Below are 556,362 nucleotides of genomic sequence, written 5' to 3'. Positions count from 1 at the left end.
AAGTTTGTACAGACCATCTTTATTCATAATAGCCAAACACTGTAATGCAGGAATGTGTAGGAATGCTAGACATACCTATACATTCCATAAACAGTAGGGATACTGTCAATATAGTTAGTATCATTAGTCTAATTGGCTTGAGATGGAAAAAGTAACAACCTTTTTAATATCATTTTGAGTTAGAACACAGATTGCTATAAATAATGTGGTGACAGCTCCTAGGCTGAGTGTTAATGTTCAAATGGCTTTGTTATTTTCTCTTAATGGGTGGAAACAGATTCATTTCCACCTGCTGCAAATATTGTACTTGAATAAAGAAGGGCTGACATGGGTGTAGACCCCTCAGTGGCTGAGGGAAGTTATGGGTGAAAGCCAATTTGGTCAAAAGTAGCGAAATTGCCAGTTGTAGCTTAAAGAAGTCCAATTAGTAGGTGATTAACATGGTTAAAGTTGAGTTTAAAAATTTGTTGAAAATCTCAGGACTTGGGGTACCTGGGCGGTTCAGTTGGTTAACCATCTGCCTTCAGTTCAGGTCATGATGCCAAGGTCCTGGCATCCAGCCGCATATCAGGCTCCCTGCTCAGTGGGGAGCCTGCTTCTCCCTCTCCCACTCTCCCTGCTTGTGTGCTCTCTCTCTCTCAAATAAATAAATAATATCTTTTAAAAAAAACAAAATTTAATTTATAAAAAGAAAAAAGAAAATCTCATGAGTTTAGGTTGAATAGCAATCCTGATATTGATATAATAAATCCAACATACAGGTTTCACTTACTTGTGGAGCATAAGGAATAAGATGGAGGACATCAGGAGAAAGAAAGGAAAAGTGAATTGGGAGGATTCAGAGGGGGGAGACAAACCATGAGAGACTGTGGACTCTGAGAAACCGAGGGTTTTGGAGGGGAGGAGAGTGGGGAGATGGGTGAGCCCGGTTGTGGGTACCAAGGAGGGCACTTACTACATGGAGCCCTGAGTACGGTGCATAAACAAGAAGTCTTGGAACACTGAAAAAAAATTAAATGAAATCCAATATCTCTGATGCAGTTATACAGAATAGTTTGGAGGGATGCAGTGCCTACATCTGTTCAGCTATGTTATTATCTGATTAGTAGAAAGGACATAATTCCTACTCCTCCTCATCTGATGAAATGTTGGAAGAAGTTAGCAGAGACTAAGATTAGAATAGTAATAAGGAATAGAAGTATTTGAAAAATTGGTTAATATTGGGATCTGAATGTATATATCATATAGAGAATTCTATAATTGACTATGTAATAAAACATTATACTCATGGAAATATTATTGAGAAACAATCTAGTTTATTATTTTTTTAAGATTTTATTTACTTATTTGAGAGAGAGAGAGCACATGCAAGAGTTCACAAAGGCGAGGGTTGGGGAGGGAGAGGCATCAGCGGACTCCTTGCTGAGCAGGGAGCCCCATGTGGGGCTCATTGTGAGGCTGGATGTGAGGCTCAATCCCAGACCCCAGGACCCCGAGACCATGACCCCAGTCAAAGGCAGACACTTAACTGAGCCACCAAGGCACCCTGAGAAATAACCTAGTTTAAAGCTAAGCAATAGTTTAAGGGTTTGAATGGTTATTCAGTGTCAGTTTGAAATAATTTTTTCTTGGCCTGAGTAAATGAATGTTGTGGGATGAAAGCATAGGAGATGAGACTTTTTACACAGTATGGATATAGATTGCTTTTGTAGATTTTTGAAGAGATTTGTATGATTGGGAAAGTTAATATAAATAGTGAAATTAGTACAAGAGGTGAATAGATTTATTACCTTTATTTGGAGTTGCATCAATTTTTTGGTTCCTGGGACCAAGAGATTATTACTTTTATCCATTAAAAATTTGAAAACAGGGCGCCTGGGTTGCTCAGTCAGTTAAGTATCTGGCTTCAGCTCAGGTAACAATCTCAGGGTCCTGGGACAGAGCCCTCCACTGGGCTCCCTGCTCAGCGAGGAGTCTGCCTCTCCCTTTCCCTCTGCCCCTCCCCTGACATGTGCACTCTCCCTCAAAGAAATAAAATCTTTTAAAAAATAAAAAAATAGGAGCTCCTGGATGGCTCAGCGGGTTAAGCCTCTGCCTTCATCTCAGGTCATGATCTGAGGGTCCTGGGATCAAGTTCCGCATCGAAGTCTGGAAGTCTGCTTCCCCTCCCTCTCTGCCTACTTGTGATCTCTCTCTGTCTGTGTCAAATAAATAAATAAAACATTTAAAAAAATAAAATAAAAATAAAAGTTTGAAAAGCCATATTATTATAAATGGAAGCATGAATTAATTCTTGCATACTTTCTCAGTAAGCAAGCTTTGAGTTTCTATTACTAGATTCACAATCTAATGGTTTTATTAAACTATATTTACAATAGATGGATGTCAAAATAATTTGTGGGTTAAATGATAAAAGTAGAAAGGGTAGGAAATGTAGGGCTATGAGACCATCTTCTCATATAAATAATGGTTAAAATTTTTGACATGGTACATATACTTGCCTCATTGCATTATAGTTACTATAGGCTAATAATAACTACGTTAATTCCTTAGGATAATGGTAATGTTGTATAATGATAATGTAACCACAAATAGTTCTCCAATTAGGTTAATTGTTGGAGGCATGCCAAATTGGTAAGGTTCACTAGAAGTCATTATGGTCCTATTAGTAGAAGGAGAGTCTGTAATTCCTGAACTAGAATTATAGTTCAGCTGGAAATCTGTTCATAGTTAGGCAAAACAGTGTTGATGCTATAAGGCTGTGGGCAATTATCAGAGCTGTAGCTCCTATATAACTTCATGGTATTTACATAAGAATGGCTACAATTACTAGTGCTATGTGGCTGACAGAAGAATATGCAATGAGTGATTTTAGGTCTGTTTTCCATTGACAGATGGAGCTAGTTATAATTAATCCCTCATAAGGATAATGTAAGAAAAGGATATGCATGTAATTTGTTAGGGGGTTTAGTGTTATAACTCAATAAATATCCCATAGCTGCCTGGTTTGAGTAGTATGGCTATAAGCACTTTGGACCTAGCAGAGTGGGGGTTTCAAATGTGCTTTTGGTAATCAAAGGTGCAGGCCATAGAGAAGTATTTTTACTATATATGCTACTGTGCATGCTAGTCATAAGAAAATATAACATCAAGAATTAGCAGTTCAGTACTGAATTATCAGATAGTTCAATGAACCTGTAAGATTTTGGATTAGGACAGTGAGAAGTGTGAGGGATCCTACTAGCATATAAAATAAAGTCCTGCATTTAATTGTTCTGTTTGGTTTCCTCAGCAGGTGATGATGATTAGGTTGGAACTAATGTGGTTACAAATAAAATATAAGGGGCACCTGGGTGGCTCAGTGGCTTAAAGCCTCTGCCTTCGGCTCAGGTCATGATCCCAGGGTCCTGGGATAGAGCCCCGCATCGGGCTCTCTGCTCAGCAGGGGGCCTGCTTCCTCCTCTCTGCCTCCTTTCTGCCTGTGTCTCTGCATAGTTGTGATCTCTGTCTGTCAAATAAATAAATAATCTTAAAATAAATAAATAAATGAATGAATGATCTTTAAATAAATAAATAAACAGGGACGCCTGGGTGGCTCAGTTGGTTGGACGACTGCCTTCGGCTCAGGTCATGATCCCGGAGTCCCGGGATCAAGTCCCGCATCAGGCTCCCAGCTCCATGGGAAGTCTGCTTCGCTCTCTGACCTTCTCCTAGCTCATGCTCTCTCTCACTGTTTCTCTCTCAAATAAATAAATAAAATCTTTAAAAATAAATAAATAAAATAAGATAAAATATAAAATAAAAGATTAATTCTGTATCAGTAAAAGTAGTAATTAAGAAATTTGTAGCATAACTTGTAAAGTATAGTTTTTAAGGAAGGTTAGTGATTCTTTCATCTAGTAATAGATGAAACTGACCGGTAATGGGTATTAGTGGAAGAATGTCATTAATTTTAATAATGGCACTGACAGGGAGAAAGTGTGAATGAAAAGCTAAGGCTGTTGTCAAGTTGACTTAGGAGGGATGAGCTAATAAGCTCATTAATGGGCTATAAATTGTAGTGTTAATTCAGATTATATTATTTAAATGTATTCCTTGACACAGCAATTCTACTCACAGGCATATACCCTAGATAGAGGCCTGCACATGTAGAATATACCTAAAAGAATGGTTATGGTTTTACTGTTGGAAGAAGCCAAAAACTGAAAACGAACTTCATATACATTTATAACAATATGAATAAATTGCAGTATATTCATGCAACTGAATACTATACAACCGTGAAAATGAACACATTATAGCTCCACATAGCAATACAGATGAATCTCTCAAAATCAAATGAAAGAAGACAGACACAAAATATTTTCATGTTATGATTCCATTTCATATAAAGTTCAAAATCGGGCCCATTTAAACTCTAGTTTTAGGGGCAAAGACAATAGTTACCTGTGAGGAGAAGACTGGAGTTAACCAATGATGAATATAAAAACAAAAACTTATTAAAAAGAAAATGGAACTATTTCTATTCTGGGATAGATTTCAACCTCAAGGACCCATCATGTAATCCGTGTTTAAATGGATTTTTTTTTTTATTATTTAAAACGATGAGAAATGAAAGACTAAAAAAACTGGAGTAAGACTTTACCTAAGATAACAATACATTAACCAATAGGTATACTATGTCACAAGCTCAGGGGGAAAAAGTCTATCTATGCACTGACAGAATATTGTTTATCTGAACAAACACATACTCTGATTCATTACACTATACCTGTGATGAGTGTGATTAAAAGCTCTTCAGAAGACACATGTGGTACATCTCAATTTTATTTGCAAAATAACTCAGATTAGTTACATCATGAATTAAAATGTTATCCAACATAAGTGTCCTGAATACATATCTGCATTTAAAAAAATCTTTTGGAATGCCAATTTACCATTCATAATTTGGAAGTACTGATTTACTTAATAAGACTTGAGTCCACATGCCCACTTCCTTGATAGGGCAAGGATTTCTGAGATGCTTTCAGAAATATGATCTAAGTCTCACTAAAATCACTATCTCATGGTTTCTAACATGAACTTATAGTGATAATATCAAATAAATATCATATAATCATTACACACCATAATATCCTAGTTTCAGAGAAAACGTAAATCCTAGATGTGAACTGAATTCTGAAAAGAAACCACATTATGACTCTTAATAGAAGCATAAAAGGGCTACCTGTGTTGACACCTTTGCATCTCTTTCATTATTTCCTTTCCTTCTGCATGCTTCATGACTACATTTAAATAAAATCCATTTCATTTTTCCCCACCCAAGTTAGTTCCCCTTACATTATCTCTGCCCAGGTACTCACAGTAACATTTTAGCAATCACTTCCGAGACAGATCCCACCAGAAAAAACCATCAAGAGTTTCAATCATAGCAATACTTGAACAGTCATTTACATGAAAAGCTTTTAAATTATGATACAATGAAAACAATATATGACTCTTTAATTCGCCATATATTTGTTTTGTTTTTTAATTAAAAACTTGACATCTTCCTTCTGCTAGTGTCTGTTCTCTTGCCACGATTGTAGAGGCTGCCACACACCCAGCTGATCTCTGACCCACCAAACAATACAAGCAGTAAAAAGGAAGTAGCACTGTGAAGTAACACCCCAATGTTCAACTAAAGTCTTTTACATGAGAGTTTTATAAATAGAGTATCCAAATTGGTTGAAAAATATAGTATTAAAAAAACTGGATAACTATGCATAATAAAAATAATGACAAAGATTTCATTCATTTGTAAAATTTAAAAAACAAAGGAAAAAAAGAGAAAGAGAGAGACAAATCAAGGAACAGAATCTTAACTCTAAAGAACAAACTGATGGTTACCAGAGGTGTGGTGGGTAGGAGGATGGGTAAAACAGGTGATGGGGATTAAGAAGTGCACTCATCATGATGAGCACTGGCTGATATATGGAATTGTTGAATCACTATATTATACACTGAAACTAATGTAACACCGTAGGTTAAACATACTGGAATTTTTTTAAAAATTTAAGATTTTATTTATTTGAAGGAGAGAGAACATGAGTTAGGTGGGAGGGAGCAGAGGGGGAGGGAGAAGCCAACTCCCCACTGAGCAGGGAACCTGACCACTTGGGGTTCAGTTCCAGGATCTGGGGATCATGACCTGAGCTGAAGGCAGACACTTAACTGACTGAGCCACCCAGGCACCCCTGGAATTTAAATAAATAAATAAATAAATAAAGGCAAGGAGAAAGACAGTTTTTCTTAGAAAAAAATTTCTCAGATAAACATTTCCATTTGGGCCCTGAAAGTATGTACTCTAGAAAATGGATTCCATGAGTATTGATCCCATATTAAGGAAGAAAAACAGAGCAGGATTTATTTAAAAGGGAAAATTTGTAAAGATAACTTTCAATATTTTAGCAGTAGGGCCTATTCTTTAAAAAAGAAGCAGAAACAACTGCAGCAGTACCATTAATCAACATCTTTTAACTGAGCTAGTCTAAAACTATTTTGTTGATCTTTCCTTTTTCTAAAAGGGAAGAAAGTCCTGGCACTATTTTTAAAGAAAGAGATTTCAGACAAGTCAGTAATGAAGCTGGATGAGTCTGAGTTCAGAGGGGCACCTGCCACCAGTCTCTCTTCTAGGACATTTGGACACATCTGTGATTTGCCTGAAAATGTCACTCTTACTCCCACCTCCAATTATTAAGGGACTATAACATCATAATTCATCATCTCACACACATATGTACTTATCTTCCCACTATCAAAGGAAAATCCTCATATAAATGACTGGAAATTCTTCTATTTTAAGTTATCTGTAATAAAATATTTGATGCAAAACCTCTTCTGCACCTGCTCCAGTCATCTAATAACAACATTTGAAAACAAGTGTGGTGGAAAAGTTGTTTTTTTTTTTAAGATTTTATTTATTTAGGGGTGCCTGGGTGGCTCAGTGGGTTAAAGCCTCTGCCTTCAGCTCAGGTCATGATCCCAGGGTCCTGGGATCGAACCCCGTATCCAGCTCTCAGCTCCGCAGAGATAAATAAATATTTATTTATTTGACAGAGATAGAGATCACAAGTAGGCAGAGAGGCAGGTAGAGATTCCTGAAGTGAGGCTCCATCCCAGGACCCTGTGATCATGACCCGAGCCAAGGGCAGAGGCTCAACCCACTGAGCCACCCAGGCACCCTTGGAAAAGTCTTTAAAAGTGATTTTTAGGGCACCTGGGTGGCTCAGTGGGTTAAGCTGCTGCCTTTGGCTCATGTCATGATCTCTGGGTCCTGGGATCGAGTCCCGCATCGGGCTCTCTGCTCAGCGGAGAGCCTGCTTCCCTTCCTCTCTCTCTGCCTGCCTCTCTGCCTACTTGTGATCTCTCTCTGTCAAATAAATAAATAAAATATTTTTTAAAAAGTGATTTTTATTTTATTTTAAAGAATTTATTTATTTATTTATTTATTTATTTGAGAGAGAAAAAGAACATGAGCAGGGGGAGGGGCAGAGGGAGAGGGAAAGCAGACTCCCTGTTGAGCAGGACTCGAGATCATGACCTGAGCTGAAGGCAGATGCTTAACTGACTGAGCCACCCAGGTCCTCCTATAATTTTACTTTTAAAGCCATATTTTTAGAGAATCACCAAATCAACTAGTGATTTATCCTTGTTCTTATTAAAATATGGTAAATTCTGGTTCTATATTCCCCCCCACCAAGGATCCTTTCTCTAAATGTGATGGTACTGCACACTCTAAAGAAACAAAATACCAATGAAGGTCAAAACCTAGGCTAAGTCTCTCCTGCAAACACAGCAACAAAATAACCCACTTTTGAAATCTTATCAATTCACAATGTAGGCAGTAGAGTATAGTAATAATCATCAGGATAAACTTTAGAGTTGGACAGATGAGTGTTCAAATGCTAGGTCTGTTATTTATTAGCAATGTGACCTTGAGTTGCAATTTCATCATCTGTATAGTAGGATAATAATACCACCTACTTCAATGGGTTATGATGATTAAATTATATATTACATATATCAAAAATAGATATCAGGGAGGGTATGTGCTTTGGTGAGTGCTGTGAAGTGTGTAAACCTGGTGATTCACAGACCTGTACCCCTGGGGATAAAAATATATGTTTATAAAAAATAAAAAATTAAATAAAAAAATAGATATCAAATTATATAAAAATAATCACAACTTAGTAGATTAGAATTACTAAGTCTAAAACATGGTGCTAATATCAGAAAAAAAATAGTTGACATGACTTCTCTATGTAACAAGAGAAACCAAGTCTGAAATAGGTAGAGCCTAAATTAGAAGTTCCCTTTTCCTGAAACTTAGTTTACTAGGCCACAGAGTCCTAAAATTATGAGAAAAAAGTTTGATAAGGAACTCAGTAGTTGGTAAGTAGCAATGTGATAATATATCACATCTGATGGGGAAACTGAGTTTTTTTTTTTTTTTAAGATTTTATTTGTTTATTTGACAGAGACGCTCAAGTAGGGAGAGAGATCACAAGTAGGCAGAGAGGCAGGCAGAGAGAGAGGGAGAAGCAGGCTCCCCGCCAAGGAGAGAGCCCGATGTGGGGCTCGATCCCAGGACCCTGGGATCATGACCTGGGCTGAAGGCAGAGGCTTAACCCACTGAGCCACCCAGGCGCCCCGGGAAACTGAGTTTTAAAGAAAAATGATTTCCTTTATCTTCTATTCCTTATTGTATTTATTTCTTATCTTTCTTATTGTAAATTTTGAAGATGCAAAATTGTGACAATTCACAAGAATGAGACCATACAAAATGAAACAAACTTCAAAATTTTAAGGCTGCCTCATGTTCCTACTGTTTCCTGCTATATCTCAAATACCCACATGGGTCGATCAACCCCAGCAACCTCTTCTTTCTTCCTGCCTGTTCCACCTCACTTAGCTAGTTGGAGACAAGAAAAAAACAAAGGTAGGAATTAAACACGTGCATATTCAAGTGCTTAAACATATGTCCAAATACCCACCAACTCTGTTCCTGAATTCAATTCTACATTTTATTTCTGTGGTGGGCTTTAGAATTAGCCTTGTTTGTAGTCCAGCTTCACCATGGCAACTCACTCCCAGGAACAGCATTCCTCTTTGCTGCATGTTGCAACGACCTCAGGATTAGGTTTATGTTTTTGTACTGGGCTCTCCTGTGCCTACACCCCTAATATTGGGTTATTAGTCCTCTTCAATACCTGCTGTGACTCCTTGAGAGCTAGACATCTGATTCACCCATTCTAACCAAGACTGGGGTTCTGTATAGACTTTGACTAATTGCATGTCACTCTTCCTTTCTCCCTTGGAACACATATCCCAACTATGCATTGAGTAACAGAATCCAGAACCTACTACCATATCTAGTCCCACATTCCTCCTGATGCAGCATCTTGAGTATACAAGATGAAAAGATGGTATGGTCTAGGGGTGCCTGCGTGGCTCAGTCGGCTAAGCTTCTGCCTTCCACTCAGTTTATGATCCCAGGATCTTGGGATGGAGTCCCTAGTCAGGCTCTCTGCTCAGTGGGGAGTCTGCTTCTCCCTCACCCTCTGCCCCTCCTCCCCCTTGTCTTCTCTCTCTCGCAAATAAATAAATAAAATCTTAAAGAAAAGATGGTACAGTCTAAAAACATAAAGGGCACAATCAGGGAGGCACACCCAAATTCTAACTTGCCACACTTCACAAGTTTTGGTTTTCTCATCTTCAAATGAGGATGAGTGAGATGATTAGTGAAGTAGTTCCAATCTAAGGCTGAAAAAAATCATCCAAGCATATCTTCTTGCTAAATCACAGACATAGGGGAGTCATTGAACTGTCAGAGATTAAAAGGGGATCACTTTATACACAAAGTGGAGAACTCTTGGATTCTCCATCAGAGATTCCAAATGGATTTACACTGAGGGTGGGGCATACTCGGAGCTCTGACAAATCACAGCCATATACATTATCATCACTCTTCAATGAGGGCCACAAAGAGCTGGGGGCCCTGTTCTATATCATCAAGGTCTCCTACAGATCTATAATTCTGTAATTCTCATGATGCAGACCTTTATACACTGGTGGTGTGCTCACAGGGACAAGCTTTGGGAGTTAGTTTTTATAAGGAAGATAGGTTTGGGGCACCTGGGTGGCTCAGTGGGTTAAAGTCTCTGCCTTCAGCTCAGGTCATGATCTCAGGGTCCTGGAATCGAGTCCCGCATCAGGCTCTCTGCTCAGCAGGGAGCCTGCTTTCCTTCCTCTCTCTCTGCCTGCCTCTCTGCCTACCTGTGATCTCTGTCTGTCAAATAAATTTTTAAAAAATAAAATAAAAAATAAGGAAGATAGGTTTTAGTTGCTTCATGACCTCTGAAGGGTTTTTAAAGTTGCAGCCTGTATATCATAGCAAGGTTACAATCCCCCCCTACCCAACCATGAAGAGACCATTAAAAGACACTAAAGGGGCAGAGATAGTGATCGCTATAATTTTCCATGTTTTTCAGTGCCTTGTTCAGCAACCTTATAAAAACATGTTCTGAGTGATTTAGTTGACCACAAAGGAATTGAAGCAAGGTCTAACCAACTAAGCTAATGAAAAATAGGATTACAGATTCTGAAAACTCCTCAGTAAGTTCAGAAAAAGTCTTTTGGTCAAAGTGAACCTTGAGTCACTTTTAAACGGTAGGTGAGAGAGAATAAAAAGTGATTTAGGTAAGGTGCTTGTCATACAAAACAAGAATGTGAGAAGTCACACAAAATGAGCAAAAAGCTGAAAATACACATGCTAAATCTGAGGTTAATGAATGAGCCTGCACACATAATATGAATTTGAAAGTGTAGTCTCTATACTTGAAGTCAAAGTGATTTCAACAAATTCTGTCTTATGACTTCAACATAATTAGAAAAAAAACATTGCCCTTTAGAAAAAGTAAGTGCATCAGTCAAGTATTCATTGGTGGGAAGGTGGGTAAAGAGGGGGTGGTGTTCTAGAGTATCCAATCAAGAAAAATCCTAGATTAATGGCTGGGAGTTTAAAGGACCCTTTAAGTACAAGCAAAATTTTGAACATATGCATTTTTAGGAAAGGGATTCAATTGTTTTCTTTAGATTCTTGATGAGATAATGATCCCAAATTGGTTAAGAATCCCCAGATTTAAGGAAAAATACAGTCTTTTGAATGCCCATTTGTCAGATTTAAGAAAAATATTTATAAATATAAATTGCTACCAAAGAAATGGTGCTGCTTTTATTTTTGGTTAGATTTCTAGGGCTGTGTATAATTTATAGTACTTAGTGTAAAGCATGGAAACACTACCAGTATAAAAATGAAAGGGAAAAGTTCTGATTTGACAAATAAAACTCCAACTGTATCAACTGTATTACGAAGCAAGTGTTTCATACAAGCAAAGTAACATTTAAGAGACACTATATCCATTTAAAGTCAATAAAGTGAGCCAATTGTTTCTATATACTACCAAGAAGTGAAACTGATAGTGCAATATTGCCCTCTACTGGACCACACTAGTAAAGAAAAACCTAAAAAATCAGCAGGACTTCAAAGTTTTACTTTGAATAGAACTTAACTGAATGCTTCTTTTCCCATAAATGTAAGTTTAGCCTAATATTAGCATAAGTCTGGGTCATTCATTCTATAATAATTTTAGTGTGGCACTAATTTAATGTGGTACAGAAGTTTAGAAGATTCAGTTATGAATATAAGTTAACAAAAAAATAACAAACATAATAAATATTTTTCTTAAAACTATATAGGATTGGGGCACCTGGGTGGCTCAGTGGGTTAAGCTTCTGCCTTCAGCTCAGGTCATGATCTCAGGGTCCTGGGTTTGAGTCCCGCATCAGGCTCTCTGCTCAGCAGGGAGCCTACTTCCTCCTCTCTCTCTCTCTTTCTCTCTCTGCCTGCCTCTCGGCCTACTTGTAATCTCTCTGTGTCAAATAAAACAAACAAACAAACTATATAGGATCTTAGAGTTGAAAAGGCTGAACAAAGTCTAGTCTAGCCAACTGTATGGTGCACATCTTCCTTCTCTTCCTTCTCTGCCAGGTAGTTACCAGCCTTGGCTTAATATTCTGGTTATAGAAAACACCATCCCTGAAACAGTCTATGCTGTTCTGCATAATTCCTTATAACTGAAAATTATTTCCCTCCTGATTCCATCTCTGCAGCAGAAAAACCCTCAAATATATAAGAAGAGCAAATTAAAGGGGTGCCTGGGTGGCTCAGGTGGTTAAGCACCTGCCTTCAGTTAAGGTAATGATCCCACTGGGATCTAGCCCTGCATCTGGCTCCCTGCTTCTCCCTCTGCCTCTTCCCCCAGTCATGCTCTCTCTCTCTGTCCCAAATAAATAACATCTTCAAAACACACACACACACACACACACACACACACACACACACACACACACACACACACACAAATTTATTATCTTACAGTGCTTTAGGTCAGAAATCCAAGATGGGTCTCACTGAGCTAAAATCAAGTTGTCAACAGGGGTGCATCCCTTTCTGGAGGATCTAGGCTAGGAGACTCCATTTCCTTGCCTTTTCTAGCTTCTAGAGGCCACCCAAATTCCTAGTTCCCTTCCACTGTTTTCAAAGTGAGCAACATTACATCTGAGCGTTCTTTCATAATCACATCTTCCTCTGACCCTGACCTCAGAAGAAAGGTGCTTTTAAGGACTCATATAATTGGATTGAGCTGACTCAGATAATTCAGGAAGCAGCCATTCCTGCTTCATCCGTTACATGGCCGTTGTTTTTCTAACAACTTATGTTTACTCCTGTTAAATAGCATCTTGTTAGATTTTCCCTTTTTGTGAGATCTTTTGGATCTCAATTATAATACTCAGTCTATCTGCTATATTCTCAATTCTATGTCATACACACCTGTTGTGAGTGTTCCCATTATATCATCACTCACAGAATCATGAACAAGATAAGGTATGAGTAGCCTTGCAGGACATCAGAAATCTCTCCGAAGTTCTATGATTCTTGAATTTCAGTGTGCACTTTAACTCTAGAAGGGCTTCTGTCCCCCATATCTAGAGATTCTGATTTAGGAGATTTAAGACAAGGCCCAGCAACCTGCTTTCAACACCCTTCTCCAAGTGAGTTTCAGATCTGCAGAGTACACTTGGAGAAATACTGTCCAGTTTGAAATCACTTATTAATCAGTTCATTTTGGGTAATGCCAGGCAGTTACAACCCACCCAACTGTCTTCACATTCTACTCATGTTTCCTGCCACTTTCAGGAAGTTACCATAAGAAAGAAACCTGGGGCACCTGGGTGGCTCAGTCAATTGGGGGCTGTGTTCAGCTCAGGTCATGATCCCAGGGTTCTTAGGGTTGAGCCCCACATAGGGCTCCCGACTCGGTGGAGAGCCTGCTTCTCCCTCTCCCTCTGCCTGCCGCGCTGCCTACTTGTGTTCTCTATCTCTCTGTCAAATTTAAAAAAAAAAAAAGGAAAAGAAAGAAACCTGCTCAACTGACTAGCTGAATTTCAGTCACACAGGGGCTTTACCCCTACCTTCCCTGCTCTATCAGTCCTGCTAGCCTATAAAAGGAAGAAACAATGCAGACATAATCTGTTGTTAATGAATCTGTGTGTTGACCATGTGTTCCTCATCCTCAGTGCCTATGATGTACTCTTTAGCTCCTCATCTAGAATCTTGCCAGAGTTTTAGGGTCAAGCTCACTAGTTGGTAGTTAACAAAACCACCTTTAGAAAATTGAAACTGGGGACGCCTGGGTGGCTCAGTTGGTTAAGCAGCTGCCTTCGGCTCGGATCATGATCCCAGCGTCCTGGGATCGGGTCCCATATCGGGCTCCTTGCTTGGCAGGGAGCCTGCTTCTCCCTCTGCCTCTGCCTGCCATTCTGTCTGCTGTGCTCGCTCTCTCTCCCTCTCTCTGACAAATAAATAAAATCTTAAAAAAAAAAAAAAAAGAAAATTGAAACTGCTGGGGCAGCTGGGTGGCTCAGTTGGTTAAGTGACTGCCTTCAGCTCAGGTAACGATCCTGGAGTCCCAGGATGGAGTCCCACATCGGGCTCCCAGCTCCATGGGGAGTTGGCTTCTCCCTCTGACCTTCTCCCCTCTTATGCTCTCTCTCTCTGTCTCTCTCAAATAAATAAATAAAATCTTAAAAAAAAGAAAAGAAAAAGAAAATTAAAACCACCTTCTCTGTCTCCAGTCATTTGGAAAATCTGTTATCCTTTAAAAGCTCTCAGAGATCATGGACAACTGCAGGTTCTTTCTGAATCCATCCTGGAATGTCATTCATTCAGTCCCAAATACCTGAACCCATTTAGAGAAGCTTTACCATGTGGAGCTTTCACTCTCCCTTACTAGCCAATGATCAATCTAGGGATGCCTGGATGGCTCACACAGTTAAGCCACTGCCTTAGGCTCAGGTCATGATCGAGTCCTGGGATCAAGCCCCTCACTGGGCTCCTTGCTCAGCCGGGAACCTGCTTCTCTCTCTGACTCTGCCTGCCACTCTGCCTGCTTGTGCTCAATCTCTCTCTCTGACAAATAAATAAATAAAATCTTTTTTTAAAAAGAAACTATTTTTTAAAAAAATGATATAGATATAGATATATCACATTTTCCTTGACAGAAAGGACAGAAGCAAAATTAAGATTTTTTAGAAATTCCACTTTCTCTGTTTCATTCATCAATAGTATCAGTTCCGAACACATCCTCTTTTTCATCTCTTGCTGTAATTATAACTTAAAGTACCCCCCCTCCCAGTCTTCCTTGGCAATTCTTACAAGCCACTACTCATTCAAGATTTTATTTTCCAGTTGCTATTACAGAGCTAAGCCTCCTTCTTACATTTGCATTACTCTGGCTTTCATGTATCCTGTTTTGGAAACTGATTTCAGTTTGGAAAAAAAAAAAAAAAAATTGGAGCCGGATGATATATACAAAGGGGCTCATTAGGCTAGTCTTATTATTATTTAAATTTTCTAAAATAAATAGTCAAATAAGTACATATAAATATATAAATACAAATGTTTATGTAAACACAGAGAGAAAGAGATGCCCCGTTGTCTTCTTCATTGGGATGTGCTTTTTCATCCTTAAACTTTCTTTTATTGGTTGGGATAATTCAGTTTTAATTGAAGTGTGAATTGTACTTTCTCTGAACCCCCAATATTTTTATCTTCCAGCCTAGATTCCTCTGCCATTTTTCTTTGCTTTTTCTTTGCATTGTTTGACATCTACCTCTCAAAAAGGAAGGATAAAGGGCTCCACAACTAGGGGTGATTGCAGCTCTCGGCATCTGGCCCAGCTTCAAACTGTTTATTGTTCAGGAAATTCTCTGCAAGCTCAGCTTGGAGGATGATCACTCCACGCCCCAAGTGCATATGGTTGGTCAAAGTATACAACAATTTTGATGTTGAGCATGATGCTCTGAACACTGAAATGGCCATCAATGAAATGACCAGAGGTGAGGATGAGGTCACCATTGTCAACATTTTAACCAACAGCAGCAATGAACAGAGATGGGATATTGCTTTGCCTACCAGAGAAGGATCTAAAAGGAACTTGAATCAGCACGGAAATCAGCCTTGTCCAGTCCCTTGAAAACTGTGATTTGGGGCCTAATGAAAACACCTGTTCAACCTGATGCTTCTGAGCTGAAAGCCTCTATGAAGAGGCTGAGGACTGATGAGGACTCCCTCACTGTGATGATCTGCTCAAGGACCAACCAAGAGCTTCAGGAAATCAATAGGGTCTACAAGGAATTGTACAAGACTGAGCTGGAGGACATAATTTCTGACACATCTGGTGACTTCCACAAGCTGATGGTTGCCCTTGCAAAGAGTAAAAGAGCAGATGATGGCTCTGTCATTAATTATGAATTGACTAAGCAAGATGCCTGGGATGTCTATGATGCTGGAGTGAAGAGGTAAGGAACTGATATGCCCAAGTGGATCAGTATCATGACCAAGTATGTATCACCTTCAGAAAGTATTTGAAAGGTGCAAGAGCAAATAGCCCTTATGACATGCGGAAGAGGGTCAAGAAGGAGGTCAAAGGAGACCTGGAAAATGCTTTCCTGAACTGGGTCCAGAACATTCAGAACAAGTCCCTGTATTTTGCTGACTGACTGTATGACTCCATGAAAGGCAAGGGGACTCACAATAAAATCCTATTTAGAATCATGATTGATCATGATCTCTCTCAGTGAAGCAGACAGGTTGGAAATTAGGTCTGAATTCAAAAGAAAGTAGAGCAAATCCCTGCATTACTGCATCCATCAAGACATGAGGGTGACTGCCAAAAAGCACAGCTATACCTGTGTGAAGGGGGAAGGGTGACTGAGGCTTACGACAGCATGAACATCCAGGAGTGGTGCTCCTTTGTTTCCAGCTAACAGTTCTAGAATATAGCCCTGCGAGGATAACATTAGCATCACCCCTCCCCATCCTTATTTCAGTTGCCTAAGCACTGCCTGTTTCTCATGTTTAGTCTCTTCTTTTAGCCAAAGAAATGAACATACCAAAGAGTTGGAAGTGAAATCTATGATATGAAATACTTTGCCTCTTGTGTACTGTGTCATAAACAGATGAATTTTTACTCTAAAATTTTAGAGTAAACTGAATTTTTCTCTAAAAAAAAAAAGGTAGGATACATTTAATTATGCCTGTTTCTCTCATCCTATCAGGAATACAAATTTTAAAAAGTTATCAGTTTAGGGACGCCTGGGTGGCTCAGTTGGTTAGGCAGCTGCCTTCGGCTCAGGTCATGATCCCAGTGTCCTGGGATCGAGTCCCACATCGGGCTCCTTGCTTGGCAGGGAGCCTGCTTCTCCCTCTGCCTCTGCCTGCCTCTCTGTCTGCCTATGCTCGGTCGCTCTCTCTCCCTCTATCCCTGACAAATAAATAAATAAAATCTTTAAAAAAAAAAAGTTATCAGTTTATTATCAGACTAGATTATTTCTGCCATTACCCTTTAGGACAGTGGTTCTCAAAGTGTCCTCCTTTTATAGCAGAACCAACCTCACCCATGAGCTTGTGAGAAACACAAATTCATGGGTCCCACCAAACTACTATATCAGAATCTCTAAGGAAGGGGCCTGGGAAACTCTCCAAATGAGTCCAACGCATTTTAGAGTTTGAGAACCACTATTTTATTCAAGAGCTGTCGATGTGCTTTTAACCAAATGTGATTTCCATCAAGTGCCTAGACACTGGGAGTCTCTCATACTACTGTAAACACTAACCTTTAGGACTATCTTATAATCTGTAATTCATTATCTTCTTCCCTTGGCCAAAGGTCATTCAACACACTTCCATTCCTGAATCTATCTCATTTCTCTCTTTTTTATTCTCCTCTGGATGGTGTTCAGCATCCTTCCACTCACAGGATCTCAAATCTCAACGTAGGTAAATAATTTCTTGCCATACCACACTATTATATATTTCCTCTTAACACATTGGACTCTCATAAAAAAGTACCCTAACATTGCTATATTCAAGTGGTGAGCCCAAATCTAGAAAGTCATCATGACAGTCATGGCATACTTATTATTATCCCTTATAATCTCGACTTTATCATTCATATTTTGTTTTCTGTTATAAAGATTTGGAGACTCTAAGTACTACACCTAGCTAGAGTCCATATTGTTGTCTGTTATGAGCTTCTGGATACTGCTCCCATTTATTCTGTTTACCATGTCTTACTTGATGTCTAACGGGTTTTACCAGTTAATCTGCTTGTTTTTATCCTCTCTAGCAGTATTCAATCTAAAACTGTCCTAACCAGATCATTTCCTAAGAAAACACACACAGATGTATTCTACCTCTCCCTCCATATTCTCCAAAACTCAGAGAAGACATTGATTATATAATCTGCAAGCTTTTCTTCCTAAGCTTTCAAATTAGTGTTTTTATAATTATGATAAATAAAAACTATAGCTGTAGCCAGAAAGGGATTGATAGGGCTGAATATGAAGGAATTAATAGAAATTTAATAGTTTGATTTTTTTAAAAAAACCCTTACTTGAGGTCATCCTTTTTCTTGGTCCTTTTGTAAGCAGATACATAATACCACCATGCTGATAAAAAATTATCTGGTTTCAAATTAATACTCCTGTGATCATAATTTTCTACTCTAGAAGTGGAAACACTGAATCATTCAAAGTCACTCAATTGTATATTCTACTCTGAATTATGAGACAACTAGCATGAATCAACTCCAACATAATAATTTATTGTACACACAAATAAGTTCTAAGTTTTACAAGATCTAAGTTGAAAAACTACAATGCAGAAGAAACATGTCACTAGAGAAGTCACAGAATTTATATTCAAAATGTTAAGAATAATCTGAAATGTGTAATTTGTTTAAAATAGGATATGTAACTAGTTAAGTTAACTAGTTTGGAAAGCAATTTATATTCACTCTACATAACATATCTCAACTCCAAGAAAGTAACAAAAGACAGCAATAAAGAAAGTAAGCAAACATAATAATATTAAAAAATCACAAAATGAACCATAACCACAACTTATTAAAGAAAACTGGGTTCTGAAAATTCTATACAGTGTGTAACACTGTGTACTTTTTGAATAAATTATCCTTAAGAAATCAATGAGTAAAAATATACTACTCAATACCAAGGAAAACAATGAGTCACATAACACACTATACTGTGGAAATGTATTAATTCCCCAACAACTGGAATAGTCACATATTTCCATTAAATAGTTTAGTGGTTAAAATCAGTTACAAGAAGTAAGTAGAGCTTTTTTTTTTAAGATTTTATTTATTTATTTGACAGAAGGAGATCACAAGTAGGCAGAGAAGCAGGCAGAGAGAGAGGGGGAAGCAGGCTCCCCGTCGAGCAGAGAGGCTGATGAGGAGCTTGATTCCAGGACCCTGGGATCATAACCTGAGCCGAAGGCAGAGGCTTTAACACACTGAACCACCCAGGCGCCCCATAAGTAGAGTTTAATCAGAATAATTCTTTTTAAAAAAATAGCATTTTCTATTTCTAATATGGAATATAAACACTTCATAAGTATTCAATAAATATTAAATGGATATGTTAAAATGATCAGTTAAGTGATAAAAATGGAAAATATAAATTTTAATGTCAAAATATAAACTCTGAGAGAAAGAATTTGGTGGCAAGATATATAACCACACTCAGAAAATATGCTTCTTATTTCTAGTTTTGTTACTCAAACACTGCAACTTTTTATAAGCCACTCAGCTTTCACAGTCTGTTTCTTGCTACCAAAACTGGATCCTGAAAATGACCTATCAATGAGAAATGCTTTGATGATTGACTAGAAAATGATTTTATGTGTTTATAATCCTCCATACATCATCATCCCCTTTCTCCTATTTGTTCCGTCATCTTGCCATTGACAGAGATACTACTTAAAACCATTCTACTCTTCTTCACTTCCCAGCTCTTCTCTATCATTCATCTTAGCTTCATCAGGTCTTAAATCAATCTTCAGCCTTTTGGGAGCTAATAAACATATTATTTGCTCCAACATATTTTGTTCAGCCAAAGACAGTGATAGTATGAGATATAATGTTCTAGTGATGCTTTCAGATTCTTACGGAAAAGACACACATGTAAATGGATATGTTTAGAACTCACTGTAATTTGAAATTACAAAGGTCATTTTCCCTATAGGATAGTTTTATGTTTTCATGTCAGTTTTGACACACAAGAATGTTACAGTAATAACTGCTATTATTTTTTTCACTTAACAAAGGAAAAAAGTTAAAATAAACATGAGGCTATTTCCTTCCCTTTTCCTGTTGACTAAAAGTGGTGCCATTTTTTTACATTTTACTCCAGAAAATAAGATTCTTCATAACAAATGACCGTATCCCCGGACCATTATAACATGCATACATCTATCTCCAAAACATATCTGAAGTTCTGGTCAAATATCTTTCTCTTACCAATATGCCTCATACAGATCTAAAGTTTAATGAATATGTGCTATAGAATGAGGACCTTTATTTTTTTTTTAAAGATTTTATCTATTTATTTGACAGAGAGAGAGATCAAAAGTAGGCAGAGAGGCGGCCAGAGAGGGGGCAGGAAGCAGGCTCCCTGCTGAGCAGAGAGGCTGATGTGGAGCTTGATCCTAGGACCCTGAGATCATGACCTGAGCCGAAGACAAAGGCTTAACCCACTGAGGCACCCAGGTGCCCCAAGGACCTTTAAAAAAACAAAACAAAACAAACAAACAAAAAAAAAAAACCACAGTCCTTTCAACAGCCTAAGGAACACGGTCTTCTTTACTAAGTCTTCAAAAAGTGACTTAAACTAGTCACTTCAAACTAGAAAATAAGAGAAATTCTCTGAAATCTCTACCTTTCAATTCCTTTAGAGGACTTCTGACCTTTGGGATTTTCATGCTCAAAGGCACTATGCTTTTATTATGTAACTTCCCACAGAAAACTGAACCATGTGATCTTCTCAGTCCTGGTGACACAATAAATATTAAAAACTAAAACAAAACAAACAAACAAACCAATCCTATGATAAACTAACTTAATAATTCATTTTCTCACCCAATCATTCAACATTATTAAGCATTCACTAAGTACAAAAAAAAAAAAAAACCTAGAAAATACAACATTGTAAGGAATATTTTTACATCTCCATTTTTGAGATATTTCTAGCATGCATTTCACATATAATTTTATGCATTTAAATGACCTTACCTCTCTTACAGATAGTTGTGGTGGAAAGGAGACCGAAAATACCAAGTTGGTAAATTCAAACCCAGAGGCCTCAACTTTTTGGCACACCTAAAAAAGTATTACATAAAAGCATTTTTTATTACATAAAACAGTATTTATATATATAAATTCTCAGGAATTGCTGAAAATTTTACATTAATCTTCGTAACATGGATTTTTGGTCCAGGAAATGGCACTACACTTCTAAACTTTCACCTCATGGAATTCTCGTAAGCATCCCAAAAATCCCCAAATCAAGTATTTGCTAACATGACCCTGAAAACTGATATCATGAGATGTCAACACAGCCAGGACTTATTTGCAGAACAATCTGTTGAATGTCAGAATAGTTTTCTTTTAGATCACCTCACAACTTAAAAAAGATTTTTAAACAAAATTAAGCCAAATTTGGCACTCCTGACAGTTGAAAACAAAAGGCAATCCCACGTTCAATAATGTACCTTCCACAAGACTGTAACACTTGTCTTTTCAAGACACTAATAGGTATGACTAAGAGCTCTTCTCTAACTCCTTAGCTATGTTAAACAGCAGAGGGAAAAACACTATATTTTTCTTCAGTTAAGTAGCACTCATGACTCAAATACATGGACACCTACTTCATTAATTTTCAGTTATCTTGTTAATAAAAAAGTAATTGGAGAATAGTAGGCTTGTTTTATTTTTTAATTAAGAACTCTTTTAATGATCCATTGGTGTAAAACAAGTTGAAATGAATGGTACTCTTACTTTAGATACAAGAATTCTAGGCTTTAAGGCCAAAAATTTCTACATAATTGCACATATAATAAAAAACAAATTATTTACCTTTTTAATGAACTCTTTTTCACAGAATTCTTGAAGAATTCCTAGACACACATTGCACACATTTAAATTTGAGTTCTTGGAAGCAATGCTACCATCTTCAATAATGGAGACCCTTCCCTCTCCATTCTGACTCAGATTATCAATCCCATCAATCCCATCTTCTAGTTCTTGTAGTCGAATTTTCTTAGGAGGTGGGTTTGGAACTTCCAAAATTAATTCATCTTTTTCAGTTTCCAGAAATTTCTGTAGTTCATTGAGCAAGTCCTGGAAAGTTAATTTGAAAAAAGTAATAACCCTTTTACAATGACCTTAAAGTTAGGATGAAAATAGGAGTGAAATTATGATATACTGCAGACTTACACAATGTTGATTTATATCAATTTTGGAGCAATGGATTAATTTTATTAGCCAGCGTTGGCTTTCTGGGGAATTTAAAGAAAACTACCTAATGTCTACAATATGTGTGAATATTTTTCCAAAAGGGTTTCACAGATTAGTGAAGCTAAAGTCCTAAAGCTGAAGCAGAAGATTGCATTAACAAATTTATCACAGGCATGATTCGTTTTACTATGCTTCAGTATATTGTGCTTTGCAGATACTGCATCTTTATAAATTGAAGGTTTGTGGCAACCTTAGATCAAGCAAGTCTATTACACCATTTTTCCAACAGGATTTGTTCACTTTGTGTCTCTGTGTCACATTTTAGTAATTCTCACAATATTTGAAACTTTTTCATTATTATACTTGTGACAGTGATCTGTGATCAGGGACCACAACTCGTTGAAAGCTTAGATGATGGTTAGCACTTTTTAGCAATAAATTATTTTTTAATTAAGTATGTACATTTTTAGATATAATGCTATTATACAACAGACTACAGTATGTAAGTTCCATCTGTACTGGGAAACCAAAAAATTCATTTGACTCACTTCAAATGATACTTGCTTTATTATGGTGGTCTGGTACCAAACCCACAATATCTATGAGGTATACCTGTGATTTGGTTTGTAGTTATGTTGTGAGGGTCATTCATTTGCTAATTTTAGTAAAAACAAACAAAATTCAATTCTAACCATTAATAAATAGAAATACAAACTGAATTTCCATTCTTGCTAGGCTATTTAATAATCTCACAATCACTAAAACATCTGTACGATATTTATTAATATGAAATCTGAAAAATTAGAAGTTATACATCTATCAAGTAAAAGTAATTTCAAGACAAGTCACTAAACAAAGGTAAACAGTTGCTGGCAATGCTGAAAATTGGCCGAGTAATTACAAAAACCATTTATATGCATTAACTGAAAAGAAGCCCTCCACTACATTCTGGTTTGCCTCATTTCTGTGACCCTTTGTACTAGAATGTTAAAAGTTGCATTCTTTTAAAACCATTCTCATATTTCAGACTTTCCACCCATCTAAATACTCACAGGACTTTTTCTCTGTCTTGCCTAATTAGACAGATTTTATTGCTCACTTGTTAAATAGATGTCCTTTTAAAACTTACTCAGATTACAATTTACTGACTTTAAAGAAAAAAATATTTCACTCAAACAAATTTAATTCATTTTATTAGGACAGTAGCTCTATTTCATCTTTAACAGAAATACTAATATATACATACACATATAGGTATATTATGACCCACACAAATATGTTTATTACCTAAGTTCTATAATTCCAGTATAACATAGTACATGTATATGTATGTGTACATAGTTACATGACTACAAAGATCAAAATTTAAATACAATTTAATTAAGTAAAATTTACCAAAAAAATTGTCTTCAAATATTTTCATGTTTATTTACATAACAGGATACAAATAAAAGTTGGCAACACTAAGTCTCTTTATTTAATATATATTTTAAATCTTAAAACATATTTTAAATATGAAAACAAAAGCATAGAATAATAGAATCATATAATGTGTCTGAAAAATGTGCAAGGAGAATTACACAAAACCAATCTGATTACTTCATAGTCATAGTGTATATAAATGAATATACACACATATATTAATCATCATAGCATATGTATCATTTTCAAAGTGTTTTCACATACTTTATTAGAAATTGTCCCTTAAAATCCTGTGAGGTGATGTTATCATCATTCCCATTTAGAAAGGAGAAAACTGAAGCTGGAACTGGAATTCAAATCCATGTCTTCTAGCTCCAAATTCTAGGCTTTGGATTCAGACAGACAGTTCATATCCTAGCTTGCTCATTTAATAGCTGTGTAACTTTGGGCAGGTTGTTTAACCTCTCTGTGCCTCAGTTTCTTCATCTGAAAATAGAGACAATCATAGCATGTACTTACCTAATAGGTTATTATTAGGATTAGATGAGAGCTTGACATATAAAAATGTTATTTGAATATTAGATATAATTATTATTTCCAAAATAATAGAAAGAACTAATATATAAGGAAAATGATTGATACCTTTAACTTCTGAGCAATTTTTTAAAATTGTAAGAAACTGAGTGTGCATGTGTGTGTGTGTACATACTATTTAGATAGGTATATATTTATATATATATATATAATTACTATCTGTCTCTAAAAAGAATGTCACTAATAGAATCAAGTCTACTTCACAAAATATGTTACATATTTTTTTGTGAAAGTATTCTGTTAATAGTCAAAGCTCTCTTCACATTACCATAAATGTTAAAGATCTCTGTGTATTATTTTTGCTGTATTAATAGCAGTAAATAACAATGATAACCATTTACTTCTAGAAGGTTGCAAATACCTATTTGTAAGTACAAATGGTAATACAGAAAACAGAAAAAGAAAAAAATGCAGCCAAATCCACAAAGCTTCCACTTAATAGAAGATCTCAGGACTGTCATCCTCCTCCTGTCACATCTCACTAATATCTGGTTAGAAGTACTATTTTGTAGTATCTGTGTTCTCTTTAGGAAAGGTATACACAAACATTAAATACACCAGGGACTTCCTCCACAAAGATCCCATTACATTAGATGTTAAATATAATCACTTAAGGTTTTATGGTACTAAAAGGAAATTCCAAATTTACCATTATCATTAATTATTTTATCATAGTTTTTTAATTTAATGAGGAGTTATGCACAGACACTTGCCCTCAAATGTACAGGTATTCATTTTAGAATAGAGAAACTTTCTTTAGAAACAAAATGGAAGTACCTTGTAGGGAAGTTTGTAAGGCGCATGAAAATCCACACCACAGAATCTGAAAATACATCTTGGACAGGTACCAGTACTGAGCAATAACTGGGCCACATGCTTGTTTTCCTCCGTCAATGGAAACATATTGACTAACTGTAACTAGAAAGAAAGAAAAAGTAAAAGTAATGAACATCTTTTGTGTTCTACTTCACAGACAAGTATGTCAGCATCTTTAGGGATTAAACTAACTTTTTTTGAAAACATTATTTTGTACTCTCCAATAATAACTTTTTCATTATATGCATATTGAAACATAAACTTAAAAGACATTTATTAGATGGGCCACATAAAAGTTTCTAATTATCAAGGAATTTAGTGTAGCATTCTGTATTATGATAAAGTATACCAATATAACTAAATCAATAAAAGGAAATAAAAATAAAAATAATCAGGGCATCTGGGGGCTCAGTGGGTTAAGCCTCTGCCTTCAGCCCAGGTCATGATCTCAGGGTCCTGGGATCTAGCCCCACATTGGGCTCTCCGCTCAGTGTGGGACCTGCTTTCCCCTCCCCCTCTGCCTGCCTCTCTGCCTACTTGTGATCTCTGTCAAATAAATAGAATCTTTAAAAAATAAACAAATAGGGACGCCTGGGTGGCTCAGTTGGTTAAGCAGCTGCCTTCGGCTCAGGTCATGATCCCAGCGTCCTGGGATCGAGTCCCACATCGGGCTCCTTGCTCCACAGGGAGCCTGCTTCTCCCTCTGACTGCCTTCCACTCTGTCTGCCTATGCTCGCTCTCGCTCGCTCTCTCTCTGACAAATAAATAAATAAAATCTTTAAAAATAAATAAATAAATAAATAAAAATAATCAAGAATGGTTGTCTCTGAGGAGGGTAATAAAAACAAAGAATATAGAGTGAAGCTTTGTTATATTGTACCATACAGTATTGTTTGAGAACACAAAGTAGTAAAGTCAATATAAGCTTTTCCTATTAGAAATTAAAAATGAAAAAAAATGAATTTGCCAGGAAAAAAAATCAGATCAGTCTATATATTTTACTATCCTCAATGAGAGTTAAGCAGTCAAGTATTCAAAACAAATGGCAACCAACTATTAGCAAAATAGAAAGAATCTGTTCCTTTTATGCACAAGTAAAACCTCCCCCCACCAAAAAACACCCACAAATGAAATGCAAAAGAATTTAGAGTAATTCTCATCTAAAACAAGTTGTTACTTTTTACAATTTGAATAAATGCCCTTAGAAACAAATTAGAGAATAGAGTAAAATCTAACATAACTCTCTCGTTGCCAGGAATGAGGTGTACACGAATTACATTACCCAATCATTCTGTTTTGCAAAAACAGATCTTCTGACTAATAAATCAGCTCACATTACTTTAAAATGAGGAACTATCAATATTTTATAAAATAATGATTGCATGGCAATGTTGTGGGTATGGTGCTCATACAGGTAAAAAACAGTGGTGCTCCTTAATTGATGCAGTTTCAGAATTCAAATGAATTTGCTTGAAATTTGTGAGAGGGTGGAGCTCTTAGCAATTCCTTACTGTGAAGATGTGATTCTTAGAATTAGTTTGTTTTCCAACCCTTTAAAACCCACTACTTACTTGCAAGTTTCTACATGTTTGTGGCCATTTATCAAGAGTATATACTTGACACAAAATAATGAGGAAGGTGGGTGTATACTTCAACAAAAACCTTTACCACAAAAATCAGCCAGGACTAGAAAAGCAGATTGTCCCTGGCTAAGTTCCAATTCAGGTGAATACAGTATGGGAGCTGGCAGACCGGAAAAGAAAAAAGTAAGACTTTGCCTGGATACACTACTGAGAACTTTGAGACATGGGATGAAAGCTCTGATTTAGGATAGCCGAAGTATATTTGGGCTCAAGGGCATTTTCACAAAGCACACAGAATATATGGAAAACACCTTGTATACAGAGAAGTTCTGTGTGGTAATCATTATATACAAGTGATCTGAATTCCTTCTGCCTGGCCATTTACTCTGATTCTGAGAAAGGGCTGGGATTCAGCGAGGGGCTGATTATCAGCATTTAAGGTATATCCCTGACTATAATCCCCTCCCAGAGAAACTATTCTGTCTCACTCTTTATCCTTTCTCTATCTTTCCATTGCTTAAGACAGGAGATTTCATTTAATTCAGAATTAACCCTTCACTCAGAAAGAGAAACCCTGGAGCGCCTGGGTGGCTTAGTGGGTTAAGCCACTGCCTTCCGCTCAGGTCATGATCTCAGGGTCCTGGGATTCTGGGATTGAGTCCAGCAGCGGGCTCTCTGCTCAGCGGGGAGCCTGCTTCCTCCTCTCTTTCTGCCTGCCTCTCTGCCTACTTGTGATCTCTCTCCCTGTCAAATAAATAAATAAAATATTTTTTTAAAAAAAGAGAGAAATCCTTTAGTAAACAAGTGCATGAGTAAGGTTTGTTTTTGTTTTTCATAAGAAAATTCTTTCAAAAACACTCTATATCAAAGCTTTCCCTGGGGATTTAAGTTAAATACTATTATTAAAGTGGATGATTTCTATGGATAAGATCCGACCATTTGCATAACATGGATGGACGCAACAGGTTATTATGCTAAGTGAAGTAAGTTAGACTGAGAAAGACAATACCTTAAGATTTTACCCATAAGTGGAATTTAAAAAGAAAACAAAGCAAATGAATAAACAAATAAAACGCAGAATCTCTATAAATATAAAGAACAAACTAGTGGTTGTCTAAGGAAAGAGGAGTGAAAAATACAGTTCCAGTTACGGAATAAGTCACTGGGATAAAAGGCAATGATTTGTAATAGGTTGTAGGGTGGTAACAGATGGGAGCTGTATTTGGGTGAGCACAGAATATCCTATACAGAAGCTGAATCACCATGTTTATCCCTGAAACTAATATAAGTACACTTAAATTAAAAGAAAAATTTTTTAATTGAAGGAAATGGATGCTCTCTTTCCTTTGGCTCAAAGATGGAATATTTATTTCTCCGATAGATACACTTAGAATTAAGGTTATCACGCAAAGTCTATAAATGACATATTGCAATCTCTTGGCTCTGAGACGTTCCCAAACCTGTTGAGAATTAGGAAACCTCCCGTCCTAAATAATTTGAAGCGGTATTTAAAAAAAAAAAAAAAAAAAAAAACCTCTCCGTGTGTATGTGTCAGTAATGGCATGGTCTTCCAAACCCTCAGGATCACTTTCATTTAGCAACAATCTAGCGACTTCTCAAACAAGTTAACTTTTAAAAAGGAGGAAATGCGTTCTGTCTCAAATGTGGTCGTTTCATCTTGACGTAGAGCCTGACAGGATTTCATAAATCATCAGAAATCAGTTGTTCCATATGAGATTTATTACCCTTGAAAGCAAGCCCTGAGAAACGCCTCCCATACTGGAAGGTTTTTATCGTCGGTTGCCTTCGTTAAGATTTTCGGTTTTCGTTTAAGCGCTTCTTTACCATAAAGAATTGGAACTAGTCACTGCAACAGAGTATCTTCCCACGTGCCAGGATCCTGACGGGGTTTGAGGCCCTTCTCCACAAACCTATGATACCTGGCGAAGGCGATGGGCTTCCTTTTCACCTCTTGGACTTACAGAAACCATTCGTGGCAAACAGAGGAGCAGGAGCATGTGGAAAAAACACCAAAATGGCCAGACCGAGTCTCTCCCATCCCGTGATCTTTTCGACACTCATTTCCATTCAGAAGTGTGTCATTCGTCTCACGGGGGTGGGGGAGTGTGTGGATTTTTCAAAGGAGACCCTCACAGCTTTCCGGCGCCACCGTTACACTTAATTGTAGAAGCTACTCTAGACTCTCGGAAATTCACCCAAGGTCTAACCTCCAGTCTTCGGCCAAGAAAGCCCTTCCCCTCCTTCAGTCAGGTCCAAGAAACTCCCCGCTTACCCCTTCTTGCTAAGAAGGGCCTTGCTAACAAGGCCGTTCCAGCAGGAAGGAATCTACCCTCTCCATCCACACCTCTCCTGCGCCCAGGTCGTACCCCCACCCCTCAGACCTTCCTGCCTCACCTTCTCCCGCGACGCCGGAGCCTGAGGTTTTAACCCCTTCCGGCCCCCCAGAGCGAACGGGGAAGACTAAAGACAACGCACCTACTGCGTGTAGCAATTCTGTTCCCCGAGGAAACGAGAGCTTTAGAACGAAAGTACCAGGCCCTCCCTCAAGGGCTGAGGGAACTCTCTCCTCTTCTTGTTTGTGGGGAAACCAGAAAAACTGCCGCCACAAGCCCACATCCCACTGCCACCCACGGTGGGGTATTAGTGCGTGGGATAGAACTCCCGGCCAGAGCCCGACCAGTCCCCGAGAGGCCTCCGTGGGACTCTGACGTCTAGGACCTGGTAGTCGCTGCCAGAAATATCGATGAACGCTTACCCTCAGGTTTAGAGTGGAAATTCTTGCTAAGGCAAATAAAAAGAGAGTATTCCCCACCCCGGTGGATTAGTGGCATCCTCCTTTCCTCAGGTCCCGGCTGGCAAAGAACTACAAACGACGTCCTAAATGCCGGGGAGGGCGGGGTGGAGGACTCGGTGTTCTGCCCATTGTGCCTGGCGCGCAAGGGGCTAGTGTATCCGGACCTGGAGAGTCCCAGCGCGAACCGGGAGCCGAGCGGAGGTGGAGGAGATGGCTTCCCAGCCACCTCCTCCCCCGAAACCCTGGGAGACCCGCCGAATTCCTGGGGCCGGGCCAGGACCAGGACCTGGGCCCACTTTCCAGTGAGTGTGGGATTGTTCTGGCCGCGGGTTTGGTGGGCCGAAGGGGGGACTTGGCAGGAGACGGTTGAGGCCGTTGTTTGGCTGCGGTGTCCCCTCCCCCTCTCAACCAGCCCTCAACGTTGAGGGGTTCAAGGTAGGGACGAGACGCCAGTGTGGGGAATTTCGATGTCAGACAGCTGCTTCTGACTCGACGGTTCTCGATGCAGATAGTCTCCATGGAGCCCCTGGGAGCCTCACTGGGTCCCCGAGCTTGGGAGAAAGGGGGCGGCTTCCTGCTCCTTTCTAGTAGCGGAACACCGAGACAGAACCGCTTGACCCTCTTAAAAGCGTTAGACTTTTGGTCTTTTCGCTGATGAGAATAGCTGGCATTTGCCCAGCACCGGCTGGACAGGGAGCAAAGTCTCCCCAGAGCTTTCGACAACCTCTCGAGAAGTTGGTGAAAGCCCAAAAGGTCGCTTTTACGCAACTGGAACCCAAGACTCTACATTTTGCGTTGTTTTTCAGCATAACTCAGCAATGTTTTGGATTGGAGAAGCAACTTGAAAGCGGGAGTTGTTAACTGCAAGGCTTATGGATGGACTTTGTGTGCAGAATAGTGTGTCACTTTTCTAAGGCCTGCGTGTTTTTTGTTTTTAATGAGTGTTTAATGGGGAAAAGGGTAAAAGAGAATGAAGGAGAAGAATTTCACATGCTTGTGTGCTTCGTGTTGGGTCGATCTGGACATCGAAATTTAGATGAGATTCGAATGGCAGATCGCCTACCATAGTAGGTTTAGAAAATCCCTAATATGCTGTAAAGTATTTCTGCAATGTTCTAAAATCTTGTAATCCTTATTTAAGTATCAAGATGCTTGAACACATTAGCAACTTAATTTAATAGATATGGATAGATATATAACAAATAAAAGCTTTAATTTTACTGTTAAGCTGGGCGACACTTCCTGCTACCTTTTTTATGCGAGATTTGATTTTTTTTTTTTTAATTTTTGGACAATTCTTTGGAAGACAGGTTTTATACTTTGGCATCTTGTTAAAGTTCTGTTTGTGTAAAATTAACCATTTTCCCACTTTTTTTCATTGTGAATTTTAAACGCGTAGACTGGTAGAGTGTAAGAGTGAATACTTGTGTATTCACACTTAGCTTTAAGAAAATTTTTCCAGGGGCACCTGAGTAGCTCAGTCAGTTTAAGGTCTACCTTGGGCCCAGGTCATGATCCCAGAGTTCAGGGATGGAGCCCTGCATTGGGCTCCCTGCTCAGCAGGGAGTCTGCTTCTCCCTTTGTCCTTCACCCTGCTCTCACTTTCTCGCTCTGCTCTTTGTCAAATAAATCTTTTTTTTTTTTTAAAGATTTATTTATTTATTTATTTGACAGACAGAGATCACAAGTAGGCAGAGAGGCAGGCTCCCTGCTGAGCAGAGAGCTCGATGCAGGGCTCTTTCCCTGGACCCCAGGATCATGACCTGAGCTGAAGGCAGAGGTTTTAACCCACTGAGCCACCCAGGTGCCCCAAATAAAATATTTTTAAAAAATTAAAATTACAGAAACAGTTAAGCCTCCCACTATTTCTTGCTGTAACTACTGTCCCTGTTTGCTGTTTAGTGTACCCAGTTATGTTTTTATACTTTATACCTTGGTCCTTAAGTTTGTTTGTTTTATATATATGTATATATAGTGTTTAGTGTGTTTTCAGAGTTTAAATAAATATGTTCAAAGTATGTATCATTTTGCAAAATGTTTTTCCATTACATACTATTGATTTGAGATTTATCTTGTTCATACATACAGCTGTTGCTCATTCTAATTGCCGTAGGATATTCTATTATATAAAAACAAACTATTCTGTTGTAAGTATTAAAGTATTAATTGTTCATACATACAGCTGTTGCTCATTCTAATTGCCGTAGGATATTCTATTATATAAAAACAAACTATTCTGTTGTAAGTATTAAAGTATTAATTATGTATTAAAAACTGCTGCAGTGACCATTCTTTTTTTTTTTTTTTTAAGATTATTTATTTATTTGAGAGAGAGCGAGAGAGCCTGAGCATGCACTCATCAGCAGGGTGGAGGAAGGGAGGGAGAGGGAGAAGCAGACTCCCCACAGAGCAGGGAGCCTAATATGGGGCCTGATTCCAGGACCCCAAGATCATGACCTAAGCCACCCAGGCACCCCTGCAGTGACCGTTCTTGTGCCTTTCTCCTTGTCCACATTTTCAAGGGATTTTCTAATAATGTGTTAATGGAAGTGAATTACTTGGTGGGAGGTACACTTAACTTCAAGTACTAACTACTGCCGCATTGCTCCCCAAAGTGGTTATATACCAGTTTTTACATTTTCACTAGCTGTTTCAGTTTCTCTATATTCATTCTAACACTGATGATGTTATTTTTTAGTTATATATTTGCCAGTCTAATGGATGTGAAATGATATTTAATTTTTAATTCGCACTTCTGGTTAGTAATAAGATTGAGCATCTTTTTGAATATTAAATTAGCCATTTGAAATTTTCCTGTTGATATTTTTTGCCCACTTCTTTATTGGCTTTAGGTTTGCTTATCAACTTGTTAAGAGTCCTTTGTTCAGGGTGCCTGGGTGGCTCAGTGGGTTAAGCCGCTGCCTTCGGCTCAGGTCATGATCTCAGGGTCCTAGGATCGAGTCCTGCATCGGGCTCTCTGCTCAGCAGAGAGCCTGCTTCCCTCTCTCTCTCTCTGCCTGCCTCTCCATCTACTTGTGATTTCTCTCTGTCAAATAAATAAATAAAATCTTAAAAAAAAAAAAAAAGAGTCCTTTGTTCATACTAATTATATTTTTGTTTGTATGTTTTCAATTTCTTTTAGTCTGTGGCTTGTCTACTTTATTTACATTCATGTTCACTTTTGTTGTACAGATACTTCTAATTTATAGCGAAAATTTTCATACTTTGTGTTTTTTTTGTTTGTTTGTTTGTTTGTTTGTTTTTTAGATTTTATTTATTTATTTGACAGACAGAGATCACAAGTAGGCAGAGAGGCAGGCAGAGAGAAAGAGAGAGAAAGAGGGAAGCAGGCTTCCTGCGGAGCAGAGAGCCCGACGTGGGGCTCGATCCCAGGACCCTGAGATCATGACCCGAGCCGAAGGCAGCGGCTTAACCCACTGAGCCACCCAGGCGCCCCCATACTTTGTGTTTTTTATGTCTTGGTTAAGAAACCCTTTCTGGGGCGCCTGGGTGACTCAGTAGTTAAAGCCTCTGCCTTGGGCTCAGGTCATGATCCCGGGGTCCTGGGATTGAAACCCGCATTGGGCTCTCTGCTCGGCAGGGAGCCTGCTTCCCTTCCTCTCTCTTTGCCTGCCTCTCTGCCTACTTGTGATCTCTGTCTGTCAAATAAATAAAATCTTTAAAAAAATATATTCTGCATTTCACATTAATATCTTTAATCTACCTGGAACTGACTCCGTTGTACAAAATCAGTGCAAAATAGAGATTATAATCCCCCCTTCCATGGGGATAACTATCCCAGTACCATTAATTTATCTATTCTGTACTAGTTTATAATGCTATCTGCATCCTATTAAGTTTTCCTAAATGTGTGGTTCTGTTCGGGGGACTTTCCTATCTGTTCTGTTGGTTTTTCTATTAATATGCTAGCACCACTCTGTCCTTTTTTTTTTTTTTTTAAGATCATTTTATTTATTTTAGAACAAGCAGAAGGAGGGGCAGAGGGGGGAGGAGAGAATCTCAAGCAGGCTCCATGCTGAGGGACCCCTGCTAACAACCCTGAGATCATGACTTGAACTGAAATTGAGTCAGACTCTAACTGACTGAGTTTCCCAGCCACCCCCACACTGTCTTTTTAGTAAGTTCTGATACCTGCTATGTCAATAGCCTCCACACATTGCTATTCTTCAGAATTGCCTTTGTTACATTTACCCTTTATAAAAAAGACTTACTGGGATTTTTATTAGAACTTCATAAGAATTTGAACCTTTTTTGCCCTAAATAATGTTTTATACATATCTCCATGAAGTACTTTTCCAGTGGTTTAGTTGAAGTTCTGTTGTGTTTCATGCTGACAGTCCTATGTACAAATAAGCCAGCATAGATAACCAGCATCCTTGTATTGCTCCTGGCTTTCATCAGATTGCTTCTGAAAACTCACAGTTAAGGATAATGTTTGCTTTTTTGTTTTTAATAGGTTTCCTTTTGAACCTCTCTCTCCTTACCTTGCTCATATTTTTATTATGGAGTATTAAATTTTATAAATGACTTTTATGCATTTATTGAGATAATCATATGTATTTTTTAAATTTGAAAATGTTTATTTCATCCGTTAACTTTCTAGTGTTGAATCATGAGTAAATTTTTGGATGAAATTTACTACTTAATTGTGATTATTTTGTAAAATACAGTGTTGATTTCTGTTCTAATATTTTAAGATCTTTGCATATATATTTCTAGATAAAATTAGCCTGTAATTTTCTTTCTTTGTACTTTATATTTTTGGCTTTATATCCAGGTTGTATAGCTACAGAAATTTTTCTATTGAGTCTAATTTTTATTCCTTTATAGGTAGACTGTTCTTTCCTTAGTAGGCTTTAAGATTTTACCTGATACCTTGGTTCCCTGCAACTTTATTATGTCCTAGTCAGGTGTGAATATACAGACATGTATATTTTTTCCTCCTGCTTAGTACCTACATTGTTCATGCTCAGTACCTATAATATTTACTCTAATAATTCAATCTTTCTTTAGTGTAGGAAAATTTTCACTACTTATATCTTTTAAGCCCTATTATTTCCCATCTCTTCTTCCCTGAGTCCTATTAAACATTGTATCAGGAATAGTTTCTGCTAAAGTACCAATGTATGACTTACTCCACTTTCTTGTTTAGTTAATAGGAAGTCTAGAGAGTCTAGAGTCTGCTAATTCAACATTGTCTTTAGGGGACCTACATTTTTCCTGGCTTCCTTGTTGTTTTCTTTAAGCCTTCTGAGAGTTTGGACCACTTATGTCTTATTCTTGCTTCTTTGAAAGGAGTCTCTTTTTTCCTTTGGCAGCTTTAAAGATTTTTCTCTTTGTTTTTCGTTTTCAGCAATTATACTTTGTTGGGGCCTCAGTGTGAACAGTTTCATTGTGTTATTTGGGATGGGAGTCACAGAGATACTTACATCTCTCATTCATTCATTAATTTTAGAAAGTCTCAGCCATTGTCTCTTCAAATAGTGCTTCTGCCCATCAACATTTTACCCCTTTGACTCCCAGCTCCCTATAAGCTGTTTATTTCACTGTACAAACCATAACTTAAACTCCTTTCTATGTGTATTCTTTTGATACTCACGGGTATTTTCTTCTGAGCTCTCTTCTGGTTCATGGATGTTTTTCTTTCATAGGGTCTAATCTGGTACTGAGCCAATCATTAAATTCATAGTTTAATCTTAATTTTTTAGTTTTAGAATATCCATTTGGTCCTGCTTTATAGTTTCTATTCTCTGCTAAAAAAAAAAAAAAATCTCAATCTTGTCTTTTTTTCTTTAATATCTTAGTCATAGTTTTTTTAAAGTCTCTGCCTAGTAACTCCATTATCTGGACCCTTATGGATCTCTTTGTATTATCTGATGTTTTCCTATTTTTTTTTTTTGACATATAGTTTAGTGTTCACATAGGCCAAATTATTTTTCAGTGAGAGTTGGACATTGTATGTAGATAATTTAAAGCAATTTGAGGCCTAGGATGCTGGCTGTCTTGAGAGTTTTACCTTTGACAGGCACCTTTCCCCACTAGCAGTGTAAGATCATTTTAATGCCTTCAAGAATTGAGCCAGTTTGAAGCTGTGGTTTTAATTCCTACCAGGGCTAGCTTATTTCTTATATACCATTTTTCCCTTATTCCTAGTACATAACCCTTTAAGGTCCCAGTCTGAAGTGTGGGTTTTTACATTGGTCCTCATCTTTACAGGTTCTGAACTCTAGTTTTTGTCTCCTGAGCACAGTGAGTCTATTGAAAGCTCTGCATAGCTTCTTGTCCTGTCAACCATCTCTTCCAGGTTGATGCTTGTACCTTGAGAAACTTTTCAAAATAGACTCTGAGTTTTCTTTCTCCTGGATATTAACTTCTTAATTCCTCAATGCCTTGTTCTTACATGTTTTAAACAGGTAATGTTATATTTTTTTAGCCTGTTCTTGCATGTTTTAAACAGGTAATGTTATATTTTTTTAGCCTTTCTAGTTTTTTTAGTGGGAAGATTAGTCTGATTACCTAGAATGCTATTACTTGAAGTGGAATTCCCCAAGTTCTGTATTTTCCACCGTGTTCCTTTATGTACAACAACTAATTTTCTTCTTCCCTTGCAGTTGCAAGACAATTTCTGTAACTATGAGCATCGTGTCTAAGATTTGTAATGGATTTTTTCATCTTTATATGTTTTTATTTCATTTCAGTTCTTATTTCATAGATGTTATTGCTTCATTGAACTCTTTGACTATTTTAATGTTTGGCTGTTATATAAAATTTGTTTTTCCTTGAATGAATTCTCATTCTTTTTTTAAATTGATATTCAATTAATTAACATATAGTGTTTTATTAGTTTCAAAGGTAGGATTCAGTGACTCATCAGTCTTACATAACACCCAGTGCTCATTACATCACATGCCCTCTTTAATGTCCATCACCCAGTTACCCCATCTCCTAGCTCCCTCCCATCCAGCAATCCTCAGTTTGTTTCCTATGCTTAAGAGTCTCTTATGGTTTGTCTCCCTCTCTGATTTCTTCTTGTTTTATTTTTCCCTCCCTCCCTCTATGCTTTTCTGCTTCGTTTCTTAAATTCCATATATGAGTGAAATCATATATCTCTGACTGAGTAATTTTCTTAGCATAATATCCTCTAGTTCCATCCATGTCATCGCAGATGGTAAGATTTCTTTTTTGATATCTGAGTAATATTTCACTGGGTGTGTGTGTGTGTGTGTTTATGTGTGTTTACTACCTCTCCTTTATCTATTCATAGATATCTGGACTCTTTCCATAGTTTGGCTATTGTGGATATTGCTGCTATTGTGGATATTGCTGCTATTAACATTGGGGTGCAGGTGCCCCTTCAGATCACTGCATTTGTATCCTTGGGGTAAACACTTAGTAGTGTAATTGCTGGGCCGTAGGATAGTTTTATTTCCAACTTTTTAAAAGATTTTATTATTTATTTATTTATTTATTTATTTGACAGAGATCACAAGTAGGCAGAGAGGCAGGCAGAAAGAGGGGGAAGCAGGCTCCCTGCTGAGCAGAGAGCCCAATGCAGGGCTCGATCCCTGGACCCTGAGATTATGACCTGAGCCAAAGGCAGAGGCTTTAATCCCTAAGCCACCCAGGCGCCCCTATTTTCAACTTTTTGAGGAACCTCCCTATTATTTTTGAGAGTGTCTGTACCACTTAAATTCCCACCAGCAGTATAAGAGGGTTTTCCTTTCTATGCATCCTAACCAACGTGTGTTGTGTCCTGACTTGTTAATTGTGGGGTGGTATCTCATTGTGGTTTTGATTTGTGTTTCCCTGATGCTGAGTGATGTTAAATATTTTTCATGCTTCTGCTAGCTATCTGTTTGTCTTTGGAGAAATGTCTGTTCAAGTCTTTTTTTTTTTTTTTTTAAAGATTTTATTTATTTATTTGATAGAGATAGATCACAAGTAGGCAGAGAGGCAGGCAGAGAGAGAGAGAGGAGGAAGCAGGCTCCCTGCTGAGCAGAGAGCCCGATGCGGGACTTGATCCCAGGACCCTGAGATCATGACCTGAGCCGAAGGCAGTGGCTTAACCCACTGAGCCACCCAGGCGCCCCTGTCTGTTCAAGTCTTATGCCCATTTCTTGATTGGATCACTTGGTCTTTGGATGTTGCATTTGGTGAGTTCTTTATAGATTCTGCGTACTGACCCTTTGTCTGATAAAATATTTGCAAGTATCTTCTCCTATTCTGTAGGATGTCTTTTGGTTTTGCTGACTGTGTCCTTTGCTGTGCAAAAGGTTTTTATCTTAATGAAGTCCCAATAACTCCTTTTTGGCTTTGTTTCCCTTGCCTCTGGAGATATGTCTAGCCAGAAATTACTGCAACCAAGGTTACAAAGGTTGCTATCTGTGTTCTTGTCTAAGATTTTGATGAATTTCTATCTCACATTTATGTCTTTCTATCATTTTGAGTTTATTTTTGTGCATAATGTAAGAAAATGGTCCAGTTTCATTCTTCCGCATGTGGCTGTCCAATTTTCTGAACACTGTTTGTTGAAGAGACTGTCTTTTTTCCATTGGATATTCTTTCCTGCTTTGTCAAAGATTAGTTGACCATAGACTTGAGAGTCCATTTCTGGGTTCTCTTTTCTATTCCACTGATCTGTGTATCTGTTTTTGGGCCAGTACCATACTTTCTTGTTGATTACAGCTTTGTAATAGAATTTGAAATCTGAAATTGTTATGCCTCCACCTTTGGTTTTCTTTTCAATATTCCTCTGGCTATTTGAGGTCTTTTCTGGTTCCATACAAATTTTAGGATTATTTTTGTTCCAGCTCTGTGAAAAATGTTGATAGTATTATGATAGCGATTGCATTGAATGTGTAGATTGATCTGGGAAGCATAGACCTTTTAACAATATTTGTTCTTCCAACCCGTGAGCATGGAATGTTTTTCTGTTTCTTTGTGTCTTCTTCAATTTCTTCCATGAGTGTTCTATAGTTTTTCAGAGTGCAAATCCTTTACCTCTTTGGCTAGGTTTATTCCTCAGTATCTTCTGGGTTTTGGTGCAATTATAAATGGGATCTATTCCTTAACTTCTCTTTCTTCTGTCGCATTGTTAGTGTATAGAAATACAACTGATTTCTGTGCATTGGTTTTATATCCTGCCATGTTGCTGAAATCCTGTATGAGTCCTAGCAATTTTGGGGTGGAGTCTTTTGGTCTTTCCACATAGAGTATCATGTCTTTGCAGAGAGTGAGAATTTGACTTCTTTGCCTATTCGGACATCTTTTATTTCTTTTTGTTGTCTGACTGCTGAGGCTAGGACTTCTAGTACTATGTTTAACAACAGTGGCAAGAGTAGACATCCTTCTTGTGTTCCTGAGCTTAGGGGGAAAAGCTCTTAGATTTTCCCCTTTGAAAATGATATTTGCTGTGGGTTTTTCATATATGACTTTTATGACATTGGAGTATTGTTCCCTCTATCCCTACACTGTGGAAAGTTTTATTCAAGAAAGGATGCTGTATTTTGTCACATGTCTTTTGTTTATTGAGAGGATCAGACAGTTCTTGTCCTTTCTTTTATTAACATTGTATATCACACTGATTTGCAGATGTTGAACCACCCCTACAGCCCAGGAATAAATCCCACTTGGTCATGGTGAAAATCCTTTTAATGTATTGTTGAATGCAACTGGCTAATATCTTGGTGAGAATTTTTGCATCCATGTTCCTTAGGGATATTGTTCTGTAATTCTCCTTTTTGGTGGAATCCTTGTCAGGTTTTGGGATTAAGGTAATACTGGCCTCATAAACAAGTTTGGAAGTTTTCCTTCCATTTCTATTTTTTGAAACAGCTTCAGAAGAATAGGTATTAATTCTTCTTTAAATGTTTGGTGGAATTCCCCTGGGAAGCTGTCTGGCCCTGGACTCTTTTTCGTTGGGAGACTTTTGATTACTGCTTCAATTTCTTTGCTGGGTATGGGTCTGTTCAGGTTTTCTGTTGCTGCTTCCTTTTTCAGTTTTGGCAGTTTATATGTTTCTAGGAATGTATCCATTTCTTCCAGATTGCCTCTTTTGTTGGCATAATTGCTTATAATTGTTTGTATTTCTTCAGTGTTGGTTGTGATCTCTCCTTCAATTCATGACTTTATTAATTTGGGTCCTTTCTCTTTTCTTTTTGATAAACCAGGGGTTTATCAATCTTAGTCTTTCAAAGAGCCAGTTCTTAGTTTCCCTGATTTTTATTCTTGCTTTGTTTTGTTTTTATTTCTATATCGTTGATTTCTGCTCTAATCTTTATTCTCTTCTCCTGCTTGGGTTAGGGTTTATTTGTGTTCTTTCTCCAGCTCCTTTAGGTGTAGGGTTATGTTGTTTATTTGAAACCTTTCTGTCTCTTAAGAAAGGCTTATATTGCTATATACTTCCCTCTTAGAACTGCCTTTGCTGCATCCCAAAGGTTTTAAACAGTTGTGTTTTCATTTTCATTTGTTTCCATGAATTTTTAAAATTCTTATAATTTCCTGGGTGACCCATTCGTTCTTTAAAAAGATGGTTTTTAACCTCCATGCATTTGTTTTCCTTCCAAATTCCCTCTTGTAACTCAATTCAAGTTTTAAAAAGCATTGTGGTATGAAAATATGCAGGTAGTAATTCCTGTTCTTTTGGTACCAGTTGAGACCTGATTTGTGACCCAGTATGTGATCTGTTCTGGAGAATGTTCCATTCTGTTGCTTTAGAATGGAATGCTCTGAATGTATCTTTGAAGTCCATCTGGCCCATTTTTTCATTCAAAGCCCTTGTTTCCTTGTTGATCTTCTGCTTAGAAGATCTGTCCATTGTTGTGAATGGGGTGTTAAAGTCCCCTGCTATTGTTGTATTATTATCAATGAGTTTCTTTAATTTTGTTAATTGGATGACAGGCTGCTCCCATGTTAGGGACATAAATATTTATAATTCCTAGATCTTCTTATTGGATAGACCCTTTAATTATGACATAGTGACCTTCTTCATCTCTTATTACAGTCTTTGGTTTAAAATCTGTTTTGTCTGATACAAGGATGGCTACCCCAACTTTCTTTTGGTGTCCATTATCATGATAAATGGTTCTCTGCCCCCTCACTTCTTTTCTTTTCTTTCTTTCTTTTTTTAAGATTTTATTTATTTATTTGAGAGATTATGTGAGTGAGAGAGCACAATCTGGGGAGCAGCAGAGGTAGCATAACAAGCAGACTCCCCAATGAGCAGGGAGCTCGACATGGGGCTCGATCTCAGGACCCTGAGATCACAACCAGAGGCAAAGGCAGCCTCTTAACCAACTGAGCCACCCAGCCGATCCCCCTGCCCCACCTCACTTTAAATCTTTAGGTGTCTTTGGGTGTGAAATGAGTCTCTTGTAGACAACATATCTATGGATTTTGGTTTTTTGTTCAATCTGATTGGGGCATTTAGCCCATTTACATTCAGAGTAACTATTGGAAGATATGAATTTTGTGCCATTGTATTACCTGTAAAGTCACTGTTTCTGTATATTGTCTGTGTTACTTTTGGGCTCTCTCTTCACTTAAAGGATCCCTTTTTAATATTCCTTGCAGGCTGGTTTAGTGATCACAAATTCTTTTAGTTTCTGTTTGTGCTATAAGCTCTTTACCTCTCTGTTCTGAATGATAGCTTTGCTGGATTAAGCATTCTTGGCTGCATATTTTTCTCATTTAGCACCCTGAATATATCATGCAAGTCCTTTCTGGCCTGCCAAGTCTCTGTGGATAGGTCTACTGCCAGCCTTATCTTTCTTCCTCTATAGGTTGATGACCTTTTGTCCCAATCTGCTTTCAGGATTTTCTCTTTGTCTTTGAAATTTGCAAACTTCACTATTATATGTGAAGGTGTTGACCTATTTTTATTGTTTTTTGATGGAGGTTCTCTGCCTCCTGGACTCAAGTGCCTCTTTCCTTCCCCAGACTGGGGAAGTTCTCAACTATAATTTGCTCAAATATACCTTCTGGGCTCTCTGTTTGTCTCTTGCTTTCTTTTCTCTTCCTCTGGGACCCCAATTATTCTAATATTGTTTCACAACACTTGGGAACTCTGCTGCACTCAGGCACCCCTGTTCTTTCTGTGACCCCAGGGATCCTGAGACCACACTGTCCCATCCAGGACTCCACCTCCTTTTCCACCTGAGCACCTTTTAAGGCAAAGATATCCCCTACCAGAGCATATTTCTAAAAGTTCCAATTTTATACTTTGATCTTTATCACTTTCCCGTAGCCAGCTTATGGGAGTGCCTTCCCCCACTCTTTATATTCTAAAGCATCACCTCAGATTCACTTCTCTTCGCCTGCTGCCTTGCAAAAAGTGGTCACTTTTCTATTTGTAGAATTGCAGCAATTCTTTTTTAGATGTCTGGTTGAGTTTGATATCTATCTAGCTAAATTTCATGGACTAAATGAAACTAAGAGTCCCCTACTCAGCCATCTTCCAAAGAAGCTGAATTTTTATTCTAATTGTTGATTTTTGTTAGTTTGGTTTCTTTTTAGTGTTTTTATTTCTTCTTTATGTGTCTTCTTGATATGTTTGTTTTGAATAGGTTCTGTTTCCTTTTTGAGTTTTTGAGTTGCTTCCCTTCTTCTTTATTTACCTCTTTCTGTCTAGTAGGTTTCCTGTTGTCTCTCCACCCTCCCATGTAAGAACAAGCATAAAAATGGTAGCTTATGGGGCGCCTGGGTGGCTCAGTGGGTTAAAGCCTTTGCCTTCGGCTCAGGTCATGGTCTCAGGGTCCTGGGATCGAGCCCCGCATTGGGCTCACTGCTCAGCAGGGAGCCTGCTTCCTCCTCTCTCTCTCTCTGCCTGCCTCTCTGACTACTTCTGATCTTTCAAATAAATAAATAAAAATAATTTTTAAAAAATTTAAAAAAAAATGGTAGCTTAGATTAAGGATATCAAAGATCAAGTTACTGAGTCAGTTGTTAACTTGTTTCATTTCCTGCACTTGAGACATTAATGAAAGTCTTACCCTTCATAGTTATGTAACTTTCTAAAAATCTTAAACTATTGTTAGCAAATTTATAATTGCTTTTTAGAAGTCAACGTATTGCATTCCAACCCACAGCTTCAAGGAATGAACTAGTTCCATTTGTTTTTGTTTGGTTTGGTTTGGTTTGGTTTGGTGTTTTGTTTATTTGTTTTTAAGAGAACCAGTGAGGTTTCTTTTTCTTTTTTTTTTTTTTTTTCTTTTTAAGGTTTGTATTTATTTGACAGTGAGAGAGCACAATCAGACGGAGAGGGAGAAGCAGGTTTCCTGCTGAGCAAGAAGCACGATACAAGGGCTCAGTCACAGGATCCTGGGATCATGACCTAAGCCGAAGGCAGGTGCTTAACTGACTAAGCCACCCAGGTGCCCCAAACTAGTTCTGTTTGAGTGGAGCACTTTTAGTTCTTGTTATTTCCTAGAAACCTATGTCCTGGCTGTCACTGCCTGATTTCAGACCCAGAATTGAGTAGGCCCATAGCTTCACCCCTATAATCATCTTTATATTTCTGTTTAGTTTCTATTTCATAAATCTAGATATGCCTATTTATTATTTTTGTTTTATCTGTTATTGCTCCTACTTTAGAGTAGAGCTGCTTTATGAAAACTAGAAAATACTACACTATTTCTTAGTCACTATTTCTTAAATTATTTCTTAATCTTTTCTTTAAATTCTTTTTGAAGTTCGGTTCCACTTTTTGTGATGTGATACAATATGAAATAAACAAAACCTATGAATTATTCTTGCCAAAAATGTTAACCTGATTCTAATTAAACCTTTAGATGCAGTGTTTAATTTAACTGGAAATGTAGAGGACAGAGATATATTTAAACAACATTTTGGGGTCTCCTGCATGGTTTAGTCAGTTAAGCATCCAGCTCTTGATTTCGGCTCAGGTCATAATCTCAGGGTGATGAGGTTGAGCTCTGTGTTGGGCGGGGAGTCTGTTTGAGATTCTTTCTGTCTGCCTCTCTCCGCACATGAACTCCCCTCCCAAAAAAAACAAGCAACATTTTGGGGAAACACAGATCAAGAAATGTAAGATATTCTCAAACAAAACTGACTCAGGGTGCCTGGATAGCTCAGTCAGTTAAGCATCTGCCTTCAGCTCAGGTCATGATCCCAGAGTTCAAACCTTGCTCAAACCCTGCTTTGGGCTCCCTGCTCAGCGGGAAGCCTACTTCTCTCCTTCCAACTACATGGTGCTCCTCCTGCTTGTGTCTGCACATTCTCACTCTCTCTCTCTCTCTCTCTCTGTCAAATAAAAATTTTAAAAAATGAATAAAATGGGCTCTACTCTTCAAAAAGTCAAGGACATTTAAAAGAAGCAGGATGATTCTAATTTAGAAGAGATGAGGAAACAACCAAATACAATGTGTGAACCTTAATTGCACTTTTGTTCAAAGAAAACCACAATAACCTAAAAGACATTTGACTCTTACAACTTAATGATAAAAAAGCAAATAACCTGATTTTTCAAATGGGCAATATCTCTGAATAGACATTGCTCCAGAGAAGAGCTAAAAGTGGCCAGTAAGCCCATGAAAAGATACTCAACATCATTAACCGTCAGGGAAATGAAAAACAAAACCACAGTGAGATACTACTTTATACCCACTAGGATGGCTGAAGTGAAAAAGATGAATAATAACAAGTGCTGGCAAAGATGTGAAGAAATTGGAACACTCATACACTGCTGGCAGGAATATAAAATGGCCCAGTTGCTTTGGAAAACAATCTGGCGATTCCACAGAAGGTTAAGCATAGTTACTGTATAATCTAGCAATTCCATACCTAGGTATATATACCCAAGAGATAACAAAAACATATGTCCACATAAAAATTTTTATATAAATGTTCATAATAACAGTCATAATAGCCAAAAAGTAGACACAATGCAAATGTCCATCAACTAATGGATGGATAAACATAATTCAGCAATAAAAAGGAGTGAAGTACTGATAAATGCTACAAAATGGATGAACCTTCAAAACATTATATAAGGTGAAAGTAGCCAATCACGAAATACTACATATTGTTATGATTCATTTACATTAGATTCTCATTATTTGCATTTGCAGATTTTCTCACTAAAATTTATTATAACCCCAAAATTAATACTTCAGGCACTTTCATGATCACTCACAGACATGCACAGAGTGGCAAAAGATCTGAGTCATCTCTCAGCTGAAGTTGAACAAAGCAACCCTGTTACTTCTTTTTTTTATGTATTTATTTGTCAGAGAGAGAGAGAGAGAGAGAGAGAAAGTGTACAAGTGGGAGGGCAGCAGGTAAAAGGAAGAGAAGGAGCCACCCCACTGAACAAGGAACCGGATGTGAGACTTGATCCCAGGACCCTGGGATTGTGACCTGAGCCAAAGGCAGATGCTTAACTGACTGAGCCACCCAGGCTTCCTAAGACTTGGGGTTTTTGTTTCCGCTTTATGCTATAAAGAGGTATCCTTTTCACAATTTGATGGAGGCCACATTTTTCATATTTTGGTAATTTTGCTGTTTTAAAATGTCCCCTAACCATAATGCTGAAGTACATTGTTTCCCCCAGGAACAATGATTCCATATTTGCTAATTTAATGTTCACAGCAACTTTACAGAATGACTATTAAAAATAAGAATTGATGATACATGAGATATCTAGAATAGACAAATCCATAGACACAGAAATTAGATCAGTTTTTACCTAGTATTAGGACTAGAACAGGAAATAGGTAGTGATTGCTAATGGATAAAGGATTTCTTTGTGAGATGATGAAAGTGTTCTGGAATTACATAGGTTGATGGTTGTACATCTCTGTGAATATACAAAAAGCTCATTGAATTTTATACTTCAAATAGCTCTTTATACTTTAAATAGCTAAGGTCATGGTATATGAATTTTATCTCATTAAGGCTGTTTAAAGACAGTTGATGGTATTTGTTATCTGTTGTCTGTTCAAATGTTTAAAGACATTTGAAAGTAATTGTTATCTGTTGAATATCAATTGGATAATGATGAAATTGTTAATTTTTAGAAATGGGAAAATGGTATGGTTTTGTATGAAATATCTTTGTTCTTAGAAAATACATGCTGAGGTATTTAGTAGTAATATATCAAGTTTAGGGACGCCTGGATGGCATAGTCAGTTAAACATCTGCCTTAGGCCCAGGTCATGATCCCAGGATCCTGCAATCAAGTCTCTTGTGGGGCTCCCTGCTCAGTGGGGAGCCTGCTACTCCCCTCTGCTTATGCTCTCCCTCTCTCTCTCTCTCTGACAAATAAATAAAATCTTTATTAAAAAGGGGGGGGGTCTCAAGCCTACAAGTTACTTTCAGTGGTTCAAGAATTTTTTTTTAAGATTTTATTTATTTGAGAGAGAGCATACATGTTCATGAGCATGATTGTGGGGCAAGGGAGAAGGAAAAATAGGCTCCCCACTGAGCAGAGAGTCCTATGAAGCAGTTCAATCCCAGGACCCTGGGATAATGACCTAAGCTGAAGGCAGACACTTAACTGACTGAGCCACCCAAGAGCCCCTGGTTCAAGAACTTATAAAAGACTAGAGAGTGAGAGAAAAAAAACAAATACAGCAAAACAACAGCGGTTATTGAATCTAGAGAGAAGGAATATTGGTATCCATTGTACTTTCAACTCTTTTTGTGTTTGAAATTTTTCAAAATATGAAGTTGGGTTGGGAGACTTTTGGCACATTTAGCACTGAATATACATCTTTTGTTATTCAAAGTCATAGTCCTGCTTAGTTGTTCTTACAGAAAGAACAGAAAGCCAGACTATATGTGGAAACTGATTATACTTTTTTGTATGCCAGAAATAGGCAGCATTCAAATCAGAGAAGAGTAAGAGGAAAACTTTCTTTTTTTTCTTATTACATATTTACATTTAATTATAATTTTTAAACTATCATATTCATTGAAATTTATAAAATAACAAGGATATATAAAGAAAAAATCTGTATTAATACTCTAGGTGATATATGTGTTTTAAATATTCACTAAAGAGAGGCTTCAGCATAGTGTTTGTGTCAGTACCTGTTATATGCTAAGCACTGTAGTAGGTGATGGTGAAACAAGAGTAACTCATGTACCTGTTACATGAGCTCATTGGTAGAAGAAGCAGACATGTATAGGAATGTAAGATACTGTATAATGATGGACAGAGAATTATGGGAAGGGCTTCTGATGATGGCAGAAGAATTTAAGGGGGGGGGGAACCCTGTTGAGGACAAATAGAAAAGCTAAGCAGAATATAAAAACATTGGCTTAAAAACATCTGCTTGAATGCATTATAGAACAAATAAGAAGGTAAAGATTTGTGGAGCCCAGATCTAGAGAAAGATGGAAGTCCACAAAGGTGAGAGTGGATTCACATAGAATCTGCTACTTATTCCAAAAGAAGCAGTTTGGATGATGAGAAACTAGACTAGAAGAGTACTTTTGACAGACTCTTGGAGCATGGTTAGAGTCTAATGGTCTAGAGGTGCTGATAAATTACCCACACCTTGAGTTATCACCCTGAAAAGATACATCTAAGTGAGGGTATAAAAGAAGCAAACGGGCTCTTAACAGGAATATAAGCCCAGCTTCAAATCTTTTCCATTCCCAAAATTAGATTAAGGATATCATGAATTGATAATTGCCTTAACAGCCTGCCCAAAGTAAACGAGAGGATAATTAAGAAAACAGTATCCAGAATGAAATATATCTGGAGGAAGAGAGCATCATCCAGGGGCTCAAATTATTGCTACAGTTCTTTGTGTATATCTGGTACATAAGCAAAACCAAATAACAGGACCCAGAAAGACATTAGATAACAGAAATGGAAATTAAGTGTAACAACAGATAAAAAACAGATTCATAGGGGCTCCAGAAAATGGAGTTACCAAAGAGACTTTAAGTTAACATTGTTTTTAATATGTTGAAGGCAATCAATAGAAGGAAACATAAGGAATTTTGGCAGATGTTTGGAAACTATTAAAAGGAAAAGGAATATCTAGGATAAAAAAATACAGTAGCCAAAATTAAAATTCATTGGGTTTAACCACAGATTAGACATTGCTGCAGAGAGAATTAGTGACTTAGAACAGTGTTCTAAGTGTGTCCTGCGAGAGTATGGACCAACTGTTGTTTTTCAAACTGTGTAATAGCAGTCCACAAAATAATGAAACTTAGGCCAGGATGTAAAGAAAGCAACATTTGACACTGAGCATACTGTTTAGTTTAATTGGCATTAAGAATACATTGATTTACATTATGGTACAAGATATTTATTTTGTGGTAGAATGGCCCTTGAATAGCAGTGACCTGAAGGATAAGAAGAAAATATCTGGGGCGCCTGGGTGGCTCAGTGGGTTAAGCCGCTGCCTTCGGCTCAGGTCATGATCTCAGGGTCCTGGGATCGAGTCCCTCAGCGGGGGGCCTGCTTCCCTTCCTCTCTCTCTGTGATCTCTTCCCTTCCTCTCTTCTACTGTGATCTCTCTCTGTCAAATAAATAAATAAAATATTTTAAAAAAAGAAGAAGAAGAAGAAAATATCCAACATATTTTTGCACAAAGAGACAAAGTACAGAAAATACAGAAAGGAAGGGAAGAAATTTAGGGGATGAGGCAAGGTATAATTTACAAATAGAGAGGATAGTCTGATAGCAGTTCTTCTCAAAATACTTCTGTGATAACCAATACTTTTTTTTTTTTTTTAAAGATTGTATTTATTTGACAGAGACATAGCGAGAGAGGGAGCACAAGCAGGGCGAGTGGAAGAGGGAGAGGTAGGCTTCCTGCTGAGCAGGGAGCCCCATACGGGGCTCAATTCCAGGACTCTGGGATCATGACCTGAGGTGAAGGCAGATGCTCAATGACTGAGCCACCCAGGTGCCCCACCAATACATTTATAAAATACAATAAAAATATAGCAAAGTCAGATAACTTAAACAGTCTCATTTGTTGTACTTTACTCATTATAAATGGGAACATATGACTTATAAATTAGCAGTGGTCCACAGACCTTATTTTAAGTAGCACTCAAGAAATTGAATTCATAATTAAAATCATAATCTTGATAGATGCTGAGAAATCACTTGATAAAATTGGGTGTTCATTCATGCTAAAAACTCAGCAAATAGAAATGGAAAAGGAACTACTAAATTTACAGCAGCCCTGTAGCAAACATAATAATCAATGGTGACAGGTTGAGACCTTTCCCTTTGAGATCAGGAAAGAGACTGTTATCACTTCTATTCAAGATTGTATAACATGTCTGAGGTATAATAGCTTAATCAGAGCTGTAAGAATTGAAAAAAGAAGAAATAAACCTACCGTTATTCACATACAAAATGATTGGAAATCCTTAAGATTTTTTGAAAATCCGGGCGCCAGGGTGGCTCAGTAGGTTAAGCTGCTGCCTTCAGCTCAGGTCATGATCTCAGGGTCCTGGGATCGAGTCCCATATTGGGCTCTCTGCTCAGCGGGGAGCCTGCTTCCCCCTCTCTCTCTCTCTGCCTGCCTCTCTACTTACTTGTGATCTCTCTCTCTCTCTCTCTGTGTCAAATAAATAATCTTTAAAAAAAAAAAAAGATTTTTGAAAATCCATTTGAATAAAAAACAAGATTCCTGGATACAAGGACTATATTTTTTTAATGCATTATTTCTATGTAATAGTATCAAAATGAAATTTAGAAGACACCATTTACAATAGCATCAAAAATATCAAGTATGTATGAATAAATTTAGAGAAAACCTGCCACATGGAAACTATATAAAACATTATGGAGACTCAATAAAGTTATCTTTAAAAACTGTTATTGAGAAAAACCTTTCAGAGACCTAATAAATGTGAGTTGAAACTCACTTGATGTGGTTTATCTCAAATTAACCTGCAGAATCAGTGTAATCCCACACAGTCTCAATAGGGTTTTGTGGGGGAGAAGGTGTAGAACTTCAAGCTCTGATACTAAAATGTGTGTAGAAATTTAAAGGGTCAAACAGCCAAAACATTCTTGAAGTTGAAGAACATTATAGGAGGACTTGATTTATTGGATTCTAAGACCTATTATAAAACTATAGTAATTAAGATAATGACATTTAGGTGCAAGGATAAACAGATACATGGTTGTACCCAACTCTGAGAAAATAGATTAAGAATACTTCTAATAATGCCGGCATAAGTAAACAAGAAAATAGCAAAGTTTAGTCAGCTGTTTTACTTCTTCATTTTGTTTTAAGACTGAGATTCTAAGCTTGTGGATATTAGTGACTGTTTCTTATTCTTACACATCTTCAGTAGATCTGTTGTTAACACTGGATCTGTAAGAAGTATTTAATAGTTACTTTGAATTGAATTTATTATGTGCTTAAGTTGCTATTTTGAATCTTTATCTGGTTTTAGATCTGCTGATTTGGGTCCTACTTTATTGACAAGACCTGGACAACCTACGCTTACCAGAGTGCCCCCACCTATTCTTCCAAGGCCATCACAGCAGACAGGAAGCAGCAATGTGAATACTTTCAGACCTGCTTACAGTTCATTTTCTTCAGGATATGGTGCCTATGGAAATTCATTTTATGGAAGCTATAGCCCTTATAGTTATGGATATAATGGGTTGGGCTATAACCGCCTTCGTGTAGATGATCTGCCACCTAGTAGATTTGTTCAGCAAGCTGAAGAAAGCAGCAGAGGTGCATTTCAGTCCATTGAAAGTATTGTGCATGCATTTGCCTCCGTCAGTATGATGATGGATGCTACCTTTTCAGCTGTCTATAACAGTTTCAGGGCTGTATTGGATGTAGCAAATCACTTTTCCCGATTAAAAATACATTTTACAAAGGTTTTTTCAGCTTTTGCGTTAGTTAGGACTATAAGGTATCTTTACAGACGATTGCAGTGGATGATAGGTTTAAGAAGAGGCTCTGAGAATGAGGACCTATGGGCAGAAAGTGAAGGAACTGTGGCTTGCCTTGGTACTGAGGACAGAGCAGCTAACTCAGCAAAATCTTGGCCAATATTCTTGTTCTTTGCTGTTATCCTTGGTGGTCCTTACCTCATCTGGAAACTGCTGTCTACTCATAATGATGAAATAACAGGTAAGAGTAGGAGAATGGACTCAAAAACCTTTTAACAGTCTCAAATTTCAAGAATGAATTTGTTAAGTTAGCATTCTTCATATTCATTTGTATTTAATATTTTGATCCAGTTATATTTTCAGTTAAGAACTTGAAAACTGGAAAACAAATACATAGCAAAAACAGGCTTGTTGATTTATTTATTGTTTGCTTAATGTAACGGTACACATTGCCTGACTACCGTTTATAAGGTACTGAACTTAATGCTGTAGAGGATGCAAAGATACAGAGAACATAATTCCCTTACCTTTCTTTTTTTGGTTTTTGTTTTGTTTTGTTTTTTCTCCCTTATCTTTCTAATACGTATTGGCAGGGAAATGGCTAAGACAATACACAGGTATTTGTAATTTTGGCTTGAAGAAAAAGAGAAAGTTCATAATAGATATCCTAGTGAACATATTGTTGGATCTTATATGGTGTTAATTATAGAATTTACTTTGGGGGGTACTTTTCTCTTGGCAAATAAATTTATGCAGTTTATAAACCATATTGAAATGTAAACCCTAACCCTTAATCTTAATTCTTAATTTGGTTTGTAGACAATACGAACTGGGCAAGTGGTGAGGATGACCATGTAGTTGCTAGAGCAGAATACGATTTTGCTGCTGTATCTGAAGAAGAGATTTCCTTCCGTGCTGGTGATATGCTAAACTTAGCTCTGAAAGGTAATAAAACGTGAATAAATTGGAATTATCCATGAATTTTTTAAATTTGTAAATAGAGTATTAAAAACTGCAACAAAGAATCTTGGTCATTGTTAGTTAACTCAGAAGTAGTTGCTAGGATTTCTCTTTCGTGTCAGTTTAGAACTTCCAAACCTGGGGGTCTGGGGGTGGGGAATGCCCAACAGGTTTGTTCCAATAGTAATTCACTGAGATGAGGAAAGATTTTGTTCATATAATCTCTTCTAAACTCAAAACTTAAATTCAGATTCTGATAATTCCCACACAAAGACATGAAGTAAGCACTATATGTAATAAATCTAACAACCCAACGAAATTATCCAGTGTCATGTAAGTATCCCCATCAGTCTTTGATTGCTCAGACTGGTATTGCTTTCTTTTTTATTTGAATAGTGTTTACTTCAGAAACTCCAACATGAATATTCTAGGAATTACTCTCATGAAATATTAAAGAACCTCAGCAAAAAATTTATATACATCTCAGGTTTATTGTTAGACTAGGTCACTAATAGTTTTTAATGGCTCCAGACAAAATGGCCTTTTCCCTTTAGCTTTCCCCAGTAATGGTGATCAGAATTTTTAATGGATTTGGGGGGGAAAAAGAAAAGATTTTTGTGTGTTTGTGGGGATTGAGGTTTGCTAGGAAAACATTTTGTTGGTAAAGATACTAGTGATAATAACAGCTGTCCTTTATAGTACAAGGCACTATAATTGCATTTAACCCTTATAATAATGATACATCTTGCATTTAACCCTTATAATAATGATATGATTTGGGTACTCTTATTATACTGTTCCTATTTTACTTATGAGAAAACTCAGAATGACTAAATTGTCTTGGATCACAAAGCTGAGATGTGATGGAGCTAGACTATGAACCTAGGTTTGTCCCACTTCAGAACCTATATTTGTGATTAACTATGTGATCTATTAATGGAAACTTGAGCCTTTAATTAGTTTTAGTCATTCTTTATATAGGGAAAAAATATTGTCAACGTTCACATTATTTGATTATTATATAAATAATTGAAAAATATCGGTCAAATTTGCTAAATCTCTGCCACATCCTTCAGACACAAAATCTAGGCTTCTAAGTATTATATTTATGTTTTTTTTTCTAGTGAAAATAGCACTTTCAAATAATTAGTTTTAACTAATCTAAATAAAATATTAAAAAGTTCAAGTGTGGCTTCTTTTAATTACATTATACTATTTAAGGAAAATTTTATATCTCAAATTATTTGTCCACTAATGATGCTGCTTAACTCTGTGGCTTTGCTTCTTTGCTTTTCTCCATTGCTCACATAAAGTACGTATGAGCATTTAGAACAAAATCAGTCACAGACATGGTTGATTTTAGATGTTTTATTTTGTCCCCCATTGTAAAGTATTAAACATAAAAATGTCATATTGTGCCTGACTTACAGTGTTGAATTAAAACTGAAAGTTAAACAGCTTATTAAAGATACAGGCTATCTTGAAAGTACCAAAATACAAAATTGAATATACTAAAAAACCTTTTCTTCTTTAAGCTTAGAGTATTGCCTTACCTTTTTTTGTTATGTGGCTAGAGATAACTGAGGTCTTTATCTTTGCCCATCTTGGATTAAAATCAGCAGTATTCACTTTCTTGAATTGTTCATCACGAGGGCGCTTGACTGGTTTGGTTAAGCATCCAACTCTTAATATCAGCTCAGGCCTTGATTTCAGAGTCATGAGTTCAAGCCCCACAGGGACTGCATGCCAACATGGAGCCTACTTTAAAAAAAAAAAGAAAGAAAGAAAGAAAGAAAGAATTTTTCATCAAATAGAATGAATTTTATGTAGTATATAAAGAAATTTGTCATGTATAAAGGTACATATTTTCTATACTTGCTCTTAACTTCTTTTGAGAAGGAATGAGAAGTTCATTTCTTAAATTTCAATTTAAAATATGGACGCCTGGGTGGCTCAGTTGGTTAAGCAGCTGCCTTCGGCTCAGGTCATGAACCCGGCGTCCTGGGATCGAGTCCCACGTCGGGCTCCTTGCTCGGCGGGGAGCCTGCTTCTCCCTCTGCCTCTGCCTGCCATTCTGTCTGCCTGTGCTCACTCTTTCCCCCTCTCTCTCTCTGATAAATAAATAAAATCTTTAAAATATGGAAAACACTGATGTTAGTTTTAGCTTTTGGGAGAACTGAATCTCCTTATTCTATGAATGGACCAACTGATAGAAATTCATGTTCTTTGAGGTTGAAAATGTATTTGGTAAGTATAAAATAAAAAGTGTAAATTATAAGAAGGGATCCTAGAACTGGTAAGCCTACTCATCATTTGATTTGGAATATATATATTGTTTATATATTTTAGTATGTAAGTGTAACACAGATTTTACTTAATATTTTGTTATCAATATTTTTTGGACTCCAAAGTGTGTTATAATTACAAGGCTGTCTTTTCTTCCATCAGAACAGCAACCCAAAGTACGTGGTTGGCTTCTGGCTAGTCTTGATGGTCAAACAACAGGACTTATACCTGCTAATTATGTCAAAATTCTTGGTAAAAGAAGAGGTAGAAAAGCAGTGGAATCCAGCAAAATTTCCAAGCAGCAACAACCTTTTAACAACACAACACTAACTAAAGGAGCCACAGCTGCTGATTCTTTGGATGAACAGGAAGCTGCCTTTGAATCTGTTTTTGTTGAAACTAATAAGGTTCCAGTTGCACTTGATTCCACTGGGAAAGGTGGAGATAAACAAGATCTTTGATATCTTTCCTGTTTGCCTGCAGTTGAACTATACTTTTTAAAAATTACTTCTTACAAAGAAATTAATCTACAATCCAATGAAACACATTTGTTAACGGCTATTCCAGGTGTTTTGCTGCTAGAAATTATTAAAGCTGTACACTAGTGTGTCGGTCTGGTGACCTAGTTACATTTTAGAAGTTATTGGACCATGAGGATATTTGTTTCACCTAGATTTTAAGATTATGGAGACTGCTATCATCTTCATCTTATTTAAAATCCTATGTTTTATTGAAAATAAGATGATGAACTATAGAATACAGTGTTTGCTATAGTAGGGGTCTTAAATGCTTTTTAAAGTTAGAACTTAATTGATTTGGAATCCTCAGAAATTGAGTGATATATAAATATGAAAACAGGCAAAAGTCTACTTTTTTTTTTTTTACAACTTTAAACTGAATAATAAAATTTTCTGATCTGTGTTATATCCAGTCTTGGGTTTGCTTTAGACAGTAATATGATTTTACCTACCAATAATTGGTACTGTTACCTTTTATTGTATTTTTAAAAATTTATCTTGAAAAGTCACTTGAAGTATTCTGAAGGAGATGGTTCTAGAATGATATTTAGCCCTTCTAGTTTTTCCTGGTAGTAAAAAGGCTGAAGTTTATCTTTCTTACAGATTATTTCAGTTTCTTCTGAGGATCATAGAACTTTTTATCCCTTTACAATATGACTAGTTTTCATCCTGGGAAAATCAGAATATATGAAAGATTCACTTTCTTTTTCTACAGCCAAGACACAAATCCTTTGAGTTTGCACATAACAATATAATCAGTTCTAGCAGTAATGATTTAAATCTTTTCATGGATTTTCTGCTTTTCTGTAGTGTAATTACTTTTTAAATTCCATAGTCAGGCTGTTCTTTAAACCTTGAAAATGTGTCACATTGGATACACATTTCTTTTAGGTTTAGTTTTTACTACTGAGACTATTATTAAAATGGTGAATTGCCATTTAGCATATGATAATACTATATGACTTGTTTTGTGTTTAATAATGACTTTAAATGCAGTTAAATTTCAGTACACTGAGTATTTCCCCACAAAATTGGAAAATCCATATACTTGCTGTGATCATACTACAAAATAATATTAGGAATACAGGTATACAAGAATACATTTACAGATATGGCTCAAAATGTGGAATTATTTGATATTTTGATTATTTTCATCTTTTTATAGGCTTTATGTTCATCAAATAAATAATTCTAGAACAGTTCACACAAAAGCATATAAGAACCAAATACATACTCAGCATAGAATTTTACTGAAGGCTTTTTGGGAACCTCTCTATTTTGAAAGGACAGTAGAAGTAACGTGTAATTTAAAATATAAATATTGACCCCCATGCAGAAAAAAATTATTTAATAGTAAAATTTCTTTATCTTAGGCCTATTTTTTAACACCCAGATATTATTTAGTCTTCAAGTTGAGATAAAGTTTCTTGTATATTATTTTACATTTGTTGTGTTCTACAGTTACAGATTCTGCTTTTTTTTTGTTGTTGTTAGAGTAATTTATGGAAATTTTGCCCTTGAAACAATTTTTAATAAAACAGATTATTTAATTTGATGTTGAGACATCTAAATTGATTGCTAGAAATGAAGTGAGGGTGAAATGTTGAGATAGCTCTGTTTAGGTTAGAAAAGGTGAATCTCTAGGATAGAATTTTGACTACTATTAAAGGTGTGTAAGGAGAAGAGTATAGCACAGAATGAAAGACAAAAACAATTTCACTTTTCTTTGTTTGGTTTTCAGCTAAGTACACTAAATTGCAGTATACATTATCTGATAACTATTTGTGTCTGAAAATTCCTTTTCTATTAGAATTCTGGAAAAGGAAAAAAGCAGAGAAATTTTATAGCCTTTTTTTATCATGACAGTTTTAGTATAATTTTTTGGATGAGATTAAATGTAATGTTCACAGCTCTAATACTGTTTTTAGGAACTCATTTAAGTACTACTTTACAGAAATTACTAATTGAAACCAAAACATTTTCAATTAAATAGAACAATAAATCACAAGTTACAATAAGAAAAGTTTCATGTACATTTTTTTTCTGATCATATTTTATCAGTTTAGAAAGGAAAAGATAACAGGATTATAAATTTTTATGTTTTAACATTTATTTGGATACTTGATTCAGTCTGTCATTATGTCATAATTATACATTTACCTGAACACAGCTGTCCTTTATCTTATGCTTTCTTTAATGGAAAAGGAACAGAAATTGTTCTTCAGTTAAAATTTCATTTTTAATAGGTTGTGGAGTTACTTTTACTGGACAAATAAAAGTATATTAAACTTGGTTGACACTTTTTTGGAGATAAACTTAACTCTTTTTGCAGGATTAAAATTAATATAAAAAGTGTCCCGGGTCTCAGCACCAAAAAAAAAAAAAAAAAAAAAATTAATATAAAAAGTGTATTTTTCTTCATATTGTGTATATTAACTACTGCAAACCAGTTCTATTTCCTTGTGATTTAAAGAAAAATATCAGATTTATATTTACATAACAATTACCTAGAGGGTTATAAATAAAACAAGACCACAAATCTAGGTTTTGGGAAATCTAGATATTAGTCTGAATATCACTGTGAACTTACTATAAGACTTAACTCACAATTATTTTTGGTTTCCTCATTGACAACATTGGGGATAGCTGCTACATCTGCCTCCTGAGAGAATGCTCTTAAAAAATGTAAAGCAAGGGGGACACTTGGGTGGCTCAGTTGGTTAAGCAGCTGCCTTCGGCTCAGGTCATGATCCCAGAGTCCTGGGATCGAGTCCCACGTCGGGCTCCTTGCTCAGCAGGGAGCCTGCTTCTCCCTCTGCCTCTGCCTGCCATTCTGTCTGCCTGTGCTCTCTCTCTCTCCCTCTCTCTCTCTCTGGTAAATAAATAAAATCTTTAAAAAAAAAAATGTAAAGCAAGGGTGGGAGGTTGGGGTACCAGGTGGTGGGTATTATAGAGGGCATGGATTGCATGGAGCACTGGGTGTGGTGAAAAAATAATACTGTTTTTCTGAAAATAAATAAATTAATTTAAAAAAAAGTAAAGCAAAATCAAAAGTACAACGTTACAGCAAGTATATATGTTTATATGTTTTGTAAATTTTTCTGTATATATTGAAACTCCTTAACATCCTGAAAAAGTTAGGAAGAATTCAGATCTATCTCGAATTTTAGAATTGCATATACTTAATTAAGAATCAAAGTTCACTTACTTCACTTTGCCTAAGATGTAGTTGAAAATTATTTTGCTGAATACGAGAATGGCCTAATGCAGAAAAACAGATTGGAATATTTATTCAACACAAGAAGTTTTGTTTTTTTAGCATTGCCTTGAAATGTTCTTTCATATCAGTTTTTTATTTGGCTTATCTTATTTGGGAGAATGAACTGTTTCTTCAGTGCATAACTCAGCAAATGCATGAATCCTTTGGAATACTTAACCATATGCCCCATGAATAGTTCTTCACATTTAAAGAAATAATGTTTAAACATTATTAACAGTGTTTCTGCTCGTGTAAAGTAAGTGTTTTGGTTTGTAAGGATCTCAGGTGTTCAGAATTGAGTCAGTCATTGGTCATACTCTTTATTTATGACACCCATATCCTTGGTATGGAAAGGCTACATTTTTGTTCTGTTGTATTTCACCTTACTAGTTTTTATTCCTCTCCTGCCTGCAAATCCATACTCTTTATTCCCTACTAAATGTTTATACTTCCAAGCCATTTTCCAAATTCTGGATATATTTCCTTGGAGAAACTATATATGTTTATGTTTTCTATATAAATGATACTGTGGTATAAATCTCATTTTGCTCCTAACTTTCATAAAATATTAGGTTTTAAGACTATTTATGTTATCTTATATAACGTGCTCCTGACTGGTGCATGTTCTCCTGCATTCACATGCAATCTTTTCCTCTAGTCATAGATTCTTAAGTTGTTCCCAGCTGTTCCACCTTCTACAGACTTGTACGTGTCTTCCTATGAATCTTCCCTGTAGTTTCTATGGGATATATGTCCTAGAGTGGAATGGCTTGTGTTTAGGATATGTACATATTTAATTTCAGGTAAGGCTGAATTCTTCTCAGGAAAGGTTGTACCACTTTATACTTGAACCAGCAAGACACGGGGGTTTCATTTTGTCTACCCCTTCAGGAGCACCTGACATTTTCTGATTTTTGTTAATCTGGTATGTATGAAGCTGTGTTTTGTCCCATCTGCATTGTCTGATTACTAATGAGGGTAGGCATATGCTTTTAGTCATTCTAGTTTTCCATTCTATGAAAAATACTTCTAATTTGCCCCTTTTTCTATTAGGTTTTTATCTTTTCCACTGACTATGTGGTAAAAGAAATTTTTTATACATTTTAGACTCTTGTCAGGTTCAGACATTGTAAATAACTTGTCATTTGTTCATTCTTGTTTTTGGTGACCTTCATGGAATAGAAATCTTTTCCCAGTTGTGCTTTTAAGTGTTGTTGTTGTGTCAGTTTTATAGGTTCACCATTTACATTTAGATCTTTAATTTGGAATTTATTTTTGGGTACAGTATGTAATAGGAATCCAACTTTTTTTCCAGCTAGTCATTAAAGGAAAAGGGTTAACGAAACCCATTCCATGTATGAAAAAATGGTCGTGGTTCTACCTTCTCTTTAGCACAATTTCCTTGGAAATTTATTGAGTTGAGATAAATATCTCTAGCTATTTATTCACAACCTGTTTGTTTTGTGTAAAGAAAAAGTACAGGCTTTTAGACTTCGCTGAGTAAGGTAGGACTGGTAACTGACCTCATTCCTCATTGCAAACTTGGAACCTACTGTCAGAGATTTTTACAAGATAGTGGTTCCTATGGCACATACGGCTTACCTAAGGAGAATGCTTCCCTCTACATGGTGTGTTTACTGTGGTATATCCTGCCAAGCTAAGCCACCTTGGTACCAAGTTAAATCCTTTTGGGTCCTGTAAGTGTGAATAGCTACTGAGTGTGTAGAGTAGGATTGTTGTCCATTTTTCTAACCATCTCCCCAATAATGTTTTCCCCATTTCATTACATACCAAGTTCCCATAAACATGAAATTTAGAGCCTCTCTGTTTTATTGATACATGTATCAATTCCTTTCCCAGTACCACAGTCCTAATGTTACTTTGTAATATGCCCTAATGTCTGATAAGTGAATCTGTTTTGTCCTACTTTGTGAAATTTACCTTAGCTATTTGTGGATTTTTATTCTTCTATTTAAGTTATAGTATCAGTTTATCAAATTTCCTTTTTTAAGGAAGCTGCTGAGAGGGCACCTGGGTGGCTCAGTTGGTTAAGCCACTGCGTTCTGCTCAGGTCAAGACCCCAGAGTCTGGGGACGGAGTCCCACACCAGACTCCCTGCTTAGCAGGGGGTCTGCTTCTCCCTCTGACCCTAGCCCTTCTCGTGCCCTCTCACCCTCTCTCTCAAAAACCTATTAAAAAAAAAATGCAGAGATTTTTATTGGAATTACATTAATTTATAGGTTAACTTAGAATTGACATAAGGTCAAATCATCCCATTTATAAACAATTTCACTCTCCATTTATTCAGGATATTATGTGTATGTGTGTTTGTTGATATTTTGTCTGTCTCTGTTGTATTGGCTAATTCCTAGGGACTTTATAAATTGTCTTGCTCTTGGAAATGGTGTCCTCTTATTTCTGGTATAGAGAAATATATTGAACTTGGTGTGTTAATCTTGTATTTGTAGTTTTGATGAAGGCTTATTGCTAATATCAGTTCTCTTGGGTTGTCTATGTAAATGCAAATAATGACAGTTTTTTCTCTTCCTTTTCAATTCTTATACTTCTCATTCTCTTTGTTTTGGCCAGTTTACCAGTCTGTATTTGACAGTGATTGTGGTAGCAGGCATTTTTATTTTTTTTCTACCTCAGAGTCTAAAGTTGCTATATTAAATATGTGTTTGCAGTGAGTTTTATGCTAGTTAGTATTTTATCAAAAAAAAGTTCCTTTTGGGGTGCCTGGGTGGCTCAGTTGGTTAAGGGTCTGCCTTTAGCTCAGGTCATGATCTCAGGGCCCTGGGATGGAGCCCCACACTGGGCTCTCTGCTCATTGAGGAGCCTACTTCTCCCTCTCCCTCTGTGCTCTCTCTCTCTCAAATAAATAAAGTCCTTTTTTAAAGAAAGCTCCCTTTTAATGCTAATCGAAGTCTACATTTGTTTAGATTGTCTTGATTTTTCACCTTTAGTAATAGTATGATGAACATTAATTTTTTGATATCAAACTATTGTATTCCTGCTTCATACTGGGAGGATTCTTTTGTATGAAATAATTTGTTTTATCAAAAATATACCTATAAAGGAGTGTGAAAGATGATTAATATAAAAGTGAGGTACTAGGTTGCAATAATGAGTTCTGTATAGAAGGCAGTATTGCTACTGTTTGATGAGGTGTCCCAGGAGAAGATAAGCTGAAAAGAGACATTGGATCACAAGCTCCAGTTTGAGAATTTATAAGGACCTTTTCTGTAGAAGTCACTGGGCAAGGTCCTGAGCAAATCTTGGGAAACTTAGGGTTATCCATAGTTAGTTTGTGGAAAGTGTCAGCTATCAGTACTGAGTATCTGCCTGTAACACAATCTAGGGGAGTGGGCTGCTTAGGCATTTCTGCTTTTGAGTTCCTGCCTTTTTTTTTCTTTTCCCCTGCTTTTACTTCAGCTCTCAGGAGTAGATCAAAGCAGAACATTTGTGTATTCTCAAATAATCGGGGAACAGGGCTTGAAGGAAAATAGCGAGGAGTTCTTCAGCACGTGGTTTAGCTAACCAAGTACAGCTAATAATCTAGGTCAGGTTCACCCAGGTTCGATCAGATTAAAAATACGCTATAAAGAAAGCATCACTCTGTAGTCTGCACAAGTCTGAACTGATGCTTCTCTTTGTTTTGAGGTTTGCATTTTCCTACATAGTCCTTTTTTCCCCCTGTTGTGTATCTTTATCTTTCATTATAAATATTTTCCTCAGGGTTTCTGCTGAACTTTGGTTGTCTGCTTATTTTTAAGAATAAGAGACTGGGGGTGGCTGGCTGCCTTAGTAGTAGAGCATGTGACTCTTGATAATTGGGATCATGAGTTCAAAAGCCCCATGTTGGGCCTAGAGCTTACTAAACAACAACAACAAAAACAACAAATATAGTCTCTTCTGTATATAGAAGAGACTATATACAGCTGATTGAAGACCTTGAATAGGCAAGTAAGACTTGTTGTTTATGAACTTTATGTTACAGCTATTTTGGAGGCCATGGCACAAAATTTGTTAATATTTCCCTGAATTCAACTATCCACCCAGTCTCCAAGTAACCCACCTAACTCATAAGTGTTCAGGAAAATATCGGAAAACACCGTCACTGTAAGTATGTGATCTAGTGAGAGTGCAGGGGGGTAGAAAATTACATCTGGGGACGCCTGGGTGGCTCAGTTGGTTGGGCGGCTGCCTTCGGCTCAGGTCATGATCCCAGCGTCCTGGGATCGAGTCCCACATCGGGCTCCTTGCTCCATGAGGAGTCTGCTTCTCCCTCTGACACTGCCTTCCACTCTGTCTGCCTGTGCTCGCTCTCGCTCTCCCTCTGAAAAATAAATAAAATAAAATCTTTAAAAAAAAAAAAGAAAAGAAAATCACATCTGTACAAATCTTTCAGACTCACTAATCAGCTAACACCTCTCCCCTGAGAAGCAGTTAGGAGCAAAAGTAGGAAAAATAAGCACCCGATTGTGATTCTGGAAAAATGATTCCATGTGGAAACATGGAATAGGGAATTATGTTACATTGAATAGTGTGTTAGATTGAACTTTTATTTTTTAAGTAATCTCTACACCCAGCCTAGGCCCCAACCTAAAATTTAGGGATTAAGAGTAGCATGCTTCACCAACTTAAGCCAGCCAGGTGCCCCTGAATTTGTATTTTAAATTCATCTTTATATTTGCTTATTTTTTTGGTCTCTTTTCTACTTCCAAGTGGAACATATTTAAAATCTCCATTTGCTAGCTTCTCATGGTTTCATCAGTTTTTATTTAATATATTTCTGCCACCTTATTACACGTTTAGTATTTACCATGCTTTCAGGTTTGTTGTTTTTGTTGTTTTTAATAGGTCAAATTTTCTTCTTCAGGTTTTGTTTGTTTGTTTTGTTTTGTTTTGTTTTGGGGCTTTTTGCTGCAGAAAGCCTTATTGTTTCCACTTGGCCCAGGCTTGGGAAAGGGCTCCAGCGTGATTAAAAAGCAGGCTTGTGGCCGCAGGGACAGGTTCAGGCACCAGCCGCGTGGGCAGGACGCCAGAGGGGCCCCTCAAAGGCTGCTGGGGTCCTCGTGTTGAAGTGTGAGCCTCTCCCCGAGATCCTCGCCCAGCCCAGCCCAGCCTTGGGGGTCCAGCTGGCCTGTGGAGGTGAATTAGGGCGCCGCACATCTTGATCGCCTTCTCATTGTGGTTCTCCAGCAAGTCTCAGAGATGGGGCCTGTGTGCGCAGAACCTGGGGCGTTCCAGATCCAGACCGGCGGGCCTCTGGTTCCTCTCCAGAACTGGGGCGACCTCCGTGGCATCCAGGGTCTTACACACTTCCCTTGGGACCAATTCTGCACGTCCCTGGGAAGCGCACAGCCTCTTTGCCGATTTCGCATCTTCAAGGGATTCTCAGCACCTTCGTGCTTCCCCCTACCCCCCAGCACGCAGAGGAGGTGGCCTGGGCCCTCCAGAAGCACTTCGTCGAGGTTAACGTAGAAACCCAGAGAGAAGCAGGTGCAGGAGGCCTGCTGAGGCCTGCTGAGCATGGGGGGGACAGCGGCCTCCACCTCAATGAAGTAATTCTGAGGAATCTGGGAGCTCACATCTACAGCTAATATGGACCTAAACTCAAAATAGTGAGTTCATTGGTCCCGGAGGCAGAGGATGGCCGAGAAGATGTCTTCAAAGGTTGTCACTGAGAAAAAGTTTGGAAGGGGGTTGGAGGCTAGCAGAAGGGAGTTCCTGGGTCCATTCCCTCCAAAAACTGTTGACACAAAAGACAGATCTGGGACTGTAAGGCATGCTGCCCATCCTTGAGGTTTGAAAGCTACACATTCTGTTCCTATTCTTGTGGTTACTTCTAACCCCTAGTTATGTTTATTTTTCTCTACCAGTGTTTAAAGTTGTAAATATTGAAGTCTTATAACAACACAAGACGGTTGGCACCTGTCACCCTCCTTGCTTTCTCCTCCAAACTCTTGTCCCTGTTGGTCCCCTGCCCCTCTTCCTTCACCAATGTTGGTATCACTTGAAATTTTTATTCCACATTGTTACGGTTAATTTTTTATATTTAGTACTTGACTAGTTGAATAAATAGCTTGTTTGAAATTACTGTTTCTCCTTACTTTCTATATATGTTTTATCCATTTATATTTTTAACTATAAAACTGTAAAAGTGCATGGTTTTTAAAAATCAAATTTTAAAAAGGGAGGGGGGAATAAGATAGTTCCTCCCAACTCCTGATCCCAGGAGCAATCGCACTTTTTTTGTTTCTCTGTTTTTACCTACTTTAAAAAAAAAAAACTTATTTATTTGAGAAAGAGTGAACACAAGTGGGGGGCGGTGGGGAGAAGGAGAGAGAAGCAGACTCCCTGAGCTGCTGAGCAGGGAGCTGGACATGGGGCTCCATCCGAGGACCTCAAGATCATGACCTGAGCCAAAGGCAGACACTTAACTGACTGAGCCACCCAGGCACCCCTCTGTTTACCTTATTTCTAAATAATGTGCTCATCCTGCTATTTCTTACCAATTTTAGAGGTTGTTTTAACCCGTCTCCTTGCCACCCCCCAATGGCAAATTGGACGCCTTTTGCTACTACTATCCCACATATCCTCTGCACCATTTTAGACTCAGAAATAGAAGTTGTGCGTCAGTAATGGCAAAGCAGCCATGCCAGCTCTGGAGCACCCACCTTTACTGTAATTTGAGAGAAAAATAAACTTTGTGTTCAAACCACTGTATTTTGGTTTTGTGTTAAAGCAACTTAGTCTGTACTAAAACTAATAGAGGGATAGATGAGCTTATGACCATAAAAGGGTTAGACTTGGTGAGCAGGGGGAAGTAGATGGAAATCTTAGATAAAATTACCCATTCCGTATAAAAGGCCTCAGGAAGGAACATCTGTACAATGCCAAAGATTCTTCCTTGGGCAGAGATCATTGAGCCCTAATGAACTGGCTATTTGACCTTGGACAAGTCACTTAAACCACCTTGGAATAAAAAGATTGAAGAAATCCATCTTTCAAGGATTCTCTCTCGCTCTGTCATTCTGTAAAAGGATATTTCTCTAGAAAAAAAAACAAGAGTGGTAAGGAAAAGCTTCAAACATTAAGTACTTGAACTGATTCCTCAGAGATGGCATATGGTATGTGGATCAACAGCAGGAGCAAATGTTATGATTGGGGTCTGGTAGTAGAGCTCCATTCTCTAGCTCTGCTTGCAAACTGTGCATCATTAACTGACTTCTTTTTATTGAACCTTGCTAAAGGCAAGCACTGTCAGCCAACTCAAACTTACATTCTGACCTTATCTAAACTCCTTTCCTCAGAGCTATAGGCTTGATAATCTGCCTTCCAAGTTAACACAAGTGACACTTTCCAATACACATAGGAAGAGTTACCAGCCTTCTAGCCTACAATATGCTTATAGCTGCTGATGCCATGCATAGCTTAGATCTTTGTTATTGTAGCACACCACTTTCAGGGATCAAGCTTTTCCTTTTAGGGACTACCCTAACCTTCTGTAATATACCAAAAAATACAGTAGCTAAAAAAAAGATAAGCTTTTTTTTCCTCATGTAACAGTCTAGTGGTAGTCAAGGAATCTAGGGCCCTGTTAGGCAGCTTCACTTTACAGGGTAATTCAGGGCCAAGGTTTCTTCTATGTTCTCACTCCACAATCACATGAGTCCTTCTAATCCTCATGGTTTAAACTGGTTCACCACCATCACAACTGAGTTCAACCCTAGCAGAAAGAAAAGTAGAGGGCAAGTAGCTTCTCTTTAAGAATTTACCTAAGTACAGAGTTTGCCTAGCTTCAGGGTCTCTGTGGAAAAAAATAGTAAAAGATTTGTAGAAGGAGGTGATATAATCACAAAAAACTCCTGATACACCGTTAGCCACTTAATCATCAGATCTCATGATAGTAATTATTAGTTTGGATAGGGCTTTACTTTTTCTCTTTTTTAAAAGATTTTATATTTATTTATTGGAAAGCAAGCAAGTGGGGCTGGTGGAGAGGGGCAAAGGGAGAGGGAGAGAATCTCAAGCAGACTCCCCACCTAGCTGGGGAGCCAGCCAGGGGGCTCAACCCCACAACTCTAAGACCAAATTCAAGAGCCAGAGACTCAGGGCACCTGGGTGGTTCAACTGGTTAAGCAACTGCCTTCAGCTCAGGTCATGATCCTGGAGTCCCGGAATCAAGTCCCACACCCGGCTCCCTGCTTGGCAGGGAGTCTGCTTCTCCCTCTGACCTCTGCCTTCTCATGCTCAGTCTCTCATTCTCTCTCTCTCTCAAATAAAAAAATATTTTAAGAGTCAGATGCTCAACCGAGGAGTGCCTCAAGCAACCCTGTCCTTTTCTCTCTCTCTTTTTCAATAAATAAAAGATTTATTTATTTGAGAGAGAGAGAGAGAAGGGGAAGGGGCAGAGGGATAGGGAAAGAGAATCTCTAGCAGACTCTCTGCTGAGGAAGGAGGAGGGCTTGATTTCAAGACCCTGAGATTACAACCGAGCAGAAACCAAGAGTCCGACGCCTAACTGAGCCACCCAGGTGCCCCTTTTACAGTCCTTTCTGATTCTAACATTGAGTTTTGGTTCTCAGAACAGATACTTTGCAAGTGGAAATAAAAGTAATTGGAACGTAATACTTACCCTACAAAACTGAACCTTATATATATCTTGCCGGTTCCCAGTAATAGCATTCACCACAACACGCTATTAATGTTAATGAAAACTGAATTTGTAACCCAGAGCTATTTACCTTTTTCAGGAGATGCTTCCTGATAAGGACAATGCCTCCCCCAAGATACTTTTGGTGTCCCTCCGACAATACAACTTTCCCATTCTACCTAACCTAAACAGGTATACTAAAGAGACCTACAGCGCCAACTACTTCATTCAATCTTTATCCGACGTTTCCGTTTCCGTTTCTTCTGGATTCAGAGTTGGTCACTTAAGATCCCGCCGGCAGGATCTGGTTGCTAAGAGACGAGACGCTGGGAGGGTGGGGACGCTGCACTGCGACAAGGCTGAGAGTGAAAGGGAGAGGGGGAAGGGGAAGGCAAAGGCAAGGCGCCGCGGCCGCGAGCCTCAGCTGCCTGTGTGGCCACGGGCCCCAGTCCTGCAGGAGCTCGTTGCTCATTGGCTCCGCCGCTGTGGCGCTGGCCTGTGATTGGTGAGGCGGCGCGGAGTGGGGCGCTACCCGACCCACGGGAGGGGCGGTGAGTGTGGGCGCAGTGGCGGGGCTTGGCGGGGCTGGCGGGCGGGGTAGCCGGAGCTTCATGGCGCGAGCGCTGGCTCCGCCGGTCGCTGCAGGTGACGGAGGCGCAGCGAGGGCCACGGCGGCCCTGGGCAGGTGAGCGAGACGCCGAGGGGCCTCGGGTGCCGGCGGGGGGCGGGAAGTGCGGCAAGGGGCGGGACCGCTGGCAGTCAGCGGCTTACCTCCGCGGCCTCCTTCCCCGCGGGTCCCGGCCGGGGTCCCGCTAGCCGAAACGCCCGCGAACGTCCCCGCGCGCAGCCTGCACTTCGCAGGCCCTGCCAGCCCAGGGTCCCCGCCGCCCGCCCCGCCCGCGCACCAGCTCAGGGAACCCCGGCGTCTGCCCGCCAGGCCGCGCCCCGTGTCTCTGCCCGCATCTTCCCTCAGCCTCGCCCCGCTGCCCGGAGCCTTTGTCCGCTCCCCCCGGTTCCGCGCCCCGCGAGTTTCTGCCCCACAGGGGGAGGCGGCGACACCACAGGCTCGGGAACCGTGAGGACACGCCTCGAAGTGAGCCTCTGCGCCGAAGGTTTGCAGGGCTTTGAGCTCTTCGTCCTGGGCTTCATGTGATTTTATTTTCTCCTTCACGGTGAATGCCAGCTGCCCCGATTCCCGTTTGTGGTCAGGAAGGCTGGGCACAAGTCCTCTCTCTTGGGATGAGTCTGTTTAAAAATCTCCCACCCTCTGTTATGCCCAGGGCCTTTAACCTGACATACCGGCCCCTTCGTTTCTCCCCTTTCCTCCACCGAAAGCTCTACAAAAGCCTTTTTATATTTGAAAAAAGAAACAAAGTCACGTGCCAGTCGCGGACTTCTCTTTGGTCTTAATTAATTAATTAATTAGATTAATTTAATTAGATTGGTTTTAATACATTTAAGTAAACCAAGGTTGTGGGAATGGGGTGGGGGTCTCCTCATGAGGACATGAGGAATCTCATGTGCATTAGCAAAAGCGAAGTGCATTAAATATAATTTTCATTTCTGCTAAATAACATGTTTCACCTTAAACGTTAACATCTAAAAAAACTTTTTTTATGAAATTGGGAGTGGATTTAGTAGTAGTGTAATTTGAGCTTCCAATTTTTTCTTACTGTCAGTTTTTGATAAGTGTATACTTGTTTTCTGGAATAGAGTGCACTGTGACAGCTATTCCAGTGGAATTTATAAGAATACCATGTATATTATAAATGAGTATCACATTTGAAATATACATACAGGCTTTTAAGTATTTGATCTGAACAATGTTTTTGATTAGCTAACAGGTGCCAGCATATTGCAGTACACAATAAATATTTCATTCATTCATTCATTCATTCACTCGTTTATTTATTTTTTCATTTTCAAAGGTTTTGTTTATTTATTTGAAAGAGTGAGCCAGATAGCATGGCAGGAGGCAGAGGGAGAGGTAGAAGCAGCCAGGAGGATACAATCCCAGGACCCCGGTATTAAGACCTGAGTCAAGGCAGATGCCCAACCAAATGAGCCATCCAGGTGCCTGCACAATAAATATTTTAGAAATTTTAAATGAATCTTTTTGGAAGTGAAGGAAAAAAAAAAACAGCACCCAAGTCCCTGCCCAGAATTTTGTATTAGACTGTTTTCAATCCTGGGATCGAGTCCCACATCGGGCTCTTTGCTTGGCGGGGAGCCTGCTTCTCCCTCTGCCTCTGCCTGCCACTCTGTCTGCCTGTGCTTGCTCTCACTTCTCTCTCTATGACAAATAAATAAATAAAATCTTTAAAAAAAAATAAAAAATAAAAATAAAGAGAGAGAGAGAGAGAGAGAGAGCGCGTGCACACGCGCCTGGGCTTGAGCTTGAGCCTGCGCTTTGGCTTTTTATATTTGAGTGGTAGGGAGTGTTTGGGTGTGGGTAAGGATTAATTCTTATCAGGTCAATTGTCATGTTTTTTTCCCCCGAGGACAAGGAAGAAGAAACACTTCAAAAAAAAGTTGCTTCAAACATAGAGAAATAACTGATTGTAATTGTTAATAGAATGTCCCACCATTTATAACTAATAATCACATGGCACCATGACAATGATTATGCTTATCGTATAATGTCAGAGTAACTTGTTTTTAAGTTTCATTTGATTACATTAGTAAAAATTAAATATACTCAGCCTTCATTGTAGCATGGACCTTCACTCACAGAAGAATAAACCAAATACTGCTTAGGACTAGAATGAAATTACAATACTTTTTTTTTTTTTTTAAGATTTTATTTATTTGACAGAGATTACAAGTAGGCAGAGAGACAGACAGAGAGAGGAGGAAGCAGGCTCCCCGCTGAGCAGAGAGCCCGATGCGGGGCTCCATCCCAGGACCATGACCTGAGCTGAAGGCAGAGGCTTTAACCCACTGAGCCACCCAGGCACCCCAAATTACAATTCTTTTTAACCAGGATATATTTTTGTTGTTTTTTGTTTTTAGTTAAACTCTACCATCCATGAATTGCTAATCGAGGCATAAATCAAACACACTTAGAGATTTTTTTTTGAAAGATATATATTATTCAACTTTTCCCTCATTGTTTTATTATGAAAAATTTTAAACACATAGCAAAGTTTAAAAAAATGTTATAATGAACCCCTATATACCTACCACTTATATTCTGCCATTAATATTTTATTATACTTTTTTTATCAGATAATTTATCCATCTGTCCATCCTTGTGTCTAACCATCCATCAATCCATAATATTCAAATGCTATAATATTTTAAGAGATTTGAGCTGTATATTCTATTTATTTTAGGTCAGTTTTATTTTTCCTTTACAGGTAGCATATAATTCTTAGGAATAAATTGTAACTGATTTTTAATGTTCTAAAAACTCTTGGATTTCAGATGTAAATATACCTGTTTGTCTTTATTTCTAGTTCTAAAAGATGAGTCGTGGATATTCAGAGAACAACAATTTCTTGAACAATAACAACCAAATGGTGTTGGACATGATCCTTTATCCATTAATTGGAATCCATCAGACCATCAACTGGGAAACTGTGGCAAGGCTTGTGCCTGGATTAACACCCAAAGAGGTAAATAACCATCCCCTAGATTGTTTTTGGAAAAATCAGAAAATGATCAATTTAAAGAAACGTCTTCTAAGAAAGGAAAAAAATTTTGATTCTTATAAATTCATGTGCATGAATACTGAATGTGCGTATGATATGATTTGACTAGATACAAACTACATAAATTACATATTAAGCAACCTGGTATGTTTAAATTCAGTTGTTTGTATAATAACTGAAAATTCACTAATATCTCATTTTAAGTAACAGAATTGATACTGTAAAATTATGGGTAGATAAATCTTTTGTAAATCAAATTATATATTATTAAATCCCTAATGCTGTGCTTCTCAAACTTGAATAAGGAACAGAACTTTTTAAAGGAAAAAACTTGAAAATTCCCAGTGTTGACTTAAATTATTTTTATTATAATATAAATTAAACGTGCACTAACAATATTAGTTGTAAACACACCTATACACCTTTAAGCAAATTTACATACAGTGGACACAAATGAAACCTAAAAACAACAAAGTTCAAACTAAAAATGGATACCTAATGTGGTAAGTGGTAGTGTTTTGCAGAAGTTAAATTGCTGATTACTAAGTAAATATTGTATGGTCAGTTGTGGCACATATTTTTTGCATTCAGCCTGTATTGCCATGTGCCTTTCAAATACTTCATTTTTTTTTTTCCACTTTTCCCTATTTAACCTACTATGAAGCCTTACATTGTACCATGTAAGGCTTATGTGCCTTCCCCGGACACCAGTGCCTCTCTCCTCTACAGAGTCCCTTCCCTATCTTTCGTTTTAAAAATTAGCCTTAGACATTCAAAACATTTCTCGGTACAACTTAATTGTAAACAGAAAAGCAAATAGGAACTGAAATACTCTGTCATCCCAATGATTTAGGTGATTTTATTAATTTTATGCTCAGAATCAAAACTTAAAATCTAATTCTTACATTCTTTGATTTCTGGTAATCCATCCATAAAACCTACTTTGAGAAACACCTCAGAATTTTTGCAGTTAATAGGAACTCTAAAGTGGGTGAATCATCTCAGAGTTCTCTAGAAGTAGAAATGACATTAATGATTTTTCCCCAGTAGTTGTTTTGTTGTTGTTGTTGTTGTTGTTAAGAAAGACACAGTGAGAGAGGGAACACAAGCAGGGGGAGTGGGAGAGGGAGAAGCAGGCTTCCTGCTGAGCAGGGAGCCCCATGTGGATTTCATCCCAGGACCCTGGGATCATGACCTGAGTGGAAGGCAGATGCTTAAGGACTGAACTACCCACGCACCCCTCCCCAGTGAATTTAAAGCATATTTACCATTGCCCTGGTCCATCATATACACTCAGAAAATACTGGCAGAAAGTTCCACCATCTTTTTTTTTTTTTTTTAAGATTTTATTTATTTGAGAGAGAGCAAAAGCAAGAGAAAGCAGCAAAAGAGGGAGAGGGGCAGAGGGAGAGGGAGAAGCAGACTTACTGCTGAGCAGTGAGCCCCCGACAACTCGAAGTGGGGCTCCATCCCTAGGTTCATGACCTGAGCCCAAGGCAGACACTTGACTGACTGAGGCTCGCAGGCGCCCTGCACCATCTTCTTTTGCAGTCGAGAAAACCAATACCCACAAGAAATTAATTGCACTCAGTTGTTATAAGTCTTTGTGAAATGATGAGGAACTTTTTTTTTCACTACCTAATTTATACTTTTTCATACCTTTTCTTTTTTTAAGATTTTATTTATTTATTTATTTGAGAGAGAGAGAGACAGCAAGAGGGAACACAAGCCTGAGAGGAGAGGGAGAAGCAAGCTCCCCGCTGAACAGGGAGCCCAATGCAGGGCTCGATCTCAGGACCCTGGGACCACAACTTGAGCCCAAGTCTGACTGAGTCACCCAGGTGCCCCTTTTTCAAAACTTTTGGTTAAGTTTTGAAACTTGTTAGGTTTTTAAATGAGGCAAACTGTGAATTCAACTATTGACTTTTTATTGTGAATATCTTCAAACATATAGAAAAGTTGAAGGAAGAGCACTACACCCCTATATCCTTACGTAGATGCCCTATTTGCTTCATCTCTTTATGAAATTTTTTTCTGCAGTATTTTAAAGTGACACTTCACCCCATAGACTACAGCATACATCTCCCTTAAATAAGGACATTATTTCATAATCGCAGTACCATGGTTGACCCAAGAAATTAACAATAACTCTGTCCTATCATCTAATATTCACTGTGTATCCAAATTCACCCAATTGTTGAATTTTTTTTAACTAAAATACAACTAAATGTAAATCAGATTATGTCTAAATAGTGTTAATTTTTAAATAATTCTTTAAAGATTTATTTATTTATTTATTTATTTATTTATTTATTTGAGAGAGAGAGAGCGCGCACATGCATGCACACAAAGGAAGGGCAGAGGGAAAGAATCTCCAGCAGACTCGCTGCTGAGTGTGGAGCCACTGCAGTGCAGGCCTCAATCTCACCACCCTGAGATCTTGACCTGAGCTGAAACAAAGTCAGATGCTTAACTAACCGAGCCCCCCAGGCGCCCCTAAATAATTTTTCATTACTAAACAAAACATGTCCTTAAAGAACACACATACGTACACACAAAGGAAATAAGTGAAAAATCAGAATGCTGTCTGATCCTATCTAACATAAGTTGTTAACACCTTGTATATATCCTTCCAGATACTTTTCTATACATGTAAGAATTGTTAAGATGGGGCACCTGGGTGGCTCAGTGGGTTAAATCCTCTGCCTTGGGTTTGGGTCATGATCCCAAGGTCCTGGGATCCAGCCCCTCATTGGGCTCGCCACTCAGAGAGGAGCCTGCTTCCTCCTCTCTGCCTGCCTCTCTGCCTACTTGTGATCTCTGTCTGTCAAATAAATAAATAAAATCTTTAAAAAAAAAAAAAAAGAATTGTTAAGATGGACTTAGAACAAATTCACTGTTTTACTGCTTTTTCGCTTAGCGTGTTGTAGACATATTTATGTGTCAATTAATAGACTTCTGCAACATTTGAGCTATATCATAATTTATTAATAATTTATTAAATTAGTCCCTTTTGTTGGGTATGTAGTTTTGGCTACTACAAATACCACTATTAAAATATCTTATTCTTATTTCCTTAGGGGATAATGCATTTTTTTAAAAGATTTTATTTATTTATTTGACAGAAATCACAAGTAGTCGGAGAGGCAGGCAGAGAGAGAGAGAGGGAAGCAGGCTCCCTGCTGAGCAGAGAGCCCGATGCGGGACTCGATCTCAGGACCCTGAGATCATGACCTGAGCCGAAGGCAGCGGCTCAACCCACTGAGCCACCCAGGTGCCCGGATAATGCATTTTTAAGGCTTTTGTTATATATTGCCAGCTAGAAGGGCCATCAGTGTTATATTCCAGTCAGCATAGCGGAGTCTTGATCCCTGTACTTTTTATATCACATATTATTTGTGTGTGTCTTTTCAAAATATGTGCTATCTTTGTTGCAGTTTTAATTTACTTTAAATCCTAGAGATTGAACATTTCATATCTTATTGTACCATGGCCTTTTTCTGTTTGTGAATTTGCTTTGTAACTAGTTTTTTAAAAAGATTTTATTGATTTGAGAGAGCAGAGCTAGAGAGAGAGATTATGAGCAGCGAGGAAGCACAGAGGGAGAGGCAGACTCCCTGCTGAATAGGAAACCCAATGCAAGACTCCATCTGTGAACTCTGGGATCATGACCTGAGCCAGAGGCTGACAGTTAACTGAATGAACTACCCAGCACCCCAATGTTTTGTTACTAGTTTTAAATAATGTTTTCTATATATTAAATATATTAACCCTTGATCTAGCTTTTACCAGTTTTTTCCCAGCCTATTAAGTTATTAATGATAGTCTCTTATATACAGATGTTTAGAAGTTTTAAATGTTTAATGTAAAATCTGTGGATCTTTTACTTTGAGATCTGCATTTTTTATCCTTTTAAAAAATCCTTCTTACCTGAAGGCTATGTATAATATGTAGTTACCTACATTTCCTGACTACTTTTATTTTCTACATTTAAATCTTGACTCCACCTGCACTTTGATTTAGTTTTAACATTATTCCAAATGACTAGTTAATTGTCTCAACATTTATTGAATTTTTCATTCTTTTTTTTCTTTTCAAATTTTTTTTTTTAAAGATTTTATTTATTTATTTGACAGACATAGATCACAAGTAGGCAGAGAGGCAGGCAGAGAGAGAGAGAGAGAGAGGGAAGCAGGCTTCCTGCGGAGCAGGGAGCCCGATGCGGGGCTTGATCCCAGGACCCTGAGATCATGACCCGAGCCGAAGGCAGCAGCCCAAACCACTGAGCCACCCAGGCGCCCCTCTTTTCAAATTTTTTATTCAAATTCTAGTTAGTTAGCATACAGTGTAGTATTGGTTTCAGGAGTAGAACTCAGTGATTCCTCACTGACATACAACACCCAGGGCCCATCATAACAAGTGCCCTCCTTATTACCCATCACCCATTTAACTCAATCCCCGGTCCCCACCCATCAACCCTCATTTTGTTCTGTATCTTTAAGAGTCTCTTATGCTTTGTTTCCCTCTCTTTCCTTTTTTGATCCCTCCCATATGTTCATCTGTTTTGTTTTGTTAAGATTTATTTATTTTAAAGAGGGAGCACTTGCAAGGAGCAGGGAGGGGTTAGGAAGAGAAGGAAAGGAAAAGGGAGAAAAGCAGACTCCCCACTGAGCAGGGAGCCAGAGGCAGCTAGATGATGTAGGCAGCTATAACGATGGCATCATGACCTGAGCCAAAATCCCAGAGTTGAATGCTTAATGACCGAGCCACCCAGGCGGCCCCATCTGGTTTGTTTCTTAAATTCTGCATATGAGTGAAATCCTATGCTATTTATCTTTTATTTATTTCATTTAGCACAATACTCTCTAGCTCCGTCCACATTGTTGCAAATGATGAGATGTCATTCTTTTTATGGCTGCATAATATTCCATTGTGTGTAGGTATGTATGTATGTGTGTGTGTATATATATATATATATATATACACACACACATACATACATACACACATCATCTTTATCCATTCATTAATTGATGGACATTTGGCCTCTTTCCATAGTTTGGAGAATAATTTCATTCTTTATTACTGGTTTGAAATTCAGATCTCTTTCTACATTTACTGTTCTGATCTATTGATCTCTTTATCTAATCCTGTTGACAGTCCTGTGTTCAATTATTTTCAATATTGCTTTAGTATCTGTGTGTGTGTTTTTCAAGTTTCTTGAATGTTCTTTCAGTCTTCTGGGTTATTAATTTTTTTCCACTTTGACGATGATGTGTTGGTATTTTGAAAGTAGAGAAAAGACAGATTAAGAGTTAGCTGAAATAATGTATCTAATTTTTCTTTGTTGCTTGTGCTTTTAGTGTCATGCTAAGAAACTGTCACCCAATCCAAGATTATTTTCTCCTAAGAGTTTTATAGTGTTAGCTCTAATATTTAGTCTTTGATCTATTTTGAGCTAATTTTTGTATGCACTTTAGGTAAAAGATCCAGCCTCATTCTTTTACATCTACATATCATGTAATTTTTGCTTAAACACAAAGAACATTTTTTAAAAGATTTTATTGATTTATTTATTTGTCAGAGAGAGAGAGAGAGCACAACAGGGGGAACAGCAGGCAGAGGAAGAAGCAGGCTCTCCGCTTAGTGAGGAACCTGGTGCAGGACCTGGTCATGACCTGAGGTGAAGACAGAAGCTTAACTGACTGAGCCACCGGGTATCCCAAACACAAAGAACATTTAACAATATAATTTAAATTATTTATAGTTCAGTTGCTTCCTTGTTTAAGCAATCATGTATTCATTTCAAAATTCATAATTTTCTTGTTTTTTAAATATTAGAAATGCTGTAAACCTTGTTGAATAAATCTACATTCATTTTCCAATATAGTTATACACTTTACCTAAAATATATCAAAGAAGGGATGCCTGGGTAGCTCATTCAGTTAAGCCACTGCCTTCAGCTCAGGTCATGATCCCAGGATCCTGGGATCAAGTCCCACATTGGTCTCCTTGCTCAGCACGGAGCCTGCCCTTCTCTCTGCCTTTGCCTGCCACTCTGCCTGCTTGTGCTCACTTGCTCTCTCTCTCTCTGATAAATAAATAAAATCTTTAAAATATATATCTACATATATTTTATAATCTTTGATATCTTTCTATCTATCTAACTACATTTAGATAGATATCAAAGAAACCTGTGTTTTAAAAGCCTACCTATCACTTTACTTTCTTTGTGTTACAAAAAATAAATTCATTTTGAAGGAAAAATGGATTCAATAAACCCATTTATATTTTTTGTCTTTGTCAACTCATCATAAATGCAGACCACAGGGAAATATGACTGATAAAGGTATGGGGCGCCTGGGTGGTTCAGTGGCTTAAGCCTCTGCCTTCAGCTCAGGTCATGATCTCGGGGTCCTGGGATTGAGCCCCACGTCAGCTCTCTGCTTGGCAGGGAGCCTGCTTCCCCCACTCTCTCTCTGCCTGCCTCTCTGCCTCTCTGTCAAATAAATAAATAAAATCTTATTTTAAAAAAAGGTGTTTTTCATTTTCCTATAACAGGATAAATATATTATTCCATTGGGTTTAAGTGTATTTTTAAAAGTTCTGTGGGCTCCAGGGTATCAGAATTGGTTAAGCATCTAACTCTTGGTTTTTGCTTAGATGACCATCTCAGGGTCATGAGATCTGGCTTCGCAGGCCTGCTTAAGATTCTCTCTCCCCTGCTCCCTTTGCTCCTCATCTCCCCACCCCCCCACCACTACCACACTCTCTGCTTACACACATGAGCATATGCTCTCTTCCTCTCAAAAAAAAAAATTTTTTTTTAAGATTTTATTTATTTATTTGACAGACAGAGATCACAAGCAGATAGAGAGACAGGCAGAGAGAGAGAGAGGAGGAAGCAGGCTCCCTGCTGAGCAGAGAGCCCGATGTGGGACTTGATCCCAGGACTCTGAGATCATGACCTGAGCTGAAGGCAGAGGCTTAACCCTCTGAGCCACCCAGGCGCCCGTCCTCTCAAAAATTTTTAAAAAAGAAAAAAAGTCAGAAGCTTTTGTACAATTTTCTAGTATTACCCAGCAGATTGGAATCCACTTGTAGAAAATGATTATAGAAAAATGCCACCAAACAGAAGGCAAGAAATTAATCTTGTTTTTTAATTAAGAAAGACCTGCATTTCCAGGTGCCTGGGTGGCTCAGTGGGTTAAGCCTCTGCCTTCAGCTCCAGTCATGATCTCAAGGTCCTGGGATTGAAGCCTGTATTGGTCTCTCTGCTCAGTGGGGAGCCTGTTTCCCACTCTCTCTCTGCCTGCCTCTTTGCCTACTTGTGATCTCTCTCTCTCCCTCTCTCTGTCAAATAAATAAATAAATAAACAAATCTTTTTAAAAAAAGAAAAGAACACAGACCTGCATTTCCTTCCTTTTATGTCATTACAGTGTGCAAAAAGGTTTGATGAACTGAAGAGCAGTGGAAGTTCACCTGTTGACAACCAGTATAGTCCCCTAATGGCTGCTGGAGAAAGTCCTGTGGAAACTTTAGCCACGTATATCAAATCCTCCCTTCTTGACATGCAGGGAGAATTTCAGGAGACTCTGGTTGGTCAAGATGCAATTTCCAAAACTGGTAAGGTTTGAAAACAAAATGCAGTGCTTGTCCTTATGATAATTTTGCAAAATATGCATTTCAATCAACTTTATTTTTTAAAGGCTAATATAAACATTGCCAGGAAATCTATTAGGATTTTTATCTTCCTGATTTTTAGAAATGTGTCTTTGCTATCTGAAAAATGTTTTAATGTTAATATGCAGGTCAAACACTATCACCAAAAAAACTTTTTATTATATCAAAATTTACTACTCCAGTCTGTTAAATTATGTCATAAATTTAAAGAGATTTGACCTACACTTTCTACTTAATTTTTTTTTTACTGAGAATATGTGGCTTGTTCCTCATATTATCTACCTTTTACATAGTCAACATTAGCTTCAAATGACACTGGCAGGATAGAAAAGATGTTTTCTGCAGTTGGAAGTAATAGCTGATTTTAGAAACCCTGAGTGTACTGAGTGATTTAAATCTCGGCAGCAGCAGTCAGAATACTGATATGAAAAATCGCTTCAGAAAGAGAGAACTCTGTTGTTAGCTTTTGAACACTTGACCCCTGTCCATTCACACCACATCATTTTTTAAATCTTCAGTGTAATGTTAGCAATGTGTGATCCTTTTTTTCTACTGTTTCTTCCATATACCTTCAGAAATATTAAGGGATAATGCCACCTAACAGAGTACCAACTTTAACTAGCCTTGGAAACCATGCATTTACGTATAACCATTCAGTAAGTAAAAACCCGTTCTCAGCTAGAAACGCTAACCTCCCCCTTTGTTTTTGTATGTGTTTGTTTCTGTATTTAAGGAAGACATAGTATAGCTTCCACAAGGAATTGTTCTTCAGAAAGTGAAAATTGTACTACTCGTAATGGTGGAGAAAAGACTGAAGAATCTGAAGGGTAGGAGGCTGGTTCTTTGCTAGATAAGATTTAATATGAATATCAACTTTAAGTTATAAAATATATGATTGGTGATTGTATACATCAGTTACCATAATTTCGGAATTTTACATTACACAATTGTTCAAATTGTTGGAATAAAGGGTAGTTCATGCATTGAACTATAACAATTGCTTGATGGCTAAATGTGGCTTATTCATGTTATAATTAAATGGGACTACAGTTTTCCTTTATAAAAATTCATTTTCATATTTGTAAATATTAGGAATACCCTCTACTAATATAAAACTTTAACCAAATTTTAAAACCCAAAGAAGAATATCTTCCATTAGTTTCCAATTTTTTAAAACTAGATCTATATTTTAGAGCCATTGGAATATAATTCTCATTATAGAAACATTTAAAAATTAGAATACACCTTTTAGTATATTGCAAGTTTTGATTGGTATATTTTACATATAATAAATTAGACATATTTTAAGTATTCACATTGATGAATTTTAACAAATGTGTACACCATGTAACCATCACACAAAGATATAGAATATTTTCATATCTGAAAGTTCCTTTCTGTATTGTAACAGTTTTTTTCATATATAATTCATATGCCATAAGATTTACCCTTTTGAAAAAGTTCTGGAGATGGATGATGGTGATGATTGTACAACACTGTGAATGTTCTTAATGCCATTGAACTGTACACTTAAAAGGGCTAATATGATAGATTTTATGCTATGTGTATTTTACCACGATAAGAAAAATTTACCCTTCTGAAGTGTATAGTTCAGTGATTTTTAATTTATTCGCGTAGATTTTTAACCGCTAGTTTCGTTTGTGTAGCACAAAAATTTATCAGATAATTTTTTACTGGAGTTATCTAGTATTTCATACTGCAGACCCAAAAGCCACAGAAACATTATGCTTCATTATAGCACCCATTACCTGTTTATATTTTGACTGTAATTTCTTTGGAAGAACAATTTGCAAACTTACTTAAATTCCTTTGACCTTAACAAGAATGTTGGTTAATAATCCTTGTTCTGATAGCCCAGTTTTGTTTCAAATGTTATTTTTTTGTATTAGAAAGGTAATTGAACACATTAAATTCATATTGTAGGATAGTGTATCTCTTTCTACTTATTCTCTTTTGTAATGCTGTGAAGGTAGTTGTGCATCACACTGATACTGCTTTTTTGAGATGATATAATTTTCAAAGGAAAGTAAATTCAAGGAATATATAATTTTTGAAGCAGCAGGTCTGATGCAATATCTAAACTTACTCTTAAATTATTTTTAAATATGTTAATAAACACATTGTAGTCTTAAGAATCCTTTTAACTACATTTACTAATTTATATTTGATGAATGTCTAGAAACAAAGTTTCTTACTGTTAAAAATAACTAAGTAGCCATTGCTAGTTTTTTTATTTTTTAATGAAAGATTTTACCTGTTTTTCCTATTTATTGATAGTAAGAAAATTTTAGTATTTAGTCTCTACTCATCATACCCATAACCATGTAAAAGTGCCATTTTATGTTCTTCATAAGAATTAGAAGGTATTATTTAATTTTTCTTTGTGAATTGGTTTTATTTTTTAAAATTTTATTTACATATAACTTGAAAAATAAACTTTAAACCATGTAAACTAGAGTCCTATAGTAAAATATTTTTGTTTTTCTAAGCTCTTAAGTTATTAGGCTTAATAATCTTAAGGTCACCAGCTTAACTAAAATGAGTCAAAAACCTAAGATACAGATCAGATTAGCAAGATACTTAATGAAAACTTCTGAAACTCAAGCCCTATAAAATTGATTTATGGTCAAAACTTCCAAAAACGTCTTATTCTCGTACTTCCAATAAATGTCAGTGTTCTTAGCGCCTCTTCTAGAACTCTAATAATTTCATTTCTGTGTAACATTTTTTATGAAGGCCAAACATGGTGATCCATGTATGTGATGAAGCAAAAAACTTGAAAGAAGATTTTATTTGCCCACGAGATCTTTTGATATCAGAAATGAAGTACTTTGCTGAATATTTATCTATGGATGCGCAGCGCTGGGAAGAGGTGGACATTTCAGTTCATTGTGACGTTCACATTTTCAACTGGTTGATAAAGTATGTTAAAAGGAACACTAAGGAGAATAAAGATTGTGAGATGCCCACTTTAGGTAAAAGACAATCTATTGCTTATTTTGTGGTGAAATTTATGTGTCACCTGGTAGTTGCTTCAGGCCAAACATGCAATGTGGAAAATTATTTGGACATTAGTATTTATGCTCAGATTAGTAATCACCTTTTAAGAAACCAATACCTCATCCTTTTTTATAGATTATAGTGAATGTATGGCAAGTGGACAGGTCTCTAGATCAGCGGTTTTCACTGTATGGTACGTGGACCTCTGGTATCCTAGAGATTTTTTTAGAGGATTCACAAGGTCAAGACGATTTGCATTATAATACTAAACTGTTACTTTTTCTCTGTGTTGACCTTTGTTCAGATGGTACGGAAGTAATGGAGAAAACTCTGGGAGCTTTAGCACATATCAGGGCAGGGATACCAAACTGTGCTAGTAGTCACTGTATTCCTCAATACCACGTGCTCATAGTTAAAAAGGAAAAAAATGAAAGAAAAAATTCATTCTTACTTTAAGAATATCCTTGATAAAACAGTGAAAATTATTAATTTTACTAACTCTTGACCCTTGAGTATGCATCTTTTTCATGTTCTGTGTGATGACACAGGAGGTGCACTCATGCTTTACATTGAAGTGTGATGGTCGTCTGGAGGAAAAGCACTTGTGCAGTTGTTTGAGTTGCAAGCTAAACTAGTGGCTTTTTAAAAAGAGAAAACCTGGGGCGCCTGGGTGGCTCAGTGGGTTAAAGCCTCTGCCTTCAGCTCAGGTCATGATCCCAGGGTCCTGGGATCGAGCCCCGCATTGGGCTCTCTGCTCAGCGGGGAGCCTACTTCCCCCTCTCTCTTTGCTTGCCTCTCTGCCTATTGGTGATTTCTGTCTGTCAAATAAATAAATAAAATCTTTATAAAAAAAAAAAGAGAGAAAACCATTTTCCTCAAAAGAATGATAGGCAAATTAAGGTTATTCAGACAGGCATTTGGCAGATATTTTCTTGAAGATGAATTGAGGGAGTTGATCAACGAAAGGGAAACAACTGACAGTATCCATTGTCAATAATAAAATTCAGGGTTTCAAGTGAGAATTGGAGTGTGGAAAACTTGTATCTGCTTCCATGTGCTTGACAGTCTCTCCATATTTATAGACTTTTCTGATGAGACTGGTGTTAATTCTAACAAATGTGATTTTTAAAATATATATGGTACAATGAAATGTTTCAACATTTGGAAGGTCCACATAACTCAGTGAACCAACATTTTCCAAATAACCAATGTGTGTTGTTAAAATCATACCTGGGTTAAAGATCCACTCACAGTGCAAGATAAGTCATTTGACTTTGAGATAACGGAACAGGAAGCGTTCATTAAAACTACCAGTTGTTGAGTTGTTTTTTTTTTTTTTAAGATTTTATTTTTATTTATTTGACAGAGAGAGAGATTACAAGTAGACAGAGAGGCAGGCAGAGAGAGAGAGAGAGAGAGGCAAGCAGGCTCCCTGCTGAGCAGAGAGCCCAATGCGGGACTCGATCCCAGGACGCCGAGATCATGACCTGAGCCGAAGGCAGCGGCTTAACCCACTGAGCCACCCAGGCGCCCACCAGTTGTTGAGTTTTGATGTAACAGCAGAGAAGACTACCCACAGACTGAGTGTAGAAACAAACAGAATCCAGCTGCCTTCTATTTAAGTCAAGCATTGAAGAAATTTGCAAAAAATGTCAGTGTTACTCTTCTGGCTAATTTATATTTTGGAAAATGTGGTTATTTTTCATAAAATATGTTACTGTGTATTGAGTCTACTATTCTTTTAAAAGGATTAAAATTTCCCCGTTTTAATTTATGATAAATTATCATTATGACAAATAAATTATAAATAAATATATAAATACATTATGATAAATAAATGATCAGTATCAATACTGATAGATATAACCTATCTGAACAAAAAAGGGTCTTAAGATCAAAAGTCTGAGAACCAGGGGGCACCTGGGTGGCTTAGTGGGTTAACGCCTCTGCGTTCAGCTCAGGTAATGTTCCCAGGGTCCTGGAATCAAGCCCATCATCAAGCTCTCTGCTCATCAGGGAACCTGCTTCCCTTCCTCTCTCTCTGCCTACTTGTGATCTCTGTCAAATAAATAAATAAAATCTAAAAAAAAAAAAAAAGTTTGAGAACTGGTATTCTAAATGAAAGGAAGAATAATTACTAAGTAATCTTTAGTTGGGTATGGACTTGTATAGGAAATCACACATGTGGTTTAATAAAGTCTTTCCATGTGTAGAGTATACTATTTATAGTAGTACTAAAATATTTTTTTAATCTTGTTAGTAAATAAATCTACAGTGACAATATAAAAATTTTCTGAAAAAATTTCTAATTTATTACATTTTAATGACCAAATTAATGGAAAAAAGTTTCTAGTGGCTCTTAAATAAAAATTACAAGATTTCCAAATAAAAAATTTCAGCCAGAGTCCAGAGATTCCAAATCACCCATATATGATTAGTATATGTGAAATAAAAATCAAATTATGTAGGGAGAAAAAAATATTGTTTGATCTAGCATATTAATGCATTTAGTAAAGTTAAAAGAAGTGGAGCGAAACCAGTCACTCTGTAATCAGTGGCTACAAACATAAACTTTTATAGAAGCAATCTTTAGGGGCACCTGGGTGGCTCAATTGGTTAAGCATCTGACTCCTGATTTCAGCTCAGAACGTATCAGGGCTGTGAGATTGAGTTCCACGTTGGGCTCAGCCCTCAGAGAGGAGTCCTCCTGAGAATCTCTCTCTCTGTCCCTCTGCCTCTCGTACTTGCATGTGCATACCCACACGAAATAAATAAATAAATAGATACATATTTTTAAAAATAAGTAACAACAGTCTTTATTCTAACCAGGAAAACCACCAAAATGCTTAATTAAATCCCTGATAATGCAGACAGTGAGTCTTAGCTGGAATTATACTTCCCTGAGGGATTTTTCACTAACTCCCTCCCCCCTTCACCATTGCTGTTTGAGAGCCTTTAACCTAGAAGTAATATTTAAACAAAGATTAAGATTACTTGTTTTAGGGGCTCCTGGGTGGCTCAGTGGGTTAAAGCCTCTGCCTTCGACTCAGGTCATGATCTCAGGGTCCTGGGATCGAGTCCCGCATCAGGCTCTCTACTTAGAAGGGGGCCTGTTTCCTTCTCTCTCTCTTTCTCTCTCTCTCTCTCCCTGCCTCTCTGCCTACTTCTGGTCTCTCTCTCTCTCTGTCAAATAAATAAATAAAATCTTTAAAAAAAAAAAAAAAGATTACTTATTTTAATCGTTGTCTGTATAGTCCTTTATTTAGAAGGATTGTCTTAATATATAAGGCAAAAAAATTAGGTTTTTTTTTTCTTAAATATACCTCATAGCAGATGACTTGGGTTTACGAAAATAATAGTGTCAGCTGGCATTCCCCTTTCCCTGGTTATGCCTCTCAACGCCCACCTCAGCCTGCCTTTAGAAAGTAACTTTAGCATTTCTGCAATAATAAATTTTATATTATCTTTCAGAATCTTTTAATATTTGTTCATAACAAGCATTGTACTGCCTTTGAAGTAACTTCACTAATAACAAGTGCCTCCATTAATCATTTAGAAGATTTTCTCATGATTTTTTAATGTGATGAATTGGTCTCAATTTTAATTATCCTTTTCTCTGATTTAGTTAAGGAAAAAAGTTTGCATGTGTCATGTCTTTAGCTGGAGTCTTTTTACTTGATATTGATGATGTTCTAGAATAGAGCTGAGGTTCAGTGGGGGTGAGGTCCGGGGCCAATGACCAAGAAAGAATTCTTGAGACATCTTTGGTGCAAAATGGTAGTTTATTAAAGCACGGGAACAGGAACCATGGGCAGAAAGAGCTGCTGCCCTGGGGTTGTGAGGGGTGGCAGGTTATGTACCATGGGGGTGGGGGAAGTAAGGAAAAAGGAGGTTTCAATATGCTAAAGAGGACCTACAGGATACCAGGATACCAGAGGCCTTGCCTTTGCCAAGGTCGTTTTGCCCTCTAGCAAGGTATTAACATTAAGATGGGTGGGAGATTCCTAAAAGAATGTCACATATGTCCCACCCAGGAGTGGGGGTGGTGGAGGGGGGAGGTTGCAGGGTATCAGCTTTTCCTTTGTTCTCAGCCAGCCTTCTGTTCCCTCATCAATATGAATCTAATTCTGGGGCAGTTTTACTGTGTGCTTTTTCTATACTGTATATTTTAACACTGCATTTTCTTTCTTTCATGTATCTAAGCTTTATGATGTAGGAAGGTTATAATAAATTGCTCTTTTAATGTAACATCCTCTGTTAAGGTGAAAAGGAGCCTGTTCTGAGGCGGTTGAGGTACAAATCAAAAGGAGAATTTAATTTTTCTCTTTTTTTTAGAACCAGGAAATGTCATTTCAATTCTTATTTCTTCAGAGTTTTTGAAAATGGATTCATTGGTAAGTATTAATAAAAGATCCAAGCTCTTTTTGGGGTGCCTGGGTGGCTCAGTCAGTTAAGTATTGACTCTTGATTTTTGGCTCAGGTTTATGATCTCAGGATTCTGAGACTGAACCCTGCATTGGGCTCCCCTCTGGGCATGGAGCCTGGTTAAAATTCTTTCTCCCTCCCCCATCTCTCCCTCTGTTTAAAAAAAAAAAGAAAAGAAAGAAAAAAAAAAACACTTTTTTATTCACCTATGTTTAATTTAACATATAACTTGATTTTTCTTTCAAGGGTTTAGGAATTTTTAAGACATCTTACTAAAATTGTTGTTAATTCAAGAGTGTGATTTCGTAACTGAACTAATAGGGGTTTGCTCCTTGGTGAGGTACAGAGACTACATAAGGTGGAGTTGTCACACAAAGGAAACCATTTGCAGCAAATACGGAGATCACAAGAAGCAACTTCCAAAACCAAAGCCATCATTCCCAAGCAGCCCTGAGCAGTTCGTTTTATTCAGGGTTTAGGATGAATATTCATAAAAGCGAGCTCTCAATGCAGGTAGAGGAGGGGCGTAAGGTACAAGCGTCCTATGCTAAGTTAATGAAGCTTGTGCTCTTCCTAGGGTGGAGACTTTACTATTACAATGAAACAGAGGTAACTGGAAGAGGGGGAAGGGATATGGGCCTAAACTGGAGGAGTCCTCAGCATTGTTTACTTTGGAAACTACTGGGAGTTTTTACCACGAATTTGTTGTCTCCAGGCCTGATGGAGACTGTTTTTTCATTCCACTGATTCCCTAAAAATTCTTAACTACTGAGGTTTTTGTATTTCTTTGTAACTCTGATAAGTCCTAGGAGGTAGGGCACAGATCACAGAAAACAGCTTGGGGCCTGAAATGGCTTCTCTTTGTCAGGAAAGCTTTGTCTAACTCTCTGTTTACAATTCCTTTCGAATAAACTGCTCTTGTTCTGTGGGGACAGGGTGAGACTACTATGTACCATTAATACATTATGCCTGTAAAGCAAACAATTTATCTTTAAGGAATAGTTTACTGTTGTATTAGATGAAACTAAACAGAATTAGCTTTGACTCAAAAGGAATTTTGCTCTAAAACTTAATTAAATGAAAATTAATTGGAATATATTTGTTTCACTAAGTAATTTTTTTAAGCATGTTTTACTTATTTGTGTCTTTCATTTATAATTCAGTGAATTAAAAACAAATGCCCAACTATTAGTATAACCATATATTGGTAAACCAAATGCTAAAGTTGATCATTTAAGAGTAGTTGATAAAATGTAAAAGTGCAATATATACATGCACATATCAGGCTCTAACACTGAATATATTTTTTATTTAATAAATTTCTTAAGCATTCACATGTTTATATATGTTTGTGTTAAGTCAGAGTACTCCTTTGCTATATTAACAGATGTGAAATTTGTTTACTTGATTATTTGGAGTTTTATTAGTTCTCTGTATTCTTCCTACTCCTTAGTTGTTCCCCCATTTAGTTGTTAGTATTAATTGCTTCAGAGTGGGGTTACAGAAAAAAGTAGAAATTAAAAGAGTCCTTTATCTTTGAGTTTTGAGATCTAAGCCCTAAAGCATAATTTTTATGCCATAAACAAAATATTTGGAAAATACATGATTAACCAGCATTACTTTTCCCCAAAACCCAAATCCACCTCAAAAAGAAAGTAGGTATACCTCAGGTTGGAGAAAAGGGAATAAAGTCAGAAAGCAAGCACAACACAACTGAGAAAACCCTGAAGTGACTAAAATTATGTTTTAGCCACTCAAAGAAGTAGAGGCTTAATATTGCCATTAAGTGTAGTTATAGAAAGTCACATCTTATATACAGGAGTTTGTGGACTAAGATTTATACCTGCCACAATTATGAAGGATGCTCATTGCATTATTATTTAGAGTATGCTAGGAAAATTGGAAGTTATTTTCCTAGCTCTGTATGTGTTTGTAGAAATATGGCCTGCTGGCTCATCTTGCAACAGTATAGATTAACCCAGATAGGCAAAATCCAGTTAGCTCCTAGCAGTCCATGGATCAAACTTTTAATGAATTTTGTCTTTAAAAGGTATTCACATGATATCATCCTCGTGCTACTCTTTTCAACATTCTTTTTTTGTTGTATGTTTTTTTAGGTTGAACAATGTATTCAGTATTGCCACAAAAATATGAATGCCATAGTAGCTACCCCATGCAACATGAACTGTATTAATGCAAATCTACTTACACGTATAGCTGATCTGTTCACACACAATGAAGTTGATGATTTAAAAGACAAGAAAGATAAATTTAGAAGGTAATTTTTTTAATTTAATTTTTAACCAAGTATTCCTGTTAGAAGAAATATACTTCCATTTCATTTTAGTGAAATATTCTATTTTATTTCAAATGAAATAAAATTTATCCAGAGCCAATGGCTCTAGATTAAAAATTAGTACTTAAATTATTTTGTATAATGCAGATATGAACGTGTTGTATTAGTGAATTATGTTAAAAATTACTAAGTGTTCATGGGTGACTTAGTCGGTTAAGTGGCTGCCTTCCGGTTAAGTGGCTGCCTTCCGCTGAGTCCTGCATCTGGCTTCTTGCTCAGTAGGGAGCCTGCTTCCCACCCCCTTCCCCGCTTGTGCTCTCTCTCTCTCTGTCAAATGGATAAATAAAATCTTTTAAAAATATTAAGATAGGGGGCACCTGGGTGACTCAGTGGGTTAAAGCCTCTGCCTTCGGCTCAGGTCCTGATCCCCCGGTCCTGGGATCGAGCCCCACATTGGGTTCTCTGCTCAATAGGGAGCCTGCTCCCCTCCTCCCGCCCCCTGCCTTCCTCTCTGCCTACTTGTGATCTCTGTCAAATAAATAAAATCTTTTTTTGTTTTTAAGATTTTATTTATTTATTTGACAGAGATCACAAGTAGGCAGAGAGGCAGGCAGAGAGAAAGGGGGATGCAGGCTCCTTGCTGAGCAGAGAGCCCTATGCGGGGCCTGATCCCAGGATTCTGGGATCAGAACCTGAGCTGAAAGCAGAAGCTTTAACCCACTGAGCCACCCAGGCACCCCAAATAAATAAAATCTTTAAAAAATATTGATAGGCCTCATTATAAAGAGGAAGAATGCTATGAGATGAGGTCAGCGGTGGTCATATCATTTAGGTACTCATTAAGTCTTGGCAAAAAGGGTATACTTTATTCTAAATGTCAGTGAGAGCAGAGGAATGGCATGGTTTGATTTGTTTGTTTGTTTGTTTTTTAAGATTTTATTTATTTGTTTGTAAGAGAGAGAAGAGCGAGAGTGAGCACAGGCAGACAGAGTGGCAGGCAGAGGCAGAGGGAGAAGCAGGCTTCCTGCCAAGCACGGAGCCCGATGTGGGACTCAATCCCAGGACGCTGGGATCATGACCTGAGCTGAAGGCAGCTGCTTAACCAACTGAGCTACCCAGGCGTCCTGATTTGATTTGTTTTTAAGAGATCATCCTGGTTGCTCTGGGGACAATAGACTATAAGGATGTAAGAAGCAAGGAAGCTATGAAGAGGCTAGTGCAGTAGTCTGGTGAGAGATGAAAGGGTTTGGACTAGCGTAGGAGCTGATGAGAAGTAGATGGATTCAGAGGGTGTTATTAGATCTGACAGATTTCAGATGGAATAATGTGGTGAGAGAATGTATCCTAGGATAATTACTAGATTGAGGTTTAAGAAGCAATTAAGTGCATTATAGTGCCATTAATAGAGGAGAGATTGAGGTGACGGGAATCAGGAGATGGGTTTAGGTCTTATTAAGAGTATTTGATATATTTAATATACTTTGGGGACATTAAAAAAAAAAAAGGTAGGATAGCTTAGATATGTGGGTATTTAAGTCTGAAACTTAGGTCAGAGGTTAGAGCTTAAAATAGAAATGTGAGTAAATAGATTTGAAGCCATGGAACTGGGTGAGATTTTTTTGCAAGATCATTCTTTCTCCACTGAATTGCAGTGGCATCTTTGCTATAAATCAGGTGACTGTATATGGAAGATGTGTTTTGGAACTCTCCATTTTGTTCTGATTTTTTCTTCTTTTTTTAAATTGAAATATAGTTGACACACAATGTTACATTAGTTTCAGGTGTACAACATAGTGATTTGACAACTCTATGCATTAAGCTATACTCCCCACAAAAGTAGCTACTATCTGTCACCCTACAATACACTTACAAAACCTTTGACTATATTCCCTGTGCTGTGCCTTTAATCCCATGACTCACTCATTTCCTAACTGGAAACCTGTATTTTACACTGTCCTTCACCCATTTTGTCCATTCCTATCTCCCTCCCCTCTGGCAGCCATCAGTTTGTTCTCTGTAGGTCTGAGTCTGCTTTTTGTTTGTTTATTCATTTGTCTTTTAGATTCCACATATAAGTGAAATCAGATGGTATTTGTTTTTCTCTACTTCACTTAGCATAATGCCCTCTGGGGTCCTTCCATGTTGTCACAAATGGCGAGATCTCATCCTTTTTATGGCTAAGTAATATCCCATTATGTATATACATAAACCATATCTTTTTTATCCATTCATCTATGGATGCATACCTGGGTTGCTTCCATATCTTGGCTATTGTAAATAATATTGTAATAAACATAGGGGTGCACGTATGTTTTCAGATTAGGGGAATTACTGGATCATATGGTGGTTCTATTTTCAATCTTTTGAGCAACCTTCATCTGTTTTCCACAGTGGCTGCACCAATTTACATTCCCACCAACGGTGCATAGGAGTTCCTTTTCCTTCACATCCTTGCTGTCACTTGTTATTTATCTTTTTTATTGTAACCATTCTGACACTTGTAAGGTCATATCTCATTGTGGTTTTGATTTTATTTTTATTTCCCTGATGATTAGTGATACTGAGCATCTTTTCATATGTCTGTTGGCCATCTGTATGTCTCCTTGGAAAAATGTCTATTCAGGAGCATGAACAGAGTTTTTTTGGTATTGAATTTTTAAGTTTTTTATATATTTTGGATATTAACTCTGTATTGGATATATCATTTGTTAATATCTTCTCCCATTCAGTAGGTTGCCTTTTTGTTTTGTTAATGATTTCCTTGCTGTGCAAAAGCTTTATATTTTGATGTAGTCCCAATTGTTCATTTTTGCTTTTGTTTCCCTTGCCTAAGGACTCATAGTTACAAGAAAGTTGCAAACGTCAATGTCAAAGAAATTATACTGCCTATGCTTTCTTCTACGAGTTTTATGGTATCAGGTCTCACATTTAGGTTTTTAATATGTTTTGAGTTTTTTTTGCGTATGGTGTGAGAAAGTGATCCAGTTTCATTCTTTTGCATATAGCTGTCCAGTTTTGTTGATTTCTTTGTCTCTACTTATATCAGTAGTACACTATCTTAATTACAGTGGCTTTATAATTTTTTTTTGGTATGTAGTTATCTAAATTCTGAGACCTAAATACTTGAAAATGGGGTTAATATCATAAATCCAGATCTGGCCTCAGGATATAAAGTTGGAATTAACAACATAAGACTTAAAATTTAGTCACATTATACAGAATTGTAAAGTTTTTATAAACATATGTCAAATGCTTAATGCTGTATCTGGCACTCTTTGCAAACAGTGTTCATTCAACCTTCATAAAACCTTGTGAGTTTGGAATTATTGGCCCCATTTTATAGATGAGAAAACAAGGTTAAGAGAGGTTAAGTAGTTGCCAAAGATCATATACCAAGTTATTAGTAGGCCCTTAAGTTTTCAAGTTCCCCAATATCAAATATTCTTGTCCAAATATATTCTTGATTAAGCATTTATCATTAGTAGGTTTACTTACTTAGAACACTGTAAGTATTTCATAAATTCCTGAAGAGAGTCTCTCCCAGGATTTACTAATTTTATTTTCTACATATGCAGATAGGTTAGTGTTTATTTTCATTACTAGCAAGTAACTTTAATAATGTAAATAATAGAAAATTAATTTGTTGGTCATTTGTTGTTGTTGGTTTTTTTTTTTTTTTTTTTTTGTCATTTGTTGTTAATAGTAAACTTTTTTGTAAGAAGATTGAGAGACTTTTTGATCCTGAGTACTTGAACCCAGATTCTCGGAATAATGCATCAACGTTATACAGGTACAGTGATGTGTTTTTCTTTGCTATTCTATCCAATGCAGCTAAATTGTTTAATTTTACGTCATTTTAAATGTTCTTGTTTGGTTTTGTGTCTTCTTTGTGTTATAGATGCTGTTTGTGTAAGAAACTTTTAACAAAAGAAACAGAAAGAAGAATTCCTTGCATTCCTGGAAAAATCAATGTGGATCAACATGGAAATATTATCTACATTCACATAAGGTGCAGTAAAAATAAAGTACACCTTTCAGATGTGAATTACTAGTGTTTTTCTAAAGACATAACTAATTTTACAAGGTATAGAATAACAATTTTTTCTGATTGTGATTCAGCTTTGACTTGCAAAGATACTTTCAAAACAAGTTTTATAAAAGCTGTATTTTGTTTACTGAGTAAATTTCATGATTTTTTAGACTTCAAAATAGTAAAAATTATTGTGCATTAATCTTGAAAGATATTCTGGTCAGTGCCACTAAAATGGTTTCTTTTCTCTAATGATTTTATTTATACAAACATTATATTGAATTTGACAGAGAACTGTATTTATTTTCAGATAAATTTTGGTAAATGAGGAAATTGTCTTTAAAATTGGTTATTCCTGGGGTGCCTGGGTGGCTCAGTCATTAAGCGTCTGCCTTTGGCTCAAATCATGATCCCAGTGTCCTGGGATCCAGCCCTGCCTTGGGCTCCCTGTTCGGCGGTGAGCCTGCTTCTCCTCTCCCACTCCCCCTGCTTGTGTTCTTCTCTTGCTGTGTCTTTCTCTCTGTCAAATAAATAAAGAAAATCTTAAAAAATAAAAAAATAAAATTGGATATTCCCTAATCTATTTATTCTTTATACTTCGTTAGTATTCCATTAATATGTAGCCCTATTTTATTCCCCTTTAAATTCAAAACTACTTCTCATTCTCGGTAGAGGGAAGAGTATTGTAAATTGGTATAAAATCTCAGAAAAGCAAGAATTCTGAAATGTATTTATTCTCTAAAAATACATAAATAAAAATAAATAAATAAATTTCTGCTAGGAATTTATCCACAGAAGTAATATTAGATTTGTGAAAACACTCAACAAGAAAACCTATTGCTATATTGTTTAGATAGGAAAGAAAAGGGAAACATCCAAATGATTAAATGAACTAAAATACATCCATGTAGTAATATATCTATATAAATATATCTATATATATAAAATAAATATATCTATATCTATATATCTTAATGTTCAGCCTTTGAGAATAATATTGTCAAAGTATGTATCATTATAAAGCAAGTTGTTAATAGTGAATTAAGTGAAAAAAGTCATAAAACTAGAAACATTCACTAAACTGTAAACAGTGGTGTTGCCTTTAAGTGATAATATTATGGATGCTTTTAATTTTGTTCTTTTTTTTCTATGTTAAAAATGTACATGGGACGCCTGGGTGGCTCAGTTGGTTAAGCAGCTGCCTTCGGTTCAGGTCATGGTCCCAGCGTCCTGGGATCGAGTCCCGCATCGGGCTCCTTGCTCCACAGGGAGCCTGCTTCTCCCTCTGATTCTGCCTTCCACTCTGTCTGGGTATGCTCGCTCTCGCTCGCTCTCTCTCTGACAAATAAATAAATAAAATCTTAAAAAAAAAAAATGTACAGTACTTTTGTTAAAGGAAAAAATAGTATAAATGTTAAGTTTCATATTTTAAACATTAAAACAAATATAGAGAAACACATTTAACCCTACTATTAATATTACAGTCACGCTTATTTTTTAAGCATTTTTTTTCAAGTTTTTTTTTTTTTTTAGTAATCTCTGCACCCAACGTGGAGCTCAAACTCATGACCCTGAGAACAAGAGTCACATGCTCCTCTGACTGAGCCAGCCAGGTGCCCCTTGAGACATGTTTAAAATTTTTCATTTTTCTCTTCATACAATAATCAGGGGAATCTTTATTAGTTATTATGAGCACATGGGGTTACTTTTTGTCTTGAGACTTGATTTCACCTTTCAGAAAGTATTTCCATTCTGACAGCAATAACTATTTATGTGAAAAACTTGGTATTAACTTCAACATCCATTTTTGTTGTTTTATTTATAAGTTTTATTTTGTTTATTGTTTATTTTTATTGTTATTATTTCGTTTATAAGTTTATTTTGTTTTATTTATAAGTCAGCTGTTGATGACATTTTTTTAAGTTGTCTTTAATTAAAGCAGATGTGCCTATGCAATTTGTAATAACATCATGATATTTTGTTTTTTGTTGAATAAGGACAAAGATAGCAAAGCTCAAAATGATTAAGGGACTTGGAAAAAACAGGACTGGAGTTACATATGGACATAGCAAATGGGGTTTTAAGCCTTTGCTATTTTTTAAGTTTATATTAACTTCAAAATGTGTGTTACCAAGACCTGATTTTATATTACTGTATTACTCAATTACTTGAAAATGCCTTTTGAAAATAATATAAAGAAATGTTTAGAATCACCAATGGTTAGTAACTTATTTTACAATATGTACAATTAGAATAAAGGTTCTATTTAGCATCATATGCCTAAGTCCCAACTGTTAGCATGTTCAAAATATATTTAATTTAGCTTAGCAAAATAATTTGGCATTCAGTCTTTGTATCTTTTTCTGTTGTCCACAGAAAAAGAGAATAAATAAACTCCCAAATGAGATTTTTTCTACTATTCAATGTAGTCCATCCCACAGCTATCATTTGGAGAATGTTTTTGGAAATAAGCCACAAATTTAAAAACATTTGCTTAAAACAAATTGTTTTTATTACTTGCTTGTAAAATAATAGAATAATTGAGGCTCTTTTCTCCAGGGATAAGACTTGGGATGTTCATGAGTATTTGAATAGTCTTTTTGAAGAATTAAAATCTTGGAGAGATGTATATTGGCGCTTGTGGGGAACAGTCAACTGGCTAACTTGTTCAAGATGTTATCAGGTGAGGTTTTCTTTCTTTCTTTCTTTCTTTTTTTTTTTTTTTAAAGAATCAATATTTGGGGGCACCTGGGTGGCTCAGTGGGTTGAGCCTCTGCCTTCTGCTCAGGTCATGATCTCAGGGTCCTGGGATTGAGCCCCTCATCTGGCTCTCTGCTCAGCAGGGAGCCTGCTTCCCCTTCCTCTGTGCCCACTTGTGATCTCTCTCTCTCTGTGTCAAATAAGTAAAATCTTTAAAAAAAAAAAAAAAAGAATTAATATTTTGCCTGCAAATTCTTAAGATTTTTTTTTTAAGATTTTATTTATTTATTTGACAGAGAGACACAGGAAGAGAGGGAACACAAGCAGGGGGAGCGGGAGAGGGAGAAGCAGGCTTCCCACTGAGCAGGGAGCCCAATGCAGGGCTCTATCTCCAGACCGTGGGATCACAACCTGAGCTGAAGGCAGATGCTTAACGACTAAGCCACCCAGGCGCCCCTAACATTTTGTTTTTATGTAATCTCTATATCCAGTGTGGGGCCAAACTCAACCCTGAGATCAGGCATTCCATGCTGTACCAACTGCGCCAGCCAGATTCCCGGCCAGCAGAGCAGGCTTTTTAAACATAGGCTGTTTAAGTAGTATGTTTGGGTGTGTTTGGACAATATATGACATCTTTTTTAAAGAAACTAGTGATAAAAACAGTGGCACTATTAAACATTGCTTGTATCTGGTTTTGTCTCTCTTACTGTGTATCTTCAACCTCCTCTTTATTTTCATTACTGAAACAATCATGCTTTGTCTAATTTTTAGAAAATCAACAGGTTTTAAGTGACCAAATCCATTTTTTCAGTGGGAAACAAAACATCAAAATTCTTACAACCTTCAATTATTTTGGGCCAGACTGTTTCTCTGTTAGCCCATTAATTTCTTTAGAAACTCAGAAGCACTTTGTAGATATGGTACTATTGATATGTGCTCTTCTTATTATAGCAGTTGTGTTCCCAAAAAGATTAAAAGATTTTGTTCATTTTGTTTAATAAATGAAATCTGTAATAAAAGCATAAGAAAGCTTATTATTTGAAGGTACCTGTAATAAATCCTTTTATAGAATAAGTAGATCTTTGTAAGTCACAGTCATTCCTAATCAGTCTTAGTATAAATCCAGAATGTTCTACATAAATTTTTTTATAAGTGCCTAATGTCTCCCTGCCCCCAGTAACTTTCTCTCTCACCTGAGTAAAAGTTTTCAGTAAATGGAAGATAGAACAGCTTATCAAACCTATCATGGTGAGTTTTTTCAAACTATGTGAATTTCCACCCGATGGACTCCCAATTTCCGCAATTTTTTTGATTGGATTTGTTGAAGTATAGCATTCATTTAGTAAAATTTATCCTTATACAGTAAAATTCATCCTTTTTTATGAGGTTTGACAAACACATACAGTCATGTAACTACCACCACAGTCAAAACATAAGCCACTTCCATCAGCCTAGACATTTCTCTGGACCTCTTCTCATTTCTTCTTCCACCCCAGCCTCTGGCAGCACTGATCTTCTTACTGTCCCTGTTTACTTGCCTTTTCCAGAATGTCATATACATAGAATCATACTGTATTTAGCTTTTTGATCTGGCTTCTTTTACTTAGCAAATGGATTTGAAGTTTATCCGTATTGCTTTATGTGTCCGCTTATTTCTTCTTTGTGCTACATTGTGTAAATGTATCCCAGTATGTTGATCCACTCACCTGTGAAGGATTTTATAGTGTTTCTAGTTTAGAGCTATTATGAAAAAAGCAACCATAAACATTTCCATACAGGCTTTCATATGAACATAGGTTTTCATTTCTCTTGAGTTATTACCTAGAAGTAGGATTGCTAGATTGTGTGGTAAATGTAAGCTTAACATTTATGATGCTTAGTTTCCCAAAGTCCTTGAGTCATTTTGCATCCTTGCCAGCTCTGTGTGAGAGTTCCAGTTGTTCCACACCCTCACCAGCACTCTTTGTTGTTAGCTTAGGTTTGGGGTGCAGGAGGGAGGTTGTTTGTTTTTTAAACTTGGTAGATATTTAGTAGATACTCCCTACAATGGACTAGCACTAATAATCAAGGATTTCAAGCTTCTAAAATCTGACTTGTTTAGCATGTTGGAACACAGAAAGTATGAGGGACTTTTGCACTTCTTTATAGCAAATTGAATATTGATTTACAGTATTTCTTATGGAGAGTTTATAAACTCGTAAAATATTTTAGATGTAAAATATTTTGTGTATGAGAGTGCACCTTATAGCTATTATCACTCAAAAAAATTTTTAAAGATTTATTTATTATAGAAAGAGAGAGAGTACAGGGGCAAAGAGCAGAGGAAAAGAGAAAATCCTCAAATAGACTTCTTGCCGAGCACAGAGCCTGATCTGGGACTCAGTCTGAGGACCCTGAGATCACAGCCTGAGCTGAAACCAAGAGTTGGGTGCTTAAGTGACTGAGCCACCCAGGCACTCCTAGACTCAAAATTAAATTAAAAACTGTTTAAAAATGATAATTGGAACTAATGACTAAGAATTTGGAATTATGGACTATCTTTTATTGCTTTTATGTTTAAAATAAGTGCTTAAAATTGTTAATGTTGTTCTTTATTTTATCAACTTGTAAACATATCTGAAAACTATTAATTTTATTATTAAAATTCAACTATTCAGCTATTCAAAGTTATCACATAGTTTTCATTATCGTTGGTGCTAAATATTTACCTTAAAAAATATGTCTTAAGAGGGACGCCTGGGTGGCTCAGTTGGTTAAGTGGCTGCCTTCGGCTCAGGTCATGATCCCAGCGTCCTGGGATCGAGTCCCGCATCGGGCTCCTTGTTCGGCAGGGAGCCTGCTTCTCCCTCTGCCTCTGTCTGCCTGTGCTCACTCGCTCGCTCTCCCTCTATGCCTGACAAATAAATAAATAAAATCTTTAAAAAAAATAAATAAATAAAAGTTAAAAAAATATATATATGTCTAAGAATAATCAAGTGAGGCAAATTTTATTTCATTTTTTCATTGGAAAACTTTTTATTTGATTAGCTATTTTTAAAATTAGATGTACATCGAGATCAATTTAATGCACCTGAATTTTGAGTAAAGTGTTTTGCTTTTGCTTTGCTTCATTGAGGTGTAATTACCTGCCATAAAATTCATTCATTTTAAGTGTATGATTCACTGATTCTTAGTAAGTTTACAGAGTTGTTCATCTATCACCACCATCCAATTTTAGTACATTTCCACCATTCCAAAAATGATCCCTTGTTTCCATTTGCTGCCATTCCCCAATTTATCTCCAACCCCAGGTAACCAACTAATCTACTTTGTGTCTCTAGAGATTTGCCTTTTCTGTATGTGTTATTTAAATGGAATATACAGGGGCACCTGGGTGGCTCAGTCGGTTAAGCATCTGCCTTCAGCTCAGGTCATGATCCAAGTTTTCTGGGATCAAGTGCCCATCTGGGCTCCCTGCCCAGCACAGTGTCTGCTTCTCCTCTCCCTCTACGCTTCCCCCTGCTCGTGCTCTCTTGCTCTCCCAAATAAAAAAAAAATAAAATACTTTTTAAAAATTAAAAAGAAAATAAATGGAACATACATTTTATAGTCCTGAGTAAAAATTTTTTGGGATGTAGAATTTTATTGTGGGAATAATAATTGATTTTATATATTTCTTTTATTCAGGCTTTTCTCTGTATAGAATTTTCACATTGTCAATATCACTCAGAAACAGTGGTTTATCCTACCGCATCAAGTTCACTGAGTACTGTTGGCACTGGTATTTATCCTTGCTGTAACCAAAAGGTTCTTCGGTTTGATCCCACTCAGCTTACAAAGGTAAATTTGGGTTTTTTGTTGTTTCAAAGATTTTATTTTTTAAAAAGATTTTATTATTTTAAGTAATCTCTACACCCAACATGGGGCTAAAACTTACAACCTCAAGATCAAGAGTCTCATGCTCCACCAGTTGAGCCAGCGAGGTAAATTTTGGATGTTGCCCTTTTGTAGTTACAGTGCTCACTGCACTGTCTATTTAATCTTTCCTCCTTTTGTTGTTTTTAAAGCATAAAGATGATACATTCATATAGGAAAGAATTTAAACAATACAAAAATATGTATAGTTAAAAGTAGAAGTTCCTTGTTCTTGTTCTTGTTCCTTGTTCTGCATCTTTTCTAAGAGGTAACCACAGTTAACAGTTTCCTTTCAGACTTCGTTTTATACAATTTTTATTTTTTTTAATATTAAGTTTTCTTGCCTTCTCTCTTTTCAAGATTTTATTTATTTGAGAGAGAGCATACATACAAGCTGTGAGTGGGGCAGTGGGAGAGGGCGAAGCAGGCTCCCCACAGAGCAGCAAGCCCAATGCAGGGCTTGATTCCAGGACCCTGAGATCATGGCCTAAGCCAAAGGCAGACGCTTAACCAACTGAGCCACACAGGCACCCCTGTTTTGTACATTTCAAGCACAAATTATATGCAGTTTTTTATGTTGGAAATAGGAACATACTGTTCATATTATTCTGTAACATGCCCTTTTCAATCAGCAATATACCTAGGTTATCTTTCTGTCATTTCTTTTACTGCTGCATAATATCCTAAGCCGTGCATATATCACAATTTATTTAACCAGCCTCCTATCAATGAACATTTAGGTTGTTTCCAGATTGATGGTATTTGTGTGTTGTAATGAACATCCTTATACATATATCTTGTTACAATATGTGAGTATTGCTGTAGGTTAGAGTCCTTGATAACTAACACTTTTGAAAATGTTATGTAATTAAATTTCATCAGTGGAGGAAAATAACCTAAAGCTCTTCCTCCTCCTCATCCATACAACAGTTATTTATAAAGTACCACAGTTGTGTCACACTGTGCAAGGCAGAGAATAATCTAATTTCTGTAAAATTAAATAGTTTCTCCCTTTTGGAGCTTATAGCTCATGCAGTAGAATCAAAAGGGGGGTAAAAAAGCATGCAAAGAAATGTTTGAAGAAGTATGCAGGGCCATAAATGTCTATAATAGGCTGGTCTGAACTGGGCATTGAAGTTAAGGAGTTGGCATTCGGTTGAAATCTGAAGGGTGGGTAGGAGTTTGTGAGGCAAAAAAGAGGGACATAGTCTGAATACCTAGGCCAGAAGGAACACAGTGAATGAAAAAGACTGAACAAAGCTGCCTGTTATAGAAAACAGTTTAAGAAAAGGCTGGCAAGGTAGGTAGGTGTTAGGCAATGCAGGGACAGGAGCTTGTAGGCCATGGTTTTTTTTTGTTTTTAAATTTGGGGTTTTGAAGATAAGTTGCACTGTGTAGAGTGGCTTAGGAATATTAAGTGTCGTCAGGTATGTGAGTAGTTACTGCTTAGTCTTAAAGATGATGATAGCTTGGCCCAGGGTTGTAAAGATGAATTCAGAATTTAGAAGGTAAAACTGAAATGGCTTGATGGATTATATCACAGAGGAAAAAGTCGAGAATAACTCAGTTTCTTGCTTGTGCTACTGCTCATGAGTTCTGTTTTGGACATTTTGAGATTGAGGTGTTTTAGGAGACAACCAGGCAAAGAGTGTTAGATAGGTGGGGTTTGGGGTTCAGAGAATTGGCTACCTGGAGGTAATAATTTTAAGTCTTTTTGCACATAAGTGAGAATTGAAACCAGCAGGTCTAGGTGAGCATAAGAAGAGCAGAAAGCCTACAGAGAAGTCTAGAGAAACTCCCAGAATTTAATGGCTGGATAGCAAAGCACAAGCCTACAAAAGACAAAGATCAGGAACGGCAGGAATAATAGAAGGAAAACCAAGGATGTTGTCATGAAAATCAAAGGAGTAGTATTTGAAGAAAGAGAAAGTAGTCCATGATGCCAAATATTGCCAAGAAGTCAGAAAAAATAATGAAAGAAATCTTTCCTTTAACTATGGTAACCTGGAATTCATGTGTGAAGAACTGTTTTGTTGGAGTACTAGATACCAAAGCCAGATTGGTATGGGTTGTGGAAGAACAAATGTGGGCAGTATGAAGAGCAGCTCTTTTGGGAAGTTGGAGAATGGAGAAGCTAAATCAGTATTATACTATAGGTATTTGGTTATTGTTTCTGCTTTATTTTGTTTTAATATTAGAGATCTTTTTTAAAGTCGGTGGGAGATCCAGTTGAGGAGGAGAGGTTGATGATATATGGTTATGAGGCAGTATTAGTTTAGATGAGAAGAAGGGCAGTTCCTCTATTGGAACAGTAAAGAAAGAGTAGGGTGTTTGTGGTTATTAGTAAAATTGTGTCTTTATCATTTGGATGCATTCTTTCCAATCTAATGCCTTTCCTCTTATCTCTGAAGTATGAGGGAAAAGCCATCTGCTAAGATTGAGAGGGGAAAGGGAAGGTTCTTCCAAGGTTTGAAGCAAGTATTCAAGGTTTGAAATAGTCTTTTTGGAAAACAGGAGAGTGAATTTCCCAGAGAAAGGTTGTAGGTTCCTAAGCAATTTGAGAGCCCATTGGAGTTCGGTAATCCTAAATTCACAATGAAATCCAGCATACCTTTTATGTGACTCTCTCCAGCAGGGCTAAGCTGCTGGAGTGCAAATGTGAAGACAGTGGGTCATTGAGGTTTTACCAGGTGGGTATGATGAGATTTAGGGCGAAGGAATTTGGGGTATTAACATGAATGTTATTGAAATGGTGGATCATGGGATTTAAGCTGGAAGGTAGTTTGTTATATTTACAATCAGTCACCAACTTCGATTAGTCAGAAATTTTATTGATGAGGTAATAGGTTACCCACATAATGTTTGTATTTAATGTTAGGTAGATGGTTTGCGTACAAAGCTATTTAAATCAGGTATGACACCATAAATGAAATGGAATTAGCTTTGATAGGCCCAGGACTTTTATTAATTCATGGTTTTGTTATATTTTGCAGTAATATGATTTTTAGTCATTGATTTCTTTGTGGAATGGTGTTTCTGTTTTAACTATCATGTTCACATTGTTGTAAACAATACTAAAAGTTGTAACTCATTGTCTTGTTATTGTCTATTTACTGGTTGAATTAACCCCTTATATTCCATTCATCATGAGACAGTTGAGGAATAAATAGGGATTAAACTGTATGATAAATCTTTATGTGACATAATGGATATTGTTGAGGTGATTTCTTAGGCTAAGTAAAATCTAAATAGTTTATATGATGATTTATATTTCCAGTAATGGCAGACCTAGTAATTCAGACCATTCCTCCCATCAAAAGGCAACTAAAAAAGGTAGATGATATATAACTATAAAGATTAAATTGAAAGTATCAAAAAAGCTAATAAGATAATAAGGAATTAGTGTTAAGGTATAGGAAATGATAGAAACCTAAGGGAGCCAGCACTCGGGACCATTTTTGCCCTGGGAGCAAATACCAGTCTGGAAAGGATCTGGAGGAATGGAGTTAGTAATGAATAACAGTTCCATCCTTACACTTTCAGCTGGGATCCAAAGAAAATAGATTAAATCAGAAATAAACTATTCTTTGCCTGGGTAACACCCAGCCAGCAGCTGGCTTTGACTCAGTTGCATGGCCTAGGAAATTTCAAGTTCTGAACTTGGATTAAGGTCATCTTGGATTGCTGTTGTTCCCAGACACCTAGCAAAAGCAGTAAAAATTCTCTTTGGTGGAAAATAACCTTATTCTACACCTCAAATTATTGCTACAAACAATTTTTTAATAAAATATTCAACATGGAAAGATAACCTGACATAGATGGAAGTAGGTTACCAAGAAGGGGAACAGTAGAATTTATGCCACAGAAACTATAAATATTGGAATTATTGACACAGACTATGAAATAAAGAAGATTGCTAGTTTAAGTTGATAGAAGCTAAGCTTGGAAATTTTTGGTAGGGAATTATAAACTATAAAAAATGGGAGGCCTGGGTGGCTTAGTTGGTTAAGCAACTGCCTTCCACTTGGGTCATGATCCCAGGGTTGTAGGATCAAGCCCCAAGTTGAGCTCCCTGCTCAAAGGGGAGTCTGCTTCTCCCTCTCCCTCTGCCACTTCCCTGGCTTGTACTCTCCTGCTTTTTTTCTCTCTCTCTCTCTGTCCAATAAATAAATAAATAAATAAAATATTTTTAAAAGAATAAATAAATAAACTATTAAAACATGACAAGGGGCACGTTTGGCTCAGTGGGGTAAGCATCTGACCCTTTTTTTTCCCTAAGATTTTATTACTTATTTGACACAGAGAGAGAGAGAGAGAGCACAAGCAGGAGAAACAGGAAAGGGAGAAGCAGGCCCCACCGCAGAGCAGGGAGCCTGATGCGGGGATTGACCCTAGACCCTGAGATCATGACCTGAGCGGAAGGCAGACGCCCAACCCACTGAGCTACCTAGGTGCCCCGTAACAATCTGACTCTTGGTTTTGGCTCAGGTCATGGTCTCAGGGTCATGAGATCAGGCTCTGTTCTCAGCATGGACTCTGCTTAAGATTCTCTCTCTCTCCTTGTCCCTCAGCCTATACCCCTGTTCATCCATGTACATTCTCTCTCTCTAAAATGAATAAAATCTGGGATGCCTGGGTGTCTCAGTGGTTTAACCAGCTGCCTTCAACTCAGGTCATGATCCTAGTGTCCTGGGATCCAGTCCCGCATCGGGCTCCTTGCTCAGTGGGGAGCCTGCTTCTCTCTCTCTGCCTCTGCCTGCCATTCTGTCTGTTTGTGCTCGCTCACTCTCTCTCTCTCTGACAAAAAAATAAATAAAATCTCTAAAAAAAAAAAAAAAGTGGTAAAATGGTTGCTATGACGATATTGCCAGGCAAAGAAGAACAAAATCATACAATCATCTTTACAGGAACATTTCTATAACAAACAACCTCTCTAATTTAATGTCTCTTATGACACAGGGTTGTAAAGTGAAGGACCATGTGGCTGCTCTTGAGGATCAAGGTGAAGGTGGAGATTTGCCATCCTGCCCAACTGCTAAAATACTGGACGATCTCCACAAACACAAAGATGTCATCGTTGTGCCTTTTTCTAAAGATACAGTTAGGTAAGGGCAGAGGGGGAACACTGTGCTGCAGCTTTATGTATGCTTCACATATCAGAATCCTCCATTCTCTAGTGTTTCCCCAAATCAATCCCCTGGTCATTTACATCATTTCAGAAAGCTTACTGAAATTATATGTTAGCTCCCATTCAGGGAAAGCAGGTGTTTACTTGGTCGGAAAAATACTTCAAAATATTGGAGGTCCAAGGGGAAGAAAAATGAATAAAAGGAGTCTTTGGTGATTGAAAGTTTGGGGCCCGCAATTCCTTTTTTGAGGGTTTTTTCTTTGCCCGAGTTACTTAAGCCCTTCTTAAATGCCTGATTGATGCAACTAGAAAAAAAAAGTCAGTCGTTGAGGTCATCTTGCATAAATTTGAACTCCTTAGTTTAGTCATTTCTGAAGTCACTTCTGTCATTTTGCAGTTGCAGCAGGCGGTCAGGTGGGGGAGTAGGGGACCCTTTAATGAAGGCCTTTCTCACAGAAGTACCAGTCATAGCAGCCCGTTTCACAACCTGGCAAGTGTTTGGTAGTACCGTGGTGCTCCCCTATGGGCAGTGTCTTCTGCTGGGGGAATCACTAGATGAATCAAGCAATGTAAATGTTGAGGTGACATACTTTATGCTCAAGAACTATGTTTCTAAAGAGCGATTTATAAAATATTTGCAATAAAAAAGATATCATTGGCATTTCACTTCTTATGAAATTGAATATTTCTCCATAAAATGTCTTTTTCTTTTAAGTGATTTTGGGGTTGGTCCCTGTGATGAAAAGAGTCTAGATTGTGATGTTTTACTGGAGCCAAATACACCATGGGGCCCCAAAAGTGTGGAGCTCAATGCTGTGAGTAGCTGTTTCACTTATTCTTTACTGATATAAACAACTGATGACATTTAATCTTTACCAGAAATGTAATTGGTTTAAACTTAAATTAAAATATTTGGTTGAGGGACGCCTGGGTGGCTCAGTTGGTTAAGCAGCTGCCTTCGGCTCAGGTCATGATCCCAGCGTCCTGGGATCGAGTCCCACATCGGGCTCCTTGCTTGGCAGGGAGCCTGCTTCTCCCTCTGTCTCTGCCTGCCATTCTGTCTGCCTGTGCTCGCTCTCGCTCCCTTTCTCTCTCTGACAAATAAATAAAATCTTTAAAAAAAAAAAAATTTGGTTGAAGGGTAGCCGGTTAGCTCAGTTGGTTAGAGCGTGGGGCTAATAAAGTATTTGCTTGATAAGCATTTACTGACTACCTGATCATAACAACAAGGTATTATGGTGAGTTAGTAGGACTCTAAAGGTAATAGGACATGTTCCTTGCCCTCAACTAATAACTAATCAACTTAAATTTGGGGAAAAAATTTAACATGGTCTTCAGAGGTTTTATTATGGACAACTAATAATTTGAGAATTAAAGATAGAGTGAATGGGGAGGGCGCCTGGGTGACTCATTGGGTTAATCCTCTGCCTTCGGCTCAGGTCATGATCTCAGGGTCCTGAGATCGAGCCCCACACCGGGCTCTCTGCTCAGCAGGGGGCCTGCTTCCTCCTCTCTGCCTCCTCTCTGCCTGTGTCTCTGCCTACTTCTGATCTCTGTCTGTGAAATAAATAAATAAAATCTTAAAAAAATAAAATAAAGATAGAGTGAATGGGATATTTTGTCCTCTTCTAATTCTATAAATTTCTTTTGGTACAAAATTCCTTTTTTTAAATTGTAATCAGGAATTCATTTAGTTTTTGCAAGGTTTCAAAACAATTATTTTTCAGATGGCTGGATAGCTTTGATTTTTTTTATTCTTGTTACTGACAACCAGGGAATCTCCAACTGCCTGTGAACTTCTGGGCTTTGTATTGGCTGAGGGAGCATTTACTTGACAAAGTGAAATATTCCATGTAAAATGCATTGTAAACTTCAAATGTCTATAAATATTCAATCACTAACATTAATTTATGAATTATATACCAAATAGCAAATTAGATTTCTTGAATATCCATATATAATCTGGTTCCTTAACTTATAGTAAAATATAAACATTAAGAAGTAATTGAAGAGGCCCTTGTGGCCTAGTCAGTTATGTGTCCAACTCTTGGTTTCAGCTCGGGTCATGATCTAGGAGTCATGAAATCAAGCCCCGAGTCACACTCTGCACAAAGTCTGCTTAAGATTCTCTCTCCTTCTGCTTTGCTCTCTCATTCTCTCTCTCAAGCAAACAAATGCGTCCTTTAAAAAAAAAAAGTGATTGAAATAGTTCAGAAAATAAGTTAGATTATCTCTACATGTGATTTGCTTATTCTTTGGAAATGACATTGGGAAGTATTGATTTTCTTTCTTCTTCTTCTTCTTCTTCTTTTTTTTTTTTTTTTATAAACATGTTCTCTAGGCAGCAGATACAAAAAATTTGTAATACATCATTTTCAGCCTGAGTTTTTTTTTTTTAAAGATTTTATTTATTTATTTGACAGAGAGAAATCACAAGTAGATGGAGAGGCAGGCAGAGAGAGAGAGGGAAGCAGGCTCCCTGCGGAGCAGAGAGCCTGATGCGGGACTCGATTCCAGGACCATGAGATCATGACCTGAGCCGAAGGCAGCGGCTTAACCCACTGAGCCACCCAGGCGCCCCTTCAGCCTGAGTTTTAAGTTATGTTTCAACCTGGAAAGGAATTATACTTGCAGCTTTTTTTCAGTTCTTCCACAGTCTCCACATAAAAGTAAGGAGCTGCAGTCTGGGTAGATGCAGATTTATTAATCTCCTATTCCTTTGTCTTTCTTATAGTTTTTGTCACTGAAAAATTGGACTCTGCAACTGGTAAGTAAGCAAATATATTCTACTTTCATGGATCTTTTTCTTCCACAATTAAAGTTTAGTTTAATAGAATCTTACCAGTATCTTATTTTACAGATTTTAGTTCAAATCAGTTATCCTTTCAGCTTCTGTAACTTAGCACTTACTGAAAATGCCATTGTTTAAAATAGACATATACTCTATTATCTTGTTGTATACTCCTTAAGTGTCCCTAATGACTTATAAAACTCACATTTAAGTCGCATTAGGACATAGAACAAAAAAACAAATCTATTAAATTCCAGGCAAAATTTGTTTGTTTGGTTGGTTGATTTTTTTTTCTTTTACCTATTTGCCACTACTCTGCCATCTGCCACCAATATTCACAAGAATGCAACTGAAATTTGGATCAGTGATGGCAGAAAGTGGGGTGGGTAGGCAGAAACAGGAAGCTGATGCAGCTATTGTTGAGTAATCCAGGACCACATTTATCCAGAGAATGTGTACCTATACTTGCTTATGAGACTACTTTGATAATGGCAATTATTATATTTTAATTTAATCTTAATATCAAGGAACATACATTCAGTTGAGTGATAAAGGTGCAGTTTGACAAATGCTAAGGACCTTTATGTGCCCATCACTCTGCTAGGATATGTGAAGGAAATAATATAAAAATGTTTATTGTAGGGGCGCCTGGGTGGCTCAGTTGTTAAGCATCTGCCTTCGGCTCAGGTCATGATCCCAGGATCCTGGGATCGAGCTCCGGGTCAGGCTCCCTGCTCCGCGGGGAGACTGCTTCTCCCTCTCCCATTCCCTCTGCTGTGTTCCCTCTCTTGCTGTGTCTCTCTCTGTCAAATAAATAAAATCTTTTAAAAAAATGTTTAATGTAATGTGACTTTATCCTAAACATAGAAATTCATATGTCCATTTCCCAAATGTTACACTAGGCATTTATTACTTTATCAGATCTTGTGTGGCTCATTTAGAAAAGTGTGTTTGAAAAAAATTTATTTATCCAAAATAAATTTAGATAAATGTGTTTGAAAGAATCCATAAGAAATGTGTTAATACTATGTTTTTTAAAGGGTGTGTTTGTTTTGTTTTGTTTTTTAATTCAGAAACAACAATCGTTATTTTCAGAAGAAGAAGAATATACCACTGGATCTGAGGTCACTGAAGATGAAGTTGGAGACGAAGAAGAAATATCCAAGAAACAAAGTACTGATTTCTAAGATAAAATCAAGTCTCACTTTTATGAAGAGGTAGCATTTTAAAGTCTTTAATGCAAGGGGTGAGGAGTTAGCTCTGTAAGTCTACATGGTAGGCTGCAACATGGAAAAAAAGAAAAAGGAGCCTCCTCCATCAGGATTCCCAAATCCTGACACTAACACAGAATAATAAAAAATTATTTTAAAAAGTGCAGTGTTCTGAGAAATAATCCTCCACATTTTCACTTCAGGTGTAACATAATGGGTTTCTCAAAATGTGTGACTTATATCAGTGTGTGCCTGAGGTGATTTCAAGTGACACTCAAATGAAGCATTATGCAATAGTAATCAGAGTATGATTCTTTTTTTTTTCTTTTTTAAGATTTTATTTATTTGTCAGAGAGAGAGAGAGAGAGAAAGAAAGAGAATACCAGCAGGGGGAATGGTGAAGGCAGAGGGAGAAGCAAGCTCCCTGCTCAGCAGGGAGTCCTGATGCAGGACTCAATCCCAGGACCCTGGGATCATGACCTGAGCTGAAGGCAGATGCCTAACCGACTGAACCACGCAGGCATCCCCAGAATATGATTCTTAAGAAATTAAAAACATGATTTTATACAACTACAGAATAAACTTGTGTCAAAAGTTTTGAGCTCTTTGGCCAGAGAAATAAAGGAAAAATTTTGTTCAAAGAGCATTTGAAGACTTAGGTATTTATAGGCATTTGAAAAAGAATGTTAAAGAGTATTGCAAGTCAGATTCGAAACTAATTGATAACCAAGGCAGTAAACCAATCACCTTTGAGGTTATCTTCTAAACAGAAATCATTTGCATTTCTGTTAGATCCAAAAATCTGCAAGTTACAAATTTCACAGCATTTAGCCTTCAATCAACAGTAATAGGAGAGTCAGATACAGGATATTTTCCTTGAGATTTAAGTATTTCTACATGGCCTCTTAAGCAGTCCTCCAGTATGACACTAAAAGGACATACAACCCTCCCTTTGTCTTTTTTCCAAGTTTTATATATATTTTTTCTTGATGTGTCAAATGCTCTTATTAAAAAACTAGTTATATATCAGTTATTTTATTTATCAATTATTTTAAAATTATAATTAGTCAAGGAGAAATGCTACTGTGTATTGTGTGAGGTTTTTTCCCCACAGTTGATTGAGGTAGAATTTATAATGGAGGATGAATATAATGAATTTTAATAAAATTCGCCCATTTTTAAGTATACATATTGATGAGTTTTGGCATACAGTTGGGTAACCACTACCAAAGTCAAGACTAGAACATCACCCCAAAAAATTAACTCCTGCCCTTTTACACTCAATTCCCTTTCCCCAGTCCCACCCCTCAGGTCACCACGAATCTGCTTTTGTCACGGTGGTTTACCTTTTCTAAATTCTCATGTAAATGGAATCATGGGTAGTCTTTTATGTGTGGCTTCTTTCACTTAGTGTAATGTTTTTGAGTTTCAACTATATTGTTGTGTATGTAAGTAGTTTGTTCCTTTTTATTGCCCAGTAGTATTCTGCTGTATGACTATACCATAATTTTTTTATCCCTTCACCATTTCATGGACATTTGAGTTGTTCCAGTTCTTGGTTAGTATGAATAATGTTGCCATGAACATTTGCATACAAGTCTGTGTGGACATAGGTTTTCATTTTTCTTGGGTAGATACCTAGGAGTGGAATTGCTGGGTATATTTTGTCTAACTTTATAAGAAACTGCCATATTGTTTTGCAAAGTGAAACATTTTACATCTCACCACCAATGTATGGGAGTTCCAGTTGCTACACATTTCTACCAGTTCTTGGTATTATTACTTTTTTTACTTTTAGCCATTCTAGTGATAAATTGTTCTAGGCAACTTCTCGTGTGCTAATTGGCCATTTATATACCTTTTTCATGAAGTATTTTTTTTTAATGATGTTTTGCCTATTTTTTAGTTGGATTGTTTGCCTTATTACTGAATTATAAACATTCTTTATATATATTTTGGATACAAGTCCATATATTTTGCAAATATCTGTCCCCAGTTTATGACTTGCCTTTTATTTTTATTAATGATGTCTTTTTTTTTTTAAGATTTTATTTATTTATTTGACAGAGAGAGATCACAAGTAGACAGAGAGGCAGGCAGAGAAAGAGAGAGGAGGAAGCAGGCTCCCTGCCGAGCAAAGAGCCCGATGCGGGACTCGATCCCAAGACCCTGAGATCATGACCTGAGCCGAAGGCAGCGGCCCAACCCACTGAGCCACCCAGGCGCCCTTAATGATGTCTTTTGAAGAGCCAAAGTTATTAAATTATCTTCATGAACTCTAATGTTTTAGTTTTCCTTTTATGTTTCATGCTTTAATGACATGAATCTTTGCTTACGCCAAGGTCACAAAGATTTTCTGCTATTTTCTTCCAGAAATTGTATGATTTAAACTTTTCTATTTAAGTCTATGATCCCTTCCAGGTTAATTTTTATATATGGTATGAGTTACGGGTTGAGCTTCCCTATGTTTTCCTATAGGCATAGCCAGTTTCCCCAGAACTGTTTGTTGAAAAGAATGTTTTTTCCCAGGGCACCTGGGTGGCTCAGTGGGTTAAAGCCTCTGCCTTCAGCTCAGGTCATGATCCCAGGGTCCTGGGATTGAGCCCCGCATCAGGCTCTCTGCTTGGCAGGGAGCCTGCTTCCCCCTCTTTCTCTGCCTGTCTCTCTGCCTACTTGTGATCTTTGCCTGTCAAATAAATAAATTTAAAAATATATATATTAAAAAAAAAGAAGAAGAATGTTCTTCCCCCTTTGGATTACCTTGACACCTTTGTTTAAAAATCAAGTGATCATTTACATGTGGATCCATTTTTAAACTCTTTGCTCTCTTCTGTTGATTCTTATGTCTATTTTACATCAGTATTTCAGTACCACAGTCTTAATTTTTGTAGTTTTTAGTGATTCTTGAAATCTGGTGATGTATGTCCTTCAAAATTGTTCTTTTGTTTTAGATTATTTTCGTATTTTTAGGTGCTTTGCATTCCCTGTATATTTTAGATTAAAGGTCACTATTTCAACAAAAATACTATTGGAATTTGGGGGGGATCTTATTGAACCCAAGTATCAATTTGGAGAGAATGACTTTTTTTTTTTTTTTTTTAATGATGGCAAGTCTTCTAATCCATGAATTTGGAATGTCTATCCATTTATTTAATTCTTTAATGTCTCTCAACAATGCTTTGTAGTTTTAGTATGCAGATATTGACCATCTTTTGTTAAATTTATTCCTAAGTGCTTTTTCTATTCTGTTATAAATGGAAGTAGGTTTTTAAGAAATTGTCCAGTTTTTCAGTTTGAAAATTTTTCAGTTGTTCCAAATGACCTTTTTTCTGTGTGATATGTAATGTGCCCTTTTTATCTTGATTCTTTCAAGATTTTATTTTTACTTTCAGAAGCCTGACTATGATATGCCTAAGTGTGGTTTCCTTTATGGCTATCTTACTTGGTCTTTATTGAGCTTCTTGGATTTGTAAATTAATGTTTTAAACAAAATTTGGGGAGCTTACAGTCATTATTCCTTTAAGTATTTTTTCTGTCCCTTTTTCTCACTCACATGCTAGAATCCAATACATGTATGTTAGACCTTTTGATATTGTCCCTTAGGTTTCTGAAGTTTTGTTTTATTTTCTTCATTCTTTGCTTTATTTTTTGGATTGGATAATTTCTAATGTTTGACTTCACATTTCACTGATATATTCTACCATTTCAGACTTTCTCTTGAGCCCATCTACTAAATATTTCAATTATAGTGCTTAGCAGTTCTAGAATTTCCACTTAGTTCTTCTCTTATAGTTTCCATATGTTTGTTGAGATTTCCTATGTGTTTATTCAATAACACCATTTTCCCTTTCAAAATATTTATAATAGCTGTTTTGAAATCATTGTGGGCTAAATCCAGTATATAAGCTCTCTCAGAATGTTTCTGTTGACTCTTTCTTTTCTGAGTGGTTCATATTTTTCAGTTTCTTCATCTTGTGACTTTTGGTAGATTATCTGTGCAATTCCTATTTTGTTCTTCTGAGGGGTTTTGTTCCAGTAGGCAGTTAACTTGCCTGACCCAAACTGCAAAATCTGTCTCCCTCATGTCTCCACACAGGTTTTTCTTGGCTATTAACTGCTACTATTTTAGCTTGACCCTCAGGGTCATACCAGCTGGTATAATTTTACTTGTCAGGCAAGGTTTTGGACAAACTTTCTATTCAGATTTGGGACTTATCTGCTTAGTGGTTTCCTTGATTTGTGGACTCCCCCTAGATTTCTAGTTGTTTTTCCAGTCCTAAGTAAGACTCCTAGAGCTTGAACTCTATGCATTTTGGGAAGGCATTTAGTCAAAGGTACAAGAAACTCTGATCTCTCACCAAAAACAATTCTGTCTTACAGGAGTCAACACCTGAACCTAATTTCTGCTTGCCTGTTTAGCTGGATTTCCTCTGGTCTCCCATATACTTTCATGATTTAACACTCATTTGAGCAGAGTTTGTAGTCACATTTTAGATCTTAAGTCTTTTGTGACTTTCTTCCAAAATTTTCCCTTTAAACTTTCAGCTTCTCTTACTTTTAATTCTATCATCTTTTTCCTGGAACTGATAAGGCTGTAATTTTCCTCCCTTGGTTCAAGGTATTGGGAAGTGCCCTCAGGCAGAAAGCCATAAACTCACAGTTCTCATCTTATGCATCTTTTTGTTTAAGATTTTAATTTTAATTCCAGTATAGTTAGCATACAATGTTAGATTAGTTTCGGGTATACAACAGAGTGATTCAACAATATTTTTTTTTTTTTGAGATTTTATTTACTTATTTGAGAGAGAGAGAGAGAGAGAATGAGCATGAGCAGTGGGGGAGAGGCAGAGGGAAAGGGAGAAACAGACTCCCTGTTGGGCAGGGAGCCCAATATAGGACTCCATCCCAGGACCATGAGATCATGATCTGAGCCAAAGGCAGCCACTTACGCAACCAAGCCACCCAGGTGCCCATGATTCAATTCTATACATTACTCTGTTCATCTCTGTCAGTGTACTCTTTAATCCCTGTCTCCTGTTTCATTCCTCACCCTCACCCACTTCCCTGTCTTATGCATCTTTTAAATGTAAACACTTTCTACCTCCCTTTATTTGCCAGTACCTACAGGTAACAGTTTATAATACTTTTGTTCTGTTTTTATCATGTTTTCTTTGAAAGGAACTTGTATTCACATTCCATTATCAAATCTCACCTTATCATGTTCATTAGCAATTTTATAATACTTAGTTTATCTACTGTTTTAACTATAAACACATGTCAGGGACTCAGAGCTTGTCAGGAGGCAAATCTATCTAGATTTTTAATACTGTTTTTATTTTATTATTTTATTTTTTGAGTGTGTGAGCAAGCATGAGCATGAGTAGGGGAAGGGGGACAGAGGAGAGAGAATCTTAAGCAGGCTCCATGCACAGCACGGAGCCTGACTTGGGACTGGATCTCAAGACCCTGAAATCATGACCTGAGACAAAATCAAGAATGGGATGCTTGACCAACTGAACCCCCTCCCCACACACCCCCACCGCCCCAGGGCATCTGGGTTATTTTTGTTTGATTATTTGTTTGTTTTATAGTATCTTCAAGGTTATCTTCCTTGTAGCACATTTTACAGGTTTTCCATTTGTGGTAGTAATATAAAGTTTCCTTTTTAAGATAGAGCAAAAACTACACAGCATTTGTATACATCAATATACAAATAATTGATGTTTGGGAAAGTGATTTAATGTACCATCCTTACATTCAAACATTGATGTGAGAGAAATGCCCCTTTCTCCTCCTTCTTTTCTCTTCCTTTCCTTTCTCCTCTACACGGTGAACCAGAATAAATTCAGAATATTGATTGTAGGAATGCTCCAGTCCAGAATACAGTTTGTCCCAAATCTGTTTCCTCCCAAGGTCATTTCTGTCCTGTCTCCATTTTGAGTCTCATAGCTCTTCCTCCTACCCAAGCAAAAGACATTTTAAAAATTTTTTGTGAGTTCACTTATATTACTCTCAAACTATGTTTTTCTGAGTTAGAGTTATTTTTATATATATAAAAATTTGGTATTAGGTGTTGACTCCACTATCACATTCGATTCAGAGAAATATGTTGATTTTTTCCAAACATTTTCAACATCTAATTTCATTGGGACTCTGAATTCATTGCCTTGATTTTTTCCCCCAAAGTTTTTCATCAAGTAGAAAGAAGAAAAGTAAAATGAACCCCTGTGAAAACACATTCAGTTTGACTTTTTCATATATTTACTTTTTATTTAGAGGTGATTTGTTAGTTTTAAGAAAGTGTTTTTTAAAATAGTTTTATTGTTTTATTATTCTTAAGTAAGTAACAAGTGCATTGGAGAAGTATATGAAATATAACATTGACTTTCTGTTGTCAGGGAAAAAGGAAAAGCCAAAGAAGTTCACAAAACAACCAAAAAAGCAGATGTCTTCACCCTGTGGTCAGAAGAAAGAAAAGGCCCTAGAGAAGGTAGCTCTAAATTATCCATTACTGTTGTAAAGTTCATACTGAGTAATAAGCGAGCAAATATAGCCAAGGAAAATCTGAAGAAGAATAAAAATATATCACAGTGGAATGCTAGCAGTATTAAAAATGAACAAAGTCCGTACAAACTGAGATAAAAATCTCCAAGATATATTGATAAGTGAGAAAAGGAAAAGTGCTAAACAGTATGTGTTTTGGCATATTCTAACATTTCTGTAGCATGAATAGAGGAATATATATGTCTTTATATATGCATAAAATGTCTCTGAAAAACTGCACAGGAATTTGATAAAGACTCATTACCTCTAAAGAAGGAAATTGGGAAACAGACTTTTCACTATATGTGCTATTTGTAACTTTTGAATTTTGAACCAATATTACTTATTCAAAAAGAAGATAGACTTTGAAATAAAAAAAGTAAAGTAGACTTTATAATTTTTAAATAAATGTATTTTATGGCCTTTTAAAATAATTCTTATTCTGACTTTGAAGGAAGGGGTAAAAAGCCAGGTAGGAATAAAAGGACAGTAGTAATCATATTTGACTAAAAGAGAAACCATGGGTTCCAAAAATGTATGAAAGGCTGGGTTGTGACTAGTTCCACACAATTACACTGGACAGGTTATACATTCATCTGCATGCTAAGTACCACAAGCAGACAACTCGGTAAATTCTAAAAGTTTGCATAAGCTGGGGCTTCCAGGTCAGACTGATAGAGCTGGATTCAAATTCTAGATCTGTATCTCTTGGACAAGTTTCTTAACTTCTCTGAACCTGTTTTATTGCTGCTTTTTGTTACTAACTATAAAACTAATCGGTAAATGTGTTCTAATTGAGCCTTAATGTTGTCTACTCTTTTTTAGTCAACTTCTAGAGATGTGTCTCCTTTCATGTGAGTATTCCTCCTTAATCCAATCAGATACCCACTCTTAAAGCATCAATGCTGATTTTTGTTTAATTTTTCTAATAGTGTGAGTATGCAGAAGAATAAATGGGATGCCACAAGATCCTTGAGATTCAACCAGGATGCACAAAGGGAAGATGGTAAGTTTTAATATGTACATAATGTACAAATTCGGTATAAGTATCAATGATAGGAATCTTTCATTTTATGAAGTATGCTGAATAGCTTAAAATGTTCAAACTAGAATGAGGCTCAGAATTTACACATTCCCTTAGAAAGCAACCAGAATTTTTATTTGTTTGTTTGTTTGTTTGTTTGTTTGTTAAAAGATGGTGGGGGAAGGAAGGCTTTGCAGAATCCCAAGCAGGCTCCTCTCTGAGCACAGAGCCTGATGTGGGGCTTGATCTCATGACCCTGAGATCATGACCTGAGCTGAAATCAAGAGTGGGACACTCAACCAACTGAGCCACCCAGGTGCCCCTTAACCAGGGTTTTATTAGTAGACAATCCCTGTAGATAATGTACATATTTTATATTTATATATATGTGTGTGTGTGTGTGTGTGTATAGTGTATATAGGTGTATGTGTATGTGTGTGTGTGTGTATATTATATATATAATGTGTGTAATATATATACATATATGTTACATATAATATACACCTGTGGTTTGGAGGTGTCAAGCTGATTGTTGCCCCTTACTTGCACTCTAAAGATGACTATCATGTTTTAGGTTGGTTTACAGTAGCCTTAAAAGCAGCACAATTATCTATATGAGCCATTTACCACTTGCTGCCTGAAGTTCTTCAAAGATAAATAAGTGTATATGTCTATAAAATGGTATCCAATGGTATTTTCATTAATTCTCAATAACTGAAGTGTTCTTTAAGAAATAAAAATTATAAATCATCCTCATAAAATGTTAGGTTTCTTATTTTTTACCTGCAGATCAGCGACGGATGTCTGAAATTACAGGGCACCTTATAAAGATGAGATTGGGTGATCTGGACCGAGTCAAGTCAAAGGAAGCAAAAGAAGTAAGAATAATGTGCTAGTATACCGTGCTTGCTTAGATATACCTTCCTACTTTGTTTTCATCATGAGGTATATAAAGATGCTCTAGAAAGAATCTGAAAAGACCAACTTAAATACTTTAATATATTTTTATATTCTCTCACAGTTAGCTTGACTCAGACAAATGTTCTCCATGTTATTATCCATGGCCCATGGGTCCTCTATAGCACACATAGTAACGTAGTTTATTCCTGGAAGTATAATGTCACCCCAACAGTAGATTAACCGTGAATGGCTGACCAAATACTGACTACCCAGAGGGTGACTTTTTGGAAGTTGCTGATTTCAGTTAACTCTGTAGTCAGTGCTTAGATACTATTTCTAAAATAAAAGGTCATCTTGCTGAAAGTGATGACTGGAAATACCGATGTTCTTACTAAAGTTATGTATTAGTCATAACACTATTTATCAACATTAGTATTAGTATTATGTATTTATAATTACTCTTGCCCTAATTCTTTTATTTAAAAATTTACTTCCTTATAAAACTTCTAAAATATTCCTTTTTTAAATTTTAATTCCAATATAGTTAACATACAGTATTAAAACTTATAAAATCTTTGTGACCGTGGTTAGGCAAATATTTCTTAACCATGACACCAAAAGCATGATCTATAAAAGAAAAAATTGACAATTTGGACTTCACCAAAATTTGAATGACACTATTTTTGAGTGTCACTTTTTTTTTTTTTTTAAAGACACCATTAAGAAAACAAAAACATGAGAAACTATGTATAAAACACTTACCTGGTAAAGGATTTGTGTCCAGAATATACAAAGAACTCTGAAAATAATAAAATAAATAATCCAATAAAACTATATGGGCAAAAGATTAACCAGACACTTCATGAAGGAAGGACTGCAGATGGCAAATAAGCACACAAAATGGTGTAACATCATTAGTCATTAGGGAAATGTAAATTTAAACCTCAGTGAGATACCCCTGGATACCAACTCGAATGTCTAAAAAAAAAAGTAAAGAAATGCTGGCCAGTTTGGAGAGCAACTGGAACTCTCAGAGGGAGCTAGTAGGAACACGGAAAGGAATGGCCACTTTGGAAAACAGTTTGTCAGTTTCTTATAAAGTTAAACACTTACTCACTGCAGAGATCAGTTCACACATGTTTATGGTGGTTTTTTTTTTTAATTTTATTTATTTATTTGACAGAGAGAGATCACAAGTAGGCAGAGAGGCAGGCAGAGAGAGAGAGAGGAGGAAGCAGGCTCCCCGCTGAGCAGAGAGCCCGATGCGGGACTCGATCCCAGGACCCTGAGATCATGACCTGAGCCGAAGGCAGCGGCCTAACCCACTGAGCCACCCAGGCGCCCCTTTATGGTGGTTTTATTCAGAATTGCCAAAAACTAGAAACAACCCAAATGGCCTTTACCTGGTAAATGAATAAGCCAACTATGAAACATGTAAAAAAGAAAGAGCTAGTGATAAATCAGCAACATAAATGAATCTCCTGCACATTATGCTAAAGTGAAAAAAGCCAGACTAAAAAGGCTCCAGGCTGTACGATTCTACTTATATAATGTTTTGAAAAATGCAAAACTATAAAGACAATAACAGAGATCAGTAGTTTCCAGGAACTGATGGTGGCAATGGGTTGACTTATGAGAGGCACCAGGGGGTTTTCTTGGGGCAGTGGAAGTGATGTATGTCTCCCTTGTAATGATGGTTATACCACTGTATGCATTTGTTAGAATTCAGAACTATACACTACAAAGGGTGAATTTCACTGTATGTAAAACTATTCACAGAAATTATAATTCAAAGAGCCTGAATTTTAAAAATCAAAATAAAACTGCTTGTTAGCTAAAAAGTAATGCCATTTTAATAAAGCAGAGCTTCTGTTGATTCCATAAAAATAACAACTTCATTTTGCCACTTTACTCTGAAGTTCGCAGGAGGTATTTATTCCAGACTCGAAGCGCAAATCAAGGCCTCAGTGCCAGTCACTACACGGCAAAGCAGCTCAGAAAAAAATACAAGGTAAATCAGTATAAACAAATTCAGAATGCCACTGGCTTTGAAATAATTTTCTTTTCTTTCTTTCTTTCTTCTCTTTCGGTGGGGGGGTGTGTGAAGATTTATTTATTTATTTTTAGAGAGAGAAAGAGGGAGTGCAAGCAGGGGGAGGGCCAAAGGGAAGGAGCGAGAGAGAATCTCCCGCAGACTCCCCCCGCCCTGCCCCCTGAGCATGGAGCCCCATGCAAGGCTCGATCCCAGGACCCTCAAATGACCTGAGCTGAAGTCAAGAGTAGACCGCTTAATGGACTGACCTACCCAGGTGCCCCGTGATTTTCTTTTTCTAGGGAAAATCATATGAACACTAGCAGTACATAATTGACGTTTTGTTTTGTTTCAAGGATTAGATCATCAAGACACTAATCAGAACCAGGTTTTAACTTAAACTTAAGGCTTGAAAAGGTCATAAGCATAAAATTTAATGAGAGTATTTTTTTTTTTTTTTAAGTTTTCTGTTGATTGAATCAGCTCTGTTCTGAGCCAGCAGCGGATGGGAATGTAAGCTCTACTGCTACTGTGAATTAGTAGAATTTTATACTGTTTATAGGTTATATGTTATTTGTTTAAATCATTGAAGTCTTTCCTGTTCCTTATTTTATTTCTCTTAATAAAGTCTAACTTGTTGGATTCTCTGTCATTTTAAGTCACAAATTTTCTTTTAAAGATTAATAGTTACTGAGATTGGATCATTAATTCTACAGATCCAAATGCCTTATCAGCAATTCTGACATCTGAAACCTCAGAAAGCCAACAAGAGGGACGCCCGGGTGGCTCAGTTGGTTAAGCAGCTGCCGTCGGCTCAGGTCATGATCCCAGCGTCCTGGGATCGAGTCCCACATTGGGCTCCTTGCTTAGCAGGGAGCCTGCTTCTCCCTCTGCCTCTGCCTGCCATTCTCTCTGCCTATGCTCGCTCTCTCTCCCTCTCTCTCTGATAAATAAATAAAATCTTTAAAAAAAAAAAAATTGCCAAGACTTTAAAAAAAAAAAAAAAAAGAAAGCCAACAAGACTTTCTTTGTTTGCCACTTTGTGGCAACTCAAACCCAGACTGAGCTACTGTGATGCTATTTATAGTTTTTATTTATCTCACTGAATATAAATGTTCATTTGTTTCACTGAAGAAACATTAATATGTTTGATTATAGGGCACCGCTGCAATCCATAATATACAATATATATATGATGTTATCTCCCTACCCCCCCCCCCAAAAAAATCTGAATTCCAAAATATGTGTCATTCCAAGGGATTTTAAAAATGTATTATGGGGCTACATGAAATTTCATTAAACTTTGATGGTGTCAAGCAAGCATAACGTAAAGCAACAACTTCCTATTATTTTATAAGCACCTCTGACCTTCTTTTCTATTTAAAAAATCTAGGTCTAAAAGCCGTTTTGGTCCAGGGCGTCCTGCATAAAGCACCTTAACTATAACTAAAAAGAAGACACACCTCTGGACATCTGAAATTGCTCACTTCTTGAAGATCTTCCGAACAATGACTTCTAAATGTTTTAAGTTATTTGTTAATTATTCTTGCAAACTACATAAATCATAACACTGAAGGAAACACATAGTTAGGCCTTCTGAAACCTAAAATTGTAAATATGAAACTTCTTAAATCTGATTTTCCTTTAATGTGATACTAGGCTATGTAGAACATTAGCATTTACAAATTTGCATAGTTAAGACTCCTGATATTTGTTATCCTTTATTTATTTGAAAGAAAGGATACCTAAACTCTCAAGTAGCTAAGACTTTTTAAGACCTTAAAAAATTAAGGGACCACAGCTAGGTGGTGGTGCTGTGCATGTCTTTCGGGCTGTAAATCTTGGGATAGCATTGGGAACTGCAGCTTATGTGATGAAACTCCCAGTGATGCTAATTTTAAGTTTGCATGAATATTAAGGAGTGACAGGTCTCCAGATTGCATTAAATAAATTTTCAGGGTGTGAGGTATTTCCTGTGTTGGCCAGGAGGGTTAATTTTTTTCAGCATTATTCCATGGAAAGCACAATGTTAATCCAACTTGTTTTTCTTTCAGTTTCTAATGCTTATCTGTTGGTTATCTGAGCTGAAATTACTGATTATTACCTCTTGTTCTGTGACACTAGTGCCATTCTGAATGTGTTAAAATAACTATTGATAGTTTTAGGATCGTAAATAATTTCAGTTGTTTGAAACACCCACTGTGCAGTTCTCGGGGCTCTAAAACTTAACCATATTTTGAAAGCCATTCAAATAGCCCCTTCCAACAGTTAAAGTTATTTTTTACTTTAGCAATATCTAGAAAGCAACATTCCCAAAAACATCTGATGGGTGAAAAATGGCATGCATTCAGTAGAAATCAAACTAAATTCTGTTTTATAGATCATGTCTTAATTTTTCTAACCAAGCAGAAAGAGTGCTCAGGGAAAATTTGTTCCAAACCATAAGCATATAAAAAATTTTGTGTTTGGAAATTACTTGTGTGTAGACCTCTGGAAAACTTTAAGATGCACTGTTTCTATTTTCAGTCTTCATTTGTCTTGTAATTGGAATTTCTTCAAATTATTTAGAGAACAGGCTTTGATAATGTGTGACAGAATGGCAGTCTCTATTGAAATACTGTAGTGCTAAACTCAGTTAACACATAAAAAAATCATTTTAAGTGAGTGTTTTAGTTGATAAATGAAGCTAGATGTTACTCGATGTTATATTTGTGGCTTTTCCAAGTTTTTTGAACTTCTGTTTGCAAATTTTGTTCTAGTTTAGATGTTTTTCAGTGTTTGATGTTTTTGAAATAGATTATAAAATTTTTATTTTCAAAAGAAAATGTTTTATGGTACATGATCTGTAAGCTCTGTTAAAAACCAGAGTCTTGTTTTTCTTACTGTATTCTCAAAAAGGCTTAAGGCCTGTCCATATTCTATAGGGCAGTGATGGTCACTACTAGAAGAGGAAGTCTGCTCTTTAGATTTTTAACTAATGGTAAAAAGGCAAATTGCTTCTCCCCTGGGAGGACTGTACCAGTGAATTGATTTTTACAAACCAAAATTTATCGGATTTTGATTCTCTTCAGAATATGATGTTTATTTTGTTAATGTCTGTAATATATAGCACAGGTACCAAAAACATTGTAATCATATTCTTAATAGTATTCTTTTGCCAAATACTTCAGAAGGGTTTTACTTTACATTAATTCTGAATTCACATGTCTTTAATTGAAATAAATGTTAATGTCAAGAGTTGTTTGCAAAGTCCCTTGATCTGAATCATTCCACCCTCTCAGAAATAGTCTGGGTGGGCTCTAGAGCACAGGCTTTCATGAAAAAATTAGCTCCTTTAAAGGTGTACTTTATACGTTTTAAGATGGCTTTAAATGAGGTTATCCTGGTAAAGATTCAGCCAGATATCTAAAGGATAAAATATTGCAGGAAGATTACATGGTAGCAGAGCTGATTCCACACTGTTGCATTATGTTGTCATTTTCCCTCTTCAGAACATTCAGCCAGATATTGTGAGATGTGCTAATTGCTTTGGAAGCTGAGGCTAAACCCCTATGATGCTAATCTGCTAAGGGCAAATTTTAATATAAAAATAACAGAAAATACCTTTTACATCTAATGCCTGGGATTGATTCTTCAGCTATCCTTCAGCTATTTATTGAGCAACTATTATGAATCTCACCTTTTTGTACCTCCCAGTTAAAAGGTACCGGGATACCTAGCCAGTTCAATTCAAATAGACTAGCTTCCCCACTCTCATTTAAAGCCCATCTGGTGGGGAAGATGATGTGGTGACCACAGTGTTCCCACCCTTATGGGATTGTTGGAGGATTAAATGACTTAATAAATCTAAAACAATTAGAACAGTCTTTTCTGGCTTATAGTAAACCCTCTATCAATGTTAACTATTATTATTGTTGCATAGTTATTTTAATATTTGCAAAGTAGCCTTAAATTCTTTAAGATGGGAGTTTTATATCCCTCTTCCTATATTTTGAATTGCTAAGAATGGTGGGTGTGGGTGTGTATTTAGTGCAAGAAAAAAAAGAGGCACTTAATACTTTGGTGGTTGTTATGGCATCATGTGTTACTTAAATATATTAAAGGGTTTGGCTTATATTTAGACAAAGTAAACAGAATTTGAGGGAAGAGCTAGATAGAAAAACCATTTCCTGATACTGCTAGTGACCTATACTGTTTTCCGACTTTTACTGAAGGAGAGAGTGAGAACTACAGATTGTCTTAGAGCCACCCTCCTACCAAGATGTATTATTTATTTTCTTTCTTTCTTTCTTTCTTTCTTTCTTTCTTTCTTTCTTTCTTTCTTTCTTTCTTTCTTTTTTTATTTATTTGGCATAGATTGAGAGAGAGAGGGAGATAGTAAGCTCAAGCAGGGGAAGTGGCAGGCAAGGAAGAGGGGAGCCTAATGCAGGGCCCAATCCCAAGATCCTGGGATCACAGATCATGACCTGAGCGGAAGGCAGCTGCTTAGCCGACTGAGCCACCCAGGGGCCCCATCCCCTCACTTTCATTATAGATGGGTCTTGTTTTTTTTAATCTACTTTTTAAAATCTATGTCATTTTGATTGGAGCATTTAGTCCATTTACATTCAAAGTATATAGGGATATAGGTATAGATAGGTATTTTGCCATTTTGTTAACTTATTTTGTGGTTGTTTTGTAGTTCTTCTCTATACCCTTTCTTTTTCTTGCTCTCTTCTCTCACAGTTCACGGATTCTCTTTAGTGATATTTTTGGATTCTTTTAATTTTTTGTGTATCTATGACTGTTTTCTGATGTGTGGCTACCATTCAGTTTGTATATAACATCTTCTGTATATAGCAGTCTGTATTAAGTTCATGATCACTTAAGTTTGAACCCATTCTTTATTCCTCTCCACCCCACATTTTAGCTGCATAGTGTCATACTTTACATCCTTTTATTTTGTGAGTTCCTTGACTAATTTTTATAGATACACTTACTTTTACTGCTTCTGTAAGTAGCAGAAGAAGCTTCTTACTTTTCTTATGGTCTCTGCTTTCCACTCCCAGAGTCCCCTTTAATACTTCTTGTAGGGCTGATTTAGTGGTGATAACTCCTTTAGCTTTTGTTTGCCTGGGAAACTCTATCTCTTCTTCTGTTTTGAATGGTAGGCTTGCTGGATAGACTATTTGTGATGCAGATTTTTTTTTCCCTTTCAGCATTTTGAATATATCATGGCACTTCCCTTTGGCCTGCAAAGTTTGCTAAAAAGTCTGCTGATAGCCTTATGGGTTTCCCATGTATGGAACTGTCTTCTTTTCTCTTGCTGCTTTGAAAATTCTTTTTCATTACTTTTGCCATTTTAATAACTATGTGGCTGGCTGTGGACCTCCTTGGGTTGATTTTGTTGGGGGAACCTCTGTGCTTCCTGGATCTGGATATCTGTTTTCTTCCCCAGATTAACAAAGTTTTCCGCTATTATTTCTTCAAAGAAATTTCGTGCCCCCTTTTCTTTCTCTTCATCTTCTGGGATCCTTATACTGTGAATGTTATTACACTTGATGGAGTCACTAGTTCTTTAAGTCTACTCCCATTTATATAATTGTTTTTTCTCTAACGTTCTTGGCTTGATTACTTTCTGTTATTCTGTTGTCCAGGTCACTAATTTTTCTTCTGCTTCCTCTAGCATACTATTTATTCCATACAGTATATTTTTTATTTCATTCATCGTTCTTCATCTCTGATTGGTTCTTTTTATCTCTGTGTTAGTGTCTCACTGAGGTCCTCCATTCTTTTCTCAAGTCCAATGAGTATCTTTTTATGATCATTACTTTAAATTTTCTATCAAGCTTATTACTTATCTCCATTTCTCTTAGGTCTCTTGTTACGGTTTTGTCATTATTTCATTTAGGACATAGTCTTCTGTCTCCTCATTTTGTCTAATACTCTGTGTCTGTTTCTCTGTTGGGAAAGTCAGCTACATCTTTTGATCTTGGGGGTAATGGCAGTAGGAGGAGGAGGTCCTCTCATGCAGTGCAGTCTAGGGTCACATTGGGCCTGAGTGTAGGCAGACCAGGCATTTGCCAGAGATGCAGTAGCACCAAACTGCTGGATGCTTTCCCTGTGTTGTCCCCTGAGAAGTTTTTGTTGGTGGGCGGAGGCTGCAATGAGCAGACTGTCTGCCCCTAGCCCACTGTTGGGGCCATTGTCTAACTGGTGTATGTGGCTATCTACCCTTCACCCCAGGGCAGGAGTAACTTTGCAGTAGTGTTGGCTCCTGTCAGGGCAGCTTGCACACTGGCAGGCTTATGGCCCTGGTTAACAAGGTATGTGCTGATCCACTTGTGAAATGAGACCTGCCACCTTGCAAGGACCAGGGTCAGCCTAGGTAGATCTGCAAAGCATACATGGACATGGTACACAATTTTAACAAGGCACAAGTAGGAGTTAGGCAGGGCCCATAAAATGCAAAGCACTCTGGTCAGGAGACTCATATTGGCAAGGTTTGCACCAGTCTTCTGGGGGAGAGGACCCACAGCACAGGGAATGAGGTGTGACTGGAAAGGGCAGATCTGCCAAAGCCAGGTGGGGTGCTCCCAGCAGTTTGTAAGAGACCTAAGTGAAAAGAAGATAAGTCATATGCCTGATAGAGATGGTAAAGTAACGATTGTAGGGGGTGCTGGCTGGCTTAGTCAAAAGAGCATGTGACTCTTGATCTCAGAATTTTGAGTTCAAGACCCACACTGGGTACAGAGATTACTCAAATAAATAAATAATGATTGTTAAAATTCTGGACTTAAGAAAAGAGTGAGAGGGCGGGGCTTGGTGAAAGCAAGTTAAATAGTAGACATCAGTGTGTGCTGTTTCCTGCAGATGGCCATGTATTCATTCTTCTAATCATAAGTAGTCATCTACTTAGGGAAGAAAGTGGACTTTTTTCCCAGTAAGTAGTAAGTAGTGTAACTAAATAGTTATTAAATGACATCTAGCTTTGTCTGATGAATCAGACTTTCTGACAGTGGTTCTGGAGTGAGCCTGGAGTCACCAGGTGAATCTGTTACACAGATGGGTTGAAAAACCACACTGCTATGTGACACAATATCTACTTTTATTTTATTTATTTTAAAGATGTTATTTTTAAGTTATTTCTACACTCAATATGGGGCTTGAACTCACAACCCCAAGATCAAGAGTCATATGCTCTACCCACTGAGCCAGCCAGGAGCCCCAAGGTGATATCTTTCAATGACAACACTGTAAACCTCAGCCAGAAATCTGTTCGGGAGCATTAAAAAAAAATCAGAGTAGTATGGATTCTGACAGCAGAGCACGGCCATAAGGTGGCACTAAAAGTATAAGAAAACCGTAACTTAAATGAAATCACACAATGCACTTTACGCTGAGCCTTCTTACCAAGTGTGTCTGTGTATACTGTTTGTATAAGAAAACAGAATATTGGAAAAACAACTAGTGAGGGAAATTATAGTTAAAACACATGAGGAATCCTAGGAGGCAAGTGAGAAAAAGGAAGACAAACAGAAAAAGAACAAGGAGTATTACTTTTCAGATAAAGTTTAAAGTTGATGCCCTTCCTCAGTGCCAGAACTGCCTGTTCTCACAGCCATGCTCTTTGCATATTTATTCTACAGGTTCTATAAGCATTTAGAAGGCTACGGTGGTTCTGAAAAATGGAGAGTGGGAAAAATATTTAAATAATCTGAACAAGCCAAAATAAGTGAGAAAAAGTGAGTTAATACAACTTGTTAAATATATAATAATGAAATGTTCCTTCTTTTAGTAAATATTTTAATTTACCAAACAACATCCTTTAAATGAGTAAGTTAAGGTCCAAATTTCCTAGCCAGCCAAACTGTGGGCACTGTCCTCACTGCAGTTGTCCAGAGATCGGCTGCCCTGTTCCTCCTGTCCTGCTGGGCAGAGATAGCAGACAGATTTACGTCAATATGTTAATGGAGGGTATGTCAGTGATAGAGCAGAGGAGGCAGAATTATGGATTCTCTTTCTTTTCACTTTCACTTGCTGGTATTCTCTTTTTGCTTATCATTAAATATTTCAAATAGATGGAGGAAGTCCAGAGGGTAATACAACAAACATCTAGGTACCCTCCATTCAGCATTTTGACATTAATAGCATTTTATATATATATATATATATATATATATATATATATATATATATATATATATTTTAAAGATTTTATTTATTTATTTGACAGAGAGAGATCACAAGTAGATGGAGAGGCAGGCAGAGAGAGAGAGAGAGAGAGAGAGAGGGAAGCAGACTCCCTGCTGAGCAGAGAGCCCGATGCGGGACTCCATCCCAGGACCCTGAGATCATGACCTGAGCCGAAGGCAGCGGCTTAACCCACTGAGCCACCCAGGCGCCCCAGCATGATATATATATTTTTATAAGAAATGAAACATTCCAAAAAACCTTCATCCTTTTACAGATAATCCTTCTTCCAGCTTTTACTTTCTTGGAAGTAAACACTTGACTGAATTTGTTGTTTATTATGCCCATGCATATGTTTAACTGCATTTATCATGTATCCACAGCACAATATACTATATAAACTTTATACATGATGAAATCATACCTTATATCTCCTTATGTGATTTTTTAGAATGTAAGTTATGTTTTTGAAACTTAAAAATTTTGAGACAGGTTAAGTTTCTTTATTTTAGCTATTCTATAGTAATCTATTCTATGAATCTACCAAAATGTCCTTATTCATTTCCTGTCAGTGGACATGGAGGTTATTTTCAGTTTTTCTCTTAAAATAATGCTGCAGGGGCGCCTGGGTGGCTCAGTGGGTTAAGCCTCTACCTTTGGCTCAGGTCATGATCCCAGGGGCCTGGGATCGAGTCCCGCATAGGGCTGTCTGCTCAGCAGGGAGCCTGCTTCTCCTCATCTCTCTCTCTGTCTGTCTCTCTGCCTATTTGTGATCTCTCTCTCTGTCAAATAAATAAATAAAATCTTTAAAAAAAATAAAATAAAATAATGCTGCAATTATAACTTCTTTTTGCAGTTAAAACTTTTTTTTAAGATATTACTTCTGTATTTGACAGAGAGCGAGAGATCACAAGTAGGCAGAGAGAGAGGGGGAAGCAGGCTCCCCACTGAGCAGAGAGCCCGATGAGGGCCTTGATCCCAGGACCCCAAGACCATGACCTGAGCCAAAGGCAGAAGCTTAACCCACTGAGCCACCCAGGCTCCCTTAAAACTTTTTTTTTTTAAAGATTTTATTTATTTAGTTGTCAGAGAAAGAGAGTACACCAGCAGGAGGAGCAGCTGGCAGAGGGAGAAGCCAGATTCCCACTGAGCAAGGAGCCAGATGCAGAGCTTGATCCCAGGACCTGATATCATGACCAGAGGGGAAGGCAGATGCTTTACTGACTGAGCCACCCAGGCCTCCCTGCAGTTAAAACTTTCGATCGTTATCCTTGTGCACACATGAGTTTTAGAGTATGCACATCGTCAACTTGATCACGTATTTCTAAACTCTTCTCCAGAGTTGTTGTGCCGGCTTAGACTCCTACCAGTAGTAGATGAGAGTCCTTGTTGTTCAGGTTTCTCACCAAGAATTACAATTATATCATTCAGGATGACTAAACCATGCCACAATAACCAACAACCACAAAATCTCAGTGGCTTGATTCAAAGTCTCATTTCTTGCTCACACTACAAGTACAATGTGGATCAGCAGTGAAGGTCTGTTCATCAGAGTCACTTAGGGATCTGGGTGACTGAGGCTCCAACCTGACACAAGCTTCCATGAGGCAGGGGAACACTTGAGGGCTTGCACTCTAGCTGTTAAAGTTTCTGCACAGAAATGACATGCGTCACTTTTGCTCATAGTTACTTGGCCCAAACAAGCCATGTAACACCTCTAACTTCAAAGAGCTCCCATTTCTACTATAGGGTCTAAATGTTTGTGAATGGTTGCCTTCAGTACTGATAGACTAGTTTTCACTAACCCAGTGAGAATAGGAAATGTTGTCTTGTTATTTTTATTTATATGCTTCTGATTATTACTGAGGTTGAGCATATATTCACATTTTTATTGGGCATTTGTGTTTCCTTTTTTTTTTTTTTTTTAAGATTTTTTTATTTGTTTATTTGACAGAGAGAAATCACAAGTAGATGGAGAGGCAGGCAGAGAGAGAGAGAGGGAAGCAGGCTCTCTGCTGAGCAGAGAGCCCGATGCGGGACTCGATCCCAGGACTCTGAGATCATGACCTGAGCCAAAGGCAGCGGCTCAACCCACTGAGCCACCCAGGCGCCCCTCCTCTTTTCTTTTTTTAAGATTTTATTTATTTATTTGACAGAGAGAGAGATTACAAGTAGGCAGAGAGGCAGGCAGAGAGAGTGGGGGAGGCAGGCTCCCCATTGAGCAGGGAGCCCAGTGCGGGGCTCAATCTCAGGACCCTGAGATCACAACCTGAGCTGAAATCAAGAGTCTGATACTTTTCTTACTGAGCCACCGAGGTGCCCCATCATTTACCCATTTTTCTATTGAGTTTTCAAAAATTGATTTTGTAGGATTCCTTTATATTCTGAAGGATACAGTCCTGTTTGCTTATGGGCATTATAAGCACCTTTTTGCAGACTGTCACATTTCTTTCCACTTTGTTTAAGGTGACTTTTTTCATGGAAGTTAATGTTGATGTAGTCATATTTACCATTTTTTTTCCTATATGGTTGGTGGTTTTTGTGGCTTATTTAAGAAATCCTTTCATAAAATTGGACAGCCACATACAGAAGAATGAAACTGGACCATTTCCTTACACCACACACAAAAATAGACTCAAAATGGATAAAAGACCTCAATGTTAGACAGGCATCCATCAAAATATTTGAGAACACAGACATCAACCCCTTCGACCTCAGCTGCAGCAACTTCTTCCTAGAAACATTGCCAAAGGCAAGGGAAGCAAGGGCAAAAATGAACTTTTGGGACTTCATCAAGATCAAAAGCTTTTGCACAGCAACTGAAACAGTCAACAAAACCAAAAGACAACCAACAGAATGGGAGAAGATATTTGCAAATGACATATCAGATAAAGGGCTAGTATCCAAAATCTATAAAGAACTTATCAAACTCAGTACCCAAAGAATAAATAATTCAATCAGGAAATGGGCAGAGGATACGAACAGACATTTCTGCAAGGAAGACATCTAAATGGCCAACAGACACATGAAAACGTGCTCAACATCACTTGGCATCAGGGAAATACAAATCAACACCACAGTGAGATACCACCTCACAACAGTCACAATGGCTAAAATTAACCAGTCAGGAAACAATAGGTATTGGTAAGGATGCAGAGAAAGGGGAAACCCTCCCAGTGTTGTAGGAATGCAAGCTGGTGCAGCCACTCTGGAAAACAGTGTGGAATTTCCTCAAAAAATGGAAAATAGGGGCGCCTGGGTGGCTCAGTGGGTTAAAGCCTCTGCTTTCGGCTCAGATCATGATCCCAGGGTCCTGGATCGAGCCCCGCATCAGGCTCTCTGCTCTGTGGGGAACCTGCTTCCTCCTCTCTCTCTCTCTCTCTGCCTGCCTCTCTGCCTACTTGTGATCTCCGTCAAATAAATAAATAAATAAATAAAAGGAAAATAAAGCTATCCTACGATCCAGAATTATTAGGTAATTACCCCAAAGAAACAAATGTAGTGATCCAAAGGGGAACCTGTACACCAATGTTTATAGCAGCAATGTCCACAACAGCCAAACTATGGAAAGAGCCTAGATGTCCAACAGACGGATAAAGATGTGGTATATATATAAAATAGAATATTATGCAGCCATCAAAAAAAAAACCCAAAATCTTGCCATTTCCAACAACATGGATGGAACTAGAGGGTATTATGCTAAGTGAAATAAGTCAATCCCAGAAAGACAATTATCATATGATCTTACTGATATGAAAAATTTGAGAAACAAGACAGAGGATCATAGGGAAAGGAGGGAAAAATGAAACAAGACGAAATCAGAGAGGGAGACAAACCATAAGAGACTCTTAATCTTAGGAAGCAAACTGAGGGTTGCTGGAGGGGAGGTGGGTAGAAGGGATGGGGTTGACTGGGTGATGGACATTGGGGAGGGTATGTGCTATGGTGAGAGCTGTGAACTGTGTAAGAGTGATGAATCACAGACTTGTACCCCTGAAACAAAGAATGCATTGTATGTTAATTTAAAAAATAGTAGATTAAAAAAAAGATCATAAAGGTGAAAAAATGATTTGGACAAGAATGAATGCTTAAATAAATATAAATGTAAAGTGACACAGTAAAACAAAACAAAACAAAAACATGTAATTTTGAAACAATTCCCAATTTACAGAAAAACTGAAGCATAGTATGGAGAATTTGCATATATACCCAGAGACTCCCATTCAAGTTTTGTGAATTGTCCCAATTATCTTTTCTATTACCTGTAAGGGTCCAATCTAGGATCATGCCTTGTACCTAGTTGTCATGTCTCTCCAATTTGTTTCAATCTGGGATGGTTTCTGAGACTTTGAGTTCATGATCTTGACTTTTTTTTTTTTTTTTTTTGTGGAAGGCAGACGAGATTCTCAGTGGGCAGGCAGAGCCCCATGCCCCAGCCACCCCACATCCCTACATGAAGCTATTACTGATCCAAACCCTGCCACTCCTCCTCAACTTCCCATAAGCAGAGTGTCTATTCTCCTCAGAGAAGGAATTGCTTTGACATTTTTGAAGATTATAAGATAGTCATTTTGTAGAACATTCTTCATATTTGGATTCATTCAAGAAATCCTCATATCCTATTGAGTAGCACACAGTGTCAACTTGTACATTGTTGGTGGTGTTAATTTTGTACGTTGTTGGCGATGATCACTTGATTAAGATGATGTCTTCTAGCTTTCTCCATTGTGAAGTTACTTTTCATCTTTGTAATTAGTAAGTATTTTATGTGGAGATACTTTGAAACTATACAAATATCTAGTTCCTCAACTGATTTTTATCTACGGGTATTGGAATCCATTGATGATTCTTTCTTGAATTAATTATTACCATGATAATTGCCAAATGGGTTTATTTTTTCTAATTCTGTTCTATAGTAAGAAAAAGCTGTCTCTTCTCCCTGTACTTTATTCATTTGTTTATATCATAAATTCTATTTAATTCAATGAGGTATAATGTTTAAATATTATTGTAATATTATAATTATCTCAGATTTAGCCAGTGGGAACTCCCTTAAGCCAGATCCTATGTCTTCTTGACATGACCTCATTGTTTGTTTTAAGCTCAACTTGTATTTTTCCCCATCTCCCTCTAGAACCAGCTATTTATTCAAGGAACATTGGTTCCTTTTAATGGAGAATGATATTTAGAAACCAACATCATAGTCTAGAAGTGCTCATTTGTACCTTGATGTTTCTGCGTCCAGGCTCACTCTCAGGAGAGAGCTAGGAAATATAAGCGTATACCTTTACTTCTATACTTATCTGTATCACTATCTTCCTATATTGTAAGCTATTAATTCATACTGGTAATTACAAATCCAGTTTAATGCTGTAAGATTCATCCTCACTTTCTCCCTTTTTGTTTTTATATCTTCCTTCCCAGTCAGAAATCTGTCTACCATTATCTGAAATCTATTCATTTATTTCTGGATTCTCTGTAAGAACCAATCCTCTGGCCCCACCCGATTGCCCCTGCCACCCTCACCAAGGCTGTCCTGGGTTGCCATTACCTGTTTCCCTGTTCTGATATCATCTTTCTATGGGTCACCATTACACTCTTACCCGTGTAATTAATTGGTTCCGAAAATAGTTACAAGGGACACTTTCTTTTCTCGGCCAATGAACAGACACCATATAAAATCAAGAAATTATTCATATTAATTTAACTTTTTGTTTGTTTTGTTTTTGTTTTTTTAGAGAGAAAGAGTTCAAGTGGGAGTGGGGGGAAGCAGGAGAAGGAAGGAGAATCTTAAACAGGCTCCACGCTCAGCTAAGAGCCCAGCTCAATCTCATATGAGATTGAGATCATGAACTGAGCCAAAATCAAGAGTTGGACATTTAACCAACTGAGCCACCCAGGCACTCCTATTTAGCTTTTTAATATATTAATAGTGATATTTTAAAAACCCAATCTATAAACATAATTTGCTTTAAAAGTAGATTTAAAATATCTTTACATTGTAATAATTGGAGTGAATAACAAAAACATTATGCCATGCAAAAACAAAAAAAGCTAGATACACAAGAGGTCTTTGCATATTGTACTTGTTTTGGCATACCTATGTTAAAACCAGAACTATAGGGGTGCCTGGGTGGCTCAGTGGGTTAAAGCCTCTGCCTTTGGCTCAGGTCATGATCCCAGGGTCCTGGGATTGAGCCCCGCATTGGGCTCTCTGCTTCGCAGGGAGCCTGTTTCCTCTGCTCTCGCTGCCTGCCTCTCTGCCTACTTGTGATCTCTCCGTCAAATAAATAAAATCTTAAAAAAAAAAAAAAAAAAGAACTATATAGAAAACATGAACACAATCCCTGCATGAGGAGGACCGCATGATGCGGCATTCTATATTTTGTGTTATGTACATTTTGCCACAATTCTTTTTTGCTTATTTTTTTAAAGATTTTATTTATTGGGCGCCTGGGTGGCTCAGCGGGTTAAAGCCTCTGCCTTCAGCTCAGGTTATGATTCCAGGGTCCTGGGATCTAGCCCCACATTGGGCTCTCTGCTCAGCAGGGAGCCTGCTTCCCCCCCCCCCCGCCTGCCTCTTTGCCTGCTTGTCATCTCTGTCAAATAAATAAAATCTTTTTTTAAAGATTTTAAAGATTTTAAAATCTTTTTTTAAAGACTTTAAAGTTTTGGGATTGAGTCCTGCGTCAGCTTCCGTTTCTCCCTCTACCTCTCCACCATGAGGTGGAGGGAGAAAGGGAGGTGGAGAGGTAGAGGGAGAAAGGGAAGCTGACGCAGGACTCAATCCCAAAACCCTGGGATCATGACGTGAGTTGAACGCAGACACTTCGCCAACTGAGTCACCCAGGTGGCCCTTTTTATCACGATTTTTTAAAATAGTAAAAGCCAGTTTCTTCTTTCTGAGCCAGTTTCTTCTTTCTTGGCAAACTAGGGTGCCCCACCAGAAAAGTTAAAGATCAAATTTGTATTTTTCCTTTCTTTCACAGCATAGGCTAGACTAGAGATTGACATAAGGAAGCCTTATGTAGATGTACATGGATTCTGCTTGTCTTGAAAGGAAGGCATAGCAAGACTTTTTCTATCTTGATATAAACAAAACAGAACAAAACTGCCTCATTTTTGGAGGAATTGTTCCTCATCAGGGAAAAATGAAGAAATGTGATTCTGGAACCCTGATATACTATTATTATCCTCACCCAGCAACCCCAGGGCTGTGTGTGATAGGTTGTGGCTGGGTCCTTCGCTACAAGGCCAACTGTGGAACATCCTTGGCAAGCTTAGCTCGTCATCCCTCAAAGGGCTTTACCTCCCAGTAGGGATACAGACAAGCCAAGGCATCATCCATAAGCAGTAGATAAGCATTGTATTGGATTGAGTGGGACCAGTTTCCAAAATCAACAGTGTGAGGTAATGAGAAACTATGGCATTAGCTAATGATCAGACTTCAATTAAGAGAACAGAACCCATTACAGACTACGTAATTTATTACTTGGTGTACCTGGACACGGTATAGGAGAGTTTTCCACAGTGGGAAATAATGGGTTTCCTGCTAAATAACGGGCTTCTGCTAAAAGGGCTTATGAGTAATTAAGCAATTGTCTGGAAAAAAGGAAAGTACTGTGAATATATTTGTATTTGAGCTTGTGTACTAAGTGATACATTTATTTGTTCATCAGTATTTATTAAGCATATACTACATACCCTTAGACACTGTGCTAAGAGCTGGTGATAGCAACTATGCTCCTACTGAGTTTAGGGGGATATAGAAAAGACACACACAGAATAAACTGCTATGCTAGGGGGAGCACTGGGTCCAATAGAAATTCAGAGAAGAAAAACCTATTCTACACTTTGGGTAGCAGAAAGAGAGGTCAGGAGAAGATGCTCCAAAGAAAATAACATTTTAGGGGGCACCTGGGTGGCTCAGATGGTTAAGTGTCTGCCTTCCGCTTGAGTCCCAGAGTCCTGGGATGCAGCCCTACATCTGGCTCCCTGCTCAGTGGGGAGTCGGCTTCTCCCTCTACTGTTCCCTCTGCTTGTGCTCTCTCTCCCTCTGTCAAGTAAATAAATAAAATCCTTAAAAAAGAAAAGAACATTTTAGGCTGAAAGCTGAACTAGCAGCTCTTCACACAGCTGTGATGACAATGTTCCAGGAGTAAGGGACAGCATATTCACTGGAGATAAGAGAATGCTGCTCATGGGACGCCTGGGTGGCTCAGTTAGTTGGGCAGCTGCCTTCAGCTCAGGTCATGATCCCAGCATCATGGGATTGAGTCCCGAGTCGGGCTCCTTGCTCCGCAGGGAGCCTGCTTCTCCCTCTGACTCTGCCTGCCACTCTGTCTGCCTGTGCTCGCTCGCGCTCACTCTCTCTCTCTGACAAATAAATAAATAAAATCTTTAAAAAAAAAAAAAAAAAGAGAATGCTGCTCTTTCTGGAAAAGACAGTGCAAGCTCAATGTACTTGGAATAGAGTAGGGGTAGCAGATGTAGGTTGAGGCTCTGGAGACCTAGTTCTCGATGCTAAGGACAATGATGAGCTACTGGGGGATGTTAAATGGGCAGAGCCATCATGAAAATTTCTAGAATATTTTCTCTGGTTACAATGTAAAGAAAGGACTGAAGAGTGACATGATTTGGAGGGATTCCATGAGGACACTGTTGGAATAAGTGTGAATGATGGGGAGGAATAGATTTGAGTTATGAGATATAATCTTGCAGGAGTTAATTGACCGGATTTGGGGGATAAGGTAGGAGAGAGAAAAGTAGAGCATGATGTACATTTTTTTCTGATAGATATGAGTGATTATAACATCATCATGTATTTGTGTAGAGAAGAGTGATTAAGGCATCCCTTGCTATCCAAATTCAGGAACCAGAATCTCAAGAAAATTTTTAAATCATTTCTTTTTTTTTTTTTTAAGATTTTATTTATTTATTTGACAGAGAGAAATTACAAGTAAGCAGAGAGGCAGACAGAGAGAGGAGGAAGCAGGCTCCCTGCTGAGCAGAGAGCCCGACGCGGGACTCGATCCCAGGACCCTGAGATCATGACCTGAGCCGAAGGCAGAGGCTTAACCCACTGAGCCACCCAGGCACCCTAAATCATTTCTTTGATATCCAAATTCCTGCTATTAGATAGTTGAAACTTAGAGACAAACAGATTTAGATACCACGCTTTATTTGTTTGTTTTTATTTCCTACCTGAATCCAGGATCTGAAACTCAGGATTCAGGTAGTAGGAATATTTGTAGTGTATTTTTTTTTTCATTTTTGTTTTTAAAGAAGGTCTTTTATTTTATGCTGTTCCTTTTCATAGGTTTAATATTTTAGATAAAAAGAAATTCTATGTCTTGAGATATGAAGTTTATATTTCAATCAGTTGGTATTTAGAAGAGAGCTCCTGAGATATAGGGAACTAATGTATTCTTATGACAAAATTAAAGTTTTAAATATAAGTAGTTCTATTTTTCAGTATTATATTTTTTACATTGTGAATGTGTTAATAACCAAAGACATATAATTGCTATCAAGTGACCAGTTTGACAAAAATCTATTGTTTTTACAAAAACCAGTATGATCTTTAAAATACTCAAAACCACTCTAAGATTTCTGTGAAGAAGACAAAGAAAATTTGGTCTTTGGAGCAAAGCACTCTTAGGAGATATTTTAAATAAAATTTTCATCCATATTTACTTCAGGTATAATAAGGTTTTATCATTCTTTGACATATGTTACTGCCATACTTTTTCTCAAATTGGTATAAAATATCTGGAAATAGCCCCCCAAAAGGCAGTAATGATTCTCTACAATTCCAAGATAGTCTTTTCAGAGTCAGAAGTGGCAATATGTATCAAACATTAATGACTTTTTGAGATTCGTAAGGGTATTTCATAACGTTGAAGCGAAATGAAAACTGATAATATTTATACAGGGTTGAATAATGGGGAAAAAACCATTTTAAAGTTTTTCTCTCTCGGTAAGAACATCTTGAATCACTGAAGTTCTCTTCCTTAAAGCAAAAACACACGTGTTTTTTCACAGGCCATTTGGTGGTCTATCTAGTTTATAAATGTAGATTCCAGATAAGCTCATGCTTGCATGTTTGACTTCTGCTTCTTAACATTTTTTAAACACTCACTTCTCACAGCCCACACTCCTCTCAGCTGATATCCCTTCTCATTCTATTTTCTACTGAAAAAAGATAGACTATTTCATCTCCTTCCACCATGTCTAAGATTTACCTATGCTTGCAGCCACCTTCTTTTCTCTTGTACCAAAGTTGACTAATCCCTCCTTTCTGCCCGGGATTGCTTTGTCTCTCACCTTCCTCGTTCTATCTACCAAATCACTCCTGAGGGAGTTCAGAACATGCCACCCCAAAACTTGCCATGTTGGCATATTATTGTGAGTTGAAGACCCTTGAGAAACAGCAGATACAGGAGATCTACCTTGATGTGCTAAATATAGGACATGAAATTTCCATGAGAAAGATGTCCTCCCTGTAACAGGGAAGAAACAAGCCTTAACACCAGAGACTGGGAATCGATATTGACACACATCTGTACCAACTTACTAAAGTAATTCTTCTTCCACTGGTTTTGCCATCCCTCGCCCTTAGTCACTTTCTTACCATTTACTGCCCCTCGTCCAAACTCTTCTGTCTTGTCATTTCTTCACAAATGTGTTCTTTGTTTGAAAGGTATACAAACTTTCTGGTCTGATCACTTCTTCCCATCTTCATTCCCTTGAGAAGGCCTTCATGATCATGTAAAAATAAAATTTGTGTGCCTTTCTCTTGCTAATCTGTTTTATGTCAGTTTAATTCGTAGGCCCAGCTGGAGATGCTAAAAGGATAGAGGGGAATTTTTCCTCCCTTACACTCCCATCAGTATATAAACATGCTTAATCTCATACTTTAAAAGATCCTTCTCTTCATCCTACATTTACCCTTCAGCTACTATCCTATTTCTGTATCCTCCCTCACAGCAAAGCTTGAAAGAATAGTTCGTTAGCAGGAGTTCTCAAAGTCTGTTGCTCACTACACCCTAGAAGAATTTTGTAAAGTTATGTACTTTCTTGGCACATTTTTAAATGAACATTTATATTTTTTATGTTGTTTAGTTAAAAAGCTGTAATTTCCAGAATATTGTAAATATTCGTAGTTTAAGTCACATCAATCTTTAAAATGTATCCAATAGATCTAAATACAATTTAATACTCATCATCCACTAAAAAAAGTCTTCTTTTACAGATTTTACATCTTTCCTTTTCTACTTTAACTCCTAGTTCTAGTTCATTTCCCTCACCAAAATTTATCCTGATGTGATATATTTTATGCTTCCAAGTCTTTTACTCATCACCCTATCATACTTCGCTGAAAAAAGACATTTGAAATTAAAATTTTTCCCATGACCATAAATCTCTAAGAGTTAATGTCTTGTGGATTTATTTTAATATTAATATACAACTGATAAAAATCACATTGAAGTAAAAATTTATTGGAAATGCTATCTTAATGAAATGAATGGATTTTTTTTCAACTGGCTTTAACTTTTGCTGCTCAGAATGATGGGGCTCAGGATCAAAAATATTCTGGTTCTTCATTTTTATGTGATAAGCTCCTTCACATAGCTAAGTAGACAGAAGTAGAAGAGATTTTGTTATAGCAGTATTAGTTATTTCTTTGGACTCTTAATGCCAAAAAGTACATTGTGTTAACTATCATCAGATTATCATCTACAGACTGACAACTAGGTTCTCCTTCAATCTGGTTTAAAGCAAAGAATAAGAAAACACCAGGATTTCAAAATAATTTCTTGGAGTTACTGCTTTCCAAATTCAGTATCAGTGTTTTGCACTGTCCTGCTGCTTGTCATCACCGGATATATATATATATATATATATATATATATATATATATATATATATATATATATATTTTAAAGGTTTTATTTATTTGACACAGAGAGAGAGAGAGAGATCACAAGAAGGCAGAGAGGCAGGCAGAGAGGAAGGGAAGCAGGCTCCCTGCTGAGCAGAGCCTCGATTCCAGAACCCTGGGAGCATGACCTGAGCTCAAGGCAGAGGCTCTAACCCACTGAGCCACCCAGGCGCCCCATTCCCGGATATTTTGACACCCTGGGGCAATGTGTCATTGTTAGATGAAGAGGAAGAGAGGTGTGCCTTTCTTTTATAGAACTGGAGAAAGGGGATGTGAAAACCGAGGTGGGAAAGGAGAAGCTGTGCCCACAATGAGCATGCCCTCAGGACAAGCATGTTTACAAGTCTTTAACCTAGTTTGAAGCCCACTTGAACATACCTGCCTCTTCACTCTCTAATTCTTTTTCACTCATAAAATCACCCTCATTGCACTTCTGTCTCTGCAACTCCAGCGAAAATACTTTCACAAAGGCCTTCAGCAACGAAAGCCTTCAGCTCCGTCAGCTGGTTATGGGAAGTCTCTGGGAACAGGGGTTAATGTGTGGGTTCACGCGCTTGCACAACCGATTTCCTGTTAGGAAGCCCGTGAGGCGCGGGCAGTTTGGAGCATGCACACACAATGTTTCCGTTAGGAATCAAGTGCACTTGAGCACACAGGTGTTAGAATTCAGGTGAGACTCTTAGCAACATGGGCTGCTGGGTCCTGGGTCCTGCTGAAGTGGTCGCAGAAAGTTTGTGGGATCCCTCTTTGGCCGGATTCCAAATTCGTGGATGAGAGGTTGGTGTATTCGTTCTTATGACTGGAATTTTAACATCTTTTTTTTTTTTAATATTTTGAGTCATTTTTCGGATATAAACATATTAAATATTCATTGTAAAATATCTCACAAACTGCAACTCAATAGAAGAATAGACTCGCAACCTAAAATTGTCAGGAAGCAATAATTAAGCAAAAGTGTTTATTTGGGATCAAAGAATTGTAAATTCAGGGTACACAGATTTCAGCCGCCACCAAAATATTGTCCCACTAGGGAGCAAAATAAATGGGTTTTTATTTTTTTATTACTTTTTATTTGTATAGTTGATGCACAATGTTGCATTAGTTTTCAGGTAAATACCTAGTGATCTGACAAGTCTATACTTTATCCCATGCTCACCACAAGTATAGCTGCCATTCGTTACCAAAAGTCAGGGGTTTTTAAAGACAAAAAGCAGGAAGCGTGGGTGGCTCAGTTAAGCATCTGCCTGCAGGTCATGATCTCAGGGTAGTACTTCTCCCTCTCCCACTTGCCCTGCTTGTGTTCCCTCTCTTACTGTGCCTCTCTTTGTTAAATAAATAAATAAATAAATAAATATTGTGTTTAAAAAAAAAAAAAAAGACAAAGGGATGCTTGCATAGGTTGTTTACAAAGAATTTTGATTGGGTTGGCAGTAGAAAACTAATCTTGGCTAAAGGTAATTGGTTACTAAGGCTATCATTAAGCAAAAGTCTATCAGTGTAGCAAGTTGCAGGTGTTGGTGCCTAGTCCTTGAAGTACTTGCGACTTGGCCCAGTTAAGAAAATGCATGGTTCCACCCCACCTTGAGGATGTGCATAAGGTCCACTCCTTAATGGCCTCCTGACTCTATTTATAAACCCCTTGACATAAGTGACTGTTTTATTTCACCTTTCACAAGACAAAGAACTGGGAAACAAAGAGTCAACAGAAAAATAGACTTTAAACATGCAAAAAGATGCCCAGGGTTAATTGTAATGAGAGAAAACAAATCGGAACTACACTGAGATAATGTATTTTACTTATTGGATTGGCAAACAATGAAACATTTGGCAATATGCTCTGTAGAGGACGATGTGGGGAAATGGATTTTCTAGTGCTGAGAGTGTCGCAACCCTCTTGTGTGATCAAAACCACCAGCGCATTTTACACTGATCCGACAATCCCACTCTGGAGAATTTTTCCTATGGATACACTTGGTTACATATGAAATGATGTCTGAAGTTGTTGACTGCAAAAAATTGGAAACTACCCAAGAGTCCATCAGAGGACTGATTTTAAAAAAAGAAAATCGATGATACAGTTGTCCAAGGAAGAATTCACTGAAAATTAACAGACTTTTATTTCGGCAATTAGAATTGCAATTCCAGAAACACAAGTCAGGTTGAAGCCTGAATAGCGTTCTGAGAAAGATAAAGAGGGGACAGAGTTATAAGGTGAAAGGTCTTGAGTGCAGTTCTCACTTAGCTCCTCTCTGCAAAACAGGGATTAAAACTAGGTTAACTGGGATTGGTTGGGTTGAAATGCAAATAAGAGACTGAAACTTATTAAACTGGACTGTCTTCTTTCTAACTGAAGAACTTGGCAGACCCAGTTCCCGTGGTCCAGGTTGAAGGCCATAACTGCTGACTTGAAAAGTTCAAAAAGTTCAGTTTCCGGGGCACCTGAGTGGCTCAGTGGGTTAAGCCTCTGCCTTCAGCTCAGGTCATGATCTCAGGGTCCTGAGATCCAGTCCCACTTCAAGTTCTCTGCTCCGCAGGGAGCCTGCTTCCTCCTCTCTCTCTCTGCTTGCCTCTCTGTCCATTTGTGATCTCTCTCTGTCAAATAAATAAAATCTTTAAATAAAAAACAAAAAACAAAACAAAACAAAACAAAAAAAGTTCCGTTTCCTTCAACGAGTGCATAAATTCCTCCTCCCACATGGCCCCCTGACTGTTTTTTGAAAAAGACTCTCATAGTTAGACTTGCTTGCCGCTTTTTGAAATCTCCTTTTATAGTACTTGTGCACAATGGAGTATTATGAAGCAGTGAAAAAAAAAAAGGCCGTCCCCTGTGTAGTGCAGTGGAAAGCTCTCCAGGATCTCTTGCTAAGTGAAAGCAGCCGAGGTATAAGGAAAGGGGAATAAGATTTAATGATCTTTTCTTGTTTCCCATAAATTCTGTAAAGATACAAAAGAAACTCATAGTGTCCTGTGAGTTGGAGGGAAGGACAGAGATAGGCTAAGAGACTTCTCAGTGTGTACATTATAATGTATGGCTTTTTAAACCATATGAATGTTATCCATTACAAACAAAAATAAAGCCACAAAAACTTTTTTAATTTCAGAAATATGCAATATAAAAAAATGAAAGATCACCTATAATTTCATCTCCTAAAGGTGACTGCTATTAACATGTGGATGTTCTTTCAACATCTTAACTTGCTTTTAAAATTTAATTTTGATTTATGTTATTCTCTTGCTTCTGAAATAAGGAGGACAAGTTTTTATTTTTTTTTTAAACCATGTGCTCTTAGTCTGCTATAATTATATTTTTAAATTTATTCACTATGTGCATTTGGATGCCTTCTTTTGTGAAGTGTCCATTCAGGTCTTTTGCCTGTTTATGTTGGGTTTTCTTCTTACTGATTTACAGGAGTTCTTTATAAATTTTGAATGTATGTCCTTTGTATACGAACACTCTTTGGCTTGCCTTTTTACATTAGTGGTATGTTTTGTTTTGTTTTTTAAAGATTTTATTTATTTATTTGACAGTCAGAGATCACAAGTAGGCAGAGAGACAGGCAGAGGGAGAGGGGGAAGCAGGCTCCCTGCTGAGCAGAGAGCTGGACCCTGAGATCATGACCCAAGCCGAAGACAGAGGCTTTAACCCACTGAGCCACCCAGGGCCCCCAATGGTATGTTTTGAAGAACATAAGGTCTTAATGTGGTTCAGTTATCAATTTTTTTTCAGTTATCAGTTTTTTAAAAAATTATAGAGATAATTTGAATCTTAACTTAATGTTCTTTTCCTCCAGAGAGAATGGGTATTTGCTTCTGACAGATGGCTGGCACTACTCTCAATCTCAGAGCAACTTAATCCATTCACAAATTGAGATAATTCAGAATTGGGCTTTAGTGTCTGTCTATTCAACCCGACTCCTAGAGTGTGACCTTTCAGATCCCAATGCAAAGCCTGAGGATTGGCCCTGAATTCACAGTTCCCTAGCTTCATGAGTCTGTTCATAGCTCTATTCATCTACTCTACTGCATCTCCTGAAATTACAAGTTTGGCAGAGCCCCAAATACTGGGCTCAGCTAACTGTATTCCTACGTTCTGTTTCTCCTGGATCTGGGCACATAATTCTTCATGGCCTTATTTACTCTCCTATGCTTTAAAACAGATACTTTAAAATACCTTATTTAGCTTTTCTAGTTGTGCTCTAGAAAAACTGGTCCAAATAGCCTGTTCTGCAGAACTTTTTTAGAACTTAAAAAAGAACAAACAAACAAGAATGTTTTGAGACTTCTTTAACGAAAAAAAGGCCTTTAGTTTTGTTTCTTTTTGTTTGTGTTTTGAAAGGAAGACAATGTCTTAGAGCTGTATCAATATGGTGAGTTTTTAAATAATTTAAAATATTTTACAGCTGATTTTCAGGCAGACTTTCTGTTGTTCTTTAAATGAGAAGCTTTTAGGTTTTATGGGTTGTGTTGAGGTCAGGAATGTCGGAATTAGGGTTGGAAGTGGTAGGGAACTAGACTATGTTGGGTTGAAAGAGCCTGTTTTGACAGCAGGATATCTCTTTCCTACTGACATTTCTCTGCCTTCATCTCTGGCTCTCAGTAGTCTTTCATGCAGTTGACCGTTCATTCCTTTTTTTTTTTTTTTTTTAAATGATTTTATTTATTTATTTAACAGACAGAGATCACAAGTAGGCAGAGAGGCATTCAAAGAGAGGAGGAAGCAGGCTCCCCGCTGAGCAGAGAACCCAATGTGGGGCTCGATCCCAGGACCCTGGGATCATGACCTGAGCCGAAAGCAGAGGCTTTAACCCACTGAGCCACCCAGGCGCCCCTGACCGTTCATTCCTACAGCATTTTCTCTGAGACCTTATTCTCCTGCTCCTCCTCCTCTCGTATTCTTGACCTCAGTCTATTCTGCTGACCAGTTTTCCTTTTCCCAACCTCTGCTTCCCCAGAGCTTAATCCCGGGGTCTCTCCTTATCTAGATTATTTTCCTAATTGATCTCGTGCAGACCCATGGCATTAAAATATTTTCTGTGCAGAAAAATCTCAAATTTAGGGCGCCTGGGTGGCTCAGTGGGTTAAGCCGCTGCCTTCGGCTCAGGTAATGATCTCAGGGTTCTGGGATCGAGTCCCGCATCGGGCTCTCTGCTCAGCGAGGAGCCTGCTTCCTCCTCTCTCTCTCTGCCTGCCTCTCTGCCTACTTGTAATCTCTCTGTCAAATAAATAAATAAATCTTTAAAAAAAAAAAAGAAAAAAAAAAAAAAAAAAGAAAAATCTCAAATTTATATCTCCAGGTGAGAACTTTTCACAGAGATCCAGACTCATCTACCTCATTTTCTCCTTTTTTCTTTTAATTTGAAAATTTAAGTAAGCTTTGCCTACAGTAAAGTGTACAAATCTTAAACGTACAACTCAATGAATTTTACATTTGTATACAACAACCAAAAGACCTACATATAAGGCATTTCTATCACTGTAGAAAGCTTCATGTAGCCTGTCCTTAAGTGTACTCTTCTTAGAGTTCTTTACTGTTCTTACTGCTATTTTACCTGTTCGTGAACTTCACCTGAGTGGAATCGTACAGTGTATCTTCTACTCTTTTTCATTCAATGAAATTTTTGAAAATTTATATGTGTTGCTCTGTATATCAGTAATGTATCCTTTTTTTCTTTAAAGTGGTCTCTCTGTCCAGCGTGGGACTCAACACAGGGCCCAAGCTCATGACCCTGAGATCAAGACCTGAAGTGATATTGAGTTGGATACTTAACTGACTGAGTCACCCAGGTGCCCTAGGAATTCTTTTTTATTGCTGCATAGTATTTTACCGTGTGACTGTTTCAGTTTATTTTCCAGTTGTTAGATATGCCCCCCAGCTTTTTATTATCATAAATATCAATAAATTTATTATCATAAATATCAATAAATCAATATGATTTAATATCATAAATATCAATTCTATGAACAATTTTGTACATTTTTGTGTGTATTACAATGTACATATTTCTCTTTATCCTGCCATGTGCTTAGGAGATCTGACTGAATGGCTTATATAATACAGCACGCTGAGAAACAGTGACTTTGACTCTGTGTTCCTCCAAGTTCTTCAATCCAGTAAAGTTTTGAAAAACTGACACCTAAAATGAAGGGGTGCAAATATGTGATGATAATTGAAATCATCAGCAATAAAGAACTTGATAGGATTTTTAAATTTTCCAGCCCTAAGCAAATTTTCAAGAGGTCTTGTTTGTCCAATTTTATTGACTTCCTGTCCCTGTGATTTTCTTTATTCGGGGTACTTACAAATCATGAGCAGCTTCTGGAACGGGGCAAGAGACGTGTGTATACAAACATTTGTTCTGTTGATGCAGCAGCATGTGCAGTGGCTGAGATGCTCTCAAGCCACAGACTCAGTGCCTTTTTTTTTTTTTTTAAATTATTTCAGCCCTTCTCCAAATGATGTCACTCTTCTCCCTAACCACCTTGCTGCTCAGAGTGTGGTCCTCACACCACAGAGCATCAGTGTCATCTGGGAGCGCTAGTCGTTCCATGTTGTCTTGTAATGAATTATCCCACTATTTCCCAGTGTAAAATGGCATGCATAGTACTATGTCACTGTTTCTGAAGGGCAGGATTCTGGGCACGGCTTCACTGGGTCCTCTCCTTTGTAGCGTCTCACAAGGCCTCAGTCAAGGTGTCAGCCTTAGGTCTGTGATGTTGTCTGAAGGCGTGACTGTGATCAGTTAGGAGAACAGCCTGGTCCAACGGGAGGAGTGCTAAATTATTTACCTGTGTGATCACCACAGGGGCTGGCATCCTAATCTAGGCCATCATCTCTCAACAGCTTCCAGCATCCTCTTTTTCCTGATGATGGTCTAATTTCCCATAGTGATCAGAATAATCCTTTACAAAACCTAAAGATCTGAGCACATCATATCCACATAAAACTGTCCCAAGACTTCGCACTATCTAGAATAAACTAAGTTGCTATAGGACTTATAAAGTCCTGTACGATCTGGTTTCTACTTGAACTCCAGCTCAGACTGTTCATCCCCTTGATTGCTACATGCCAGGTATACTGGCCTTCTCTGGGGTCCTAGAATGTGCCCAGCTCGGTTTCTGCCGGGGGAGGGGCTGTGCAGCTGCTCTTTTTTCTGTCCCCATCTCTTCTAGTAGTGGATCTTCTTCATTCAGATTCTGGGAGGGCAAGTAAGCTCCGTTCTTTTTTTTCTTTTTTAAGACTTTATTTATTTGACAGAAATCACAAGTAGACAGAGAGTCAGGCAGAGGGAGAGGAAGGGAAGCAGGCTCCCCGCTGAGCAGAGAGCCTGATGTGGGGCTTGATCCCAGGACCCTGGGATCATGACCTGAGCCGAAGGCAGAGGCTTTAACCCATGAGCCACCCAGGTGCCCCTAGTAAGCTCCATTCTTAATCTCTATCATTTTATTTTCTTTATAGTATTACCCAAGATCTGAAACTCATGTTTATTGGTTATAGGATGTTATAAATGGGTTCTGACTTGGAATTTCAGCAGAGACTCCAAAGACAAATCTGATGTGGGAGATAACAAGTACTCCTAGGACCCCCCCACACAAGTAAGAGATGGAGAAGCTGGCCCTTTCTGCATCAGCAGTCACCCATCTTTATTTAACCTATAAACGAGTTCCGAATGATTCTGGAGAGAGGATTTCCCAGGACACAGTTATCAGTATGTTCTGCATTTATGCCTCTCTTGTGGTGGGGAGGGAAGCTCTAACCCCTCTTTGAAGGATACTTCTTTATTTTTTTAAAGATTTTATTTGTTTATTTTAGAAATAGCACAAGCAGAGGGGGGTCAGAGAGAGAGGAAGAGAACCTCAGGCGGACTCTGGGCTGAGCACAGAGGCCAACTGCAGGGCTTGATCTTACAACCCTGAGATGGTGTTCTGAGCTGAAACCAAGAATCAGACATTCAACCGAATGAGCCACCCGTCTGAGTCATGAGAAGTGGGTGGGTGTCAGGGAAGGCTGCTTGGAGAACATGAGATGAATGATGAGATACAATTGGGAGTTCAGGCTGGAACAACCAGAGTACAGAAATGTGTGCAGCAGAGGACAGTGCAGCAGGGCAGAGAAAGCTAAGCAGCACGATGAAAAACAAAGCTGGTGAAAGGAAACTCCAAAGGCGGAGACTAGAACTTTTTTTTTTTTTTCTTAAAGAAAAATGCCCCGGAGACTAGAACTCAGTTAGTAGGAGGCGTAGGTAGCAGGTGATGGGGAGCCACTGAAGGGTTTAGACCAAGACTGGCATTACAAGAATTGTATTTGACCACGGAACTTTGATGGTAAATGGTGAGTTGGAGAGAAGCAAATTCAGAAGCAAGACCAGCCAGGCCGCTCCCGTGATCATCTAGGCAGGATTAATGCCATCCTGGTAAACCTGGGGGCAGAGATAGAAAGGAGGAATGGTTTGGAGAAAGATGGCTTTGTCATTCAGCTGGATTTGGTCATTGATAAGATGGGGAGAGAAGAAGGAGTCTGTGCTGACTTAGAGATTTCTGACTCAGGGGACTGAGGACTGAGTGGATAATGAAACTCTGAACTCAGGGGCAAGACATGCTTGTTAGATAAGACAGAGTTCAGTTTTGGACTAGTAGGGAACATTTTAGCATTTTTCAAAAATATTTTTTTATTCATTTGTGAGAGCATGAGCCAAGGGAAGAGTCAGAGGAATAAGGAGAAGCAGGATCCCCTCAGAGCAGGGAGTACAATGCCGGGCTCAATCCCAGGACTCTGGGATGGTGACCTGAGCCAAACGCAGATGCTTAACCATCTGAGCTACCCAGGCACCCCCATTTTAGCATTTACTATCCTTTTCCTTCATTTTTCACCATTGTATCCACCTCCTTTTAGGTAAAATTTTATATAGTATATTAATCCTCTAGTGAAACATCTGACAGTTTCCATAAGTCAAGGCATGACCATACCCTTAGTCCTTCTTTGTTGCTAGCTTCAACGTTAGTTTTTATATTCCCCGACTTTCTTCATCTATTCCTTTTTTTTTTTTTTAATTTTGCTTATTTATTTATTTATTTATTTGAGAGAGGGAGAGAATGCAAGTAGGGAGAGGGGCAGAGGGACAGGAGAGAGGGAATCCCAATCCTATTGGCATAGAGAATCCTATGCCAAGCCTGGAGCCTGACATGGGACTTGATCCCATGATCCTGAGATCATGACCCAAGCCTAAATCAAGAGTCAGACGCTCAACTGACTAAGCCACCTAGGTGGCCCTTTTTTCATCTTTTGAAAATAAAAGTGAAAAATAATATTTTATTTTATTTTTAATTTTCTTTTCTTTTTTTATTTTAAGATTTATTTATTTGACAGAGGTCACATGTAGGGAGAGAGGCAGGCAGAGAGGGGGAAGCAGGCTCCCCGCTGAGCAGAGCGCCCAATGTGGGGCTCAATCCCAGGACCCTGAGATCATGACCTCAGCCGAAGGCAGAGGCTTAACCCACTGAACCACCCAGGCACCCCGAATATTTTTTTTTTTAAGACAATGTGGAACCTAGTGTGAGACTTGAACTCATGACTTGAGCTGAGATCAAGAATTAGATGCTTAACTGACTGAGCCCCCCAGGTGCCCCACCCCATTTGTTCTTGTAAATAGATTGAGCTGGAATAGAGCAATGTTACTTACAAAATCTTTTTATTCTCTGCAAGAAATTAGTCCTTCTCAGACAGGACTTGTCTTGGTCAAAATGACCAAGTCTGTTGTAGACATCTTTGGAGCATCCATGTCCCAGAGAGCAAATAAGTGTCAATCTTCTATTTTTTCTTAAAGTTTTTTTTTTTTATTTAATTATCCGAGAGAGAGAGGGAGCACAAGCAGGGGAGAGGGGCAGAAGGAGAAGCAGACTCCCCACTGAGCAAGGAGCCCAATGTGGGGCTTGATCCCAGGACCTTGGGATCATGACCTGGACCAAAGGCAGACACTTAACTGACTGAGCCACATAGGTGTCCCAGGTGCAAGTCTACTAAACAGTCCTCTCCCTTAACTGACAATGATCCAGTGAACTTGAAGGGGTCCATAGCAAAAGGGATACTGAGGAAGGAATCAGAGTGAGAAGAAAAAATACAGCATAATTTCACAGTTGGTCCCACCCCTGGAAACAACCACTGTGAATGTGATAAATTATAAAGATAAGGAAATCAGTCCACCCATAAGCCAAAAAATCAACAAACTCTTGTCACATATTTAGTTAAAAATTTTAAGTGTTCTTAGTGTATTACTCCTTTGAGCAAACATGATCCCTGTACAAATCTTCAATGTGATACTTCCCTTTGTCTGGATAAATACTATGAATTTCCTTCTTTTCTTTTTTTTTTAAATTTTTTTCAGTGTTCCAAAATTTATTGTTTATGTACCACAGCCAGGCTCACCTAACCCCCATCCCCCTCCCCCCTAAAACCCTCAGTTTGTTCCTCAGAGTCCACAGTCTCTCATAGTTTGTCTCCCTGTCCCATTTCCCCCAACTCACTTCTCTATCTCCTAATGTCTTTCATGTTATTCCTTATGCTCCACAAGTGAAACCATATGATAATTGAGTTTCTCTGCTTGACTTATTTCACTCAGCATAATCTCTTCCCGTCCCGTCCATGTTTGCTTTTTTTTTTTTTTTTTTTTTTAAGATTTTATTTATTTATTTGACAGAGAGAAATCACAAGTAGGCAGAGAGGCAGGCAGAGAGAGAGAGAGGAGGAAGCAGGCTCCCTGCTGAGCAGAGAGCCCGATGCGGGACTCGATCCCAGGACCCTGAGATCATGACCTGAGCCGAAGGCAGCGGCTTAACCACTGAGCCACCCAGGCGCCCCAACCGTCCCGTCCATGTTGATGCAAAAGTTGGGTATTCATCCTTTCTGATGGAGGCATAATACTCCACTATATATATGGACCACATCTTTATCCATTCGTCTGTTGAAGGGCATCTTGGTTCTTTCCACAGTTTGGCAACTGTGGTCATTGCTGCTATGTGAGTTCCCTTCTTTTCAAATATATATTTGATCTCCCTTCAAATATATTTTATTAGAATCCTCTTTTCAAGTAACTTTCTATAAATTTTGCTTACTTTTGATAAGGTCCACCTCCCCCACCCCTGCTAAGCCTCAGGATATGATATATTCCCTCTCTGACTGACAAGAGACTCCCTCCACCCTTGTTCCCAAGGCAGATCTTTTTTTTTTTTAATTTTTTAAAAAAGATTGTATTTATTTATTTGACAGATAGAGATCACTAGTAGGCAGAGAGAGAGAGGAGGAAGCAGGCCCCCTGCCAAGCAGAGAGCCATGAGGGGCTCCATCCCAGGACCCTGGGATCATGACCTGAGCCGAAGGCAGAGGCTTCAACCCACTGAGCCACCCAGACGCCCCACCCCCCAGGGAGATCTTAAAGGGGATTTTGCATATACTCAGATGTATAAGCAAGCCTGTAATTCTGATATGTTAAGAAGTGGGTTTTGGTAGTTATTACCTTTTATGATTCCCTGAGTTGTGTTAAATCAGCTAAGGCGTTGTTCTGTTCCACTTGGCAGAAGAGGCTGGCACTTTAGTCTGAGAGTTTGTGTCCATCCAAAACTCCTATGTTAAAGTCCTAACCCCTGGGGTATGCTCTTAAGAGGTGGGGCCTGTGGGTGATTAGGTGAGGTGGTCAGAGCTTTCATGAATAGGAAGCCAAAGAGGGCTGCCCTTAAAAAAAGAAGCCCAAGAGGCTCTCCCTCCCTCCTTCTGTTGTGTGAGAGCATAGCAAAATGACAGCTGTCTATGAACCTGGAAGAGGGCCCTCACCATTCAATCTGCAGGTGCCATGATCTGGGACTTCTAGAACTATGAGCAATAAGTGTCTATTGTTTATAAGATACGATATTTCTGTTAAAGCATCCCAAACAGATGAAGACCGCTGGGATCACTCATTTGGGCTGGAATTTCTAAGATGGCCTTATTCACATGTTTAGTGCCTCACGGGAGCTGGACCTCTCTTGCTGCAAGGCAAGGCTCCTTCCCTGGTGCGGCAGGGCTTCAAGAGCGGAGAAGCAGAGGCCAACAGGCCTCTAAAGGGCTAGGCCACAACTGGCACAGCATTTCTTCTGTTCCATCCTATTGGTCAGAGTAAGTCACTGGCCAGCTAAGGTTCGAGGGCAGGAGTGGCATGTCTGGATATAATCTACCACAGTAAGAAAAGTGGGGGAGGCAGATTTTTGCTTTCAAAATTTAGCTGAGGTATTTGCCTTTAAAGATGAACAAAATGCCATTTAAGAAACTACTAACCTTGGAAAATTAAGGGTAAAGAGATTTGAAATCATTTTTTGAGTAATTTTATACCTGAGAGGAAAGAAATTGCTGACCGGCCATCTTAAGGTGGAGGAGAGAAAAGAGGGAGGGTTATAATTTCTGAAAGAAAGGTTTAGCAATGCATTTCTCTTGAACACACAGAGAAGGGAGAGTGTTCCTCATCTGAGTACTTACTAAGGAATGGAATTCAAATTCTGACAAACATTGTCCTCAGTGTGTTGGCTCCCCTGCCTCTTCCTCCAGCACAGGGAGGGTGGGAGTCCAAGAGCTGTGATCACAGCCTTTCCTGTCCAAATCAAGTCCCCAAACAGCTCTGTGTAAGGCGTTACCAAAGGCTTGGGAGTAACTAGAGAGAATGATGTATGATGGGGGGACCCTCAAACTGGATGCTAAGTGTGATGGGTCCCCAAGCCCAAGGAAAAGAAAAAAAAAAAACCCTTCTACAAGGGGTCCTAATATTTCTTGTCTCGAAATCCACCTTCTACCCCCTCCTCTCCAAGAAAGCACTCCTTTTTTAATCCTTCCCAGTGGGTATCTTCACACATAAACACACACTCACACACACACACACACACACACACACTCACACACTCACACACACATCCAGCTGTCTCCATGTTGGTAAGAAATGGAGCCTTCACAGACAATAAGCTTGCTGCTCTCAGCTACTCAGAGAACCAGAAGGTGTTAAATTACCACCTTCTTTTGCCCAATTAAACCCGATTCTGTTCTTAAAATTTTTAAAAAGTAACCTCTACAGCCAACATGGGGCTCAAACTCACAACCCTTTGATCAAGAGTCACACGCTTCACTCACTGAGCCAACCACATGCCCCCATATTAAATTCTTAATAGCAATATCAACAAAATTATTGAGCACTTGCCTTGTGTCAGATGCCACTCCAAGCATATAAATATTAGTGCACTTAAATCTCACAACAGTCCTATGGGAACAGTTATTATCCCCATCCTTGATGTGAGGGCAGTGAAGCACAGAGAGGTTAGGTAACTTATCCAAGGTCACACAGTACCACACTCAGAAAAGGTACTGTGTGCCTTTTTCCCTGTAGAAAAGCAGGGATTCACAACCCGGTACTTCCCAGAGCTCACACTCCTGAACCTGAACAGTGCAGCCTCTCTTTTGTATGGCTTCCTCTCCTACCACCTTCTCCATAAGGAAGCCAGCAGTGGACAAATTCATTTTTCTGTAAGGGTCAGCCCCTGGACATGTAACCATTATTTCTTCTAGTTGGGCATGTGTAAAAAGGAAGGGTAGTTTTGTTAACGGTGGCTATTTCTGGATGATAGAATAAAGGACAATTTTTTTACCTTTTTAAAATACAAATTTTTTGGTAACTGATATATATTTCCTTGGTAATTTTTTTAGAAGGCACCCCCCATCTTTCTTGCTGTATTCAGCTCCCTAACGTCCTGGGACCAACGTGAGCATCGACGGGCTTTATATATAACTTGAAAACATTGCTTCAGATACAAAGCCTATCCATAACATTCAGTTTGGGTTTTTTTTTTTTTTTTAAGATTCTAATTTATTTGACAGGCAGAGATCACAAGTAGGCAGAGAGGCAGGCAGAGAGAAGTGGGGGGGAAGCAGACTCCCCACTGAGCAGAGAGCCCGATGTAGGGCTCGATCTTAGAACCCTGAGATCACGACCTGCACTGAAGGCAGAGGCTTAACCCACTGAGCCACCCAGGTGCCCCCACAACATTCAGTTTTATTGGATACCCTTGTGTAGAACGAAAATGTCTCTCCTCCAGCTTTAAGTATGGCACCTGAATCTGCATTAATCAAGGACAAATTTCTTCAGGGGGAATGAGTGTGATTTTTCTCTGGGACAGGAAGTAATTTCACCAATATGTAGGTGTGTGGAGGTCTCAGGGCCATAGGTACATCGTGTCATGGTTTCCATAGTCCTAGGTGCTATGATAATGCTTCCCACAGCCCTCGCATGTGACAGAGCTCAATTTCACAGCTGCCTGGGGAGCCTATGAAAGTATCTATGAAAGGTTCCTTGAGAACTAAAAAAAGAAAGATGAAACAAACCTTTAGTCCTTCCATCTATCTTAGCACCTGTGAGGCTAAAATAGCCTCCCTTGTCCAAAGTAAAGCATGTACAACTGATTCCTGGAAATAGGGGCCCATGGACTTGATGGCCAAGTGGTTGGGCTTTCCAATGGGGCAGCCCAAAAGAAGGATCTAAAGGTTAATTTTCACAAAGGCAGGTTTAGGTCACTGGATGAAGTGGTTTAGTCTAGGCCCTCAGGTCAGAGTTGGAGGTGGTGTGCCTTCCTAATACTAAGTTGGAGATAGTGGTTGGGTTGCCCCATACTAGGTCCCGCCAGGGATCCCAGGAAGAAAGCTATAACAAGTTGTGGACATTCTCTTTAGGGGCAGGTGTTAAGGGGAGATTAAGTTGTCATTTGGGGATAGCTCTTAATTCTGCCAAGAGTGAAAAAACTAAAACATACCCATATTCCTTTGACCTATGTTCTGGGCCCCAGGAAACCCATCATTATATATAATACCCAGTGCTTATTACATCACATGCCTTCCTTAATGCCCATACCCCAATTACCCCATCCCTCCACCCACCACCCCTCAGCAACCCTCCATTTGTTCTGTATAGTTAAGAGTCACTTTATGGTTTGTCTCCCTCTCTGTTTTCATCTTATTTTTTCTTCGCTTCCCCTATGTTCGTCTGTTTTGTTTCTTAAATTCCACATATGAGTGAAATCAAATGGTATTTTTCTTTCTCTGACTGACCTATTTCTCTTAATACTCTCTAGCTCCATTGGTTATCCTAACATATTAAAGGTACCTCCAAGAAGAGCATAACTGACTTTAAATACATAAAGTCACATTCATAAGAACACTAGTTCTTGAAGTACCTTATTGAATTTTACAATAAAAAAGAGCCATGGTGAGTCACATACTGAAAGGATCCACTTGTGATGTTGACAGGGAAAAGGGACCCACCCAGAGAGAACCACTTTGAAACGGGCTATTTACTATATAGGATTTTGTTGGTCCTCCCTCCACATGTTCCCTCACCCAAGCTGTGCTCTTGGTTCTGTTATGTGAAGTCAGTCAGGTGTGGCCACAGAAGGAAACAGAGAGAGGAAAACAAAGTTTATTATACTCAAAAGTCCTAGAGACTTGGAAGGCAGAGTACAGCAGGGTCACTCTTGCACCAGTACTGGGCAAGAGTGAGCAGAGAGCTGTGACAGATACAAAGCCATTATTCAAGAGTTTGCAGGAGAAACAAGGCAAGGCAGAGCAAACAGTTTAGGATTGGCTAATTTGAATAAGTTCTCTGGGCTCTAAGCTACAGGGGTGCTCTCTCATTGCCTAGTGCCTGGCCCTGGGATGGTTAAGGTAGAGGAATATTGCCTTTTGGGGCGCACGGGCCAGATAGAGGATGCGTGGCTCTGGATTGGTTAGTTTGTGAATCAAAGGCATGCTCTCAGCTGAGCATGCTATCTCCAAGAATTGCCTAGCCCCAGGATGGGTAGTGTCCCCAGCCAGAAAGATTGTTAAGATAGCAAAACATTATAGTATACAGAAAATTTAAAATATAATCAACACAGACTATTGCTACATAACAAATGATCCCAAATATAGCAGCTTAATGTAAGCATTGTCTTGTTGTTTCTGTGAGTCAGGATTTCAGGAATGGTTTAGCTTGGAGATTCTGGGTCAGGGTCTGTCTTGAGGTCACAGTCAAGGTGTTGGTCTACAGTAATCTGAGGAGTCGGTTGGTTGGAGGAAGATCAGTGTCTAAGCCTACTCACAGGATTATCAGCAAGAAGCTTTATTTCCTTGCTAATGACTGAAAGCAAGATTCAGTTCCTTATCACATGCCCCCATCCATAGGCTGCTTCAATATCCTCACCACATGGCAGCAGGCTTCCCCCAAAGTAGGTGAACCAAGAGAAAAGGCAAAGAGGAAGTCGTAATGCATTTTATCACCTATTTTCAGAGCTCACAGGTCTTCACTTCTGGTGCATTTTTTTTTAAAATAGTATTTTATTTATTTATTTGACAGAGATCACAAGTGGCCAGAGAGGCAGAGAGAAAGAAGGAAGCAGGCTCCCCACGGAGCAGAGAGCCTGATGTGGGGCTCGATCCCAGGACCCTGGGATCATGACCTGAGCCGAAGGCAGAGGCTTAACCCTCTGAGCCACCCAGGCGCCCCCTTCTGGCGCATTTTATTTGCTGGAAGTGATTTACTAAGCTACATCCACGTTCAAGGAGAAGGAAGGAGTATCAAAGAAGTAAAAACAAAGTCCAAGACCAACTTGATCTCCACAAAATCAGCCCAAGGGCATTTTAATGAGAGCCATACTGTCCTAGTTTGCCCCAGATCCAATGATTCAGTCTTTTGAAGACCTTGAATTTTGGACCATGAACTTTTTCCATTTGTGGATCAGAGATCTAGGATTAGGGCGTGAATCGAGATGAATCTGATTTGGGGTCTTCACAAAGTAGAGGCTCCCAAGTAACCCAGGATAAAGTTTCAGAAAGCTGTGCTTTAAAGGCTAGGGGTACAATGAAAGGGCATCTAGATGGGCTGGGACATGAGGATTAGGGTGCTTTCTCCTTAGACCTACCCCTATAAGACTGGCTGTGCTGTTTATCAGACATTACCAAACAGCACTGTACATAAAGGAAAAATATAATGAGACAAGAGGAGGAAAAGGATTTTAAATGTTTGAGTAAATCAACAATGGGAAGGTAGAAGATGTGGAATTAAAAAACATATGTGCCTTTAATTTAAAGAAAATTCGGAATAAAAAACATGTCTGCTCAAATTCCAGTAGTGGATCATCCTAAAATATACCTGAGCAGTACTCCCCAAAACTGTTAAGTTGATCAAAAACAACAAAAGTCTGAGAAACTGTCACAGCCATGAGGAGTCTAAGGAAACATGACAACTAACTGTAATGTAGTATCCTAGATGGAGTCCTAGACTATAAAAAGACATTAGATAAAAACTAGGAAAAACTAAGATAGATAAAAACTAGGGAAATCTGAGTAAACTACAGCTTTAGTTCATAATAATGCATCAATAGTAGTTCATTAATAGTTATAAATGTGGGGCGCCTGGGTGGCTCAGTGGGTTGAGCCTCTGCCTTCGGCTCAGGTCATGATCTCAGGGTCCTGGGATCAAGCCCCATCGGGCTCTCTGCTCAGCGGGGAGCCTGCTTCCCCCCCTCTCTCACTTCCTGTCTCTCTGCCTACCTGTGATCTCTATCAAATAAATAAAATCTTAAAAAAAAAAATAGTTACAAATGTACCATACCAATGTAACATGTTAATAATAAACCAGGTAAGAGTTGTATGAGAATTCTCTGTACTACCTTCTCAATTTTTCTGTAAATCTAAAAAATGTTCTAAGAAAGTTTACTAGAACCAATATGTGTTTTTGCCCAATTCTGACTAAAATATTACAGAGGGGAAAACATCTCTCTGAGCATTTGCTTACCAGTGATGTGCCATGAATATTTTTACTTAGAACTTAAAAAGGTAACAAAAATTAAAAGTGATTTGTCAAGTTAAATAAGTTCCTAATAAATTAGATTGCTAAATGGAAGAGTTGTGATTCTGGGGTTTCTTTTAATTCAAATATAGAGTATTACCTAAAGACTCTTGTGGTCAAGAAAGACTTGATATCTACAAGAAAAACTTTGCTTTAGAAAATTGTTTAGAATCAGAAAAAATTGCTTTTATGAGAAATTGTGCATATTTATAAAACGTGTTTCTTAAAATTAAAGTCACATCACCAATGGATGTTTTTTTCCCAATTTTTTTTTTCCTTCCCAAAACCAAGAGAGCCAACAACAGGATTTACAGATGATTAGGATTCCATTTTACAAGTTAATAAGACAAATTATTAAAAAAATCAAAGTGGGTTTTTTTTTAAGATTTTATTTATTTATTTGACAGAGATCTCAAGTAGGCAGAGAGGCAGGCAGAGAGAGAGAGAGAGAGGAGGAAGCAGGCTCCCTGCTGAGCAGAGAGCCCAATGCGTGGCTCCAGCCCAGGACCCTGGGATCATGACCTGAGCCGAAGGCAGAGGCTTTAACCCACTGAGCCACCCAGGCGCCCCCAAAAATCACAGTGTTTTTAACAGTTTTCTAAATCTAAAGCAGAACATTGCTTTTGCCTTAACTGAGCTAATAGAAGACTGAAACTAAGAAATTAAAGATACTAAAAGGGGGCGCCTGGGTGGCTCAGTGGGTTAAAGCCTCTGCCTTCGGCTCAGGTCATGATCTCAGGGTCCTGGGATCGAGTCCCGCATCGGGCTCTCTGCTCAGCAGGGAGCCTGCTTCCCTCTCTCTCTCTCTGCCTGCCTCTCCGTCTACTTGTGATTTCTCTCTGTCAAATAAATAAATAAAATCTTTAAAGATACTAAAAGGAATAAATAGATGTTAAAAGCCATAGATCAAAATTAAGATATTTGGAGCCCAAAAACAGTGAAACAAAGTCGATGAGATTTGTTTTTAAAGATTTTATTTATTTATTTGACAGAGAGAGATATAGCAAGGGAGAGATATAGCAAGATGAGCAGGGAGCCTGATGCAGGGCTTGATCCCAAGACCCTGGGATCACCACCTGTGCCAAAGGCAGACAATTAATGATAGAGCACCCAGGCGCCTAAAGTGGATGAGATTTAAAATAAAAGATAGAACCAGGAGCCAATAAACTTCTGAAAATAAAAGTGAAGGTCGATATTTTAATATGAGAGTTTAATTCATATATTTATATATAAATATGACCATCAGTGCTATTTATAAAAGCACTAAGTTGTCCAACAATAAGAAAATAATTGTAATGTTTCTATAAACTTGAAAAATGTGTAGGTATTTAAAAAAATCATCTTTTGGGGGCACCTGGGTGGCCTAGTCGGTTAAGTGTCTGCCTTCAGCTCAGGTCATGATCTCTGGGCTTCTTGCTAAGCAAGGAGCCTGCTTCTCCCTTTGCCCCTCCCCCTCTCATGCTTTCTCTGTCTTTCAGTCACTCTTTCTCTCAAATAAATGAATAACATCTTAGAAAAAAAAATTCACCACATCCAGTGTTTTAAAAAAATAAATCATCTTTTGATGATTACTGAAAGACACTGGGGAAAATGTTTATAATAAAAATGGTAAGTTTAATAAAGTATAGTGATTTAATTTTTTCTTTTTTTTAAAGATTTATTTGTTTTGAGAGAGAGTGAATGGGGGTGGAGGGATGGACAACAGTAGAGGGAGGGAGGGAATCTCAAGCAGACTCCCCGCTGAGCATGGAGACCCCCACCTCCAACCCTGAGACCCTGAGATTATGACGTGAGCCAAAACCAAGAATTGGTTGCTTAACTGAGTCACTCAGGCACCCCACGATTCTATTTTATTAAAAAGTTATAAAAATATATACGTTTCTTCACATGAATGAAATAATGAAACCTGCTACAACATGGATGAGGCAAAATTATGCTAAGTTGGAAGAAATCAGATAAAAAGATTGCATGATTCCATTTATATGAAATGTTGAGAGTAAGCAAATCAATAGAAACAGAAAATAGATTAGGGGTGTCTGCCTGGCTCAGTCAGTAGAGCATGCAGCTCTTAAGCTCAGAGTTGTAAATTCAAGCCCTGTATTGGGTGTGGAGATCATTTAAAAATAAAATCTTAAAAAACAGTAGATAAGTGGTTGCCAGGGACTGGGGAGAGGGTACTACTAATGGGTAAGGGGTTCCCTTGGGCAGTGATAAAAATGTTCTAAAATTATATTGAGAGGGTAGTACAACCATCAGTATATATAAAATATCAGTTTATTTCAACAGTTTTCATTTCTAGATGTTAGAATTATGTAAGATTTTACTTTCCTTCTTTTTTAATTTTCCAGATTTTCTGCAAAGAAAACACATATTATTTAAAACAAATCAAGGAACACCTGGGTGGCTCAACTGGTTAAGCGTCTGCCTTCGCCTTAGGTCATGATCCCTGGGTCCTGGGCTCAAGCCCAGCCTGGGCTCCTTGCTCAGTGGGGAGTCTGCTTTCCCTCTCTCTTTGCTCCTCCCTCTCCTTCTGTGAATGCTCTCTCTCTTAAATAAATTAATAAAAATCTTAGAAAAAAAAATAAAACAAATAGAGTTGTCCAAATAGCGCTAATCAAAGTGTGATCTGTGAATAGGTATTTGTCCTTAAATAAAGGACATAAACCTTGTAATGTGCAAAAGGCTTCATCTGTACAACCCTGGGGAACACTGAGGTAGGCTGGAATGACCTCTCATCTCTTCCTTGGGTTGGAATCATAAGGTCAAAGTCTCCCAGGAATAGATGGACCAGGTCAGCTTTAACACATTGCCTGGACATCTCAGAGAGGTATGGAATCAGAGACTAATCTGCTTTTCATAGTCCTTGGAATTTTTTAAAAAGATTTTATTTATTTGACAAAGAGCACACGTAGGGGGAGTAACAGGCAGAGGGAGAAGGAGAAGCAGGTTCCCCTCTGAGCAGAGACCCCGCCGTGGGGCTTGATCCCAGACACTCAAGTGACTGAGCCACCCACGTGCCCACATAGTCCTTGGAATTTAATCCTACTAACAAAACATAGCATGGTATCGATAAGGCAGGAGATGCTCAAATACATGTCCAAAACGTTCTCCTCTGCCTGCAGTCCAGGTATGCCCTTCACAAGCAAGAAGATTGAATGGGACCACTGGAATGATGATTCAGGGGTGATTGACCCCTCAACTTGGAGTCTTTCAGCCTCATGAAGCTAATAGCAGAGCGCATGTGCCCCGGGATGGGTGTGCACACAGGTGTTACAGCTATAGTAGTTGAAGCCAAGAATGTATTTACTCTATTTGGGGTGGTTATAATGTAATATTAATAGTACAGTGCTTCTGACACTTACTCAAAGATGTTTCAACTCTAGGTGAATATATATTAGCCATAACATTTTGCTAAATCTTTTGTAGTGAATTTGAGTCTCCTCTGCTGAACTTGGCATTTGGGGTTTGGTGCCCATTTCCTTTGTGAGAGAAGTACTCTCCTGGTAGCATCACCCCTGCCAAGGGCCGTGTTTCTTGTTGTATAGCTCAGTGTTACTTGTTATAGGAGAAACAACTGGGTGATGAATGGATTGCCCAAAAGCCTTATCAAGCTGCAGTGACTTTGTGAGGTTTTATTTTTTTAAAAAAGATTTACTTATTTGAGAGACAGAGTGGGAGGAGGGGCAGAGGGAGAGGGAGAGAGAGTCCCAAGCAGACTCCCTGCTGAGTGCAGACACAGGGCTCCATCTCACAACCCTGAGATCATGACCTGAACCAAAACCAGGAGTTGTAAAATTAGCTGACTGAGCCACCCTGGCGCCCTAACTTTGTGAGGTTTTAAATAGCTTCTGCATGAAAAGGCTAACTGTAGATCATAAATAATGAAGGCTTTTCAGCAGAATAGTCTTCTCTTAGTGGAAATTATATGTACTAAAATAGTAGCTATTTATCTTGGTGTTTAATATCATTTTTTCCCTTCCTTCCTCTAGTAAAAATTGACAGGTCTTAGCCATTGTTATGGAAGAAAAACTATTTCAATCCAGGAGCTCTGTGCAATACCACAGCTTCACACTGACAAGTGCCAGTATTTTCCCCATGGCCTTCCAAAATCTAAAATAAGACCTCCGTGCCACTCTACCAGCTACGGTAGGGAAAGCAGCTACTCTCATATGGTGAAAGGAGAAAACGCCTTCATTTCATTTTACTTGTCATTGGTGGCTAGAGGGAGCCTATTTAATGTCCAACAAGATCAGGACTTGGTGGACAGGAGCAATGTCTCTTATGTGAAGAATTGAGGAATCTCATTTTAGAAATCAAGGGCTCAGAAAGGGAGGCGGTATGATGTTGGTTACAGAGTGTGTTGGTCAGCAGTCGTGGATTGCAGGAGACATAAACCTCACTCAAACCAACTTATGCCAGAAAGGAAAGGCATCAGTTCATACAACTTATTGCTTCAAGTCCACAGTGAAAAAAATCAAGATTTCAAGCACAGTTAGATTGAGGAGAGTCATTTGTAATTTGTCTCTCTCTCTCTCTCTCTCTCTCAACCCAGCTCTTTTCTTTGCTGGTAGTTTCTGCAAGTATCTTAACTTTGAGTTAAGATACTTAACTTACTGACTGAGCTGATTAGATCATATGTTGACTCCTGGGAACTGTGGACTGTTCTGACTGTCCAGGTTTGGGTCCTGTGTGCTGCCCTGGTTCTCACATTCAGGGAGCTGTGACATGTGAGTCCTCTGAATGTCCTTGTCTTGATCCTGCAATTCAGGAATCATCACCAGATTGCATGGATCGAGGCTATAGGGAGGTGGTTGGGGATTCACTTGTACCCTGTGCCCATCTGGACCACAGTTGCGGTAGCCCCTGCCACCAGGAGTGCCCACCCTTTGGCTACTACCCCAAAGGGGCCTGAGAGCAGGAGTAGGGGACAGGGCAGAACTGCTCGTCTTGGGAGTTGCTATCTAACTTCCATGTGGCAGATGTGAGGAGTACTAGGAAAGTCCTCCTGGTTCCAAAGGGAACTCCCCATCTGCTGGCTGATGCCTTCAATTGCACCCTGTCTTGCTTTTGCTTTTAGCTCTTGTTAAGATACAAACATCCGGGGCACCTGGGTGGCTCAGTGGGTTAAGCTTCTGCCTTCAGCTCAGGTCATGATCCCAGGGTCCTGGGATTGAGCCCCACATCAGGCTCTCTGCTCAGCAGGGAGCCTGCTTCCTCCTGCCTCTCTGCCTGCCTCTCTGCCTACTTGTAATCTCTGTCTGTCAAATAAATAAAATCTTAAAAAAAAAATACAAATATCCTTGAGAGTGGAAAAACTTCAAGTTTCTGTCAGGCATTCTTGTTTTGAAGGGTTAGAAAGCAGGTTTTGATAGCAAGAGGGATAATGTTTAGGGTTCTGGGAGCCTGAGGTCAAGGAATAAATGGGTCGAGAGGTGGAAGATGACAGAGAATGTGGGAGGCCCCACCAGTTGCCCGCTGGCCTGCGGCTGAAGCTGGGCAGGGCATGGGATTGGGATGCAGGGAGGTGACATGGTGTGTCACTGGGCTGAAATGACAGCTTAGGGAAAGCAAGAAGGAAGGAAGCCTAGTGGCTGGTGATGGCCTCGAAGAGGTGTCCAGGAGTGGGGAGGTGGGGGGAGGGAGAGGGTGGGGCAGGCTGGGGCATTCACCGTGGGGAAACAAACTGCAAGAGGATGGAGAGAAACAAGACTTCTATGTACTGGTGGTATTCGTTTTCCAGTGCCTGCCACACACCGGGCCTCTACAGAAGGGTTCCCTTTCCACAGGTAATTGTTTTAATTATGATAAAATATATACGATACAAAATTAACCATTTTCACCCTTTTTAACTGTGCCATCCAGTGACTTAAGTGCGTTTACATTGTGGTGCAGCCATCAACAGCATCCATCTCCAGAATTTTCCATCTTCCCAAACTGAAACTGTACCCATTAAACAATAACTCACCATTTTCCCCCTCCCCCTAGCACCTGGTAATCATGACTCTACTATCTGTGTCTCTGAGTTCGACTATTGCAGATACTTGCTAGAAGGGAATCATCAATATGTTTCCTTTGCTTAGCATCATGCCTTCCAGGTTCATCTGTGTGTAACATGTATCAGAATTTCATTCCTTTTTAAAGCTAAATAATATATCCCAACTTGGGTTGTTTCTACCTTTTGGCTCTCATAAATAGTGCTACTGTGAACATGGGTGTACAAACATCTGTTCCAGTGCCTGCTTCACTTCTCTTGTGTATATACCCAGAACTGAAATTAGTAGATCATATGGAACTCAATATTTAATTTTTTTTAAAGATTTTATTTATTTATTTGAGAGAGAGAGACAGTGAGAGAGAGCATGAACGAGGAGAAGGTCAGAGAGAGAAGCAGACTCCCCATGGAGCTGGGAGTCCGATGCGGGACTCGATCCCAGGACTCCAGGATCATGACCTGAGCCGAAGGCAGTCGTCCAACCAACTGAGCCACCCAGGCGTCCCTCAATATTTAATTTTTAAAAATATTTTAAATTTAAATTCAGTCAATTGGCATATAATATTTATTTGTTTCAGGGGTGCAGGTCTATGATTTATCAGTCTTATATAATAACCCAGTGCTCATTACAACACATAACCTCCCCAATGTCCATTACCCAGTTACCTCAGCCCCCTATCCTTCTCCCCTCAAGGAATCCTCAGTTTGTTTCCTAAGATTAAGAGTCTCTAATGGGCGCCTGGATGGCCCAGTGGGTTAAAGAGTCTCTTATAATTTGTCTCCCGCTTTGGTTTCATCTTGTTTCATTTTTTCCTCTCCTCTTCCCCTATGATTCTCTGCCTTGTTTCTTAAATTCCACATATCAGTGAAATTATATGATAATCATCTGTCTGATTGACTTATTTCACTTAGCATAACACCTTCTAGTTCCATCCACATCATTGCAAATGCCAAGATTTCATTTTTGATGACTATGTAATATTCTATTGTGTGTACATGTGTGTACAACATATCTTCTTTATCCATTCATTTGCTGATGGGCATCTGGGCTCTTTCCATAGTTTTTTGCTGCTATAAACATTGGGTTGCTGGTGCCCCTTCAAATCACCACATTTGCATCTTTGGAATAAATACCCACTAGTGCAATTGCTGGGTCATAGGGAAGCTCTGTTTTCAGTTTTCTGAGGAACCTCCATACTTTTTTCCAGACTGGCTGCACCATTTTACATTCTCACCAACGATACACAAGGATTCCAATTTCTCCACATTCTAACACTTTTCTTTTTTTTTTCTTTTTTCCCCCCTATATAATGGCATGCTTTTTTGCTACATCCTGCTATGTGTGGCTGATCGTTTCTCACCATGTCTTCTCACAAGACTTTCAGAATCAAGTGATTCTTAGCCAAGAAACAAACAGAATTGTCCCATTCCCCAGTGGACTCGGGTGAAAACTGGTGATAAAATTAGGTACAACTCCAAGAGGAGATACTGGAGGAGAACCCAGTTGGGTCTAGAAGGTGTCACACATCATGAGATGACACACCTAGTTGGCACCACATGCTACGTGCAGATCATATGTTCTATCCTGTCACTCTGTAAACATCCTTCCTATGGGACCAATAGACATGTTTTATCAGGGAAATGATTTTTCTGTTACTATGCCTTTGTACCAGTAGGTTGGTTCATTAATAAATGTGAAACCTTTTAACTCTAAACAATATATAAATAAATAAATAAGAAAATAATGGCTTTATTAATGGGTATGAAGTGGTTACCTCATTGTAGTTTTGATTTGCTCCTTAATGGTTAGTGATGATGAGCATCTTTTTATGTGCTTATTATCTATTTGCATATCTTCTTTGGAAAAATGTCTGTGCATTCCCCATTTTTTAATTGGGTTGTTTTTTGTTGTTGTTGAATTGTAAGAGTTCGTTATTTATTCTGGATATTAATCCATTATCAGATATGTGATTTGCAAATACTTTCTCACAACTGAGTATGATGTAAGCTGTGGGGTTTCTATATATGGCCTTTATTATGTTGGGGTAGTTTCCTTCTATTCCTAGTTTATTTGGTGTTTTTCATCATGAAAAGGATATTATGTCAAATGCCTTTCCTGAATCAGTTGAGATGATCATGTATTTTTCTCTTCATTCTGTTAATGTGGCATATTACACTGATTTTTGTATGTTGAGACATCCTTGGATTTGTGGAATAAATTCCACTTTGTTATGGTATATAATCCTTTTAATATGCTGCTAAATTCAGTTTGCTAGTACTTTGTTGAGGATTTTTGCCTCAGTATTCATAAGGGAGATCAGTCTTTTAGGTTTCTTTTTCATGTAGTGTCTTTGGCTTTGGTATCGGCGTAATGCTGACCTCATAAAATGAGTTATGACGTATTCCCTTTTCTTCAGTTGTTTGGAAGAGTTTGAAGAAGAGTGGTTAGTTCTTCTGTGAACGTTCAATAAATTCCTCAGTGAAACCATCTGGTCTTTTTGTTTGGAAGCTTTTGGACTTTCTTTTGTTGGGAGGTTTTCATTATTGATTTTATCTCCTCCTTATAATTCTAGTCAGATTTCCTGTATCTTCATAATTCTGTCTTGATAGGTTTTGTGTTTCTAGAAATTTTTCCATTTCATCTGAATTACTCAATTTGTCAGCATACTACTGTTCATAGTACTTAGGATATTTTTAATTTCTATAGAATTGGTTGTAATTTCCCACCATGTATAATTTTTGAACACACACCTGCATGCCAAGTATACTTTGTTAGGCTCTGGAACCTGTCTTTGAATATCATGGCATCACAGACTTACAGTCTAGGGCACTTAAAATGTGATTTAAGGACCAAAGTTGGATAGCCTTCCACTTTTTAGAAATAAATAAATAAATAAATACACACACACACACACACACACACTCACACACACTATATATATATATATTTAAGATATTGATTTAAGATATTTGATTTAAGAATTTAAGATATTTAAGAAATTTTCTTTAGGAATTCAAGAAATTCTTTGAAGAATTTAAGGAATTAAAATTTTAAGTTATTGATTCCCAAGTCACATTCAGTAAAGGAAAGCCCTTATGATAGTCTTGTCAGTCCTTCCTTATTGCTAAATCTCTCTGGTCTCAAACTATATCTGATAAATAGCCTTGGAGATAGGACCAAATAAGCGGTGCCCTCCAGTCCAGCACTACTCCTGGCAGATATTTAAATTCAGGGTGGGGATGGGGCTCCTTTTCCCTTTCTTTTCAGTATAATATCCACATAGTAGATGACACAAGGGACACTCATCTTAAGGACACAGTTTAATAGGCTTTTACATATGTCTAGACCTGTGTAACTCACAGTAGATCTAAAACATTCCCATCTCCCAGAAAAATCCTTTATGTGTACATGAGATGTTGGGAAGATTTGGACTCTTAAAATCTCATTCTGGCAGCAGTGTAGAGTAAGGGGTGTGAGATGGACTCTGAGTCTTCATCTGGGCGCCTTGCTGAAGGAGGCATCTGTGAAATCTCACTCTGCTAGGAGTGGCTCAGATGTTCACATGTTCTAAAAAATCAGGCATGGCCTGAGCCCTCCAGCAAGCTCCAGGTGTGTTATCACACATGCCACACACATACACACCACACCTGCTACACACACCATCCATTCAACATTTATGGGATTTGCAGATCCTGAGTTGGTGGAGTATCCAAAGATGAAAAAAGCCACAGTCCTTGCCCTTTTGAAGGAGAGCCAGTGTTACTACAGCCCAGAGACACCTAGAACTCTTTTTCCAATTTTTTAGATGTGATTGAAAGCAGCTGTCATATTCTTTTGTACCTTTCTTTGCTTCTCAGAAAATCCTAGCTCTTCCCTCCCTCTTCTTGTCATATGCATCCCTCACTCACCTGAAATTAGGTTGGGGGTGGGGTCGTTTTGACCATGATCATCTTGCTCTGTTCCTGCTTTTTCAGCCATGGCTTCTAGAACTGCCAGTTTGCTTATTTGTCCAGGAAGAGGGTCCAGTGATGTGGTATTAGGAGGATATAGGCTATTTAATTTAGAGAGCATCCGTTAGCAGGTAAGTTGATTATTATAGAGAAAGATTTTATGAGAAGGAAGTGGGACTCATTGCTCATTGTCTTTGAAAGAAGCAGTAAGGAAATGCTTGGGATAAGAAAGGAAAGCTGGTGTTTGGAGAACAGGAAGAAAATCCTTGTCCAAAGAGTGCCAGGATGGTGCCACATGGCCTCCATGCCAACCCTCTGAGAGGAGAGGACAGTGATATGGCAGCCCAGAGGAGAGTTTCTTAGTTCTCCTCCTCCAGCAGGGTTGTGCTGACACTATGGTCCCTCTAACCAAACCATTCCATGATTCTATGATGTCACTGAAGAGAGAAGAATGGGGAACTGGGTTTGGGTCCAGCTGCTCCAATCCCTCTCCTCTGGATTCTGATAGTTTTTGGGGTGAGGGGAGGTGAGCTGAGTGATCACTCGTGTCCCAGCTCAGTCTCCCCTCTAACCACCTCAGCCCCCACCACATTTATGGAGAGAAATTAGCCAGTGTGAGTCAACTTCATCGAAACAAACACAGCATCTTTTATGAAGCTGATAAAAGAACAACAGTGAAAATAGCCTTTTATTCTTCTGTTTCTAGAAAACTTAAAGAACAAGAGAACTACATTCAAACTAAGCTGGAAAAGAATATATGTGCCATCTGTGATTGTGAGAGTGGACGAGTCTTCTAGCTAACCCTATGAGCTTTGAAACCACAGCAATCACTTTCTTCATCCTCCTTCTAATTTGCTTCATTTGCATCCTCCTTTTATTGGTGGTTTTTTTATATAAATGGTATAAATCCATGCTGATAAATTGGGATCAGATTTCAAGTCACACTAACAAATATATCTAGAAATAATATAAATCAACTTAAAATAGAACAAATAATGCTATAGATATTTATTTTTTCCATTTCAGAATTTTAGAAATTCTAATTTCCTGTTTAAAAATGAAATTCCATGCCAAGTAAATCAAGACCATTCTTCTCTTTCTGAATTTTTTGCTTATTCATTTTCAGTTTCCAAACCAAGAGCGATGAAGATACAGAAAAAAGTCCTTGTACAAATGCTAATGGAGGTGAAGATTGTTTAGCTACTAATGCAGCTACTGCAGAGACAGACAATTCAGGAGACCCAGAAAAGTAAGTCTGTACCATAGAATATCATAGAAAGCCATTTTGGGGTATGATAATGGTGACTAACATGCATAAATTTTAAAAATCCTGCTAATTACCCAGGCCTGTCCTAACACAAATCATGGACTTGAACGGACCCACGAGGCCTGGCATTCTTGTCCAGAGACGGAGTAAAGAAGAGGTGGTCACACCCTTAGAAAACAAAGAGAACGTAGTCGAGAAAGAGGAGGACAAAACAGAGGAGAAAGAAGAGCCTAAGAATGCTGAAGGAAATGGTGAAGAGGTGATGGCCTTATCTCCCCCCAAGGACAAGGTCAGAATCTGTTTGATTGAAAAGGTGGTAAATTATTTGGCTAGGTACAGTGAGATGATCTTGCCTGAAACTTAAGTCTGTACCTGGAAGGAGCACAATATCTGTAGTCATCTAAACCATTCTTAGTTCATCAATCCATGTTATTAAACCAGTCATGTACACCAGATCCAGACACTTGCTCATTCCTCACACTTATATTTGTGGTACTCTTAATAATTCCCCTTCATTTTGCTTTTCTCAGAATCCTAGGATCTCAGAGCTGGCTGAATCCTTGGAGATCATCTAGAGATCCAGCCCTCTCATGTTACAAAAGAGAAAACGAGATGACTTGTTCAAGGTTATTCCTCCACCTCAGCCAAGCTCAGGACCAGAGCCTGTGCCCCTGTTCTGTTTGTGTGCTGTTCAACAGCACACAAACAGGCTTTCTTGAGCTTTCTTGAGCTCCCTGTCAGGACTCTCTGATAGGAACAGTTCACATCTTCCCTCAACACAAGGCCCATGCCCAAAGGCATGACGATGGCTTGGGGGACTCTTCTAACCACAGAGATATGAAAATTAGATCATGATGGATTATCACTGCTTTCCTGTATTATTTAGAAATACTTCTGTTTCTCAACTAGCAATGTTTTTTTATGCTTTTATTTATTTTTATTTTCTTAAATTTTTATTCATAGCACTCACCATAGCACATATTCTCCTCACAAACAATGCTTCTGTATTTAATTTAAAATATAAACTAAGTTAAAAATATAACATTTTTTAAAGCAGGACTTCTTTTCTTCATAAATTGATCTTTTGTACTGTTTGTTCCATTCTCTTGCAGGACGAAGATTTGCCAAAACCACCCATACCTCTCAGTACAACTCCCTCAGGTGTTGAAAACCCCAAAAGACCTTTAAAAGGAGTGACATTTTCTAGGGAGGTAATTGTTGTGGACCTTGGGAAGGAATACCCAACACCTCGAAGCTATACTCGAGAACATAAAGAAAGGAAATGAGCTCAAAAAAGGCTGAGAGTGAAAGAAATGTAAGCTTAGACTACCAGTGAAATAACTGGGGGTATAAGATCATGTTGAAACAGCAAAATACGGGGAATTAAGCACATACAAATAGTATTTTACCTTTGTGCAGAAAGAAGTGGGCTATATGCAAAGTTCTGTAAGTAAAATACCCAGAGCTTGAATATAGTGTTTTTAAAATTCAAATCTGAGTTCAAGAAATTGTTTGTATTAAGTGTCCTTAAAACACTGTCTACTCAAACACTGTTCTAACATGTGAATAAAGTTATTTGTGTTTGCGCAGATGTCTGTTAGGTAAATCATATTTAAGGGGAACTTTAGAGAAAACACCTGTTTCTTTTAATTTATGGTTTTAAAAATTTAAATTCAATTAGTTAACATATAATGTTTTATTAGTTTCAGAGATAGAGGTCAGGGATTCATTAGTTGCGTATAATGCCCTGCACTCATTACATCATGTCCATCACCTGGTTATCCCATCCTCCCACCCAACCTCCTCCAGCAATTCTGTTTGTTTCCTATGAAAAAGGGTCTCTTACGGTTTGTCTGCCTCTCTGATTTTGTCCTGTTTTATTTTTCCTCCCTTCCCTATCATCCTCTGTTTTGTTTCTTAAATTCCACATGTGAGTGAAATCATATGATAACTGCTTTTCTCTGGCTGACTTATTTCACTTAGCATAATACCCTCTAGTTCCATCAATGTCATTGCAAATGGCAATATTTCATTTTTGATGGCTGTATAGTATTCCATAGTGTGTTTGTGTGTGTGTGTGTACACACACACACCACATCTTCTTTATCCATTCATCTGTCAATGGACATTTGGGCTCTTTCCATAGTTTGGCTGTTGTGGATATTGCTGCTATAAACATTGGGATGCACATGCCCCTTCGGATCACTACATTTATATCCTTGGGGTAAACACCTAATAGTGCAATTGCTGGGTTGTAGGGTGGTTCTATTTTCAACTTTTTGAGGAATCTCCGTATTATTTTCCAGAGTGGCTGTACCACTTGCAGTCCTACCAACAGTACAAGAGGGTTCCCCTTTCTCTGCATCCTCGCCAACATCTGCCACTTCCTGAATAGTTAATTTTAGCCATTCTGACTGGTGTGAGGGAGTATCTCACTGTGGTTTTGATTTGTATTTCCCTGATGCCTAGTGATGTTAAGCATTTTGTCATGCTTCTGTTAGCCATTTGTATGTCTTCTTTGCAGAAATGTCTGTTCATGTCTTCTGCCCATTTCTTGGGATTATTCTTTGGGTGCTGACTTTGATAAGTTCTTTATAGATTTTGGATACTAGCCCTTTATCTGATAAGACATTTACAAATATCTTGTCCCATTCTCTCAGTTGTCATTTGGTTTTGTCCATGGTTTCCTTTGCTGTGCAAAAGTTTTTGATCTTGATGAAATCCTAGTAGTTCATTTTTGTCTTTGTTTCCCTTGTGTTGGAGACATGTCTTGTAAGAAGTTGCTGCAGCCAAGATCAAAGAGACCTGAGTTCTCCTTAAGATTTTGATGGATGCCTATCTCACATTGAGGTCCTTCATCCATTTTGAGTCTATTTTTGTGTATGGGGTAAGAAAATGGTCCAGTTTCATTCTTCTTCATGTGGCTATCCAATTTTCTCTACATCATTTGTTGAAGAGACTGTCTTTTTTCCATTGGATATTCTATCCTGCTTTGTTGAAGTAGAGTTGAGGGCCCATTTTGGGGTGCTTTACTCTGTTCCATTTATCTATGTGTCTGTTTCTGTGATAGGGATTGTAGTGAATGTGTAAATTACTCTAGGCAGTATAGACATTTTAACAATATTCATTCCTCCAATCCATGAACATGGAGTGTTTTGCCATTTCTTTGTGTCTTCCTCACTTTCTTTCATGAGTTTCTATGGTTTTCAGAGTACAGATCTTTACCTCTTTGGGAAAGGTGGTGATAGGGCATCCACTAGGCTCCCTGTCCCCCTGCTGCTCCTTCTGTAAGAAAATGGAATATTTTATGCCTAGTACTCACACGCAACATTTCTCGTATTTTGTAAATCGTTTTTGAGAATGCAGACCACCTCACTAAATCGTGAAAGGAGAAGCTATTTTACTTTTGGTCTCTGTGAGTCACATCTCTTTAAAGGTTTACATGAAAATTCCAACTAAAGATGTTTGTTAAAGTTAAACAGTGTGCACTACGAATCGAACATCTTTTTATTCAGCCTGTACACAGATCTTTGTTTAGAGCTCTCAGAATTACTCAGACAACATTTTGTAACTGCTGCTGTTGCTTTATACGTCCACCATAAAATGGCATTTAAAAAGAAATAAAGGAGATGTTGCACAGTTTTAAACCAGAAGGTGGCACTTTGTGGCTAGTTATTATAGCTCTACTGGAACAGCATAGATACAGCAATAAATTACAGTAATTAAAAAAAAATCTCCAGATTAGAGAAGTTCTCAGCTATAATTTGTTCAAATAAACCTCCTGCCTTTGATTAGGTTTATTCCTAGGTATCTTACAGTTTTGGATATAGTTGTAAATAGACTCAATTCCTTAATTTCTCTTTCTTCTGTGTCATTGTTAGTGTATAGAAATGCAACTGATTTCTGTGCACTGATTTTATACCCTGCCATGTTGCTGACTTCCTGTATGAGTTCTAGCAATTTTGGGGTGGATTCTTTGGGTTTTCCACAGAGAGTATCATGTCATCTGCAAAGAGTGAGAGTTTGACTTCTTTGCCTATTCAGATTCCCATTATTTCTTTTTGTTGTCTGATTGATGAGGCTAAAACTTCTGGTACTACGTAGAACAACAGTGGTGAAAGTGAGCATCCCTGTCCTGTTCCTGATCTTAGGCAAGAAGCTCTCAGTTTTTCCTCATTGAGACTGATATTTGTCATGGCCTTTTCATATATGGCTTTTATGATACTGAGGTATGTTCCCTTTATCTCTACATTGTGGTGTGTTTTAAGAAAGAATATTTTGTTAAATGGTTTTTCTGCATCTATTGATAGGATCATATGGTTCTTATCCTTTATCAATATGGTGTCACACTGATTGATTTGTGGATGTTGAACCACCCTTGCAGCCCAGGAATAAATCCCAAATGATCATGGTGAATAATCCTTTTAATATACTGTTGGATCCTATTGGTTAGTATCTTGTTGAGAATTTTGGCATCCATGTTCATTAGGGATATTGGTCTGTAATTCTCTTCTTTAAGTGGGGTCTTTGGGATCAAGGAAATACTGGCTTCATAGAATGATTTCGGAAGTTTTCCTTCCATTTTAATTTTTGGAACAGTTTCAGAATAGGTGTTTATTTATTCTTCTTTCTTAGAATCTCCCTAGGAAGCCATCTGACCCTGGACTATTGTTTGTTGGAAGGTTTTTGATTAGTGATTCAATTTATTTGCTGGTTATTGGTATGTTCAGATTTTCTATTTCTTCTTGGTTCAGTTTTGGTAGTTTATATGCTTCTAGGAATTTCCATTTTTATCTGATTTGTTGGCATATAATTGCTCATAATATTCTCCTATAATTATATTTCTTTGGTGTTGGTTGTGGTGTCTCCTCTTCCAATAATTTTTTCATTTGAGTCTTTTTTCTTTTTCATAAGTCTGGCTATGAGTTAACCAATCTTGTTAATTCTTTCAAAGAACCAGCTCCTAATTTTATTGATTTGATCCCCTGGGTTTCTTTTATTTCTGTATCATTGATTTCTGGCCTGATCTTTATTATTTCTCTTATCCTGCTGTATTTAGGCTTTATTTACTGTTATTTTTCTAGCTCCTTTAAGTGTAGGGTTAGGTTGTGTATTTGAGACTTTTCTTGCTTCTTGAGGAAGGCCTGTATTGCTCTCTATTTTCTTCTTAGGACTGCCTTGCTGCATCCCAAAGGTTTTGAACTGTCTTTTTTTTTTTTTTTTTAAGATTTTACTTATTTATTTGACAGAGAGAAATCACAAGTAGATGGAGAGGCAGGCAGAGAGAGAGAGAGAGGGAAGCAGGCTCCCTGCTGAGCAGAGAGCCCAATGCGGGACTCGATCCCAGGACCCTGAGATCATGACCTGAGCCGAAGGCAGTGGCTTAACCCACTGAGCCACCCAGGCGCCCTGAACTGTCATGTTTTTATTTTCATTTGCTTTCATGTGTGTTTTAAAATTCTTCTTTAATTTCCTTGTTGACTAATTTATTCTTTAGTAGGATTTTTTTAAGATTTTTTTAAATTTTTATTTATTTGACAGAGAGAGATCACAAGTAGGCAGAGAGGCAGGCAGAGAGAGAAAGAGAGGAGGAAGCAGGCTCCCTGCTGAGCAGAGAGCCCGATGCAGGACTCGATCCCAGGACCCTGAGATCATGACCTGAGCCGAAGGCAGCGGCTTAACCCACTGAGCTACCCAGGCACCCTCTTTAGTAGGATTTTTTTAACCTGCATATATTTGTGGTTTTTCCAAATTTTTTCTTACAGTAGACTTCAAGTTTTATAGCATTGTGGTCTGAAAGTATGTGTGGTGTGATCACAATATTTTTATACCACTCGAGTCCTTATTTGTAACTTAGTATGTAATCTATTCTGGAGAATGTTCTATGTGCACTTGAAAAGAATGTGTATTCTGCTGCTTTAGGATGTGAAATGCTCTAAATATATCTGTTAAGTCCATCTGGTGCAGTGTGTCATTCAAAGCCCTTATTTCCTTGTTGATCTTCTGCTTAGATGATCTGTCCATTGCTGTGAATGGGATGTTAAAGTCCCCTACTATTGTATTATTATCAATGAGTTTCTTTAAGTTTGTTATTAACTGATTTATATATTTGACTGCTCAAATATATTTATGTTAGGGCATAAATATTTACAAATGTTAGATTTCTTGTTGGATAGACCCCCTTATTATGATATACTGTCCTTCTTCATCTCTTGTTACATTCTTTGGTTTAAAATCTAGCTTGTCTTATATAAGGGTGGCTAATCCAGCTTTCTTTTGATGTCCATTAGCTTAATAAAAATGGTTTTCCACCCCCTCACTTTCATTCTGGAGGGGTATGGGGTTTAAAATGAGTCTCTTGTATGCAACATATTGATGGGTCTTGTTTTTTTTTTAATCCATTCTTATACCCTGTCTTTTGATTGGAGCATTTAGTCCATTTACATTCAGAGTAATTATTGAAAGATATGAATTTAGTTCCACTGAGTTACTTGTAAAGTTGCTATTCCTGTAGATTATCTCTGTGCCTTTCTGTTTTTTTTTTTTTTTTTTTTTACTTTTGGTCTGTCTTTATGCTCAAAGGGTCATCTTTAAAATTTCTTGCAGGGCTGGTTTAGCATTCATGAATTCCTTCAGTTTTTGTTTGTCTTATAAACAGTCTCTTCTTTTCAGAATGAAAGCCTTGCAGGATAAAGTATTTCTGGCTGTATATTTTTCCTGTTTAGCGTGTTGAATATATCATGCCAGTCCTTCCTGGCCTGCCAGATCTCTCTGGACAGATCTTCTGTCAGCCTTTTGTGTCTACCTTTACAGGTTAAGGACATCTTGTCCCAAGCTGCTTTCGTGATTTTCTCTTTCTCTTTGTAATTTTCAAGTTTCACTATAATATGCCATGGCCGTGACCTATTTTCAGTGATTTTGTGGGGAGGTTCTCAGTGTCTCTTGGACTTGAAAACCCATTTTCTTCTCCAGATTAGAGAAGTTCTCAGCTATAATTTGTTCAAATAAACCTCCTGCCCTTTTTTCCTGCTCTTCATTTGGGACTCCTACTGTATGGGTATTATTTTGTTTTATGGAATTGCTGAGTTCCCTAAGTCTACCTTCATGATCTAATATTTTTCTTTCCCTCTTCTTTTAAACTTCACTATTTTCCAAATTTCTCTTCTATATCACTGCTTCACTCTTCTGCTTCATTCATCCTCATTTTTATGGCCTCCAGTTGGGACTGCATCTCAGTTATAGCATTTTTAATTTTGCCTGATTAGATTTTAGTTCTTTTATCTTGTAAGGGGTTCTCTAATGTCTTCTATGCTTTTTTCAAGCCAGCTAGTAACTTTATAATTTTTGTTTTAAATTCTAGTTCAGACTTCTTACTTATATCCAAATTGATTAAATCCCTGGCTGTGAGTACTCCCTCCTGTTCTTCCTTTTGGGGTGAATTTCTCTGTCTTGACATTTTGTCCAGAAAAGAAAAAGAAAACAACAGTAAAGCAAAACAAAACTAGATCCTAAGTGTGTTTTGGTCTGCTTGTAAAAATAAACTAGATCCCAAAATAAGAAATAAAGAAAGAAAGAAATGTATATATGTATACAAATAAAATAAAATACAATGAAACAATTTATAAAATTTAAAATTAAAAAAAATATAAACTTGTGTGTAAACCTGGTGATTCACAGACCTGTACCCCTGGGGATAAAAATATATGTTTATAAAAAATAAAAAATTTAAAAAAATATATAAACCTATATAAAAATAAAAGTTAAGGGGCACCTGGGTGGCTCAGTGGGTTTAAAGCCTCTGCCTTCGGCTCAGATCAGGATCCCAGGGTCCTGGGATCAGTTCCTGCATCACATCGAGCTCTCTGCTCTGTAGGGAGCCTACTTCCCTTCCTCTCTCTCTGCCTGCCTTTCTGCCTATTTGTGATCTCCATCTGTCAAATAAAATTAAAAAATCTTAAAAAAAATTAAAAGTTAAAAAAATTTTTAAAAGAATTGAAAAAAATAACCAACCAACCAAACAAACAAACAATAAAAGATTAAAGAATAAAAGTACACAGGAGACTAGATACTATTTCCCTCCCCACCCCGAGGCTGAAGATTTGCAGCCCTCTATGATCAATAAACTTGGTGAGAGAAGTTGTTTGGTCTTCTGGGGGAGGGGTCTGCTGCGCTGATTCTTTTTTTTTTTTTTCTTTTTTCAGTGTTCCAAAATTCATTGTTTGTGCATCACATCCAGTGCTCCATGCAATACATGCCCTCTTTAATACTCACCACCAGCCTTACCCCACCCCCACCCCCCTCAGTTTGTCAGAGTCCACAGTCTCTTGTGGTTTGTCTCCCCCTCTGATTTCCGCCAACTCACTTCTCTCCATCTTCCAATGCCTTCCGTGTTATTCCTTATGCTCCACAAGTAAGTGAAACCATATGATAATTGAGTCTTTCTGCTTGACTTATTTCACTCAGCATAATCTCTTCCAGTCCCATACATGTTGATACAAAAGTTGGGTATTCATCCTTTCTGATGGAGGCGTAGTACTCCACTGTATATATGGACCATATCTTCTTTATCCATTCGTCTGTTGAAGGGCATTTGGTTCTTTCCACAATTTTGGCGACTTTGGCCATTGCTGCTATGTACATTGGGGTACAAGTGGCCCTTCTTTTCATTACATCTGTATCTTTGGGGTAAATACCCATTAGTGCAATTGCAGGGTCATAGTGTAGCTCTATTTTTAATTTCTTAAGGAATCTCCTCACTGTTTTCCAAAGTGGATGCACCAACTTGCATTCCCACCAACAGCCCAAGAGGGCTTCCCTTTCTCCACGTGCTCTCCAACACACACTGTTTACTGTCTTGTTGATTTTGGCCATTCTAACTGGTGTAAGGTGGTATCTGATTTCTTTAGGTGGATTTGCTGTAGTTACAATGTGCCTCCAGGGCACAGGGAGGTAGGGCTTGGTGTAAGCAGCTCTAGAGTCCACCAGATGGCACTAATGTGCTCCCTGAACTCTTGCAGCACAGACGCACAGGGTGAATATGGTCCCCCCACTCCCAACTCCTAGGCAGGAGCTGAAACTTTGCGCCCCTCACTCTTCAGTGAGCTCTCACAGAAGAGCAATCAATCACTCTTGTCTCCCCATTTTCTGTTAGAACACTGTTCATCCTGCCCGTGTCTAAGCATTTTTACTTCAGGTGACGGAGTTTCAGAACTCCAAATTTTAGGGACTCCCACAGTGCAGACACATCCTGTTCCTCCCTGGGAGGGTCTCCCCACACTTCTGCCTTTTGCTGGCTCCCTCCCAGGAAAGCAGTCACATGACCATGCAGCAGTTCGCAGTTATGGCAACACAGCAGAAAACCTAGATACCTAGACTGGCTGTTTACAGCTGGCTTCCCTGTTCCTAAGCCTGGGAACCGTGCCACACTTAGCTACCACCTATTCTTTTTGTGACCCTGGGGATCCTCAGACCACACTGTCACTCCTGGATTGCTGTCCTGCTTCACCCCCTGAACACCTTTAAGCCAGGCATGTTCCCCCACTATAGCAGACTACGTCTTTTTTTTTTTTTTTTTTTTTTGAAGATTTTGTTTATTTGACAAACAGAGATCGCAAGTAGGCAGAGAGGCAGACAGAGAGAGAGATGGAGGAAGCAGTTTCCCCGCTGAGCAGAGAACTGATGCAGGGCTCTATCCCAGCCCACTGAGCCACCTAGGCGCCTCTGGAGCAAACTTCTAAAAGTTCGATTTTGCACTCCACTGCTTGTAATACTTTGCAGTAGCTTCCTTAAGCAGGCTCCCTCCCCGCTGCCTTATCCTCAGGTATTTCACACTGGATTTGGGCTTCCACACCTGCTACCTCGCAGCATTTGTTTTCTCAGACCTCCGACTGATCTCTCGGGTGTTCAGAATGATTTGATAACTATGTAGTTGTATTTGAGGGATGAGACAAACTTGGGGTTCCCCTACTCCTCCACCATCCTAACTCCTTCTGCCCATTTTTAGATAGGATTATTTGGGTTTTTTGGTGTTGAGTGGTGTAAGTTCTTTATATATTTAGGTATTAACCTCTTATCAGGTATATCATTTGCAAATATCTTCTCTCATTCAGTAGATTGCCTTTTTGTTTTGTTGATGGTTTCATTCACTGTGCTAAGGGCTTTTATTTTGGTGTAGTCCCAATAGTTTATTTTTGCTTTTGCTTCTCTTGCCCAAGAAGACATATTTAGAAAAATGTTTCTACAGACAATGTCAGAGAAAATATTACCTACTTTTTCTTCTTTGGGTTTTATGGTTTCAAGTCACACATTTAGGTCTTTAATCTATTTAGAGGTTGTGTGTGTTTGTGTGTGGTGTAAGACAGCAGTCCAGTTTCATTCTTTTGTATGTAGCTGTGCTGTTTTCCCAGAGCCATTTTTTGAAAAGACTGGGTTTTTTTTCCCCACTATATAAAGAATTCCCTAATTTTTTAAGCCTGAGTAATATTCTATTTGTGTGTATATACCACATTTTGTATATCTGTTCGTCCATTGATGGACACTTAGTTTGCTTCTTTTTTCTTGTGAATAAAGGGGGTATGAATGTTTAAAATTTTAATCTAAGAAATTTGAGACATATGGATAATGATTTATTGCTATGTATGTGGTGTTATGGTTTCATTGCCCCATCTGCATTTGTATTTACTTTGTTGCAAGCTGATGAGAAAAGATTAGAGGAGGAATTAATATCTAAATGATGCATCTATGTCAAGTGAAGACTAATTTCCTGGTGACTCACTATACTAACCATGATTTTGTAAATGTCCCAATAGAATAAAATGGTGGGGAAATTGGCTGTTCCTGCCCATGATAGTACAGGCACCTGGAACTTCCAGTAGGCCAATGGTACCACAACTACAGGGTAAGCAGCAGAGCAGTCAAAGAACAGCATCTGGCACTAAATTTCAATTTGCATTTTATTGGTTTTGTGCTTTTGTATTTGATGTGTAAATTTGTTTGGGTTTTACAGTTGAATAAGAGCTCCAAGGATAAAAAGTTGATATCCAGCTTCATGTTTCCACATTATAAAAAGAGGATGGAGGCATGAGATGTGTCCCCCAGGATTAGGTTATTGAAGAGTAACAACCAGAAGATAAATGGAGGTGGCTGAAGTGACAACCTGGAATTGAAGGATGAGGATCTGGAATTGGGAGGTGGCAGCACATAAGGAGACTGTGAAAGAGTAAAGAAAAGAATGTCAGTTTTTGGTGAGATATGGGAGGAAAGAGAGCGGGGCACCAGGATAACTTCTGAGTTTGGATACCTGGGGGACGGTCAGAAATAGGAGAGTCTAAAGAGGGGACTAACTTGAGAGAAGAGATTAGCTGGATTTTAGATCTGTTGAATTTAAGGTGTTTCCCAGAAATTCAGCTGAAGATGCTCAGTGATCAGTAAAGCTTTCAGAGTCTGTTTTCATCTTCTAAGCTATGGATTCAGTGAAAAGTTGAGCAGTTCTTTCTCAATGCCTACTGGTGCTTCTCTTGCAGAGTTAAGATCAAACTTTCCACCTTTCCTCTTTAATTAGCTGGTGACCCAGGGACTTTCTTCAAATGACTACCTCAATTAGGGCACATCATCCAAAAGCCAAAAGGGACAAGTTTGATGAATTGGATTATTAAAAAACAAAAAAACAAAAAACTTCTATTCAGCAAAAAATAATTTCAAAATACCAACAACAAATTGGGAAGTCCTGTTTAAAAAAATACTTTAGAATATTTTTTATTTTTATAAAAAAATATATATGTGTGTGTATATATATGTATATATGTAAATATATACATTTATATATGTGTATATATTTATATATGTATATATATGTAAATATATATATATATATATATATTTTTTTTTTTTTTTTTAAGAGAGTGTGAGCTGGGGCAAGAGAGGGGTAGAAGGAGAAGGAGAGAAGAAAACTCACACTGAGCTCGGAGTCCGACATGGGGCTTGATCTCACAACACTGAGATCATGACCTGGGATGAAACCAAGAGTTGGAAGCCTAACCAACTGAGCCACATAGGTGCTCCAGAAAGCCCATTTTTAGAAAAAACATTTTATACTGAGTTTCAAATTTACAGAAAAGTTGCAACAGTAGTACAAAACTGTGTGCCTTAAATCAGATTCCCAGGTTAACAGTTTACACATTTGTTTATTCATTCATATATTGTAAGCATTTGAGAGTAAGACACAAACATGCTGTATCATTTACCCTTCGCACTTTAATCCACATTTCCTAAAAACTGGGACATTCTTCCATATAACTGCAGGCCAACCATCAGCAAACACTGATATACTATTGTGTATGGATCATCTAATCCACATTCAAGATTTGCCTATTGTTCCAATATATTTTTATAAGTCCAGCATCCAAATCAGAATACTGCTTTTCATTTAGTTGTGACAGCTCTTTGATCTCCTTCAATTTGAACCAGTTCCTGAAACTTTCCTTGATTTTTCTGTCCTTGACCCTTTTGAATATTACAGGTCAGTTACTTTGTAGAATGTCTCTCACTGGGTTTGCCTGATTACTTTACGATTAGGTTCGGGTCATGTACCTTTAGCAGAACTATTCTAGAAGTGATCCTGTGATCTCAGTGCATCATATCAAGAGACATGTGCTCTCTAGGGGTGCGTGGGTGACTCAGTCAGTTGAGCATCCAACTCTTGGTTTTAGCTCATGATCGCAGGGTCATGAGTTGGAGCCCCATGTAGGTCTCCACACTCAGCAGAGAGTCAGAGATTCTCTCTCCCTCTGTTCCTCTCTCCATTTGCTCGCTCTCTCTCTCTCTCTCAAATAAATAAATAAATCTATCTTTAAAAAAAAAAAAAGAGTTGGCATGGGCTCCCAATTTGTCCCCTAGAAACTGTGATATAATTTAAAAATTTTTAAAAAGATTTTATTTATTTGAGAGAGAGAGCATGAGCAAGGAGGATGGGTAAAGGAAGGGGCAGAGGGGGAGGGAGAAGCAGACTCCCCACTGAGCAGTTAGCCCCGTGTGGTATTCCATCCCAGAACCCTGAGATCATGACCTGAGCGGAAGGCAGGTGCTTAACGACTGAGCCACCCAGGTGCCCCAAGAATGGCCTTTCTAATGGGTGCCTGGGTGTCTGAGTTGGTTAAGCATCTGCCTTCAGCTCAGGTCATCCTTGGGTCTCAGGATTGAGCCCCACATCAGGCTCTCTGCTCAAATATTCTTAATAGTAATTACATTAATTCTGAAGATTTTGTGAAATTACTTTTAGGAAAAATTTCTTTTAGGCCAATGTAATTATCGATCAATCATCTACATAGAATACCTTTTCTATTTGCACTGTAATAAGATGATTTCTGTTCGGATAAAATTTTTTTTAAGATTTTATTTATTTGACAGACAGAGATCACAAATAGGCAGAGTGGCAGGCAGAGAGAGGGAGGAGGAAGCAGGCTCCTTGCTGAGCAGAGAGCTGGATGTGGGGCTTTATCCCAGGACCCGAGATCATGACCGGAGCTTAACCCACTGAGCCACCTAGGCTCCCCGGATACATTTTTTATGTAAATAAATATTTTTGGTCACATAAAATTTTAGTGATTATAGCTTCTGCCTTTGTATATTTTCTGATGTCTTATTTTCCCCCAGGTTACATTTATATATCTAAATTTTACCATGTAATGTTCTATTAGTAATACTCTATATGCAATCTCTACGCCTGATATGGGGCTCAAGTGCAGGAAGGACCCCGAGATCAAGAGTGACATGCTCTCCTGACCCAGCCAGCCGGGCGCCCCTCTCTGTGAATTGGATAAAAGATGGAACAGTGAATCCACAAGAAAATGGTGCCCAGTTACTATTGCCATTGCTGTTCTTTTCTATTTGATTCCTTGTGTTCGTATCCATGGCTTTGGTGAAGTAAGGCTATGAAAGGTGAACGCCAAAATTCTTTTTTGAGGGGATGAAAACACTCTGAACACTTTGTTGGGGATCAAACACTACATAACTGGGATGGTGTTTTGGAAGACGATATTGGAATGTAGTAGCTTCATCAAGCAAATGGAGAAAATGTTCTCCACCAGTGAATTTGATAAGCACAGTCCACAGGCAAAAGACAAGTCAACACAGGAGAAGAGTCAGAAACTTCCACCCTTTCATTGTCATCTGTTTTCCCTGCTGTATAAATACCTAGAGACACCTCAGTAACATTTTCCCTATAGTTGGTGCCGTTTTTGCTGGACGGTGAAAATTCGTGAAAGGAATCAACATCCGTTTAATGATTGAAATATTGCGTTAAGCAGCAATAATATACACTTGCAAGCACATTCTTTGGTCATCTGTGATGATTATGTGAATAAAATGTAAACATCCCTGGACTGAGAACTTGGTAGCTCGTGCTACTTGCACAGGTGTTGGAAAGACGTGAGAACCAGCGTGAACCAACTCTGCAGGAGCAGAATCTGAATACCGCGTGAAGAGGGCACGCGCGGCGCACACCGCCGTGCACCCTGGGCGCGCTCGGACCCCGCGCGACCCGGTCGCACCGCAAACAGTGCGATCAAGCGCTTGTGGCGCGTTCTCCACCACCGGGGTCACCGAATACAGTCCGCGCGGCCGCCCCAATAACCCACCAAGAGGCGAGTCTCGGACGCCTCTGCCCCTGTCGCTCCCGCCTCCCGGATCCCGCACCCCGCGCCGACCTTTGCGGCCTCCGGGCCTCTCCACCCCCCACCTCGCGACCCAGCCTCTCGGATCCCGGGCCAGGCTCTCGCTCCCTCCGCTCCCCGCGGCGGGGCGGGGCGGGGCGGGGGCGGGGTTTCCGGGCACTTAAGCAGCGCCGCGAACGCTGCGATCCCGGGCTCGGAGGCCGGACACGGCACGGCATCGCGGGCCGGTGTCCTTCCTCGCAGTCCGCCGAGGACGCGACGCCAGCGCAGACATGGTCGAGTGGGGTCACGGAGACCCGCGCTGGATCGTGGAGGAGCGGGAGGACGGGACCAACGTGAACAACGGGCGCTGGTGCGGCCGGGCGGGGGCCGGGACCGGGGCTTTCGGGCCTCCTCCCTGCCGAGCGGCGGGCGGGACGGTGGGGGCCCCTCTGCGAGCAGCCGGGTCCTCGTGCCTGCGGGGTGCAGTGGCCCGGCCTCTCTGCGCCTCCCGGGCTGCGGAGCTCCCTCTGTGGGGGCGGGGCCTGCGCAGGTGCGGAGGAGTGCCTCCTCCACCAGCAGCTCAGAGAGCGGCTGTGATTAGCCTCTGCTGACTCTGGAGACGGGGGAGGGGGCTTACCTGCACTGGCTGTGGGATTTCAGTTTCCTCCTTTTCAAAGTTGTTCTGGGCCCCATGAATGGTATCTGCCTGGCCTCTTAAACTTTGCCGGTCTGTGACCTTAAGAGTTCTCCTCCCCCTCCCACCCCTCTTGATGTTTTTGGAAGTTATAATCTTGGGAGGGGGATGGGGGGTGTTGGATTGTATGTAGTGGAAAGAACAGGAATTTGGATCTCAGCTATACATCTAGCCTGATGGGCCTCTGGTGAGCCCTGCTTTCTTTCTAGGAGTTTGAACAGTTGCGCATCCCCTTTGTACGTCCTCTGGGACCTGGGCTGATTTCTGCCTCCCTGGCTCTCGCAGGGTTTCGGGAAATGATGTGGCATCACTGGGGTACCCTGGGGTACCTCAGTGCTATCAAGCTGAGGTTGAGGCAGGTTCAGTGCAGAGCAAGGCCGTCAGCCTGTGAGCGGGTTATGAGGGAGCCCTGACCTCTCCTTTCCCCTCATTGTCACCAGGAACACACCAGCGACGTGTCTCATCTCATTTCCACTCGCTAAAATGGGAACATTTATTTGGGAGGATCGCATGAGATAATAGATGCACTCGATGATTTTGTCCTGTTTTGATTAAAACTACTTCAGTTATTACTACCTTTTTGTACAGCCCAGACTTTGTGCATCCATTTCCAGTGGGTGAGATTGCTAGGCTCCTCTTCCCCCAGAATAAGCCAGTGTTTTTAAGCCAAAACACTACTTTGCACAGTGGATAATAATATCTTAAGGAACAGAGAAGGAATATTAAAAGATATTTGGTAGAAATCTGGTTTAACTTTGAAGGCGGCAGGGTTCTCAAGGCTGCCTGAGAGGGAATGGGCTGCCCTGGGCTGGTTCCGGGCATTCCCCTGACTCCGCAGTCTGGGCATGTGGCTACCAGCTGGGGCCTCCATTCACGGCTCTGTCCTTCTGGTCCCTGGCAGGACAGAGCGGGATACCAACAACTGGCCCAAGAGGAAGCTCTGTGACCTCCTGGTGGGCTTCATCGTGGAGAATGAGGTGGCAGCGGTGACATCTGTGAGCTGAAGCAAGTCGAAGGTGAGGCTTCTTGAAGCAGGCGCAAAGGAAAGCTGATTTTCTTCTATGAGTAGAACATCAGGCTGAGGTGGAAAGGTAACAGGGGGCTCAGGGCATAGCTGGGGGCTGGAGGCAGCCTGGGGGCCCAGTGGGCTCATGTATTATTCATGCATTCACTAGATATTTTTAGAACTCCTGATAAGGGCCTAGCACTCACTGGCCCCTGAATTTGGTGCGTGTAGTTTCAGATACCCTTTGGTCATGTAGAGTGCCTTGTCCAGCAAGCTGTTGGTTTCCTTTCTCCCAGCATCGTTTAGAACTCTTTGATTTCAGCAGTACTCTTGTCTGCCAGGCACCTGTGAGCCCTAGACTTCTCTGGAGCTGCTGGAGCACTCTTCCCGGAGACAGCTGCCAGCTGACTCTTCTGGGTTCTTGTCCTGAGTGAAACCACCTGTCTCTACTATAGAAATTGCAGGTCCCTTCTTTGAACTGTCTCCCTTCCTGCTTTATCTTCTCCCAGAGCACTGATATTTGGTATCTTTTTATGGTTTCTTAAATATATTATTATTTTGTTCTCCTCCTACCCCCATTCCTCAGGGCAGGGATTTTCTCAGCTTTATTGGGATCTAATTTACATACCGTACAGCTCACGCCTTTAAAGTATACAGTTCATTGGTTTACGGTACACTCATGGAGTTGTGTAGCCATCACTACAATCAGTTTCAGAACATTTTCTCCACTCACAGAAACCCTGTACCCATTAGCAGTCACTCCACACTCTTTGGCAAACGCTAATCTGTTTTCTATTTCTATGGATGGATTCGCCTATTTCTAGTCTCCGTCTCTATGGATGGATTTGCCTATTCTGGATGTTTCATAGGAATGGAGTCATAGAGTATGTGGTCTTATGTGACTAGCTCCTTTTGTAAAAGTTTTAATTCTGGTGTAGTTAACATAAATGTTAAATTAGTTTCAGGTGTATAATACCGTGATTTAATAATTCCATATATCATCCAGTGCTGATCATGATAAGAGTACTCTGTAATCCCCTTTATTGTTTCATCCATCCCCCAACTCCCCTCCTGGTGATTACCATTAGTTTGTTCCCTAGAGTTAAGAGTCTGGTTTTTTTTGTTTCTTAAATTCTACATGGGTGAAATCACATGGTATTTGTCTTTCTCTGATTTATTTAGCTTCGTATTATACTCTAGCTCTAACCATGTCATTGAAAATGGCAAAATTTCATTTTTTTAAAAGGTTTTATTTATTTATTTGACAGAGAGACACAGCAAGAGAGGGAATACAAGCAGGGGAGTGGGAAAGGAAGACGCAAGCTTCTTGCCGATGGGGGGGCTCCATCCCAGGACCCTGGGATCATGACCTGAGCCGAAGGCAGAGGCTTTAACCCACTGAGCCACCCAGGAGCCCCTCTTCTGCCCATTTTTAATTGGATTATTTATTATAATTTTTTTTAATCTGATTTTTTTTTTTTTTTTTTTTTTTTTTGGTCAGTGAGAGAAAGCACAGGCAGGCAGAGTGGCAGGCAGAGGGAGAAGCAGGCTCCCTACTGAGCAAGGAGCCTGATGTGGGACTTGATCCCAGGGCGCTGGGATCATGACCTGAGCGGAAGGCAGCCGCTTAACTGACTGAGCCACCCAGGCATCCCTGGATTACTTATTTTTTAGTGTTGAGTTGTAAGAGTTCTTTTTTTTTTTAATTTTAAAAATTTATTTTTAGTGTTTTTTAAAAAATATTTTTACTTTTTTTTTTTTTTAAGATTTTATATATTTATTTATTTATTTATTTGTCAGACACAGAGAGAGAGAGAGAGAGAGAGCAAGCGAGCATGCATACACAAGCAGGCACAGTGGCAGGCAGAGGCCGAGAGAGAAGCAGGCTCCCAATGCAGAGCAAGGAGCCTGATGCTGGACTTGATCCCAGGACCCTGGGATCATGGCCTGAGTCAAAGGCAGCGGCCTAACTGACTGAGCCACCCAGGCATCCCTTTACTTATTTTTTAAAGTAAGCTCTAAACCCAACATGGGCCTTGAACTCATGACCCCAAGATCAAGTCACAGGGACTATAGCTGAGCCAGTGAGGCACCCCTATATAAGTTCTTTATATATTTTGAATACTAACCCTTTATCAGTTAGTAGGTTAGTAGGTTGTCCTTTAGTTTTGTTAATTATTTCCTTTGCTATGCAGAAGCTTTTTATTTTGATGTGGTCCCTTTTTTTTTGAGCTCATGCAAGTCGGGGAGGGGTAGAAGGAAGAGAGACAGTCCTGAGGAGGCTCCACACCCAGCACAGCGCGGGAGGTGGGGCTCAATCCCAAGACCCTGGGATCATGACCTGAGCCGAAATGAAAAGTAACCCCCTTAACTCACCGAGCGATCCAGGCGCTCGTTTTGATGTAGTCCTAATAGTTTATTTTTGCTTTTATTTCTCTTGCCTCAGGAGACATACCTAGAAAAACGTCCCTTCGACGATGGCTGACGTCAGACATTACTGACTGTGGGGCACCTGGGTGGCTCAGTGGGTTAAAGCCTCTTCCTCTGGCTCGGGTCTATGATCCTGGGGTCCTAGGATCGAGCCCCACATTGGGCTCTCTGCACGGTAGGGAGCCTGCTTCCTCCTCCCTCTCTGCCTGCCTCTCTGACTACTTGTGATCTCTCTCTGTCAAATAAATAGATAAATAAATCTTTTTTAAAAAAAATTACTGATCAAAAGAAATGAAATCTTGCCATTTGCGACAACATGGATGGAACTAGAGCGTATCATGCTTAGCGAAATAAGTCAAGCAGAGAAAGACAACTATCATATGATCTCCCTGATATGAGGAAGTGGTGATGCAACATGGAGGCTTAAGTGGGTAGGAGAAGAATAAATGAAACAAGATGGGATTGGGAGGGAGACAAACCATAAGTGACTCTTAATCTCACAAAACAAACTGAGGGTTGCTGGGGGGAGGGGGTTTGGGAGAAGGGGGTGGGATTATGGACATTGGGGAGGGTATGTGCTTTGGTGAGTGCTGTGAAGTGTGTAAACCTGGTGATTCACAGACCTGTACCCCTGGGGATAAAAATATATGTTTGTAAAAAATAAAAAATTTAAAAAAAAAAAAAAAGAAAAAAAAATTACTGACTATGTTCTTCTAGGATTTTTAGGTTTGAGGTCTCACATTTAGAGGACTGGCTCCTCTCACTTAGCGTAACATTTTCAAGGTTCATCCGTGTTGTAGTGTGTTCCATTCCTTTTTATGGCTGAATGATACTCTGTTGTACAGATACAATGCATTTGCTTTATCTGTGCATCAGTTGATGGACATTTGTGTTGCTTTCATTCCATAGGTCATTTGGTCAGGGATGGATTGGTTTTGTTTCCAGGTCTAAATCACTGTCTGGAATGTTGTTTTCCTGTTGAAAGACAAAGTTTCTTCTCTGATGCCTAGTTCCTGGCTGGTTGCCAGTCTGTGCACGTAAATACTTGTTGAAATAATCATGGATGTGAAGACAAAGGTGAAGAGGAAGAGAGGGAGAGACTTAATTCTAGAAGGTTGTACTGAGTTAAAGTTTGAGCCTCTGCTCAGGGGTCCATTCCTTTCCTGAGGGTTGGGTCAGAGTCCCACAACAAGCTGGCGTGGGCCTCTGCCCTGTTGGCCGTGGGCCTTTGCCCTGTTGGCCGCTTTGCTCGAGGCAGCCTTGAGCCCAGGGAGGTGCTCATGAAGCAACAAAAGATGTCCACTTCTGCCTTGGAAGCTTCTGACTGGGGTTTGCTCTTAGTTGCTCCCTCATTGTGCAACTGGCTGGATTGTGGCCGGGTCTGGCAACTTTTACCCCACCCCACACCCCCCAACAGGACTCTGAGGGTCCCAGGGAAGCTCATTGTCTTGTGTCTCTTCTGTCTCCCTCCCCTCAAAGCAGCAGCCTCTGCTTTTGGAAGGTAAGACTGAGCCCCCCCAAGGCAGGAGCTGAAGGGGGGCCTGAACAGGGCCTGCCATGACCGCTTGCTCGTTCTTCTCTAGCAGTGAGTCCTGGAGGTGGCAAGTGGGACCTTCTGGGGAAGAGTCAACATTCTGGTCTTTTTTCTTTTTTTAACTGAATTTTATTTTAATTTTTCCCCATCTTTATTGAGACACAGTTGACTTATAACATTGTATAAGGTTAAGGTATACAGCAGGATGATTTTATATATACGTGATGGAAATGATTACCGCAGTGAGGTTATTTATCACGTCCCTCTTCTCATATATTACAGTTTTCTTGTGTGGGTGTTAGGAACTTTTCAGGTTTACTTTTTTAGCAACTTTCCAATAACAGTACAGAGGTGTTCACTGTAGTCATGAGGCCACACAGGACATCCTCCGACTTCCTCTTGTGACTAGAAGTTCTCACGTTGGTGTCCCCTGACCACCTTCCACATCACCGGCTCCCTGCAACCACCAATCTGCTGTCTCTAGGAGTTTGTTTTTTCTAGATTCCAAGTACAAATGAGATCATATAATTTTTGTCTTTGTCTGACTTCTTTCACTTAGCATAATGCCCTCAAGGTCCATCCTTTTTGTCCCAGATAGCAGGATTTCCTTTGTTTGTATGGCCGAACAATATACTGTTGTGTGTGTGTGAGTGTATCCACCACATCTTCTTTATCCATTTACCTGTCACTGGACACATATGTTGTTTTCATGTCTTGGCAACTATAGTGCTGCAGTGAACATGGGGTGCAGATGTGTCTTTGAGATATTGATTAACTTTGGATAAATACCCAGAAGTGGAATTGCTGAATCATATGGTAGTTCTATTTTTAATTTTTGAGGAACTTCCACACACAGTTTTCCACAGGGGCCACGCCAGTTTGCATTCCCACCCCACAGTGCAGGAGGATTCCCTGTGCTCCGTCTACATCCCCGCTAACACCTCTTGTCTCTTTTTGATCTAGCTGTTCCAGCAGGTGTGGGGTCATACCTCATTGTGACTTTGATCTGTGTTTCCTTGATGCTCAGTGGTGCGGAGCACTTTTTCAGGTACCTGTCATCCATCTGAATATCTCCTTCGCATAAATGCCTATTTAGGTCCTTTGCCCATTTTTAATGGGATTATTTGGGAGATTTTTGCTGGCAAGTTTTCTGAGTTCCTTATATATTTTGGGCATTAACTTTTTATTATTAACATATAATGTATTATTTGTTTCAGGGGTACAGGTCTGTGAATCATCAGTCTTACAATTCACAGCACACACCATAGCACATACCCTCCCCAGTGTCCATCACCCAGCCACCCCATCCCTCCCAGCCCCCTCCCCTCCAGCAATCTTCAGTTTGTTTCCTGAGATTAGAGTCTCCTATGGTTTGTCTCCCTCCCTGGTTTCATCTTGTTTCCTTTTCCCCTACACTCTCCGATGATGTTCTATCTTGTTTCTCAAATTCCTCTAATCAGTAAGATCTTTTGATAATTGTCTTTCCCTGATTGACTTACTTCGCTTAGCATGATGGGTAGTAACTTCTTATCAGATAAGGTTTGCAAATATTTTCTTCCATTCTGCAGGTTGCTCTTTCCTTTTGTTAGTGATTGTTTCAGTTGCAGGAGCTTTTTAGTTTGATATAGTCCTACTTGTTTTGCTCTTGTTGCTTGTGCTTTTGGTGTCCTATCCAAAAGTTATTGCAAAAACCAGTGTTTTCTTCTAGGAGTTTCTTCTAGGAGTTTCTGATCTTTAATCCACATTAAGTTAGTTTCTGTAAGTGTTGCAAGGTAAGGGTCCAGTTTCATTGTTTTGCATGTGACTGTGACGTTTCCCTAGTATTGTTTAATGAAAAGACTACCTTTTACCACTGAGTATTTTTGTCTCTCTTGTCAAATATTAGTTGATCATATATGCATGGGTTTATTTCTGGGTTCTTGATTCCATTCCATTGTTCTCTATGTCTGTTTTTATGTCAATACCATACTATTTTGATCACTGTAGCTTTGTAGTAAATTTTGAGATCAGGAGTTGTGATGCCTCCAGTTCTGTTCTTTCTTAGGATTGCTTTGGGTGTTTGAGGTGTTTTGTGGTTTCAAACAAATTTTAGAATTGTTCTTTTTCTGTGAAAAATTCCATTGGCATTTTGATAAGGTTATATGGAATCTACAGATGCTTCTATAGATTTTTTTTCTTCTTTTTTTTTAGATTTTATTTTTTATTTGGCAGGGAGCACAAGTAGGCAGAATGGCAACCAGAGGGAGAGGGAGAAGCAGGCTCCCCGCTGAGCAGAGAGCCCGGATTTGGGGCTTGATCCCAGGATCCTGGGATCCTGACCTGAGCTGTAGGCAGCCGCTCAACCAACTGAGCCATCCAGGCACCCCTATAGATGCTTCTTATTTGCTTTCATGTGCTAATTTTTAGCTTAGTGTGTGGTCTTTTTTTTCCTAACTCTCTTTGAGACAAAGTTAGGTTCTTTATTTGAAATCTTTTTTTTTCCCCCCCTTGATGTATATGTTCAGCACTAAAAACTTCCAGTTTAGATCTGCTTTTGCTGCATCCCGTAGGTTTTGGTATGTTGTTTCTATTTTCATTTGACTCAAGGTATTTTTAAAATTCCCCTTTTGATTTCTCTGAGCTATTGGTTATTCAGGAATGTTTTATTTATTTCCATGTATTTGTGAGTTTTTCAGCTTTCCTCCTATTAACTAATTTCCAGTTTCCTACCATTATGGTTTGAAAAGATACTATAATTTCTATATTTTTTAATTTGTTGAGACATGTTTTGTGTCATAACATGATTTATCCTAGAAGACGTTCCATGGATACTTGACTAGAATGTGTATTCTATTGCTTAATGGGCTGTTTTATATATGTGTGTGAGGTCCACTTGGTCTATAATGTTTAAATCTACTGTTCCTTACAAATTTTTTTTTTGTCTGGATAATCTCCATTATTGATGGTAGGGTTTTAGAGTCCCCAGCTATTACTGTATTGCTGTTTATTTCTCCTTATTCTGCTAGTATTTCCTTTATATATTTAGCTGCTTCAATGCTGGGTACATAAATATTTACTATTGTTCTATCTTCCTGATGAATCAGTCCCTTCAGCATTATATAATAACCTCCTTTAGGTTTCTTTTCTTTTTTTTTTTAACCATTTTTTCTTAGTATTTTGTCTAATACAAGTATAGCTACTCCTTTTTTTTTTTTTTTAAAGATTTTATTTATTCATTCGACAGAGAGAGATCACAAGTAGGCAGAGAGGAAGGCAGAGAGAGAGGAGGAAGCAGGCTCCCTGCTGAGCAGAGAGCCCGACGCGGGACTCGATCCCAGGACCCCGAGATCATGACCTGAGCCGAAGGCAGCGGCTTAACCCACTGAGCCACCCAGGCGCCCATAGCTACTCCTTTTTGAGGGGGGTTACCATTTGCTTGAAATGTCTTTTTCATCCCTTGACTCTCAGTTTATGTGTATCCTTTTAAAGTTAAAGTGAGTCTCTGTATTATAGGCAGCATATTGTTGGATCTTTCTTGTTTTTGTTTTAATCCATTCAGCTATTCTGTGTCTTCTGGTGGAGAATGTAATCCATTTATGTTTAAAGTAATTATTGATAGGTGAGAAGTTACACTTGCCATTTTGTTTTCTAACAGCTTTATAGATCCTGTGTTCTTTGCTTCCTCTCCTGTCTTCCTTGGTGAGCTGATGCCTTTTCATGGTGGTATGCTTTGACTCCACTATCATAATCTTTTGCATATCTACTATGGGTTATCCTCAGGTGGTTACCCTAAGGCTTATATGAAATATATTTATAACATGCTATTTAAGTTATTAACAACTTTGGTAGCATACAGAAATTTATACTTCTTCCCTCCTCAGATTGTACATTATTAATAATACAGTTTACATATTTTCATATTGTGTGTCCAGTAACAAATTATTGTATTTATGGTTATTTTTATTATGTTTTAACTTTTAAAGTAGAGGTGTAAGTGAATTATGCAACACCATTGCAATATTTGATGATCTGACTTTAACTATATATTTACCATTACACATTGGGTATATACATTCATATGGGTTTTACACATTCATATATTTTTATGATGCTAATTTTAAATAACCTATTTTCTATTTCACTAATGCTTTCTTCTGTTTGGTCAGTTTAGCTATTAAAGCTTTCTGTGGAATTCTTCAGTTCAGTCATTGTATTCAGCTCCAGGATTTCTGTTGTGTTTCTTTGGTTTTTGTTTCTTTGTTGAATTTCTCATTTTGTTCATGCAGTGTCCTCCTAATTTTGTCTGTGTATTTTTATAGTTCACTAAACTTCTTTAAGAGATTTATTCTTAATTACAGAATGCATAGTTTGTGGATCTTCATTTCTTTAGGATTGGAGCTTTATGAGTTTCCTTTGGTGGTGTTATGTTTACCTGGTTGTTCATGAGCCTTAATTCCTTATGTTGGTATCTGCATATGTAAGTGGTTTCCTTTTCCAGACTTCATGGGTTTGCTTCAGTAGGAAAAGACCTTCACCATTCAGCTTAGTTTGGGTTAGTTGGTGGGTCATCTAGTAGCATTTGTGGTTGGCAGGGCATGCTGTCAGGGTCTCTAGTTGCGTGGGTCCGCTGCCCATACTCTGATCAGGGTTGGAGGCTGGGGCTCTACTCTCTGGGCTCCTTGGTTGGATGGGTCTGCTGGTTGGGCTCTGTGTTCAAGCAGGGTTGCTGAGCAGACACCCCGGCGGGTTGTAGCTGCTGGCTGTACTGCATGGTCACATGGGGCCTCTACATGCGTCTTACAGTACCCTCTGGTTGGGAGCTGGTCCCTGGATGTGTTCCCTGGAAGGGCAGTGCTACTGTGCAGACTCTATGATTGGGCAGGGCTATGGTGGGTCTCTACCATTGCTCCTGGTTGGGTAGGGTCTCAAGCTATGGTCCCTGACCACATGGTTTTGCTGGCTAGACTCTGTTCGGCAGGACCATAGGCAGGGCTTCATGATTAGACCTGGCCTCAGGCTGTGCTTTGTGATTAGACTGTGCCCTGAAGTTGGATAGGTCTGAGGCTTCACTTCAAGATCAGGGAGCCACTGGCTATGCTCTGCTGTTGAGCAACGTTGCTGGCTGGGCTGGCTCGTGGGGATGGGCCTCCAGCTGTATCCTGTAGTTTGCTGGGGCTAGGGGCTGTGTTCTGTGTTTGGATGGGGTCACTGTCTAGGCTCCCTGTCTGGACAAGGCCAGAAGCTGTGTCTGACGTTTGGGTAGGTCTGTAGCCTGGGCTTCAAGGTTGCTTAGAGTTACTGTTCCGGCTCCCTGGTTATGTGGGACCAGAGACTGTGCTCAACCATTGGGCAGGGCTGCTGGTTTGACTTCCTGCCCAAAGTGGGGCTGGAGGATGGGGTCAGTGGTTGCCCAGATTCTCTGGTCAGGCTCCTGTATGGTCCGGATGATGGGAGACTACACTCAGTAGTTGAGTGGGGCTGCAGATTTGCTTCCTTGACTGGGTGGGGTGGTAGGATGGGCTCCAGAGCTGGTTTCAGTCCATTGACTGGGGATCCTAATCAGGCATAACTGCCAACTAAGCTCCCTAGCTACATAGGGCTACCAGCTCAGCTCTGCAGATGGGTGGAATTACTGGCCAGGATCTTTGCTCATGCTCTGCTAGAGCAGGAACATTGTCCAACAGGATTTTGAGTGTTGGTTAGTGGAAGTTTTGCCTTGTTTCTGTCTGTCTGATTCCCAGTGGTCCCTGTGAGCCGAGACCCAGGCAGGCCTTCTAGGAACCATCCCCCAATGCTAGGGGACCTAGAGGTCCACCTTTTTCCCCACTGAAGAAACCACAGCTCCCTGCTGGCATGAGGGAGGGGTGATTTGGTCAGTTTTTTTCACTTCTCCTACCCTTCTCATTTGGCACTTTGTCTCTGGTCCATAGGGGTGCATTCAGGGATTTTCACTGTGGTGTCTGTGGATAGCTGCTAGTTGTCTTGTGATGTGGACAGAAGTTGGGAATAACCTATGTTGCTGTCTTGATGTCCCTGAAATCTGCATTTTGGTATTGAGAGAAATCCAGCTACGTGGAGTCCACACACATCTTCCCCAAGCCACCACCTGCCTCCCCTCATGCTTTCCCTGATTAGACCTCATTCCTCCTTTCTGGCCTCCCATCCCATACGTGACTCCTCTTCAAGATAGCCCTTTATCCTGCTTTGACCAGGTAAAGAATATGGGGAGAGGAAAACAGAAGCATTGGTTAAAGGCCCACTTCGCCCTCATGCTTCCACCTGGCCCCTAGTTTTGTGTACACTCTCATTGGCCAGGTTTTGCCTCCACCTTCCTTGTTCTTTTACCACTGTTTTGGGCCAGGAGAACACCTGTGTGGTGGCAAAGCCTTAAGCCTGCCTTGTCATCCTCTGTGGTGGTATCCCGTGAGGAAGGTGGGCAGTTTTGCATAAACCAGTTGTTACTTTGTAATTGAAGAACATATTTTATTTTAGGTGTAATTAAAGAATCTGGTGCAAAGCACAAGGGATTGATTGAAATAATCAACCTTTCTGAAGAAAGTGAAGTAGATGACACTGAGGTGAGGTATCTGCTGGTTTCTTTTGTTTAAAAGGTCAAGTTTCTGCTATATATATTGGGCATTTGAAAAACTGTTAATAGACTGTGATTCCTGTACGGCAGTTTTGGTGAACTATGTAGGATTTGTTTGCCAAGCAGGTGTGCTAGACTGTGGGAGGCAGGGTGAAGTGTGGAGCGGAGGGGTGTAGGAGGAAGAAGAGGAAGCGCCAGAAGCCCTGTGACTGGCCTGCATTCCAGGTGTGAGGCCCATACAGGTGCCCGTGCCCTCCCTGGCCCCTTCCTCTGTGACTCCGGGCTGGTAGCAGGTAAATGTGACCGTGTACGGACTGGAGTGTGCTCAGGTGGACGAATGGGGTTTTGTTTCTGCATCTTTGCGGTTTCCCTTTAATAGTGAAAATTCTCCACTTTAGCTGTCCCCTCTTTCAGTTATATTGCATGGTTTTGGTAAACTAGTTGCGGAGTTGCTTTTGCCTGGCTCTCCTGGGGGGTGGAGCTTTGTGGAGCTCCCAGATTTGGTTTTCAGGGACTGTCCTCTTGAAGCTGAGAAGCTTGCTTCCTGGGGGAAGAAGGGAATGACTATTTGTACCATTTGTTGATTTTCCAAACTAAGATAGTTCGACAGAGGGTCTTTTTGATTTGTGAACATATTTAAATGTGAATTCTTAACAAAGATAGAAAAACTAAACCATACTTAGATACATGCCTATGACTGGCCGTTAGTAAAGGTTATAAAATGCCATGAAAGTGGGGCTCAGACCCATCTTCAGATGTGAGGTTCCATGTTTAAGGGCTGTGATTTCACTTCACTATATTAAGATCCAGCTGGAAAGGTTTTCATCAGCATATTAAGCTGGCCTTTTAGATTCAACCCTTGGTGGCGTTACATGACACACTGGGACCTGGGACCCGGGATCAGGACCAGCTCAAGGGAATCACAGGAACACTGAGTATTTCAAACCAACACCTCTTTTCATTCTGAGCATACCACAGAAGCATTCCCAGGGTGGCATTCGGATGCTTCCTCCTTCCTGTCTGCCCTCTTCTCCCCTGCCCCCCTTGTTCCTTCTCCTCCTTCCCTCTGTCTTCCCTCCTTTCCCCGGTTCCCTCCACATCAAAAAAGTGTAGCTCCAAGGCCACTTTATTGTGGGAACTTGATTTTCCTAATTACACTGGCTTTGGGGTTCTAGACCAGCGCTGTTCAATAGAAATACAATACAGAATTTAAATTTTTCTAGTAGCCATATTAAAAAAGTTAAAAGAAACAGGTGAAATTTTAATATTTTTATTTAACCAAATATATAAAAATACCATTTTAACATGTAATTAGTATCAAAATTACTGAGATTTCACATTCTTTTTTTGTATTAAGTCTTCAAAGTCTGTTGTGTATTATTTTACACTTCTAACGCATCTCAAATCAGACCAGCCACATTTCAAGTGCTCAATAGCCAAATGTGGCTAGTGGCTACCATACTGGACAGCGCATTTCTAGACCCTGATAAAAGCCATGGGGTGACTACATCATCAATATAATACATATACATATACACATAACATTTTATATGCAAATTAAGGGGTTCACATTTTTAAGAAGTCCACTCCAGATTTGGCCATCAACCCAGTCAATGAACCTTTGATTTAAAAAAAAACCTTACATGTTCTCAAAGTCTGTGAAGAAATCTGGCACAACTCTCTTATATCCACTTCTTCCTCTTCCCCCAGGATCACAGCACTTCTCCCAGCCGTATGTCCTCATGTTGTGAGAGTACATCAAACCAGATTTTTCTTAGGTTATTTTTCTGATTTGTAGGTGAACGTGAGTAAAAAGAAAGGAGATGGGGATATACTGAAGGATCTTATGAAAACTGCAGGCACCGCCACGGTCAGGGAGGCTCTTGGAGATTACCTGAAGGCACTTAAGATGGGTAAAGAAGGCAACCCTTGTGAACCAGAGGGTCCCTTTTCTATTTACCTAAGTTATGCTCTGTACTGTGGTCTGGATCCCCAGGTTAGGGTGATGTCTGTGAGGCTTCTGAAACAACTCTTTATGCTGCAGGATAAACTGTAATCTGGAGGTTGAGAACTAGTCACAAGAAAGACCATAATTAGTGACTGTTGGTATCCTATACACCGCAAACTATTTTGCCTATGGAACTGCTGAGAGTTTTCTGGAATGGCAATTCATTCAGTTGTTTGTATAATTACTTGTTCCAGGTTTATCTTCCCTCCTAGAGTGTAAGCTCTAAGGGGGCATGGAAGGTGTGTGTCTTATTCACTGCTGTATCACCAGCTTTTTGCACAATTCCTGGCATATAATAGGTGCTTATGAATAAATCTTTGTTTGAATGAATGAGTGAAGGAATGAGAGGCATTACAGATAAAATTGAGATTTACCTAGATGGTATCTATACTGTGTGGAAGTGAGGTCATTCCTTGTCTTCTTCCCTAAATTAGCTGCCAGGCACAAGGACTGAGGGGCCTGTATATCCGCACCTCATCCTTGGACTCTGTTATCAAGGTATGAGGTGCTGCCTGGCCCACAGGTTGGAATACTGGGAGGCCAAGCTTTGGGAGGTGGTGGTGAAGCAATTAAGTAGGTGAAGGTCATAAAGCTAGTAGTTTTATAAAATGGAGTTTTTAGAAAAAAACATTGAAAATATCATACTTTTATCAAGAACAAAATAAAAGAGGCATTTGAAAAAAAAGGCATTTGTTCCTATGGAACTCATGTTCATAATTAGTTTTATATGTTAAAAACATGGTAAGGTCTTGAAATTCTCAATGATATATAATTCTTTATAAATATCAGTTCTCCTATTTTCTTATAAGCTGTTTGGATTTTCTGCCTTATTGGTGGTGCTCAAAAAGTTTTTTTTTTTTTTAAAGATTTTATTTATTTATTTGACAGAGAGAGATCACAAGTAGGCAGAGAGGCAGGCAGAGAGAGAGAGAGGAGGAAGCAGACTCCCTGCTGAGCAGAGAGGCCGATGTGGGACTCGATCCCAGGACCCTGAGATCATGACCTGAGCCGAAGGCAGCGGCTCAACCCACTGAGCCACCCAGGCACCCTCAAAAAGTTTTTTTTTTGATCAAAATCACTTCTTGTATATTTCTTTTTAGAATTTACAATGGGAATGATTTTACCAAGGGAAGCCATGGCAACCCAGGAATTGAGAGTTAAAAGGAAACTGAGTGAGAACACCCTGCAGGTATGACCTGTGAGGTCAGGATGCAGGGAGGGGTAAAAGGAAGTGCTTAATGAGGGTGCTTCAAAGTCCTAAATGATGAACTGGAAAAGGTTAGTGAGGAGGGCTGTTTCATTCATCTTTGCATCCCTTGTCGTTTTGGGGGGAAGTAATGAAATGAGACTTCTATTCTTGATGGAAGGGAATTTATACATAGGCCTTCTTATGAGATAAATACATAGTTCCAAGACTGTGTCAAAGGTGGGGTTCTTTGGCAGGCAACGATTATAAACCAAGCAACTCTGAGGTTCACCTTCCACAATGGAAAAACCTCTCCAGCCTTTTGGGTTGGGAGGTTTTAGGTCCTGTTCTTGGCCTCTGGTGTTGGGCAACTGACACCCTTTAGCTTTAAGTACTATTGTCCTTTATCTATTTATCGTTATGCCCTTTGGGCCATTATGTCCATGTCCAGGAAGGATCTGGGATATTAAGCAATGGTCTGGGAGTGGAACAAAGCTGAAGAGCTCCAAGGAACAATGAGCTCTGTTTCACGGTAACCAGGATTGGTGGTGCTAAAAGGCTTTTCGTGCTATTTCCATGTGTGTGGAACGTGTAGTATGAAATTTGGGGACATTTTGGTATGAAGAGTGGGAGACTGCATTTTAAAATCTAAGTAGCTTGATCCCTGGCATGCTAGTTAGTTATCCTTCGGATCTCTTCTCTTCTTTGAGATCAAATCCCCATTGTGGTACTGCACATGATCGCACTCTTTGACGCCACTACAGAGCAACTGTACCGCGTCTTCACTGGGAAAGACGTAAGTAACTTCCCAAGCTAGGATCTTCAGTGCTGACACTGGGAAAAAAATGTGCCACTAAGAAGCGGAGCTGGTTTTCCACTTCCCATATGGCTATGTTCTTAACAACTAAGGGATCGATCTAGACGGTGGGGACAGAAGTCTTTAGGATGAGTCTTAAAAAATTCAAGGGAGTACAAGATGGGCATTTTAGGAAAATAGATTCACATTTAGGGGATAGATTTTGGAGTTTTCTCCCACTGAGGGAGAGGGAGAGAAAGTTTTAAGTAAAAGCTACAGATTAAGGATAAGGAAAAAAAAAACCCCAAACTACCTTGTTAATACTTTGGGTTTAGGTTAAAAAGGTGATAGGGCACACTGGATTAACATGTCTGCTATATGTTTGCTTGGTTAGTTGGTGCAAAAATTTTCTAAATATCCTGCTGTACTAGAACTGAAAGGGAGGGAAATTCCTAATGTTTGCAGGAGCATCACCGGTGAGTATGTAGGACTGGGAAGTAAGCCTTACGGTTAAAGAGAAGCTGGGACTGACTCTTCTGTTAATATGCTTTTTATTTTTTTAAGTAGTTTCTATAGCCAGCATAGGGCTTGAGCTCATGACCTCAAGGTCAGGAGTCACATCATGCTCTTCCCAATGAGCCAGCCAGGCACCCCAATATTGCTTTTTAAAATCCATGCTTTTAAAACTTGCTTTTTTTTTTTTTTTTTTTTAATCTGAGCTCACAGAAACTTGAGAACATCATAAAGTTGGTCATAGTAAAGCTATGTGTACCTGGTTGTAAAACAAAAAATGTTAAACATATTAATGATAAAGATGAAGACTTAGTTCTAAGCATAGTAGATGTGCTAATGCTTATGGTTTTAGAAGAAAGAAGTTGAATTCTTAACTCATGCTCCACAAGTTTCACATTTTGGCCACCTAAATCACTAAGGTCTGCATTGCCTCACCCCTGACATCAACTCTGGGTTACCAGTGTCACTGCACTTCTGTCCTGGAGGTCAGTGCTGGCATGCAGGAACAGTGCATTTTCAGTTGGTGCTGACATATAACCTGGAAGATGGGACTGTACAGTTGTTGACTCAGTATTTTAAGTGCTCAGGGATTTTAATGAAAGGATTTTCTGTATTGGAAGTTTTAAAAGCTGTTTTAAGGGAATTTCCCCTTTGTTTTAAGTTGACAAATAAAAAGATCATCATGAAGCGGAGATGTAGGAACTGGCCAGAAGGTATGTTACTAGTATTCTTTGTTTTAAGTCTAGAAACACTCAAGCTCACACCCATGTCCCGGCACCCTGACACACTATTAAAAAAATAACAAGGTGTAGTACCCTATGGACAGTTTTCCTTTGCGTAATGCTGTAATAAGCTTCTTATCTTCTTTCTAGAACACTATGCAAGAGTTGCTCTGAGCTTTGTGCCTATCCAGGGCAGACTGAATTACAATTAGACTGTTCAGGAGTTCCTGTCTGTAAAGAAGAGCATAGAATTCTGTTGGCAGAAGCAGCATTTTGAAGAAATAAAAGGTTTACTGCGGCTGACCACCCTAAATGGTTGAATTAGAAGATTTTATAAGGGTATTACTTTTTGTAAGCAGGAAAAATGTCTTCCCCATTATTCCTTTTAAAAAAGACACTCTTAATTTATAGTGGATGAAATCCATGAGTTTATACAGAATTCAAAGCACCGTTTGAACCTTTACTACAACTAGACTCTTACGATTAAAAGTAGCAAGCAACCTGGATATTGGGTATGAACCTTACCTCCCATAGCGCTCCTTTGAGGAGAGACTGAGCCGCTGGGTACAGACGGTTGCTGTATTTTTAGTTCAGGCAAATAAAAAATAAATGGCACATCGATACTTTTATTTTACGTCAGGGTTTTTAAGGTCTGTAACTCTTAGGTAGCGAAGCAGCAGCACCTCGCGTTTGGAAGCATGCCGATGTGAGGCGCAGCAGGCCTTGTCCTGAGGCTGCTCCCTACGGCAGTTCTGCACTCTGGGTGGAGGCCTCAAAGGCTCAGGGGTAAGTGACTTTTTGGACTGCTGCTACTACTATAGTGAAAGAGAATATGATGGAGGAGTGCTTCCCTCCCACTCACAGTTTTCTCATTACTTTCATCTGAGAAGACTAAAGCAATGTTAAATGTAAACAAATGAAAAGTCATCACAATTCGTTTAATTAAGTGCACAGAATAGCAATCGGTCATGTCAATAAAAATAAAACAATTATTTTTACATCAAGTGTGCTTTATTTCCTCCACAGGTATTCTGTTAAATAAAGCACCATTTATATACTGCCAGGCCACAGCTAAAGAGGATTCTTTACAGAATCAAATTTCTTGTGGTTGTTCCGTATACAAGTAAACTTAATTTTGATAATAAGAACCACAGCGATCGGAGGCAATCTGCCTCTATTTTAAGGTACAAAACTGGCACAGAGGACACCATATTATACACAGTAAAAATGCTGTAAGTTTAAATTACATTGTACAGGGCCAGGGAACCCTGTCCCTCCCAGACAGCCATAGGAAGTGAAAGCCACTACAGTGAACTCTTAATTACATAAAACATAGCCATTATCTGATTGCCCTTTAGAAAGTATACTGAAGATGCAAATTTTTTCATCTGGATTTCTGCCTGACCAAGGATTAAGCCTATAAATCTATCTTGCCATTCAAGCAGAGAGCACTGGACAAACTGAAGCACAAAAACAGAAATAAGCAAAACTTATACAAACAGCATTGGGGAGAGAGGGGACCTTAAAAGTAGACATGCTACATCTAATGTCAAGAAGCAGCTTGGTTTCCTTTGCCAGATATCCTTGTGACCACATGGATCGTAGATTCAATGGTCCTACACAGAGTATCTAAAATGTCGTGTTGCTGCATATGACTAAAAAGTCCTCTGGAATGGCCACAACTGAGTGATAAAGCAGCCTCAGGGTCCTGGGAGGGCAAAGCTTGACCATCACAGCTTCTCAAGTCAGCTAAGTCAGAGAGAACCGCAGAGAGTGAAGTAGAAGGGAACTCAGATTCTTCCTCAGCTAAGTTAGAATCCTTGGGACAGTGGAGGTCCTTAAATTCTTTACAGTCTTCAAATCTACCATCACTGGACTGCTCTTCTGCATGCTGTGACCTGATATTTGACATGTCTTCTGAAAACGAAGATGGAACTTCCATTCGATATTCTTTAACAGAACTATTTTCAGGGGAAGGAAGATCTTGTTCAGTTCCTGGATCAATGATTGAGGAGTCTCTTGTCTCATTGTCTGAAGTGCTAGTTGGGGTTAGGACCTCCCTGGTTTCTGTTTTCATGTCGCTGATACAGCTGTCCACAGTGTGCTCCTCATCACTGCTAACACGCCTTCTTTTAACAGGAGTTGCCCCTTCATCATCTGTGAAAATGAACATCATTCTCTGAAAGGAGTCATTAAGATCACAGTGGGAGTATTTGTGGGAGAGTTTTTTTTAGAATTATATGCAAGAGACCCAACTGAACCGACAGCTACAATAAAGTCAGTTATACCGAGTGTATTCTCCCCCTCTCCCACCCTAAAGGTAATTAATATTAGTCCAGAAAGCTAACCTTTAGTTTTTCGTTCTTTGGCTTCTTGCTCTTGGAGTGAGTTTCTCTGCTGCAGACAAGTCCTACATTTGCTTAAAAGCTCTTGCAGAGTTGGAATGAGAGCTGGGTTTAATTGTTTGGGAGTGTGTACTGACAGGAGCAAAGCAAGTGCCCGCAGATCCTAGAAAACCCAGATGGGAACATTTCATATTCTAAAGCTAACATTTTGACACAGTTGTTTACAGTTTACCACACATTTACTTTCCCAGGAATTCATTCTGGTTGCTCAGGCAATTTTAGAGAATGCTAAAACTAGAGAGCTAGCATTTGCATATTACCGTATTTTACTGGTTTAAGTCATTAATACCAATATTCTACGTATTATGCCACTAATAAGGTCAGACTGAAGACTCAAATAGTTTCCTGAAAATGGAAAAGGCAAAAAAAGGGATTTAAAAAATAAGCCCCGAATTATCCATGAGAAATTAAGGCCTCAATCTAGATATTACAATTCCTCAAATACACTGATTTCTGGTGTCAGTCAAATAGTAAGGTGTTTCTTAGCTCTAGAATCTAGTCTGGCATCTAAGCAACACTTGGTTCTTGGGGAGACTGCTGCTGGACAGGTGCTAGCGTTCCATTACTGTATGACCTGGAGATAAAAGAAATGTCTCCCTCTTGGTGGTCTCATTGCCCTTAGCATTTAATGACATTTGCTCATGTCTTCCAAGGTAACGTAAAAGTGTGTACTACACACTTCAAAGGCATAGAGAATACATATTTTTAGAGAGTTTTCATCTATGTGATTTTCAGAGTTTGAATAATTTGAAGTTATGACAGTAAAAATAATTTGAAGTTATAGTAAAAATCATATTAAAGCTGAATTTAGAGTTGATTTAAGGAAAGTACTTAAGTACAGGACTATTACCTTCCACAGTTCTTACCCCACCTTTTTTTAAGATTTTATTTTTTAAAAAAAGATTTTATTTATTTGACAGACGGAGTGAAAGTCACTACAGTGAACTCTTAATTACATAAAGCATAGCCATTATCTGATTGCCCTTTAGAAAGTATACTGAAGATGCAAATTTTTTCATCTGGATTTCTGCCTGACCAAGGATTAAGCCTATAAATCTATCTATCACAAGTATGCAGAGAGGCAGGCAGAGAGCCTGATGCAGGGCTCAATCCCAGGACCCTGGGATCATGACCTGAGCCGAAGGCAGAGGCTTTAACCCACTGAGCCACCCAGGCGCCCCTAAGATTTCATTTTTAAGCAATTCTACACTCCACGTGGGGCTGAAACAATCCCAAGATCAAGAGTCACACACTCCAACTGAGCTAGCCAGGTACCCCAATTCTTACCCCATTTAAAGAAGCACTTGCTTTAGAAATTTCAACTCGGTTGGTGAAATCAGATTGCAGGTTCTGATACTGATTTATCAAGTTTGTAATTAGGGTGCTGATCAAATTGGCACAGTTTGCTTCAGAGAACACTTGACCTTGAACCTGGAAAAAAAAAAAGATTAAAACAAAAGTCTCCAAAAAGGCCAACGTAATGAAAATATAACCACTAACACATTGGAAATAACATATTGAGTTTCCAAAGTAGGACATACCTTTAGAAGAAAATGTGTCATAAATGTGTAGACAATGTTGTTGTTTAGAAAAGTTCTTTCATCCATCAGGATACATTTTATATATTCTGCAAAAACGGGATCTTCACACAAAAGCTTGATGCAGTTTTTTGACATTGCAGACTATAGTGGGGGAGAAGAAGTACTGATGGTTGAGCATGGAAGTAACTGCAAGGCTTACACGCACTTATGATGAACATGAAGACATTTTTAAGTCCTGTTAGAGAAGCCACTTTTAACTGTCTACTGAATTTTCAGTTAAGTAACTGCTCTCCCAGTAAACTAAATCTTCCGCACTTAGACTCTACCCATGAGTGTCAGAGAAAGAGACTTGTAACATCTGAAGGGCAATATAAAAAAACAGGTTTCCAAAGAAATTCAACTTGGGCATGAAGAGAAGAAACAAGGACTGGATAAATAAGACTGACAAGTGGATGAAAATGTTTTCAGGGGACCAAATTGATGGATAATTAATAGGTAACCAAACCATATGTAGAGAAAAAAATTTTAAAAATTAAATTTATTCCGGGACGCCTGGGTGGCTCAGTTGGTTAAGCGGCTGCCTTTGGCTCAAGTCATGGTCCCAGTGTCCTGGGATTGAGTCCCACATCGGGCTCCTTGCTCGGCAGGGAGCCTGCTTCTCCCTCTGCCTCTGCCTGCCACTCTGTCTGCCTGTGCTTGCTCGCTCTCCCTCTCTCTCTCTCTGACAAATAAATAAATAAAATCTTTAAAAAAAAAAAATTAAATTTATTCCATGAAAGGAGTTAAAACCTTAAAGCAATTGTAGTTTGGTAAATATCCTTCTCCCCCCATGAATACTGCAAAGGTAAACAGCAAATTTCTTTTAATTATCTCACAAAGATAATTAGTGGGTCCCCAACAGATGGAAATTTTACTAAAATTTGGTTTTCCTGTTTTTAAATAGTCATGGCTCTTAAACACAAGTAGTATGTCTTTAAGTGGATATACTCCCTAGATTATGTGTATTTTAATAATCATTTATACAATGACAAAATGGACTATTTTAAAAAATAGGACAAAGTTTAGATAATAGGTATAGATTATATACTTAAATATTTTATTAGAGTTAAGCATTTGGTAAGTACACTCAAGTTCACCCAAGAAACCAGGAGTCTAACATGACCAGGACCCAACTCCTCAAAGGCTTGCTGTCAGGAAGACTGGCCTTATTCTAGCAACCAGAGCCTCTGTCTGCTGCCCAGGTTTCCTGATGGCTGCTGCGACCAAGATGGCAGGGCTCTAGAAGCCTGAATAGAGTTTGGCATTGTTTTAGAGGAAGTTTTTGGAGACCGTGAATTCTTTGGAAAACAAGCCAATAAAGGGAGCAGTAAAATGCTGGAGTAGATAAAACAACAGGGAAGCAACAGACTGGCTGAGCAGAGAAACCAAAAAAACCAACTACCCAGATCAAGAAGAATGAAAAGAGCAGCAGCAGTGGCAGAGGGAAAAAGCAGAGGTCTGCTCCAGTTTACTGAACTGACCACTCAGCTAAAAAATCAACCAGCACGTCATTTTCTCAAAGTCCCCAGTGTACTAAATAAGGCCCTGGGATCAACATAAATTAGTTCAAAGATTCCTACTATAGAAAACAAAGTGACATTTCTTTAGGGGCTAGAGAGGATTCCATTTCTATACTTGAGAAGTTCACAGTTTGAAACAAGAGAGAGAAACAACCATCCCAACACCATTTCACACATGTCTACAAGGAGAAGAAACTGCATTACAGCCTAGGCAGTTGGCTGTACCAGAGGCATAAAATGTTTCTGTGTTTCAGATACTAGAATTTGAGTAAAGTTTAAGCCAAAGTAAAGTGAATACAACTCTCTTCCTCTGGGGGTGGGGGGCTGCAACCAAGCACAAAACCAGTAGTTGTGGTGGGTTTTTTTTTTGGTTTTTTTTTTTCTGGGTCTAAAGAAAGTGGGGATCCTTTATGCCTGATCCAAGGAATGAGCCAAATCTTAGGACCAATCTGCTTTCCCCCTTCATGTTCCTGCCATTCTCCCCCACCAATTAAACAAGCATTACTGAGATGCCCACTTTAAAGAGTTGGCTTTTAGATACTTCAGGTAGGTAGGATGCGTTGTTTCTTGACCTCAGTGAGACTGCAGACAAGAACAAGTGCATCAGACTCTTGAAAACCTCTCCAAAGTAACAGGGAAGAAGTAAAGGACAGACTGATGAAACTGTTTCTGCCAAATTTTGAGAAGGGTGGAGGGGAGCAAAAGAGAGATGGGGCAGGTGAGGGGGAACAAGAAGTGGAACGTGCCTTCTTCTCCTAAATACCTCCCTGTTTTGTTGGACTTTCAGCATGACTGTTTATAGTGATCAATACATTACAAATTCAATAGCTCATTTGAAACATCCTCTGTGGTACAAATCTATTGAAATAAAAACCTCAAAGGGCAACTTGATGCCCAATACTCAATAGCTATTATTTCCATTAATCATACTTTTATCTACCAAGATTCTAAAACATCTCTAATTTCCAGTTTGTGTTCAACCCATTGTTTCTAAAATTACTGACCAAATGGTCAGATGAGATGAAAGATCAAATCATCTAAAACTCATTTTCTTTACCTGAGTCTGGCATAGCTCAGTCCAAAGTTTGGGGAACAGTGCAAGATGAAGTGGCAAACCTTCATAGGCAACTAGGACACCTAATATTTGAAAAGAAATCAGAATAGGTTATAATTATAAATTATACCTAAGGTATTCAACTCTGCAGGTACAATTCTATAGGTATTCTAGTCATAACTATGCATCTTCCTACATGTTTGAGAAATACACAGAATATTTAAAGGGGAAGAATTCATTCCAGTGCTTTTACCAGTGAAATAATTTAGAATGCAGTATACTCTGACTGAATTTATTCATATTCCACACCTCATTCCCTGAAGAATGTGAGGTAACTTAAACCAATTCTGCTTTTTAAGTATTAGAACTTTACTTGGGACAATTTAATAGGGGATACTGCAAGTGGTTCTAAAAACTTTCTTAGATAAAGGTACCACTCTGCATATTAGGTAATTTTCATAGACTAGCTAAGCTTGGAGGGGAAGGAGGAACAAGGTTAAAAAGAGGATGTGGAGAATTAGAAATACTGTTCCTTCCTCTTTTACCTTGTTTATCCAAAAACAGGGAGAATTCTCTTTATGGTGGATTTACCTAAACACTGTTTTGAGTCTAACAGCTTCTAGACTTGTCCCCAAGCTCTTCTGGGTAGACCTCTCTTGGCTGTGTGTCAGTATCCTATTTGGAACCTCTACTGTTTTAACCTTTCCTCTTCCTATTCCAAATGTCAAATATATCTCTACGAAATGTATTCCCCTTCCGTCTGCCCTTCTACCTCTCAAAGAACAGAAGTTGCTATACCACAGCTGTAAGTAAATTTCCCATTCTCCATACTCCCTCTTCCAGTGAAATTATGATGATGGAGAGGGAGAAATATAATAAAAACTATCTTCCTCCAGGTAAGAAAAAATTATGAGTTAGACGTGAAGTCAGCAAACTTTTTCTGTAAAGGGCCAAACAGTAAATATTTCAGTCTTTGCACCAAATGATCTCTGTTGCAACTAATCAACTCTGCAGAGGTAGTAATAAAAGCAGCCAAAGGCAACACTAGATGAAGGTGTGGCTATCTTTCAATAAAATTTAAGAATACTGAAATTTGAATCACATGTAAATTTTGTGTGTCACACAATATTTAGAATAACCTAGCATTAAAAAAAAAAAACAAACATTAAAAAATATAAAAACCCTCCTTAGCACGCAGGTAAGCTCACTGATTATACAAAACCAGGCAGCATGCAGGCTATTACTGTTTGCCAACCTCTGGGTTGGACCAAGGATTCAAGAAATCTTAAGACAGGTCATATCAGTCTTCCAAGGATGCCAAAATATCCTTTTGTGGGTTAGTCTATTTATTATATTCTGTCAAGATTAATCCCTTCGTAGAGAGACCCCCCTCTCCCCACCAAGGAATCTATGCACCATTCTCCTTTATCCTAACCTAATCTGACTGGGGATGGAGGCATTTACCCAACGTAAAAACACAATACATATAAGCAAACGAAGGCATGTCATCAAAATTGTTGGGTACAGGGAAGAGTTTCTATGTCCCTGCATCATAATTACCTATAAAGGTAGACCAAGGGTTGGCAAACTCCGTCTTGCAGGCCAAGTCTGGTCCACAACCTGCCTTTGTATGGCCATGTGAGCTAAGAAGGACTTTTGTATTTTTAAAAGATTGTAAACGTAAATGCATGACGCAGACCATACATATGGCCAGCAAAGTACACCCTTTGCAGAAAAAAGAGTCTGCCAACCCCTGAACTAGAGGCTGCCCTGACCTCTCAGGTGAAAGTAGACTGTACATTACAATATAAGAGTCTCTAGTCTTTACTCTTTTCCCTCAATTATTCCTCAAAGTAAAATATAATATTTATTCCTATTTTCCACAACTTCAAAAAAAAAAACAGCACTACCACAATAAACAAACAACCCACAGAGGATTTCTATAATCTAATATCACTGCCAAGTAATAATCCGATCCTACTATCTTTATTTTACAAAAGGAGGAGGAAATAAATACATGCTGGCAATTACTGTGCTAGGTGTGTCGGATAATTACATTTAATTTTCTTACCAAATTTGGGAGGCATTGTTTCATTCTCATTTCCCCTTTTCTCAATGAAGACAGCAGATTTAGAGAGATTATGTAATCTGCTCAGGTTCATCCCAAAAACCAGTGAGCAAAACATCTATCCCTGGTATACTTGATTTTGAAGCCTGTAATTTTTTCAGTAATCAGTGTTTTCCCAAACTTCAGTCATTCATATTTTTTTCATATCTGTCCATCACTGTACTGTTCTGTTTACTTAGTACTGTTCTTTAGATTCACTTAGGGAAGCTAATACTACGTTAGCCTTGGGCAACAGAACATCCGGGAAGTCACAAATTTGGTATACTAGTTATATATTTCTGTGACACAGTAAGACCCATACATATTTATGAATATAAAATTATTTTCCATGGACTATTTTATACACTACACTCTGGAAAGCACTGCCACCCATGGTGAGTCAATGATACCTCTCTCTCAACGGTCCTACCTATTTCCTCTCTGAATTGCACCTCCTTTGGAAGGAGGGCCATCCCTTCAGAGCAACACAGTTTCAGTTTCTTTCTACCATTTTCATAAAACACTGAGGATCAGGCTATCTTGGCTATGAGACTCAAGGCAGAGGTCAATGCCATCCTACTCCACACCTTCCTCCAATAACCTTCTGGGATGCCTTACTTAACTGGGTACAAAGCACAGAGAGATGCAATCAAGGCACACGTCCACGCCTTGTCCTAGTAAATAGGACAGGCAAGCCTAAGACATAAGGGCTTCTGCCCATTCAGCTTTCTTCATCCTGTGACTTCAGACATCCTCAGTTGTTTCTTACCCCAACACATCTAAAGGAACTAATATACAATAATCAAAAACTGTTCCAAATACCTTTCCTCATTATTAATACTTTATACTGTATATGCTACTAGAGGTGTTATTAAAAATCTTCTAAAAACTGTTTTTGTAGGTAAAATGGTAATTCAGATGACTGCTGTGAGGATGAAATCTTTTTTATGTATATTTACTAGTTTAGGGTGTCTCCTATCTGAATTGTGTTCGGATTGTCTGGTTTTCTATAGGAGTGTTTAGCCCACCCAAGCATTATCCATGGAAGTGGTGGCTTTTGCCAATGGACGAAAGCCCACAACTAATACTCTACTATTGGACTGAATCAAGACATCTTAGCCTAAAAGTATCACACACTTGATTCTTCTATATCCGCTTATTCTGACTTATACCCACTAAGCAACCAACTGCTGTTTATTTGGCTTCCCATGTAGGTTACTAGAAAAAAATCTGCTGGCCCTACCATGGAATATTCAGATCCCTATATTAGTTCTTCCTCTTTGTAAATTAACAGACTGGTAATCAACTAAATCATAAATATATATATTAAGTGTAATTACTAAGTTTTAGCCAAGGATAAATGGATCTTCCCCTGGTAGACTGGTAGAAGCTGCCTTCTGATATGTGCTGAATGACTGATATATTCAGTCACCTTAAAAAGTCTTTTGGAAAACAGTTAACCAGTTGTCTTTCCAGTTAGTACCGTCTTGACATCAAAAAAGGTAAAGGATGGACCAGAGCTGTGCATTTTTATAATCTGAATTTCTAATCTGTTTACTTTTACCAACTATCTTCATTTTTTTTAATTCTAGAGATTTTGAAGATTTCAGATTTCATGTTGCCTGCAAAAATTTCCTTTTACTATTTTTTACTTTCATTTATTAATGCATTCTGAAAACTGTCAAAAGCAGTGTTACATAGTAAAGGTGAGAGGTTTTATCTCTGAAAATGAAAATTATTTAAATTAAAAGATGAAATCTAAAAACGTCATTTAATTTTACTTGAGCATCTCAGTGTTAATTTTATACACATATGGTTCCTTAAAAAAATTATGAGAGTTTGCAGTACAGTTTCCTAGACTACTTTCTAAAAATTTTGTTTCCTCTCCCCAATACAAATGATCATTGCAAATAATATAAAATTTACAGTCATTTAACCTAGACCTTGACCTGAAATTTTATCCATACACAGTTTAGAGTATAATCCCCTAGGTTGTGTGTGTGTGTGTGTGTGTGTGTGTGTGTGTGTGTTTTCACATGTACTAAGTGATTTTTCCTCTTGTTCTAAGACTGTGGTCACATTCTGCATATTGTTTTCCAATTTGCTTTTTCCCATGTAATCCAAAGTCATTTCCTATCTTTTTAAAGACCTCTATATAATACAAACTATTTAAAGACTATATGATAAACTACAGATTTACTTAGCTAAGCTCCTATTGATGGACATTTTAGTTGTTTCCCATTTTTACCCAATACGAACTGAATGAAAATAAATACCCAATGTATGTTTTTGGACACTTTTTTAAGTAGAGTAGATTCTTGGATCTGGTACTGCAAGATCAAGGGCTATGAACAATCTAAACTGATAATGCTAATATGCATCCCCGAACTGACTCCATTAAAACATCTTTTCTTTCCCCAAACTATTTAGATATACCATCAAAACTTTGTCTCATAGTTGGAAACAAAAAATGAGAGAAAAGAGAAATCATTAGTAAGGTAGGGCAACCTCTCATACGGTTACCAAACATTTACTTGTTATGTGTGAAGGAGTTGCTTGTTGATGTCCTTTACTTATTAATGATCTTTCGCATCTCACTGAATCCTAAAAACTCTTCGTATATTGCCAATACTAGCTATCTGTTAAGAATGCAAATATTTTCCCCATCAGCTGTTCTTTAATCTATGGCATTTTCAACATGTAGTATATTCGGTTTTTATATTGCCAAAAACTTTTATTTGTTTATGGGTTTTATGTCCTGCTTAACATTGTCTTTCAAACATGGATAAGAAGGTGCTTATCCATGATTCTATATTTTTAATACTTATTATTTTATTCTTCATAATTAAATATTTAATTCTCCTGTAATCTATTTTAGTCTAAGTGGTGGAAAGTTTCCCTTTCTTTCCTTAGACAGTTGATTTTCTCAAAACCATACCATTTCCACATGACTGACAGGTCATCTCTATTGTCTTCAAATTCCTCATGTTATATGCAAACAATGAATCATGGAACAATCCATCAAAAACTAACATAACACAATTTAAAAAAATTCCTCATGTATCCTTATGTTTGTCTATAGGCTGTTTTGTCTATGTATGTTTTTCTGCCTATATATTTCTGTATCTACATTACATAGTTTCAAACAGTAGAGTTTACTTTTCTGTAAGAAAGGAGAAAAAATAAACCTGTATTTGCTGTTCTGATGCACAAAAAAGATTAAAAAGTTAATGAAAGTGGGGGGCAGGACTGTGAGTGATATGGTGTCTTTACCTTTTGCTATTTTCAATTATAAATTCATGTATGTAGTAAATCCTACTACAGTAAATGCATGTATGTAGTGTCGGAGGCAGGCCCCTGACCAGGGCGGCCTCCACCATTAAAAGATGGCGCCTGGCTAGTTGCCAGGTTAGGATTGCCTCGTGAGACTAAGCGGAACGCCCAAAGAGAAAGTAAACAGCATTGGTTGCTAGCGAAGTTGTTCGTTTAGGTGCACAGCCTGATTCGCTCCCTCCTGTACCCTGCTCGCTGATTGGTCATGTAAACGTATATAAGTGTGTAGACTTGCGGAAATAAAAGAGAGAAGATACATCTGAACTGGGGCTTCTTATCGTCCTTGTGGGTGGAGGGCGATATGTAGTAAATTAATAAAATAAAAAATTACTGATCTTTATTAAGTATTTTAGAAATTAATAGTGCCAAACCCTCTTACTACTTTTTTTTAACAGCTTTTTGGGCTAAATTTTGCTATTTTTAAATTCTCAAAATACTGTAGCTTCAGACACACCATTATTTCACATGGCAGTCAGCAGCTTTATGCACTCTCCCAAAATTCTACCCCCACTTCATTGTCTTCCCTAACCCCATGCTTGACTACCCTCACTTCAAAAGTACTCCAGCCCTTACTTTACTAGTTGGTACCTGCAACCCTAATATGCAATTATTACATAATTCCTTTTTATCTCCTAACGAATCTTAAAATCTGCTCAGTACCCATATAACAATTACGACAAAGACTTGCCCTCAAAACTGGAAGTGACTTGCAATCCAAGTCTTGAGTCCATCCCACCTGTGGTCACAATATTCTGGCCCTTTGACCATCTAACCTCAAGGCTTAAATGACTAAGGACATAAACAATTTAAATTTACCTTTCCCTCTCCCTGTTGCCAGATTTAATTTCCTGAAGATATTATACAAATTAGAACTCCTTAGCAAATCTCTGCTCTTCATTTCAGTCATTAATGTGGACTTTATTTTAAGTTCTATCCTAGGTGCCTCTCCCTGGAAATAATCATTTCATCTGAAGGTGGAAGTTAACTTTAAACACTGGGGCATACGTATCTTTTCATTCAAATGAGGCATGAGAAAGCACTGCTTTTAGGTCTTTGTTAAAATAATGTCTAATTTTCTGCATTAATTGATATAATAACCATGAGTCCCAGGGAAGTTGGCAGAGTAGGAGGAGCTAATAAAAGTACATGAATGAATGAATTCAAGAGAAAAAGATGTAACCCTGAAAATTTTCTTTTCCTGCTTAATTTGTGAAGGCTTTGGTTTCTACTCAATATAGCGACCAGTCACATCTGGCTTAAAATAAAGATTGTTTCTTAAATCACATTTCAAGTCCTCACCACTCATATATGGCTTTTGGCTATCATATTATGGATGATGAGGCAGTTGGAGAATATTTCTGTCCTCACAGAAAGTTCTACAGAATACTGCTTATGTAGAAAACTAAACACTAGGAGGCAGCATCAACAGTGCTTCATGGTTACAAGAATGTCAGTATAAAATACTATGAAAAGTTGATTCAGCTAATGTTGAAGGCTAAGTGTATGTCCTTTCCCTCCCTCCTCTCCATATTTAATTTTCCTGAAACTGTTTTTGTATTGAAGAAAACAGTCCCAAAGAGGGTAGAAATTCACTATTTGATCAGAGCTGTTCAAGCAGCTCAAACAGCTCCTCACATAACTTCTGGTATGAATCACATGAACACAATTACCAAGAACTTTTCTTAAGGTCAGCATTTAATAAGTCCCCCTCCTTATCTGGGAGTAAGGCTGCGTTACTAGAATTCCTGGACACTTTCTCACATTTGATCACTGCCACTGCTAGGTTTTAGTTTTTTACCAACTGCCATGACCGAAATGTGTAATCATGAAATGGCCAATCTCAGTGTGTGCTCCCCTACCCAACCATCCCCACTTGGTAATTCAGCCACATGTGTATAAATCCAGCTAATGGTAAAAGATGGAAGGAAAGATCTTTCAAATGTGAAGACACTCTAATCACTTACCAATAAGATGGGTTTTCTGAAGAGGAATTATCCCTGAGAGCTGTTACCACATCCTTCTTCGATAATGAAACCTAAGGTATGTTCACAACTTTTGCCCTACTTAAAATGGATCAAAACCTTTTCCATATAAGGAAAGGGTTGGGATTGAGGAAGAGTACAAGGGGGAGTTCTAGAGTATGGCACAATATTCTGTTTCTTGACCTGGTTGGTGGTTCCACGAGCACTTCACTTCCTATGCTCCGGAATGGAACTATAGAACACTGGGAAAGAATTCTAGGTCATCCCTAAAGAAGTAAGACTCACAGAACACACAAAGCCTGGGAACTCTGGAGGTCCTGAGATAAGGGACATGTCCTCTAAAGACCTCTCAACTAGAAAAACTCACCCAAAGGGAGCAATTCTATAGGTCTCAAGCACATTCTTGTAATTTGAGTTTTTTTTCCTTTTATAAAATTCACTGATGATTTTATTTTCTATTTCTCCTACTTTCCTTTTCAAATTTCCTTTCTTCTCATTCACCTCTCTATTTCATGAGACTTACCTATTTTACTCATATATGCACCTCTGCTTCACCCTGGCAAGCCCACTCAGTTTGCTCTAGGCATTGCCAGCTCCAAAGTACAGCTGGCACTATAGATCTCATCTTATCCTCAAGATCAGGGCTGGGATAGTCAACTTCTCTAAGCATGCCTCCCTAAGCAGGGTAGTTTTTGGTTTTTGTTTTTAAATTCTGCTGGGCAGATGGAGGAGGACTTGGGCTTCTATGTACAAAAGTGATCAGCCCTACTCCACTCCTTTATAGGCCAGCTGAAACTCTGGACAGAACTATTCAATGGAAACCAGTAAGTTGGTGTTTTCTTAATAAAAATAAAAATGTTCCCAAGAATAATTAGTATTTTTAAACAGTCACTTTAAAAAAGAAAAAAAGAATTGTCTCATTTTTGTCTCCCCTTCCTTTGTGGCTAGGGGCTTAAAATAATTCAGTGGAATTTACTGCTCATCTTTTATACTTACTCAGCTTAACTAATGTTTCAGTAAATTTTTCACAGTTGATTGCAACTCGGCATAATAGATGGATGAATTGATGATAAGAAAAGAAGTAGTCTAGCAGCATACGATCATAAACGTCATCTTTGCCCTGAAGGTTAAAGATGATAAAATGGTTGCACTTAAATTGTATAATAAATTAAAGAGCATATTTTGTGCAAATGTAATAAGTTTAACTAAAAAGCTGATTAAATATTTAAATTCTATAAGAACCTAGTTTTAAATTCCAAGTTTCTAGTAATGTTAAGATCTTAATTGTTACAGTTTATTTTCAGTGTGCAAATGCTATCAATTAAAATTACCCATTATTTCTATATACTTTAATCAAGTAAAATTACTGTAGGATTTTAAAATGTGACACTTTAGTTCTATAGACATCATCAAGAAGAACGGAATTAAATTTGATTTTTGAAATAGATTTCAAATGATTTCTGTAATGGCTACTACAGTGTTAATTATTTTTAATATTTTATAAGAAGTGTATTTAAGATCCAAAGATAGTGGGTAAGGGAGAGTGTAAATGAAGTGGGGTAAAGAAAGATAAAGGGGAAAAATTGTTTAAAAAACTGTTGAAACTGAGATAAATTATCTTGTGTCAATGTACCTTCTCTCCATAATTTGGAATTAGCATTAGTTTAGGATATGCATTAGAGAAAAGAAGAATCCGACTACGAATGATGATAAATCTATCAATCAATGATATTAAGCCTAGGTCAAAGGATTAAAATTAAAGGGCAGTAAAAGAAGTCATTGATTATATGGCCAAATTTAAGCAATAGTAAATACCTAACTTGGCTTTTCAGGTTTAGATATATGACCCAGTTATAATTTAGCCTAGTGAGAAATACTAGTAAGACTTTCTATTCAGGTTTTTTTTGAGGGAGGAAAAAACTTACTACTTGTGCTTATTGTTGATTTTGCAAATACTCAACCAACATTTCAGAGCACTAAAAGGAAAAAGTCCAAATGAGTCTAATCTTCTTAGGATCCACAAAATGGTCATTTAAGTCTAATATAACTGCCAGAGGGGAAATTTCAAATTACTGTGTACTACAGAAACATGGTTTTCCTGGCATCCCAACATACCTTACTGGTTTCCACCATTGTGGGCAAGAGGCACATATTGAGTTCAGGGCGCGGAGGCCGAATATTGCTTTTCCCTCCTATTAGCTTGATATTTTCTCGACAAGGGAAATAAGGTCCAAGAGACACTAAGACATTAAAAGTGTACAATAAGAATAAATGGAAAAAATAAATCTCCATGCTTTAGTGTGCAGAAAGATTAAATGCCAACCACATTCAAGTACTGTGCTAGATGAATACGTACTTGGTATATTACTGTGATGATAAGTACAATGGTTGTGTTGTAGAAATGGAACCAGAGTATGAAGAAAGTCATGGGGACTCAAAAGCACAAGTTCCTTGAGGACATCTGAAAATAAAAACACAGTATGAGTATTAAAAAGCTGGAGGATACCTGATTTGCTTCTTTCAAACTCACAGATCCTGTTAGGGTGACTAATAGCAGTACGGCAGGTGAAAAGGTTTATTAATGAGTCTAAAACTGTTTTAGCTGCTGACACTGGGAGAAATTCTGTCTGATGCTCAATCAAATCTGGACCAAAGTTATTAACCAAAACACAATCATCATTTAGAAACCAAAGTTTAAAACTATTTATTTGTATTTTATTTATCCAAGAGAAGCATTATGGAGAACTACACTAAGGGAAATATTTAATGCATACTAATGACTGTCTTCATAAAATCAACCAAAGCAACTAAAGACAGAAATCTAAGGCTCAAAGTTCTTTGGATCTAAGACATAATCCTTAGTCTACTTTTAATGTTTCATGATGCTAGCTGGACTGATGCTCATCCCCTAATCACATAGAAGTAAAGCTCATGATGACAGGCTATTGGTAATCAGAGGTTACCAAAGTACAGGCCAGTAATTCCACAGAACATCAGGCCAATGATTGCCAAAATTGACTGCTTATACGTGACAGCCAGTTATTCATGTCATTTTAAGAACTTGGGAATAAACAGTTACAATCTCTAAAGATGACTTTTTATGGCTTCTAAACTAGTAAAAACTACAATATAAATTTAAAATAGGGGGTCCTTTAGGTGCCTCCTTAGCGCAGTAGGCAGCGCGTCAGTCTCATAAAATAGGGGGTCCTTTAACAGGCAAAATTATCACTTTATTATAAATATATAATCAATAAAAAAGTAAAATATTTGGGAGTCTAAGAACAAGTACTGCAAGTATCTTCAGGTAAAGAACAGGTAGTAAAATAATCTCTCCAACCCTTTACAGTATCAGCTCTCCTTTGCAAAACATCTGCATGATCCTACCTCACTTACCTAGGACCAGAAGATTTCAGAGCTGGAAGAGATCTAGAAATAACCTAAGGTCAAAGAGCCCAGATATGTTACATGACATACCTGTGATCATATAACTAATTACTGGCATGTTGAAAATATAACTAGATTTTCTAGAACCTGTGAGTTACACATGGAAAGTACAAATGTCTTCCAAACCATGCAGAACTAATACCACATCCTACAAAGAATACTCCACAAAAATCTTCATCCATTAGGTTTTTACACAGATATATTTCCAAGTAACTTACCTATACAGGCATTTCTAAGTTCTGGAGGACTATAGGAATTAAGAAGAGTTAACAGTTTATGGGCAAATTCAATTCGCTCCTGCCACTGAATTAATGCTTGTTTCACATCTGCAAATACAAAAGCATACATAATACGCCATTTGAGTTCAAACTTCTTCACAATTATTTTCTATTTTTATCTACAGAATGCCAACACCAAGAAAATCAAATTAATGACATGAACATCTTTGGTTAAAGCTAAGTGGTCATTTTCATGAGACAGGTACTACTGTGAAACCTACTGGACTTCTTAAAACACATTATCTGAGGGATGAACATGTCCATTTTCTAGAAATGTATGTGAAGTTCAGAGTGCACATGTAATTTTACAGGGACACAAGAGATAGGTTTTATAGTTATTTCTCTTGAAACTAAAAATGACCTAACCTAAGCCATGGAGGTTTCCAGTTGGAGAACCTTTACAAAATACTCATTTTGTTACAGTGCTTTAAAATGTTTTCTAGTCTCTTAAATCTTAACACTTACAGGATGCTTGCCTATTTTTCAGGCAGGCATAAGAGATTAAACCAGAGCACTTCAGCCTAATACCAGGTCATGATGAACATGTCCTTATGGTTAGTCAGCATCAGCCCCACCTTCTGTACATAAACCGGAGATGAAGACAAATTCTCTGAAGGCTGTGGTCTGAAATCCTTATTTTGCTCTTTAAATGTTGAAAGTAACAAAAATAAGAAGTAGGAATGACCAAACCTTTTCTCTGAAGATACGGGCGTGTAGACTTCAAAACCGAAAGGAATATTGACAGAAGTTCTACTAAGTCTCCAGTCACATGGCAAGCTGTAGCTTCATGGTACATCATGTGCAGTGTGTTGAAAGACTACAAGTGATTTAAAAAAATGGAAAACTTCATTTCATTTTTACTTTGTTGAGCCACAATATGGTAGTATTCATCTTTTACAACAGATGTTTTCAGATTTTATGTGTGTCCACATGTGCACAGAACAAATGTATTTGCTTTCTCCTACCTAAAAGTCAAATTCTCCCAACTCCGCTCCCCCTGCCCTTTAAAAAAAAAAAAAAAAAAAAAAAAAAAAAAGATTTATTTATTTATTTATGTGACAGAGAGCACAAGTAGAGAGAGAGGCAGGCAGAGAGGAGGAAGCAGGCTCCCTGCTGAGCAGAGAGCCCCATGTGGGGCTTGATGCGGGGCTCCATCCCAGCACCCTAGGATCATGACCTGAACCACCCAGGCGCCCCTGTCAGCTCTTTAAAATACAAAATGTGCTCACCTTCACAGCTAATATTTTATGCATACATTTCGGCCTGAAGGAATAATCTATTTAATCAGTTTGTTTGTTTTTGGTTATTGTTTGCTCTAAGCCTTAGAAATTACAAAGCAGCAGGCAACAAGACTGGGCAGAATGGGTAACTGCATTAACTAACTTTCCAGGTCTTTGGAAGAAAGACAACGGTGAAATAGCTGTCAACAGTTAACTCTGAATAAGGAAAAAGAGCTCCAAAAGAAGAATTCCTTCAATCATATTGGCTTGTTAAATCTTTTAATTCAAAATCCTTAGTTTTTTTCCTACTTCATTCTACACAAAGGATTTTTCCTAATCCTCTTGAATCAGTTCCTTATAATCTATATTCTATCCACAATTCAAAGGTCAAAATCCACAGTCTAGAATCGGTGGCAGCAAATAATCTGAACAATGTACTTGTATGGCATTGTACGGCATTTAACCTATAAGCTGTGAGGATAGGAAACAGGTCTGTCTTATTCACTGCTGTATCCCAGTGCCTAGTACAATGCCTAGCATAGAGTAGATATTCAAGTGTCTGTTTAATGAAACAATGAAATTCTCACTACTTTTCATATACTTTCCGTTGTAGCCAAATAGAAATACTTTGCATTTTTCAAATACGACAATACTTTCTTGCCTCTGCTGACCATGTCATTTACCTAAATGCTCTCCCACTTATCTTTACAAGTCCAAATTCTTCGAAGTACCATTTTAAACATGTTGTACTCCTATTCTATAGTATCATTAACTAAAGAAAACTATCCTACCTCTTACTTCTCATGGTACTTTTGGCATATACTCTTTTCTCTTCTCTCCTTTATTAGACTAAGGGTAAAATGCACCTCTAGGGCTTTAAAGTCATCTCACAGTTTGTGGATGTTCAAGAATTGTGGGAAGAATGAAGAGGTCATTTAAATTACTTGTAACAGACTCAATGGCTTCCTCTCATGATGCTAATCTCAGTCTCTTAACTATCAAATAAGTGAGCTCTTGAGAAATTATGTCAGTGATCATATCATATGAATTTCATCTGTTTCTACTCTTACAAATGGAATGAATAAAAACAGTCTATTTCCAGTGGTTATTCTAAATACAAAAGAAAAGTATGTAATTACTACAGACAAAACAGCAACCAAGAAACTATTAATCATTCTTGGAATATAAATTAGCACTTAATATATAAACAAATCCAGACACCTATATAAAACAGTTTAGCATAAACTCTAAATATCCACACACACGAAAAGTGTGTTGATGAGAACATTAAAAAAAACTCTATCTATGGTAAAATGAAGTAAAATATTTACCTCAGTCATCAGGATCAACCCTCGATTAAATACAACAAGAAGTCTATCTTCATCAGATTCTAATAGTATTCTGAAGGCACTAGAAGAATACAAAAAGCCCACGTTGAGAACTCTGAATCAGAATGGAAAACTAGGTGATTAAAAAAAAAAGAAAACTATAATTTTGGCTTTTTTCTATCTACAGGAGAGGGAGATTACTCTGTTTCCTAGTAATGTAATAAAAGGAGTTAATATTAAGAAATCCTCTATGTAACATGTAGAAAATCTGCAATTCGATGATGGAAGAGAGGTATCATGGAAATATTTTTAAAGTCTCAATATAAACAATGCTTATTTTTATAATGGGTAGATAATCTAGATTATGTTATGTTCTGGAGAGTAACAAAATACATTTATACTATCCAAGCACTTGTCAGCTGGTTCTTGTCTCATGAGAAACATGAGGGGAAAAACATTAAATACATTTTGGTCTTAAAAATAATTTATGTGATAATTACCAAAAGTAGTTGTACTGCTCTTGTTAACAGACCTAATTTCATTATTAGGTACTGGAAACTGCTGCTGTATATAGTACATACATACAGCATAGCTGGAATCTTTCTACTTCAGTCAGATTATTTTCTTCCCCTTTTTTCTTTCTGGTTTTTTTTTTTTTTTTAAGATTATTTATTTATTTATTTGACAGACAGAGATCACAAGTAGGCAGAGAGGCAGGCAGAGAGAGAGAAGAAGCAGTTCTCTGCTGAGCAGAGAGCCTGATACGAGGCTCGATCCCAGGACCCTGGGATCATGACCTGAGCCGAAAGCAGAGGCTTTAACCCACTGAGCCACCCAGTTGCCCCTCTTCCCCTTTTCTCAAAAAAAGAATTAAGATGAACATTGGGGAGGGTATATGCTATGGTGAGAAAAATAAATTTTAAAAAAGAATTAAGAAAGCTCAAAGTCTTTTTTTTTTTTTTAAGATTTTATTTATTTGACAGACAGAGATCACAGGTAGGCAGAGAGGCAGGCAGAGAGGCAGGCAGAGAGGCAGGCAGAGAGAGGAAGCAGGCTCCCCATTGAGCAGAGAGCCTGATGCAGGGCTCAGACCCTGGGATCATGACCTGAGCCGAAGGCAGAGGCTTTAACCCACTGAGCCACCCAGGCGCCCCCCAACTTTTTTTTCTTTTGAGAGTAAGCTTTAAGTAGTAAACCTTTCAAACACAAGGTATTCAAAATTAATGCAAAATTTTAGAAGAATTCCTTTAGAGTCCCGGCAAAAGCACAGCTAACTCATTTCATTAATAAAGATTCAAATATGAAAGTTTTCTGAAGAAGATAATCTGAAATAACCCTATCTTGGGTTAAGCAAAAAATACTATTTTCAAGGAAGTACTGCCAAAAAATGTGTGCCTAATAAAGAACATTACCTCCAAATCTTAGATGTAATATATAGAAACATTTTAAGAAATTAACCTGGCCTTTATTCCCACAGTTAAAGGGAATTATGTGTAATTTGTTGTAGAGTTCCTTTATAGCAATTCAGTAATTTTTGTAGTTCTGAACAATTATAAAGATGATTTTTTGTTATTCTGGCTAATCCCTACAGTTAAGGTAAATCTGGGCTAAACAGAATGAAAAATGCAAGTTTCATCCAAAGGTGTTCCTGGAGGCCTCTAGAACTGAGCTGTCAAAGCATAAGACAGGATGAATCACAAGAGAGAGAAGGATTCAAGCTTTAGGTATAAGACCATACATGAGGATTCCTTCCAACCATAATTCTATGATACTGATAAAACACATATAAACAATCCAAAATCAAACCTTGAAAACAAAAGCTGTTCAAAAGTAGCTCATTAATTTTTAAAAGATAAATCCTTCCAAGGTTACTGAATGCAAAAATGCTTCCCTAATCACCTTAAAGAACTGGTAAACTTTTACTTATAAATAATTTAATTATAACTCTTTAAGTGTCAAAAAAAATGGTCCCCGGGGCGCTTGGGTGGCTCAGTGGGTTAAGCCACTGCCTTCGGCTCGGGTCATGATCTCAGGATTCTGGGATCGAGTCCCACATCAGGCTCTCTGCTCAGCAGAGGCCTGCTTCCCTTCCCCTCTCTCTGCCTACTTGTGATCTCTCTCTGTCAAAAAAAAAAAAAAAAAAAAAAGTCCCCATTCCCTCACTTGGAAAAAAAAAAATTTTTTTTTTAAGATTTCATTTATTTATTTGATGGAGGGAGAAACAGAGATCACAAGTAGGCAGAGAGGCAGGCAGAGAGAGAGGGAAGCAGGCTCCCCATCAAGCAGAGAGCCCGATGCGGAGTTTGATCCCAGGACCCTAAGATCATGACCTGAGCCGAAGGCAGAGGCTCAACCCACTGAGCCACCCAGGCGCCCAAACAAAACAATTTAAAAAGAACACCAAAAAATATCTTCTTACCTTATTAAAGTAGTCCAGCAGGAGCGGCCATCTAAGCAACGTAAGTAACAACTTATGGTTGTTTTCTTAAACTGTTTAATATCTTCTAATTCTTCTTCTCTCATATCTGGCCTTTGAGCTATAAACAGCTGCATCAGGTTAAACAGTTCTTCTACTGCCTAAAAAGAGCAAATAAGCATCATGGTATTGTTTTAACCCTGAATTTTTTTTTTTTTTAAGATTTTATTTATTTATTTGCACAGAGAGAGAGATCACAAGTAGGCAGAGAGGCAGGCAGAGAGAGAGGAGGAAGCAGGCTCCCTGCTGAGCAGAGAGTCCGATGCGGGGCTTGATCCCAGGACCCTGAGATCATGACCTGAGCCGAAGGCAGAGGCTTAACCCACTGAACCACCCAGGCGTCCCTAACCCTGTATTTTAGAATGTTTCCTTCTCATTTCTGAATGGTATGAATACTAGCCAGCTCTTAATATCATACCACTGAAGAATAGTTATAAAATAGCAATAGATTCTAATTTAAAAATTTAATGTATTATTCACTAAAAGTAAATCATTAACACTTTCAGAAAAAAATTTCTGAAAAAATTTTTAGTCTTAATACTGTTGATTAAAGCACTAGTTTTGTAACCTGAATGGATGTCCAGATATGCTACACCAATCTTTTGCCCATTTCTTGAATGAGAAATCACGACTTTCTCACAAAATTTTACAGCCCTCATTTACATTTCAATCAGTACCATTTCTGAGAAAACCCTTTGTGCCAACATTTAGAACACTGTTTCTAGACTGATGAATGATTAGTTCAAGTATCTGATAGATGAAATAATATTTAAGTAAAATTGCTAATTGTGGGTTTATAAACTCATTTAGCATGGGCACGTAGGCATACTTATCAATAAACTGAAACCCCCAACTCCATACTTTTCATGGCAAAAACTGATTAAACACCATTTTTATGAAAATCTCTAATAGTTAAGCTCTACAATAAAAGATTTTATTGTTTTATTGATGTCAGGAAACATTATCAAATAAAGATTCCAAGTCCCCCAACACTCATCAAAGGTATATTTAACCATGGATATCATGTTTAGTAACTAAGTCAAATATTATTTATGTGAATATGATAAAAAAAAATCCACTAAATCTTGATAAATCCTGTCCTGACTCCTTCAAGGTCAGGGAGACTCTCACATTTGTTTCCTTCTGTCTCACAGCCTTGGCTTTGAACTCTTTTGGTACTTAATATACTCACTCTCTTTCCTCTATTTTAGGCATTCTGAATTTCCTGGCTGGAAATTAGGTTATTCTTTCTCCATAAGAACAATTTACTACTTCATATCTGAAGGACAAGAAAGGTCCTTCCTTTCTTAAAAAATTTTTGACACAGCAAGAGAGAAGAGAGTGTGTGCGTGCATAGTGAATTAGGCTCCCAGCTGAGCAGGAAACCCAATGTGGGACTCGATCTCAGGATTCTGAGATCATGACCTGAGCTGAAGGCAGATGCTTAATGGACTGAGCCACCCAGGTGCCCTGGAAAGGTTCTTTCTTCAACAGGAAAAGTTCTGTGCACAATTCAAGGATACCAATAATTAAAATATTCTTCATCATGTTCATCTGATTAAACTCTTTAAACACTGGATGTCTTGAAAAAGCTCCACTCCTACCATCTCACATTTAGCAAAATACTTCTCACATTTGCAGCTTGTAGCCTCTAGGTTAAAATAGTTCTGCATTTTCCTTCCAACCCCTTTTCTAGATCTATATCCTCTTGGTGTAATCTTCAGTTTACAACAGAGAGTTAAGAAGCAACAGTAAAAAGATATATCCAGGAATGACAGCCTATGTGAAGGGAAAAAGTTTTACTATGAAATCTACAAACAGTCTGCAAAAAAAAGGAATCAGATTTAGACTGCATGTATTTGGATCCTGATAGACCCCTTATCCATTTCATTCACCTGAATGCAGTGTGAGGAAAAAAGACACTAGGGAATACTATAGCTAAGATAAAAATATTGTCTAGCTCACAGTTTACAACAGCCATGTGGGTCTTAATGATAAATATCTAAACAGTAAATAGTTCCCTAAAATCATACCACAAAGCTGACGTTTTTCATTAGGTACATATAAAAGACATTTACAAAAACACAAATGAAAATAGCTAAGTTCAATTAGAGATAAAATTTCAACACCAACCTAATTATCCGTTATTACTTCAATTTAATAGTAATATAGCATTTTATATATGTAGTCAGGGAAACAAATACACAATGAGTCTTTAAGAAAGAAGAGTTCAAGTTAGACTATATTTCTATATTTTGTTACCACTTCCCACAAGAGGGGGGGAATAGGTTATTTCCAATCAGTTTGAATATATAGAGAGAATTATCAACTTTACTCACTCCAGGGTATTGGCTGGCATGTGGTGTAAGATTCTTAAAGGCCCATTGGATGTTCTGGTGAGAAGCAAGTTGTCGTGTGAATGCAGGAGACTGTTCACAGCAGAGCCTCAGAATGCCGTAATAGGCTGGCAGCATCCCACGGTTAAAAAGCACCACATCCTGATCATCATGGTCAGCAAGGATGTAATTGAAGGCAATGTTCTTGGTTACCACTGGGTTCTGAACAATAAGGCGGATATTCTCGGGACAGTCAGCACACACATTGTACCAAAATGAAAGCAAAGCCTGTTTATTGTGATTTGTAGCTATTGCTGGCTCAGAAAGTTTAGGCTGGAAAAGGTTCCACAAATCCATGAAATATGTGGAAAACATCAGCTTCTCAGTTTTGGAAATTAAACAGTAAGTCATAAAGCTAAAATAGGGCACTAGCTTTGTAGTGCCATGAACAGCAGCATCAACATAAAGTTTGGCTCTTGAGAGCAAACCAAGGAGCACGTTGTAGACCTGATGTAGGACTACTGTTGTGTCTGGACTGAGAGGAAGGTCACGGGTTGGGATGTGCAAAGACCTTGTTGACCGGAACATCTGGCGGAATGAATTGCTTGGTATAAGGGACACCAGAAGATAAGCTGCAGCTATAAAATGTAAAACAAAACTGTCAGATCCTTACAAGATATAAAACAGCCTGAAGAGCAGTCATTAAACACAAAGCCACTCTTCTCTTTAAAAATTAAAATGAATAAAAATTAAGGGACATAAACATTTCTTAGTATTTCTGCCCTACTACTGGCCCCACAGAAAAATATCAAGGAATGATGAAAACAGACACCTTCCATTTTGTCATTGCTATTTTTTAAGTGGCAACCATAACTGCATTAATAGAAACAGTTTTAAACTTCTCTGTTAGCTTTCCCCAGATGTAGAATTTTCCACCTATTTGATTATTTCATCTCTTCTTAGGAAATAATACGGTTTAATAGGAAGAACACGGCGTTTGGAGACAGAAGACCTATCTAAATAAGGCTCTCTAATGTGATAAAATCATTCAATGTATTAGCATCTTTTCTTTTTCCTTACAAAATAAGGGTAAGTTACTTTGTAATAATTTACAGATTAACAGTAAAATATACAGTTACAAAGAAGGAATGAGATCTTCTACTTTAAAGTTCACTGTAACATACAAGATTATATATGTATGTGTCAATTACAGAATATTAACTTTGGAAAAACCTTTAAAATCTTCTAGCTAAATTTGTACTTAAAAATTTTTTCACTTGAGTAGGGTTGACACATCATGTTATATTAGTTTCAGGTGTACAACATGGTGATTCAACTTCTCTATATGTGAAGCTGTGCTTACCACAGTGTAGCTACCACTTATCACCACATAATACTATTACAGTATAATTGCTTATATTCCCTATATCTTTTATCCCCATAATTTATTCATTCCGTAACTGGTCGCTTCTGGTTGACTTCCAATGCAAAGAAAGCATCCCTTCAACATACCTGGAAAATGTTACTAAGCATACAATTCTGAGAAGAAAATGACTCATTAGTTGAGTTCATTTGTAAAAATGGTGAGTGTGAGTGTGTAAGGCACTGAGTAAGGTACTTTAAAAATATTTCATTTAATCCTCACAATCATTCTGGAAATAGGTGATGTTACATTGGAAAATCTGAATCTTGGAGAAACAAAGACCAAAGTCACACAGATAAAAGAGGTGGAGCTCAGATTTTGCCCTGGGAAATGATAACGATGATGATGACAATGACAATAATGATAATGATCCAAGAAGAATAACTAACATTTATCAAATGTTTATACTATTTAACACCGTATCTTTGTTTAGCAGGCACTACTTTCATTATTCCCACTTTCACTTGGGCTGAAAACAGTAAGATTACACCCATGTTACACATCTTGAAACCCAGATAAGCTAATGCTCCTAAAACCACCACCACAGAGCCTACTCAAGGCCTCTAAAGCTTTGTTTAACTCTTTTCAATACACCTACTAATTCTGTCTCCCACTATTCTACTTATAATTTGGTAACTTCCAATGTTCTGTTAAAGAAACTAAAGCTAGGGTTCCTAAAATTAATTATAAGCTCTTTTACAGATTTTAAAGTAAACTTTGTGCACAATACTCCATTTCTAGATATTTTTTCACCTGTATGTTGCTCTGGTTAGACTCAATTTGGTTTATGTTTCCAATATACCTGGGATGGTATATAGCCATATATAGGTATATATAGGTACACCTGGCAGTTTCCTATTAAAACCTGGCATGTTGGGGTCATTCTGACCAATCTTTGTATAACCTGCTATGAAGAAAAGTAATTTGTAATTAGAAAAAATTTATTCAGTTTAAGTTACATACTTCTATCCCAATATTTTATTAGGAAAAATTTCAAATGCAATGAAAAGTTCAAAGCGCTCTACCCAAAGACCCACTTAAATTCAACAACTAACATTTTGTTTTATTATATACCAAACCATCTATTTATTTAAGAGCTATCTGCTTCTAAATAAAAAATAAGTTCTGCTTGGGAGATATATACTACTTCCAGGAAGGTCAATATGGAAGAACAGATGATTTTGCTAAAAACTGCTTTGCTAACTACAGTACCTTCCATTTAGTTCTATACTACAGAGAACTTAGAACAAATCTACCTCCATTTCTATATGGCAACGGTTCAACTACTTTAAGACACTTATTTCTCCCTTTTTCTTTTTTTCTATAAACTAAACATTCTAATTCATTCCTTAAAGTTTTGTAAGATTTAATAGTATTTCTCAGTAGTTCTTCTATACATGTTACTATACTTCTTACTGTTATATTGATTCTATTCAAATATTTGGGCTATTTTTTCAAGTTACATTATATAGAACATTTTCACATTACCATAGTATACGTATATTACAGGGTAATGCTATTTAAGCATCCATCTATTAGCTGACTTGCTTATACTGGAATTCTTGAAATGATACTACTGAATTTTAATAAGGCAAAGTATTTTGAAAGATCTCAGGTATGTATCATTAAACTGCTCTTCACAGGGTAATATTTACTTATAACTTCACCACAGTGTATGAGAATGCCATTTCCACAGTACTGTCATCAATATTAGATGTAACAGCTGGAAAACTATTTTTGTTGTTGTTGTTCAACACAGATTTTTTTATTGTTTTATGGTCAGAGTCAGGACATGAATGCCAACCAGCATAGGTGTCAACACTCACAAATAACCCATTACTATGGGGTTACATAAACTGGCAGGAAAAATAAGCCTCTAAGTACCAATGCCAATCCATGTATCCACCAGGACAAGGTGTTTTTCCCAACTAAACTTTATTTTAGAGTAGGCAGAACAAACACAGTTACCATACACTCTTCTCCCTCTTCTCCTATTATTAACATCTATTATTACTTAGTACATCTATTATTACTTAGTACAATTGTTTTAACTAAGGAAACAACACTGACATTACTTTTAACTAAACTCCGTATTTCAGATTTTATTAGTTTTGCCTTAACATTCTTTGTTTTAATTTAAGATTTTATTTATTTGAGAAAGAGAGAGAAGAGAGAGAGCAGGAGTGGAGAGAGGGGCAGAGGTGAGAGGGAGGAGACTCCCCACTGAGCAGGGAGCCCGACGTGAGGCTCAATCTCAACCCCTGGGATCATGATCTGAGCTGAAAGCAGATGCTTAACTGAGCCACCAACATACCCCATTCATGTTCTTTTATTTTGCCTCTAGGAGCCCATCTAGGATATATCACATTTAATCATCATGTCTCCTCCTTAAGCTCCTCTTGGCTGTGACAGTTTCTCAAACTCTCCCTGCATGTGGAAGTTTAAATAAGGAGTACTTGGGTCAGGTATTTTTGAAGAATGTCCCTCAAACTGAGTCTGTCTGATGTTTATACTTTTAGACTCAAATGATGGGTTTTGTAAGGAAGACCATACAGGCAAAGTGCACTTTACATCTTCTTACTATTGATCAGGGTATCATATTACTATTGATCTCACTTTACATATTATTATTGATCAGGGTATCAAGGGTACATGCTATCAACACACATCAGTGATATTAACCATTATCACCTGCCTGAGTTAATGTTTGTCAAAGTGCTTCACTTAAAGTTATGTCACCCACAAACTGTAACAAACTCTTAAACATAGAGAATGAACTGAGAGGATGGTGGAGGGAGGTGGGTGGGGGGTTAGCTATGGGGGATGGGTCTTAAGGAGGGCACGTGGTATGGTCAGCATTGGGTGTTTTACGTGATGAATCATTGAATCATCCTGAAACTAACACTGCACTGTCTATTAACTATAATGTGAACAAAAATTTGAAAGGAAAAAAGTTACATTCCCCATTCCCTACTCCTTGAAGAGGGTTCAGCTATCCCTCCTTGGGGAGGCAGATAGATGTACATAAATTATTTAGAATTCTTCTGTATAGGAAGTTTGCCTCTTCTCCATTTATTTATTTAATCATTTATCAATATGGACTCAGGTATTTATTTTATATTTGGGGGTATAATCCAGCACTTTGTTACTTATTTTTTTACTCAAGTTGTTTCAGCTTTAACCATTGGAAATTCTTTCAGTTTGGTTGTGTGTCCCTTTGACAATGCCCCACTATTTTGTTTTTCTTTCTGAGTACTTCTTTCTGGTCCTACAAGATGCTCCAGGCTCATCTTATATATTATCTGCCCAAGACCTAGAATCAGCCATTTCTTCAAAGAGCTATTACTTGTTTTATTGGAGAATGGTTTTTGGAAACATTGATCTGGGCGTATTCGATGTGCATGCTGGTACTGCAATATCCCTGATTCTACACCTTTCACAGTAGCAGCTAGGAAAAACAATTTTAATGATTAAATTTAATGATTAAAGAAATATTAAATATTATAATATTAAAGAAATATTAAAAATTAACAATATCAATTTTTTCTTTGAATATTATCAAAGGAGAATATACTGTTAATTTATAAGCAATTTTCTAATCTGTAAAATACCTATTTTTTTATATGAGTCTCTCTGTCTTCCAAGATCTTTATTTCCTTCCAGCCTGCTTATGTAAAAGTGTTTATCATTTAACTCCCTGTCTCATTGCATATTTTCTCTCAGTTTGTTCTATGCCTTTTTATTACTTTCCTCTTAGCCTTAAAGTTACTTTTAAGATAGGATTTTCTGATCCTTTACTCTCTTCACTTAATGCTGATCATGCTTTGTAATCTATCAAGCAAGGAAACAAAAACGGTGGTGGTGGTGATGTCATCCAAGACAGAACAGTTTCTTATCCTTAAACACCCAAAGCACTGTAGACATTTGTAAAACACTGCCACTTCCAAACACTAATGTAACTTTGGTCTTTAAGAACAATATCTAGGAGCTTTTGTACCATACAACAATGGGCATTATTGTAATCACCTCATAAAACAAAACAAAAAAACAAAACTTGGAACAACAAATGGTTTAAGTTCTGAATATTTGACTTACAAGTCCTGACTCTAGGATAATTATGAGCCAAAAGAAACCTCTCGACCCAGTTTTCCATGTTCTGTAGGACCCAGCTGTGTGCCAGTTTATTTCGGGGTGTCTGTACTGCCAACCAATCCAAACACTGAGAAGGATTGTATTCAATTACCTAAAAATGAAATGGTAAGAACAGAATATAAAATGAACTAATTAAGGAGTTACTTTTTTACTTACTTTTGGTATATGCCATTAAACACTTAAAGCCAGAGTTTTTTGAAAAATAGAGCCTAAGAGAAATTTTGCTTATGTTTTCCTACATTTCTATTTTTTAAAATTTTTAATCAATTTTTTAAAAAGATTTTATTTATTTAATTGACAGACAGAGATCATAAGTAGGCAGAGAGGCAGGCAGAGAGAGAGAGAGAGGAAGGGAAGCAGGCTCCCTGCTGAGCAGATAGCCCGATGCGGGGCTCAATCCCAGGACCCTGAGACCATGACCTGAGCCGAAGGCAGAGGCTTAACCCACTGAGCCACCCAGGCACCCCTTAATTAATTTTTTTTAAGACAGGGAGCAGTGAGGGGCAAAAGGACCAGGAGAGAAAGAATCTTAAGCAAACTTCACACTGAGCACAGAGCCTGATGTGGGCTCGATCCTACAGCTGTGATACCATGACCTGAGCTGAAATCAAGAGCTGGATGCTTAACCAACTGAGCCACCCAGGTGCTCCTCTCCATTTTTTAAACTGCATTTACCAACAGGAAATATTAAGAAAAATCTGTCATTAGTTTACAAAATAAAATTTAAAATAGCCAAGGACTTTAACACAGAACTAATAAGAGAACCCACTTACTTTTTGGTTTTATTAAATGTATAAATTTACTTCAAAGTGCTTCTAATCCTCTGAAGTTTCTCATCTTTATTTTTCTTACTGTGTGCCCAATCAATCTATTATTGCACGTGAGAATGAAAAGTAGTAACTGGATGCTGGGGAGATTTTTTTTTTTAAAGATTTATTTATTTGACAGAGACAGAGAGAGAGGGAACACAAGCAGGGGGAGTGGGAGAGGAAGCAGGCTTCCTCCTGAGCAGGAAGCCCACTGTTGGGCTCAATTCCATGACCCCGGGATCATTACCTGACCATAAGGCAGATGCTTATTGACTGAGCCACCCAGGTGCCCTGAGGAGATTTTTTTTCATGGGATAAAGAAATCTTAGGAATCCAGATCTGGCTTTCAGGCCAGTTCCATACCCACTCATTTCTGTACTGTCTAGATGGTTTTAGGCTAAAATAGGTGAGTGGTTGTCAAAGATATCACAGGGCCCACAAAGCCTAAAATACTTGCTAACTGACCAGTTGGAGAAAAAGTCTGCGGACCCCTGGTGTAGAGAGTTTTTCCCAACACTCACTAAAGAGAAACTGTGAACTCAGCAGTTACTCTGAAGGAAAGGACATGGTCGATATTTCCTGTACCATTTCTGTCAACTGCTGAAAACACTCAGCTTGTACTTCTAAAATTGTGTCACTCTTTTTTGAGGGGAAGGGAATGAAAACTCTAGACTGGCCAAAGACCTCTTTATTGACTCACAAGAGTCTTTAAACCTGTGGGAAATAAGACAAGAATTCTTTCTCCCTGCCAAGCCTCCTGACAAAAGCATGTCTTCTTCCCTCACTTGTGACCCACTAAAACCATTTTGGATTGCCCAAGTAAGAAGAAACTGTTACTTAAACTGGTAATGACTTTATTAGAAAAATAAAATTCTTGGGGTGCCTGGGTGGCTTAGTGGGTTAAAGCCTCTGCCTTTGGCTCAGGTCATGATCTCAGGGTCCTGGGATCAAGCCCCGCATCAGGCTCTCTGCTCAGTGGGGAGCCTGCTTCCTCCTCTCTCTCTGCCTGCTTCTCTGCCTACTTGTGATCTCCGTCTGTCAAATAAATAAATAAAATTAAAAAAAAAAAAAAGAAAAAGAAAAAGAAAATTCTCAGAAAAATACGGAAACATCTATTGCAAGACTTACCTCCCAAATCCTCTGCAGAATGTAGGATGCAAAGGGAGGCATTCCTGGAGGTCCACCAGCAAACTCCATTAGCATAGTCAACAATTTAAAGAAAGGATTGGCTGCCTGTAAGACACATGCATAACTGTGTATTTCAATGTACTTGAACCCACCTGTTTCAGAAAAAGAAACACGTAACCTTCTACACATCACATTTAAATCTGTGTTAGTTTAGCAGACCTCAGTACTCTTGCATATAAACTTGATCTATATGGAGCAGCAGGATCAACTTGGGAAACAAAGTCAATGGCATGGACATCACATGTAACAGAAGGTAAGTATTTTTCTAGATATCGATTTGGAAAAAAACAAGCAAAACCTTTATTAATGAGACAACTGTATTCAGAGAATAATTTAGGTTAAAAGTTTCTTTTACCATCCCTTGATCTCTAAGGTGTAATTTTACATTAATATTTGACAAAGTATCATGTAGCTATAACATTACCATTTTGTAAAAATACTTTTGGATAATACTGTATTATTATATTTTTCATCATTTTTTTTTGAAATGTTTTTTTTTTTTTAAACATTTTATTTGACAGACAGAATACAAGTAGGCAGAGAGGCAGGCAGAGAGAGAGAGAGGAAGGGAAGCAGGCTCCCTACTGAGCAGAGAGTCTGATGTGGGGCTCGATCCCAGGACTCTGGTATCATGACCTGAAGCCGAAGGCAGAGGCTTTAACCCACTGAGCCACCCAGGCACCCCTATTTTTCATCATTCCTGAACACAGTTATGATACAGGCTTCAAATCAAACAACTTTAAAGCTTAGTCTCTATGTATTACTCCAATACGTTGAACTTAGACCTAAAATTTGTATTTAACTGGGAAAATTATATCTATTATAGTGAGATACAAAGGAGTAATTCAGCCTATTCAAGTTACATACTGAAAATTAAGCTGTGTTATGAGAGAAATCTTGATATGTTTTTTTCAAGAATAAGAAGAAAGGTTTATCTGAAAGCACTAGTAGTTTTAAAAACACATTAACTAAGGTGTACATACCTCAGGAGTCAACTTTGCTATTGATGTGAAAAGCATAGACACAATCTATTAAAAAAAAAAAAAGGAAGATTTCAGAACATTCTTTTAAAAATTACCAAAAAGCTTTTTAAGACTGTTTCTCAGCACTTACATGTTCTGCTAGTCGATTATTATATCGACAGAGGCTGAAAATCAGATTACAAGTTTGTCTTATATTGATGCCATCACGAATATGTTGAAACAAGAAGGGGAAACCCTGTTAAAAGTAAAAGTTGTTCATTTAAGAACCATTATTATTTGTGAGATGATCAAATCCTCTAATATACAAAGTATTACCTTTCCTCCTGTTAATGCTGCCATGTCAGTCTGTGATAATGTCAAATGCCTGAAAGGAAACATCAGTGGAAATAAGTTTTTCTTTACTCTGTGTTACTTTATAGCTATTTGCATCATGACACGCATCAAAACTGTCAGTTCAATTACAATTGTACCAAGCCACCAACACAAAATGATTTTTGAACTTTCTGCTTGCTAAACTTACTTGCTAGATATATATCTCTCAATTTTTCAAGATTCTGGAATTGATAGATAGAAGCCCAAACCTACTTTATTTGCCATTTAATTAGCTCAATATTTTTGTGTATTATAAATACTAGGATCGGTCTGAGTTGTGGGGTTTTTTTTTTTGACATGAGACCCTTCAAAACAAACAAACTTCTAGAGTTTCAGTTACCAGTTTACAATTTCTACATATTTCTTTACTATAGAAAATTTCAGATACATACAAAAATAGTAAGATAATGGAAGTATCCCATTGTTCAACTTTAAATTACTAATTCATGATCAGTCTTGTTTCATTTGTATCTCCCACTCACTCAATGTGGACTGTTCTGAAGCAGTATCATTTAATCTAAAAATCTCTGCATGAATTTCTAACAGATAACATTTAAAACAAATAAACACACTATCATTATTCACACTTAAAATAAAACCACAACTCCTTACTATCAAACAATATCCAGTCAGTGTATGATTACCTCAAGTGTCTAAAAAATTTTTTAATAATTTGTTGGCTCAAGATCCAAATAAAGTCCTCTGTTGCAAGTGGTTGAAATGTCTTTTAAGTATCTTACAGACTACTGGTTTTCCCTCCAATTTTGTTTTTATCTTGCAATTTATGAGTTGAAGCAAGTAGGTGGTTTGTCCTGAAGAACTTCCCACATTTCCACTTTGCTGATTGTATCCTTGTGGCGTTGCTTTAACCTGTTCCTTTGTCCTTATATTTCCTATAAACTGGCAGTTTAGATCTAGAGACTTGATCATATCTAGGTTTGATCTTCTTAATCAAGCATGCTTTATAGGTGGTGGTATTGACTTTCTTCAAGAGGCACACAATGAAAGGTTGTCTTTTTGTAATATTTTCAGTCAATGATGATCATCTCCTAGATCCATTACTTCATTTGGGGTACAAAATACAGATATTCTGATTTCAGCATTACTTGCTTGTTCATTAGCTCAAACACCTCCAAGATGGTGAGCTTCCTCTCATTTACCACTTGTTTGCCATGAGGTAATTCTTGCTGGTAAGATGAATGCTTGTTATCATTCCTTTATTACTAAAGTTTCCAAAATTATGATTTGGTTTTCTAATATACTCCAAAGGTTACCAGTAAGTAGTTCGTTTGTTTGTTTTTAGATACCATTACGAACTCATGGATTTAAATATCTGTGATGTATTTTAGTCCTCTTGTAGTTATTCTATTACTGATGCTCAAGTTGTCCAATCTATGACCAGAAGGAACATCCATAAATTGGTTCCTGCCCTTTTAACATATCTCAATAGTGTTTGATAGCCTCTGTTTTCCAAAAGGACAAAGTGTTTTAGACTTCCCATTCATTTCTTGCCCAAGACCTTTAATTGGCCATTTTTTTCAAGGAACCCTGATTTTCTTCCATAAGAAATGATATCTAGGGACTACAATACTGATGCCAGCAGCACTCACTGATTCTGAGTTGGGTCAGATTTCTAAGCCTTTTCAGAAAACGGAAGTACAGAAGACATTTTTTGTTTGCTTAAAGACAAAATACACCACAAACTCTACTGGTATTTCCAAACTCAAATTTAGTTTTAAAGAACTTACATAAAAACCCTACAATTTTGTATTTGTATTTCTTCCGTCTCTGGCTGAAAATCTTGGTTTCTAATGACATTAACAGTTACTTATTTGCTTTATTCTATGATATATGCTAGTTTCTGGATAATAATCACAATTACACTACGAACAATATACTTAGTAGAACAGTTTAGGATAGTTTTACAATTCTTTTTGTCCTTCATGTACAACTAGGAATTTACAGTTAAATTAGTGTGTTCTAAAGGTCATTTTAGTGAATTCCTTTCCAGGTGTTATGCCACCAGGTCAAAATATAATTCATTTATTTCAGTCTGCTTTTAACTTTTAGGGATTGCATTTTATTAATTTACTTATTATATAAAACATTTACATGATTACAAGTTAAATCTAGAAAACAAAAACAATATATACTCAAAGTCAAGCTTTCATTTTTGTCTTTTCCAGCAGTTTGTTTTTCCCTCCCCCAAACACAGGAAAACTTTTTTTTTTAAGTTTTGATTTAGTATTCCATTTAAAAAAATACAGTCAATTCTTGCTATTGGTAGTACTTATGTTCTATAAAATGCTGCAAACACCGAATTAGTGATTAATGAATCATTGCTCATAAGAGAAATACAGGGTTAGGTTCTTGTGAGCCTCTGGCCAACATTTTCTTCAACCAATCAATAGGTTACCTTGTTTTGTGTGTGTTTCTGTTTCTGTTCTGACTTCATTAGCACTGAAGTCACAGCAAATACTAGTATTAACTCATACCTGAATGAAGCCTATCTAATGTGCATTTTCTTGTTAAGGCACATTATGGCCTTCTTGAGCTTAGGAGCTCTACGTAGCACTTAGCACTATACTGGGGAGCAATTTTAAACACTAAGTCACCAACAAAAAGTACAAATGTGAAAAACATGGCAGCAACCATGAAAAGGAGATTTGTTTACAATATGAGAAGTGAAACAAGGAGTCACAGTCACCCTGTTTGACCTTGGCTTAGGAGGAAGGTATGTGTCAGGTAACTCAGATTTTTTTGCCACTCTGCACATGGACATCTGCAGTCCACAAATGACTGCAAAGGAGCCATGAGTACTAACTTCGGGACTGTAATAAATCCCAGCAAGTAAGCACATTTGTAAACAGTAGATCCACAATGAGGAATACTGAAAATTGAGTTTACATGCTTTCAATATCTGCACCCCTCCCCCGCCCCCACACAGCTCCCCTTCCTCAAAAGGTACCATACTATACATACTTTTCTCCACCTTGCTTTTTTTACTTGGTAATATTTAATCCTAAAGATCTCTTCATGGTAGTACAGATACATTCCATACTTCTTTTTTTCAGTAATAGAGTATTCTATTGAGTGGATGCCTGCTTTTTTCAACTAAACCCCTCTTTTTAAATATTTCCAGTCTTTTACTCTTTTTAACTAAATGCTTCAATAAATATCCTTGCATATACATCTTTCTGTACTTAGGGAACAGGCTTCTAGAAGTAGTGTTGCCAGGTTAAAGGATGAATGCACATATAATTTTGCTAAATATTTTACTGTATATTTCTTCAACGTATATTTCTAACATGACTCAGAGGTACAAAGTTATCTGATACAAAGGACTGAAATACTTATGCCACAAGAGTTCATAAATCATGGTATTATTTAAAAGGAATTATGTAACAAAAGTTAGTGGTAAAACAATTTGGTAAAAGGAGTAAAATCAAACATGCTTTAACCATTTTGAATGTTGAAACATTTCACCTTTCTGAGCGAGACTGTTCAACCAACAGAGCAACTAAAGCTATCATTTTTTCCAGGGCAGCAGGCCTGTATTTTTCTTCTGCCAGAGAAAGAATATCTTCTTCCTCCTCCTCTTCTTCCCCCTCTTCCTCTGACAACACTTCAACTTGAGGCTAGAATAAAATGTTGAAACTAATACATTAAAACTGAATTATCTTGAGAGAAAATAATTTGACTATTCTATAAAATAGTCAGGGTAGATGGTAGCAGGAGCATGTATCATAAAGAACCACTCAAAGGCCTAACCCTGGCTTTTAAGAGTTAAACAATATTAAGGATAATTTTAGACATAGTAAGCAGAACTATAAAGAACAATGATTCTCAATATTGTAACTATTTTTACCTCACTTACAGGGATACATCTTTTAATAATTTTTTTACTTATAGACAAGCCCCTTGGAAGATAAATCAGGACCAAATTTTGCATGAGTATGATAAAACAGTATTTCCTATTAAATAAAAATGTCAGTTACACAAATTAAAGAATCCTTATCTGCAGTGTTCAGATAATCCAAATAGCAAGTCTTCCAAAGACTTCCATTTCTTTGAAATTCAAGAGACTGAAATGATTTTATGATTTAACAAAGCAAAAGAAGAGCAGTCTAAACAAGTAGCCATATAGGCAGGTATCAGACAGTAAAAGTCCATATTCTGAGAAGCATTACAGAATAATGGTTAACAGTGTAGCTCAGGAATCTGACCAAAGATCAAAGCCCAACTCACTGTGATCTAAAACAAGTTAACTTCTTTATGCCTCAAGTTCCTGATCTGTAAAATGGAGGTAACAACAGTACTTACTACATCTTAGGGTTGCAACAGGGTTAAGTAAGATAGCATAAATAGAGCAAAAGCCAACGTGGTCATTAAAGTCAACACAAAGTTCATGTCATGCTTCAATACTATGAATAGACCAAGCTACTTAAGTTTTTGGAAAACTGTGACAAACTCAACAGCAAGGGTTTAAAAATATGACCAACAGAAATGTTCACTGAAACAACATGCTACTGATATGACCCCAAAGTAGGTGGTAGCCATTCTGCCTAAATTCATTTGCTTTGTTCCAGGGCCTTGCCGATGAAATTTATCATTTGATTATTTCTTCTCTCGCTTTATCATTAAAAATACCAACCAAATTCAGACACTTAAAATGATCTAATGCCAGGCTAGAAGGGACTTTAAAGCATTCTAATATCTAATGACCTTCCATGATACAAACTTGAAAACATGGTCCCCTAAATCCCCAATATGAGAGAGAACTATACTTACATTTTCAGGCCCTTTGGTTCCCATGTAAAAATGAACCATTGTAGATATGGCTTGCAGTGAAAGCAAAAACTGGCTCTAAAAATAAAAACATTGATTTAAAAATAGAAAATAAAAACAACTGAGTTTTAAATACTGAAAATAGGTACATAATCCCAGAAATAAACAAAATACAACCTTACCTCTTCTTCACCCATTTTGGCAAATTCATAAAGGAAGGCAAAATACTCTGTAAGATGTTTACTGTGAGGTTTTACACCATGTTCCATAATTAATAACAGAGTTCTCACAAATCGAGTGACACATGAACGACCACCAATATCTTCTACTGAGGCATCCATATCATCCGACCTGAAGATACAATTTAATATATCTTAGAGACAGTATGAAGTCTGGAGATAGATATTCTCTCATCTTTGTAATAGTGAGTACCAACTGCAATAATGTAAGTAGATAGATTCAAATTACGGTGTCTGGCTGAATCAATCCAAACAAAAAGACTAAGTCATTAAGTTATCTGTAGACGAATCTGAAGATGCACTTAATTAAAAATAAAAAGTATTATGTTCTCTTCTTGATTGTATTCTTACAGATTTTTAAATTAAAAAAAAAAAAAAACACACAAAACGTTCTTTTAAGATTTTATTTATTTATTTGAGAGAGAGAGCATGAGCGTGGCAGGAGGGGCAGAGGGAGAGGGAGAAGCAGACTTATCACTGAGTAAGGAACCTGACATAGGGATCAATCCCAGGACCATGGCATCATGACCTGAGCCGAAGGCAGCTGCTTAACCAACTAAGCCACCTACCATGCCCTGAACCTAAATATTTCAATGTGGGTATTTAAAATACTCTAGGAAGCTGATTAAAAAGCTTAAAATGCTAAAAAGTTATTTCTTACCCATCTTCCATTCCTGGCTGTAGATAAAGATGAGCGTGCACAGGTCTGAGTCTCTGAATCACATGGATACACAAACGCTGAAACATCTGTAAATGAAAAGTTATAACAACCTAAGAGCCTGAACAAAGGTAACAAAGTTACTGAAAAATTAACAGGTTTCAAAATTCTCTGCACCCATTTCTGTTGTCCCCATGGATTATCTTTTGCCAGAAGTCAATGATTAGGAGAAGGAAATAGGATTTAAGTTTGTTCAAAAAAACCCACATGGGTTAAAAAGGGTTGGGGATTCTCTAATTAAGATATACAAATGGCCAGTAAGCAAATGAAAAGATGTTCACCATCACTAATTATTAGGGAAATGCAGACCAAAACCACAATGACATACTACTTCACATTCATCAGGATAGTTAGAATCAAAAAGACAGTAAGAAATGCTAAAGAAGACGTAGTGAAAATAGAAATGCTCATAGATTGCTGCTGGTGGGGATGTAAACTAGCCATGAAAAAGTTTATAGTTCCTAGAATGTCTCAGGACTTCTACTCTTAGGTAAAAATAACCAAAAGAACTAAAAATATATGCCCACACAAGTATTTGTGCACTAATGTTCAGAGCAGCATTATTCAAAATAGCCAAAAAGTGAAAACATCTCAAATGTTCACTGACTGCTGAATGGATAAACAATAATTGCTATATCCATTCAATGGAATTAATTTAGCAATAAAAAGAAAGAACAGAAACACATCACAACATGGATAAACCATGAAAATATTGCTCAAATAAGCTGATCACAAAAGATCACAGAGTGTGTGACTCCATTTATCTTTTAATAAAGATTTAAATTTTTTTTTTATAGTTTTGTTTGTTTTGTTTTTAAGATTTAAATTTTTTGAGGGAGCCAGCGAGACAGCCTGAGCTGGAGGAAAAGGCAGAGGGAGAGGGACAAGCAGACTTCCCGTTGAACAGGGAGTTTGATTCCAGGATCCAGGGATCCCAGGATGCTTAGCATCCCTGAGATGCTTAACTGACTGAGCCTTTCAGGCACCCCTCCATTTATCATTAAATATGCAAATCCGGGGCGCCTGGGTGGCTCAGTGGGTTAAGCTGCTGCCTTCGGCTCAGGTCATGATCTCAGGGTCCTGGGATCAAGGCCCGCATCGGGCTCTCTGCTTAGCAGGGAGCCTGCTTCCTCCTCTCTCTCTGCCTGCTTCTCCGTCTACTTGTGACTTCTGCCTGTCAAATAAATAAATAAAATCTTTAAAAATAAATAAATAAATAAATAAATAAATACGCGAATCCATAGAGCCAAAAAGTTGATTAGCAGGTGCATAGTGGCTGGAAAGAAGGGACAGGATAAAATTGGGAGTCACTGTTAATAGGTATGGAATGTCTCTTAGCAGTGTTACAAAATTAGATGACAGTTGCACAGTTTGGGGATATACGAAAAGCCACTAAATTTTATATTCTGTATGGTTTTGATGAATTAGATGGTGTAAGAGTTATATCTCAGGAATAACTGGAAAGTGGCCTTTTCATATTAAATTTTTAGTTCTGTGTCATAAGTGAATATAAAGTAATATTTACGATTTTGTCTAACTTTTCCAGAGATTTAAGGAAAACAAACTGATTCATGTGACAGTTCAGAATCTTTCACAGAAATGTTACATACTGTTCATTTCATTTTCAAGGCCACTACAGTACCCTACCATGGTTAGACTATCTAAAATTCTAAAAAGCATTAGTACAACTCATAAAGCAGTGATAACAGGATCTGAGAGAATAGGCACTTACACTTATCTTCCTATAACTAGGAAATGTTAACAATTTTAATCACTTGGTTGGAAAGACAGCTGATTTCCTACAAGAAGCTGATGAAATGATTTTTATGGTAGAGGTTAATCTTTTCAAAACTACCTTCAATGCTGGGTTAAAATATAGTCACAGGTAAATTTAGGATTATTAACTTGAAAGCCATTTCTTTTTCAATCAAATTTCTTCTTACCTGTCTCACAATTTGATTAGGGCACTTAATTAGTATCTGCATTGGCCACCAGTCATCATCAGCCATACGGTCCAAAAACCACTGTAAAAAAAAATAGTGTGATATTAACCTTCAACCAATACTTGTTGAACTTAAAAAAAAAGTCACACAAGGATTTCATTTCTAGTCTATGTTTCAATTATTTTAAATTCTTACCAAAACAGATTCTTCCATTGTTTTAAAAGTCTAAAACTCTAGGAATGCATGGGTGGCTCAGTTGGTTAGGCATCCAACTCCTGCTTTCAGTTTAGGTCATGATCTGAGGGTCATGTGATAGAGCCCTGAGTTGGGGTCCATGCACAGTGGGGAGTCTGCGTGATTTTCTCTCTCTCTCCCTCTGTCCCTCCCCCACTGCTCATGGGCATGCTCTCTCTAAAGTAAATAAATAAATCTTTAAAAAAAATTTTTTTTTTAAGTCTGAAATTCTGAAATGCCTAAAGTCATAAGCAGGGTCACCTGATTACAGAATTCCATGAATGCCATTTACATCACAGTGTAAACCTGCATGAAGGCAACCTGCACTGCTTAACATTATAAAATGGAATACTATTTTCCTCTTAATCCTCACAGATACTACACTGCAGAACCTTTTGTTCCTATTAATATATGATCTGAGTATTATTTATTTTGTTTACAAAGAATTATGCTCTCTTAATAACAAAAAACATCCCTCCCCCTATTTTTCTGAGAGTGAGAGAACAGTGGGGGAGAACCAAGAGGGAAAGAGAATATTCAGCAGGCTTCATGCCCAGTGCAGAGTTGACACAGGGCTCTATCTCACAACCCTGACATCATGACCTGAGCTAAAATCAAGAGTCAGATGCTTAATCCACTGAGCCACCCAGATGCCCTCAGAAGTACCCTTTATGCTAAAACAATTTCCTACTGATTTCAAGATAGCTTTTAATCACATATTTAATGCCTATATTGAATGTTACTGTCTATGTGCATATACATAATTATTGACAACTGCAGAGAATTTTAACTCCTTGAGAGAGTTCTGGAGGCCAATACTTAGTTAAAAAAAAACAAAAACAAAAACAAAAACAAAAAACAAAAACCCTGAAGTAGCTATAAACAAAAACAAACAGAAAACAAAACAAATGATGACCTAATCAATATTCTGGATCTATTGAACTGCCTTAAAAAAAAAAAATCACGAAGGGGGAGGAGAATAGAGGAACTTGTTAACTAACATCAGAAGGATATAATCAGTCAAAGCAAGCATGTTGAGAATTATGCAGATCAAATGACAAAGTAGCAAAGAGAGAGAATAAAATAACTGTTACAGATGAAAGCTGATTTATAAGACAAAAGCAAAATGTAGTCCTTGTTTGAATACAATTCAAAGAAGCCAACTGAAAAAAACATTTTTTAGGCAGTTAGTAAAAAGTGAACACAAAATGAATACTGGATGATGTTAAGGAACCACTTCTAATTTTACAAGAAGTAAATTAAGTCATGGAGATATATATATATATATATATATATATAGAGAGAGAGAGAGAGAGAGAGAGAGAGAGAGATCTCTATTTTTTTAAAGTTCTCATTTATTAAAGATACATACTTAGTATTTATGGGTGTATGATATGCTATGTGGGTTTGCTGAAAACAGGCATGGGGGACAGCAACAGATTAAAGCAAAACAATGTTACTGTTTGTTGAAATAAGGTTACAGGTACCTGATCTTCCTACTTTATTGAAATATTTATTATAAAGTTAAAAAAAAATTATAGTCTTCTGTTTAAAGTCTACAATAATTAGATCCTCTAATTCCATTGCTCCATGGCATAATCAGATAACCTTCTATATAAGAAAAAGATCTTCAACTAATTTCATCTATTGCACACTATGTTGTAATCTCCCACCTCTGGAAATTTTTAAGACTTGCATTCTTAGAAAGGCTTACACCACATTTGGAAGCTAATAAAAAAAATGATAAAATGATATTAAGGTGGCAATAGGGTTAAGTGATCATTACCTGTGAGCAGACTATCCTTAGGGATGTATTATTATAGGGATGTATTAGAACATAATATGGAAGATAAAACTGGACACAAAGTGATATACTGGGATATATGCATTTTTATCTTGGAGGAAAAGGAAGATATCCATTTTCAAGTATTTTCTGATAATATTCAAAATTAATTAAGAAATATCCGATCCAGGGGCACCTGGGTGGCTCAGGGGGTTGAGCCTCTGCCTTCGGCTCAGGTCATGATCTCAGGGTCCTGGGATCGAGCCCCACATTGGGAATCTCTGCTCAGCAGGGAGCCTGCTTCCCTCCCTCTCTCTGCCTGCCTCTCTGCCTACTTGTGATATCTGTCTGTCAAATAAATAGATAAAATCTTAAAAAAAAAAAGAAAGAAAGAAAGAAAGAAAGAAAGATCTGATCCAGTCTTTTTGAACTTCCTGTATTTTTCTAACAGACTGGGGGGAGGGGAGGCACCCAAGGATTTTTAAGTAACTTAAAAATCAATTATTTCATCAACGTAATGGCTAGGACATAAATTATAACCTTCTCAGTTGTTAAGTAATTTGGGGAACTTACACTGGGATCCCTATCATTTATTACACAATACTTTTGCTATAGCATCTTATGAATAAAAGAAAACAAAACAAAAAAGTGCATCTTAAGCTATACATTATTTGTTGGATTATTTCACCTTACCTCACAAGCTGCTTGACTATTATTAAATTGTTTGGTCAACAGTTCAATCCACTGAAGCATTGTGGGCTAAAAAAAAGAAAGAAGTCATTTAAGGCATGGACTTCAAGCTGAAGATAAAGAAAACCAAAAGCTATCTGCTAAATGACACAAAATTTTATGAAACACATACCTTTTCTTTTGAATGTATAAATGTCTCTAGGACAAAGGAGGTGCTGAGCTGGAAGAAAACATTAAGCAAAAAATTTTTAATTACTTTAAAGTAGTCAATTTTGAAAAAAACTATCTACGGCTTATATATTACCTTTGCTGTCATTAGGGACACAGCTTTAGGATCTGGTAATGTACTGGGAATACAACTACATAACTGCCACATAAACCTAGAATTTAAAAATAGTAAGTTACATATCTTACAGAATAAGATTTGCTTTAAATGTGTAAGAAAAAAATCTATTATAAGTTTACCAAACTTACCCAAAATACGTATGTTCAAAAATGTTTTTGTCTTGAAGAAACTGCATGTTATCATGCCAAATCCACTGAAGAAAAAGAAAATGGTAACATTAGATATCAGAAAGCATTTGCTTCATTACATTTTACCAGTAATTTTTAAGAAAAAAAGATTTGCTCTAAAAGAAACAAGCAAAAAAAACCCAAAAAATAAAAGCACTTAAAATTCATGTTGATTTTCTTTCCAGTTATGTGGAATGCAAAAATCGTTATTAAGCCTGCTCCAATTTATCATTATGTATCTGGCTACCTCAAACAATCACAGTTCTTTAAAAATACAATTATCAAGATTCTGTAAGAACTCTGAAATCCCATCTAAAGAACAAATACATAAATGGAGTAAAATTATGAGTTCCATTTTGATAATAACAGATTATGAGAAAGGTTTATGTTCGAAAACTGGCAAGATGAAAACAATTCAGATTGGCAGACCTAAGTCAGGTGATTTCCTTGTTTATTCTTTTGTTTTTTTGTTTTTTAAGATTTAGAGAGGGAAAGCATGAAAGATGGTAGGGTCAGAGCGAGAAGCAGATTCCCCCACCGATGAGTGGGGAGCCTGATGAGGGGCTTGATCCTGCGACTCCAGAATCATGACCTGAGCTGGAGGCAGACACCTAAACAACTGGGCCACCCAGGCGCCCCTCCTTGTATATTCTGTCACAATTATGAACAAATATATTTTTTGAAGATTTTATTTATTTATTTGACAGACAGAGATCACAGGCAGGCAGAGAGAGAGGAAGAGAAGCAGGCTCCCTGCTGAGCAGAGAGCCCGATGCAGGGCTTGATCCCAGGACCCTGAGATCATGACCTGAGCTGAAGGCAGAGGCTTTAACCCACTGAGCCACCCAGGTGCCCCACAAAGATTATTATTATTATTTTTTAAAGATTTTATTTATTTATTTGTCAGAGAGAGACAGCGAGCAAGCACAGGCAGACAGAGTGGCAGGCAGAGTCAGAGGGAGAAGCAGGCTTCCTACCGAGCAAGGAGCCCGATGTGGGACTCGATCCCACGACACTGGGATCATGACCTGAACTGAAGGCATCTGCTTAACCAACTGAGCCATCCAGGCGTCCCCAAAGATTATTTCTAACATGAGTCTTACACACCTGCTCTGCTGATTTTAGTTTTGTGTTTAGCTCCCTGTACCCTAAACATGCTCTAAGTTAGTGTTTGTTCCATAAAATTATCTTTATCTGGAACAAATTTGTGTTCTGAGTACTGTTATTACTGCCTGTGTTTATCTCCTAAAGATTTTCAGCTACCTCTTCTTGCCTCCCAGCCCACTCTTCCCATCCAGCACCAGGTCTTGAATTCATATTTTAGGGCTCCTGCTCCACATTGGTACAGACCTACTCACTGAACAGACTGCTTCAGAGTTCTTGGTCCTCTAGCATTTCTATGCACACTGCCTTCTAGAAAGCTGTAGCCTAAAGAAGAGTTTGAGAGCGTTTACCTCATCAGTGCTTTTTCATAGCAATGAAGCTCCATTCCAAGGTTCTTACTCCTAGCCATGAGCTCAGCTCTAGATCCTGTGTCATAATTTTTATCCCCTTTATGTCTCAAGAACTCTCCACCCCCATTATCTGATTTGGGCCTAAAGCCTGGTAGTCCTGTGGTTTCCACCAGACCCACTGCTTTCATTTCTGTTCTATGGAATTATTTATCTTGTTTTTTGACAATCCTTTTTACGTTTTATCAATACAACATATGTGGAGCCATGTGGGTGTGTCTAAGTGTAAAATTATTGTACTACAGGTATTTTCCATACACCTCTTCAACTTCATCTTGGACATTTCCTTGCACTTACTAATCATCACAGCCCCAGAGGTCATTGTTCAGCTTCTAAAACATGCCAATACCCTATATCTTTACTAAAGGAATTTGTCATAATATCTCTTTGCCTGGAATATTCTTCACATGATTAAGTCTTCGGTACCTTTCAAGTCTCAGTTTAAGCTTACTCTGAATTATTTCCTAATCACTTTCCCCAGAAAGTCCAATCAACTACCCTTTCTGAGCATTTTGTTTTATCCACAACAGTCATTACAATTTATAATGTTTGTTCACTTACTAAATTTTATGGTTCTGGGACGCATGGTTGGTTCAGCTGGTTAAGCATCCAACTCTTGATTTCAGCTTAGGTCATAATCTTGGGGTCATGAGATCAAGTCCTGAGTAGGGCCCCACACTCAGTGGGGGGTCTATGTGCAATTCTCTCTCCCTCTCCATCTACCCCCATCTCCCTAAAATCAATCAATAAACTCTTTAAAAATAATTTTATGGTTTTAAACTTCCTATTTACTCTTTGGGAAGTCTGCTACTAGCTATATTTCAACTGCACAAATCTAAAGGACCAGATTCTAGTTTATACCTAAAATCTGTGTTAATATTAAATAACAGTATTATCACACTTTAATATTTTATTAAAATGTATATTCAGGCAAATTCATTCTTCAATAAGCTAAAACAATTATAAGAAAAAAAAAAAAAAAAAACAGGGCGCCTGGGTGGCTCAGTGGGTTAAGTCGCTGCCTTCGGCTCGGGTCATGATCTCAGGGTCCTGGGATCGAGTCTCGCATCGGGCTCTCTGCTCAGCAGGGAGCCTGCTTCCTCCTCTCTCTCTCTGCCTGCCTCTCTGCCTACTTGTGATCTCTGTCAAATAAATAAATAAAATCTTAAAAAAAAAAAAAAAACAGGTGGCTTAGGTCTGCAATCAAGAATATTCTAGGGATGCTTGGGTGGCTCAGTTGTTTAAGCATCTGCCTTGAGCTCAGGTCATGATCCCAGGACCCTGGGATTGAGCCTCACATCAGGCTCCTTGCTCAGCGGGGAGCCTGCTTCTCCCTTTGTGTACTCCTCCCGCTTCTGTGTTCGCTCTCTGACAAATAAGTAAACAAAAATCTTAAAAAAAAAAAAGAAGGAAAGGAGGAGGAGGAAGAGGAGGAGGAAGAGGAGGAAGATGAAGAAGAAGAAGAAGGAGCACCTGGGTGGCTCAATTGTTAGGAGTCTGCCTTCAACTCTGGTCATGATCCCAGGACAGGATCAAGCCCCAAATTGGGCTCCTTGCTCAGCAGGAAGCCTGCTTCTCCCTCTCCCACGCCCCTTCTTGTGTTCCCTCTCTCACTATCAAATAAATAAATAAATAATTTTAAAAAATATTCTAACGTGGTTCAATTTGTTTTTCTTGCTGTAGTAGAACAAATGTCTGGGATTCCCTTTTGTCGCAATATAAATCAGTGGTTCTCAAAAGAACAGTTCAGAGACCTGTGGGGATGGGTGCCTACAACCGTTTTAGAGTATATATAAGATCAAAACCATCTCCTTAGTAATATGATGAGGGTATCTGCCCTGTTTTACTTTCATTCTCTCCTGAGCATACAATGGAGTTTTCCAGAGGCTAAATGATGAATGAAATCACAACAGAGCAAATGCAAAAAGCTATTATGAGACTCTAGTTGTCATCTATTAAATCAGATATTAAAAAGATCTGTAAACATCTTTAAAAGATTTTGCAAACAGGCACACTTTTCTCACTGAATGGTATTGTTCTGAAAAATTTTTCTTCATAAAATGGTGTTTATATTAGCATGTCATTAATTTTGTTATCTTTAAATAAATTAATATAAATTTAAAAAATTTTAAATACTAATATGGCAACTACTGATAGATATAACCACACTGAAATTAATATACTAAAAACTAATGTTCTCATTATTTTTTAAGAATATAAAAGAATACTGAGAATAGGGGTTTCAGAACCATTAATGTAAAGAATATACATCATTAAAGTTTTACTTAAAATTTCATTTTACTTCACAAGTGGGCTGGGTTGTCATTAAACACTGTTGTGTCCTTATCTAGAGTAAGAAATCTAGAGAACACTTAATTTTGCTGGTAAATCCAATTCAAGGGTTTAAAAAATGATAATATTCTTGGGTTTTTTGTCACTAACATTCTGGGAGGTCAAGACACCAGTTAAGAGTACTTGTTTGGGGACCAAAATCCACTTGGTTTTAAGACTCAACCACATCAGTGCAAATATTAATCAATCAATTAGACAGTAAAAGCTGAATTGTCTAGATGGAAAAGTATATTTTTATCATGAAGATTTATACATTTTGGCTGAGTTTACAACATTGATAAATGTAGAGTTGTGAATACATTTTATAGTTCTTAAAAAGACATTAAAGTAACATCATGAAACAAAGCCTAATTACTATAAACAAGACACATTTTAAACATTTAATACATATTTTAAATGCATTTCAAATACATGGTATTTCTATGTAACATGAAGCAAAGAACAACAGCCATCATCCAATTCAAGAACATTACCATAAAATACAAGTTACTTAATGAGCTTGCTCCAATTCCATCAACCATATTACTTATTTTTCTTTCATGTTACTAATAATTATTTTCTGGTCACTCTACCTGTACCTGTCCTATGAGAGTATTATCAAGACTATTTACAAATAGTGTTAAGGTCTACCCGGGATTATAAATCCTAACATTGTCATAGCCTGGTCCAGTAGTCCTTTTACTCTCATTAATACTTAACATGCTTTTAAATTGCTTAAGTTAAATTAACTTATACCTCTAGTAACTCTGATGACACATCAAATTTGAATTCTTTGCCATTTTCTTCTTCTGGTTCCATGCGTTTGTAGAACAGCATATATGCACTGTGTGTCTTTAAGAGGCAAAGAAAAAAAAGAAGGTATATTTTCATTTTGATAAACTATAACTATAAAATGAGGTAACATGGAAGAAAGAAAACAATGTAAATTATATGTAAAAAAATGATTACCTTTTCAAAGGAGAAATCCATAAATTTATCTGTAACAGAATCATAGGTCTTGGTCTGTTAAAAAAAATAAAAGTTTTCATTCTTTAAAAAATTATTTATATTTATCTCAGTTGTACTTATATTTAAAATAGTTCATAAACACCTAGTTTATTCTTTATAAAAAATCCCTGACAGAAGTTCTTGACTAAGAGTATAGTTAACCCTTGAAAAACAAGGTGTGAACTACACAGGTCCACTTACAGGCAGATTATTCCCCCAATAATACAACACTATACTGTAAACATATTTTTCTTATGATTTTAAAAGATTTATTTATTTACTTTAAAGAGAGAAAAAGTGAGTGGGGAGGAGAGGCAGGAGAGGGAGAGAATCTCAGGCAGACTTCCCTATGAGCACAGACCCCAACAACATGGGGCATGATCTCACAACCCTAAGACCATTGTCTGAGCCAAAATAGTCAGATGCCCAACTGACTTGTCACCCAGGTGCCTCTCCTTATGATTTTAACAACATTTTCTTTTCTCTAGTTTATTTTAAGAATACAGTATGTAATAAGTGTAACATACAGAATACATATTGATTTGAGTGTTCATGTTATCAATAAGGCTTCTGATTAACAGACAAAAATTATACTTGGATTTTCAACTGTGTGGGGGCCTGGCATATTTAACTCCCATATAGTTTAAGGGTCAATTGTAACTAAAAACAAAGATTCAAAGTATTTTTAAAGATACTTTACCATAAAATATATGAAGGATATAATAAAACATACTTGCAATTTAATAACTACCTTTTAAGAGAAAAGCTTTGCAAAGTTTATTTTTTTTTTTTGAGGAAATATCCCAGAAATAACATCAAGAGATGCAACAGGTTTAATTATGGCATCAGTAATTTATTACTCCCTTTTTCTACCCATTTCTGAAGTGTTAGCAATTTGCTTACTTCTCCTTTTCTATTTAAAGTAGTACATGAGAGCACCAAAAAGCAATAAGGAAGTCCTACATTAAAATCCACAATGTGAACCGTGATTTCACAACAGACATGACTATTAAAGTGAAAAATAACTTCATTTGGACTTACCTGTGAAATGGAAATGACTATTTAATGCTCAACTTATAAGAATCAAAACAGTACTTTAAAACTGTTTTCAGAACACTGGTATTTGGATAAAATGCCTATGAAGTACAATTATTATAATTACATTATAATAATACTAGTCCAGGGCGCCTGGGTGGCTCAGTGGGTTAAGCCGCTGCCTTCGGCTCAGGTCATGATCTCAGGGTCCTGGGATCGAGTCCCGCATTGGGCTCTCTGCTCAGCAGGGAGCCTGTTTCCTCCTCTCTCTCTCTCTCTGCCTGCCTCTCTACCTACTTGTGATCTTTCTCTGTCAAATAAATAAATAAAATCTTTAAAAAAAAAAATTAAAAAAAAATAATAATAATACTAGTCCGAACTAATTGTCTTTTCATGTCTTGGAGCTAATTACGTAACAGGTAAGATATTCTTTGCCTATCCTGTCAATAGTAATAACCAAGTTGCTGCTCTTGTTAAAAAAAAAAAAAAAAAAAAAAAAAAAAGCACTGAAAGAATAATTCACTTAGGTGCCCATTTCCCTGACAAATGATTTTTCATATGAAATCAATAAAGAGTAATTTCTTTTCCCTCAAATCTCAAAGCATTCAGGTGGACAACTTCTTCCACCATGTTTCATGGCAATGCAATTCAATTTCTACACTGTTTAATTTTTCAATTTTAAGTCTTAACCTCCCTTATCAGTTGAAGGCAGAAATTGTAATTTAAAAAGTATTTCCCAATCTGGTATACATGCCCAAGAGACTAGACTTCTAATATATAACAAATGAATAAACTTTAGATTTAATCATAGCAATTAAAGAAAGTTAAGTGGTTTTGCTACTGGATTTTATGATACTGCATAGCATTCAGAAAGTCACAAACCATTTATAACTTCTGAATAAAACTTACTGTCATCTCTCCACCAAAACATTCAGAGGCCAGCTGAGCAGAATCAAAAGGTTTTACCTCAGCATCATTAAAAAGATACCTAAAACAGAGCATATAGTGTTTGATCAAGTATATACATACTGAGTATTACACCTATTATAAGAATACATACTGAAAAAATTCTAAAACTTAAACGATTTTTAATATGAGGTAAATAAATTCTAAGTTCTTATTTGATAACAATAACCTACTAGAAACTGGGAATATAATTTTACAAACTGTAACTGCCCTAAAATCTGATAAATCCATTTATAAACTAGGAGCAAGAGAAAAATTCATAAAAACAAAAAGTTTGCATACCTATGTAGCTATTGGACAGAAAAGATTGAGGGGAGAACTTCCAAAGATAAAGGTGTCATTTCAAAACTTATGATCAAAAAAAGATTAAAAATATATTTATGGAATTATATTCATATGGACCAAGTAAGATACCACTGACATGTTGGCTTAAAGAATTCAACAAACGGCTAACTGCAGATCAATTTACCCATGTACATTTCGCTCAAAGCAATATCCCTAACACTGAGAACAATGCCTACTATAAATACATAGTCTCTATAAATGAGACTCTACCTAACAACATCTGAAGACCAAAAAACAGCTATTAAGCACTGATTAAATGACTTCCATCTGTTAGCTTGATAAAAGATGATAAAAAAAAAAGAATGTGCAGGATGGAAGGGGAAAAGTAAGGTGGAGAGACTGGAGCATGCAGGTAACCTCAAATCACTTTATATAAGGACCTCTAACCACTCTATATGAGACACTCAGTATACAACTCTTGAATTAGTGAATGAAGATAGAAGAGACTTGGAAGGTGCGATATGGTCTATGAATCTAAAGTGGGCAAAGCTTTGTGTGTTCATTTTTCTTAGAACATTGATCAAATTCTCAAAAGAAAGTTAAGAACAATCAATTCCTACTGTCTTATGAAAGTTGTTTTCATTTAAAAATTGTCGGCCCCCTTTCCTAGTTTTATAAAGTTTTTAGTAAAATAAAATCAGAAAACATATCTGAAGCAAAAACAATCATAAGTTTATACTTTACAAACAGAAAAAAATTTCTTTAAATCCCAAGACTAAAGTACTTAAAACTCACCATTTGTTGTTTTTATAAGCATGTGGATTGACTATATCTCTGATGAAGCTATAATAGTGCCCACCATCTGCTGTTCCTGTGTGAACAGTCACTCCTATTAAGTCATACTCATAGCTTTCTGTGTCTTTTGAATGATCACTGACTTCCTTAAAACCTGAAATGATTTACATAAAATTATGGTAATAATGTTGAAAGCTGCATAGTAACGTCTTTGAATCACTTTACCTCACTTTCCATAATGTATTTTATATACAGAAACAAGCACAGATACATTATATATTATAATACATACAAAACAACTCCATTTCCTAGTCATTTCCTATCCATAGTCTACAATTTTAAGGAACATTTAAACAAATCATTTGGAAAAACAACCATAAGTATGGACAACATCAGTATAATATATAAATATAAAATATGCTCTTTTTGTTTAATCTTATTCCTTTTGGAATAGATAGTACAATATTTATCATTTATCTTATTAGCAGCAAACAAACACAAGATCTGGAAAAGCATTAAAATACTCATGTCCTTTAATCTCAGGTAAAGAAAAAGGAGCACTGTACTGGTAGCATGCTTGCAACTATTTATTAGTTAATAGAAAACATTCTGTAGTAGGAGACAGAAACAAAATAAATAAGAGACATCCGTCCTGTCCCCAAAGATTTAAATTTGAAAGGTATAGAAGAAACTAAGGAAAAAAACTAAAGAAATATCTAGGAAGTTTGAGGATTTATGACTTCTGATCTGTATACCCAGCATCATATACAAAAGAAAAAGTATAATCACAGAAACAAGTGAAAGCAGATTATGTTAACTTGGGTGCACGGTCTAAATTGGAAAGTGACAACTGAGGAGAGAAGGAAATGGCTGACAGTGTTTTAATAGTGACTGAGAAGTTTGGATGTGCTAAGATCCAACTCTGAATGCATCAGTTATGGCCTAAAAAAATCCTTCATCTTGGCAGAAATTTTTGCTACTTCTACACAAGGAAGCATCATGAAAAATACCAGAAAGCACAATAGCTGGGCAGTGTTGTCCTAATTTTATAAATGGTTTGGAAAGAGTTCTAAAAAGTAAAGTTTATATATACATTGCTTACTTCTTAACTTTGCCTTTATTTTCAAATTTATCATCTTCTACTGGCTCCTCTGCTACAACCTCTAAACATACTCAGATTCTAAGGATAGAGACGCCTGGGTTGCTCAGTCAGTTAAGCAGCTGTCTTTGGCTCAGGTCTGGGATCGAGCCCCTTAAGGGGCTCCTTGCTTGACAGGAAGCCTGCTTCTCTCTCTGCCTGCTCTTCATGCCCCTCTGCCTGCTCGTAATCTCTGACAAATAAATAAAATCTTAAAAAAAAAAAAAAAAATCTAAGGGTAGGGGCGCCTGGGTAGCTCGGTCATTTAAGCATCGGCCTTCCACTCAAGTCATGATTTCCAGGGTCTTGGAGGATCAAGCCCTGTGTCAGGCTCCCTCTGTTGCGCCCCCTGGTTGTGCTCTCTCATCTTGTCAAATAAATAAATAAAATTTTTCTTAAAAAATTCTAAGGGTAAAAATACCCCCCTTAACTCAATTCCTCTACAGCAATAGTCACCATCTTCTCAAAGAAAGAGTATGTTCTTCTCTTAAAAGAATAGCTAGCGCATGCTCACTGTTTACACTTCTCATGTCCTATTTAGTGAAACATTTACTGGCTCATTAAGTGCCAGGCAATGGAGTATAAAGATTAAAATGCAGTTCTTTCCCAAATCTTAAAATACAGTGTCTTAGTCAAACCTTAAAAATTTTAATCAAGAGAACTTACATAAAAAAAACATTGTCAGAACCCTATTGTGTAAATCAGAACTTATCCAACCAAAGAATGGAAAGCAATGTTCTGCTTTTTTTTGCTCACCTGTTTCCATTCCTCACCTCTGTGGTCTTTGAGGCACATATAGTAAGTTTGAAAAGCACCGGTCTTATGGAAGGAGTAAGAATCTGGATGTAACTGGATATGAACCAAGTATCATCTTTAACTCACTGCAATCTGCCTCTCTACTGCAATACCCAAATGAAACTGCTCTGATAAAGATAACCAAAGACATTCTACATGCTGTTTTCAGCCATGTTGTTTCTTAAACAATTCCTTTTCTTTAGCATTCAATACTTCTGACCAAATTCCCTTTTTCTTGAGATATTTTTTGAGATCTTCTTGAAATACTGACCTACTATTCATCTATGATCAAGTCACAAACCTGAGTTATTCTTGATGTTTCTTCCTACCTCTAGTAGTAGACTAAAAATTCAACTTCAGAGGGACAAAGACCTTTTTTTTGTTGCCACTCTATTCCCATTACTGTGAGAACAGCAAATTAGAGATATTCAATAATTTTGTTGATTTATTTATACATATAATCATCAAATTCTATTAACTGTCACGTACTGCTCTCAAATATGCTTGCTCATTAAGCTACCATCTTCTCTGAAGTTTATCAAAATGCCCTCTCCACATCCCTTTTATCACCCGTCAATCCATTTCTACTGCTGTAGTCAGAATAACCTTTTCCAGATCCCATCTGGTTAAATGTTCCCTGCTTAAAATGTTCCAAAGGTTTCACATCAAAAAAAGATTATAATTATTAAGATGGCCTAAAAACAAAATGATGTGGCCATTGCCTTTTGCCCATCTCATTGACTCCACCCCCACCTCCTACCCACCTAAAGACAATAGCCATTCCTCTCAATCTATTCCTTACTCAAGCTCTGCTTCGATGTTATCTCCATGAAGGCCCTCCCTAATACCCCCCAGATTTGAGATATATCCACCATCCTATCTGATGATACATCTTATTTATAGTTTCTTGCTCAATAAGACTTGCATACTAGACTTAAATTTTGAGTTAAGGAATCAAGTGTATCTTGTTCACTGCCATGTCACTAATGTCTAGCAAAGTGCCTAAAACCTAACTCTAATAAATGCCAAATATCTATTGATGAATTGACTGAATGTGCCATACTGTACTTAAATACAATCCCCTTTCTAAATTCAATTTCATTTTATTAAATGTGTAGTTGCTTACAACTTTATAGTTATGACTGTCTTGTTATGGAGACTTACGATAAACACAGCAAGAGAAAGAAATAAAATTACCTTCTTTCCTATCACTCTTTCCCATTAGAAAATCTTCTGTATAGGGCGTCATATCCAAACGTAATGGGAAGGAAAAGTGTGTGTTCACTTTCTCTTTCATCATTGTTACCATATTAAATGTATACCTCATAGTATTAAAACTCAGAATGCGAGGTAATTTCTTAAAACATGCCCTGAAAGACAGAAAAAAAAGAAAAAAAGTAGAAAGAAAACTTAAAAATCTCTTCCAAAATTACTTTAGCTGGCAACACATTTACACTACATGTATTTCAGTATTCAACTCAGTAAATAACAATACTTTAAATCATGTTCTTATTAAATATATCTATACCTATGTTTCCCTCTTACATGCCTTTTTCCATTCTAAAAGTGTTTTCCTGTGTCTAAGTAAGAAAAATAAAAAGTTAAGCGCACTGTGGTAAATTCCATGAAGAAGATATGTAAAGTGCTATGGAAATATAAAAAGGCATCGCACCAAATTTCAAAGGAGTTATGTCTTTTGGTTCAGAATTTTCTTTTCCATCTTAAAGAACAGGAATTGAAGGATTTGTTTTTATAAATTAGAATTGCAAAGTTTGGCTGTTATCATTTACTAGATGTATGACCCTCAACAAGTTCCTTAACCTCTCTGAATTAACTCTGAATTTGGAAATTTCTAAAATGGAGATTAAAGTGCCTACTCCTTCCTACTTTTAGAATGCTGCCTGGCAAATAGCATTCAATAAATGCTGCTTGATATTAAAACAGCAGCAGCAGCAGCAAGTTACCTAAGTCTTATTGCCAGTTTAAATTAAAACAAACAAGCCAAAATTTCAGTTTAAACAAAAAATACATAAGAGCTTGGATTCATGAAAAAATATGCATTTGGGGGAATAATTCTTCATTGAATTTAAGATTCTAAAGAGAATCTGTTTAAATCAAGAGCTTAGTTTAAGAAAAAATTAGGAATTCAGGGAGATAAGGAAGGTAGGAGAAGGATTTCATCAACAGGAAATAAGTCTAAAATCCATCATTACTGTTTATTTGGGAGACTGGCAAAAGGTGAGGTTATAGAAATATAAAGGAGTCAAATGAAGAGGTTTCTGGGCAATGTCGGAGTATGAACTGCTTCTTGAGAGCTAAGAGTTACTGAAGGATCTGTGGTGGGCCATGGAACCATGCAAGATTCAGAGGATAAATGACATAATGGAACTAAAGATAAGAGTTATGTTATAGACTATATAACATGTTATATACATGTTACTGAATCTATGAGACACATAAGTCACGGCTGGGAGAACAAAGCACAACATTCTGTTAGGAAAGATGAATTAAAAATCCTAAGCATGTCAACAGAGACTCATGTTATGGTGGTAGACAAATTAGTCAGATAAGAATGAATAAACTAAGAAAAACAGAGGTTTGAAGACAGAGCAAAAGATGATCCTTTGCCCATTTCTGTTGACTACTTACTATATTATCACAGACATTCAAAAGAATGGCAAGAGGGGGTGCCTGGGTGGCTCAGTGGGTTAAGCCGCTGCCTTCGGCTCAGGTCATGATCTCAGGGTCCTGGGATCGAGTCCCACATCGGGCTCTCTGCTCGGCAGGGAGCCTGCTTCCTCCTCTCTCTCTCTCTGCCTGCCTCTCTGCCTACTTGTGATCTCTATCTGTCAAATAAATAAATAAAATCTTAAAAAAAAAAAAAGTATGGCAAGAGTATAAAAGTACTGAGTGACACTTTGCCTTAAAGAGGAGACAGTATTTCAGAAAAACAGTAGAATCGTATTCGCCAAAAGAAGGGGATGTTTCAAGAAGTAGGAAGTTATCAAGAATGACAGACATGGGGCGCCTGGGTGGCTCAGTGGGTTAGGCCTCTGCCTTCAGCTCAGGTCATGGTCTCAGGGTCCTGAGATGGAGCCCCGCATGGGGCTCTCTGCTCAGCAGGGAGCCTGCTTCCTCCTCTCTCTCTCTGCCTGCCTCTCTGCCTACTTGTGATCTCTGTCTAATAAATAAATAAATAAATCTTAAAAAAAAAAAAAAAGTGACAGATATTTTCAGTAAGCTTATTTATTTTAACTAAAAAGACATTCTCAAAAGAAAATGCTTCAGCCTATCAACTACCTTTTACTGATTCCTCATTATACCCCTCCATAGTAACAAACTTTTGACTAACTCCATTCTGTGTTAAGTCTTAACTGATACCCTAACCCAATTCTCATAGGATGGGCCTGTCTTCTCCCTGTAACTGCCTGCACAGCTTCTCATGTCTGCCTTACAACTTTTCTCTCTTGCAACCATCATGGCCCTCTGGAGACTGAGAGAGTACCATTTCTATCAAGGCAGATTCCCTGGTAAAATCTCCAACTAAGCAATTTTAAGAGATGGCTTTTCATTCTCTGCCTTCCAACATGCTCAGATCGGTCTAGAAAAAGTCGTGTTTGTTCCCCAAGCCCTTTCCAGATTCCATTTTCCTTGTTTATTGCCAAACTTTACTGCCTCCCACTAAACATCTTTCTACAAAACCCAATGCTTCTACTCAGCTGTAATTTCCCCCCTTCTTCTTTATGGAGTATGTCAACTGAATACCTTCTTCGGGAGATTCTCTTCCCCAGTTTCTAGATTACCATCCTATCATGATTTTCTTTCTTTCCTAGCTTCAATTCTGTCACTTTTTCCTCTGCACTTTTACACTGGCTTAGGTCTAATAGTCACCCTTTACAATAGTTATGTTCTCTCTCAGACAGATGTTCAAATGGTGCCAACAAATTATGCAAATAATCTCAAAATCTAGAAGTTAATCATTTTATATCATTGAATACCAATCATATTTTCTATTACTGGTCAATGCAAATCCTCTCCTTGAGGCAGAATAGCCTAATGCCAGTCTTCTTGCACATACAAGGTCATTTCTATTTCTCTGCCTTTGTTCCTAATAATTGCAATTGATGCTCCCTCAATCCAATTTCTACTTATCATTCAATGTTCACTTATAGAATTGAAATCTCTTTACCCAATTACCCTGTCCTAAATGGCCAACTTATGGTTGTTGTTGTTTTTTTTTTTTTTAATTTTATTTATTTGAGAGAGATCACAAGTAGGCAGAGAGGCAGGCAGAGAGAGAGGAGGAAGCAGGCTTCCTGCCAAGCAGAGAGCCTGATGCGGGGTCTTGATCCCAGGACCCTGGGATCATGACCTGAGCCGAAGGCAGAGGCTTTAACCCACTGAGCCACCCAGGCGCCCCTATGGTTGCTTCTTAAGAAAAACATCTCTCACTTCAGAGAATCAGAGGAGAATCTCTTCAGTTCATGAGGATACTCTTTACCATGATTCACTGAGTATACAGCAAAGGGCTAACAGACTCAGACCTTGGTAAATATTTAATTAAAAGGACACAAAAAATTTGGAAAAATGTAAAGGTGCCTCAAAGTATAATAACTGAATGACTGAATATTCAATTGGATAACTGAATGAAAAGTTGCCATATAAGAATAAGCTTGATGGGCACTTGGGTGATTCAGCAGGTAAAGCATCTGACTCTTAATTTCGACTCAGGTCGTGATCTCATGGCTCTGGGATCAAGCCCCATGCATCAGGCTCTGTGCTCAGCATGGAGCCTGATTAAGATTCCCTCTTTCTCCCTCTGCCTCTGTCCCTTCCCCTACTTGTACTCTCTCCCCCCTCAAAATTTAAAAAAAAAAAAAAAAAAAGTATAAACCCCAAGCAGCTGACCTTAATTACATAATTTTCATGAAAGTTTAACATGAATTTACCATTTAAAGTGTTTTACTTCCATTTGATATCAAAATGATAAACATTACATTTCAAAAAGCATACCTTTTTTCAGCTCGCACTTTCTTCCCACAATGAGAACAAGTATACATGTTGTCACCTTCTAAAGTATCTTTAATAGTAACTTCATCAAGAGATTCCTGTATTAATCAGATTATAAAGTTCCATATTACTGTTTATAGTACACAAAATTACAAAAAGTAGTAATTATCATTTGGGCAAAATGCTGAGGAAAACAAACTTTTTTAATAAAAATAAAATCTAAATTTTAGCAAAAAAAATTTTTTCCCTTAAATTGACAAGATGGTTCATGAATCTTACTAATTTTTCAAAAGCAGAACTATTTCAACTTTGGGGAAAAAAATCAACTCTCTGGTCTATCTTTAATTCTTATTTGATTTGCACAAAAGAAGGAAATAAATAAAAACATGAAAGTTAATTTTCTATCAAGATGACAAATATAAACCTGCTGTATTCAAGTAATTAAAAGCAGAAAAAGTCTAATAATATATAAAATATTACTCACATAAATGTTCTTCATATCAGCCACTTGGCACCTCACAGTATAAAACTCTTCAGCAGTCTGACTAACGTGTTCACAATCCTGGACAATCAAAAGCCAAATGTAAGTAATTTATTTTAATAAGCTAAAACATTACATTAAGATTTCAAAAAAGTAAATAGGTGCCAATACTTACCAAGGACACAACATTGTTTGTAATTACACCTCCAAACAAGCTTTTGACGGTATTTTTCTTTAAAAACAAACAAAAGTGAGTAATTAAAATTGGGACATCTGTACAGATTTCAAAAAAACATCACCATTCTGGTACTAACCAGTTCTGGAGACATTTCTTCAATCTTAGTAATGAGATCAGTAAAAAATTCTGTCATATCTTTCTGCTCCCCAGTATTCAGAGGCTGCTTATCCATAGTGTATGTTTTACAAAACGGTCTAGGATTATATGCTTTGCATTCACTCTCCTGCAAAGGAAAAGGGGTTGGGGTGGATCATTAAACAATCAAATATATATTCCAAAAAAAGAACACTATCACAAGATTCTTGAATAAATAACAGAACAACAAAACAGGGAATATATCTACAACAGAACTGCTTTCTTCAATTTCACTGTTTTATTTTCAGTTTTTTTTTAATTAAATTCCATAATACAAATAATACAATGTATTATTTGTTTCAGGGGTACAGGTCTGTGATTCATCAGTCTTACATAATACTTAGTGCTCATTACAACACATACCCTTCCCTACTCACCATCATCCAGTTACCCCATCCTTACTCCCCGCTCCCTCCAGCAACCCTCAAATTTGTTTCCTATGATTACGAGTCTGTTATGATTTGTCTCCCTCTCCGGTTTCGTCTTGCTTCATTTTTTTTCCTCTTCCCCTATGATCTTCTGTCTTGTTTCTTAAATTCCACATATCGGAGAGATCATATGATAATTCTCTTTCTCTGACTTATTCTGCTTAATTTAAAATAAATTAAATTTTCAATGTAATAGTCTTGGTGACTGAAGATGCTTAAGTTACTGTTATGAAATTTGTATTTTTTTAAGTCTAATAATTTCTAGGAAGGAATGTGGGACTCAAAGGATGCAGATTTGTATTATGAAACAAAAAAGAAAAATTTTGCAGGCTACCTAAGTTTTACTACACACTGGACTTCAGCAGTCTTTGTTTTAAATTTTTTTATTTATTCATTTGAGAAAGAGAATGCACAAGCGAGAGCATGAGTAGGCAGAGAGGATCAGAGGGAGAGGGTGAAGCAGACTCTCCACTGGTATTTTACCCAGGAATCCAGGATCACGAACTGAGGTGAAAGCAGATGCTTAACTGACTGAGCCACCCAGGCACCCATGAACTTCAGTAGTTCATACAAGAGTAGTTTAAGGCTCCCTGAGTGGCTCAGTCAGTTAAGCATCTGCCTTTTGCTCAGGTCATGATCCCAGAGTCCTGGGATTGAGTCCTGCATCAAGCTCCCTGCTCAGTGGGGAGTATGCTTCTCCCTCTACCCATGCCTCCCCACCACCAACTTGTGCTCTCGCACACTCTCAAAAATAGTATCTTAAAGAAAAAAAAAAAAACACTTCTGTTTTGTCAGTTGAGATGGCATGCTCTGACTGTTAAAGGGAGATTGAAAGTGGGATCAGGGTGCCTGAGTGGCTCAGTCGGTTCAGCATCTGACTCTTGATTTTGGCTCTGGTCACGATCTCATGGTTTTCAAATTGAGACCCATGGAGCTTTATCAAGATTCTCTCTTTCCTTCTCACCATCCAAAAAAAATTATAATCCAAGAATGACTATTAAATTTTTAAATTTTGTTAAAATTTCATTTACTGACCATTTAGTAAATGTCAGAGGCTGGAAAATATAGGAATAAATATGATATAATTTCTGTCCTCAGGATTCTAACACATGAGTAACTTTCACTACCGGTGGAAGATAGGAGACAGAGTTGTAGAATCATAGTTTTCTTAGAGGAGCTGAACATAAGCTGCTTCCAGAAAGAAGACAATAAGAAGAAAAGGGAGAAAAGTGCTAAGGAAAGAGTGCTGCAGGCAGAAGCAGCAGCATAAACAGCCACAAAAGTGATGAAGGAACAGGGTGATGGGCTTCCAAGGACTGACACTTGCTATAGGATTTCGCTGGATATAGGAAGCTGAAGGGGTGCCTGGCTGGCTCAGTCAGTACAGCATGTGACTCTTGATCTCAGGGTTGTGGGTTTGAGCCCCAAATTAGACACTGCAAATACTTAAAAAAAGAGAGAGAGAAAGAGATAAAGAGAGGGGGAGGTTAAAAGGACTGTGGACTCTAAGTAATAAACTGAGGGTTATGGAAGGGAGGAGGATGGGGGCTTAGGTGAGCCTGCTGGTGGGTATTATGAAGGGCACATATCGCATGGAGCACCACTGGGTGTGGTGCATAAACAATGAATGCTGGAACACTGAAAAAAACATTAAATTTAATTTAAAAAAAAAAGGAAGGGTCAAAATCAGAAGACATGTGCTGATGAACCTGAATACTATTCTTTTCATAATAAAAAATTACTGAAGAGTTTTAAGCAGAGAGATAATATTGTAAGATTTGCTAATTTTTTAAGATTGATTGCTTTTACAGTTTGGGGGGTTAGAATTAAAAGGGACAAAGAGAAATCAACCAGAATACTCAGGGGTGGGGGAGTGGGTGGCCCTGGGATGGGAAAAGGACCATATACAAAGAATTCTTTAAAGGACAAATTAATAGTCATCATGCAGATGAGTGACATGCAACTGATAAAAGCCACTTTTACTAAGAACACCAAAAACTAAAAAATTCAATTTGAAAAATAAGAGTACACAGCAGGACAAATCCAATACAAATGAACTTCACTTAATTTTTTCAACTTATATAGGTTATATCTAATTAGTTTTCCATATACGGTTCTCAAACATACCATTAAATATGTAAACATTTTTTGAAGCTCCAGAAGAGTGGTCTTGTGCTTCATATCTTCTGAATACTGGAAATCAAAAGAAAAATTTTCCATTAAAACAAAACTGATGGTAGCAAATTAGTCTAGCAAAGAAAGTATTACAATGTGTTTAATAGTATATCTGTTTTCATCCTTTTAGCTCTATGTAAGAAAAGTTTATTCTTTATTTAGCAATTTAGCATTTAAAGAGTTATTTTATTCATTATATAAATGTAACCATCACTATTATGTAAGAAAACTGAATAAAGACATCTTTAAAAAAATATTGCTTTCCAGATCAACACTCATTTGGTACAATGCTGTTTTCACGAGTTCTAACTGTGCAGGAACAGAAAACATCATAGGTATGCAACAAAGCTATTTTCTACAAATAAATCCATACATTAAAAAAAATGTTTTATAATAATAAATGACATCTTTCCATCATCTAGTCTTATCTTTATTTTTTCTACAACAGTGAATCTTTAATACTGCAGAAAAATTACTGGCCAACATGCTTGAAAACCTTCCATGTATTCAAATATCATTAACTGAAATTCAGTTATCTGGCTAGATTCATTCACTAGAGATGTAGTCCTAAACAACAGCCTTATAGGCACTTATTAGATACACTTTAATTCATCCAAATACTGAAAAAAAAACACACACACACACACACACAAAAAAACCAAAAACACTATGAAATATTATCCTCACTACAAACTACCTGTCAAAATTTTGAAGAAGCTCTGATGTCTTGTGGAATAATAAGCTTTCTATATGCCGGAAGTATACACTAGTTATTTGCGTCAGTCTTGTGGAGAGTGTTCAGTAATGTGGTTCTGCTATTTTGGAGCTTATAACCAAACTGAGGACATAAATACATTGAAAAGGATTCTACTCGACATATAGTTACTACAAAATTATATAATACTAAGTACAAAAGGAACTGAATAAAAGGAATCAACAAAACTGACAAAACAACTATAACTGACATACAGGAGGCTTAATACTCTATGTGGTTAGGGTAGAAGTCACACAAAACATTTTCCAATGTGTGAAAGAGAGGTGATGATACACGATACATGCAAACTGTATACATAATACAACAGTCAGGAATAAAGACTTGGCTTTATATCTTCATTGCTGGAGAAGAAGTATTAGTTGGCTGAAGAACAGAAGTAACTGAAGTCTTCTAAATTAAGAAAAAGCAAGAATGTTTTATTTTACTCAATGCAGAATTTCTAAATATATACTTTACATATGTATTTACTACTTAAAGGAATACATATTTACACCCATTAAGATGGCTATTGTCAAAAACCAGAAAACAAGTGCCAACAGGGGTGTGAAAAAATTGGCACTTTTGTGCATTGCTGGCAGAAATGTAAAATGGCACAACCACTATGGAAAACCAGCACAGCGATGTCTCAAAAAACTAAACATAGAATTCCAGTATGATCCAGCAATTCCACTTCCGGGTATATACACAAAAGAAGTGAAAACAAGGACTCAAATGGATATTTGAATACTCATGTTCATGGAAACATTATTTACAACAGCAAAAAGATACAAGCGGGGCGCCTGGGTGGCTCAGTGGATTAAGCCGCTGCCTTCGGCTCAGGTCATGATCTCAGGGTCCTGGGATCGGGTCCCCCATCGAGCTCTCTGCTCGGCAGGGAGCTTGCTTCCCTCTCTCTCTCTCTGGCTGCCTCTCTGTCTACTTGTGATTTCTCTCTGTCAAATAAATAAATCTTTAAAAAAAAAAAAAAAAAGATACAAGCAACCCAGAAGTGTCCACTGACAGGTGAACGGATTAACAAAATGTGGTACAAACAACTGACTATTATTCAACCTAACAAAGGAAGGAAATTCTGATACATGCTACAACATGGATGAAACTTGAAGACACTATGCTAAGACTGTAGCACTCCTCCACTTAAGTGAGGTATCTAGAATAGTCAAATTCATAGAGACAGGTAATAGAATAGTAGTTGCATGAGGTTTGGGGGAATGGAGAAGAGGAGGAATTTAGTGGGTACAGAGTTTTAGCTGGTGGAAGTGAAAAAATTTTTGAGGTTGATGGTGGTAATATAATCTCAATGTACTACTACCACAGAACTGCACACTTAAACACAGTTATGATGGTAGATTTTCGTTGGGTGTATTTTGCTACAATTAAAATACATGTAGCTTTACTCTTGCTGTGAACATCAGAAAAGGAAATAAAAATAACTAATACATTCACATAAATAATCAAAGGCACATATGACTACAGTACTTTCCAAAGTTATGTCAAATTCTATTCTGTTAAGAATTTTTTATGTAGAGACGAGTCAAAATTTAGATTTTTTTTTAAAGATTTTATTTATTTATTTGACAGACAGAGATCAAAAGTAGGCAGAGAGGCAGGCAGAGAGAGAGGAAGACAAGTAGGTTCCTTGCCGAGCAGAGAGCCCGATGCGGGGCTCAATCCCAGGATCCTGGGTTTATGACCTGAGCCGAAGTCAGAGGCTTTAACCCACTGAGCCACCCAGGCACCCCCAAAATTTATTTTTAAACAAAACCACCATTTATGAGACCTACTCCCAATTAACACATCTGATTGTTGTTTCTGGTGCTACATTTTAATTCCTGAAAGTGCTAATGGCTAAACAGTGATCATTAACATTTAGAAGAGAAATCATGAAGTATGGCGAGGTTAACAGGCAGGGGGAAAAAAATCACTAAAATTATGCCTCTTCACTCATTACTGGTTCCATAAAAATTAAACAGATAGTATGGAAAGAGCCTAGATGTCCATCAACAGATGAATGGGTAAAGAAGATGTAATATGTGTACACACACACAAACCACACACACACACACACACACACTATGGAATATTAAGTAGCCATCAAAAAACCTGAAATCTTGCCATTTGCAACAACATGGATGGAACCAGAGGGTACCATGCTAACTGAAATAAGTTAATCGGAGAAAGACAATTATCATATGATCTCACTGATATGAAGAATTTGAGAACAAGACAGAGGATCATAGGGGAGTGGAGGGGAAAATGAAACAAGATGAAACCAGAGAGAGAGACAGACCATAAGAGACTAATTTCAGGAAACAAAGGGCTGTAGAGGGGGATGGGAGGGATGGGGTCATTGAGTGATGGACACTGGGGTGGGTATATGCTATGGTGAACACTGTGAATTGTGTAAGACTGATGAATCACAGACCTGTATTGCTGAAACAAGGAATACATTGTATGTCAGTTAAAAAAAAGAAAAAAAAGACAATCTAAGATGCTATAATAAAAATTATGATTATGATAAGAAAAAATTAAGCAGACAGGGCCACAAATTTAGTGACAAAAATTTCCATATGCTAAATGAATCAGTTATTCAACTATTTCTAAGCATAATCAGTTTCAGAAGATAAAATCATTAATATAACATTTTAAAAAAAACCCACTTGACTATACTGTAACTTGGAGACTTTGAAGCCTAACTTAAACATATTAAGGATTCACTGAAAGTACATAAAGAATTGCAATTTTTTCGGGCGCCTGGGTGGCTCAGTGGGTTAAGCCGCTGCCTTCAGCTCAGGTCATGATCTCAGAGTCCTGAGATCGAGTCCCACATAGGGCTCCCTGCTCAGCGGGGAGCCTGCTTCCCTCTCTTTCTCTCTCTGCCTGCCTCTCCATCTACTTGTGATTTCTCTCTGTCAAATAAATAAATAAAATCTTAAAAAAAAAAAAAAGAATTGCAATTTTTTCTTAAGGAGGGGAATGTCAGGAAATTAAGATGACATGATGGAAGAAAACAAAAACCCAAGTAGAAGCATGAAGTACATTTGCCAAGAAATTATAAAAGCAGAGGAGAAGGTAAACTAAACAACAGTTCATTATTTAAAAGGGTGAAAACTAGAAATAACAAGCTAAGAAAAATAACAGGAAACATACATTTGAACCCAGATAAACTAGGCCCACAGTAAAATTTACTTTGGGATAAAAATAAAACAAATTAAGTGATTCTGGTACATTCCCTTACTTTGTTTTAGGCTTTGCTTATGTTGTATGTAAAGAAAATTTGTATTTACTTTTACTGAGAATACCATGTTCATTGTATACACTAAGTGTATACAATCCACAACTGTGTTTTCTTTGGAGGAATAAAGAAACTATACTAGCATATTAAGAGTAACCTGTTGAAATAGAAAAATAACCAAGATATACATGAGCTAAAAATAAGATCACATACTAGTTATGTAATCAAATACTGTCATTTTTAATTCATAAATTATTTTTTCAATGTTTTACCAAATTGAAGTAGATTTATTACCGAAATTTAAAAACTTTAACAGTTTTAATACTGAAGTGAGGAAAACTGTACCTTAGCAGTGAAGACAGCCTGTCTTGCCTCAGGTATCATATAAAGTTGCTGAATAGTAGAAGCCAAGTAACAAGTAGCTCCAAGGTTAGTTAGGCCAACAAATCTACACTCTGCACGAACATCCTCATGGGGCCAGTAGTCCCATTTATAAGGTGCATGAGCTGCTGAAAAAAGAGGGAGGAAAAGATGCCCCCCCCATACAAACTATTAAACATAATGTATTTTGCTTTTACTAACAGCCACGACTCTCCTTTACTTTAGTTAATAAACATAAAACATTATATATGATAACTAAAACTAATGTAACACTGTATGCCAACAATACTCAAAAAAGAAATAAAATTAGTAAGAACACACAGAAAAACTAATTCATTCTCTAAAAATTCGACTGCCAATATTTAATTTTACTTGGCACTAAATGACTTAACAAAAAACTCCAAAATATTTCAGATACCAATAGTCCTTTACACCTATTTTTTTTTTTTTAAACAAATCAACGTCTACTCTTTTGACAATGTAGCAACAATAGCTTATAATGTTAAAAGTGTATGAAGAGTGATTCTATGGCCATGGCCTCCAAAATCTTTTTTCTGTTCATAAGATTGAGAAAGATTAAAAGGAAAAAAACGCTTACACTGCATGTGTTGTGCCATAACCCAGTTGTGTATTAGCCTGTAGTTCTCAACAGATCCCTTTACCATCTCTACTAACAAATCATAAGCAGCAGCTCTTGAAGAATGTGATTTGCACTTTGGCTGTTGTCTGTCTTTCAGACTAGGCAACAAAAACAGGAGATTGAAGATATCTCTTAAAAATTCCTGGAAAAAAGAGAAAGGCCAAGTATATTATCTAAGATTACACGTTAGTTATATTCTAAATATAATGAATACCTTATATAGGGTGAACTAGACTATATGCCAATCTACAATTTACTAAAAGGCTATTTAAAAACTTAGAGCATCATCATATACCCTCATCTGAAAGTCTGTCTCTTAAAGAAAACAGAATGGGTAGGGATCAACTTTACTCTTCCTTACCTCTTGGTAGCCAATAGGCTCATTCTTAGATTCCCATCCCTATTATCTTCCACTCCATTAAGTGACCAAAAGTTTTTGTTAAGGACTCCTATTTAGATTACCTTTGCCATTTATTTCCGTTTCCTCTTATTTCACTCATAACATTAACAGCAGCGGCAGCAGCATCAAAAGCACGGACTTACTCATAATAAACAGTTACAGTGCCAGATACTACTCAAAGGCCCCCATACAAGAAAACAAAAAAGGCTAAGAACGTTGCCTGGAGTCAGAGTTGGAAGAAGCCAGAGCCAGGATTTCAGACACCAAGCTCTTGATTTCTATCCCAGTGAAGTTCAAACTGAAGGTTTTTTCAAACGCAAGGTTTTACCATCCTAGATGTATTTTTTCTCTAAATTTGATCTGCCTGAGAAAGGGTCACCTTTCCCATTTGTTCTTTTTAATTGGTCCTTTGTTACTTTACCAAAGAGAGTTATTTCTCACACACCTCAAATACTACCATGGTACATTGTTCTGGGTATAAAACCAGAATTCTGGTATACTGTGCAGAAAGAGGTAATACAGTTACCTACCTTTAAGAAGGTAACTATATTAACTATATAACTATATCTGGGTATAAAACCAGAATTCTGGTATACTGTGCAGAAAGAGGTAATATAGTTACATTCTTATCCTTAGAATGGCTGGATTGTAAGGCTGGCCCCTGGCTGTCATGTGAAAATTTGAACAGTAAAGAGTTTGTTCCTCTGATATAAAAACTTTTTCTAACAGAAGTGGCTCACTATGTCTTTTGTATTTGATTTATGCTGAATATCTGCTTTCCATCTGGGAGTCTGGAATTGAAGACACTGTGGTCAGTTACACAGGTACTATAAATCACAACCCCCACTTCACCCCACCTAAATCCCGGACGTGAGTCTCAACAGAGTTCCCCAACAGACCACACCTCACACGCTGTCACACTCATCGCTGGGAATTGAAATTAAGCACATCCTGTGCAATTCCAATAGAAGAGAAATCTTACAAGTATGTACCTAGTTTCCACCAGATTTGGCTGGGTGCTATCTTTTTCCGGTCTCTGATTTCATTTGTATTCTTTTGCTGTAACAAATCTTAGCCACTAGTACAACTATATGCTGAGTCCTTTTGAGTTCCTTCTAGTGAATCACTGAACCTGGGGATGGTCTTAGAAACCTCTGACACAGGGGTGCCTGGGTGGCTCAGTGGGTTAATACGCTGCCTTTGGCTCAGGTCATGATCTCAGGGTCCTGGGATCGAGTCCCGAATCGGGCTCTGTGCTCAGCAGGAAGCCTGCTTCCTCCTCTCTCTCTCTCTCTCTCTCTGCCTACTTGTGATCTCCCTCTGTCGAATAAATAAATAAAATCTTTAAAAAAAAAAAAAAAGAAAGAAAAGAAAGAAAGAAACCTCTGACACAGGTACCAAATGAAGGACAATTTGAAATATTTTTCCATTAGTAAACCTCATTATTGTCAAAGAAAGTACAAAGTCCTGACTTTGCAATGAAAAGTAAGTTTGGCTAAGAAATATGGAAAGTGAACAGTCTACTTCATATAGCCAACAGACTGGTAAGTCTTTCTTGCCTTTCTGAGAACGCAGAGATTAGATAATGTGCATTGGAGATAAAAGATAACGCATTTACTTCAATTAGAAAATAAAGTAAAACTAAAAAAAAGAAAAAAAAAGGAATTGGCTAATAACTAGTTTAAAATGAAGTATCTTGAGAGTACCTGGTTAATGTGAGGCCTGGTTAAGATTCTAACTCTCCCTTGACTTCTGCCCCTCCCCCACTCTAGAAAAATAAAAAATAAAATGAACTATCTTTGCCCATTATTTTAGATACAGAAATTGAATGAGCTAAGTTTCCATAGCTCCAAAGCTTTGATAAAATATATTTAAAACCTATGATAAGATAAAAACACTTTATCATAAATATCAGGTTGGTAAAAGCAAAATGAAATGAACAATATTTTTATTTTCCTTACTGAGTTTACCAGAAAAGCAGGTATCTCTAAAGTAAAAGGACAACCTGTATATTAATATGTCCATTTTTTAAAAGATTTGAGAATCTCAAGCAAACTTCCCACTGAGCACAGAGTATGATACAGGGCTCAATCTCACGACCCTGAGATCAAGACCTGAGCAGAAACCAAAAGTCAGACGCTCAACAGCTGAAACACTCAGGTATACCACAATATGTCCATTTGATAAATAATGGTAAAACCATTTTAGTATATTTCACAGAAAGAAGAACCTCAAACTTCTGAGAATACTAAAAATAGTTTCTGAAAATAAATCAGTGTGATTTTTAACATGTAATTCAGAAGAAATTCACATTATATAACATTGTTAAAATAAACTTCCACTTCCACTGTAAACATGTGAACAAAGTTTACATTTCCATTATGTACATAAGATTTCCCAGAATCCACATCTATAAAAATATAAAGTAGGAAAAGAATTAATGAACACATATTCGACCTTACTAACAAGTAATATCCACCTGTAACTATATGAATTCTAAAAGGCCCATCATTCTTATTAATACATTTTCAACTAAATTTCATTTTAGTATTTCGTACTTCTCTGGCAAAACTTAAGGTATATTTGGACTTGCCTATGGGTCTGCAGAAGAGCGCATGTCCTGGGTTGCGAATCTCTGCTATTCCCGAATAAACCCATTTTTGCAGGTAAAATAACTGGCAGTTTTATTTTTTAAGGTTAACATTACTGGGTGATCAGAATTGCAATGCAAAGACAACCCCCAACAATGTTGAGGCTGGTGAACAAAACATGCCAGTATCCACAGAGCCAAATGGGATCACTGCTTTCTCACTGACCTTGGTTTCAGGCTTTGAGTCTTTTAAGAAAAAGTCCCCTATGGGAATTCTTCACCTCCTTGGAGGATGACTTACAATGAGAACATGAACTTTGCCATCCCACAAATTCACAAGAAGGAAATCTCTATAATCATGTGAAGTGACAACCATGATGAAACTTCAACCCAGATATAACAAAGACTATGAAATATGGATAAGATAAAGTTTCAGAGAAAAATGAGATATCCGAAACCCATTCTGTTCTTACCAATCAAACTGCAAAACAGACTCTATAAAAATATATCAAGAATACAGTTCCTTCTATTTTTGAGACTGAAAAAATGTAAACAGAAAGCTTGACAAAATTATTGCTATACACTGCCAACTATTTTTAACACTGTAAGATGGACTTTGGACATTTGATGAAGATACAAATTTCCTTCCATAAAATGTTACTAAATAGTTTTTACTTAAAATCTGCTGTGTATATGAAAAAAAAAATAGAGTTTTTACTTAAAATCTGCTGTGTAGGGCACCTGGGTGGCTCAGTGGGTTAAAGCCTCTGCCTTCAGCTCAGGTCATGATCCCAGGGTCCTGGGATGGAGCCCCACATCGGGCTCTCTGATCAGCAGAGAGCCTGCTTTCCTTCCTCTCTCTCTCTCTGCCTACTTGTGATCTCTGTCAAATAAATACATAAAATCTTTAAAAAATAAAAATGAAAAAACATAAAAACTATGGATAAGAAAAAAAAAGAATTCTGGAAAAGAGGATAGAGAAAGAATATTAAATTTTTTAATATTTTCCAAATACAGATTTTTACAAATGAGAAAAAAAAAAGACAAAAAATACACACTGATTATAAACAGAAAATTCACAAATGGCCAATACATACATAAAAAGACACTCATCTTCAACAGAAATCAAAGACATAAAACTAAAGCAAAAGTCTCCTTCACTTTGCCCTTCAGCCAGGGTAGCTGAGCAAGCCCAGCGGCGTCAGCTGTGAGCAGAGCGGCAGTAGTGGCCCCTCTCAGGGGACCACCAGATCATCTCTTCCTGTGGCCTCGCCAAGGCGACCTACGGACAGAGGTGCATGCAGCCAATGTGTATTCCTCCTTCATATGCTGACCTGGGCAAAGCTGCCAGAGATATTTTCAACAAAGGATTTGGTTTTGGTTTGATGAAACTGGATGTGAAAACAAAGCCATGCAGTGGTATGGAATTCTCAACGTCTGGTTCATCTAATAGAGAAACCGGTAATACTGGAACCTTGGAGACCAAATATAAATGGTGTGAGTATGGTCTGACTTTCACAGAAAAATGGAACACTGATAACACTAGGAACAAAAATCGCAACTGAACACCTGATTTGTCAAGGTTTGAAACTGACATTTGATATCACCTTCTCATCAAACACGGGAAAGAAAAGTGGTAAAATCAAGTCTCCTTATAAGAGGGAGTGTATAAACCTTGGTTGTGATGTTGACTTTGATTTTGCTGGACCTGTAATCCATGGTTCAGCTGTCTTTGGTTACGAAGGCTGGCTTGCTGGGTATCAGATGACTTTATAGACTGTGCCAAATCAAAGCTGACAAGATAACTTTGCAGTGGGCTACAGGACTGGGGACTTCCAACTACACACTAATGTCAATGATGGGACAGAATTTGGAGGATCAATTTATCAACAAGCATGTGAAGATCTCGACAATTCAGTAAACCTTGCTTGGACATCAGGTACCAACAGCACTCGCTTTGGCACTGCAGCCAAGTATCAGTTGGATCCCACTGCTTCCCTTTCTGCAAAAGTCAACAATTCTAGTTTAATTGGAATGGGCTACACTCAGACTCTGAGGCCTGGTGTCAGGTTTACACTGTCTGCTCTGGTAGACAGGAAGAGCATTAATGCTGAAGGCCACAAACTTGGGCTTGCCCTGGAGTTGGAAGCTTAATCCAACTGAAAGAAACCTCTGGGAATGGGTATCAGAAGATTTGTCCTTAATATATTTCCAGTGTGACCAGCAGGCTTCCCCCCACCAAGAAGGTGTTCAAACAAAGGATGATCGAAACAAGAGATGTATTTTAAATATTTAGGCAACCACTTTTTAACCAATTCAATTAGGAACCAGCTATCTATTTAGTTACCAATACTGCAGTAGTGCAGTCACCTATACATTATTTAAATGTACTTAACAGTTAAAATTCACTACCCACCAATAATGAAATAGACCTTTATGAAAACTGCGCAATTGTGTGAATGTTTGTTTTTATGTTCCTATTATTGAAAATTGCCATTGAACAAGATGGATCAGTGCAATTTTTAAGATGAGGTTAAAAATTTTTTGTTAAATTCAGCCATCCTCAGAATTACTTTTGGTATCCCCAAACATTACAGATTATGAGTAAAAAGAAGTATACATTTATAAAAAAAAAAACCAAACCTAAAGTGAGACTGGTAAAGACTTCACATGTAAGGGATGTCTTAGATATCCCCTTCACATGTGGGGATATCAGAGAAACTGAGGTATTTGAGACATTCTAATATAGTACAGCTGGAGAATAAAAGGATAGATAAAATAATTTTGTGAACTAATATGATTAAAAATCAACCAAATTTACTTTTTTTAAGATTTTATTTATTTATTTGACACACAGAGAGAGATCACAAGTAGGCAGAGAGGCAGGCAGAGAGGGGGAAGCAGGCTCCTGGGCAAGCAGGGGGTCCAATGTGGGGCTCGATTCCAGGACTCTGGGATCATGATCTGAGCCAAAGGCAGAGGCTTTAACCCACTGAGCCACCGAGGCGCCCCAATAAAATTTACTTTTAAGTATAGGAGTGTATAATGGGACAGGGTACAAAGATAATGTTCCCTGCAGTTGTGTTTTGTTTCTTTTACAACCAGTAACAACATAAATGTCAAAAAAAAGTTGTTTCTCTTTATGTATTTTTTTTTAATAAAAAAAGCAGATCACAAAATGGTTATTATGTAATATAAATGATATACTTGAATATTTAATATATCCATGGAAACTCCAATCATCACCCAAGGCCAATCATCACCCAAGCAACATGGGAAATCAAACTATATGGGGATCTTCTCTTGGCACTATTTAAAAAGTAGTTCTTTTTTTGAAATGATTTTCACATTATAATATGTTATCAAAGGAATCAATATATTCATATCTCAGAATAAAAGCTATATACTGGCTTATGTAACATAATACTTCATCCAGCAAAAAACTAAATCAATCAAATTATTCCCAGTGAGTATAGGGAAAATTTAAAAAGGACATAAAAAAATAGCACAAAACGGGGGTTTGTCAAATAGGGGAAGAAGTACTTAAGATCAATAAACCTTATAATGTATTTTTTTAAATTTTATTTATTTATTTGACAGAGAGAGAGAAAGAGAGAGAAATCACAAGTAGGCAGAGAAGCAGGCAGAGAGAGAGGGGGAAGCAGGCTCCCTGCTGAGCAGAGAGCCCGATGAGGGGCTTGATCCCAGGCCCAAGGATCATGACCTGAGTAGAAGGCAGAGGCTTTAACCCACTGAGCCACCCAGGTGCCCCAAGACCGATAAACCTTAACACAGATAAACCTTAAGTTTATCTCCAGAATCTCCAACTCTATGCTCTTAAGGCTTACCTTCCATCCTTCTGATTATTCCAGTGTTTCCTACCACAAATTAGTTACCTCAAGAAAAAAACTCTCCGAACCAAAACTAACTCCCTCAATGCGGGCAATTACAAAAGTGCTAATGGCAGGGTAAGTCACTTAATCCAAAGAGTAATTAGACATTTGTGGGTACAGAGTGCTTAGGTGTTATCAAATATTCAATAGATTTCATGTCAAATGGGCTTTTTTTTTTTTAAGATTTTATTTATTTATTTGACAGACAGATCACAAGTAGGTAGAGAGGCAGGCAGAGAGAGAGGAAGAATCAGGCTCCCGCCTGGCTGAGCAGAGAGCCCGATGCAGGGTTTGATCCCAGGACACTGGGATCATGACCCGAGCTGAAGGCAGAGGCTTTAACCCACTGAGCCACCCAGGCGCCCCATCAAATGGGCTTTTTCTTAAACATGAAACCAATCAGGTCCTCTAGGACTACTTACTAATTCTGTGTAAATTACTAATTCAAAATATTCCACCCTACAGAGACTGTAGAGGAGGTTGTCTATGTACAAGTCATAGGAATTAAAATTGTTTCTGCATATAAGCTTAGCATTAATATTTCTAGGGTTCATTTTATTCACTGTTCATTTTTCCTATCATCAATAAAGTTCTAGCAAGTTTTATGCTTGCAAGTTTGAGAAAATTTAATACATCCCATACAATGCAACAACAACAAAAATTTCAATCATATTTCATATAGACATTTGGATGTCTTAATACCTACCTGTCCTTCTCTGGAAAACTTAAATGGTGGTTTGTGTTTAATAACACTTGTTGCAAGCCTTAGAAGTCCTGTAAGACCATCATCTTCTACATTACCATCTTGATGATCAAGGATCTCCCTGCTACAAAAAAGAGCACAAACAAAACAAGATAGTTCACATAATTATGTACTTTATCTTTCCTCAATGATAAAATTGCCAATTTCACATCAAACTTTACCTTCGAATACAGTCAGCCAAATGCCGTGCCAAAGCATCTAAGTCGAGGAGTGTAGTCTTAATACAAAGAGAAAATACAAAATTCAAATATAGGTTTTTGTGTTTAGTACCCAGAGATTACTCAAATAAAAAACATCCTTCCCTTATAATTAATAAGAATTTGGTTTTCCCAAATTCATTAACATACTAATTAAATTATAAATAATATAGCTACTCTTTGATAATTACAAACTCATCATTGATAGTCCTTCAAAAAAGAATCCAGGGGGGTTGCCTGGATGGCTCAATTAGTTAAGTGCCTGCCTTTGGGTCATGTTCCCAGGTTTCTAGGATCCATGGAACTCCTCATCGTATCGGGCTCCCTGCTCAGCGAGGAGTCTGCCTGTCCCTTTGCCTCAACCCCTGGTTTGCTGACTCTTTCTCAAATATGTAAATAAAATCTTTAAAAAGAATAAAGAAGAATACAAGGAATGTCAGTAATAAATTATAATAGTCATAGTAATATATGGAGAAGATATAAAGATTTCCTGGTTTATTTTCTCTGTAACAATTTTATTGAGATATGGTTCATATTACCAGTTAATTGACCCACGAAGATTTGTCTTTATCCCACCTTTAAACTAGGCTTTAAAAATAAATTTAGGGGCGCCTGGGTGGCTCAGTGCGTTAAGCCGCTGCCTTCGGCTCAGGTCATGATCTCAGGGTCCTGGGATCGAGTCCAACATCAGGCTCCCTGCTCAGCAGGGAGCCTGCTTCCTCCTCTCTCTCTGCCTGGCTCTCTGCCTACTTGTGATCTCTGTCAAATAAATAAATAAAATCTTAAAAAAAAAATAAATAAAAATAAAAATAAATTTAAATAATTAAAAAATTTTTTAAATTAAAAAATAAATTTAAAGGGGAGGTTATGCCTGGGTGACTGGATGATGATGATTATGATGATAATGTTATTATTTTAATTTGAGAGAGAGAGAGAGAATGAGAGAGAGAGAGAGCATGAGAGGGGAAAGGTCAGAGGGAGAAGCAGGCTCCCCACTGAACAGGGAGCCCAATGCGGGATTCCACCCCGGGATTCCAGGATCATGACCTGAGCTGAAGGCAGTCTTTCAACCAACTGAGCCACCCAGGTGCCCCGGCCCAGTGATTATTAAGTTTAAGACTCTCAGGTTTTAGCTCAGGTTATGATCTCAAGGCTGTGAGATTAACCCATGCTGCACATGAAGCCTGCTAACATTCTCTCTCTACCTCTCCCTCTGCCCCTCTTCCCACCTGCACCTACCTCACTGGTGTGTGTGCTCTTGCTCTCAAAAGAATAATTAAACACATTTAAAGGTATGGTTCCAGAAAATTTTAATTTTCATTATAACTGAGCAAATGAACATTTCACAAAATAAAACTTAAGAGGATTCTCAAAGAAAATCCGATCTCTAAGAAAAAATAATGTTGACTGGCAAGCAAGCAATATTAAATTCCTACCTTATTTTTTAATTTTAATTTTATTTTAATATCTTATTTATTTATTTGACAGGGGGAGAGAGAGAGAGAGAGGGTAAAGCAGCAGGCACAGAGAGAGCCTGAGAGCCTGATGCAGGGCTCAATCCCAGGAACCTGGGATCATGACCTGAGCTGAAGGCAGAGGCTTAACACACTGAGCCACGAGGTGCCCCAGATTCCTACCTTACATGGGTAACCCAAGGTTAAAAAAAATACATATATCAATGTTTATTTGACACCAATGTTTATCTGACACCAATATTTCATGAAAATCAAGTAAATTAAAACACATTCAATATTTATAATTATTTCTTAAATAAAAAGTACTTAAGAATTCAATTTACAGTGTTCCTTAAAAGTAAAAAGTACAAATACTTCAGGATTTCAAAAATGTAAGTGTATAAAATGCACTTGGATTAAAATACATTTAAGACTTTTAAAGTAATCTCTGCACCCTTTGTGGGGCGTGAATTTACAACCCCCAAATCAAGAGCTGCATGCTGTACTGACTGAGCCAGGCAGGGACCGTTGGATTAAAAAACATTTAAAAGAGAGAAAATATTTACTAAATATCTAAATGTATCTTCTAAAAGTATTTCTCATTTTTTGAAAACACTTAGTTGCATTTCAGCTTACTCAATTTGTGAAGGAGAAAAAACTTATGTGGCAAGTTTGTTTTTGAAATTAACTTATTTTAAACAACTATTTGATAATATTTTAGTCTAAGAAAATTAGATCAGTAAATAAAGTTTCTTAACCTTAAAATAAATTCTATTTGAATTGCAATTTTATTTTACATATCCAAAACTCCAAACCTATATGCTATTATAGAACACTGTATATTTATATTTAAAGTCTAAATTTCACATTTCAAGTAACATTTTTTTCTAAAAATCTTACTCAGAAGAAATAGGAAATTACTTACAGGTACCAGATGAAGACATTTCAACAAAGGTCAAAGTAAAAAGAAGAAAGGAATTTAGAGCAAACAAAAAGGTCCAACTACAGTAAAATAATTATGGCATTTTCAACTCTTATAGAATGAATAAAAAATGCCCTTAAATATAAGGGTTTTAATAAAGTCATAAACATACATGTGCATGACGCATCCAACATCAGACAAGTTAATGTACAATTTTCTGAACATACCTGACTAGCATCCTTTATATGTATGTTGTCAACTAATTTGCATAACAACCAAAAATACTCCTTACATCCAGGTTTTAACATTGGTTCTTCTTCATAATCATCTATCTATAAAAAAAAAAATTTCAACTTTGTGAAAACATTTTTTTGTGTGTGAAAACATTTTTAAAAAGGGGATTAACTTAAAATTACAATACATTTAAGGAACTACAGACTTTATGAAAAGATTAGGTCCCTATATAAACAGTATTCAAAATTCAACAAAAAATGGAAAGAACATTTCTAGCTTCTGTAACATTAGAATAACTAGACCCGTAAGTGAATAGTATGAGAACTTTCAGAAAAATAATACCCTCAAATTTCTTACAACCCACTCGGAAAAGTCATTATATGAGCAACATTTAATGCTAAATAATGTGACAGAAATGAAGAATTCAATGAAAATGTGTCAATAAAAGAAACCTAAGTTTAGCTACCCATATGCAATGGTCTATTATTAATTATAGTCTAAATCTAAAACATAAATCTAATCTACAACATAAATAACACTTTAATATCTTACATATTGATGACAGGTAAATATGGAAGAAGAAAAAGAAGAAGAAAAAGTAAATCCTACAATGCATCATATTTCTGGGGCTTTACTAACGCCAGAAATTTACTTAGTGAGCTCTGAATTTATTATGCAGTAGAAGGCTTTTTTACAAGGCTGGTATATATACACTGGAGTGGAAAAAATTAAAATTTAAAAAATTAAAAAAATTAAAAACTCAGAATATCATAAAGATTAAAAAAAATTTATGTAACTAAATGAGAAGAAAGCTACATTCATGATGTTTTTATCATTCCGCTTTAGTAAGAACAAATGCTATTTCGAAAACTCCATTCCCAGGAGTAACATGGACACAGTATGTCCACAACGCTGTCACTTTAAGAACTCTAACTATTCTCCTGGTAAAAATTACATACTAAGCAAGTACTCAAAATTACTGCAAGTATGTAATACAATGATAAAAACTTGGGGCAAAGAGAATTGTAGAAATAGAAACTTTTCCTAAAACAGTAAAATCTTACCCTGATAGGTTTGAGTGCTTGAGCATCAGGAAGAAACTTCAATAATGTTGAAGCAGCCAATAGCAGAAAAGAGCGATTGATTGAGTCTCCTCCATCCAGCCCTGACAGAGATAACTTATAAAGACCATTGCAAGACTCATGACGGACCGCCATCTAAATGAAAAGTTCCAAAGATAGTCTGAGTTAAGTATTAAAAAGTTAATCTTAAAAAAAAAAAAAAAAAAGTTAATCTTAAAATCAGTGTCAGCAGAAATAACATGTTACATAGTTTCTTTAGTAATACTTCTTAAATGCAATGTTCTCATCACATATTCATGCACATAAGTCTGATCAAATAACGTACCCCCAAAGAATACAGCACTATGTAGAAACATGTCAGAATTTTCCAAATATGGAGATGAAAAAAGACAAACACTACAATAACAACAAATACAAAAGGGACAAAGAACAGAATATTCTTAATAATTTATTTATAAAACTAAATAGATAAAATATTTTCAGAACAAGAAGCCATTTAGAAAGTACTTATATCAAAACATTTTATAGTTTCTAAGGGACTTGCCCAAGGGTCAAATCCTTACCTGTGACACAGCCAGAACAAGAAAACATATGCATTCAACTCAAAGCCTAAATGTATTAAGACAATGCTGCCTAAAAAATATGTAACTATTTTAACTAATGTGGCTAAGTATTTTAAGACACTTAAGTGTTCTAAGAGTATGTTTCTTTCATTTAGGAATATGGTATAGTATCAAGATACGGGTAGTGACAATTATACTGACTTCAGTGTTGACACTGGAATCAAAATATATTTGATTTATCTCTTGTGTCTAAGGATACACTCTAGTAGAAAAAGGAAAAGAAGTTCCTCTAAAATACAAATTACCAAAAGAAACACTCCTGTCTTTCCCAGAAAAAAATGTTCAAAACTCTAAAGCAAAATAATCATGGATTTATTTCAGAAAAAGAAAAATATGAATGCTCTAAACTATTTTACATTCATAATTTTTTTGCATTTTGATTTAAAGTCAATTAGTTAACATATAGCATACTATTAGTTTCAGAGGTACAATTCAGTAATTCATTAGTTGTACATTACCACCCAGTGCTCATTACATCACGTGCCCTCCTTAATGTCCATCACCCAATCACCCATCCCTCTATCCCTTCTTCTCCAGCAACCCTCAGTTTGTTTCCTATGGTTAACATTCACATTTAAGTGTACAAAGTTCAAAACACTCTCAATCTTAAAGTGTTTAGTAAGTACATTCCAGGTAATACGATATGTTTATGAAATCATCTCCACTTGTTTCCATTAGCTTTTTAAAAAATTATCAATGCAAATAATATAAAAAATATGAAGAGCAATAGTGCTGATTTTCAATCTTTATCTTACCTCAGGAATAAGGAGAGTCAATTTCTTTAACCAATCTTGTAAATGGTCACTATCAGCAAGGCTAGATTTCACTAAAGAACAGCAATGCGCCCAACTCACCAAGAGCCACATTGAATAATGTGAAACTAAAGAGAAATTAGGAAAAAGTATAACTATAAGGCCTGTGTTATAAAGAAAACACAATGTTCATTATTAAAGATTATCTAATTATGCAAATCTCTATTAAAAATTAGTTTTGTGGAACCCTTACTTACCTTCATGCCTAGACCTGTGATCGGACTGAGCTTTCAAAACTCTGTAAAGTAAAAAAAAAAAAAAAAAATCCACCACCACTAATTAATTTTAGCAATAAAATATAAATGACTCAATTTATTACCACATATCCTTTAAAGTTTATGCAATGTACCCTTCACAGAAAAAGAATAAATTTTAAGAAACATGTTTCCTATGGTCTTTATCTTTTAAAGAAACACTGGTAAAATATTACAGACCTCTCCATATGACTGTTCAGATTTAACAAACAATATCTGAGTGAATACAGTATTGACTGAAATAAGTGAACCCTCAAGAAATGCTCATGATGGGCAAGCTGGGTGGTGCAGTCAGCTAAGCATTCGATCTGATTTCAGCTCAGGCCCTGACCTCAGGGTCATAAAACTGAGCCCTGCAGGGGACTCTGTGCTCAGCTTGGAGCCTCCTTATCCCCTCTCCCATTCCTCCTCCCCATTTGCTCATGCTCACACACACTCTCTCGCTTTCTCTCACATAAATAAATAAAATAAAATAAAATAAAATAAAAAAAGATTTACTTACTAAAGAGGTGTATTACAAACAGAAAGGATGTAATGGTTGATTCTAAACATCAGACTTCTAATTTTAAAAATAGTCATACACTAACATACAATGCCCTTCCTTCCTGTTATTGCCAATTTCTATCAGAAATGGTTAAAAGCAAATTACTAAAAAGTAGAGAAAACTAATTTAGTTCTGTATTAATTTACATCAATTTTTCTCCACACATTTAGTTACTTCAGAGAAAAATGTATTACTTCAATTTAAAGTATTTAAAACTTTCATTTTAGTAAAACCAATAAATGGGGATTGCCTGTCTTACAAATAAATTGTTTAAAAAAGGAAAGGCACTGCTCTCTAGCATCCTCACTTTGTTATAATTAATAAAACACCTTTCAAAATCTCAAAAAGCAAGACTTATGTACATTACTGATTTAAAGTAAAAAAAAATACTGGGGCACCGAGATGGTATAATCAGTTAAGCATCCCACTCTTGGTTTCAGTCAGCTCAGGTCCTGTTATCAGGGTAGCGAGACTGACCTCTGCTCTGCATCCTGGCTCTGTCTTCAGCAGAGAGTCTGGTTAAGATTGTCTTCCCTCTCCCTTCCTACTCCCTGCACTAATGCACATGCATTCTCTCTCACTCTCTCTCTCTCAAATAAATAAATCTTTAAAAAAAAAAAAAAGTAAAAGGTACTAAGAAGTTAAAACTTGTAAATCACATATGGGTCCATGTTTCATGTTTAGTTATTATCATACTGATATAACCAACTTTACCAACAGCAACCTACCCATCCACTTTTTAAATATGCAGCATTAGAAGATTTTTGATGGTGCACCTGGGGGCTCAGTTGGTTAAGCATCTGCCTTAAGACTCAACTCAGGTCATAGGGCTTCTAAAATCAAGCCCTACGTCGGCTCCCTGCTCAGCTGGGAGTCTGCTTCTCCCCTCTGCCCTTCCTCTCAGCTCATTCATTCTCTCTTTCTCAAATAGATAAATAATCTTTAAAAAAAAAAAAAAAGATTTTTTTTGTTATAAAAAAGTATGCTCTAGGGGCACCTGGGTGGCTCAGTGAGTTAAAGCCTCTGCTTTCGGCTCAGGTCATGATCCCAGGGTTCTGGAATTGAGTCCCGCATCGGGCTCTCTGCTCAGCAGGAAGCCTGCTTCCCCCTTCTCTCTCTGCCTGCCTCTCTGCCTACTTGTGATCTCTGTTTGTCAAATAAATAAAATCTTTAAAAAAAAAAAAAGTATGCTCTAGCTGCCTTAACTGATATAAACCTAACACCATATTAATCAAGGTGAGGACCTATGGAAAAGATAACAGGTCTAGAGAAAAAAAACAGGAATGGGGGGCAAAGGGAATGGGTTCACATTACAAAGATGGTAAAATGTTATTTAAGAAAGGAACTAGTAGAATGAAAAACGAGAATTACCACAGAGTGAACCAGCTTGATCATACCCACACGTTTATTTTTCCTTGTGTGAGGTTAACCAAGTCAAGTGAACAGTTCTTAGTTCTCATGTACTAAAAGCGAACTAAAACAGTTACTGAATGATTTGGCCTTGTTAAACTCAATATATCCTGGCATGTGTAATAATAGAGCATGGGTTAGTGAGGACACAGAGGAAGGGTTAAGAATTATTTAGCTAGGGGCGCCTAGTAGGCTCAGTTGGTTAAGCATCTGCTTTTGGCTCAGGTCATGATCTCAGGGTCCTGGGACTAAGCCCTGCATCAGGCTCTCTGCTCAGTGGGGAGCCTGCTTCCCGCCCTCTCTCTGCCTGCCTACTTGTGATCTCTCTCTATCAAATAAATAAATAAAATCTTTTTTAAAATAAATAAATAAACTCAATAGCAAAAAATTAAAAAAAAATTTTTTTTAAATCCAGCTATTAGCTATTAACCACAAATAAGGTCAAGCACTTTCAAGCGTGTTTACATTAGCTTTATAAATCATTCAAGTATAATGGCAGAGAAATTAATTTTATATACTTTAACATGACTTACATGATTATATAAGGCATATAGTCATGTTCCTATGTATTAGTCAGCAATTATCTATATCAAAATTTCATACATTATTTTTTTAATAGCCCAAATAAATGGGATATTTACATGCCCAAAATATATTCATATACACATATTTCGAGCTCTATTCACCAAGGGCCTAGAAGCAAGGAAATCTCAGTAGTGACAAATCCACCAAGAGCCCGTATTTTTGGAAGTTTCCCACCATCAGTAAATAGGGCTACTAAAAGAAATGGCTGATTCCAGGACTAAGGTAGAGAAAACTACATGCCTTGAAGATCTTAGAGTGATAGGTAAAATAAAAAAGGACTCCTCTCTTCCACCACAAATAATAAGAATATGTCAAAAGGACACATGAACAAGCTTGAGGAGGCAAACTCAGGTACAATTTGAGTAAAGTGAACAGTAATTAATAGTCATGAACTACAACAAACAGAGTGGGGGAAAAAAAAATTCATGAATTCAAACTGATAGGGAGGAACACAAAGTTCTTCCACATAACAGAATGTCAACCAATAAACATAAAATGAATGGTTAAGAGAAAATCACTACTTTACAAATATTTCTTAAGGTTTGATTCAGACAAGAATCATCACTGAATACTAAAAATCAATGAACAAAAGTTTTATGAGAAGCAGCTTCCCACAGGTCACTTTTAATTGGAAAATGTCAGTAACCTTATTGTAGAGAAACCTGCAGGAAACCACATAAACTAATAAAAGTTAGTATCACTAATAAGGGGACCAACTGACATCAGCAGGATGTATTGGGAAAGACACAATACTCATGGAGTACTTCTGCTAAAAATATATCATCTGTATTTAATCATGAACAATCAAAACTGTTAGAATTAGAAAACCTAAATTAAAAGATGCTTTATAAAAGAACTAGCCTGAAGTACCCAGAAATGTCAGCATCATGAGAGAAAGGCTAAGAATGTATCTCTGATAAAAGAAAATGGAAGAAATAACTAAATGCAGTACAGGATCCTAGACCAGGGGAAAAAAAAAGTGTCATGAAAAAAAAAAAAGTGTCATGAAGAGTATTAATGGGACAATTTGATTTGAGTGTGGACTATACATTAAATAATACTGTCAGAGCAATGTTAAACTCCCTACATTTGAGTCTTTTACTCAAATTATTAAGAAAATGTCCTGATATCAAAGTATTATTGGTAAATGGTCATGATATCTGAAATTTACTCTCACAAAATTAAAGACAATATGTAAATATGTGCACACAAACACACTGAAAATGCACACTCACAATTATGCAATAAAATTGGCAAAATGTCAGTAACACACAAATGAAAATGAACAATATGAGAGTTAAAATACCCTAACAATTTTTCTGCTAATCTTTTAAGTTTTTTCAAAATGAAGCTTTAAAATACTATATTCTTGGTACAAATAAAGACATTATTATGTAAAAACTTCATACCTAGGAGCCAGATTATCATACGTATAAGCAACAGACATAAGTCGCTGAATCAAACTGGTTCCTTGGACAAGAACAAGAAATACCTTTAAGAGAAAAACATTTAAAAAAAAATCTTTAAATACACTAGAACACAAAAATGCATTTTTAATCCAAGATTCCAAATTATTTGTCTATGACAAGGAATATCGTATTATAAAAATATCAATATTGAGAATTTTACAACCAAAATTAAGAACAGCAACTAAAAAAAAAAAGGAAATTTATAAATACAGAAACAAAATTATTCTTTATATTTGATCCACAAATTCTTTACAGGTCACCCAGGTGGGTGAAAACAATATATTACACATGTCAATGGTTCATTGTGGTGATAAAGATGTTTTACTTCTCACATAAGGGGGAAAAAAGCCAACCAGTGGCAGATAACCTCAACCATCCTGAACTAAATAGAGAAAAGAATGAATACAGAGCTCAGATTCCAGATTGAAAATCCTGAGGTTCAAAATTTAGTCTGCAACCTTTCAAGGTATATGATAATAATACATATTTAATTTTTAGGTTCTACTTTTTCTAGATGATGAGAATTCTATATAATGTTCTATACAGTTCTATATAAAACAATTTGCTAATTTATATAAATAAAGAATTACAGACTCCCTTCTATAGATCAGAACCCTTCTGGGTACTTATGTTATAAGCACTGTTCCCATACTGGAAATGGGAATCCAGTATAGCAGATAACAGAGGAAGCACTGTAACATATTTAATACAATGTGCCACCTGAGCAAAAGCAGAGAGCAGCAATTAAACCTCTCCCTGGTGAAATCAGGACAGCTTCAAGAAAAGCTGTTTAGGTTAGAAATTTTGAAGTCTGATTGGAATTTGAACCTTTTGAAAGGGCTTTAATGGGAGCAAATGAAAGAATGCATGACAGTAAATTATGGAAAAAATAAAAAAACCAGTGTCCTTCCTCACTATCTACATATACAATATCATAACTGGGTAACTCTGTCTCTAGAATATAACAAAAGATTTTGTTCCCATAAAGCCTGACATACTAAATTTTGATTATGATCAACTAATGGGAAAATATATACGGTAAGTATCTTTTCTAAACTATAAAAATGTAACACCAGCATATGCAATGAAAAAAATCCAATAAGATAATACAAACAACTATCAATGGTAATCATCTATGACTGGGAGGGAAGGTTCACCTGTATATTCTGAATTATTGTCAATAATCATGTACTTGCATACATATTAAAAAAAAAAAAAAACCAACAACAACCAAACTTTTAAAAACTCCTTATGTGTGGGGGCGCCTGGGTGGCTCAGTGGATTAAGCCGCTGCCTTCGGCTCAGGTCATGATCTCAGTGTCCTGGGATCGAGCCCCGCATCGGGCTCTTTGCTCAGCGGGAGCCTGTTTCTCTCTCTCTCTCTGCCTGACTCTCCGCCTACTTGTGATCTCTCTCTCTGTCAAATAAATAAATAAAATCTTAAAAAAAAAAAAAAAAACTCCTTATGTGTGCATGTATTTTATATCTATACTATATGTTATTAAGATCTCAAGAGGAGATGAGGTCAAAAGCTTTGAAGTTATTTAATGAATTAACAGAAAGGAACACAATCAATTTGAGTTTTTAAATTATAACCTGGGAAGATTATTCTAGGAAAAAAAATAACTAGAACATTATAGCAATGCAAGGTTAAAAATAAGTAGTTGATAATATGCTAAAGTGTAGAACACATATAGATTACACTGTAGTCCCTACAGTTCTATTTTAATTGCATTTACTGTAAATGATTTATAATCCTAGCAGAGATCACGTGTCCCACTTAATCTCCCAAAATTCTGAAAGGGAAACAGGCTTCAAGTTCAATTCCACCAGTAGTTTCCAACTTGTGTTTCACTACGATATTTCTATCTAGAAACAACTCATTACTCTGGTGTTTCTTGGGCAGCTATGAGGCAAGGTACTATTCTCAAAAGGTTACAAATGAGTAAGAGATCTCACTAAAAACTTGTCTGTATCTCTCATCACTTCCAGTCCAGTGACGGAGCCATTCTAAGGGCAAATATTTGATCACATGAACCATTGACAGAATTCTAATTATACCTCTAGATGTGCCAGTTACTGTACCATTTTTGTTTAGCTCTAAATCTATCATGCTATAGAGTTGCTTTGTGATTCTAGGGCTGGTACATCACAAACTAAATTGCCAGGTGGTTTCCTATGAGGTTCTGTCAACCTGGAACAGAGTTACTAAACAGATTAACTAAATCCTACAACTGGAGAACATCAAAATGGCATATAATTCATTCCTGCAATTTGGATAAAGATCTGAAAAATATTACTATTTCATAATTACTACCACTGGATTAAAAATGAAGATATCACTTCAGCTGTTAGGCCATATTGTGGTAATCTAGGATCACATTTCTTCTGCATTAATGTATTTTTAACTTTGTAAAACACAAACAGCATTCATTACTACAATTTAATGGCAACTTCTGTACTTTACCTCTGTTAATCTTGGTATATGAAGACCCTTGGCATGATCACCAGCAGCCTTTCTCGATTTACCAGGCCAAGTTCTTTTCCTATGGCTTTCTGCTATACCAGACCAGGCAAAGACATCATGATAAGCTAAATCCAAATCAGATGGATCTACTGCAAACTGGCATATTAACTTCAGCAAGCAAGCAAGACAGTCTAGTTGCCACTGTGGATAAAAAGAAAATGTCACTTCATTATTTTGATTAATATTTAACATGGCCACTATATAACCTGAAATTGAAAGCTAGAAAGTAAAAAATAATTATAGCTAGTATTTTATCAATGTGCTAAAGAAATTTTATTTACTCATGTACTATACAGAGTAGCAATCCAATCTTAAAAAAGAAAACATCTAGGTACTAAGAAGAAAACATCATACAAATATCAGATACAGGATTTTTAAAAAAAATACACTGCTCAGAATATATCATAATTTTTAAAAAATTACTATAATGTAAACAAAGATATAATTTACCTATCACCAAAATGAATTAAGAGACAAAGTATTTTAAGTTGTTTCCCCATGCAAGTGGCATATAATCCAATATTTTGGAGCCAAAGAATTCTTAAGAATTCTAAAAAAAAAAAAAAACCTCAACTGAAAATTCTGCATTTTACATAAGTACATTTAAAATAAAAGAAGTATTTGGTAAAATATTATGTATTATGAAAATTTCTAACTGATTTAAAGCTCTACTTTAAAATTTTAAAAACACTTCTTTTATATATCATATATATCTATCATTTATGTGTAATTACTATCATTTAAGTATAAGATAAGAGTTTCATAGTCTCTTCAACAGTTACTTTCCTATCTTTCTAATCCCACTGCCAAATTGTACAGCTATACCAATGTACCAGGGAAGAGAATTCAGCAATAGTGTATTATAGATTTTCAAGAAAGATACCAAGAAATTTCAGTAACAGCCCTTTCAACAAATGGTGCTAGAAAACTGAACAGCCATATAAAAAAGAAAAAGAAAAAGAAACAACCCCTCAACCTCACTCTACATATACAAAACTTAATTCAAAATGCATCACATGGGGCGCCAGGGTGACTCAGTAAACGTCTGCCTTCAGCTCAGGTCATGATCCCAGAGTCCTGGGATCAAGCCCACATCAGGCTTCCCTGCTTGGTGGGGAGCCTGCTTCTCCCTCTCCCTTGTTAACCCTTCCTCTCTCTCCCTCTCTCAAGTAAATAAATGAAATCTTTAAAAAAAAAATGAATCACAGAACTAAATGTAAATGATAACAATAAAACTTATAGAAGAAAAAAACAGGAGAAAATCCTTGTGGACTTCAAACTAAGATTTCTTAGATAGGATACTAACTTAAAATTAAATACTTCTCTGCTTAAAATACACTGTCAAGAGGAGTCAAGATGGCGGAGAAGTAGCAGGCTGAGACTACTTCAGCTAGCCGGAGATCAGCTAGATAGCTTATCTAAAGATTGCAAACACCTGAAAATCCATCGGCAGATCGAAGACAAGAAGAACAGCAATTCTGGAAACAGAAAAACAATCACTTTCTGAAAAGTAGGACCGGCGGAGAAGTGAATCCAAACTGACCGGGAAGACAGACCCCAGGGGGAGGGGCCAGCTCCCGGCAAGCGGGGAGCAACCGCGCACAAAATCAGGGCTTTTAAAAGTCTGTTCCGCTGAGGGACATCGCTCCAGAGGCTAAACCGGAGTGAAGCCCACGCGGGAACGAAGCCCACGGGGGGTCAGCGTGGCCTCAGGTCCCGCAGGGTCACAGAAGGATCGGGGGTGTCTGAGTGTCGCAGAGCTTGCGGGTATTGGAACGGGAAAGCCGGCTACAGAGACAGCCGACAGTAAGCTCGCAGCTCGGGGTTACCTTGAACCGGTCGCAGGCTCGGTGAGCTCGGAGCGCGGCCGGAGGTCAGGCAGAAGGGAGTAACTGGGCACTGTTCTCTGAGGGCGCACTGAGGAGTGTGGCCCTGGGGTCTCGGCTCCTCCAGGCCGGAGACCAGGAGGCCGCCATTTGTATTCCGCCATTTGTATTCCCGTCCTCTGGAACTCTACGGAAAGCGCTCAGGGAACAAAAGCTCCTGAAAGCAAACCCGAGCGGATTACTCACCCTGGCCCGGGTAAGGGCGGTGTAATTCCGCCTGGGGCAAAGACACTTGAGAATCACTACAACAGGCCCCTCCCCCAGAAGATCAACAAGAAATCCAGCAGAGACCAAGTACACCTACCAAGGGGTGCGGTTTCAATACCAAGGAGAGCAGCAGAATTCCAGAGGAGGAGAAAGCCAAGCACGGAACTCATGGCTTTTTCCCTGTGATTTTTTTTAGTCTTGCAGTTAATTTAATTTTTTTTTCATTTTTTTTTTCTCGCCTTTGGGTAAAATTTTTTTTTTAACTGTTACCTTTTTCTTTTTTAACGATTTTTTACTAGTTTATCTAATATATATATTTTTTCTTTTTTACATTTTTCTTAGGTGTTTTCTTTTTTTTAATTCTTTTCTTTTTTTTTTTTTTTTCTTTCTTCCTATTTGAACCTCTTTTTATCCCCTTTCTCCCCCCTCACGATTTTGGATCTCTTCTAATTTGGTTAAAGCATATTTTCCTGGGGCTGTTGCCACCCTTTTAGTATTTTACTTGCCCCTTCATATACTCTTATCTGGACAAAATGACAAGACGGAAAAATTCAACACAAAAAAAAGAACAAGAGGCAGTACCGAAGGCTAGGGACCTAATCAATACAGACATCTGTAATATGTCAGATCTAGAGTTCAGAATGACAATTCTCAAGGTTCTAGCCGGGCTCGAAAAAGGCATGGAAGATATTAGAGAAACCCTCTCGAGAGATATAAAAGCCCTTCTGAAGAAATAAAAGAACTAAAATCTAACCAAGTTGAAATCAAAAAAGCTATTAATGAGGTACAATCAAAAATGGAGGCTCTCACTGCTAGGATAAATGAGGCAGAAGAAAGAATTAGTGATATAGAAGACCAAATGACAGAGAATAAAGAAGCTGAGCAAAAGAGGGACAAACAGCTACTGGACCATGAGGGGAGAATTCGAGAGATAAGTGACACCATAAGACAAAACATTAGAATAATTGGGATTCCAGAAGAAGAGAGAGGGGAGCAGAAGGTATACTGGAGAGAATTATTGGGGAGAAATTCCCCAATATGGCAAAGGGAACGAGCATCAAAATTCAGGAGGTTCAGAGAACGCCCCCCAAAATCAATAAGAATAGGCCCACACCCCGTCACCTAATAGTAAAATTTACAAGTCTCAGTGACAAAGAGAAAATCCTGAAAGCAGCCCAGGAAAAGAAGTCTGTAACATACAATGGTAAAAATATTAGATTGGCAGCTGACTTATCCACAGAGACCTGGCAGGCCAGAAAGAGCTGGCATGATATTTTCAGAGCACTAAACGAGAAAAACATGCAGCCAAGAATACTATATTCAGCTAGGCTATCATTGAAAATAGAAGGAGAGATTAAAAGCTTCCAGGACAAACAAAAACTGAAAGAATTTGCAAATACCAAACCAGCTCTACAGGAAAAACTGAAAGGGTTCCTCTAAGCAAAGAGAGAGCCTACAAGTGGTAGATCAGAAAGGAACAGTAACAGTCACCTTATAGGCAATACAATGGCACTAAATTGATATCTCTCAATAGTTACCCTGAATGTTAATGGGCTAAATGCCCCTGTCAAAAGACACAGGGTATCAGAATGGATAAAAAAACAAAACCCATCTATATGTTGCCTCCAAGAAACTCATTTTAAGCCCGAAGACACCTCCAGATTTAAAGTGAGGGGGCGGAAAAGAATTTACCATGCTAATGGACATCAGAAGAAAGCAGGAGTGGCAATCCTTATATCAGATCAATTAGATTTTAAGCCAAAGACTATAATAAGAGATGAGGAAGGACACTATATCATACTCAAAGGGTCTGTCCAACAAGAAGATTTAACAATTTTAAATATCTATGCCCCCAACGTGGGAGCAGCCAACTATATAAACCAATTAATAACAAAATCAAAGAAACACATCAACAATAATACAATAATAGTAGGGGACTTTAACACTCCCCTCACTGAAATGGACAGATCATCCAAGCAAAAGATCAGCAAGAAAATAAAGGCCTTAAACGACACACTGGACCAGGTGGACATCACAGATATATTCAGAATATTTCATCCCAAAGCAACAGAATACACTTTCTTCTCTAGTGCACATGGAACATTCTCCAGAATAGATCACATCCTCGGTCCTAAATCAGGACTCAACCGGTATCAAAAGATTGGGATCATTCCCTGCATATTTTCAGACCACAATGCTCTAAAGCTAGAACTCAGCCACAAAAGGAAGTTTGGAAAGAACCCAAATACATGGAGACTAAACAGCATCCTTCTAAAGAATGAATGGGTCAACCGGGAAATTAAAGAAGAATTGAAAAAATTCATGGAAACAAATGATAATGAAAATAAAACGGTTCAAAATCTGTGGGACACAACAAAGGCAGTCCTGAGAGGAAAATATATAGCAGTACAACCCTTTCTCAAGAAACAAGAAAGGTCTCAGGTACACAACCTAACCCTACACCTAAAGGAGCTGGAGAAAGAACAAGAAAGAAACCCTAAGCCCAGCAGGAGAAGAGAAATCATAAAGATCAGAGCAGAAATCAATGAAATAGAAACCAAAAAAACAATAGAACAAATATACGAAACTAGAAGCTGGTTCTTTGAAAGAATTAATAAAATTGATAAACCCCTGGCCCGACTTATCAAAAAGAAAAGAGAAAGGACCCAAATAAAATCATGAATGAAAGAGGAGAGATCACAACTAACACCAAAGAAATACAAACTATTATAAGTACATACTATGAGCAACTCTACGCCAATAAATTTGACAATCTGGAAAAATGGATGCATTCCTAGAAACATATAAACTACCACAATTGAACCAGGAAGAAATAGAAAGCCTGAACAGACCCATAACCAGTAAGGAGATTGAAACAGTCATTAAAAATCTCCAAACAAACAAAAGCCCAGGGCCAGATGGCTTCCCAGGGGAATTCTACCAAACATTTAAAGAAGAACTAATTCCTATTCTCCTGAAACTGTTCCAAAAAATAGAAATGGAAGGAAAACTTCCAAACTCATTTTATGAGGCCAGCATCACCTTGATCCCAAAATCAGACAAGGATCCCACCAAAAAAGAGAGCTATAGACCAATCTCCTTGATGAACACAGATGCGAAAATTCTCACCAAAATACTGGCCAATAGGATCCAACAGTACATTAAAAGGATTATTCACCACGACCAAGTGGGATTTATTCCAGGGTTGCAAGGTTGGTTCAACATCCGCAAATCAGTCAATGTGATACAACACATCAATAAAAGAAAGAACAAGAACAATATTATACTCTCAATAGATGCTGAAAAAGCATTTGACAAAGTATAGCATCCCTTCCTGATCAAAACTCTTCAAAGTGTAGGGATAGAGGGCACATACCTCAATATCATCAAAGCCATCTATGAAAAACCCACCGCAAATATCATTCTCAATGGAGAAAAACTGAAAGCTTTTCCGCTAAGGTCAGGAACACGGCAGGGATGTCCATTATCACCACTGCTATTCAACATAGTACTGGAGGTCCTAGCCTCAGCAATCAGACAACAAAAGGAAATTAAAGGCATCCAAATCGGCAAAGAAGAAGTCAAATTATCACTCTTCACAGATGATATGATACTATATGTGGAAAACCCAAAAGACTCCACTCCAAAACTGCTAGAACTTATACAGGAATTCAGTAAAGTGTCAGGATATAAAATCAATGCACAGAAATCAGTTGCATTTCTCTACACCAACAGCAAGACAGAAGAAAGAGAAATTAAGGAGTCAATCCCATTTACAATTGCATCCAAAACCATAAGATACCTAGGAATAAACCTAACCAAAGAGACACAGAATCTATACTCAGAAAACTATAAAGTACTCATGAAAGAAATTGAGGAAGACACAAAGAAATGGAAAAATGTTCCATGCTCCTGGATTGGAAGAATAAATATTGTGAAAATGTCTATGCTACCTAAAGCAATCTACACATTTAATGCAATTCCTATCAAAGTACCATCCATCTTTTTCAAAGAAATGGAACAAATAATGCTAAAATTTATATGGAACCAGAAAAGACCTCGAATAGCCAAAGGGATATTGAAAAAGAAAGCCAACGTTGGTGGCATCACAATTCCGGACTTCAAGCTCTATTACAAAGCTGTCATCAACAAGACAGCATGGTACTGGCACAAAAACAGACACATAGATCAATGGAACAGAATAGAGAGCCCAGAAATAGACCCTCAAATCTATGGTCAACTAATCTTCGACAAAGCAGGAAAGAATGTCTAATGGAAATAAGACAGCCTCTTCAATAAATGGTGCTGGGAAAATTGGACAGCCACATCCAGAAAAATGAAATTGGACCATTTCCTTACACCACACACAAAAATAGACTCAAAATGGATGAAGGACCTCAATGTGCGAAAGGAATCCATCAAAATCCTTGAGGAGAACACAGGCAGCAACCTCTTCGACCTCTGCCGCAGCAACATCTTCCTAGGAACAACGCAAAAGGCAAGGGAAGCAAGGGCAAAAATGAACTATTGGGATTTCATCAAGATCAAAAGCTTTTGCACAGCAAAGGAAACAGTTAACAAAATCAAAAGACAACTGACAGAATGGGAGAAGATATCTGCAAACAACATATCAGATAAAGGACTAGTGTCCAGAATCTATAAAGAACTTAGCAAACTCAACACCCAGAGAACAAATAATCCAATCAAGAAATGGGCAGAGGACATGAGCAGACATTTCTGCAAAGAAGACATCCAGATGGCCAACAGACACATGAAAAAGTGCTCCATATCACTCGGCATCAGGGAAATACAAATTAAAACCACAATGAGATTTCACCTCACACCAGTCAGAATGGCTAAAATCAACAAGTCAGGAAATGACAGATGCTGGTGAGGATGCGGAGAAAGGGGAACCCTCCTACACTGCTGGTGGGAATGCAAGCTGGTGCAGCCACTCTGGAAAACAGCATGGAGGTTCCTCAAAATGTTGAAAATAGAACTGCCCTATGACCCAGCAATTGCACTATTGGGTATTTACCCTAAAGATACAAACGTAGTGATGCAAAGGGGCACGTACACCCGAATGTTTATAGCAGCAATGTCCACAATAGCCAAACTATGGAAAGAACCTAGATGTCCATCAACAGATGAATGGATCAAGAAGATGTGGTATATATACACAATGAAATACTATGCAGCCATCAAAAGAAATGAAATCTTGCCATTTGCGACAACATGGATGGAACCTCTAGAGCGTATCATGCTTAGCGAAATAAGTCAAGCAGAGAAAGACAACTATCATATGATCTCCCTGATATGAGGAAGTGGTGATGCAACATGGAGGCTTAAGTGGGTAGGAGAAGAATAAATGAAACAAGATGGGATTGGGAGGGAGACAAACCATAAGTGACTCTTAATCTCACAAAACAAACTGAGGGTTGCTGGGGGGAGGGGGTTTGGGAGAAGGGGGTGGGATTATGGACATTGGGGAGGGTATGTGCTTGGGTGAGTGCTGTGAAGTGTGTAAACCTGGTGATTCACAGACCTGTACCCCTGGGGATAAAAATATATGTTTATAAAAAATAAAAAATTAAAAAATATATATACTGTCAAGGGATGCCTGGGTGGCTCACTGGGTTAAAGCCTCTGCCTTCGGCTCAGGTCATGATTCCAGGGTCCTGGGATCAAGCCCCACATAGGGCTCTCTGCTCAGCAAGGAGCCTGCTTCTCTTCCTCTCTCTCTGCCTGCCTCTCTGCCTACTTGTGATCTCTGTCAAATAAATAAATAAAATCATTTTAAAAAGTTAATGGAATAAAATAAAACACCCAGAAATAAACCCTTACATGGTCAAATGATTTTTGACTAGGGTGCCAAGACCATTCAGTGGGAGAAGGGACAGTATTTTCAAAAAATAGTAGTGAGAAATCAGTATCCATATGCAAAAAAGCATAAAGGTAGACCCTTACACACTAAAACACCATATATGAAAATTAACTCAAAATAAATGAAGGCCCTAAATATAAGGCCTAAAATAAATTCTTAGGAGAAAACAGGATAGAAACTTCACGGCAATGGATTTGGACACATGATTTCTTAGATAGGACACCAAAGGACAGGTAATAAAAGAAAAGAGAAAAATTTTGTGCATAAGACTATCCACAGAGTAAAACAGCAACCTACAGAAGGGAGAAGATATTGGCAAACTATAATATAAAAATGGCCAATGAGCACAAGAAAAGGTCCTCAACTTCACTGTTTATTAAGAAAATGCAAATTGAAACCAACCTCACAGCCAGTAGGATGGCTAATACCAAAGAATCAGAAATTAAACTGTTACTGGCAAATATAGGGAGAAATTAGAACCCTTGTGCACTACTGGTAGGAATCTAAGATGATACAGCTATTGTGGAAAACTGTACAGTGGTTCCTCAAAAAACTGAAAACGTAACTACCAGCAATTCCACTTCTGGGTATTTACCCAGAAGAACTGAAATTAGCGTTTCTAAGATATTTATACATTTATATTCATAACAGCATTACTCAGACCGAGAATATAGAAGCAACCCATGCCCATCGATGAATGCATGGATAAGCAAAATGTGGTATGCACTGCATACAATGGAATATTATTCAGCCTTAAAAGGAAGGAAATTCTGTAGTATTCCACAGTAAGGACGATACTGGAGGACAATCTGCTAGTCAAGTAAGCTAGTCACAGAAAGAAAAATACCATATGATTCCACTTACAGGAGGTACTCAGAGTACTCAAAATCTTGGAGACAAAGTTTATCTTGGTGGTTTGTCTTGGGATAGGGAGAGGGGAAAATAGGAAGACACTGTTTAATAGGTATAGTTTTAATTTTACAGGATGAAAACAGGGGCACCCGGGTGACTCAATCAGTTAAGCATCTGCCTTTGGCTAGGTCATAATCTCAGGTCTTGGGATTGAGCCCTGCATTGGGCTCTCTGCTCAGAGGGGAATCTGCTTCTCCCTCTCATGCTCCCTCGGTGCATGCTCTCTCTCAAATAAATAAATAAATAAATAAATAAATCTTTTTAAAAAATGAAAATAGTAATGGGGATGGATGGTAGTGACAATTCCACTACAAGGGGAACCAGTGAACTACACACTTAAAAATGGTTAAGACAGTAAATGTTAAATGTTTTTCATAACGATAAAAAAAAAAAAAAAAAAAACCAGCACAGTCATGTAAAGCACATGTAAAGATAATCCACATTGCTGGTCACCAGAGATTATGCGAAGCAAAAGCACCATGAGATGATACTACATACCTAGTTTAAAGGCTCAAATTAAAAAGACTGACCACAGCAACTGTTGCTGAGGATATGAAGCAATTGGAATGCTTATACACTGTATGGTACAGCTGCTTAGGAAAACACTTCAGCAGTTTCCTTACAAAGTTAATTTTACATTTACCATATTATTCAGCAAATTCATTTCTTGGTAGTTACCCAAGAGAAACAAAAACGTATGTACATAGAAAGACCTGAAGATGAATGCTCTTATAATAGCCCAAAACCAGAAACTCAGAATGTCCATCAATAAGTTGAGTGGATTAAGTACTATAAAGGGATATACTACACAGCAATAAAAACTCACAACCAACCAATACATACAGTATTCATTAGCCTCAAAATACATGTTGCGTAGACACCAGATATAAAGAACACATACCATTTTATTCCATTTATAAGGAATTCTATTAATGCAAATGTAATCTATAACAACGAAAGGCAAATCAGTGGTTGCTTAGGGCTGGTTGGTTGGGAGAATGGGGAAAACTGATGGTAAAATAACAAAAAAAAAAACCCAACAGGGTGGAGGTTGGTTACTCAGTCAGTTAAGTGTCTGACTCCTGATTTTCACTCAAGTCATGATTTCAGGGTTGTGAGATCAAGCCTAGTGTCAGGTGTGAAACCTTCTCAGGATTCTCTCTCCTTCCCTCCTTCTGTCCCTCCCCTTCGTTCTCTCCTGCTCTCTTCCTCTCTTGGTGGCGGGGGAGGGACCAGGACACGACGCAGGGTGGAACTTCTGAGGTAATAGAAATGTTCTATATCTTGTTTCTGTTGGTGGATTACATAAATACCTACATTTTTCAAAACTTAACTAGTTTTTAAAATGCGTTCATTAATTACTGTATGAAAACTATACCTCAACTTCCTATCACACACAAAAATTAACTTAAATGGATCAAAGACCTAAACACCGTAAAAAATTTTTTCAAATGGATCAAAGACCCAAACACTGTAAAAAATTTTTTAGACTGTAAAATTCTTAAAAGAAAACATACTCATTAATATTTGTGACCTCAGATGACACATTACTTTCAAGAATGAACCTTACGTAACATTATGCTAAGTGAAAGCAGCCAGTCACAAAGGACCATATATGTATTATATGGTTCCATTTATACAGAATGCCCATAATAAGCAAATCCATAGAGACAGTAAGTAGATTAGATTAGTGGCTGCCCAAGACTGAAATGTTTCAGGGAAAAAACGAGGAGTGACTGAGAGTAAGTGTGGGGTTTCTCTTTTAAGGGTATGAAACTTGTTCTGGCATTAGTGGTAACAGTTGTCAATGTACTAAAAAATCACTGCTTTTTAAAAGGTTGACTTTTACTATATGTGAATTCTACCTCAAAAAATTTTAATTTGAAAGTATACCTCAAATAAATTCATTTTAAAGAGAAAAAAATTAAATTGTCTAACAAGAATGACTCTGAATTTTTAAGTATTCTGTAATATGTTAGGAGACATGCATTATAAATAGTGGATATTAGCTGACTAGAAAGCAATCTCAGGCATGCTTAGCCTCTCAGGCATTGCACAATGGGTCATATACAGTAGTTAAAATTTTTTCATAGGTAATACCTCACAAAAGTATCCACAATTTCAAAGGAAACTGAGAAAAAAAAACCCTCTAGCTTATGTTGGATTCCCTATAAACTTTATTCAAAACTAAACTTTGGTTTATAAACAAAACTCCTATAAATGACACATAACTACTCACTCAAAATTTTGGTTAAGTTCTCCCACTTTGCTAAAGAACTAAGGCACACTAGAATTCTAAGAGATTGGGGAAGGGAGTGAGCCTGGTGGTGGGTATTATGGAGGGCACATATTGCATGGGTGTGGTGCATTAAACAATGAATCTTGGAACACTGAAAAAATAAAATTAAATTTAAAAAAAGAATTCTAGGGTGCCTGGGTGGCTCAATGGGTTAAGCTGTTGCCTTCAGCTCAGGTCATGATCTCAGGGTCCTGGGATCGAGTCCCACATTGGGCTCTCTGCTCAGCAGGGAGCCTGCTTCCTCCTCTCTCTCTCTGCCTGCCTCTCTGCCTACTTGTGATCTCTCTCTGTCAAATAAATAAATAAAATCTTTAAAAAAAAAAATTCTAAGACATGAATGGGGAATAAAGACATGACTAACAATAAAACAACAGACAATGTAATTCACAGAACTACAATAATAACTGAACAGAGTATTCTAAAAAGGCAAATATAGCAATAAAATACATAAAAGTATTAAAACCAGTGGTAAGAATAACATCTTAGTACACATTAATAGGTTTTCTGAATGTATCTTCTTTTATTAACTTGATATTAAATCAAGAACACTTGATTCCTAGGTTCCACGATAATTCTAAAACACAAGTACTAAAAAATTAATATTTGAATGGTATGTTTGATAATGCTATTCTGTTTTGTTGAAGGTCAGGAAATGGAGCATTTATTCCATTTAGTTCAAAACCAGGTTGTGCAGTTTGGTATAGCAGTATCAATTTTTTAATATTCCACAATTTTATTTTCCTGATACTGCAGAATAGTGCTTCTTCAAGTTAACAGTGGTAAAGTAAAAGTACCTTTAAAAAAAAAGTTCCATTTTGTTGAGGACCAATAATTTTGTGAAATGCTATAAAAATTCTGCAGCAATGTTCAATAGCTATAATTTCTGAAGGCTTACTTCCAATTTCTGCACCTATTTCATCTCAGACCAATCACAAATGGAAACACTATTTGAGTAGCACTATTATAAATGAAGAAATAGTCAAAACAAAACAAAGCAATATTTAAAAAGGGTGTTTTTCAAAATTGTACGTTTGTAAACCAGTTTTTTAAAAGCATCCAAACACTCAAGACTATATAATTGTTCATATGTTATTTATCAACCTAAAGGAAAAATGTTTATGAATTAGCCACAGTTCAGAGTCATGAATTTTGGCACTTAAAAGTTTAACAGAATTGACATGAAGAACTCTTCAAGAATAATTAGTTTATCAGACTCCCTATTTTTTAAAAAATCGATTTTACTACACTCCATAATCTTCCTTGTAACAATGAAGCATGTAGCAAAAGTTATACTTGCTAATGAAAACCGGAAGTGCTTAAAAACAGAACAACTATGGACTGGTTTAAACAGTGAACTCTGACTTACCACAGTCCAGGATTCCTGCTCTTTAGGCTCCAGAATTCCAGAATTAAAAATTTCTAGTAATTGTTGAAGCCCTCCAGCACCAACAAACTGTAAGCAATTGTGAGAGTACTGGTAAGAGAGACACAGCTACAAAATGTCATAAAAAGCTGTTTTTTGATTGAATAACTGAATACACATGAGTATGTTTATGTACAAGCATCCGTAAAAGATTACGTTTAATCTAGGAAATTACTGATTTAAATAACCAAAATACTTCTAAGCAAAGTAATAACACATCTTATTTTCAAGAAGATTTTTAAAAAGATTCTTGCAAATATCTAGAAGGATATTTTTATATTCCATTGACCATTTAATTGCAGACATTAGTATGTCCTAACAAAGTATTCCAATAAAGGAAAAAAGTAAGTGCTAAAAACAACAGCACTGAGGCATTAAATAATCTCACCTTTAACTGTGATTTTGAGTAATACACAATTTTTAAACTTTAATAGTAATAGCTTTATTTTAATAGTAAATTAGTTTAAAACCAATTAATAATTATGATACCTAGTTTTGGAAAATTAGAGAGAATTTTTATCAATACACTACATAACACGTATGATCCAACCTTGCAACTCCAGGAATTTTTACTATTTTCCACTTGATCCTCACTTGAATCATCTGAATCTGGATAAAGATCACTGTAACTTCCCTGTGGGAATGGCAAAAAAAAGGAAGAACAAGTGCAGGAAAAAAAATTATTTTAGAATTGAAAAATAACACATTCTGGAATTCAGCTTCAGACAAAATACAAATATTTCAGGGTAAAAATGGACACTCAATTACCGTTGACTCTCTCCTTATCCTCCTGTTAGGTTTTCCTAGTGCTTCAATAATTTCCAGGGCATATAATAGCTTGTGAGCGCTTTTAATTTTGAGAAGTTCTTTCCAATTAAGTCCATCATTACTCTTAAATTAAAAAAAGAAAAACACAGGTTTTCTCAAACCAACTTACTAAAGGATCCCTCCCAAAATAACTTTAAAAGAAAGTGATGCTATGTAAGAACTCAAATATTACATATACACTGAAATATTTTCAAACATATGAAGACCTAGTGTGTAACTGGTACTCACAGTATGCTTAAAACACCAATTATTCATTAAATTTTGTTAAAATTAATATACAAACAGCAGCATACAAAAAAGAAATCTATCTTGTTAACCCTCACAACAGATGAGACAATTCAACATCTTTCTAATGAAAGCACTGTGCAGCCTAGTTGAATGCTTTAACTTTTAAAGATACAGCAATAAAATCTATATTTAATAAAGTCACACCTACACATTTAAGTCACAAATATATAAATCATAAAATATTATTCTTTTCTAATCTCAATTTATGATGTGACTTTCACACAACGTACATCTGTGACAACAACATTATTAGAACTACTCTGAGTCATCAACCACCATTTGCCAGGCCTACTGTATTCACATCTAAATTATTTGAGATATAGGACCTTCTGAAATCACGTGGCCAAGAACCAAATCATAAAAAACCGTTAGCGTACAACATTAGGACACTGTTTTTCCATTCCTCCTCTAAGTGTTCTATTGGTTATCTCCACAAAATAACCCTTTATTACACAGCTCTTTAAAAATTAATCTAATTTTAACACATCTTTAACAAAGACATCTAACACACTCGTGAGGTCATGACCGTATCGGAAAACAGAACATACAATGAAAAAGTACTAATATAAAGACAAATTATGTTTTCTAAAGATAATTTTAGAGAACCTTAGCCTTGTATTAGGCCTATATTATTCAACTTCACTAACAAATAAATGAATATTAAAAGAACTGGTGCTTTTTACCCATTAAATGGGCAAAATTTTATTGAGGATATAGGTCAACAAGCAATTTCATACACTGGAGAAATGTAAAATGGTGCCATCCTCTAGGACAGTGAAAAGACTTTATGGGTTTACCTGTTCATCTGAGATATTCTGGAATGCCATCAACATGTTAGGACATGTAGGAAGAAGCATCAGTAGCTCCCATACACGCCTAGAGAGATTTTCTGCATGAAGATGAAGTTCTTCACATCTTAAGCTCTACACAAATAAGAACAGCTGCTGATCAAGACAGATCACTTAAAAAAAAAACCCTACACTCGAACTTTTTTGCATAAAACCCTTATCAAATTTGATAATATTTTTCAGTCTTACTTTAAAAGTCAGAAATAAACCATGTTTCATGATAAATAATTTATACCTTTGTTTATTATTTTATTTTTTATTTACAAATAACAAATACATTTATTCAATAAATTGATCATCATGACAAGGTAGTAGTTTTTCAACCTGTTGTTACTGAACACTTTTTGGAAAAAAAGTAACCTGTAAATCTTGGCACTTCATTTAGGAGATGTTGTTTTTTGTTTTTTTTTTTTTTAAGATTTTATTTATTTGTCAGAGAGAGAGGGAGAGCGAGCACAGGCAGACAGAATGGCAGGCAGAAGCAGAGGGAGAAGCAGGCTCCCTGCCAAGCAAGGAGCCCGATGTGGGACTCGATCCCAGGATGCTGGGATCATGACCTGAGCTGAAGGCAGCTGCTTAACCAACTGAGCCATCCAGGCATCCCCATTTAGGAGATGTTTCAAATAGAAGTGAAAACATCTGTTTTACAAAGCCATTCATATAAATTTCAAGAACATTACCAACTTTTTCCTCTTTGCAGGTCACTACTCTAACTAGGACAAAGTCCTGGTGATGGTGAATTAAATCCTTAATCTCACATCTGGCAAAAGGAGTACAGCTGTTTCTTTTTTACACTGCTAATCCATACCTTATTCTCCAGTCTCAGATAAGCAGAGAATTAAGAGGAAAGCAAACAATTTTAAAGAACCTACTTTTTGCCATTATCTATTAAATCTGAATTCTATTTTTAAGATTTTATTTATCTCACAGAGAGAGAGAGCGAGCGAGCGCGCGCGAGAGCACGTGAGCACATAGCAAGGGGAGCAGCAGCTCCTGGAGCAGGGAGCCTAATGTGAGGCTCAATCCTATGGGATCATGACCTGAGCTGAAGGCAGATGCTTAGTGACTAAGTCACCTAAGTAACCCTATATTTGAATTCTTTAAGATCCTGAGATAATAGTAACCCAAAGAATGTATCAGAAAGTATGTAAGAAGTAGGTTTCTTTTATTTGAAAAATTAAAGCATAACCTCAAGAGGTAAAACAACTAAAGCTAAAATTTACCATTTTAGAATTTTCCAGAGTATGAATTTTTATAAGTCTACTACTGCTGCTGCCATAATGATTTTTTACACTATAATAATGGGATGTCATTCCTATATATAGAATGCCATTTCTACATATAGAAAGCTAGTATACATTGTAAGCAAGCAAATCTTGGAGCTTCAAAGTATCCTTTGCTTTTCTCATCCTGATGAAGAAAAGCAACCCAAAGTAACATTTTTGATTTAGCTGGGGAAATGGCACTGAAAGTTTTTCAGTAAAAAAGAATCCATTTCTTTGTAAAAAAGAATCCATTTCTTTGTAAACACCAAGTTTAAAAAAAGAAAGAAAAAAAAAAAGGATGTATTCTATGCAAAAAAAAATATGAGGGGGGAAAAAACCCCAGGTGTAAATGACTATATGCCATGTTATGGTTAAAAAGCCCTACCCTTTATTTTTATTTTTATAACCTTCTGCAAGACCACACCAGTCTTAACAACAAAAACACCCCACATTGACAATGGCATGTTTGCCACAAAGTCCAGCAAGTATCTACTATAAAATGAATTCTCCCAGTTCAGGCCTCAGGTGGACTATTACAATGGCTTATTAATTGGGCCTCCTACCTCCAGTCTTTCTCTAATGTCCACCACAGTAACACCTAAACTTTGTTTCCAATAGCCCATAACAGCTTTCATTTTGTTCCTTTAAAACCTTCCATGATGATGGCAATCCATTTTACAAAGAAGAAAAATCTCATATGGCCCTTTGTGGTACAGGTTCCAATCGCCTTTTTGGTCTTTTTAAAAAAAATTACACTATACTCATGCTCCCAGTATTTCAAACATGCATTCACTTTTCTGTGAATCTATAATGCTTCTCTTTGATCCCCCAGCTAGACCCAATTTAAAAGACTCCCCTTTTGCAAAACCTTCCCCAAATATTTGTTCCCCCTCCCCAATTTCTCATAACACACGCTCAGCCACCTCCCAGAAAAGTGAAGAATTTTTCTAATTATCTTTCTTGCTTTTAAACTGCCCAAATGGTGCTGACATGAAGTCATTAAGTATTTGCGGCAAAAGGTAAAAAGTCAAGGTTCAAGGCCATCTGTTACTGATTATTCTACTTGAACAAAAGGATTTTTAAAGGAATTTTTAAATTATTTTTTAAGATTTATTTATTTGACAGAGAGAGAGATGGCACAAACAAGGGGAAGAGCAGAGAGAGAGGGAGAAGCAGATTCTCTGCTGAGCAGGGAGCCTGATGTGGGGCTCAATCCCAGGCCTCTGGGATCATGACCTGAGCTGAAGACAGATGCTTAACGACTAAGCCACCCACATGCTCCAGATTTTTAAAGAATTTTAGTAAAATGTGCCACCACAAGAGAAAAGGCTATGGGGAACAGAGGACTCAACAGCAGCTACCATGCATCCATGATCAAACACATTTTGGAAACATGGAAAAGAGTCATTTAACATTCTTGAGAAAGAAAGAATGGTAGCAATTGATTAAAGAATAGTAGAAAGCAGAATAGTAGAAAAAACAGTAGCACTGAATGTCAATCTCAAAATAATTCATGGCATGAAACACATCAATGAACATCATCTTAGAGTAAGTCCATTTAAAGGCATTTAAAAAAACAAAGTCAGCAGACTAATACTGAATCCTTTAGGTGATCTCATATACTCTCTAGAGTTCAAATACTATCTTTATAGTGATTACCCATATCTTATTTCTCCAGACCAAGCCCATGCTCTGAGCTCCAAACTTATTTATCCAACTACTTCCTTGACATCTCCACTTAATGTCCCACAAACATCCATTCTTCATCTCAAATGGAATCTACCCAGTTGGTCAAGACAATCCTGGACACAATCTCCAGTTTTCCTTGTTCCTGAACATGAGTCTATCCCACTCTTAATGCAATCCAATTAAATCAACTTTATCTGTCCATTCCCATCATTCTATTCCAGGGTGCTGTGAAATCTTCCTTGGATTAGTGCATTAGGATCCTCGCTGCTTTTTCTATTCTTGCCAAATAAATCTATTACCTTGAAAACCAGAATCAGAACCTGTGCGGAGGAGCTTAGAACAGTTTACTGCTATTCACCTTACTATGAGTAAAATGGAAGCAAGCTGCCATAGCCAGTCTGGTTCTATTCACCTTTCCAATCTTGTTCCTCTCCGACTACCCTCCACATTCCACTCATTATTAGCTCTCCAACAACTCCTAGACCTGCCTGATTCTTTATATGAAGGGCTTCAGGAATGAGATTATTGTGTGCAGATGATCCCTCAATTCTCCTTATTTTGCTGGCTCCTTTTCATCTTTCTAGCTCAGATCACATATGGTTTCCCTCAGAGAAAACTTCCCTGACCAAATAATATATATAAATGAGTTTCTTATCACTACTCTCTAATAATGTTAGTATTAGCAGCTACCTCTATCTAAAATTTAGCTATTAGTTTACCTGAAACTATCTGCCAGGCATATCAATTATTTGTCTTCCCCACTGGACTGAAGGCTGAAACTGTGCCCACTTTGATCCTTATAAAACAATACTTAAAAGAGTGTAACCAGATCATAATAGGCACTTAAATACCTAATGAATGAATAAATGGGTTCCTGGATTTTATTGTTCTTAAGAGATTACTGAGAATGAGGCACTTGGGTGGCTCAGTCAGTTAAGCGTCCGACTCTTGATTCCACTTGGGTCAAGATCTCAGGGTCATGAGACTGGGCCCTCTGATGGGCTCCCCGCTCAGTGGGGAGTCAGCTTGAGATTCTCTCCCTCTCTCTCCAGCCCTCCCCCTGCACATGCACACATGCTCTCTCTAATAAAATCTTAAAAGACATTATTGGGAAAATTAGTTTCCACTTGAAAGACAAATAAAACACTATAAAAATGAAATGATAAAGTCACCTCACTATCTTCCACTGCCACTTTTCCTGAGGGTGGTTTAAATGATGCAAGCATTTCTAATAAATCAAAAAGAGTAGTTAAATGAGGCTCTTGTAAAAGCAAAAGCATCGGAATGTTGTCCTTCTGAGGAGGTGGTAGGCAAGATGCTGGCAGCTGAACACCTTCCCCTTTCCGTTCTCTCCTTGGTGCACCCAAAGATACAAATACCATCTACAAAAACAATAGCAAAGGGGGAAAACAACAACACATAATTAGACATATCAAGTTTTGGTTTACTAAATCTCAGAAGTATAAAATAACTTCACACACAAACTTCACATACACTTAAAACAAAAGCAATAATAACTGCTTTTGAAGGATACCTTCAACAATTTAACTGTTGAATATAATAGTCAATAGATCATTTGAATGCAAACCACATTTGTATGTACCTGCATATCTTTAAAACCAAGCTCATGAAGTGCTTTTTCATCATAATCCGTTGTTAACTCATGTCCAGATGAAATCATCCTAACAGGTCCCATAAGTCCTCCTTAAAAATAGGAGAAAACGTTAAGTGAACATTTTTATAAAAGCTAACTTATGTGTTGACACAAATATATGGTTACATTATGTGAGCCTTCCTCCTAACCACTCAATCTAAAGAGCCTCATTTCACTGAATTAATCCCTTATTCTGTTTTTTCTTTAAAGCACTTATGAGCATCTGACATTACATATTTACTGGTCTTACCTCAAAAAAAAAAAAAAAAAAAAAAAAAAAAGGCAAAAAATAAAACCCAGTTCTATAAAGGCAGACATTTTATTACATTCAGAGATGTGGTTCCAGCAGTAGAACATAGCAGGCATTCGAATTTATTGTTTAATCCGTGAAAATTTTTTAAACAGGAAATGCTTGATAAGAGTAGAAAATTAAGCAAAATGATGAAATACCTAATGAATAATTTAAACCTTAAGATTGTTGAATTTTATTAAGTTCATCTGGAAAAATTCCATTGGACAGACACTACATAGCTCCTTAGAAATAATGAAATAAGGCTACTCTTTTCCATAATGATATAATTCTTCATCAAAACGTTACTATAATTTAAAAATATTTTATAATAAGATTTTATTTTTTTATTTGAGAGAGAGCATGAGTAGCAGGGTGAGGAAGAATCAGGCTCCCTGCTGAGGGGCTCAATCCCAGGGAGCTGGGATCATGACCTGAGCCAAGGGCAGATGCTTAATCTGCTGGCCACCCAGGCACCCCATAATTTTTAAATATTTTCAAAGCTAGTATTGAAATTCATTTCTCTATTACCCTTTTGGGTTTTTCTCTCAGCACTTTTGATATTGCTAAGTTTATCCACACAGTTTATGATTCAGAATAATTTCATCAAATTTAAAATGAAAACTCCATTATGATTTTAGATAGAATATATAAAATTAACACAGTATCTCTACAATATTTGTACAGAGACATGCTAAGTAGATATACGTAGTTAAGTGTTCATTTATGTATTTCAATAGAAACTCTACATTAAACTTATAATACTTCGGCAGACTTTTATTAAAATGTCTTTTCCACTTTATCAAGATAATAATACAATCCATGACTGCTCATCTTTTTCAAAATACTGAAATAAAACATCCTTAGCTATGATGAAGTGCTAAGATAATTTACACTTGGCTTTGTTCCAAGTGCATGAGATACTCCAACCATGTATAACTTTGTTCCAAAAGAGAACTAAGATGACTAATACTTTATTTAGGCTTTTGGATTCTACTTGATGTCAGACAGGCCTATACATTGATTTACACATTAACTTTTTATTATAATGGTTGAGTTGGCTTTTATAATGAACTGAACAGCTTTCTATCTTTTGCCACTTTTGAAAGCATCTTTTTTCTCATATGAAGGCAACTCTCTCAGGTCCCCTCCCTCCTGGGAGCTTTGTACTATCACTTTGCTATTGCTCAAAATAAACCTTGCTTTTCTGCCCAAGAAAAGGAAAAGAAAACAAAGGAAAAAAACCAAACTGCTTATTCCTTAAGAGCCCTAGAAAGAGTTATTACCTTTTAAATATTTCAAATCTTAATGTAGTAAATGTTTCAAGAGCCAGGAAAAGTAACAAGAAATCTGGAAAAACTCTTAGGGTACAATGATATATTAACACATCTATATTTTATCCTCTGAAATTCCAATAAAGTAAATTTTCGAAATTTCACTAATTTTAGACCAGGAAAAAAAGCAAAACGACAATACCAACTAAGTTTGCAAGCTGAAAAGCAAATGAACTGTGGCAGCTAGTAAGACCCCCAAAAAGATGAATCTCAATCCAGATGCAGGCTTACAATCTATATTTATCCTGGTTGAACACAGGAAGAAAACCAACACCTGACAAAGCAGGGGGTGGGGGTGGGGGTGGGAGAAGGGGGGGAAACAAAGGGAAAAAGAGAGGGAAAGGAGAAAAGGAAAATAAAAGCAGCTCCATGATCTGTGAGACATTAACAAAAAGTCTAGGATACACTAATATAGGAGCCTAGAAATTAGGTCAAAGGAAAAGGAAAAAGAAAAAATATTTGAAAAAAATATAATTGCTAACCTTTATCTAATGTGAAAAATATAAACACAAAGACCCAAGAAGCTGAACTTACCCAAAGTGCATATACACAAAACACAACAAGGCACATTAAAATCGAACTGCTAAAAACCAATGCAACAACAACAACAACAACAAAATTTCTTGGGGCATCTGACTAGCCCAGTTGGTAGATGATTCAAGCCCCATATTGGCAGTAGAGCTTACTTTAAAAAAATTTAAAACCCAAAACAAAAAATTTCTTTAAAATCAACCACAGTTGAAAAGACACTGTGGGGGCACCTAGGTGGCTCAGCCAGTTAAGTGTCCAACACTTGACTTCAGGTCAAGTCATTATCTAAGGGTTCTGAGACTGAGTCCACCTTCTGGCTCCCTGCTGGGCACGGAGCCTACTTAAGAATCTCTCTTCAACAACCCCCTAAAAAGGGGGGTGGGTTCACCTGTGTGGCTCAGTTGGAGGAGTGTCAGGCTCTTAATTCTGGATCAGGTTGTGATCTCAGAATCCTGCAGTGAAGCCCTGAGTCAGCTCCAAGCTCAAGCTCGACACTAAGTCTCCTTGGGATTCTTCTTCTTCTTCTCCCTCCCCCTCCACATGTATGTGCCTTCTAGCCCTCACTAAAATAAATAAAATCTTTATAAGAAAAAGAAAAAAAAAGCACAGTGTATATACAAAGGATAAAAGGGGAAAAAAAAAACCCCAAGCACTTTTAATCAGAAACTCTGTAAACCAAGTAACAATGGGTTTAACTATATACTAAGTCCTGAAAAGAAAACAATCCTTGACCTACAATCCTATGTACAGGGAAAATATCCTTCAAAATAGAAGGTAAGATGAACTCTTTTCTCCAACAAAAGCTTGAGAAAATACATCACTGAAAGACGTGAAATACAAACATTCTTTTAAAAAGTTCCTTAGAAAGAGGGGGGGAAAAAAAGAGAGAAAAAGCAAATGGAAATTTTGATCTCTACATGGCAATGAAGAATGCCAAAATGATAAATACATGGTAGAAGAGAGAGAAGATGAGATGAAACTAATAAAGAATAATCACATAATTTGCTAAACATTCTACTTAAAATGCAGGAACCATGGGTCTGAATTTTAAAAGATTCAATAATTTTTAAAAAAATAACAATGGCCTCAAAGATATCTGAACCATGAAAACAGGAGCACTGAGAGAACAAAGAGATGTTAGATACTAAAAGCATGACAGAGAAAACTCAAAAGAAAAAAAGCAAAATAAAGGTGAAAACATCTTTTAAGCCAAAGAAATGTTTAAAGCCAAAGAAATGAAACATGAGAAAAATTTACATGAGTAAATTTGGAACAGTCCAAGAGATAAAACATGTAGATAATGAAAGAAATTATTAAACAGCAGACAAGAAATCAATAAATTCAAGAAAATATCCTCAAACTTAAAGATACAAGTTGCCAAACTAAGAAGTGCCAACCTACATAGTAAGGTACCCATCACAATTGTTGAAAACAGGCCAAATACTCAGAATGGGTATTACAAAATTTCAGTGCATTAGGAACAAGAAAACTGTGTTCCCCCTTTCCTTAATCTATCAAATTTAGGCTTATCTGTTTCACATAGCAACTAAATAACATATTTTTAGGAATATATATACCCAAGGTAAAGGTATAAAGAACACGCACATACACACAAACCACACACACAAAAACGATTAACTAAAAAATCAAGATAGTGTTAGAGGGAAGAGGAAAAGAGGATATTAAAGAGGAATACACAAGTAGCTTCTAAAAATGTTCTATTATTAATTAGGATGGTATGTACATATGGACAGTTTTCATTTTATTATTACTCACTTCATATTCTCTTCTCTGTGTATAATATATTTCAATATAAGATACCTTTTGACCAGAATATTCCATAACTAGGTATTTAGCCAACACATACTAGATGATGTATATGTGGGGATAGTCTCTGTGCACTGCTCGTAAATAACAAACAAATGCCCATTAATAGAGGATAAGTAAAACACATCATGGTACCACGTTACAGAATATGTATATTTAAAAAGAGTAAAGCAACTTCCTATACACACTATAAATGGAATGCTACCATTTATGTTTTACGTACATGAATAATTCTTACATTACTTCTTGGTATCTCTTGACGGATATGTAAGAAACCAACAACATATATATTAGGAAAAGGGAAACAGGTGGTTTAGAGATAGGGGTAGGGAAACTTTTCAAGATCTATTCTATTGTAACAAGAATATTTATTAATTATTCAAGAAAAAATACTTAAGATCTGATACTTTAAAAGATGCCAAAGAATTATCATTGCACATAGGCAAATTAAAAATCCTAAAAAGCAGCTTTTAAACTTTAAGATTTTTTTTTTTTCTAAATATACATACAGCCTGTTACATTTAAAATTTAAAGGTCTGAAATTTTAATAGCTTTCATGGTTGTTCCTCTGATTAGCTCACACTTTATGTGCTATGGAAAGACACTAAAAATGCTCTAGTGGTTACAGTAATGGAGGTATCAAATATGCTTTTTGGAGCTATATGAAAAATTTCTTAATGTGATACTCTTTTGAAGGGAAGGGGAGATACCACAAATGGGATTTTTTTTTAAAGATTTTATTTATTTATTTGACTGGGAGAGATCTCAAGTAGGTGGAGAGGCATGCAGAGAGAGAGAGAAAGAGAGAGAAGAGGAAGCAAGTTCCCCGCTGAGCAAAGATCCCAATGTGGGGCTTGATCCCAGGACCCTGGGATCATGATCTGAGCCGAAGGCAGAGGCTTTAACCCACTGAGCAACCCAGGCGCCCCCCACAGGTAGGATTTAAGGGTGTATTATTTTCATATGCTCTGGGGAATAAAAGAAAATATACCAAAATGACCAAAAAATTTTATTGGGTAAAACTGGGTACTTAAGTAGTACATGGAAAGTAAGACTTGAAATTCCCAAACTGCTTATCAAATAACTTCAAAAGTAAAATTTTTTTTTGAGAAAAATGAGAAAAAAAATTTGCAAATAACATCTGTAGGAACTCTTAACTCTTCTCTGTGAATCAATAGCACCCTACCAAAAGGAGGGGAGCCATGAATATGCCTGATACTCTTAAAAGAAGCAAAGGTTCTAAGTTGATATATAATAGAATCTAGTAATTATGAAAATTTAAAATGTTGGGACTTACCAGGAAACTCTCCCTTTCGACTGCTTTGACCAAACTCCTGAAGCTGAGCTTGTTGATTTATTTGTTCTTTCTGTAAATTTTCATACCAATGAGTTACTTCAGCCCTAAGATCTGCTACCTGGTCACTAGGATACATTTCAATAGTCATCTGAAATATGAGATGCAACCAATTTAAAAATATAGCAAGAACAGATATTTGAACTGGGTAATGTTATCAATTTGAAAACTAAAATTATATAACTACCTTGTCAGGAAGTCCAGCTGGTTGGCATACAACCCTTAGCGGCAGGGACTGTTTGTCACTCAGTGCTTTCAAATGACTACTAATACCAGTGCCTTCAATTTGCCACTGTCTGAGATGGTACGCAAACCTAAAACATAGAAAAACCACACACAGGAAGAATATCATTTTAAACCACCTTAATTTTACAGAGTTTTTAACATCTTACAAAAGGAAAAAGCCCACAAAAGTTTCTAGCACATTCCAATTTACTCTACAGCATTAAGCTTAGATTCATCATACTGCACCAACTTAAATGCGTAAATACAGCTAAGAGTTCCTTAAAAAAATAGTTTACAAGAAAAATTATTGAGGAAAAAATTTCCCATTAAGAACATTATTGAAAAAAAAAATCTTTTTTTTTTTAAAGGGGGAGAATGGGAAGTAGTGAAGCAGGAGAATTCAAACAAACTAATCCAGGAAGTGAAATGTAAGTTCTCATTCCTACATTCACAGGAGAAAAAAAGGTTATTAGGAACATTTTTCAGAGACAGAAACGTATCCTAGTACATATATGCCTAACAGAATTTGAGAGCTGATTCCATGACTGCTAAAATTATAAAATAAACCACAAAGACTAATCTTAAGGGAGAAAGGCATCTAGCAAGGTCACTCACTAAATACTGTCAGTTTTCTAACTGATTTTCAGTTGTTTGAAGACAGGATCCAGGATACCTGAATTTCGTTAAGAAAAGAATTATCAATGTCAAAAACTAATCAGCAATTCTAGAAGGATGAAAAGTAAGGAAATAAATGGACTTGACATCCTAGAAGCAATCCAATGTCCAGCTTTCACAGTAGAGCAAACGAGTAATCCTAATCTTTTAAGACCAGATAATTCTTAGTTGTGGGCAGGGGCATGCAGGGGAAACAGTCTTGTGCAAAGTAGGATGTTCAGGGCATCCTTGGTCACTATCTACTATATTCCAATAGTACCCCCTTTTCCCTTAAGCTGTGGTAATTAAAAGTGTCTCCACAAATTACCTAATGCCCCCTGGCCAACAAAATCACTCTGGCTGAGAACTACTCTTTAAATTATAACCTTTCCTCTTTAAAAAAAGTTTTAAAAGACAGTTTTATTTACTCTCTTAATATAAGAAACACACTAATACAATAAGTACTTTATATGTTCATTCTATACATGTTAGACAATTTTAAATTAAAATTAAGCACATTAAGCACTTGAAATTGTACAGTGATACCACATAAAGGTGTGCATGAAGATTACTGACATTTTAAACTAGCCCTTAGCGCTTTGAATATTCAATTCTGTATTCTAGTTTCTCTAACTGCCACCAAAAAAATAAATACTTCTATAAGTTACTTAACACCAACATTAACTTTTAGAGTAAAACATGAACAAGTATAAAAGATTTCTAGCAAAGGATATTACACAATCATTTCCCATGAGTTAGGAAAAAAAACTGTACATCTGAGAAGGGATTTTTTAACTGAAATTCATTCAACTTATAAACAGTACCACTGAACATAGGAAACTTAATTTATTTTTAAAGACTTTTAAAATAAAAACATATTTTAGAAACACAAGTAACACTGTGTGAGAACTAAGGGTTTAAGCCAACAGGCCCTTTCCGGTTTGTTGTTTGTAGACTCTGAAGCAAAAAAGAAAATTTTGGAAAAATTTATATCATCTCATTAACAGTAACTATCTCTAAGAGGAAGAGATGATAGATTATGATGACTTTCATTTTTTGCAGTATACCCTTAATATCTGAATTTTACAAATAGTATTTATTTTTATTAATTTGAATAAGACACATCACCACATTTGTTTTTTTTTTTTTTTTTTACTTTTTAGGGTGGTAAAGTAATGAGGCAGTGTGATGTCTGTTCCCAAAACTCTAGAGTTCCCTTAAACATTCTTTAAAAACACAAGGTATTATTTAAGTATAATTCCCATAAGTTGCAATCATAATCAAAATAAAGAATTTTGCACTGCCTAAATATATTAAAATCATGAAGTCATGGTATTTATAAGGAATGTGTAGAACATCTTTTTATTATTATTTCCTGTTAATTTAAATAGAATCTCAAAAATATCGATTATATGACTCATCAAACTAAGCTCTGAAGATGAAAGATTAATTTTAACAATTTTTGCCAACACAATTCGTTGTATTTTTACATTTAGTCATGATTTTTAACAAACAGAATTTCTTAATTAAAACTATCTACTCACCTTTCATTTCAGTCGATATATTCATAAATGTTAATTTGCTTTATTTCTGTATTACACAGGGTATGTCTAAATTAATTATACAGATATTCATTAACACAGAATTTTTTGATCATGTTTCCATGGTAAATGGAAATTCAAAATTAAAATACTGTCTCCTAGTCCAGGAAGAAAAAAAAACAGCAAATGAAACAAATGACTCAACTTGATTCAACTATGAGAGATTATCTGATGTTCTTGGTGAGGGTTTTAGTGAAACTTTTTTTGGTAGTGGTGTTCTGCCTTTCAGTTGTAATACTTTCTTCGAGTTGGAATTCTGTCTGGAGAGTCTTACTCATGCATATCTTCTCAGCGTTTTTTAAGAATTCTTAAAGTTCCACAATATTTACTGGGAACCTATGTTGCCTTCTTGCCAAAATGATACATATTATGAATAAAAGTACTTCTATTACTAACCCTTCACTTGTGATAAGTTAAGCTTTCTACCTGCCCCAACAAAACCTTTACTTTAGGAATACTTTTGTACATGTCAGCAATGGGAGGAAAAAAAAAAACAAAAACAAAACAACGCCTGAAATTCACTGTAATAATGTAGTATAAAACAATTACCTTCTCCTAAATGCTTCCAGATGTGTCTTCAGCATAAGGAGTCCTCTTTCTATAACAGTGAGACTTGAGTGTGATTCCTGTTCGAGACTGCTAGAAGCTATCATGAGACTCTCCATACACTTACTAATAAATTCTTGCTCCTTCTCCAAACCCGTTTTACCTGAAAATCAGATGTTTAGACAGTATATCAATCTTTATTGTTTGGCTAAGTTAAAAAAATAAATAAATAAATTGTAGCTAAATGAAAAACCTCACATAAGAAATTATCAGACAGTATTTTAAATCACTCACCATTAATATAATAGGAGTTAATATACTGGATAGCTGCTCGACTGACATCACCAGATTGTGCTCTTAAAGCAATGCCCCAAAATTGGTCCATACCACAAAGCTAAGAAAGAAAATATGACATCTATAAATCTTATTTTCAATAATATAAACAATTAGAAGACTGAAGTAGTTTCAAGTTTCAAAGCCATACAATATCAAAGACTTTTAATATCCTATAAAGCATTTAAAAGGCAATTCCTATTAAAATTAAATAACAAAATGATAAAAGCCTTGAAAATTTCCTCAACTACTGTAATACACCTGTACTGGTTCTAAAAAAAAAAATTTATAAAGCAGCTAACTCTGTGTGTGTGTGTGTGTGTGTGTGTGTGTGTGTGTGTGTGCATATGTGTAATGTTTAACCAAAAGCTGTAACTACATAGTAGGAAAAACTCAAAACCCCAAAACGCACTACAAGTGATGAAAAACAACATACACATAATTATTAGCAGAAAAAAGCTTCAATGCTTTCATCCAAATTACTCTGATAAAACCCCTCTGCTTTCAGATATTCACAGAAAAAAAATTTAAATATGCTAACCCAAGTTGTTACTTAAATTTATGATGTTAACTATGCTATGACAAAAAGAATGTATTCACAGAAAACTACAGAAAAAATGGAGTTGAAGTTCTCAAAAGTTGGGCAGGCTGAAGCAAGGTATTCTTCTAATAGGTAAACCTCTGAGTTCGTATCATCCACTTAAAAAGCAGTATAACATTAAAATTAGAGTAGGAATACTTATGAGGTAAAACAGATCTGTCTGAAATTACCTTGAAATTTATAAAAAAGACCACAATATTAAAAAAATACAAAACACTATTCAAACAAGGAAAAAAGGTAGGAAGATACTATGAAAGCATTCTAAATCCAATTAAAATTATTCTTTACTACAAAGTCTAAAACCAGATTTCCCTATTTTTCTCTCTATAAACAACTCCAACTTCTAAAGAAAATCAATGAAAAATGTGAGAAGATACTATCTAAATCAAAGCTAACATTAATAAACTGTCATGTCCAATGAGGAAGACTTTCAAATAACAGTCTGTGCTGGGTGAGTCTAATAAATAATGCCTTCAAAGAAAACCCAGCAGCCACCCATTAAGGCAAATGGAATAGTAGGCCAGAAATAACACTAGCAATTTGTGAGTCTTCAATTAACGAATGGACACGGCTCAAGGTCAGAGATGATTTAAGGTAGATTCTATTCTAGGAACTCTGGTGCTGTCCAAGAGCAAGTTAAAGCTTGGTCACACAAATGCCATAACAATTAGATTTTAGACAAATCAACCTCCTAGTGGATAAAACTATTTGACTGTATTAGCTAGGAGCTTCTACAGTACTTTTAAGAACATTCATGTGGCCTCTTCTGCATCAAAGAATGTGTAGTAAGTTTTCATTACATACAACCAAGGTTACATTTGGTAACCAAAACCAAAAAAAAAAAAAAAAAGTCCCAAATTTCCTTTGTATAACTTTTAAAATCAAAAGACAAAGCTTTTTAAAACCTAAGAATAACAGTCTTCATAATTAATAAATTCAGTGGTTGGCAGACTAAATAATTCAGTAATCTAATCTGAAGAACAAAAGAAAAATCCCATAAGATGACCTAATAAAATGTCAAGTCTGAATCCATACCTCAGAGTTTGAACCGCCATCATAGGCACTGGTCGCCAATCGAGCCAAGTTACAGAGATGCTGAAACAGGTTTAAGCCAGTCATGCTTATTGTTTCAGGTTTTAGCTGGGGCATCTTAAAAAAAAATTTTTTTAACTAGTTAAGTGTGATAATGAATAGATTTTACTTTATCAAATTTAGATTAACAAATTTAACAAACGTAATTTTATTGTAACCCACTGCAGAAGAAAATGTTATCAGCTCAATATTTTAGTGATGGTTTTAAAATAAAAATAGATAATAATTTAATGAAAATTTTATTCAGGTCATAATTGAAACCTAGTATCTATTTCAATTTTCATTATATACATAGATAAATCAGAGGATATAAATAAAAAGTTTTATCATTTATTGTATATCTAATCTCATACACGCATTTAAAAGATGTGTAGCTGTATGCACAGTTTGTGTCTAAGTTAGGGCTTGAAATTGAGATCCTTGAGGGTTTATCTGTAGCTTTGTAGTAGATCTATTAAATGATTTAGTATATATGTACCAAAACTCATTCATATATATTTAATTCTACCACAGAGATAATATTGGTTTGCAAAGACTGTATATAATCTCAAAATAAGTATAAAATAAAAAGTCTATTGCTTTAATATTGTCAAGTTTCAAAATCCAAATGGAAAATTATTACCTGAACCAACTGGGGCATCTGATAAAGAACAAAAACTGGATAGAAAAATATCTTTAATTACAAGACTTGATGGTGCTTCCTAAAAAGGACTTTTTGGAATCCAATCGGGAGACTGGTTTATTTCTGCCATAGGACTGGCTAAAACCACAGCCAACTAACTAAGAGTCACAGAACATAGCTCTCACTCATATTCATATCAATATAAACACTGCAGAGGAAAAAAATCAAAATAAAACCTATAGGACAAAATTATATAAAGACTGCTAAAAATAGTACATTTGTCTATTTTACAAATCTATGTCAAAAGAAGAAAAAACTAACAGAGTTTTTATTTCAAGAGATAAAAAGGAAATACAGGAAAACAACAGGAATGGTAAAACTGTCAAGAAATAAAATTACCTTCTCCAGGAAAAGATGTTTGTAGGTTTCCATTCCCATAGCATGTTGATCTTTACTTCGAACTTGATTTAAAAACCAATGGAGTGCATCATCATAACACTCAGAATCTTCTACTAAACAATGCCATAAAATGTCGACTTGCTCTAAACTTAACCCTAGATAAAAATTACAAATTTTGAATCATGGTACATAGAATATTTTGGTCTTAATTCAATATACTAGAAGTGCCAATATATACAGAAATATAAAGGAGGTATTTTATAAAAATTGTGTTATAAGAGATTTCACATAATTTATGCTTTCAAAATGCAAAATATACTTATACATAATCCACATATAAATCATCTAAAAATACACAACTTATATAGTATCCTACAAGAGCCATTTGGTCTGGAAAATCACTCTCATTAAAATAAGGACATACACTGGATTACAATAAAAATGATTAATAGGATAGGCTAATCCCAAAAGTTGAGAAGTCAGTTCTAAGGTTTAATTAAGGGTTAACGGAATACATGCACATCATGTTTAAAGACCATTCTATACACACAGAAGAAAAACAATAAATGCCAATAAGCATTATTTTTGGAAACTACTGCGGGGGGGAAGGATCTGTATGATGAATAAAGCAAAAAGTAATTGACTGCCTAAAAGAGGAAACAGCAACACATCAGGATATTCAATTAGCTGGGAAGCCAATATAATGAGATGAAATCTGTATAGTACTTTGACCAAAGTATTAATTGATTCCAAAGTTTGGCAGAAAAAAGGCAAAAGAACTGTTCAGAACTAAGGGAAGGCAATACAGGCAATCACAAATCTGATTATGGATAAAGAAGAAAATCCAAAAAGGGCAGAATAAAAGCATCATAGGAATTTTTTTTAAGTGTATCATTAAAGGGTTCCAAAGCATAGGTTGTTTCCCAGAATCAGAAAGGGATGGGAAAATATGATACAATCATAAGAAACCTGGGAAAGGTAGGAGAGATCCAGAATAGAAAAAAAACACCTCAGAAAATATTTACGTAGTAGCAGTATCAATCTACAGAATTTGATCACAAAATAAGTACCCTATCAATTTCTCATATAACCATACAAGTTGAAGAATTTATACCCCTGGGAGCCAATATTAAGAAAAAGAAAGAAAGAATGAATGAATGAACCAGAAACAATCTTTACAGTATATTCTAATTTAAATACATTTGATAATTAAGAAAAGAGAGAAGAAAATTAAGAGCTGTAAAAACAAAACACAACAAGAAAAAAACAGTATCCAGGTTAATTACAGTAAACTATATGATAAAATAAGTATATTCATAAATGACTGAATCACCAATCCACATTTAATATAACTTTGGAGTAACTATATTATACCTAATGGGAATTGTGCCAGGAAGAAAAGAACAACTATGATGTGGGAGAAATGAAGTTCTCAGTTTGGCTTTTCTCTGAACAGTAGTTATTATATGCCTATACAATAAGAATCTATGCTGTGCTCCCTGGAATGGGAACAGAAAAATTATTCATTATTCAAAATATTGGAATTCAAAAATATTCATTATTATTTGACACATGAATATTCAAAAATATTCATTACTCAAAATAATGAAAAATTATTCATTATTCAAATACTGGGAAGAGTGGTTAACAGTTTCCAATGAGAATCTTAATTAAAGAAACATGAACCTTCATGTTGTGTGGAATTATTTATGCTGACAATACCTGTCTTAGGTTGAATTCTCCATGTGTAAGACTGGTTTTATGTATTTTAAATTATTTATTTCTTGTATATTATCCGTGATAATGGGGTGATAAAAGACCTAATAACATGAAACAGAAGTTTCCTATAAAAAACCAGTGTCTCATTTTTAAATCTTTTGGTATCACTTTAGTGGCATTTGTTACAAAGAGCTTAACTTGAAGAAATTAAACAGGTGAATGAGTAAATGGTGTATCTCAAGCACAGACATGGACTTAAAAGAGCCATGATGACACCTCTCAGGCTAGCAAGACACTTATAAGTCTGACTATATCAAACATAGCTAAAGAAAGAGAATGTCCTAAAACAAAGTTTGTTGACAAGGACACACAGAAAAAGCATGGAGTGAAAAATAACATGTGTCCTGCAAGTGAAAAGCAGCTCTCGCCAAAAGGAAATCAAGCTTCCTCCTCTCAAAGATACCTAGAGTGTGGGTTTAGATATGGTCCACACCCTCAATATACCAGACCAGTTTTTTTAAAGTTAATTATTAATGAAACTGAACTTTAGATTAATGTAAATAAAACCAGGGATTCTAAATATCTCTATCACCTGCGAAGCCAAGCAATTTTGGGTTGAGACTAAGACTAGCCCTAACAATAATAAGTAGACAGTGGCTGTTTCCAAATGGAGTGACAGAAGACTTCTGTAACTAAAAGAAATAAAAAATACAGTCACCCCTAAACATGGTATCTTCTACCCCCAAATATTTTGTTCTTGAAATGAGCTTTTTATCCACTGAGAAACTGGCATTTTCAGAGACTGAAGCAGAAATATGTCAGGGTCACGCTCATACTGCCATACATACTGAGGACATTTGGCATTGAAAATATGAATTAAATATTAAATAGTCACTACAGAAATCTAAAGGCATGAGCACATTTAACTGGACTCTTCTAAGAGTCAATACAGACCTAAAAACTGATTAAAATACTGATTAAAAGACTGATTAAAAAGCTTACTGAAATGATCAGGTGATCCCAGAGTTGAAAACACACAAGTCAAGAACTGAAGTCGAACTTGAACTTCGGCACTATGGCTGTACCTATATTTAAAAAGTCATTAAAATAATTAACTGAAAGAGCCTACTTCTTAATTATTTTTAAAGATTTAATGGTCCTAATCTTAAATTATACCAAAGTAAAATTCTACTTTAGTATCATAATTAAATATTTTAATTACAATTGATCCTCGAACAACATGGGGTTTAGGGGTGCCAAACCCCGTGCATGTGAGAATCTGTGCAGAACTTCTGACTCTCCCAAAACTTAGATACTAATAGCTTACTAATGACCAGAAGCCTAACTGATAACATACACAGTTGATCAAGATGTATTTTATATACATATTATAGACTATATTTTTACAATTAAAGAAAATGTTACTGTGAAAATTGTAAAAGAAAATACACTTATAGTACTGTACTGTATTTATCAAAAGAAGTCCATGCAAGTAGACTTATGCAGTTAAAACCCGTGTTGTTCAAGGGCCAACTGTATATAACTTTGGTTATACAAAAAAAAGGAAAACATACTTTTAAATTAGATGAGAAAATACGTAAGAACTCAACAGTGGAACAAAAGAAACATGTCATTTGGAACTTATGCAATATGCACATAGGTTAGAATAAATAAACTGCACTTCTATCCAAAAAATGCATGTTTCATTATCACTGTCCCATCAGTGATAATACTATATTCCATAAACAAGAAATGCTAGTGAAATATCATTCCATACATCTAGTTCACAAACAATACAGCTAATACAAAACTGGCATTTTTAAATGTTACTTCAGATCTAATTAATGATAATCCATGTGCACAAAATCAATGGTAAGAATTGGAGACTTATTAAGTAGGTGATTTCACAAAGTTCTCAGGGAATTCAATTTGTAAGCAGGTCCAAAGGAACAGCATTTTAAGAATCAAGTGTTGGTCTCTCAGGGAGGAAGGGTAGGAGATGCATCTGAAAGAGCTATATAGGGTCCAGACTGTGGCCAGCCTGAAATGTCAAACAGAGGAATTTGGCATTATTCTGGATGAAAAAGGAGATCACTAAAGGGTGTTGAGGGGAGAGGAAACTCATGATCAGGTCTGCATTTTAGGATTCCTTTAACAACCCTGCAAACTGCATACTGAACTTGTCTGTGACAGTACAACAATCTAATTCCCACAAGCACCTGAACACCCAATCAATGTAACTTAATCAATCATGAGTTCTTAGCTCTATGTTAGAAACCAAAGGCTAGTTGTAGATGAACTGCCCAAATTACACTGCCAACAAAAGGCAGCAGCCAATCTGAGCCCTGATCTATATCCCAGGTTGCAGAGTCAAAGAGTCTCAATTCAATTTCCTATATCTTCAAGTAAATATGAAATCTGAGAAGCTTCCTAAAATTAGCTGGTTTCAAAAATTATACTAGATTTGCTGTTCAAGTTTAAAGTTAAGGTTTGTTTGTTTTTTTTTTTAAGATTTTATTTGTTTATTTGACAGAGATCACAGTAGACAGAGAGGCAGGCAGAGAGAGAGAGGGAAGCAGGCTCCCTGCTGAGTAGAAAGCCCGATGCGGGACTTGATCCCAGGACCCTGAGATCATGACCTGAGCCGAAGGCAGCGGCTTAACCCACTGAGCCACCCAGGTGCCCCAAGGTTTTATAAAAATTAAATATGCTGGATATACCTTTTCTGCTCCTTACTGTCTCATATTAATATTGGCAAAGAAAAGATGAACTTTCACTTCATTATTGTCACAGGACCTTTTGTGAAGGTCAAAGTATGTGTGGCAAGATGGCTGGGGGCACAGAGGAATGAGTAGAGTAAGCAACTCACATACTAAAATGCCATCCAGGTAAAATTCAAGACCAGCTCTTAACAGCTTCTTACCCTTTTACTAAAAAGGACCAATTCTGTAGAAGAAGCCTTGGCGTACACGTTCAAATTCAAGTTCTATCATCCATCAGTTCTTATCAGGTACTTATTTTGTGATTTTAAGTAAGCTACTATACTTCTCTGAGCCTGGAGGACTTGGTCACAGACATAAGGGGAGAATAAAATCTTGTCCTGTACAAAGCGCTTTTATTTCCTGCATAGTTCCCTCCTGCATTTGAAACTCAGACTAACAGACCCATAAACCCAGAAGGCATGGACTCAGTCCCTTTGTCCTCTCTTCTTTGGTTTCCATAGCAGAGCCACTGGCTCCACACTTCAAAGGACTCCTCTGCTCTGTCAGGGTCTCAGTGACTGCTGAAATCACTAGCCAGGAAATTTCTTGAAACGCAAAACAAAGATAACATCAATAATGGCAAATTCTCATGGATTTGTCCATGGCTTCTGACATTACAGGAAATGTAAGACAAAAAAAATCTCCCTACAGGCATGAAATTTCAGTGGCAAATTATGTCTTTAAAAAAAAAAAATTCTGGGGCGCCTGGGTGGCTCAGTGGGTTAAGCCACTGCCTTCGGCTCAGGTCATGATCTCAGGGTCCTGGGATCGAGTCCCACATCGGGCTCTCTGCTCAGCAGGGAGCCTGCTTCCCTCTCTCTCTCTCTGCCTGCTTCTCTATCTACTTGTGATTTCTCTCTGTCAAATAAATAAATAAAATCTTTAAAAAAATAAAAATAAAAATAAAACATTCTGTTTGTAGACTCTATGTTGACACAGTAGGATTTTCTCTAGATGCCACTGGAATCAAGAAATATGTAACATGTCTATTTGGGAAATAAAGTGTTATCTCACACCTCAAGAATCTTTTTGTCCTAGGTGAAAATCTGAGAACTTTGTCCACTAAAATCCCCATGGAACAAATGCAAAATAATGGGCCACAAACTCAAGACCTCAGTATACTTTAACAAAGGGTAGCAAATGCACAACTCTGTTTTATAGCCTGAAAGAACAAGGCAGTTAAGAGGACAGACACCTCTCTGTTGTAAGGTTTCATTCTCTGTAAGATGCCAGGCAACAAGGTAAGACTGGAGGATTGAAAGGATACTATGTACCCTAAGAGAATTTCAAACTCACCTCCAAAGAGCACCACTCCACTATTTATTTTTTGCCAGAGAAACAACCCTTGTATGAGGCTCCACCTCTAATTCCACTAACAATGTCAGCAAATTCCCTGTAACTAATGCTGTGAACAATCAAGACTCAGACCTGTTTATTTTTTTTGGCATTTAATGTCATACTTTCTCAGAAGATTCTTTCTGCAGATGATTCATCTCAGTCTTGTCTTTCATGCCCCTTTCTTAAGTCTCCCATCCTTGCTCATTAACCCCCAGGCTTGGAGTGGTGGTGAGAGCTCTTTGTAACTTAGGGTTTACTTCTAGGGACAAGTAGCTTGAATTTCATCTCCTAAAAATGCTCAAGATGTAGGTCCTGTGGTTGTATTTCTGCTTCTTGCCAATCTTGTGGTTTTTACTGATATATAGAGATGCTCAGGTTCAGGAAACCATAATTATCTTCAACCTCTGCTTCAAGAAGAATTAAAAGGAAGATACACACCACTACAAAGAACACTTATAATTTTAATAGGATTTAAAGAAATGCATCTTATGTAGAGATAACTATGTAAACAAAGCTACAGAATAAATTTAAGGTAATAATTCAGAAATAATTTAATAGGCTTATAAAATAGGAGGTTCTAAAAATTTTTTTAGTAGAACAGGAAAGGCTGCTTGAGCTTTGATCTTAGAGGGCCCAAAATACTACACTGAAGAAATGGAATTTACTTTTTACACAGTGAAGAATCTAAATGGGGGTAAAGGGCAACTTTGTTGTCTGTTTTGTACCATAGTTTGTTATTAGCCAGGTAACTTGTAGATTGTTTGTAGACAATCTATGTGCCAGGTGCAACTTACTAAATTATTTCATTTAATTCTTTAGAAAACTCATGATGTAAATAATTAGAGTTTATTAGGGAGGTAACTAATCAAAATAAGGTCAAAACAATACACTCATAATCTAAATCCAGGTCCACATGATTCTCAAGCCCAAGTGCTTTCCTCCAATTCTATATTACAACTCCTAATACAGTAAGGATAAGAAATTAATGAGCATGGCAGAGAATGAGTCAAGAAGAGTGATACAGAGGTTGGATAATAGAACTGCAACAGCTTCTGTGGGAATGTCAACTTGTGAAAAAACACGGAACATGTTTTAGCATTAAGATAACTAGAGACTGATAACAGTATAATGTAGAATTCAAGAGTATTAGAGAAAGTAGACTGCTCCACTATTTATAAAATGTGTGACCTTGGGCAAGTTATTTATCGTCTCATAGTTTAAACATTCTCATTTTTAAAATGAAACTGCCTAACTCAAATGAGTTGTACATCTTGAGGTTAATACTTAAGTTAAATGGCATCTGGCATATGATAAGCATCAGTAAACATTGGTATTTTTATCATCATTCATGTTTGGAAATGACAGAAAAAAAAAAAAAGCCCAAAAGCCTCAAAATTTTAGGTGTCTGAGAGGATGATGGGATTCTGAAGGACAGAGTAAAATCTGGAGATAAAACTGATTTGTGGAGAAAAATAATTCATTTTTGGAAGAAAGTATACCTTAAAGGTCTGTAACTTTTCTGAACACTTAGTGTGCTCTGTATTCATCTATGTATAAGTCGTCTACAAGATTATTTTCCTCAATAAATACTAAGGCTAGCTGATACACAGTAAGCTGGTTTTTCCCAACCTGGCCCATCAGTCCCACCAACTGACTAAAAAACAGAAACCTGAATTTTACATATTTCCCTCTAGACAGCAATTTTCCCTATAAGAAGTGCTGAACACAGCTATACCACTGATCTATTTCTAACAATTCTTATCTAAAGTCACTAAATGATGAAATATTTCAAAATTTCAGAATCAATGCCTTAACAGAGTAAAACAGGATATTGATGATTTCTTAAAAAAAAAAAAAAAAATCTTGATTCCTGAAAACAGTGACTTTGAACAGAACTCAGCAGTGAAAGTTAACCAACTGCCAAAAGTTACATAACCTACAGTTCCTTAAGATTAAAAATTATAAAAATAACTTTATAAAATTCTCCAACTTAAAAGAGCATTTCTTTCTCTTAAAATTTTTACAACTAAAGTTGTCATCACATTTATTTGCTATATAAAAGAAAGGGAGTAGAAATACTGGGAGGAAAGACAATCAACACTTAAACATAATTAACCTAGTTAAGGTACTTACAGTGCATGTTTCTGTCTTCCTTCTCTTACAGCTTGAATATAATATACCAAATTATCAAAGAAAAGCTTCATCATGTTCAGTTCTTTTTCTGCCCACCTGGTCCAAATGAAAGAAAAAATACTTTTAAAGGCATAGAGTAAGAAAGTAAATCTACTCTAGGACAAGAAAAAAATGCAGATCTAAAAATTGTTCAAATGCAAAACCTTCTAATTTCCAAAAATTTACAACTTCTATTTCTATTTGAATTGTGAAAGATATAAAGCAATATGTCTTAATTTCTTTTAATTTAAAGTATCACTATTTATTTATTTTTATTTTTTATAAACATGTAATATATTTTTATCCCCAGGGGTACAGGTCTGTGAATCGCCAGGTTTACACATGAAGTATCACTATTTAATCTCAAAACACTCTATCTCTGTGAAGAGGATAAAATGTCTGGCAAGAGCTAGTTATAAATGACTAATATGAGTTAATATTAAAAATAGTATGATACAGTCCATGTAAGGATGGACTGTGTGCCTTGGTCATTATTTAGTTCAATTAAGCAGAGTGCCTGGCATATAATACACATACTAAATTATTTTTTCTTTCTTATTGTGGAGTATTTGTAAAAAATAAATAAACTGTCAAACAAATAAATAAGGTAGCAGGCTCCAAAATAACATACAATCAGGGATCTCAGGGATTGTAACATTCATGACTAATATCATATATTCCACATAATAGGTACTACCAATACATCTATTAAATGTAGAAGAGTACTGAAATTCCAAAACTTCTGATGTAATTTACATCATGCTATAGCACTCACTCTTTTCAAAGTACGTTACTCTCACTTTGACAATCATTAATGAAGGTGCCAGTAATGCACAAAACATCCAGTAAGATTTACGTTTGAAACCAGTCCCAATATAAATGCAGCATGGCTTTGGGCAAGTAACCTGACCTTTTAAAGTCTGTGTGCTGGGGGTGCCTGGGTGGCTCAGTGGGTTAAGCCAATGCCTTCAGCTCGAGTCATGATCCCAGAATCATTGGATCGAACCCCACATCAGGCTCTCTGCTCCGCGGGGAGCCTGCTTCCCCTCTCTCTCTGCCTGCCTCTCTGCCTACTTGTGATCTCTCTCTCTCTGTCAAGTAAACAAATAAAATCTTAAAAAAAAAATAAAGTCTGTGTGCTGGTTACCTGGATATCTACTAAGAGGATAAGGAGTAGCAATTTCTTTTTTTTTTTTTTAAAGATTTTATTTATTTATCAGAGAGAGAGAGGGGGAGAGAGCGAGCACAGGCAGACAGAATGGCAGGCAGAGGCAGAGAGAGAAGCAGGCTCCCGGCCAAGCAAGGAGCCCGATGTGGGACTCGATCCCAGCACGCTGGGATCACGACCTGAGCTGAAGGCAGCTGCTCAACCAAATGAGCCACCCAGGCGTCCCAAGGAGTAGCAATTTCTAATTTTAAAATATGGGCCATAAGAATTTAAGAAATAATTAGTACCAAATGTTGAGTGCTACTGCAAATAATAGATCCACAAAGTTTTTGTCATTATTGCTGCCAACTAACCACAGGAGCTCAGCGTTCCTTTAATTGATCTACTTGAGATTTAGGATAGCAGTCTCAGATAGGAAACCCTGTGAACTGCCATTAACTGAGCTCATTTACATTTAATTTAAGAATCAAGCTAAAAGGGTCTCAACTCAATATACTTAGGTTCAGGTCCTTAATAAGTAACTGACCACAAAGAGGGGGCCACTTGTGTAAGACATTACTCTGTTATTCCTTAATAAAAACCTCCTCAAATGGCTACAGTATGTCTCCAATTTGCCCAAATTAGCTACAAGTACATCTCTTAATACCTTAGAATTCTGTCATTCAACCATTTAAAAACTATTTGAAAAGTAAATGAAACTGGACTCACATTCTACTTATACTTGAAGGACGCTAAATACTTTTCCCTATCCCTGTTTAGTATCTCAATGACTTTCTCTCATACATACAAATAAAATTGTTGCTAGACTCATCGTAATAACAAGAGACTAAGATAATTTTTTTTTTAAAATAGAGGTTCAGGTTAAATAGGTCCCCTTTAAGGGAACAAAAAAACAGCAAGAGCTATAACTGAGAGCTAACTTTACCCATTTAGAATTATTGTGAAGTCTTATAAGAATTTTTCTAAATGATACTCATTTTGAAAGTAAACAAGTGCTCTTAACAGCTAATCTTAGATGTGAGAAGATATTAGGTAAAAAGCCATCTTATTTGACTTCAAAAATGAATCCTTCAATAGGTCTAATTTTTCCTAAAATCTGAATGTCTCTAAAATCCCTCCAAGAGTCTATTTGATTAAAGCAAATAACACATTCTTACAAATTAATCTTAAATTCTCTGTAAATGTAAAGTAGTAATAGGTGAGTGTCAAGATTATCCCTAACATGACATAATGTCTACAACCAATTTCTAGTAATGGAAAAAATTAAAGACATCCTAGACTGTTTATTTTAGTGTGTTATCTTTTACAGGAATCCTTTATTGCGGTGGATATACTACAAATCTTCACCCTAAAATTAGAGCATTACTTGCTACTGTATTTTTCTTAAGCTACAAAGAATTACAAAAGCCAGATTTTTCTACTGATGTTGATAAAATCTTCACGGTCTAAATGGCAAAATGCATGCCAAAAAATCTAAGAAAACATTTAAACCATACAAAATGCAAATATGCCCGGTGCAACGTAAAAGCTAGTAAGTCACTCAAAACTGCTCTATGATTATTAAAAAGTCTTTAAAAATGAATATTTCTGTTTATTTTATTTACTTACATTGTAATCCAATGTGTATCATAACTGCTCCCAAACTGCTGAAAAGTACCAAATAGTTTTGGAAGAAGGCGAAGTGAAATTACTACTGATCTGAAACAGCAAAAACAGGTATTTATAGGATAAAATAATTTTAGTTACTATTTCTAATTCTTGCATTTTATAGAAATTCAGCTATTTAAAAATCTTAGGTGCAAAAGGATTTTAATGAACTTCACAGTATAAATATATTTCTTACATAAACACTAAAAATTTTTCCTTAAAGTTTATTTTATACAGTGGGGCAAGAAACCCAAGTTTTAAGATCCCAATCCAAGATTTTTAAAGTAAAATACACTATAAATATGTAAGTATAAAAACAAATGAAGAACATGTAAAGATAAATAACTTTCATAGAAAAAAAAACTAAGTTGTCAGTGCTTCTGAGTATTTAATCAAGGAAAATAGGGACAAGCAGCTTATTAAGTATGTTATCTAGAACAGAACTTCTCAGAGTTTAATGTGCACTTTATTCACTTGGGTAAATTTTGTTGAAACGTAAATTCTGACTGCCATGTCTGAGTTAAGAAATTTTTCTAACTAGCTCACAAATGATACTCAAACTGCTGGTTGGTGAGCCACATTCTGAGCAGCAATAATATAGACAGCATTTTTCAAACTATACAAATTAACCCTTTCTCCCCGATTCTCACTTAATATAAGCTGCATCCAAGCTGAAAATCACTTCAGTACAAGCCATGTTAATAACGGAAGCACACCATACACTTCAAGTATGAAGGACCAAAAAAGAAGTAAGAAATCACTCTGCAACTTCAAGTAGATCTGAGTATACCTATCTTGGCCGGCATGGGGGTGGGGTGGGGGGCGTGATATGGGGAAGACAGAGACGTACAGATCCCAAAAGTCTTGGTAGGCAAGGAGGTTGACTGCATGAGACTAGAAAGAAGGAAGACAAACTCTAATGAGGTGGTGAATTTTTTTTAAAGAACCTATATTGCTTCATGAAAAAATGTCTAGAAAGAGTAAAATAAAGAATACAAGTCCCCCAAAATGCCTATTTTTGAGAAGAGTACCAGGAAAATCAGAACATACAGCTGCACTGTAAATACCAAGTAGGAAAAATTAAAGAGAAAAGAAAACTTCCTGTTTCTGAATAAAATCCAAAGTTGGAGAAATGCATTATCTCTTTACATTAAGTTGGACTACAAAGCCCTATGTGCTCCCCATTCCTCTTATCAGTCTAACTCAAATTTCCTTCCTATTTTCTTCTTTACTTTCCCCACCACACACACATACAAGCACACTCCTGCCTGAGAACTTTGTTACTGCCTCTACTTGAAATGCTCATTAAACATCTCTGTGCAGAACTCCTTCCCATACTTTCTCAGGTCTCCTCAAATGTCAAGAAGGATGACCCTGACCAATTCCATATTAAATAACACTCTTCCACTGCCCCAGAATCTCTTTATTCCTGATTCCTTCCCAATTTTTCTTCATTCATCACCACCTAATGAATAATCCCTTAATGCATCTACCACTAGAAAGTGCTTGATGAGAGCAAAGACATTCATATTAATTAAAAAGCAATGCATGTGGTGCAAAATGAATACATATTAGCTTAAATAATCATCTAATAAAGAACTTAAAGTCAAGATTTTCAAGAAAGGAGGAAGAACAACAGTGTAAAATGCTAATATAATCACGAAGAAGGAGGACAAAAAAAAAAAAAAAAAATACCACCAGATGACAAAAGAAACAGCATGTTAGTAGAATGCTAGAAGACCAAAACCACATTGGTACAGATTAAGGAGTAACAGGTAAATCATAGAAACGATAAGTGCCTAATAAATATTCTTTAAATATTTAAAAACATTTAAATTTGGGGGCGCTTTTGTGGCTCAGTCGATTAAAATGTCTGACTCTTGACTTTGGCTCAGGTCATGATCTCAAGGTCATGAGATCTAGGGCTCTGCACTCAGCAGGAAGTCTGCTTGAGATTCTGCCCTCTGCCCCCTCCCTCTCCCCAAAATAAGTAAATCTTTTTAAAAACTTTAAATTTTTAAGTATATTTTTAAATATTAAAATTGTTAGTATTTTTCAAAAGTTACACATTGCTGATGCTTAGGAAAATGGACCTTGAGAATCAGGGGAAATCAACTGTAGATTCTTTATCTAAAATCTCCTGTCAAGAAGCACCTGGGTGGCTCAGCTGATTAAGCAACCAACTCTTAATTTTAGCTCAGGACATGGTATCAGGGTTATGAGATCAAGCCCTGCATAGGACCCCACTTTGGGCATGAAGCCTGCTTAAGATTCTCTCTCGCCCTCTTCATCTGCCTCCCTGTAAAAAATCAAATCAAATCAAATCTCTTGACAAAATTTCAGAAACATTAGTGGAGTTTTTCCTAAAAACTTAGACATAAAAAAAACAATGTATAAATATATATTAATTTGATCTAATGCTTTACAAACAAAAAATCAATACAGTATATCACAAAGAAAAAATATAGAAAAGTTACATCTACAATCATGAAAGCAAATTTCAAAATTATTTTAACAGTGGTTTTAAAATACAAAGAAACAGGGACACCTGGGGTGGCTCAGTAGGTTAAGCATCTGCCTTCAGCTGAGGTCATGATACCGGGGTCCTGGGATCTAACCTGTGTCGAGCTCCCTGCTCAGCAGGGAGTATGCTTGTAACTTTCCCTCTGCCCTCACCCACACCCACAGCCACCTATTCTCTCAAAAAAATAAAATCTTTAAAAAATAAAAAATAAAATACAAAGAAACAAAGACTAGAAAGAGATATAGCTGATGTTAAGAAGATACTATGACAAGTGTTATAGTGTGCAATAGTTGTTATTTTCTGAAAATCTTATCTCTTACAGTCAATGGTGTTAAATGTCTAGATTGTTTAAACTTACTTTCTAAATTTTCCACAATAAACTGTTTTTATTTTATAAAATGTAATGCTGCTTGACAATACATAATAGGAAACCAGGTGATGAGTGGATACTGGTTGAAATGAATGGATAATATTGTGGTTCATGTACTAGAATAACCAAGAATACAAATGTAGAAATGAGACTCATCTTTCCGCTACTCCTACTGGAAAAGGAATGTTTTTTGCCATAATTGATAATATAAACACTGAGTTATCAGGGAATGATTATATTTTACAGAACTAAAACATTTCTTTAAAAGTTCATTAGGTTATCAGAAAAATTCCATTTTTCTTTAAAAAATTCAAACATACAAAATGTTTATAAGAAATGACCAAATCCACATTCAAATTGATCCCAAAATACTATAACTTTCTACTTAAACTGATCAATTTAAAAGGAAAAATGATATAAAGTAGAGATTATAGACTGAAAATTAGTAACAGATACAAAATGGGTAAGATAATTTGGTGATAATAATTTATACTTCAGTCTTAAAGGAAACGTCACAAGATCTACCAACTTGTTCTTAAAATTATGTCATAGAATTTCTCCTGTAATGACTACAAGATGTTACACTAACATATCAACTTTTTTGCCCAAAGTTTTGATCACTGATATGCTTAGAAAACTCAGTATTAAAAGAGGGGGGGTGTCATTATACTCAAACCTACATTTCACAATTTCTTCTAAGGGTAAAAGTTTCAAATAACAAAACACAATCTTAGGCAACAATGTGTTTAAGATAAAAATTCAATGATCCAGAGTAACAAAAGACTAATTTTAGACTTAATAAAAGTGTTATTACCCTAAACTGCCCTCTCTGCTTCAATCTAGGCAACAGTGTGGTATTCCTGTACTTCCAATGAAATGTTATGCTGCCTTCACAAAATGAACACATTTGCTGGTCTATTCAGAAAATCATGTCTGGGGGTGCCTGGGTGGCTCAGTGGGTTAAAGCCTCTGCCTTTGGCTCAGGTCATGATCCCAGTGTCCTGGGATCGAGCCCCGCATCGGGCTCTGCTCAGCCCGGAGCCTGCTTCCTCATCTTTCTCTCTGCCTGCCTCTCTGCCTACTTGTGATTCCTGTCTGTCAAATGAATAAATAAAATCTTTAAAAAAAAAAAAAAAGAAAGAAAGAAAAGAAAATCATGTCTGAATGATTTTCCCTAATCCTGGACTTCGTATCTGAAGACTGGTGTGTTCTACAAAATGCTAGTTACTCACCATAAATTTTAGTATTCCAAAAGTTGACATGAAATGCTATACATAATACAGTCTTTAAAAGAGGAAAACAAAAGTAGCATATAGTACCACGCATTTCTTAACAATTTAAACCTCTACTTATATAAAACAGGATCCCTGACACATGATCATTTTACTCAAGAAATCTTTTGTACACAAAGGGAAAAACTTTGAGCCAGTGTTTAAGTACCTACAGAGGATCAAGAATGGAAAAAAATAGCACACAAGATAAATTTCCAGTCTCAATTCAATTCTTGGAAGGGGAAAGAAACTTAGAAAATACCTAAGCACAGGATATGGACCTGCCTTCTAGTAAACAAAATACCAAAGGGGCTGATTAAAACCCAACCCCTACATCCACCCTACCAAGTGAACAGCAATCTTACCTCATATCAAGCTGAAAAGTAGTGGACTCTCCATTGTGGGAGCTACTGTCTGCCTCATGCTTTCACTCTGTGAAAACATTCTGCAAACCAGTCTAGTATGTGTTTCTGTAACTTTTAACTTCCTACACTCAAAATGTCGTTATGTGCCCTATAAAACAATTTGCCTGAGACTAAACACACACTAAACACACGATGCGTATCACAGAGATTACGAAAGGCATTTTTAGAAAGTGTTTGCATGTGACCACAGAAAAGGAATAACAAAAAATGCTGACAGAACTATAAACCATGGCAAATAAAAGTACTACAAAGAAAACTTACAAGTTAGCAGAGAGAAAATAAAAAGCTAAAACCTCCCTAAGTACATAAAAAACTGACATCATCAGGAGTAGACTTCTGTGTTCTTCTGTCAAATGCCAGGAAAATACTAAATGAGTTAAGGCTACAGGTGACCCATTAGTTTCAACATAAGGAAGTGCTTTTCTATTAATATTAGCATCCTTGTGCAACATTCCTTTCTGACGGTAAACTCAGGGGGCTAGATTTGAGAAAAGATTGTGTTTTGGAAAGGATTTCTAAAACTCTGAGGTCACTACTGACATTTTTGGCCAAATAATCTTTTGTTATGGAGGGGCAATCCTCTGCAGTGATGGATATTTAGAAGCATCCCTGGCCTGTAATCATATCTCCAATCTTATTCATTAGAGTGACAACCAAAAATATGTAGGCTGACATTGCCTCAGGGGTGGCAGGGGGAGATGATTCACTGGTTTATCAGGAAACCCAGACTAATAATGTACAAAACTTTTTTTTCAACGTGTGTAACTTTGGTAAGTTCAGCTGGTATACACCAGATGTGTTGAATATTTCCTATATTGAAAAATGCCACTGTGCTCTACATGTTGTCATACATGACTGTCATTCACTACAAAACTACCATGATATAGCAACCATATGCAGAGTCAAGTCTGAATGTAAAATTAGCTTCAAAACAATAATGTTTACTACATACTCCATAAAACTTTAACTATAGTAGGATACAGAAACTGGTTTGAACAAACTAAAAATGTTTCATCTTCAAGTAATTTGGAAGTGAACAAATTAAAGCTTAAAAAAAAAAAACCCCAAATTGACAATTTTCCATTTTACACACAGACTTTTCCTTTTGTCCCTTTAAAGTTTCCCTACTTTTCTCTTAAGAAGATTTTATTTATTTATTTGAGAGAAAATGAGAGGGGGGACGGTCAGAGAGAGAAGCAGACTCTGCTGAGCAGGGAGCCTGATGGGGGATTTAATCCTGGGACTCCAGGATCATGATCCAAGCCGAAGGCAGTCACTTAACCAAATGAGCCACCCAGGCACCCCTAGTTACCCTACTTTTAAGAGAAAGATATGTTCATTACAGAAAAACTAGGAATAGAAAAGCATAAAGAAGAAAAAATAATTCAATCCTTTCAGAAATAACCATTTTACTACAGCTCACATATTGCTTGCAATCTTTTTAACAGGCCTGCAAAGTACATGCCCATATCATTGTATAATATTTTTAAAAAGGAGCTCTTTAAAGGTTGCATGGTATTTTATCTTTCACATAGTTTTACAGGAGTATACATAGAAAAACATGTATAAACCTAACAACTGAAAATATTAGGAGGTGAATATACCTGTACAACCAGCACTCACTCAAGAAATAAATTATTACCAACATACTTCTGTCCTTCATTGTGTCCCTTTTTCCAGTCACTAATAACCCAACAGTAAAAATTATTCTGACTACTAAATACATTTTCCTCTTTGTAAACTTCATGTAAATGGAATAATAGTGATATATTCTCTTATATCTGGCTTCTTTCACTCAACATTATGTTTGTGAGATTCATCCACACTATTCCATAATTCATTCAATGTTACTGCTGTAACTTCATTCAATGAACAATCCACCATTTTCCTTTCTACTCTTCTGCGGCACTTACACAGCTATATGGAAACTCCAGTTATTTTCTATAGTGCTGCTACAAACATTCTTGAATGTGCCTTTTGGCAATCATCTGGATGTATTTCTGTAACGCACCTACTTAGCAGTGGAATTACTGGGCCACAGGGTATACATACAGACGCACATATGGGAAATATAAATTGATACAATCACTTTTAAAAACTTCAGTGTTTCAGAGTGCCTGGGAGGCTCAGTTGGTTAAGCATACTGCCTTCAGCTCAGGTCATGATCCCAGAGTCCTGGGATCAAGTCCCCCTCAGGCTCCCAGCTCTGTGGGGAGTCTGCTTCTCCCTCTGACCTTCTCCCGTCTCACATTCTCTCTCTCTCCTCAAATAAATAAATAAAATCTTAAAAAAAAAAAAAAAAGGCTTCAGTGTTCCACAAAGACTTCTAAAAGACAACACTTTAAAATTAACTGCTATAATACCTACATAAATGATGAAATATCATCTAGCCATTAAAAGCATTCCTTTTAAAGAATATATGCCAAATGTTGCAACTGATCCACTAACAGAGGTCTATTAATGGTTTCTTATGCCTGCATGAAGAAGCAATTTTTCTACTGTGATTGTTCAAATTACATAGCCCATAAAAGACCCAAAGTAGAAAATATCAGACATACTTTTTCTAATTTAACTGAGTAAAAAAATAGGTTAAAGCACTTAAATATTCAGTAAAATTAAACATTTATATCAGTCTTAGGCAGAGGTAAACTGAAAACATTATATGAACACAAAAGAATACAACAGATTCAATTAGTAACTGAATTCACTATATCAGAGAATGGCATTTCCAAAGCCAAGGGAAGAGGCCTGAAAATCAACAAATTTATGGTAATCATCTCATACACAGTAAGAAGTATATAAATACACGGTGGAAATCAAACTAGAAACCGCCACTAACCTCTTTATGCACTATGGAAGTCAAGACACCAAAGATCAATTCACTTAGAAGAACAATACCATTATCAAAATATTTATACTATATTGAAAACACAAATACAAAATACAAAAACAAATACAAAATATTTATACTATACTCAGCTTAAGTTTAACTTAGTTTATCTTATTTAGGTTCTTTTATATATGATACAGTTTAAGAACATTTAACTAATTTAAAGACACAGCAGTTACCAGTATGTTCCCAGAAAAAATGAAGAGTATTATTACTTTGTTTCTATTGGGTATTTAATCAAGAGTGTCTGTGTTCGTGTGCTGAAAAAGCAAGACTGACTGATTTAAAAAAAAAAAAATTCTTGTGAGGTAAAAATCTTCAAACCTAATACGAAAGCCACACTTATTAAAAAAAAAAAAAAAAAGCCAGTGATGGTACATTACATGCTATGAATCCACCAACACCTACTCAGTAAAGAATATACAAAACTAACCCTGACTACTACATAAAAAAATTTTAAATTCTTATTTACCTGTTATTTCCTAAATTTTCAAGGCAACCTTCAATGAATCTCATTCGAATCTGTCTATCCGTAAACCAACATACTAAGGAACAGAGAAGTTTCTCTGCTTCATTTATTAATCCTTCAGAAAGATTAACCTACAAAAAAATGTATACATATAAAGTTACTGTTTATCCTGATTGCATTTTGCTGAAATTTTGTCATCTTTTTGCTCTATTATGTAACTTACTGCATCATCATCTTGGACTATATCCCACAACAAAGTGTTCCCTTTCTTGCAAACGTTATCCAAATTAATGTCTGTCACAGCATTACTGTTGAACTGATGTTTATGAACTGCAGGTCCTGAAAGGGCAAAATATAACACATTCTAGAGGAATACAATAGGCAGAAATTGTGAATACAGCATTCATAACATCAACAAATCCTAAGTATAACGAGGTTAACACAACAGTTGCTTTGTCAATGGCATAGTGTTATTTCAGTCTGATTAAACTAAAGTTAAGGAAAGAGCTTTCCTCTCATGGTCTCTTCACTATTTCTAAAAGTATAATTATTTTTTGCATGTCAAGAGACAGCATATAAATGCTTGAAACCCAAATGAAGCATAAAGATAATTTTCCTGAAATAACTCTATAGCCAAGGAATGTTCTTCTAAATTATATAGTATTTTATATCTCTCTATTAAAAAAAAATTTACTGGAGATTATTTACCCATAACAATCGAAGATTCTAATATAATAATTCAGACTCCAAGCACCAGGTTAAATAAATTCTCATTAGCTTTCCTAAGCAAAAATGCTAGTCTTTTTAAACAACCATTAAATTTCCCTACTGAATGGTACATATACATTGATTTCACTAAAATAAGAATTGTGCAACCATCACCATAAGGTTTAAAACATTTCACCACCCTAAAACATTCTCTCATACCTAATTACAATTAATTCCTATCCCACTCCTCAGCCCTAATCCATTTTCCAACCCCATAAATTAGCATTTTCTAGAAATTTTATGCAAATGGAATCATACAATATATGTACAGTCTTATGTCTGAGTTTGTTCACTTAAGCAAAATATCTGAGGTACATCCATGTGAAAGCACATATCACTAGTGTGTTTTAATTACAAAATAATATTCTACTATGTGAATATGCTTCATTTCAATATATTCAACAGTTAACAGACGTGGGAGTTTCTAGTCTCTGGCTAATATGAATAATGCTGCCATAAATGTCTGCATAACAAGTCTCTGTATGGATACATGCTTTCCTCTCTCTTTGGTAATCTGAAGCTGGTGATTCACAGGGTAAATGTGTGTTTAACATTTCAAGAAATTACCAGACAGGTTTCCAAAATGGTTATGCCATTTTATATGCCCACCAATAGTCGATTAGAGTACCAGTTACTGTTCATCCATATCCCCACATCACATGGGCATGGTCTGCACTTTTTAATTTTAGCCATTCTAATAGATGCACAGTAGAATCTCATTAAGGTTTTTAAATTTGCAACTCCCAAGTGACTAATGATGTTTACCTTCTTTTCAGGTGCTATCAGTCATTTGTATACATTATTTGCTAAATTACTACTGAGTGGCAAAAGTTCTTACATATTCTGAATTCAAGGCCTTTATTAGATAAACAATTTGTAAGTATTTCTCCCAGATTTTGGCTTACCTTACCTTTTGGGGGTTTTGTTTTGGTATTTATTTTTAAATTAATTATATAAACACATAAGAAAGACATAGAACATTTATAGCACCCCAAAAAGTCTCCTTGTGACCTTTTATAATCATTTCCCATAACCAAATCTTCAGTAATCATTAAGCAGATTTCAACCATTATAAATTACTTTTGAACATTCCAAAACTACATATAAGTGATATACAGTATGTACTACTCCTTTTTACCTTTATTTGCTTAGAAGATTTTTTTTTTTATATTCACCCACTGTGCTGTATGTATTAGTAGTTCTTCCTTTTTACTGATGAGTAGTAGTATACTATGTGAATATACTATAATTTGCTAATCTACCAGTTAATCTCAGTTGAGGTTCTTATGAGTAAAACAGGTATGAACATTCAATGTACAAATCTTTTTATTTATATATGCTTTCATTTCTTAGGTAAATACTGAGAATAGGAATTGCTGGGTCATATGGAGGGATACAAGTTCAACTTTACAAGAAACTGGTAAAATAGTTCTCCAAATTGGCTATATTATTTCATACTCCTCAACAGCAAGGGAGAGTTCTAGTTGCTCTACATCTTTAGTATCATTTAAGATGATTAGTTTCTAATTTTACACATTCGAGTAGGTGTATAGTAGTATTTTACTGTGGCATTAATTTGCATTTCCCAGGTAACTAGAGATACTAAGCATCATTTTTATGTATTTGCTAACCATTTTCTGGTATCTTCTTTTAACTATACAAAATTCTATTTGTCCATTTTTATTTAAAGATTTTATTTATTTGAAAGAAGGAGAGGACGCCTGGGTGGCTCAGTTGGTTAAGCAGCTGCCTTCGGCTCAGGTCATGATCCCAGTGTCCTGGGATCGAGTCCCACATCGGGCTCCTTGCTCGGCAGGGAGCCTGCTTCTCCCTCTGCCTCTGCCTACCACTCTGTCTGTCTGTGCTTGCTCTCTCCCTCTCTCTCTCTGATAAATAAATAAAATCTTTTAAAAAAAAATGTTTAAAAAAAAATAAAGAAAAAAGGAGAGTGAGCACACGCAGGAGTGGGGAGAGGAACAGGGGTAAAAATCTTAAAGCAGATTCCACAGAGCCCAACATGGGGCTTGATCTCATAAGCCTGAGATCATGACCTGAGTGAAACCAAGTCAGACACTCAACTGACTAACCCCCCAGCCACCTCCCACCCATTTTTAAAGTGAATTATTTTACTCTGTTGAAACAGTTCTTTGCAGTATTAAATACACGGCAATACCACGTAGACTTGGAGAGCATTAATATTATTATGTAATAATTTTGCTCAATTTCTAACTTCATATACTAAAATATACACATAATACTAAATAACAGTAAAAAAACAATAAAAACAGAATGGTGAAAATTTAGTAAATATAATATAAAATTCAAATGACCTCAATCTTAACCTATTCATTTCTCAAAAAAACCACAGTAACAATTTAAAAAAAAAGGCAAGGTGCCCTTACCTATATTATGCACAAGTAACATTTGAAATTAGTAAATTGCTGCCAAAGTCCACAAGTTGTATCTCCAAATTTGATCATGGTGCTTTGCATAAACCGAACCCATCAGGTTTACTTAGTCTGTAATGTACTGACACCCCAAAACCCAATTCCTAAGCTAGCTAGTGCTTATAGTACCTTAAAAAAACCTTTAAAAAGTATGAGGTCGGACCTTTATTTTAATTATTTTAATGTATACACCTTTTTTTTTTTTTTTTTGTAAGTATACTGACACACAACGATCTATGAGTTTCAGGAAGCTAGACCTTTAAATTGCTAATTTTAAAACTGTATTTCCCTCTTAATTTGTCTCCCTCTCCTCCTCCTATTATTAACTCTTCTAACCTCCATTCTTCCAAGTATGGTCATATCCTATTACTTTTTTTAGGTTGATGTGAAGTGCTTAGAACATGTTTTTTTAAACATCTCCATCAATTCAGATGGAACACCTTGCCCTTTAGCAGTTACCTCTCCTCTTATTTTCCCCCAACCCTCCCTAGCCACATGCAATGACTAATCCACTTTCTATTCTCCACAAATCTGACCATGCTAGACATTTTTACATAAATGGACTCATACAATGCATGACCTTGTGTAATCTCAATTTAGCTCTTAAAATTTCTAAATACACTTAATACAGCCATTTATTTTCTAAATCACAGTTATAATTTTACATATATTATTATATATTCCCTTTCCTAGCTAAATATCTCTTGATGGAAATGCAACCTTTATACTCATGATGAAGTATTCATAATAATTTCATTCCCTAGGAATAAAAACTAACCATATGAAAGTTCTCTGGCAAAAATATTTAAGTATCATAACACTAAATGTTGAGTTCTTTTAAGAATATAAATTGTTCCTCTGTTTTAAAGCAAGTAATATATTTTACTTACTACAGAATCTTACCTTGACTAAGATGTTCATGGTAAATAGATGCTAAATTGGGAAGATGTTGTTGGAGATGAGATGTTAGCTCTGCATGTGAATTAATCTGAACTAGTTCTTCTTCACACCCAGATTCTTCACCATCAAAATCAGCCATATTTTTTTCTGATTTTGCACTGACCTGGGAGCTACTGCAACTGACATCATCTGCACTTAACATATCATCAACCATATGCCTATAACACAGAGGAGAGGACCAAGGTAAGCACACTTTGGGAATCACAAAAATTCTCAAACTATTCAGGCACAAGTTACATCACAGTCAAGAACAAATCCACATTTGTTTTGTAACTATATGGAATATTGTGAGCTTTATGAAAACTAAAAGTCCACACTTGTAAGAACTGTATATTATACAGTATACCCACATATTGGCTGACCCATCAACACACTTCACTAAAACAAACTCAAAGAGAAACTTTAGAAAAGATCAGTAAACTCACCATTACATAATTACTTCATCAACTCAAATCACAATGTAAAAGCTTAAAATTTATTTATATTTATTCATACAACTATAGGATTGAATGAGATTACTAACGGGAAAATACTTCAATGTAAGGCTGCAATCTGAATGTGGTTATTAACCAGGAGAATTTTATACAATACAAACACCTGTTAAAACAGTCAACTACTATTGGGGCACCCGGTTCGCTCAGTGGTTAAGCATCTGCCTTCGGCTCAGGACATGATTCCCGGGTCCTGGAATCAAGGCCTGCATTGGGCTCCCTGCTCAACAGAGAGCCTGCTTCTCCCTCTCCCTCTACTGCTCCCCCTGCTTGTGCGTAAGCACTAAGCCTCGCCTTCCCCCACACCCCCTCCTGCCCCAGATTTCTTTGAGGGAGCACACATGTGTGCAAGCAGAAGGCTGGGCAGAGCAGGGGGGACAGAGAGAATCTACGGCAGACTCCCCACTGAGCCCAAAGCCCAACACCAGGCTTGATCCTCACAACTCTGAAATCATAACCCAAGCTCAAGTCAAGAGTTGGATGCCCAACTCACTGAGCCACCCAGGCACCTCAGCACTCACTTATGAAACATACCATACCGGGCACTTTAAGGATGGCAAACAAAAAAGATGAAAAATAACATTGAAGGAGAAAAGGTCAGGATTAATTTAGAGATTCACAAGTGGTACCATACACAGAGAATATGAATAGTGTTAAAATGGAAAAATTAAATCATTCCAGGTCTTATGAAGTAGGCAACTGCTGTGGGTATGAAAACTTAACTGCAATGTGCCAAAATGAATACATTTCACCTCAGTTTTACAAACTAATAGCTTATCTTCCTTATGAGTTGTCCTGGGAAAAACTTTGTATTTTGTTTATGTATAATATCAGACTATAAACCACTGATTCTCAATCACAGGTGATTCTGGTCCCCAGGGGGGAACACTGGAAAACATTTTTAAGAGATATTTTTGGTTATTACAACTTGGGAGATGCTACTGGCATTTAGAGAGAGAGAGAGAGACTAGAGATGATGCTAAACTCCTACAATTCATTCACACTGTTGTAAATTCAAAACACAGAATTATCTGACCCAAAATGTCAATTTTGGATTGAGAGACAGCATCTAACTCACATGGGTTAGTAATAAGAAATAATGGCAAAGAAAATAAGTAGTAATATATACATTGCTAGTCTATTTTCTATTTCATACACACACACACACGCACGCACACATATATGTAGTTCTTCCAAACAAGCATACTAATTTCTGAAAAGCCTGGCAAATCATCAGGTCTAAAAAAACTCATCCTGATAAACAACATACTTAATTTTATCATCATCAGTTCAAATATTACTACTTATAATGACTATAGTAGCTAACATTTATTGAGCTCTCATTATGTGCCAATCACATTAGCCCATAAAACATTTACACTGAAGCCCAAAAGGTAAGTACTATTGCTCCTATTTTATAGATGAAAAAAATGACAGAAAATTAAGTACTCTGCCCAATATCTTTAATATCTAGCAATAGAATCACTTACTTTTAATTACAAGTATATTTCACATACAATCAAAAAGCTTTATGCTGAGGCTTTGTCCTTACTAATACCCTAAAATTAGGATGTATGTAAAATTTCCCTTTTTATTACCATACTTTAATGGAAGCTTCCGCAAGCAATCTTTTATCTGCTTTATCTGCTTTTAGGAGTTTTACATGTAGCTAAAGATCTAGATCTATGTTGTCCAATATGATAGCCACTAGCCACATGTGGTCATTGCACACACAGAAAAGTAGCTGGTCTAAACAGAGATGCAAAAGTAAAACATACACAAAATACTGACACCTTATTACAAAAGAAAAATATCTTTGTTTTTACACTGATTACATGTGGAGAGATTTTAGAAATTACTGATTTAAATAAAATTTATAATGAAAATTAATGTCACCTATTCCATTTTGCTTTTTAAAATGTGCTCAGAAGCAAATTAACAATTGCATGCTTGTAGCATGCATCTGAATTTACATTATACTCCTATCAACACTAATCTAGAATATATTACAATTGAATGAATATAAGCAGTAACTGCTTCCCTAAAGGAAATAAGCTCTTTTTTGGCCGGGGCGGGGTTGGTATTTTTAAGGTAATCACTACATGGGGCTTGAACTCACAACGCTGAGATCAAGAGTCACATGCTTTACCAACTGAGCCAGCCAAGCGCTCCAACATAATCTATTTTTTGAGGAAACTTACCCATCATGGTGGTGATGATGGTGGTGGTGGTGGTGGTGATGCTGTGGACCAATAAACTGCCGACAATTAAATAATTCATTCCCAATAGTCTCCCCAAGAAAGTCCCCAGTGCGTGTAATACAAGATTCCTGAGATGCTTGTGCTATATGAGCAGCATTCATTTCCCCTGAAATATCATGTTCTGGGTCTTCAGAGTGTGAACAGGCATCTAGCATTCGTATACGATTATCTACTGAAGGCATTGATTCAGTGTTAAAAACCAGGTCCTTTCCTGTTCCATTGCTTGTCCCACTTCTTTCTGATGGGCCTTGGGAATCCCCTAAACAAATGCCTGTTTGACTTTCTAACTTTCTGTTCCGAAGATCTGTACCACAACTGCTTTTAGGAGGATTATGACCATGATCATCGTCTTCATCTTCTTCTTTAAGGGCTTCAATATCTGCAATGTCTTCTGACTGTACCTCACTGCCAGGGCTCCCAGCTGACTGGCTTGCATGGCTAGAATTCACCTCATTGCTAGATCCATCACTATGCCCACTACTGCTACCAGGACCACTGCTTCCATCTTCACCACTGTTGGCAGTTTCATCAGAACTTCCCTGCATGGATTCCTGTATTGAGAAAAAAAGCAGATTTAAATAAATTTTTAAACTAGCAAGAAAAAAGTAACTGATATTAGCACACTGTACTTTTTTTTTTTTTTAAAGATTTTATTGATTTATTTGACAGACAGAGATCACAAGTAGGCAGAGAAGCAGGCAGAGAGAGAGAGGAGGAAGCAGGCTCCCTGCTAAGCAGAGAGCCCGATGCGGGGCTCGATCCCAGGACCCTGGGATCATGACCTGAGCCGAAGGCAGAGGCTTTAACCCACTGAGCCACCCAGGCGCCCCACACACTGTACTTTTTAAAAGGCTGCCACAATCTTGACATATTCCTTTAAACAATATAAAAAGAATTAAAAACACAAACACAAATTTAAATAATCTCAATAATAACTATTTAAAGGAAAGGCCTGAACATGAAACATGTTTATATTCCCAGTTCAAAGGATATTCATAGAAGAAACCCCAAAATCCAAAAATCTTGTTAAAGTGGAGGAAAACTGTTTTCATACCTCTGTGTCTGAAAGTCGTTGTTGCACATGTTTCGTTCTATTAATAAGTTGCTCATCCATTTCAATGTCACTGCCTCCACTCTGATGGGTATCACTGTTATCACTGCTTTGAGGACTAGCTGCAGGTGACCCTATATTAAATAGATTTTTTTTGTTTTTACTCCTAATTTGTATTAACATATATTTAGTATAATGACATAATCCTTTGATTCTTTTATTTACAAAAGCTTTACTCTAAATAGCCAAAAATATCATCTGGAAATCATTAACATTCGCCAATTATTTCTAAAGAGGATAAACATGACCTCAATTGAAAGTAAGATCGAAAACCAGTTAAGGGTTTATATGTGCTCAAGAAAAATTTCATGGCTTTGAAACAAATATAGAAAATTAACTCTAGATGATCATGAAATCTAAACTACACGTCATCTTGCCATGCATTTCTAAGGCTCAACTTACAAGGTGATGGAGCTGCTCTTCTGAGCTCTTCTTCCTCTGAAGGAAAATGAAAAAAGAGGAGGGTTTTTCTAAGTGACTGAGCTTCTTTGGAATGGAGTATCAATTGCTCTTACTATTACTGCATTATCAATAAGGTACAGGCAGAGAAACCTGAAATAATTGACGTCCCTAACACCTATAGTAATAGTTGTGGGTGTCTGGCTAGAAAATCCTAAGAAAAGCCTAGTATATGATGCCAGGAGACAAAAAATGGGGCAAAGTTGGTAAGGTTTTCGAAAGCCCTATGAAGTTACACATATAAAACCACACATAAAACACCTAAAGTGATAGACAACTTTTGAATTAGGAAACACACAGAGATATTGCACCATCATATTCTGCTCTCAAAATTATTTCTAAAACAAAGCATGTTGTTTATTTTCTAACCAAAAGTTCCAAAGCTGTTATGAAATAGTTGTCTACCCCCAGCCCAAGGGAAAAACACTAATGAGAGAAAATTCTAATAACTACTGCAACTTCATTACTATTCTTTACTTGAAAGGTAAACCAGAAAATTAGCTAACCCCAATTTATTAACCCTTTCACAAATACTATAGCTCCCATCTCAAATTTACTTTGAAGTTAATACTGAACAGCAACTACTTCAAATTAGAATGATAAAGTTTAAAAAACTGACTTAAAAAAAAATACATTACAGTTTACTAACCTTTCTTATTTCCAATGGGGAGATTAGTATTTAATAAAGATGCAAAAGAACTCTGTTTAGACAGCTGAGCCTTAGCTGCTAGTGCATTATTCCATAATGCTTTAATTAACATCGATGCCAAGTATAATGTCTTGGAAAAAAAAAAGAGGTTGAAATTAACATTTAATAACAAATTTAATATCCTTTTGCCTAAATGAAATGCTAGTAATAACCTACAAATTAAGTTACCTGAATGGCAAATAAATTTCACTTAAAAAAACAAACAAACAAACAAACAAACAAAAAACCTGACATCATGGTTTGAACATCTTACCTGCTCAGTATGAACACTTGGCTCAAGAGCTGAGACCAAATTAAGGAGATGTCTAAGCGGTACTGGATCCAAATTCTTGATGAGTGAAGGAAATAAGTCATGTATATACCGACTACAATGTTTCAACTAGAAAATAAAAGTAGAGACAATAATCAAAAACAATTACATTACATAAATAAATAACCTGATGCCAAAAGTTCTACAGTTAAAAAGTAGCTGAAACAGTAATTTATTTTTTAATATGTTGGGAAAATGCTAATTACCAACTGTCATAAATGGCAGTACATTAAGTTGTAAAAGTAAAATTCCACTTAAGCATAACTTAAAAAAAAAAAGCATAACTTTATCTTATTCAAACAACCACAAGATTACTTTTCCAACCACAAGAGGGAAGCCCACAATCAAAACAGTTTCTGGAATCCAAGTATAAATAAGATTCCAATTAAATTTATTTATCATTAAAGTAAAAACAAGTTAAATAGTATATTAAAACATAAGCAGTTACAAATAAAATAAATTCCAATTATAAGAGAAAACCAAAGCATTATTTTAACAGTACATTTCTCATATTAATGGTTATGAAGTATCCATATAACATGTTCATTTTACTAAGGTACGCAACAGCAACTCCCTTAAAATAAAGGTCTACATGGTAATAAACCTAGAAACAGTCTCCTTTCTTATACTAATTAGAGTAACAAATATGAGGGAAAGTAAAACATTTACAAAGATGTGACTATTACATATTACAACGAGATGTAAATGTCTTCTGTAGTCATGAAGCTACAAACCATGAAATCAAGATACAATAAACGAATAGTTTAGTAATTACCAAACTGAGGCTTCCAAAAGTAAAAACCTGAGGTATCCAACTTCTCTCCTATACATAAAAACTCGTAACAGAAAGTGTACATTTTTCTATACTAAAACACTGACTTTTGTATTTTTTAGGCATAAATCATATGAAATCTCTTCTGCTATATCCCCTATTAGGGTAAATATGCACAACTGAAATTTGAAACAGAAGATGAAATAAAAGTAATAAAATAACTTTGGAGAAATTCCTCCATGTTCAGTGACTTTTTATAAACTATTTACATCATTTGAGATAAAGGAAATTCTCAATTACAATTTATTGTTTTTATAAGTCTTGACTAAGAATATTAGTTTTAATACAGCACTGATTAACATCACAGATTATACTAACAGTTTATACCTTCGCTTTTTGCAAACAGGTAACTATTAAACTCTTCCTAATTAGAATGTAACAAATACACAATATGGAATAAATTTCTGCCTTGCTATCACATCGATCAATAGAAAGAATATCCATAACAGATTGAATTTTCATAATCAAATACCTTACTGTTTTTAAGTGACAAAACCCTTGAGAGATAATTATGTAATCCTGTAGTCCTATAGTCCTATAAAAATATAAAGCTCTTTTAGAGTTGTACAGCATGAAAGCAAATTCAGAAAATAAAAAATTAAAAATTTTTAAAATTATAGCACTTCAGGGGCACCTGGGTGGCAGATGGGGGGATGGGTTAAATAGTTGATGGGGACTAAGGACAGTGCTTGTGATGAGCACCAGGTAGTGTATGGAAGTGTTAAATCACTAAATTGTACACCTGAAACTAATATTACACTGTATGTTAACTAACTGGGTTTTAAATTACAACTTGAAAAAAATAATAATCTTGTCCTCCTAATAAATGTGTCCAAAATTTCTCCATTCCAACTGCAGACTGCTACCTTTGATTGATAAGAAGACAGACTCAGGCTGCCATTATTTCAACCCAATTAAAACATACACACAAACAAGGTATAAGAAGAAACAGTAAAGTGTGGCCCACTTAAATGAAAAATAAATCAACGGATATATACCTAAGAAAGCCCATTTATCAGGCTCTCTCAACAATCCTAAAACAGTTATCTTAAAGATGCTCCAAGACTTAGGGGCGCCTGGGTGGCTCAGTGGGTTAAAGCCTCTGCTTTCAGCTCAGGTCATGATCCCAGAGTCCTAGGATCAAGCCCCACATCAGGCTCTCTGCTCAGCAGGTAGCTTGCTTCCTCCTCTCTGCCTGCCTCTCCACCTACTTGTGATCTTTTAAAGATTTTATAAATAAATAAAATCTTTTAAAAAATGATCTAAGACTTAAAGGAAGAAAAGGACAAACATATGAAAACAGTGCCTGACCAAAATGAGACAATCATCAAAAAACAAATTCTAAAAAGGAGCTATAAGAAATCAGAAGCTGAGAAGTAAAAGAAATGGAATGAAAATACACTAGGTAAGGCTCAACAGCATATCTGAGTAAGCAGAAGAAAAGAGCAAACTTGAAATTATGGAAACTGAAATTACTGAGTTTAAGGAACAGGAAAGAAACAATAAAGAAAAGCAAATGGGGTGCCTGGGTGGCTCAGTGGGTGAAAGCCTCTGCCTTCCACTCAGGTCATGATCCCAGGGTCCTGGGATTGAGCCCCACATTGGGCTCTCTGCTCAGCCGGGAGCCTGCTTCCTCCTTTCTCTCTGCCTGCCTCTCTACCTATTTGTAATCTCTGTCAAATAAATAAATAAAATCTTAAAATAAAATAAAGTAAAAAAATAAAATAAAATAAAAATAAAGAAAGAAAGAAAAGAAAATGGATTCTAAGGGACTTGTGGGAACCATCAAACCTACCAACACACTCATAGGAATCCCAGAAGAGAAAGGTATACAAAGTAAAGATGAAGAAAAAATGGTTGAAAACTTTCAACTTTGGAATACATGAATCTACAAATCCAAGTAGGATAAACTCAAGGAGCCCTAGGACCAACCTTATTATAATCAAACCTTTAACAGCCAAAGACGGTAAAATAATCCTGAAAACAGAGATAAGCAACCCACAAGGGATCTTTAGAAATTGTAATAAAAAACCTTGGGATCCTGGGATCGAGACCCACACTGGGCTCCTTGCTCAGTGGGGAGCCTGCTGCTCCCTGTGCTTGTGCTCTCAGTGAAAAATAAATAAATAAAATCTTTTAAAAACAAAAACCTTGGGAACCAGAGGAAATACGATGACCTACTCAAAGACTGAAAGAAAAAAACTTTCCATTGAAAATTTTGTAACAGGAAAAACACTCCCTATGAGGAAGGAATTAATACATTCCCAGATAAATAAAAGCTAAAGGAATTCACTACGACTAGACCTGCCCTGCCAGAAATACTAAAGGAAGTCCTTCAGAATGAAATGAAAAGAAGCGAGACAGTGACTAAAGACCTCTGATAAATACATAGACAATTAAAAGCTAGCATCGTTTTCATTTCTAACTCCACCTTTTATCTGCTATATGATTTCACAAAGGCAAAAGAATTATTATTTTTTTAAAGTTGTTTTTTTTTTATTTGACAGAGACAGACATAGCAAGAGAGGGAACACAAGTAGGGGGAGTGGGAGAGGGCAAAGCAGGCCTCCCACTGAGCAGAGAGGTTGGCTCAATTCCAGGACCATCAGGACCTGAGCTGAAGGTGAACGCTTAAAGACTGAGCCAACCAGGCACCCCAAGAATTATTAATCTACATAACTGGGCACACAATATATTAAGCTGAAATCTGTTGTATGAATAACTAAAATGAGAAGGAGCTATACAGGAGTATAATTTTTGCATACTATTTAAGTTGACAAATTTAAATTAGACAGTAAGTCTTAAGATGTTAAATGTAATTTCTGTGTTAAGCACAAATTATCTATAGAATATATGGAAAAAAGAAATGAGAAAGGAAATCCAAACTACAAACAAAAATAAAAGGCCATAATAGAAATGACGGACAACAACACTGTAAGACATATACAAAAGAAATAGGAAAATGGCAGAAATAAATCACTCTTTGAGGAATTACTTTAAATATAAATATTTTAGGAGTACCTGGGTGGCTCAGTTGGTTAGGCATTCAATCTTGATGTTGTCTCAGGTCATGATCTCAGGGTTGTGAGATCAAGCCCCACATCAAGCTATGTGCTTAATACAGAATCTGCTTGTCCCTCTCGCTCTGCCCCTCCCCCCAATTCATGCATGCACAGTCTTTCTGAAAACAAAATTTTATACACACACACACACACGGCTTAAACTCTGCAATCAAAGACAGATTGGTAGAAAAAATTTTAAAAACATGATACAACTCTATGTGTTCTACAAGAGACTCAAAGTATATCCAAAACACAACAAACAGGCTAAAAGTTAAAGGATTAAAAAAATATTCTGTGCAAATAATAAGCAAAAGAGAGCTGGGCTCACTATACTAAATTCAAGTAAGGTAGACTTTAAAATTTTAAAAGTCTACTAGAAAAAGAGAGACTTATCACATTACCTAATAAACCCATTTCTGAGTATATAACCAAAAGAATTAAAAGCAGGATTTCAGGGGTCCCTGGGTGACTCAGTGGGTTAAGCCTCTGCCTTTGTCTCAGGTCATTATCTCAGGGTCCTGGGATAGAGCCCCATATTGGGCTCTCTGCTCAGCAGGGAGCCTGCTTCCCCCGTCTCTCTGCTTGCCTCTCTGCCTACTTGTGATCTCTGTCAAATAAATAATTAAAATCTTAAAAAAAAAAAAAAGGCAGGATTTCAGGGATGCCTGGCAGGTTCAGTCAGAAGAGGATACAACTACTAATCTTAAGTTGTGAATTCGAGCCCCACAGGAGGTATAGAGATTGCATACATATAGACATAAATTAAGTAAATAAAAGTGTAGTTTCAAAGAGATACTTGCAATACCTATATTCATTGGACCATTATTCACAACAGTCAAAGATGAAAGCAAAGTAAATGTCCATTGACAAATGACTGTGGCATATATATACTACAGCATATATATACTACTACATTCAACCTTTCAAGAGTGGAAATCCTGTCACACGCTACAAAATAGATGAACCATGCGGACATTATGCTGAGTGAGATAAGCCAGTCACAGCAGGACAAATACTATAGGATTCCACGAATGAGAAATATATAGAATAGTCAAAACGATACAAAAAGTAGAATGGTGGCCATCAGTAGCTCTGAGTAAGGGGAACAGGGGAATTGTTGTCGTTGTTCAATAACTTATGTTTTTTTGTTTTCTTTGCTTAATTTTTAAGTAAACTCTATGCCCAACGTGGCGCTCAAACTCATAACCCCAAGATCAAGAGTCGCATGCTTTGCCAGCCAGGTGCCCTTCTATTATCCAAGTACAGTTCTGGAAGATGAGAAAGCTTTAGAGATCTGTTATACAACAATATGGTTCTAGTCATTATTAGAACTTAAAAATGGTTTAGAGGGTAAAACTAATGTGGTTTCCTTTTACAGTTAAGTTTTTTTTAAAAAAAAAGATTAACAGAGTGATATAATTATTAACAAAATATTCCATACAACAAGGAGATATAACAATTATAAACACACTTTATAACTCAAAGCGTAGGGTGCCTGGGTGGCTCAGTGGGTTAAAGCCTCTGCCTTCGGCTCAGGTCATGATCCCAGGGTCCTGGGACTGAGCCCCATGTCAGGCTCTCTGCTCAGCAGGGAGCCTGCTTCCCTTCCTCTCTCTGCCTGCCTCTCTGCCTACTTGTGATCTCTGTCAATTAAATAAATATAATCTTAAAAAAAAAATAAACCAAAGCTCAAAGAACAGATCAGAGCACTGACACATAAATAAAATACAGATTAGAAAAATAACTGAGAAAATTAACAAAACCAATAGCTGGTTCTTCTAAAAGATAAACATTTAGCTAGCCTGAAAGAAAGAGTGCAAAGACATAAATCAGAAATGCAAGTGAGATATTACTATCAAACTTACAGATAAAAAAAAAAAAATTAACAGAATGCTACAAACAACAGTACACCAAAAAAATCAGGTAACCTAGAAGATAGGGACAAATTCTTTTCAAACTAACTACATTGACTCAAGAAGGAAAGATCAACAGACCTATAATAAGAGATTGAATCGGTAATCAAAAACCTCTCAACAAAGTACTAAAATGCATGGCTTACCTGGGGAATTCTAACAAATTTTTTAATAAAAAAATTAACACCAAGCCTTCTCAAATCCTCCCCAAAAAACTGAAGTAAATACTTCTTAACTCGTTCTATGAGGCCCAAGTCTTCATAAGAACAGAAAATTACGGGGCACCTGGGTAGCTCAGTGGGTTAATTAAGCCTCTGCCTTCGGCCCAGGTCATGATCTCAGGGTCCTGAGATCAAGCCCTGCATCGGGCTCTCTGATCGGCTGGGAGCCTGCTTCTGCCTCTCTCTCTCTGCCTGCCTCTCTGCCTACCTGTGATCTCTCTCTCTGTGTCAAATAAATAAATAAAATATTAAAAAAAAAAAAGGAATAGAAAATTACTAAGCAGTATCTTATAAATGACAAAGAGTTCTCCAGCAACTATTAGCAAATCAAATCCAAGATCATACCAAAAGGATTATTCACTATGACCACGTAAGACTTATCCCAGGAATGCAAGTGTGGTTCAAAAGGAGAATTACTCTAAAATGTATTAATCAATGGAAAAAAGCCACATGGGCATCTTAATTGATGCAGAAAAACAATGTGACAAAATCCAAAACCCTTTCGTAATAGAAACTCTTGGAACACTAAGAATAGAGGGTAAACTCCTTAACGTGATAAAGGATATTTATGAAAAACCCACAGCTAACAACATACCCAATGATAAATAACTGATTTCCCCCTAGGATGAGGAACAAGATAAGAATGTTCATATTTATCATTGTTATTCAACACTATACTGAAATTCTAGCCATAGTTATTGGACTCCACCCCCTCACAAAACATTTAATGGACCCAAATTAGAAATGATGTAAAACTGCTCAAAAATGACACAATCCTATATAGAGAAAAAGCTATATATAAAAAGCTAGTAGAGCTAAAAATCAAGTAGACAGTGTAAGAGTATAGATCAACAAAATTCAGGTATGTTTCCATGTATCCACAATTAATTACCTGACAAGGAATTTTAGATAGCTATTCCATTTACAATAGCATACGAAGAATAAAATACAGTAAGAATAAGAATAAAGAATAAGAATAAAATACAACTTGAACAACACAGAGGTTTGAAGCACAGATCTCCTGTGCAGTCAAAAAACTGGATATAACCCTGACTTCCAAAAACATAACTAACACTGCCTACTGCTGACTGTTAAGAATATAAATATATATGAGCACCTGGGTGGCTCAGTGGGTTAAGCCTCTGCCTTCGGCTCAGGTCATGATCTTAGGGTCCTGGGATCGAGCCCCATGTCGGGTTCTCTGCTCGGCGGGGAGCCTGCTTTCCTCCCTCTCTCTCTGCCTGCCTCTCTGCCTACTTGTGATCTCTATCAAATAAATAAATAAAATCTTTAAAAAAAAAAGAATATAAATATATATATTTATATAAATGTAAAGAATATAAATCATATAAAATCATATAAACAAAGAATATAAATCAATAATCTAAAGCAGAATACCTATAACATAAAGTTAACACAAATTTTTTGTTTATATATAATATATACCATACTCTTATAATAAAGGAAATGTTAAGAAAATTGTTGAGAAAATACTTACAGTACTATACTGTACTTCTAAAAAAAAATCTGTATGTATGTGGACCTAGGGAGTTCAAACCTGTGTTATTCAAGGATTAACTGTACTTAAAAATTAATCTAACAAGAGTGAGGGGTGCCTGAGTGGCTCAGTTAGTTAAGCATCTGACTACCACTCCAGGCATGATCCTCAGGATTAAGCCCTATGTTGGGCTCCATGCTCAGCAAGGAGTCTGCCTCTCTCCCTCTCCCTTTGTTCCTACCCCCACTCATATTCTCTTTCTCTCAAATAAATAAAATCTTAAAAAAAAAAAAAAAGGATGTAAAATACTTATATACTGAAAACTACAAAACACTGCTCAAGGAAATTAAGGGTTCAAAAAATGGGAAGACATCCATGTTCATGGATAGGAAGACTTAACATGGTTAATATGTTAATACTACCCCAAAGAGATCTATAGATTCAAAACAATCCCTTCAAAATTCTAAGGGCCTTTCTGGAAAATGGAGAATGAAAAAGCCAATCCTCAAATTCATAGGGACTTGCAAGGAGTTCTAAAAGCCAAAACAATCTTCAAAAAGAAAGCTGTGAAGCCTGCAAGAAAACAAGAGTAATTAGAATGTAGAAATGAAAACACTAGGGGTTAAAAAAAAAAAACAAAAAACAAACCACACACAAAACCAAAAACACTAGGGGTGCCTGTTGGTTTGTGTTATCAAAGGAGCAAGACTGATACAAAGTGAAGGTCAAGCAAATCTTTATTTCGCGCAGGCATCGAGAATCAAACCAACTGGTTGGGCCCGTCTCTTATGGAGAGAGCAACCACTCCCAGCCTCATAGACTAGCTTTTATAGAGCAAAGGCCAGGTGGTCGAGCCTGGCCACATACAGGTGGCCAATGAGATTGTAACAAACAGAGAAAGTTGCATAGTCATATTAGGTCACATGCTGGTGGCCAATTGAATTACAATTTACCCTATAGTAGCTGTTCTGAACTAGCCTATCACTCTGGTCAGAATTGGCACCCAAAAGGCGGGGTTTACATTCTTTGGTGGTTAGGGAGATAATATGTGTGCTTTACTGCTTGGATGTCTCCACTTGGCCTAACTCATCCTTGCATTTGTGCTCTATTATCTCCACCTGACGTGTGTGTGTGTGTGTGTGTGTGTGTATAGCGGGGGTCAATTTAAGTTTTACTACACAAACAACAAAATGGCTGTTTAACCGAGATAAAGTCACTCTGGCTAAGTAGGCCCTTACAGTGCTTACGTGGTTTGATCAGCTGAGCATCTGACTCCTGGTTTCAGCTCTGGTCATGAGTGCATGGGTTGTGGGACTGAGCTGCTTTGAGATTCTCTCCCTCTGTCCCTCTCACACTCTTTCTCTTTCTCAAATAAAAAAATAGGAAGGAAGGAAGGAAGGAAGGAAGGAAGGAAGGAAGGAAGGAAGGAAGGAAGGAAGGAAATAAAGAAAGAAAATAAGAAAGAAAGGAATGAATACACTAAATGCGGTATATATAAGCCATGGACTATTTGGCCATAAAAAGAAAATTTTTATATAGGTGGTAACAGGGATAACCTCCAAAAGCACTGTGTCTAACAAGTCAGACAAATATTTTATGATTCTACTTAACTGAAATACCCAGAAGAGACATATTCATACAGACAGAATGTAGAACACAGGAAACCAAGAGCTTGTAGGAGGGAAAAATTAATTTATTGTTTAATGAGTATAGAGTTTTTGTTGCACATAGTGTCAAAGTTTTTGATACAGACTTTGGAGACGTATACACTACACTAAATGTATTTATGGCATTGAACTGTATAGTTACTAATGGTTAAAATCGTAAATTTTATGTTAACATATATTTATATCACAATAAAAGAATTAATGAAGAAAATAAGAGAAAAAGTAAATATAAGTGTTAAAAGGCATCATCCCAATCTTCAAACTACTAATCATGTCTACTACAAAGTTTTGAGAGGAAATAAGAGTGGCTTTAGTATCCATCATTCAAACACTTCAAATACAAAGAAAACAGATACATCAAGTATATAGTAACCCATCATAGAACATTCACAAATTTCTCTTTAGGAAAACAAAGGCTACTCAATGAAATCCACATGAATAAATATCCATTAATTCTGGAATGAGAGAAACAGAAATGAGGAAAAAGGACTGGTGGTGAGTTATAGACCTAAATACAAAATTAGCACTAAACAACTGTGTAGAAATTACGGTTGTATTGTAGAATTTAAAACATATAATTTAATAAAATACAAATACAGTAAAAACAGGGAAGCAGAAATGAGAAAAGATAAATAATGAGAATTCCCTCATCTTCCACAGAAGAGAATCAATCACTGTATTTTAGAATGAAAAGAAACAAACCCACAAAGAAAATGAAAATTAGGAATAGATACTAGATTTCAACAAACCTCTGAAAGACTAAAATGAAAGGAATGCATTTTAAAACGTACAAGTGGAGAAGGATGTAGCTCAGAGTACTTTGTGAGTGAGCTGCAGAGGAGTAAGTCAACCTTCGCACTGTAACTGGGGAAGATACCAGACTCAGAGACCTAGATCTGATGGACAGCAGGAGATATGGAAATAAAAACAAAGGTTTTCCCTGGATACTCTTAATAATTGTATTTGTCAGCCATCAGTCAGAAAAACAGGAACACCCAACTTATTTATTCTACCCAGCCGCCAGGGCTCTCCCTTGGGTAAAAAATACATAAAACCATAGCTTTTAACCACAGATACTGGTATCCCTTTTCACTCTCTTTTAGAAGTCGCACAGGCAGAAAGCCTAGTAGTGACTTTTTAATGAGAAAAGTACAAGTTGTTTTACCATTACTACCCTAGAAAATGTTTCCAAACAGGAGTCCCACTTGAGAGACCTCTAATAAAAAAATATTTCACAACAGTCAACAATACCCAGGCCACTTACCTTGTCATCTTTCTTAAATATGAATGGATCACAAAGGCATACATGAAGACACCCAACAACACATAAAAAGAACACAGCTCATGTTAAGAACTCTTAAGGCAGGAAGCAAAGAATTCAAATCTCTAAGATGTAACAGAGAAGGGTATTACAGTGCCCAGATTCTAACTCAAGCAGTCATAACTTCACATACTAGTAGTATGTAATGTCTCACAAAGCAGTAATCTAAATGTGTATACAAGTATACATGCAGAAGCTAATAAGCATTAGAGTGTAGGTCAGTGCTTCTAAAATTAGTCAACACTAATCCTTTTAAGAATCTGACAATTATGTGTATAAAGCACATCTGAATCAGATGACATTCAAATCCTACTAAATCCTAGAGAATCTGACTTTTGCCATTGATACAAAGATCGACCCCAAATAACTTAGCTCCATATTAAGATAAAATTATTTTATCATGGGTGCCTGGGTGGCTCAGTGGGTTAAGCCTCTGCTTTCAGCTCAGCTCATGATCTCAGGGTCCTGGGATTGAGACCCGCATCGGGGTCTCTGCTCACAGCAGGGAGCCTGCTTCCCCCGCTCTCTCTGCCTGTCTCTCTGCCTACTTGTGATCTGTCAAATAAATAAATAAAATCTTAAAAAAATATATTATATCAGTAATTTACATGCATTTACACAAGCATCCTTCAAATCTGAAGCATTTAACAATATAATCCAGTATAGTGCAAGGATTCTGAAGGGATTTTTTGATGTCCTATGACTAAAACATTTTACATTGAAAGGGTGTGTAGAGGCAAATATAAAGGTAACCAAGTCAAACTGGAATAGGTAAATTTCAATGGTGGAAAGTCACTTAAATGTCGAAATATTTACCTTAACTTTATATACTAGTCTCTGTATTTACTGAAAAACTAATAAATGTAAAAGTTTCAAAGTTTACATAAACATAGACAATGAAAAGGAAGTCTTCCATCTATCCTAGATCGTATACCCACAAATAAACCTATTAAAATTTGTGTATTTTTCAAAATAGCTCCACGCATTCATAAGCACAAACTGCATGTATATGTTATACACATACATGTGCATCCTCTTTTTATAACAGTTTAAATACATGTTGCAATACTGCATCAATAAACGATCAATTTTAGATCAATAAAAGATCTATTACCTATGCAATGCTTAGTAAAACTCTTTCTTACATACTGTTCCACATGAACATAAAACAGCACCTTCGGTCCTTCTCATGGCTACAAAGGATAAATGAATTTCCCAAAATTTATTGAAGTAGTCTTACAGTGACATTCCTTTTCTGCTAGCATGGTCAATGCTGTAGTGAACATCTTTATGTACATGTATTTACAGAATAAATTACCAGAAAAAGAACTGCTGTATTTCTTCCCAAATGTTACTACACACTCTGGTCAATATAATGCATTACTAAACATAATGGGAATTATCCAATAAATAAAAATGCTATTACATTATTTGAACTTACATTTAATTACAAAGATCAGCATTTTTCAAATATTTACGAATAATTTTTCTATCAATTTCAAATCCATTTGTCATCTCCTTGGATTCCAATACAAGAATTCTGATACAATGAAAAGAGCAGCAAACAATGCAATTACCATGAGGAAACTCTGTGTGTATGTGTATATATTGTGCATATGGATGTATGTATCTCAGATGAGCGAACTGACCTCAAAAACTTACTCTACACATCGGAGGAAAAAAGACTAAGGTAAGACTGTAAGAAACTAAGCAACCCCGATGCTTTGAAATTAATTTTATTTGGTGCTCAAATTTTTTTTATTAACACATAATGTATTATTTGCCCCAGGGGTACAGGTCTGTGCATCATCAGGCTTACCCATTTCACAGCACTCACCATAGCACATACCCTCCTCAATATCCATCACCCAGCCCCCATATCCCCACCCCCCATCCCTCAGTTTGTTTTGTGAGATTAAGAATCTCTTATGGTTTGTCTCCCTTGTTTCATTTTTTCCTTCCCTAACCCCCAGTACTCAAATTTAAAAAAAAAAAAAAACAAAAAAAAAACCTCAAAATGTAAAAATTCCCGATTATTCTAAATTTGTAGTAGATTCAGAAGTGGTAAGTAACAAACCACAGAAAGACCCAATTAAATTAACCCTTAAAATATAGTTATTTTATATAGTTAATCTTTTATAGATAGTTTAAGTTTTTGCAAACTGTCTCACAGATTATGCCACAATTTTTAATTATTCCCTTACTAAATTGCTTCAAATTCTTGCTAGGGCAAAATGCTAAAACCTTTAACAGGCCATACTAGAAGTTATCAATTTGATAAAGTTTCAATAAAGAATTCTCTACTATTTCTAGCTATTCTGTAATGATACATTTATCATTATTCTCCTAGGACTATTGTCCTAGTCTTGCTCTGAACAAAATAAAAACTTTAAATCTACTAAAATGTGTAAACTTTTTTCAAAATTTCCTTTTGTTCTGAAACAGAAAGTGCCTCTTTAACTTACTCAAATGACAGTGATGTATAAATATATAATATTAAATACAGAAAGTAAAAAAAGTATTGAAAAATCACCACAACCAATCTTAAGACATAAGGTCTCGGGACACACAATCCCTTTTTTTTAAAGATTTTATTTATTTGACAGAGAGAGTGAGAGAGCACAAGAGCAAGGGGAATGTTGGGGAGAAAGGTATAAAAGCAGACTCCCCTCTGAGCAGGGAACCTGATGTAGGGCTCGATCCCAGGACCCGGGGATCATGACCTGAGTGGAAGGAAGATGCCTAACCAGCTGAGCCACTCAGGCGCCCCAAGACACAAAATCATTATCAAAAATTTGAAACTGGGGCACCTGGGTTCTCAGTGGGTTAAAGCCTCTGCCTTCAGCTCAGGTCATGATCCCAGGTCCTGAGATCGAGCCCCACATCAGGTTCTCTGCTCAGCAAGGGGCCTGCTTCCTCCTCTTTCTGCCTGCCTCTCTGCCTACTGTGATCTGTGTCTGTCAAATAAATAAATAAAATCTTAAAAAAAAATTTTTTGAAACTGTTCGTATAAAAAGTTTATGAATATATGCAGTAATCAACCATAATGGAAGGAAGAGAAATATAATAGAGTAAGTATAATGGGAGAATTGCCTATTATTATAGCAATAATAACTTAAGTTCCTAAGAATAAGCCTAATATAAAATAAAACATATGTACAAGGAACTTTAAAATTTTGAAAGATACAAAAGAAACAGTGTTAAGCTTTGGATAGAAAGACTTCAAATTCATCATTATGACAATTAAAATTACAATATTTTTAAATTCTAAGTCAATGCTAAAATTTACATTAAAAGAAATGAAGAAAAAATTTCTTAAAAAGATTTTATTTGTCGGAGAGAGCAAGAGAGCACTAGAAGAGCTGCAGTCAGAGCAGAGAGAGAAGCAGCTCCCCGGTGAGTGGGGAGCTCAATGCAGAACTCAATCCCCGGACTCTGGGATCATGACCTGAGCTGAAGGCAGATGTTTAACTGACTGAGACACCCAGGCATTTCCAGAGAAATTCTTTAAAAATTTTTATTTTAAAAAATATGTAAAAATATATTTTAAAAAAGAGCCATCCCTGTCAGACAGGAATACTCAAAAAAAAAAAAAAAAAGTAAAGACATAAGTTAAACCCACGATCAGCAAATGTTTTCTTGAAGGACCAGACAGTCAATTATTTCAGGATTTAAAGTGGTAAGTATTATATAGGTAAGTACTATACTCTGCCACTGTAGTATGGAAGTAGCCACAAGCAATACGCCAAAGAAAGTACAAGGTTATGTTGCAAAAAATATTTACAAAATGAAGTGGCCGACCCAAAAGCCTTGTTTACCAAGCCAAAAGTTTACCAATCCCTGGTATACAGATCATGACAGTCTAAAGACTCCAGAAACTGACCTAGTCAAAATAAACTGGTATCTCATTTCAATAAGGAAAAGAAGAATTACTGAACAAGTGGAATGGGGACAACTACATTAACAAAAAATGAGGTAAAAAGTTAGATAAACGACACCTTGAACCAAGCGTAATTCCAAATGGCTCAAAGACTAAAATACAGGGGCACCTGGGTGGCTCAGTCAGTTAAGCATCTGCCTTTGGCTCAGGTCATGCATGATCCCAGAGTCCCAGAATGGAACCCCATGTCGGGCTCTCTGCTCAGAGGGGAGGTTACTGTTCCTTCACCCTCTGCCCATCTTCACCATCGTCACCCCTGCTCACACTTTCTCTCTCTCTCTCAAATAAAATCTTTTAAAAAAAACAAAACTAAAATATAAAATTTGAAACAGAAAGGAACTAAAGGAGAAATTTTTTAGAACTTTGGAGTGGAAAAGGGGTGTCTGGGTGGCTCAGTCAGTTAAGCAGCTGTTTTCTGCTCAGGTCATGTGGAATCAAGCTCCAGGTCAGGCTCCCTGCTTAGTGGAGAGCCTGCTTCTCCCTGTCCCTCTGCCTCTGCCTGTCGCTCTGCTACTTAGTTCTCTGTCAAATAAATAAAAACCTTAAAAACAAACAAACACACAAACAAAAAAAAAACCCTTTGGAGTAGAAAAGATATTGCACACCTTAAGACAAAATCCACAGGACATAAAAATAATTCAACCACAAGTCTGAAACCACAAACTTGAAACCGAACACCAAAAACCACCTTAACCAAATGACAACAACAAAGCAGAAAATAGTCCTAATTCTTAACACAGACACAAGTCCAATTTCACTGATATATAAAGGTCTCCTACAAAATGAACAAGTAAAATCTCTGATAAATGACAAAGAATATCTAGTAAAGGAAACAAGAATGGCTCTTAAACACAAGATTTGCAATGGGATTCACATAAACAGAATGCAAATTTAAAATACACATTTCAACCATCAGTTTAGCAAATATCAAGAAGTGTAAGGACACAACGTACTAAGGAAGATGAGGGAAAATAGGCATTATCACACCATTAGGAACCCCAAGTAAACCAAACAGATGCTTTAACCTAACAATTCTCCTTCAAAGACAAATCTTTTGCACATGGATGAAATGAACATATTAGAACTTACTTTAGCACAGAAAAGATTTGTAACAGAAAAGATTGGGGAAAAAAATAATGCCTATGAATAGGAATTGGGTTAATTAAATTATCATACAATCAAGTACTGAAACACTATGCCCTCTTTAAAAAATTGGTGTTTCAGATACTGATATGCAGTAATCTTGACGATAAAGTGAAAAAAAAAAAACCCAAGTCCATTTAGTATGCAACATTTGTAATAAAGACGATAAATAAAGTGGAAAAAAAAAGCAACCCAAGTCCACTTAGTATGCAGCATTTGTAATAAAGAGGACGAAAAGAAAAAGAGAATGACAAGAAAAAAGCTTACAGTTAGCTATTTATGTAGAAAATCTATGACGCACTTTAGAAGAATGGTATTCCTGGGAAACAGGGACAGGAGGGGGGAAAATACATAACATACACTTCTATATTTATTTTCTGGATTTTGAACCATGTAGATATATGCTTATTCAAAAAACTAAAGAAAACTGTAACAGGAAAGAAAAATACCAATACAATATGCAGGAGAGAAAGATTTACTATATCAACAAAAAACAGGTAAATGTCTCTTAATAAACCAAGATGGTTTCATGTAGAAAGTCCAACTGACTGACTTCATTTCTTTCAATTCTACCAGTAATATAGTAAGACACAGACTCTCAAGCCAGACTTTAGAGATTCCATGCCCAACTTTCTCTATGTCTCAGTTTCTTTAGTTATAAATTTAGGATAGGAGAACTTACCTCATAAGGGAATTAAACACTTAGAACAAATCATAAGGAAGAACTTAATAAATGTGAGCTGTTAATATTACCTGAGCTGCAGCCCAAATGCAATCAATATGCTGAGTACTCAATCTCCCTTCTGCTGCCAAGAAGTTCAAAATCACCTGGCACTGTTTGATAATCTGGAAAAGAAAAACTTATTATAGCTAATTTTCTAAAGTATTCTTCTCTTAATAGGGCAGAGAAGTCATGTAATTGTCCACAAACCTCAATATGTAAATTTGGTCCAAATATATGCTCTACCACATTGTTGCTTATAAGCCAGTCTGCAAGTTCTTTTGCAATGGACCTAAAATCAAATAATAAAATTAGTTAACACATTAAAAAAATATTAATATCATTTTTTCCCAAGCGAAAAAGGCAGATTCAGTTGAAAACCTTAATGGTTTTTGAAGGTGAGTTTATTTATTTATTAATAAATATTTGGGTTTTTTTTTATTAATAAATAAACTCCATGCCTAATGTGGAGCTTGAACTCATGACTCTTGAGATCAAGAGTCACATGCTACATGCTCCACTGTCTAAGCCAGCCAGGTTCTCCTTAAATGTGACCCCAAACTTAAGTGTGACCACAAACAAATTACAAAGAAGTGACTACAGACAATTAACTGGTTAGAGTACCACAAAGAATAATTAAAAGAGTGGTGCCTGCGCAGTGGGTTGGTATCTGACTCCTGGCTTTGGCTGGGGTCATGACCTCAGGGTCATGGGACTGAATCCTGGGTTGGGCTCCACGCTTCACATAGAATCTGCTTGAGATTCTGTCTCCCTCTCCCTCTCCCTCTGCCTCCATCCTTTCTGCTTGTGCTCTCTAAAATAAAAATATCTTTAAAAAAAAAAAAAACCCTAAAAGAAATGGTAATATTGCCTGAATTTACAAACAAGCAAAGACAAATCTAGAAGGAGGAGTACATAGGTGAAAATACCAAGTATAACAAAAAGCAACATATTTTCTCACTCTAGTGAGAAAGACTATGCCTTCCCACTTTTTAATTTCCACAGTAGGCACTTCCATCATTCAGGGAAGGTTTCCAAATATGCCCTCTACAATAAGATAACACCAGAAAAATAGGTTACCGAGAGGGTTAAAAGAAGAAAATTCTCTCAAAGCCAAACTGAAAGTCACTGCCTGATATTAATAAAGTGACTAAGGTGATTAAGTGATCCCTAAACAGATCAACTGATGATGCAGAACACCTTAGTTATATCTACCAACATTTCATTCTGCATTTCAAAAAGTAAACATCTTACAACAGTTTTAGATTACCCTTCATTTTTTAAGAAGAGCTACCAATTCTCTTTTAGAATTAATAACTCATTGACATAGAAGCTAACCTACTTTATTAGTTTTACCAATAAGGTAGTGTGAATTTATCAGTTAATTATCTTTTACACCTTTCAGATATATATGACCGATAATATACTAGACACTTAAAGTATACAGTTTGATGAATTTAAGCTTTGGTATACATCTATGAATTCATCACTACCATCAAGATAACAAACACACACATTAACCCAAAAAGTATCTTTAAGACCCTCTGTCATCCATCCCTTTACCAGTCTCCACAACCATACTCCTCAGTGATCTGCATTATTATAGTTTTCATTTTCTAGAATTTCATGTGTCAAAAAAAGATACACTACATAATTTTTTTAAAGATTTTATTTATTTGACAGACAGAGATCACAAGTAGGCAGAGGCAGGCAGAGAGGAGGAAGAAGGCTCCCCGCTGAGCAGAGAGCATGGGGCTCAATCCCAAGACCCTGGGATCATGACCTGAGCCGAAGACAGAGGCTTTCACCCACCCAGGCGCCCCCATAATTTTTTTAATCTGGCTTCTTTCACTCGACATAAGATTTCTCCATCTGCAGGCTTTTGTGGAGATGTAAGCTTTCAACTTCTGTGGGTAAATATCAGGGAGCACAACTGTGAGACCTATGGTAAGAGTATGTTGAGTTTTGTAAAAAACTGCCAAACAGTCTTCCAAAGTGTAACTAGCAACAAATGAGAGTTCTTGTTGCTCCACATCCTTGTCAGCATTTGGTGTTATCAGTATTCTGAATTTTGACTGTTCAAAAATAGATGTGCAGTGGAATTTTAGTGGTGTTTTAATATGCATTTCCCTAATGAAAGATATAGGGCATCTTTTCATGTGTTTGCCATCTGTGTCTCTTCCATTAGCAAGACGGCTGAGAAAATGTTTAGCATACTTTTTATTCAGATTGTTCAAGTAGTTACTGTTGAATTTCATGATTCTCTGTAAATTTTGGGAACAGTCCTTCATCAGATAAGTCTTTTGCAAATATTTTCCCCTCTCCCTGTGGCTATCTTCTCATTCTCTTGTCACTAGCTTTTACAGAGCACAAGTTTTTAAATTAAATGAAATCCAGGCTTATCAATTCTTTCTTTCATGGATTATGGTATTATATCCAAAAGGTCACTGCCATACACAAGGACATCCCAGGTTTTCTCCTATCTGCTAGGAGTTATATAGTTTTGCATTTTATGTTTATGTGCAGGATATATTTCAAATTAATCTTTATGAAGTATATGAGGTCTGTGTCTAGATTCTTTCTTTTGCATTTGGTTGTCCAATTCTTTCAATGCCATTTAATGAAAAGACTACCTTTGCTTCATGGTATTGCCTTAGCTTTTCTGACAAGGATCAACTAACTATACTTATATAGTCTGTTTCTGAGCTCTCTATTCTGTTCCATTAATCTATGTCACCAATACCACATTGTCTTGATTACTGCAATGTTACAGTATGTCTTGAAGATGGACAGCATCAATCCTCCAACTTTATTCTTTTCCTTTCAATACTGTCTTGATAATTATGTGTCCTCTGTCTATCCATATAAACGTCAGAGTTATTTTCTTGATATCCAGAAAATAACTTGCCGGGATTCTGAGATTTCAATGAATTTAAAGATCATGGTTGGGAAGAATGTTATCTTTATATTTTAGCATGTTCTATCCATAAATATGGAGTATCTCTTCATTTATTTAGTTCCTTGGTATCTTTCATCAGAGTATATAATTTTACTCATAGAAATTTAACAAAATATGAAGATCTATACCCAAGTATTTCATTTTTGTTTTGATAACATAAGTGGTATTGTATTTTACATTTCAAATTGCAGGGGTGCCTGGGTGGCTCAGTTAAGCATCTGACTTCAGCTCAGGTCATGTCTCAGGATCCTGGGATAAAGCCCCATACTGAGCTCCCCACTCAGTGGGGAGTCTGATTGTTCCTCTGCCCCCTCCCTGCTCATGCTATTATTTTTTTTAAATAATAAATTTCAAATTTCATGTGTTCTGTGCTGATATATAGAAAAGCAAATGAGTTTTCACTGTGTATCCTGCAACCTTGCTGTCCTTTATCACTAGGTTCCATGAGTCCGAATTCTTTCAGATTTTCTACATAGATAATGATGTCATCTCCAGTCAAAGACCAATTTCTTTCTTCCCAATCTGTGTAACTTTTATTTCCTTCCTTTGCCTTACTGCATTAGGTAGGATTCCAGTACAATGGTGAAAGACCTGAAGAGAGGGAACACATTTCTCCTTGTTCCTGATCAGAAAACCTTTGAGGTTCTATTAATATGATGTTATCTGTAGGTTCTTTATCAAGCTAAGGAAGTTACCCTCTATATTCCTAATTTACTGAGTTTTTATGGTAAGTGTTCAAGTTTGCCAAATGCTTTTTCTTTATCTATTCATATGATGATGTGCTTTTCCTTCCTTAACCAGTTGATGTGATAGATTACATGAATTCAACCAACCTTGCATACCTGAGATAAAACTCACTTGGTTGTGGTATACAGTTCTTTTTATATACTGTTCTATTTGATTTGCTTATAGTTTATGAAGATTTTTGCATCTGTGTTCATGAGACATACTGAACACATGTCTTTGTATGGTTTTGGTATTAGGGTAACGTTTTCCTTAAATTTCTTCTTTAAACATTAGGTAGAATTCACTAGTAAACACAAGTGAGCCTGGTGCTTCCTGTTTTGCAAAGTCAGTAATTCTTTTTAAGGGGTTGGGGCAGGAGAGAGAATTTTAAACAGGCACAGAGCCCAATACAGGGCTTAGTTTCACAACCTGAGACCATGAACTGAGCCAAAATCAAAGCACCTGAGCAAAGCCAGTAATTCTTAATTCAATTTCTTTAATAGATACAAGCTTCTTCAGATTGCTCATTTCTTTAAAAACATTTTCAAATGGCTATTTAATGAAAAAAGTAGGGATAGGGTATATTAGGTATATGGAAAAAAACAGACAAAATAGGACTTGCCATGAGAGCTCCCATATCTTCCCATCTACATGAATTATACACAGGAAAAACTGAAAAGATAAAATAATTTCTTTGTTACAAGAATTTAAAAAGCCATTTAAGGGACACCTGAGTGACTCAGGAGGTTAAGGATCTACTTCAGCTCAGGTCATGATCCCAGAGTACTGGGATCAAGTCCCGCATTAGGTTCCTTGCTCAACAATGAGCCTGTTTCTCCCTCTGCCTGCTGCTCCCCCTGCTTGTGCACTCTCTCCCTCTCTGACAAATAAATAAAACTTTTTTTAAAAGCCATTTAAGGGGCACCTGGGTGGCTCAGTGGGTTAAAGCCTCTGCCTTCGGCTCAGGTCATGATCCCAGAGTCCTGGGATCGAGCCCCGCATCGGGCTCTCTGCTCAGTGCAGAGCCTGCTTCTCTCTCTCTCTCTGCCTGCCTCTCTGCCTACTTGTGATCTCTGTCTGTCAAATAAATAAATAAATAAAATCTTTAAAAAAAAAAAAAAAGCCATTTAAGTCTAAAGAGGGAAAAAAGCTATGAATTAGATACATGCGCCTCAAAAGGTAAAAGATTAAAATAAAATTATTGATGCCCCCCACATATGTGTTATCTCTAAAATAAATAAAGGGATGCTTGAGTGGCTCAGTTGGTTAGGCGCCTGCCTTCAGCTTAGGTCAGGATCTCACAGTCCTGGGATCAAGTACCATATTAAGCTCCTTGCTCAGCAGGAAGCCTGCTTCTTCTCCCTCTACCTACTATTCCCCCTGCTTGTGCTCGCTTACCTGCTCTCTCTCTGATGAATAAAACCTCTTTTTTAAAAAAGGCTTTAAAAAAATAAATAAAATAAAATCCTTTAAAAAAATGGGGCACCTAGGTGGCTCAGACAGTTAAGCATCTGACTCTTCATTTTGGCTCAGGTCATGATCTCAGGGTCATGGGATCAAGCCCTGTCAGGCTCTGTGCCCTGTCCTCTCTCTCTCTCTCTCCTTGTCCTTCTCCCTCTGCTCTTCTCTCACTTGAAATAAATCTTAAAAAAATAAATAAAAATATTAATGATGTATTTTACCTATTCTTGGATAGCCCTACAAAAGCTATGATCCATGAGTCAATTCTCTGACCTGCGTAACATACAGAAAGATACTTCAACAACTAATTATAAAAAATAAGCCTCATTCTTTCAATTTCTTCAAGGATATTATAAGGAGACCTTGGACTTTTCTATTAATTCAGAACTGTGACTATAACTTAGCCAAGTATAGAGCTAAACAACATTATCAATCACAATTATTCAGGGCTCTGGATACATACATGTAAGTGGACTCCCAGGAATAGGCAAAACAAACAAACCACCCACCCTACAGAAATTATGGCCAAAATGTCCCATTTTGATTAAAAAAAAGTCATCTACATATCCAGAAATCACAACAAACTCCAACTAAGGTAGATACACAATAGCACTATACTAGAACAATATTTCAATATTTTACTAAAAGTCCATTATTGATCTAAAGACTAAGTAACTAAGATGCATACTATAACCTATAATGAAGTCACCAAGAAAATAATTTTTCAAGTATTAAAAAAAAACAATGGAATTAAAATGGTATACTAGGATAAAAGCAGTAAAGGAGAAACAGAAAAACAAAGGTGGCATACAGAAAACAGCAAAATGGCAGATGTAAATCCAAATACAGAATGACATTAAAAATAAATGGATTAAATACTCCAATCAAAAGGCAGAGATGAAGATGCCTAGCTGGTTCAGGAATAAAGCACACAACTCTTGATCTCAGGGTTCTGAGTTCAAGCCCCACACTGTGCGTGGAGCCTACTTAAAAAAAAAAAAAAGAGAGAGAGAGAGAGATTATAGGATTTGGTTTTTAAATCCTGCCTCTAAATGACAAGCTTTTAAAATAAATAAATAAATAAATAAATAAGCGGCAGACTTTAGATCCAAAACACAAAGAGGTTGAAAGTAAGACAATGGGGGGAAAATAAGAGTGGAAAAAGATATACCATGAAAACAATAAAGTTGCAGTGGCTATAGTAACATCAGACAAAATAAACTTAAAGCCAAAAAATGTTTCAAAGAGACAAAGTGGGACATTTTTTACTGATAAATGGATGAAAGGATCATGAACATAACAATTATATGTATGGATCTAAGGGGGAAAAAAGTCCCAAAATACATGAAAACAAAAAGTAGCAGAACTGAAGGGAGAAAAATACAGCCAATTCTTGCTACTTGCTGCAGCAGTTTTACTATAAAAAGCCACTACACTAAATTAGCCAATACTGAACTCTTGAATCCTTTTTCAAACTATTCTCACCTGCTCCTTTAATGTGTAAAAAGAACGCATCATTAAGATCAACTGCATCCTAAAGTGGATTCTCTTTAGGACCATGACTCAGTACAAGAATGTGACTTGCCATTTACCTTTGACTGGAAGACTGCAGGTTTGATTAAATGCAAAACATACATGATCTAGGTACACAATCCATATGTGAAACTAATTTAAAAACATGCACTTCACAGAACTAAAATTTATCTTGAAGCTCCCATTTCATTAAGGGTAATACAAGGGAGGCTATTTCCCCTTATGTAAAAATGCCATCAGAGACCATGACATACAACATTTTATCAGTTCAGGCATACAACAATGATCAATATCTGTATATATTATGAAATGATCACCGCACTAACTCTAGTTAACATCATTATGCAGTTACAAATTTCTTTTTCTTGTGAGAATAAGAACCTTTAAGATCTAATCTCTTATCAACTTCCAACTACGCATTACAGTATTACTAACTATAGTTGACATGCTATACATTACGACCCCAATTTATATTTTAACTAGAAATTTACACCTTTTTGAGCCCTTTCACCATTTCACTCACTCCCCACCCCCACCTCTGACAATCACTACAAGCTTGGATTTGTTGTTTTTCATGCCCACATATAAGGTTCCTACAAAATATATCTTTCTCTGTGTGACTTATCTCACTGTAACATCCTCAAGGTCCATCCATGTTGTCATGAATGGAAGATTTCATTCTTTTCATCTATATTCCATTATACACACATACATACGTACAACTGAAGAGAAATAAAGACAATACAGTCAATTTTGTTGCTCATGACAATTCTATAAAGTTGTTGCATGGGGCGCCTGGGTGGTTCAGTTGGTTAAGTTTCTGCCTTACACTCAGGTCATGATCCCAGGGTCCTGGGATCGAGCCCCACATCGGACTCCCTGCTCCATGGGAGTCTGTTTCTCCCTCTCCCTTACTTGTGTGCATGCTCTCTTTTTCTGTCAAATAAATAAAATCTTTTAAAAACAGGATACAAAAAATAAAGTTGCTACACTAAAAAACAACATCTTCCTTTTTCTCTGTCTTACAAACTGAGGTTCAGAAGTGTTTAGGTGATGTGGTTGAGGCTGTCCCTCTAACCTAGAGTTGGGATTCACTTTCTACTCAAATGGCCTCAGAACTGGAGCTTCCTACACTACAGTGCACTGCCTGCTACCATTTCCATCTTCTGGTCACCACTGTACCAGCAGTAAAACAAGAAAGTAGAGCATTACCTTGTTTGACTTCAGCTGGGAATGTGCATGTTTAAAGACTCAAATTTTTTACTGTTCTGAGCATGTCCACAAATGACCGTGAAAGCAACACAAGTAATGATTTGGGGATTAGAAATAAATTGCAGCAAACAGGCAAATTCACAAATACGGATACCACAAAATGAGGAGGATTAAATGGAATTGGAGACTTCAATAACCTACTCTTAATAACAGAACTAGACAGAAAAACAAGAGATAGAGGCAAACAATACTAAAAGCTCATTACATCTATACACAACACTCTATAAAATAATAGCAAAAAAAAAAATTTTTTGGGGGGGGGACACAAGAGTCAACAGAGGCATGTTTTTTTTTTGACATATGTATTATATCTGTAGAAAAAGAACCCCAGGGTTTTCCCTCCTCGGTGTTTTCACCTTGCTTCTTCATGGTCCACGATGCCAGCTGAGGTTGTCAGTACAATGAAACCAAACTGGTGGGAAGGAGCAGATTATTCTGCCATTTTTCTAGAACTCTGAGTTGTATATCAAATCTGGAGCTGATTACTCCACATTTGTTTAACCTGCCTGTGAGGTTCAAAACAACTTTCCCAGCTCTGTACTTATCAGTGATTTCAAAATTTACCAATGTAAACCTGCTTCATCATCACAGTTAGAAACTAGAAGATGGAAGAAAAAAAAAAAAAAAAGAAAGAAAGAAAGAAAAAAAAAGAAAAAGAAACCAGAAGATGACTTTGGAGCATGGCCTAATTAGAACCTGGCATTTGGGGCGCTTGGGTGGCTCAGTGGGTTAAGCCGCTGCCTTCGGCTCAGGTCATGGTCTCAGGGTCCTGGGATCGAGGCCCGCATCGGGCTCTCTGCTCAGCGAGGAGCCTGCTTCCCTCTCTCTCTCTCTGCCTGCCTCTCCATCTACTTGTGATTTCTCTCTGTCAAGTAAATAAATAAAATCTTTAAAAAAAAAAAAAAAAAAGAATATTTAGAACCTGGCATTTGCATCTCTTTTCGGCATTGTTAATACTGCTGTGAGCAACTGCCAGGACATTCATGTGCATCACCTGTGGCAGCACAAAAAGATGGGAGGAAAGCTAAACAGTCTTCTTAAGCACCTATGAACATTCTGTACTACAGATCTTACACTAGGCCACAAAAAAGACAATTAATTTAAAACTGGGCAAAAATGTGCATAAGCAATTTACTTATAAAAAAAAAAAGGAAAAACAATGCACAAAATAGAACAGCACATAACCATATAAAAAGATGTTCAATGTCATTAATTAGGGAAATACATATTAAAGCCATAATGAAATACTTTATACCCACTAGCATAGCTATAATCAAAAACACAGATGATAACAAGTGCTGCTGAGAACGGGGAGAAACTGGATCCCTCATACATTACTAGTTGGAATGTAAAAAGATGCAGCTATACTAAAAAACATTTTGATAATTTTTTTTTTTTAAGTGAGACACAAAATGAGCATAAAAACCAGCCATTACACTTCTATTTACCAAGAGAAATGAAAACATATTTCCATAAAAAGGTACGCAAATGTTTAAAGGACCATTATTCAGGGGACTCCCAGGTGCTCATCAGTTAAGTGTCCAACTCTTGATTTTGGTTTAGGTCATGATCTTAGGGTCAAAAGATCGAACCTCACTTCAGGCTCTATGCTCATTGATAAGTCTGCCTGAGATTCTCTCCCTCTCCCTTTGTCCCTTCCCCTGCTACATGGGGCCACAAGCTCTCTCTAAAGTAAATAAATCTTTAAAATAATAAAACAAAGGAGCGTTATTCATATGAACCAGAGTGGGAATAATCAAAATAGATAAGAACTGGTAAATGGAAAAACAAAATGTTGTACTTACATAATGTAATACTATTTTGCAATAAGGAACAAAGTACTACTTCACTCCACAGCATAAATAAGCCTCAAGAAAAACAGTATAATGAAAGAATAACTGAAAAGAAACTAAATGAAAAGGATAACTATCATAATTCCATCCATATGAAATGTCCATAATGGGTAAATCTATAGAGAGAAAGTATATTAGTGGGAGTAAGACTAGGAACTGATTACAAATTGGCAAAGGGGATCTTACTGAAGGGATGGAAATGTTCTAAAACTGGATTGTGCAGGACTCCTGGGTGGCTCAGTCAGTTAAATGTCTGCCTTCAGCTCAAGTCATGATCCTAGGGTCCTGGGATCCTAGGGTCCTGGGATCAAGTCCCACCATCAGGCTCCTTGATCATGGAAGAGCCTGCTTCTCCCTCTGCCTTCCATTCTCCCTGCTTGTGGGCGCTCTCTAACAAATAAATAAGTAAATACATACATACATACTGGATTGTGATGATTTTCATATAACTGTCAATTTCCTAAAATTCACTATAAAAACAGGTAAACTTTATGATAGATATAGTACTTATACCTTAATAAAACTGCTAAAAAGGAGAGAGACAATTCACAGGCTGCAACAATAATTTTCTCACCTTGTAAGAACGCTCCTCTTCCCAATTTGAACTACCTCTATCCACTGTTTCTCAAAATTTGGACTCTCCCCCCGCTTTCCTTTATCATGTCTTTAGAATGCACGTTCCTTATACTTTTCTTAAAAAGATCTTATTTATCTTTGAGAGAGAGAAAGAGAAAGAGAGAGAACATGCACACTAGCGGGGGTGAGGGGGCATGGGGGACAGAGGGTGAAGCAGACTCCCCTATTGAGCATGCGGGACTTAATCCCAGGACCCTGAGATCACTGACCTGAATCGAAGGCAGATGCTTAACAGACTATGCCACACAGACACCCCATGGGTTTTTTTCTCCCCCCAATGGAATGCCTTCTTACTCTCTATGCACTGTTTCAGCAACATAAAGATCTAGCTAGCCTGGACATGTGAAGTTACTGTAGTGATATTCCAGGGTTGTTTTGTTTTGTTTTGTTTGGCAGAGGTGGGAGGTAATTACTGTACTGGCAAATTTAACATTCTCTTAGGCAGTCTTATGGAGGAGGCAGCACTAAAGGAGTAAAAAGGGAAATCCAGAGCTGTAGTTTTACATACTGGATATAGTCTCTGTAATGTCCTGACTACTGGAAATAGTACTCCAATATGACCCAGAATTTATAAAGCTATGATCAACTCTAGGCAACATATTTTAAGGGGATCATGAATCAAGAATATTGCCAAAGATGAAAGAATGATCTGGTAATATATCTAAACACCATAACATATATTGGAAGAATAAGAACTCATTAGCCTGGAGATGCAAAAGCGTAAAGAGATATCATCTTTGGCTTTCACATTCACAAAGAGTTGGGTTCAACTGAGATTAACTCCACAGGACAGAATTAAAATCAATGCACAAAAGGTAGAATAAAGCAAAAATACGACTCTTTCATACAATTGTGAATTTTCTAACACCTTAAAACTATACAATTCTGTCCAAGCAGAAGCTATTACTACCCAAATGAGATTTTAAAATGGATTTCTACACTGGACAAACACCTAAATGGAATACTGGAATAAATAAATATTTCCAAGATACTGAAAAGCCCTAAGCTATAACAACTACTTCTTTCTAAACATGAACATCACTGACTTGGTTTTTCCCCCAAAAATGTGTTGAATAAGGTCTTCACATTATTGGCATCAAGTGTGCTTTCTGAAAACTAACAATACCATATTCTTTACTACTAAATTTTCCCTTATAAATAGTACCCTTCTGCATTTTGTGACACTAATACTATGTGTTGGTATACCTTTTAAAAAACAAATGGTTCAACCTACTGTTCTGACAGTTTATTCAAAACTATACAAATGAAGCCACAAGGCAAAGAATTTCTAGTAAATACTTCAAACCTAATAGTCACAATTATTATTTACCATATAAGCAGCTGCACAATAAAATGATACACTTATATATAAATTAATATTCCTACTTACGTTTCTGTGTCTGATACCAAGGATTCATTATTGCATACATCATTGAAGGTGTGAAGTTGATTCTACAATTAGAGAAAAAAAATTAAAGGTATTTTTACAAGTTTTTTCTGGTATGTTACCAACTGTTAAGAAACATGGTTTGATATATATAAAATCAATAACCAGATCAAAATTATAAAACGTAAGACAGAAAGATTCACATACACACTCACCAATTAGTCTGGCATTTCTTTTATCATATTAAAATAAAATAATTTCATCCTACCAGTAATACCTCATGCTTTATTCCACTAAGTACATATGAAAAATCAAGAAAACAAAGCTAAATAAGGGAAAAACACAAAAACCTAATGCAAGCAAGTGGTAAGTCAAACTACAGAAATAAAATTTAAGGAAAGGCTTCTTCAATAAATTCATTTATGATTTACTTCAGAAAAATGTCAAGTATTTTCTACATTTACAAAGTCTAATACCTGGGTAAAATCTAGTTACTCCAAGAATAACTACACTACAAAGAAGTAAAGTTCATGGAGACCCTGGTATACCAGAAAAAGCATATCCATTCTAAAGCATTCAGCTAACTTCTTAGCTCTAGCAAATTGCTATTGTACAAGAATATAGACTTATGGATACCACATCTTCTTCCCATCTCATCCCCAAAATGAGATATGTATTACTATACATGTTTCTATTTAAAACATTACTTGCAGGGCTTTTGGGTGGTTCAATCGGTTAAGTGTCTGCCTTCAGCTCAGGTCATGATCCCAGGGTGCTGGGATCTCACCAGCATCAGGCTTCCTGCTCAGTGGGGAGCCTGCTTCTCCCTTTGCCCCTCCCCCAACTTGTGCTCTTTCTGTCTCTCTCTCAAAATAAATTATTTTTTTTTAAATCTTTTAAAAATAAAATAAGGAAAATACTGAAATTATCAGGACCATACAAAGTAAAACATGTAAAATACTTAGCACAATGCCTCACATAAGTGCTCCATAAATAGCAGGTATTATGATGATGATGATGATGACAGTGCGAAAGGCAAATTAAAAAATGACTCAAAATAAATAAATATAGCCTACCGTTATCTGACTTAGTCCAGCCAATCTCATTGTCAAAGTCGGTGACATGAAGTACTTAAATGCAAGATCTAGGCTTTCTTTATCAAAGCATAATGTTGTATCCAATGGTTCTTTCACTGTGCTCCACATTAAGTCAGCCATGTTTCGAGCCGCACTCTGTCTTAACTCCTGATCAGAGAGCTTGCATAAATACCTTAAATGATTCAGAAATAAAACATATATAAAAACCTGCAAAATACTCCTAAAACCTCTTCAATAATTCAATAATATTCATTTGCTCCATACCTCCAAATGTTTAGTAAAGTAGAATCTGACATCCTAGGATTAACATTCCCAATTTAAATTATTCCTAAGTGATGCTTCAAATATTGTGACCTGAGGCACTATGTCCTTTGCTGAAGCAGAAACTGCCAAGAGCCAAGTCATTTAACACTGGACTCTGTACCTCCACTGAAGCTTTTTATTCTCACACCTGTCATGTACATAGCTTGTGCTGCTTTCATATGTAACAGTACATCTACCCCCCACATAAGCAAACCTCTTAAAATGTGTATATTTTTTTAAAAAAATTTTTATTTGGCTTCCAGATATCACAAACCACTGGTTTTCCTCAGGTCCTGCATGTTCTATTTGGTTAGTTCCTCCTCCTCTATCCAACCTTTCAACATCCTTGAGGTTTGTTAATGGATTGCAAAATGGCCCCAAAATACTCCTATCATTTTACATAGGTCTTTGCAATACAACTTCACCACTCTTCCCATCAAAAGGTGTCATCTATTTCTCTACTCCCTGATTCTGAGCTTTACCACGAAAGCTGATTTAACCAATGGAACAATAAAAGATGTGAGAGAAAAAGAAGTTTAAAATGCCTTTGAGCTTGCCCTTTCTTGATGGGAACTCTTCCATCACCAAGAAAAGGAACCCAGGTTAGGCTGCTGGATGAGGGAGACATGGCTAATGCCCCAACTAACAACTAGACAACTCTAAGATGAACAGGAACTCGCCTCCACTTCCAGTAACACTCAACCTGTCAACCAGAGGATACAAGAGTGAGGTGCTATCTTTAGAGAATGCAGTTCCAGCCATGTCAGCCCAAAACAAAAAAACTAGTCAGCCCAAGAACTGTGAGAAATAATAAATGGCTGTTATTTTAAGTCACTAAGATTTGGGGGTGGTTTTCTTACTCAGCAAAAGCAAACTGATACAAAGGTTCCATCCTCAACATACTTCTATTCACCTTCTAGACTCTACCCAGATAATCTCTCACTCACTTCCATGAAGTGTTTAATAACTGCTGTCCTTATACCGATAACTCAATTAATGGTACTGTTCTTAATTATATGCTTATACTCCCAATTCACCAGGGCCACTTAAATGTTTCACAAGCATCTCAAAATTAAGTCTCAAAGTTCTGATCAGTTCTCCTGATCAGTCTTTCACATCTTTCACATCTCCGTTAATGATACAGCACAAAAAAGAAATTGAGGTGGGGCGCTTAAGTGATGCCCACCCCTTTAAATCCCAGAATCACCAATCCTATTCACTTTATTTTCACTTACATCAATTCAATTTTCAAAATCACCTTCCTTGCACCAGTAACCATCATACCATCATTCCTTTCAAGGACTACTAAGCTAACCTTTCAACTGGTCTCCCAGCTCCTACTCTTGACAATCCTACTATTTATGATACATTTAAAAGCTGAAGTCATCTGCTAAAAATCATCATGACTCACCTGCTGAAAAGCATTGAATAGAATCCCTTTGCTAAAATTAAATCCAAACTCTTTATAATGGCTTTAATGTCCAAAATAACCTGGCCTTGCTTATCAACCTCATATCATAATTATTCCTCCCTACACATTATATTCCACAACAGTCTGCTTCTACTTTCTTTAATGTCATATTCTTTCCAACTTCAAAGCTTACATCCTATATTCCTGTACAGAGTCTGCTCAAAAAGAGAAATCTTTTCTTCTCTGCTATATCCCCAATGCCTAGAACATAATATCCTTGTATATCTTTGTTGACTGCATAAGGTGGACTGCCATGTAAACACTGTGAACCTCTTTATACATTCATGTAAAAGGAAAAAAAAAAGGTCCAGAAGAATATGGCTGGTTCAGTTGCTGGAACATACAACTCTTGATCTAAGTAGTGGTTTTGAGTTTGAGCCCCATGCTGGGTGTAAGTATTACTTAAAAAACAAACAAACAAACAAACAAAAAAATCTTTAAGAAAAAAAGTCCAACATAAATTGCTTAAAAGTGAACATTAAATATGAGCCTACGTGAGCATAAAAAATATTATACACCAAACTGTCAATTAAAATGTTCTCTCGAGGACAGGAGTACAGTACAAGAGACTTTCTAACAACATAATTCTACACTATGTTAAGAACTATTTAAATGTAGTACATTGTTAATCAAGAGGAAAAGATTTTATAAACTTACCTAATAACATAGGTCCTAAAAGGGATAATGTGCTGCATGACAGCAGGGATATGTAGCCATATTCTAATCTATAAAGAAACAAATATGACATTAATGTATAATGATTATGTGAAATACACATAATACACATTACTGTAACTACAAACAAGAACACTAAATATTTTGTTGGTTTTAAAACTATATACATTTTTACATATTTTTAAAAGAATAAACTAAAAAACAGGATTACACACAAATCAGGTGAGTAACCTATATACATTTTGAAATATACATAGTATCAATCTCACAAATGTTAGCTTCTTGCTCAAAAGGGAGTACTATCTACCTATCCTGGTAATATCATCTTACTACAGGATACTCTATACTTCTTCCTATGAAAGCAACACAAGTACCATAGTGTTAAATTAGCTTTTTAATAAATCACCTTAGTTTTTAATAAAAAATTTCTCCCTTCTAAAAAATACCAAATTACCTGTGATTTCTAGTCATTTCAATATCCAACTAAAGGAAATCTATTTTATAGATTATAGTATCAACAATTTACTGAATTAAACTCTTAAGTACTAACCTAAGAATTATAATTTTTTCAAAATATGCTTACTTCATAGTTTTAGTCTCATAAATAATGGCTTAAGTATCAGGTAAGAACAAAGATCCTACACAAATTATCAAATAACAAGTTATAATACTAAGTCTTACCAAAGGCAAGGACACAGAAACAAATTTGTAAATAAAAAATGTATGGCTCCACTCTAATCAAAAATACCTATGTAAGTTTTACAGCAAACACTATACTAATAGGCTAATGTTAAAACTTCTCCTTCTAAAATTCAGAATACAACAAGAACAACTTTAATTCATATTGATCAGAAGGTCCTAAACAGTACAAAAAAACTAAGTCGTTAAACTAAAAATGAAGCACTGGGAGCCTGGGTGGCTCAGTGGGTTAAGCCTCTACCTTTGGCTCAGGTCAAGATCTCAGAGTCCTGGGATCGAGCCCCGCATTGGGCTCTCTGCTCAGCAGAGAACCTGCTTCTCCCCTCCCCCTATGCCTGCCTCTCTGCCTACTTGTGATCTTTCTCTCTCTGTCAAATGGATAAATAAATAAAATCTTTAAAAATGAAGCATTAAGGGTGCCTGGGTGGCTCAGTGGGTTAAGCCGTTGCCTTCGGCTCAGGTCATGATCTCAGGGTCCTGGGATCGAGTCCCACATCGGGCTCTCTGCTCAGCAGGGAGCCTGCTTCCCTCTCTCTCTTTCTGCCTGCCTCTCCGTCTACTTGTGACTTCTCTCTGTCAAATAAATAAATAAAATCTTTTAAAAAAATAAAATAAAATAAATAAAATTTAAAAAAATGAAGCATTAAAATCAGTATCACTTAACAAAGCAGCAGAAAAATAAATTTTATTAAAAAGCCATTTATAACTGCACCAAAAATAATAAATACCTAGGAATAAACGTAACCAAGGAGCTGAAAGACCTATACTCTGAAAACGATGAAACACTAATGAAAGAAACTGAAAATGACACAAATAAGAAAGAGTCCACATTCATAAATTGGAAGACGGAATTAATACCAACGAAATGGTCATAAGCAATCTACAAATCCAATTCAATCCCTATCCAAATACCAACAGCATTTCTCACAGAACCAGAAGAAATAATTCTGAAATTTGTACAGAACCGCAAAACACCCCAAATAGCCAGAAAAAACTTTAAAAAGAAAAGGAAAGCAGGAGGCATCACAATTCCAAACTTAAAGTTCTATTACAAAACTCTAGAAATCAAAACAGTGTAATACTGGCACAAAAACAAACACATAGATCAATGGAAGACAACAGAGAATGCAGAATTGAACGCATGAATATATGGTCAATTAATCCACAATAAAAGCAGCAAGAACATACAATGAGGAAAAAACAATTCTCATCAATAAACAGTGTTGTGACAACTGTACAGCCACATGCAGAAGAATGACAATGGGCCACTTTCTCACACCATACACAAAAACAAAATTCATACTGGATTAAAAAACTAAATGTGAAATCTAAAACTTCTCAAAAAAAAACAAAACACAGGCATCCCTTGAACATCAACCTCAGCAATATTTTTCTAGATATGATTCCTTAGGCAAATAAAAAAGCAAAAATAAACTATTCTGATTACACTAAAATAAAAAGCTTTTACATAGCAAAGGAAACCAACAAAACTAAAAGACAACCTACTAAATGGAAGAATATATTTGCAAATGGCATACCTGATATTTGTTAATATCCAAAATTTATAAAGAACTTATACAACACACACAAAAAAAATCTGATTAAAAATGGGCAGAGGGCCCAAACAGACATTACTAATGATGCTCAACATCATTACTCATCAGGGAAATGCAAATCAAAACCACAATGAGTTATTAACCTTATACTTGTCAGAATGGTGAGAATCAAAAAGATCAATTAAGTGTTGGTGAGGGTGGGAAAAATGATGGTGGGACTTTAATCTGTGCAGCCACTGTGGAAAGCAGTATGGAGGCTCCTCAAAAAATTAATTCTACACATATATACATGCATACACAATAAAATATTACTCAGCCATAAGAAAGAATGGGATCTTCCCAAAAGCAGTAACATGAATGGACCTACAGAGTATTATCCTAAGTGACATAAGACAGAGGAAGAAAAATACCTCATGATTTCACTTACACATGGAATCTACTTATCAAAACAGGGGCACCTGGGTGGCTCAGTGGGTTAAGCCTCTGCCTTCGGCTCAAGTCACAATCTCAGAGTCCTGAGATTGAGCCCCGCATTGGGCTCTCTGCTCAGTAGGGAGTCTGCTTCCTCCTCTCTCTCTGCCTGCCTCTTTCTGCCTACTTGTGATCTCTGTCAAATAAAAAAAAAAAGCTTAAAAAAAATAAATATCAAAACAACAAATATCAAAACTAATAATGCTAATAATAAAACAATAAATATCAAAGCTAATGAAAAGCAGAAACAGACCCATAAATACAGAGTGCTGGTGGTTGCCAAAGGGGAGGGAAGTGGGGTGATGGACAAAATAGGGTAAGAGTAGTCGTAAATACAGGCTTTCATTTATGGAATGAGTAAGTCACAAGGATAAAAGATACAGCATAGGGAAAATAGTCAATCATATGATACTGGGGTTGTAGCAAGGTGAGAGACGGCAGCTACACTTATGTTAAGCATAGCAAAACATATGGACTTGTCCAAGGACAATGTTATATACCTCAAAAATATGACACCATATACCTAAAACGTTGACAGAAGGGTAAAGAAGAGATTTAAACTTAAGCGGAAACTAGTAACATTATATGTTAACTATAATGGAAACTAAAATTTAAAAAAATACAACCATTAAAATAAACTTAAGGGGCACCTGGGTGGCTCATTCGGTTGGCTCTCTGACTCTTGGTGTCAACTCAGGTTGTGATCTCATGGGTTGTGGGATCAAGCCCATCACTCAGTGGGGAGTCTGCTTGAGAATTCTCTCCCTATGCCCCTTCCCCACTCATACTCAGTGCTCTATCTCACTAAAATAAAAAAATCTTTAAAAAAGACTCAAGTGACCACCAACTTGATACAGTCTGCTATATGCAGAAGGTGTTATATACAAACCTAAGGGCAACCATGAATCGAAAACCAGTAATATGCAAACAATAAAGTGAAAGGAATCCAGATATATCACTAAAGCCAACAAACAATGAAAGAACACCAATGAGTAGTAATTTAATAGTAGCAGAGGACTTTAACACTCCACTTACATCCAAACAGAAAATCAACAATCATACAGTGCCTTTGAATGACACACTGGACATGGATTTAACAGACATTTTCAGAACATCCTATCCTAAAACAGAATGCACATTCTTTTCAAGTGCACATGAACATTCTCTAAAACACATACTAGGCCAAAAACAAAATCTCAAAAAATTAAAAATAATCAAAGTCATGCTATACATCTTTTCTAACCACATTGCTATGAAACTAGAAATCAACCACAGGAAAAACTCTGGAAAGGACACAAATACATGAAGGTTAAATAACATGCTACTAAATAATGAACGGGAGTGCCTGGTTGGCTCAGTGGGTTAAGTGTCCACCTTTGGCTCATGTCATGATTCTGGGATCCTGGGATCAAACCCCGTGTTGGGCTCCCTGCTCCAAAGTAAGCCTGTTCTCCCTCTCCCACTACCCCTGCTTGTGTGCACTCACTCACTCTCACTCTGTGACAATAAATAAATGAAATCTTTAAAACAATCAATGAAAAAAAAAAATCAGAGAAAAAATAAAAAATTACACAGAAACAAATGAAAATGAAAACACAATAGTCCAAAATCTTTAGGATACAGCAAAACTGGTTCTAAGAGAGGCGTGTATAGGGGCACTCGGCTGGTTCAGTCAGTGGAGCATACAACTGTAATTTCAGGGTATGGGTTCAAACCCCATTTTGAATATAGTGATTACTTAAAAATTAAAAGCTTATAGGGCACCTGGATGGCTCGCATCAGTTAAGCATCTGCCTTCAGCTTGGGTCATGATCCCAGGGTCCTGGGATCAAGCCCCACATTGGGCTCCCTGCCCAGCAGGGAATCGGTTTCTCTCTCTCTCTGCTCCTCCACCAGCTCATACTTCCTTTCTCATTCTCTCTGGAAAAATTAAGATCTTTAAAAAAATAATAATAGTTTTTAAAAAATAAAATTTTTTATTAAAAATCTTAAAGAGGGAAGTGTAGAGCAATATACACCTACCTCAAGAAGTCTGAACAATCTCAAACAACGTAACTTTACACCTAAAGGAGCTAGATAAAGAAAAAACAAAACCCAAACCCAGGAAAAGAAATAAAAAAGATCAGAGCAGAAATAAATGAAATGCAAGCTAAAAAGAAACAACAGAACAGAGAAAACCAAAAGCTGTTTCTTTTATCGCAAAAGTGATAAAACTCCTAAAAAAAAAAAGAGGACCTAAAGAAACAAAATTACTAATGAAAGAGAATAAATAACCACCAACACCACAGAAATACAATTTTAACAGAATACTACGAAAACTTTTTTGCCAACAAATTGAATAACTGTGAACAAATGCATAAATTCCTAGAAACATATAACCTACCAAAACTAAAGCAGAAATAAATAGAAAATTTGAAGACTTAATTACCAACAATGAAATTGAATCTGTAATAAAACAATTCCATGATGAGATGGCTTCACAGATATTTCTACCAACCATTTAAAGAATTAATACTTATTCTTCTTAAACTATTCCACAAAACAGAAGAGGAAGGAAAACTTCCAAATTCATTCTAGGAGACTGGTATCACCTTGAGATTAAAACCGGATAAAAGGGGTGCCTGGGTGGCTCAGTGGGTTAAAGCCTCTGCCTCAGGCTCACTCAGGTCATGATCCCAGGGTCCTGGGATCAAGCCCCGTATTGGGCTCTCTGCTTGACAGGGAGACTGCTTCCCTTCCTCTCTCTCTGCCTGCCTGTCTGCCTACTTGTGATCTCTGTCAAATAAATAAATAAAATCTTAAAAAAAAAAAACAACAACTCATAAAGACACCACAAAAAAAGAACTAGAGGCCAACAGTTCTTATAAATATGGATGCAAATATCCCCAACAATATTATTAGCAAACCAAATTCAACAAAATATTAAAAAAAAAAATCATACAACACCAATCAAGTGGCATTTATTCCCAGGATCCAAGATGGCTCAATATTCATAAATCAGCATGACTCGTCACATCCATAAGAGAAAGGGAAAAAAAACATTATCATCTCAGTAAGTGCAGAAAAAGCATGTGACAAAGTACAACATCCATTCATGGTAAAAAGCCTCACCAAAGAAGGTCTACATAGAACATATCTCAACATAATAAAGGCCTTATATGAAAAACCCACAGCCAACATCAGACTGAGTGGTGAAAAACTTGAGAGCTTTTCCCCTAAGGTCAGGAACAAGACACGGAAGTTAACTCTTACCACTTTTACTCATTTTGTAAAAAGTCCTAGCCACAGCAGTCAGACAAGAAAAAGGGGAAAAAAATAGGGTATAGAAATTGGTAAGGAGGAAATGGAATTTTCACTATTTGCAGATGACATGATGCCATATATACAGTACCCTACAGGCTCCACCAAAAGACTAGAACTGATAAATGAATCCAGTAAATTCAAAAGACATAAAATCAATGTACAGAAATCCACTGCATTTCTATACACTAATAATGAATCAGCAGAAATTGAAATCAAGAAAACAACCCCATGTACAATTGCACCAAAAATAATTAAATACCTAGGAACACACTTAACCAAGAAGATGAAAGACCTATACTCTGAAAACTATAAAACACTCATGAAAGAAATTCAAAACATGCAAAGAAACGGAAAGACATGCCACGCTCATGGGTTTCAAGAACAAGTATTGTTAAAATGTCCATACTACCCAGAGCAATCTACAGATTTAACACAATCCCTACACAAATACCAACAGCATTTTTCATGGAACTAGAACAAACAATCCTAAAATTTGTATGGAACCACAGAAGACCTCATACAGCCAAAGCAATCTTGAAAAAGAAAAACAAATCTGGAAGTAAAACAATTGCAGGTAATACAACTTCAAGCTGTATTACCAACCAGTAGTAATAAAAAGAGCATGATACTGGGGGCACCCATTGGCTCAGTTTATTGAGCATCTGCTTGGTTTCCACGTTGGGTCATGATCTCAGGAGTGAGACCAGGCCTACATTAGGCTCTGCGCTCAGCACAGTCTGCCTGGAATTCTCTACCTCCCTCTCCCTTTGCCCTGCCCTTGCTCGTGTACTCTAAAATAAATAAACAAAATCTTTAAAAAAACAAAACAAAACAAAACAAAACAGTATGGCACAGACATAAAAACAGGTAAGTAAGTCAATGGAATAGAACAGAAAGCCCAGAATTATACTGTCAATTATCTTCCACAAAGAAGAAAAGAAGATACAATGGGGGAAAAGACAGACTCTTCAACAAATGGTGTTAGGAAAACTGGACAGTTACATGCAAAAAAATGAAACTAGACCACTTTCTTACACCACACACAAAAATAAACTCAAAGTGGATTAAAAACCTAAATGTAAGACCTGAAAACCATAAAAATCCTAGAAAACCGCACAGGCAGTAATTTCTCTGACATCAGCCATAGCAACATTTTTCTACATATATTTCCTAAGGCAAAGGAAACCAAAGCAAAAATGACTATTGGGACTACATAAAAATAAAGTCTCTGCACAACAAAGGAAACAACCAACAAAACTAAAAAAGGCAACCCACCAAATGGAAAAAGACGATTTCAAGTGAAATATCTGATAAAGGGTTAATATCCAAAATATATAAAGAACTTATACAATTCAACACACATACAAAAAAAAAAATCCAATTAAAAATGGGTGAAGATATGAACAGACATTTCTCCAAAGAAGACAGAGAGATGGCCGAGACACATGAAAAGAAGCTCAACATCACTCACCATCAGGAAAACAAATCAAAACTATAATGGGATATCACTGACACCTGTCAAAATAGCCAAAATCAAAAACATAAGAAACAACAATTGCTGGTGAGGATGCAAATGCTGGTAGGAACGCAAACTTATACAGCTACTGTGGAAGAAAGTATGGAGGTTCCCCAACAGATTAAAATAGAACTACCCTAGGATCACACTAGAAACTACCCTAGTAATCACACAACTGGCTATGTACCCAAAAAATGAAAACACTAATTCAGAAGAATATATGCACCCCTATTTTTTTAATTCTTTTATTAGCATATAATCAATTATTAGCCCTAGGGGTACAGGTCTGTGACTCACTAGGTTTACACACTTCATAGCACTCACCATAGCACATACCTCCCCCAATGTCCATAACACCGCCACCTTCCCCCTACCTCCTCCCCCAGCAACCCTGCACCCCTATGTTTATTGCAGCATTACTTACAATACCCAAACTATGGAAGCAGCCAAAGTACCCATTGACAAATGAATGGATAAAGATGTGGCACATACAGAATGAAATATTACTTAACCATAAAAAAGAATGAAATTTTGCCATTTTCAATGACACCGATAGAGCTACAGAGTATAATCCTGAACTAAATAAATCAGAGAAAGATACCATACGATCTCACTCATTTGTGGAATTTAAGAAACAAAACAAATGAGCAAAAGGGGGGGGAAGAGACAAAACCAGAGACTCAACTATAGAGAAGTTATGTTTATCAGAAGGGATGAGAGTGAAGAGATGAAGGACATAGAGGGTGGAAATTTGTCATTATGAAATAAAATAAAATGATAAAAAAAATTATAATTGGGGGTGCCTAGCTGGCTCAGTCTGTAGAGCATGAGACTTGTGAACTCAGGGTCATGAGCCCCACACTGGGCATGGAGCCCACTACTTCAAAGAAAAAAATAAATAAAAATAAAAATTGTTAAGAAACTAAAGACATATAGGGACGCCTGTGTGGCTCAGTGGGTTAAGCCTCTGCCTTCGGCTCAGGTCATGATCTCGGGGATCGAGTCCCACATCGGGCTCTCTGCTCAGCGGGGAGCCTGCTTCCACCTCTCTCTCTGCCTCTCTGCCTACTTGTGATCTCTCTCTCTGTCAAATAAATACATAAATAAATAAATAAAATAAATCTTTGAATAAACCTAGCACTTAAAAAAAAAAAAAAGAAACAAAAGACATATAAACACCTATATAGAAACAGAAAAATAGGAGAGAAATTTAAGGACATGTAAATAAAAACACATTTACCATGGTTACAGATAAGGAGACTCATCTGCAGAGATGACCATTCTCCCCAAACTGATTTACAGAATCATGGTAACCCAAAAGGTTTATATGTAGTAATCAGGCATTGATTCTAAATAGAAAGATCCATGAGAAGAAAAAACTCTTTAAAAATGACAGGGTGATGGAGCGCCTGGGTGGCTCAGTGGGTAAAAGCCTCTGCCTTCAGCTCAGGTCATGATCCCAGGGTCCTGGCATCGAGCCCCACATGGGGCTCTCTGCTCAGCAGGGAGCCTGCTTCCCCCATCTCTCCGTCTACTTGTGATCTCTGTCAAATAAATAAATAACTTTAAAAAAAATAATAAAAATAAAAATGACAGGGTGGGGTGCCTGGGTGGCTCAGTGGGTTAAAGCCTCTGCCTTTGGCTCAGGTCATGATTCCAGAGTCCTGGGATTTAGCCCAGCATCAGGCTCCCTGCTTGGGGGGGAAGCCTGCTTCCCCCACTCTCTCTCTGCTTCTCTCTCTCCCTACTTGTGATCTCTGTCAAATAAAAAATAAAATCTTAAAAAAATAAAAATGACAGGGTATGATGAGGTAATGTACAGACAGCATCTTGCCTATAATTAGCAATATTGTATAGCATATTTGAAAGTTGCTAAGAATAATCCTTAGAAGTTCTCATGACAAGAAAAAAGAATTTTGTTAACTATGAATGGAGATGAATGTTAATTTTATTGTGACAAACATTTCACAATATATATTAATACTGATTTGTTATATTCTATACTTCAATGTAACATTATATGTCAATTATATCTTTTAAAAAAGTAGAGGAATGATAGGAAGGTAGAACTTGTTTTCCCAGACGCAAGTCTTGCTGTCTCCAAAGATTACGATGTACAAATAGCTAATTATTGGGCAGAGACAATGTAATATACTAGAAGATCCCAGACCCATGGACATACAAAGACATCTAATTTATAACAAAATGGTAATGGGAAATGAAGGAAGGACTGTCTTTGCTAAAGTGTTAGGACCAATGCTTGTTTCTAAGAAAAAGAAAATTAGGGGCTCCTAGGTGACATTCTTGGTTTTGACTCAGGTCGTGACCTCAGGGTCTTGAGATTGAGCCCACATCAGGCTCCATGCTCAGCAGAGGGTCTTCTTAAGATACTCTGTCCCCCTGGGTGGCTCAGTTGGTTGGACGACTGCCTTCGGCTCAGGTCATGATCCCGGAGTCCCGGGATCGAGTCCCGCATCGGGCTCCCAGCTCCACGGGGAGTCTGCTTCTCTCTCTGACCTTCTCCTCACTCATGCTCTCTCTCACTGTCTCTCTCTCTCAAAAATAAATAAATAAAATCTTTAAAAAAAAAAAAAAAGATACTTTGTCCCTCTCCTTCTGCCCCTCCTGCTCATGCACTCTCTAAAACAAATAAATCTTTAAAAAAAAAAAAAAGGAAAATTAATCTTGATTCATCACTTACACCATACACAAAAATCAGCTGCGTCTGAGCTGTAATCAAAATGTGAAACAATAAAACTTCCAGAACACAGGAAAATAACTTCATGATCTTAGGATAAGATCTTGGGATAAGAGGGGCGCCTGGGTGGCTCAGTGGGTTAAGCTGCTGCCTTCGGCTCAGGTCCTGATCTCAGGGTCCTGGGATCGAGCCCCGCATCGGGCTCTCTGCTCGGCGGGGAGCCTGCTTCTCTCTCTCTCTCTCTCTCTCTCTCTCTCTGCCTGCCTCTCTGCCTACTTGTGATCTGTCAAATAAACGAATAAAATCTTTAAAAAAAAAAAAAAAGATCTTGGGATAATAAAGACTTTATCCACAAATGAAAACATAACCTTAACAAAAGACTTCTCTGATAAATGACAAATCATTAAGATTAAAGAGTAATAATAGCTCTTAACAGAAGAAGAATGAAAACCAAACCACAGTGTGAAAGCAGAGACTAGCAATTATGTGTGTGTCAGACAAAAGATCAGTATATAAAACAGGTAAGAAATCTGTATCCATCTGTAAGGAAAAAGCAGACAATGTGATTTTTTGTAACAGGTAAAAGACCTGAACAGGTACTTCTCATACAATAACCAAATGGTGAATATGCCTATGAAACAGTGCTCAATTTCATTACAGTCATACCTCAGAGATACTGCAGGTTCAGTTCTGACCACCACAATAAAGCTAGTATCACAATAAAGCAAGCCAAATTAATTTTTTTGTTTCCTAGTGCACATAAAAGTTGTGTTTATACCATACTGTAGTCTATTAAGTGTGAAGTAGCAGGTCTAAAATTAATGTACAAATCTGAATTAAAATTCCTTATTTTTTTTTGTTTTTTCTTTTTTCTTTTTTAAAGATTTTATTTATTCATTTAACAGAGAGAGATCACAAGTAAGCAGAGAGGCAGGCAGAGAGAGGAGGAAGCAGGCCCCCCGCGGAGCCGAGAGCCCGACTCGGGGCTTGATCCCAGGACCCTGGGACCATGACCCAAGCTGAAGGCAGAGGCTTCAACCCACTGAGCCACCCAGGCGCCCCTAAAATTCCTTATTGTTAAAAATTGCTAACCATTGCATGAGCTTTCAATGAGTTCTAATCACTCACTGATCACCGTAACAGATATAAGAATAATGAAAAAGTTGGAAATGTTCAAGAATTACCAAAATGACACAGACACAATGGGAACAAACGCTGTTGGAAAGCACAGGTTGCCAGAAATCATTTCGTAAAAATCTCAGTCTCTGAGAAGCCCAAGGGGGGAAAAAAGTATCTCTGCTTCCATATCGATTATGCTTCACAGTAATGGACATTCACAACATATAAAATCATTAATCTCTTTACAAATGCAAAAAAATGTTATGAAGTCTTACAGAGGAAAGTCAGGCACACTATAGTAGTACCCTAAGCTAACCATCTTTTTAAGTAACTAAAAATCTAAAAAGCCAAAAATTTCCCAGACAAGGAAAATTAAAATCCCAGACAAGGAAAATTAAAATCAAAGTAAGACTTCTGTAAACAGCTACCTATCTTATATTTTAAAGAGAAGTAGTAAATGGCTAAATTTACTTATTTACCTTAAATTCACTAACTTATACAAATTCAAAAAAAAAAAAGGTATACAAATTCCATTTTTATTATAAGACCTTTTAAAAAAGACTTCTATACTCAATTTTTTCAAAATATAATTCAGAAAAAAATTATTGTACATGCACCAAATGACTCAAAACCTACCTTTCTTGGACATAAAATTCATGTTATTAAAATCCTAGACATTATTCCCAAGATTAAAACCAATTCCAAACAATACTTACATTAGATACAACTGTAATAAATGCATGTGCTATAAGAAATGGCAATGTTTCAGGAGTTCCATATTCAAAGCAATCCTTCATGAGAGAAAGGCCATTTTTCCCACAAAACAAACATACATAACGAAGCAAATGCAACGGTACTTCTACATCCTGAGGAGAAAAAAAAATTATTTAAAACTCATCAGGAATAATTTTCATTAACAACATGGAAAAGATACCAATGAGATATAAAAATAAACTCAAAGACCTGTATGAACAAAAAAGCAAATTTTCCATAAACCTGAGAATAAGAAAAACATAAATACTTACATTCATATCACAGAATGCCCCTAGTATGTTGCTCTCTTGGGTTGATATATCCTGATTTACCAAAAAAAAAAAAAAAAAAGAAAGAAAGACCACACAATTAGGTTACCCTACAAAATAATAATTTCTTTTAAAAAATACCATTTTCTGTGTCAACTATAATAAAAAAAATACAATATTCTAAAGACTGAGTTTATAAAACCTGAAATAAGTTTTGCAAATGTTTCTCATAAATAACATTATTCCTAACTGAAACTAGTAAGGTTCAGTTTTAAAATATATTTTAAGCCTCTCTAAAGAAATCTTTCCAAGCCATGTACTATGTATTATTTTGCCTTTTTAAACAATGTTTCTATAAGTAACTGGGATAACTGTTACAAAAATAGATTATAACTTAGTTAAGTGGTTCTAAAACCTGCTCTGAAATTCCTCAGATGTACACTCCCAAGTACCCAATGTGCTTTGTATACATATGATTTAAACTACTTGAAAGCATATTCATTCATTGCTGGTAAGAACAGAAACTGATAACGACCCTGTTTGAGGACAACTTGGCAGTATCTATCAACATTTAAAATGGACATTCCCTTTGACCCATCTTCTGGTTATTTATCCCAACAACTAATAAAGGTAGTGCTGAAAAATGTTTAATGATGCTCCCTGAAATTATAATACCTCAAAGTTAGAAACAAATACCCATTCATTGGATGCATAATTAAATTACAGCATAACCATCCAGCATCTTACGCAGCTTTCAAAAATAGGGTGAAATGCCATGAAGGATCTTTTTGAGATGACTGAATGGTTCTACAAGTGGAATGTGGTAATGGTTATGTAACTCTGCACATTGGCTAAAAGTAATTAAATTATATACTTTAAGCAACTGATTTTTATGGTAAGTTATTCCTTTAAAAACTAAGGTGAACCCACATGTACAGGTATAGAAAAAGAATTTTTACATTTTTAAAAATCAAGATTTATGAACACGATCTGATTTTCATTACTTTTTATGTGTCCAGAAATAATCTAAACTAATTTCCTAACTATGTTTTTTTTGAGATGGAGAAAGAAGATAGGTTCAAGATCTATATCTGTATATTTTGTAATTTTTAGTCACACTGAAATTGTTACTTTTATAATCAGAAAGCTGGACACTTTCACCTGAAAAAAGTTTGGCCAAAGAAACCTGTCATTCACTGCTGTTAAATGCTTTATTTAAGTCCTATTGCAGAAGTAAAGTTTGAAAACAAATGATTGAGAGCATCATATAAAACTTTCACATTTCCAAATAACCAAAAAACTCCTAATACAGGTCAAAACATGTGTTAAATCAAACGTACTAAACCTAAATATATTCCTGAGCTTCCACTGGCAGGACCACAATTAAAAGCTTTAAATTATTCTCATCAAACCTTTTGTCTTCATCAAGTCCAGAATGTAAGAACACCAATGGTACTGAATACAGATTCACGGACCAGGTAAACCATACTGTAATTTTAGAATCCAGTCAAAATTTCTAGTGCCCATCATGGACACAGAAAGTACCATAACAAAATTCTATTCTGATATGCAAAATGTTGCTCATGGACTTGGTTACAACTATTCTGATTGCACACGAAGACTGTTTTACCATTTTTTATTCCTACCCTGGGTACAAGAAAACATTATCCTAAAGGTGTCACTACAATCTCATTTTAAGTAGTACATAAAGAGTTAACACAGACCTATAGGTAAGGTTACATACAACAGTAGGAACAACACTAGGATACCTCCCTAAAAGCTTAATCAACATCATTTCTGTTTCAAAAGTTCTGATTTTAGATGAACCCTACACAGGCCTTAAGAAACCTATCTGCTGGGACGCCTGGGTGGCTCAGTTGGATAGGCTGCTGCCTTTGGCTCAGGTCATGGTCCCAGGGTCCTGGGATCCAGTCCCGCATTGGGTTCCAGTCCCGCATTGGGCTCCTTGCTTGGCAAGGAACCTGCTTCTCTTGCTGCCTCTGCCTGCTTGTGTATACTCTCTCTATATCTCTGGCAAATAAATTAAAAAAAAAAAAAAAAAAAAAAGAAACCTATCTGTTCAGTTTTTGTCTTTTTAGGAAAAACCTTACATTTACTAAATTAAGATAATGCCATTCTATTTCCAGAAGTAAAAAAGAAATTACTTTAAAAGAGAAAATAAATAAATGAATATTCAGAAAGTAATTCTACATCTAATTTAACAAATGCTGCCCCATGATCAAACTATGAAAAACTGAAAACCAGTGGATCAGGAATACAGTTTTTGCTTAAAAAGAAGTCATCCCAGGGGCATCTGGGTGGCTCAGTGGGTTAAAGCCTCTTCCTTAAGCTCAGGTCATGATCCCAGGGTCCTGGGATCGAGCCCTGCATCGGGCTCTCTGTTCAGTGGGGAGCCTGCTTCTCCCTCTCCCTGCCTCTCTGCCTACTTGTGATCTCTGTCAAATAAATAAATAAAATCATTAAAAAAAAAAAAAAGTCATGGGGGCACCTGGGTAGCTCAGTGGGTTAAAGCCTCTTCCTTAAGCTCAGGTCATAATCTCAGGGTCCTGGGAATCTCAGGGTCCTGGGAAGGAGCCCCATATTGGGCACTCTGTTCAGCAGGGAGCCTACTTCCCCCTCTCTCTCTACCTGTGATCTCTCTCTCTCTCAAATAAATAAAATCTTAAAAAAAAAAAAAAGTCATCCGTATAAGAATTAGACAGTAGTGACAGGTTGCAAAACTGTGGGAATATACTGTAACTTACTAAATTGTATACATTAAAAGGATGAATTTAAAGTATTTTTAATTTAATAAAGGATAAATAAAAACAGTCAGTGGAAAGTGGAAAGAGAAAACCAAACTAGATTCAGAAATTTGGAACTGTTGGGGCCACGCCCCCAAGATGGCACCGGTCACGCCCCTAAGATGGCGCCGGAGCAGTACCGACAGCCTAAAAAATATCCGCCCTGGCCACACGTGACTTCGTGCTCATCACATGAGCACCGTGTGCCGCCACTGCCTGCGAGCCCCAGATACCTCCACGTGAACAGCCCTGTGATTGGCTGTATACTCCCTGTTCACGTGAACAGCCCTGTGATTGGCTGTATACTCCCTGTTCACGTGAACACCCCTGTGATTGGCTGTTATGCCCTATATAAGGCAAGGGAACTTCCCCACAGAAGGAGAAAGAAAGGGAGGAAAAAGATCGACCAAGGACCCAACCATATTACACACACATTTAACAAGCACAGTGGTTTCTCCTCTTTAATTATTACACTCATTTTACTTTACTTAGAATGAAAACTTAAAATACTAGGGCAACACATAGAATTACACAATGATTCAGGACTAAGAAAAGAATGCAAAAAAAAAAAAAAAATGCAATAGCTCCCTGCCCTCCAAAAAAGATTCAATCTGATTTAATATTTCTAATTACATCTTTTAAAATACTATCAACTTTGATAGAAAAGGAAGAAGGATACAGACAGGAAGGGATGGGGAGGAGAGGCTCTGAGTTCTATCTTCTCCTAGCAATGGATACAATAGCTACAGCGATTAAGTGATTGAGAAGCAGTGTAACAGAATGAACTGAATTCTACAACTCTTTCAGCAATATGCTGTGCGAACCCGACCAGAACTTTTAACCTTTCTAAGCCAGTTCCTTCTTGGGGCACCTGGCTAGCTCAGTCAGACGAGCATACAATTCTTGACCATGGGGTCATTAGTTCAAGTCCCACATCGGATATAGAGATTACTGAAGAAAATAAACCTTAAAAAAAAAAAAAAAGCCAGTTCCCTCGTATATAAACTAAGATGGCTGACTAAATTATAAAGACACAGCTATCTAAATACTATCACATGAGTACTGAATCATCTTCTGAAGAGTCTTAGCCAGGGATTCCTCGGTGGCTCAGTCCATTAAATGTCTGCCTTCAGCTCAGGCATGATCCCAGAATCCTGGGATCAAGCCCCACAGGGGGCTCCTTGCTTAGTGGGGAGCCTGCTTCTTCCTCAGCCTGCCACTCCCCCTGCTTGTGCTCCATCTCACAAATAATTTTTTGAAAGATTTTATTTAATTATTTGACAAAGAGAGACACAGTTAGAGAAGGAAAGCAAGCAGGGGGAGTACGAGAGGGAGAGGGAGAAGTAGGCTTCCCCTGAGCAGAGAGCCCAATGTAGGGCTCTATCCCAGAACCCTGGGATCATGACCTGAGGGAAAGGCAGCCACTTAACAACTGAGCCACCCAGGCACCCCTAAAATAAAAATCTTTTAAAATAATAAATAAATAAATGGTCTTAGCCAGTTTGTGCCTCTTTAGAAAAGTCAAAATCAAATTAATATCAAAATTAAACAGGACTGTTACCATTTAACCACATGGCCACTAGGATAGAAACTACAAATTTTTGAAGTATTTGCAACAAATCATTACTAACTTAACTAGAAACCCAGGAAAGAGCTATATTATGAACAGAGTATTACAGAAACACACAAATTCTGTATTAAGGAGAGAATTCTGTTTAACACTATGTTACATTATATCTAAGGTTGTTTTTTATTAGAATTTTATCTGAAAGCCAACTAGTCACATGGAATGATCCTCAAGAACAGTAATAATGAGGCACTTTATTTCAAAAGAGAAAGTAGGGCTGTGTGACTATGCTTACATTTGGACATTTTTTTTTTCCTAATGATTTTTTAAAATGGCAAACTGGTGGGCAAACTGATTTTAGAAAGAAAACAGCAGATTTGGTATAGCCATGGTTCTACTGTTAGGAGATTCTTAACAAGAAAAACTTAACTTTATGAAGAAACTGCATGAATTTCACATATCTGAGTCCCTAACTGATCTATTTTTTGCTTATTTCAATTACCAATTTAGTCATTAAAAACACTATTCATGTGGCACTGAGATTCAATTTCACCGGTTTGTACAAACAGATCCCATTTGTTGAAAAAGGATTCTGAGCTGACATTTTTTTTAGGATGTTTACTCAATCTATGTAAGATTCATTAGAAGATTCTATAAGGAGAAAAATCACAGACTAAGAATTCTAGAAGGCAGAATACAATCTGATTTAAAATATTCTTATGCAGAATTCCAGTAAGGAAAATACTTACCTCCTGGGCTATGTTTTTAAGTAGTCTCAATTCAATGTGAGAGCACTTTCAGTAAAAGACTGTTTTGGTTTTTTGGTTTTTTTTTTTAAGATGAAGAAAGAAGTTTAAAGAAGCCAGTATGAAGGTTATAGAACAAATAAGTCAGAGAAAATAGGCAGACTTTTTTTTTTTTTTTAAAGCATGTGGTAGATATGTTCAAGTTTACATGAAATGCTGCCTCTCCTACCCTCCAGAGATGAAGTGTACTTCATACCCCTTTGAATCTAGGCTGCCCTCGTTAATTATTTCAACCAAGAGAATGTGGGAGAATTTATACTGTGTCTTTGTTTCAGAGGCTAGACCTCAAGAAGCCTTACAGCTTACACATTCATCTTCCTGGATCAATGCTAAGACTACTATGTAAAGAAGCCAATCAACTGTGGAGAATGAGAGGCCATATGGAGAAAATCCAAGAGCCTTAAACAACACCCAGCACCAAGTGTCAGACATGTGACACCACGCTGGACCTTCAAAGTCTTCCAATTTTAAAAGTAAATACAATTGTCTACATGAGGCCACATAAAACCAACAGAAGAATTGCCCAGACAACTCAGAGAATCATAAGAAGTAAGAAATCTCTCTTGTTTCATATATATCCCACTTACATAATACATTATCCTATAACTGTCTCGATTGCCACGATGTGTACAAAGCAATGCCATTATCTAAATAAACCTAAGGTAGGTTTCTAAGCTCCTGGAAAAGTTGTAAAAATATCACTAATGGGGGCACTAGTGGGTGGCTCAGAGGTTAAGCCCCTGCCTTCAGCTCAGGTCATGATCTCAGGGTCCTTGGATCAAGCCCCACATCAGGCTCTCTGCTCCACGGGGAGCCTGCTTCCTCCTCTCTCTGTCTGTGATCTGCCTACTTGTGTTCTCTCTGTCAAATAAATAAACAAAAAAATTTTTAAAAATTTTTAAAAATTTTAAAAAATGTATCACTAATGGAATGAATCACGCATCTTCATTTATAAAAGACAGTACTATCATTTAAAACTATTCATTAAGGAATATTTGTTAAGTTTTCTTAATGAAAGGAATTCCAAATTCTGTTACCAATGTTTCTGAGAATAAAATTCAAAATTCCACAATCATCTTCTATTCCTCAGTTACTACTTCCTGAAAATGTCATAGTAAGTAGAACATAGATGTATATTGGCACAATGTTTAGATCACTGACAGTTTAACTTTTATGAGTTCAATGTGTAAATCTTTCCCTAACAGGACTATGTTAAGCAAATGTTCGACCCAAGATGCTGCAGAAATGGTTTAGAGAGAACTGGAATACTTTTCCTAATCACCGTGATTTTTCTAAGTTTTCCATCAACAACTACTCTGCATATTTCTTAAGTGAGAAACTGTCAACATAATGGTAACTTGGTGTTACATTCACAATATCTATGTTTACGTACCTCTATAGTAGGATGAGTATTATGCTTGTAGGCAGTATATAAAGGAAACTGAATTTGAAAAATTTTTGCCACACATAGTAAGAGTTTTTCCTTCTCATCTGTACTCCATAAGCTAAAAGGATCACAACTCTTTGAAGATTCCTCTTCAGTCAGATTACAAATTCTTGTAGAGTTTGATTTTTTTTCTATTGATTTTTGCCTTTCTGTACTTCCTTCTTTACACTCCCTTTCTATATTCAGTGGTTCTTCCACTTGATTAGTCTCATCTTGCCACGTGGAATCTATGTTAATAGCAGTACAATGTTTACAAAGCTGGTCCCGGAGTACTTGAACTTGGGCAATCACTAAGTTAATTAGTGCACACACTACTTGGTTAAAAATCTCCAAATGCTTATATTCCTTGAAGCAGCATAGACACTGCCTGTAAGAGAAAGAAAATTTTTCAATAAATTAATGCTTTCTAGAGAGATAATCATTACGTATTTTAATATTAAAAAAAATAATAATAAGCAAATACTAAAGTACTCCCCCGCCCTGGTTTTTACTTCCTCCTGACAGGGTAGCACAACAGTAATTTATAAAGATAGTATCCCACCAAAAATTGGTACTTTCGGTAGTAAAAGGTCATCATATTAGGATGACAATTACAGTTTTCAATTTTATATGTATATTTATCTGCCCTTCTACACAAAGAACTATTTAAAAACAAGAACTGTAGCATATATCTTTGCCTCTCTAAGTACTGAATACTAAATACATGACTATCAAATATGAGGAAACTGGCTAAAATAAAAACCTTATTAGTAAAGCTAATTTATTTTACACAAAGGGATTTGTAGTTAACTAATAAAAAGGCTGTATTTTAACATTAATAATTTGCTTGAGAAAGGGCGACTGGGTGGCTGCGATGGTTGAGTGGCTGGCTCTTGATTTCAGCTCAGGTCATGGTCTCAGGGTTCTGGGATTAAGCCCTGCAACTGGCTCCATGCTCAGCAGGGTGTATACTTCAGGATTCTCTCTCCTTCCGCCCCTCTCCCCACTCGTTCATGCCCTCTCTCTAAAGTAAATAAATAAATCTTAACAATAATAATAATAATAATTTCCTAGAAGGCTAACTTCAGAAGGACATCCCTACACGATGGTTGATTAAGGGCACTCAGAAATAACACACACACTCAACAACCTTTAGGGTATGCATACGTGTGTGTGTATGCATGTATGTATGTACATATATATACATATAAAAATACAGTAACAGTCAGTAATTATTACAAACAAATCTAGTTCTCTTAGATATGTTCAGTTAGCATAACGCCTGGCAATACTGAACAGTAAGAGTCAGGTAAATCAAATAAATGATACTCAAGTACCAAATTATAAGATTAACTACATACAGGAGTACCTGGGTGGCTCAGTCGGTTGAATGTCTGCTTTCAGGTCAGGTCATGATCTCGGGGATGGGGATCTGGTATCAAGCCCCATGGTGGGCTCCCTGATCAGAGTGGAGCCTGGTTCTCCCTTCCCCTCAACACTTTCACCTCTCCCCCAACCCCAACTTGTGCTCTCTTGCACACATGATCACATTCTCAAATAAAATCTTTAGGGAAAGAAAAAAAAAGAATAACTGTAGCCAATGATGGACGAGAGTAAACTTTTACTTACAATTTGTACTGAGTTATATTATCAAATCATCTATATGGTAGTCCAAACAGAGCACCACTCCCTATATTACCATGTAGACGTAATTTCATTTCTCCAAGTGTGGCAGATGTGAAGTACAGCCACAAATTCTTGAATGTTCTTCCCTTTAGAAAGGGAAGCCCAGTGAATGTGGAACAGACTTAATGACCAACATCTAATGAATGGAATGTGGCAGAAATGACTGTGTGACATCTGAAACTAGGTCATAAGAGACACTGCCCCTCAGCCTTGCTCTCTTCTGGATCACTTGCTCTGAGGGAAGCCAGTCATCATGTTCTAAAATAGTCAAGGAGCCCATGCTGTAGTCCACAGGTGAAAAAACTGAGCACTGGTCCCATAAACAACGAACACCCAACTTGCCAGCCAAGTTAAGTGAGCCAACTTGGAAGCAGGCCTTCCAAACCTCACATAAGGCTTGAGATAACGACAACCTGGCCAAGGACTTGACACAACCCCCCCCCTTTTTTTTTAATTTTATTTATTTGACAGAGAGAGCACAAGCAGGGGGAGCAGCAGGTAGAGGGAGAGGGAGAAGCAGGCCCCCCACCAAGCAGAGAGCCCGATGCAGGGCTCTATCCCAGGTCCCCAGGATCATGACCTGAGCCAAAGGCAGACGCCCAACTGACTGAGCCACCGAGGCACCTGACTGCAACCTCCTGAAGAATCCAGGCCAGAACCAACCAGCAAAACCACTACCAAATTCCTGTCCATAAAAACTCTGAGGACAATGTTTATTGCTGTTTTAAGATCTACTTTTTGAGTAACAGGTTACACAGAAATAGATAAATAATACAGGTCTGTCTTCTCAGTGACAAAATGAAAGAAAATTTTACCTCTCAGAACTCTTCCACTTTTAAAGTTCTGTATTACCACAATTTCTACAAGAATAAAATTAACATTACTCCTGAAGTTTTTCTTATAAACAGTTTCTCTTTAGATTCAAGAAAAACCAAGCTCAAAGTGAAGGACTAAACATCTAAGTATCTTTTTTTTTTTTTTTAAGATTTACCTTTTTTAAATAAAGATTATTTATTTATTTGTCAGAGAGAGCAGGAGCACAGAGAGCTGCAGGCAGAACAGGAAGAGCGAGAAGCAGACTCCCTGCTGAGCAAGGAGCCAGAAGTGGGACTTGATCCCAGGACTCTGGGATCATGACCTGAACCAAAGGTGATGCTTAACCAACTGAGCCACCCAGGCATCCCTTGAGTATCTTTTTTTAAAGATGTATTTATTTGGGAGAGAGGGAGATAGAGCATAGGGGACAGCACAAGCAGTGGAGAGGGAAAAGCAGACTACCCATTGAGCAGGGAGCCCGATGCACACCTTGATTCCAGGACCCTGGGATCATGATCTGAGCCAAAGTTTGCCACTTAACTGACTAAGCCACCCAGAAGCCCTTGGAGTATCTTTCTTTAGTGAAAAAAAAAATCTTAGTTCCTTCAAAAAAACACCCTGAAGTCAGATTTGGATTAAGAAAGTCAAAGAGCCAAAAAAAAAAAAAAAAAAAAAAAAAGAAAGTCAAAGAGACAATCAAATTTACTTTAAAAATTCACTGACAGGAAAAAAAAAATTCATTGGCAGGCAATGGCGGCATTTAACTGACTAGGAAACTAATTTTAAAAAGACCAAAATTATAGGGGTGGCTCAGTCAGTTAAATATCTGCCTTCTGCTCAGCTCATGATCCCAGGGTCCTAGGATAAAATCCCACATCAGGCTCCTTACTCCATGGGGAGTCTTCCTCTCTCTCTGCCTACCATTCCCCATGCTTGTGCTCTCTGTGTGTCAAATAAATAAAATCTTAAAAAAAAAAAAAAAAGACAAAAGTTATATATTCAGAAATTAACACAGAACTGAATCTAGGTCCTTACAGATCCAAAATATACAAATTCAAAGAGAGCTGAGAGTCTAAGTGAAGATACACAAATACACACATTTTTAAATAATTATGTAAGTTACACTTTATTATATGACACTCCATTCTGAAAAGTCTAGGTATTTGAACTCTCAATACAGCATTTCTCTCTATATCCCTACCCACAATGCAGGAGGAGAAAGTGTTTTTAAATAAATAAACATCACTTTCAGTTAAGCCCAGCTTGATTTTACACTTAAGTTTATTTCTGGTCTATTTAAAAAACCACTACAAATACACTAAAAGAAAAAAAGATGCTTAACTCCATAAGGAAAGAGAGAATGGAAGAACAGATAAGAAGTAGCAACACATTTTAGACAACAGAAAAGGGAGGAACAGTACATGACTTAGAGCAAATGAAATAAATTTGGAAGGGTCACGGAAGGATTTATCAACAAAAATATCCACCCTACAGAACACTGAAAAGGCTCAGCAATAAAGAGCATCAGATTCATCTAAAGGCAGAGATGAAGCATAGACAGAAAACAGGACTAAATGAAAGGTACAGTTAAAACCTGTAGATTCTCAAACCAGACAACCACAATACTTACTATTCCTACTTGACTCAGTGAAACAAGAAGTTTTTTGTACATAAAATGAACAAGATAAACCCAGGAACGCCAGATGTTAAAGAAGTCAGGGATAATATAAGAAACAAAAGAAAACTAAGTGATACTACGACTGAATGAACCTCCCTAACTAACCTTCCCTGCCTATCAACCAGACTAGATAACTCAAGCCCAAAGACTTATTTTTCTTAGAGAATATGAGTATCTATGAGAAAAGCCCATTTACCGATAGTAATGAAGCTAGCTCACCACTTTACCATCCTACAGTGTAGACCAATACCTCAGATACTCCTACCCACGCAGAACTTCCAATCCATCTTTCAGTGTCCATCTCTTAACTATGAAAGGATAACCAGTAAGACTTGCAAGGAAAGCTGCACTGCCAAAGGCAGATCAAAACAAATGGTAAAAGGAAATTCAGAGAAAATAAATAAAATGCCGAAAGAAAAAAGGTTTTAATCAATTTACAACCTTAGAATCAAAAAATATTCTGAATTACTGAAACAAGAATAGAATACCATTTTAAAAAATGCATTCAAACTACAAAATAAGAGTTCTTCAATGTGTACAAATATGTATTACATAGCTTTTGCATGTACATCAGTCACAAGTTAAAAACCAACTGGAGGGCACCTGTGTGGCTCAATCAATTAAACAACTGCCTTCAGCTCAGGTCATGATCCCGGGGTCCTGGGATCAAGTCCCACATCGGGCTCCCCCTGCTCTGTGGGGAGCCTGCTCCTCCCTCTCCTTCTGCCTGCCCTCTATACCGTACTCTCTGTGTCGAATAAATATATAAAATCTTAAAAAAAAATTAGAATTATAGCAATTTGATAGTCGGAAGAACATACAACTCCTGATCTCAGGGTAGGGAGTTCGAGCTCTACATGGAGTACAGAGATTACTTAAATAAATAAAACTTTAAAAGAAAAAGTATATTAATTTGTAAGATTTAACAGAAGGTCAAAAGTGGAAAAAATGTCCTAGAAAGTAGAATAGATTAAAAAAAATGGGGATAAAAAGAAAAATATATCAAAAATTTTGTATCTGATAATTTCACCAAAACATCTATCATGAAATTACTGAAGCTGAAGGGGAGAATAAACATCCTAAGAGCTTTCATGGAGAGTGGGAAGCGTGACAAAGAAAAGCTCAGGAATAAAAACAGCTAATACTTCTCCAAAGCAATACTGGGGGAAAGGGAGCTGCTGGATGGCTCTCAGTCTGCAGAACATGCAAGTTCTGATCTCAGGGTCCTAAGTTCAAGAACCACAGTGGGACGTAGAGCTTACTTTCAAAAATAAATAAATGAAAATAAGGGGCGCCTGGGTGGTACAGCAGGTTAAGCGTCTGACTCTTGATTTTAGCTGAGGACATGATCTCAGAGTCTTAAGACTGGGCCCCACAATGGCTCTATGCTTAGCAGTAAGTGTGCTTCAAATTCTCTCTCCCTCCCCCTCTAAGGGAGCTCATGCTCTCTCTCTAATAAAAAATAAATAAATCTGGGGCGCCTGGGTGGCTCAGTGAGTTAAAGCCTCTGCCTTTGGCTCACGTCATGATCCCAGGGTTCTAGGATTGAGCCCTGCATCGGGCTCCGTTCAGCGGGGAGCCTGCTTCTCTTCCTCTCTCTCTGCCTGCCTCTCTGCCTACTTGTGATCTCTCTCTGTCAAATAAATAAATAAAACCTTTTTAAAAAAATAAATAAATCTAAATAAATAAATGTATTTAAAATCCTCAAAGCTGTATCAGAAGATAAAACACAAGGAAGCTAGACTTTTAAATTTCTGAAAGAAAATCATTCTCTACCTAGAATTCTACATCCAAAAGTCTTCAATAAGATTAAGGGCAAAAGAGAAACTTTTAGGCCTGAAAGATCTAAAAGAACACTGGTCTCCTATATACCCTTTTTCAGAAAAGATGTCATTCTGACAAAGCAAAAATAGTAAACCAATAAAGAGGTCAACATGGAATCCAGGAACCCTAAGATCCAAAACAGAAAAGCGAAAGAAATTTCGAGGATGATCTGAAGAGAAGATAGCTATTCAATAGCCCTAATAAGAAACCAACAAATGGAGTAGGAAGATAAAGGCCCAAAGAAATTCAGGAGAGGGGAAAGGGAAGGAAATGAGATCACATAATGATGCATAAAAAATGTAAAAACGTACTAAGAAGGGTTGAAGAGTCTGAAAAGAATTAGTGATCCACAACTCAAAAATTATTAAAAACCAGCCAGTAAACTCTAGGAAAGAAAAAAGATAACAAAAGATAAACAAGAATCTATTTCTTGTAAAATATAAAATGAGCCACAGAACCTTTTCTGGCTCACCACTGACCAGAACTGTTATTTTTAGAAGTACCCTGAGAAATAAGGTACATTTTAAGAAAGTAATCTTTATGTATCAGAAAAGAAAGTTTATAGAGTTTACTTAAAATTGATACATGAAGTAACAGCAGTATAATAACACTACTTCATTATACAGAGGTTAATATCAAAGCCAACATCTGAAAGCAAAAGTGGAGCTGAGGAGATGGGGCAATGAACTTTATTACAGGCCTTTTTCTGTTTATTTTTTAAACTCCTACACATTATGTCTATTTATAAACTAATCTCAGACATACCCTTCCACTATCTAAGCTTATCCTATTTTTTCCTACACCTTCTAGCAGCCTGATAAAACATTCTTACCAAGTAGAGTTATATACTTCTTGAATAGAGAATGCTTACATTTAAGAATATGCTAGTAGGTTTAGAGCACATACCTCATCATAATGAAGGCCTTAATATGAAAAACCCACAGCTAACATCATACTCAATGGTGAAAAACTGAGAGCTTTCCCCCTAAAGTCAGGAACAAGATCAGGATGTCCCCCTCACTACTTTCATTCAACATAATAGTAGAAGTCCTAGCCACAGAAGTCAGACAAGAAAAAGTGGGGTGGGGGTGGGAGGGTTCAAATTGTTAATGAGGAAATAAAATTTTCACGATTTGCAGATGACATACTGTATATACAGTACCCTAAAGACTCCACCAAAAAACTAGAACTGAAGAACGAAGTCTATAAAATCATAACATACAAAATCAATGTACAGAAATCTACTGTATTTCTATACACGAATAATGAAGTAGCAGAAAGAGAAATTAAGAACAATCTCATTAACAATTCCAACAAAAATAATAAAATACCTAGGAATACACTTAGCCAAAGAGGTGAAAGACTTATACCCTGAAAACTATAAAACACTGATGAAAGAAATTCAAGACAACACAAAGAAATGTAAAGATATTCCATGCTCATGGATCCAAAGAACAAATTTTGTTAAAAGAATCCACACTACCCCCAAAGCAATCTATAGATGTAATGCAATCCCTACCCAAATGCCAACACTATTTTTCACAGAACTAGAACAAACAATCCTAAAATTTGTATGGAACCCCAGAAGACCCCAACTATACAAAGCAATCTTGAAAAAGAAAAATATATCTGGAGGTATCACAATTCTAGACTTCAAGTTATAGTACAAAGCAGCAGTAATCGAAACAGTAAAGTATTAACACAAAAACAAACATAAATCAATGGAACAGAACAGAAAGCCCAGAAATAAACCCACAGTTACATGGCTAATTAATCTTCCACAAAGAAGTAATAAAGATATAATGGGAAAAAGACAGTCTCTTCCACAAACGGTATTGGAAAATGGACAGCAGTATGCAAAAAAATGATACTGGACCACCTTCTCACACCATACACAAAATTAAACTCAAAACAGATTGAAGACCTAAATGTGAAACCTGAAACTATAAAAATCCTAGGAATACACTTAACCAAGGAAATGAAAGAACTATACTCTGAAAACTATAAAACACTGATCAAAGAAATTCAAGACAATGCAAAGACAAAGAAAGACATTCCACACTCATGGGTTTGAAGAACAAGTATTGTTAAAATGTCCATACTACCCAGAACAATCTACAGATTTAATGCAAACCCTACGCAAAAACCAACAGCATTTTTCACTAGAAAAAAAAACTAGAAAAAAAACTAGAACAAACAATCCTAAAATTTGTATGGAATCACAGAAGACCTCTAATAGCCAAAGCATCTAGAAAAATGGACAGCTGCATGCAAAACAATTAAACTAGACTACTTTCCTACACCACACAAAATTAAACTCAAAGTGCATTAAGGACCTATATTTAAGACCTGAAAACCATAAAAATCCTAGAAAAGTGCACAGGTAGTCATTTCTCTGATATAAGCCATAGCAACATTTTTCTAGATGTATCTTCTGAGGCAAAGGAAACCAAAGCAAAAATAAACTATCTGGACTACATGAAAATGAAGTCTCTGCATAGCAAAGGAAACAACCAACAAAACTAAAAAAAACCACCTACCAAATGGGAGAAGATGCTTGCAAATGACATATATGATAAAGGGTCAGTATCCGAACTATATAAAGAACTTAATACAATTCAACACACATACACGAAAAAACAATCCAATTAAAAATGGGCAGAAGAGGGGCGCCTGGGTGGCTTAGTGGGTTAAGCCTCTGCCTTCAGCTCAGGTCATGATCCCAGGGTCCTGGGATCGAGCCCCGCATCGGGCTCTCTGCTCAGCAGGGAGCCTGCTTCCCTTCCTCTCTCTCTGCCTGCCTCTCTGCCTACTTGTGATCTTTGTCTGTCAAATAAATAAATAAAATTTTTTTTAAAAAATGGGCAGAAGATATGAACAAACACTTCTCCAAAGAAGACAAGCAGGTAACCAACAGACACATGAGAAAATGCTCAACATCACTCACTATCAACAGAAGGCAAGTCAAAACCACAATGAGATATCACTTCACATCTGTCAGAATGGCCAAAATCAAAAAAGTCAAGAAACAACTGTTGGCGAGGATGTAGAGAAAAAGAAACCCTCTTGCTCTGTTGGTGGGAACAGAAACTGGTGCAGCCAATGTGGAAAACATTACAAAAGTTCCTGCACAAATTAAAAACAGAACTACCCTGGGGCACCTGGGTAGCTCTGTGGGTTAAAGCCTCTGCCTTCCACTCAGGTCATGATCCCAGGGTCCTGGGATTCAGTCCTGAATCAGGCTCTCTGCTCAGCAGGGAGCCTGCTTCCCTCTCTCTCTGCCTGCCTCTCTGCCTACTTGTGATCTGTCTCTGTCAAATAAATAAATAAAATCTTTTTTTAAAAATAAATAAAAATTAAAAATAAAAATACAGTAATCACATTACAGGGTATCTACCCTAAAAATACAAAAGTACTAATCTGAAAGGATATATGTACTCCTATTTTTTCTGCAGCATTATTTACAACAGCCAAGCTATGGAAGCAGCTCGAGTGTATTGATACTTGAACGGATGAAGATGATGTACCACATATATACACACAACAGGATATTACTCAACTATAAGAAAAAGAATCAGGATGGAGCCAGAGGGTACTATGCTAAGGGAAATAGATCTGTCAGAAAAAGACAAATACGATGTGATTTCATTCATTTATGGAATTTAAGAAACAAAGTAGATGAACATACAGGAAGAGAAGGAAAAATAAAGATGAAAATAGGGGAGGCAAACCATAAGAAATGCTGAATCCTAGGAAACATAGTGAGGATTGCTGGAGGGGAGGCAGGTCAGGGTAAGGGGTAATTCAGGGATGGGCATTAAGGAGGACACCAGATATAAGGAGCACTGGGTGTTATATACAACCAAAGAATCACTAAACTTTACCCTGGTAACTAATAATGCAGTGTTATGTTAACTGAATTTAAATAAAGAATTAAAAAAAAAAAAATGAAGTCTTGCCATTTGCAAAGACATGGATGGATCCAGAGAGCATAATGCTAAGTGAAATAAGTCAGTAAGAGAAAGACTAATACCATATGATCGTACTCAAATGTGGAAGAAACACAATGAACGAACAAAGAGAAAAACAAAAAAGGAAACCAAAAAACAGATTCTTAACTATAAAGAACTGATGGTTATCATAGAGGATGTGGGTGGAGAGATGGATGAAACAGGTGAAGGGGATGAAGACTGTACTCGTCTTGGGGCGCCTGGATGGCTCAGTGGGTTAAGGCCTCTGCGTTTGGCTCAGGTCATCATCCCAGGGTCATGGGATCAGGCTCAGCAGGGAGCTGAGGGAGTCTGCTTCTCTCCCCCACTGCCTGCCTCTCTGCCTACTTGTGATCTCTCTCTGTCAAATAAATAAGTAAAATCTTAAAAAAAAAAAAAAAAAAGTGTACTCATCTTAATGAGCATTAGTATACAGCAATATTGAGTCACTACTTTGTAGACCTGAAACTAACACTGTACATTAACCATACTGGAATGAAATAAAATTTGAAAAAAATAACATAGTGCTCGCTTCGGCAGCACATATACTAAAATTGAAAAAAATAAAATAAAATTTCTAAATGCCTAGCATAAAATACATAGCACCAATCTATAAAAAAATTTTAACTGAACATTCATGAAGAATCTACATGTCTAAATTTTTTTTTAACTTTGATTCTGTAATTCCATCAAACAACACATATTCCAATGGATCTAACTTCTTCATGGCCTGGTACTATGTAACATTTCAAAGAACTGTTAATCCATGGTATCTAACCTTAGCAAAAGTTTTTATTTATGAACTAATTCATGAAAAGCACTACTTTGAATAGTGCTCAAAGCAATACCTCACTGAATTTATGAATATCCCCAAATTTCTTAATGACAGAATAAAAGCCAGAGCCTTAAAGAGTATAAAACATAATCTACTCAAAAGCAACAGCAACTAAAACTGTTCATAAAAATAAAGTTTACTGAGGCACTTGGCTGTCTCAGTCAACAAAGTATGTTACTCTTTTAACCTTAGGATCATGAGTTCAAGCCCCACATCTGATGTAGAGTTAACTTAAAAAAATATAAGTTTGGGGCGCCCGGGTGGCTCAGTCATTAAGTGTCTGCCTACAGCTCAGGCAGGTATCTAAAAGAATTCTCTTTTAGAAGACAAATTATGAAATAAAACTAAAATGCAGAATGGCAGAAGACAACCAAAGACCTTAAAATACCTAAGAAAAGAGGAATTTACAAGACAGAAACCTAAGCCTGTTTTGTGGTAAAATTAACAAGTCCCAAACAAACAAACAAAGTTATTCAAATGCTTTTATCATCCATATTACTTTCAGACCTTTATACGCTCTTTTATTAATTTGCATTCTTCAATTTATTCTCTTAATCTTCTCTCCCCACTTTGAATTAGTTTTCCTCCCATTCCAGTCTCAATTGCAATTTCAATAACTTTTTTTTAATGATAACCTTTTAAACAAACATATAATAATGTTCTTGATCTTACAGACAACAAAGGAACAGCAGCTGTATGACTATTATACAGCAATTAAAAATAAGATTTGATGACATAAAGAAATTTTTCATACACAGTCAAGTATAAATAATCAGATTATAAAACACAGATGTAGGAAACTCACATTTTTACAAAATTTTAAACTATGATTCACAACCTTATGCCAAGGCTATACAAAAAAAAAAATCGTCAGTTGTTACTCTGGGTAGTAGCATGCCTTTTTTTTTTTTTCAAGATTTTATTTATTTGACAGAGAGAGAGAGAGATCACAAGTAGGCAGAGATGGGGGGAGCAGAGAGCCCGCTGCAGGGCTCGGTCCCATGACCCTGGGATCATGGCCTGAGCCAAAGGCAGAGGCTTTAACCCACTGAGCCATCCAGGCTTTTTTTTTTTTTTTTTAAACTTTGATTCTCGGGGTGCCTGGGTGGCCCAGCTGTTAGGCAGCTGCCTTTGGCTCAGGTCATGATCCCAGAGTCTTGGATCCTGGGATCAAGCCTGGGGCTCTCTCACTCTGCTTGTGTTCCCTCTCTTGCTGTCTTCTGTCATATAAATAAAAAAAAATGTTTTTTAAATAAATAAACTTTGATTCTTTTTCTCAAAGAATTTTTACAGTGAGTACATACTTAAATAGGAGGAAAATAATACAAAGCATTAATACAATTGTTTATAAAAATTATCAATACACTATTTTAAGTAAATATGCTCTTTTACGTATCTTTTAATCAATATATTAGAATAAGGATTCTTAACTACTAATAAGCTAATGAAAACTATTAACATTTTTCTCCCAGAAAACCTTTAAGAACATTTTGTATGAAATGTCATGGGTTCATCAGTATGCTAAGATAGATTTATGGACCTCCATAGTCATGGGCCCTAAGTTAGCAATCTCTTTTGAAGATTAACCATGCCTTATTAGTTGCTGGTTATCACCTACAAAAACTACCATCTTAATTTAGGCAACAGTATTTTCTGATGCCCAAGAAAGAAACTGAGGGAGGTCGGAGACATGAGAGGAGGAGAATAAACAATATATATATTGTTTATTATATATAAATATATAAATATATATATATATATTTTTTTTTTTTAAGATTTTTGTTTATTTGACAGGGAGAGAGAAAGAGCGTGCACACACAATCAGGGGGAGTGGCAGGCAAAGGGAGAGGGACAAGCAGGGTCCCCGAGGAGCAGGGAGCCTGATGCAGGGCTCGATCCCCAGGATGCTGGGATTATGACCCCCAGCTAAAGGCAGATGCTTAACCAACTGAGCGACCCAGGCACCCCTAGACAAAAATTTTTTTTAATCACAAAACACTGGATATTTTATTGTCACTTATCTCGTCTTCAGTATGAACAATGAAGAGTGTAACATTCTACTTTTGGGTGCTTTTTTACTACCAGCTAAAAGTTGCTCATACTTATTGACATGTGAATAAAATGATAAAGGTTACAAATTATGTTTTAGTCCAGCTTTTCACACTTTAGCTTACATAACCTTCAACATGTATACAATTTTCCAAAATAAATTTTAACAATTTTAATTAAAACAGGTGTTTATTAAAGTCTTATGTCAGGTACTGTGCTAAGTAAGCACTTGGTCTCTTCACAATCCTTTAAAATAGTAGTAACGTTGTTATTATTTTCATTTCACAAATGAAATAAGAACTTAGAAGCTAACTACTCTGTCATAATTATCTAACAGGTGATGAAGCAGGACTCAAAGCCACATCACTCTGGCTCAACAGCCATACTGAACCACTATACTCTACAGCAACAACAGATAAAATTAAGAGGATCTACTATCTGGGGCGCAAACATTCTTTGACATTCTGATGAAACCTACAAATTAGGCCTAAAATGGTACTTATCAATATTTACTTTGTAATTTCACTCCTATTCAAGTTAAAAATTCCTGATACAAGGATTAAGAGTATGTATCAATGATAAAAAGTGGACTAGGAATGGGAACATGGAACCCCTACCCAGCACCAACCAATAACTAACTAGGGGGTGAGACATTAAAAAAACTGCATCATTTCCCTGGATTTCATTTTATTTAGTGGCATAACATGTTGCTACCTAGCTACAGTTACAGTAAATAAATCAAAAATTATGACTCAAATGCAACATTTCGCAGCAAATCCTTTGGATACTGATGCTAACTTTATTTTAATTTTTTTTTTTTAAGATTTTATTTGTGAGAGCCACCCAGCAAGTGAGTATAGGCAGAGGGAGAAGCAGGCTCTCCCCAAGCAGGGAGCCCAAAGTGGGACGCGATCCCAGGGTCCTGGGATTGCGACCTGAGCGAAGGCAGAGGCTCAAGTGACTGAGCCACCCAGGCACCCCTGATGCTAATTTTAAATCATTAACATTAGTATTATGAAATATACAATCACCTACTCTACCTATAATGAAAGGAACAGAGGAACCGCTCTCATTTCTAAACTTAGCTAAAAGTAATTCAGCTGGCTGAGACTCAGAAAAGAGATGCCGATAATGACAGCATGTAAAAAATCTACAAAAATCTTTTGTAGAACAAATATGTGTATCATCTTTATCAACAAAGGAGGAGAAAACATAAGGAAAAGGGATATTACTGTAGAACAAATGAGATTTGAAGATAAACTCTATGATCAGCTAGTCTGTGGGCCTCAGGACATTTATTTATTTTAGCTGCACTTAACATGTTCACTAATCATTGCACACAAAGCTTCAAACATTCTTTACCCATAAAAATTTTAGAAGACTAATAAACGAGATAGGCACACAAGCAAAAGAGAATATTTAGCTAGGCCCAGCTAAAATCATGTTAAGGGAACAGGAACTTGCAAATTCTGATTATATTAATTACCGTGTTTCCTCAAGTTTTATTCTTTATATTCTCAACATATGCATTTTTCTTTTAAGATTTTATTTATTTGACAGAGAGAGACACAGCAAGAGAGGGACCCACAAGCAGTGGGAGTGGGAGAGGGAGAAGCAGGCCTCCAGCTGAGCAAGGAGCAGGATGCAGGCTTGATCCAAGGACCCTGAGATTATGACCTGAGCCCAAGGCAGACACTTAACAGAGATGCCCAGGCACCCCACAATATATGCATTTCTTAAAAACTGGTCTAATATACCTGTATATAATGCAAATAGAATAACAAATGGCTTCCAGAAGGGTCAAAGTGTCCATTACCACAAAACTAATTTTTTTTATGGATTAAGTTTGTTAAACATCTCTAGTTATGCCATTAAAAATTCCTCAATCTCTCAAAATAATTTTTAGAATGTCATTCACTCCCCTATTTCTAAATAATAAGTTAAAGAAACTTTTATTGTCTTAAAAAACAAAACCATGAGTGGCCTCATGATTAAGAAAGAAAGGTTTAATAAATACTGATGAACTGTCATTTATTGACTACAGGTATACAACCCAACATTCTAAAAGGGAAATTTCATGACAAACCATGTCAATTTAAAGTACAACTCAAAAAGTTAGTCTTTAAAGTACTTAAAGATGCATACCTCTGTGTCCAGGAATTGATATAAGCAAATATTTTGAGAGTATGTTCCTTTCTGAGCTGCAGTCCATCACCACCTTCTATATCTGATACTGAAATAAAGTAGAAAAAACACTTTTTAATATTAGGAATAAGTAATACTAAACCAATATTAAAGCCAATACTTTAAAAAAAAAGAAGTCTAGACTAAATGCAAATATTTCAGATTTTTTTAACAGATGTACTGGGGGAGCAAGAGAGAAGACACTTTCCTCGTCGTTATTCTCTCTACTTCAAATCCCCCCTTCTGTTCTAAGCTTTGTGATGCTGGGACTGGAACTCTGCAAACTACATTTTTCATTTCCATCTGGCTTCTTAAGATGCTCCTCCACTGTCTACACAGCACTAGATGACTAGAAGGCAGGAGGAGACCAAAGATGTGTTCACTCTCTGTATATGAAAACATCACTCAGCAACTGCAGATTCCAAGTGGCAGCATCCAAAAACCAATCTCATGGTACTCCTCTCAGAGGTACCAGCAGTAGCCAGACAGCATTCCTTCCTTTAAGTCCTAGCTTCTTCACAGGGCCCACCTCCAAGTGATTGAAAGTGATTCTTAGATACTGACAACCCTTTTTCCTTTATTTCCCTAGCCTTTGGGAAGACTGGCTATTCCTCAGTTATCATAGCTGTCATCATCATCTCCTCTGGGTGTTGTCCAGGTTCCACTTGTTTTTTACCTCCAACATTTGTGTAAATACTCCTATTACTAAATTCCTTTTCAACGCCCTGACTGGAGCTTGACTGACATACTGGCATTTCATATAGAGTATATACTAGGAAAGGAATCTAAAGTTAAATTCAGAAAGGAAAAAAGTTTTCAGAAACTACAGGTGGTCCAAATAAGTCTTCTAATGTAAAATGTTTAACTGTACAAGATCTGGTCAGCAAATTTTTCATTAATGGAACAGAAAGTAAATACTTTGGGCTTAGAAGGCCATAGAGTCTCTTTCCACACCTGGATAGCTGTGCCATGGTATCTTGAAAGGAACCACACACGTGTAAACAAACGACCATAGCCATGTTAAAAACAAGCAGCTGAATGATCTGGTACACTGGGCCATAGTTTGCCAACTCCATTCTATTTTTTTTAGACTTTTTCTTAAAAGATTTTATCTATGTTAGAGAGTGAGAACATGCACATACATATGAAAAGGGGAGAACAGGAAGAGGGACGGAGAAGCAGACTCTGCACTGAGCACAGAGCCGGACAGGGCTCCATCTCATGACCCTGAGATCATAACCCAAGCCGAAATCAAGAGTCTGAGGCTCAATCTGCTCAGTAGGTGAAGCATGTGACTCTTGATCTTGCGTTGTGAGTTGGAGCCCCATACTGAGTATACAAATTACTTAAAAATAAAAATCTTGAGGGGTGCCTGGGTGGCTCAGTGGGTTAAGCCACTACCTTCGGCTCAGGTCATGATCTCAGGGTCCTGGGATCGAGCCCCGCATCGGGCTCTCTGCTCAGCAGGGAGCCTGCTTCCCTCTCTCTCTGCCTGCCTCTCCATCTACTTGTGATTTCTCTGTGTCAAATAAATAAATAAAATCTTTAAAAAAATAAATAAAAAATAAAAATCTTGAAAAAGTTAAAAATAGAGCTACCCTTTAATCTAGCAATTGCACTACTAAGTATTTACCTAAAGGATACAAACATAGTGATCAGAAGGGACACCTGCACCCCAATGTTTATAGCAGCAATGTCCACCATAGCTAAACTATGGAAAGAACCCAAGATGTCAATCAACAGGTGAATGGATAAAGAAGATGTTGTATATACGTGTATGGATACACACACATACACAAATGAAATATTCCTCAGTCATAAAAAAAAAAAACCTTACCATTTGTAAGGAACTAGAGGGTATTATGCTAAGCAAAATAAGTCAATCAGAGAAAGACAATTATATGATTTTGCTTAGATGTGGAATCTAAGGGGGAAAAAAAAACACACACAGATGATCATAGGGGAAGGGAGGGAAAAATAAAGTAAGACAAAACCAGAGAGGGGGACAAACCATAAGAGAACCTTAACTACAGGACACAAACTAAGGACTGTTACAGAGGAGGGGAGTGGGGGAGATGAGGTAACTGGGTGATGGACATTAAGGGGGGCACTTGAGATGAGGTAACTGGGTGATGGACATTAAGGGGGGCACTTAATGTAATGAGCGCTGGGTATTATACACAACTGATAAATCACTAAACTTTACCTGTGAAACCAATAATACACTATGTTAATTAACTGAATTTAGGAGCACCTGGGTGGCTCAGTCATTAAGCATCTGCCTTCGGCTCAGGTCATGATCCCAGAGTCCTACAACTGAGCCCCATATGGGGCTCCCTGCTCAACAGGAAGCCTGCTTCTCCCTCTCCCACTCCCCCTGCTTGCGTTCCCTCTCTCCCTATCTCTGTCAAATAAATAAATAAATAAAAATCTTTTTTAAAAAATTAACTGAATTTAAATAAAAATAAGTAAGTAAAATAAAAAATCCTGAGTGCCCAGGTGGCTCAGTTAAGCAACTCACTCTTGATTTCTGCTCGGGTCATTTTATCAGGGTCATCAGATCAAGGCCCAAGTCAGGCTCCACGTTTAGCAGGGAATCTGCTTGAGACTCACTCTCCCTCCACCTTGGCCCCTCCCCTGACACACGTGCCCTCTCTGGAGCACATTCTCCCTAAAATAAAATTAAGAAGTTAAAAATAAAAAATATTTTAAAAACTAAAATTAAAAATTTAAACAAAAAAAGGAATAAGGTCCATTATCCAGAGCTTTTTTTCCTTAGTTTTATTTGATGTTTTAAGTCATCTCTACACTCAATGTGGAGCTATACCAACTGAGCCAGCCAGGCACCCCAGAACTTCCTTCTTTCTTTCTTTGTTTTTTAAAGATTTTATTTATTTATTTGACAGAGAGATCACAAGGAGGCAGAGAGGCAGGCAGAGAGAGAGGGAGGAAGCAGGCTCCCTGCTGAGCAGAGAGCCCGATGCGGGGCTCAATCCCAGGATCCTGAGACCATGACCTGAGCTGAAGGCAGAGGCGTTAACCCACTGAGCCACCCAGGCACGCCCCCCCAGAACTTATTTCTTATAAGCATTCATACTATACCTATTTCAGGATTGGCAACTAAAGTTTAAGTATTAACCATATGTATCCCTTATTCCTTGGCAGTTTGCAAAAAGTAGAAGTCAAAATTTTAACTGGAAGAAAGGGACTCTTTTTAATTAGAAAGACTAGTTTTAGAGAAGGAGGAGGAGTAGAACCCAAACTGAAATGAATGAAAAGTACTGCCTACTAGAAACTAAAGGGGTAATTAACTTAATAAACTGAAACTGAGAATGCCTGGCTCAGCTGGTAGAAATCATGACCCTGATGTCAAGGATGTGAGTTCAAGCCCTATGTTGTGTGTAGAGATTATTTAGAAATAAAATCTTTTTTTTATTTTTTTATTTTTTATTTTTTTTTTTTTTTAAAGATTTTGTTTATTTATTTGACACACAGAGAGATCACAAGCAAGCAGAGAAACAGGCAGAGAGAGAGAGGGAAGCAGGCTCCCAGCTGAGCAGAGCCCGATGCGGGGCTCGATCCCAGGACCCTGAGATCATGACCTGAGCCGAAGGCAGAGGCTTTAACCCACTGAGCCACCCAGGTGCCCCTAGAAATAAAATCTTTTAAAAAATAAATAAAGGGGGGGGCACTTGGGTAGCTCAGTCATTAAGTGTCTGTCTTTGGCTCAGGCCATGATCCCAGGGTCCTGGGATCAAGCCCTGCATTGGGCTTCCCCTCAGCAGAGAGCCTGTCTCTCTCTGCCTGCCATTCTGCCTACTTGTGTCCTCTCTCTCTCTCTGTCAAATAAATAATAAATAAATATCATCTTTTTAAAAAATAAATTAAAAATATTATTTACTGGGGCACCTGGGTGGCTCAGTGGGTTAAACCTCTGCCTTTGGCTCAGGTCAAGATCTCAGAGTCCTGGGATCAAGCCCTGCACTGGCTTCTCTGCTTAGCAGGGAGGCTGCTTCCTCCTCTCTCTCTCTCTGCCTGCCTCTCTGCCTACTTGTGATCTCTCTGTGTGTCAAATAAATAAATAAAACCCTTTTAAAAAAACTATTTACTATTATTTGATATATAGTTATTATATATAATACATAAATATAATATAACAATATTATTTAATATAATATTATACATAATATTGTTAATAAAGAAATTTAAAAATAAATAAATAAGTGGGGGACCTGGACAGCTCAGTCAGTTAAGCATCTGACTTCTGCTCAGGTCATGATCTTAAGGTCCTGGGATCGAGCCCCATGTCAGGGCTTAATCCTTAGTGGGGAGTCTACTTGAAGATTCTCTCTCTCCCTCTGACCCTTCACCTGCTCATGCTCTCTAATAAATAAAATCTTTAAAAAATATTTTTAAACCTGAATCTGTGTATCAAAATGTCTAATATTCAAATTCCAAAATATCAGTGAAAAAGTTGCAAAAGGATACAGTTTGATACCACTTGTTAATGTTTAACATACACACAAACTGTATTATTATGGACTCATGTACCATCATAGTATAAATACATATACTGTAATGATTCACATCTACATCAAGAGAATGGTTACATCTGGGAAAAAGACAGGCAAGAGGAAGTACATTTATAAAAGAAGTACATGCCAAACAAAAGGTTAACAAGGTAACAGCACCTGAGACCCTGCAAGCCAAACACACCATCAGTTAGAAGATCCTGACAATAAATCCATGACAGAGTAAGATATACTGGGGGGAAGAGTTAAGGAAACCACTGAAAACAAACTCTTGGTTGTAGATTTCTGCACCAAGTCCTCCAACCCATGAACTGTAACAAAGGTATAGCAGGAAAACAAGGGAAGGGGTGGGGGCTCTCAGAAAGGATTCTCACCCTCTTGCCAGAAACCTGGTGTTTAATTTTGCTCTTTTGTAGAAAGATTCTAAAAGAAAAATGAAGAAGATGCACTTAAGCCATTAAAAAAAAAAAAAATAAGAACCTAAAAGGAACAATAATGCAATGCAACCCTGAAGGGTGAACTACCTAGACAGGGAAGAAGAAACCATAGTACACAATGCCCAGTTCTCCTTCCCCAGCCTGAAAACACAGGTATCTGAGTGGTTGCAACAATCCTATCTCCCAAACACAAAACATAAATGAACACATTCTGGAAAAAGCCTATGTGTAATCAGACACCTATCCCCACCTAAGGCCTACCTAGCAGCCTAACAGCTCATCAACACAAGCTTTCCAATTTATTTCATTGTACCTACCTCATAAACAGTAATGGGATGGAAGATTATTTTATTAGGGTCAAACTAGAGCTCTCCAGAGAGCTAACATCATACTCAATGATTAAAGACTGCAATCTGCTCCACTAAAATGAGAAGCAAGACAAAGTAGACAATTTTCCCAACTTCTGTTCAACTGCAGTACTGGAAATTCTAGCCAGAGCAAAAAGAACCAAAAAGGAATTGGAAAGGAAGAAGGAAAATTACCACTTCACAGATTACATAATCTTACATGTAGGAAACTCTAAAGGGTCCACCAAAAAAACTGCTAGAATAAATGAATTCCATAAAGTAGCAGGACACAAAACACACAAAATCATAAACACTGTGGTGCCTGGGTGGCTTAGTAGTTAAGCATCTGCCTTCAGCTCAGGTCATGATCCCAGGGTCCTGAGATCAAGCCCTGTATCAGGTTCCCTGCTTAGCAAGAAGCCTACTTCTCCCTCTTCCCACTCCCCCTATTTGCGATCCCTCTCCTTTGCTGTGTCTCTCTCTGTCAAATAAATAAAATCTAAAAAATAAAAGAATAAAAAATAAATGAATGGGTAGTAAACTGGCTTTTTTTACAACTAAAAATATTTTTATTAATTTTTTTAAGATTTTATTTATTTATTTGACAGAGAGAGATCACAAGTAGGCAGAGAGGCAGGCAGAGAAAGAGAGAGGAGGAAGCAGGCTCCCCGCTGAGCAGAGAGCCCAATGCGGGGCTCGATCCCAGGACCCTGAGACCATGACCCGAGCCGAAGGCAGCGGCCCAACCCACTGAGCCACCCAGGCGCCCCAAAAGATTTTTATTAATTAAACAAACAAAAAAGAGAGGAAAACTCAGACTACAGTTTAAAAGAAGCCACTAGTCTCTACAAATAATGGTAAAGTCCATGGTACCATAAAAGCAGGCAGGCAGGCAGGCATCATCCAGAAATCTCCCCACCATTCCCTAGAGAGGAGGAACTGTATTCCAACCCTAAACGGTCAACCACTGGGGCAGAAAAGAGAGCAAGCAAGGTGGGGGAACTGCCCACACAGACCTACAGAACACCAAATATAGCCCAATAGGAGAGACCAAAGTAGAAATGGAAACATCAATGCTGGTCAATATCCAAAGGTGCAGAAAGTAACTCAAAGTACCCACCTGACACAATGTAGAGGGTAGAAGACTAGGTACTGGATGAAAAGAAAATGGTTCTCACCACTTAGGTTAAAAAAAGAAATGCTTGGGATGCCTGGGTTCCTCAGTCATTTAAATATCTGCCTTTGGCTCCAAGACATGATCATGATCCCAGAGTCCTGGCATCAAGTCCCTCACTGGGCTCCTTGCTAAGTGAGAACCCTGCCTCTCCCTCTGCTTGCTGCTTCCCCCTGTACATTCTCTCCCTCTCTCTGACAAAAAAAAAAAACCTTAGAAAAGAAATGCTCATTAAAAACTTCAAGATCAGAAATCAATATAGTATGGGGTCGCCAGGGTGGCTCAGTTAGTTAACCATCTGACTGGTGATCTCAGCTCAGGTCTTGATCTCAGGGCCATGAATTTAAGTCCCTCATTGTGCTCTACCCTGGATGTGGAACCTACTTAAAAAAAAAAAAAAAAAAGAGGAGGGAGAGGAGGAGGAGAAATGGATAGCATGACAAGCACAATTCCAAAAGGACGCATTAGAGGATGGAAGGTATAATGCAGAAGTCTAGTGAGAAACCACTGGTAGCTATGACTAAGATCTTACATAGGCAAAGGAACTGACCTTCTCAAATACAATCTCACAACTCACCTAAGGAAAAAAATTCACGACCACTGACCAGACCAAAGGTGCTGAAGAAAACCTCATGTATTTCTAAACCTCATGTATCTCAGATCCAGAGAATTCCAGTTCCTGGGCTCTTAGAAGCCTGTAAGAAAGGTATTCTCAGCAAGTCTCAAAAGAACAGGACTTTAAGAAGCTAAGCCCTATCCAGAATCCTCACCAGCACCCAGGTTAGCCACGGAGGCCAACTCAGGTGGGTGAAATGTCTAAAGTAAGTACAAACAACTATAGGAGGATTGGTACACTTATGAATTTGAACTATCGTCAAACAACTTTTAAGTATTCACGTCTTTTATTCTTAGGCATTATACTTCTGTATATATTTGAAATTGGCCATATTAAATAAAGCTCCAAAGAAAAAAAGATGTTAGCTGGTGTAGTAATAATCAAGTGTGAGAGGCAGGCTTCTAATCAGAAGAACAGTATAAAACCTGCAAAATGTTAAAATGATGGCAAATCTAGAATTTTTTTTTTAAGATTTTATTTATTTATTTGGCAGAGAGAGATCACAAGTAGACAGAGAGGCAGGTAGAGGGAGAGAGAGGAGGAAGCAGGCTCCCTGCTGAGCAGAGAGCCTGATGCAGGGCTCGATCCCAGAACCCTGGGATCATGACCTGAGCCGAAGGCAGAGGCTTTAACCAACTGAGCCACCCAGGCGCCCCAAATCTAGAATTTTATACCCAGGTAAGCCTACCTCAAGACGAATGGTGAAATAAAACTTTGGACAAATATGTATGCTTACCACTGGCAGGCCATGCCTGAATGTAAGAGTAAGACAGAATGTAAATGTAATGCAAGACAGAAAATAAAAGGTACCTCAAAAGAAAAGAAAAAGGAGTAACAGGAACAAAAAGGAAAAAATGGTACTGAAGGAAAATTAACATGGATAAATATATAAAGAGATGAAAAAAATTAAAAATACTTAATAGTTTAGGACCCTTTCAACTCAACTTAAGTAAGAGACAACATGGAAGATGGTAGAAATAAAGACTGGCATTCTTTTTTTTTTTTTTTAAAGATTTTTTTTTTTTTTTTTTTTTTTTTGACAGAGAGAAATCACAAGTAGGCAGAGAGGCAGGCAGGGAGAGAGGAAGGGAAGCAGGCCCCCTGCTGAGCAGAGAGCCCGATGTGGGACTCGATCCCAGGACCCTGGAATCATGACCTGAGCCGAAGGCAGCGGCTTAACCCACTGAGCCACCCAGGCGTCCCAAGACTGGCATTCTTAAAGTGTTCTGAACTGATCCATTAGATCATGTAAAACATTTAAACTAAGGACAAAAAAAAAAAAAAAGCAAACTTCAAAGAAACGACAAACTAGGAAGCCTCTGGAGGGTAATCTCTCTGAGCTCAAACAAAAGATTAGTGGAAAAGAAATGAGAAGAATGGGCCAAAAAAGAAAAACGATAAACATATGGTTCAAACACACAACTGAAATGCTATTTTTCTCTTATGAGGTGTGCAAAGTTTAAGTAATACCTAGAGTTGAAACTCAGGAGAAAATAGGTACTTTCTATACATTAGTGAAAAAAAATTGGCAATATTTATCAAAATTAAAAATACACTGAACCTCTGAATAGTCTTTTTTTTTTTCAATTTTATTTGCTTATTTGAAAGAGAAACCAAAGAGAGCAAGTACATAAACTGAGGAAGCAGTAGGCAGAAGGAGAAGCCCACTCCCTGCTAAGCAGGGAGCCTAACGTGGGACTCAATCCCAGGAACCTGGGATCATGACCCAAGCCAAAGGCAGACAATCAACCAACTGAGCCACCCAAGCGCCCCTCACTCGTTTTTTAAAAAGATGTTATGTATTTGACAGAAAGAACACAAGCAGGGAGAGCAGCAGGCAGAGGGAGAGGGAGAAAGAGGCTTCCCACTGAGCAAGAAGCCTGACCTGAGACTCAATCCCAGAACCCTGGATTCACGACTTCAGCCAAACACAGATGCTTAACTGACTGAGCCACCTAAGAGCACCTAAATCATCTTTTTCTTACACATTTTCCCTCCCCCAAAATAACTTTCATAGGTTTTCAACATGGCACTGTTCATATTAACATAAGATTGGAAAAAATCTAAATGATTGTCAATACAGGACAGTATCAACCCATCATGACAATGGAAAACTATGCATCAGAAAAAGAAAAAAACTTGAAAAAAAAAGATGGGTTTTTTTTTAAGATTTTATTTAATTATTTGACAGAGCGAGCACAATCAAGGCAAGCAGCAGGCAGAGGGGGAGAAAGAAGCAGGCTCCCTGCTGAGCAGGGAGCCAGGTATAGGACTCTGGAGCTCCATCCCAGGGATCATGACCTCAGCCAAAGGCAGATGCTTAACTAACTGAGCCACCCAGGCACCTCAAGGATGTGCTTTATAAACTGGTATGAAATAATCTCCCTAAAGTTAAGTGAATAAAGGCAAAAACATTATTTTTAATTACATAATTTTATGATTCTAAAAAAAAAGACTAATTTGTCACAAGCCAAATGTTAACATTTTAAATAAGTCATTGCTACAAATAACAATGGTTGCTGGCATTACTAAACACATGACAGTATCTTATGTGCTCTGATGGAATAATACAACACATCTTATTAAACACTCTGTCAAGAAACCTAATCTGAATCTGATCAAGCCTCTAAATCTAATAATTAAATTATAGATACAGAAGAGACTAAAAAACATTAAATAATTACACAAGGATACAATAAGCAACATTCAGACTGAAAAATCTCTGTCCGAATGATCCATGGAATCAGCAGTTTCTTCAACAAATAGCAAGGGAAAAAAAGGAAGACAGGAACTTAAAGATTAAATCAGTTCCAAACAAACAACTCAAGACCACCAAGCTATCCTGACTGAAGAATGACTCTTAAGACTATATCCTTAAAAATGGAAACAGAAAGAAAAGAATTACAAACTAAAAAAATTAAAGAGACATCAGTACTACAAACTGCAGAACAGCTAGAATATAAGGATTAGTACTGGCAGGTCACCAAACAAAACACAAAACACAAAAAACACAATGAACGGGGCGCCTGGCTGGCTCAGTGGGTTAAAGCCTCTGCCTTCGGCTCAGGTCATGATCTCAGGGTCCTGGGATCGAGTCCCGCATCGGGCTCTCTGCTCTGCGGAGAGCCTGCTTCCTCCTCTCTCTCTGCCTGTCTCCCTGCCTACTTGTGATCTCTGTCTGTCAAATAAATAAATAAAATCTTTAAAAAAAAAAAAAAAAAACCCACAATGAACAAAACAAAAATTATTCAAAGAGCCTTAAACTAGAAAAAAATTAAGTGTCCAAAAAGTAGATTGATTTATATACATATACATATATGAGAGTTAGTGCATGTGCATGCATGTGTATCTCCACAAGGAATTCTATTCACCATTAAAAACCAACACACTACTGATACATTAGTAAGGATTGGCTTATAACCATATGTTAAGTGGAAAAAATGCCTGATACAATTAGTACATAAAGTTTATTTCCATTATGATATACCAATACAAAAGACAAATCTAAGTCTGGATGGCATATAAAGCATGTCAGCCAAGAGTGAGGTCATTAAAATGGGAATTTTCTACCATCTGCCTGAACACTTTCTACCATCTACAGAACACTGTAGACACAGTGCCTTTGCAGAAGTCTGGGAGTCCAGTGGAGAAGTTCCAACACACCACTAGAGCAAAACCAAAAAAACAAACAAAAAAATCCAGGACTAAACACATTGAAAAGGGTAAAATAAAGTTTCACTTCACCTGCCACACCCTTTCCCCACAGTCCCCACAGCACAGAACCAGGAGAGATTTTCTTAATCTCTGATTTCTCCCTTGGGAGAAAATCAGAGCATGTAAGTGAGCACCAAGCTTCCCCAGTTGTGTGGGACACTGCCAAAGAGATCCGTTTCATTCTTACCCCACCCAGAATACTAAGGCACTACATGACGCAGAGAGTGGCTGAAAGAACATCATCGCTCTCAGAAGATATAAAATGGGATGTGGAACCTACTAACTGCAACGCAGACTTCATTTGGAAGCCCACCCACAAGCTACCTTGTCTTGAGGATGCTGCTAGCTGGTAAATGGTTGGCCCCAACTCTCTACACACCTAACCCACACATGTTCTCACTCTGTGGCTAGCTCCCAGTGTTCACCCCCGACAAGGGCAGAGAGAGAGCAAGCATCTATAGATAGTGAACAAGTACAAAAAGTTATCCTGGACTCTTCAGAACTGGGAGAAAGCACACAAACTTGACAATTCAGCACTGCCCTACAGAAAACAAACAAGAGACTGTCAAACTCGTCTTAGCTTTGCAGGATTAAGAAAAGGCATACAGGGGTACCTGGGTGGCTCAGTGGGTTAAAGCCTCTGCCTTCGGCTGAGGTCATGATCCCAGGGTCCTGGGATCCAGCCCTGCATCGGGCTCTCTGCTCAGCAGGGAGCCTGCTTCCCCCTCTCTCTGCCTGCCTCTCTGCCTACTTGTGATCTCTGTCAAATAAATAAAATCTTTAAAAAGAAAAGAAAGAAAGAAAAAAAAAAAGAAAGAAAAGGCATACAAACATACATACATACAAAAATTCTAATTTATGGGGCGCCTGGATGGCTCAGTGAGTTAAAGCCTCTGCCTCTGCCTTCAGCTCAGGTCATGATTCCAGGGTCCTGGGATGGAGCCCCGCATCAGGCTGTCTGCTCGGCAGGGAGCCTGCTTCCCTTCCTCTCTCTCTGCCTGCCTCTCTGCCTACTTGTGATCTCTGTCAAATAAGTAAATAAAATCTTTTTTTTTTTAAAGTATTCAAAACAGTTGTTTTAAGGAAGCTTGGTGACCCACAAGAAAACACAGAAAGACAATTCAACAAAATCAGAAAAGCAAAACACAGACAAAAAGTGAGAAGTTCTAAAAAAGAGATAATTTTTTTAAAAAGAACCAAAAACAACCAAAGAGAAGTTGTGGAGCTGAAGTACACAAAATGAGGAACACAATGTGAAGAACACAATGAATGAAATAAAAATGCAATACAGTGCAAAACAGAAGACATGATCAAGCAGAAGGAACCATCTGTAGAAAGCAGGTTGATTTTGAAAATTACACATTCAAAAGTAAAAAGACTGAAGAAAGCCTAGGGAACTACAGGATACAATTAAAAGAAATATCCATGTATTTTTGGAGGAGTCCCAGAAGAAAGAGAAAGGGGGGCAGCATTTTATTTAAAAGGGAAGTAGCAGCAGACAACTTCCCAAATGTGATTAGAGATTTGAATACTCAAGTTCATGAAGTTCATGCTGCAAAAAATTTCAACTCAGTAAGATCTCCAATACATATTATAATAAAACTAACTCTGGAAGAGAAAAAAATTAGGGTGCCTGGGTGTCTCAACTGGTTGAACATCTGCCTTCAGCTCAGGTCATGATTCCAGTGTCCTGGGATCTAGCCAGCTTCCGGCTCTTGCTCAGCAGGGAGCCTACTACTCCCTCTCCCTCTGCCTGCCGCTCTGCCTGCTTGTGCTCTCTAATAAAGAAATAAAATATTAAAAAGAGAGAGAGAAAAAAAAATTCCTCACATAAGCCCAGAAAGAATGGGATGATCCATTAAATAAATGCTGAAAGAAAAAAACTGCCAAAGGAAGGAAGAGAGAAAGAAACCGCCAACCAAGAATACTTTACCCAGCAAAAATGTCCCTCAGAAATGGAGAAATAGGGCGCCTGGGTGGCTCAGTGGGTTAAGCCTCTGCCTTCAGCTCAGGTCATGATCTCAGGTTTCTGGGATCAAGTCCCACATTGGGCTCTCTGCTCGCCAGGGAGCCTGCTTCCTCCTCTCTCTCTCTCTGCCTGCCTCTCTGCCTACTTGTGATTTCTCTCTGTCAAATAAATAAAATCTTTTAAAAAAAAAATGGAGAAATAAAGACTTTCCCAGAAAAAAATCTAAGAGAGCTCACCACCAGTATACCTGCCTTGAATACAAAGCTAACAGGAATTCTTCAAAATGAAATGAAATGAAATGAAATACTATTTAGTACATGAAAATACAAAACACACTTGGGGCGCCTGGTTGGCTCAGTCAGTCAAAGCACTTTCAGCAAGGCTCATGATCTCAGGATCATGGGATCAAACCTCACTTATTGCAGTCTGCTTGTCTCGCTCCCTCTGTCCCTGCCCCCCCCCACCCACACACTCTCCCAAATAAACAAAGTCTTAAAACATATATAAAACACATTTATAAAAAGAAGAGTATGGTCAAATTTGAAATAATCTAATACTATAATATGGTGGTATGTCAATCACTTAACTCTAGCAAAAGCCTTAAAGAACAAAATTATTAAAAATAACAATGGCTACAATTTGCTAATGGATACAGGATATAAAAAGATATAAATGGGGGCACTGGGTGGTTCAGTTCAGCATCTGCCCTTGGCTCAGGTCATGATCTCAGGGGCCAGGGATCCAGCCCCACGTTGGGCTTCCTGCTCAGTGGGAGTCTGCTTCTCTCTCTCTCTCTCTGCCCCTCACCCCCCTTATGCTCTCTCCCACTCAAATAAACAAAATCTTAAAAAAAAAAAAAAAAGATAAATGGTAGCATCGAAAAGGAAACTGGGGGATGGCAGTAAAAGGGCAGAGGTTTGGGGTGTTTTTTGGGGTTTTTTGTGTGTTTTTGTTTGTTTATTTGACAGAGAGACAGAGACAGAGAGGAAATACAAGCGGGAGAGAGGGAGAAGCAGGCTTCCTGCTGAGCAGGGAGCCTGACATGGGGCTTGATCCCAGGACCCTCGAATCATTATCTGAGCCAAAGGCAGACGTTTAACAAATGAGCCATCCAGGAGCTGTATGGAAGAGGTTTTAGTGCTTGCTTCGGCAGCACGTATACTAAAATTGGAACGATACAGAGAAGATTAGCATGGCCCCTGCGCAAGGATGACACGCAAATTCGTGGAAGAGGTTTTATATGCAGTTGAAATAAAGTTATTAACTTAATACAGACTATTATTTGTAAGATGTTTCATGTAAGCCTCAAGTACCTGAATACATATTAAGCAAACACTAGATTTAAATAAAGAAATAAAAACATTACAGTAAGAGCATGGGACTTGTATATTCCATTTTCAGTAATGGATAGATCAGACAGAAAATCAATGAACACTGGACTTGAACTACACTTAAGAATAAACGGACCAGCCATACACAGAACATTCCATCTCACAGCAGGAGAACAGATATTCTCTTCAAGTGCACAGAGAACATTTTCCAGGACAGATTACACGTTAGGTCACAAAACAAGTCTTGGCAAATTTAAAAAGACTGAAATCATACTAAGTACCTTTTCCAACCATAATACTGTAAAAACAGAAATCAGTAAGAGGTGGAAAGATGGAAAATTCACAAATATGTGAATATAGACAACACACTTCTGAACAACCAATGAGTCAAAGAAATCATCAAAGGAGAAATCAAAAAACATCTTGAGACAGAGGACCTGCATGGCTCAGTTAGTTAAGCATCCAATTCCTGATCTCTGGGTTGTGAGTTCAAGTCCCATGTTAGGGACTTGAACCATGCTAGGCATAAAGCCTCCTTTAAAAAATCTTGAGGGGCACCTGGGTGGCTCAGTGGGTTAAAGCCTCTGCCTTCAGCTCTGGTCATGATCCTAGGGTCCTGGGATCGAGCCCCACATCGGGCTCTCCGCTCAGCAGGGAGCCTGCTTCCCCCCCACACCCCGCCCACCACCACCTACTTATGATCTCTGTCCGGAAATAAATAAATAAATAATCTTTAAAAAATTAAAGAAAAAAATCTTGAGACAAGCTCCTCTTTCCCTAAGCGGCCTGACGTGATCTCTGAAAATTGTTCACTATTCGCTTGACCAAGAAAACCCTACAAAATCAAGCAAATCAAGAGGTTCAAATCTTCATGTTCACTTTAAGAACACATGTGAAACAGCCCAGGACATCAAAGGCATACATATCTGAAAGCCACCAAGTAGCTAAAAGACGTCACCCTGCAAAAGCAACGTCACCCTGCAGAAGCAACGTGTACCATTATGTTGCTATAGTGGTGGAGTTGGTAGGTGTGCCCAGGCCAAACAGTGGGGCTGGACACAGTCAGTTGCCCAAGTGTGCTGAATTTTTCCTGCACATGCTTAAAAATGCAGAGAGTGATGCTGAACTTAAGGCTTTAGTTGTCAATTCTCTGGTCATTGAGCACATCCAGGTGAACAAAGCACCCAAAATGTGGCGTAGAACTTACAGGGCTGATGGTCAGATCAACCTGTACAAGAGTTCTCCCTGCCACACTGAGCTGATTCTTACTGAAAAAGAGCTGATTGTTCCTAAAACAGAAGAGGAGGCTACACAGAAGAAAAAGATATTCCAGAAGAAACTTAAGAAACAAAAACTTATTGCCCTGAAGTAAATTCTGCACAGAATAAATGCAAATAAAAAGAGAAAAAAAATCTTAAGACAAACAAAAATGGAAATACAACATATCAAAGCTGATGGAATGAAACAAAAGAAGTCCTAAGAAAAAAACCAACAGTGATAGATGCTACATTAAGAAAAATAGGGGTGCCTGGGTGGTACAGTTGGTTAAGCATCTGACTCTTGGTTTCAGTTCAGGTCATGATCACAGTGCTGGAAGATGCAACCCGTGAAGGATTGCATAGACTCTACACAGGGCTCCACACTTAGCAGGGTGAATACTTGGAAGATTCTCTCCCTCTACCCCTCCTTCCCTCCCTTTTTCTCTCTGATAAATAAATCTTAAAAAAGAAAAAAATAGGACTACCTGAGTGGCTCAGTCAATTAGGCATCTGCCTTTGGTTCAGGTCATGACCCCAGGGTCATGGGGTCCAGCCCGACATTCCCTGCTCAGCAGGAAGCCTGCTTCTCTCTCACCCTCTGACTCTGCCTGGCACTCCCCCTGCTTGTGCCCCATCCCCCACCACCACCAAATAAAATCTATTTTTTTAAAAAATGAAGAAACAGAGAAAACATCCCACTTAGGATAGCATCAACAACAATAAAATTTGTAGGAATAAATTTAACTAACAAAGTGAAAGATCTGTACACTGAAAACAGTAAGACAGTGATGAAGGAAACTGAAGACCGAAATGAACTATGTTCACGAATCAGAAGAATATTGTTATAATGTCCATACTACCTAAAGCCATGTGTAGATTCAATGCAATCCCTCAAAACTCTAAAAGATTTTTTTAAAGAAATAATTATGAAATTCAAATAAAACCACGATCCTCAGGCACCTGGGTGGCTCAGTGGATTAAGGCCTCTGCCTTCAGCTCAGGTCATGATCCCAGGGTCCTGGGATTGAGCCCCACATCGGGCTCTCTGCTCAGCAGGGAGCCTGCTTCCTCCTTTCTCTGCCTGCCTCTCTGCCTTCTTGTGATCTCTGTCAAATAAATAAAATCTTAAAAAAAAAAAAAAAAAAAAAACCACGATCCTCAGAACAAAGCTGGAAGCATCACACTTCCTGATTTCAAACTGTATTACAGGGATGCCTAGGTGGCTCAGTCAGTTAAGCATCTGCCTTCAGTTTCAGTCATGATGCCAGGGTCCTGGAATCAAGTTCCGCATCCAGCTCCACACTAAGAGGGGAGCCTCCTTCTCCCTCTGCCTACCACTCCCCTACTTGTGCTCCCTCTCTCAATCTCTGACAAATAAAATCTTTAAGAAAATAATTTTTTTAAAAAAACCCACTATATTACAAAGCTGTAATAATCACAACAGTATTGTGCTGGCATAAAAACACACACACAGTCCAAAGGAACAGAGTGGAAAGGCCAGAAACAAGCCCATGTATATATGGTCAACTAATATTTGACAAGAGAGCCAAGAATACTCAATACATGATGCTGGGAAAACTAGATATTCACAGGCAAAAGAATAAAACTGGGCCTTTATCTTACACACACAAAAATTAACTCCAAATGGATTAAAGATTTGACTAAGACCTAAAATCAAGAAATTAGGAAAAAAGCTCCTTGACATTGGTCTTGGCAATGATTTTTTTGGATATAACACCAAAAGCAAAAGCAACGGAAGTAAAAATAGACATGTAGGACTACATCAAACTAAGCACACCTGCACAACAAAAATAACAACCTAAAGAATGGGACAAAATATCTGCAAATCATCTTTATATAGAATTAATATCCAGGGGCACCTGTGTGGCTCAGTGGGTTAAGCCGCTGCCTTCGGCTCAGGTCATGGTCTCAGGGTCCTGGGATCGAGTCCCACGTCGGGGCTCTCTGCTCAGCAGGGAGCCTGCTTCCCTCTCTCTCTCTCTCTCTACCTGCCTCTCCATTTACTTGTGATTTCTGTCTGTCAAATAAATAAATAAAAAAATCTTTTAAAAAAAAAAAAAAAAAAAAAGAATTAATATCCAAAATATATAAGGAACTCATACAACTCAACAACAAAATAATTAAATAACCACTTTAAGAAAAATGGGTAAAGGATCTCAACAAACATTCTTCCAAACACCTACATATTGCCAACAGGTAAGTGAAAGATGCTCAACATCACTAATCAAGGAAATGCAAATCAAAACTAAAATAAGCTATCACCTTACATTTGTTAAAGAGCCATGAGGATAGCTGGTTAGGATGACGAGAAAAGGGAATCCTTCTAAATAAAAGATGAGTTAAGTTCTTGTCATCTATTGTACAGCATGGTGACAGAATGAGGACCGTGATTAAGAATGGGGCACCCTTGGGGCGCCTGGGTGGCTCAGTGGGTTACAGCCTCTGCCTTCGGCTCAGGTCATGATCTCAGGGTCCTGGATCGAGCCCCGCATCGGGCTCTCTGCTCAGCAGGGAGCCTGCTTCCCCCTCTCTCTCTCTGCCTGTGTCTCTGCCTACTTGTGATCTCTGTCAAATAAATAAATAAAATCTTAAAAAAAAAAAAAAAAAAAAAGAATGGGGCACCCAGCTGGCTCAGAAGGGCATGCACCTCTTGATCTCCAGGTCTTAAGTTCCAGCCCCACATTAGGTGCAGAGATTACTAAAAAAATAGACAATACTGTATTATATACCTTCTCCGTGTGTGTGTGTGTGTGTGCAAGTTATTACTAAGAGTAAATCTCAAATGTTCTCGCCTCTAGAACAAAAAAATAATTATGTGAGGTGATGGGCATTTTAACTAACTTTCTTATGATAATCATTTTGCAATATATGCATATTATCACGTCATACGCTTTAAACTTACACAATGTTATAGGTCAATTATACCTCAACAAAGTTGGAGAGAGAAAAGCACATCCAGCAGTGACAAGGATGGTGGTTGGTAGAAATAGTCCATTGTGGTGGTGCTTACATTTATCAAAATGAATGAAACCATATATTTAAAATTGATATATAATTTTTTATACAACATTATTGTATCAATAAAGTATATTTGGGGAACCTGGGAGGCTCAGTTGGTTATGCAACTGCCTTTGGCTCCAGGTCATGATCCCAGGGTCCTGGGATCAAGCCCCTCATGGGGCTACCAGCTGAGTGGCAAACCTGCTTCTCCCTCTTCCTCTGCTGCTTTGCCTGCTTGTGCTCTCTTGCTCTGATAAATAAAATCTTAAAAAAAAAAAAAAAAAAAATTGTGCTCTCTTGCTCTGATAAATAAAATCTTAAAAAAAAAAAAAAAAAAAAGGAAAAAAGAGGAAAACCCATCCATAAAGAAAAGTCAAAAGTTCTTTAAAAAAAAAAAAATCACTGGGGGACGCCTGGGTGGCTCAGTGGGTTAAAGCCTCTGCCTTCGGCTTAGGTCATGATCCCAGCGTCCTGGGATCAAGCCCCACATCCGGCTCCCTGCTCGGCGAGGAGCCTGCTTCCCCTCTTCTCACTCTGCCTACCTCTCTGCCTACTTGTTATCTCTGTCAAATAAATAAAATCTTAAAAAAAAAAAAAATCACTGGGGCGCCCAGGGTGGCTCAGTGAGTTAAAGCCTCTGCCTTCCACTTGGGTCATGATCCCAGGATCCTGGGATCAAGCCCCACATTGGGCCCTCTGCTCAGCGGGGAGCCTCCTTCCCCCTCTCTCTCTGCCTGCCTCTCTGCCTACCTGTCATCTCTGTCTGTCAAATAAATAAAATCTTTAAATGAAATAAAATAAAAATCACCAACTACTACAGACCTCATCTGAATTCTAATCTTAATTTTTTTTTTCCTAGATTTACTTATTTCAGAGGCATCTAGGTGGCTCAGTAGTTGGGCATCTGCCTTTGGCGCAGGTCATATCACAGGGTCCTGGGATCGAGTCCCACATCGGGCACCTGCTCTGCAGGGAGCCTTCTTCACCCTCTCCCAGGCTTGTGGGTCCCTCTGTAGCTGTCTCTCTCTCTCTCTCTGTCAAATAAATAAATAAAATCTTTACTAAAAAAAAAGATTTATTTTTTTTAGAAAGAGAGCACCAGTGGGAGGGGCAGAGGAAGAAAGAATCTCAAGCAGACTCCACACTGAGCAGAGATCAACTCAGGGCTCAATCTCAAAACCATGAGATCACAACCTAAGCCAAAACCAAGAGTCAGATACTTAACCAACTGTACCACCCCAGATCTCCTTTAATTCAAATTTAAAAGGTAATATTAAATACAAATTTTTAAACTTTAGGGGCACCTGGGTGGCTGAGTGGGTAAAGGTTAAGCCTCTGCCTTCTGCTCAGCATGATCTCAGGGTCCTTGGATGGAGCCCCACACTGGGCTCTCCGCTCTGTGTGGAGCTTGCTTCCCCCACCCCGTCTGCCAGCCTCTCTGCCTTCTTATGATCTCTCTCTCTCTCAAATAAAGGAAATCTTTAAAACAAAAAAAAAAAATTTAAACTTTAGAGTATGAGGGAAATTTGACTACTAAAGGTTTCATATTAAGAAAGTATTCTTGGGGGCGCCTGGGTGGTTCAGTGGGTTAAAGCCTCTTTCTTCAGCTCAGGTCATGATCCCAGGGTCTTGGGATTGAGCCCCGCATCAGGCTCTCTGCTCAGCAGGGAGCCTGCTTCCCACCCCAGCCCCGCCTGCCTCTCTGCCCACTTGTGATCTCGGTCAAATAAATGAATAAATAAATAAAATCTTTTAAAAAAGAAAGTATTCTGGGGCCCCTGGGTGGCTCAGTGGGTTAAAGCCTCTGCCTTTGGCTCAGGTCATGGTCCCAGTGTCCTGGGATCGAGCCCCTCGTCGGGCTCTCTGCTTAGCAGGGAGATTGTTTCCCCTCCTCTCGCCTGCCTCTCTGCCTACTTGTGATCTGTCAATTAGATAAATAAAATCTTTTTTTTTTTTAAAGAATTTATTCATTTATTTGACAGAGATCACAAGCAGGCAGAGAGGCAGGCAGAGAGAGAGAGGAGGAAGCAGGCTCCCTGCTGAGCAGAGAGCCCGATGCGGGACTCGATCCCAGGACTCCGGGATCATGACCTGAGCCGAAGGCAGTGGCTTAACCCACTGAGCCACCCAGGTGCCCTAAATAAAATCTTTAAAAAAAAAAAAAAGCCTCTGCCTTCAGCTCAGGTCATGATCACAGGGTCCTGGGATCAAGCCCCACATTTAGCTCCCTGCTTAGTGGGAGGCCTGCTTCTTCCTCTCTCACTCCCCCTGTTGTGTTCACTTTCTCCCTATGTCTCTTATCAAATACATAAATAAAATCTTTTAAGATTTTATTTACCCATTTGATAGATCACAAGCAGGCAGAGAGAGGGAAGCAGGCTCCCCGCTGAGCAGAGAGCCCAATGCGGGGCTCCATCCCAGGACCCTGAGATCACACCTGAGCTAAAGGCAAAGACCTAACCCACTGAGCCAACCACGCGCCCCCATTAATAAAATCTTAAAAAAGAAAAAAAAGTATTCTTGGGCAGCCTGACTGGCTCAAGTGGTAGAGCATGCGACTCTTGAGATCAGGGTCATGAGTCTGAGCCTCATGTTGGGGGCAGAATTTACTTTAAAAGAAAAAAAAAAGAATTCTTAATTTTTTAACTTTGACAATGATACTGTGGTTATTTATTTTTTAAATATCTGTCTTTTAGAGAACTGTACTGAAATATATACAAGTAACATGTAATACCCGTATTTGCTTCAAAGTCATCCAATGGGTAAAAAAGGAAATGGGCTGGCATATAAAGCAAACAAAATTGTCCATGAGTTGCTTAAGTGCTTACTGGGTAATGGTTATATAAAATCATTGTCACCTTCCTTCCCCATTCCTACAGGTGACTGTATGTAGTTTAAATTTCTATAGGAAAGTAGAAAAAATTGCCAAGCATACCAAAAAGCAAGAACAAAAACCACATAGTCAAAAACAGAAGAAGGGTGCCTGGGTGGCTCCGTTGATTAAGCGTCTGCCTTCGAGTCAGGGCATAATCCCAGTGTCCTGGGATCAAGTCCCACATCAGGTTCCCTGCTCAGCAGGGAGTCTGCTTTTCCCTCTGCCCCTCTCCTCTGTTCTCCCTTTCTGTCTCTCTCAAAAATTAAGAAAATCTTAAGAAAAAAAGAACAGTGGGAAAGAATAAAACAAAATCAGACAGCAGAGTCATGAGAACTGAACTTTACAAGAGAAATATTCAAGATATCAGGTGATAAGGAATTTCAGCAAATTCTGAAAACTATTAAAAAAGAAATCAAAAGCTTTAAAACCAAAATATATAGTAACTAAAATTAAGACCTCAATAGGTAGCTTTAGTATTAGATAATATGCAGTTTTGTTTTTTAAGATTTTATTTATTCACTTGACAGAGATGGCAAGAGAGTGAATACTAGCGGGAGAGAGGGAGAAGCAGGCTTCTGAAGAGATCAAGAGAAACAAGGAAGATGAAAAAGCATACCCACTTATGTAAATGGAATCCCAAAAAGTAATGAAAGCATGAGGAGGAGCTAGATCCGAAGAGAAAATATGGCTTCCAATACTTATTTTTTAAAAACTCAAACCAGAATAAAGAATGAATCTCAAGTAAATACAAAAAGAGATACAGACATATTAGAGTAAAATTGCTGAAATCCTAAGACTAAAGACAAAAAGGAAAGTCTTAAAAATCAGACAAATGGAAAACAACAACAACAACAACAACAATACCTTTAAAGAAGCAAAACTGAGGGCTGACTTCACAGAAGAAACAATTTAAATGGGGGGGTGTGAATGACTTAATGAAAGAAGCAATGGTAACTACCAATCTGTAATTCAATATTTCATTTCAGTGTGTGCTTATATGAAAATGCAAGCATTTCTCTTCATTTTATGTTTTTAAGATTTTATTTATTTATTTGACAGAGAGAGGCACAGCAAGAGAGGGAACACAAGCAAGGGGAGTGACAGAGGGAGAAACAGGCCTCCTGCTGAGCAGAGAGCCCCATACGAGGCTCGATTCCAGAACCCTGGGATCATGACCTAAGCAGAAGGCAGACACTTAATGACTGAGCCACCCAGGCACCCCATTCCTCTTCATTTTAGATGACAAGAAAATACTGGCAAAAATCATCAAAAACAGAACCACACCAAAAGAAATGCTAAAGAAAAAATGATCCCAGACAAAAGCCCAAAGATGAAATACAGAATACAGAGCAGCAATAAGTATAAATCTGAGTATTAACTTTATAAGTTAAATAAGGTCTTAATTTTCAAAATCTAAGTAATTATAACACACTACAACAGCAGTATAAAAAATAAGAGTGGAATAAATGAAATTAAAAGTATTCTATGGCCTTGCTACTCAAAGGGGTTCCAAGAACCAACAGCATCAGCATCATCTGGAAGTTTGTTAGAATGAAGAATTTCAGGCAAAACTCCAGACCGTTAAGAGTTGCAATCTGAATTTTAAAGAAAATCTTCAGGTGATTCATATGCACATTAAATTTCCAGAGACACTAAAGTCTGGAAAGTACTAGAAATACTAAAACAGATTGTAGTGTGAGAAATTCATATAATTAAGAAAGGTTCTGGGAAAGAAGCAAACATGATAAACAGAGCAAGATGAAGGATTCAGCTTCACTTCTGTTGAAATCTGAGATAGGAACATACTTAAATAGAATGGGGCACCTAGGTGGCTCAGTGGGTTAAGCCTCTGCCTTCAGCTCAGGTCATGATCTCAGGGTCCTGGGATCGAGCCCCATATCAGGCAGATCTCTGCTCGGCGGGGAGCCTGCTTCCCCCCTCTCTCTGCCTTCTGCTCTGCCTGCTTGTGATCTCTCTGTCAAATAAATAAATAGAATCTTTAAAAAGAAAATGTCTAGCATGAAATTAAGAATATAAGACTAATGCTTTGAAAGTTGCTCAGGGTTAGAAATATACTCAAAGTTGTCTAAAAGATGATACAATCATGGTAGTATACCGAATTCTTACTTCAACTTCTTTATAAAATACACAGCAAAAGCCTAAACCCTAGGTAATATCCACACTTAAAGGATTAGAATAATATAAACCAGAGTAAAGAAGAAAATTTTAACAGGCACCCCAGCAGTTCGCCAACTTTTTGTTTTTAGCATTCCTTTACATGTTCAGAGAGCTTATATTTATACTTTATTTCTTTCCATATTTATTGTGTTAGTTTATAAACAATAAACTCAGGGCAGGAGCGCCTGGGTGGCTCAGTGGGTTAAGCCCCTGCCTTCAGCTCAGGTCGTTATCCCAGGGTCCTGGGATTGAGCCCCATATCAAGCTCTCTGCTCAGCGGGGAGTCTGCTTCCCCCTCTCTTTCTGCCTGCCCTCTCTGTCTGCTTGTGATCTCTGTCTGTCAAAGAAATAAATAAAATCTTTCTTAAAAAATAAATAAATTGGGGCGCCTGGGTGGCTCAGAGGTTTAAAGCCTCTGCCTTCTGCCCAGGTCATGATCTCAGGGTCCTGGGATCGAGCCCCGCATCGGGCTCTCTGCTCGCAGCAAGCCTGCTTCCTCCTCTCTCCATCTCTGCCTGCCTCTCTGCCTACTTGTGATCTCTGTCTGTCAAATAAATAAATAAAATCTTTAAAAAAATAATAATAAATTAAATAAATAAATAAATGAAAAATAAACTCAGGGCACCTGGGTGGCTCAGTCACTGGGTGACTGCCTTCAGCTCAGGTGTCCTGGGATCAAGCCCCACCTTGGGCACCCTGCTCCGCTGGGAAGCCTGCTTCTCCCTCTCCCACTCTTCCTGCTTGTGTTCCCTCTGTCTCTGTCAAATAAATAAAATCATTAAAAAACATTTTTTTTTAATTAACAAATTCATTGCCTGTTTTCTGTTAAAAAAAAAAATCAGGCTTGAGTCACAGTTTCTCAATTTTTAAAAATCTCTTTAGGGTTTGGCTTAATAGAAAAACAATTGGATTCTCATTAACTGCTTCTGCCTTCTCTCTGTTGCCACATACTCTTTTTAGTGAAGTGTATGAGGTCCATCCTTAAAATATATGAATATGGAAAAGGAAGTATTTAAATAGCTTTATCAGATAATTTTAGATAGTCTTCTTCAATAATACACCAAAACTCAATGACTGTTAATTTCTTAAAGATTAAGTTGTAATACGAAATCTAAAACCATTATCAGTACTCTGTTAAATTAAAATCCATCAATCATGGGGCACCTGGATGGCTCAATGGGTCAAGCCTCTGCCTGCAGCTCAGGTCATGGTCTCAGGGTCCTGGGATCGAGCCCCGCACCGGGCTCTCTGCTCAGTGGGGAGCCTACTTCCTCTTTCTGCCTTCCTCTGCCTACCTGTGACCTCTCTCTGTCAAATAAATAAATAAAATCTTAAAAAAAAAAAAAAAGCCATCAATCGATCTCACTCCCTGAATAGAACTTTAGCCCATAAATGTGTTTGTAACATCATGCAATGATGTTATAGAAAATACTGGATCAGTAAGTTACACAGATCTTTCCAATGTGGACATGTTTCATTACAGAATATCAAAAAATTATATCATTAATATTCTCCTCAATCTCATAAAACTCTACTAGGCAGCTGTCAAACTCACAGCAACAGGTACAATTTTTCCAAAATTCTAATTTTTTCTTGAAAGCTCAATTTTATCTCTGGCAACTAACACTGTCTTTTTTGAAATGACATGCTTGCTTCATTCATTCCAGAAAATGTCTGCCAAATACCCAAATTTGGATAACCTTTGAGTCATTCTTGCAAATAAAAATTGTTTTGTTTCATGAGAAAAGCAGCTTGTTCGGCTTAAAACTCAATCATATGATCGCACTTCCTTAAGACAACCATCTTACACTGCAGTATGTAGGAGAAAAGCTTTATATGTACTTCTCATTTCATCACAGCATATATGAAGCATACACAAGTGTTGAGATTTAATAAAATTAATTATCATTGCTTCATCAAGGACGTCACTTGTCAGACAGCAAGTGCTTGGCAGTGAAGATTAACTACTTATATACCACTAATGTGGGAAGCAAAGGCAAAAGAAAAATTAAAAATTTCCTTACTACTCATAACCCATTGACAACTCCTTGAAACAGGCAGAGTAACATTCCTTTCCTCAAGGAACTCAGCTGCTTCCATGTTAACACTTTGCTAGGGGCAAAAGGCAATCTTAGCTTAACACTATCCCAATACCTCACCCTCTCCCCTACCCCCAATCCTGTAAGTCTTAACATACAAAAATTCCTTTGGAAACTTCTTTTCTCTCTACCCCGTAAGATATAGGTTGACAATCATCCCCCAAGCACCCACCGAGATACACCTACAGGGTCTCATGACTAAGGTTTCATTAGACAGTAAGAAATGACCTTTTCCTGGGGTGCCTGGGTAGCTCAGTCATTAAGCGTCTGCCTTTGGTTCAAGTCATGATCCCAGGGTCCTGGGATTGAGCCCCACATTCGGTTCTCTGCTCCGCAGGAAGCCTGCTTCTCCCTCTCTCACTCCCCATGCTTGTGTTCTCTTCTGCTCACTGTCTCTCTCAAATAAGTAAAATCATTTTTAAAAATAAATAAAAAATAAAGTGACCTTTTCCTAACAATAGCTAGCCCCCTCAAGGTCCTGGAAACCTTGATTCCAAAATTCCTTAGAGACTAAACACTATCCCTAACCCCCTCAGAACTTGAAAGCATATAATCAGTCACTCCTCGTGACCCCAGTACAGCTATTTCTGCCCATGGGTCCTGTCTTCATGCTTTAATAAAATCACCTTTTTGCACCAAAGATATCTCAAGAATGTTTTCTTGGCCATCGGCTCCTAACTCCAACCATTTCTACATCACCACAGCCTTATTTCCTGCAATGTGGCTATCAGTGAAAGTATCAACCAAAAGGCAAGTAATGTCTTATCTCTCAGACCCCCCCCTCTAAACCCTCCCTGAGACCCTCAAGGATCCCAAGATCATACTCTTGAGAACCACTGATGGAGCCAAATGAAAGTAAAGTTTTAATAAAAGGGTATATGAAATAAAAGACATCCTGACTGAAAAGAAGCAAGCAGAGGCACCTGGGTGGCTCAGTGGGTTAAAGCCTCTGCCTTCGGCTCAGGTCATGATTCCAGGATCCTGGGATCGAGGCCCTCATCAGGCTCCCTGCTCAGCGGTGAGCCTGCTTCCCCCTCTCTCTCTCTGCTGGCCTCTCTGCCTACTTGTGATCTCTGTCTGTCAAATAAATAAATAAAATCTTTAAAAATAAAAAAAAAAACAAAGAAAGAAAAGAAAAGAAGAAGAGCAAGTAAAACAGATTTGAGAGTTAATTACATGGAGAAATAAATCTATGTATCTGTGGTCCATGATTTTCAGCAAAGGTGCCAAGACCAGTCAGTGGAGAGTATCTTTTCTACCACGGCTGTTACAACAACTGGACAGCCTCATACAAAAGAATGAGGCTGAACCTTACCTCATACTATGTACAAAAAATTTGACGCAAAGGCCTAAATATAAGAACCAAAACTATAAAACTCTTAGAAGAAAACAGGGTAAGGCCTTGTGATTTTGGATTTAGCAATGGATTCTGGCAATCAACAGGACACCAAAGTCCAAGCAACAGAAAAGATAGATAAATTGAACATCATTATTAAACATTTTTGTACAAGGACCTCTGGTGGCTCAGCCTGGCTAAATGTCTGTCTTCCGCTCAGATCATGATCTCAGGGTCCTGGGATTGAGTCCCACATCAGGCTCCCTGCTCAACAGGGAGCCTACTTCTCCCTCTCCACTCCTACCCCCGCTGCTTATGCTGTGAAATAAATAAAATCCATGGCGAGGGCGCTTTTGTGTTTCATGGGCGCCTGGGTGGCACAGTTAGTTGAGCAACTGACTCTTGATTTCAGCTCAGGTCCTGACCTCAGGGTCACCCAATGTCAGGCTCCACACTCAGTGGGGAGTCTGCCCAAGATTCTTTTCTCCCTCTACCTCTGCCCTTCCCCCGACTGCCCTGTTTCTCAAATACATGAATCTTAACAACAACAATAACAACAAAAAGGTGCTTCAAAAGACACTATCGAGAAACTGAAGATAATTCACAATATGGGTGAAAATATTTGCAAGTTCTAATAAGGGACTTCTGTCTAGAATATATTAAAAACTCATACAAATAATAAAAAGACAAATAACAATTAAAAAGTAAGCAAAGGGGGTGCCTGGGTGGCTCAGTGGGTTAAGCCGCTGCCTTCGGCTCAGGTCATGATCCCAGAGTCCTGGAATCGAGCCCCGCATCAGGCTCTCTGCTCAGTGGGGAGCCTGCTTCCCACCTCTCTCTCTCTGCCTGCCTGTCTGCCTGCTTGTGATTTCTCTCTCTGTCAAATTAAGCAAAGGATCTGAAGGGTCATTTCCTCAAAAGAAATAAAACTACAATGAGATAGCACTTAAACCAGTAGGAAGGCTAGAATATTCAAAATAACCAAATGTTTGCCTCTGTATTCCCATCCATTAAAAAAAAAAAAAAAAAAATCACCAAAGGAACAAATATTGATTTGAAAACAAACCAACCAGTACTGGTGAGGAGGATGTGGAGAAACTAGAAGCTTTACAATGCTGAGGGGAATATAAAATGGTGCAGCACTTTTGGACAACAATCTGGCAGTTTTTGATAAAGTTAAATGCAGTGATTAGCTGATCTAATGATACCACTCCACGATACAGACCTAAGAGAAATGAAAACTAAGTCAACAGAAAAACTTTTTTTTTTTTTAAAGATTTTATTGATTTATTTGACAGAGATCACAAGTAGGCAGGCAGAGCGTGGGGAAGCAGGGAGCCAGATTCAGGGCTCAATCCCAGGACCCCGGGATCATGACCTGAGCTGAAGGCAGAGGCTTTAACCCACTGAGCCACCCAGGCTCCCCCAACAGAAAAACTTTTTTACACAAATGTTCACAGAAGCATTATTCACAATATCAAAAAGAACCTAAATATTGATTAACTGATGAATGGCAAAACAAAATATGTTGTAACCATACAATGAAAACAATGAAGTACTGATTCATGCTCCAGCATGGATGAATCTTAAAAATGTACTAAGTGATGGGCACCTGGGTGGCTCAGTGGTTTAAAGCCTCTGCCTTCAGCTCGGGTCATGATCCTGGGGTCCTGGGATCAAGCCCCACATCAGGCTCTCTGCTCGGCAGGGAGCCTGCTTCCCCCTCTCTGCCTACTTGTGATCTCTGTCAAATAAATAAAATCTTTAAAAAAAAAATGTGCTAAGTGAAAGAAATCAGTCACAAAAGACAATATAATTCCATTTCTATGAAATGTTCAAAATAGGCAAATACATAGAGAAAACAGACTGTTGCTTAAGGGTGGGAGGATGGAGGATTTTGAATGACAGTTGAAGGGTATGGAGATTCTTTTTGAGGTAATGAAAGTATTCTAAAATTGACTGCGATGATGGTTGCATAACTCTGTGAATACAGTGAATAAATATGTATGGTTGGGGCACCTGCGTGGCTCATTAAGTTAAATGGCCACCCCTTAATATCCAGGGTCATGAGATCTACCCTGCAACAAGCACCATGTTCAATGGGGGAATCTGCTGGAGATTCTCTCTCTCCCTCTGCCCCCTCCACCCCACCTCCCCACCCCATTCACCCACACTCTTGCTCTCACGCTCTCTCTCTCTAAAATAAATAAACCTTTAAAAATAAATAAATAAACAAAGGTGGCATTTCAAATCACTGGGCAAAAGATGCGAAGACCAATGAGTAACAAGTTTGGAAAAGCTAATGTTAGATCCCACTTCGTAACTTAGACCAAAATAAATTCTAGACATTAAAAATTTAATAAATCCATTAAAGCTAGAAAAAATTTAATCGAGTATCTGGTCTCAGAGTGAGAAAATCCTTTCTAAATAACAGACCATTCACTATTGTAATTCAGGAACCAATTATGTCCATACAAGTAACACAATAATCCTCAATATCCAAAGTCTAGCAGAAACCAAGTAGTTTGAGAGAGCAACTGTATCCTTTTTTCTCCTACTATATGGAATTTTTTTTTTACTATTTATTTGTTTTAGAGCGATAGACAGCAGAATGGCAGGCTGAGGGAGAGAGAGAAGCAGGCTCTCCACTGAGCAGGGAGCCTGATATGGGACTTGATCCTAAGACCCTGGGATCATGACCTGAGCTGAAAGCCAAAGCTTACTGACTGAGCCACCAAGGAGCCCCTGGATTTTTTTTTAACACAGAACATCTAATGCAAATAAGCAAACAACCTCAAATACCACTGATGGAGTATATATTAGTACAACCTTTCTAGGTTTTTAGCAATCAGAAGCCTTAACAGTTTTTACCTTTAGACTTAGAACATGATCCAGATTTCTATACTCAAGGGCATTTTCATTGCTTTTTGGTTCTGTGGGGAGGAGGGTTAAGAGGAAACACTAAGCATTGTGTTATATTCAAAGACTCCAAGTAGGATGCCATTAAATTTCGTTTGTAGACATAAGGATATGAGAAAATGCCCATTTAAAAAAAGCAAACAGGGGCGCCTGGTTGGCTCAGTGGGTTAAAGCCTCTGCCTTCGGCTCAAGTCATGATCTCAGGGTCCTGGGATCGAGCCCCGAGCCCGGGGCTCTCTGCTCGGCGGGGAGCCTGCCTCCCCCTCTCTCTCTGCTTGCCTCTCTGCCTACTTGTGATTTCTGTCTATCAAATAAATAAATTTAAAAAAAAAAACTTAAAAAAAATAAATAAAGATAAAAAAAGCAAACAGCACATGAACTCATTTTTATATATTCATAGAAAATTAGCTGGAATGATCTATATACCAGAATTTTAACAAAATAATTATGTTTTATTGATGTGTGTCAGCATCTTTTTTTTTTTTAAACGTAAGAGCTAAAGTATTTTTTTAAGACTTTATTTATTTGACAGAGAGAAATCAGAAGTAGGCAGAGAGGCAGGCGGAGAGAAAGGGGGAAGCAGGCTTCCGTTGAGTGGAGAGCCCAATGTGGGGCTCGATCCCAAGCCCCCAAATCATGACCTGAGCCAAAGACAGAGGCTTAAACCACTGAGCCACCCAGGCGCCCCGGTCAGCATCTTTTTTAGAACTTCCTATGATGATCATATATATCACAACCGTAAGCACCAAGTAAGTGAAACAGGGAAAGCACCGGCCAATGTGAAAATTATAGAAATTTCTATAGATATTATAAAAAAAAAAAGTGGTCACTGGTGACCTGACAGTACAGTTTTTAAGCAAAAGCAGAAGCCAGATTTCAGAAGCTTCAGGAGAACGTAAGACACTGGAGGAAAAGAGATAGCTTAAGAGTAAGGTCCTTGAGGAATACAAGAAAATAAACCAGAGACAATTCTTTGTGAAGTTTCAAGAAAGTCATACTATGTTTACTATTCTATTAAACTTTACTGAAATTACCATTTTTCCAAACCTAATCAGTTAAAAAAAAGTTGCTCAGAGAACAACTAAAATTTTATCAAATTTCCATGAAGCTTTCTCCAATCTTACCTAAACTCCTCCCACTGCACTTCAGCTATTTTATGTTCTTACGGAATTTACCACTTTCCCCCTCCCTCCCGCCCTCCCTCTCCCTCTCTCTCTCACACACACAGTTTATCTTACACTGGCACTTGAAGTGTTTATATGTATTGTATTATCTTACTACCTTAATTACACTTGATAGAGATTTTGTGAGGATTAAATATCATCTCATTTCCAAGTAAGGAAGAAGGAATTCAGAGGTTAAGGAACTTAACCAAAGCCAGAGATCTAATAAATGACAGGAATAGCATTTTAATTCAGGTCTATCAGATTCCAAACATCAATCTCTCAACTACCATTCTACTGCCTCATCTTTACTGGACTCCAACCTTCCTTAAGAGGAGACATACATCCTAAATGTATTTCTCTATCTACCACTGTGTCCAGCAAAATGCTTTACACATGTTAAACGTTAATGAATTTTTAGTATATTGAATATTTAAATAAAGAGTGAAGTTTTTTTTTAAAAAGTGAAGGTAAAAGACACACAAAATAATGTATTCGGTAAATAGAACATTAAGAAAGAGTTTTCAGGGGCGCCTGGGTGGCTCAGTGGGTTAAGCCGCTGCCTTCGGCTCAGGTCATGATCTCAGGGTCCTGGGATGAGCCCCGCATCGGGCTCTCTGCTCTGCAGGGAGCCTGCTTCCTCCTCTCTCTCTCTCTGCCTGCCTCTCTGCCTACTTGTGATTTCTGTCAAATAAATAAATAAAATCTTTTTAAAAAAAGAGTTTTCAAGGGGCGCCTGGGTGGCTCAGTGGGTTAAAGCCTCTGCCTTCAGCTCAGGTCATGATCGTAGGGTCCTGGGATCAAACCCCGCATCAGGCTCTCTGCTCGGCAGGGAGCCTGCTTTCCCTCTCTCTCTGCCTGCCTCTCTGTCATCTCTGCCAAATAAATATATATTTTTTTTAAAAATAGTTTTCAAAAAAAAAATGGTTTTCAACTTTCCAATGTGGGCCCACCAGAAAGGCTCCCATAAAGAGCAGAGAGGAGGGCCATTCTGCCATCAACAAGATAGTGACTGTCTAGAACACACCATCAACATTCACAAGTGCATCTACGGCAGGGGCTTCAACAAGTCTAATTGCTGGGCACTCAGAGATCCAGAAATATGCCATGAACATGAGAACTTTAGATGTGCACAGACACCACGCTCAACAAAGCTTTCCAGGCCAAAGTAATAAGGAATGTCACATACCACATCCATGTAAAAATGTCCAGAAAACATGAAAATTCACCAAACTAACTATATACTGGTTACCTATGTACCTGTCATCAATTTCAGAAATTACAGACACGTCAATGTGGATGAGAACCAATCCCTGATTTCAAGTTATAAACCCACAAAAAAAGTATTAAGTTTTCACTGTAACATAATGTACTAGATATCCACGTGTTTGCTGCCCAGAAACAATCTCACCTTCTTCATGGTCACAACATGCCAAATTTCTTTGTGAGAAATATTTTTTTTTAGCGCTGAGGTTTAGGTGGAATCAGTTTCAGGAACTGGGTTATGATTAGTTTAAGGCAACTGAAGTCCACCCACTCTGAGCTCTACTTCAGCAGTAAATCCCATGACATGTAAGGCAATGATATATAAAATGCCATTCGCCATGAGGTTTTGGAAAAAGCTTCCCTGTTCTTTATACAGGTTTCAAAGATTCTCTCTTTTCCTCTGTGTTGTACAAACATAATTTACAAACAGTGTGGTATAAAGATGATGAAGTAGCTATTTCTGCTACCCATGAGAAGGGCCAAACTGAGGTCAAACCAAGGAAGTACAGAGAACAAGCCAAAAAGGAATGAAGTCTTGATAACGTTCTGAATTCATGGATTAAGAGTAGACCACACCCAAAGTCAGCACAAACCTCAAATACTTAGTGGGATGCCTGGGTGGCTCAGTGGGTTAAAGCCTCTGCGTTCGGCTCGGGTCATGATCCCAATGTCCTGGGATGGAGCCCCACACCGGGCTCTCTGCTCAGCGGGGAGCCTGCTTCCTCCTCTCTCTCTCTGCCTGCCTCTCTGCCTACTTGTGATCTCTGTCCGTCAAATAAATAAATAAAATCTTAAAAAAAAAAAAAAAGTGGGACGCCTGGGTGGCTCAGTTGGTTAAGCAGCTGCCTTCGGCTCAGGTCATGATCCCGACGTCCTGGGATCGAGTCCCACATAGGACTCCTTGCTCGGCAGGGAGCCTGCTTCTCCCTCTGCCTCTGCCTGCCATTCTGTCTGCCTGTGCTTGCTCTCTCCCCCTCTCTCTCTCTGATAAATAAATAAAATCTTAAAAAAAAAAAAAAAAGTAATTCTCCATCTCCCATTTTTAACACATGGGTGTAAATATCAAGGGATATTCACAAATTAAAACACACACAGACACACCCTTTGACAAAAGTGGGGTTTCTTTTTTTTTTATCAGTGGAGTACCCTTTTATGAGTGAAGACGGTAAGCAAAATGTCACAAAAGGATTGACATAAAATATCCAAGTAGATTCAGAAAGCAGGAAAACCCACCACATCCAGCCTACCCTTGTCTTCTGTTCCATTACCCACCTACAGTGATCTTAAGATTTTTCACACATTTTAACAAGTACTGATCCTAGTATTACTTAGTACATGCACTATGAAACTTAGTTAATATGACAGATGACTGCAACCACAGAATTTATAGTCTTGTAAAATGAAAAGATATAAAACAAGTAAACAAAAAGTAAAAACCTAACTCTAAACTGTGGTAAATGCTACAAAGGATAAGAATCAGAACTACTTCAGGGGTACGTGGCTGGCTCAGCCAGAGGAGCGTGCGACTCTTGATCGTGGGGTCATGAGTTTTAGCCGCGTGCTGGGTATGCATAAACTTAAATTAAAAAAAAAAAAAAAAAAGAACCAGAAATACTTCAGAATGGATGTTCAAGAAAGGCCTCCTTGAGAAAGTAACATTTAGGTTGAGACTTGAAGGCATAGTAAGGTGATAAATTCCAGGTATATATAAAGGCTCATCATTGCAGCAAATAACATCTGTGAGAGAAGCAAAGCAAGGAAATGAGGTTAGCAGTGGCTACATCACAAATTGTGGTAAGCCATTCCACTCCCCTCATTCCCAACAACTATTCCAAGCAGTTAAAGGCCCAATTCAATCTTCCACCTTCCTTGAAACCTTGCCTAATCCACTTAAACCAGAATTAACCTCTCCATAGTTCCTTTGTCAGCTTTTCATGAATTTTCCAACTCCCATAGTGAAGCTTCTCAAAAAAAAAAAAAAAAAAAAAAAAAAAAAAAAATTGCAAGCAAGTTTACTTGCTTTACACTCAGCAGAAGTAAAAACTAAATTCTAATCCTAACTTGGCTACTTAATAGCTATATAGCCTTGGCTAAATAATTCCATTTCTCATGAGTTTCTGAAGTTCAATGAACATATGTGAAATTACACAATGTTCAAATACCTTCAGAAGTAATTATCATCAGTGTGTTATATACAATTCAACACAGTATTCTAACTGCACAAGCACTGAAATACCACCTCCCATAATATGCACACATTACATGTAATACTTGGAAGAGTTTCAGCCTGTGTTGCCTTTTGAGCATGTATTATCATTAATGGTTTTCAAGCTTTTTTTTTTTTTTAAGATTTTATTTATTCACTTGAGAAAGAGAGAGAGAAAGAACAAAGGAGGAAAAGGCTGAGGGAGAGGGAGAAGCAGACTCCCCACTGACCAGGGAACCCAACGCAGGACTTGATCCCAGGATCAGAAGATCATGTCCTGGCCCACGGCAGATGCTTAACAATCTGAGCAACCCAGGCACAAGCAGCTCACCCTGTTCTCCCCAAAAGAAACCTTACACAGAACTCCAATCTATAAAACAGATCAAAATGAGCTTTTCATTTTAAAAAAAGGGAAAAGGTTCTGAAGTCTCCTTCACTCCCTTCAAATAGGGACAATTCCATTCCAAGGAACAGTTTTTAAACCAGAGATCATTTCTGAAAATCCTGAAGAGGAAAGAATTAAGGACAAGACCCTGTGGCTTGCCACCAGTCAAGTCCCTCTAGAACGACAACAAAAATACATTTCATCTTCTCCATCAGGACATCAGATTCAATCACACTGATGTAATCAAAAAGGTCATACCTATAGTAGTGTTTCCATGTTTTATCATACTGGTTTCTAAAGCAAAGGGAAAAAAATGACATTTGTTTAAGTTACTTTGTGCCATGCCAATTTTTTTATCATCATTTCACTCTCTAAGTGACTGTACAGTAGTGAAGTTTCTCTTCTATTTCCCAAAATAAGGGGGGGGGAAATAACCTAAGACAATACTTGGCAATTTCTGCTCCCCAGGAAACTTAGCTAAAGCTTCACAATCACACACAACCATAGCTCTATCACCTTCACTGGATGCAATATGCTCAGACCTTGAGATTTTAACTCAACACCACTAACAAAACTCTCATTATTCCTCACAAATCTACAGATTAGATTCTCTCTTAATATATGATTTATCCTACAGGTTTGGGGACTCCTGTTAAAAGGGAAAATAGAAACAAGGTACCATCAGAACAGAACAACTTTCTGCTGACCACCATTATGCCACTCTACAAAGTGGGCCCACTATCCCCTTAATGATATTCTTTACTTTTTTTTTGTTTTGAAGTTTTGAACACAACTTCAAAATCCCTATCTGTCTTAGCATTTTCTTAAGTCTAAATTTATTCTGAGCTCATATTCTTATACTTCTACATTCATCATTAGGTACTGAGCCTTTCAGTAATCAGAATATGGTTCATGAGTCTGGCAGCAAAATTACCCAGTATAAAAAATACCTATTTTCCTATTTTGTCTTATGGTGGTTCAGAACGAGCATATTGCTAGAATAGTCCCACAGACCTAGGAGTCAAACACTTTAAGACTATGAAGCCTAGGGCGCCTGGGTGGCTCAGTGGGTTGAGCCACTGCCTTCGGCTCAGGTCATGATCTCGGGGTCCTGGGATCGAGTCCCGCATCGGGCTGTCTGCTCAGCAGGAGCCTGCTTCCTCCTCTCTCTCTCTCTCTGCCTGCCTCTCTGCCTACTTGTGATCTCTGTCAAATAAATAAATAAAATCTTAAAAAAAATAATAATAAAAATTAAAAAAAAAAAAGACTATGAAGCCTATATACTGATGCTCTATTGTTAAGTTTTAGCACAACTGTTAACTTCCCTTCCAGACGTGCTGTATGAGCTATTCAGTAATCTGACTTCACAGACCATGTTCAGGTAATATTCAGACAATAACACAAAGAATTAAAAAACCCAAATGCCGGGACGCCTGGGTGGCTCAGTTGGTTAAGCAGCTGCCTTCGGCTCGGGTCATGATCCCAGCATCCTGGGATCAGGTCCCACATCAGGCTCCTTGCTCAGCAGGGAGCCTGCTTCTCCCTCTGCCTCTGCCTGCCATTCTGTCTCCTGTACTCACTCTCTCTCTCTCTGACAAATAAATAAAATCTTTTTTAAAAAGAAAAAAAAAAGAAATACAGAATAACATGTAATTAGCTTTTGGGGCACCTGGGTGGCTCACTCGGTTAACCAGCTGCCTTTGGCTAAGGTCATGATCCCAGGATACTGGGATCAAGCCCATCAGGCTCCCTGATCAGCAGCAAAATCTGCTTCTCCTCTCTCTACCCCCCCATGCCGCTCATGCATGTACACTCTGTCTCGCTCTCCCTCTCAAAATATTAAAAAAAAATAAAAAGAACAGTGTGTATAAGGAAAGCTATATATAAGGAAAGCAAAAACAACTTACGAGACATTTTCTTAAAACAAGGACAATTTCTTTGATAAGCAGTTTCAGATATTCCTTTTTTTTTTTTTCTACATTATTTGATTTTCCTGGGGGAAAGGGAGGGGAAAGCAGGTTTCTTTTCCAGAAACAACAAAGCTACTTGCATTCTTTTGAAAAAGACTAAACATCCTGGTAGAGAAATAATTAACGAAAGGAGTTAAGCTTTCTCCTGCCACCAACACTACAGATGACACTTGTCCAACATGTTCCAAGAATTTAAGACAGATTATAATGAAGTACTCCGTTTCTGGCTGAAGTATGCTGTAGCTGATGATTATGTTATATCCTATCTACTGCTTTTTATTATCCTATTCATGAATCACAAGGTATATGCTCCAATACAAGAAAGCTCGTCAAGGCACATTACTTGAATCAGAACTCTTTTGCTTGAACATTAACTCAAACGGTATATATATATGGGAGACAGCACCAAAGGAGCTCTAACTTCAGTGCTAGAAAACCACCATGGGGGGCGCCTGGGTGGCTCAGTGGGTTAAGCCGCTGCCTTCAGCTCAGGTCATGATCTCAGAGTCCTGGGATCGAGTCCCGCATCGGGCTCTCTGCTCAGCAGAGAGCCTGCTTCCCTCTCTCTCTCTCTGCCTGCCTCTCCATCTACTTGTGATTTCTCTCTGTCAAATAAATAAATAAAATCTTTAAAAAAAAAAAAGAAAACCACCATGGCTTCCATATCTTCACGGAGCTTTCATGTCGACAGTTTCCACAAATCTGTCCCAATTCTCTTCTGCAAACAACCGCCTTTATTTCCTCAATGTTTCTGCTCCCTCCCACCAGCTTCCTAAAGCACCTGCTCTCCTTCAGCAGCTCACAGATACTTGGCCCTTCCCTTCAAACATTCTGACAGGAGAAATTTGACTGATCAAAAGCAGCCCCACCAATCCATCAGGCCAGGAGTCTATCTAGAATCCAATCAGCAATGGCTAGAGAAGTAGGTTCTTTCAGCAGATAAAAGCAACCTAAGTTTTCTAGAAGAGGTTACAGCTAGAGCAGGAAGAGAAACCAATCTTCAACAACTACAGTAAGGGAAGTGCAAGAAGCAGCCAGGTTCACACCACATCAACTGTCAATTAACATATTTGGAGAATGTTTTAACTCCTATGGAATTTGAGGGAAAAAAAATTTAACAGGTGTTAATCACAATAAGGAGCAAAAAGTCCAATTGTTTTCCTGGTATATAAAGTCCTAAATAAAAGTAATTCAGTCAAAGTTCATGTCACAGACACAAAGCTCACAGAATTTTGAGTTCAAGCCCCACACTGGGTACAGAGCTTACTTTAAAAAATATAGGTCATTATTGACTATAGGCCCAAGAATACTGATTTAATTAGGCAATCACATCCTTCTTTTACAAAAATCTTTCCTTAACTAAAATATTTACCTATTCTCTGTAAGGCACTATATTAGGGGCTGGGAAAAAAAGAAAACAATGGCCCCTGAGTCTAAGGAGTTCTTCACACAGCAAGGAAAACTAATGTTAATTTAAAAAAAAAAAGAAAAGAAAAAGGAGGGCTAAAGTGTACATATATATCCTAAACTAAAGGATATTAGTTATTTTAGGAGAGGTTGGGAAAGATTTAAGAAGGCCTCACCAAAAAAGTGAGATCTGAAGCTAGGAAAAGTAGTTTGGGTCAAATTGTGCTATGATATATGTCAGGTTAAGAAGTTAGAATTTTATTCTTCAACTACTGAAGATTATGACAGTTTAAGTAGATAATATGATAATCATATACTGTGTTTTAGACAGGCAACACTGCAGAAGAAGCTGCACAATATGAAACATTTTTTAAAGACCTATAATTAAAAACACCCAAATGGGGGAAAACAAACAAACAAACAAAACAAAACAAAACAAAACAAAAACAAACAGGAAAGGGGAACCTAGCTAGTTTGGTCAGCACAGCATCCAACTCTTGATCTCAGGGTTGTGAATTTGAGCCCCACAATGGATGCAGAGAGACCACATTTTTAAAAAAAGGGGTGGGGGGGCTCCTTGATGCCTCAGTGGGTTAAAGCCTCTGCCTTAGGTCCAGGTCATGATCCCAGAGTCCTGGGCTCTCTGCGTAGGGCCCTCTGCTCAGCAGGGGGACCTGCTTCCCTTCCTCTCTCTCTGCCTTCCTCTCTGCCTACTTGTGATCTCTGTCAAATAAATAAAGTAATAAAAATTTTTTTTTATTTTTTTAAAAAGGAGGAAGGGGGCAGGAAAAAAATGTATGCTGTGAATATGACCAACAGTTGCTACAGTTAATAAATGGGCAACTCTTGTAAGGTAATTACCCAAAACATTAAAACCTGAAAAGCTGAAAAAGAACACAGGCAATGTATTAAAGAATGCAAATAGCCAATGAAAATATGAACGTTTAGGGGCGCCTGGGTGGCTCAGTCATTAACCATCTGCCGTATGCTCAGGTCATGGTCCCAGATTGAGTCCCACACATCGGGTTCCCCACTCAGCAGGAAGCCTGTTTCTCCCTCTCCCACTCCCCCTGCTTGTATTCTCACTCTCAGTGTGTCTCTGTCAAATAAATAAAATCTTAAACAACAAAAAAAGTGTGTTTAAACTTACTATTAACTGGCTATTAAGTTTTTGCCAAAATAACACCTTTTCAAGGATAATATTCAGTACAAGTGCCCATATTGTACAGACAATACTTAGAGTGGAAATCAGTGTATCTTTTCTGAACAGCAAGTAAACAATACAAACAAAAGTATGTTTATATTTCTGACACAGTGATAACTTCTAGAAATCTATCTAAAAAAACAGTAATGTAATTAAAAGATTTATATACAGGATGTTCATGTGTGGAATTATTTATAACATAAGAACTGGAAACAAACACAATATGAAAATATTAAATTTTGTATAAAATGAAATACAATAGAAACAAAAAGTACATTTTCAAGAAAGGTTAGTAAGGAAAATGAGCAAACAAAACATTGGGCAAAACTAGTAACATTAGGGCGCCTGGGTGGCTCAGTGGGTTGAGCCGCTGCCTTCGGCTCAGGTCATGATCTCAGAGTCCTGGGATCGAGTCCCGCATCGGGCTCTCTGCTCAGCAGGGAGCCTGCTTCCTCCTCTCTCTCTCTCTGCCTGCGTCTTTGCCTACTTGTGATCGCTCTCTGTCAAATAAATAAATAAAATCTTAAAAAAAAAAAAAACTAGTAACATTAAACATTAGGTGAAGTTAGATATTAAACTACATATATCTCATTCTTAGAAATATAATTGTGTACCACAAATATTTCAAAGAATCAACAGGAATCATCACTGGATGATTAGATTTATAATTCTTAGTATCTCTATGAGCATATGCAACCTTTATAAGTAAGAAATAAATAAAGTAAAGAGGCGGCTCCACCCCTTTAGCGAGGTTTCGCTTTGACCTTGGTCAAGACATTATTGGAAAGTTTCTGACTCTTTCTGAAAATATAAAAATTATTAATACACACTATCTACACATTAGGAATACTTTTACATGAGATATATAGACACTATCATTAAACATATAAGAAATGTTACCATATTTCATGAATACTGTGCTAAAGTTCATTGACAGTTATCACTGACAATGCCATAAAGTACTAGTCTCTAAGTTATACCATAAAAACATACAAACTGAAATTATGCATACTACTTTAAATACTAATTGGTTAAGTGATACTTAACTAGATCCCCAAGTAAATAATTCATAATTTGGCGCTTTGTGCTATAAAATCGTATTTCTAATTTTATGAATCACTTCAAATTTTAGCATTACAGGTCAACCAAAAAATACTGTTACTAATGATTTAATTAATTGGTGCCTATATACTTATAATAATATATATATTATTATATATGTAATATATAATACTTAAAAACTCTAGAAATGCATAATTTATTAAAGGACTCATTGCTAACTATACTTAGATTCCATTCAGCTACTTAAGGACCACTGCTTTTAAATTCCTACTACAATTAATGGCATTATGCCTGAAATTGTGAAAATACATAAAAATATACTAATATTTTATTCTGTCAAACAGTATACTCACAATAATGTCTTCCATTCAAATAGATCATCATAAAGTTTACACAGCACAGCATAACTTGTAAGAGCATGGCCTTTTTAGCCTGACCTGAGATTAAGTCCTGTTCAGATTCTGATTCCACCAAATATAGTCATGTGACTCTAAGCAAGTTATATAAACCCTAAATCTTGGTTCTCTTATCTGAAAAGGGTGACAGAGTACCTACCTCAAAGAGCTGATAAAGTACTCAACACAAGCTGCTCAATAAAGTATTCTGCTTTGAAAAATAATGCAAACAGAATTATTCTGCAAATACTGTTATCACAGTATCCTGAGTTCAAGCTTAGACAGGATTAAGCAAGTGACAGGTGACCTTTATCTGGCAAACCACTTAGCCTCTCTGAGATTTAATTTCTTTAGCTCTAAAATTTAGATACCAATACTTGCTCCTGCCCATCTTCAAAGATAAGGAGGAGGGACAAATAAATTGTCTAATTTAAATGCTACATTTGGCAAACTGTAATTTACTAAACACACCCATAGAACAAAATCTATATTTAAAACCATTTTCATTCTCTCAGAGAAACTGACTTTACCAAGGGAAATAATGACCTCAATTTACTACTGAGATAGCTACCATGATGGCCCAAAGCACAACTTCACCTCCAACCTCTTCTTATCAACACCCAGAATTGGACTTAGTAAACTAGTTCACAAAAATAGCTAGAAAAGCTGCAAATATACAAATTCAACAGAATAAACACAGGAATATAAACTTAAAATTATTTCCTAAACTGAATGCAAACCCACAAACTGCAGTAAACAAATTAACTAAATACAATCCAAGCTTTCAAAAGATCCTTATTAAAAATAAAGCACTGAAGGGAAAAGAGAAACTTAAATGTTAGTATTTTGAGATTGGTTTTAGAAATATAAGTTTTAGGGTACCTGTCAAGACTATTTAAAAAGGGGATGTGGGGGTCCTTATTATGTGGTTCTTAGCCTGGCTCCTTGGACAGGCTGCAGTGGGGTCCTTAAACCACAGGCAAAAGTGTGCTTTTATACCTGTATGTTTCCATGGTAAGAGTTCACAGCTTCAAATTCTCAGCAGGACTAGAGGTATAAATGGTAATATTAATTCTCTCACCAAAAACTGATGACAAACACAAGCTATTTATAATCTTTTGTTACCAACTTTTATTTTAACTAAATTATGGTGTGCCAGATTTTTAAATAAATATTTGAAGTCCCTACCATTATCAAACCCTCTGCGCATATCAGATATAAAGCAGTACTATCGGCATTAGGTCTACCCTTTCATTTAAAGCACAAAATTTTCACATTACACCAGTGTGTCCAGGCAGACTTCTTTTAAGTTTCACCAGTGTTGGTAAATTTGATAAGAAATAGGTTTTTGGTAATTTTTTTTCCTTTTTTGGTTAAAATCTCATGGGGAGTTATACTGAGAGATGAGTTCTGAACACATTATTTGGGGACTTTAACTCTGAATTTCTAATCAAGGATGAGTGGATGCTCATCTATGCACAACCTCTGGGGGAATAAAGGTATAGACTTAAGAGTTATTGTGAGAAAGATTTTTTAAAAGATCCATAACCTACTTCAATTCAACAGGTTTTATCGAGTTCCAGCCATCAGGATTCCACCCATCAGGATTCTACCCAGGAAGGATAAACGTTACTATAATGAGATAAAGTAAGACCCTCTGTTCTCGGGCGCCTGGGTGGCTCAGTGGGTTAAGCTGCTGCCTTCGGCTCAGGTCATGATCTCAGGGTCCTGGGATCGGGTCCCGCATCGAGCTCTCTGCTCAGCAGGGAGCCTGCTTCCCTCCCTCTCTCTCTGCCTGCCTCTCTGTCTACTTGTGATCTCTCTCTGTCAAATAAATAAATAAAATCTTTAAAAAAAAAAAAAAAAAAAAGACCCTCTGTTCTCTAGAGACTTAAACTCTTCTGTTTGGGATACAAGAACTGCAGAAAAAAAATAAAAGAGAGAACAATTTTACAAGTAGAGGGAGGAAAAAAACAACTTATAATAGTCGGATATAACCTACCAATAAAATTGCTGAATTTAGAAAAAAAAAAAAAAAGGAAGCATCATTATGAGGTTAGTGTTTAGAAAGCAAATTTTTAAACTGAGCTTTAAAGGAAATATTAAGAAATTGTCCTAAGTATTTTTAGAGCCCACTGGCTTATAAACAAATCGGAAATCCTTATTTGTTCATTAAGACAAATTTCTTAGAGGGTCTGCAGGGCCACATTTTGTGAACCTGGTTCCACTAACTGCATACAATTAAAGGTAATAAAAGCTCAATTCTACTTCAAGATTCTCTGCGTTTCTAAGTTTCCATAAATCCATTGCATTTTTTACTGCTTCTAAACAAAGTTCTAGGCGTTTCCCAAATAATTCAATAAGAACTTTCTTGTCTCTTTTCAAGAGATAATAAAGATTAACAAACTTTAGTTTCTTTAGATACTATATTAAGGGTAGTTTTCCTAAGGGAGTTCAAAATAACTTAAAACTCCAAATTATTAAACCAGTTTTTCCTATATTAAAAGCAAAGATATGCTTTTCCTAATAAAACCATAATCACACAACTTATATGAGATATAAAACAGTTTACTAAAGTAAGTAGAAGGGCTTCACCTACACAATCACCATATCATAAACCACCTGCACCAAAAGTAAAAGCATCTCAAAATGAATACAAATAACCCTAAAATTCTAGGAAAATTTAGAGTAACAGAAATTTGGGAAAGTCCAGTCTAAATATGTGCAAAACCTGCTTCCACCTGTCAGAAAGTAAACACACAGTTCAAAGTAAACTAGAACCATTCCACTTTTATTACTGCCTTGCGTTATTGAAGTAAAATTCAAACACACAAATAATCAAAATTCAAACGCAAACAAGAGGATACACTTTACAAATCCATTGTCTTAAAGAATCATATTAGAAAATAGTTTGGAAGTTTTTGGAAATAATAGAACACAAATCCAAAACCCACATAAGCGGTTTGTAAATGATCATTTTCTCAACAATCAAGTTTTTGTAAATTAACCTTTTATCTAATACACCTCAACCAACTAGGCCTTTGGGCCCAGAAGTAGTGAACTTGCAACACAGCTTGTTTCTCTAGGCTCAAATACTATCTTCCAAGAGTCGGAAATAAAAGAATCTGCCTTAAATATGTGTGTGTGTGTGTGTGTGTGTATATGTATCAGTGTACGGTCGTTAATAATCAGAAGTATACGGAATAAGGCCTTTCCTTCCAGGAGACAGGCCATGACTATCCCGGGATGGTATCTGTAGTACAGTGCTCTCCTTAATAAAATTTACCATTAAAACGACGAATGGTAGGCTAAGAAAAAACATCATTAACTTAAAAAAAAAAAAATAGGAATGAAGGTTCCAATCATGACTATCACAGTTCATTTTCAGCTATTTCAGGACTGGCAGAAAGGCTTAATACACCCACACAACCCCAAGAGAGGGGAAAACCAGCAACCTCCTCCTAGGGAGTTTAATGAAAATTAGCAGGTAAAAGAGGCCTCCTCAGCAGCACGCTGAAAATCAAAGAGGGCGGCGGGAGGGCCGAAGGGTTCGGACTGCGGAGGAGAGCTACGTCCTCGGACCCCACCTCCCTTCACGTTCCCGGCAGGACGAAAAAGGCGAAGGCTCATTAGTGCCTTCGTTAATTGACACCTGTAATGAGGAAACTTTCCGAGAGGTAAGACCGCCCAGGCCCGGCCTGGCCGGAGCTCCGGAACGGCCCCCTCTCGGACGCCCAGGTAACCGGGCCGGGCTGGGCCCGAGGCGCCTCGGCGGCCGCGCCACCGCGCACCTTCCCGGGGCGCTAGGCCCGCACGCCGCCCGGCTCGGCCGTCGCCTCCCACAGGCCGCGGCAGTCCCGGGGAGCTGCGCGGGGTCCCCAAACCGTGCACCCCCACAGGCCGCCGCCGCGGCTACTTACTTTCATTTAACACCTCCACCAGGTCTGCGCAGTTCTCGCACATCGTTCGGCCGCCGCCCCCCCCCTCCCCCGCTTCGGATCGCTCTGACTGATCCCGACCGGCGGGGGGGAGGGGAGAGAGGCGGAGGAGGGGGCCGGCCGGCCGGCGGGGCGGGGAGGCGACGAGGGCGGGCGGCGGCAGGGACGGGGCGGAGAGCAGGAGTATGGGGGAGGGGGCCGGCGGTCCCCGGAGCGGGCGGGGGAGAGGAGGGGGGCGAGGGGAGGTGCGCAGGCCGGAGGGGCGCGGAGGCGCCGGCGGCGGGGAAGGGGGGGAAGGACGGGGGGAGGGGAAAGGGAGGGAGGGGGCGGGTGGGGAGAGAAGCAGCAGAGTCACTTCACCGACCAGACGCCGCGGCCACCGCTGACGCCGCCGCCATTTTAATAGAGCGTTCGGGCTGCGCTCGGCTCTTTCCGCCCGAGCGAAGGGGCCGACGAGAAACGCCTCCCGCCCTCTCTTCGCCTCCCGCCCTCCCTCCGCACACACGCCGCACGCTCCACACCCCGCCGCGGCCGGCTCGCCGCCCTCCCTTTCCTCTTCCGTCCGGCCTCCCCGCCCTCGGTCCACCCCCTCCGCGAGCTCGCCCACCCCGCCCAGCCCGGATCTCTGTCAGCGGCCGGAAGGGAAACACGAAGCGAGCGTGGCTGCGGGGGGGAGTCCGGGTGAGTAGGAGAAGATGGCGGAGACACCGAGCGGCCCGCGATTGCGCGGCGTCGCCCACGGCGGCCCACTCCGCGGGCTGCGAGACCTAGCGAGTGCCGGGTCACTCGCGCCGCCCTGTTCCCCGCCCTTGCGCTTCGCCATTTTTCCTTCGGGCCCCCGAAGAGGGATTGGCGGCGATTTCTCCCTCCCCGCTCTCGGGTTTTGGGGATGAGGGAGGCACGGTGCACAAGGGAGCCGGGCCTGAGCAACGCTGCAGCCCAAGTCGGGGCACACGGTCCTCTCCCCGCGGGGCTTTGTGAGAAGGGAACAGCCCACGGGCGGCGTAACCCTTGCATGCGTGTTGATCGCTACCCTCGACTCATCCGTCCTCCAGCAGTAAGACACCTTGATGTGACTAGAAATGGCGGAGTGAAGAGCGTTCACATGGCATCTCCTCGCATTTACGCGAGAGGGCCCTGCACCAATTGCCCGTCTACGACTTTTCACCTGAAATAGCTACTCTGCTTCTCAGCGAAGAGCAGATCGCCAGGGTATTAAGACAGGGACAAAACAAAGAACAGGTGAAGGAAAGGGGCCGCCCTGCTGAAGTTGGTTAACAACTAGTTAGCATTAGGAAAATATTTCCTCATATCCTCACTGATTCCTGTATCCAGTACGTTTTATAGAGATGTGACTGAATAGTCCAAAAGGGAGTGTACGTAATCTTAGAACTATAACCGGAGCAGCTCTTCAGACGCTGTAGTAGTTCTTCTATAGGTTTTATCGAGGTCCCGTCCTAGCATCTTCCCATGCTAGGACCCCAGGGCCGGTGTTCTTTGCCTTTCTGCTGCTCCAGTTTGATGGTATAAAGTTTCTGTCCACCTGTTCTCCAGTGCTCTATATGAGCGGGTGAGCAGGTGATCCTTTGGAGCTGTAGAGAGAATTCTGCCATCATCTTCCTTTCCCATGTTTACTATAAAACTTGGGTTTCTGCAGACTTGACTTGAATCCTTGGCCGTCCAGCATCCATTCCCACCCCCCCCCCTTCCCCGCCAACAGGGACGCTTTCCAAACCCAATTTTTGTTTTATTTTTCAGGTGGCATTTAGAGACTTGGAACTCTGGAAGGAAAGCCCTAAGGAATACTTGTTACTGGTTTAAAACAGTCATGGTAGGGCTGAACCTGTGTTTGAGTCCTTGCCAGTGAAATGTGAGCAGAAATCTGCAGAGTGGATCTTTTGGAAAGAATTGCCCATTACTAATAAAAAAGGGACAAATTCAGTAGTCCTCACCCTTATCCCTTCTTTCTGCATGAAACGTGGTCTTGATATACAAAGTAATACAGCATCTGTTGTCTAATTTTTGTTTCTGTTTTTTACAATGAAACCACAAATAGGATAAAAGCGAACTATAAAGTTGATAGTGCAGAAAATTTAGATGTGGGTCTCTAATACATCCTAGAGCAGCAGTTCCCCATGCCCCCCCTAGTTATGTCTGCCCCGTTTTCTTTAAGCCATTCTTAGGTTTCCATTACTTGTGGCCAAACACATTCCTGATACAGAAAGTGAGGACAACTATTACCGAACATGTGGAGAGTACTTCTAGGATGTATTGAAGACACAGTCTGATCTTCAAAGAAAAATTTTTTTAATAATTGCTTCCTAGTTGTGTGTGGTTTTTGTTGTTGTTGTTTTCCTTTACAAAGTTACGTTAATGATACTTGATTTAGTATTCTTTGAGGAGAGCCTGGGTGGCACAGTCATTTGGCATCTGACTTGGTTTCAGCTGGGCTCATGATCACTGGGTTGTGAGATGGAGCCCTTTACCAGGCTCTACACTTAGTGTGGAGTCTGAGATTCTCTCTGCCCCTGCCATTTGTGCTCGCTCGCTCTTTCAAATCTTTTAAAAGAATAAAATAAAATGCTTTGAGAATCTAGAGTATTATTATCATAAACGATCATTGCTTTTACCATAAAGGGCCAGAAAGTAAGTATTTTAGGCTTTATAGGCACCCCAGCTTTCTATTACAACTACTCAGCTCAATTAAAAACAACCATAGATGGGACATCTGGGTGGCTCAGTTGTTAAGCATCTGTCTCTATCTTTGGCTCAGGTCATGATCCCAGGGTCCTGGGATCAAGCCTTGCATTGGGCTCCCTGTTCAGCGGGGAGCCTTCTCCCTCTCCCTCTGCCTCCTGCTCCCCCTACTTGTGTGCTCACACACTCTCTCTCCTTATCAAAATAAATAAAACCTTAAAAAAATAGAATATTATAGGGGCGCCTGGGTGGCTCAGTGGGTTAAGCTGCTGCCTTCAGCTCAGGTCATGATCTCAGGGTCCTTGGATCAAGTCCGCATCGGGCTCTCTGCTCAGCGGGAAGCCTGCTTCCCTCTCTCTCTCTCTCTCTGCCTGCCTCTCCGTCAACTGTGATCTCTCTCTGTCAAATAAATAAATAAAATCTTTTAAAAAAATAGATTATAGTACTGTATCCATTTCTTTCATAGTTCTTACTAATCTCTAGAATTACTTTATTTCTGTTTATTTGTATTGGCGACACATTGGACTGCAAGTAAACAATTTTTGAATTAAGAATGGCTAAACAGTTGGTTAACTGTTAGCCGACTTCCTTCGGCTTGGGTCATGGTTCCAGGGTCCTGGGATCAAGACCCACATCGGGCTCCCTGCTCAGCGGAGAGCCTGCTTCTCTCCCTCTGCCTGCCGTTCTGCTTACTTGTGCTATCTCTCTATCTCTCTGTCAAATCAATAAATAAAATTTTTTTAAAATGACCTAAACAACAGAACTTATTTTTCTCTTGTAACAAACAAGCAGTAAACAGTCCAGTCCAGGGTTGGTACAGTGGCTCAAAGATACGGACCCAAGTTCTTTGTTCCTTTCATTTCACCGTCTAAATATTGTCTTGTCACCTCCTAGTTGAAAGCTAGCCACTACAGCACCAACTGTCTGCTTTAAATATCGCCCTCGCCCCACAAGGACGACAAGACACCCTGGTTCAGATGCATCTTCTCTCTCTTCCCTCCGCAAGTCTACACACTTATATACGCTTACATGACCAATCAGCGAGCAGGGTACAGGAGGTAGCGAATCAGGCTGTGCACCTAAACGAACAACTTCGCTAGCAACCAATGCTGTTTACTTCCTCTTTGAGCGTCCGCTTAGTCTCACGAGGCAATCCTAACCTGGCAACTAGCCAGGCGCCATCTTTTAATGGCGGAGGCCGCCCTGGCCAGGGGCCTGCTTCCGACATCTCCCCCTTTTTTCTTTTATGGCAGGGATCGTGCCTGTCTTAGGTTGTCAGTGGCGGGGAATATCCTTACCCGTCATCAGACGGCAGATATCAATGATCTGCGTCCTGTCTTAGGTTGGTATATTTCCCCCACCAATCTTACCCGTCGTTGACTACCGATCCAGCATACTTAGCCATATTTGGGGGGATGTTCCAGCCTCGATGGCTAACAAGGTCTGCACCATGGCTTGCTGTTGCCTATGTTGCTGTCGCCTCCAAATACTAGCAGAATCAAGCCCACTACAAGGATTGTTATCAGACCAATTACGCTAGCCCATTGTTTCGTAAAGGTTAACACATCTTGCAATGTTTTGATTATCTCTGGGAGGGTTGCAAGCTCAACTCTGGTGTTATTTATCCTTGTTATTCCTAGTACCAGGTGCTAAGTATAGTTTTGGAATTCTGCGGACTAATTCCCCCGCAAGTATTGGGAGAGCTGTCGGAAGACATTCTGTTAGTCACTCATATTAGTATAGGCTATGGGGGTTACACAAATTGCCGGGAAGGGTATTATACATCCCAGTCCCAATAGGGCCCCCCATATGTCCACTTGTTCTTGAACCAAATCCACTCTCTGGTTGACTATCAGGATTTCTGCTTGCAGATGTGCATTGATCTGAGTCTATGTTTGAAGGGCAGCCGCCGTTCCTTCTGCAAGGGTGTTCACAGCTTCCGCAGTGAGTATAGTTGCAGCAAGCGAGACTGCTGCTGCCGTGGCAGCTGTTGTAGATATAGCCAATGCTGTCACAACGGCGGCTGTGATACCAAAATCTCTCTTCTTTCTGGATAGCACCACCGGTAACTTGTCCTCTGAAATGGAAACTGGGATAGGAACATGGGTAGGGATACGCATAATCACAGCCAGCTTGAAGGCCCAAACATTCCAGCACTGGGAAAGACAGCAATTCTTAGTGCAATTCAACGTATCATTCAGCTCACTAGCATTTGTTACAAGGAAAAACGGTGGCGAGACCCATATGGGAGTGGGCTGATAAGTGATATTATTGGGACAAGACACATTAACTGTTGTCTCAAAGATACTAGAGTCATTTTGTTTATAAGAACAGTTGAGGAATTTGCCACCATTTAACATGGACACTGCTGAGATATCAGTACATGCTCCTAGCAAGTTACAGACCTGCCATGCATCAAAGGGAGAGGAGGGAATATGAGAGAAGAGTTAGTCACTGGTAAAGGATATAGCCATGCTTTAACCACTGCCCACAGCTCTCTGGCTTGAAGTCTGCCACAGGAGGTGTAGCATCCCCAGAGTTATCAGCATCTTCAGCATCGTGACTGGTGTTTGGAGGCAAGGCTGCACGCACCAGCCGTTCTGGGATCCAAATTGGAGCCTCCTTTTCCTGTGGAAAAACACATACAGACCCCCTACTCCATACTAACACTGGATCTGGTCCATTCCACTTTCCTGTGAGGATGTCCTTCCAAAGTACTAAAGGCTTAGGGGAAGCAGCAGCATCACTTGCATGTCTGTCTGCAGCTGATTTACCCGTTTTGTGCAACGTTAAAAAATTCAAAATAAAGAGAATGGTGTTGAGCTTATCTTTAGGGGACCTGAAGGTGTCCCCTATTCCCCCTTTTTGTTTATAAAGTGCATTTTTTATTGTAAGATGAGCACGCTCCACAACACCCTGTCCGTGTGGGTTATAGGGTATTCCATGTATCAAGTGAATGTCAAGTTGTTGTAGGAAGGCTTTAAAGGGTTGTGATATGTAGCCTGGAAAATTATCTGTCTTTAATTGGCATGGCTTTCCCCATGCCGCGAAAGCCTGTAGGCAATGGGCGATAACATCTCTGAATTTTTCCCCCGTATGCACTGAGGCGAAAATTATTCCAGAGCAGGTATCTACAGAGACATGAACATATCTTAACTTTCCAAATTCTGAAACATGTGTGACATCCATTTGCCATATATGATTAGGTAACAAACCCTTAGGATTAACCCCCAAGGACAGTGCAGGTAGTAAGATCACGCAATTTCTGCAGGAGACTACTATGTCCCGTGCCTGTGCTTTTGTTATGTTAAATTTGAGGCGAAGAGTTAAAGCATCCTGTTTCTTCAAATCCTCCCCTAAGTGGTCCCATTGAGGTATGTTTAGCAAGCCTTCATCTAGGAACCATGGAGCCGCCTTTTCCACTGTATTCAAAAAGGCCCGAGCAGTTTTTGCTTTTAGTGGAGTTCCATTGGCGTTCAGCAGGTCTTCTAAAGACCCTTCCAACCGCACTTTAGATACTTCATATCCCATTATGAACACACAGACAACAGACGCGGATGTTAAAGACTCACCGCTAAATTCCGCTCTAAGGCCACCCCGCTTCTTATTGCGGACTTGTACAAGATTCCCACCACTTTGATCGTGGTCCCTTCCCCGCTTACCTGCAGTTTCAATAAGAAAATCCCGGCTCTATGGCCGCCCCGCTTCTTGTTGCAGTCTTGTACAAGTTTCCCACCACCTTTGTCATGGTTTTACCCCGCTTACCTGCGGAATTCTCCCTTGCAAGGTTTTTCTATTTTTACTCCCCGCTTTACCACGGAATTCCCACTTTTGAACGTGGCTAATGTCCCCGCTTACCTGCGGACCTTTACTCCCCGCTTTCCTGCGGATTACCTTGCAAGATTCCTTTTTTTAGTTCCCGGGTGCCGGCGCCATTTATCGCCCTCGCCCCGCAAGGACGACAAGACGCCCTGGTTCGGATGCATCTTCTCTCTCTTCCCTCCGCAAGTCTACACACTTATATACGCTTACATGACCAATCAGCGAGCAGGGTGCAGGAGGTAGCGAATCAGGCTGTGCACCTAAACGAACAACTTCGCTCGCAACCAATGCTGTTTACTTCCTCTTTGGGCGTTCTGCTTAGTCTCAGGAGGCAATCCTAACCTGGCAACTAGCCAGGCGCCATCTTTTAATGGCGGAGGCCGCCCTGGCCAGGGGCCTGCTTCCGACATTAAAGACAGAAGGAGGAAAGGTGATGATGGCCCATCTTGATTTCAGTTCCCTACAAAGAGGTCCTGAGACAAGGACAGAAGTGGAAATAGTTTTATTTTGATGTGACCCCAAGAAACTGATAGGATAGTGGAGAAGTGAGATAGGAAATGGAAGAGTAAGTATCCAATAAAAGATCCATTATCCCTTTAATCCTAAGAATAACTAGAGCCTAGTACCCCCGGTAAATTCTACAAACCAATAAGAAACATGTGCCTTAAAATCATCCTACCCAAAAAACACTCATCTTCTCCAAGGGACAAGGAAAGCTAGTTATGTACATCTACTCTCCTTAGTCACTGACTTTTGCTAGAGGAGAGGTCATGGGGCCACAAAGTAGGCTTCTCCTGGCTCAGCAGCTGAAGAAAATCCTAGAGCATAAAAATGTAGGTACTCGCAGTTGGAAGTCTGGCCACTGTACACTGAAGTGATAAGAACTAGGGATATGGGCAGAGCATCGTGACAGCATCTGGTACACCCCTTTTCCCTCTTCTGTTTGGCTCGAAAATAATTATGATAATCTGGAAAAGCAGCAACCATCCTGAAACAATAAACCTGTAGGCAAAAAGCAAAAGCCAAGGCATGGAAGATGGCAAAATGGAAAAAGAAAAGGCCTGAGTCCCTGGTGGCATTGTTGATCAGCTGAATCAGTGCTAGCAACTACCTACTTGTTGATATGTAAGATGTTTCATTATCTAACAAACACAAAACCCTAAAGCTACTATTAGAGTATTTGTAGCCCAATGCAGTCATAAAAAATAGTGTGGTAGTTAGAATAATGCCCCTAACCCTCAAAGATTTCTATATCTTAATCCCCAGAATTTGTGAATATGGTACCCTACATGGCAAAAGGGACTTTCCAGGTACCGACCTTGGGACAGGGAGATTATTTTCTATTCACGTGGGCTCAATTTATTACATGGGGCTTTAAAATGAGAAAACGATTCCCAGCTTTGTGCAAAGGGAGCTGTAACTACACAAGAACGGTTGGAAAGATGCAACACTCCTGGCTTTGAAGATGAAGGAAGTGGGCCATGAGCCAACAAATGTGGGTGGCCTCCAGAAGCTGGAAAAGACAAGGAAACAAATTCTCCACTTCAGCCTCCAGAAAGAATCCCAGCCAGTCCTGTAGACACCTTGATATAGTCCAATGAGACCTTTGTTGGACTACTCACTTACAGGACTATAAAATGATGTTTGTTAAAATTTAGTTTTAAGCCACTATATTTGTGGTAATTGGTTTCAGCAGCTATAGAAAAGTAATAGAAGTGGCATGTAGGTAAAGAGAACAGCATAGGAAAACCCTTGAGACAAAATTCCTTGCCTGTTTCTAGAAACAGGAATAAAGCCAATATGACTAGAACATAGTTGGGAGAGAAGGCCCATTGCAGACGTAGCAGAGCACTGCAAACTTTGTTAAGATTTTCATCTAGATCCTAAAAAACAATAGAAAGCTTTTAAGTATATAAGCAACACAATCAGGTTTTTATTTTAAAATATTCAGACTAAAAGAAAATATTCAGACTGATGTGTAGAGAATAGATTAGAGATAGGAACAACTGGGAGTTATTAATAATGATACAGAAAGATGATAGCTTGGACTAGGGTAATAGGAAAGAAATGGAGAAAAGGGAGTCCATTCTAAGAACATTTTGGAGGGGAAAAGAACAAGACTTGATTGATGGGTTTGGGAAGAAGAGAAAATATTATCAGGGCTGTCTCCAGGTAAGAGATTTGTCCAACTGAGTAAATGATGGTGCCATTCACCAAGTTAGGGATCACTTAAAGGAGGACCAGAGGGAGAGGGGATCAATAATGACAAGTACTATTTTGGGTTTTTTGTTTGTTTGTTTAAAGATTTTATTTATTTGACAGAGACTGCAAGAGAAGAAACACAAGCAGGGGGAACGGGAGAGGAAGTAGCAGGCTTCCCGCTGAGCAGGGAGGCTGACACGGGGCTTCAACCCAGAACCTTGGGATCACGACCTGAACTGAAGGCGATGCTTAACCGACTGAGCTACCCAGGCGCTCCCCCAAAAAATAAACTTTTAAAAAATTAAAAATAAAAATTGAATAGAGGAAGAGACAATGCCCCCAAAGAGTTTAAAGAATATACTGCAGGGGTGGGGGTGTTGCGGAGCGCCTGGGTGGCTCAGTCAGTAAAGCGGCTGCCTTTGGCTCCGGTCATGATCCCAGGATCCTGAATTGAGCCCCACATTGGGTTCCCTGCTCAGCAGGGAGCCTGCTTCTCCCTCTCCCTCTGCCTGCTGCTCTGCCTGCTTGCACACTCTCTCTGTCAAATAAATAAATAAAATTAAAAAAAAAAAAAAAAAAAGAATATACTGGGGGAGGGATTTTGATACCATTTAAACTGAAGAAGAAGTACTCAAAAATGATGAAGATGACAATTGTTGAATGCTGCAAAGTCAACTAAAATACACTCTACAAAATATTTATTATATTTAGCACACGGGAGGTCATGGGGAAGGAATTATGGACACTGAAACCTCGTTGCAGTAGACTGGAGATAAGAAACTATTAAAATAGAAAACTATTTTAAGACTGGACTCTAGAGAGAAGGTGGGGTGACTAGATGAGGAAGAAGACTAATGTGTGTAAATGCTAGCAGAAACATAAAAATAATAGGTAACTTATTGTATATACTGTGCAACAAGCACTGAGCACTCATTTAATTCTCCCAACAGCCTTATATACTGTGTTCTATTGTTCTCCCTATTTTCCAGAAGAGAATAGTAAGGTCTTAAGGAGTTGAGACAGAAAGTGATGGTACTAGAACAGAGAAGTCACAGTGCTTGCTGTAAATTCTCAGAAGATGAGGGATGTGGCAACATTACACAGGTGCAAGGATTGACTTTTGATAATGGGGAAAAAGGAAAAGATTGGTACCTATGTGTGTAAATCTGATGAGCAGGAGTTGAGGGAGTTCCCAGCAGATGACTTGGGTTTTTTTTTTTTCCTGAAATAAAAGGAGACAAGAAGAAGGCAGGATTATGATAGACTGAGAGGGCTGTAGTTTTAAAACAGAAGTTCTGGAGAGCCAATGAACCAATTAACTGAAGAATTATGATACTGATTCTGGGTGGAGATGAAGGTATGGTAGAGCTTGGGTTTTGGTATTCATGAACTTCTTAGTGATGTTAGTCTTCCCAGAGGTTTTAATATCCATTTGTCCCTGTGTAGTGAGCAACTGAACAGAATGCCATCTACGCCATGGGCATCAGAGATGTGTATGTTTACTATAACAGGACAGCAATAAAGTGTCTTTTAACAATTACGACAATTTTCCAACATGTGGAAATGTGTTGAGGAAAGGGTGTCTTATTCTAATTCATATGAAGGTTAGCAGAGATGCAGCATCTGCCCTGTGTAGCTCCAATAGCTTCCCAGGTTTTGCATGGTTAACACCTAACAAATGGCAAAACAAAACAAGAATGAGTAAGTCCCGCACTTACCTTAGTTCCTGCTAAAACATTCAAGGAGAGAGCAGATAAACTCTGTGTGTGCATGAGGGCTGTGAGTTTGGATATCTCTAGCCTTCACCTTTGCTACCTTTCTTGTCTTTCACATAGTACTTTTCTATAAGTCAACCACATATCTTTATAAAACAGGTGAAAAAAACCTTCTCATCTCCCTGCCACAAAATCATTTTTGTATATTGAGTGTGTATTTTTTTAAAATAATAATTTTTAAGCAACCATAAAAAGAGATACAAAGGTTTTATCTTGGCATGAAAGTGGTTAAGTGGATGTTTTTGAGAAGATTGAATGGGGTTACTTTTTCCCAAGGTAGTGCCACTCATTAAAGTAAGCCTTTAAGTGTTTTTTTGTTTTGTTTTGTTTTTTTCTCTTCCACAATTTATGGTGTTTCTCAATGGCCTCTTAGGACTGTATTCATAGAACTCTAAGAGTTGTAAGAAATGTAAATTCATTCAGATCTGGAGTTTCTGAACCCATTTGTCTGCATACTTCAGAGGAATTTTTAAAAAGTATGTATCCCTTGCATACTTTAACTTGGCATCTAACATTTTTCATCATAACCTTAAAGAACTGCAGAAGATGTGACTTCTGATATAAATATTAAAATTTTAAATAAAACTGTTTAATGTTGGGGCACCTGGGTGGCTCAGTGGGTTAAGCCTCTGCCTTCGGCTCAGGTCATGATCTCAGGATCCTGGAATGGAGCCCCACATCGGGCTCTCTGCTCAGCTGAGAGCCTACTTCCTCCTCTTTCTCTCTGCCTGCCTCTCTGCCTATTTGTGATCTCTCTCTCTCTCTGTCAAATAAATAAATAAATAAATAAAATCTTTAAAAAAATTATTTTTAAGTAATCTCTACACCCAAGGTAAGGCTCGAACCCACAACCAAGATCAAGAGTCACATGCTCTACCCACTGAGTCAGCCAGGCACTCCAAGGGTGCTTCTTGGTCATATTAAACTGTTATAGGCAAGTTTTCCCACTACAAATTTGCCTGTTTTGACCAGGAAATAATAAATACTAAGATGAAAAATAAAATATAGCAGTAACATGTATATAGGAATAGAAAAAACAAAGCTATGAAGCAGAAAATCTTGAAACAGAATATGTATGTAAGACTTTATTATAAGATGGCTGAAGGGAAAAGTGCTTAGTCATTCTAGGGGAAAAATGTTCTCAATTTTGTTATCATTTACCAAAAACGCAGAATTAAACTGTAAAGGTACTAAAAGAAAATATAACAGAAAATAATATAATCTTAGGTTGTGGAAGACCTTTACTCTAGGCATAACGTAAAAAATAGAATCCATACATTGATAGATTGGACTAAATTTTAAAAATTCTGTATATTTGAGGTACCTGGCTGGCTCAGTTCGTGGAACATGCAACTCTTGATCTGGGGATCATGGGTTTGAGCCCCAAGCTGGGTGGAGAGATTACTTAAGAAATAAAACAAAAAAAAACTTTTTTAAATTCTGCATATCTAACCACCATAAATAAAATTGGGGAAAAAAAAATTCCTGCAAACTAAGGAAACCATTCTAACATTACAAATACTACTCTACTTGCAAAAATAAACGCAAAGTATAAAAACCCAAACAGGCCAAAAATATGCTGGTATAAATTGGAAATTTTTTTTTTTTTAAGATTTTATTTATTTATTTGACAGAGAGAAACCACAAGTAGATGGAAAGGCAGGCAGAGAGAGAGAGGGAAGCAGGCTCCCCGCCGAGCAGAGAGCCCGATGTGGGACTCGATCCCAGGACCCTGAGATCATGACCCGAGCCGAAGGCAGTGGCCTAACCCACTGAGCCACCCCGGCGCCCCGGAAATTTTTTTTTAAGTAAAAAATTCAACCTCCTCAGATGCCATGAAAGAAATTTTCTTTTTGAGGATTTTATTTATTCATTTGAGAGAAACAGAGATAGTGACAGAGAGCAAGAAGCGGGGACCCTAGAGGGAGAAGCAGGCTCCTTGCTGAGCAAGGCACCTGGTGCAGAACTAATGTGGGACTTGATCCCAGGACCCTGGGATCATGACCTGACCCAAAGGAATACGCTTAACGGACTGAGCCACCCTGTCATCTGAAAGAAAAAAAAACATTTTTTAAAATTAATTAATTTATTTGACAGAAGGAGACACAGCGAGAGAGGGAACACAAGCAGGGGGAGTGGGAGAGGGAGAAGAAGGCTTCCCCCTCAGCCGGGAGCCCTATGCAGGACCGGATCCCAGGACTCTGGGATCATAACCTGAGCCCAAAGCAAATGCATAATGACTGAGCCACCCAGGAGCACCTGAAATAAAATGTTTAATAATAATTTATAGCTTGGGCTGAGATAGAGAGGAATCACAGAGTAATACTTTATTGGTGAGAATATAAAATTATTTCAGCTTTGGGGTGCCTGGATAGCTCAGTCATTTAAGCCTCTGACTTCCGCTCAGGTCCGATTCCAGGGTCCTGGGATTGAGCCTCCTCCCATCAGGCTTCCCCGCTTGGCTACGAGTCTCCCTCTCCCTCTGCCCCTCCCCCCTACTTCTGCGTGTGCGCGCTCTCTCTCTCAGATGAATGAATAAATGAATGAACGAATGAATAAATGAATAAATAAAGTCTTTATTTTAAAAAATTGATTCAGCTTTTCTGGAGAGAAACTTTGTAATATGTATTTAAGTCTTTAATTTTTATATATGCTTTGGCCTAGAAATTCTGTCTAGTAATTTATCTACAAATAGCAAGATAAAACTTAATTATAAAAATGTTTATCAAAGCTTTGCTTAAATAGTAAAAAACCAGCAACCATCTGAATGTCTAGTAGTAAAGAAATTATTGAGTAAATTATAATGTGTCCATGCAAAGAAACATCTTGAAAATAGATGTTGTATAGTATTTTATAACCTGGAAATATGTTAAAGTAATGCATGTAAGTTTTTTAAAATGTATGAAACAATATGAACTGTATGGTTCTACTCTGTTAAAAAAGGCTGGGAAACAATGAGTGAATAATGGGTTCACAGTTAACTTCTGTTGGAGGGTTACAGTTAGTTTTTGTTTGTTTGTTTTTATTTTTGCTTATCTACATTTGGCATACTTTACACAATGAAGATGTCTTACTATTACAATTTTAAAGCAACAAAATTCTTGTTAATGCTTAAACTACATGAATAAAGCCTATCTCTATTAGGAATCAATTAGGGGAACAGAACCACTATGAGTATTATGAACTAATGAATTCATTATAAGAACAAAAAGCATCCATAACTGTGGGACAAGCAGGCCAAGACTGTCGACTCTGCCTCTGCTGGTAGACCTGGGGTCACTATGGCTCAGCAGCACCCACAGGTGAGAACTAAAGCATGAGTCTCAGGAGGAAAGGACAAGCTGGAATCCTTGTCTCTCACCATCTCTCATCAAGATAGCCTTCAGAGAGCAACAGTCGCTGCCTCACTTCTACCACCCATCTCTTTTTATTATTATTATTATTATTATTATTTTAATTTTGTAATTAATCTCCACATGCAATGTGGGACTCAAACCCTGAGATCAAGAGATGTAAGCTCTACCAACCAAGCCAGGCAGGTTGCCACCACCCATTCCTCACCAAATCTTTTTTGGACAATTCCAACTGAGAACCATTCATGTAAGGGTGATGGGCACTTTTCAGACAATTTGTTCTTATAATATTCCAAAGGAAAATAATTTCTAAGGGCTCATTAGAAATTCCAGTCTACTCCAAAATGATATTTCACAGCAAATACATTTTATTAAGCTTCTTTGTGTTAATGTTGTAAAAATCAGATGCTCAAGCACATACCATCTGTGAGTTGGGGCAAGTCATTTAATTTGTGTCATTTTCCTAACCTGCAAAATGGGGAAAATAAGTGAGAGGAGTTGTGAGAATTAAGTGAGATAGTACATGTAAAAAAACCCTTCGGGGTACCTGGGTGACTCAGTAGGTAAGCATCTGATTCATGTTTTCAGCTCAGGTCATGATCTCAGGGCTGTAGGATCAAGCCCCTGGTTAGGCTCCGTGTTCAGGTCAGAGTCAGCTTGTCCCCTCTCCCCTGCTCCTTCTCTACCACCCTACTCCCCTCTCTCCCCAGCCCAGATAAATAAATAAATAAATAAATAAATAAATACAATCTTTAAAAAATACACATGTAAAACATCATAGGTTCACAGACCTGTACCCCTGGGGCTAATAATACAATATATGTTAATAAAAAATACAAAATTTATAAAAAATTTTAAAAATACTAAAAAAATCATAGCATGATAATTAGCATATTGTAAACAATAAATGATAGCTATTATTCATAATAGCAAATCTGCACATAATGAGCAAGTATGTAAATATGACTCATGATTGTAGGAAACTTCACTGCCTGGCATTTTGGCATGTAGACTTTGTCTGCATTTAGGTCAAAGGAGTCAGATGTGGGCCTCCATCCCAGAATCCTGGATGCCTGACCAACTGAGCCACCCAGGTGACCCACCGGTGTTTTAAAAAACATTTTTAGGGTGGGGTTATGGACATTGGGGAGGGTATGTGCTTTGGTGAGTGCTGTGAAGTGTATAAACCTGGCGATTCACAGACCTGTACCCCTGGGGATAAAAATACATGTTTATAAGAAATAAAAAATTAAAAAAAAAAAAACATTTTTAAAGCAACATCTTCATGTTACAGATAAACTGCCAAATTTCCTTGTTTTTTAAAATTTTGTGAACTGTTTCAAATGTAGATAATAACACAGTTTTATCAACCACTTTGCTCTATTAAGTTCTTTATCCATATTTGCTTTATTTTTATTTTTAAAGATTTTTTATTTATTCATTTATTTTAGAGTGAGTCTATGCATGCACGAGTGGGAGATGGGCGAGGGGAGAGAAGGAGGGAGAGATAGAGAATCTGAAACAGACTGTGTACTGAGTGTGGAGCCAGACATAGGGCTTGATTTCTCAACAGTGAGATCATGACCTGAGCAGAAACCAAGATCTGAATGCTTAACTCACTGAGCCACCCACATGCCCCATATTTGCTTTATTTTTTTTAGTGAAATTAAATGTGTATCTCCTTATTCCATTAGCCCTCCCCCCTCCCACCTCTCCAAATTAATCCTAATATCTAAATTTGGCATTTTCCACACTCAAACCTGTCTTTATATTATTAATATAAAGGGTTGTATTAATTAAAAACATATAGCATAATTTGTTATATTTTTCAAGTGTTATGTAGATGGCACATAAATTGTTATAAATATTATATAAATTAACCATATAATACTCTGATGAGCATATAAATTGTTTTTTCCACCCAACTTTACTTTATTTATTTATGTTTAAGTAAGCTCCATTCAGAGCTTGAACTCAGAACCCTGAGATCAAGAATCCCATACTCTAACAACTGAACTAGCCAGGCACCCCTCACTCAACATATTTTTAATTTTTTTGTTTTTGTATTTTTAAAATGATTATTTATTTATTTATTTGATATAATTTTGTCCATTTATTTTATTTTAATTTTTAATTATTTTTACAAAAAATTTTTAAAAAGATTTTATTTATTTATTTGACAGAGAGAGATGACAAGCAGGCAGAGAGGCAGGCACAGAGAGAGGAGGAAGCAGGCTCCCTGCCGAGCAGAGAGCCTAATGGGGGGCTCGATCCCAGGACTCTGAGATCATGACCTGAGCCCAAGGCAGTGGCTTAACCCACTGAGCCACCCAGGTGCCCCTATTTTTACAAATTTTTTTAAGTTTAGTATTGTTTAGTAATCTCTACACCCAACCTGGGGTTCAAACCTATAATACCAAGATCAAGAGTCCTGTGATCTTCCTACTGAGTCAGCCAGGTGCTCTTCTTTACACATTCTTTTTAAGAAGGATCCATGCCTAGTGCAGAGCCACAGGGCTTGAACTCACAACACTGAGATAAAGACCTGAGATGAGACCAAGAGTCGGACCCCTTAACACATATATTTTTTTGTAACACATATTTTTGAAAAAAATTTTTGATTAAACTTTATCCCAACTTGGGACTGGACCTTGCAACCCTGAGATCAAGAGCCACATGCTCTCCCAACTGAGCCAGCCAGGTGTCCCTGATCATTCATTTTAACTCAGGTATGGTGTCCCCCAATATAAATATATCACAATTTAACCATTCCCTTGTTGAACATTTAGTTTAGTTTCAGTTCTTGCTCTTAGAAACAATGGTGAAATGGACATTCTTGTTCATTGAGAGGGATGAGTGGACTCTTTGCCGAGCTTGATTCCATGACCACTCATCATGACCTAAGTAGAAACCAAGAATTGGTTGCTCAACCAACTGAGCCACCCAAGTACTCCAGCATTTTCAACTTCTAATAATGTCTTTAATAATACATTTAACCATCATTTCTATCTACACTTATGTAACCTGAAATAATGAGCCACTCATATATATTGTTGAAATAATAAAGCTGTTTTTCCCCTCCAGAAATATAATTAATTGCTTATTATTGTACCAATTCTTCTACAAAATCAAAGGGCATTCTAGAACATTCTTATTTTGTCCAGTATGGCAAGTTTAGGCTATAGTTTATCATTAGTATCATTTCCCTTCTGTTCTTCAGTAGATTCAGCAGATTCAGCTTTATATTTTAAAGGACTGTTAAGAAATAGTTTCATCTCTCTTTTTTTTTTTTAAGATTTTATTTATTTATCTGACAGACAGACAGAGAACACAGCAGGCAGAGGGAGAAGCAGGCTTGCCCTGAGCAGTGAGGCAGACACAGGGCTTGATCTCAGGACCCTGGGATGACCTGAGCCGAAGGCAGACGCTTAACAACTGAGCCACCCAGGTGCCTCCATTTCCATCTTTTTGTCCTAGGTGTTTGTTTATATTTTGTTATAAATTATCCATTTATAAGTATCAAAATCTGTAAACTTACTACCTATATAAGAATATCAGAGCAATAAAGATAAAGCAATGGTAAAAAGTTAACTAGTAGTAGTAGCAACAACCACATAATTAAAGGGTAAGGATAAATCAGGATCTTCCTAAAGGGCAGTCTTCCATTGTGATAGGAACTGAAATGGCAGAAATGCTGCAAATGTTTCTCAGATTTCACTATGGCAAGAGACCAGTCTATCAATGATCATCATAATATCTTAGGACAATTAGCTTGAAGTAACAAGTTTATAGTAGAATTTACGTCCTGAATTTTATCCATTGCAGCAAGTAAACCCATATCTACAATCATTGTAAGTGACAAACACACAAACCCTTTGGTACAAATATTTTGTTTCTAGAAATTTATTTTTTGTATCTACTCAAACATGTAGAAGTTTATTCAGAGTAATGGCAAGAAGAAATTAGCACCTACCTTTGGACCAATTAGTATACTAAAAGCTTTACATATATTAACTTATTTGATCCTCATAACCTTAGGAGGTAAGTATTATTCCCATTTTACCGATGGGTAGGTATAAACTTATGGGCAAGTATCATGGGTAGGTACGTTTGGGTAGTTACTATTCCCATGTTATAAATGTTTGGAGAAGTTAACCTTCATAGAGTTTTGGAGAAGTTAAATTATTTATAAGTAAGTTCTTATAGATAGAGTACCACAATAAAATGAAGTGAAATTTAAGAATGGGAATTTCGGCAATCTGGCAGGCTTCTGTTCTGTCAGCAACTATACAACGTATTAATGAGATGGAACTAAATATGCTGCTCAGAACACTAATAACATGTCTATAGAGTACTCCTCACTCATAAGTAAATATTAATAACCTGATGCATAGGTATTATTCCCATTTTACAGATGAAGAAAATGAGGTTTAGAGAGGCAAAATAATTTGCCTGAGGTCACAGAACTAGTAAGGGATGGAGCTGTAGTTCAAACCTAGGCCATATGGCTCTAGACTCCTTTAATCACTACATGATACCATCAATATGCTTATGAGAGTATTATAGGGTCAGTTAGTTTAATTATGGTATATACCTTCAATGGAATATAATGCAGTCTTAAAAAATGAGGAAACTTTTTTTCTTTTTTAGAATTTTATTTTGGAGGAAGAGTAAGCATACACACACACAAGCGTGGGGAAGGCAGAGGGAGAGGGACAAAGAGATTCCCCACTGAGCACTGAGCACAGAGCCCAGTCCCAGGACCCTGAGATCATGACTTCCCCATGACCTGAGCCAAAGTCAGATGTTTAACTGACTGAGCCACCCAGGCATCACATGAGGAAGCTTTTTATAAATGAATATAAGACAACAGGCAAGCTATATCACTAAGTGAAAAAGCCCAGTGTATAATAATCTATTGTGTGAAATTATATCGTGAACCCAGAGACCTGAAAATATATACAAAATTTGGGCTAAATGTGCATTTGCCTGTGGGGAAGTTTGCTAACTTCTTTGTTTTTGTTTTGTTTTGTTTTTTAAGACTTTATTTATTTATTTGAGAGAGAGAACATGAACAGGGGGAGAGACAGAGGGAGAAGCAGAATCCCTGATGAGCAGGGAGGTCAGTGCGGGGGTTGATTCCAGGACCCCAGGATCATGACTCAAGCCAAAGGCAGATGCTAAACCAAGTGAGCCACCCAGATTCCCCCAAAGTTTGCTATTATTATATCCCCCCCCCCCAAAATGACTAAGAATCTCTATGCTATGGGGTGCCTGGCTGGCTCAATCAGTTCAGTACAGCATCCAACTCTTGATCTTGGGGTTGTGAGTCTGAGCCCTACATTGAGTGTAGACATTACTTAAAAATAAAATCTTTTAAACAATTTTAAAATAAAGTTATATAAAATTATCTCTTGGTTATGAATGAACGCTTGGCATTACACAAATTGTATATACACTGTGATTTATATATACGTATAAAAATATGAACAGGAGGGGCACCAGTGTGGTGCAATCAGTTAAGCAACTAACTCTCAGTTTCTGCTCAGATCGTGATCTCCTGGTCATGAGGTCAGGTTGTGCCAGGCCCCCTGTTCAGCTTGGAGTCTGCTTGAGATTTTCTCCCCCTCTGCCCCTCCTGCTCATGCTCTCTCTTTCTCAAAATCAATCAATCAATCAATCTTGAAAAAAAAATATGAACAGGAAAAGATTAAGTAAAGTAAATAATAGCATCTTATACCAAAAATTCCAGACAGGTCAAAGATTTTAACTGATTACAAAGGAAAAAGAAATTACTAAAAGAAACTGTAGGGAATATTTTTATAACTTACTAAGTCCTAACTCAGATCCATAAGATAAAAGATATATAAGTTCAACTATATACCAACAAGGAAAAATTTCTTTTTTTTAATAATTGGGGGGAGGGGCAGAGCGAGTGAGAGTGAGAGCGAGCGAGAGAGAAGGAATCTTAACTAGGCTCCATGCCTAGCACAGAGCCTAATGTGGAGCTCTATCTCACAACCTTGAGATCATGACTGGAGCTGAAATCAAGAGTCGGACACTTGACCAACTGAACACCCAGGAGCCCCAAGGAAAAAACATTCTTTTAAAATTTTATTTATTTATTTATTTTACAGACAGAGATCACAAGTAGGCAGAGAGGCAGGCAGAGACAGAGAGTAGGGGAAGTAGGCTCCTGGCAGGGCAGAGAGCCTGACACGGGGCTCGATTCCAAGACCCTGGGATCATGACCTGAGTCGAAGGCAGAGGATTTAATGCACTGAGCCATCCAGGCACCCCGAAAAAAAATTTTTTAAAGATTTTATTTATTTATTTGACAGAGAAAGACACAGTGAGAGAGGGAGCAGAAGCAGGGAGAGTGGGAGGATTAAGCATCTGCCTTCATCTCAGGTTATAATCACAGGGTCCTATAATTGAGTCCTGCATTGGGCTTCCTGCCCAGCAGGGAGTCTGCTTCTCCCTCTGCCTCTGCGCCTCTCCCTCATGCTACTCTCTCAAATGAATAAATAAAATATTTTTTTTAAAAATGGTTTTCAGGGGCACCTGGGTGGCTCAGTGGGTTAAAGCCTCTGCCTTCGGCTCAGGTTATGATCTCAGGGTCCTGGGATAGAGCCCCGCATTGGGCTTTCTGCTCAGCAGGGAGCCTGCTTCCCCCCTCTCTCTCTGCCTGGCTCTCTGCCTACCTGTGATTTTTCTCTCTCTGTCAAATAAATAAATAAATAAAATCTTAAAAAAAAGAAAGAAATGTAAACTGGTTAAACATTTGTGGAAAGCAATATATCAATAATAGTATTACAAATATATATATTCTTTGACTCAGCAATTCCACTCTTAGGGATTTATCCAGTAGAATTACTCCAACAGGTGTGAAGTGACAGGTACACATTCATTGTGGCATAGTTTATAATAATAAAAGACAAAAAACTGCATGCTCAAAAATAGGAAATGAAATCATGACACATTTATACAATAGAAAACTCTGCAACTAATACTCCCAAATAAACAGAGAAATGGTTACATACTAACATGAAAGCAACTCCAAGATGTAATGTTCAGTGAATAAAACAAGTTACAAAAGAGTGTGTAACATATACTATTAACTTATCAAATACACAGTAGGAGGAGAACATACCTATATATTTGCTGATATGTGAAGAGTTATCTGTGAAACTATTTACAGATGATAGCACTGGTTTTCTCCAAGGATGTGGCTGAGGGGTTGAGGTAGAGAGGAAACTTCCTTTCTATTTATTCTTTGTGTCTTCTGAATTTTCCATCATGAACATATTCCTTTTAAGATTCATTCATTTATTTCAGAGAGAGAGCTCGTGCATGCAGAAGCAGGGGGAGGGGAGGGAAAGAATCCCAAGTGGACTTCCCACTGAGTGTGGGACCCGAGTTGGGGCTCAATCTAACGACCCTGAGATCAATGACTTGAGCCGAAATCAAGAGTCTTGGCAGTTAACCCACTGAGCCACCCAGGTGCCCCAAATGTATTATCTACTGAGAATAATACACTGAATTTTCTTAAATGTCAAGAATCTATGAACTAGTATTCTCTGTATCTCCTTTATCTCTTATTTTCTACTCCACTTCCTTACCTTTCCCTACCATAAATCCACTCTAAGCTTTTAGGCTTTACTTACAGTCATGGAGGGTACTTTTGTTTTTGTATTAGTTTCAGGGGTAGAATTGAGTGATTCATCAGTTGCATATAATAACCAGTTATCATTACCTGGAGTGTCCTCCGTAATGCCCATCACCCTTTATCCTATTCCCCCCACCCACCACTCCTCCAGCAAACCTCAGTTTTGTTTCCTAGACTTCAGTATCTCTTACGGTTTGCCTCCCTCTGAATTTTTGTCTTATTTTATTTTTCCTTCTCTTCCCCTGTGTTCATCTGTTTTGCTTTTTAAATTCCACATGAGTGAAATCATATGATAATTGTCTTTCTCTGAATTATTTCATTTAGCTTTATACCTTCTGGTTCAATCCACATCATTGCAATGGCAAGATTTCATTCTTTTGATGGCTGAGTAATATTCTATTGTGTATATATACCACATTTTCTTGATCCATTCATCTGTTGATGGACATCTAGGCTCTTTCCATTGTTTGGTTATTGTGGACATTGCTGCTGTAAACACTGGGGTGCACGCGCCCCTTTGGATCACTATGTTGGTATCTTTGGGGTAGATTACCTACTAGTGCAATTGCTGGGTTGTAGGGTAGCTCTATTTTCAACTTTTTTAGAACCTCCATACTATTTTCCAGAGTGGCTGCACTAGCCTACATTCTCACCAACAGTGTAAAGAGGGTTCCCCTTTCTCTGCATCCTTGCCAACATCGCTTGTTTCCTGACTTGTTGATTTTAGCCATTTTCACAGATATTGGGTGATATCTCATTGTGGTTCTGATTTCTATTTCCGTGATGCCGAGTTATGTCCCACATTTTTTCATGTGTCTGTTGGTCATTTGTACATTAAAAAAAAGTTTTTTAAAGATTTATTTGACAGAGAGACAGCGAGAGGGAACCCAAGCAGGGGGAGTGGGAGAGGAAGAAGCAGGCTTCCCAGCAGAGCAGGGAGCCCAACGTGGGGCTCAATTCCAGGACCCTGGGATCATGACCTGAGCCGAAAACAGCCGCTTAACAACTAAGCCGCCCAGGAGCTCCTGCATGTCTTCTTCTTTGGAGAAATGTCTGTTCATGTCTTCCGCCTGTTTCTTGAATTGGTTTTTTTATTTCTTGGGTATTGAATTTGATAAGTTCTTTTTTTTTTCTTTTTTAAAAGATTTTATTTATTTGACAGACAGAGATCACAAGTAGGCAGAGAGGCAGGCAGAAATAGAGGAGGAAGCAGGCTCCCTGCGGAGCAGAGAGCCCCGACCCTGGGATCATGACCTGAGCTGAAGGCAGAGGCTTTAACCCACTGAGCCACCCAGGCGCCCCTGATAAGTTCTTTTAAGATTTTGGATACTAGTCCTTTATCTGATAAGACATTTGCAAATACCTTCTTGCATTTTGTAGTAGGTTTTAAATTTTGTTGACTATTTCCTCTGCTGTGAAAAAGCTTTTTATCCTGATGAAGTCCCAATAGTTCATTTTTTAAAAGATTTTATTTATTTGACAGAGAGATAGAGAGAGAGAGCAAGAGAGAGAGAGAGCACAGGCAGGCAGGCAGAGGGAAAGAGAGAAGCAGATTCCCCACCCAGCAAGGAGCCTGATGGGGCTTGATCCCAGGACCCAGGAATCATAACCTGAGCCAAAGGTAGCTACTTAACCAACTGAGCCACCCAGGCGCCCCGCGCCCCCTCAATAGTTCATTTTTGCTTTTGTTTTTCTTGCTTGTCATTGAGGGTTTTTACTGGACATCAGGACATCCCACTTGTATACTTTATTATAGCCTAGCAACTAACTGCAGACACCTGAGGTCATCCTGGTGCAGGGATTCTTGTTTTTATGCCACGAACTCCTTGGGCAATGTGAGGAAGGCTTTGGACCTCTGAGAAAATAAAATATATAAGCTTATCAAGAAAATCGGGGGTACCTGGGTGGCTCAGTCGTTAAGCAACTAGTTGCCTTCAACTCAGGTCATGTTCCCAGGGTCCTGGGATTGAGCCCCATATCGGGCTCCCTGCTCAGGGGAAGCCTGCTTCTCCCTCTCCCACTCCCCTTGATTGTGTTCCCTCTCTTGTTCCCTCTTTCGCTATCTCTGTCATCAATCAATCTCTCTATCTTTAAGGGGAAAAAAAGAAGAAAGAAAATCAATCAGGGGCGCTTGGGTGGCTCAGTCGGTTGAGTGTTTGTCTTCAGATCAAGTCATGGGATCGAGTCCCACATTGGACTCCTTGCTCAGCAGGGAGCCTGCTTCTCCTTCTCCCTCTGTCTGCCACTCCCCCTGCTTGTGTGTGCGCTTGCTCTCTGTCAAAGAAATAAATAAAATCTTAGGGAGAAAAAAAAAAAGAAAATCAATCATATTGCAACAAAGTTATAAAAATATTTTTAATATTTATATATTCTTAAATATTTTATTTATTTGAGATAGAGAGAGAGAGCTTGAGCAGGGGGAAGGAGAGAGGGAGAACGTGGCTCCCCACTAAGCAGGGAGCCCAATATGGGGCTTGAACCTAGGACCCTGGGATCATAACCCTGGGCCAAAGGCAGCTGCTCAACCAACTGAGCCACCCAGACATCCCCATAAAAAGTTTTAAAAGATTTATTTATTAAGGGCACCTGGGTGGCTCAATCAGTTAAACCTCTGCATTTGGCTCAGGTCTGATCTCAGGGTCCTGGAATCAACAGAGTAAGACTCCCTGCTCAGCGGGGTGTCTGCTTTTCCCTTTCCTTCTGCCCCTGCCCCTACTTATGTTCTCTCTCTCTCTGTCTTGCTCACTCTCTCGCTAATGAATAAATAAAATCTTAAAAAAAAAAAAAGATTTTAGGGGCACCTGGGTGGCTTAGTCAGTTAAGCATCTGCCTATGGGTCAGGTCATGATCCCAGGGTCCTGGGACTGAGCCCCACATCGGGCTTCCTGCTCAGCAGAGAGTCTGCTTTTCCCTCTTCCTCTGCCTACTGCTCTGCCTACTTGTGCTCTCTATCTCTTTGTCAAATAAATAAAATCTTAAAAAAATAATAAATAAAAAGATTTTATTGGGGGCCTAGGTGGCTTAGTTGTTAAGCATCTGCCTATGGCTCGGATCATGATCCCAAGGTCCTGGGATCAAGTCCTGCATTGGGCTCCCTGCTCAGTGGGGAGCCTGCTTCTCTCTCTCTTACTCCCTCTCCTTGTGTTCCCTCTCTCACTGTATCTCTCTCTGTCAAATAAATGAAGTCTTAAAAAATAAATAAACATAAATAAAGATTTTATTCTAGACAGAGAGAGTGAGTAGGGGATGGCAAATAATCTTTAAGCAGACTCCCCACTGACTGCAGAGCCCCATGTGGGGCTTGATCCCACAGAACCTGAAATCATGACCTGAGCCAAAATCAAGAGCCAGATGCTTAGCCAACTGAGCCAGGCACTACTATAAAATAATTTTTAGGACATTATTTGTCATATGGCAATGCATATGTTATTTAATGAATTTAATGATAAGCTACAGCTGGGGGAGTCAATAACTATGGTAAATTTGGGGGCACACATGTTGGGTGTAGAGATTATGTAAAAATAAAATCCTAGGGGCACCTGGGTGACTCAGTGGGTTAAAGCCTCTGCCTTCGGCTCAGGTCATGATCCTAGGGTCCTGGGATTGAGCCTCGCATCGGGCTCCCTGCTCAGCAGAGAGCCTGCTTCCTCCTCTCTCTCTCTCTGCCTGCTTTGTGATCTCTGTCTGTCAAATAAATAAATAAAATCTTTAAAAAAATAAAATAAAAAATAAAATCCTAAAAAATAACTACAGTAATTTTGAAAAAGTGACAAACCCAAATATTTAAAAATATTAGCAATAACTTTAATATATGTGACTTACTGCTTTAAGCAATGTCACTTTCATCTTTCTAAAGAAAGTCCCTCCTGGATCTAGACAAATTCGCTTCTAAGCCTTGGCTGGTTCTTGGCTGGTTTTTTGGGGGAATTCTCTTCACCATCATCCTGGGGGACAGCTTTGCCACTCCATGGTGTCAATGTCCTTTTTCGTATCTTATGTCTTGTTTATTCCCTTGTTTTGTTTGAGTGTATCCTCCAATGGTTTCTGAGAAAGACCATACGGGAGGAAAATTATTTAGATTCTGATTATCTAACAATTCAATATTCTATGATTCATACTTGATTTGCTGAATAAAGATTTCAAGGTTGGTTGGGGCGCCTGGGTGGCTCAGTGGGTTAAAGCCTCTGCCTTCTGCTTGGGTCATGGTCCCAGGGTTCTGGGATTGAGCCCCGCATCGGGCTCTCTGCTCAGCAGGGAGCCTGCTTCCACCTCTCTCTCTGCCTGCCTCTCTGCCTACTTGTGATCTCTGTCTGTCGAATAAATAAATAAAATCTTAAAAAAAAAAAAAAGAATTCAAGGTTGGGAATCATTTTCTTTCCAAATTTTGAAGACTTTCTAGTATTAACTATCAAGAGGTCCATTCTGATTTTTGGATCCTTTTATGTAATAAGCTTTTCTCTCTAGAAACATGTGTACATTATTTTTTTCTTTGTTCTAGTGTTCTGAACTTTAATGACATACATTGTTGGGATCCATTTTCATTTTATGGGATGAGTATGTGGTGGGAACCTTCAATCAGAAAATTGATGTCTTTCCAATCCAGGAAATTTTCTTGAATTCTTTGATTTTTTTTTCCCTTCCCTCCATTTCCTCTATTTATGTGATTTGGGAATCATAAAACTTTTGAACTGGTCTTCTAATTTTTTAAAATAGTTTATTTCTTAGTTTCCATCTTTTTTGTTTTTGTCTTTTTACTTGATTTTGGGGAGATTTCCCCAATTTATCCTTCAACTCTTAAGTTATTTCTGTATTCTTTAATTTGGAAAGGTTCCTTTTTGGTTCTCTAAATTTACCTTTAATATAGTACTCTCTTCTTATTTGTTGGCTCAATAACTTTTCTGAACTCTGAGGGTATGGAGTAGTTTTGTTTACTTTTCTTGCTTGCACAGTCTCTATTTTTCTATATCCTATTAACAGCTCACCCACGAAGCAGTTGCAAACACCCTCAGAAGTAGAAAATTTTCTTCCTATAGGCTAATAACCAGCTAATTATTTCTTCTCTGAGAGTGCTTTTTTTTTTTTTTTTAAGATTTTATTTATTTGAGGGAGAGAGAGAGTATAACTGAGAGAGAGGTAACAAGAACAGGGGTGTGGGCAACAGAGAGGGAGAAGCAGACTCCTTGCTGGATCATGACCTGGAGTTATCCTTAACTGAGACACCCAGGCACCCCTCTGAGAGTCTTTTTAAAGAAAACAACAGGGGTGCCTGGGTAGCCTAGTTGGTTGAGTTCCAACTTTTGATTTCAGCTCAGGTCATGGTCTCATGGTTGTGAGATCATGCCCTAGGTCAGGCTTTGCACTAGGCAGGGAGTCTGCTTGAGATTCTCTCTCTCCCCTCCGCCTTCCCCAACTCATGCTCACTCACTCACTTTCTCAAATAATTTTTAAAAAAGTAAAAAAACAAACACTACTTGTAAGCTTAAGGCAACCCAAAGGGCAGGTAGGCCAACTTCACAGCTCAGGACATTGTGTCCTCTTAAGTGTCCTTGATGATGAAGACCCAGGTGGATCTAGGGAGTGACTCGGGGGATGGACTCAGGGCTGAGAGGATTTCTTGTAGACCCTCATCAATAGTGTGGAAAACAAGGGGAGGAGTACAGCACTTATATCTGTGTCTAAGAACTGCATGAGTCATAAAAAGGAGAAATATAGTTAAGAGTAGTTTGCTCTCAACTGGTGGGCATATTGAATATGGCTGACCTCATTTTGAATATTTGATCTCATTAGTATATGAGACCCAAGACTCAGGGGAAAGGACATTCTGAGTCAGAGACTTCAGTACAGAGAATTAATGTTCAGGCTAGATCTCTTATGTACTTCTGGCATACAATATAGAGTGTATCCCAGCTTGCATTAAAACTCTCGTCTTGGGGCACCTGGGTGGCTCAGTGGGTTAAGCCTCTGCCTTCAGCTCGGGTCATGATCCCAGGGTCCTGGGATCGAGCCCTGCATCGGGCTCTCTGCTCAGCAGGGAGCCTGCTTCCCCCTCTCTCTGCCTGCCTCTCTGCCTACTTGTGATCTCTGTGTGTCAAATAAATAAAATTAAAAACAAAAAACAAAATAAAACAAAAAAAACCCTCTGGTCTTGGGGCACCTGGGTGGCTCAGTAGGTTAAGCCTTTGCCTTGTGATCTCTTATCAAATAAATAAATAAAACCTTAAACAAAACAAAACAAAATTCTGGTCTTGTTCAACAGGCTAAGAGAAGAGAGACTTAATAAATTAAGTGCATGTTGACTCAGTAGTCTCCTAAGAAATCCTCCTAGAGTGAAGATGACAAAGGAGAATTTTTTTTTAAGTAATCTCTACACCCAATGTGGGGCTTAAACTCACAACTCTGAGATCCAGAGTCACATACTCCACCAGTTGAGTCAGCCATGCACCCTAAAGAATGATTTCTGAAAGTGGAGCAAATGCTTCCATGTCAGAAAAGAAAGACCTATTTAGTTGGCAAACTCTTGGGAAAAAGATAAAATTTTCTCGGGTATCCTAACAGAGAAGTGAGAGCAATATTACTGTTTGGGTATTAGGTCAATCAGGAGTGGATCACAGAAAGGAGTTTGGAATTTTAGATATCCATTTTTCTAAAAGAGCGTACCCCCCACCTTTTCAATGGAAATGAAAGATTTCCCATCTAAACTTTCCCAACTCTTAGACACGACTCTTCCCCCTCAACTGCTGTAGTTTCTCCTCTCCTTTAGAACACTTTAAAGTTTTCATTTGTAAAGTCAGGATATTAGTTTTCGTAGTCTTTTATTTGTCTTGAAAATCTACTGCACACAGCAATTAGCAACGAAGACAAATAAATGGTTTTGTCTGCTACCCTGTATAGATGGATTTTTCCCCCCCAAATTGTGGTCAGTGAATGACAAAGGCAGCTGTCACCACCACAGGAACAATTTCTTTGGCATTATTGGTACTTGAATGCTAGGGAAGATTTTGCTTTTCCCATTAAGTCAACTGCCTTTTGTCCTTTATTTTCACTTAAGACATTTTGAACCTGTGGTAAAGCCTGTTAAGTTTCTTCAATTTACTCTTCGCCTTCTTAAATAGAATGCCAATTGTATTCACAACAGTAATGCGTCCAGCTTCAAGACTGTATTTCTGTGCTGCTCTTGGGTGGGGCATGGGCAGGTACTTGAAAGTGTTCTATCAGTTCCTGAGACTTTCAAGTCTTATAAGGGGAAGCTTTCTTCCTCTCTGCTGTCTAGAATGCAGATACAGTAGTTGAAACTTCTGCAGCTGTATTTGAAGTTGGGGTTAATCCAGGTGCCAGGGATACAAAAAATTCCTAAATTACCAGAACCCTAGTGATATAAAGCTGAGCTTCACAAATTCTATGTTGGTTAACTCGGGACTTCACTGACACAAGCACAAAATAAACAGTCACTATTATTACTTTTTTTGTTACATGGAGCAAAACAAAAAACAAGTTCAAATGTTTTTAACAGAGGCGCCTAGGTGGCTCAGTTGGTTAAGCATCTGCCTTCAGCTCTGGTCCTGATCTCAGGGTCCTGGGATGGAGCCTGAGTGAGAGCTCCCTATTTAGTATAGAACCTGATCCCCTTTTCCCACTCTTGCTGTCTAATAAAATCAATCTTAAAAAAAAAAATTCTTTTAAATGCACAGTAGTACCATCTTTTTTTTTTTTTTAAAGATTTATTTATTTATTTGACAGACAGAGATCACAAGTAGGCTGAGAGGCAGGCAGAGAGAAAGAAAGGAGGAAGCAGGCTCCCTGCTGAGCAGAGAGCCTGATGTGGGGCTCGATCATGACCTGAGCCAAAGGCAGAGACTTTAACCCACTGAGCCACCCAGGCGCCCCCACAGTAGTACCATCTTATTTGTGGGAGAATATGTTCCAAGACCCCTCAGTGGATGCCTGAAACCACACAGTACTGAATCTATATATACTGTCTTCTCCTATACCTACATACCTATGATAGAGTTCAGTTTTTATTTTTAAGGTTTTATTTATTTATTTGACAGAGATCACAAGTAGGCAGAGAGGCAGGCAGAGAGAGAGAAAGAGAGAGAGAGAGAGAGAGAGAGAGAGAGGAGGAAGCAGGCTCCCTGCCGAGCAGAGAGCCTGATTTGGGGCTGGATCCCAGGACCCTGGGATCATGACCTAAGCCGAAGGCAGAGGCTTTAACCCACTGAGCCACCCAGGCACCCCTAGAGTTCAATTTCTAAATTCGGCACAGGAAGTGATTAAAGTGATTAACAATAAAATGGGACAATTATAAACTTATACTATATTAAAATAAATGTGATCTCTCAAAATTATCTTATTGTACTGTACTCACCCTTCCTGTGATAATGTGATGTCAAAATGCTTATGTGAAGAGATGTGGGAGGTAAATGATGCAGGCATTGGGACGTACCACTAGGTTACTACTGACTTGATGATTGGTCAGAAGGATCACTTGCTTCCGGACTGCAGTTGACCTCCAGTTAACTGGAACCACAGAAAGTGAAACCCCGATAAGCTAGTGTTTTTCCCCTAGGGTCAAGAGAATTAAATTTTAAAGGTTACCAGTGGGGAGATAGGTCAGGGGCACTTTTGTCAATCTGAGTAATGGATACTATAAAATATACACTATGATGTAATTCATGGGAAAAGTGAGAAGACTCTATTTTAAAAAAATTGAAGAAATAACCAAATTTTAAGAAATTATCACAGAAATTAAAAACTCAGTAATTGTAGGTGTGACTGGGTGGCTCAGTGGGTTAAATCTCTGCTTTCAGCTCAGGTCATGATCTCAGGGTCCTGGGATGGAGCCCCGTGTGGGGCTCTCTGCTCGGCAGGGAGTCCTCTTCCCCATCTCTCTCTGCCTGCTGCTCTGCCTACTTGTGATCTCTGTTAAATAAATAAATAAAATCTTAAAAAAAAACCAAACAAACCCAAAACCCCCCACAACTCAGTAACTATACAGTACAAAACACATGAACCTAAGAAATACAAGCCATGAAAGACATTTTCAGGAACTGTTGGGGAAACCTGAACATGCACTAGATTATTATGGAATTCCTGTTAATCTTCTGAATTTACTCAGAATGTCTTAGAGAAATGGAAAGTGCAAAAGATGGTAAGGGAAGCTTTTTTTTTTTTTTTTTTAAAGATTTTATTTATTTATTTGACGGAGAGAGAGATCACAAGCAGGCAGAGAGGCAGGCAGAGAGAGAGGGAGAAGCAGGTTCCCCGCTGAGCAGACAGCCCGATGCGGGGCTCAATCCCAGGACCCTGAGATCATGGCCCGAGTTGAAGGCAGAGGCTTAACCCACTGAGCCACTCAGGCACCCCTGGTAAGGGAAACTTTACAACAGTACTTATCAAAAGTACTACTTATAGGCGTGCCCAGCTGACTCAGTTGGTGGAGGAGCATGTGACTCTTCATGTCAGGGTTTAAGTTCAAAACCGATGTTGGATATAGAGATTATTTTAAAAAATGCTATATATTATAATTAATAACTAGATACACTTCATTTGTTTTTACCTTTTTTTTTTTAAAAAGATTTCATTTATTTATCTGACAGAGAGAGATCACAAGTAGGCAGAGAGGCAGGCAGACAGAGGAAGGAGGAAGCAGGCTCCCTGCTGAGCAGAGCCCGATGGGGGACTTGATTCCATGACCCTGGGATCATGACCTGAGCCAAAGGCAGCGGCTTAACCCACTGAGCCACCCAGGCACCCCTTGTTTTTACCTTTTCAAAAACAGATTTTATTTTAGAGCACAAGTGAACAGGGGAAGGAGCAAGGGTGGAGGTGGGGAATAATCTCAAGCTGACTCCACATTCTGAGTGGACCCCAATTGGGGTTCCATCTCACAACCCTGAGCTGAGGGCAAGAGTCCCAACACTTAACCAACTAAGTCACCCAGTGCCCCTATTTTTACTTAAAAAAAAAAAAATGCCCTATGCCCGAACGTGGGGCTTATACTCAGGACCCTGAGATCAAGAGTCACGTGACAGAATGAATTATGTTGCTTTTTCAGAGGAATCCTAACACATACACTACCAAATCAGACCAATTTCCTCTATGTATTCTAGTATTTTTTTTTTTTTTTCAAACTCCATCCTTGCCTATCTCTGTTGGGATCAAACATGAGACATCTGTATCATAGGTAAGCCTAACAAATTAACTAGACTGGAATAAGGAAAAGCCTGTGAAGATTTAACTCCTACTTGGCTTACTTACTGGTTTATTTCAAATCTAAGAGGACATCAATCTCAAAATGTATCAAAAACACAACACTGCCAACTTGGACAACGTACTTGGCAATCTAGTAAAATGCCATGAATTGGTTGTAGTTTTCTTTTTGAAATTAAATCAATCTGGCCACACTTTCTTCAAACTGTATTGTTTGTAATTTGGTAGACAATTCCTTGCATTACAGCTTGTAGGCAGCTCCCCTGCTTAAGTCCCAAGATCTAACTCAGCTGCCACTTGCAAGAAAATAGAGAATTGTGGTTATCCTTCTAATAATTAAGATTTCCTTAAAGTTTATGTCCTGCTGCTTCTGTGTGCCTTTCTGTATGCATAAGTAAATTTTGATGTTGAACTATAAAATACACTTAGCAATTAAACTAATGCACACCAACAGCTGTGATTAAGTTCACAAATGGACAAGCAGACAGGTCAGTGGCATTGTGGTGCCATCGGAAACTGATATGCCATCAATTGTTAAGAAACACTCCAATTTCAGGGAAGCTAAAATCTGAATAAATAAAAATGCACCCTAGAGTTAAGTACAGTGTCAGTCATATTGTCATGTTTATATCTAAATCCTCACAACCATCAGGGGGACTTAGCTCTGTGATACTGTTTTTCAAGTGATTTACTCAAAATTCCCCATTTGACTGCCTAAACCAGCATTCAGACCCACTTAACTATGCAATCCTAGTCTTCCTCCCAATCTGTGACAATTTTGAGACTGACTTGTTCCCAGGAGTTGGAATGCAGTATGCCAAACATGTGAAATGGCCAGTTATCAGTGTGCTCTGCTCTCAAATACCTTCATAAGGGTGTCCCGAATATGACCAATGTACAACTAAGCCAGAAATGCCCACCCTAGATTTAATGTGGTTAACACTGTTCTCTCTGGTTTTGGTGAAAACTCTTTGCTCAAATCCCAGAAGCTTCATACATGGGATTGAATTATGGGATAGAATGTATCTCTGAGAACTTTGTGTAAAGAAAACCTGAATCTGAAGTTTTAATTCAGTGAATTTATGTATTTTCTTTGAATGTGTTTAGCTTATATAAACTTTGAAGAAAGGATTCTTTTAAGCCATAGCTATAATTACTCTTATTCAAGGTGTACATTTGTCTTGTGAAGTTCAAAATTTTTATCATTCTATATTGTACAATATTATAAATCACATAATTTATTAAAATACATGACAGTAACAGAGTCAGAAAGGGAAATGGAGGTGTTCTACTCTATCTAATCTTCCATTTCATGATCTAGTAGCTCTACCTCTTACCATCATATCCATATTTTCCAGAAGTTTATCATCACTTCTGCTTTCATTTCAGTCACAGAACTTCAACCTGGTTATTAAAGGAGGTTGGGAATTGTCATCAGCTAGGGAGCTCAAGAACCCAATTAAAACATACAGATTCAATTATTAACACAAATGAATACAATATATTGAGGGACAATTGCCAGTTTTTTTAAACATTGTCCTGAGGCCTGTATACAACGTAAAAAGGAAAAGTAAGTAAATTTACTCTCGGCAGTGCCTGAATCCCAGTTGCCAATCATTTCTAAATTCAAAGCAGACTATCCTGGCTTCCATGCCAAGCCTGGTTTTCTTGCAACATCTAGAACATACCAATAAAACAAGGGGGTAGAGAATGGATGTACTAGAAGATAAGAAAATTGTGTATGATCACTGACAGAAATGGTGACAGCTACTCAAAAGCAACCATATGCATTTCATAGCTAATTCAAAACAGACCAATCAATCTGAACCTGAACTTTTGCCTGATCCAAGAAAACCTCTTTTAAGGGGTTTTGAGGCCCAAACCAGTAAACAACAGGACCAAATCAAAGATTTGAACAAAGCTAAAGTTTGAAACAGTTTTCCAATGTTCTTCTTTGAATGTATTACAAGCCTTACCATTTACTGTCCTAGAAAGAAGTTTCACACAGGATTATATTTTCCCGAAATAATGATTTTGCCAAAGCCTATAAAAGTTAGAGTAGTACAGCAATTATACAAAATTGCTGACTCTGCATGACACAAGGCACTTCAAATGCTTGGGTTTTAGTCTAGGTTTATAGGTTAGATTCAATCCTCTGGAAACAGGTTCACCCAAGCTAATTTCCTTTTTCTATTCCCTTAGTTCTACCCCCTTTCATGTTTTATAGGACATCTACACATTTCCCCCCTTCCTCTTACCTTTCCTAAAGGGTTAAGGCAACTTTCTAAAGGTTATAGTAGACAAAAATACAATTAAGCAAGAATATCTGCACTAGCTTCTTACACCTGGGTTCTCTTTCTCTTTAATCTGTTACAGCTAATCCTAACCAGGACCACCAAGGGAAGATGCTTTTTGACCGCAAATAAAGATCAAAGGATGGTAAACTGCCAAAGGAATTTGTTTCTTGGGAACCAGAGCCATATTCAAGTAACCCAACTGTGCCTTTACTCCCAATAACCGCAGAGGTTATATTTGCATATCAACTTCACTTAATGTTACCTAATACTTAAAACACATATAATCACTTTAATGTAGGAATAATTTTGAGCCAATGAAGAAAAATAAATGTAAACCAAGTTTATTTTGCTTTTTAAGTAGTGTTCTTAAAGCACTACAGCTTGGTAAACAATGTAAATTAGTATAAGTCATCTCAAAAGCCAGAGTTTTGTTTTGTTTGTTTTTTAATGAGTTGTTAAAAAGATGCAGCCTATTCTAACAGGATAAATATTTTTAACCATTTCACTTCGAGTTAATGAAGGCTCACAAATGAGCAACACTCCTCATTGAGGAAAACAAAAAGCTGTTGTCGACAAGCGACAGCACACACACACAAAAACAAAAAGAACTGTGTAAAAATAACTAACTGTGTTCCCATATTTTTTTGAAGTCGCTTTACAATGGGATGATATGCACATGATCTTGCTGCAGACTTGCCATACAGACTTGTAACACATGTAGTCTAGACAAACGATTCAGTCCAAGAGGTGCTAACTTTAGACAATGCAGCACTAGAATCCTCTTAACAACGCAATTTGTTTTACTCATTATCTTTTCTTCTAGACTGAAATACAGGCTAGAAAGAAAATGCTCCCTAATTAAAAATTGGTATTGTTTACAGGAAACTGTGTAATTTTGCATTAGAATTTACAAGTATATGTTCAAATTGAATTTGCCTCCTCCCCCCATCCCAGCCACAAAATGGGCATGAAGTAAAATTTTTAAAAATGCCTTAATTTTTTAACTTCATGCAAACTAAAGATGACCAAAACAAAAGCTTAAACAATGGAAGGATATTTCACAGAAAATTTCTTATACAAAAAACACATAAGAAAAAGGGCCACTAGGTGACATTTTAATTTACAAATTGGCATCATTTTGGTCGACAAATATCCAGATGCTGTTTTCTTCTGCTAACAAGAGTTGCAGAGGGGGGGGGGACCCAACAACAACAACAAAAAACCCAGCATGACTTCTGATTTTAATCACACATTTCTTCTGGAATCTCATGTGGATTAAGGATGCCAGGGACAGACATTTGAAGTTTATGTTTCTCTTCCTGAGCCTGTCGAAGGGCTGTTTCTCTTTCTTCCAAAAACAGATCAGAAGTATCTTCACCTGCAAACTCCTGTGAAAACAAGATAGTTGAGGTGTTAACATATTAAATTTCAATTTTGGAAAATTACTTTTTTTTGAGGGGGGGAAAAAATAAACAAAACCCCCAAAAACCCACACAAAAAAAGACAGAATAAACACCTCCCTGTTTTGTTTACAATGATGATAAAAAAAATCTATCCTTCAACTGGCTGGCTTTAAATTATAGTGTATATACATACATTTTTAAAGATTATAGGTATTAGAGAAAGCAAGCGCTCACATGCACAGGGGGAGGAGCAGAGGGAGAGGCACAAACGGACTCTGTGCTAGACATGGAGCCCGACACCACATGGGGATCAATCCCAGGACCTGGAGATATCATGACCTGATCAAGGGTAAGACACTTAATTGAGTCACCCAGGTGTCCCTACATTATAATATACTGATACAATTCTGTGTAGCTGTTAAACCAAAGGTGTTAGTTAGAGGATAAAAAAGGTTATTAAGAGGCACAGTCTGATGTCATATATATATAATACGCTTCATAAGCAAGGAGATTTAAAAAGCTGTTTCTCCTACAATTAATGATAAAGTTTAGTTACACTATGATAAGACTTTGTAACTGTTTCAGGTAATTCTCATTCTTTGCATTCTCTACCTTACAACTTAGCTAATATATTCACAGTTGAAAAAAGCCTTATTTCTATCTTGGAAGAAAAAAATCTAAGTAATGTATGCGACCAATTCTTATTTGTCAGGTTAACATAATCTGTCAAGCACTTGTAGATATTATGTTACTTTTAAATTTCTTCTTTTAATTTTTTAAAAAGATTTTATTTATTTGTCAGAAAGAGAGCCCAAGTGAGCACAAGCAGAATGGCCACCAGAGGGAGCAGTAAACTCCCCACTGAGCAGGGAGGTTTACCCGAACTTGATCCCAGAACCCTGGAATCATGACCTGAGCCAAATGCAGACACTTAACCAGCTGAACCACCCAGCCCTCCCTACTTCTAAATTTCTTTAAAAGAAAATATTATAAGATAAATCCCTCTTCCCATAAATTTAAATGAAGCATTGTGTAACAACAGCAATAACAAGTTGATTATCTGCTTATTTCTCTTAACTCCCTAAATGATTTGTAACAAAATGGGTATGAAATTCCCAAGAGTCTTTCTTTCCCCATATTTCACAATTTAAGAATGGATGTAATCCCAATATTCCAAGACATTTATATCATCTAAAATGAATTATATTAATAACAACTTTCCAAAAACATTTAAAACCCATCTTATTCTCAACTACAAATTCATAGTTTTTCACTCTGAATCAGTCTAGGACTAGTAAGCATGAGTATCGCTCATTCTGCTTTAACAAAAAAGTGGTTAATTCTACAATACAACAACTAAATCATATTTAGCCTTAATATTTCTCCAAGTGCAAACAAAACACATACCTTTATTTGTACTAGGAAATCCCTAAGATGTTCCTTGAAAGCAGGAATATCCTGATTTAAGCTGAAAAGCCCTGTCACAAAGAGCTTCACTTGAGCACTGCAAGTCAAAACACAACAATTAAATAATCACTATTTTTTTTAACTGAAAAATGTATGTGGGTATTAAAAAGCATATTTACTCTTGTAGATGAGGGAATGCAGATTTAAGGAGATTTGCCACATATTCCTGAATGAACATCTGGTTGTTAACTGGATTTCCAGGATTTAATGGTGTACTTATTTTTCCTTCTTCAACCAAATTAAACATATATGCAAGTATTGACGCATGCATTGTCAAACCTGTTGATAAAAAGAACATTATTCACTCTAACAGGCAGTAATAACAAACAGAACAATTAACATTTTCATGGCTATAGTTTTTTTTTTAATAAAGATTTTATTTTTATTTATTTTTCAGAGAGAGAGAGAGATCACAAGTAGGCAGAGGGGCAGGCAGAGAGAGAGAAGAGGAAGCAGGCTCTCCGCTGAGCAGAGAGCCCGATATGGGGGCTCTTATCTCAAGACCCTGAGATCATGACCTGAGCTAAAGGCAGAGGCTTATTAACCCAATAAGCCACCCAGGCACCCCCATGGCGATAAATTCTTACCAGCAGTATGTGAGGTGTCTGTCACAACAGAAAAGATATGCTGAAGAATATCACAAAAATAAGTCTGATAGAAACTCTGAGCTGCAGCTTCTTCTTGTGCAACGTTTTGTAAGAGTGTAAAAAGTATCTGTAAGCCTAAAATGTACAGAACATCAACAAAGTTATTACGGACTAGAAACATTCATACAGAATTCCTACTCAACTACTTGGTTTCAAAAGCCATTCTTACCACCCCCCTCCACTAATGACTAACAATTCTTTGCCTAAGTTTTCTTGAGTAATGGGAGTTCAACTAGCAACTATACCTGCTTAGATACAGACTACCAAGTATTAACTATTACCAATGTTCCATTTTTTCTGAAAGTTTAGTCAATTCTCTCCAAATCAACTCTGAAAACAGCATTACCAAGTACCTATCTGTTACACAAACCATTTTCTATTTAAAAGCTAAATAAAAACCTCTCTTGCTAAAGATGTAATGTTTTATCCTTATTTTAACCCTTACTGGCACCAAGGAAAAGCAGATGAGAAAAAGGACATACTTGTGAGGATGTGGAGACGTGATGTCACTCTACTTTCAATTTTACACCCATCTCCTTGTAAAACTTGATCCTGCCTTTGGACTCAACTATGGAAGAGAGTATTCAACTGCTTTTAGGATTTACTTAGACCTACACATGTAAGTGATGCACTCCAATAAAACCCTGATAACAAGTGTTGTTGTCTTACGAGTATATGACTATACCTACACATCTATTTCTAAGAGCCTGTGGATTGGTGGGGCAAATGAATAAAATGAATGAAAGGACATGTGTATTTACCTGTATCTGCAACGTTCCTCATAGTATGTTTAAAAGCCCAAATAATGGAATCCAAAACAAGTTTAAATTGTGCAGGTGGTATAGCCAGGAATGCTGGGAAACAATGAGAATTGACAGCCTGAAGTAGTAAGAAAAAGTTCGTTCTGTGTTCAGGATATTCTTCAAAGTCCTAAAAACAAATGGTGAGAACAAAATATTTCAATGCCTTGTTATGTTAGGTAAGAAAGAAAAAGTAAATCCTAATTTAGTATAAAGGTTTGGAGTTGTTAGTGGGCCTCATAAGCCATGCGGCCTTGTGACTGCAAGGAAACCTGAAGACAATATAATCTGAGTCCCATCGAAGATGAAATTACCAATTATTACACAAATGAATTACTAAAATGAAGGTCACATTATAAAGAGAATTCCTCAAAACCCACACAAAGAACATCACATTTTCTAGTTACACTGAGACTGTTACTACCATGTTATGAGTGACTTCAAGATCAGTAATACAGATCTGAAAATTTTTTAGCTGCTGTGTAAACCTGTATACTTTTATCTACACTTTCCCTTCTTGGTTAATTTATTTTCCCATTTCAGGATGCCTGGGTGGTTCAGTCATTAAGCGTCTGCCTTGCCTCATGATCCCAGGGTCCTGGGATTGAGCCCCACATTGGGCTCCATGCTCAGCACGGATGGAGTCTACTTCTCCCTCTCCACTCCCCCTGCGTCTCTGACAAATAAATAAATAAAATCTTAGGGGGAAAAAAATTATATATATATATATATATATAAAAATAAAAGCGGGGGAGAAGGTGGTTCCCCACAAAGCAAAGAGCCCCAATGCGGAGCTTGATCCCAGGACAGTGTCACTAAATTTTTAATGCTTAAAATACAGCAACTTATCACTAAATGCTAGCGGCTATTTTAATGTTACACTCTATCTAATTTACTATTTTATTAAGGTCTTTTTAAAATTAAAGATTTATTTGCTTGAGGAGGTGGGCAGTGTATTTGGGAGGGAGCAGAGGGAGAGAATCTTTAAGCAGACTCCCCATTCCCCACTAAGTGCAGGGCCTGGAGATGGGGCTTTATCTTAAAACCTGGAGATCGAGACCACAAAGAGTCAAGAAGTTCAACTGTCTGGCTCAGTCAGTTTAGGGTCCTATGATTCAGACCCAGTACTGGGCTCCCTGCTCAGTGGGGAGTCTGCTTCTCCCGTGACCTCCACCCCTCCCCTGATTCATGTTTGTGCTCTCGCTCAAATAAATAAAATCTTAAACAAACAAACAAAAAGGTAAGTGTTTCTCTGGTCTACAAATCCAAATATTTGAACTCCAGAGCTTAAAACTTATGCTACTCTCAGAGGTATCATTTATTTATGCTTTTAACTTAAAGGATATATACTACAGAATTTCCCATAATTGAAATGTATACCACATACCTTATTTATCATATTCAATGTGCATTCAAAAACAGCATCAAATATTTGAGGTATTTCAGCTGTTATATGTCCTCCTAACTTGTTGACAATAATAGCCATAGTACTAAGCACTTCTGGTTCTCTAGCAGCTGGGACATTTCTCTGATAATCAATGAGAACTGCATCCAATAGAGGAGGAACAAAATTTTCAGCTACCTATAAAAAAAGTAAAAACTTTTATGTTTTATTCTATGTACTTGCTAACAATATGAAAACAGATCAGTGTTGTATTGACATTTAGACTGAGTATCTGCTTTAAACTGGAAAATCCCATGTTTTAATTTGGTTTTGGATTTTAAAACTTTTTACCAAAAGAAACCAAGAAGCCACAGACATATTCAGAGTTCAAATCTGTAATTATAAAGGTAACTTGGGCCCAAAATCAAGTGACTGGCTCCAAATTACTGTGGCAGGACCAAGATTTAGGGGTACTGCATATGGGATAACTTGCCTAAAGGAATGAAATAGAGTTCTAACCAATACTGTATCAATTCTGTCAATGAATAATATCTGTAAAATCCAAGCAGCTCATATCTAATACAGAGTAGACACTCATTCACAATTATTGTTTTTTTAAACTTAGTGAATGCTACCTGTTAAGTACTTTAATAAATAAAAGTAAAAACTACTTACTATTGTAAAAGGAGTTAGAATCGTACCAGAAAGACCCTGAGTTTCCATGAGTCTCAATAAACAGGGTCATATTAAAGTGTAACTTACGTGCCTTTAATAGGTTCTTTATTAAATAGACAAGGACAATAATTACAAATAATAATTCTCCTAACTAAAGGTTACCAGTATTAGTAGTGTGCTACTATGCAAAATAGGCCTAGAAAAATTTTAAGGATAAGCACATTATTTTTCAGATAACCCAATTGTTCTGTTAGACCAGAACTGATTCTCATTTTACTCTTAAAATGCAGCAATTCTTCCCCCACTTCAAGTGGTTCATAAAATTTGAGTTATTTAATTCACTGCCCCAGCCCTCAATACAAATCTTTGCTATAAAATGATACTGTCTTCTTAGGATTGCAAACGCTCCTAAATTTGCCCAAGATATTGTAATTATGAACTTCACAATTCCTTTCATTCATCTCATCTAATTTCGAATTTGAAGTAAGTTCTGATCTCATAATACATGTGTTCGAAACCTTCCAATATCTGATATGCTGAGAATTCCATAACTGTTTTCTGAACAAGTTCCCTGAAAAGTATCTCCTTATCTGTAGGAACAATACTGAAATTTTAAAGTTATGAAAATAAACAGTACACTTATCAACCACTATTTATTTGCATACAGCAAAGACTAACATGACAGGATTCCTTGTAATATTCCAAGGATGAAAAGAATGAAATGGTAGAATAAATTAAAAATACACACTTAAAGAAAGTACTAACACACATTTTCCCAAGTTGAGGCATGTATGGAGCCTCATTTAGTTTCTGAAAAATCATTTTCCTTTCTGGAAATGATTTAAAACTAAAAGAAAGAAGAGTAAAACAGACTTAAAACTTCCACTGGGAAGGCCCTTACTTCCTTACTTTCAATACAGAGGCAAACTATTGACAGCTTTGTAAGTTGCTCTGAAGATTCATGAAGAAACACTTCATGAAGAAAAAATTTCATCAGAATGTTTACTATCCATAGGGGAAAAAGGGACTCAAGACACTTTGTTACTCATCACTACTGTCCCCTACTAACAGCAATTTCTTAGGAAGATGGTATACATAATAGTATTTTCAAGTATTCAAGGAGTCTGAAAAATAGAGGACACTGCAAGATAATGCCAAACCTACCATTTAAATTACCTTTAAATGAGCTATATGCACATATCAGAGAATACAGCATTCACTTAAAAAGTGTAACATTTCACATACCATCTGTGGATCATTGGATCGGCTCACCCAACCAGATATTAACTTTAAAGTTTCCCTTTTTACTGTTCGCATACTTCTAATCAGCGGTTGCTTTGTAACCATCTCACCTAAAAAACAAAATCCAGTGAAATCCAACTTGACAACTAAAATTCTACACTGGCAGTTACATGTACTTCAGATATAATAGTTCTGACTTACCACTCAAAAACATAAAGACAAGGGAAAATAAACTAAGAGTAATTTTACAAGGGAAAGATGTAAGCAACTCATTAAAAATAACTGTCTATGGTCATTTGGACATTGGGAGAGTTAACTTAAATCTGTAAGAAATGAATGCTTACACTAAGACTGTGAATGGAGAACTGATTTGTTATTTCACCATTCCACAAAAATTCAGAATCACTTACCATTAGCTTGGATAGCTGCTGAAATATTTTCACTGAGGCACTTGTATACATTAAGCATATCTAAATAAATTCTCCCAAGCTGAATTACAAAGGGATGTCCGACAGCTTTGCAGGCTCTAACATTTGTTTTCAATATGCTACCGAGCTGCTTAACTGTTTCAGGATCTTTAAGTATATCCACATTCTGTGAAGGACAAATAACAAATTTCGTTTATCACATGAAAATTATCTTTGTAATTACTAAAGCAAAAACCACTACCCACACCCTACTCCAAACCACCATCACATTTATAATTAAAAATAGTAAAACAAGAAGTCTTTATACCTACAAGTATAACTAAGTATAGAGTAACAGTCCCAATATATCAACAAAACAAAATACAATTACGGTATAATTTTTACTACTTTTGTAAACAACACGGTCTTCTTGAATTCCATTAGGACTTGAGAAAAGAAGAGTAAAACTTACTTTGGTTGCCTGCTGGATTATGCTATCCCAAACCTGATTAGGGAGTAGCATATATTTTTCTATCAAATGTTCTTGTACTGTTTGGTCTGTTTGTGCACCAATCATGTACCCGACAGCTTCATAAAATGTATGGACCTATATAAAAAGGCAGACATTTCACTTTTATGCATAAGGAAAACTACACACAAGCAATTCACGTATGTATTAGAACCTATTTTTTGAGTCTGAGAAATACTTACATTAGGCAGGAAAAAAGCCTGTCCAACTTTTGCCTAAATTTTTGCTCCACTATGAAAATTTAACCACTTCAGCAGAGAGGTGGGTGGGGGTAAAAAAGGTGATGATTAAGGAGTGCACTGGGTGATGTATGGAACTGTTGACTCACTATATTATACACGAAAACTAACACCGTATGTTAACTATAGTGGAATTAAAAAAAAAATTAGCCACAGACACGTGAACTGAATCCAATGGTGGCACTCTCTCTACTGCCATTCATAAATTCTGAGTAAAACAGTAGTCACGGGATACCTGTGTGGCTCAGTTAAGCATATAGCCCTCCCAACCCCATGTATGCTCTGTCAAATAAACCTTAAAAACAACAACAACAACAACAAGTGACTACATTTGTGGGGGGGTAGAGGGAGAGAGAATCTTAGGCTCCATGCCCAGTTCGAGCTCGATCTCATCACCCAGAGAACAGGACTGGGGCCAAAATCAAGAGCTGGATGCTCAACGGCCTGAGCCACTCAGGGGCCCCAATACTGCTTTCTTTCTTTCCCTCTCTCTCTCTTTTTAAGATTTTACTTATTTATTTGGTAGAGACTGCAAGAGACGGAACACAAGCAGGGGGAATGGAAGAGGGAGAAGCAGACTCTCTGTTGAGCAGGAAGCCCGATGTGGGGCTTGATCCCAGGCCTGGGATCATGACCTGAGCCAAAAGCAGACGCCTAATGACTGAGCCACACAGGCACCCCTACTACTCTTCTAAGAAAAGGCTTAGTGTTCTACATACCTGTTGAGGCTGAAGATCACAAATTATAGTGTTGATATTGTTCAAAATTTCATCAATAAATGGCATTACTTCTCCAACCTGAACCTGAACAAAATGCCTGCGGCATTTCTGAGCTATTTTAATGAAAGTATCACAAGCCATGTCTTGGACTCCGTCATGGGTCTCTAAGGAAACAAAAACATTTTTCAAAAAATTTTCAAGAAAAAATTTTTGTTTTGTTCAGTAAATAGCTAAATAATATATATTAAAGAAGATTTACCATGCATGAATTCAAACAACTTGTTAACTACAGTCTTCAAAAACTTCCAGTGAGCTCTTAAAAACCTTGGATATTGACCTACTATGTACATGATATTTGATGCAATAATAGCTTTATTATCTTTGCCTCTTTTCTGTTCACATAATCCTAATAGATCCTGTAAAATAAGACCAATTACAGTCATTTATATTAATACAATATAGTTACCTAACAGTTCCAGTTCATATGTATCACTTGCATACCTTTATAACAGTAACAAGAAAGCGTTTTTCATCCTCTTCATGCATTGCTCCACTAATGGAGCCTATTGCCCAACACAATGTATTCAAATTTTTCCATGACCACTCTGTACCATTCACTTGATTGTGAAGTTTCTCAGTCATTATTCTTTCTGTATCTACATAATCCAGATGAGTAAGATAAACTACAAAGGAAGGGAAAAGGTTCCAAAGGTTCAAATGCAAAACTCTACAATCAAAAAAATTTAGTAATAATAGCACATCAATAAAGGTAGTTATTAACAGATTCAGAAAAGTATAACACATTTCTTTAAATACTATTACAAAAAATAAAAAAGTATTTCCACCCCAGAATTATAAGGAGAAATATTGAATTGACAGTATTTATTCACTCACCTAATGTTTCTCTCATATTCTTATACAAATTAATGGAATCTGTATCCTTCATGAATTCTCTTACAACTTCTCCCTGATCATTTTCTACAACCAATACTTCCTCTGGTTTAGCCATACGACTAACCATCAATAAACGGACCTACTCAACAATAAACAAGAAAAATCTATTACATTTTTGCAATCAGCCACATCGAATGTAGGAATAAAAGTTTAAGCACTTCACACTTTAGGCCAACATACTCCCCAAACTGTTCCCACAATATAAAAGAATATGAACATTTTAAAAATGTAATTCTAGGGGTGCCTCTGTGTGGCTCACTCTGTTAATGAACATGTGCTTTCAACTCATGTCCTAGTTCTACAGTCCTGGGATTGGTGAACCTGCATCAAGCTCCCTGCTCAGCAGGGAGTCTCTCCCTCTCTTCCTCTACCCCTCCCCAATGCTTGTGCTCACTTTCTCTCTCAAATAAATAAAAATTTTTAATTTGTATTAAAAATAAACCATTTTTAATGGTTTTCAAATGTTAATTATCTTGAATAAACATATACTATTAAGTTTTCTGTGTTTCATCCAGAAAGCGACTGATTCAGTAGATTGGTAGGTGATTTGTATTTCTAACAAACTTACTGGTAGGGCTAATGCAGTCTACTTCTATGGACACACTTTGGAGAACTGTAGTTCTTTTTTTTAGAAGATTTTGTTAGAGAGCGAGCAAACCAGCATGCACAAGCAGGAGTAGCAGCAGGCAGGAGAAGCCGACTCCCCTGCCAAGCAAGGAGCCCAATGCAAGACTGATGCAGTACTCAATTCCAGGACCCCAGGATCATGACCTGAGCTGAAGGGAGATGCTTAACCGAATGAGCCACCCAGGTGTCCTGAAAACTACAGTTCTTAAACGAATCCTTTTCAATCTTCTAGCTTTGAACATAAATGGAGAAGTTATTGGATTCTTTTTGTACCTCTTTTATTTGGACATATTGTAAAAGCCTAAATAAAATTAAAACAACAACAACAACAAATACAAACAACCACTACTTTTAGTCTTCAAAATCACAGCAAGGAACAGGTAAAGCACTCAACCACCTACTTTATTATTACCTTGGATAACACGGGCAAATACAGCTGTCTCCTGGGAGGAACATCAAAATGTTGACTTCCAGATAGCAATGGAGAAGCAGATGTAGAGAATGGGCTCTCTCTATAGAGTTCAGCTGCCAAATGATTCCAGTACTCAAGACAAATCTTAAAGATTTCAGTTTCCTCCACTTCTGATACCAACAACATGTAATGAAGGGCCTACAAAGACGACCAACAGTTTTAAATAATCCTTAATTTTCATCCTACCACAGATTGCCTTCCAATTGTTACTAGAATAAAAATTCACTTTTCATTTTACACAACTTTGAGGTTTCATTATTTATCTAAGACTAGAAATTCTCAAAGAGCAAACTGTGCTTTCTTCAGAGTCCTAGTCCTAGAACTTTAGAACTTTAAAACTTCATGTAGTAGCTGGCCAGTATGTATGTTAAAGAAGTTCCCTAAAAAGGTATGGACACTAAAGGACATTTGGTACTAATATTCAAAAGGTGTAAACAATCCAAATTTCCATCAACTCAGGATTGGTTATACAAAGTATTATGTAACCATACAATGGACCATTATTCAGCTATATAAAGAGATGAAATAATGGTACATACTGCAACATGAATGAACTCTGAAAACACAGTAAGTGAAAGACACTAATTACAAAAGACCATACACTAGGAGTCAACTTATATGAAAGGTTCAAAACAGGTAAAATCCATAGACAGTAAACTAGTGGTTGGCTAGAGGCTGGGAGAGAGCAGAATAAGGGACTATTTTAATGGGTACATTATTTTGTATAGATGAATGAAAATATTTTAGAATAGAGGACAGCTGACAATACTGTGACTGTCACTGAGATTGTACACTTCCAGGTAGAGTTTTATGTCTCATGCATTATACCTCAATTTTCAAATAGCATCTTTATACTTTTCATCTTAGAAATGTCCGAATACCCTTTAGGAATTTAATTTTGATTATTAACGATTGATTTGAGATTATGCAGAACAGATAATCAACAAATTCAGCTTGTAATTCAGAATTCACATATTTTTATGCACTGACAATAGGTAGAAGGTATGTCAAAGGTACACTTAAAATTTTTTTTAAAAGATTTTATTTATTTCAGAGGGCATGAGCGCAAACGAGTTGGGGGAGGGGCAGAGGGAGAAGCAGATTCCCTGCTGAGCCTGACCAATCCTGAGACCACAACAGGAGCCTAACGCAGACATTTAAAGGACTAAGCTGGACTGAACCACCCACATGCCCCAAAGATACATACATATATTTAAAAAAGAGTAGACATTTTAGAATAAAGGCATTTTTGAAATAGCTTTCATTACAGAAGAATTTCAGAAGCCAAAGGATCCACAAAGCCTACCTCCATGAGTGTTTCCCTGAGATTTAACCTTTTCTCTATAAGTTGACCATGTTCCTTAAGAAAGGTGCAGAGAAACAAACTGAGATTTTGAATAAAGTTCTGTTCATCATCTTTTCCATTTGAGTATGCAAGTCGAATATTGGTATTTAAAGGAAGCATCTACAAGTTTAAATATGGACCATTAGTCTGCATTCTAAAACCAGTAAAAGATACTACCTTCAAATACTAAGATTTCATCACCTCATTTCTAATATTATAAACCACACACTTAGATTATTCTTCGATAGAAATCCTTAGTTTATAGTATTTTTTGTATTCTAATTTTTGATTTTTTAAAATGTTACAAATAATAAGAGTTCCACAATTTATCTTCTCAATTTTTCTCTGTATTATACTTTTCCTTTGTATCATTAAAAACAAAAATATTCAATTAATTCACTGGAATATAAACACATACAGTAATGCAGTATTATGGTTAACATTCTAAATAATTTCATCTATACTTAATCAATATTATAAATAAACAATCTCATTTCAGAGGCAAAGTCAGAAGCAGAGCTAATATTAAAACCAGGTTTCCAAGCTTCTAAATTCTATGTAATTGAATTATGACACTCCCAGACTCTTTATTTCAAGGAATTTTCAAAATGTTCACTAAATTTCTACCTGTTCTTATTTTATGTAATAAATATACAATCACACTGAAGCTGATCTATTATAATTAGTTGTACCAAACGGTTCAACTCCAACCCAACTTCTTCTAAGGCACTAAAATTGTTCAGTCAGTTGTTAAGAGTGTTTTATTACCTGTTTTAGCTGCATCATTGTCAGTGTAAATAGCGTTACAAATTGTTCCTCATACTGGCTTACACTTACACCAGCAATCTCAGTGAGGCACTTCAGAGAGACATTTCGAAACATTGGAACATTCAGGAACTATTTTAAAATTTAAAAAAGCAAGCATAAAATTAAACGACATGTCATATTTTACTTGACAAATTAAGAATAATAAAGGTTTTAACAATAGGGAGTGTAAGGGAAAACACCAGACAAATGGATGGCTATTTTGTTTTGCATGTTAAGATTTTGAGAAAATTTCATTATCCACCTAACAGACAGTAAATGCTGTGGGAGCAAACTATGCTGCTTCTGATGTGTCTTCAAACAACTAAATACAAAAGTCACTTAGTAACTTTCCCAGGAACCATTATATGACTTTTAAGAGCATCACGTTTTATCGTAGTCTAAAAAAGACCCAAGATTTATAACTGCCTAGCCTTTTGTAGATGGGCAAAATGTTAACAAACACGGTAAAACTGGCTCTTTCATTTTCTACTGCTGAGAAGATATAACATTAGTATATGGCAATTTGGATAAGCATCAAAAACCTTAAGAAAATGGATATGCCCATTGGCCTGATACTTACATGTGTAGAAGTTGTATTATATATTTCCTTTGCAGTACTACTGACAATAGCGAACAGTTTTATAAACTGTCTACCAATAAAATATCTCTTAATATCATATTCACATATTAGAACAGAGTATTACCTCATCAAAGCCTGAACTACAAAATCTCAAATGTTAAGTTATAAGGTCTCAATTAAGCATACAAATTTATTCCTTCTATCTGCCAAGAAGGAACCTGGAAAGATAATATAACCAATTGGTAACTGGTCATCTCTCGATGAGCAATTAATTAAGGCTCCATTCCATGTAAGTATTATACCCTACTGCCAAAAAAGGGAGGGGGGCAGGAAAAACCCTCAGGCCTTCCACTTTATAGAAACATCCTTTATTTTTTTAAATTTGGGAGACAGAGATAGTAAGTAGGCAAAGAGGCAGGCAGAGAGAGGAAGGGAAGCAGGCTCCCTGCTGAGCAGAGAGCCTAATGTGGGACTTGATCCGATGACCCTGGGATCATGACCTGGGCCGAAGGCAGAGGCTATAAAACATTCTTAAAATCAAATCCCTTAACATTTGTTCACATGAATTCCTGAGATTTTTGACACCATTCCAAGGAATTATTAGCTGAAACCAAAGAAAATCTCTTCTGAGCAGTTTCTTAGAAACAACACTGGTTACACCTACAAATGTGTAATGGTTTTCTATAGCAAACCACATTATAAATGAGTAACATATACAACTATCCAGTAATAAGAACTGAGATATATTCACAATACCTTATAAATTAATGTGCTGATTAACTTGGTCTCAAAAATATATCCCAGTGGAATCCAATTAAGAAATCTGAGCAATGTTTCCAAAGTTGCATGTACAAGTGGAGCATTCTGGGAATTTTCCTGTAACAAAAACACACCTATAAATAATCCTCTTCCTATAATTATCACTTAAAAAAAATGAAATCAAAAGTACTTACCATCACAAACTGACACAGCTGAAAAATTTGTGAGAATTCATTGCACATGCTAAAAAAGAAAAAAAAAAGTGACTAGAAGACACAGAAATACTGTGATTTACATACTAGCAAAATCACAAAAAATTTCACGAATTCAGTAATTAAAAACTTGACTCACTTCTTTTTTTTTAATATATATTTTTTAAAGATTCCATTTATTTATTTGACAGAGAGAGATCACAAGTAGGTAGAGAGGCAGGCAGAGAGAGAGGAGGAAGCAGGCACCCTGCTGAGCAGAGCCCGATGTGGGACTCGATCCCCAAGACCCTGAGACCATGACCTGAGCCGAAGGCAGCGGCTTAACCCACTGAGCCACCCAGGCGCCCCGACTCACTTCTTTTTAAATGCAAGTATCAGTAACTTCACCAAAAGCTACAAAGCTGCTAAAGCTTTGTGTAGTATCATTCTTTCAGTTTACCCATAAAAAATGCTATAAAGACCATATCAATTTCATTTTGAGATTTGTCATCCTTACTCTAACTTGAAATTTAATCAATTATTTTTTAAAAATTAATTTTTTAAAAAGTAATCTCCACCCATGACGTGGGGCTTGAACTCATGACCCCAAGATCAAGAGTCGCATGCCCCACTAACTGAGCCAATCAAGTGACTTCGATCAATTTGGTCTTTTAAATCAAGAAAGCTGGAACAAAACTCTCCAAACTAAGAGTAAGAGAAGTAGTATTTTATATATATATCCCAAATCCTACAATGTGCTTATGTATCAAAACAGAAGCAAAATTGTAAATTCTGAAGTCAGTCAGAATATATAAAGGTGAAATACTTCTGCGCCCTAAAGATCAGAAAAAGTTTTTATTACTAAGCAGAGTGGCACATTTCCAAGACACAGGACTGCTAACAATTCAGTTGACATTTGGACCCAAGTCAATTCTTTCATTATTATGTAAGTAGTCATCATATAAAAACAGATCTCAACGGTTTCTGGGAACTCCTGACCTATATTCCTTTTGCATAAGATGTATAAAGTTATTCTGCTGTGACAATGAAGTATGACATCCTGTCTTATTAACCACACACACTTTTCAAGCCTCCAGATTTAAATCTGTACCAAAAAACAAAAGTAATTTAACACATTAACAATCGATTTCTCAAAAAATCATAATCAACTTCCAAGTTTAATTTTTCTTTTTAAAGATTTTATTTATTTATTTGACAGACAGAGATCACAAGCAGGCAGAGAGAAAGGGGGAAGCAGGCCCCCTGCTGAGCAGAGAGCCTGATACGGGGCTCCATCCCAGGATCCTGGGATCATGACCTGAGCCGAAAGCAGAGGCTTTAACCCATTGAGCCACCCAGGCACCCCAAAGTTTAATTTCTTTAAATAACTTGAAAATTCTAAAGCAAAATAATTACTTGCCTGTCTTTTAAATGCTTAGCTTTCACTTGAGTTATCTGTCCACTAGAGAAATCAAATACTTCTTCACTCAAGAGTTTGAGAATCACCATATTATTCTGACAGAGACTTTCACTGGTTCTACTTGCTCCAACAATGTCACTGATAAAAGTTGGCCAGTGTTTTGGCCATTCTTGTTTTAGTATCTAAAATAAAATAAGAAAAGTTAATTTCACTTCTCAAGGGCAAAACAAACTTCAAGGAAATTGTGTGATACTAAAAGCAGGAGCAAATAACACCCATTTTTCATTTTCTCCCCCTTAAGAGAAGAAATGTGCCATCCTTTACGGAATAAACTAGGTAAAGTGTAACACATTTTGGTTCTTTTTTCTTTTTTTTAATTAAATAATCTCTAGACCTAATGTGAGTCTTGAACTCACACTAGAGATCAACAGTTGCAAAATCCAACTAAGACAGCCGGGCACCTTGGTCTAGGCCGTACTAATATGCATGCATACCAGTATTAGCCAGATAAAGATGCTTAAATTATCCTCAGTAGACACAAGATAAAACTCTAAGCAACAAAAGGGGATGCATAGGGAGAGGCATTTTCTTTGGGTGGTATCAGAGCCCTGAAATACAGTAGCATTTGTTTGTATAAATTTGACAGAGAAATAGCATTACAGTGGAAGATGGAATCATCTTTGACCAAAATCTGTCTAATAGACAGTATTAGACTTTCAAGTCTGCACTGTGTATTTTGTATACCAGGGATTTTCCTAACCAGATTATTCCCTAACTATACATGTTAATAAGAGGTAACTAATTTCTTTGTACTCTTCCCTTTTCCCGAAAAAAGGGCAAACAACGAATGTCCTCAGTATAAAAGCCAGTGTAACTTAGTGAAAACCCAATGTTTTCTTAACTTATTAAACAGAAGAATCTATTTTTTCTCACATACCAATTAATTAATATTCATAGGACAATGTTTTGTCATACTATAAAAAGTATGTAAACATAAAATTTGAAGCTGAGACTATTTAGAAAGTCTGACCGACTTAGGTATAGAAATCAATGTAAAGATGCTGAATTTAAAGGAATGATTTATGAATTAAAATGAAGATGACATGCAAAGGAAGTATGCACAGTCAATGGGCAAATAAGAAAACTGTTGACATGTCTGATCCATACTGGAGCCACGAAAGTGATAGGTTTACAACATCTCAGGTATCCTACCATAGGAAATTTACAATTTTAAGTGTTAAATAGTAGCTTAACTATTAGAGTTACTGTAAAAACTATTACTACTGCAAGATGTTAGTCTCGTTATTTGAAAAAGGTTTCACTATTTTGTTCCAGTAATCAGCTTAACTGAAGCATATAATTTTTTAAAAAAATTTTATTTATTTATTTGACAGAGATCACAAGTAGGCAGAGAGGCAGGCAGAGAGAGAGGGGGGGGGGGAAACAGGCTCCCTGCCGAGCAGAGAGCCCCATGTGGGGCTTGACCTGAGCCAAAGGCAGAGGCTTTAACCCACTGAGCCACCCAGGTGCCCTGCATTTAATTCTTTTAAGGAGAACAATCAATCAAGTAAAAGCTTACCTGAACAAGAATCATATTTAATTTCCCAATATACACCTTTTCCTTCTAAGAAAAGAAAAAAGTTTAGATTAAAGCAAAGTCTAAATTAGGTTTAATAAGAATATAAGCAAAGAACTACGTTTGAGAAAAATTACAGATCTACTATAAATGATTACACATATGTTTGTATGCCTGTTAAGCTGAAGATTCAATATTTAAATTATTTTACAATTTCACACTTATTTGTAAAAGTGGTCTTACCTCTACACAAGTTGGGTCAGATGACGTCTTGATAATGAGGCCAACAACATATTTTTTAATTCCTATTAAAAAAAATTATTCAACACTTTTATAGCATGCCAATAAATCTTCAGTAGGGGAAAAAAATCGGGGAGGGGAATGTTGAAAGTAAAGTCAAATAATAAATCCCAGTCCCATCAGCAATACTGGCAATTTTTGAATGATGTCAATCATGTTCGTGTACTACTTCTTTAAAACTTTAATTTTTTTAAGAAAAAGATTTATTTATTTGACAGAGAGAGAGAGAGAGAGAGAGTGCAAGCAGGCGCGCGTGCGCTTGCACGAGACAGCAAGCAAGAGACAACACAAGCAGGGCGAGTGGGCAAGGGAGAAGCAGGCCTCCCTTGGAGCAGGGAGCCTGATTGCAAGACTTGTTCCCATGGCCTGAGCTACCTAGGTGCCCCTAAATTTTAATTTTTGTCAACTTTACAAAATACAGGTTTAACAATTACAAATTATCTTCTAAGATGTTCTTCAATGCTATACTAGTTCAGTGCACCAACATGTTATTTTTTAAATAAAAACATACTGCAAGGGATTATTATGTTGTTCATTTAGCTCAATACACACAAACTTATTTTTATGGGTCCTAACTACAAACCCCTGAAGAAGTAATTTTGTAATAAACATTATAAGAAAGAAGTTTACGTAAAATATCTCTAAATCAAGATCAGATACTATTATCCTTTTCCAATTTAATTATAACATTAAAGTAATCCTGGAAACAGGACTTTAACTTGCCCCCCACTACAACATAGAGTAACAGTTAAGGAGCAAGTTCGATTTCTAATGTTATTTACTTAAAAGGTATCTTAATAGTACAACCTACTCTTAACTTATTTAAGACGGGGATGGGGAGTCAGAGGCCTCAGATGTGCACCAGGAGAGTTTATTTGTCAGAGAAAGAGAGAGAGACAGATACAGAGAGCAAGCAAGCAGAGGGAGCAGCAGGCTCCTCATGGAGCAAGGAGCCCCACGCAGGAACTAAATCCCAGGACCCTGGGATCATGACCTGAGTCAAAGGCAGACAGACCCTTAATGACTGAGCCACCCAAGTGACCCGGAGAGAGATCTTAAGCAAGCTCCATGCCCGAGTGAAGCTCCAGGCTCAGAGCAAAAGTCTGCCTAAGATTCTCTCTCCCTTTCCCTCTGCCCCTTCCAACTCATGTGTGCGTGCAGGGGCGCTTTCTTTCATAAATGATTAAATTTTTTTATAGTTAAGAGCCCGATGCTTAACCAACTGAGCCACCCAGGCACCCTGGTCCCTGGGTTTTGAAGTTATATGGTACACCTACACTGACATGCCAAAAGGATTTGAGAAATAGGATCCCTAAATAAACAAATTATTACTTCCTACCACAAAGACTACTCTCACATTTGTTTAATTTATGCTTTGCTACCAAATGATCTATGAAGATCTTCTTTCAGAGCAATCCAACCTCTGGAAATACAGTTAAGACTTTCTGGAACTATGTTTTCCAAGCCTTATCTAACAATCTGGAACTCTGGACTCAAGCTTTCATGGAGAAGGGATCTGCTAAAAAATGTACCCGTGGGTCACCTGGGTGGCTCAGTGGGTTAAAGCCTCTGTCTTCTGCTCAGGTCATGATCCCAGAGTCCTTGGATCGAGCCCGGCATCGGGCTCTCTGCTCAGCAGGGAGCCTGCTTCCGGCTCTCTCTCTCTGCCTGCCTCTCTGCCTACTTGTGATCTCTGTCAAATTAAATAAATAAATAGAATCTTTGAAAAGAAAAAATAAGAAATGTACCCGTAATAATTAACAGGAAATATAGCCAACATGAAGGCAGTAAAATACTGATTTGTTTGTAAAGCTACCTTAATAATCTTCATGGACTGAAGAATTATATTTATTCCTATTCATCTGCATTTCAAGTAGTATGTATTAATTATGGCAAAACTGCCCATTTGCTTTCATATTCCAATTAACAACTGAACACTTTTTAAAAACACTAATTATGAAAATAATTTCCTTAGTGTGGAAAAACTTTATTAGCACAATGACATCACACAGTAAGGGTTATTTATCCACTGACAATGTAGGGTCAAGTGATAGCAATATTCATAGTTTAAGAGACACTAAAAAAGGCCAGGTGTCAAAATGTAACTGTTACACACCATCTAAAGTAAACTATGTCATTTATATTTTTAAAAGTTAGTTCTACAAGCAAAGTCCACAATACTAAATGTTGCAAACAAGACCACCAATGAATGCTAAAAACAATGGGCAATTCTTCCCGAAGAAAACAAACAAGAGTATAGTCTCAAATTACCTCCCCAAGATCATTTGAGGGAAACAAACAAAAACCCGTAGTTTTATTATTAGTAAAGAAGCAGGAACCACCATAACCCACTAATAAACATTAATAACAAATGAGTAATTAAATGTACTGATCTTGTGCCCTATGTCTTGGTGGACCGAGGATACCACATCATTGTGGTATCTTGCCAAAAAACATGGATCCTCAGCCTAATCATGAGAAACCAGACAAACCTAAATTGAAATACACTTTACAAAATGACCAGAACTCATCAAAAGTGTCAAAGACCTATTAAGCAGAGATTAAGAACTATCACAGATTAGGAGACTAAAAAGACCCAACTAACTAAACTTAGAACAGAAAAAGGATATGAGAGAGAAAACTTCTGAAATCTGAATGCCCATAGTTAACAGTACTGGCCAATGTTCATTTTTTGGCTTTGATAATTTTATTATGGTTCTAGAAGTTGTTAATATTAAAATAAGGTAAAAGGTGTTAGGTGCATTCTGTATTTTTTGGGCAGTATTTTACAGTCTAAAATTATTTCAAAATAACAAAAGAGCCTTTGTGGACACACAATTAGGTCTGGTTTGAACAAGACAGTAAAAAAGGGGAAACACTCGGGAGATCAGATTTATTTTAAAAACAGTGCTTCTGACAACCATGCATCAATTTTAAAAAACAAGCTAAATTATATACCAATTATTTAGGGTAACCCACAGAACAATCCCACATGTTCTCAATATCCAGAAGATTTAACCAAAACATAATTCTATTATTGCTAGCCCTTCTGTTCTTTACACATAAATTACTATCACTAAGGCCTCTGTTAAAAAATTGAGGAAATGACAGCTCTAAAAAACTAGAGAGTAATAGGCATCCTTCCAAAACCTCTTAACACAGAAAACACAGAGCCTAATACAGGAACAAAAATATTGCCTTCTCAGATTAAATGAGTGACAATACCATACAATGAGAGATCTAATAGTTTTCTTCTAATCTGTAATAAGGAAATGAGGAAAATGTCTAAAACTACTATTGCTGCCTCTAGTTGGAATATATGTATTTGGAGGCTTTTTTCAGCCTCAGAGAATAGGAAAATAGGATCAAATAGATCCTTCAACTCTTCTGTTACCAATTAAGTATCTTCTCCCTCTTTTCAGAGGCTTCTGAAGTTCACCTGTAGGTGGAGCAAAGGGTAAAAGATAAAATGGAAAAAGTGGGAAAAAACCCAAAACCAAAATACTGGAAGTTTCCCACAGACAACAGAATCTTAATTTCATGTCACTCTACAATAATCATATTTCAATCCCTTCAGAACACTGGAACACCTTTTCTTTATTTAAAAGATTTTATTTATTTACTTGACAGAGAGAAAGGTGTAGGCAAGGGGGAGTGACATAGAAAAGGAGAAGCAGACTCCCTGCTCAATAGAAGTTTGATACTGGACTAATTCCAGGACTCTGACCTGAGCCCGAGGCAGGTGTTTAACTGAATGAGCCACCCAAGTGCTCCAAGAAACAACACTTTTCTGATCAAGCACGGCTGCACATAAAATGTCTGTCTAGAATCTCTTACTTCTAGGTACAAAGGTTATTTCATTGGGGCGCCTGGATGGCTCAGTGGGTTAAAGCCTCTGCCTTTGGCCCAGTCATGATCCCAGGGTCCTGGGATTGAGCCCCACATCAGGCTTTCTCCACGGGGAGCCTGCTTCCCGCTCTCTCTCTGTCTGCCGCTCTGCCTACTTGTGAACTCTGTCAAATAAATAAATAAAATCTAAACAAACAAACAAACAAACCCACAAAAAACAAAGGTTATTTCATTAAGTACTGTCTTCTTTCCCAAGTCCTCTCCAAGTGAGCCACCCAGGCACCGCAGTATCTTTTATCTATAGCCCTTCATCCTATTCTTCTTAATCTGAACAAAAATTCACCTCAAAAGCTTAAATTAACCTTCAAATTACTGCAAAGGGCTATGTAAAAAAGAGACCAGCATGGGGCACCTGGGTGGCTCAGTTGGCTGAGCATCTGACTCTTGATTTAGGCTCAGACCCTGAGCTCATGGCCATGAGATGGCGCCCCAACCAGGACTCCTCTCCTCACTGGCCCTGGCTCAGCAGGGAGCCTGCTTCACCCACCCCTGCCTACTTGTGAGTTCTCTCTCTGTGTCAAATAACTAAGTCCCAAATAAATGAATAAATAAAACAAATCCCATCCTGTCTTAGAAGTTACACATCATCTTCCAAGTTACTTACACAACCGTATTAGTAACCTTATCCCCCTAGGAACATCTTTAAAAAAGTGGTCCTTAATGATAACGGTAAAAGAAATGCATTACCAAACCTGATTTTTTAATAAAGGATTCACTAAAACTCTTTATAAATGGCTTCAAGCCCCCACTTTAAGTAGGCTCCACCCCTAGCATGGAGCCCAGTGTGGGATTTGAACTCACCACTCTGAGATCAAGAGTCAGATTCAACCACCTGAGCCACCAGGCACCCCTCACTAAAATCTTTAAAATATGACCACTTACTGACTATAACTTACTGACAGGCCATATTCCCATGGAAGCAAAAGTCCTACATTAAAAAAAATAATAAGATTTTATTAAATAAAGTTTTATTTATTTTAGAGATATAAAAGGAGGAAGAGCAGAGGGAGAGGGACAGACAGACTCCATGCTGTGTGAAGCCCAATGCCCCACATGGGGGTTGATCCCACGACACAGGAATCATGACTGGAGCTGAAATCAAGAGTCAGACACTTAACCAGCTGAGCCACCCAGGTGTCCCAAAAGCCCTACTTCTCAAAATTTAAATCATAAGTTGTATCTTACCATTTTATATTGTCAGTGATAGAGTGCCATAAAACAACTTCAAACAAATACATGATTCCACCTACTAAAATTGCATTCTTAGACGAATTATAAAATATGTCAAACAAAAAAGTTATACATTCCGATTCCTCTTTCACAGTACCTGATTTTCATATATTAAAGAAAATGAAAAGTCTTATTAGCACTCTATTATGAAAGTAAAACTACCAAGCTGAGTAACTTCACCCCAGTCCCAAATACTGCGCAATACTCAGAAGTATCCAATTCTACTTTATTTTTTTAAAAGATGTGTTTTTTAGAGATTTTATTTATTTGACAGCGAGAGAGGGAACAAGTAGGGGGATTGGGAGAGGGAGAAGCAGGCTCCCCGGGAGCAAGGAGCCCAATTCCAGGACTCGATTCCAGGACCCCGACATCATGACCTGGGCCAAAGACGGGCACACAACTGAGCCCGTCAAAGTTTTATTTTTTAGTCATCTCTACACTGTGGGCTTCAAACTCACAACCCTGAGATCAAGTGTCAAATGCTCCATTGACTGAGCCAGCCAGAGGGCCCTCCAATTCAACATTAAATATTTGTTTACCCCCTAAGCTCTCACAATGAAAATTTGGTACATTCCTCCATCAAAGCCATTTCTTTCCCCTGCTAAATGTTTATTACAGTATCTGTCCATTTAAACCACCAAAAATACTGTTGTCAATAGTGATCAACAAAAAGATGGACACTAAAATATACCTATCCATCCTCTTTATACCTGGTTCAGAGCATGGTTCCTACTCCTTATTCAATGAAATACTTGAGAGAACAAACAGCAAAATGAGAGACAAATAGCTAAAATCAATTCAAAAACAGGCTTAAACTAGGACTCATACAAATAGGCTAGGACTATACTGTAATTTATTACCTACATGTTTAACAATTTTAGGAATGAGCTATAGGAACACTGATCACTCTTTTTTTAAAAAAAAAGATTTTTTATTTGAGAGAGAGAGGGAGAGGGAAAGCATGCACGCACAAGCAGCAGGGTAGAGGGAAAAGCAGGCTCCCTTCCTTGCAGGGAGTCCGACACAGGGCTTGATGCCAGGACCCCGGCAGATGCTTAACCTAGCGGTCCCCACACATCTCTCCTGAAAGGGGGTTTTGGCCTCAGATACCAAACAAGTATAAAAAAACCAAACCAAACAAGTACAGATACCAGGTACCAAACAAGTATAAAAAAGCAAGTATAAAAAACCAATGATGCTATAGGATTTATAGCATCATTATCTACAAACAGATAAGTCAGTCAACAAAATGTGGTGACAATGGAATACCCAGGCATTTACCATAATGAAATTCAGATACTGTTTAAGACTGTAACATAGATAAACCCTGGAACATATGCTAAGTGAGATTAACCAGACAAAAAACAAATACTGCTTGCTATTCTAAGAAAGAACCTGGGTCACCCGGGTGGCTCAGTCAGTTAAGCATCTGCTTTTGGCTCAGGTCATGATCCCAAGGTCCTAGGATGGTGCCCTGCATCATGTTCTCTGCTCAGTGGGGATCTGCTTCTCCCTCTCTTCCCTGCTCATGTTCTCTGTTGCTGTCTCTAACTCAAATAAACAAAATCTTAAAAATAAAAAAACAAAAACAAAACAAAACAAAAACCGCACTCACATGAGTTACTTAGAATAGGCAAATTCATAGAGACAGAAAGTGTGTAATAGTGGTTAACAGAGCCTGGGAGTCAGTATAATCCAAGAGTTAATATTTAGTAGGTACAATTTTAATTTGGAATGATGAAAATATTTTGGAGATAGTGATAATGGTTGTACAATACTGTGAACATACTTACTTGCCACTGAACCATACACATAAAATGATAAATATCGCTATGTATACTTCATCACAAACCACCCTAACTTTACTCAAGACTCAATGATTATAGCTGACTCTTGAACAACACAGGTCTCAACAGCACAGGCACACTTATTTGTGGATTTCTTTTAATAAACACAGTACAGGGGCGCCTGGGTGGCTCAGTGGGTTAAAGCCTCTTCCTTTGGCTCAGGTCATGATCTCAGAGTCCTGGGATGGAGCCCCACATTGGGCTCTCTACTCGGCAGGGAGCCTGCTTCCTCCTCTCTCTCTGCCTGCCTCTCTGCCTACTTGTAATCTCTGTCGGGTGAATAAATAAAATCTTTAAAAATAAAGAAATAAATAAACACAGTACAGTACTGTAAATTTTACTTCCTTATGATTTTCTGAACATTTTCTCCTGTCTAGCTTACTTTAGTTTAAGGATATAGGATAAAAGACATATACAATAATACGTATTCATCAACTATTACTGATGAGGCTTTCAGTCATCAGTAATTAATGATTAAATTTGAGGGGAATCAAAAGTTTTACGTGGATTTGTGATTACAAGGGTCAGTTCCCCTAACCCCTTACATAGCTCATGTTAAACAACACAACCATTTTAGAAAATAGTTTGGCAGCTGAACACACGCCTACCAGATGATCCAGCCATTCTACTCTAGCTAATCAAATGAGTGACAGAAAGATTGGGGAGAGAGGGGTTGGGGGAGGGAGGATAAAAGAGAAGGCAATCACAAAAGTAAAGATCTTGATTATACTGGCTTCATGGGTATATGCTTAAGTCAAAACTTATCAAACTGTATAGTTAAACAGCTTCCAGGTTCTGGCAATCATATCTTTCCTTCTGTTCCCCCAACCCCAAGCTTAGTAGCTGCTTCCTGTGTTTACAAACATCTAGGTTACCTGAACGGCCCTCTCTTGGCCTTACCAAACCTGTCAATTCCTTGCATTAAATACCTTTGTCCAAAAAAGAACAAAAATTACCATTCGAAATCATTTGTGGTGACTGTAAGGTACAGACAAAAGTAAATATTAAGGACCCCAGTTAGGAAGCCACTGCAGAAACTTCAAAGTGATCTGAGACTAAGACATCATTATTTGTTGAAATGAAGATATTTTTGTGGAAAAACTGGAAACATGCATGCTATGTTTATTCATATTTAGCACTTAGAAGTGCATGAAGCTTTAAAACATTACCTCTTCTATCATATCCCAGTAAGGATGGAAGGCAGCAAGATTCAGAGAGATAAAGTATCTTATGCAAGATCATACTAACAAGGCACTGAGTAAAACCTTATGGGTAATCGACTCTTTTACCAACTTTCCAAATTAAAACAGAGACATGCGTAATTCAAACTTTAACTGCCCAAGTATCTTTAAGCACCCAAACTTCCAAAATGCCCAATTATGATTTTATCACCTCAGACTACTCATAAATTCACCACTCCCCTTTTCAGTTATCAGCAAGTTCTCATCTAGCTCATAAAATGAAATGACCTGTAAGCCATATACCTTAACAGATTAAATCATTTTTTGGTTTACAAATAAAATACTACCTTTATACAGATAAAATTTTCCAAGGAGGGTCAAAGGGGGCTTCCCCCTCCTTTATCATTTGAATTTTCTAATCAAAAATTTTTAAAAGGGAGGAGGATTACCTGGATAATGAAGGCTGATATGCAGCCAAGACAGAGAATCAACATCACTGACAGTCCTGGTATACCATTAATCATTTCATTTCCAGTCCCTATTTGGAAATTATTCTGTATCACTAAATTAAAATTTCCCCTTCAGCATAGATCAATGGAACAGAAGAGAGAGCCCAGAAACAAACCTATGCTTATTTGGTCAATTTATGTATGACAAAAGAGGAAAGAATATACAATGGGAGGGGTGCCTGGGTGGCTCAGTGGGTTAAAGCCTCTGCCTTCATTCAGCTCAGGTCATGATCCCAGGGTCCTGGGATAGGTTTTCTGCTCAGCAGGGAGCCGGCTCCCCCCACCCCCACCGCACCATCCCAGCTCTCTGCCTGCCTGTGATCTGTCAAATAAATAAATAAATAAAAATCTTAAAAAAAAAAAAAAAAGAATATACAATGGGAAAATACACAATCTCTTCAATAAATGGTGCTGGGAACACTGGACAGCTACATGCAGAAGAATGAAGTTGGACCACTTTCTTACATCAGACAAACTCAAAATAAACCGAAAACCTAAGTGATACTTGAATCTGTAAAACTTCTAGAAGAAAACATAGGTAATCTCTCAGACCCTGGCATTATCAACATTTTCTAGATATGTCTTCTCAGGCAAAAGAAACAAAAACAAAAATAAACTACTGGGACTACACCAAAACAAAAGGCTTCTGTACAGCAAAGGAAAACATAAACAAAACAAGGCAACCTACTGAATGGGAAAAGACATTTGCAAATAATACATCCAGTAAGGGTTTAATATCAAAAATGCATGAAAAGGGGCACCTGGGTTGCTCAGTGGGTTGAGCCTCTGCCTTCAGCTCAGGTCATGATCCTGGAGTGCTGGAATGGAGCCCCGCATTGGGATCTCTGCTTGGCAGGGAGCCTGCTTTCCCCTCTCTCTGCCTGCCTCTCTGCCTACTTGTGACCTCTCTCTCTTTCAAATAAATAAATAAAATCTCTAAAAAAAAAATGCATGAAAAACTTACACAACTCAACATCAGCCCCCCAAATCTGATAAAAAAAATGGGAAGGGGACTTTAGATATTTTCCAAAGACAACATACAGATGGCCAAGAGACACAGAAAAAGATACTCAACATGGGGCACCTGGGTGGCTCAGCTGGTTAAAGTGTCTGCTTTCAGCTCAAGGCAGCATGATCCCAGGGTCCTGGAATCAAGCTCCACATCCACCCCACATCCACACCAGGCTCCTTGCTCTGCGGGAGCTGTTTCTCCCCTGCCATTCCCCCTTGTTGTGCTTACTTACTGTCTCTCTGTCAAATTAAAAAAGATACTCAACATCACAAATCATCAGGGAAAAGCAGACCAAAACCACAATGAGAGACCATCTTACATCTGTCAGAATGGCTAGAATCAAAAAGACAAGAAATAACAAGTGTTGGTGAGAATATGGAAAAAAAGGAACCCTAGTGCATTGTTGGTAGGAACACAAACTGGTGCAGCCACTGTAGAAAACAGTATGAAAGTTCCTCAAAAAATTACAAATACAACTACCATATGATTCAATTATTTCACCACTGGGTATGTACCCAAATAAAATGAAAACACGAATCCACGCACCCCTATGTTTATTTACTTACTTTTTATTTTTTTTTTTAAAGATTTTATTTATTTATTTGACAGAGAGAAATCACAAGTAGGTAGAGAGGCAGGCAGAGAGAGAGAGGAGGAAGCAGGCTCCCTGCCGAGCAGAGAGCCCGATGCGGGACTCGATCCCAGGACCCTGAGATCATGACCCGAGCCGAAGGCAGCGGCTTAACCACTGAGCCACCCAGGCACCCATTTACTTACTTTTTAAAAAAAGACTTTATTTATTTACTTGACAGAGAGAGACAGAGAGACAGACAGACAGTGAGAGAGGAAACAAGCAGGGGGAGTGGGAAAGGGAGAAGCAGGCTTCCTGCTGAGCAAGGAGCCGGATGCAGGGCTGGATCCCAGGACCCTGGAATCATGATCTAAGCCAAAGAGATGCCTAATGACTGAGCCACCCAGGTACCCCACCCCTATGTTTATTGCAGTATTGTTTACAATAGCCAAGATATGGAAGCAACCTAAGCATCACTATCAACAGATGAACCGGTCAAGATGATGTGGGGGAATGCGTGCACGCATACACACACTGGCATAGTACCCAGCCACAAAAAGAAGAGAGTTCTTGAAGGTATAATGTTAAGTGAATAAAGTTAGGCAGAAAAAGACAATACCACTTCTATGTGGAATCTAAAAAACAAAAACAAAGGCGAAACAGACCCATAAATACAGAGAAAACTAGTTGTTACTACTAGAGGGGAGATGTTTACAGGGATGGTCAAAAGGGGTGAAAGGGACTAGAATGTACAGCCTTCCAGTACAGAATGAGTAAATCACAGAGACAAAAAGTACAGCACAGAAAATACAGCCAATGATATTAAAATAGCACTGTATGGTAACAAATGTTAGCTGAGCATGGCGTTATGTTGCACACCTGAAACTAATAAAACCGTGTGTCAACTATACTTTTTCAACTAAACTTAAATTTTTTTAAAATAAAACTTTTCTATTTTTTCTCAGTGAAAAATTGTCTCTGACCTAATAACTCACTATGCAAATGTTCACTTCAAAACTTTCAAGATATTATATATATATATATACACAAATAATTTACATATATGTATGAGCAAAAATGTTGGGTACTCAGTGGGCCCTTAAAGTAGAGGGATGAAGCAGATTGGGGGAAACACTAACAAAAATAATTTGTTCACTGCATAATTATATACCAAGCATAAGAATGCAATCAACAGGGTTGCCTGGGTGGCTCAGTCAGTTAAGTGACTGCCTTTGGCTTAGGTCACTCCTGGATCAGCTCCTGGGATGGAACACTGCTTTGGGCTCCCTGCTCAGGTCGAACCTGCTCCTCCCTCTCCCTCTGCCCTTCCCACCTCCCCCCATCCTATACATGCTTCCTCTTTCTCAACTAAACAAAAGAAAAAAATGAATAAAATCTTAAAAAAAAAAAAAAAAGCAATTATCATTCTCTGATCCCTAACATCATTAAAACTTGTATTTAGGGAATAGGGGAAAGGGAAGGAGGGGACACCAAATGGAAGTATTTTTCTGGACTAAAGCAAAATAATAAAAACCAGAGAAATTCATTACATTTTGTATTAAGTCTAAACTGTCAAAATGTTTTATTATGAAACTGTATCTCTTGTTTTCAAAATTAAAATCTTCCAATTTCATGTTTTTGAAACTTTTACTTGGCATATTATTATCTGTTGTGTATTTTCTTTTTGAAATTTTATTCATTTGTGACCCACTGAAACAGGATATACACCAAGGAAATGTACCAAGATACATCTAAGACCATCTAGAATTGTCAGGGATTTTCCTAGCAAAGTGCTTTAGACAAAAGGGTTAAACTGAAAATTCTATTATCCTTAAAAAAAAAATTAACATATATTTATGGACGAAAACCTGAAAGCAGATTAAAAAATTCAAGTTATTTTGCCTTGCTTTCTGTGCAGTCAAACCTATTCTTCTTTAAAACACATCTAGCACTGCCATCTGCATGAAGAAACTTGTTTAAAGGGCGCAACCCTTGGTATGGTGAGTGTTGCGGAAGTGTGTAAACCTGGCAATTTACAGACCTGTACCCCTGGGGCTAATAATACATTGTATGTTAATAAGAAAATAAATAAATAAATAAAAAATAAAAGGCACTACCTGACGATGATCATTCCCCTCTTTTAGCAATAGTGGCACTCATTGTATTTACATAATTTAATTTTTTCTCTACATCCAATGTGTATCTTCCCACCTGCAGCACATTGCTATAGGAATGTCTTTATAGTCTTAATACCTACTAGTGCTTTGTACAAAGCAGATACACAATGTATGTACCAGATAAATAAATATATATGCTAAGCTGGACAAGGAATACCTAACAAGTGGAGACAACAGTTTCAGAAGATTTACAAAAGTTACAGACAAAAACATACACATAAATACATGTGGATTATACAAATTTATTCCTAATACTTAAAGATGATAGAAAAGTAACATTCAAAACTCTAAGTTTATTTTGTGAGACACAAAATCTTAAGACAGGAAAAGCCTCTCAGGATTGATAACATTGAAAAATAATTATAGGGGCGCCTGCGTGGCTCAGTGGGTTAAGCCACTGCCTTTGGCTCAGGTCATGATCTCAGGGTCCTGGGATCAAGTCCCACATCGGGCTCTCTGCTCAGCAGGGTCCTGCTTCCCTTTCTCTCTCTCTGCCTGCCTCTCTGCCTACTTGTGATCTCTCTCTGTCAAATAAATAAATAAAATCTTTAAAAAAAAAAAAAAAAAAATTATAGAGGGGCGCCTGGGTGGCTCAGTGGTTTGGGCTGCTGCCTTTGGCTCGGGTCATGATCTCAGGGTCCTGGGATCGAGCCCCGCATCGGGCTCCCTGCTCCGCAGGAAGCCTGCTTCCCCCTCTCTCTCTCTCTGCCTGCCTCTCTGCCTACTTGTGATCTCCGTCTTTCAAATAAATAAAATCTTTAAAAAATAATAATAATTATTATAGAATAATAAATTAATAAAGCACTGAATTTATTTTCTGATGTTTTACCTTAAAAACAAATCACTAAATGCATTGTGTACTGTTGCTGTTGTCTATCTAGAGTTCACAAACATTCTCTGGGAGATTTACATGTTCTTTTAAAAAAAGATTTTATTTATTTGGGGGTAAAGCATGCATGCAGGGTGGGGGGCAGTGGGAGAGGGACAAGCAGACTTCACACTGAGTGTGGAGTCCAATGCTGTGCTCTGTGCCATGACCCGAAGATCAAGACCTGAGCTAAAATCAATCAAGTCAGACACTTAACCAACTGAGCCACCCAGGTGTCCCTTACACGTTCCCCTAATAAGCTTGTGAAAGATTCTAAAAGTTTTATCACACGTTTCCCTCCAAATAATGGCAACCATTATGTGAGCAGCAGAGTTAACTTCAGGTACTTATTACTAGTCTTGAAGAGAAAAACCCAGGGAAAGGTTATTGTGATGCATCTTCTTTATAGATACAGCTGATATTTGAGTAACATGGGCTTGAAAAGGACGGGTCCACTCATATGTGCATTAAAAAAAATATATACACAGTACGGTACTGCAAATATATATTCTCTTCGATTTTCTTAATAACTTTCTTTTACCTAGAAATGTTACGTAAGATTACAGTATGTAATATATATTATATACAAAATAGGTGTTCCTCAACTTTGTTACTGGCGAGGCAAGCAGTCAACAGTAGGCTACTAGTAGTTATGTTTTCGGGAGTCAGAAGTTATACATGGATTTTCAACTGCATGAGGGGGTAGCGGTGGCGGTGTTACCCCTAACCCCTACGCTGTTCGGGGCCAACTGTAATGTTTGCAGAGAAACAAAGTGTCTCACCAACACAGAATGGAACACATGAATAAAACAGAACTCTCTTTTAAGTCAGACAGAATAATCAGCTCTCTCCACAGTTTTTTTCAAACATGATAGATTTTTTTTCAAAGTAAAAAATACCCTGGAGTATGTGTACATTTGATATGAGAGCTACCGTGACTTCAGGATAAAAACCCAAACATACTACTCCCATTCACATAGAAAACTAAAAATGCCAAATCCTCAGGGAGATTTAATTTTTTCAGTAACAAATAGAACGGTGATTTTGATAAACCAGTATCATTTCTAACTGTTTAATTTTAAAGCTGGAAAAAATGCTGAAGGATCATCTAGTACACTCCTTATAGTGTAACAGGCAAGGGTATAGGTGTATAGAAACAGAAGAGGGGCTTAATCAATAGCAGCTGAGAAACAAGAACCACACCTAAGATCCCTCTTAGAAAGCAGTGATGAAGTATGGAGATCTATCTGGGCTACACAGCTGAACTGTACTCATTAACTTCCGAGGTCACACATCATCACCCACCTAAAATGGTTTCAATCCCAAGTAACACATTTAAATAGGAACCTTTTATGGAGGCACTATTCCCCACCCCACCCCACCCACGACCCCCATCCCCTTACTGTCATTCTTACCCTGTGGTTTAGTAAGGATACTGCCATTAAAAACTTTTTTATTCACCTCTGAACATGCTAAAAAGACACCAGCTTTCTAGAGAAAAACTAGAAGTGTAAATCCAGGTCACTCTCCCACCATAAAAATGACATGAGAAACAAGTGAAATACTTATTCAAGATCAACAAAGAATGAGGACATAATAGAAAAAAAAAAAAAAATGCCACCAGTAGTAGCATACTCCCCATTATAAAGTCCAGGCTTATATTTATGTATTTTTTAGAGATTAAACAAGTTAATGATACAATGCAGGTCACAGAGGCAGTTATAGGAAAACTGGAAGGAACTGTTATCAATATACTCCAAGAGACTAAGCTTGCTCCAAGTTTCTTAAACTAGGACTACCTTTACTGAGATAGTGTAAGGGCAAAAGTTAAATATCAATTAACAGGCATCATCACATCTTCATTTTCTTTTCTCTTCTTTCCCTAATTTAGAAGCTAATCTCTTCTAAAGCAGGCCCAGAATTCCCAAAGGTAAAGCTCTGTGATTTTTTAAAAAAATTTTAAGTAGGCTCCAAGCCCTATGCCAACATAAGGCTTGAATTTATGACCCTAAGATCAAGACCTGAGTGGAGATTAGGAGTTGGGACACTTAACTGAGCTATCCAGACACCCCAATCTTTGATTTTTAAAACGTTGTTGTTCCTTTGCTCTGTTAAGTTTATGTACTATTTAATGTACTACAATACTTACTACTAATCAGTTACTGTTTGGCAAACTTAAAACCATGTATAAGAACACATACTCAAAATTCATTCACTTCATTAAGGCACTGATTAACCACAGGCTGATATGTTTTTTTTTTTCACCACAGCATTTACTGTGAACAGTTTGACTCCTCTGGTCTCCCTCCTCTCTCTCCCAAAGAGTAACCTTTTTCTTCCCCTGCCCCCAAATATAAACAGAACCTGCTTTGCCAATTGATGAAAGCAGTAATCTCCATCAGAACTATTAAACTACAGAAGATTTAACACCACAGCCACCCTGTCCAATATTCAACTATAATAAAAATGCCAAAAAAATTCAATTCTGAATTTAAAATTCTTTGAAACATTTTCCTACCTTCACACTGGTTCCTTGGAAGAATCTTCCACCTTGTTTTTATCACATTTTCCAAAATTTGTAGTCCATAATACTGAAAATTGGAGAATAGAAACAAGTGAATATATTGTTATAATACTGGCAACTTTCAGGATTCACAAATGGACAGACATTCACACATTTACATCTAAAGTTTCAAAAACATTATGCTACCAAGTTTAATTACATATATTAAACAAGGATCTATTCACCCATATACTGAGTTTTCATGCATTTTCCTCATTTTATTGATTACTACTCTATTTAATGTCCTGCTGTTTATACATGCTCACACCAGGAGGAAGAACCAAATAAAAAGCCCTTTAAGCAGCCAAATGGGCTTATCTGTAGAAGGAAAAGTAGCAGCCAGATATGAATTCACAGCATAAATGACTGCTCACAGGCTCACGTACTTTAACACGACCAGGCTCCTAAGAATTTAGCAGCTTGGATGCTCTCAAGCTTCCTACCATCTTCTAGGAGTTGTAAGCTCTTGGCCAAGTATTAAAGTATTGTCACAGATACTTTCTATAGAAAGTGTTTATAAACATCTCTGGTGTGTTACTTAAGGAGCAGCAAGACAACCCACGGGTTTAATTTTAAATTTTAATCCCACCCTTACAGTTGCTATTTCTACTAATTTAAAGATAAACTTTTGTGCACAGTCAAAAATACACAAACGCATGTTGCAATCTGTTTTTACCTTTCAGGTATTCCTTCCTAAATATAAAAGTCTTAACTAAAAACGTTAAGAAAATAAATACAGATACCACTTTCAAGCCATTTTGTCCCTCCTGCTGATTACTCACTCTAAATAGTCAACAACATTCACAACAATTTATAATACTATAGGAGTTACTACCCAAAATTATTACCATGACCAATTAGTGTGGATAGACAGGAGGAAGAAAAGGGACAAAACTGTTGTGGTATGTTTCAATTATCTGAAGTAGGGAAGAATGAGCTACAATACCTGAAAGGTAAATTCATTCATATATAGACACAGAACCACAGATTGCAAGTTTTGGCTGAGAATAAGAGTTCATCTTTAAAATGGTTAGTCATCACACAATAAAATAGGAGCATTAGTATTTCAACCAAAGGGATCATGTGAATGCTCATTTTATCCAAAGCACAATATAGACTGTCCCAAACTACATTGTGCTCAAATAGTAAATGTTTTTGCTGTTTTCTTTCATTTTAACATTTCATACTTTTCAAGAAAAATTTGCCATTTCAACTAAAATCCTACATTTTCACAACATTCCTTAAGACAACTTCCAAAATAAAAACAAGGCCAAAGCAAAACTCTGAAATTACAAATTTGATACCATCAAAGGGTTTCATAATCAGCAGTAAATACTGAAACTTTCTAACCTGCTCATTTACAATCCCTTTATAGGTCTAGGTGTCAGAAAAATATAAACAGGCAAAAAGGGTTTCTGATTCACTGAAATTTTAAATTAACTTTTGAAAACACACTACCCTAAAAACTTAATTTTATAGAGACAAAATAACACTGTCGAAGTTTTACTAAGTCAAAACAAAGCACTTCTTACAATATATCCTCTTGTTAATTCTTAACCAATTAAAAAATCTTTAAAAAACTAAAAATCCACCATAAATACACGAGTAAGCAGCAGTAACCCCAATGATAATTTCACCCTATTTAACCAATGTTTTACAGCTTATGCTATTACCCTGCTTCCTTTATGTTTGATACTTTGTTACCTAAATTTACTTACTAACCTCTACTCCCTTCTCCAACTTTAAAATGGTAGCATTAGCTTGCTGAAGATACAATTCGTATTTTTCCTTCTGCCAACCGGCTGAGGTAGTAAGCCCAATAAAAGCTTTTCAAAATTTAAGTCAAAGGAATACAAAGATCGCCATCATAATATTCTAAATCCCAATCTCACCTAAACATTAACACTCCACATATGAAAGAACTCATATTTTTTGAAATTCAGTATTTTTGGCTAAAATAATCTTAACTGCTAACCAAATCTAAGGGCCAATGATAAATGACTATTTTGGAAATATCCATACATAATCCAAGCATCACTCTAAAGAATTAATCACATTTCTGCTTTACATCTCAGGAATTGAGAAATCCACTGCTGAGTTATGAAGATGAGGGACAGATAACAGCAAAGACTAAATGAAAAAAATAAATGCATGAAATGATCCCTATGGTAGAAATTTCTACTGAGCCCTTAGAAATACTTATTTTATGCATTGAATTCCCCTTTCCCCCCACCGCCCATGAAACAAAAACAATTGATGAACAGAATTCAGTTAAAGGGAATCAAAAGGGTAGACCTTGTGGAGGCCTGCCGTCAAAGCCTAGCTGTGTCAGTTGCACAGGAAGACACCCCTTTTCTTCCTATTACAAGCAATCAACATAATGGAACATTATGATTAATATCAGGTAGTGTTAACATCTTTAAAGAAAAAAAAAATGATTGCATAAAAGCCAAATGTCATAGTGCATAAATTTAGCACCAAATCATTTGTAATTTATGTAAATTGAAGAATTCTTTACCTGTTGCTTTCTTTCTGTTCCTCTAATCATCTCATTTTTCACAAGACAAATTTGAGTTTTTAAAAATACTGTTGATAAATCAACTTAAACATTAGTAATGTCTGTCAGTATAAAAAGCAAAATTTACCAGGCAAGCAAACAGGCAAACACTATTATGTTACTTAAGGTTAGCACTTTGAGGAAGTTCTGGACTGTATTTTTGCCCTAAAATTTACAAGATGTCAAAACTAATTAGTATTTTAAAACTGTTAATTAATACAGTCTGATTTCAGAAACAGATGTGAAAATGGCTATTTTCTGTTTTAACACAATGTATAACAAGTGGAAATCTTGTGTGTATTAAACAGAATGCCATGCATGGTATTTTATTACTTTAAGGCAGTTTAAAGAGAAGTGTGAATCATCAAGCCTAAAACAGTCAAAACACATTTTGATCAACCCTTCTGTTCAAACTAGGAAAAAAGGACCCAAATTATAACATTTTTCAATTGCAAATAAAAACTGAGTGCTGTCCCATTAAAAGCATTGGTACCATGGAGCAGGGTTTTATGCTGCCCACACAACTTGGTGTTGGTGCCTAGCCTGTATTATTATATTGATTACTTGCCCAAAATAATTCCTCTGATGTTATGTTTCATCTCTGAGTAACATTCAGAATTTATGCTACTTAGGTCTGTATACATACTCTAAAAACAAAAACAAAAACAAAAAAGCAAGCAAAAAAGCCACCTTGCATACTAGTCCCAATTATAAAACTTCATTCATAATTCTTAGGACTATTTGCAAGAATTAATTCTATGTTTAAGACTAAATTTTGAAATAAGTTAACAATATTAAATAATTTGAGATAACAAATGCAATACTAAAAATGAGATACCTTCCTCAAAGTTTATGACTGGAAGAAAAGAAGAAATAATGGATTTTAAAACCACCACTTGCTTACTTTCGTGTTCATATTCTGTGAAAATTCCAAAATTGTGTCGACTCTTGTCCACGCATCAGGATGCTCCTTTAAATGTGTCAGTACTTCTTGAGCCATTCTTTGCTAAAATATTATATGAAAATAGTTTTAAGCTCACTTGTTCTTTTTAATCATTCATTAAAATTATATTGAGCAAGGCACAAATCCTAATATGACAGTGATTCTACTAACTTTCTGAAACACTCAAAGAAATAATTAGTCCAGACAGAAATAAAAATGTATCCATTACCACTCTTAAACTTCCAATTTAAAACAGGAATATCTCTCTCTGAAACAGAGTAGTTTTTTTTGCAATCTACTTTATTTAGCATTCTCAAAATGGAACTTAAAACCCAACCAATACTAACAAAAATTTCTCCAATGTGAAGTTCTTAGCACTTAACAATCAAGTGAAAGCAACATAAAAAAAATTCATTTATACTTAAATTATGTAATGGTACTACCTGCTTTACAAGTTACCAAGATGTCTCCAACAAACCTTACCTATAAATATGTATTTCATGAAGAAGAAAAAAAAATACATACACTTTTTTTCTTGGGAAAACTGGTAAAAACTGAGTCTAAGTAAGGCCACAAACCCCAAATACCCACAGATATATATAAAACACGAAGACCATAAAACCCTTTTAAAGTCTCTTAAATTTATTTTAAATATACCTTATCCATTCTCTGAAAGTCTTCTGAATTCATCAAATCCTAGCTTATTTTGAAAATTTCTGTTTTTTGGGGCACCTGGTTGGCTCAGTGGGTTAAGCCTCTACCTTCTGCTCAGGTCATAATCTTAGGGTCCTGGGATCCAGCCCTGCATGAGGCTCTCTGCTCAGCAGGGGCTTGCTTTCCTACCCCCTTACCTGCCTATTTGTGATCTTCCTTTGTCAAAATAAACAAAAATCTTAAAAAAAAAAAAAAGGCAAAACAAAACTTCTGTTTTCATATCTTTAAGAGCTCATGTATTTGAGAGTGAGCAAGCATGTGTGCAGAAAGGGAGAGCGAGAGGGAGATGGGCAGAGGGAGAAAATCTCAAGCAGACTCTGCACTGAGCACGGAGCCGATGGGAGTGGTTGATCCCAGGCCCCTGAGATCATGACCTGAACTGAAACCAAGAGTCAAACATTTAACCTACTGGGCCACCCAGGCACCCCTGTTTTCATCTTTAAAATGCAAGACGAGGAATAATAAAAACCTATATAGCCAACATCTATAATTAACAAATGTTAAACAATTTGCTTTACTTGTTCTTTTCTTTCAAACATAAAAGATCTAAAACTTATGGAAATCACCTTTATACCTTTTCTCCAGTGCCATTTCCTTCCTTTGTTCCTTCTTTAGAGAGAATGACTTTCATGAATTTGGGGTCTTTTCCTGTCCATATTTTCTCAGCACATGCATAAATTTCATGGATGATACAGTTCTGTGGTCACTAAATTTTATATAAATAGTATACTATAAAAACACTACGATCTGCTCTTTTCATTTGACACTTTCCCTTAGCTTTATTGTAACAGACAACTGAATTTTAGAGATCTAGCCATACTGACACTATATATCTAGCCTCTTCATTTTAACCCTTATAGTTTAATGGTATGAACACATTTTACCAAAGGCTGTTAATTCTACTGAATTTTTTTGAAGAACAGCTTAATCTTTTCACCTTTAAAGGCAGTTTTGTAGCTCAACTGGATCCTCCCTAATTACCTTCCCCCTAGTTCTATCACATGTAAGTAGAAAGTTTGTTAATTTTCAAGTATATCAATTATCTTTGTTAGACTGATTCAACTTGATCAAGGCTTTAATTCTACAGGTTACAAAGCAAGCATCAAAGAGGGGGAAAGATACATTCATTCTAATTTGAACCATCTCTGACAGACACCTCAGAATCTTTAACTCAGGTTTTATTCCAATTTACAAAGAAAAAAGTTCCTTATTTTGGCTTTGATGTTAAGAATTATTTTCCTTAGGTAGCAGATATAGTGGTTTCCCCATCAACCAACTAGGAATATACGCTGCTTATTGTTTAGAAGAAAACTGAAAATACATACCCACTAAGTAATGGGTTTTTGTTTTGTTTTTAAAGATTTTATTTCTTTATTTGACAGAGAGATAGCACAAGTAGATAGAGCGGAAGTGAGAGGGAGAAGCAGGGTCTTCACTGAGTAGGGAGCCCAACAGCGGGCTAGATGCCATGACCTGAACTGAAGGCAGGCACTTCACTGACTAAGCCACGCAGACGTCGCTAAGTAGTGCTTTTGCACCTTGACACCACCACCAGAATCACCACAGAACTTGGAAGAAAAAAACAGCTGACTGGATTCCAACCTACAAGTACAAAGTTAGAGCTAGAGTATAAGCTCTTAAAATACATGTATTTTGATTAGATTTTATTAAGGAGCTAACAGTTTTAAGGAGTTTTAATTATGCTATATAATGACAAAAAGCAGAAATAATAATGATCTGAGTTATCTAGGGCCAAAGCACACTTGATCAATGTTTTGTTTAATTTTTTTTTTTAAGATTTTATTTATTTATTTGACAGAGAGAGACCACAAGCAGGTAGAGAGGCAGGCAGAGAGGAGGAAGCAGACTTCCTGCTGAGCAGAGAGCCCAATGTGGGGCTCTATCCCAGGATCCTGACATCAGGACCTGAGCCAAAGGCAGAGGCTCTAACCCACTGAGTCACCCAGGAGTCCCATTGATCAATGTTTTGATTCTCTCCCAAAGAATATCTAAATACATCATTCCTTTTCTCACCAGCTATACTTGCACATAAAATGGTAACAAATACCAAGAACACTAGGTATATCAAAGATCCATGCCTAGTAGAAGTTACTTGGTCACAATACTCAGAGGTTTTAAAATGATGCCAATTGTACACAGAAGTGAATACTCACCTCACTATTATCATTAACACTGCATAAATCATGTCATTTCCTTTTAGGCGTCCTTTTACTCTATGAAGTCACTTCTAGAATTTGTATCTTAGTCTCTATTTTGTCCTAACCCCACAATCCTTACACAATATTCTTTTATTAACTTAGAACTCCAGGAGGGGTTAAAAAAAATACACAAAAGGAAACTAAAGGAGAAAATTTGGTATCTCCCTGTGTTACTTACTGAATGGTGAAAGTATTTTAGTTGCTAAGCAATAGATTAAGAGTTCAAGTCACTTAACACAGCATTGGAGAAAACACCCAACTCTTCAATATATTTTCCCCCCGCTGGCTGCCGAACTTGGGTAAAAATAGAAAAATACTTAGAAGAGAAGACAGTTCTAATGTTACAGTGTTAAATATCCTTCTATACTGCCCATCTGGACATAAGCTCCAGGTATAGATTAAAAGGCACCACTCTAACAATCTCTTCCCCTCCAAAATTAATATAATCCTTAAAAAAATTAGCTTCCTCTGAGTTTTAATGTTTAATTAGCATAATTTCTATGGTTGCCATTTTTAGCATATACTCTATGAAATTGAATAAAAATTAAGAAACCATACTGTATTTTAAAACAATGAGTTTGCACCATATGCTAAATTTTCTTCGTTATACTTCCTAAAGTACCCTTTTAACAGAATGCCTTCTAAGTATGAGGTACCATAACAGGTGCTTTCACAAAACCTACTAACTTCTAGCCTCTTGTACGGTAGATAAGTTTGTAGCTGACACTCTAGAGCAGTAACTAGAAAACTTACTGGACAACCAAGATATCTATCACTGAAAACATATTTTCCCGGACAGCTTTTTTCTTTTTACTTATAATAAACCCCCAAAGAAGTGGCATATGAAAAACCCACTAGAACTAGAAGTGTAAAGATACACCTTTAGAAAAAAGTTTTTTTTGCTGACTTTAAGCTCTAAGCCTCCACTTCCTTATCTATAACAATGAAAAATATCAGTTTCCAATTATCTTTATGTAACTGATCTGTCCTTTAAGTAGACATAAAATTCTTACTTTTGGGGAAGTTTATTTTGACTTGATAAATAGAAAACACTTTCCTAAGTCTACATTTTATTTAATCAAATTTAAAACAAATCATTAAATCTCAATAATGTGAAACATTACTAAAAGCAGTAGCAGCACACATATATATATAACATATATATATACACATATATATATACTTTTAGTCTTTTTTTTTTTTAAGTAATCTCTATACCCAACATGGGACTTGAGCTCATGTCTGTGAGATCAAGACTCACATACTCTTCCAACTGAGCTAGCCAGGTACCCTACACCAATATATTCCTCATGATAAAAATTACTGTTACTTCTTAAATTATAAGCCTAGAAGAACACTGGTCTCTGTTTATCCTCATACTTTTAGATGTTGTGAGTTATGTTAAAAAGAACAAAGATTTAAACAGCAGCAGCAGCTAAGTGATGTAACAAAATTAAATGCCCATCTTTCTAATGGCTACAAGATTAGAGCTTCTAATATATTCACAGTTGAGCTCAACCTTACTTATATACTTTCCTCCAAAAGCAGCTGCTTTCTACACATGCATGTTAGAATAAAATGAAGCTTAAAGTTCCAAGTTGAATTTGGAGCACAAAGAAACTACTACATTGTATGTGTAATACATATGGATGGAAGACCTTTTCAGAAGACTTTGGGGACAATAATGTGGACCAAAAGCCCTTAGGAGTTCTAAAACTGAACCAAACTTACAAAATCTGAAGAATAATTTTTACCACTCATACAACTTTCATGGCCCCCCTTTCACTTTACACACTTTCTCTTTTACACACACACACACGAAAGTAATGTTGGATTTCAGAGGAAACTGAAATATTTATGCACGCGGTAGTCATGCTTTTTGGACCATCTATAAAAGATACAATTTCTACCTTTCAGGTTTCTAAACAGTATGATAGCACTCAGGGTTTAAGTATGCAAATATAAACTAGTATCTTGAAGATATAATTAACTTCCCATACACTAACCAGACATCATCTACTAGGAATATAGTATTTTGGTAACAACATTTTACTGGTTTTTGTCACATCACCTCAAGATGTTTAAATCCAATAGAAAATTTCACTCATTTAAAACCCTTCATGTGATTAACTCCACAGAGTGAAGAATCAAGATTGCCCAGTTTCTTCTAACATCAACAACTAAAAAATTTATGAATATTCCTGTCTTGTCTAACATTCAACTGGCTGTTTAAAAACTTTAATCTGATCAAAACATGGATTATGTGTAAGGTAACTGCCTACAGTAATTGACCACTTTTACAAGTCTTTAATTCAAATAACTTAAATTGCTCAGTATTGTTGGACTCTTAAAAGGAGTTTTATAAGTGAAGTACTTCTGTAATTTAAATGTTTCAAAAATACAAGAATCTTTTAACTCCAAATATATTACATACATAGAAGATAACAATCTTTAGTATCTATAAAACATTTAATACGTTAGGCTCTATCTTTCATTAAACTGGCAAAAGGTTTCTTAAAGACAGAATGGTAAGAATATATCCAAAACATCTCATTCTAACCATGTCAGAATATAATGCATATAATATAGCCTCTCCAGACTGCTTCTCACTGCTTAATATATAGTTCCAATTTAACATAAACTATGCAACTTTTTAAAAAGGCGATAATTTAAAGTTTTATTATAAACCGAATAATACCGCAATAATGTTAAAAAGTTTTGCTCAACTACTTTACCTGGGCTCCTTCTCCATGGTATAAGCAATTCACCACATTGTCTAGAAGGTTGATATCCAGTTTTTGGCTGAAATCGAGCAGCTGACGAGCTGCATGGTCTGCTAACATTGTCATAATTGCTGGCATAGATTACTGTAAATAAAGAAAAACATTTAAGGCGCCTATGAAATTTTGGTATTACCAGTCAGAAACTTTCTACTCCAGTTATTTTACTTCAACCATGTTCTTACAAGTATTATAATGAATATTTTTAGAGACTACCTAAGTAAGAGTAAAAGCAACTAAATGCTGAAGATACTTAGCCACTCCATAACTGTTTTTGTTAAGGTCCATTCAACTTTTCTAGTGTCTTTTTTTTTTTTCCTAGTGCCTATTTTAAATTACCAGAAAAATCTTACTGTTCTACTAATATGTAAATAAAATTACTCCTAACCAGTAGGAGTAATGGAACCATTATTAGAAATTTATGGCCCTAAAAACTGAAACAAAGTCTTAATCTAAGATTTTTAGGTACAGATAAAGTTTAAGTGTATTTCCCTCTTCCTAAATACGGTCTTCTATTTCAGTAGGAGCTCCCTTCCCTGTATATTACCCTAATTTTTAGGATATACTGAAAAAACAGGAAGATGCTAAGAGCTAAATGTGGTACCCAAGTTTTCTTACTGTATATACCAATTACTAGCAGAATTTAAAATTTCTATATTCAAACCATCTATTTGTTTCTTTCAACACTCAATGAATTTGGAGGTTAAAATTCCTTGAACAAATGTCTAGAAAAACACTTTACAGTAATAACTCAAACTTTTTTGTTTTTTTTAATTTCCAGGTATTCACTGGCAAGGTAAAAAAACTGTAAAAGCTTGCCAACTATTTTCCAAATAAAAACAAATTCTATGATAACAGAAAAACGAACTTCTTCACTTCATATAATGCACCAGCTAAAACCTACCAGCTCATATGCAATGCTATCCTTTTAAGAGGATTCTAATCCAAGATGCTGGCACACATTCACATTTCTTTTGCCCAGCATTATAAAAATCTTTCTTTTGCTTTTTCTTCAAAGCCAGTGCCACTTGAGTCTGGCTGGCTAAATCGGTACTCCTTAACCTTTTTGGGTCAAGATGCCTAACAATCAGAAGAACACGACAGCTCCTACTAAATTTTAAAAATTCAAAATTTTGTAAAAATTACACCCTGAAAGCCATGCATGAAACCTCAGGTTAAGAACCACTGGTTGACTGCAGTTAGACCCAACAAGGTTGCAGGTCATCTCCACTTCTCCCCCTCTTAAAAACCTTCCAGGACCAGGAAATGGGTGGGATTTGATTACATTTTGTTTGATAGGAAAAACATTATTTCTTGGCTACTTGAGAGCAGTTTTAAAATGTTAACAACACTGGCAGCAACTTCAATTTTAACACAAATGCTTTACTTAATGATAATGCCAACTGCAAAAAAATTAAATATAAATGGTGAGTCAGTAAGTTAGAGATAATGTAGAAATCGAGAAATTTAGAGTTCCAAGAATTTTGATTCCTCTGAAATCTTTCAGCCCATTACTGACAGCAATACTAACAAGAATTCAAACATTTTATAGCAATTACTAATGTTTTTAATACCGAAATACCTGACATGCATCAACAAAATTCTGACCTACATATGAATATAAAAATGGAAATATATATATTCCACCAACCTGTATAAATTTCTTGCATCTTATACCATAAAATTTTAAGGATCAGAACAGTCTTAAAAACTGAGGTTGAAAAACAATGCCCACAAAGCACCAAGATGTACATATCAAAAGTCTTAAATTTTTGGTTAAAAACTGAACGAACTTTTCTTCTATGCACTCCTATCATAATTTAATAACCCAAACAAGAAAGAACAATTTGAACAATTTAACTATGAAAAGTTTCATTTTCAAGTACATTGTCTTTACAAGAGTTCTTCGAGCTAAATTCTTGTGAAAAATCAGGTTTAAAATAAAACCTCGTGTTAAATACAGTAGTTTGCCATTCTCAGAACTAGCTGCTATCTTCGAAATGACCTACCTAATCTTGAACTGTACAGAAATGGCGGCTTTCTGGTCAATGCCAAGCACACTGAGTCCCCCAAATCAAACAGCTTCCAAAACATTCTTTCCACTAACAGCAGTGTCCCACACACGCTTAAGATACACAATCAGGCAGATAGCAAACAACCATCGGTGGGAGAGCGTGAAACCACAATCGCTTTCTTTTCTTCTTGGGACACTCAATCCTAAAATCCACTCACTGGATAGCATATACAAGGGATTATCCAGCAATGTGACTCTACAAGTGACTACCAAAATACCTTCACTGCCACTTCAAACTGAATAAGCAGGCAGCTACACACTGCCAGCTCCCATGCAAACCATAACCGTTGCTTTATGATTACTAAGTAGTAGGTCAAAAAACAAGTCGCTACAAGGAGAGACTGCTACTTAGATGTGTGGGCAACTGCCTGCTTCATTCAGTAGAAACACACCTCACGAAGGCCCGCCCTCCCCTCGCTTCCCACCCGAACCGATTTGCAGCAGTTCTAACTATAGCATACCCGAGCACGCACTCACCCCGCCCATACTCGGAGGAGGCATTTAGACCAGGCGCCTGAAGTTCACCGCCCCATTCTCAATGCAGCATGGCCTCTGCGTGATCGGAGAAGGTCCCGGCTAGGCAAATCTTTAAAGCTTCCTCCACTACACCACTTCTTCCCACCCATCCCAAACTCGGAGACATCGGAATGAAGGAGAATCAGGGCATCTTCCACCGTACAATGCCAGCAGTAAACGATCTGGTGGTCACTTAACACACTCAAACCTCACCCCCCCAACAAACTACAGCACGAAATCCCACTTACAGAACCCTGAACCACCAACTAACCATTCCTATTTCTAAACCTAGCCTGCAAAAAAACACATTTCGAGTTTCCCTGCAGGAGGAGGAGGGAGTCGGCAGCCCCTCCCTCCCCCGATCCCAAGCTCTCCACCGAGGGGCCACGTGATGCAGGCGGACGTTTCAATGCTGCTGCACTAAATATTTCTGGAAACTTCCACTCCTAATAATTTACAGAGATGTTCCTGAAATCACCCCAACTTCTCGCCAGCCCCCTGGGCTGGGGAAGCCCTTCCACCCCCACACCGGCCCCGCTTCACTATCACGCTCCTCGCCTTCCTCCACCGCCACCCGCACACGCGAATAACCCAGCAAGCGCTACCCTCTCGCGGCCGCCTCCCCGCCTCCATCCCCCAGCGGCAGAAGCGGCTCCATTCAATCGCAGGCTCTGCTGTGGGCCCGCCGCCGCCTCCCGGGCTCGCCTCCCGCTGCTGCCGCCGCGCCCCACGCCGGCCTCCTCCCGCCCGGCCGCCGCCCGACCCTCGGCCCCAAAGACACAGTCGACTTACCCAGAGATTGAACCAACTGCTTCTTCTTTCCTTGTCGGGGGATTAGGGCGAGGGAAGGTGGGGAGGGGGGAGAGGGGAGGAAATCAAGGTGGGTTTCACAGTTTTCCCACCTTAAAAAAAAAGGAAATTAAAAAAACGAAGATAAGGGCAAAAAAAGCTCAACAATATTTACTATTTCAGGGATACCCCCCACGACACACACCCACCCGCCCCCCCAAAAAAGGAAGGGGAATTAATCCGTGGAATAAATGCTCCCGCCTGGCTGGGGAGTGAGGGAAGGGGGAGGGGAAAGGGGTCAAGTCCCAAAGATTCAGCCCCAGGGGGACCCTCCAGCCACAGGCGGCAGCAGAAGCGGCAGGAGTAGGGGGTATAGAGTCCACAAGGTCGGGGGACGCTCTGCTGCCAGTTGCAGTCCGACTCCCCCCTACCAAAATACAGCTCCCTCTCTCACGCGGCTCCGGCGCTGGGCCCCCCCACCCAGGCTCGCCTAAACTTTCCCCCCTTCTCCTGCTCCTCAGCGACTGGTGGTTCCCCCCTCCCCCTCTGGGTGGTTGCACGGACTGCAGCAGCAAAGACTGGAACAGGCACCGCCGCCGGGGCTGTAGCTACTGTTGCTCTTGCTGATGCTGTAGCTCCCGCTGCTCCTGCCGCGGCCGCTGCAGCCGCTTCTCCCCCTCCTCCTAGTGCCTCAAACTCGGAACCGGTTGAAACCGGTTCAGACTGGGAGATTCCATCTCGGTTGAGTTTTCAGCCCATGGCGCCGCGGAGCGTTTGGAACCTGGGCCTCCGCCCCCAGCCCGCCTGCCCATTGGCCGGTCCCAGCCACAGCCGCGCCATCAACCTACGTCTTATTGGCCAGATCGCCCGTCAATCCCACCTCAAGTCTCCACACGAGCCCGCCGCTTCGGCCCCCGCCTCTTTCCAGCAGCGATTTGCCTGCAGAGTGGGGGAGGGGAAGTGGGGCGGGTCGAAAAGGAGCATGGAGGAGGGTGGAGGAGGAGGAGGTGGGGCGAAGAGCTAAGCCCAGCTGAGAAGAGAGCGAAGACAAGCCGCGCGGAGGATTGGTGAGAATGACCTGTCAATCAAGTAAAGCCCGCCCTCGACTTCCCGTCCCCCTCCTGCTGCTCCCCCTCCCAGTGCTTAGCCCGCAGGCCCGGCCTTTCCGGCTCGCTCATTGGTTGGGCGCCTTTGGTGACGGAGAAGGTGGGGCGCAGCTTGTGAGCTGGTGGCGGCGCGAGTTTGAGCGGGGCGCGCGGCAGCGTTCGCTCGGCTTTCTCCGGATCCGCGCCGGCCCGCCCCCGCCTGCTCCCGCCAACCTGCGGGGTGTGAGCCCGCCGTGTTCAGGACCCGCCCCCTCAGAAGGGAGCCCCGCTTTGAGAAGGGAGAGCACACCCAGTTGTTTTTATTAATTGGGGAGGGGTGGAAAAAAGGAGTGAAAAGAACGCACCGGAGGCCAGTTGTAGGCCTCGGACTTCTCTGATCTATTTTGAAGGCCTGGCTTTGGGAACTGGAAGTTGAGGGTGAGAAAAACCGTGAAAGAGGTTAGGGTGAGATGTGGGGGCATGCACTCTTGGCGCTTCGTGATCTCAGAGTCATGGAAAAGGTGCCTGAATGGATCTTGAGAAAGGCTTTTTAACTTGGTGTCTTCGGGGCTGGGATCTGGCTGCCAACAACCAACACTTACTAGGAACGAAGACACTGTAATCCATGTAATTGGTGTCACTTGGGTTTTTTTTTTTTGCTCGATTAGGGTGCATGCCAACAGCCATCAGGTGCCCTTGATCTGCCCTTACCTTTGACTTCTTTTCAGCATAGCTGCCCTTCACATTCTTCATCATCCCAAATAGTATTTTCTATGAAAGTCACATGCACGTGGCGTTTCACGTGGTTGCCCCATTTGTTTGTCCCCAAGTGCTCTCCAATCAGCTTTACTGATTTTTCTATGGTTAAACAGCAAGTAGCCACCAAAATTTTCTAGGTCCATTGTGCCACCAAGAGGTTAATTAATGATTTATTAAATTGTAATTTCAACAGCAGATCTTTTCTCTGGGAATGAACAATGGCTAACACCAAAACCACGTAAGAATAACTCCCTCAAAGGGGACTGGGTGGCTCAGTTAGTTAAGCTTTCCGCTCCGTCATGATAGTAGGGTTGTGAGATCCCTGTCCCTGCATACCCTCCCCATTTGTTCTCTCTCGCTATCTCTCTAACAAAGAAATAAATCTTTAAAAAAAAACAATAATTCCCTCACCTTCCAATAAAGAAAAACTCTATAACTCAACTCCTGGATTTGCCAAAATAGTATTTTTAGATGACTTTCAGGTATAAGATTTTTATTAATTAACTAACTGAATAATATCAAGCTATATTTAATATACAACATACCTGGTATACACTGGTCATTTGGGATACTTATATTCTATTACCAGAAAAACTGGAGCTGTCCTGTTTTTATTTATTTTTAATTTTTTTAATTTTTTATTTTTTATAAACATATATTTTTATCCCCAGGGGTACAGGTCTGTGAATCACCAGGTTTACACACTATTTTTTATTTTTTTAAGATTTTATTTATTTGACAGATCACAAGCAAGAGAGAGAGGGGGAAGCAGGCTCCTGGATGAGCAGAGAGCCGGATGAGGCTCACTCCCAGAACCCTGGAATCATGACCTGAGCCCAAAGCAGAGGCTTTAACCCACTGAGCCACCCAGGGACCCCATGGAGCTGTCCTGTTTTTATTTTATTTTTTTTTAATTTTATTATTTTTTATAGATTTTATTTATTTATTTGAGAGAGAGACAGTGAGAGAGAGCATAAGAGGCGAGAAGGTCAAAGGGAGAAGCAGACTTCCCATGGAGCTGGGAGCCTGATGCGGGACTCCATCCCAGGACTCCAGGACGTTGACCTGAGCCGAAGGCAGTTGTTTAACCAACTGAGCCACCCAGGCGCCCTGTCCTGTTGTAAAAAGACTTTTTCCCTCTACATTCTCAGCTCTTGGCCACCATTCTTTTTTTTTTTTTTTTTTTTGGATGGCAGACTAATAGTAAAAACTGACTAGGAATAAGTCTTGTCTTTGTTCAAGACTGTGCCCTTGGGCAAGTCACTTCACCTCTTTGGACCTCAGTTTCCTTCTCATCCATCTCACCTGTTTAATGAGGCTGACATCATTAATGCCTGTTTCTTCTATGGAGGATCAAATGGGTATGAAGGAGCAGTGTAACCCATAAAGCACTGTGTGGATTGTAAAGTTCAAATAGTCTCAGTTTGTTGTCCCTTTCCCTCTTTTCATCCGATCTTTAGATCATATCCTAAGAGGTCATCTCTGTCTGAGTATCTTGAATTACATGTAAATATTTAGCCCATCATTTTTGCCCAGAATGTGCCAAAATGGAGTGTTCACAATCAGCTTGTTATTAACAAGTATAAAAAGAAATAATGGGAGCAGATGTTTGATCACTGTATTTTCAAGATAAAATTCAGAACACAGGGGGCGCCTGGGTGGCTCAGTGCGTTAAGCCGCTGCCTTCGGCTCAGGTCATGATCTCAGGGTCCTGGGATCGAGTCCCACATCGGGCTCCCTGCTCGGCAGGGAGCCTGCTTCCTCCTCTCTCTCTGCCTGCCTCTCTGCCTACTTGTGATCTCTGTCTGTCAAATAAATAAATAAAATCTTTAAAAAAAAAAAAAAAAAGAAAAGAAAAGGCTTTATTTAAAAAAAAAAAAAATTCAGAACACAGGTCTGATGCATCGGATATTTTTTTCATTACCTTCATTTACTGGAATCAAACATTTCAAACCTTGGAGTGGGATATAGATAAGGAAATATAAGCATTGAGGGCCTGCCAGCTGTCTAGCAGGGTGAGACTTTTTTGTATAATATTTCACTGAACTCTCATAGTAACCTGTCAGATAGTTATTATTTTGCAATCTCATTCTTGATTCCCCCTCTTCAAACACACATACATAAACATATAGGTACGCATCCCCTCACAGTAGTTGAGTCGACATTAGAACCTATGTGTTCTTTCTACTCACATTGTCTTACAAAACAATAACGTTCATCGGAAATAAGAGAAACAGAAACTCATAAATTCCTTTTTAGCACTTACTACTTATTTCTATTTAAAAAAAAAATTGGTGGGGGGGGCGCCTGGGTGGCTCAGTGGGTTAAGCCTCTGCCTTTGGTTCAGGTTATGATGTCAGGGTCCTGGGATCGAGCCCACATCGGGCTTTCTGCTCAGCAGGGAGCCTGCTTCTGCCTCTCTCTCTCTGCCTGCCTCTCTGCCTACTTGTGATCTCTCTCTCTGTCAAATAAATAAAAAATAAATATATTTTTTTAAAGTTTTTAAGATTTTATTTTTAATAATGTCTGCACCCAACATGGGGCTCAAACTCACAACCCCAAGATCAAGACCCATGCTCCACTGAATGAGCCAGCCAGGCACCACCATTTTTTAAAATTATTTTTAATTTAGAAAGTAATACATGATCATGGCTAGCAATTCAAACAATATAGAACGAAGTGCCTACAGTAAAAAGTAAATTTCCCCTCTGCATATCCCCACAGTTATTTTTCCTGCCCAGAAATAATCATTGTTAAGGCTGTGGTATGCATGCTTTGAGGTCTTCTCTATACATTTACAAATGTATTTGCTTTGTGTTTTGTTCAATATATATGACATTATACCATACATAGTTCAGTGATTTGTTTTTTACTTAAAAGATTAGTATATATAAATCCACCTTGTCCTTATTAACAGTCCCATAGCCTTCCACATCTTCTTAGTAATATAAATGATTTAACCATTCCCCTACTGAAGACAGCAGGCTATTTCTGGTTTTCCCTCTTAGAAATAATGCTGCAGTGAATATCCCTGTACATTAATTTTTGGGCCCAAATGTGAATATATCTATTTCTAGGTTAACATCCTAAAAGTGAAACAGTGGTGTGGAAGACATTATATTTGTTATTGTGATAGGTACTACCAAGGTAACCCCTAAAAAAGTTGTATCAATTTACATACCCATCACAAATGTGAATACTACATGTTTATTCCCTATTAAAGCCATAAATATTTTCTACTACAATCACACCAGGGTCAAATAAGCATTTTTTTTTAAAGATTTTATTTATTTATTTGACAGAGAGAAAGATCACAAGTAGGCAGAGAGGCAGGCAGAGAAAGAGGGGGAAGCAGGCTCCCTGCTGAGCAGAGAGCCCGATGCGAGGCTCGATCCCAGGACCCTGAGATCATGACCTGAGTCGAAGGCAGCGGCTTAACCCACTGAGCCACCCAGGTGCCCCTCAAATAATCATTTTTTTTTTAAATATTTTATTTATTTATTTATCAGAGAGAGAGGGGGAGAGAGCGAGCACAGGCAGACAGAATGGCAGGCAGAGGCAGAGGGAGAAGCAGGCTCCCCGCTGAGCAAGGAGTCCAATGTGGGACTCGATCCCAGGACGCTGGGATCATGACCTGAGCCGAAGGCAGCTGCTTAACCAACTGAGCCACCCAGGCGTCCCTCAAATAATCATTTTAATTTAATCTTTTGGCACTGAAGACAATCTCTTCTGATGGTGAGCTCTTCAAGGAATGTATAAATAATAAGATTAAATGTCCATATAATATAACAAAAAAAAGTTAAAGTAAGAACATGGAGTAAATCTCTTATCTTAATGATGGAATTTGTCATTTCACTTTTTTTGAGAAACTCGATACTACTTTGCTCTCAGAGATACAGCAGTGACCTTCCAACATGTTCTTCTTCCTATCAGTCATACAAAATGGACATTGGACTGAACATGAGTTTGACTCCCTGGGTGTATTCATGTATTGAACACAAATTCACAATTCCATGGGCTCTTTCTTCCAAAGAATCTCTATGGGATGATTGTAACTTTGTAAGGCCTGAAAAGAAACACTGGGAGAAATATTTATTTGTGAACATCTTATAAAGCAATTGTTTTTCTATTTGCTCTTAAAAATACTTCATAAAACAGTACTTCACATCACAACCATAGATTTAAAAAAACATTACCAATAAAATGTGGACAACAGTATGATTATGTATGATGCTCAGACATGGAGGTAAGAGAGAAGAGATATGCTTTTCATGAAAAAATTAACCTGGAAAGGCAAAGTCCTATTCCTATCAACCTCAATTTACAATGTCAAAAATGTTTATGGAAAATTATGAATATTCTCTTTGTGGATCTAAATTCCCTTATTGTCTAAGACTTCAGCAAATAATCTATATGCAGTCTATGAAACCTCAAATCGATCAGGAGCAGAATCAGCAACTGTCTGCAAATAAGTTGCTGCCTTTTTGAGAACATAGCAAAAAAGCATCTGACAAGGCTGCCAAGCCTCAGAGTTATAGATTGACAGTCAGAAATTTATACAGTCCTGTGAGGTGACATTCAACAATAGGTCCCAGACTCGTACTCATTGAGAAATGAGAAATAAAATTATCATTTAACTAGGATCGTTCTCAAGCAGGACAGGGGAAACCACAGAGTTGTATTTCTAAGTAAAAAATAAAAATATGTAAGTAAAACAGATCATTAGAGAAGGTGGAATTAGTACCTGTAGCCTGGATGGAAAGATATGCTATTTCTTTCACACATAAATGTATTGTTATCTATTAGGCAACAAGAATCAGAAAAGTAAGTTTTTTAAAAAGAAATGAAGAGGTGACCTAACCCATTTATTCAACAAATAATAAATTGAATATTTACTGGTCACTGTTCTAAATGCTGAGGATTTGAGAGGAAGCAAACCCTACAAAAATCCCTACATTCATTGGGTTTTAAGTCTAATGGAGAACACTCGACATAAATAACAAAGAAGTCGGAGAAATGGTGTGTTGTATGGTGACAAGTGCTAAAGTTAGAAATGAATCAAGGTATTGAAATAAGAAGTTAGGGGTGGAGCAGTTTTCGGCAGGGTGACTAGGGAAGGTGTCACTTAAAAGTAAATTCAAAAAAAGACCTGAAGGAGATGAAAGAAGAAGGCCTTGCAAGTATTTAGGAGAAGAACTTTCCAGGCAGATGGAGAAATAAAGGCCCTGAGGCAACAGCATATTGGTGTGTTATTTATAGTGGTGAACTAGTGTCAGCCCTGGGAACCAATTGTTAAGTTTTCAGGAATTTTGCGAGCTGGTTGTCAAACCTAGCCATTATAAACAATTAAATTATGTATAAATGTATTATTAAATAAATAAATTATATTAAAAGCCAAGGTAATAAATACTCAAGAGTCATCGCTTCCTAACTATGTTATTGTACTTTACCATTCTCTATGCTCTTTAGATTACTTACATCAATGGTGTTTGCATGAAACACCATATAACGATGTGCCACTGTGCCTCTCTCCAACTTTTGTGACATCATATTCGTAGCCTGACATTGGCCATGGTAGGAGTACTTATAGTTTGGAAGTCAGCTAAAATTCAGGACTTTTTCTCCTCAGAGCTTGTTGTTAAATCTTTACCATCAAGGAGGCCAGTGTTGTGATCAGTGCTGACTGAGCAAGAAGGAGATGAAGTCATACCATTAAAGGGGTCAGGTAAGGGGGCAGGTAAATTGTAGGGCCTTACTGTAGGCCACTGGAAATGCATTGGCTTGTTTTCTCAGCGACACTGGGAACCATTCAAGTGATTGAACAGAGACGTGATGACTTGACCTGACTTCAAATCTTACCAGAATCACTCTAGATGCTGTGAAGAGAATAACCTGGGAGCAAGGGTAGAACTTGGGAGAACACTTAGGAGACACTGCGTTCATCCACAGATTGATTTTGGTTTGGACCCGAATGGTAATCATGGAAGTACTCAAAATTAGAGTCAAAGGACTTCCTATAAGATTGGTTTGGGATGTGTGAGAAAGAGAGGATTCAGGGATGACTCCATGGATTCTGGCCCAAGTGACTAGAAGGGTGGAATTATTGTTTTTCTGAGATTGGCTGCAGGAGGAACAGTTTCGGGGGACTGTGGTAGAATTAGGATCTCAATTTTCCATCACCCATAAATTCCTTAAAGGCAAGGGCTTTGTGCCAACTTCTTAGTTGTACTTAATAAATATTTGTTGAATTCACAAATTAATCTTTTTTTGGCTTTTGTAATCAAACATAGCCCTGAAAATTAATGTTGATAAAAAGATGTTGCCAGGGGGGTACCTGGGTGGCTCAGTCCTTAAGCATCTGTTTGGCTCAGGTCATGATCTCAGGGTCCTGGGATCCAGCCCCACTGGGCTCCCTGCTCAGTGGAAAACCTGCTTCTCCCTCCTCCACTCCCCCTGGTTGTGTTTCCTCTCTCGCTGTGTCTCTCTCTGTCAAATAAATAAATAAAATCTTAAAAAAAAAAAAAAAAAAAAAAAGATGTTACCAGATGTGAAAGTCTCTAACTCTGTAACTCTAAAGAAAAAGAGAGAAGCTGCCCATTTTACTTCCTTTAATTCTCACACTTAGTAGATCTGACTCATTTGTCTCATGAATTTCAGGATATTATCACCATTAGCAGAAAACTTGAAAAGCAGACAAGAATAGTAAGACCTCATGTGTACTTGGACACATAAGTAATTTTGAGAAGGTATTATCAAAATTATGTTTCGAAGCCTTCTTCTCATATAATAAATTGAAAATAGATTCTAACAACAATAGAAAATGTTCTATCACGTGCTCTGACTTTAGAAGAAATGAAAAACCTAGCAAAATTGGTGGACCGATTTCAGTGATTCTTTATAGGGGGCAATTTTGCTCCTGAGGAGACATTTAGCGATCAACCGTTGCCTCACAAAACAACATTGTTAGCCAATGTCAGAATCAAACAGCATGTTATCAGACTAGATAGATCAGAAAGTGAAGGTAATAATAAACACCAGTATAATAATGACTAATACAAAGACATTGTTGATACTTACAAGTGGTCAGGGATATGATGCTGCTAAATATTCTGTATGTAGAGAACAGGCCCCCCACAACAAAGAATTATGCAGCCCAAAATATCAATGGTGCAGTGTGGTATGGACCGATGGCAGCTACACTTGTGGTGGGGACAGCATAACGTAAAGTTGTGGAATCACTATGTGTGAAACACCCAAAATTAAGGTAACATTGTGTGTCAATTATACTTCCAAAAAAAAAAAAAAGAAAGAAAGAAATCAATAGTGCAGAGGTTGAGGAATCCTGATCTGTTTATAAAATATATGATGTTATCTTGGCTCGCTGGAGGAGGGAAAAAAGTGGAATCTCAACTATATCAGTGTTTCTCAAACTTTACTGTATATATGAATTGCCTGGGGAGCCTATTGAAATGAAGATTATGTTTCAATAGATTTGGGGAAAGGCCTGAAATTCTGCATTTCTAACAAACTCCCAGGAAATGCTAATGCTTATGCTGATAGTCCATGGACCACACTTTGAGTAACAAGGCACTAGATTAAGCCACTGTGTTGTCTGTTGGGGTGGCATGGGGACAGAGATTCCTTAAGAATTTGTCTGAGAAGTTCCCCCCAAATAATGTTTGGAGCATGGTATGTGCAGTTTGTACTGGACTCATTAAAAATACATAATTTTGGGGGTGCCTGGCTGGCTCAGTCGGTGGAACATGAAACTCTTGATCTCGGGGTTGTGAGCTTGATGTCCATGTTGGGTATAGAGGTTGCTTTAAAACTTTGAAAAAAAAAAGACATTATTTTTGAGTATTCTGTATTGTGCAATTCTTTCCTTTTTGGAGAAGTTTTAAAACATATCAACTAAGCATCATAAATACATTAGTGGAAGAATCTCAGCACCTCACCCTGTCTTTAGGCGGTACTAGGCTTGAACAATTTCAAGCTGACTCAATGTACTTATTGAGAATGTCAGAATTAAACAGCAGCTAGACAATAAACCCAGAGAGATCAGGTGAAGGTAGTTTTAAAACAGCAAGTATGATAATGGTTAACATTTACTGAGCACTTACTATGGGCCAGGGACTTTTCTAAGCACTTTGATATGTATTCACTTAATTTTCTTGATAACCCAATGAGGTAGGAACAGTTATTATCACCATTTTAAGATGGGGAAATAAACACAGAAAGTTAAGGTATTTGAAAGTAAAGTGAAAAGTATGCCAGGATACCTAGATACAAGATAAAAGATGAATAAAGCATGAAAGAGTTTGCTAGAAGGAATAAGCTCATTCTGTTCTTATTCCATTTGAATGTAAATTCCAAAACATTGAAAGAAAGAGAAGTAAGAAAAAGAATATCATCTGGAGGGACTGGAACATAGAGTGTAATGAAGTCTTTTTTAAAATAGAGCTTTAGGGGCGCCTGGGTGGCTCATGTGTTAAAGCCTTTCCTTTCACTCAGGTTGTGATCCCAAGGTCCTGGGATGGAGCCTCTATAGGGCTCTCTGCTCAGCAGGGAGCCTGCTTCCCTTCCTCTCTCTGCCTTCTTCTCTGCCTACCTGTGATCTCTGTCTGTCAAATAAACAAAATAAAATAAAAAAAAATAGAAAAAAATAGAGCTTTATTCTAATTTAGCTAAATTAGAAACTTCCAAGTTTTCATAAAATGTATTTCAGAACCAAGGTTAAAAATCCAGGGGGCGCCTGGGTGGCTCAGTAGTTAACTGTTTGCTTTTGATTCAGATCCTGATGTCCTGGGATGGAGCCCTGCATGGGGCTTCCTGTTCAGCAGAGAGCCTGCTTCTCCCTCTCCCACTCCCCCTGCTTATGTTCCCTCTCTTGCTGTGTCTGTCAAATAAACAGACAAAATCTTTTAAAAAATAATAAAATAAAATCCAGAAGAAAAGGAGTATAAACCCTAGAAGTTAGTTGTTTGTTTATTTAATATTAATTTAAACATTCAATTATCTTGGGGTGCCTTGGTGGCTCAGTGGGTTAAAGCCTCTGCCTTCAGCTCAGGTCATGATCTCAGGGTCCTGGGATCAAGCCCTACATCGGGCTTTCTGCTCAGCAGGGAGCCTGCTTCCCTTCCTCTCTCTGCCTATCTCTCTCTGCCCACTTGTGATCTCTGTCAAATAAACAAATAAAATCTTTAAAAAAAAAGGAAAAACATTCAATTATTTTTCCCTTAAGAAATGTTATAAAAACAAAAGATTTATTTCAATAACAGTTACCTTTCTTAGGCATTTTGAAAATTGTCATAATTAATGGAATATTTTCTTAAGAATCTGGCATGTTACTAAAATAAATAAGTAAATTTCATTAAAAAAAAAAAAGAAAAGAGGGTCACCTAGCTGCCTCAGTCAGAGCAACGTGTGACTCTTGATCTTACGGTCAGAAGTATTTTGAACCCCACTTTGGGTGTGGAGATTACTAAAAAAAATAATAATAATAAGCTTTATTTTTTTTTTAAGATTTTATTTATTTATTTATTTATTTGACACAGAGAAAGAGAGCACAAGGAGGGGAGCTGCAGGAAGAAGGAGAGGGAGAAGCAGACTCCCCACGAAGCAAGAAGCCCAAATCAGGGTTTGATCCCAGGACTCCGGGATCGCGATCGGGATCATGATCTGAGCTGAAGGCAACCACTTAGCCAACTGAGCCACCCAGGTGCCCAAACAAATAAGCTTTAAAAAAAAAAAAAAAGGAATGGTATGGCATGACTTGCCTGTACAACTCTTTATTTGTAATGTAATGAAGATTTTTCAAATGAATAATATTTAAACTACTTTTCACATGAAAAGAGAAGTGGAAAAAAAGTTACATAACGATATGGGCTATTATAGTCAAAATGTCAGTAATTATAATCCTCTGTAGATAAGACTGGATGCCATTTACCTAAGAAATGCAGAAAATGATATATATGTGTAAGCATGAGATCATAATATCCTCTATAAATTCCTTTTATCACAGTTGTTCAATTGCACAGAACTATAAAAAAATCTTTGTACATGCATACATTCATTCCTCCTCTCCACCTTTCCTCACACTTACAGGAAACTGGAAAGAAACTGGAAAGAAAAAGGTGCTCATGGAATTGAAGAAATCTGATAAAAATTCTCTTCTCACTCAGCGTTTTCCATCAACAACAAAATATCTCCATGATAACATTTGGAGGTATCAAGCTGGTTTCCTTACAAGGCTCTGAATCTTGGGCACTTACTGTTTTTCTAGTTGGATAAACTCATCTGCTGGAAATCAAATAATAATAATTATTTATAAGAAAATTGCCTGGTAAATTTACCATTTATCAGTATCTACATTTGCCAGATGCTTTATATATGTAAACAATCATAAATAAGAAATGAGGCCAGAGGTAACTCAAATTTCTAAATGTTTGAATGTTTGATAAAATAAAAAGCAAGATTTAAAAAAAACCCGGGGCATGTGGATGGCTGAGTTAATGAGCATCTTCCTTCAGCTCAGGTCACAGTCCTGGGGTCCTGGGATGGAGTCCTGCTTCTCCCTCTCCCTCTGCAGCTCCCCCTGCTTGTGCTCTCTCACTCTCTCTCAAATAATTAAATAAAATCTTTAAAAAAATTATTTTTTAAAGTTCTTATATACAGGGAAATTTGGGTTGTCCATAATGCTATGAACACAGAAAATGTATGACAGTATAAATTTAAACTAAAATGATACTTTTCTTTGCCTGTAGAGGTCCAGCCTATTGAACACATTTTGTAAAAAAGAATTTTAATGTGTTTTCATGTTTTTTTTTTAAAGATTTTATTTATTTATTTGACAGAGATCACAAGGAGACAGAGAGGCAGGCAGAAAGAGAGGAGAAAGCAGGCTCCCCGCTGAGCAGAGATCCCGATGCGAGGCTCAATCCCAGGATCCCAGGATCATGACCTGAGCCGAAAGCAGAGGCCCTAACCCACTGAGCCACCCAGATGCCCCTGTTTTCATGTTTTAAATGTTTAAGTTATGCTGAGATTCATGAAAGCTGAAGTATTTGAAAAAATTTTTTTAAGGATCTTATTTATTTGACAGAGACATAGCAAGAGAGGGAACACAAGCAGGGGAGTGGCAGAGGGAGAAGAAGTCTTCTCAGCGGAGCAAGGAGCCTGATGTGGGGCTCGATCCCATGATCATGACCTGAGCTGAAGGCAACCACTTAACGACCCTGTAAAATATTTCTTAAGTCTTTCCTACATAAGTCAAATTACACCGAAGGACACATTGAAATAGTTTGCCTAGGGGCACCTGGGTGCCTTAGTCAGCTAAGCATCTGATTTTGGCTATGGTCATGATCTCAGGGTCCTGGGCAGGAGCCCTTCCTCAGAGTTCTAGTCAGGGCTCTGTGCTCAGCAGGGAGTCTGCTTGAGAATCCACTCTTCTTCTTCCACCCCTTCCCCTGCTCATTCTCTCTCTCTCAAATACATAAATAAATCTTTAAAAAAGAAGAAAAATTTTCACCTCATAATTCAACTATATGTTTTTTGCAGAACATAATTTAGTCACTAATGTACTACATAGCCTTTTCTTTTGAGATTGTGTTTAAATGACGACAAGCAGCACTTCTCTCTTTATCCGGTAACAAGAAGATTCTTCAATAAGCGTTTTTCAGGGAATTTGGGAAGGGAAAGAGAGCACAAGGTGAGCAAATAAAATGGACAAGAGGCCAAGAGGAGGGATCACTCAGCAACAACTGGACATGGCTATGGCTGGTGAGTGGTTGAGGGTGTGCAGTCATAGTCTGGGTGTGTAGTTGGCAGGAACCATGTACTATCCAAGAGACTGAGTTACCAGGCTCACCAGACTCACAGACTGAGGAAACAAGCCCACAGACTCACCAGACTGAGAAAATCAGAAAACGGTGTTGGGTTGGCCTTCAGAGGCGATGGGATGGGAAACAACGATGATCCCAGAATTAATGCCCAGGGGGCAATTTGTAGTTTTCTAGGCAGAAGCATCATCTTTATGATAAACCAAGAGACTCAACCCAGGGAAACCATGGAGAAGGGAGAAGAGGGTCTTATAAATGACGTGGGCAGAAATAGTTTCAGCTTCTTCCTACTACACCAGGATATACATCTCCTTAGTTTGTGCAAGAGTTTCAGTTTTCTGACTGGAAAGAGAGAGGACCAGGAGACCAAGAAATCCATGCTACATACAGATTACTCAAAGGTTTTGGAGAGTCCCAAAGCCCTGCACCTATTATAGCATTTTCAATGTCAAGGGTGGTCCAAAAGAGCCTCAGTTTTCTGAGGAGTTCCTGCTTTCACTGCTACAGTTAGAAAAGACTGGAGGTGGGACGCCTGGGTGGCTCAGTTGGTTAGAAAAGACTGGAGGTAAGTCAGTAGAGTTTGTCACTCAGTTGTGTCAGAAGAATTTGTCCAGTCTTGTTTTATAGTGGCATCAGCTTTGATGCTAGAGAGATAAAAAAAACTCAACACCTGGTACTTGAAGTAAGACAAGCAAGGGGCAGCTGGAAGTTCACACAGTTCCTATCGTTTTTCCATCAGAGCTTCATCTCTCACTATTACCTTATTGAGAAGGTAGGCTGCAGCCTGTTTGGGCTTCTAGTCTCCTATTATTCCGGTTAAGAACTTGGCAAGGCCATCTGGACCCTCTGGCTGAACCCCCAAGGCAGGAGATAAAATTGCCCTTCCAAAGACTGGGATGAAGAAGAAAAGAGCAGGGCTTCCCTTCCCTCTCCACCAGCGAAGACCCAAAAGCAGCCCTATTGCCCTCAGGCAGACAGAAGAACGTCTGCCAGGCTCTGCTTCTAGAGATGCAGAACTAGGGACCAGGCGACTGTTATTCCTCCCTTTTAGCTTTTCTCACCGATGGTGTGGGGTGGGGAGAATGGTTTCAGGCATTTAAGCTTTAGCGGGTATGAGAGATCTGCCAGCGTTTTTTTTTTGTTGTTGTTTTGTTTTGAGAGATAGAGAGAGAGTGCACACAGATGTGTGGGGGGAGGGGCAGAGGGAGAGGAAGAGAGAATCCCAAGCAGACTCCATCTCCAGTAAGGAACCTCATGTGGGGCTCCATCTCACTATGCAGAGATCACAACCTGAGCGGAAATCAAGAGTCGGTTCCTTAACCAACTGAGCCACCCAGGCACCCCTGCCAGCATGGGTTTTTTTTATGAGGTCAGGGTGACTAAGGGAAGAAATGAGAGCCAGTGAGGGAGGACAGAGTAAATGGGGCTTCAAAGACAAACTCTGCCTGTCCTGAAATCCAGAAAGTAGAATCATGTGCAGATCTGAGAAGGCAACTGTCAGAATGTCATAATGAAGTTCTTGGTAGGAGGGCATGAGAGAATTTGCTTTTATTGGCCCCAGTGAACATGAAATCCCCAAGGTCTTGCGTAAAACATTAACTCCATTGGTTGCTGAAGACTTTAGCCAAACAACTTATACTTGTAGAAATAACTGGCATATAGAAAAACATACAAGGTTAACTTGAGGAACAAAAGCACCTTCATTTATGAATTCACATCTATATTCCAAATTCTGCTCCTACAGGAGATACAGAGCTGTGTAGTAACTCTAATGGAGAGAGACAGGTCTGAGCTGTACCAAAAAAAAAAAAAAAAAAAAAAAAAAGTGAGTTTCATAGGCTCAAACAATATTTTTATAAATATTTCTACTTTAAATATTTTAGAGCTGCCAAATGGGACAGCGAAAAATGTCTAGAATCCAGAGATCTAAAGCCTTCTCAGTTTTGCTCCTACCAGACAGACAGAACTTTTTTTTTTTTTTAAGATTTTATATATTTATTTGACAGACAAGGGATCACAAGTAGGGAAAGAGGCAGGCAGAGAGAAGGAGGGGAAAGCAGGGGCTCAATCCCAGGGCTCTGAGATCATGACCTGAGCCGAAGGCAGAAGCTTAACTCACTGAGCCACACAGGTGCCCCAGGCAGACAGAACTCTTGACCATTAGTGAAAGGATCAAACTGAACCCTCCAGGCTCAATGACACCCCTTAACTTCTATTTGATCCTTTCTTCTTACAGATTACAACAGATAAAGACAGGTGCAGTTATGTATTATTTTATTGTTTATTTATTTATTAAGATTTTATTTATTTGTTTGACAGAGAGAGACATAGCAAGAGAGGGAACACGAGCAGGGGCAGAGGGAAAGGGAGAAGCAGGCTTCCTGCTGAGCAGGCAGACCGATGCTGGGCTGGATCCCAGGACCTTGAGATCATGACCTGAGCTAAAGGCAGACACTTCATAACTGAGCCACCCAGGTGCCCCAAAATATGAGAAATTGAAACTAGCATGTATAAATGCAATTTAAGCTTCTTGAGTATGCTAGTCAATTGTTCCAGCTTCATAAGGTATCCCTGAAAATTTTTAAATAAACTTTTTCAATTCAAGACTGTGTTTGGTTATTTAAGCAATTTGTGACAAACTGCCACTTTTCCTAGTAATGCTTCTGGACTGTTGATTTAAAAAAAACGAATGTGACTGTGCCCTTCCAATTTTAGAAAATCCTCTGTGGCTACCCATTACCCCACAAGAAAAGAAACCCCAGCTTCCTAACACAACAGTCAAGGCCTTTGGCAACTGGGCCCTGCTTCCTCCAGTCCTATTCATTCTCTGATGTCTGTACACTGTACACTCAGGCCACGCTGATTGCCATTTCCCAGAATAACAGGCTCTTAGCTCTGGGCCTTCACGTGTGCTACTTCCTCAATCCAGACTGTTCTTCACTCCCTTTCTCCCTTCAGAGCCTTCACTGATTGCCTGGACTTGGGTTCATGCATGACTCCCACAGTTCCTGTGCCTATGTCCACCCTGGGTCTTGCCTATTGCAGTATAACGGTCCGCTTACACATCCATCTCCTGACTACAATGGGAAATTCCAGGATGGTGCACAGGGCTGAATGTGTAGACACCCTTAATAAAAGATGTTCTGAGTGAATAAATGAGTTGATGAGCACGGATATCAACAGATGACATTCCAAGCACGGAGAACAACATGAGGGAAGAGAAGCATTGTGAATTAGGGCCCCTGAAAGGAATTAAGAATGGCTGGAAACCTATCTGAAGAAGGCGAATAGTTAGGAATGGGATAAGAGAAGCGAGAACAGATCCAGTGAGTTTGACAATTTGGACTTTATCCTGAAGACAACAGTGAATCATTAGTGGGTTTTAGCAAAGGGAATAATTAGATTAGTTAGCATTTTAGGAAAAACATAGTAAAGAATAAATTTGAAGTAAGGAAGACCAGGGACAAGGAGGTATGTTAGAGTGATTGTTGCAGAAAACCAAGAGCTGGTGATGGCCTGAACTGATGTAGCGCCCTCTAGGGAAGGCAGGAAATGGGAAGGTTCAAGAAATGTTAAGGAGATAGAATGGTCACAACTTGGCGTTGGCTATACATCTTCCCTCCCCAACTGAGTGATAAACTTTTGAAGAGCAGAAATACTCCAGTGTCTGTCTCCATATTCCACTAAATTACCTATGGTGTCTACACCTATTATGAAGTGTCCAATAAATATTTGTTGAATTAATAGATGAATGAATGAATGACCCTTTATAGCTATCCAGTTTGAGCTGATAAATCCTTTCTCCTTTTTTTTTTTTTGTTTTGTTTTTAAAGGTTTTATTTATTTATTTGACAGAGAGAGAGAAATCACAAGTAGGCAGAGAGGCAGGCAGCGAGAGGGGGGAAGCAGCCTCCCCGCTGAGCTCAATCCAGGACCCTGAGACCATGACCGAGCCGAAGGCAGAGGCTTAACCCACTGAGCCACCCAGGTGCCCTAAATCCTTTCTCTTAAAAAGCAAACAAACAAACAAAGAAATAACTCAACTTAGATTTAGAAAAGACTCAAAACTGTTTATCAAGGTAGTCACCTTAGGCATGAAGGTGGGCTAGCTTGTGGGATGTTCTTGTCTAAAAAGACAAATAAAATCTATGTATAAAATTCCATATTACTCCTTGAAAGGAAGGAGACTCTTAATTTATTTAAAAATTTTTAAAAGTTTTATTTATTTATTTTTAAAGATTTTATTTATTTATTTGACAGATATCACAAGTAGGCAGAGAGGCAGCCAAAGAGAGAGGGGGAAACAGGCTCCATGCTGAGCAGAGAGCCCCATGCGGGGCTCGATCCTAGGACTGTGAGATCAGGACCCGAGCCGAAGGCAGAGGCTTAACCCACTGAGCCACCCAGGCGCCCCAATTTTATTTATTTATTTTTAAAGTAATCTCTACCCCTAGTGTGGGACTCAAACTCATGACCCTGAAATCAAGAGTTGCTTGTTGTACCATCTGAGTCAGACAGGTGACCCTGGAGACTCTTATTTTAAAGTAAATGCTTAAAAGGATCTCATTTTACACAATTTGTACCATGAGAAAAGTCTGTGCAACCAGCCACATAGAATCCTATTAGATAGAGATACCTGGCCCAAAGCAATATAAAAGTATATTGTATGCTATTATATGTTGTATCTGTTTGGAGATATCTTGTCACTTAGATATGTCAGAAATGATGTTCTGTGCTTTCCACAGAGAAAAGTCCTGTATACTTTTCAGATTCCCTCTAGAAATCTTCTTTTAACTCATAAAATATTAAACTATGATTTCTTAAGTTATTGGGCAAACCAAAACAAAAAGACATGTATCAGAGGTGGTAGAGGAGGTCATTATAGTTAATTAATAACCCACTGTTGGAAACCAGCAATAATCTTAACAATTAACAAATAAATACAGTTAGCCTACATAATGAAAGCTTTGATTCATTCTTCAACCTTTACTTAATCATTTCCACACTCAAAGAAGTGATGACAAAAGTTAAAAATTTTGAAGTTCAAAATTCTGTCAAAAACATTTTCAAACAAGATCAAAACTAATCATACACACAAAAAAGAAACAAAGTCACAAATGCTAATTCATATTTCATGATTCATTCATAAAATAATTTGTATCACATGCAAATTCTTTCATTTGCATAACTCTTGGTGATAAATTGAGAAAGGAGCATAGATAATTTTTAAAACATGGAAACAATCTACCACACAGTATCAAACAAAAAAGTACATTATAAAACCCAGTTGTCACAGATCTGAACCTAACAACCAGTTTTCCAAAAAGGGAAATTATCTTATTTTAGTTGAAAAATTAAACCTAAAAATGCATTACTCCAACTTTACTTGCTTGAAAATATTACAAAGCACAGAAAGGACCAAAGACAGGAACAGTTTGAACTATGATATTCAAATTTGTGTTTTAACTAAAAGATAAATGCTTCACCATATGAGCTCTCAATTATTAATTTTGTGGTATTAAGTTTTTGTCTACCTCTACTTCTATGATTTTTTTTGCTGTTTTTTTTGCTTTTTTACTTTTAGTTGGTTAAGTTTTTGTTTATTTTATTTTATTTTATTTTTTTAAAGATTTTTTTATTTATTTGTCAGAGAGAGAGAGAGGGAGAGAGAGCGAACACAGGCAGCCAGAATGGCAGGCAGAGGCAGAGGGAGAAGCAGACTCCCTGCCGAGCAAGGAGCCCGATTTGGGACTTGATCCCAGGACGCCGGGATCATGACCTGAGCCGAAGGCAGCTGCTTAACCAACTGAGCCACCC

General features: G+C 37.6%; 6 protein-coding genes, 1 long non-coding RNA gene and 5 pseudogenes across 33 annotated transcripts in view; 8 read left to right on the top strand and 4 right to left on the bottom strand.

Annotated features, from left to right (window-relative positions):
* LOC309871938 (annexin A2 pseudogene) overlaps nt 1-16,431 on the top strand; it is a 21,842-nt pseudogene extending 5,411 nt beyond the window's left edge. The window contains exon 2 of the transcript in view: nt 15,365-16,431. The product of the transcript in view is annotated as an annexin A2 pseudogene (transcript). The remainder of the gene's footprint in view (nt 1-15,364) is intronic.
* The window catches only part of PUS10 (pseudouridine synthase 10), a 74,849-nt gene extending 45,717 nt beyond the window's left edge, over nt 1-29,132 (bottom strand). For 2 of the 4 annotated variants that reach the window (XM_082746684.1, XM_082746686.1), the window contains exons 1-4: nt 28,892-29,132; nt 24,774-24,914; nt 21,600-21,863; nt 20,757-20,843 (exon numbers count right to left, since the gene is read on the bottom strand). In XM_082746684.1, coding sequence (XP_082602810.1) covers nt 20,757-20,843; nt 21,600-21,863; nt 24,774-24,899 — 477 coding nt within the window. In that variant the 5' untranslated portion in view covers nt 24,900-24,914; nt 28,892-29,132. The other 2 variants (XM_082746685.1, XM_082746687.1) reach the window with 1 other exon arrangement.
* A 206-nt stretch (nt 29,133-29,338) lies between these two features.
* Nucleotides 29,339-56,141, top strand: PEX13 (peroxisomal biogenesis factor 13). The gene is made up of 4 exons (XM_082746694.1): nt 29,339-29,512; nt 49,632-50,326; nt 50,905-51,030; nt 53,494-56,141. The coding sequence occupies exons 1-4, from the start codon at nt 29,421-29,423 to the stop codon at nt 53,790-53,792; spliced, it is 1,212 nt and encodes a 403-aa protein (XP_082602820.1). The 5' UTR covers nt 29,339-29,420; the 3' UTR covers nt 53,793-56,141.
* Nucleotides 56,142-66,148: 10,007 nt separating this feature from the next.
* Nucleotides 66,149-120,339, top strand: SANBR (SANT and BTB domain regulator of CSR). Of its 5 annotated transcripts, none has more exons than XM_082746673.1 (22): nt 66,234-66,455; nt 66,708-66,863; nt 69,229-69,387; nt 76,864-77,050; nt 77,841-77,934; nt 79,865-80,103; nt 84,464-84,522; nt 86,671-86,831; nt 90,553-90,639; nt 90,748-90,858; nt 93,439-93,562; nt 97,246-97,398; nt 102,433-102,578; nt 103,317-103,416; nt 105,336-105,368; nt 106,466-106,565; nt 113,002-113,093; nt 113,972-114,000; nt 114,079-114,152; nt 114,960-115,048; nt 116,990-117,081; nt 118,496-120,339. In XM_082746673.1, the coding sequence occupies exons 3-22, from the start codon at nt 69,238-69,240 to the stop codon at nt 118,530-118,532; spliced, it is 2,157 nt and encodes a 718-aa protein (XP_082602799.1). In that variant the 5' UTR covers nt 66,234-66,455; nt 66,708-66,863; nt 69,229-69,237; the 3' UTR covers nt 118,533-120,339. The 5 variants fall into 5 exon arrangements, with proteins under 5 accessions (XP_082602802.1, XP_082602799.1, XP_082602800.1 ...); XM_082746674.1 differs by having other exon boundaries at nt 66,708-66,882; XM_082746672.1 differs by lacking the exon at nt 66,708-66,863 and having other exon boundaries at nt 66,238-66,455.
* Nucleotides 120,340-165,507: 45,168 nt separating this feature from the next.
* LOC309872471 (uncharacterized protein C2orf74) lies at nt 165,508-167,891 on the top strand. The gene is made up of 5 exons (XM_082746706.1): nt 165,508-165,657; nt 165,750-165,943; nt 166,170-166,292; nt 166,389-166,599; nt 167,423-167,891. Exons 2-5 carry the CDS (start codon nt 165,849-165,851, stop codon nt 167,594-167,596), a joined length of 603 nt encoding a protein of 200 aa, XP_082602832.1. The 5' UTR covers nt 165,508-165,657; nt 165,750-165,848; the 3' UTR covers nt 167,597-167,891.
* Nucleotides 167,892-181,140: 13,249 nt separating this feature from the next.
* Nucleotides 181,141-198,924, top strand: LOC309870628 (activator of 90 kDa heat shock protein ATPase homolog 2-like; annotated as a pseudogene). Its single transcript has 9 exons — nt 181,141-181,331; nt 182,557-182,746; nt 193,097-193,182; nt 194,992-195,106; nt 196,302-196,390; nt 196,983-197,004; nt 197,098-197,183; nt 197,578-197,680; nt 198,569-198,924. The product of its transcript is annotated as an activator of 90 kDa heat shock protein ATPase homolog 2-like (transcript).
* A 411-nt stretch (nt 198,925-199,335) lies between these two features.
* Nucleotides 199,336-456,267, bottom strand: USP34 (ubiquitin specific peptidase 34). 9 transcript variants are annotated; one of them, XM_082746604.1, is made up of 80 exons: nt 455,821-455,954; nt 410,997-411,084; nt 395,942-396,362; nt 389,375-389,425; nt 389,066-389,215; nt 376,970-377,037; nt 374,518-374,710; nt 373,445-373,506; nt 361,825-361,906; nt 361,647-361,739; nt 345,240-345,365; nt 344,927-345,056; nt 344,221-344,256; nt 343,762-343,892; nt 342,648-343,258; nt 339,899-340,113; nt 336,004-336,119; nt 335,784-335,911; nt 327,793-327,882; nt 324,978-325,073; nt 319,747-319,829; nt 317,026-317,180; nt 315,948-316,061; nt 314,273-314,372; nt 313,982-314,141; nt 311,140-311,266; nt 310,896-311,043; nt 305,567-305,667; nt 305,136-305,345; nt 300,959-301,084; nt 299,814-299,936; nt 299,596-299,679; nt 298,989-299,075; nt 286,375-286,575; nt 283,848-283,930; nt 279,843-279,883; nt 279,589-279,713; nt 278,193-278,345; nt 277,122-277,226; nt 274,483-274,538; nt 274,265-274,385; nt 266,634-266,817; nt 266,000-266,160; nt 261,600-261,665; nt 258,986-259,132; nt 258,847-258,903; nt 258,675-258,752; nt 258,194-258,288; nt 254,378-254,550; nt 251,248-251,401; nt 250,111-250,189; nt 248,128-248,181; nt 247,915-248,010; nt 243,278-243,342; nt 243,108-243,183; nt 242,976-243,023; nt 242,807-242,872; nt 240,097-240,177; nt 238,097-238,182; nt 237,379-237,547; nt 237,200-237,274; nt 235,895-236,046; nt 232,352-232,400; nt 232,167-232,271; nt 232,037-232,081; nt 230,994-231,098; nt 229,000-229,147; nt 223,485-224,119; nt 221,089-221,246; nt 218,673-218,751; nt 216,812-216,938; nt 216,062-216,169; nt 214,756-214,860; nt 214,515-214,639; nt 213,396-213,519; nt 204,981-205,060; nt 202,365-202,505; nt 202,111-202,254; nt 200,767-200,926; nt 199,336-200,575 (listed from the first exon to the last, which is right to left on the bottom strand). In XM_082746604.1, the coding sequence occupies exons 1-80, from the start codon at nt 455,861-455,863 to the stop codon at nt 199,968-199,970; spliced, it is 10,641 nt and encodes a 3,546-aa protein (XP_082602730.1). In that variant the 5' UTR covers nt 455,864-455,954; the 3' UTR covers nt 199,336-199,967. The 9 variants fall into 9 exon arrangements, with proteins under 9 accessions (XP_082602730.1, XP_082602734.1, XP_082602731.1 ...); XM_082746608.1 differs by lacking the exon at nt 410,997-411,084 and having other exon boundaries at nt 455,821-456,267; XM_082746605.1 differs by lacking the exon at nt 344,221-344,256 and having other exon boundaries at nt 455,821-456,252.
* Nucleotides 270,723-272,503, top strand: LOC309872468 (non-selective voltage-gated ion channel VDAC2 pseudogene; annotated as a pseudogene). Its single transcript has one exon. The product of its transcript is annotated as a non-selective voltage-gated ion channel VDAC2 pseudogene (transcript).
* On the bottom strand, nt 369,918-370,793 carry LOC309871937 (small ribosomal subunit protein uS8 pseudogene; annotated as a pseudogene). The gene is made up of 3 exons (XR_014316519.1): nt 370,488-370,793; nt 370,226-370,261; nt 369,918-370,163 (listed from the first exon to the last, which is right to left on the bottom strand). The product of XR_014316519.1 is annotated as a small ribosomal subunit protein uS8 pseudogene (transcript).
* LOC309871936 (large ribosomal subunit protein uL22 pseudogene) lies at nt 425,951-426,527 on the top strand (annotated as a pseudogene). The gene has a single exon. The product of its transcript is annotated as a large ribosomal subunit protein uL22 pseudogene (transcript).
* Nucleotides 456,268-456,298: 31 nt separating the features above from the next.
* LOC309872479 lies at nt 456,299-457,857 on the top strand. Its single transcript, XR_014315884.1, has 2 exons — nt 456,299-456,519; nt 457,597-457,857. It is a non-coding gene; the product is annotated as an uncharacterized lncRNA (long non-coding RNA).
* A 32,330-nt stretch (nt 457,858-490,187) lies between these two features.
* On the bottom strand, nt 490,188-537,807 carry XPO1 (exportin 1). Of its 7 annotated transcripts, none has more exons than XM_082746639.1 (26): nt 537,713-537,788; nt 533,441-533,572; nt 527,734-527,835; nt 526,568-526,631; nt 524,228-524,300; nt 508,349-508,410; nt 508,109-508,153; nt 506,530-506,711; nt 505,113-505,161; nt 504,916-505,035; nt 503,541-503,669; nt 502,734-502,892; nt 501,368-501,565; nt 500,269-500,407; nt 499,876-500,057; nt 499,634-499,790; nt 499,375-499,538; nt 498,360-498,494; nt 497,891-498,074; nt 497,484-497,590; nt 495,567-495,761; nt 494,141-494,309; nt 493,320-493,454; nt 492,852-493,011; nt 492,673-492,769; nt 490,188-491,250 (listed from the first exon to the last, which is right to left on the bottom strand). In XM_082746639.1, the coding sequence occupies exons 7-26, from the start codon at nt 508,121-508,123 to the stop codon at nt 491,104-491,106; spliced, it is 2,823 nt and encodes a 940-aa protein (XP_082602765.1). In that variant the 5' UTR covers nt 508,124-508,153; nt 508,349-508,410; nt 524,228-524,300; nt 526,568-526,631; nt 527,734-527,835; nt 533,441-533,572; nt 537,713-537,788; the 3' UTR covers nt 490,188-491,103. The 7 variants fall into 7 exon arrangements, with proteins under 7 accessions (XP_082602765.1, XP_082602762.1, XP_082602764.1 ...); XM_082746636.1 differs by lacking the exons at nt 526,568-526,631; nt 537,713-537,788 and adding exons at nt 536,037-536,111; nt 536,868-537,663; XM_082746638.1 differs by lacking the exon at nt 537,713-537,788 and adding an exon at nt 536,868-537,661.
* Nucleotides 537,808-556,362: the final 18,555 nt, after the last annotated feature.

Source organism: Mustela nivalis (genome assembly GCF_964662115.1).
Source record: "Mustela nivalis genome assembly, chromosome: 8".
Taxonomy (NCBI): Eukaryota; Metazoa; Chordata; class Mammalia; order Carnivora; family Mustelidae; genus Mustela; species Mustela nivalis.
Note: the sequence above shows the minus strand (reverse complement) of the source record. Positions and strands in the feature narration are given on the sequence as shown.

What these genes read in the sequence shown, in the direction of transcription:
- LOC309872471 (XM_082746706.1), top strand. Translation starts at nt 165,849, where the DNA reads ATGAGCTTTGAAACCACAGCAATCACTTTCTTCATCCTCCTTCTAATT. An exon ending in GTGGTTTTTTTATATAAATG is followed by an intron (nt 165,944 to 166,169) that starts GTATAAATCCAT and finishes ATTCATTTTCAG; the next exon opens with TTTCCAAACCAAGAGCGATG. An exon ending in TATCTCCCCCCAAGGACAAG is followed by an intron (nt 166,600 to 167,422) that starts GTCAGAATCTGT and finishes ATTCTCTTGCAG; the next exon opens with GACGAAGATTTGCCAAAACC.
- XPO1 (XM_082746637.1), bottom strand. Translation starts at nt 533,566, where the DNA reads ATGCCAGCAATTATGACAATGTTAGCAGACCATGCAGCTCGTCAGCTG. An exon ending in GATCCAATGATCCACAGATG is followed by an intron (nt 495,762 to 497,483) that starts GTATGTGAAATG and finishes CTTTTTTTATAG; the next exon opens with GTAGCTGAAAATTTTGTTCC. An exon ending in CATTGAATATGATAAATAAG is followed by an intron (nt 494,310 to 495,566) that starts GTATGTGGTATA and finishes ATTTGTTTTTAG; the next exon opens with GACTTTGAAGAATATCCTGA.
- SANBR (XM_082746673.1), top strand. Translation starts at nt 69,238, where the DNA reads ATGAGTCGTGGATATTCAGAGAACAACAATTTCTTGAACAATAACAAC. An exon ending in AAGAAAGATAAATTTAGAAG is followed by an intron (nt 86,832 to 90,552) that starts GTAATTTTTTTA and finishes TGTTGTTAATAG; the next exon opens with TAAACTTTTTTGTAAGAAGA. An exon ending in AGAGATGTGTCTCCTTTCAT is followed by an intron (nt 114,001 to 114,078) that starts GTGAGTATTCCT and finishes TTTTTCTAATAG; the next exon opens with TGTGAGTATGCAGAAGAATA.
- USP34 (XM_082746604.1), bottom strand. Translation starts at nt 455,863, where the DNA reads ATGTGCGAGAACTGCGCAGACCTGGTGGAGGTGTTAAATGAAA. An exon ending in GAAAATTTAGGAAATAACAG is followed by an intron (nt 327,883 to 335,783) that starts GTAAATAAGAAT and finishes TTGCTGTTTCAG; the next exon opens with ATCAGTAGTAATTTCACTTC. An exon ending in TCGAAAGGGAGAGTTTCCTG is followed by an intron (nt 305,668 to 310,895) that starts GTAAGTCCCAAC and finishes CCTATTTTTAAG; the next exon opens with GAGGACTTATGGGACCTGTT.
- PEX13 (XM_082746694.1), top strand. Translation starts at nt 29,421, where the DNA reads ATGGCTTCCCAGCCACCTCCTCCCCCGAAACCCTGGGAGACCCGCCGA. An exon ending in GGACCTGGGCCCACTTTCCA is followed by an intron (nt 29,513 to 49,631) that starts GTGAGTGTGGGA and finishes ATCTGGTTTTAG; the next exon opens with ATCTGCTGATTTGGGTCCTA. An exon ending in TCATAATGATGAAATAACAG is followed by an intron (nt 50,327 to 50,904) that starts GTAAGAGTAGGA and finishes TTTGGTTTGTAG; the next exon opens with ACAATACGAACTGGGCAAGT.